Source organism: Pelodiscus sinensis, chromosome 2 (assembly GCF_052426305.1).
Source record: "Pelodiscus sinensis isolate ZL-2025 chromosome 2, ASM5242630v1, whole genome shotgun sequence".
Lineage (NCBI taxonomy): Eukaryota > Metazoa > Chordata > Testudines > Trionychidae > Pelodiscus > Pelodiscus sinensis.
The window spans coordinates 99,446,499-99,992,054 of record NC_143053.1 but is presented as its reverse complement, the minus strand read 5'-3'; the positions used below and the strand labels follow the sequence as shown (position 1 = coordinate 99,992,054).

Genomic DNA, 545,556 nt, shown 5'->3' with positions numbered 1-545,556 from the left:
CAATGGTCTGGACCATGGATGTTGCTGTACCAGAAAGTTCTGGTTTATAGAGGTGCAATCTATAGTTTATTTGGCAGGTGTACAATCACTTATGTTTAAACACAGCTAGTAAGAAAGAGAAAATAAGATTTTCTAAAGATGGGGGGGGGGGATTAATAAAATTTTATAACAATTTAGCATAGTAGGAAGGGACACAAAAATAATTTTACTTTAATGTATTTCTCAGACATCCATTTGTGTGTACTGTAGTAGGGCTGTTGATTTTGGATTTCCTGTGGTTTATTTACTTTCTGATTGAATTCCGTTTTTCAATGCAGTATTTTTGGAACAGGTGTCCACTTTATAATTCTTTGAAATTACAATGGGATTGGACAGTCAAGTGTAGGTCACAAATCCAGGTGACCAGCAGCAGGCTTCTGACTTAGATAACTTGCTGTTCTAAGGAAGATGCTGTCTGAAGCAGGCTGTGGCATTAACGAAAGAATAATGGAGATGTCAGATTGTTCCTCTTCCAGCTGATTTTCTTTGACTTTGAAATCTGACTATCTAATTTTATCTGTGTGGGATTCTTTAAGCAGTCTGCTGTTATTTGCTTTGGCTTATCTGAAACATTCACCTAATGCTGTCAAAAGGATTAGTCTGTGACTACTGAACAGTAGCCACTTAGGGGAAAAAATGTTCCTTTGGTATTTTTGCTCTGAATCTTTTACTTCAAAGTTTCAAATGATGAAAGTATAATTGGAGCAGGGAGACTGGACCTTGGGTCTCCAACTTTGGTGCCCTATCCAGTGGCCTGAAGAGTCCTTCACTCTTGTGTGCTCTCTAGCCCCATGATATGGGAGAACAGAGATGCAATCCCCTGCTCCAGTCATTTTTCATTGTTTATCCACAGTTGAGCAGTTTCATCAAGGGTGAGTGAGAGAGCCCAGGAGGGCAGACAGAATTGCTGGGCCCCTGTGCAAGATGGGAGGAGGGGCTGGCTCTGTGCCCCTGGACGGGGCAGGACTTTGGACAGAAAGGGCGTGGCTGGGGCCTCCCTCCACCAGCTCTTCAGCACCACTTAGACCACACTGCCCGGGGCTTTAGCAGCAATTTAAAAGGCCTAGGGCTCTGGTTACCACCACTACCTCAGTAATGGTGGTGGCAACCAGGAGCCCTGGACTCTTTTGAATCACCAGGCCCAGACACAGTTGTTGTCTTCCTCCCCCCCTTCTCCTCCATCAGCAGGCCTGAGAGAACCCCACATCACAGTATCCACAGCTCAATAATTAGAGCATTTTCCTAAGTGGTGGGAGATCCTTGGTCAACCCTGAACTCTTTTTGGGCATCAAAACCTTTGGTCCTGCTCTGATACTAAACAACAAGTCCCACAGAAAACCAGTAAGATGCAATTTAACCAAGTACACAAAAGTTCTTGTTTCTGAGTGGCTTGTTTTCTCTTTGTTTTCCTTGGTATCTTAAAATTTTCATAAGAAATAATAATTAAGAAACCTTTATAATGTTGAAGGAACACCCTTAGGGTACATCTACACAGCAGTGTTATTTTTGAATAACTGATATACATCTACACTAAGCCTTTATTTTGAGATAATGTCGAGCTGGAGGACTTCTTACTCTGATTCATGGTAACCCTTATTTCACGAGGAGTAAGGGAAGTTGAAGGAAGAGTGTTTTTCCTTCAACTTCCTGCTGTGTAGTCATGTTTGATTCGTTTTAGATCCAAAGGAAACCAGGACACTCCACAGAGATTTAACCACTTATTTATTGCAAGCTTTAAGCAGTTAATATGGTTGTTTAAGTTTTACAGGCCTTAAAAACAATTACTATACAATTTAAACCTTAAATACTATGAATTCTAAAGCAATTAGTACAGCACAAGACAATGCAAAAACAATTAATGCAAGATTTATTATATTATAATAATTAAGCCTAGTTCACTTATGTGCTACCCATATGCCACCTACAGTATCAGGCAGGGTCATGGTCCCTTTTACTCCCAGTCTTCGGGACGCCATGCACTGCTGTAGCTGGTGTGAAGGGTCTATTTACTTCTAGTTATAATGAGCAGGACCTGTGGGTCAGTCCTGCTTACTACCTCCCATCGATTCTTCTTATTAAGCCCATTTTATAGCAAAGTGGGAGTTGGTCATTCTAATAATATTTACCACTTGATGTTGCAAAAACTATGTGCATGATTAACAGTTTTAAGGCTGTATCTTGTATTTTTGCTTATCAGAAATAGAAGTACCTGTACAAAGTTGATTGTCGTGAGTTTGTGACGTGGTTTCGCGGTATCATGCTTAATCTACATGATTATGCAAAACATTTCTGCCTCCCAAAGTTCCCCTCTAGCATTGCCTGCATGATTACATGCACCAGACTTGAGACAGGCCTGGGTTTTGCTTGTTAGAGATCTGCACTGTGGTCAAGGCAGACATTATTGTGAAGGCAGGGCCACCCAGACTCCCCAACATGTGTGGACAGCACCAAAAGTTGAATTAAGCTATTTCAATTTAAGCTATGCAATTGACGTAGCTGAAGTTGCATAACTTAATTTGACATTAGCCCTGCTGTGTAGACATTCCCTTGGTGAGCTGCAGCAATACACTGAGTTGAGAAATGTCAAGTACTTAATAAGGTATACAGAGACAAAATCAGTGGCAACTTTGTCTTCTGTAAATTTCAAGAAAGGAAATTGCTATTGTAGATGTCGGCTTTGTGGATAAGAGAAAAAGTCAACTAGCGACAAGCACAAAGAATTTATGAAGTGCTCAGATAACAAGATTTTTGTTCACGATTGTGGTAATCTATTCTTGCTTAGTGTCCTTTATTCAGTCTTACTTGTATCTTGCAGATCTTTAGCATTTTGATTTCTTTGTTACACAGCTTTCCTTCTTTGAACTGTTAATTTAAAAAAAAAAGTCTAGACATAATAGTCAGTGAAACAATGGGAGTTAAATCAAATTTTCTAATTAATTAATACTTTCCTACCAGCAAGAACAAAGAAATTCCTATCAGAATTTTAAATGAAAAATTCAAGTAAGGGGATTATCTTCTGCTTCTTCAGTTCTCCGGGTTGTTTTAGGAAAAGCAGTGTTTTTAATACTAGTTAAGAGTGAGCCCTTTACATGAAATAACATCATGATTTGTATACTCAGATGGAAACCATTCAAAGTGAAATGATAATGTAAAAAAAATCCAAAACCCCTCTCTTCCTCATAATGGGGGAGGGGGCTTTTGGTGTTGGTCTTGTGATCATATGCAATGTGTATCAATGTTAATTCCTTTTCTCCACATAGGAAGCTAAGTAATTTTGAAGTCATGACTTTAAATGAGCTCTGTACCTGCTTTATTAGATAGTCTACTAAACTGAGCATAGGATGGTGAGCCCATAACTCCTGTGTTTTGTTCTGGGGATTTGACATGTCACTTGAACTCTCTGTACCATATCCTGCTCTTACTCCTGCAAGTAGTCACAATGAAATCATGGGTATCATTTACATGAATAAGGAAAATAAGATGTAGCCTCACTTAACAATGGGGGACATGAGACAGAGATTAATAATTTTTAACAGAGGTTGTATTAAACTTAATTAGTACCACCTAGCATTCTGTACCCCTGTACTGTTTGTTCTCCAAATAGTCTGCTTTCGCAGAATTAGTGTGCTTCAGTCTGCAGGTTCCACATTAGGCAAAGTATGGTTACAGCAAGTTACAGCACTGTAGATACGGAGCTTTGGACAGGCTATTAGACTCAGGATTAGGCCCATAGCATGTACCCATGCTTAAAAAATAAGCACAATAATTACTATCTTCTTTGAGACTGCACTGCTTCCTTTACTTGTTCCTCCCACCCATCCTTCCTCATGCAGCATTTCTGTTTGTCTGTCCCCTTGCAGCATGATGCAAAGCTGTTCAAAGGTTTGCCCTCAGAACTTAATTCATTTCCAGAGCAAGTGCACCAAGCTTTTCCAGAGCATTTAATAACACACTGTTTAAAAGAAGTCAAGTGAATTCAAATGTTCTTAAAAGCACAAAGGCTACAATATATTTTCAGGAGGCCGGGAGTTGCCCCAAACCTCGCACCTGGGGCACTGTGGGGGGAGATTGCCCCAGGTCCCATGTCCCCCTCAGGATGGCCTTGGCTGGTAAATTATGAAGATAGATGAGGGGCAGGGTGTATAATATTGGCAAACAGAAAACTTGCAGCCTCTATGTTAGTGGTTCTCACATTCTTTTTATATTTTCAGCCACTTCTTAAGATACAGATTCTCTTCCTGGATCTTACCACAACACACCAGTTGCATCAGACACCTACACTGGAACTACTAAAGTAATTGGTGAGGTGGAGAAAATGTTAACCCTATATTAAGACAAGATAAAAATAAACTAACTTATCTTTTGAAAAACGGTCACAAACATTTACCAAACATAAAAACAACTTAACCACACTTAACAGGGTGGTGGTGACATTTTTTCTTTTTTGCAATTTGATTTCCCCCTCCAACAAAACTTGCTTGTTGAAGGTGAGTACAACATTTGCAAAGCTTTTTTCTGTAATATCCAGTTTGTATATTTATTTGTCCCTGTGACAGGATGCACTTTCCCCTCATTGGGCAAAAGAGGATTAACCTGCACTGAAGGCTGAGAAAGCCACACCCCTTCTGCCTTACTGGGCATGCTCCAGGTGCACAAGTATAAAAGAGAGCATCTCAGCTCAGTTCAGGCTAACTGCTGCAAAGGGAGAATGTGAAGCCACCGCAGAAACCCAGGAACAGAGACGCCGCAAACCGGGCTGCAGGCAAGACACTCCCAGTGGCCTCATTGAATTCAGGGGCACCAAGCACATGTGCTCCCCTAGTCCATAATGGAGATGGGCACACTTCTCCTGCACTGGGCATGGTCTTTCCCAACTGTGTCACACTCCCCACACCCTTCCAGGTGCATAACATTGTATTTATTAGAAGCAAATATCCCCTACTTTCTTGATGGCTCTCTGCTCCAAATTCTCTTTGCTTTTGAATCTGTTCTTTGTAGTTCCTTACATGTTATTATTACCAGGTTTGAACAGCAATGCAAGGCATGATGGGACCATGAAGGGTGCATAATTTACCAAGTTACTTTAAGGTGATTTTTAGTTGGTTGTGTAACAAGGTTGACTCACTACCATGGTGCTTCCTGCTGGTCACATCAGGAATTAACTCAACTTGGAGTGTGCCACTTTCTGGCCAGTGTCTTGCCCATTGTCACTCATCTCCACCATCTTTTTGGACCTGTGTCACTCCCCAGACTGCCATTTCCTCTTCAGGACTCTGCCCTCTGGCGGTGCCCACCACTCCATTCTCACCCCCTTCCAGGGGTATCAGCAGTCCTTAGTCTTGCACCTGCTACTCTGGCCAACTGCAGCCAAAGGCTAGCCCCTTGCCTCGGGCAAGCCACAGTCTGTATAGGCCACGATACTTGGTGGTAAGGTGTGTTGCTAGGGGGAAGAGGGGACTCAGGCTCACCCACTACACTGGGCCCCATCCCAGGGACACTCTGGCAGCAGCCTTGTCCTGCCCTCCTTTTTCTCCCCTTAACTTCCCTCTGTGTTCCCTGGGTCACTTCCCCGTGACCCTCGCACCTTCTCAGCCTTTGCATCAAGGCCCTCAGCCTGGCAGGTATCAGGCAGGAGCTTCTCTACGGCTTCCATGAGCCTGTCAGCACTCATCCCTTGGAACCAGTCCATCCCCTTTGCTGGTGGGGACCCAACTGCCCTCAGCTCTGCTGAGTAGCTGTTTATGTCCTGGCTATCCCAGCAAGCCACGGTTTGGCTCCCTAGAAGCCGCTCCCTGATTGGAAGACTCTCTCTAACTCAAAGGCTGAGGTAGACTCTGTGGCCCTGGAAATAGCTCCCTCGGAGCATGGAAAACAAGAGGATCAGTGGATTTACCTTCCCTGCTCCTATCTAGTCACCATTCCCTCCTGCCCCTATGTGACATCCTTATTTTCAGCTCATCCCTTATGCAGCTATATACCTCTGGTCTGGGACTCTCTTATCTGGCAACATCCATGGTGCAGCAAGACCATGGATGTTGCTGGACTAGAGAGCTCCAGTGACAGAGGTTGCCAGCGGCTTGGAGCGAATCTGGCCTGGGGGGGCAGCGGAGCCTGTGCAGCACAAGAGCCTGCAGCCAGTAGAGCAGGAAAACTGGCAAAGGGGATGGAACTTGTGGCCTCCAGAGCCAACAGCCACTGGGGCCACCGAGAGCTCCAGCAGGGTGGCAAGGTTGCTGTGAGGCTGCGGGAGCTGCCGGGGGTTCTGGCAGAGCTGTTGCAGTCAGAGTCAGGAGGCTGGGGAGAGAAGTCTGTGGAGAGGAATCCAGGTGCTGTGCAGGTGGGCCCAGTAGGGAGGGTGGTGCTCCCCCATCCCAGACCTCCCATGGTCCAGCAAACTCTCTTATCTGTGGCTTTACACAGGGCTACTCAACACACAGCCCATCTGTTTGCAGCCCGCAGTGCGGTTTGTGTTTATGCAGGGCTCAACATGCAGCCACTGGGTGGGATCCTTTGAACATGGCCTTCACTGAGAACACGCTTCACAATGGCGAGTCAATATAATGGTCTTCTGTTGATATGTGTTTTAGCAATTAAATTCCTGAACTGCCATTGCTCATGTGCTGCCATATGGGTGGAAATCAGGTAAATATTGCATTTTATTAATAGCAGCAGAACTGACTTAAATGGGGCCTGTGTGTTGTGTAGTCTTTCCTTAATCTTTGTATTCATGCCCATCAGTGTGAGAGAAGCTATTTACATATATTTGCATATATATTTGCATATATATTTGCATGTATATGCAACCACACTTAAGTTGCAGCCCTCGGCATCTGCTGTGAGTATCACTATGGCCCCCAGGATTTCCAAAGTTAAGTAGCCCTGCCTTAGAAGGAAATAGATATGTTGCAAGTCTATAAAGATGTAAAGTCTATTTCCCATAATAGATGGGAAGTATGCCCATAAAGAATCCAGCTGGAGAGAATGGAGACTGAGGGGAGTTAAAGGAGGGAGAGAAATGTTAGTTGCCAGCGGGTAATATTGGAACTTTTTAGCCAAGTGAAACACTGGATATTCGCATGTTCTTAAAATCAAATTATCACGCTAGATGCCTTTGACTAATGTACTGTAGAAGTTTTAAAAGAAGTGCAATCACATCTTGGGGCCTGCTGAGTAATGTTTTAAAATACAAATTTTCTAAAACATAACCTTCACCATGAACATCTGCACAGCTTCAGTTCCCTCTAATCCGATTACACGTATGGCAGCTCTAAATGGCCTGCCCTGAAACTCAGTGTTTTCTCCAGACAAAGGTTTCTTTCTCACCAAATGCAATTCCTGAACAAGGAAGGAGCATTATGCTGTGGAGCAGCATGTTAACAGCCAATTTAGGAGCAAATAAAAGCAATTCACTACTTAAAATAAAAGTGGGAAGACTGCTTCAAATTTACATGATTCTCAGGGATTAGGTGGTTTGCTTAAAGCCCCAATTCTTGGAATTATGTGAGAGTTTCAGCTTTTTTAGTAACTTCCCAGCCTTTGTGGTTATAGAGCGAAGTTAGAAAACATGAACACTAAAGGCTCAAAATCCAGATGGGCAAATAAAAATATCCATATTTTATTTGTAAAAAAATCTCACGAGTTTTGTAACAGGGCAGGCTTTCTTCTCTAAAAGGATAATAAGGGTTTCAGCTAGCCAACCCCTGTTCTGGATCATAACCCTTTAATGGCCCTGGAATTATGGAGCAAATGAGAACCTAGGGAATGGCAAAGGTAGAAGCTGGGGAGAAGGGAAGTGGTTCCAGTGTATTAGTTAGTGTCTTGGGAAAACCTGGATTGTTGTTTCTTTAAGAACTAGGGACCAGGAGCCTGGTAGGGTGATATGGGACAAAGTTTTTCCCTCTCACCCAACCAGGAGATGGTTTGGGAAAGAAGGCCACATTTAAGCTGCTTCTTCCCTCTTCTCCTAAGGGGGAAGCATGGACCAGGAGAGGTCAGTAGGTCCCCCACTATTAGGAGAAAGGTCTGAGGTGGTGAGTCCTGGCCTCTAATTTGTGGCAAAAGGCTGGAAAACTCCTAAGCAGAGATGCCTGTGGGGAAAGGATGTTTGTTATGAAGATTGTGTTTTGCCTTCTGTTTGTGTGAAAGACTTTGCTGTCAGACCAGGTGGTACTGGATGAGAGTAATTGTAAAGGGACCTGCTGGGAGAAGATGGTCTGAAGCAGAGCACAGCCCTGCAGAGGAAGGCTGTACTACACCTGAACCAGGATGAAGGGCTTTGGAATCTGGAGGGCCATCAGAAACAGTTTGCAGGGACTCAATAAATGAGACACACACATCCAGCGTCGGCAAGAAAATGTTGTTTTAAGTACTCCAGACTGTGAAAAGTTATTGGGAGATTCAGGAGGGAGCTGAGGGTGGGGACATCTGCAGGACCATCTGTGGCCATTGAGAGAGCATGATTTGGAAGTGGTCTGTAACAATTTTCAAGACAATCTCATGATTTCAGAGAGTGGAAGCTGACTTGATTTCTGAACTCTCGGGTTGGTAATACTGTAATAATAATAATAATAATAAAAATAATAGCAATAAAGAAGCTGTTGGTGCATTGGGATAGCATAGAAGCATGTTACCTCTGGAGATTCTAGTTTCAAAATCACAGGAATCTTGAGAGGTCATCTAGTCCAGTCCCCAGCACTGACGACAGGACTAAGCACCATCTAGACCATCCCTGACTGGTGTTTGGAGATTTTTACAGACCAGTTAGACAATGATGGAGATTCCGCATCCTCGTTAGGCAATTTATTCTAGTGCTTAACCACCTTGTCAGTAAGGAACATGTTTCTAAAGTCCAACCTAAGTCTCCCTTGCACTTGCGATGTGGCCTTCCTAAACCTTAGTAATTATCATTATATCTTCCTCCCACAAACTCCTCCTCAAATTCCCCTGCTTGTGGTCCCCTGTTTGTTAGCTCCCCTTGATTGCTTGGCCTCTGACTTTTAAGGCCTCCGACTTTTAAGGCCTCATTTCCTAGGTCAGCCTTTCCTCCTCGTTAATTGTTAAACTGAGCTTCTAAAAGTGATGGGTGTGTTTGATGACCTGTAAATCCCCACACACACTTTGACATATCTATCACTGTCTCTGGCAAGCCCCAAGACCTGGAACTATAAAGGATTTGCATCAGGTCAGATGTCTATGTCTACACTCTAAAGTGAAAATAAGACACGCAATTTGAACTATGCAAATTGCATACTTATTTTGAATTTATTTCAAAATAGGTTATTTTAAAATGTCTACACAGCACCAAATTTCAAAAGAAAGTGCTATTTCAAGACATTCCTTAACCCTCATGGAATGACGGTTATCAGGATGCCAAAATAGCCCACTCATTATTTGAAAATATATTTTGAAATAACAGGTGGTTTGTGAAGATGCGGGTATCCCAAAATAGCTTTGATGTGTAGAAATAATCATAGTGGGCTCTGGTAAGTGCAGGTATTCTCTACCTTCTGCCATCTGGTGAAGTATAGATTGCCCAGCTCTTTATGATGAATCTAGGTATTTATGCCATGCCCATCATGAGGTTTCTGATTGTCCCTTTTTTCCTGCATGCTTTAACCAGAACTGAAATGTAATCATTATACTTAAGTCTTAACACAAGAAGATAAATATGAGCAATTCATACTTCTCAAACCTATTGTATTAGGCTGTGTGTAGAATCAAGCAGAGAGCACAGCATTGGTTTCCATATGATTTGCATTTTAAAAAGTTTCCTTTCAATCACAAGGACTAGCAATCTTAATTGAGAGCTTAGATTTCAGGGCAGAAGCGGCAACTACCAGGAACAACTGATGGCTTATCACACTGCTCCAAGACAGCCTGTATCAACCATTGGTGTGGCAATACATATCCATTTTGTGGTACATTGGCAAGCCAAATGGTAGTTTGTAGAGTGCCTAGTTCAAGCTAATGATATTAGTCCTCTCCAGCTCATCATCTGATGAAATGGGTTTTGCCCACGAAAGCTCATGATACTATATATATATATATATATAGTCTCAGAGGGTATGTCTACACTACCCTCCTAATTCGAACTAGGAGGGTAATGTAGGCATACCGCATTTGCAAATGAAGCCCGGGATTTGAATTTCCCGGGCTTCATTTGCATAAAGCCGGCCGGCGCCATTTTTAAATGCCGGCAGTTCGAACCCCGTGCCGCGCGGCTACACGCGGCACGGAGTAGCTAGTTCGGATTAGGCTTCCTAATCCGAACTAGCTGTACTCCTCATTCCACTCCTCACACCCCGCGGCACGGGGTTCGAACTGCCGGCATTTAAAAATGGCGCCGGCCGGCTTTATGCAAATGAAGCCCGGGAAATTCAAATCCAGGGCTTCATTTGCAATTGCGGTATGCCTACATTACCCTCCTATTTTGAATTAGGAGGGTAGTGTAGACATACCCTGAGGTGCCACAGGACTACTCGTTTTTCAAGTTACAGACTAAGGGTATGTCTACACAGCAAAGTTATTTCAAACTAACAACCATTATTTCAAATACCTTTACCAGTATCTACACAGCCAAACCACTATTTTGAAATTAAATCGAAATAGCGGAGGGCTTATTTTGAAATTGGTAAACCTCATTCCAAGAAGAATAGCGCCAATTTCAAAATTGCTATTTCAAAATAAGCGCTGTGTAGACACTTATTTCAAAATAGGGGGCCTCCAGCCCTTCACAGGGTGCCCTGGTGGCCACTCTGGGCACAACCAAGAAAACTCCTTTCCCTCTCCCCCTCCCCCGAGCCCTTAAAGGGGCAGACTCTGGCCACTGTGCCTGTGCCAGCTCCAAGCTTGACAGCCCAGAGCCAGCAGTCACTGCACCTGCACAGTGGCCCCAGCATGAGCCAGGCAGCCAATGCCAGCCAGCCCTCCACCGCTCCCCAGGACCAGTCTGCCAGCTCCCAGGAGCCTGCCAGGGGCCAGAGAAGGCGGGTGCCTGCCTGGTCCAGTGTGGAGATCAGGGACCTAATTCAAGTTTGGGGGGAGGCCTCCAACATCCATGATCTATGCACTAGATGCAGGAACGCGGCCGTCTATGGCAGGATAGTTGCCAGCCTGGCCACTAAAGGCCACATGCAAACCCAGAAGCAGGTTCGCATGAAATTCAAGGAGCTACGGCAGGCATATGCCAGGGCCACAGGGGACAGCTCCCAACTAGGGACACAGGTTTCAGATACCTTGTGTGGCTGCTGCCTGAGGCTAACTCCTGACCTGATGCCCTGCCAGAACCAGTTCCGGCTGGCCTTAAATGTGATTCAGCATCCTGTCAGTGTGAATGTGCTATTTCGAAATAACTATTTCAAAATAACACTGTAGTGTAGACATACCCTAACACAGCTACCCCTCTGAGATTAGTCCATTATTTTCAAGCCTGAATTAATTTACCATTAAAATAAATCATTTAAAGTATAGGAAAATTATTTTCCTCTGTAGCAGACATCTCCAATTACTGCTTCAGTCTTGTAAGCTATGTCTAGACTGCAGGCTTCTTTCGAAAGAGGCTCTTTCGAAAGCATCTTTCGAAAGAGCCTCTTTCGAAAGATCGCGTCTAGACTGCAGGCGGATCTTTCAAAAGAGCAATCCGCTTTTTCGAAAGAGAGCACCCAGCGAGTCTGGATGCTCTCTTTCGAGGAAGCCCTATTTACATTGAAGAACGCCTTCTTACGAAAGAGGAACTTTCGAAAGAAGGCGTTCTTCCTCGTGAAACGAGGTTTACCGCCATCGAAAGAAAAGCCGCGTTCTTTCAAAATTATTTTGAAAGAACGCGGCTTGAGTCTGGACGCAGGGGAAGTTTTTTCGGGAAAAGGCTACTTTTCCCGAAAAAAACCCTGAGTCTGGACACAGCCGTAATGTTACTTCAGGGCCCAATCTTTCTTACATTAAACTGCAGGACTTTTACTGGAAGCAGATGGGACCTTATGGATCAGAGTCTCAGCTGGGCCCCAGAATCACTAGATATAGAGGTAGAGAAGGGGCAAAGAAGCATGTGAGTCTTATTGTGGCCTCCCAATGCTGGAACCAGTCCTGAGTTGGCTGGGCCCTGACATAGTTTAGAATAGTGGTTTATGAAATGGCAGAAAAAGTGTCCTATGACCCACTATATCTCACTAGCCTTTGTGAATGCAAAGGCTTACAGGGATGAGGCCACAACACAAATTTTTGGCTCTGGTTAGGTGTTTAAAATGTACAAGTGAGAGACAGATGCTCTTGGAATGGGAGTAGGAGAGGTTTACAACAGCTAATAGGAGCCATTATGGCAGCCAGATAACACAGACCCTCAAGAAAGCCTGCTCTCCTAGTCATACTCAATGAGCCCAGGGCTCTGCCTGTCTACCACCCAGGAATGCGTCTGTATTGTGGGTATCCTTTGCCATCCAGGTTGGGTGATCTTAACATTTTTTTCTAGAGCAAATCTTGAGAGAGAAATACAGAATTTGTGCTAAATTCATAATTGAAAAATGGAGTAACTTAATTGGCATAGACTATTGTAATGAATTAATGTTTTAGATCACCACCAGTTCTCCCTTCGTGGGTAGACTTGGGAATTGCTGAGCTGTTGCACACAATAATGGAAAATCTGCCATGTGCACCTAGAACAGAAGGAATTTGGTTGATCAGGGCCAACAAGTAAATGAGGACAGAGGCAAGGATGTATTTAAGTGTGTTAGCATTTGATTTAGATTACTGATGATATGTCAGATAACTCTAGCCCAATCAGTTTATTAATCAAAACATATTAGTGATGGGGTGGGGTAGGGAAACAGCAGGACTCCAGGCACAACGTGCTGTGCTAGCACCCAAAACTCCTCTTGGGGGAGCCCTGTTAACACACACAGAAGGGGAACAGTGAATCCAAGACTGTCTGAAAGCCAGCATGTATTCGGCTCCAATGTTACAGCTAAAATGGTACTGCTGTTTCTGAAATCAAGCTTTTACCCATTTCTTTTTTTTTTAATCTTGCAGCTAATTTTTGAGATGCTCTAGGGCCTCTATGCTTTTGAGAAATGAGTTGAAATTTGCAGTGCTAACATGGTGTCAAGATTGTCACACATACTACTTGAGATTGTTAGAGTTGCTTCTTCTTCGATGCTTAGCTGAATGATTCCAATGCAGCTGCAAAGGCTTGACAGCCTGAGAATCCAACAACAGAATAGACCTGATGAACCCATGTAACACGAGGGCTACCTCTGCCCCTCAGTTGGTAGAATTTTATCCTGAATATTACGAGCCATCTGGAGAACAGCATTCGCTGGAACATCTTATAGCATTCTCATGACATGTCCAAAAAATATAAGGCACTGTCTACAGACACTGGGCCCAGCAGTCCCTAGGCCAGAGTGACCATAAACATCTGTGTTACAGATGAAATCGTTCCACTTTATGCCCAATATATGACGTTGGAGAAAGCTACCAACTTTGCCCAGACTGAGAGGCGTAGCGCCCATGTTTCACAGCCATTCCACAATATGGGGAGGATACAGCTCAGACAGATGCTGAACTTGGTGGTTAGTCTCAGATCATGTTAGTTCCATAGTCATTGTAAACCCATGGCAGATGCTGCAGTGTCATGTCTGAAGATTCTGTTTACAAGGGAGCATGTTTCATCCTATAAGCTAAGCAGGACTTCCCCTGTATCTTATACTGTGGCGCTACTTTGTGGCCAGGCCCAGGAACTGGAGAATCTCTCCAGTGCTCTCTCTCCGTCTCCCTACACTCACTGCTGAGGCCCTGGTCATAGTTCCCTCTAAGGTGCATGCCTGTGCAGCCACACACAAAGAATACTAAGCCTGCCCACCTCCTTTGCAGAGCAGTGCAGCAGCACTCACTTTCCTGCTGGGCCTGCTGGGAGGTGAGTGGTGTGGTGGTGGATTGCAGCTCGGAGGTTGCCACGCAGCGTGGCAGATGGGGCTGCATGGTGAGCAGCTGCCCTGGTGTGCTGTGGCTGGAGCTGGGGCATAGTGAAGCTGTCACTACTGGGGCAGCCTCAACGCAGTCCCAGTTCCAGAGACATATGCTTTCCAAGAGATTTATATTAAGCTGGAAGCCCTCACTGCTTTTGCTTCAGGTCCTGACACAAAGGGGATAGTTCAGTCTAGAGTATGTGGGTACAGCTCCCATGGAAATTCTGTACCAAATGTAGCAGTAATGAGAGCGTAAACTGCACATTTCATGTGAATTCAATCAAAAACCTTATGTAAAAAAGAAAACCAGGATAAATTGTTTGTGGAACCAGCTCCGAGGCAAAATTCTGGGCAAGAAGTTATACACTAGTCAGAAAGATTGTGGAGGCTGAGGTGTACAATGCCCACAAAGACACACTGGGGTACATCTAAACTACATCCCTTTTTCAATAAAGGGATGTAAATTAGACGTATTGAAATTGTAAATGAAGCCGGGATTTGAATTTCCTGCGCTTCATTTCCATAATGGCGACCACAGCTTTTTTTCAAAAAGCTGCTTTTAAAAAAAAATCCCACAGTCAAGGCAGGGATCTTTTGACAGAAATGCCCTGTTTTGAAAGATCCTGTAACCCTCAAAAAATGAGATCTTTCAAAACGGGGCATTTCTGTGGAAAGATCCCTCACCGAGGCAGATCTTCGAATACAAGCAATTATGAAGCAGTTTATATACTGACTATTAAATATAATAACAATAACAATTAGTCTCCTTCCCATTACAAACACCAATGGCTAACAGTTATTTAGTTCCACCCAGATGCAACTGCCATTATGTAAATGAAGAGCAGGAAATTCAAATCCCGGTTTCATTTACAATTTCGATATGTCTAATTTTTACATCCCTTTATCAAAAAAGGGATGTAGTTTAGATGTACCCTAAGTGACTTTCTTTAGTGCCATATTTTGCCTTCTTTCGTCACCATACATGCAGACCACTGGGATTATTAGCAGAGTACATTACTATTCTACATGAATAAATGTGGTAGAATTTGGCACTAAGCTTTTAAGAAGTTTATTTATTTCAATGTTTTAAATGTATTTTAAAATACATGATGCAGAAGATGGGAGCAATTCTATAAAGTTAACTGTTATTACTAGTTAGGAACACAGACCTACATGAGAGATACTGCAAAAAATTGGAAGGGACTTGCCCGTTGTTTAATGTACCAGGAAATCACTTCTGCTTGCTTGTAGTATAGCACCAAACAGTACAAAAGAAACAGATCCTCTGGTTCTTAAGCACAGTCCTGTCTCATTTCGAGGCCAAAGGGGTATCAGGGCTGCAGGGAAGCAGCCAGGGCATGAGATAAGATAGTGATATTAATGTTTTTGTAATAGAAAGCAAGCAAAAATGGTTAAATATCCACAAAGAAATGCAAAGAAAACAGGAATATTAAAACAAATGACAAAATAGAAAACAAATCTTATTTATTAGCCATTAGGATGGTGCTTTTTATTCTTAAATCATCTATCTTTCCATTAGTTTTTTCCAAGGTAACAATCAACCCTAAACCATTGAATTAATTTCTGATCAGGTCACTACATATAATCAAACCCACAAGGAACCCTCAAACAAATACAATATGATTGCTTGTGAACAAAGATAATAGACAAGCATGCAAAGAAATGGTCATATATCTGATTAGTGGTACATACAGTAGCCTAAATTCTGTGCTGTTCCTTTCAAGTCCAGAGACATCTGCAAGTATATTGCCTAAGACTACCCAATTAGTTGAACCTGGAACTGAGCCTATGTTTAATATGAATTTAATTTGCATTCACTGCATTTCTTTTGAGATTTTTGTGGTAAGAGCATGGTGCGTTCCTTATTCATTCTTATGTTCCCAGCTCATTTCAAGCCATGAAATTTAATGCTATAGTTCAGATTCCTTTGCCACTCAAACCTAACAGCAATAACTACAGTAGGTTTCATATGAATCAAAATTTAAAAGTGTGGTAGGGACAACATGTTGTGAAAGGCATCACTTATTATCAAGTTGAAGAGAAGTGCCCTCTTTTTTCTCGTGTTGTCATGGTTGCTGACAAATTGAACAGAACCAGCACAAGCTATTCTATAGCCTGCTGGGCAAAGAGAGAGAAATATATTCATCTCCATGCTCAATTACTTGATAGTGATTAAAACTGATGGATAGTTATCAAGCTTTGGACAGATTCATGACATTGAATTACATCAGTTGAGTAATACAAAATGTTCTCCCATGAGTCTGATGCCCGCAATAAGCAAAAGGTGTCCACTTGTTACCCAGGAGCTAAATTTTTATTTTCAAGCAAACTGTCTCCCAAGAATTGTGTCAGTTTTTTCCTGTCATCCAGGTTTAGTCATGCTTACTAAGCATGCCTGACAGCCAGGTACCAGGAGTTCAGTATAAACTAAACTAGGAATAGAAGTTAAGAGGGAGATTATTATTCTATACATTCCTTAAGGTGTAACCCTGTCATAAAGCAACTTCTAAGGACAAAATGCAATTCAATTTCAAGGATATTAACTCTGACATGTTGTATCTCCATATCCGTCGCAAATCAGGCCTATACTCAGCTATTAGGGGAAAAGACTGACATAACTTCTGACCCTTTTATGCCACTGGGTCTTCTTCTTCATTATGGTTCTGTTTTCCTGCCCTGGAGGAACAACTCACACAATAGCTAATGAATGTTACATCTAACACCTCTGGCAGTTAAGCCATATTAAAAATCTCCGTGTGAGTGGCAAGAATCTGAGGCCTCATGAGGTGTTTGAACTGAAAATTGAAGTTATTAATTATTTTTCAGAATAAGGCAACCAGGATTGCTGGATTTGGTTTCAGTATGTTACTCACAAGTTCATCTTGGTTTATTCAAAATTTGAGCCACCTAGAAGACCATTTATAATTAGGAAACAATGTAATTCTACATTGGTAAATCATGTTCATAGTTCATGTTCCTCAGAGAAATACTAGAGGCCTGTTTACTGCTCTGTTTTATGTTGGTAAAACTGAAGTCATCATGGATTTGACCAAATAAAATCTGATCTGTTTCAAACATTCCTTTTACTATGGCAGTATGTGCTGTAAAGGTGCTTAGAAAGTAAACAGATATTAGAGATTATTTTTGTTTGGAATCAGATCATTCTCAGTTGTTTGTATCCATAAGAAATTCTTGCCAAAATCCATTTAAATTCACAGATGAAAAACTAATTTCTAATCATTGAGGGTATGTCTACACTACAGCGTTATTTAGAAATATCTTATTTCAAAATAGTTAATTCGAAATAAGTTATTTCGAAATAACACGTCTACACATAAAATGCATTTTGAAATAGTGTTTTGCTATTTCAAAATAGTGCGTCCACACTGATTGGACACTGAATCACATTTAAGGGCAGCTGAAACCCAATCCAGCAGGGCATCAGGTCAGTAGTTGCTTTGTGTGGCTGCTGCCTGAGACTATCTGAGGCTTGTGCTTAAAGAGACCCCCCTGGACAGCCAGTTCTCAGGTTTTCCTGCTTGCTTGCCTAACTCGCTGAGGGACAGCAAAGCATTTTTTTTCTCTGATTGCTTTGGTTGCCCTGACTCGGGATACCACAGCCCTCAGCACCATGGAGCCAGAGCTGCCTCTGGGAACTCTGGTGCTCAGTTTGGATGTCTTGCTGCAAGCCTGGCAGCAAGCACTGGAGACTGCCTAGCAACTTCTGCGGCAGCCCAACCCCCAGGTCCTCTTCTGGACCCCCCTGGGAGTCATGTAGGAGCAGCGCCTGGACACCATCATGCCCCGCCGCATCATGTCTGGACACCAGCAGCGACTGGTGGGACCACATCGTCCTGGAGTGCTGAGGAGACCAACAATGGACCCAGAACTTCAGAATGAAGAAAGACACCTTCCTCCCCCCCATCTCATCCATCTTATTTGCCTCTCTGAGGTTCCTGAAGCATACAGGACAGAGAAGGAGCAATAAAATCCGCATAGTCTATGCTGGCTCATCTGATCCTGAGAAGCTGAAAACATAGATATGAGGAGAGAACAATTAAGGCAATAAGCTGGCCTCGAGGCTGTGAGAAGTGCCCGGCTGGCACCCATGTTGATACGAACACACAGCCGTCCCTGGGAGAGGAATCCCCCACTGAGAAAAGAATCTCCAGTACTTCCAATTTAATCCTCTCAACTCTCTCTTACAAGTGTAAATTAAGTTCACAACTCCCTTGTAAGAACTGGTCTCACAAAAGACAGACCAGCACCATTTGGCATCACAGATAAGAAAGAGAAATACGTGACCCCATGGGTATAAAGATGTGTACAGCAGCACACTCTCTTTTGAGTGTCATTCTACCCTCTACCTGCTGGTCGGTTTAGGTGTCTGACCTCCCAAGGTTCTATGGGGACGCCCACCTTGTATTTTCGTCTTTCCTAAGAGTTGAGGGACCAGCCCTGGCCTGACATGCTGGAGTCGAGAGGCACAGAAGGGGGTAAAAATTGTACCTGGATGTGGTCCTCTGTCTTAAGTGTACACAGACTTAGAGCTCTTTAAAGATTAAGCTGTTACTTGGTACTATTATTTCTGTTTTCCTATCTTTATCTTCTTTGTAACCATTTTTAAGATCTATATTTTGCTAGCAGTTAAGAAATAGAACAATAGCCATTGCAACCATATGATTTATAAGCTTCCTTAATAAACCTGTAACTGTTTAAGCTTTAACCTGACTCCTTCAGTTGCTGTACAGAACCAGGCACAATTTAAAAGAACTTCAGCCGGTCTTAAGGGACAGATATAGGGAGAGCTTGGGTGTTTGGATTTGTGTCACTCCCAGGTGGCAGATCCATTGGGGCACTTCTCAGCCTCCCCCAGGCTGCCCGCTGCAAAGGAATCACGGATTCTGGCAGCTAAAATCTGAAGTGTTATAAGCTCTCCCTGTAAACTTATTGGGGCGCTCGTCAACCTCCTCCAGGTTGCCCGCTGCAAGGGACCCCAGTCTCAGCAGTTGAAGTCTCGGGTGTATAGCACACACACACACACCACTCACTGCCCTGACCGTCGGCTGACAGGCTGGCTGAAGGCCCGATTTCGATACCTCGTGAAACCAGGTTTACCTGTGCCGATCAAGAAAGGCTTCTTTGTCAGCGCGTCGCATCCAGACTGCCCCGATCTGCCGACAAACAGCTGATCGGCAGAGCGGGGCAGCCATTTAAATTTAAATGAAGCCGCGATTATTTTAATTGCGGCTTCATTTCCCTCTGCCGATCTGGCTAATCTACATGCCTCCGTCAACGGAGGCATGTAGTCTAGACGTACCCTAAGAGACTGAATTTTAGAACCATCTTAAAGAGCATCCATCCCAACTTGTGGCTTATCCAGCCAGCCAGCCTATGAAATACAAATTAAAATGCAATTATTTTCTAAAAAACAGAAAGTGTTATAGTGTGAGTGTTTTGTTTTTATCTGGTAACAGAAGATTTTCTAAACACAGCAGTTTACAAAGAAAGCACACACAAACCATGAATAAAGTTGATTAAAAGATATTGTAGTTATTTTGTAAACCTTAAGGCAGCATTAGGAGTTTTAATTTGACTTTCTCTATAGTTGGTTTTTACTATTAATAACCACCAAAATTATGAATGTGTACCCTGCAGTATAACAGATAAATACAAACATAAATTAATGTGTAACTAAAATCCAAGCTCCCAGATGTAGATATAAAAATACAATATACCAGGTACTTATTTTCTTGGAGGTGCATTAGTTACACAAGGAGGGTATATCTCATTAAAAGAAAGGCACAGAATGTGATAAATAAATTCAAATGGAAAGTATATGTCTAGTGTAAAATTTAATCATTAAAGATCTGAATATCTTGCTTATTGAAGCAGAGATAACTATAGTCACTCTAAGAGCACTATTGATTACTTGAAAAATGAATAGAGCTCTGCTTTTCTTTGGGATCTGCAATCGCAGATGGGTATAGCTCAGGAGTGGGTAATAAGTAGCCTCAGCCTGGACATCATTCACCAGAGTTAGGCCAGGAGGGTGGTGCTGGACCCTTTATTTACCTGCATATTTACAGATGCAGTCACTCACAGTGCCCGTTGGCTGCAGTTAAACGTTCACAGCCACTACGAGCTGCGGGAAGCAGCACAAGCCAAACTACCACCCCCTGTGACTCCCATTGAGGTGTAACTTGTTTGTACCTGTGAATAAAGTGCACCCCGAAGGGTGATTGTCAACTGACAGAGGGCACCGCTAAATCCAGAACATTGATTGGGTGTTAGTCCATTGTCTCAGTGTACATGTGTGTAATAGCACAGTGGCGACTCTGTTCACTGACAACTATTATTGTGCTTCACTTGGCAATAAACCTGGCTGGGTGTGAAATGAGGAGTAACGGTAGTTCGAACTAGGAAGCCTAGTTCGAACTACCTAGTTCATGCCCCGTGTAGCCGCGCTGCACGGGGTTCGAACCAGCGGGGTTTTAAAAATGGCGGCTCCCTGCTTATGCAAATGAAGCCCGGGAAATTCAAATCCCGGGCTTCATTTGCAATTGCAGTATGCCTACATTACCCTCCTAGTTCGAACTAGGAGGGTAGTGTAGACATACCCTTAGAGATCAGGGACTAAAGCTTAACCTTTCAAGGTAGCTTCAGCTCTCATTATATAATTTCACTGGGAAGTGTTTTTTCAGAAACCTTTTTCATTGCCCAGTATTGACAGTTTGTAGTGACATGCACATGACCTGCAAACGAATGACTTGTGCTGTTTTATTCCAGATGATGGAAAACACGCTAATAGTAATGACTAATAACTGTGAAAACAAAACACTCTGAATTCTGTCAAAACAGAGTAGTTGCTCCAGCATCCTTGTAAATTAGATTGTATTGGATACACTAATTTGTGCCAGAGTATCAATAAGGAGTCATTGTTTGTAGACAGTGCATAATTTTTAAACAACATTTGCGTACAGGCTCCCTCCTTCCTCACAGGTGGGCACAGAGGGCAACTGCCTCAAGGCCATACAAAAGGGTCAGGAGTTCCCAGACCCAAAAGCAGCAACCAGAGACCTTGGACCTATAAATTGCAGCCAGAGACCTTGGACTTACACAGGACATTCCAGGCAGCGCAGAGGGCTACCTGCGGGAGGTGAACACTCTTTGGGCGGCGATGAGGGTTACCGAGTCCCAGCCCTGCCCCTTCTGCATGAGGCCCCACCCTTCCAGGGGCATGAAACAGGGCTCCTCACCCCTCCACCTTGCGTAGGGGCCTGGTGAAGCTGTCAACCCCACTGTTTGCATGAATTTGCATGGTCCTACAGCATGAGAAACTGATGTATGCAAAACTACAGACCTACTTGGATATTAAAATATAATGCATGCATAACTTGGTTATTAGTATTACCATTGAATGATCTCCATTCATGGTCTAGGCTAGAGTCCCAGTGTGCAGGGCACTGTACAAACAGAGCAAAAAGACCGAAGAATTAACAATCCCAGTATAAAATAAGACAGCGGTTTGATACAGATATATGGGAAAGCACAAGAAAACTTCAAGACAATATTGGTCTGGAAGAGAGGGCATAGTATCAGTGGCCTAACTGGTGGCTTTTAAAAAAAGAGTAGTCCTGTAGCACCTTGGAGACTAACAAAAATATATATATATATAGTATCATGAGCTTTTGTGAGGAAAACTGGTGGTTGTGATGCTTACCAGCAACTTGACAAGGATGTTTTTGAAGGAAGATAATAAAAGGGTTGTTTTGCTCCCCTAGCATCAAGGCCATAGGTTAGTATTTGTGGGCATCATGATAAGTGTTTGCTTTTTAATGATCATCGCAATTCTGTTTTCAAATTGAGCATTTCTTAAAAGCTGTTTGGGAACTTCAGTTTACAGCTTTCCCTTCGCTTCCTCTTGCCCACCTTGACTTTTGCTTTATTTCTTCTCCTATGCCATTTTGATCACACAGGAAACACTCATTTACATACAATCAAAATCTCTTGTACATAAATGTAAAAGGTTTTACATACACACATAACTTAAGGGGGAGGTTAAAATGGGGGATGAGGGGTCAGTGGCCAGTTTGTATTTCCTGTGATATAAAATGTAAACTTGTTTGAGATAGGAAGAACAAATTATTGCTGTCAGAAAACTCATTATTGTTCCCCAATAGGTCTTTCTACAATCAGTTCTAATAGTCTGCATTCCACAATATATCCTCTTTTTTGATTACATCATTGTCTCATGCTGTGACATCCTGACTATTCATGTAAGAATGTAGATGGTGCACAATTGTTAATAAGAACATGACAACCACCTGCTATTCTATCACAGTCTTCTTGTTGCCTGTAGTGCAAACTAATTCATAATAGTATAGGCATAAAAATTCTCTCTGAACAGAGTTCACATTGTTTTGTTTTGCACCTTTGGGGAAACAACCCAAATGTGGAATAAAATATCTATCTTTGCTCATCTTTTAAAATATTCCTTGTGAATCTCATTGCAAACTGCCAATATTCTATGAAGAAAAATTGCCCAGAAAATGGGGGGGGGGGAGAGTTCATTTTTTGATGGTTTATAGGCTCAGAATGTAAGGTCAAAGGGGACCATCACAAACATCTTGTCTGACTTCTTGAACATTGCAGGACGCAGAACCTCACCCACCCTTCAGAAAGAAATCCATAACCCAGGGCTGAGTTACTTCATTTACATTTACAGAAAAAACAACAAGGATTTTAGACACACCTTAATGTGGGGTGGGCAATAATTTTTGATGGGGGACCACTCCAAGATTTTGGAAAGTGGTCAAGAGCCACACTCTTCCATATTAATGGAGGAGGTCTGGGGTCTGGGATGGAGCCTGAATGCAGAAGGGAGCTTGGGGTAAGGGATTGGGGTGCAGGAGTGAGACTGGAGTCTGGGAGGGAGTTTGGGTGAAGGAAGAGGTTGTGACCTAGGGCAGCGGACTGGAGTACAGGGGTCTGGGATGTTACCTAGGATAGGAGGGGATTGTGATCTGGTGCAGGAGATAGGGGTGCCAGCTAAAAAATATATAAAAGATATTTGGTAGCAAGTGGTGAGTATCATGGTGGCACACATCCGAAGACGCACACATGACCTTAATATCAGTGCACAAGACAAAACTAACTCTGCTCATGGATGGAAAATCTTAGCAGGAACACTGCTTGGAGTATATGTATTTTATTATCCTTTCTAACAACACAAACAAGTAAACACACCAAAAATGGGGCATACTGAAACCAACTATATAAATAAATCAAAGCCACAACCATTACACATAAAATTTTGTTAAATTGGTGCTTTGGTGCAAGCTACTCCCATAGACCACTAGATGTTCTGAATCTCCACTAAAGATGCTCTCAAACAATGAAGCATGATATAGACCAGGATGGGGAACCTCAGATTGTCTGGATCCAACTCCTGAGGCTGAAGTATACAAAATCTACTTGCCTGGGCTCTGGTGTGCAAGGGAATGTGAGGAATGGAGTGTCTTTTTCCTTCTCAGTCAGGGGCCAAGTCAGTGAGGGTAGTTGAGGGTTCGCAGTGTTGTTTTGTTTGTTTTTTTGCTTCTCACATTTATGTGTCCCCCCAATTGATTTTTCTATGGGTCAATGGCCATCAGCCCCCAACCCAAAAAAGGTTCCCTACTCCTATATAGACTTTTGCAGCTCACAAAACAATCCTTCTAGCATGCATTTTATCCACACATAGCTCAGCTTTAAAATGCTAAACAAATCTATGAGTCAACTAGAAATAGTCACCCTGGGTATGTCTACACTACAATGTTAATTGGAACTAACTTAGTTCAAATTAGTTAATTCGAACTAAGCTAATTTGAACTAACGGATCCAGACTAAAAAAATTAGTTAGAATTAGCGTTTTGCTAATTCGAACTAGCATGTCCATATTAAGTGGACCCAGAACCGGGCTTACGGATGGCCGGAAGCAGTACCGGCAGGGCATCAGAGGAGGACTTAGAGCGTGGAGATGCTGTCTCAGGCTAGCCGAGGGCTGTGCTTAAAGGGACCCAACCCCCACCCCAGACAGACAGTTCTCAGGGGTGCCCCACTTGCAAAGCAGTCCTGGCTTGGAGTGCCCAGAGTACCCACACTGGGCACATCACAGCACTCGGCCATCAGCCCGGCTGCACTTGCCGCAGGCTGCCATCTGGGGAGAGGGGGCAATTGGGGGGGTGCAGGAGAGCTTCCACCCCCAGAAGCCCCCAGAGCCAGTCCAGTCCTCCCCATCGGGGGCTCGTGCCCCATTCCTCCCTCACCTCCTTCCACTTACCCTTCCCTAGCCCCTCTTCTTGATGTACAAAATAAAGATAACGTGTCTTCCAAAATGGAATCTGTCTTTATTGAACAAAACTGGGGGAGACTGGGAAAAGGAGGTGGGAGAGGGGAAGAGAGAGGCTGGGAGAGGGGAGGGCAACTAACATGATCAGGGGTTGGGAACAGGTCCCATATGAAGAGAGGCTAAAGAGACTGGGACTTTTCAGCTTAGAAAAGAGGAGACGGAGGGGGGACAAGATAGAGGTCTCTAAAAGCAGGAGTTGGGTGGAGAGGGTGCATACAGAAAAGTTCTTCATTAGTTCCCATAAAGAAGGACTAGAGGACACCAAAGGAAAGGAATGTGTAGCAGGCTTCAAACTAGTAACAGAAAGTTGTTCTTCACAAAGCAAAGAGTCAACCTGTGGAACTCCTTGCTGCAGGAGGCTGTGAAGGCTAGAACTAGAACAGAGTTTAAAGGGACGTGAGATCAAGTCATGGAGGTTGGGTCCATGGAGTGCTATTAGCCAGGGGGTAGGAGTGGTGTCCCTGCCCAAGGTTTGTGGAAGGCTGGAGAGGGATGGCACGACACAAATGGCTTGGTCACTGTCTTCGGTCCATCCCCTCCAGGATCCCTAGGGTTGGCCGCTGTCGGCAGACAGGCTACTGGGCTAGATGGACCTTTGGTTTGACCCAGGACGGCCATTGTAAGCTCAGGGCTCAGGGTCGGGGGTCTCAGTGGACCCCCTTGATTCTCTTGCACACCTGCTCCTGGGTGGCCAGGCTGGCAGCTCTCCTGCCCTAGATGGCCACTTTCCTGTGCCTAGTGCGGAGATCATGGACGAAGTCCACGATGTCTGCACTAGCCCAGGTGGGTGCCCGCCTCTTGCGGTCCCAGGCAAGCTCCCGGGAGCTGCCAGCCTGGTCCCGGGAAGAGGGGGAGGGCTGGGGGGCATCGGGTGGGTGGCTCGATCCGTGCCAGGTGCAGGGTCTGCTGGCTGGGTGCTGGCAGGCTTGCACCTGGCACGGGCACCGTAGCCAGCCCGTGCCCCTTTAAGGGCTCCGGGGCCGGGAGGGGGCAGACGAGTTTCCCTGGTGTTGGCCAGAGTGGCCACCAGAGAAACCTGGGGAGGGCTAGCCTCCCACTAGTTCAAATAAAGGGGCTACACACCCCTTAATTCGAACTAGCTAGTTCGAACTAGCCTTAATCCTCGTAAAATGAGGTTTTCCTAGTTCGAACTAAGCGCTCCGCTAGTTCGAATTAAGTTCGAACTAGCGAAGCGCTAGTGTAGCGCCTATCAAAGTTAATTCGAACTAACGTCCGTTAGTTCGAATTAACTTTGTAGTGTAGACATACCCCCTCTCTTTGCAAATATTAATGCAATATTTACTAACATTATTCATTTTATTGAATAATTACCATACATAGTCAATTTGAATCAGAAACTCATAGAGCTTCCATTATTCTTTCCATAACTAATTTGAATTATTTTGTGATTTGTAACAGCTAAAATTTTCTTTGAACTAAAATGACAGTGGAGTAGGTGGACTCGTTTTTAATTTTGTTAGCAAATATTTTTTATGAACGCTAATCATAATAGTTTTTACTTTTTTCTGATGAAAAACAAAAATAATTATTTAAACAAGTGTTTCTCAAAGTGATCCACAGACCCACTCTGAGAAAGCCACTACTAGGGGCCACTCTGGTTTGTTTACTTACCAGCTCCGCAGCCATGGAGCCTTGCGGATTCCATTGTCTGTGGTTTGCCATTTGAAAAACACTGATTTAAACCTTTCACCCAGCATATTCTGGTGTAAAAAGTAGTGCATTCAGCTAATTTAAGTGGCAGGACTGTTAGTGAAAAATTTGGTATCCGTAGGTAATCGCAAAGTATGACTTTATTTCACACAAACAAATCCACAAACAAACTCTTCAAAATCTATACTAGGTAAATACGCATCTTAAACATTGCTCCCTGTTAATTATCTCTTGTTTTAATACTTTTTCCCTCCATATTTACGAACTGTATAAATACGTATTTATATCAAAGTATTTTGTTTGTCCTGGTGGTGCACATCCACACACAACCTCAATATTGGTGTTGCAAATCAGAAAATTCAACCTGCCCAAAGATGGGAAAATATTACAGGTAACACTGCCTGCTATAATGCTAAAATCACGGCTGCTGGCAGAAATGCCAGGCCCCTCACCATGGTGGTGGGGCTCAGCTTTGGGACCCCATAAGGGGTGGGACCCTAAGCAGAAGGAGTGGAGCTGGAGCTAGCTTCCCCCAATCAGCCCTTCACTGCTGCCTGGCCTGCACCTCCCAGGTCTCCGGCTGCTGCAGCTACTGCAGTTGCAGTTGGGAGCCCTGGACCCTTTTGAATCACTGGGTAGGGTTGCCAGGTGTCTGGTATTGACCTGGACAGTCCGGTATTTTCACCTCCTGTCTGGTAAAAAAAATTCAGAATATACCAAACACCTAAAATGTCCAGTATTTTCTGATTTTTTCCCAGCCAGGAGGTGAAAATCCCTGGTGCTTACCTGGTTTCACAGGGGAGCTTGTCTGGCCCAGAGCAGGAAGACAAGATGGCAGGCAGCTGCTGGCAGCTTGTTAGGGCCAAAAATCCTCAAAAGCATTTCTTAAAGAGGCCATGCTTGGTTTTTGTAATTAATTAATTAATTAATTAATTTTGCTTAATAACTCTCGGGATCCTTTTTTTTTTCTCAACAACTTCGGTCTCCCCCTTTTTTTTTCTCAACAGATTTTTTCCCCCGGTGGGTTTTTTTTGGGGGGAAGAGGGAGTGGTGTTTGGTATTTTTGATTAAGCCACCTGGCAACCATATCACTGGGCCCTGGGACAGGTGCCTCTCAATCCACATCAGTGGCCCTGGCTAGAACAACTGACTGTAGGGTGAATTGAATTCATTAACCTATCGGGTCTGGAAGTCAACATATCCTCGATACTCTTACTATAATGATCCTCTTGTAATCCTTTTAGTTAGAGAATCACAAAGCATCATACTATGAAATTCTATGGGTTCAGTCACACAATCAGGATGTATATCTTTTTATTGCTAGATTTGCTAAATAAGACTGTAAAAAAGATTGCAGTTCCTGAAGTGGATCATATGATTGTATAATACTGACATTAAACTTTCTAAAATGTATCTGTTTATGTACATTGTGTATGGATAACACTTTCAAAAGTCCAAGCCCAGAGTTATGCTCTTGACTCCATATTTAGATACTTAATAAGTGGCCTGAATGTTCAAAACTGCAGAGCACCCAATAGCTCTCCCTGATCTCAACAGAAGCTTCTGAATGTTTGTTACTTTTGAAAATCAGACCACTTATTAAATTACCTAAATATAGAGTTAGAAGCTCAATTTTATGCACTTTCTTCTGAAAATCATAATCCCTATGTTTATATCTGAGATTATTATATGAATTAATGTTGGAGTAATTTATATTGAGAGAAAATAGGTCAAGGTTTAAAATGTAAAACAGAAATTAACAAACTTTTTTGCCTTTTCCTTGCCCTGTTATTTTTACTTTAACAGAAACCTTGCAGTACCAAATAAAGACAGCAGAGGACCTTAGTATCTTGTGTGGACAGCAAGATTAAGTCCTACTGGTGTTACCAAATGGATATATTATAATGATCTGTTGGCTACAAATAAGCCAGAGGTTGCAATAAGCGAAAAACAATCCAAAGGTTTGAGTCTTTATGGTATAGTGGTCTTCTCTGTTGTGGATTGTATTTGCACCTTCACCTGGACATGGTGCCCACTGGGTCTGCCCTGGGCCTTTTTGCCATGGACCCCTAACACGAGCAGAGAGATGTTAGTTTTGCCGAGGAGCAAAGAGGGTGGGCTGAATGGAGATGAAATGAACTGGGAATGGGACCTGAAGTTAAATGTGTGCACACAAGTGGGAAGGGCAGCATGTGGTAGAGCTTTTGTGAAATTAGGAAAGACAATGGTGATTTTTGAGAGTGAGAGAATCTGAGTCTCAGAACTTGAGGGAGGGTTGTGAAGAGGCTTCAGAATTGAGTATACTCTGGCCAAAAAGCAAAACTACTTCAGTCGTGCCTTTCTGATGCATGGTGGTTGGATAAATGTTGCAGTCATATCTCATGAACACCTTTGAACTTTTGAAATGGCAAATGTGGCTTATTTAGAACTATATATGATCTAGGATGAGATTTTCAGTGGTGTCTATGGGAGTTAGGAGCCCATAGAATTGAAATGGGAGTGAGTCAACTAACTGAACCATTTGTGTATAGGGCCTACATACGTTGATAGTTAATCAGTGCTGAATTAGGTATATCTGGACAGCCCATTGGACCTTATAGGGCTGGACAGAGCCCCTAAACTCTGAGACTATAATAGGAGAAGGGACAAAAGCACTTACTTTAGTGGAGCGGGCATTATAAATGATTTCTAGTGAATTTTGTTATGATTTTGTTAGAATTATTTTTACTTTCATTTTTACACTTAGTCTTTTATTTATGTTAAATTTTCCACAGTTAACTTCTCAGATACAAAACTTGAAGCATTTACCATATGGCAGTGCCACTCACCCTCTTCACCATCCTCTCTGAAATTGGGATTGACTCCAGCGTGAAGTGCCTGTTGCTGGTGCAGTGCCACACACATACTGACTGCTGCCAAGAGACTGTCTCCTTTTATTTGGCTCCTGTATATATCATAGCCTGTCTAAGTCAGTGCACAGCACTTGCTAAGTGATAGACACCTGCAGGGCTGGATTAATACATAGACAACCTGAGCACATGCCTATTATCCGAATGCATATGGATCATAGGCCAGAATTCTTCTCCTCTGCCATTACCCAGCTGTGGGAACCCAACTTCCCACACATACAACAGGATACTTCACCCCAGCGCCACAATCCCAGTCTTGTACAGATGAGAAGTCATGGAGGGGAAGGGGAAAGAAGCTGTAGAGTGAGCTCACCCTGCAGAGCTAGGCCAGGCTCCCTGTTCTGGTGTTGCAAGCTGGAGCATTAGGTCACAGCTCCAGACAGGCTTGAAAGAGGAGTGACCAAGCCAAACCTGTCTGGTATTGTGACTTCACAATATCAAGTTGCGATGCCACTCACTTGCCCTCATGACAGAGGGATGGCTGGGCAAACCTTGAGTGGCACTATGACCTCACACACCAGATGTCAACAACCCTGGTCCAACCCTGCAAGACAGGAGCTGCTGGTGAGGGGCAAGTGTGAGAATGGGAGAAGGTGGATGTTTGGCTAGATTCCAGTTATGGGTTAATCCAACCCTGGTCACTTAATATAGGCATTCACAGACACAATTTCTGATACTGCCATTTCCACTAGTATTCCTTTAAAGTAATGACAGCTACGTTTTCAAGACAAGCCCCTACCGTGGCCCTCATAACAGGTGTAACTCACTTAATACCCCAATTTCACTCTCCCGTTTAGAAAATCTAGCAAGTCCAAATTCTTCATGTTCCTGATTAACCCTGAGTTTAACCTTTGGGAATCTAGATTTTGGGGACCAAAATGCTGGGCAATCATAATTCCACCTGAAAGCAATGTGGGAAAAAAGGTGTTCAACCCCTTATTAATGTGCAGTGTAATGGCGCCTGTCACACATTCTTATTTAAATTATGCTCATTGTTTTATCTGACTGGTCAGTGACAAGATGAATAGTGAGAGTGGACAGAATACAGGTTGGGGAAGGAGAACAGGAAGCAGTGAAAATAAATACATGCTCTATGATATTGCCATACTGCATATATGATCACAGGGTTGGCAGGGACCTTGAGAGGTCATCTAGTCCAGTCCCCTGCACTCAAAGAAGGACTAAATATTCTCTAAACCATCCCTGACAGATGACTGTCTAACCTGCTCTTAAAAATCTCCAATGATGGAGATTCTGCTACGTCCCCAAGCAAATTATTCCAGTGCTTAACTACCCTGAAAATTGGGATTTTTTTTCCTAATGTCCAACCTAAAACTCCCTTGCTGCATCTTAAGCCCATTAGTGCTTTTTCTAACCTCAGAGGATAAGGAGAACCATTTTTCTCCCTCCTCTTTGTAACATTTATTCTGAAAGCTGTTTTTTTTTTTAATTCCTCCATAGCATAAAGCACCAGGTCAGAAAATGAAGTGATCTCCCTACCTGCACTGTTTCATGCTTATGAAGCTAGAAAACAGAAAGCAAAAGATTCTGTGTGATTTTTTTTTTAACAGAGCCCAGCTGTAAAATCTGATTTCTATCGGGGGTGAATCTTATTTCAATTAGAAAATCTAAAAACATTTCTGACCAGTTGATATGGCAACAGGTTTACTAAGACATCCTGAGGTTTATTTATTTCAATTGCCTCTGTTTTTGCCTTACTGTGACAGCTTTCAGTAGCAATAAAGCAAGGCCTTGCAGATTTCTGTCCATACAATTACCGTAGCTTTTGTTCCCTTAGCAACTGGAGAAAATGTAATATAATCATGCCTTAGATAAAAAGAATCTACTTCATTTAGTTTAAAACTGGAGTGAACACAGATGAAATTCTCCCATGAAAATAAATCACATAGCATCTTTTGTGTTCTGTTTTCTAGCTGCATTAGCATCAAACAATATTCATTTGAGAGGTATGTGATCAAGAGTAATATTCAGGAAAAGTTTCAGTCCTGATAGCATTTTATATTCTGGAATTGTGCTCTGTCCAAGAAAATAAATGTACTTTATAGTGTTTCTAGTTGTGATATCATTATTTTAAAGATCCTTAAGGCTGTCCATGATTGAGACCACCAAAATGTAGCTTTAAAAAGTTGCTTTGATCAGAAGTTTGACATTGTCTGAAAGTATACTTCAGATGAGGTTTGACTAGCAAAATATCTAGCCATCAAGTTGTGGTGTGCAGAACTAATCCATTTTGTTGTTTTATAGTGGTTACCAGTTAATGACTGTTGTAGTAACAGGTGCTAGAAAAGTTTTTCTTCCAGGCCCAGGTTCTCAGTTCATAATTTCTGAAATTGTATTGGTTTCATTTCAAAGTGTGTGTTTTTTTAAATTTGGGCCAAACTTCTGTTTTTGTTTTGTTTTGTGTTTGTTTTTTGTTTTGGGGGGGATTTTTTGATCATGGGTGTAGGAACAGAATCTGGACACCATGTATGAAGCAAGCAGAAGGGTTTATTAGCACACAATGCTAGCGGAGTTTTCACTGAGCCTAACAAGCAACGTGACACTCCGCCATGTCGCTTGTTAGGCTCAGTGAACATTCCACCATCATTGTGTGTTAATAAATCCTTCTGCTTGCTTCATACACGGTGTTCAGATTCTGTTCCTACAATGTGAAAAGTGAAAAGTACACTTTTTCCATGATAAAATATTACCTTAAGAAAGTCCACCTCTTTGCTCCTTCTTCATATGTATAGTCTTCTACCCTTTGGGGAAAGGCAGACAGGGCCTGGTCTGCATATGCTGCAAGGATCACACCTTCTACCTTCAGGCCCTGCAAAGACTTCATAAAAGTGCAGGAAATCTGGCATGGAACATGCAAGCACACACCTTCCTCTGCCCCCTCAGAGGGGTTGCAATATGACTGGCAGCTCTGTTATCTCTATTCAACAGATCTCTCCTGAGGCCTCTCTGAGCTGCTGGTCTTTTACCAGGACCTCCTCGAGAACTGATAGTCTCAGTGACCAGGTCAGTAGCAGCTGCTGAGAGAGCAAACCCCCACAAAGTCCCTGCTACTCAGCCCCCATCCCTGTGTGCAGGTGGTGGAGTCCCCATTGGTGCACCAAAGGTTGGTTCTGGCTGATACCATGGACTCTGAGGGTACGTCTAAACTACATGGCTCCGTCGACGGAGCCATGTTGATTAGTTTACTTGAAAAAGGGAAATGAAGCGGCGATTTAAATAATCGCCGCTTCATTTAAATCAAAATGGCCACTGCGCTGCACCGATCAGCTATTTGTCGGCACAGCGCGGCAGTCTAGACGGGGCTCTGCCGACCCCAGAAACCTTCGTCGGCAGATCCTTTATGAAATGAGGCTTACAGGATCTGCCGACGAAGGGTTCTGGGGTCAGCAGATCCCTGTCTAGACTGCTGCACTGTGCCGACAAATAGCTGATCGGTGCAGCGCAGTGGCCATTTTGATTTAAATGAAGCGGCGATTATTTAAATCGCTGCTTCATTTCCCTTTGTCGTCCTGCCTCATCTACATGGCTCCGTCGATGAGCCAGGTAATCTAGACACACCCTGAGTCCTAAGTTCCTCCTAGGGTGTGCGCCTGAAGAGCCGCACACAAAAAATTCTAAGCCCACCTACCTCCTTTGCAGAGCTGTGCAGCAGCACTCACTTTCCTGGTGGACCAGGAAGGTGAGCGGTGTGGTGGGTTCCAGCTCCAATGGCTGCCATAGGACCTGCTGGGGGCTACCTGGCGGGTGGCTACCCCGTGTGCCTGGGAGTCAGGACAGCTGCACCCCGGTTTCAGCTCCAGTGGCTGCCACACAGCCCGGCCAGTGGGGATGTGTGTCAAGCAGCTGTCCTGTGTTTCAGAACTGGAGCTGGGCCATGGTGTGGCTGTTCTTGCTGAAGCCATGTGGTGGGTGGCTGCTTGGGCAGCCAGGGCCAGGACTGCGCGTGGCAAGTGGCTGCTTGGGAGGCTGGGGCTATGGCCGCATGGCGGGAGCAGCCAGGTAGTCACTATTCAGCCCTGAGGAAGGGTTGGAGCTGGGGCTAAGGTCACATGGTGACTGCTCCTGGGGCTGGGGCCACAGTGCAGCTGTGTCCACTGTAGCAGGAGACAAAGACTATTCTTTTCATTTTCTTTTGTTGCTTTTTTATAAATATTGTTTACTTATTCATATAATGCCTGCATGCTAATGCATGGCTGCAATGTATTCTAATACACCTCGTCACCGTGACTTCCTGCAGGCAGCATGCATGTATATGGCCAATGGACACAGAGCTGTGTGGGGAGGGGAGAGAAGGAAGGGACAGAAGACACAAGATGGCCACCGTGGGTTCAGCAGTAGCACATGCCTACTTTGCTGCGACTGGGAATTCAGATGCTTTTCCATCATGAAAATTTCCAAGGCAGAAATGAATAAAGCTAGTGAGGTGGTTGGGGGGGGGGGGCTTTACATATGTGCAGTGCTTCCCCTGCTGGAAGGAACTAGGATAGTGTGAGGGTGGGCATTGGGCATAGCACCTAGTACTGTTGGCTCCATGCTGGAGAATGAGTAGATGTGGCAACTAGTGCCACTAGTCACAACATTATGTCATGGGAACCACTGGAGCTCCACAGTGAAGGACCAGGGCCCCCTTGTGCCAGACACTACATACCCAGAACAAAAAAGCAAGTTCTGCTACAAAGAGTTGCCAATCAAAATAGTCCCATGTCCCCGATCCTTCCACAGCAGGACAGGTACTGGTAGAAAGGATGCACTAGTGGTTAGGGGACTGCCATTGGAGTTTGCAGATGGTGGAATGGGGGTGAATCATTTAGCCTCTTTGTGCCCCAGTTTCCCCTATGTACAGTTGTGAGGCCACATGCCTTAACAATTGTGAGGTAGTCAGAGTAGATCCCACATTGTTTGGCCAATGCATAGGGTTGTCCACCATAGATGCCCTCTGTTGTGTGACGGCACCCTTTGTTCCTCCTGTGAGGCTGGCAGACAAGGTTATGCAGGGAATTTTCAGGCCAATTAGCGTAGATCAAAGTAACTGTTGAAGGAAGAAGAGTGTGTTTGGTGTAGAGACACTGTCAGTTTGCTTTCTGTCAGAAATTATAAATATGGATTCAAGGAAAGATCCTTCATATCAGATCTGTTTGGACACTTAAAGGAAAGTGCCATATGCAAAGCACAAAACCCCACAGACAACCTGGATATCCTGAAAAGACTTTTGAGAAACTGTAGCATCAAATGGTGGCACTCTGTGAGTCATGTGTGCATATATTGTACCTAATCTAACCTCTCATTAATTTCCATTTCCTTTTCTTAGTTATTAAACCTTCAGTTACTATAGAATTGGCTATCACCATTGTCTAGGATTTTAGATCCAGAGTGCCACTTGATTTGGGGTAAGTAATTGCTGTCGTTTGGTCTGGGAGCAACCTGATGTGGTGAGTGGGTTTTTTGTGTGACTATTTTTTTGTTTGTTTAAGTAGCCACAAAGCTCCAATCTGTCTGGGTAGTCAGATAGTCCCCTTAGAAACCACAGTCTATCTATGACTCCATGGTAAGACTGGTATAGCGATCCTGGAGTTCATATTTGTTATTGTTTTGGTGAAATCTAATTACAGCACATGCCACCAACTTAGGGGCTACGTCTACACTGGCCCCTATTACGAAATAGCCATGCTAATTTTAAACTTTGGAATAAGGAAATCCACGGGGGATTTAAATATCCCCCGCAGATTTAAATAAACATGTCCGCCGCTTTTTTTGGGGAAAAGCCGGAAAAAAGCGTCTAGACTGGCGCGATCCTCCGGAATAAAGCCCTTTTCCGGAGGATCTCTTATTCCTACCTTTGCAAAGCCTGGGGAAGCCCACAGTGGAGCAGCCCAGGCGTGCCTGGGCTGCCTCGCTGCCCGGGCCCCCCCGCGGCTTTGCAAAGTCTCGGGGAAGCCGGCAGCGGGACAGCCCAGACGCCCCGCGGCTGTCCCGCTGCTGGCGTCCTCAGAGGCTTTGCTCCCCGTCTCCCTGGTCTGCTGGTCTCCAGCAGACCAGGGAGACTGAGAGCAAAGCCGCGGAGGACTCAGGCGGCGGGACCGCGGTGCATCTCGGTCCGCCGCCTGCGTCTTCTTGGTCTGCTGGGGTGGGGAGGGGAGGTGCAGCTAGTATGCCCCCCTCCCCAGCAGACTAGGCTTTTCTCCGGACGCCTGTGGCAGAGCAGCTGGGGCACTGCCGGTTGGTCCCGCAGCGCCGCTCTGGGAGCTACTGGACCAACCTGGCAGCACCCCAGCTGCTCTGCCACAGGCGTCCTGATTCAGCCGCTGCTGGTCAGTTTCAGCAGCGGCTGAATCAGGACTCCTGGGGCAGAGCAGATGGGGTGCTGCTGGGTTGGTCCAGTACCGCCGAGGAGCGGCGCTACTGGAGCAACCCAGCAGCACCCCAGCTGCTCTGCACCAGGCATCCCCAAGTCAGCTGCTGCTGAAACTGACCAGTGCTGACTACAGGAAGCCAGAGGCAGAGTTGCTCTGCCCCGGGCTTCCTGGAATCAGCTGCTGATCAGTTTCAGCAGCAGCTGACTTGGGGACGGTTGGGGTTCTTAAGTTGATTCTGTATGTAAGTCGGAACTGGCGGTCAGTTTCAGCAGCGGCTGAATCTGGACGCCAGTTCCGACTTACATACAGATTCAACTTAAGAACAAACCTACAGTCCCTATCTTGTACGTAACCCGGGGACTGCCTGTAATATAGTTCGCGTCTACACAGCAGGCAGTTATTTTGAAATATTGTCAAAATACTGTCAAGCTGGAGGACTTTTTACTCTGATTCCTGTAACCCTCATTGTACAGGGAGTAAAGGAAGTTGGAGGAAGAGTACTCTATTTTGAAATAAGTGTTATGAAGACACTCCCTATTTCAAAATAAGCTACACAATTGACATAGCTCAGTTTGTATAGCTTATTTTGAGTTAAGCCCTGCTGTGTAGATGTGCTCTTTTAGGCCACCTCTTATAAGAGATTCTAGGCCTGAGACAGGTATATTGCAGTGAAATGTACTCATCTGTATAAAGCCTGATTATTTGGGCTCTACCCAGGTGGAGGTTGTGGTTGTGAAATTCCTACCTATCCCTCCCTCCCAGGGCCTGAGGTGTTATGCAGCAGCTCTCTTTCTCCCATCTTGATCCCACCCTGATCTATAGCTACGATTTCTGTTTTCTGTCTTGTATAGTCCATTCACACTGAGTTCATGAAGTTCTAATGCCAGTGGATCCGTTCCAACACAGATCTGTGGCTCAACCCCGGAGTACATTGGCCAAACTCAATTTCTGTTCCAGCCCTGAATAGTCCGTTACGGTGACCAGTTCCACAACATGGAAGGTATATGCAGGCATTTCTGCATGTTACTCACTTGGCCAGCCTTACTAATATACACTATGTTGGGTGTTAAGTGGTAAGGAAGTCCTTTCATCTGCTCTCTGACCGTAGGTGGATTTCTCACAGAGATTCCAAGACCCATAGAAATGAACTTTCAGAAATGTTGTAAGATATTGCAAATGGATATATATGTAGGCAAAAGTTCCTCTGGCAGAGAGTTGGGTAAGGCCCATTATCTAGTATTTCTAGTGTTGTAGAGGTTAGGGCCTATTCTGCTAGGATTGTATAAACCCATGGTAAATAACAGTCCCTGCCCTAGAGGGTTTATAATCTAAAAGTCAAAAAGTAACAGGTGCATAACAGAAACAAGAGGGGGAGGATGAAGGTAAATAGCTCCTGGATGTTTTGGCTCCTGGCCCAATACTTCCTCTAAATTTTGCCTCCCTCCAACTCCCTGCAACTATATCTGCCTTTCTAATCATACACTTATTTTAAATGAATTATTCATTGTCAGACAAAGTAAACAAGTCTACATGCATTTCAAGCTGCCTTCATAAACATTGACTTGCAAGTGATCATAGAAATCTATTTGCTTTTGTAAATAATGGAATTTGCATTTTTACAGAGAATTTGGAAGGACTCTGGTTGTCAGTCTTGGGTGACAGCCAGGCTTCCTCTGTCAGATTTCATTTTAACTGTAGAAAATCACAGATTTTTATGCTTGGTTTTTATCAGAGAATTTTGGTTTCTTTATCACCAAAAATTATTTTTTCCACAGGGAAAAAATAAAGCAAAAATATAGTAGTGTTTAAATTGCACTGAGTCCATATCAGACATCTTTAGCATTTGTCATTAGTGAGGGGCAACGTCTAGACTGGCATGATTTTCTGGAAATGCTTTTAATGGAAAAGTTTCCCGTTAAAAGCATTTTCGGAAAAGTGCATCTAGATTAGCACGGACACTTTTCCGCAAAAGCACTTTTTGCGGAAAAGCGTCCGTGCCAATCTAGACGCGCTTTTCCGCAAAAAAGCCCCGATCACCATTTTTGCGATCGGGGCTTTTTTGCGGAAAACAAATCTAAGGTGTCTACATTAGCCCTTTTGCACAAAGTATTTCCGCAAGAACACTGACAATCTTACATGAGATCGTCAGTGCTTTTGCGGAAATTCAAGCAACCAGAGTAGACAGCTGGCAAGTTTTTCCGGAAAAGTGGCTGATTTTCCGGAAAAAATGGCCAATCTAGACACAGCCATTGTGTTTAAAAATTGTAGGGAAGCACAAGTAACTGATTGAAGTATCACTAGGATTCGTTAAACAGGAGTTTAGCAGCTCCCAGTGATCAGTTGGAATATTTTGTTAGCTTCTCAGTTTCACAGAAAATCTCAGTCTGGATTGTCAGAAGCAACAATTTTTTAAGGCAAATACAAAAGAGAATCAGAATACAAAAATCAACCACATTCTTCTTGAGGGGCTGGCACAACTAAAGCCTCCTGCTGCAGGTGCTTTTGATCTTTTCCAGCAAACTGCTGTTGGTGTCAGAAACTAAAGGTCATTGCTGCTTGAAAGATGGTTTAAGATGTGAAGCTAGCAATATTGATGTCAAAAATTGATGTCACCCAAAAATTCTTCTCTGGTCACAAACAATTAAGTCTTTTTTATTATACTAAATACGAGGGTTCAGATCTTGAAACATCAATATTTTATGCATAGTCATGGGAAGGCAGTGATATATCAGATATTCTTTATGTGAGAGGACTGTTATTACTTTTGTTTCATCTGCCACAGCTTTTCTCCAAGAGAGATTCATTTATACTCTGTTTACTGGACATAAAATTTTATTTCAGATCCCTAACTACTGAACTATTTTAATTTTGCTCACAAAGTCATAGTTCTTTACATGTGTGGGCATTCCTCAAATACTATATAAATATTGTTAGTTCTGGCAAGACTTTCTGCAGACTTACAGGGCTAGCTGCTCCTCTGACGTCTTTCTGAGTGGAGGCTATGTCTTTATTACCACTTATGTTCGTATATCTTAGGTCACTCAACAGTGTGAACAAGAATGTCTGGCCCCTTTGAGGGAAGTCTGGGTTGGGCCCAGTCTACCATGATGAGCTTTTGTAAGGAGAACGAGCCCATCTCAACCACCTGCAAGTAACGAACCCCTGAGGTGGCCAGGTCACAGCTAATTCACTAACTAGTGCCCAGGCCCAATGAAAGATTGCAAGTGCTCAGATGAAGCTTGGGAAAGAAGCTTGGAGAAGCAGAATGCCTGACTACAGATCTCTCCAATTCTAGGGGTGAATGGACTGAGCAGGCCTAGCTTGGTCTACCTTGCCCCTTTTCCCTAAAGTCCTTGCCAGTGTCCCTTTCATTTTTTCCATCCAGAGGTAGAATACATTTTGTTATGGGCACCAAGGCATGTGGGGATGTGTGCCACAGGTAGAAACATGTGCTTCCAGTTGTGGGTCACTGTGAGCATTCTGCTAATCAGCTGGATGGCACCTTAGTCTCTTCTGAGAGGCTGCCCAAGCATTGAGCTTACAGAGAACACCGGTTTTTGCCTGGTCTAAGTTAAAGTCCACCTCCAAAGGTAAAGCCCATCTTCAGGAGGAGAGCTGGGGCCTCATGTCCAAAGAGATAATGACTATTTTCAACCTCATATCAGAAAGAAGGCTGTGGTACTCCGGAATATGAAGAGTGTGCATCTAACTGAACTCTTAGACCTCAGAAGACCTGGGACTTGATGGGCTAAAGAGGAGACTTGTATCCTGTCATAAGAGTTAATAACTCAGACCTCCACACCAAGGGAGTATCTGTTTGAAATACTACAGTCAGAGTGACAAGGAGTCTTGTGGCACCTTATAGACTAACAGATCTTTGGAGCATAAGCTTTCGTGGGCAAAGACCCACTTCGTCAGATGCATGTAGTGGAAATTTCCAGAGGCAGGTATAAATATGCAGGCCAGAACAATACTAGAGATAACGAGGTTAATTCAGTCATGGAGGGTGAGGCCCACTTCTAGCAGCTGACCAGGAGGTGTGAACACCAAGAGAGGAGAAACTGCTTTTGTACTTGGCTAGCCATTCACAGTCTTTGTTTATTCCTAACTGATGGCGTCAAATTTGCAGGTGAACTGTAGCTCAGCAGTTTCTCTTTGAAGTCTGGTCTTAAAGTTTTTTTGCTGAAGGATGGCTACCTTTAAATCTGCTACTGTGTGTCCAGGGAGATAGAAGTGTTCTCCTACAGGTTTTTGTATGTTGCCATTCCTAATATCTGATTTGTGTCCATTTATTCTTTTACATAGGGACTGTCCAGTTTGGCCGATGAATATAGCAGAGGGGCATTGCTGGCACATGATGGCATATGTTATAATGGTAGATGTGCAGGTGAATGAACCAGTGATGGTGTAGCTGATCTGTTTAGGTCCTGTGATGGTGTCACTGGTGTAGATATGAGGGCAGAGTTGGCACCTAGGTTTGTTGTATAGATTGGTTCCTGAGTTAGAGTTACTGTGGTGCGGTATATAGTTGCTGTTGAGAATTTGCTTCAGGTTGGCGGGTTGTCTGTGGGCAAGGACTGGCCTGTTTCCCAAGGCCTGTGAAAGTGAGGAATCATTGTCCAGGATGGGTTGTAGATCACTGATGATGCGTTGGAGAGGTTTTAGTTGAAGACTGTAGGTGATGGCCAGTGGTGTTCTGTTGGTTTCTTTCTTGGGTTTGTCTTGTAGTAGGAAGCTTCTGGATACATGTCTAGCTCTGTTAATCTGTTTCCTCACTTCCTTGTGCAGTATCGTAGTTTCAAGAATGCTTGGTGAAGATCTTGTAGGTGTTGGTCTCTGTCTGAGGGGTTGGAGCAAATGCGGTTGTACCTTAGTGCTTGGCTGTAGACAATGGATCGTGTGTTGTGTCCGGGATGGAAGCTGGAGGCATGAAAGTAGCCATAGCGGTCGGTAGATTTTCAGTATAGGGTGGTGTTTATGTGACCATCACTTATGTGCCCCGTGGTGTTCGGTAAGTGGATCTCTTGTGGAGGCTGGTCCAGGCTGAGGTTGATGGTGGGATGGTAGCTGTTGAAACCATGGTGGAATTCTTCCAGAGTTTCCTTCCCATGGGTCCAGATGATGAAGATGTCATCGATGTAGCGTAGGAAGAGAAGGGGCATTAGTGGATGAGAGCTGAGGAAGCATTGTTCAACAGCTTCCACCCCACTATCTGCTATACACATCGGCCAAACTGGACAGTCCCTGCGTAAAAGAATAAATGGACACAAATCGGATATTAGGAATGGCAATATACAAAAACCTGTAGGAGAACATTTCAATCTCCCTGGACACACAGTAGCAGATTTAAAGGTAGCCATCCTGCAGCAAAAAACTTCAAGACCAGACTTCATGGCTACCCCTCTGATATAGTCAGAATAAATGTGCGGAAGAGGGGGAGCAGCAGGGATTGAAAGCTGTACATGCAGAGGACATGCTCAAAGGACGGGTGGCTTACCATAAGTCCACGTGTTTATCTTACCTAAATTCCCATCATTCTGTGAGGGTAGCCTAGCTTCTTCAGCAGATACACTTAGCAGGGTCCATGTGTTTCGTTTGGTTCCCCTGAACAACTACTCTGCCGTAACAGTTTATTTTTAAACCCAGCAGTAGCTGAGCCTTGTTTTTCCCTGTTCCTGGGCTTTCATCCTCAGTCTATGTGAAAACCAGTCCTCTAAGCTTAGCAGGGGATCAAGCCAGTGATTGTGACATTGCCACTTAATAATTCTCAAGTGTTTGCTGAGCACTGCAGCTTATCTTAAGCTATTATTTTCCTTCCTGCTTGACAGACTCCCATTAAGTTAGACCAATACAGTCCAGTTGAAAACACTCAGATAATCAGGCCAACATATACACTATTTACAAAAATATTGAAGAACATCTCCAAGTCCATTACAAGCCTCTATATAATAATTCTTTGTAAGAGGTTCCTTAAATGTTTTGGTCTCTGCCATTTTGTCATTTCATCCACTTTTTTATATCTAAGTGAATACCTATTGGGTTCAACTTTGTTTTCAAGATTATATTTTTCACTTTGTTAGAAGACAGGAAATCTTGCCATCTGTGTGAATTTGCATTTTAGAGACCCAAGAGATCTGTATGTACCAGTTTGTAAGTTTATAATGCTGTGTATGGACCCATCTTTTTTTCGTATGAACTTGAACCAAGACAGGTGTTGGGTCTCCCTTTCTCTCACAACAATGGAGGCTGCTAGTAGTACAAAGATTCTTTCTTTTCCCCATTCCACCCCTCCCCCAAATATACCTACTGAATCCTCAATATTTATAGCTTGCAGTAATGAGTTTTAGGGCGTTGTAGCAGCCAGTCTTTGGGAGGCAATGCTCACTGTATGAAATTCAATGCTAGGTCCAGCCTACCACATAAGTCTTTCATGTAGGTTGCCAGTTGTCTGGTTTTGGACTGGAATACCCAATTGAAAAGGAACCCTGGTGGTTCTGTCAGCACCACAGACTAGGTCATTAAAAATTTGGAGTTGGCTGGCTCCCAACCTGGATCTACACAGCTCCCCAGAAGTGGTGACATGTCCCTTTGTTCCTAGGTGGAGCAATGGATATGGAGGCTCCCCATGTTGCTGCCCCCCCCCCTTAAGTGCCAGTTCCATAGCTCCTGTTGGACAGGAATTATGGCCAATAGGAGTTGCAGGAGGCATTACCTTTGGGTGGGGGCAATGCACATGCCACAGAGTTGTCTGGCCATACCTCTGAGTAGGAGTCAAGGGACATTTCACACCACGTGAGGCCCACACCCTTTACCCCCTCCTGAACCTCAGCCCCTGCCTCATCTCAGAACCTCTTCCTGCACTCCAAACCCCTCATGCTCAGCCCAGGGCCTGTACCCACTCAACACCTGGAGCTCCTTCCTACCCCAACCCCGGAGCCTGCCCCCCAACTGATGCCCTGACCCCCTCCCACATCCTGCCCCAACCAAGGGTATGTCTACACTACCCCGCTAGTTCGAACTAGCGGGGTAATGTAGGCATACCGCACTTGCAAATGAAGCCCGGGATTTGAATTTCCCGGGCTTCATTTGCATAAGCGGGGCTCCGCCATTTTTAAACCCGCTCGTTCGAACCCTGTGCCGCGCGGCTACACGCGGCACGAAATTCAAATCCCGGGCTTCATTTGCAAGTGCGGTATGCCTACATTACCCTCCTAGTTCGAACTAGGAGGGTAGTGTAGACATACCCCAAGTGAGCATGGGAGGGAGTGACAGAGAGAGGGGGTGGATTCTTGAAGGGGCGGAGCTTTGGGGGAGGGAGCAGGGCAAGGGGCATCTGTTTTGTGCAATTTGAAAGTTGGAAACCCTATGTACATCGATGGTGGAAGGAATAAATGTGTATGCTGGCTATGGACATCCTACAAGCCACAAAATGGTCTCCAAATGGATACCTGATAGATGCACTGCGCTTCAGCTGTTATTTCCGCATATTGATTACACTATAGGGACCTGAGGATGTGCCTCTCTGTACTGCAGTTCTGACCTGGTTTCCAAGGGTGAGCTTCACCTCCTGCAATTATTCCCATTTGTTACCTCTCTCACCACTTTCGGTAACCGGGTTTGGTTCTTTAAAGGATTTGAAACCACAGACAGAGGAATACTTCTTTTTAGGGTCAAACAAAGATTTTTTATTTTTTCTATTTACTTTATAATTAATTTTCCATTTAAATCAATTCACTATTTTTGATTCTTTTAAGACAATATAATATACAAAGAAATAGTAGAAAAACAGTACAGTTAAAAAAAACCAAGAAATAATAACTTCTCCTACAGATATACCCTCCTGAGTTACCTTTAAACAATTTATGGAGTTAACAAATATATAATACTCACGTTAAGAAAGATAGAAGCATTGCTTAGATTCAGGAGATATTCTTTTCTTTATGTTTTTCCTTTCTTTGGATTTTTCGTTGCAACAGGTGTTCGTTCCCCTTTCGGAGCTTATTTGTTCCCCTTTCGGAGCTTATGTGCGGCAGCGAGATTCAGCGCTGGGGAGGGAGCCCTGGTTGATCAGACCTGGCTTTTTGGATTCGCAACCCGTCCACTCTTGGTCTGTTTCAGCCAAGCTTATATATCCTGTTTCGGTATTTTGGTACTCCTCCACTCGCCTGACAATTGCTGACGTTAGATTTTTGTTGTCTCATTCTGCCCTTACAAAAACTTTTGTCTGCTCCTTTTGGGGTAATCAGCACTTTTGTTGCATACTGCTGTCTGAGTTACTTACTTCCCTAAAAGCGGGGTTATTGTTGGTTAACCAATCCAATTTTGTTTTTATTTTTATCTCCTGTATCTGACAATGCTGCCTTTCCTTTCCACTTAAAATTAAACTGGTGCTCATTTGACATATTCTGGGTAGGCCTCAACACATCCCTTTCACAACCACCATATAAAGCTTGGCCACTTGAGCTACCAATGGGTGAAACAGACTACAATGGGACAACATAGCTTTTTGTTGTGGCTGACATTCTGACGATAAAGCTGTAGGCTATTTCTACACTACCATTTATATTGGCAAACTTGTGTTGCTCAGGGGTATGAAAAAAAACACTCCTGGAAGATCAGTTTCACTAATGTAAGTGGTAATGTGCAGTATCTCCACCACTTAGTGACTCCAGGCCAGTCAGGCAGTGCTAGGTAAGTGAACAGTGCAAGGGTTTCAAAAGGGCTGGGGCAGTGCTGTGTCTATTGTTAACAGTGGACTGTCGATAACATGTTGCAAGTATTCCCTGATAGAGCTGACCTCAGAATGCCAGTCTGAGGTCCCTCATACTTGTCAAGCAGCTGAAAAAAAAGGCCAGGAAGTGACCTCTGAAAGACAAGAGAGGAGTTTTTGCATGACGTCCTGAATCATGCTGCCACCGAACACAAAAAAAATTGCAGGAGTGGAGGGACAGAGATATGCATGAAAGCAAGCAAGCATATACCAGCAAAGCTACGGTGCTAAGAGTAGATCAATCAGAGTTACCCCCTAGCAATGCAGCCACTGCACTCCCGTGCATGGCTACAAGTTTTACTGACTTTCAGTATCAAATTGCTGCTTCAAGGCATCCTAATCCTTACGGCCCTGCACTATGCTCCTCTAATAGCCCTGGTCGTAGGCTGTTTAAACCTGGCTTCCAAGTGTTGAGCCTCAGAGGTCAAGCCCTTTGCCAGTATTATGGAGGGTACAGCATGCGGTGATAACCATGGGGTGTTATCATCAGCCACGTCCAGCTTCCCATATTAATAATGCCGGTGGACTTTCAAATGGCCAAAAGCACACTCCAGTCATTCTGCACCTGATCAGCCTGTTACTGAAACACCCACTGCTCTGTCTATGCTCCCTCTGTATGGCTTCATTAGTCATGGCAGTAAGGGGTAGGAAGGGTCTCCAAGGATCATAATGGGCATTTCCACTTCCCCCATGGTGATTTTCTGACCCAGTAAGAAAGCCCCCGCTTGCAGCTTCCTGAGCAGGTCAGTGTTCCAAAAGATGTGAGCGTCATGCACCTTCCCATACCAGCTAGCATTAATGTCCGTAAAATGCCCATGGTGATCCACAAAAACCTGCAAAACCATGGAGAAATACCCCTTGTAGTTAATGTGCTCAGAGTCTAGGTGGTCTGGTGCCAGAATTAGAATGCGTGTGCCTTCTATTGCCCCACTGCAGTTGGGAAGCCCATCCATGTAAAGCCATCCACAGTTGCACACTTCCATCAGCTTGAGTCCAACAATCAACTTTCCCACTCCAAAGTGGCGACCGAGCAAAAGTTGTCTGAAGTAGCCAGGTTCCACAATGCGTTTCTCCACTGGCAGCGCAGCTCTCATTCATGTATCCTTGTGCTACAGGATGGTGGCAAGCTCAGCACACAGCCCTATGACAGTGGTTTTTCTCGCCCGAACGTTCTGCCGCCACCGCTCGTCATCCCATTCTTGCATGATGATGCGATCCCACCACTCCATGCTTGTTTCCTGAGGCCAAAAGTAGTGTTCCAGTAAGGTTGGCACCTCTGTGAATGCCACAAGAAATCTCATGTCTCATGGACTCATAGTCACTTTGCAGCTTCAGGAATAGCTCAGCTGCCAATCGTGACCTGCTAGTGAGACCTATCAGCATTTTCATCAACAGCTGCAGATCCATTCCTGCAGACCAAGGAAGCAGAGCGTGCAGCATAGAAGCCTATGAAAAATGGCACCAAATGTGGACGGAAGCCCAGGAGTTGCTGGGATATGAAGCAATGCATCACAGGGCACTGGGGCAGGACCCAGAATGCCCCATGTCTCCCTGCTACCTTCCCACAAATCTCGATAGCAAAAGAGGAAGAGGTGTTCTGCCGGATAAGTGCCCAGAATGCACTGCTCTGAACGCCTCTGAAAGTTCCACAGGTGTGGTCACGCTACTGTGCTGGTGGCTGACAGTGTGGACACTCAACAGCATTTTCACTGCTGTGCTCTGTGAGTAGCGCTGTAGTTGCCAGTACTTTTCATCTGCCTGTGTAGACATGGCCTGAGAAGCAATCGATCACTGGCCTGTGGCTCAGGAGAGCTATGTTCTATTCCTGGCTTAGCCACCAGCTTCCTGGGTGACGTTGGGCAAGTAGCTTCTCCACTTTGTGCCCACATTGTCACATATGTAAAATGTGGATAACAGTGACCTCCTTTTGAAGTGCTTTGAGGTCCTCCAATGAAAGCGTAAGAGAACAGCAAGGGGTATTATCCTGCAGCCCTTGGGCAGAAAAGCTTCCTACAGAAGTCAATAGTAATTTTGTTTCTAAACAATATGATGACTGGACCTGGTTGTGCCCCTCTGATCACTTCAAGGGGATTCAGAGCTCTTCTATCCAGTTTCCATCTGCCAGATGTCAAACATGTTAATATACAAAGTCAGCACTATTGTGTTACAAGGAATGGATTTCCTCAGCTAATGAATTCACCTAGAATAATTCCATAGCACATCTGTTAGCTATGTAACTTAGGGTATGTCTACACAGCAAAGTTTTCACGAAATAAAGACGTTATTTCAAAATGACTTTCCTACTGTCTACACAAGCCAACCGCTATTTCAAAATTATTTCAAAATAGCGAAGGGCTTATTTCAAAATTGGTAAATCTCATTCCACGAGGAATAGTGCCTATTTTGAAATAGGCGCTGTGTAGGCAGGGAATAGGGGCTATTTTGAAATAGGGGGCCTCCAGTCCTTCATAGGGTGCTCTGGTGGCCACTCTGGGCACAAACAAGAAAACTCCTCTCCTCCCTCCCCATCCCGGAGCCCTTAAAGGGGCTGCAGCATGAGCAAGCAAGACACTGGCAGCCAGCCCTCCACCGCTCCCCAGTACCAGTCTGCCAACTCCCAGGAGCCTGCCAGGGGCCAGAGAAGGTAGGCACCTTCCTGGTCCAGTGCAGAGATCATGGACCTGATTGAGGTTTGGGGAGATGCCACCAACGTCCACGATCTCCACACTAGACGGCAGAGCATGGCTGTCTACAGGTGGATGGCTCCCAGCCTGGCCACCAAAGGCCACATCCGAACACAGGAGCAGGTTCAGATGAAAATCAAGGAGCTGCAGCAGGCATATACCAGGGCCACAGGGGGCAGCTCCCAACCTTGGGCAGACCCAGAGAGCTGCCCCTATTTGGATGCCCTGAACCGCATCCTGGGGGGCGGGACAGTCTGTGCCCCCCAGGTGGTCATCGACCCTGGGCCAGAGGGCCCTCACCAGGGCACAGAGAAGGAGGAATAGGAGGAGGAGGAAGAGGACCAGGAGTCACAGGAGCCTGGAGAGAGCGTGCCGCACAGCCAGGACCCCCAAGACGTCCCAGCGGACCTGTTACTGGTGTCATCCGAGGCCTGTGAGGCAACAACGTGTGAGTGCTAGCACTGTCCCCTGATACGGGGGCAGGAAGGGAGGGAGACCAGAGACTGCGCACATGGGCCTTGCTGACCATGGATCATGCAGCAACCTGTGCACGTGCGAGCACGTGCCGTGCCACTCCTGGGCACGTGGCCCCAGCTGACTGCCACACAGGGGCCTTGGCCTGTTAGCCACATGTGTGTGTGAAGAGACATGACATGCTCCTGAACCCGGGGTGAGACACAGCAGGACGCCCTCCCTCCACAAGCCCCCTCTACACAGAGGCAGGGGACATCTCCCCCCCCCCCCACACACACACACTGATGCAGCACAGGGGCATGGGTGTCTCCGGGCAGCTCCCACTCCCGGGGATAGCAGGACACCCCGAACATGGCCTGTGTGCAAGCACATCGGCTCTGATGGTGCGGAGAACTGTCGTCCTTGCTTGCAGAGTGGGGCTGGGCTTCATCCACTGTGTCCCCAGAGATAACTGACCACGTCTCTTGTTTCTCCATAGCCGCACCAGCTGTTAGTGCAAGGCGCACCACCCTGCCCGGGACATTCTCCTGCACCCGAGCACCCTGCAGGCTGACCCGTGCACAAGAAGACTACCGGCAGCAGCACCTGGGGGCACTGCATGTCTGCACTGCACCCTCGACCACTGGGTGCAAGAAGACCTGCAGCTCCAGCGGAAAAACTGGTGGTAGCAGCTTGCCCAGGGCCGTGCCATCTGCGAGCACCTACAGACCCTGGTGCAGAAATTGCTGCCTCCTGACACTCCAGCTCCTGTTGTCTCCCCAGCTACTGCTCCTCCTCCCACTCCTTCTCCCCCTCCAGCTTCTCCTTCCACCTTCTCCCTACCCCCCGGGACGCCGAGGCACCCGCACCCACAATGCTGAGAGACAGTTGGGCCTGCGAGACCCCCCAACCCTGAGCTTCTCCTCCCCTTTCCTTCCCTTGCCTCCCCCTTCCAACTCCCTCCTCCCAGGTTTCCCCCTCCCCTCCCCTCCCCTCTCCTGCTGCCTTTCCCCAGTCTCATCTGAGTTTCATTCCCCCCCCTCCGCCCCACTGCAGTTTTGTTCAATAAAGAGACTTTGTTTTCATGAGCACGTGTCTTTTATTTTACATCAGGAAGGGGGGTAACGAAAGGGTACGTGGGAGGACGTGAGGGAGGAATGAGGCACAAGCCCCCAGTGGGGCACACCAGGAGACTATTACTACTCCTCCGGGTGGAAGCTCTCCCGCAGGGCCTCCTGGATACGGACAGCTCCCCGATGGACCTTCTAGATGGCAGCTGTGTGGGGCTGTGTGTACAGGCCGGCCACGTGGTTGGCCTCTGCCATCCAGCCTGGCAGGAAAGCTTCCCCTTTCCGCTCACACAAATTGCGCAGCACATAGCATGCTGCCACCACGTGTGGAATATTCTGCTCTAAGAGGTCGAGACGGGTGAGGAGGCATCTAAAACGGGCCTTCAGACGGCCGAAGGCACCCTCCACTACGATGCGGGCCCTGCTCAGCCTGGCATTAAATGCCTGTCGGGGAGGGTTGAGGTGTCCTATGTATGGCTTCATGAGCCAGGGTTGTAGGAGATAGGCCGCATCCCCCACCAGGCAGACAGGCATGTCCACATCTCTGACTCTAATGTGGTGGTCAAGGAAGAAAGTCCAGGCATGCAGCTTCTGGCACATGGAGGAGTTGCGGTAGACCCACGTGTCGTGTGCTTTGCTGGACCAGCCCACACTGATGTCCACAAAGTGGCCTTGGTGGTCAGACACAGCCTGCAGGATAACAGAAAAGTATCCTTTCTGGTTGATGTACAGGGAGGCCTGGTGGTATGGAACACAGATGGGGATGTGTGTCTCGTCTATAGCCCCCGCTTCCCCCGCAGTTGGGGAAGCCCCTTGATGACTGTGTCGACATCGGCAAGGCGGATGACTCTGCGGAGCAGCGTTGTGTTGATGTCCTTGACCACCTGCAGAGGGACACACAAAACTGAGTCACTGGGGTGCCAGGGTGGCTGAGAGTGCTCCCTCCCCGCCACTGCCCCGCACCCCCGCTCTTCAGGAGCAACACCCCTGCAATCCTGGCCACTGTGGGCAGTCCTTTGTGCAGGTGGGACAGAACAGCCCCCCCCGGGGAGGGGATTTTCACCACCTCCCCCCCCTTTTCCCTAGGGCAGCCCATTCCCTCCTTGCACCCCCCTGCTGGCACAGTGGCCAGAGATTGCCATACCTGCATGAGCACTGCTCCAATGGTGGATCTCCCCATGCCGAACTCCCCATGCCCCCTGGGCCTCATGAGCATGTCCCATCGCCACAGAGCAGGGGCGAGCCACCCACAGAGCTCCAGGAAGGTGTCCTTCATCCTGAAGTTCTGGGTCTATTGTTGGTCTCCCCAGCGCTCCAGGACAATGTGGTCCCACCAGTCAGTGATGGTGTCCAGACGCCAGATGCGGTGGAGCACACTGGTTTCCAGGAGCTTCAGCTGCTCCTCTACATACCCGCTGGAAGAAGGCCTGGGGGTTGGGTTGCTGCAGATCCTGTGAGGCAGCCTGCAGAAAGTGCTGCCAGTTTCACAGCAACACATCCAGGAGAAGCACCAGAGTGCCCAGGGGCAGCTCCAGCTCCATGCTGCAGAGTGCTGTGGTGTCCTCAGTGAGGGCAACCAGAGCATGCAGAGGAAAAAATGCTTTGCTGTCCCTCAGCGAGGTAGGCAAGCAAGCAGGGAAACCTGAGAACTGGCTGTCCAGAGCTGCACAAGCCCTGCCAAAACCAGGTCCGGCCAGCCTTAAATGCGATTCAGTGTCCAATTAGTGTGGACGTGCTATTTTGAAATAGCAAAATGCCATTTCGAAATGAATTTTGTATCTAGACACATTATTTCAAAATAAGATATTGTGAAATAACTATTTCGAAAATTAGATATACGCTGTAGTGTAGACATACCCTTATAGATACATCCCAGATTGGAAATAACTAGGCCTTTCTGAGTGACAGCCCTGTGTGACACCCACATTGAGGTAAAAGGCCACCTAGATTTTGCTCTTGTCTGAAAACGAGGGAAAGAAGGCTACTGCCTGCTTATCAAGTTGCCAAACAAAGACAGCCTTTAAAAAAGTAAATGCTAGGTACTAATCTTCTATGATTTTCTAGCAAAACAAAGATAAAACAGTTAAATCATAAGGTGTGGGCGGCTATGACAGTCTGAAATCCCACAACTGAAAAAGGAAGCAGCAGAGTGTGTTAGCTCTTTATTAATCTGAACAAGTGGCCTACTTTTCAAAGGTGCTAAGTACCAGCAGCTGCGAGGGAGCTGTGGCTGCCCAACACCACTGACAGTCTTCTCTATAAAAGCACACATTTGAAATTGGGCAAAACACCAATTCAAGAGATTCTCTTCCCACTGGGAGTTTTGCCTGCAGAGGGATTTCCAGACTGGGCCTTTCTTCTATATATAATATTGCAATCTGGGGCAGGTAACATCGCAGTGATCACAGAAATATGCATAATTTCTATGAAATACTTTCACAATCCTTCAAACGTTAGGCCCCGTGCTAATCAGCTCACCACAGCTAGGGCCTGATGCTGATCTCTCACATGAACTGTCATGATAAGACCTGTTTTATGTTCACGCAGTTGTATCAGTGTAAAACTGAAGTGAGATCACAATCAGGCCTGCACTGTTTCTATGTACAGCTTGGCATAAATAGTCATTCGGAGTTGCTTACTCTGGGTTGCTTCTCCTCCTCAAGATCTTTTTCAATTTAAAAAAAATATACGCTTGTGAGTTTTAATTAAATCATTGAGCTTATATGACATATAAATGGCCATGATGAGACTTGGATAGATGAAAGATTTCTCAAAAGAAGTCTTATCAGTAATGTCTTACAGGAGGATGAAGTCAACTGTTTTTTGCTATTAGTATTTAATGATCCATTTTGGTAAGTATATCTATATATGCACATTCCAATTTTCCTCCATTCCCCACTCACTTCTTCAGATTTACAGAAAGAATCATGGAGTAATAGAACTGGAAGGGACCTCGAGAGATCATCAAGTCCAGTCCTCTGCCCTCATAGCAGGACCAAGCACCATATAGATCATCCCTGATAGTTATCTGTCTAACCTGCTTTTAAATATCTCCAGTAATGGAGATTCCACAACCTCCCTCAGCAACTTATTCCAGTGTTTAACCACCCTGACAGTTAGGAAGTTTTTCCTAATGTCCAACCTAAACCTCCCTTGCTGCAGTTTAAGCCCATTGCTTCTTGCCCTATCATCTGAGGCCAAGGAGAACAATTTTCCTAACCCCCTCCCTGTGCCACCCTTTTAGATGTCTGAAAATCACTATTGCATCCCCTCTAAGTCTTCTCTTTTCCAAACTAAAAAAGCCCAATTCTTTCAGCCTTCCCTCATAGCTCATGTTTTCTAGACCGTTAATTATTTTTGTTGCTCTACTCTGGGCAGTCTCAGATTTCTCCACATCTTTCTTGAAATGTGGTACCCAGAACTGGACACAATATTCCAGTTGAGAGCTAATCTGTGCTGAGTAGAGCAGAAGAATGACTTCTCGTGTCTTGCTCACAACACTCCTGTTAATTCATCTCAGAATGATGTTTGCTTTTTTTGCAAGTGTCACACTGTTGACTCATGTTTAGCTTGTGGTCCACTATGATCCCTAGATCCCTCTCTGCAGTACTCCTTCCTATGAAACACTTCATACTTAAGTTTCAGTAGTCTTTACTAGAGTTAAATATGTCATTTTTTATTCTTTTAAACTCGCATTTTGTTGAATATTTTTAACAATTCAGATATAGTTATTATGCTTCATGAAACTACAAATACAAATGGTATTTATAGAGTATTAAAAATATGTGGTTTTGCATGCAACAGGAAGGAAACAAGAGGAAATTATTCTTGCCTTGTCGACTAGATACACACAACACGGATGGCTGCTGCACATGTATACCACCTCTTCAGTGACCTCTGAAGGACTAGCACCATTAGCAGGACTATAAGGAACAGTGTTACAATGAATGGATTTTGTCCTGCAAATACAGAGGCTACGGCTACACTGACTTTTTTTCCGGAAGAAGATATGCAAATCGCCCTTGCATTTGCTGCTGTTTGGCCCCATGTAGACAGGAGCAAATGTCGGAAAAAACCCCTCTTTCGCAAGACTCCTTATCCCTCGTAAATCGAGGTTTACAGGATCTTGCAAAAGATAGTTTTTTTCCCGACATTTGGCCCCATCCGCACAAGGCCAAATCGTGGTAAAACCTCTTCCACAAAAAGAATTGGAAGATATGCAAATGTGAGTGTGATTTGCATGTCTTCTTCCTGAAAAAAACAGCAGTATAGCCATAGCCTTACCTATGAGTAGTTTTTTAATGGAAGTAGTCTCAGTGATTTCAATAAGACTACTTCCATGAGTAAAATTACGTACCTGCTTAAGTGATTTCAGGATCATAGAAATGTAGAGCTGGATGAGATCTCAAGAAATCCAGTTCAGCCCTCTTGTGACAGAGTCAAGCAAATCTCAATAATTCTTGACAGGTGTTTGTCCAATCTGTTCTTTAAAAACTCTCCAATAAAAGGGATTCCACAACTCCCGTGGAATCCTTTTTTGCAGGTACATTGTTGTGACAAACTGGGGGATTTCCTGGATTTTCCAAGGGTTTGCATGCAGAAGGGGTGGCACCCAGTGCCCCAGGTTGTTATTGATTTCACAAGGTGAGGGAGTTTGTTGTTACAGAGCACCAGCTCATAACTTGGACCCCTGCCACTGGCCTGGAGAATGGGGACCAGACACTGGTGAGTGGGAGGCCCAGCTCAGACATCACAGTGAGTTCTGGCCAGCAGAAGGACAATGGGCTGTGGAGAAATTACCCCATGACCTGACCAGCTGGTTCCACATAGGGAAGAACAAAGGATGGCAGAGAAGGGGGGCGGGGGAAGGGGCAGGAGACCCTGTTTACCTGGACAGAAAACAAATGACAAGGGAGGAGCTGTTGGGGTCAGGGTATTGGGCTCAGCTGCAAGAAGGGGGCTTCTGGCCTGGGCAGAGAGCAGGCAGAGCCACCTGGATGCAGGGGAGACTTAGAGAGGTAGCCATGTTAGTCTTTTTCAGCAAAAACAACATGGAGTTCAGTGACACTTTAAAGACTAACAAACATATTAGGGTGTTAGAACATGAGCTTTCATGAGCTATAGCTCACTTCCTCAGATGCTGAAGAGAAAAAGAAAGACAGAAAGAGGGGGAACAGATCCAGAGACGGAAGTGCTAATTAAATCATATTGGATGTGGCTAATCTCTAGTGGTGAGATGGCAAGAGTACTTGAATAGGAAATTACCTGTTGTAATGGGAGAATCACTCAATGTGTTTGTTTAGACCTTGATTCAGGGTGTTGAATTTGCATATTTGCACAACCTCAACCAAGGTCTAAACCACATTGAGTGGTTCTCCTATTACAACAGATAATTTCCCATTCAAGTACTCTGGTCTTCTCACCACTGTTGGAGATTAGCCATATCCATGATGATTTAATTAGCACTGTTGTCACACTCACATCTATGTATCTCCCTCCCACCCCGTCTTTTTCTCTTTCGCGTCTAAGTGAGTTGTAGCTCATGAAAGCTTATGCTCTAATACCCTAATACATTTGTTAGTCTTTAAAGTGCCATCAGACTCCTTATTCTTTTAGGGGAGAGCCAGACATGCTGCACTGAGGGAAGTGAGACCTCTGGACCCTGAAAGTTCCTATGCTGTGATCAGATGCTCAATAAACCCTCCCGGGCTGGCTTGTGCTGGTTGAGAGTTGCTCTGGTTTAGTGAACAGGGTTGCATTATTCCCTCAGGGAATGGAGCCTTGGGGGTCCAGAGTGAGCTGACTCCCTGAAGGGGCACATGGCAAGAAACAGGCATCCTGCAGGCACAGAGCTGTGGTCCCAGAAGACAAAAGAGCTTGACCCCCAAGAAAAGTCTTCACTGAAGGGGTTCCTCCTGGAGACGGTAAGGAACCAAATATGGGTATGACCTATGAGTTTATGATAATCATATTGTTCACTCACGTTCAATTTGTGATCCTCAAAAAAAAACCCACATCCTTTTCAGTAGTACTACCACCTGGCCAGTTATTCCCCAATGTTGTAGTTACACATTTGATTTTTTCCTTCCTAAGTGAAGTACATTGTACTTCATTACATTTGATCTTTTTGACTTCAGACCAATTCTCCAATTTGTCAAGGTCTTTTTGAAGTCTAATCCGGTCCTCCAAAGCACTTGCAACCCCTTCCCATCTTGGTATCATCTGAAAATTTTATCCAGGTCATTAATGAAAATGACCCTCATGGGACCTTACAAGATACACCTTCCAGTTCCACAGATAATTACTAACTGTGCAATCACTTTATGCATCAACCCACTAATTTTGTCTCGACCACGTTTCCCTAATTTGTTTATGAGAATATTATGTGGCACTGTATCAAAAGCCTTACTAAAATCAAAACTATCTGCTGACTTCTTCCCTCTCACATTCCAATTCACTAGGTCAGTAACCCTGTCAAAAAAGGGAATTACGGGTGGGTTGGTTTGGCATGATTTTGTTCTTGACAAAACCATGCTGGCTTTTCCTTATAATCTTGTTATCCTCCAAGTGCTTACGAATTTATTTATTTTTTTCACTATCTTCCCAGATATAGAAGTTAGGCTAACTGGTTTGTAACTTTTGGTACTCTTTGTTTCTATTGTTAAAGATAGGTATTGTGTGTGCCCATCTTCTGGGACCTCCCCTGTTCTCCAGGGAGTCTAGAGATAATTGCTAACTGTCCCAAGATTGCTTCAGCTTGTATTTTAAGTACACTAGAATAAACTGAACCAGAAACTGTTCATTTGAATAGAGCTAACTTATTTACATATTCTTTAATATGTTCTTGCCCTATTTTGACATGCCTTCCTTGCTCCTTGTTCACGGGTTGGGTGAAGGTGGGGCTGGGGAAGGCAAGTCCTCAGCCCACTCCCATTCACACACCTTCCACCCAGGCCCCACCCCTGAACCACAGAGAGGTGTGGCGTCATGTGCCCCCAGCCTCCCCGGCCCCAGAGCACAGGGAGGGAGGAAGGGGTATGCCCCAGCTTCCCCACCCAGAGCATGGGGAGGGCAGTCCCGGGGGCAGCAACATTCCACCCCCTAGTAAGCGTTCTGGGGGTGGAGTATGAGCAGAGCTATGCCTGGCAGTTTGGGAATGCAATGCCTTCCCCCACCTATGATACCCACTGCCCCTGCCCTTGTTGTCAATGTTAATAGTATTGAGTGTCTGGTGACCATTACACTTTTCAGTGAAGATTGAGCAAAATTCAACATCTCAGCTTTCTTGATGTCATCTCTTATTAGCTCTCCTTTCCTGCTAAGTAGAGAACACTTTCCGTTATTTTTCTCTTGTTCCTAACCTATTCAAAGAACCTATTCTTACAGGCTTTTATGTCCTTTGTTAGTTCCAACTCCTTCTGTGCCTGCAACTTTCTGATTCTGATCCTACATACTTGTGCTATTCTTTTGTTGTACTCCTTAGCAATTTGTCCAGGTTTCTGCTTTTTGTAGCAGCCTGTCTCCACCTTGCAGAGAAGCCTATTCTCATTATCTGAAGGTTCTGCAGTCATTGATAGCTAGATAGTAACCTTCATCCCAGATGTGTCTATATGGATCCTGTTGATGTTGTGCTCCAAGAGACTATACAAATGAACCATTTCTTCTGAAGTTCTCTGACTTGCTTCCTGACTGACTACACCAACAGACCTTGGTGGGGGAAATGGAGCCTGTATTCCCAGCAAGTCCAGACCAAGCCTGGGCAAAAGCCTCCAGAGTTAGGATGCCTATATGGCAGAAGACTCTATAGGTACAGGCAGAGGAAGAATTAGCATACCAGGTTCTCCCTTGTAGACTGAAAAAAAAAAAAAAACCCCACACACTCAACCCTATTCTCCTCAGCTGGTAAACTCAGTGGATAACTTCCTTTGTTTTACCAGCCACTGGAAGCATGCAGCTGAGGCCAATAATTGTGTACCTATCCTGGGTTTTGCAGTAAATATTCCTCTCCCTTGATTTTAGTTCCTAGAGCACGATGTATAATCCTTCCCTATCAAGCTACAACACAGTGCCTCTCTCACAAATATACTATTTATAGATACAGAAGTTTATTAGTATTCCTGGAGCCTGCAAGTTTCTGGCACATTTCAACAAAATATTTTGACGTTTCTGTGCTTCCAGAGAATGCCATCTGTCACACGAGCATCTATAAAAACATTCATTTTTTTTGAAGTTGCTAACCTTTTTACAATTAAAGGTGAGGCTAATCACATGCTCAAAAGTAAGCACATGCATAACTCTTTAGAAAATTGTAGTTAAACTTTCCTCATTAATATGCTCCTAATAATTACAAGATTCAAATGGGGAGAGGAATCATTTTTGAGATATTATATAAAGTATTTTAAGTCAAAGTAGTATTCAGTATGCCTCGAATATAAAATGACCAGAATTTTGTACAGCTGATGTGTAAGACACCTCTACTTCTTCTTCTTCCTTCCCTAGTTCTGTGATCTTGGACTTTAGGTTTTTTTTCATTGTGGTACAGTAGTATTTTGTTTCACTGTCTTAATTTTTAGCATGCTATCACTTTGAAATTTTGATATTAAAGGGCTGCATTGCGAATCCTTAATCCTAATGGAAAAAGAAAAATTATCACAGGTGCTTCAGTGAGACTAATTGTGCCAATAACTGCTTATCAATGAGAATGACTTCACAAACTGATCCCAAATTTCCAAAGGTTTTCTTACTCCTTACCTTAACTGCTTCTGCTTATTTTTTTAAATCAAAGATGTTACCTAAATATTTGTATTTGCTGCTATAAATAAAATGGTTAATAGTGACACTAAAAATATGGAATAATTAGGAGGGCTGCAGCTCCTAACTCTCCAAGTGTTAAGGCAATGAGGGGCAATCTGGCCACATGAGTGGCCCTCCTCCTCTCAGTGGGCTGCACCATTGTCATAGCCATGACAGTCTCCTGGGATAGAGTAGTTTTGCTAACTGTGCTTGTGTACCATGAGGTGTGCTGTAGCAGCACTTTGATTTGATGCAGAGGGAGTGCATGGCTCTCACAGTCACTGTTGTGTGCAATCAACATGTACCTCACTTTACATGCCCTCGCTTTAATATCAGTAGGAAAAAAACGTGCACGGATGAAAATCAGCAGCCTGGTTAGTGGCAACCCTACATGTGGGCAATAGTAACAAAGTGTCTGGTGGGCCACTCATAGAACCCCAATGGGCCATCGAATTGCAGGTTGCCCACTAATGTGTTAAGGCCTAAATGCGGGACATAAAGTAGAATGAAAGCCCAAAAGAAGGACAACAGAAAAACAATAGCTCAAAGGAGTTTAGGAATAAGACGAGGCAGCTGTTTTGTAACCAAAGTGTGTGACCTTGATTTTCTACTTCTGCAATTCTGAGGAGACAATTTGCAAAAATATTTCTTGACCACATATTCTTTGTTGTGAAATATACTCAAGAGACCAAGTAACCAATGTCAGTCATATTTATTAATATGGTACTGGAAAAAGGTTCAATATAAAATTCCAGTCTCCAAAGAGCAGTCCCATGCAATATTCACTTTCTGCAGAAGGTATGCTGCTACAGTTACGTATTTCACCTGGTATTAACAAAATCCTATAAATTACATATTTCTTTACATGCCACTAAAATTTAAGCCCACAAGTTTGTTCCAGTTTCCTAACTTGTTCTGTTCTTCCTTATCTTTGTTTTGGATACTAACATTCCAGGGACTGATATGAAAAGTTATTTCCCAGCTTGAATCAAGAAACAGATTCCTTCTATCTTGATTTTTGACAAGTTTCCTATACAGTTGTGCCAAATGCTTACTTCTGCGAATGCAAGGCAGTGTGGGATACACTGCATAAATTAACAGGTGTATGGTAAAGAACAGTATAGGCTACATCACTGTTATATATAAATGCACAGAACATGCATTAAGCACCAATAATATTAAGCATGAATATTGTATTGTGCAGATAATGCATATTAATGGCATTTATATGCCAGCAGCATATTAATTCACAGGACCCCCCCCCCCCCCACTAAGGATTGGCTTAAATATATTTTTGTTTTTAAATAATACCTTTTGTGGGAAGGAATGTTGTCATGGCTCCTTCCCCACTCTGGCATGATAAATGCAGAAGTGGGGGCCAGCAAGTGTACCCCAAAGCCTTATCTACCAGGCTTTGATATAAAACTTCCCCCAAAATCTTAAAAACCTAGATTTTGGGAAGAAAACTTCCGCTGCCACCACCCAAATATTAATAACGAGATTAGGGAAAAGATCATTTGGGAAATCTCACGCCTATTATAAAAATCAGGACACACAAGTAACCAAAGCCAGGTTAATAAAAAGAAAAGAGAAAACTTTTATTATTACAACAATATTCCTGTTGCAAGCATAAGGATCAGATGGAAAGGTAACCAAATATACTCATGGAGGAGTTACACCATGGGCTAGAATTTAGTTAAAAAGAAAAGCCAAACATCTCTTAAGCAGTGCCAGATATCAGATCCCATACCCAACCCTTAAAACAATAAAGCCTAATGAAGCTACCTAAACTTTACCCTACTTACAGAAAATGAAGAGAGAGACATGCTTGTCCCTCTCTGTAGCTGCAGAGAACTCACCCAGAGAGAAAAGGGAGAAAGGAAAAAACCCAAATTCCTTTGTCCCAGTTTGAAAGTCCCACCTACATTCCTACTGGTCACTCCACCTGGCTAGGTGTAGTTAACCCCTTAATCCCAGGCTGCTGGCGAACCCTCATAATCATGACAAATGTACAAACTCTAAGCCTATCATATAATGACTCTTAGGATATGTCTACACTACAGAGCAATTTTGGGATACTTCTGGTATCCCAAAATAGCTATTCTGCAACTTAAGAGCAAACCCATTATATCAAAATATAATGGGTTTGCTCTTCCAACATCCCTGTAAACCTCATTGGACAAGGGATAAGAGAAATAACATGGAAATGTCTGCACAATTTGTGCAGTGCAAATCGAGTAGCTTATTTTGAGGGAAGGGTGCTGGGTATAGCACCCTTAGATTTTTAGTTTTAGAAACACATTAGGTAGCAGGTCTTGCAATAGAACCATGTCCATTATCAACACTGCATCCTGCAAACAAACTAGTCCCATAACACTCTCTGGCTACACCTGTGCAGTTAGTGGGCTATATGCCTGGAGTTGGTGCAGAGCCTTAACCCTAACATAAAGGCTGCCCTCTATCAGGACACTAAATACGTTCACTGCACCAGATTTGCACGGAGCACTGTTCATGCGTTTAGGGACGACAGTGTTGAGACTTCTGCTGCAATCCTGGACTCGGGGCCAACCTCTGGGTAAGTTTCCTTTCAATGCGAAGTCTCTCACGTTACCCACCCCGCTTCTTTCCACGCCCGGCACCGCTACCTGCGCCAGGCAGCAAGTTCTTCCGCCTCTGCCCCGTGGCAGCAGGTCTTGCCCGACTGAACCGCTCTCCTTTTCCCAGAATGCTCCTTGACGCTCCTCTCTACCCCGAGCCGGGCGCTTCATCTTGTCTGTGTCTTTCTAGCTCTTCCTGGTTTGCAGCAGCCCCGCCCGCCCGAGCCCTGCAGTGACACCGGCGCTGCCCGCCTGAGCCCAGGTGCTGCATGACCCGGCGCTCTGGCTGGAACGGAAAGGCGCCAGGCGGCGGCAGCAGCGGGTGATTTTCACCTTGCAGCAGGGAGCGCTGGGGCGGCGGCGGCTCGCTACCACCTGGGGGGCGCAACCTAGGCGGCGGCGGCAGCAGCAATTGTATTTCAACCCCCCCCCCCCCCCCCCCACACACACACACACAGCTGCAGCGCTCGGTGGGGAGAGAGGCGCGCAGTTCCGCGTTGGCTCGGCGCTTTCTCTTCTCTTCTCCCCTCCCCTCTGGGGCGGCGGGGGCAGCTCGCCGCTAGCGCCCCCGCTAGGTGGGTTGGTTTCAGGAAAGGGGGGGGGTCCTCCCCCCTCGTGCCGCTCTCCCCGCCGGTGGATGCCGCAGACCCCGGAGCCCGAGACGACGCGCTGGGTGCGTTATGGTTTGTTTGGGTTTTTTTTTTTTGCAATGGCTGTGTCTCTTCCTGGGGGTGGCGAGGTGGGGCCGGGGCCAATAATGTCCGGGCCTGGCAGCGCACGTGCCTCCTGTTCACCGCAGTGGGCTCTGCCTTCGTGTGGGGCTGTGAGGGCAGGAAGAGTCGGTGGCTTGCTCAGTGTGTGTAGGGTGGGGGTGGCATTTGCCTCGCTGCCCTCCCCTTCGTGAGGTGTCCCGCCCCCCCCCCCCCCCGTGCAGGGCCAGCCGCAGGGGGAGGGGAGAGGGGCCGGGGAAGCGACCTGCTGCGAGGGGGCTAGCGCAGATGGCGGTGCCCCCCGCCCAGGGCTAGGCAGGTGCAGGGCTCCCGGCCTCTCGCTGCGCGGCCGCAGGAGGGCTCGGCCCGGAGGAGAGGCCGGGCTGTGACCTGCTGCCCCGCCCGGGCTTACGCGGGGTGTCAGCAGCGCGGAGCGCGCCCCAGGCGTGGAGGCAGCGCGCTCAAGTCCCCGGGCTCGGCTGGAGACCGGGAGGGGGGCAGCGAGACCAGCCCCCCGGCCCAGGCTGAGGGACCCCGCCCGGGGGCTTCCGGGTTCAGCTCCAGGCTTGTGTCCGGACGGAATTGAAAAAGCGAAACAAACCAAACTCCTCGCCTGGCGCAGCCCGCTGCAGCCCAGCCGCGAGTGCGCGCCGAGCAGGGGGCGGGCTGGTCCCGGCTGTCCAGCTCACCTGGCCGCCCAGCGGCTCGCCGGGTGCGTGAACTTTCCTTGCTACTTTCTTTGCAATGCTCGGCTGAGTCGCTGGAAGGTGCGTGTCCCGCCCTCGCTGCGGTAGGGAGCTGGGCCGCCCAATGTCAGGGCGTTAGTGTGGCTGCTTCTGCCAAGCAGGTTCAACCCCTCTGCCTTGGGGGAGGGGGATGCCGGGTCTTTGAGTGCTTCATGGTTAACTCTGCTCTCACTCGCACCCGTGTTTTCTGTGTTGCGCTGGGATCTCTGGTAGGTGAGCTTCTGTAGTTTTTGTATTGCTGTCAAGACTCTCCTTCGTGGATGTATTTGATTCTTTTTCTAAATGGCCTATGCATACTTAGCAAACTGTAGGTATTTTTGTGTGCACCTGGTGGCTCGGTAGCAAGGGCAGATATGTTGATCTTACAGTGCCTGGATATATATATGCCAGGAGTATATATTTTTCATCTATATAGACTGTTTTGTTTTTTTTAATACCAATGAGCATTGAAAAGGTAGATGAGTAAGTGAGTAGGTGAATGGATGGATTGGTAGAGTGAAGAGACTGTCATAAAGGTTGAATCTCTCTGGTCCAGTAGCATCCATGGTCCAGCATGATTTTAGTTAGATGGATGTCCACTTATCATGGATGTGACCAATCTTCTTGAGGTCCCATTAAGTTTGTTTTCAGCCACCAGTCCTCGCTCCCAGTGTTCTGTGCTGTTATATATCTCCATTTTACCTCTAAATGTCTTCTAAGAACCCAGTAAGCAATGGCAGTGTTGGTAATGCTGGTAGACGATATTGACCCCCTCCCCCGCTATGGTTTGGCACATTCTCTGGTTTGGTACCAGTCAGGGTTCAAGGATGCCAGACTAGAGAGGTTGAATACTGTTCACATGGCAATTAGAGGATCACAAATGTATAAAGAACCTTTTAATTTAGTGCCGTAAGTGGACTTATGTCGAGCTTTGATTGTATTAGACCATGAGGTCAACCTGTTAAAGGAAATTAGTATATCCTGAGAAAAAGACAAAGAATAGGTCAGTCTTATTGTTTTGTCATGACAAAAGTCTCTCTGCAAAGCGGGAGAAATTTCATAAATAAAATGTAATATTATATTATTAGCCCCTCTCAGCATATAACGAGTACAATGTAAAGGACAAAAGGGGAAATACTTATGTTCATAGTTGCCCTGAAAACCAAAAATATGAGGCCTAGTTCTGCAAAAATAGTTGAATTGCTACAGAATATAACAGTAACTAGTCATAATTTGAGTTGGCATTATTGCCATGGCAGTTTTCCAAAATGTACTATGTCATACTGTCAGCCTAATGATGAGATATTAAAATTGTTTAAATCATTAATATGCAAACTGAGCTGTGAGAATTTTCAGAACAAACTTGTCCTCTCTTTAGACTTTGATTCCTAAATGGTGACTCCTAAAGCTAGCACTATGTTGCTATTGAGTGAGATGCAATGCTTTGGTTCACAGTCACCTAATCTCTTGTATCCTCTTCCAAAAACACAGGTACTATAATTACAAAAAGTACCTGTCGCCATTCCCACCATACATACTTTTTTCACTGATAGATTTCAAAGTTCTTTCAACAGGTGCTTTATACCTGGATTTGATTTAAATAAAATTGATTTGTATCACTAGTTAGGAGGGCTTAATTTAATCATGGCTTTCTATGTCAAAGTGCATTCTTGTTGGTTGTCATAACCTTAATGCAAATTCTTCACAACTCAGAGAGATATGTGAGTATCATTTTTAAAAGGGACACACTATACATTTTTGAAAAATTTTCTGAATAGTTTTAAAGCTATATCAGAAAATGAATGATTGTTTAGCTATTTCATTTACCAAAGGTAATTGAAGCAGATATTTATGATGTCATTGGGAGGTGAACTATCTCTAATTCAACAGGTTAATCATTAATATTTGCAGGATTTTCTTGCCATGCTTCATAAGGAGAAGTACATCACCAGACAAATATTTCAAATTTTTTGTTTATCTAAAACAATAATGTTATCTAGACTGGATTTTTTTCAACAACCAACATATATTATTTAAGAGAACAAACATAATTTTTTAAAAATGTAGTTAACCATTTAAGTTTTTTAAAATCAAGTTTGTTTTTGTTTAAAATAGTTTTTAACTAAAATAGTTAAATGAAATATTTTAAACAAAAATTAAATTTAATATGTCAGCCAGGTCAATATGAGATTAAACTATTGGCTTCTATGTGTTGAACTTTTTGGAACTTTGCACTTTTAGAAAGAGGCCAGGGATTGATTCTGTGTACACAAGGTTGTAGGGGACAATAGGGTTCAGGTTCTTTTCTTTCTTTTCTTTCTTTCAAAACACTTTTGCTGTTAACAAGCATGTTAGTTCTGGAGACACAACTCTTCTCTTAGACATTACATGATTTTAGAATTAGAATGTGTAGTCCCTATTAGGGATGTTAGAATGTAACTGAATAGTTGTGTAATTGCACAAAATATTATATGTTACACAACTATTTGATAGTCCCCATAGGTGGAGCCGGCAATCCCCTGCCAAGCCTCCTCTGCCCATGGCAGCCCCAGAGATGTGGAGCAGCCTCTGTCCATGGGGAGCGTGGCCCACCGTGGACAGAGGCTGCTTCGTGACAGCTTTTACTACCCCTTGGACAGTCAGTACTGTGGAGCTGGTGCTGGGGAGAATTGGCTTTTAAACTGGCTCTCCCCCCCTCCCCTCCCCAAGAACTGGTTCCTGCCTGCTCTACCTCCCCTTTCCTGCCTATGTAGGAGGCAGCCAGTGGGGCATCTGGGTCTGCGGTGCTGGCATGTTCAGGGAGCCTGCTTAAAGCCAGCTCCTCATGAGCACTAGCTCCCACTCTTCCCTTCCCCTTACTCCTTCTGATACAGAGGCAGGGCGGGAGGGATGCGTGTATTCAACAAGATTAACAGATAAGCCTACACTTATCAGTTAAATTGTATAGTCGACTACATGTTGATATCCCCAATACCTATTCTGTGATGAGTTATCTTTGAGCTATAATGTATCTTAATTAAAACTATCTTTATATGGATTTTTTTTTCCTCAAAGTACTTTATCAAAAACATCAGTGGGTTTTTTAAAATATTTGATTTGTATCCACTCTGCTTTGTACAGGCGAGCAAGTGTTCTGTTTTCTCTGATGGGTAACAAATCTTAAATTACTTGCTCAATGTTGTACAATTATTCAGTTGCAAAGTCACGACTGAACTTCAGATCTCCTGACTCTTAACTTTCTGGTCAGTGCAGTAGAACTCCAGTACAGCTCTCAACAAAATATAGATATCTACGTTTGTAGTTTATTCATAACTACAGTACTGCATATGTTATAGTCTTTGCCAAATATTGGAGACCTGCAAGCTTAGTGACACTGGTACTGTTTGTTGTACATTAAATTAAAAAAAGAAGTAATCAGAGAAGAGAGATTTCCTTGAAAGATGTTAGTGCTGTAGATATAACCAAAATCCAGATAGTTTAGGAGAGGATTGTCTGAGATCACTATGGGATTAAATCTGCACTGTGACCCAGCTCACTTTTTAGTTATAACTTAATGATTGTTTTTCTTGATACACTTGAATCTCTTTAATCTGACAACCCTAGGATTTTGTCAGCCCAGGGAGGGCACTGCGGGGTCTGGGCACAAAGGGGATAGAGGTGGGGAATTTACCTGGCGCCCTGCTTCTAGGGGCGCATGTGGATCTGCGTCCCCTGCTGCTTCCAGCAGGGAAAAGCCCCAGGGGAAGCACTTCACTTTGCTACTGTTTCTCAGGTGTGGGAAGGAAGAGCAACAGTGTGCAGAGCCACTTCCTCCTTTCTGGAGTACGGAGGTCCAAGTGTACTAGTGTGTGTTGTCATAGTGGAAAGGGTGACTGGCATTGTGACCTCATTTCCTTTGCTAATTATGTAAGTGGTTGAATCATTTTCAGTTGCATGTCTAGTTCACTCTGTACATGTAATGGTTTTTATTTAGATATGGAATGTACTATTATTCACTTTGTACACACATTCCAAGTGATTCCTAAAACATTAGTGAATAATGTCAGGTTAAATCATTACACGAAGAGCTGCATGCGTGGGGACTCTTGGCATGAAGCTTTCTACCTCCCACGTAACAAGAGTCGGCATAGCATCTCTTCTTCCCAGGGCTAAAGAAGAGTGAGTATGCCAGGGAAGAGTAAACAAGCTGGGGATAGGGCCAGGTAAGTGAGCCCCATCTATCCACCAGCTGTCCCAGTAGAGGTTTGTCAAAAAGTTGTTATAACTCTAAACTGAAATCCCAAGTCCCCTTTCCCACTCCTCTCTCTTGTCTCCTGAGGGATATAGTAAGTAGAGAAATTATGACAGCATCAGCAAGTGAACAGCTAGCCTCACAGCTCCTCCCTTTTGCCCTGTCAGGCTCCTCTGTGCTAATTCTCGTGAATTGTACATGGTAGAGAGCATCAATACTGCTGAGGACGAGATTACACTAGAAGGTAAATGGAGCTACAGCGATGGGACCAGGCAGGAGAATTATCACCAGTGGAACTCAAATGTCTTTTCTCTTCCTCCAGTCTCTGTGGAAAAACTTTTTTTTAAGGCCTCTTTTCCTGTTAGCCTTAACTCATGTGAATGATCATTTCTCATGTAGATTGTCCTGTTGAAATTAGTGGGGCTGTTTCGGAGAGTAGTTTCTGGATGACCAGACCCTTAATTAAACAAAGGACATAAATGGATGAAAAACAGGGCAAGGAAAGGTTGCCATTAAAGATGTAATATTGCTATAATGTACATTGTTTGTGGAGTCATATTTTAAAATATTGCTTTGCCATTTTTTTTACATGTAGTGGATTATCTTGTTTTGGGCGTGAAAGAGCCATATCAGGAATGAAAACTGGAGTGGGGTGTATTGGAGGGCATTGTTGAAAAAATGAATAAAGACGTGAGTGTTGACATTTTTGAAAAATTAGAACTTAATTGCATTATGCAAAGAATACAAGAGTATTACTTTTTTTCTCTCAAAACAGTACTAGATAGTATACAGTACAGACAAAGCTTCTGCCCTGAAGAGTTCACTGTGTAACATTATACCTTAAGACAAGTAAAGGTATGAACTATACGATAGAGGAACAGAGAGGAAGTCACAGCTTAAGTGTTCATTTAAGGTAGAGGTGAGCATGTGCCTACATGCTTTTTAGATTTGGGGCCTTCGATACTGGTGAGATGGGCTTGCTAGGTAGACAATGCGAAATATTTAATAATATATACATGTTGTTTTAATGCACAATCTGTAAAGTATACTAGCTGCTGCAAATAGTTTAAAATGACCCAGTAGCAAATTTCTATGGGTACCAGAGGTATTCTTTCCACTGACTTCAATGGGAATTGGATTGTTGTCGTTTTGTATTGTAGAAATACCTAGGACTCCAGTCATGTAATAGGGCACCATTGTGTTAAACAATGTACAAACACAGAACAAAAAGTGTCCCTGCCCCCAGGTATTTGCAATCTTAAGCAGCAGCACATTAAACTGAAAGTGTGGCCGCACTCTACATAAACCATCTCCACCAGGAGAGTAGTTAACAGTGCTGGGAGCACAGCTAACAGCTCTGTAGGCTGGTTGACACTGGTACTTTACAGCACTGTTAACTTGCTGTGCTCTGGGTGCATGTGTGTTTTCACTCCTGAGCCAGGAATTTACAGCACGGAAAAGTGTCAGTGTAGATTTAGCCTAAGTGTAAAATGAGAGACAGGTGGGTGCCACAGATTGGGGAAGCACCAGGAAACAGTAAGGAAATCCTGATCTGCATGACAAGCACACCAGCTGCTAAACCATCCTTAAGATTTTTTTTGGAGGCATCACAGAAGATAGAGTTGTTGAAGAAGGATTTGAATAAGGAAAAATGAGGTGGCTTTGGAGGTGGTTACAGAGAGCAACTTGCATGCACATGGAGCAGCATGAGTGCCAGAGCAAAGGTGCTTGTTTGGAAATTAACAGATGGGTGATGAATGCCAGCATTGTAGGCAATGCAGACTTGTGAGTAGACCTCTTGTATAAAAGACCAGGAATAGGTCGTAAAGATCTTTATAAATTAAGACATAAATTAAGACATAGTTTGTCTGATGTAATAGAGAAGAGTGAGTCAGAGAGAAGTGACGTGGTTGAAGCAACAAATATGAAAAATGACACATGCAGCAGTGTTTTGAATAGATGGAGGTGACATAATAGGATATTGTCAAGACCAGAGAAGAGGAAGTTACAGTAGTAGAGACCCAAGATGATGAATCTGGATGACAGTTTTAGTTGTGTGGACAGAGCGGAAAGGCCATCATCTTAGAGGAGTTGTTCAGGAAGAAGCCACAGCTTGAAGGTGAGGCTTGAAGTGCAGATGACATCCTGAAAACAGAGGATAATGGGCCATCCACAGTGACTGAGACAGGTGGGAAGAATATTAAGAGATCTGTTTTTGCATGTTAAATTTAATATGAGAATTGAACATTCAAAGCAGATATCAGAGAGTCTGAGATTTTTGTTTGGGCAGGAGATGATCCAGTGGGGGAGAGAGGTCTATGAATTATTAGCATAGAGCAAATAAAATGTGCAGAGTTTACACCCTAAAAGCCAAGCTGTGCAACACCCATAACAAACTTTGGTGTTACGTTGCAAGGGAGGGAAGATTGAGATGTTGGCAACTATTAGCATTATAAAGCACTAATTCTCAACAACCAACAATGTCAACAGATCATGATGGGTGTGGGCGGGCAAGAGAATAGTGTTTATGGGAGATAGTTGCTATTTGCAAAAAGCAGACCATGTAAGTTTTGCTTCATGTATTTTGTTTGTACTTTCTTTTTAAAAAATGAGTGTGTTTTGAGTGGTGAATTCACTGCACAGGTAACTACAGTATACCCACTAAACTGGAAGGCTCATAATATCACTTCACTCGAATACCTTTGTACTTTGCTCAAAGGTTCATTGTTTTGCTCTTGAATTCAGAAGCTAGGTGTAATAAGATGAGAATTGTATTCACAAACTGTTGGAAAACTTATAGTTACAGGAATGGTCATAGGAATTTGAAGGATAAAGTTCATTCAAAAAAAAAAAAAAAGATTGAGAATTAACCATTAACCTGGAATTAAAGCATTAACTGCATAGGAATGTTGAAAAAATAGGTAGTTAAAAAAATTAATATATCTCTATACTGAAAAAATTTCAGAAATTGTTAAATGTATATACATTTATGAATATTTATTTCTGCTCATTTTTTAAATATTTCCCTCCCCTTACAGAGTTGGAATTTTGTGTATAGGCCAGAGGTGGGCAATAAGTGGCCCACAGGAGCTGTGAGTTGCCATACCTTCAGATACTCATTTTTTTGCTCAGGTAAATTAAGCATCTCGTGGCCTGCAAGGGGCTAACCCTGGCAAATCTTGTCTATTCCGCAGACTGCTTATTGCCTGTTCCTGGTATAGGCTATTTCTAGTCAATAGTGCAGTATTTTTCACAGCAGTGAACAGTAATGTTCAAGCACTTCAAATGTCTGGAAGTTCTTGTGGCTTTACAGATAAAGGAACGTTTAATGGACAATGTAACTTAATTCTAATCCACAAAAGGCAAAATGCTGTGAAAGCAAGTATTAGGTTGCACTTTTCCTGTTGTCTTTTTCCTCCCTTCCTAATTGAATGAAAATTGTATTGATCATATTGTATACAGTTTTGACATTAAAATTTACGTTTGGGCTTAAACCAAGATGGCTATATATTTTTATCAGTAGAGACTGGACAATACTACAGATGAATCATGTGTCTTTCAGCCAATGGAAAATGTATGATTATCCAAGTGTGATTTTAATATTGCAGGCTACAACTGGGTGGCATAGTTGCTAAATGTTTAATCTCTATAAACATGGGGTCTGAACATGATTTAGGTCACAACTGAGTATTCTACAAATTATACCTAGTCTCTAATGGGTTTTTGTTCATGTGGCAAAATCACCTGAGAATTTGGCTTGATATGAATTTTTTTGTTCAAAACAGTTTAGAATTTTGTAGGAATGTTGTAGGTCAGAATTGCAGTGCACTAGCAATGCTCTGGGGGACAAAAACTTTGCTGTTTTTAGTGCTAGGCAATGTTAGGGTATGTCTTTTGCTTTTGTGAGCACTAATCTAAGGATGTGGCAAATCCACTTCTTTGGACAGGAGGTAAGGTGGCTTTAAAAGCAAAGTATCAGATGTTGTGATCAGACATAATCTGAGACCTTGTGCTTTTTTCCCCCTCTGGAGAATCTGTTTTGCTCTATTTTGTGGTGTTTAGAGAATTTCCCCAATTTTTAACTTGTGATGGGAAGAGTGATAACCATCTCAAAAAAACCATAATGGAACTCCTTGTATTGAACTTCTGACTGATAGTTGAATGCTGTGTCAGTTGGATTGAGGCTGACTATATAGCATATCAGGTTCTCACCCGACTTTCCCACGGCTGTGTTTTGTTTTTAATTTTGTTCTTAACAATGTTTGAATAATTCCAAATCGGGGATGTAAACAACTAGTTGATTACTTATCGGGTAGTCGAGTCACTACTCGACTAGTCTTTTTCCCCCACTCCTTGCTGTCTCTGATACAAAGGCAGCAAGAGGGGGAGCAAGAGCCGGTGGTGCCGGGGGGGGGGGGATCCATCTTACAATATGGTTCTCCCTGGCACCATCTCCATGGGGCGCAGGGGAGGCAGAGGCTCAGTGAGGGAAATGGCACAAGCCAGGACCGAGTAGTCCCAGCTCTCACCGGATCCCAGATTCTGTTGCTCTGCTTTTTAAAAATTAGCAGTGCAGCAAGCCCCCTTCTAGATTAGTAAATGGAAATTCCATCCACTACTCAATTAGCTTCTTAACCTCTATTTAACATCCCTATGTCAAATAACTTCACTATTAGGAGATTTGTGTTAATAAGAAATACAAACTGGGGGTTCATCCATGTGCTTTCAAAGTAAGACTATGAAAGCTAATTGGATAGATGAAAATGTGGCAGTTCTGTTAGTTCTTCTGAACAAGGAATAACATTCCAGATTTTGGAAATAATTTTTTTCTTGGCTCTCTTAACCATGTTAAGAGCTTATCTCATTAATAGATTGCTGTGCACCCTGTTAGCATGCTAACTAGGTATTAGTCAGCGTCATGTTTGTTTGCTATGCAGCATGCTTTCAGTTATGAGCTATTTGACACATGCGACAGGTAGATCATACAACCTTTAATCATCACTCGATTGACCAGAATGCAGTGTCCTGCTCATTTGTATTAAAAAACTCAGGTACTGTACAGTTACAAAGGAAAATATTCTTGGCTGTGAAGTGACAAAATAGGATTAATTCAGCCAAAAGATGTATTCTGCTTAGTTTGATATAAACTACTGAAAACCAAAATGATTAACTTTAATTTTTTTTAAAAGGTAGGCTTAAAAATCCTAAGACAGATCTTCAGCTGACATTAACTGGTATTGCTTCATCTGTAGCCTCACATTAGTGGCAGTAATCATGAAATTCCAGCTGTGCTTTCTGGTATAGTTGTATGTCTCTTACAGAGTTCAGCAGAGCAGCTTTTCAAATGAAGTTGAAGTTTTCCAGATAATCTTCACTTTCCCATTGATTGCTCTATCTTCAGAAATAACGTCAGTGCAGTACACAGGGAGAAAACGAGTGGTAGTAAGTCTAAAATGGTAAATCAAGGGTTTACCTGTCTTTCTCACACTCCATGCTCTAAGGTACAATATGGAGACTTTTTTTTTTCTAGTTTACTAACCCATAATATTCTCAGTTCTGTCTCTTTTTTACTGAGTACAATTGTTTTGCACTGTTGAGGAAGTGATTTTAAAAAAAAAATCCTGCTCAAATTGTATATTTTTTTCTTTTGCTATTCTGCCCTTACAGGTAGGTGGACTCAAGGATCTATGCAGGGTGGTTGTTTGTTTTCCATTATTATGATCCTAAAACGGGGAAGGACAAAATTAAAACACAATTTAAAGTAAAAATATTGCATTGAACATTTTAAAGAAGGTCGTACATTTTGGTTCGTATAAATACACGGGCTCAGCATATTATGATGCATTTGTTCAGTAGACTTGCTAAATTCAAAATTTTGGGTCACAAGTGAAATTGAATTTGGACTCCGTCTATTCCCTCTTTAAAAGGTACCACAATAGTTGTGATACTCAAATATTGCTATCCATGCTACATTGTGGCTGTGTGTATGGGGGGAGCTGGGCTGGTGGTAGAGGCTGTACTATGGGCCAGCATTAAGATGCAATTGTACCCTTGTTCTAGAGAGCTTGTGCATCACTGATAAGCACTGTCTATCTGGTCTTAACCAGTGCTCTTGATTAGAGATGTCAACATGTAGTTGACTATACAATTAACCGATAAGCCGGGCTTATCAGTTAATCTTATTGACTACTCGTGTTTTCCCCGCTACCTCTATAGGAAGCCGGATTGGTTCTATCAGAGGCAGCGGGGGGGATGGGGAAGAAAAGGGAGGCTGCTGCGAAGCAGCCTCTGTCCACAACAGGCCCGAGCTCCCCATAGATGGGCTGTTTCTTGACCAGACTCACCGCAGAGCAGCCTCGGTCTGTGGGGAATTTGGACTCCTGCCAATAGGGACTGCTGCCACCCTGTGCTGTTGCGTCTGTATCAGAGGAAGCAGTGCAGGGCGGCAGGCATCCGATCTGCAAAGGAAGCTGGTTTTTAAACTTCACGGACCAGCTCCCGCCTGGCACCCTTCACTGCTGTCTCTGATAATGGAGAGGTTCGCTATGTCTTTAGTGGTAGAAATGTAGCCGTGTTAGTCTGGTGCAGCTGAAACAAAAAACAGGCCTGTGTAGCACTTTAATGACTAAGAAGATGGTTTAATAGGTGATGAGCTATGTCTTTAGGCATTGCTGTGTTCAGTGTAGTAATGGCCAACTGATTTTAGGAGCCTTCCTCGCTTTGAAAAGCAATGTAGGCACTTAGGAGCTTAAGTTTTAGGTTCATCAGTCCTAAAAATCCCTTTTTTTAAATGAGAATTGGTCTTCTAAATAAATATTGCTGTGATGATTGCAGCAATGCTTAGGTATCGCTAAAAATATGGGCCAAAGTCATTTTACTAACTCCACAATGGTCCTGTTTACAAGAAGCACGTTAAGGAGTAGGATTGGAATTCTGGAGTGTCTTACCTTTGAGTACCCTTGGAGTTGATGAGCAATTACATAATAAAACTCAAAACAGTTTTTGTCTAAAACTAAGTTATGTCCCTGACCCAGATAATATGATGGCTTGGTCAATATCTGATTAGAATATGGAACTCAATTTCTATGACCAGAACCTCCTAAAGATTTAGGTACCTAACTCCCATTGACATCAGCTAGACACCTAAATACCTTTGAGAATTGGAGCTTACATGTTGGTTTTCTAGCACTGGAAACCAGCTTCTGCCTCTGAAAAATTGACTAGCAGTTGGAGTAAAATTCTGACCTGGTTGTACAGAGCTCCACCGTCAGGCCATTGAGCTGCCCTGTTTTAATTTGAGAGAAGGCAATATCTTTTATTGGACCAATTACTGTTGGTGAGAGAAGCTATTTTAATTTGGTCACTTAAGCAATTTGTCATTGAAAATACTATTAATTAATTTGATAACTGGAACCCTGATTGGTTTCTCAAGTAATTTAGTTCAACAGAAGAATCTGTGCCTACAGGTGAGGACACGAAGCAATAATTATGAAAAGACTTAGTTTTGATTATACATGAGTGGAGTATAATACTGCAGTGATTCATGTGTCAGCAGCCTGTCCCAAGGCAGGCAGCTTCCTTTGCATTTCTGAAACCAAAGTCATAGTGCTATTTTTAGGAAAGCAAAAGGAGACTGAAATATTGATATTTTATTGATCGCTTTTTTTTTAGTTGACATTTAAAGGAAAACATAACTTTATTTGCCAGGTACTTTGGCTCTTGTTGGGGATTAGTGTTTTACTCTTCAATATGCTTTCTCTCCAAGGTCTGACCGAAGTGGTGATTTCCACTGTTTCATTTCCTGGGGGCTTCTTGTTAAATAACATTTCGTTGCAAGTAGAAACTTTCCTAACACTGGTAACTTAATCTCCTATCTGCACTATTGCTTTGCCCTGACTTGTTTGTGGAAAGTAGAGAGATACAACATTTTTTTGCATTGCTCTTGTCAGTACGTTCTGACTGAGCACTATTCACCTGGAGAGTATGGAATAATTTGGCCTGAAATAAAATAAAAAAAAAACTTTGTCCAATAGAACAGGGTCTATAATAAAGAGAACAAAGCAAACCTTGCTGAAAAACCTATTTTAAATGTTTGTCAGTGTTTCAGTTGCTATTGAACTGGTGCCATTGAAAAACTAGTCTTAACTTTGGCATGCAAAACAATGATATTGACCTCTGAGCTTTGGATTGCAGTCTATTTTTTTTTCTTTTCCTCCTTGATGAAAATAGGATGATCCTAGATTAAAATAGTAGTACAGTTTGTGTGCGGTTTCTCTCATTTTTGAATGATAGGATTTCTTTACCAAGCAAGTCACTATAAGAGGAATTTTAGTCTCTAGAAGAAACTTGAACTAGTAGCCAGAAAAGCAGAATGGCAGTTGCATGTGCTGGAGAAATGTGTATCTTACGTAAGTACACATTTTGGAGAGGAGCTGAAAGTGCTATTCCTCACTTCTTATAATTATTATTTTGTTTGCATTCTGCAAATTCTTTTGTCTTTCATCTGTTCTGTATAATGTTTTCCCCATCAGCAGGGGCTTCAGTGAAAAGGCCACAACACACTTAATAAATATAGCATATAACAGCAGCAGACCATTATGGCTGTTGAGGGAATGTAGTAATGTGCGGATCACAGTGCTCAGGATTCTTTAATGTATTTTCTAATTTATTTTAATAGGAGAGAGAATATTATCAATTTCAAAGAGCACAATATGATATGATGTAGTCCTTCTCTTTTTATGGCAGGGCACTTCATTGTCTGTTTGTATGGTTGCTGTGCCACTGAGTTGATCTTTTGGGTTCAGAAGTGCAGCTAATCCACAGGCATTAAAAAATAATGAGTTAATACCCAGCAAATCATAATACTGGCATAAATGTGATTTATTTTTAAAAATATCTTGGGCTCTTATTATTTGCCTTCTGATTTTGAGTTTAGAGTTAGGCTTTAAAACTTTGCTCTACAACTGAGAACTAGAAAATTACTTTTTTTTCGACAGTGAAAACTGAGATTCTCCCATAATTGCATCACTCGAGCTGGAACTTAGAGGAAAAATACCAATTATCCTGATATTTGCAATAAAATTGGGAGCTGGTGAAGCTGAATGCATTCTGTACTCTGAAAGAACAACATTCTGCAAGGTGCAGAGCACAACTGTCCTGGTGCTAAGCATCCTCAATTCACAGTGATTACACTGAAAGCTGAGCATATCTGAAACCTCACAGGAGAAACTCTGTACCTTTCAGGGTCATGCCTAGGGGGACTGATGGAATTGCTAAGCCCTGGGCAAGAAGCCTGGTTCCATCCTCCCAAAAAGTGCAGGGTATTGGGTAGAAGGATTGGGGCTGGGGCAGCCAGCCATCAGTGTCTCCTGGACCAGGTCCTACTCTCTCCCCAGCCAGCTATTAATGCTGCCTGGGCTCTAGAATTGCTGGACCCCAGCACAGAAGGCCCCCTTTGCCTGGTGTCTCCCCTCCTCCGTCGGCAGGCTTTGTCATACCTTGTTGGCCTCCTCTTGCTCCTTGACAAAGTATCAGGGGGTATGTCTACACTACCACCCTAGTTTGAACTAGGGTGGTAATGTAGTCAACCAGAGTTGCAAATGAAGCCCGGGATTTGAATTTCCCGGGCTTCATTTGCATGTTGCCGGGCGCCGCCATTTTTAAATGTCTGTTAGGTCGGACTCCGTGCCCCGCAGCTACACGCGGCACGAACTAGGTAGTTCGGACTAGGCTTCCTATTCCGAACTACCGTTACTCCCCGTGGAACGAGGAGTCGTACAACACCTTTAGAAACTAACAAAAAATGTAGATAGAATCATGAGCTTTCGTGGGTACAACCCATTTCTTCAGATAGTCAAGGAGTCCAGGTTGCAAAATAAATAGCAGAGATAGAGAGGGGATGGGAAGGGAAAGAGAAGGTAAAAGTAATGGGAAAATATTTGTTAGAGCGTCCATGCTAAATGAAGCTGATAAAGTGTGCTCTAAGTACTCTTAAATACCTGGTACTTTGCTTTTTATGTCATTAGGATGTGGAATGTAGCAGGTCGTTCAGTTAAGGTCTTTGTCTAAACTTGTAAAAATATATGCAGGTATCAAACTTATAAATGAAATTAAGTTCTGCAGCTTCCTTTTCAAGCTGGTTTTTGAAATTGGCTTGTAATAATATGGTAACTTTGAGATCCATTAAGGAGTACCCAGGCAAGTTAAAATGTTCCCCTATAGGTTTCTGTTACCTTTTCGAATATCTGATTTGTGCCCCTTAATCTTTTGTTGTAGAGACTGTCCAGTTTGGCCAATATACGTGGTGGAGGGGCAATGCTGGCTCTTGATGGCATAGATCATATTGGTGGATGTGCAGTCATATGAGTCTCTGATGTGGTAGTTTATGTGGTTAGGTCCTGTGGTGATGTCTCTAGTATAGATGTGTGGATGGAGTTGGCACTGGTGTTGATTGCAGGGGTGGGTTCCTGGATGAGTATGATGGAGGTGTGCTGCTTGGTTGCTGGCAAGAATTTGTTTGAGGTAGGGAGTTGTCTGTGGAAGAGGCTTGACCTGTGAGTGATGGGTCATTTTCCAGGATAGGTTTTAGATTGTTGATAATGTGCTGGAGGGGTTTAAGTTGGGGGCTGTAAGTGATGACAAGTGGTGTTCTGTTGTTGGGCTTATCTTGAAGCTTATATCTGTGTACTCACCTGGCTCTGTCAATCTGTTTTTTCACTTCTTCTCTGGGTGGGCATTTTAGTTTTAAGACTGCTTGATATAGATTGTGTAGGTGTTTGTTTCTGTCTGTGGTATTGGAGCAAGTCCCATTGTATCTTAGGAACTGGCTGTAGACAGTTGATTGGGAAATGGGTGTTGGATGGAAGCTAGAGGCATGTATATAAGTGTAATAGTTGGTAGGCTTCTGTTATAAGGTGGTGGAAATGTGGCACATCATGGGCTCAACAGTTGCTTCTCAGGACACGAGAAGAAACTCTTTTCCTCTACTTCACTTGGACCCCCCATGGATAGGGGCTGCTGCCATCCCACATTGCTGCCTCCGTATCAGAGGTAGCAGTGCAGGGTAGCAGGCAGCTGGTCCGCAAGAGGAGCTGGTTTTTAAATTTGCTCCCCTCGTGGACTGATACAGAGGCAGCAGCATGGGGTGACAGGGGAACTCCCTGGATGTGGGGCCAGAGCTATTACCCACTCTCTAACATCCCTAGACTGAATTTAATGACCTGTTGAAGTTATTTTCAGTTCTGTGATTCTAGAATTCAGTTTGTGTGTTGTTGTTTTTTTAAATGATTCTACCGCATGATCATAGTTGAACTTTTGTCTGTGTGATTTATGAACTACATTGTAGGTGTTCATTTTATGCTGTGCATCATACTTTATTATATGAAACCCCCCAGGCATACAAGTTGGGGAAGATGACATTTAATGAACATTGAAGTGCCACTTACAGAGTTAGGCTGTGAATATTTCATGACGTTTTTCTCATGGTAACTTCCTCTGAGAAATGAGAGGACAGTTACTAATGTGAGCGTATAGTTTGTGTCTTAGCAATGTAATTGCAACAGACTTGTCAGAGAAGAGATGGAAAGATAACTGCCAGTAAACATTGGTTGCATGCTATGTTCAGAATTGTATATGAAGAGCCTTTGTATGAATTAACAATAGATGTAATCATTATTTTTATTTTAAAATAATATGCTTTTTAGAATTATCGTATAGTATGTCATGAATCTTAGTGCATGTTTTTCTCTGATTACACTATATACAGGTTGAACCTCTCTAATCTGGCACCCTCCGGACCTGACTGGTGCCAAACCAGATAATTTGTGAACCTTGGGAAGTCAGTATTGTTTAGCAGCATGACCAACACTTCCACTGCTTTATTGGGCTCTAGAAGACATTTAGGGATAAATTAGAGCTAAATAATAGCAGAGAACACTGAGAGCCAGGACTGGTAGCTTTAAAAAAAATTTTAAGGAACCATGGAAAACTTGGCCACTCCCATAATAATTGGACATCCAGCTAACTAAAATCATGCTGGACCACGGATGTTGTTGGACCAGAGAGTGCCAGACTAGAGAGTTGAAGCTGTACTCACGTTTTCAAAACCAAAATAGATAAATCCTTGCTTTTAATATTGTTACTTTCAGTGGTATAGAGGAAGTGGAGAGAGAGGCAAGATGTTAAAAATTCTGTAACCTATTTTAGGGGCATTTTATATAATGTTCATCTATATTTTTCTGATTTGTTTTGCCGCAGATTATTTTTGAAGTACGGTATAAAATTGCTTGCTAAGTCTAATAGCTTCTAGTAGAAATATTTTCCTTTGTCTGGTTAAGTAAATACATTCAGTCCTTAGAATGGAAGATAAGTATGCAGATATAACAAAATTGCTTTCTTTTCCAAGCTTTGATATGCCCTGCAAATGGAAGTAAGGAACCAGCTGACGGTGAATTCAGATTTTTATATTCTCTCACTCGGGCATATTCAATTTAATGGTCTGGCAGTTATATAATTATGTGCATTGCAATAATATTCAAGGCATATGTAACAGAGTGCTGACCCCGCAGTGCTTTCATCATGCAAAATAATCCCATTTGACTTCAGTGTGACCTCCTGCATGAGTAAATATTGCTCACATGAGTAAAATTAAGCACAGATCAGTCCATAAATATAATATGGACATAATGAGACCAAATTCACTCTGGTATCTCCATGAGTTTTAATTGAGGTGGTTGGTTGTTTTGTGTGTGTGTGTGTGTGTGTGTGTGTGTGTGTGTGTGTGTGTGTGTATATACACACACATACACATACACAAAAATGATGTCATCCATCAGTGTTTAGTCACACACATTTTAAATTGATTAAAAAACAACATCTGCCTTCCTAGTGAGATGTCAGACTTAAGATACTAAAGGTAAAGATCTTAGGTAGTTATTTTGCAGTTGCAGAGGTGTTAACCTCAGTGCTCTGGCTAAATTTAAACAAGATAATTACATTCTGTCTACTTAAAAAGTCCCCCTAGAGCATCAACTGAGTAAGGTGATAGTCATTTCCTCTTCCGAAGTGTGCTGTCCTGCAGTTTCTATCAATCCCAAAGATGGCTGCATTTTGTTTGTTAGTACTGGGAGTCTCTTGCATGAAATGGATTTAATACATTTAAATCTTTATCCTTACTGAAAGTCACACACATAAAAAATAGGGTCCCTTATTGTAATGGCAAACAGACTAAGGATGTTAAGTATAGAGTAAATGACTAAACATGCGGGACATACTCCTGCTGCAGCTCTGCAGCTTAAATGTAGTAGTAGCTGGACTGCCTGCACACAGACCAGCTCTTACTACATTGACACTGCAGAGCTGCAGTGGCCCCTTATCGACTAATCGTGTATAGGGGGGTAGAATGTGAGTACAGGCAGTCCCCAGGTTACGTACAAGATAGGGACTGTAGGTTTGTTCTTAAGTTGAATTTGTATGTAAGTCGGAACTGGTACATATTGTAGGGGAAACTCTAGCCAAACATTTCTCCAGAGCTCAGTTTTATTCTCCCACACCTCACTTCCCTCAGTCCTTTATTCTCAAGCTGAGGTGTCTGCTGAGAAAAGCCGCTCCGCGTCTCCCTGGTCTGCTGGGGGGGGGGGGGCGCTAGCTTCGCGTCTCCCTGGTCTGCTGGGGGGGAGCAGCTAGTGCGGGGTTGCCTCACCCCGTTTGTAAGTAGGGATCTGATGTAAGTCGGATCCATGTAACCCGGGGACTGCCTGTAGTCGACTATTTGATTACTCTTGTACTTGTCTGATTTAGGGAAGTAATATAGTGTTTCACAATTGTCATCTAGAATATTGTATCTGAGATAAGTTATGCCAATGTCTTAGGCCCTTCTCGTAGAATAATACTGTATAGTATTAAGGGTCATTAACACTCACATTTCTGGAGAAGAAAGTCTAACAAACTGCCATCAGATAAAAGCAAGGGATAGATTTGAAACATAAAATTCTGCTGCATCCATGTATTTTTCTTTTGTCACCTGCATTGATAGAACAAAGACCATCTGTAAGCATTATATAAATATGGTTGTCATGGCCATAATAATAATGCACAGCAAAGAGTCTAAAGTAGGTGAGTGACTAGCGGGACTCACAGAAATAGTACCAGTTCATACGAAGTACAGAAGATTAACACGCTCTGCAGGGAGACTGAGGCAGGAAATTAATGAATCCAGATGGACAATAATGCTAAGGAGTGTGTGTTGCCAGCTGGCACAAACAGCATGATCCTCAAGAGCTCTGACTTAATGTCAACCATGACACACTTTTGCTTGAAAATCAAAACAGAAGCATATTTGGATAACCGTTTTATGTTTCAGTTACAACTATGCAGGATCTCTAGTGTGTTTGTGTGTCTGCATGTATTTATATGTAGATACACATGTTAGGATGCAATGTTTCTCTTCACCATTTTTTGAGGACAAAGATAGGGGAGTGAGGCTTGTATTTATAAGGTTCAGCTCTAGGCTGGGTCTTATATTTGTAGCCCAATTCTCTGAACACATGTTTATCTGTATTCTGGGTCATAATAATGAATCCATTTGTTTAGCTTGATTTGTGCTTTCAAAATTAATTTTATAGTCTAAGCAGAAGAGAGCTTCTCTATGTCTCTGAATAAAATGTCATCTAAAGTTCAGAAACAATGAAAAATGAACATCTGGTTGGTAAAAATAGCACGTTCTGTGTTTTTGGTTTTTGATTGCTATTAGGACAGGGATACACAAGATTGCCTGAGAGCTGGTCTATACAACACAGTTATGTCAACCTAAGGCAGCCTATATTGATTTAATTATACCATTGTTTATACTTCAGCCATCCTCCCAGTAAAGTCAGAGAGGTAATAGAGGTAACTCCACCTCCATGAGAGGCGTAAGATAAGGATATAATAGTATACACGGTTAAAATGGTTAACTGATGAGCCTGGGCTCTTTGGCTACATGTAAGCTTACATGGTTACATGTAAGCCCCCACCCCCACTGCTCTGCTGCCTCTCTATTGTGTATATGTGTGTGTTAAGCCAGCTTCTTTTGTGCAACAGTTCCAGTGGAGCCACTTGTCCCCCTGCACGAAAACTTTCAGCAGTTACATATTTACAAAAAAAATCCATATTTTAACATCGCTAGTGTAAGGATTATGTCTGTGTAGTTAGTGATGTGCTGTCTGTAGACACTGTGCTTACGACAAGTTTGTCAAAAGATTTGTGAGACAGAATTTTGAAGATATCTGGACTGATGTGGGTTATCATTTAAACTCTTCAAAAATCATTTTCATGTGATTTTGTTTTTTAGGCAAAAAATTAAACTTAATGGGTTTTCTGAATTAAAACATGGATTTTAGAGGTGTGAACTCATGTGAACCCAAACCAATTAAAATGTTAATAGGAAATGCTACACAGAAAAATTGTTGTAGATAGTTCTTCTCAGTTTGCTTTATTAAAAAAACAAAATGCTTTAATACTTGTCAACATTCTTATTTAGCACACTGAAACCTATAAATATTCTGGGCTGTCATGTATGTAGTGTAGTAATATTCTGGGAAAGCTTTGGGAGATTTTAGTCCATCAGCCCTAATAGTAGCAGATGGATGAGTAGGGGATTTATGGATAGATTTTGAAGGATGACTGGAAGGTGGTGAGTAAGTATTATTAAATGTATTTGTTAGTCTCCTGAAATGAAAAGAATTAAGATACTAGCGCTGCCCGGGAAGCTTCCTCATGCAAAAATAATACATGGTTTAAAAATATCAAATGCAAATATTGTGGGCAAAATTGGGAACAGCCAGGCAGTGTACAAAGAGAAGCAGAGGGTACAATGAGTCTTAGTTCCCTACACAGGAATAGGCAGTCCACAGTGAGACTGGGGAGCAGAGCCCTTGCTATACCATGTTTACCAAACTGATCAAAACCACTAAGAATTGTAACACTCAAATTTCCATCAATACAAAATAATATTTTAAAACTATTTGAAAATGTCTTAAATACTAGTACAGCTTCATGGCTCACAAATTGATCATCCTCATAGTTACAAATTGAGCTATTTTGTGGAAAGTTGTGCACACTGACTTCCCTTTAGCATCCTCTCTTCATAGATTGTTGGTGTAATAATGTCAGGTGATAATGCTACACACTTTTTATTTACAATGTCATCTGACATTGAGAACAGGCATTTGTTTTGCTAGTTATCAATTGTTTCTGACTGAAGGGTCATGTATAGACTGGGCAGTCCTGGCTCCTGCAGACTCTAGAAGCCACCTGCGCTGTAGCTTTTCATTTAAAATATAGTAAGAGCCTGACAGTTCTTACTACATTTAAAATACGGAGGCATAGCATCCTGAACCAGCACGAGCTGGGACTGCTTGGTCCTGGCTCATGCTGAGTCCAGCAGCTCCCCGTTTGTGGCAGCTAGGGCTGGCCAGGGGCTGCTGGCAGAGGACAGGACCGTGGATAGGGGCTGCTGCCGCAACAGCCCCTGCGCGTGGCCAGCCTGGGCCACTGTGAACGGGAACTGCTGGGCAGCAGCAGCCCCTATATATGGGGGAACCCAGCTCCATGCTGGAACCCCAGCAGACAGGTGCAGCTGTTTGAGCAGCCTCTGCCCACACCTCGGGCTGTGGTGGGCAGAGATTGCTTTGCAGCTGTCCTCCCATCCCTCCCTGCTGCCTCGGCTAGGCGCGAGGCAGGGGGAGGCGGTACCGTGGAGACCGTGTTGGGGGAACTGGCTTTTAAGTTAGTTGCCCCCAGCACTGGCTCCTGGTTTCTCTCCCTCCTCCCCCTTGCTTCCTCTCATAAAGGTAGCAAGGGGGGAAAGCGAGTGGTTGAGGCTCCAATTGACTACTCGTTAACATCCCTAATATGAAATGCCATGTGGGTGTTTAGCAGGTCTGGCATGTAAATATCTGGCAATGCCAGTTACAACAGTGCCATTCAAATGCCTGTTCTCAATGTCAGGTGTCATTGTAAATAAAAAGTGTGTAGCCTTATCTCTCGTACATTTTAAACTTGTTTGCCTTAATGATTGCCTAAATAAGAAGCAGGACTGCGTGGACTTGTAACTTTCAATTTACCTCATACAGGTTGAACCTCTCTAATCCTGTACTCTCTGGTCTGGGAACATCTGTGATCTGGCATGATTTTAGTTAGCCAAATGTCCACTTAGTAGCCAAGATTCCTGAGGTCCCATACATTTTGTATAGAGTCTTGCCCTTCAGTGTTCTGTGCTCTTAATTAGCTTTAATTTACCCTTAACTGTCTTCTAAGAGTCCAGTAAGCAGTAGAAGTGTTGATAATGCTGCTAGATTTGCCTTCAGAGATCTGGCAAATTCTCAGATTAAGCACCAGTTAGGTCCCGAGGCTACTGGACTAGAGAGGTTTAACCTGTATTTATTTTATCCTTTATTTAGTATAAATATTTGTAATAAAATAATATGAAGTGAGCACTATGCACTGTATTCTGTGTTGTAACTAAAAAATAAAAATATTTGAAAATAGAAAAACATCCACAATATTTATATAATTGGTTTCTATTATTTAAGTGTGTTAAAACTTATTATTTTTAATCTGGTTAATTTGGCATCAATCACATTCATTAACTGCAATTAATTGACAACCCTTGTCAATATATACAGGTGAACTGTTTTGTCTAAGCCAGGGGTGTCCACAAACTTTTTTCAAAGAGGGCCAGATTTGAAGAAGTGAACATGCGTGAGGGCTGTCCCCGCACTCTCAGCCCCAAGGCGGAGAGCCCGCGGGGTCGGAGGCGGGCGGAGAGCGCAGGGCACGCCGGCCTCACGGCGGCCTGGGGGCAGGGCGAACCCGCAGCCGAGCGGGGGAGCGGGGCTGCGGACGTGCCCTACAGGGCAGGCTCTAGTACCGCGGAGGCCATGGGCGGCGGCAGCGATGGCGCAGCCGGAAGCGGCGCGCTGGGTGCACCAGTTCAAAAGAGCGCCAGGGAGCCGGGAGAGGGGGAGGAAGCGGGGGCCGTATTAAACCGGAACACGGGCCGCAATTGGCCCGCGGGCTGGACTTTGGACATGCCTGGTCTAAGCAAAGTTAAGTTTCTAGAGTACTAGTCATTGTGCTGTCTGGCTGTGGAGCACGTTTGCAGATTAACAGGCAGGGAACCAACAGAAAATGTTTTTTGAGCCACAGTCGTCTACAACTTAGGGTATACCTTTTATTGCCAATTCCTGCAAAGATAGGTTTCCTTTATGTATGTATAATGAAATATTAATTATGAAGGCTGCCATGTTCACTGGAAAGCCTAATGACACCCTTCTGGCTTAAAGGAGAAATGAGAACTTAGTATTCTTCATGTGCAGAGGACTCATCATTTTCCTCTGATGAGAGAGAGGAAATGGAAGATTTGAGAGTCTTCATGGATATCTTGGTTTTTGTTATTTCTTTATCATGTAACAGATGTTAGATCTCCTATTGAGCTGAGTCTGTTAAGATCAAAATTGTAAATCTGAGTAAAAAAATTGGCCTAACGTGTGAAACTTGTTAGTAAATATCTTACTGTAATTTCTGGTGTCCCCCTCTCCCAACCCAATTTTCTCTGATGCTTTTTATATAGTTTTTGAAAATTCACATTTCCTTGCATTGCCAGTGGCTAGAATAAATATATTGGGTCCTGACAAATATTACTGTTTTAATAAGCCATTTTAAAATCTGGATTTCGCTGTCATTTGTTGACGAGCATTTAGCTTGTATATTAAAGAAATGCACCTTCATGTTTTGGTGTCAGGTTTGTCCCATTTAAAAAAGATTGGACCTAGGTCTATGTAGGATGTGAAAGGGAAGGAATACGGAAAATATTTTCCAACTCCCTAGAACAGGCTATGCACAAACACAATTCTTTCCATTGTATCCTGTGCACTTGTGAATTTGGCATGCCAAAAAAACACTAGGGTTCCTGGAGGTGGGAAAACGGAGGGTGGTGAATGATTGAGGCAATTGTCATTGCCTTCTGAAGGCTTCATAGGGGAGAAGCAGGTGGCAACCTGTTTGTGTTGCTCTGAAGATATCATCCTCTCTTGCAGCAAATACAGGTGTGCAGCCCTTCTTCTCTGCCCAATACCAGTATCACCAGCAGTTTAAAGCCACAACCTTGACCTGTATGTCAAATAGTTTTTAAATAATCCAGAATAGTAACACAGCTATCTACGTAATAGTATTATTTACTTTTGCAACTGTAATTGTTTAAAAAGGACTAGTTTACACAATAAAACGTAACAAAGTAAATGAACCTTGTGGGTATTAGTGAATGAGGAAACAACAGAGGACTTGATCCTACCTTCATACTCAGGCAAAATTCACAGTATCTAGCTATATGCTCACGTTAGGGATGTAAAAGAATAGTCAATTAGTTGACTATCTGATAAGCTCTTAAATAAGAAGTAGAAAACTTCTCCTGGAGAATTTTTTAAAAAACCTTGATAAATTCATAAGATATGAAATAAAATATATAAATAATTATAGCCAAGAAAAGAGGGAAACATTAGAGAAGAAATACCAAGGCAGTTTTAATGTCCACAAGGCCTATCTATAATCCAGAGTTTGTGGAGGGAGAAGAAGGATGAAAGAAGAACAGAAAAATAAGGAGGCATAGCATTCTTATAAATACTGCTGTCCAACAATTTCATTATAATTTCACACTGTCATCTGTAATTGTGAGAGAGACTAGATAGAAGTTGATCTAAAAATATGTTTAGATAGCTCTTAACTACAGTATACATCATGTTGGTGTCAATTTCAGTGACATCACTTTAAAAGGCAACAGTTCCATGAATCTCTCCATATGAAGCATGTAGGGGGTGGGGAGGATTTAAAAAATCAGTTAAGCTGATGCCTTAAAATGTGATCCTGTCTGCTTTGTGTACATTACACTTCTTGGATGGCCTAGTGCAGCGATGGGCAACATAGGCTAGTGAGTGAACTGCATGAGTGTCTTTCCTTCATCTCAGGGGGCCACAAGGTTGTTGTCAAGATGGTCTCCTCGGATACGGTAGTTTTGTTAACTGCGCTTGCGTACCTAGAATTTGCAGGGTGTGCTGATTTCATCCAGAGTGCTGTTGTGGTTCAGAGCGGGCGCGCAGATCTCTGTCAATGTTGTGTGCAGTCTTCATGCACCTCGCTTCACGTGCCCTTGATTTACATGTGTGTCACTTCGGTAGTGCCCATAGGAAAAAATAACTTGAGTGAAAACCAGTGAAACATGGCAACCATGCACGTGAGCAGTGGTAAATGATGTCTTGTGGGCCATACATAGAACCCTGATGAGTCACAGGTTGCCCATCACTGACCTGGTGGTTGTCTTGATATGTTTGCCGCAGTACTCTCTTTCTTGCTATTGTGAAATGTGGTTGTTTCTCTCCACCAGTATTTCAGTGGAAAAATGTCATTAAATGATTTTGGTATCTTTTGGAGTAAGGTGCTATATATTTGTAAATGATTTATCTATTTGTATCAAAACCTGAGTCTGAATTTCTTTCAGATAAATTGTATTAAATGCTTGGTCTAGCTCAGGAGAGGGCAAAAGGACCTCTGCGAGCTGCATTTGGCCTGCCAAGCTAGTTGACCTGGCCTTCTGTGGCCCTGCCACTCCCTCTGCCCCCAGGCTAATTGGGGTGGCCTGTGGTCACTTCAAAAATTTCTGAAGTGGCCACCAGTCAAAAATTATTGCCCACCCCGGTCTAGCTCTTGAGAGCAAAACTTAAGTCCAGACTTCTTAGAGCTGAAGGACATATACATTATTTATTAACAAATATTTATTAATATTACATTAGTGTCTAGAATGCAACCAAATCAAGGCCTTATTGTGCAAGTCACTGTGTAAACATGGTGTAATACTTAACAGTTGTGAATTACCCTGAATTTTGCTGCCATCAAAATAGGAATATCAGGGTCTTAATTATTCATATTTCTGACATCTACAATGATTTCCCCTTTAAAGAATGCTACTTTTTATTTTAACTTTGTTCTCTGTCAAATATTTTTGCAAAATGATGTTTAGTGAGAATTTCCAGTTCTTTAAATAAAACAAACCAAAACCAACCCATGATCTGTGAAATAATCCCAACAGCTAATTCAAGAGGATGCAGATGTTAGGGAGGGACTTGCCCTATGGGCAAATTATTTTTTTTAACTGTCCATTATGAGATTTCCTTGCACCTTCCTCTGAAGTGTCTGGCACTGGTTACTGACAGAACTAATTACTGAATTAAGCGGACAACTGGTGTGATCCAGTTTGACAACTTCTCTGCTATACTTAAGGTAGTGATGGTGAGGTAATTCTGGGGAAACCAGTTAGAATATGTTTCCTTTGCTTTGGAGAAGTCTAAATTCTATAAAGTTATCTCTTCTCAGAAAGAGAGCTGTAAAATTAAAATTCCAGAATCCTTTCAAGTATTCTCTGCATGCTACTGGTTCAAATATTACACATCTCAGCTCACCTAGTAAGAGTTGAATACAACAGCATCAATATTTGTTTCAAGTGTGATTCTATAATTTATCTTGGAAAAATATATTTCTATCTAAGTGCACCCTCCCCCGAGACTTTAATTTTTCTTTGGTGAGTATACACCAGCATGAATAAGAATAATAAAATGTGATCTTGCAACTCTACACCCTGATTCATCCATATCAGACCATGATGCATTTGGAGTCCTGTACTGAGTAGTACTTACATACATGTTTTCAGCAATCAAATTGTATGTTTACATACAGTAAAGTTATGTCGTTAATCCCACTGAATCACATATGCAAGCATGTAGGAACCTGCAAATTTGAGCCTTTAGTTTACACACCTGACTAGACTACTATTCAGGGATGGTATTAAAATATCAGTTAGAAGCTTCTGTAACCTGAGAATTGCAGTTAATGTATTTTAAAACTTGCATGACTCTTGATGCCCACCCCTCCAACAAAATTTGCTTGTTGCTTCTTTGACCCTTCAATAGTTATGATTCATTAGTGGTCATCACAAAATAACTTCTTGAACAGAGTTTACTTTTTATACATAGAATGTATGCAAAAGAAACTTGATTAGATCTGATATTATTTACAGACCATCTTAGAAAGCAAAAGCTTCCCTGGATTTTGATTAGAATATTAAATGAAATACAACAGTGCTACATTTTTGAGTTGATATTTTAACTACAAATTATGAGGAAATCTTTTTGTAACACTGAAGTGGAGTCTGAACAGTCATCATTGAAGAAAATCCCAGTGGCTGAATAATATTGTAGCTAAATGGTAAAGTGATGCTTTACAATTTGTATTGAGTACACGATTAGTTTATTAAGGGACCGTTGTGGCTCTGCAATTTGAATGTAGTAGGAACTGGATGTCCTCCTACATTTAAACTTCAGAGCCGCAGTGAGGGTAGGTCTGGGACCTGGTGCCTCTGCCTCTTTTTCCCTCTGCCCCCCACTGTGGAGACGGTGCTGGGAGGAACCGGCTTTTTAGCTTAATCAACTACTCTTTTACATCCCTACTCCCTGCGAGCACTGGCTCCCACCTGCCCCTCCCCCCTCCCGTATGTAAATGTGTAGCTGCTAAAAATAATTCAGCGGTTTAGAGTTGCCAGATGGTTTAACAAAAAATAACTGAACGTGCGTGCCCCCCCCCCCCCAAAAATGGGAAAAAATTCTGTGGGGGGGAAGGGGAGATGAGAGTTAAGTGCAAAAAAAAAAAAAAAGGGGGGGGGGGGACACACTGAGCCTGACCCTGGGAGTGGGGGGAGAGCTTGTACCATATCTTAAACCACTTCTTCCAGTTTGGGGTCAAACACTAACCCCCAATGCACTCATCCCTCCCCCTGAATCAGGCCCCCCAGTCCTCCCATCGCAATGCACTCACCCCTGCCTCAAAGCCAGGCCCCCCACAGCGTCCCCCATCCCAATGCACTCACCCCTCCCCTGAGCCTGGCATCTCCAGTGCTGAGTGTGCCCCGGCCCAATCAGATTCTCTTCCCTCGTCCCTCTCCAGAGAGCCAGGCACCGGAGGAATGGGACTGCTGGTAAGGAAATCTTACTTTAAAAGTCACCGCTCATGCAGCCTGGACCAGCTGCCTCGGCTTGCGGTGTATAGAGGGAGGCATCATGTGGCCAGCTGTTGGGTCTCTGCTCAAAGGGTCACGTGGCCAGAGCAGAGTGTGCTCCGCTCCCATCCCAGCCACCGCGGTGCTCCCCTAGCATAGTGCCCAGCAAGTGTTCCCTTGTGCCCCCTCCCTTGCTTTGCCTCTTCCGTGCGCCTCACTCCTCTGCCCCGACCAGACGTGGCAGGAGAAAATTGTCCCTGCTGGGCTTCCATCTGAGGGAAACAGGAAATACCGGACATTTCACATGTCCAGTATTTTCTGTTTTTTTTTGTTTTTTTTTTTTACCGGTCAGGGTCCCCAAATAATGGACAGTTCAGGCGAAAACTGGACACCTGGCAACCTGTTTACACAACCACATATTAGTTAACATCCCTGATAAATACTTACAATATTTATATATGAATAAGATTGTGATACCTGGTCATTTTATAGTACTCCAGTTGCTATGGTGTGGAAGGAAGAAAGACAAGATTGTGTTATTTTGACCATATGCATGTTTCCTTGAGACATTAAAAAGAAAATGGAAAAACTAAAGTGCAAAGTAAACATGGGTTCTGCAGGAACAAGACTACACCTCTGTACACTCCACTCTCAAACTACACTACTGAATTTGTCTAGAGCTCTGCTCTTCTACTAATCAAGCTTTTTCTTTTTCTTCTTTTCATTTCCTTTGTATTTAATTGGTGGACATTAGGCAGCTAAAAAAATTTGCTGAAGAAATTATTCATTTTGGAATCATGAGCATGTTGCTTAGTAGACAATATCAGTGAGTCATTACGTGTGCTTATCAAATTGTATTTTCTCAATTTGATTAGCTGCATAAGCTAACAGTCTGTGGCCCTCTAGATCATTTCATCCTGCATGTGTTTTCTTTCATTGCCTGGCATTAACCTACTGATCATGTTCAGTATTTGGTTCAGTTAGCTCCCTATCCTTCTATACATTGCTATTCATAAAATACACGGCTGATTGTTTTGTTTGTTTTATTTGTATTGCGGTAGAGCCTATCAGTCCCAATGGACTGAGATTGGGGCCATGTTTGTGTTGGGTACATTTAAAAACAAGACCGCCCTACTCTAAGTGTCCACTTCCCCCACCTTTGTTTCCCTTTATTTTAGGGGTGTAAAATCCTATTTAATTGGTGAACTATCATGTTTAACTGGTTAATCAATTAAAGAGGAGGGATGTCATGCTGTGCACAAGGGCTGCATGCAACCTGGGCTGGGCCCACCATGGACAGGGGCTGCTCTGGCCAGATGTCCAAAGCAGCCCCTGACTGTGGTGGGCACTTCGGGACTGGAGCAACCCTCTGTCCGTGGAAGGTGGGGAGCTGCTGCAACCCCTATCAGTTAACCATTCACATCCCTACTTCATTTAAGCTATAAGGAATGCAACATGCAAATAGAGTGCTATGAGTAATTGCTAATTAGCTCCACATTCTTCCTTTGCTTCCTTTATTCAGTGGTGTTGGTAGTGTTTTATGTTCAGAGAAGGCTTATGATGGCTTTATTTTAATAATTGACCTGTAATAAATTATTCTCTCAAGATTTTTGCCATTCTGTGTGGAATAGACAGAAAATGGATATTAATTTTTTCTGAGTTACACCTGGCTTACTGTCACAACTGCAGTAATCATCACATACCAAATTATTTCTTTACTTGTGCCTCTTTTTTTTTTTTTCCTTCAGAGAACTGTGTTACGGTCTGATTTATAAGGTATAGGATTCCAGGCCCCTCCAAATGCTTTTAGGATAATGTAAAATACAGCTTTAAGTTTAGGTGTCCTCTTTTCCTTTTTCTCTCTCCCCGCCCCCCGATTCTAAAGTGCATTAATCTTCATACTATTTTCATTTTATTTGTTTTCTAGTTGTTTACCCCCATCTCTCCCCATACTTCCTTTCTGTGTCTTTGTTCCCGTTTATCTCTGTTTGTATTGCCTTCTCCAATCTATACCTATTCTGAAACAAAAAACAGGACTGTGTAGCACTTTAAAGACTAACAAGATGGTTTAATAGGTGATGACCTTTCGTGGGCCAGACCCACTTCCTCAGATCAAATAGTGGAAGAAAATTGTCACAACCATATATACCAAAGGATACAAATGAAAAGGACAAATCAAATTTCAGAACAGAAGGGGGATGGAGGAGGGGAGGTAAATGTCTGTGAGCTAATGATATTAGAGGTGATAATTGGGGAAGCTATCTTTGTAATGGGTAAGATAATTAGCGTCTTTATTCAAATTTGAGTGTAAAGTGTCAAATTTAAGTATGAATGACAGTTCAGAGGATTCTCTTTGAAGTGAAGTCTTAAAAGGTCTTTGAAGCAGGATGCAGGTAATCAAGACATTGAGACAATGTCCTTTCTGGTTGAAATGGCAAGAAACTGTTTTTTCTTTGTGATCCTGTCTTATATCTGTTTTGTGGGCATTGATCCTTTGGCGAAGTGTCTGAGACGTTTGTCCAATGTACATAGCAGACAACACTTTCGGCACATGATTACATAAATTATTTCTGGATGTGCAGGAATATGTGTTCTTGATCTTATAACTCACTTGGTTGGGTCCAATAATGGTATCAGCAGAGTGAATATGTGGACAAAGCTGGTAACGGGGTTTGTTGCAAGTGAAGGTACCAGGGTTGGTATTAGTGTGGTATGTCCTGTGGTTGTTGGTAAGAATCATCTTGAGGTTAGGTGGTTGTCTGTCTATAGGAGACTATGGGTCTGTCTCCCAGAGCCTCTCGGAGTTTAGTATCCTGTTCCAGTATAGGTTGTAGTTTATTGATAATGTGTTGGACAGGTTTAAGTTGGGGCTAATTATCTTACCCATTACAAAGATAGCTTCCCCAATTATGACCTCTAATATCATTAGCTCACAGAAATTTACCTTCCCTCCCCCCCCTTACCCTCCATCTATCTCCCTTCTGTTCTGAAATTTGATTTGTCCTTTTCATATGTGTTCATTTTTTTTTATTTGTATCCTTTGGTATATATGGTTGTGACAATTTTCTTCCACTATTTGATCTGAGGAAGTGGGTCTGGCCCACGAAAGGTCATCACCTATTAAACCATCTTGTTAGTCTTTAAAGTGCTACATAGTCCTGTTTTTTTGTTTCAGCTACACCTGACTAACACAGCTACATTTCTACCACTATACCTATTCTGGTGATTCCTCCTGTTTCTTTTTTGTACTCTAATTTTTAAAATCTTTCCTGTGGCCCTATACTGTATTGATTTTCTTTTTTAACTGCCTGTTCCCATGTTTGCCCTTTTCTTGCTCATATTCCAAAGGAGACTTTCATAGCTTAGCACCAAACCATTTGTGGTAGAGCACAAGCCTGTGGGAAGATCTTGTCTAGAATTCTTCCCCTCCCCCTTATTTTAAATGCTCTTAGTATGTTTCCTTTGGTACCCAACATCAAGCAGATGATAATTTCCTAGCAGTGGAGAAGTCAGGTATTTTGAGGGTTTTTTTTAGAGTTGTCAGTAGGTTCTGTCATGCTGTTGACCATTTGTGAATTCTAGCTAGTGTGAACATGATTGCTCTTGCAGGTTTTGTTTTTTGCCCAGTGTTAGCGGTCCCAGAAGTGATTGCAAGTGTGTAATTGTTTAATTGGATACAAGAACATATTGTACGATTTGTTTCAAATGAATGGAATTCAATAAGGCATATTATAATTGTTAACCATTGGGAAGATGTAGGATCAGATTGTTCTTGACCTCTCATCAAGATCAGAGTGTAGGGAAGGTAACACAACTCTCCCGTTATTTTTTCATGTATTAAGAGTCAGAGAGAATTCGTAAAAGCTCTGTTCTTGTGGGAGCATATGAACTGCTGCTCCTTTGGACAAAAATCAACCAAAGTAGTTGTTGCTAAAACCTAACCTTTCCTTTGCGTTGGCCACTATAAGGAATAGTCTACAGTCCTTCTTGAAACATTGAACTGTAGTAGTGAAGATCTGTCACATCCTACCCCCTCTCCACAGCTTGAAGTTGTGCCTAATGGCAAAATTTAGCCCAGAATTAGTTGAAAGCTGTGGTGAGGTCATAGTGTATTTTTAAATACATTGTAGGTGTGACAAAGTATGTTTCACAATCAACAAAAAGTAAATTAAGAAAAAGCCATTGGTATTTGGGTGGAAAGAGCTGCTTTTTTGCCTTTGTGTCTTTCCTAAATGTTGTTTTACTTTCGGTGCATCAAGTCACCTTCAGTTATATTTATGTGGCACCAGTGACTTCAGGTGTGTTAAATGTCAAAAGAGCATACACTTCTAACAGAAAAACATGCAAACATAACCACATTAACTAGCCAAAAGTTATAGTAAGCACTGTGGTTTAGCCTACATAAGTACTATTTAAGTTGAGACAGAGTAAGAAGAGCCAGAAAATAAGACATAAAGGTTGACATTCCATGCTTTCATGGCTTGTCATTGAAGGAAGCATTCTGTATAACATTAGATCTTCTCTCCAGAAATGTCCAATAACAAATTAAGGACACTGTCACTATTGAACTTTAAAATGTTAATTGTATTTTATATAATTTTAAAATGCTAATCCCAAGGAGTTCCTTTGATGATAATTTCTGCTCTTTTGTATTGTCTTTTTGTGGATATTTGGCAGACTGTGTATGTATGTATGTATATATGTGTACAATAAACAATAGAATACAATTGAATAAAAACAGATAGCCATTGTTTGAAAACTTCCTATTAAACAAAAAAAATTTTGTTTATGCATATTTTTGAAAGGAGCGGAAGAAAACTTTTCTGAAATTGAGATTTGGTGAAATAGGGCAAGAGATCATGGTCTTGTAGTGCAGCCTAAAATTTAAAAATGCTTTGAGGAATAGGTCAGCTGATTTTGACTCTTGTCCTATGTCAAAGCAATAACTGAAAAATCCAAGTGGTGTATTCAGGGCTCTACCCATGTTTTTAATTTTATGTTGAACAGTTTGACTTTGCTTTAATAACTTCCCAGGTATCCATATATAAAACTTTCAATTTGTGAATATCTGGAGGATGAAGAGGTGACATTAGCAGCTAGTATGGATGTACACACCAGATTAGCTTGACTTCCTCCTTTGGCATGATGACTGGTTGAGTAGATACTACATTTGGACTTCAGCAGGTCTTTTGACAGTCCCATGTGACATTAAGTAAGCTGTGGAAGAAAGCTGTGGAAAGCTTGACAGTACCACTATTAAGTGGATAAGAAATTGGTTAAACTAACAAATTGAGTAACTATTATTGGAATGATGTTGAATTGGAGGGAGGTCGCAAGTGGGGTTCCAAAGGGATTTGTTCTGGATCTTGTGTTGTGTAACATTTTCATTAATGACCTGGAGATAAGAATAGAAAGAATACTGATCAGATTTGCAGATGACCCCAACCTATAAGGGCTGCAAAAACTTTGTAAGATAACTAAAATTCAGAGGGATATTGATAGATTGGAGAACTGGGCTATAGACATCAGTATTAAATTCAGCAAAGGCAAATGGAAGTGTTACCCTTAAGAAAGGAAAAACCAAATGCACAAATACAGAATGAGGGATAACTGGGTTGGCAGCAGCACTTTGAGAAGGATATGGGGGTTGTGGTGGATCACAAGCTCAACATAAGTCAGCAATGCAATGATGTTGCAAAAGAAGCAAATGCAATGTTAGGTTGCACTAACAGAGGCATAGCATGCAAGTCACAGGAGGTAATAATGTGACTCTTCTCAGCTGGAGTACTGTTTTGTTCACCACTGTATATAGAAGGATGTAGAGAAACTGTAAAGGCAAGTAACAAAGGTGATCAGAAGTGTGGAATGCAAGTCATATGAACAAAGGCTGAAATACCTCTGTTTAATTTGAAAAAGAGGAGATTAACAAGGGTTGCGGGGAAAGATGTGATAGAGGCCTTCAAATATTTGAAAGGTTGCCATAAAAAGATGGAGAAAAGTTCTCTTTTGCTGCAGATGGAGGCACAAGAGACAGTGAATTCAAACAACAGTGACAGCATAACAGATTTAGATTAAATCTCAGGAAAATAACTGTAAGAACAGTAGGACGAGGGAGCAGACTATCTGGGGAGATTGTGAAAGCATCTTCACTGAAGATTTTTGAAAGCAGTCTTCAGAGTAACTTGTTTTGGATGGTTTAGACACAACAAATCTTGCATCTTGGCAGGGTATATACTGTGATCCATGTTCCTGCTAACCCTATGATTCTATGAATACTCTTTCTGCTTTAAGCCATCAGGCAACACCTTTTTCTGTTCTTCTCAGCTATACTTGCGTAGTTCACACTCTTACAGTCTATGGGAGATACTTGTTAGCATGCATCTATCTTCAATCCCTATACTATTAGAAAAATGATGCCTTGATTGTTTCTGAAATTCCATAGGCTATTTATATTAAGGGTTTGATTGGTAATTTAAACATGTTCATGTTCTATGGTATGGGTGTGATGCTGCATCCCCTTATTTTTATGGAAATACGCTTTTGAATATGAATGTGTATAACTCAAATATGCTTTATGCAAAACAGAGCAAGTAACATATCATTCAAGAGCCTACAGACTGTGTATATTCTATTTGTGTGCATGTATCATTCTTGTATGTGAAGTTAGCAATATAAAGTGTAAACCTGTTTGATTAATTTTAGGTCTTGTAGTTAAAGCCATTAGTGCTTTAACTCAATGGCCTACTGTTCAAGGCAATGATTTGTAAATGGTTTTGCTTTTCTTGTAAGCCTGAACTGTGGTTGATCCTACAAAGACACGTTACCATGTCACGTAGTGCTGGAATCTATCTTGAATTAGGTATTTTTCCATGAGGATGGGAAAAATTGAGCAATGAATTTCCCAGGGCAGAAATCTTATTTAAGGGAGGGGAAGCAATCAGTGATCGTCTTCAGCTGGCTTTTGACAATGCTTCCCCCACCCTAAGAGGATAAACACAAAGAGAACAAAGAACACTAACAAGGGGAAATGTTGTTAGACCCAGGCCAGAGAAGATCAGCTCTGACTTGAAGGATTTTACCTGAAATAAGGACTAAGATGAGAAATATGATTTGCAACTGTTTGTCTGTATTAGGCTTAGTTGTCATGTTTGTTTTTGTTTTTGTTTTAGACTAGCAGATTTACCCAGTGTTATCCGGGTCCCTCAGGGCAGGACCTTTGGGATATGGGGAGGGTGCAGGAGGTTGGGGGGAGGAGGGTGGGTGCAAGAGTGAGGGTTGGGAGATGAGGCACAATTCAGAGTGGAATCCCTCGTCCAGCCCTCCAGGGGTCTGTTCTCTCCTTCCAGCCATCAGTGGCCTTTTTTATCCACCTCCAGCACTGTGGCCAAGGGCCAGGAGGGGTGGGAGAGGATGGTGGTTTGGCTACCCCCAGTGGACACTCTGCAGAATAGCTCTCCCTATGGACTTGCTGCCCCCAGTGGACACTCACATTGAACAGCAGCCCTTCCCTATTGTATGTTATGTAACACTGTCCTTTTCTTAGGGCTTCTAGTTGTTCTGATAGAACCAAACCCTGACCTAGCTTTAAGTTAGGAGAAGAGGAAGCAGCATGCCAAATGTGGTGGACCTAGCTCTTTCCATTTAGGAGGAGTTGTTAAACAAACAGACTCACAGTCAGACACACAGACATACTCTTATACATCTATTAGGGATGTAATAGTATAGCCGATTAATTGATAAGCAAAAGCTTATGGGTTAATGCTATAGACTACACGCATTCCACCCCACCCAAATTTTTTAGCAGGCTGGCCAGCAGTCCGGCTCAGTCCTGGCTTGAAATGGGTCTGGGATCTACCCCTGCTGCGGCTCTGCATTTAAAGTGTATTAGGAACCAGGCAGGCAGGCAGCCTTGCTCAGTTCTGGCTCGCACTAGCTTCGGATGCTCAGACCCATCCTAGACAGGGGCTGGTGCCACCCTGCACTGCTGCCTCTTGATCAGAAGCAGCAACAAAGGGCAAGAGGTAGCTGGTCTGCAAGGGGAGCTGGTTTTTAAACTGGCTCCACTTTTGGACCAGCTCTTGCCTGGTACCCCGCACTGCTGCTTTGGATACAGAGGCAGCAGCATGGAGTAGCAAGGGGATCCTCAGCAGTGAGGCCGGAGCATACTGGCTGCCAGGATCTTTCCCGGTCATAGTGAGTTTTAGTAGAATCAAAAGCTCTGCAGTTTCCAGCTAAGTGAATGCATAGGCAATTTTGTGTCATCCCTACAGTAAATCATATGGAATTAATCACGAAGTCATCGTGTGATCTATCAACACAATTTCTATGCGCCACCAATGGGTTGCAGCTGTGAAATGGCTAATACATTCCTAGGAAGCATCAGGCTAGGTATTTCCAGCAGAGGCAGGGAAGTGTTAGTTCCATTATAGGAGGCTCTGGTGAGACCTCATCTGGAATATTGCAGGCAATTCTGGTATCCCATGTTTGGGGTGAATTCAGACTGGAACAAATGAATAGCAGGGTTATCAGAATGATTCCTGGAACCCTACGTTATGGAAAGAGACTCGGAGTTTGGATTGTTTAGGCTGACCAAAAGAAGGTTGAGGAGAGAGATGATTGTGCTCTATTAATATGTTAAGGGGATAAATATCAGAGAAGAGTTATTTAAGCTAAGCACCAGTGCTGGCACAGGAGCAAAGTCATCAACAAGTTTAGGCTTGAAATTAGATGAAGTTTCTAATTATCAGAGAGGTAAAATTCTGGAAGAGCCTTCAAAGAGGAGAAGTGTGGGGTAAAAAACTTAACTGGCTTTGAAGACTGAATTTGATTAAATTTATGGAAGTGATGGACTGCCTAGGATAGCCTACCTACAGTGATATGTAACTGATATGCAACTGTTAGTGCAGGTTGGACCTCTCTGGTCTAGCACCCTCGGGACTGGATCGGTCCTGAACGAGGGAATTTGCTGGTCCAGGGGAGGTCCCCTGCTATCAGCCCCCCCAACCTGCCTTGCTGCCCCACTGCCTGCCCTACCTGCCCCCCTGCCATGCTACTGCACTGCTGCATCTCCAGCAGCCCGGACTGCCATGTCCCTGACCCCAAATCCATTACTGGCACTGCTGCGGCTGTCATGTCCCCAGTCTTGCTACTGGGGCTACTGCACTGCTACGTCCTGGGCCTCGCTACTAGAGCTGCTGCAGCCCCGACTATGATACTGAGGCTTCAGCCCCAGTGTCACCGGGCTCCAAGCCACCAGCCCTCTTGCCACTGGGCTCCCAGCCAGGACTCTCCAGTTCAGGAATATCCATTGTACTGACAGACCCATGGATATTGCTGGACGTGGGAGTTCTGGTAGCAAATATATTCAATGTCCAGTGATGGGATGCTAGATTGGGAGGGCTCTGAGGGCACATCTACACTAAAGGGGAAGGTCAACTTAAGAGACTCAACTCCAGCTACGTTAATTACATAGCTGGAGTCAACATATCTTAAATCACCTTCTGCACAGAGGGAGGTCGATGGCAGCAAACGCTCCCATCAGTTTCCCTTACTCCCTGTGAGGAGCAGGACTACTAGTGCGTACGGAGCACCCCTCCCCCCCCCCCGTTTGAATTAACGGGTCTTTACTAGACCTGCTAAACTGAACCCCCGAAGATCAACTGCAGTAGCTTTGATCTTCTGCATAGTGCAGACATGGCCTGCGTGACTACAGAGAATTCTTTCCCAGGTATCTGGCTGGTGGATCTTGACCACATGCTCAGGGTCTAACTGATCCCCATATTTGAAGTTGCAAAGGTATTTTCTTTTTAGTCAGATTGGAGGAAATGTTGGGGATTTTTTCACCTTCCTCTGCAGCATGTTTCACAGGTCACTTGCAGACCAAATGAGACTACAGTAAGTGGTGGATTCTTTGTAACTTGAAATATTTAAATCCTAATTTGAGGACTTCAGTAACTCAGCCATGGGCTATGGGTATATTTCAGGATAGGTGAGGTTCTGTAGTCTACAATGTGTGGGACTAGATGATCGTAATGGTCAGTTTTGACCTTTAAAGTCTGAGTTAATGGTTTTCATTTAAAATTCCTTTAAATGGTTTTACATCAAAATATTCTTCTGTGATTGGGTGTAGCCTTTGAAAATTTTGGAAACCCAGTTAATTTTCCCTCTGTCTTTTTGGTCATTAGCCTGTGATCCACAAGTATTCTTATGGGAAATACTTAAACTTCCAGGTTCAAATGCACAACATGAATAAACAAAGAGAAAAATGTGTGGGTGCTGAAAAAAATAAGATTTAAATAACCAGCTATATGGTATGCTACAGTTCGTAACCTCTGTATTCACATGCACAACAGTGAGAGCTGCTGTGTGCTGAACACTTTTGAAAATCTGGCACATCATTTGGGGCCCTAAACGAGAGCTCTCTTGACAAACTTGTCCTTAAGCTGTAGCTGGGCAGATTTACTGAAGGTTCATTTTGGGCATTGTATTGGATAACTCGAGTATGACCAATAGCTTGGGAGTTATGAAGGGTTCAACACAAGGCAAGGAGCTAGGATCCTGCTAGCAGAAAGACTTAGGCCTATGCTGTCCAAAAGGACTTGAGAATCTTCAGATTTTTGTCAAAGGTTCAGGTGTTTCCGGAAATGAAAGGTCTGAAAACAGCCACCTTTTTTGGCATCTCTATCCTATCCATCCAGGTTTCTTTTACATTAAAAATGGAAATCCTGAGCAAAAATTATTCTGAGTAGTTCAGTGTTAAGAGATTCAAGCCATTCAGAATTAGGGATGTCACTGGTTAACCCATGGTCCGACCGGGCTGAAGCACCCCCCGCCCAACATAGGCAGGGGGCAACTCCAGCCTGTCTGAGCCCACTGCACTGCAGTCTGGGGGTGCTCCAGCCCGGCTGGGCCCACCCGGAGCAGCCTGCAGTACAGTGAGGTGGGCCAGGTCTGGCCCGCACAGTCCCCAGCCATGGAGCCTTGCTCCAGCCATGTCAGGCAGGGAGCTGCTTCAGCCCAGCCAGACTGCCAGGTAACTGATAAATATCACCCAGTAAGCATCACCTGCCCTCATGATCCCATTTAAGTGGTTAACTGGGATTTTACATCCCTATTCAGAACATTTAAACCCTTTCCAAACCACTCTGTATTCTCAGAGATAAGGCCACTCAATTTAGGCCTTCTTTCTATTAGGAGGAGATGTGTTTTTACTCATGTTAGCTAGCTCTTTTTTCTTGGTGTGGCTGCACCCTGGCAGATATTGGAAGTTTGGTATTTAAGTCATGTAAGCTGCTTGGGATATCCTAACCTGGAACTGTAGAAATACCGTGTCACTGGAAAGTGGCACTGGAAAGGCCTTTTGGTATGTGAGAGAGGATATCACTTTAAAAGTTCCAAAATTTCTTTTGAAATACCACTTTTTTCAGAAATGTATTTCTTCTGTTCTTGTTTTAGTTTCTAAAGAGCTGAGTGAGTTGCCATGGGGAACCATGCAGGAAAACGAGATCAGAGCGCTGAGAAGCCTATTAAGGTAAGAGGGGGGAAAAAACCCCTGCAAGAGGAAGGCTATATATTAAAAAAAAAAAGTGTGAGACAAAATGTAAATATACTTGCTAAGTTTTTTGTTACTATTATGTATAATAATCTATAGTTTCTTTAAAGTTGAAAAAAGTCCTCATGCTGTATAGTGAAAAATGGCTATTGGCTTTGGTGGATGTAATGAAAGATGTGAAATGGTATTCTGCCAGTCTGAATGCATGTTGGCTCTAAAGCCAGCTAGTCATATCGGAAAGGGACATTATGAGATGTAAAAGAATAGAAATGTAGCACATATTGAAGTAGGAATGTCCTGGCAAAGTCACTAGGTTTAACTAATTTATTATGGGAACTATGTAAAAGACAGCATAAGAAAATACAGTGGAAGCTGAGAATCTTACCCAATCATATCAGCAAGCGCTAAGGCCTTGAGAAGAACACCTAATACTATGATACAATAAAATTGGGCGTTTTGGCCACCTAACAACTAAGAAGCTTTCCCAAGTTTGTTGATATTTGTTGTTTTCCAGACAGAATAATCAAAAGCTTTTTTCTTTCACGTGGTGCTTTCCCCATCTGGGTTCTACATTTTGACAGGAGGGGGGGAAAAAAGTGAATGCGCAGAAGTGATTTAATCTAGTAGAAAAATTAGTGTTGTTTCCTTCTTGTTAGTAGCTATTACTCATTTTGACACTAGAAAATGATCATGCCTATTGGACAGGAACTGTACTTCATCTGGAGGAATACTGGTATTTCTCATTGTTATGGCACAAATGACCAATATGCCTCCCAGAAATAAGAGCAGAAGTAGTATAGAGGTGTTTAGACTTCAGTGTGTCTTTTTTAAAAGGCAGGGTTGAGTGGTTAGAAAATAAGTAAACATGCTGGAAGGGAGAGAGAGAGAAAATAGCAGAAAGAGTATTATTAAGAGGGTGATTTTGTTGCTTTCTTTACATGTAGCCATAGTTGGTATGTTCATGCCATGCTAAGCACAGAGGGACTGTAACCCAGAGGTTCAACTCTAATGCACATAATAATAAGGTGTTGGATTCTGTTGTAATTAATGCATCAGGTTAATATGGATTACTGCTTATTTCACATTTGACAAAATTAAGTCTTTTTTTAACTAGATAAAGGCCACTCATGTAGGCACAGTGAACATCAAGTTTAAAAAACATGTATGTGGAGTTGGGATGTGAATGTAACTGGTTAGCGTCACCCTTAATGGGAGAGGCTTACCAGTTAAGGGTAACCTGTGGGGCTGGAGCAGCTCCCTGCCTGGTGTAGGCATGGGGCTGCTCCAGCCCTGTAGGGGGGAACTGCTGTGGATAGGGGCTGCTTCAGTCCACTCCAACCCCTTCCTGTGGTGGGGGAGACAGCTCCAGTCCAGCAGGGAGACGGGGACCATTCCGGCTGGGCTGGAGCACCCTGCCCCCATGCTACCCACACACTTTAATCAGCTAACTGGTTAAATTATATGTTTGAACGGTTAACCAGCTAAACAGGATTTTACATCCCTAACGGGGAGACTGCTGGGAAGAAAAGGAAACATAAGGTAGAATGTTGCAGTTCTTGGAACATTTTAGTTTATGGACCGACTTTCCTTGCTGAGTATTTGTAATTCCAATCAGAGTGATGAAATTTACTTGAAAAATTAAATATTTTATTAAGGTGGAATTAAAGTTGTTGTTTTTGCTAAGCAGTGACTTCTGCCTTCCATCTCCTCTTGGAACATGGGATTTCAAAATCCAAACTCAAATATTAGCTTAACTGAGCATTTCTAGTTTTCTGTCTCCATACATCTCTGAAACCAGTGTTAATATTACATGAAAAGGCAAGTCAGAGACTTGCAAAAAAACAGGAAATGCATGGTTACAGTACTATGCACGCAATGCAACCAAATCATTTTAACTCTGCTCAGGGCGTGGCAATAGGAACTGAAAATATCGTAGTACTATATCCTTCATTAGCAAAAGCTTCTGTTTTTTTTTCTTTGCACACTACAACTCTAAATCTAGTTTCTCGTTACTACAATCCCACAACATGTAGTGTAGAGCAATTGGTATTTGTTTAACAGAGATAAACCCAAAGATACCGCACTGTTTCTCCCGGTTTGCAGGTGTGCAGACACAATTTTAAAAAAATCTAGCAATACATTAAGCGATTTCCAAAAAATAGTTTCTTGTTGCTTTATGCTAATTTTTTCCAATGCCCAAAGGAATAATATAAGAAACTGTATCTCAGTAGTTGAACCCCTTGAGCAAATTATCTCAGAATTGCACTATAAACTGTACTGTAGGTTCTGACCTGACATTTTGATTATTTTTTCAAGCTGACTTCACAGTGTGTATTGATTTTACTTTAGTTTTTTAGGGAGGTTTAAAGAAAAAACATGTTTAAACCTTTAACTCTGAGGTGGCTATTTGCATTCTCATAATACATTTCTTGATTGCAGCTGCTGACATTTTGAGCTGGTATTGAACTTCGTTTACTTTAAAAAATACCTTGATTCACTAAATGACAGAAACTAGGGAAATAGAGCTATAAGATGACGATGATTTGCATCAAATTATGATAGTCCAGAAAACTTAATTGGGCAGGTTCCCAAGTGATGATTTCCCATACTTTGACATTAACTTCAGAATGTTGCATTTATTTTGCTTTATAAGTGCACCATGCTAAAATATGCTGTCCGTAAGTAATTAAAAGGAATTACAGGATTAGGCTTGGCAGAATTCCATTTTTATTTTTTATAATTTCACCTAATATTTATTTTTAAGCATTTTATTTTATTCTTTTTTTTTTTTATATTTACACTTAAGGAAATTTTCTGATCCCACATCCCATATTCTCAGTAGACATTGATATTCAACAAGTTAAAATGTTATAATCTGTTAAATACTATCAACATTACATGTCAAACTATACAAAGTAAATATTCTTAAATTAACAATTGATACCTGTTTTTTTTAATATTTGTTAACTAGTCCATTTATAACCAGCTTAATTCAAAAGTCTAAAACTCACTTTATTTTCTCAAGCAACATTTTTATTGTTTGTAAAAAAAAAAATGTTTTATTTTTATCAACTTCTGTGAACAGTAAAATAGAAATTTACTGATGATAAAACCTAACCTTATCTAAGAGGGATAAAACTTTATAATAAACCAGAATGTATATTTACTGTAATCAATAACATATTCTGTCTCCTCTTTTTTGTTCTTTTACCTGACATCTTGCACTTGTACAGTTTTGTGTAAGTTGACAGTCATTCAGTTCCACTTAATTCTTTTTTATTTAATTGGGAGCTGTTGAGCGCTTGCTGCTTTTCAAAAGTGGGTTATCTTGTTGTTGAAACAAAACAAATATTTAGGCATCCAATTTTGAAAATAATGGCTTCTATCTATGTAATTATATTGTAAGTCTTAGAGAATCAAATAATTGGCTTTCCTTCACCGGCCTGAATTTCACCTAAGACTGAAAAGGTGCGGACGAAGTGAGGATAGCTCTGCATTATTGAATTTTTATCAGCCTTAATTCTGAGCCATTATTATAGTTCACCTTAAATTGATGCTATTAATATGTTGCAAACCACAATACATTCCTTTTTGATAACTACTAGAGTAGTCCACCTCAGTGCAGCATTGGCTCAACTTCCCTTTGAGCACATCATCTCTTCAAAGCTCATGGCCCCTGTTAGCACATTAGGCAAAATTCTGCCTTAACTTCAGCTCGCTCAGGATCGATAACTGAACTACAACTGGGGATATCGCATCACCTTGCCATAGTCATATTCTTGACAGACTAGCTGAATATGTTGTAAAGTACGGCAGCTTTGAAACACTGACAAAATGCATCAAGTGCTGCTTCAAGCCTCTAGCTTTGCCCAAGAGCTTAGGAGAAATTTTGTTTGTTCCAGTAAATTAATTTTTCACAGGCAGAAACTTAAAACATGTAACAGTTTAAAACAAAAACAAACAAACAAAAAACCCCTACTCAACCAGCAGTTCAATGTTTTACCTGACCCCTCTAAGTCTTGGTTTTAAAATGAAATTTTAAAAAATGTTCGTTTGTACAGAGAACAAGACAGCTTGTGTTCTTTTGAGGATGGTTTATAATAGAGATGTTAAGGACTAGTCGACTATCTAATAAGCAAATGCTTATCGGATAGTTGACTAGTCACTCCCCTCCTCTCAGAGGCAGCGGGGGGGGGGGGAGGGGAGAAGAGAGAGGGCTACTTCAAAGTGGCAGTGCTGCACGGAGCCCCAGCTGACCTCACGCTCCATGCGGCACTGCAGCTTGGAAATGCTGCTGCAGTGTTTCAAAAGGGCAGCACCGTGTGGAGACTGGGATCAGCTGGGGACTCCTGAGCTGATCCTAGGCTCTGTGTGGCACTGCTGGTTTGAAGTACCTCCTTCACACACACACCCTTGCTGCCTCCATCTTACAAGATTCTTAACATCCTTAGTTTGTAGTGGTTTATGAAATACTGCAGTGTTTAGGTGACGATGGCTAGATTATACTTATTTATTTTTAACTGTGTGCAAGGGGTGGTATGTAGCAGTGCTATTCTATGGACACCACAGGGAAAATGATTCCTGAAAGGATTCCCAGGGATAATAGCTTGCTCCTGTCCCATACCAGCAGCAGGTGTGTTTTTCTATCCTAGGGCTCAATTGTGTTGGCAGGTGCATGGTGAGGGTTGGGTGAAGGACAGAAGGGGTAGAATCAATATTCTTTCAGTCCACATTACACCAGACAAGAGAAGTACTTAGGGTATAGCTCATTTGTCAACCACACACTCACTTGCAGAAGAGATGTGGAGAAGCTGAGCAAGGAGGTAGGAGATAGATTTATGCCCTATGTATTTATGCCCTTGGCCATCATGTGTTCCTTGTAATCTCTAAAATTGCATCCTCTCTGTTTAAGTATACCATGTAACTATGAAACAAAATATGTTGCTCCTGGGGACCTTATCTATAAAATACAACAAGAAGTCCTGTGGCACCTTAAAAACCAACAGATTATTTGAACATAAGCCTCTATGGGTAAAACCCATCTGGTCAGATGCATCAGTTGAAGTGGTTTCTACCCACAAAAGCTTGTGCCCAAATACAACTGTTAGTCTTTAAGGTGCCACAGGATTCCTCGATTTTTGCAGATATAGACTAACATGGCTACTCCTCTGAAACTTTTTACCTTATCTGTGTTTCTCTTTTCAAAGACTGTGTTCCACACCAATGGCTGACTAAATTAGACATTAACTTAGTTAAATATTGATCTTCCCATTATTGAAGCACTCCTATTTCCCGTTACCTTCTTTTCTTCTCCTTTTATTTATCTTACCCGTTTTATGCCAAGTACTTTAAGCCCATTACTGCTTCCTATTGAAGTCAATGGAGAGCTCTACAGTTGAGTGGAGAGATGAAATCTTTGGACATGAGGATCAATATTATAGCTGTAATAGCCATTTGATAGGCATTGTAGATGTACACATAAAAGATTTGCACGCCGTCATTTCTGTTGCCTCATTTCTTGCTTTTCAGAATTGCCTAAGACCCAGACCAGCTATGTGGTTTTTACCAGGTGTTTCCGCCTACTGCGCAGTACAGTGTGGCAACCAGCAGAAAAACACACACAGGATTTTGATTTGAGTTTTATTTCTTAGTATTTAGTAACATTTTTATGGGACTTAGAAAATCAATAAAAAGCATGATTTAATTTTTTAGTGCAAGAGATGTTTGAAGAAAAGATTAAATACACTTTGGGAATATTCTATTTTTTTATTTTTTTTTTTAAAGGCTAAAGCAAGCAGTCCATATAAAGAACACTTGGCTCCCTGGCATCTGGAACAAAGCAGGGTCCTACTCCCATGCATAAAACAAGCAGGGCACAGATTTGATTCTTCAACTCAGAGTACAAGTAGAAAGATTGTGACAGAGAAAGTTTATAACATTATTTGTTCCTTCCCTGTTCTGCATGGCTGTGGTTTTCTTTCTGTGGTTTTGCTGTCTTTCTCGGTGCAGCAAAAGGGTGCATATCATGGTGTATTCTTTTTTGTAATTAGAGGTAGTGATTTAGAAAGTCCATCATTACACCAGAATTTTTCCTTTGAAAGCACAATATCACAGGGGGAAAAAAAGTTAGGACGATGAGGAAATTTCATTAAAAAACGTAGAAGAGGGTAGAGGAAGGTTATCTATTTTGAGATATAGTGGGCATGTTCAACCAATGAGTTTCACAAAATGCACAACTTAGAAGTTTTTCTGAAACTGAAAAGTTTTCTGAAAAGTTTTCTTCTCTTTGGGAATGAGAGAAAATCATGCTTCTCTTGGGGTGGAAGCAGTTCCAGGCTTATACAGAAAGTGCTTAGGTAGGGATTATTGATGATTGTATATTTATTTTCAAGTATCCATAAATATGCTAAGTGTCTCACTTATAGAAAAGAAAGATATGGTGCCTTCCCCAGAGAATGTACAATCCTTATCTGCAATCCTCTAGTGTGCTTTGTGCATGTAGATCTCATTGAAGTCAATGTGGCTCCACATAGAACAACTTACAGGGTAATTAGGGGGCAAGAAACCTGATATGAGAGAAGAGCAGTTGTTGGTAAAAAGTCAAGATTTGCATGCCTACTGTTAAATGCTATTAATAGTAGAGCTGGCTGATACATTGTAAAATGTGCAGTGTAGACAATTTTTCATCAATTTTGAGTTTGTTAGAGTTAATACTATTTGGAAATGAAAATCTTGGAAGACTTCATACTGCTTTTCATTCAGTTCTAATTATTACTTGTTAACAACTTGGGCCTGATGTGGCCGAGCGTGCGAGGTTGTAAACGTAAAAGTAAAGGGAGAAATGAGCCATAGTTACAGTCTTCGCAGTTGTTTGTGTGGAGGAGTTGGCCATTGCTGTGTCGTCCTATTGGCAGAGCTAACCAGCTGCTGAAGAAATTGCTACTTCAGTCTTGTAAGGGTTGTGCATCAGGAACCTTCCCAATGTGGCATTATGTCTCTAATGCACAGTGCTTTCTGCTTGTTCCTTATAGCCTTAAATGCCCCTATTTTGGAGTAAGATGAGTGCCTTTTCAAACAAGGGTATAATGAGATAATTTATTCAATCAGCAAGGAGATTGAAAAACTGTGGTGCTGTGTAACCCCTCATTTTTGGTAACTTCTCACCTGAAAATAATACAAGAAAATAATTAAATGTACAATGTTTGTAATTTGTGACAAGACAGGAAGGGATGTGTTCATGGCAAAGAAGGTGTGAAGCAGACATCTGGAGGTGAGAAGCAAGGAACTGTTTCTCCCTACCCAGATTACTTCATTGTATCATGAACACTGTAACGGTTCTCAGATCAGCAAGCTATCTCACATGTTGGAATGTGTTGCAATACCTTATGTGAAACAGTGAGCTAAGTGATGATGAGCAGGAATTTTCCCAAACATAATTGTTAATTTTAGAGGGTAGAACACTAGTTTTACAATTTTAATTATTCCCTTCTTAAATTAGTACCTAATTATTTATGTAATAAAACTGTTACAAAGTCTCTGTGTGAAACCCAAGTAAGCAGGCTTCGCACAGGGGTTATTTGGGGCCAGAGTGAGAGAGAATATTCATCTGGTCTCCCAACATGACCAGTGCCATCAATATTGTTCCATGACCAGTGCCTTCCTCTTCCGGGCGGAAGATTAGTGGTGTGTGTCTGTCCTTGGAACCCTTCTCTTCGTTACAGCAGATAAAGCCCATACTGACCTGGGTGTAGATCTCCTCTGTACAAGGGGATCTGCAGTTTGCCCTGACTCTCCTCCCCTACAGCAGAACTTACTGTTTCTTCTGCTTTTCATACGTGGAATATCGCTGTGCCTCATTTGCACAATTAATGAGGCTCCATTTTCGCGCAAGAGGCCTCTTCCGCTTTACAACAGCTCTTGTGCAAGAGGGGATTTTTGTGCAAAAACAGAGCCTAATTAATTATGCAAATGAGGCACAGCGATATTCCACGCTTTGCCTCATTTGCATAATTTTTGGCACAAGAGGGGACACTGTAGACGTAGCCATAGTGTGGTGGAGAGAAGGAGGATTTGGCCCATATTACTTTTGTCTCCTCTGCACTACACCTGCTTGGATTTCTGAGATATTACCATCTGGAGATCTGAGCCAACATAGCTAATGTTTAGCCAAATTCTTCATTACGCACCAATATAAAAATCTCAACCTCTTCTAATTTCTGTGGCATGGGAGTCAGTGCAAGGGAATAAGACAGCAGTAACTTTTTTCTGACCATAGTTACCCTTTTTTACTGTTGGACAAAGAGAAATTTCTTATGTAATTAGTATTATTTATGTATTTAGTACATTGATCTTGTCTGCTGTTGCAGATCTGAAAAGCATGTTTCTGTTTCCATTCTAAAAAACATGCTTCTATTTTATGAAGGTATCTTTTTTTTTTTCCACTTTGAGGTGTTGAAAAATGCCTTGTGATATTTTACTTGTTGCTAAACAGCATGTCTGGGTTTTCCCTTTCCTCTACTGTAATATAATGGAAACTAAATTAGTCGGTATTCATTGAAAAATGGGCCATAATTTCAGAAGCAATAAGAACACCTCGCTCCAGTGGGAGCACATGGTGTTCAGAACTTCTAAAAAGCAAACACGGGGTGTCTCAGGCTGGGTACCCAAAAACTGAGAGCTCCAGAATCAGCAGTTACTCTGAAAAAATTGGGGTTTAACTTCTGTGTGCATCCCTGCTCCCTATCAGTGGAAATAAGGTTATTATTTACTCACCTTTGTGAGAGATTTAATCGATTGTGCCTATAAATTGTAAGGCCAGATCACTGTGATCATTTAGTCGAATCTCCTGTATAACACAGGCTAGAAAGCTTCCGTAAAACCAAACCTATGGGTGTTGATGCAGCACAGATATACCCATAAGGTGTGATTACCAGTGCACGTAAGCAGACTTGTGCTAGGTCTGCTCCAGTAAGTGCGTTAAATCTAACAGTGTGGAGGTTACCATGAGGGCAGTGGTGAACAAGCCTGTGTGAGTTCCGATGGTGAACTTGAGTTGCTGTTTGTACTGTCATATTCATGCTGTTATTTTTATACAGCTAGCTCGAGCAAAGATAGTGCAAGAATGTCTGCTTGCACCAGGAATCACATCTCCCAGTTGCAGAATAGACATACCTGTAATGCTAAGGGGCTACTGTGTTTACCAGTTTCTATGTTTCTTAAATTGTTCATAATACTAAAGTAAACCTATTCAAGGAGTGTTCCATCTTAAGAGTTGCCTTTACGGATTCAATAATGTGCAGTAACTAGAGAATAAATATAGAGCTCCTTGCACACACTTTCACAATAACTTTTTCTGATCACCTTGATCTTTGCTTCTTTTCTTCAGGATCATAATAACTACTGTGTGAACATTTTTTTTGCTGAAATAAAAACAGATGTAAATGACTAAATGTACTCTGAGCCTGATTACTGAAGTTCATTAACTTATTGAAGTTATCAATTTAAACCTAACTAACTTTAATGGAGTTAATTCCTAATTTATTCCACCAGAGTAAATCAGAATCATGTCTGAGTGAGAGATCAGAAAAACACTGTGAGCTAATAAGAATTTCACAAGAGCTGCTGATACAAAGGCATTCTCTTGATGATATTAGAGAAATGAAATACAGATGGCATTAACAGTTTAATAAAATTCAAAGGATGTTTACTATTAATCTTGGAACTGATGCCTAGGGTTTGATTTTCCTCTCATTTCTGTCAGTAAGGACTTTGGTATTTACCTTTAGGGGAAAAAGATAGGGTCTTCAGACCATTGTCCTTATTTAAATAGGCCTGATTCTGCAGCCCTACACAGTTAGTTGGGATTATTCACAATACCTCTCAGTCTGTGTGGGTTGCAATATTGGGCTTAGTGTTTGGCAGGTCCTCAGATCTACACAACACTCATAGTAATAATCTTTTAGATGAGCAGCTATCCCTGTTTACCAGAAATGTTACCGTCTAAAGGGACTGTCCCAGCTAGTTACACTGAAAGTTGTGATCTCTTGCTTTTGTCATAATTGACCTACTAGATGTCTATCACCCTCTCCCACTTCTTCTCTCACTCACTCACTCTTCCTTCCTTCCGTTCCCTTTACCTGTCTGCTAGAACTTCTCACGATGACCCCCTTCAGTTTTGTGTCAGTACACTTGATTCTTGCTAAAACTAGCTACGTCTGGGCTGAACCCAATGACTCATCTTCCTTCTTGTGGTGGTCGTCTTGTTGCGTTTAGAATGTACCATCACACTTTTGTTTATAGGGTATCTTGGAAGGTACTACTTAAGCAAAAACATAATTATGTACTTAGAGAACAGTGTGGAGGCAACTTGCTGATGGGTAGTTTGCATAGCTGAGCTTATTGTCATAGTTAAGGGAGAGATGGGGATTGCTGCAGGGGAAATTAGAGGAAAAGTTGCATCTGTAAGAAGGGTATTTCTCTTTGTCACTGAAGTCAGTACACCTCTCAATGTTCTGCCCAAACCAGCCTCCTCCCACTTTCCACAGGGACATGAACCTTAAGCAGGCTATCCCCAGTTGCCAAAGCTTTCCATGTACCCCATCCTGACATAAGTTGCTAGCTCAATATATATATAGTGTGATATATGAAGATCTAGAGAATCTCAGGATCTTCCCGGACAATCCACCAACATTTAGGTTTCATGTAGTCATAACAGTTTGATGGTTCTCTTGTCTCATCTCACAGAATGAGTGCATCCTCTTGCACTCTGTAAGTTTTTTTTTCTCCTGGGCCTTTCATGTCTCTTCATATCATTTTATTGAATTTATGAGCTTGCTGTTCAAGTATAAGAACTTTCATTCAAGTATATGACAGTCTTGGTGAGTTAACCCCATTCTAACCAGTCCCGTCAGAGCCATGTGCTCTAAAATAAGTTTGCTGGATATAGCTACCGTGATCAAGAGAAATGAAAAGTCGATCCATTATCCAACTGAGTGTAGCCTTAACTGACTACAGGCAGTCCCCGGGTTACGTACAAGATAGGGACTGTAGGTTTGTTCTTAAGTTGAATTTGTATGTAAGTCGGAACTGGTACATATTGTAGGGGAAACTCTAGCCAAACATTTCTCCAGAGCTCAGTTTTATTCTCCCACACCTCACTTCCCTCAGTCCTTTATTCTCAAGCTGAGGTGTCTGCTGAGAAAAGCCGCTCTGCGTCTCCCTGGTCTGCTGGGGGGAAGCAGCTAGTGCGGGGTTGCCTCACCCCATTTGTAAGTAGGGATCCGATGTAAGTCAGATCCATGTAACCCGGAGACTGCCTGTATATGCAAAGAGCCATGAACCTCTTGAATGGGCCACCTGCTACCATTTTACTTCTCTGGCTCCTGATTGACTCTGCTGTTTCCTGCTGAGTCACACCAGATGGCTTATAAACAGTTTTCAGATGTGACCCAGAATCCTCTTCATCAAGCGCTTCAAGGGGCGTTTCAGATAAAAACAGTTGATTAGCTACATGCTATGCAAAATGGTCCCTAGATATCTTTGAAACACAGATTATCTTACCATTCCTAATTGAACTTCCCTGTTGAAAGTCATAGGAGTACCACCAAACCTTAGAGTTGCAAAAAGGAAATATGAGCACTATAAATACAGCTTCACATATACAGCTTCATATAAATTAACTTTCCAAAACACAACCATAGAAAGCTAAAATGTACAGTAAATGGAAAACATTGATTTTAAAAAACAGAAGTTGAATATCAGCCTTGCGTGGTGGATATTAACCAGCTTTTGATAATAAATGCTTATAACATAGGTGGGGAACCTTCTTTGGTGGGGTCTTGAACCCACAGAAAAATCTGTCGAGGGCCACACACAAGTATGGCCTTGGGCCACAACAAAATAAGCTGGAGTGCTGGGGGCAGATCTGGCCTGCAAATCATAGGTTCCCCACCCCTGACTCGTAAGACCTGCATTTTGGGTAGAACTAGCCCCTTTGTGTTGGGAATGTTAAGTAGAGATTAATAAGTTAATTGAGTAGTCGATAAGGAAGTTAGCTCTCAGGGGTGGTGTGAGTCAGGACTGCTTAGTTCTAGATTGCGCTGGGTCCCTTGCTGTGCCTTTGCCTTTTCTGTGCCCCTCCCCCGTGGAGCTGGAGCTGGGGGAACTAGCTTTTAAGCCAGCCCTGCTCAGCACTGGTTCCTGCTCCCTCCCATTGCTGCCTCTGACACAGAGGCAGCAAGTGAGGGAAATGAGTAGTTGAGTAGTGACTAGGCTTATCAGGTAGTTGACTACTCAACTAGTTGTTTACACCCCTACTTTGTGGAGGACCAGCACAAGGCCTCTCTTCTACATAAACTGATTTTTAAAAATTTAAATGTCACAAAGAACTTTATACTGGGCCTCTGCAAAGAGTGAGTTTCCCTCATTTAAGAGTGTGGCTGTTGTGTTGTCCTTACGAAGGTCAAAACATTTATATTTGTGTGTGTTCTTTGACCACTAATTTAAGGACTGACAGTCTTTAGCATTTTGTTTTGGTTTTGTTTTCGTTTTCACCCTGTAATAGACATAGGAATTGTAACTCACAACTCTGTTTTTCTTTAGTTCAGAGACATGCGGTGCTTAACGTACTTAAAGTAGGAGATGCTGCTAGACAATATTATAATCCTGTAAGGTCTTCAGGAGGTCATCTCTATAGCTACATGCATTATAAGGTGTGCAGAAGGGAAATCCCATTCCTATAGGCACCAAAGAAAATGAAAAGTTCTGTACTGAAGAGCACATGAGTTCTAGATTAGGGTTAAGAGCCCTGTTTTTGTGAAACTTTGAGCTCTGCCAGGAATATGTCCTTGAACTGCCCCACCCTACTTCTTCCTAGCTGCCCCTTTGTTTCTCTTCTCCCATCCACCGTTACCCTGTCTGCAATTTCAGACCATGGTGATGCATTTGCAGAGCCGCTGCTGAAATGAAAGCTCCCTGGGGAACTATTAGTGGGGGAATGCCCTGGCTAGTGCATTATAGTCATCCTTTCTGGGAGTGATGAGGGTGTAGACGGACAAAGTACCCCAAACCTAGTGCACACGCACAGTTTCTCTGTGGATCTTCCTAGGATCCGTGGTTTTTATGCATGGAAGTCTGTCTTTGGTCTGGGTAAGGCCTAACCCCACTGTACACAAGGTAAATTGGGGCAAATTCCATGAAATGTGCTACTGAAGACACCCAGAGATGTGAGCCACTGTGTTACTACTTTGACTCAGCAAGAGTGAGCCTTGCTAAAGATTAGACTTCCGGTCAGCTCCGTGCTACATGTATGTGTCAGACTTCCTTGCCAGCTGATTTCTCAAGCCCAAACCTTGACAATCAGTGAACTGTAGCCCCTAAACTCCTCAGAGCTATTTCTCTGCAATCCATAGCTCTTATCACTGTTTATTCATGTAAGATATTAAGTTTGCTGCCTTTTTAAAGCCTCAGTAAATTACAACTGATTAACTGAGGTAAATGTACCCTTCCCCTCGAGTACAGTAAACCCTCGCTATTCATGTTGGATGTGATCCTGGTGCCACTGTGAATGGTGAAATCCATAAATACTGGGGGTGGTGGCTTTTGGCCCCTGCAGTGAACTCCTGCAGCTCTCAAGCTCACTGCAGGGGAAGGAGGGAAGGGCACCCTCACCATTGCTGCTGTCTGACAACTGGCCTCTCTCTGAGGTCACGTCCCCCCACCAGGTAGGGGATGGACTGCAATGGGGGCAACAGGAGAGACGCAGGAGGGTCTCCTGTACAGCACTAAGTTGATAAACTTAAAAAACAACCAATGGTCTGGTAGCACTTTAGAGACTAACAAAACATGTAGGTGTATCATGAGCTTTCATGGGCACAGCCCACTTCTTCAGATGACCGGAGTTATGAGTTTAGGATGTGCAGACCCAAAATAAATAGGGGAGGAAGGAAGGGGAAAAAAAAAGAATGGGGGTGGGAAATAAGGAGCAGAGGGCATGGAAATATCAAAGGGAAAACCAAATAGGCAGAACTGGAAATCAGTAAGCGCCTGATTAGATAGTTAAAAGAAGCAGATTAGGATCAAAGGATAGCAATTAGATAGGAAGGATACTAACACAAGAATCTACACAAAGAGCTGTTGACACCTTCCTTGAATGTTAGGTTGATAGTAAGTTGGTTCATAGGAAAACTAAAATGTTTATTGATCTTTGCTCTTTCGTTAAGAGATACCAAGTAGCAGGAGTAAATGTAGAAATGGGAACAAGCAAATAAGTGAAAACGCACCTTTTAAAAGTCTAAAACTTAATTTAGCAAATTGGCCTTTCTCCAAGATGGTTTCTCCATGTACAAGCTCCTTTCCAGATTTTACCCTCAAGCCTAGTCAGGATCCATGATAGAGGTCAAAGCGCTTGGTTCTCCTAAGGTGAAAGATAAAGATGGAGTCAGTCTCTCTGTCTGTATCTGTCTCATTACCTCTTCCCTCCCCTCTTCCCCCATCCCTTTCCCCAAGAGATGTCTTTGTCTTAGAAGTGAGGAAGGTGGTTTGGTTGTCTTCGTCTCTAGGGTGTAGATTCTAAAGGTTTTGACCTAGTATCTGCATATGATATTCAGCTTGTCCAATAACATCAGCCCTCCTGAACCTAGTTAATATAAAAATCTGTTCTTTACTATGCATCTCATCTACTATGGAGCACCAAGCCTTTGCATACCACAGTAAATATATTTAATTAGATGTAAACACACTTTCTCGACTGGCTCAGATGCCCACCAAGAGTCCCAGAGCAGCTTCCCTCAATGGCCAGTTCTCATAAAATTAGATGACATTGAAGATACTGGGCTAATTAGTTAAGGATCAGTGTTTTCTGACAGAACTCCATGAAGCCAATTTTATCTCCAGTTTAAACAGAGTAACCATAATTAAGCAGTTGGCCTCAGGATCCAGTGGAACACCAGGATAGATGGCAACACTCACCTGGGAGCAGGGCTACCAGTTTTTAGACTCCAGGCTTTTTTTAGCAACTGATGATGTTGTGGTTAACCATCGTTGTTACAATAGTGTTCAGTCTAGGGATGTAACAGTGTAGTCAATTAACCGATAAGCAAAAGCTTATAGGTTAACGCTATAGACTACACACATTTCCCTCCCACCCACCCAGTACATTTTTAAGCAGGCTGGCCAGCAACCTGGCTCAGTTCAGGCTCGCACTGGGTCCTACCCCCGATGTGGCTCTGCATTTAAAATGTACTAGGAGCTGGGTGGGCGGGCAGCCCGACTCAGCTCTGGTTGGCGCTGGGTCCAGGAGATCAGACCCTCCCACTCTGAGATAGGGGCTGCTGCCTCCCCACACTGCTGCCTCTTTATCTGAGGCAGCAGCACAAGGCGACAAGAAGCCGGCCCACAAGAGGAGCTGTTTTTTAAACTGGCTCCCCTCGCAGACTCGCTCAAGATTGACAGTTCAAGATGACACCCTGATCTTGAGACTATCAGGCTCCCTGCATTACAGAGAAACCAGTAGGGATTCCATAAGCAAGTCTGCTTTGGATATTTTTTTCTATTAAAGTGGGGTTTAAATATCTTGGCCTCAATTGCAACTGGAAAATTTCTAGAAGAGAGCACTGAGAAAGCATGACCCATGGCACTCCTGTGTTGAGATCCTACACACCACTGCAATCACAATGGTACAAAATGTACCTTGTGAGGTATCACTTGAAAATTACCACCACACAGGTTATTAAAATCATTGTAAAGTGCATGTGTCAATTCTGTATGCAAGGTGATTAGTTCCTTCTGTATGATGCACTAGAAGATCATTTTTAAGGCCAGACAGTCTACAGTAGGCAAAGGTGATTCAAAGGCTCATTCAAGACAAAAGAATGTAGATTTACCTCTATTTTCTTAATGGGAGTAAACAAAGCCATTGAGGTATACCAGCAGGGGCATTGTTATTCTGAACTTGAAAAATAAAAATTAACTCCTATATACAGATAAAACATATTGAGATTTTACTCTGTGGACACTCACAGGCATAAATCAACCCAGTCAAGCAGAATTACAGTGCAGCTGAGTTGATTCACATCAGCTGATGATCTGGGACTTTACTGTGGGTGTCGGTCAGTAACAGGGTACTTTTTTGGGCTGCCTAGCCTTAGCAAAGCTTTTCATTTCATTTTTGTCTTTGAGAGGCTTCTTTCTCTCTCACCTTTCCAAAAAGGGGATAGTTCTGATGTTTAAGAGGAGGCTACCTTTCAGGTTCTTTCAGATACCTGACTACACAATAGTGATAACTGAAGTAGATTGGTAGCTAAACTAAACAGAGAACATTTCTGCTCCAAAATTAAGTAAATTCATACTTTCCCCCCTTATTCTCTTTGGCTTCATATTCTGTACCCATCTGAGAGAAATGTTATGGGAAAGAGGCACTCTAACCTATACTGGAATTTTTTTTTAAACCACTTCCACATTCTCTGTTCTCCCCTGCATTCTGTTTTCTATACTGCTGTGTACTGTATTTCTTCTCTCTTTCGGTTGCTTAGTTTCCCTTTTTCTCTCTCCTTTATATATCTCTCTCCTTTTCTTCAGCCCCTACAATATGTGCTTTGTACTGCCTCCTACTGTTTGATTGCTTCTATGGCATCCCAGAAGGTTTTCCTTCACATCCTATGAGAAGACCTGTCTTCTAGCTTAGTTGGCTTCTACATGTGAAGGGGAAGAGCTGGATATGATGGGTTGGGAGCCCAGCTCAATTCTGATTAGCTACTGTAGTTTAGGGGAATTGGTATGGGTTGATTGCTGGCCTCACAACATTAGCTTCAGCAGCATGGCGAATTTTGCCAACCTTGTCCCTACATAGCTTCTTTAACCGGTTAGGTTAGCAACTGTGGTCCGGGCTGGGGTAGTAAGGAGGAACAGAACTGGGTTCTTCCCCCAGAAGTCTATCTGGCTAGCTAATTGGTTCAGTCATTGATTCAATCTTAGCCTAAGCCTCTTGCTCAGTTCTCACTTTTCTCCTTATATACTAGGTAGGATCCTGTTGCTTGGGGAAAGGCAAAATTGCTGTAGCAACCTTAAAGGTTTGCAGTTCTTTCAGTTGGGGGCTAATGCAGCTAATTTAAAACCTTGAAAGGGCTCACGGTAGATTTTTCACTTGAAAAGAAGAATTAGGTGCTGCCTAGGTAAAATGAGAACAGGCTTATTGACCTGACCTAGGTAATTTTGAATCATTACATCATTACCAGCAGGATGGAACAGTTGCAGCCTAAGGGTTTTTGGTATAATAAATCATTGGTTCTCAGCAAGGGGTACATGCACCCTTGGGGGTACACAGAGGTCTTCCAAGCAATATATCAACTCATCTAGATGTTTGCCTAGATTTACAACAGGCTATATAAAAAGCACTAGTAAAGTCAGTACAAACTATAATGTTATACTGACAATGACTTATTTACACTGCTCTATATATTATACATGGAAATGTGAGTTCAATATTTATATTCTAATTGATTTATTTTACAATTCTACAGTAAAAATGAGGCAATAAGCAATTTTTCAGTAATAGTGTGCTGTGACACCTCTATTTTTGTGGGTGGTATGGGGTTTTTTTTGTCATCAAGTAGGTTTTTTAATTAGATGAAACTTGGGGTAAAAATCAGACTCCTAAAGTGGTACAGTCATCTGGAAAGTTTGAGAGCCATTGTATTACATATCTCAGCTTTGGTAATTGTAACTGAACACTCTGTATGTATCAACAGTCCCACAAATGACATGTTATTTTAATTCAGTTTTATTAAAATTTTGACCATGGATGAATTTAAAATAAATCTATCTAAATATAAGTAAATGTAGTGTTAAATTCAACCAGGGCTTTGTTCTGCTAGAGGACCCTATTGGCAAAAATCCATGAGGGGAAGAGGTTGCTTTCTTCCACCACAACTACAGGTTCCCTTGTTCCAGTTCTGGGGCTCAGAATTGAAATGGAAAATTTGTCGCTAGCCAATTTGTTCAGTGCCTCCATAGCTTCTGGAAGAAGTCAAAGCCACCCCCTTTCTTCAGTGGGCTGTCTGAGGCAGGATAACAGTCAAAACATCCCCTTCACTCTTTCTTTCTCTCTCTCTCTCTCTCTCTCTCTCTCTCTCTCTCATGGTAAGCTCTCCTGACTGAAGGAGCATTTAGTCTCATTGGTGCTAATATAATGTATACCTCTCTGCATCAGGTTTTCTGATTCTGGCTCATCTACAGTATTTGGCAGAAATACTCGCACCATAACATGCATACAGTTATGCAAAATTGGGTTTTTGCACAGGGGTAACTAAGCTACAGTTGCTGTGGGAAACAGAATTTTGAATGCTGACGTTTGCGTATAAGAAATTGCAACTCAGACATTGCATTAACATAGGCTTTTCACACTTAATTGGTGTAATCAGTAGTACACTATGCACTCCTGTGTAAGCAAAATCAGAGAGCCTTATGCAAAAAAGGCAACAGCTCACAGGTAAGGCTGTTCAGTATCGTGTAATTGACTAATTGAATAGTCAATGCATTTTTGCATCGACTCTTTGATTAGTCGATTGGGCGGCACTGCCCCTTTGAAATGCCACTGTGGCATTTGAAAGCAGCAGCACCGCTTGGAGCCCGGGGTCAGCGGGGGACTCCTCAGCTGATTCTGGGCTCCACGTGGCGCTTCCCTGGGCAGCATTTCAAAGTGGTAGCACCACGCAGAGCAGCAGACCCTGGCTCCATGTGATGCTGTCACTTTGAAGTGCCCCCTTCTTCCTCCCCGTCCCCCACTGCATCAAGGCAGCAAGGAGGGAGGGGAGGAGAGGAGTGACAAGTCGAATATCCTGACCAGTCCTTAACATCCCTACTCACAAGGGCTTAGCAAACCCCAAGAACTTGAGAGGCTCCCCCTGCAGCATCTGGAGCAGCAGCAGCAGAATTGTGGACAGGAGACAAAATCCAGGTGGCTCCTTGCTCCTTTCAATGTATCCTGATCTACCTGAGAAGATTTTTCTTTGTGCCAAATTGACATGGCAGAGCAGATGTGCATGAGCAGCAGCTCCATTAGTGAAGATGCAAATGGGCTGCTGCCAGCTAGTCATTTGCTGTGAGGGTATGTCTACACTACAGCGTTATTTTGAAATATCTTATTTCAAAATAACACGTCTACACACAAAATGCATTTCGAAATAGCTTTTTGCTATTTCAGAATTGTGTGTCCACACTGATTGGACGCTGAATCGCATTTAAGGCCAGGCGGGACTGGTTCCGGCAGGGCATCAGGTCAGAAGTTACCTTGTGGCCAGGGTGGCCAGCAGGGCACCCTGGGAAGGGCTGGAGGCCCCCTATTTTGAAATAAGCATCTACATAGTGCGTATTTCGAAATAGCAATTTCAAAATTGGCTCTATTCCTTGTGGAATGAGGTTTACCAATTTTGAAAAAACCCCTCTGCTATTTTGAATTAATTTCAAAATAGCAGTTGGCTTGTGTAGACTCTAGGAAAGTTAGTTTGAAATAACAGCTGTTGTTTCAAAATAACTTTGCTGTGTAGACATACCCTGAGGAATCTACAACTTTAGAATTCACTCAATGAAGAGCTACTTCCCCTCCCTCCCCCCCCCCCCGGCCCCACGCTTAACAATACTGGGAGGATAAAAGGGAATTTGTTGGAATTGGAGGATAGGCTGAGTTTTTAGATGGTCTGGCTTGTTGGTAGTGGGTCATATTTGTTCTTTTGCACTTTATCGGTATATTTCGGCATTATTTTGTTGAATTTTTTAGTTACATCAAGGATGCCTAGGGCTTATGGATAGATGCTCTTAGTGTATGAACCTAAATCTAAATATATAACATTGCATAGCTGTTATTGTATTGTACCACTGAATAATTTTGGGGATTTTTTTTGCTGAAATCCTGTCAAGCCAAGCAATGTTTTGTAACAATTGAGAAGTAAAATAGCTATCGTTTTATAACTAATGTTGTTTACTGGGACTTAGTAGCCAGTATTGTCCATTGCAAGCAGTGTCATTTGTCATATCAGCATGTAAATATAATCTGGCAACTTTGAGAAGCCTTTTCATCAAGGACAGTTGATTTTCCCCATTAATCATTTCACTTACAGCATCAACATCATAAAGGCTGATGGTATGTTGATTCTTATGCCTGAGTTGGTAAATGTACCTGGCACTCTTTCCATGCCTTTGTTCTAAGACATAGTCCAGTTGTTTCTTCCAAAGAAGGACATAATATTACAAGCAGCTCCTATGTCTTGCACAGATATTGCCTCTGTCTTGCACAGTAAAAATGGCAGAAGCTCCTGCAGATGCTTTTCCGATTAGAGGAAGATCATGTCCAGATATCAAGTAACTTTGTGATTTGTGCAACCTGTTAAAAGGATGTAGTGACTCTTCTAGATGTTGGTTTCAATTTACATTCTTTTTACCTCCTTACAGGAGAATATATTACATTCCAGTTCCAGCTAACACTTTATTCTGCAGCTGTAGGCTGCCTGTACTTGTACGCCTCCTTTTTCCAGACGGCATTGCATGCTTGGTTTTGCAGCTGTGATTGGTCTGCCATTTAACTGTCAAGGCCTTTTAGTTAAACAATTTCCCTCTCCAGCAACAACTAAAAGTGACACAAGTCTGCTGTTGGGACAGCTTCCCAGCTGCACTAACTAGCTAGCATATAATGAACCCCTTGCTATTTAGAAGTGCTCCAGTGAAGATGCAGAAATGTTATCACATCTCACTAGTAAGCCAAAGAAGTATGAGCTGCTGTGCTCACTTAAGGACCAGATCCTCCTCTTATTCTGCAGATAGTTTCAGAATAGTGCTTCAGCTCTCTATCTCTTAATATGTAGGAGGTGTTTTGGGGATGGAACAGGAGAAATGGCCAGTAATTCCACCACCCCTCACTCCAGATGCCTTCCCGCACTGACAACTAGGGATGTAAAATCCTGTTTAATCAGTTAAACAGGGGAGCGGGGGGAGGGAGGGGGGGGGGTTACTCCAGCTCAGTCTGGCCCGCTGCACCATGGGTGGCTGCTTGGACCAGGCCAAGCCCACTGCACCATACCACGGGTGGGCAGGGAGCTGCTCCAGTCCAGCCAGGATGAAAAGCCCCATGTTGCGGCAGGCCCAGTCAGGCCCCCGATTAACCTCTGAAATCCCTACTAAAACCCTTGTGCTATCCCTCAAAGCTTTGTTATGTTGAATGGTATACGGGAGGGGGTGGTGGGGCGGGGGAGTGTCTAATGGGTAAGTGTACATAGCAAAGGCTATGAATGAGCTAGTCTGTCCCAGCTAACATGAATCTATTTTGCATGAGTAACCTACAAGTGAGGGTAGCTGGCTTCAGCTAGAGTAATACAAACCCAGCACGGACCTTGGGTGTGTAATCTGTTTGCTCGCCCACATTGTTCTGGTTTCATTGCTGTTACCCAGATTAAGCGGCTTCTAGATAGCTCGGGAAGGCTGACCTTATGTCTCCTAAATACCCAACTGTTCAGTTTCACAGTTTAAGTCCTGTCCAAATCCAGCACACAAACTTCATTGGTGTCTCTGCATTTGTGGTAGCTGGAGAAACATTTGTTCCCAACACATTCATCATGCTTTATTTACCAACCAAGTTATAGTACTAAAGCTTTTACTTAATATTCAAAAATCACTTTATTTTTCATGGCTAGAGATGACAATTTATTATTTGGTACACCTTAAAAGCATACCTTCAGGTTGGGATCACAAATGTTATTATACAGAGCCCACTAGATCTAAAATAAGTCACAAATCTCTCTCCTGTGGAGCAACCCAGCATGAAGTAGATGTGTGAATAGAATTACAGAAGTGCGTGGAGGGGGCTTGCAATTTTGGGATTAGCTTGGATGGCTGAAATGTTAGGACTTCTTCCCTGAATGTATCAGGGCATGAATTCCATGCTGGAGCTTCTTTATGTTAAGTCACAGGTCTCAAAGACAATGACTAGCAGGTCAGGTGTTGGTCAGCTACTGTAAGAGGGCAATGTAAGGGGCTTCTAGAAATCCTATCAGCTTTGTCTCAGCTATATTTTGTTTGTCAATCTGAGGGGTAATGCATATTTGTATTGTATGTCATACTAGCTGGACTCACCCGGTGTTGCCCAGGAAAACAGAGGGACAAAATTTAGAAAACCAGAAGCTGGTCCTGACAGCCTCCAGCCACACCGTAGCTGCCAGTCGCTGACATATGGCCATTATGGCAGACCCCCATGCTTTTCTACTGCTGCATAAAGCAAAATCTCTGACTCAAAAAAGAGGCATTGCAATGTTGAGAGTCATTGGGGGGGAGGGATAGCTCAGTGGTTTGAGCATTGGCCTGCTAAACCCAGGGTTGTGAGTTCAATCCTTGCAGAGGCCATGTAGGATTTGGGGCAGAAATTTGTCAGGCATGGTACTTGGTCCTGCTGTGAAGGCAGGGGACTGGACTCAATGACCTTTCAAGGTCCCTTCCAGTTCTAGGAGATAGGCAATCTCCATTAATTTTAATTTTTTTTAAGAGCTATTTGACTTGGCAGACTTAGATACAAAAGTCACAATAGAAACGATGTCTCTGTTTTCTTCCCATGTCGTGAGTCTTGGAGCCATTAATAGCACAGTGGAAGGTAGAGCCTACAAATCACCGTGGCTTGTTTCCCCACCATTGCTGGAAGCACATGGAGGCCCCTCTTCAATAGTGCAATGTTTTGATTCCTATCAGAGGATATTTTTGCTAATTATCCTTGTAGAAGCTAATGGTTTTTTTGGTAGGGAAGTAGGGGATAGGCATGCTAGGTCTGCAAATTCTCATCCAAGAGCTGAGTACAGTAATTCCTCATTTAACACTATAGATATGTTTCAGAAAATGATTGTGTTAAGTGAAAACGTGTTATGCGAGGTCAGTGTCCCATTGAAAATAATGGAAAAGGTGGGGGTTGCATTTTAAGCGGTGGTGTCTGTTGGGACCAGGACATAAGGTTGGGGGAGAAAGGACACTGGGAGGGGAGGTGTTTGGTTCCAGGGAAGGGAACAGGAGGAGAGGGGAGGGGGACTGGGTTGGGAGTATGCCCCTGTGACGGGTCTGCCAGGACCTGCACTGCATCCGGAGAAGGGGGGTCACCGGGGAATGGCTCAGTGAGTGGTGAACCCTATGCCGCTTTGCAGGGAGGTGAGGGAAGCCCCACGCAGCCACTGGCGACAGGCCGGCTGAGGAAACCCAGCCGCTGGCCTGCAAGTGGGGGTGGAGGAGAGAGGGAGCAAGGCGTCTGGCGAGGGGAGTCAGCAGGGAACGGTGCTGTGTGCAGTGAACCCTCTGCCACTTTGCAGGGAGGCAGGGGAAGCCCCACGCAGCTGCCGGCAATGGGGCCGGCTGGGGAAATTGTGTTATTCTGGGGATGGTGGTGTACTTCAAAAAACGTTCCATAAAAAAAAAAATCGTGCTATCGCGAAAACCGTGTTAAGTGGGCACATGTTAAATGAGGAATTACTGTATAGGTATGCCTCAATCAATGGGGCTGGCCCTACTGAATCTGAGAGATTTCAAGGTGACACCTCAAACTCTTCTCCCATCTTTTTTGATGAAACCATGAGTCAGCTACCTGAGCCTTCTGGCACCTCTATAGTCCCTCCTCCAGTACCACCCCCTTGAACAGCTGCCCCTCCCATGAACTGCCCCCAATGGTCCAGCCCCCCCCATTCATTTCCACGCCCACCCCCCCGCCCCCGTTCTCACCTCCGGGTCCCCGATGCATCTCCTTCTGGACATTTTTTCAAAGTGGCAGCAGAGCGGTAACACCAGCCCTGCCCCCTCCACCTAGAGTGAGCCCTGGCAGCAACCTGCCCATCCATTGGTTGGCCTCCCGGCCCCGAGCCAACTACAGTATTGAAGAGGGGCCTCACTATGCTTCCAGCAATGGTAGGGAAGCTGCTTCTCCCTGCACTGCCAAGCTCCATGCAGCCCTGGGGGAGGCATCTGTCTCTCAACTCTTCCTTCCCACAGTACCTTAATACCTTCTCCTGGAGGAAAGGTTATCCCATGGAAAGTTTGGTTGCGGTAGCTCTTATACTGTCCAAGTTATTAGAGCACAAACATACACACATTCTCCTTTATATATTAGATTTTCTTAAAGAGTTTAGGCTGTTAGAGAAATATACTGCAGTATATTTTCCTAGAACACTGTCACACGCACACACATGCAAAAATGTCATGGGACTTTTTCAACTCTAATTCTGTGATCCTCTTCAATGAGGCAGAACCAAACACAGCTGAGTCGTCCATGGCAGATGTTTGTCTAACTTATTCTTTAAAACCTCCAGCGAGAGGGATTCCACAACCTCCCTTGGCAATCTATTCTTGGATTTAATCTTAAGGATAGTTTTCTTCTTATCTAATCTAAATCTCTCTTGCTGCAGATTAAGCCCATTACTACTTGCCCTGCCTTCAGTGGTCATGAAGAACAGTTGATCATCCTCCTCTTTAACAGCCCTTAATGTATTTTGAAGACTGTTATCAGGTCCCTCATAGTCCTCTTTTCTCATGACAGAAATAACCCTGTGTTCCTCATAGGTCAGGCTGTCTAACCCTCTGATCATTTTTCTTGCTTTCCTTTGGACTGTTTCCAATTTATCTAAACCTTTCTTAAAGTATGGTGCCCCAAACTGACCACAGTACTCCAACTGAGGCCTAATCAGCACAGAATAGAGTGGAACAAATTTCCTCCGTGTCTTACATATTGCCCTCCTAGGAAAAAAGGTGTCTCTTTTTTGCAACTCATATTGAGTTTGAGATCCACTTAGATCCAGAGATCCTTTTCTGAACTATGGCTGCCTAGCAAGTTATTCCCTAATTTGTATTTGTGTGCTTGTTTGGTTTTTTTTTTCCTTCCTAAATGTTGTATTGTGTGTTGTTTTTTAAAGACCATTTCACCAATTTTTCAAGGTCATCTTGAATTATGATCCTGTCCTCCAGGGTGCTTATAGCCCCTCCCAGTTGGTGTCATCCATGTGTTTTATATGCATATTTTCCACTCTATTATTCAAGTAATTAATAAAAATATTGAATTGTACCAGACCACAAACTGAACCATGTAGGACCCCATTAGTTACACCTTTCCAGTTTTGACAGCAAATCATTGATAACGGTTGTTTTGCATATCATTTTTCAACCAATAGTGCCTCCACTTAATATTAATTTCATTTAGACCACATTTCTCTGGTTTAAGAAAATGTTGTATGGAGCTGTGTCAAAAGGTTTACTGAACTCAGGATATATTGTCTACTACTTCCCCCCTTCATTCACACATTTCCCTCCCATTAGGTGAGTAACCCCCATCAAAGAAGGAAATTAGATTTTTTTGTTTTGTTTTGAGAAAGTCGTTAACTCTTACCCACCAGCTTATCCTCTAGTTGTTTGATAATTTATTTCAGTATCTTTCCAGGTGTTCGTTAGGTTGTCTGGCATACAGTTCCCTGGGGCATCTCTGTTCCCCTTTTAATAGAGAGATCCTATGTTTGCCCTTTTCCAGTCACCCCATTGTTCCCTATAAGCTGAGTGTTTGGGTAGCCACTCAGGATAGATTCAATGCCACCCAGCTGATTATTAGAACACCCATCGCTAGCAGCATGTGGTTTGTTTTGTTTGTTTGTTTTTGTTTTTTATTGGTGATGCAGATCTGCACATGCCTTGGTACATATAAAACATTTATTCTGCACATAGATGGAAAAAATTAGAGGGAAATTATCTGGGACTTCACCCATACTCTGCAGGTTCACAAAGATAATGGATAATCATTAGGGGCAGACTTCTCTAATGTGGATGCGCTAACTCTATTTAGAGCCCCAGGAGGCACTGGGGAGTAATTAGTTTGACTGGCTCTGGGGAGGAGCTATTTCAGAATAGCAGCAGTGGAGCATCCCCACTACTGCTACTCTAGAATAGCTTATTTCGGAATAGGCGATATTCCTCGAGTAAAGGGGTTTACAGAAGTTGGAATAAGCCATCTGTTGTTTCATATTATTTCAAAATAATAGAATTGCTGTGTGGAGGCTTGCATTGTTGTTTTAGAATAACAGTGATTATTCCGAAATAATGCTGCTGTGTAGATGCACCCTAAGAGAGAGCTTCAGGTAACTCGTAGATTTTTGTCAGGCATTCTGATATAATTACATCTAACTTATTTAAATGTTCTTGAACCTGTTTTTTCCATATTCTGCCTTGTGTTCATTCCCTCTCCATGTTAATGTTGTTTATATTAAGCATATGGTCACAATTTTATAATTTTTAGTGAATGCTGAAGCAAAATAGACAATGAACACCTCTGCCTTCTTGGTGTCATCCATCATTAGCTCTCCTTCCCTGTGAAGTAGTCATTACCTGTTTCTATTCACGCATGGTATGACTGCTTCTCTTGCCTCTGTGTGTGCCTGGATCTTCCATGGCCATTAGTTCTATATACTATTAAAACAGAGGCCAAATATTGTACATTTTTATATTATTTCTCAGCTCTCTCTTTTTTTTCCCCACTCTTAAATATCGGGGCATATCCTCCTAAACCACAATATATTATAAGAGTGCTCCTTTCTTTCTTTTTCAAAAATTTGCCAGTGAGGAATTCCGAAGGGGTGAGATCAATTTTTGTATTATGGAGCATAAATGTCTTGCTATTTGGAAGACATGAAAGAAAAATGCCTTCTTGTCATGGTCTTGTTTTTGTAGTGTAAACGAAACTTACTAATGTAGTAGAAAAACCTTCCCTATTTTAAGATGAGTAATAGTGTCTATCTCCAGATGAATCATCTGTCACCTGGGAGTGGGAGGCACTCCCAGGTATGATATTTGAGTGACTCATTTCACAAATACGTAGTCCTTGCCTTCATTCAGTTCCAAATAATATGCAGGAGAGAGAATGAATTCTTTTTATTTCTTATATTTTTATACATCTAAAATCTTGTTCATTGCTGCTAATGAAGAACTAAAATTGATGTCGTTTGTTGCTAGTCTGGAACCCATTTTCATGATTTCTTTTTTTTTTTTAACTTGAAGTTTAGGTAAATATTAAGAGTTCATTTGTAAATTGCCATTTATGTATGTGCTCTGTACTGTATTACTCAATGTACATACCAGAAGAGGGCAGCCTTCTCCACATGCTTTCATGCTTTCACATTCCAAACCATTACTTGGTTTCCAGACAGAAAATTTTGAATTCAAATCCTAGCTCTGATACTGATGAACTGGACAAATCCATTTATGTTTATGTCTCTTTCTCCATCTGTGAACTATGAAGAGTGTTATTATCTTAACCATCGAAATGAGGCTGTCTGAGGTTTAATTGATGTTTGCATATTGCAGCCTGTGAAAGGGTCAACTAACCACTGATGATGCAGTTGGCTAAAAAAAATCATTAGATAATCCAACTTTCTTTGGGGACATGCCCAGAGTAAGCATTTATACAGCATTTGTCATTCCATCCTTGGTAATTTTTACCTCCTGAGACTTCTCTGTTCCCTTCTGAGATGTGGATGCTATATTGTTTGTGTAAAAACACTAACGTATTCCGATTAATATTGCCACTTTTGTAAGCCTTTCTTTCGTGCATTGCAATGATTATCTGGCGACGTTAGATTAATTTGTTTACATTCATACAGTCTCTAATCCTCTGTACTGTTGCATTTCGTAAATACCTGTAGTTGATAGTTCTGCCCCACACTCTAACAGCCATGTTATCATTTTATCAGTCTTGTTTCTCCACCGAGTTAAAACAAAATGAGAAAAATAAAACAATCTTTGCTTTTGCATGAGTCACAGATCTGATGCTCTTTACACAAAGGTCTCTGACTAAAGTTTTGTACAATAGGTATTAACCAGGCTGTCCATGCTAAAGGCAGTTCTTCTGTGCTGGTAGGTAATAAGGTTATTGGGAAAGTCAGTTCCATCATTTGAAGTCTAGACTTCTGATTTTTCACTTCTGCTCCTGCCATTAAATGCATATATGCAGTCTCGCTTTCCTGGGAGGAGCCCTGTTGATAAACACTGGGACTTATTGCAAATGCAGGCATCTGTCTGGGTAGTATCCAGTTACAGGACCAGACCTGACTGCATGTCTAATACAGACTTTGAGAGCAGTCCGTATTCCATCTGGAGGGGACTTGGGTACCTAACGTCTCAATAAATATTTGCTCAGGCTAGGTCTACACTATAGCCTTTTTTCAGAAAAAGCTACGCAAATTGTGCTCTGCAATTTGCATAGCTTTTTCCGATTGCTTTTCCGAAAGAGGCTTTTCCGCCATTTGGCCCCGTCTAGACGGGGCCAAATGGCAGAAAAGCCGCCTCCTTTCGGAGGAACCCTTATTACTCGTAGAACGAGCTAGACAGGGCTCCCCGAAACCTTGCAAAAAAAAAGTGAAAGAGCAAACGTCCCCTGGACACAGCAGAGTTTTTCTGGTATCCCAGAAAAACCCCACAGTCTAGACGTACCCTCTGTTAAGCAATCTTGCTGAGAGAGGCACCATATGGGGAAGTTGTTAGCTCCATAAGAAGGGTTTACTCTTCACCTGTTAGTAGGTTCTGAAATAAAAGAACTTATGAAATCAAAAACAGAAGGTAGGGGTTGGCCCTCTCGGTGCATCTTGCTTGTTTGTTTGCTTTTAATTGGCTCATTTTTCTTATAGTGAAGTGTTCAGTGGGGAAGATTCTGTTGCATTGTTTGTGTCTTTATATTAGGAGGGGATATCTTATATTGTGCCCCAAACATCAACATTAGTCTAGACATTTCCCAGAATAATGCATGACAGCTGGGAAAATTCAGTATCACATACAAGCCTACTGAGAGTTTTTTCTTTGTAGGTGGATTTGTTGGTTGGGATTTTATTTTTCTGTCTCTAAATTAATTTAGATCTACTGGATGATTTCAATTTACAAAGCCCATTGCAGTTTTTTTCATCCGATATTCATTTAATCTGCTTTTTGTTTAGTCCTCTGCGTGTGTTTCAGTGCAAGTGCTCCCAGGCTCTACAGCACTTTTCTTGATATGATGTTTGTGTAGGATAAGGAAAACAGGAATTGCTAGGTCACATAAGGGCCTCGGCAAATGCCAGGCCCTTTGTCTAAATTGCGTTTTGTAATGGCACTTTTGTTCGCCCTTATGGCCTGGATCCTGAGTCTTTTAATGATTTCACGAGATTAAGTTCAAAGACTGTAAGCACTTTGAGTTGTTAAAATTAAGTGATTGTAAATAGGTAGGATTTGCAAATCCTACCTGTTACATTAAAAAACCTCAACATTAAAAAATATTAATAATGTAGAGTCAAGCACTGAAAAGGTAGGAAATGAAAGATATGTAGTTGTCGGTTCAGCATCAGTTCTGAGCCTTCATGTGTATGCTCTTTGATCATTTTTAACTACGTGGCCCGTGCTATTTTTTCCACATGCCCCCTGCGTCATTCGATGACTAAGTAGTCAATTCATTATTTGTCATGTTCAAGGTGTGACCCCAGAACATTTACACGCTAACCAAATTCTGCTCTACCTACATAATTATTGATTTCTTTACGGGTGTTTCTGTGGTTCTTTGGCCATATTATGTGAGTGCTTCATAAGCGTTAATGACGTTCTCTTCACAACACCCTTATGAGATATGGGGTGGTATTATTCCCATTTTACAGTGGGGGATCTGAGGTGCGGTGATAAGAACAAAAATTGTGTTGAGATGGCTAGATTGCACACTTGGTGTTTTGTATATTTTGTACCTCACCAGTTGATTTCAGTTGCAGTTGTGAGTGTTCATCACTTCTGCAGATTTAACCCGTTATCTCATAGTGATCATCAAAAAATGTGAAAAGCATGGTTTAAATTTCTTTCCCAACATCACACAGGACATCTATAGCAGAGGCAGGGATAAAATCCAGGTCTCAAGGGCAGAAGACCATCTTTCTTCCTGAAATTCCCTGCCTCTTTCATTACACACCTTCCAACTTTTTCCGCATGCCCCATGTCATTACAACTGAAACAAATGGAGCAGGAGTCCTATGGACAAAGGCTTTGTCTACACTTGCTGCACTTTAACATTACAGTGTAGTCGTGGTTCCAGTGTCGAGACACCTTTCCCAGCACTTGAGGAGAGCCATCTCCACAAGGGGCATGTCTACATTGGCAAGTTACTGCACTGAAACTAGCTGTACTTAAGGGGGTGATTTTTCACACCCCCGAGCAAGAACAATTCAGAGCAATAACTTGCCAGTGTAACAAACACTAAAGCCTCATTCCTTACATAGTTCCCAGGGCTGACCAGGAAGGCACCATGTATGATGGCTGGCAACATTCAAAATAACATCCCCAGCTGGCCACTCTCTTATTGGTGTGCTGCTCCTCTGTGATCATTCTGCAGTATAACTGTGCCTGATAGCAGACCCCTTCTTAGTGTTCTTCCTTCAACTTCCTGCTGTGTAGACAGCGCCAAAAGCCGAATTAAGCTATTTCGACTTCAGCTACACAATTAACGTAGCGGAAGCTGCGTAGCTTAATTTGAATTCAGCCCTGCTGTGAAGACGTACCCTTAGAAACTATTAAGATACTGCTGTTAGAATAAAAGATATATAGCAGGTTGTTATGAATTAGTACATGTAGCTGTTGCTACTAACTAATCTTATGATTCAAGTTTTTGGGACCAGGTTTACTGTCATACTTTGAATCTTTTTGTGTGTGTGGTTTTTTTTTTTTTCCCATATAGGTACTAATGTCAGAGGGATGTAGCTGGATTTGTGTTTGTTTTACCGGCTTGTGTGGAGTCCTTTAGAAGCAGAGACACCTTTTATGCTACCAAAAAAAAAAAATCAAAATATGTTTCCCAGACCAATTGTTTGCGGTCCTCTTTTCTCTTCGTTCTGTACTCCTTTTGAATCCGAGAACAAAAAAGCTTCCCTTTTATGCCGTAGCCATATTATTCCCTTAAAATACATTTGAGTATCTATATTCTAATTATCTGATGCAACTCCATTGACTTGGGGAGAAAAGAGGAGCAAAGTTACTGGCCTCCAATGGAATTTTTTAAAAAGTGTATTAGTGGCATTTGCTGCCCGTCTCTTGTTTAGACAGAATTGACCCTGCTGCTAATATGTTCAATTGCTTTTTGAGCAACCCTACTTGTGTTACATGAAAAGCAGGAAAATCAAAAGCTAGTACTTATCTAACCTGCTGAATTTAGACAGAGGTTGCTCTGCATCCCATGGAGCATCCCGTGGAGCAGCTTTTGTCCGTGGGAACTTCAGCGTCCCCAAAGACAGTGGCTGCTGCCACCCCCTGCTGCTGCCTCTGATACAGAGGCAGCAGCGAACGGTGGCAAGGGCTCCCCAGGAGTGGAGCTGGGAGTGCACTGGCTGCTGGCCCCGCCCCCGGGGACTATTGAATAGTCGCTAAGATTCCATGTGGTTACACAATTATGCAATTACATGATATCTAACATTCCTAATTAAGACTCAAACTTTTGTGGGTAATCACATTTAATATATATGTGTAGTTTTACTAGTGGCGCACTCTCCCCTTTCTTACTACATATTAATATTTTTGGGATCCTTGAAAGAATTTTCAGCGTGTTCTGTTAGATAACACTGAAAATTGATTGAACCAGTAAAGGCAAAAGATATGACTCCATGGCATCCTGTTAGCTCACCTATTTATGCTTCAGTGTCACAGCACTTGAGTTATTTTAGTTTACAATGTCCTCATACTGTGCATGCTGCAGTTCTTAGACAGAAAAGGGAAAGAAGAGCAGCCGTAAGTAGTAATTTCATTGCTATTATTGATTTGTTGTAACCTTTACATAATTTTTGATCTTGAGGATTTTATATTTGAATTTTCGATGGCCTTTTTACAAAGCCAGATCGCATTAGTCATTTTTTGGGCAATTTAGGCCTGAGTTTTTAATGTATGGCAAATGTTATCATTTTGTTTATTTCCCCCACTTTTAATAATCCTGATATTGATGCTTTATCTGCCTAACTATAGGGTACACACATGAATTGTCCTTCTAACCTGCCCATTTTTGGATAAGGTTATTGAGAAGTGTGTGAAGCGACAACTCCAGATAAATTAGGTCCCCAGGTTTCCTTAACTGCCCTCAGTCCTACTTGATATGATATTCACATTGAACTGATCTCAATGGCTGACGATCTTCTTCTAGTGAAGAATAGTGTCAGAGTCTGAATGGACTTCTTAGATTTAATCAGCAGCTTGCAATATACCATTGATTACTCTGATCCTGGCACTAGGGAAGGAATTGCGTTTGGTATTTGTTATTACGTTTCACATAGATCCCAGAGAGAGGTGTTAAAGGCAATTGCTCCTCCTTTTAAAAAATGTTCATGAGCAGTTTCACCTTTGCTGTCATCTCTTTTTGTTCAATGGGTATGTGTAGCCAGACATGAACCCCATCTTGGTTCACACCCCCGCCCCCAGAGAGCAAGAGAAAGGCAGTCAGCCTTTGATGCCCTGGGAACGCAGGTGTGCTGCCTGTCCCATACTCTACCATAAACAGAAACCAGACAGTAAATGGGCTAGCTGACGACCCGGGGCCTCCCGTCGCCCTGATGGCTAGTACCAGTAATTGATACGCCTGCATTGTCCCAGGAGAGGAATCTTCGCCCATCACATACCAGAAATGCCCATTGTCTGCATTTTCCCAGGTGTGAATTATGCTTTGCACCCTTCGTGGGAAACTTGGCATTCAAAGCCATTTTTCCTAATTGGCCACTTGAGACCAGGAAGAAGCCTACGTGACCCAAGGGGTATAAAGAGGGGTTTAGTAGCCTACCCCATTTGAGCTCCAATCATCTACACCTGCTGGCAGGTATTGATTATCTCCCGAGGTCTGTGGGACGCCCAACCTCGCCCTACTTGAGAGAAAGACGCTGGCCATGCCAAGTCTGGAACGCAGGGGTGAAAATTATACCTGCTAGGTGTCTATTTTGCATGCATTTAATAAGAGCTCAGAGAACCAAAAGGGTTTCATGGTACCTATAAGTGACTTATTAGTGTAATTTCTGTCCTGTCCTTTGTAGTAGCTATGTTATCTGTAACACAGTAGTAGCATTTAACAGCTAAGTTTACCCTGTAACAATAAAATAGTAACTGTTTAAGCTTTAACCTGACTCCTTCAGTTGCTGTAACAGAACCAAGCACAATTTAAAAGAACTTCAGCCGGTCATAAGGGACCCCGGTCTCAGCAGTTGAAGTCTCGGGTGTATAACACACACACACACACCACTCACTGCCCTGACTATTGGCTGACAGTATGTAAGGCCACTAGAAAACATACTGAGGCAATTTGGGCTACAGCGTTGTCATTATGCTGAAGGACCCATGACCTACACTTTCTTTCCATCAGATGTAGAGGTGTCTTAAGGGTTTGTAAAATTCTGAAATGAAATTTTGGACTTGTTCAGATATAAATGTATATCTATTTTATTTTGCTCTCTCCATCACAATTGAAATGGAGCATGGTCCCCAAGACTTAGGGTACCCATGCATAAGTGAAGATTAAGACTCTTATTCAGGAACATGCAGCATGTGTTTAAGTCCATTTCTGTTCAGAAAAAGTACTTAATCACATCTTATATTTCATTAATGGAACTTAAGTTGTGCTTAAAGTTAAGCAAATACTTAAACACCCTTCCTGATGATGGATGCTTTCATAAATTGGGGCCTGAATGTTTTACCTTATTTAAATCTCATCCCAAATGGGAAAGAGGATTGTATGTCTTATAGACCGATCATACAAAATAAGCATATTCCCCCACAATTACATTTTGAATCCAACCTGACCATCATGATTAAGATATCTACTGTAACTCCACTGAAGTTATTACTTACATAATGTGCCTTTATTTTAAAATTACCGCAAGCACTTTGTCGTCCTGGATGAAGGAATACCTCTAGGCACTGTTCAACCAATGTGAGGGAATATGTTTTCACTGTTCTATTCATTAGCACAGGGGGAGACTGTCAAGGGGCATTTTAGGACATCAGAAAAGGGAATTAAAACAACCGTCTAAAACTAGATTTTTAATTCCTTCTCTTTAATGGAAAATTGCTTTTAGAACAACTGGTCCATGCTGCACCATTCTGTTTCCATACATGATTGCAAATTTCAGTTAACCCAATAATCAAGTGTTTTCCTGAATATTCGTATCAATATACAGTAAACTTCTGATAATCCGGCACCGTTAGGACCCAGAGGGTGCCGGATTATCAAATATGCCAGACTATCGGAAGGGGGGGGCAATGAGGGTTCTGGGGTGGAGTGGGGGGGATGCCACCCCAGACCCCTCATAGCCCCCCCTTCCGATAGTCCGACTCTGCCCCAGGCATCCCTGATTCAGCCGCTGCTGGTCAGTTTCAGCAGCGGCTGAATCGGGGACGCCTGCAGCAGAGCAGCTGGAGTGCTGCCGGGTTGGTCTGGTAGCGCCGACACTTGGCGCTGAGACACCAACCCGGTAGCATCCCAGCTGCTCTTGGGGACGCCTGGGGCAGAACAGCTGGAGTGCTGCCGGGTTGGTCCCGCAGCGCCGCTCCTCAGCGCTACTGGACCAACCCGGCAGCACCCCAGCTTCTCTGCCCCAGGTGTCCCCAAGTCAGCCACTGCTGAAACTGACCAGGGGCTGATTCTAGGAAGCCGGGGCAGAGCAGCTCTGCCTTGGGCTCTCTGGAGTCAGCCACTGGGCAGTTTCAGCAGTGGCTGAATCGGGGACAGCTGGGGTGCTGCCGGGTTGGTCCCACAGCCCTGAGGGGCAGCACTACGGGAGCAACCCAGCAGCACTCCAGCTGCTCTGCCCCCGGCTTCCCCGATTCAGCCCCTGGTCAGTTTTAGCAGCGGCTGAATCGGGGAAGCTGGGGGCAGAGCAGCTCCAATGGTCCGGCTGCCCAGAGCACTTCCGGGTTCCTGATGGTGCCGGACCATCAGATGCCGGACCATCGGAGTTTTACTGTATTTGTATTTAAACATTATGTAAAATTTAATTTCCATTTTTTGTGGAAGAAGTCGTGCCACATAGACTTGCTTAACGGTTTCTGCTCTGCCTTGTGCTAGACTTGAGTTCTTGTCCTGATCCTTGTCTAGGGCTTTATAGGTATCTTTGATATCAATTGTCTATGCTTATTCATAGAACTGGTGTAGCACAAATAACAATGCCAACTCCCTTTGATTCTCCCGACACGGAAACCTGAGGGCTCGTGAGGGTGCAGTTCAGACCTGTGAAAGGTTGCATCACCACTTGTATTCTAACCATGAATGCCTCTGTGACTCAGGTCCTAGGGAACCACACTGAGGTTACTCAGAGCAAACTGCAAAGAATGGGGCAGACAATCCCTGAAGCTGGTGGATATTTCAGTTCTTAGATTTACCCAGCCAGCACAAAACAATTTCTACTATACCTTACCGGATACTTAAGTCAGTACGCAGTTTCCTTATAGCAACCCAGCCTTGAACTTCTAACCAGACACCCATGTCAATTATGATAAGTACCGGATGTCTTATTCATCACATAATAAATTTCTACTAACCCCGAAGGATTGGACACATTACCTCCCAAATAAGCAGATTTTGCCCAAATACAAGCTTACAGACTTTACGAACTTTAGTTAATTCTTAAGTTCGTTATTTATTAACTTAATTATTCTTTCTTAAAAATAAAAGACAGAGTATTGATTAAAATGTCATTATACACACCAACATGAATATAGTTTTGAGATCAGCTTCATAGTAGAGATGATAAGCTTTGTAGTTGAAAGAGTTTGTTTGGAATTAGTCCGTATTAGGTTATATCCAGTGTTCATATTCAGGGTGAAATTTATTAACAAAAAAGGTTAATATTCTAAATGAGGTAAAGTATAGGAGACCGTTGGAAATGGTGACAAGCAAATAAAAGTGAAAACACATCTAAAAGTCTAAAATTTAATCTAGCAAAGTTTTGTATGTAAATTAAGGTATACACACATTACTCTGCTTTTCGAATAGGCCTGTTTTAACAACTTTTACTGAGCCAGTGCTGTCTGGTTTTCAACAAGTAATATACAGGGGAAGAGAAAAGAAGGAAAAAAAAAACCCTGTCAGTTAAAGTGTCCATGCTAAATGAGGCTAATAGAATAATATGTAAGAGCTTGATATTTAGCTTTTGATGTAATTTGGGTGTTGAATACAATGGCTCATCTAGTTCATATCTTTGTTCAAGCCGTGTGAGATAGTCTTCACATGCAAATTTGATACTAGTTCTGCAGTTTCTCTTTCTCTCTAGTTGATTGCTGAAATTGTTTTGTAAGAGAATAGCCATCTTTAAATCCATTAATGAGTGCCCAGGCAAGTTAAAATGTTCTCCAACAGAAACCTTGCCCAGGCACTCATTAATGGATTTAAAGGCAGCTAAGATGCTATATGACCATTGTTGTGTTTTAAGTCAGTGTTTCTCAACCTTTTTATGTATATAAAAAGCACCCCTTTAAAAAAAAAAAAAAAAGATTATAAGTACTCCGAGTTCCTACAGTTTGCAGAAACAATTTTTTTCTACCATTGCAACACATTTGTTTAAACAACTTAATTGTAGCTGGCCGGGTGATGAAATGTTTGGGAGTAAAAGGTACAAAAACAATGAAGCACTGTAAAACTTAAAACAAAAATTCAATTTTCTCCAAATTTCAGTTGTTGATGTACTCCCCAGAATTCTCTCGAGTACCCTAAGGGTACTCATACCACTGGTTGAGAAACACTGTTTTATGTTACAGACTAACACAGCTACCCCTCTGAGATATTTTAGCATGATATTGTTGGCTTAAAGTTGTTAGTTTTCAAATGTTGCCTCATATGACTTAGTACAATCTAGACCAGTGAGGGGTTGTCAGTCTTGGGTGTCCCATGATGTTTTGCTGCTGTTGCGTCTGACTTAAGCAGTTCACAAACAGCCTGCCAGCATGCAGATCATACTGTGAGGCTTTGTCTACACTACAGGGTTTTTGCGCAAGGAGCTTTTTGCGGAAGAGATCTTCTGCAAAAATGTCTTGCGCAAAAGCACGTCCACACCTCAAAAGCGCCTCGCAAAAGCGATGTGTTTTTGTGCAAGAGAGAGTCCATGCTGCATGGACATTCTTGCGCAAGAAAGCTCTGATTGCCATTAACAGTATGGCCCTGAGAGTACCTATGCTTTTTCTAATAGGCTCTTTTTGCGCAAGATACCGCTGTGGAGTGTCTTCACCTGCCTTTTTGCGCAAGAGCTCTAGCGCAAAAAGGAGTTATTCCTCTTGGGGAGAGGAATAACTCTACCGGCAAAAGCCCTTTGTCCTGTCAACTTACTGTATTATTTTTATTTATTTTTTTGGGTGCAAAAACGTGCTTGAGATGTGGATGTGCTGCTGGTTTTTGCACAAAAATGGAGCGTTCTGTGTAAAAACCTTGTAGTGTAGACATAAACCGAGTATCTGTGTTTAGCTACAGCCCTGGTCCAACAGCTCTGACTTCAGTGGCCTGTTTAGCACACAACACTCACCTAGCTTCCAGCAGTTTTTGGTGGTTCTTCGAGTGCTTGCTCATGTATATTCTAAATAAGTATGTACATGCCATGTGCACAGTTGTTGGAAGGTGTTTTCCTCTTGCAATATCCCTTGGGTCAGCTGTAGAGCTCTTTGGAGTTGTATCTTTATGGCAATGTGTATAGACTGCTGCTTAACTCTTCAGTTCCTTCTTACTGCCATTGTTGGTTGTTGGCACAACTCTTCTCTTACTGTGGCAAGCGATCCCTAGTACTTTCTCCTTTGTACCTGAAAATAGCTAACTTGGCGTTTCAAGTAGTTGATAGCGTTAGCTAGAGCTGTTGGGGTTTTACCCATTTGTTCTCCCCTCCTGGGGACTAGGGTATGTTTAGGTTGCAAGTTTTCAAACCATGTGGGTCCTACCAGAAGTCTATGCATAAGGACAAGACCCCCTCCCCCATGACTCTTGCTTAAAGTGCTTGTGGGAGGCTAACCAAACTGATAGCTGCCAAGGCTTCCACCCCAGAACCTAAAAAGAGACACGTTAAGTTAAAACTGCTCCTCATGGAGTCTCTTCTCTGTCTCCAGCAGTTGGGTGCAAAGCATACTGGCCTCATTGAGAGACACCGTGGCACTGAAAAAGGATGGTGGGGCCAGAGATCCTCTGCACTGCTACTCCTGGGCAATGAAAACCTCCACCGCAGCTGAGTGGCGCTGCTCACGCTCACCAGTGCCGTGCAAGAAGCAGAAGAGAGCTGAGAGGGGTGTTTGCAGAGAATTAGCACTGGAGAGCACGAAAGGGCTACTAGAGTGTGACCTGCACTGGGACACTCAGCAAGCACCTGCTCCGGTTAAGCCAGCAAATTGACTCCAGCTTTGCAGATAGTTCTGTCAAGTCTGGTACTGGTGGATTCCCTCACATGGGAAGAGTCCACTAGAGGAGCTGGATCTTCCATCCTCCCTGGATAAATTCGAGGTAGCCAGGGACCTGAGAGCTATGGCAGTTCTGCAGGTGCCAGCACCGCAGAGAAGTGCTGTGCCTTCCAAAGGCAAACTGGCCATAATGTAGCACTGGTCACCATCCCCTCAACATTGCTCCCTGGAACCGCCATGTTCCGCACTGCTGTGGTATCCAGATTCCTCTTCAGGCTCAGAGCCAGAGTTGTGCACCTCTAAATGGAGTTGGCACCATTCAAGACAGAAGGAGGGACAGCAGTTCTGCATAATGCCCTGATGGCCCTTCTGGATCCCATGGGTTTACCAATGAGCCCTGGGGCTGGACTCCAGATTTTTGGTGGTGGCTTCAGAAAAATGGGCTCCCTCTGCCCTATATGGCCCAGAAGTACCCTTCTCCAGGTCCCACCCTCACTATCTCTAGTCAGTGATGTGATGTGGAATTTATCTAGGAAGACACATGATTTGAGGTCTCTGGTCTCTTGCAGACGTTTTGCTGCACATCAGTTTTAGGAAGCTAAGAGCAATTCACTTTGCTTGCCAGATTTTCCTTACCCATCTGGAGCGCAGATGTGTATTGGGATTAACTGACAATATAACAGCGATGTTCTATATAAACAGGGTGGTGCTTTCGCCTCTCCCCTGTGCCAGGAAGCCATCAAACTGTAGGACATCTTCATTGCCTGCTTAATACATCTAGATGTATCCTACCTTTCAGGCTCTCAGAATGAACTGGCTGATCATCTCAGCATGCCCTTTCACAATCATAAGCAGTCCTTCCATCTGGATTTTCTGATAAACATCCCCCAATGGTGGGGTTTTCCCCAAATACGTTTATTTGCAGTGATAAGAGGAAGTGTCAGCATTTCTGTTCGTTCCCAAATCACAGCCTATGTATGGTTTTTTCCCCCCCGCTCTTAGAAGAGTCACCAATGGGTACTGCTAGAGGAAAACTTCCAAGGACTGTGCATGCATTGCATTTATACCTACTTGGAATGGACATAAGCAACACCTCTCAAAGAACAATAGTTAGGAGAACGCACGTAACAGTTTTTTATTACTTTCAGGGCTGCATGCACTCCTGCCCTTCTCACTTGTACACCATGTCCTGCTAAAGAAGAGCGAGACCATCAGTTATCTTAATAGTGCTGATGTGGCCACACTAGTGCTATTTCACCACATTTCTAGACATGTCAGTGGACAAGTCCATAACCCTGCCCCTGGTCCTGAACTTCATGCAGGACCATCATTGCCTGCAGCATCTCAATCTAGAGTCTCTCCATTTTATGTCATGGAAATTCCATGTCTGAACCCCTTGGAGCTCATGTGCTTATACCCTGTTATGGAGGTTTTCTTAGTAGCAAGAAAACATCTCCTAGGGCCATGTATTTGGCAAAGTGGAAGAGGCTCTAGTTGGTCATTACAAAAGGACACACCATCTTTACAGTCATCAGTTCCCCTTACCCTTGATTATTTGCTACGCCTGAAACAGCAGGGTCTGTCAGTGTTGTTAATAAAAGCACACCTCACTGCTATCTGCTTTCCATCTAGTTTTGGCCGTCCATTCGGTTTTTGCTAACCCCATGGTTGTCCGCTTCCTCAAAGAACTGTATAGATTGTACCCTAAAGAACGACAGTGAATCCCCTCTTGGGATCTCAGCCTGATGCTCTCCAGACCGATGGCCCTCCCTTTGCCCTGGAAAGTAGGGTTCTTGATGACTATGGCTTCCGCTAGGAGGGTGTCTCAGCTTAAGGTCTTAACTTCTGATCCCCCATATATACTGCCTTCTATAAGGAGAAGGTGCAGTTGTGGCCACGGCCAGCTTTTCTCAAGTTTTGCAATTCCATGAGAACCAGGACATATTCCTGCGTTCTATCCTAAGCTGCATGCTAGCAACTGGGAGTGAATGCCCCACTCCCTGCAAGTCAGGTGAGCATTAGCCTTTTACATCAAAAGAACAAGGCCATTTTGGATATCAACACAACTCTTCATTCCAGTTGCAGAGGATGAAGGAGCTTCCAGCATCGTTCCAAATTTCCTCATGGAGTGTGACCTGCATCAGGGAGTCACCTGCTTGGAAACAACATGAGCAGGCACTCAAAGAAAAAAATTATTTGCCTTCTTGTAACTATTTTAACCTCTGTTGGAATACTTCAGCCAAAAGGAACTTAAGAAGCAGCAGATTGGCAGGGACCTATATACACCACCATGAAAGCATGATTCCAGGGAGCTCCACAGCCAACCCCAATGGGTACCTCTAGAGGAAAAACTTCTGAGGTCTTTGCATGCACACCTACTTGGAATGGAGATAAATAACACGTCTCAAAGAACAGTAGCTATGAGAATGCAGCTATGATCCCCGACACATTCTAAGTCCCTAATTATGCCCCCTCCCTCTTATTCTGAACTGTGAAACTCTGTTCTGGGCAGTTCAGATATATTAGATCGGTTGTCCCTGTAAGGAAACGATATACAACTTCCTCCTTTTATATGGGCATTCCATACAGCTCAGTTTCACCGCAACAATGCATTACCTTTGGCTAACAAATGAAACAAGTGTATTTAACAAAAGACTATAGGATGTTCAGTGAGTAAAAGTATTAAGGCATTAAAGTCGGAAATGATTACAAGAAAAATAAAGATAAAGCAGTTCCTAGTACTGAACTTAACAAATTAGATGTATTGTGAGGCGAATGTCTTCCCACAGGTTTTTAATACATTGTTGACCAAACTCTCAGGCCAAGATCTGCTACCAAGATCCATGGCTGACTCAGTTTCTTTCATCATCTAAGGTGAAAAGAGAGGGAGAACCGCATGGGCTATTTATGCTTATACATGCCCTAGTTCAGTTGCTCTTTGAAATAAATGCATTTTTCTGTGATTGACCTCCTAAAGAAAGTTCTTTCCAGCTTAGAGCAGTGAGACATGGAGTCTAGTGGAAGAAGGGAGGCTTCAGGCTGTTTTCAGGCTGTGTACACTGCAGTAAAGATTTTCTTAGTTTTCTTTCTTCCCTTTCTTGCTGTCTGAGGATTCTGTTTACAGTTTATACGCAAATTGAGGTGCACATACTTGCCGTTAAGGCCTGCTTCCCCACATCTTCCTGTATGGGATTGTGTGGGTTTGAACATCTGCCACCAGCATCATTCAGGGAGAATTGATAACTTTACATATAAAGTTGTTACATTCATTCCACCATGATAGTGACCAGCAAGTTATTAATTTTCAAATGATACCTCCCAAAACTTATTTTGTGTAAAGATGTTACAGTAGTGTGTAAGATGTGAAGATGGAATGTTTTGAATCATACCCATACATAGTCAATCTTCAGCATATCTGTTGAGATTGTCAAGAGATGCAAATTGGAATACGGACACCAGTCTATTAAGAATTTAAATACATTCTATCAGCTCCTTTCATGTTAGTCACTGAATAGCTATCACACACTTCATTACTACTGACCTTTGACAAAACTGGTATCCTCAAAGTGAAATATCCTGTAGGTAATTAATTACCAATCCCGTGAATCATCCAGTTCTTTGAATTGAATAGCTTTCTTAGTGATCAGCTATTTGAGTAGTTTAAAACTGTCTGCTCTTGAAAATTGAAGTAAAAGCCTTTTGATGTTTCTTTCTTCCTCCTCTTTTTAGCTCTTAATGAACCAATTCCAGAAATACTTAATACTGCAATAGTCATTTTTGGGTCCTTTTCCAAATATTTAATTATGCGTGATGCCAGGCTCTCTATCTGCATACATCTGTTTTGAGTACGTCAGTAGTATGCATAATGCCAGTATACAATGGATGTTTATTGACTGTCATTGTTATTACTTAAAGTCAGTGACGTATATAGCAATGAGGTTGGAATGGGAACTGAATGTACCGCATGCTCCCATTACAGAACTGTTTGTTGTAAAAGCTGTTAAGCTGTTCTTAAGGTGAAAACTTCTAAAGTTCTCACTTAAAACTAACAAGTCTTGCTAAATTTCCTAAATATATGTAGAATTTCTTCTTTCTGCTTTTGAGAAACCAGGTTAAAGAAGAGATCAATGAAAAATGAGCTGCATTTGTCCAGTCTCACTCCTTATTAACAATTTGTATTTCAATACAAAATGTATTTTGGATGCAAAATGTATCCAAAGTTCCCTATCTTGATGGGGGTCCCATAGTACTAGGTGCTGTAGAAACAGAATAAATTATGGGAAAATCCTGCTCTTATTCTAGTTAATGTAAGTCATGCCATTGGCTGACTGCACCGTAATGAGGATTGCTCCCATGATTTAAGCCCTAAAGATATTAGTCTAGATGGCTAAGAGAAACATACAGCCTATGTCTCCACTGCGTACTAAGCTCAGGCTCTGACTCAGTTTTGAGCCCAAGCTCCCCTTCCCTATACATGCAAATCAGAAAGACTTTGCTCAGTAGGCAGTCAACGATCAGGACCCTGGGGTGGGTCAGAGTCTAGAGCCCGTGTCCACCCCATGTAACACTCATGTCCAAGACTTGTCATTTTGTGCTGCAACCCCAGCTCAAGCTGTGGACCCAAGTCAGGAGGACCCTGTGTTAGCACGTCAGTGAGACTCAGGCCTGCGTTTGTAAGCTCAGTTGAGCTGGGTAGTGAGGGCACTCAAGCATTGACTCGGAAACACTGAGAGTATGGGTGTTCAGCTTAGTAGACAGCCGCAGCTGGCCTGCATCAGCTGATTTTTGTGCTAAGGGGGCTGCTTAATTGTGGGGTACACGTTTGGCTTGGGCTCCAGCACCAGTTCTGGGACCGTTCCACCTCACGAGGTCCTAGAGGCCAAAATGTATGCACCACATTTAAACAGCCATTAGCTGGAGCTCTGAGCCAGTGGGGATGAGGCAGCCACAGGTGTTTAACTGCAGTGTAGACCTACCCTTCATCCACAAGCCTGGGCCCTGAAGAATTAATGCTTCTAGTAATGGATCCAAATCCATGCAGTGTCTCAAAGGGCCATTTCTTCCTAGTGACTGTGTAGTGGTGGTTCCTCCTCAAACTATCCCCTTATCCCTCAGGTCTCCCTTCTGTCCAGCTGTCTCAGTGCCTCACTCAACAGCCTTCTTCCATTGAGCGCACACCACACAAATGGACTCAGGCCCTCTGTGAAGGGGGCATGATGAAACAGCTAATAAGTAGGAGTCTGCTGAGTGACTGCAAGGATCTGGTTGTGTTAGCACAAGTCCCCTTGTGATCTGGCAAGCATGGGCCTCTGCAGAGCACAGGGAGTGTGTTTTTTCTCCAACTCCAGACCCCTCACGTGGTACAGAACTGCACTGGCTCCAACGCTGGAGACTGTGAGGAGGGAGGGAGAGAGGATTTGTCCACAGGTCTAAAAATGAGAGGCATTTATCACATCACCTGTTACAGTTGTATAAATACTATCATCACTATTGCTCTTGATTTGTATTACTGTGTTACTTAGAGGCCCTACACGGACAGTTGTCCTGTTGGTGCTAGGTCCGTATGGCGCAGTCCCCACTCAGGCCTCTTGGTCTGGGACATCTTCTGGTCCACAAATCTGCCAGAGAGCCTTCTGGTGCAGTCACCTGTTCTTTTATTGTTCCTACCACCTTCTATGTACAAAGCTTACAGTCCATTCAGTCAGCTCCTCCATCTGCTTGGGGGCACACTCAGCCGCACCCTGGCGCCTTGCTCCTCCCCCCCGCCCCCATCCAGGCTTCCTTCCTCTGCGTTATCTAGCTCTTGCCCAGTGAGGCCCACAGCTGCTTCTAATAGCCCTTCAGGCCTGGGCTTGCTCAGCTGTTTCCCCTCAGCCTCTTTAGCCAGGCCACAGTGGCAGAGCTCTGGCTTAGCCAGCAGTCTGTCACAGCCCTGTCCAGGCCTGAAGGAAGAGATAGCATCTACTTCAGAGAGCATGTAGAATCATAGAATCATAGAATAATAGGACTGGAAGGGACCTTGAGAGGTCATCGAGTCCAGCCCCCCGCCCTCAAGGCAGGACCAAGCTCCGTCTATACCATCCCTGACAGATGTCTATCTAACCTGTTCTTAAATATCTCCAGAGAGGGAGATTCCACCACCTCCCTTGGCAATTTATTCCAATATTTGACCACCCTGACAGTTAGGAATTTTTTCCTAATGTCCAATCTAAACCTCCCCTGCTGCACTTTAAGCCCATTACTCATTGTCCTGTCCTCAGAAACCAAGAGGAACAAATTTTCGCCTTCCTCCTTGTGACACCCTTTTAGATATTTGAAAACCGCTATCATGTCCCCCCTTAATCTTCTTTTTTCCAAACTAAACAAGCCCAGTTCATGAAGCCTGGCTTCATAGGTCATGTTCTCTAGACCTTTAATCATTCTTGTCGCTCTTCTCTGTACCCTTTCCAGTTTCTCCACATCTTTCTTGAAATGTGGCGCCCAGAACTGGACACAGTACTCCAGCTGAGGCCTAACTAGTGCAGAGTAGAGTGGCAGAATGACTTCACGAGTTTTGCTTACAACACACCTGTTGATACAACCTAGAATCATATTTGCTTTTTGTAGTCTTAGTTTAGTACAGAACAGAATACTGAATTACAAAAATAGGGATGAGGGAGTAAAGACAAGTAATATAAGCATCTTGCCAACAATAGATATAACTAAAATGGTTTCCAGTGAAAGAAGTGGAGGGAAAAGGTTACTTATAAAATAATTCCTTGTGAAAACGCAGAGCAAACATATAACTGTGGGTTTACCACCACACAATCAAAGAATGACAGAAGGGGAGCTTCTGGTGAACTGTTAGATTGCCCCAAACTCATGAAAATAATAGAATTCTATTTTTTTCTGTATCTACTCCTGTGTATATGCATGGCTGTGTATGAAATTGTAAAAGCCCTGCTGAATCAATGTTTCATAATTCATTTAAAAGTGTTTTCATTTCAAAAAAGAAGATAAGCGAAAAATCTGCTTGAAGGTTTGGATTTTCTGTTTTGGTTGATTTTTGCTGATGAATACTGTCAATGGTATTTCTTGAAGCTGCTACCTGAAATGGTAGGTACGGTATATCTAAGGAAGTGTTTGTGTTACAGGAGACAGACGTGGAGGAAGCTGAAAATAAAGAAAGCCCCAAAGCAGCCAGGCTAACCAAGCAACCTTCGGAAGATAATGAAGTGTTTGGTATGTATTCTGAGAAATGGAAAATAAAGCTTGCATTGTAGTACACAGTAAAAGTACATTATAGTTGGTTTAACACATTTGTTCATATTCCTCCATAGTTTTTGCTAAGAGAGAGAGCATGTTTACATCTAACACTTTTTCTTATACACTGCCACAAAAAACATTTGTTTCTTTCCAAAACAGTCTTCACAGGAGAAAATCCATTAAAGCCATTGACAGTAGTAGTATGGAGTATGAGATTCAAGGTTTCTAGCCAATGGATCTCTGGGCAGCATTGTTTTCTAGATCAGGAACTTTGGGAATCTGGGGGAATTGCGGCAGCCTTGCATGTAATGCTGCAAAAGCTGCTCTAGTTTTAAGAAATGTGGCTAGTTCTACCTCATGGGGAAGTACAGCATGGAATTTGTTGTTTGCAGAGTGCAAAAGGAGTAGAAACTGAGTAATTTTTTTCTTTCACTAGATGTGGAAACAATGCATTTGATGATTTAAACCTGCAATGAATAAAATTAATTTTCAGGGTCAATTCTTCTGTCCACTGTAAAGTCTTCTGAAGACTGGCATATCAGCTTTCGGAGTATATTATTGCTATGAATGCTCCCAGCTTTCCTCTTCTACACTATCTATGGTTTCTGGGCTTCCCTAGACAGTTTTATCTAGGGGAAAGAAAAACATGCAAGAAGGGGTTAATATAAGAAAATGAATTCTGTTTCTGTGAATGTTTGCCTCTTTCTATACTTTGTTGACAGAAGAGCTGCAAAATTATTACTGTGTTCCTATCATATTAATTTAAAAATCCCCTACAGCCTTTGCAAAGCTTGTGCAGTCTTATTGAGTACATGTCTGTCTTAAGTTTACGTTAATTTTGTCAAACACTTTCAAGCTGTTCTAATAGGGCTGAAACTTAATGACAGTGAATCAGTCATTGCTGGCTTATTGTGGATACAAGAGTACTGCTGAGTGTGTTCTAGTGGATCCAAGTGCTCTTGGAAAGAATTCTGTAGAATAGGTCAGCACGTGGGATGCTTGGGAAATGTAGCTAATAAAATTAGCTACACCTGCAGCTGTGGGGAGAGAGAGTTCTGAGGAAAGTCTCTAGGGTACGCTGCCTGAATCAGTGAGCTAAGAAGAGTTGGCTACACCCTTTAATTTCAAGAAGTTTTTGTATTTATTCAGGTGTTAGCTGTTTGTTTTTATTTTCCCCTTTTTCCCCACCCAAGATTTAAAGTCAGCTTATTTTTTAAAGGTCATATCAAAATGTAGAAGCATCAGAGGCATAGCGAGGGTGCTATGTGCCCAAGGGCAAAGGTAAAATTTATGCCCCGCTGCTGCGTGGCGGGGCCCTGAATCTGGTGCACGGCCAAGCCCGACCCTGAGAGGAGGAGAGGGGGAGTTTATACCGCATCTTCCCCCTCCAGTTTGGGGCCGGGCCCTCACGCGCACTAACCCCCCGGCAGAGATGGAGGAGGTTGGAGTTGGGGGCAGAGAGGTGGGGAGGAAGCTCCAGCCGGCGACAGGCGGAGGAGAAGCAGGCGAGCCGAGGGATTGCAGGGGGAGCACAGGAGGACTAAAGTGGCGCCCCCCCCCCCCCAGCATAGCACTTGGGGGAACCCCTCCTCCCTCCGGCTACACCACTGAGAAGCACAGTTGTTTACATACTGTATTCTGGCTTTCCAAGAGCCAAAAGGGCTGCTTCTCTCATTAAGGGTATGTCTAAACTACACCCCTCTGTTGGCAGAGGGATGTAAATTAGACGTATCGAAAGTGCAAATAAAGCTGGGATTTAAATATCCCGCACTTCATTTGCATAATGGCGACTGCCATTTTTTTCGAAACCGAGCTTTTAGAACCCCCCCATCATCCTGGCAGTTTAGACGAGGCATTTTCGACAGAAATGCCCCATTTCAAAAGATCCTGTACCCAGTCTAAATTGCTGTTTTTTTCGAAAAGCCCCGTTTCGGGGAAAAAAGCGGCAGCCGCTATTATGCAAATGAAGTGCAGGATATTTAAATCCCAGCTTCATTTGTACCTTCGATACGTCTAATTTATATCCCTCTGCCGACAAGGGTGTAGTTTAGACGTAGCTTAAGTAAGTGAAAATGAAGAAATAATATAGAACATCCAGGATATTGGTACTCGTGCATGTTACTTCACATCACTAATTATTGGGTACATGGGTACATTGCAATAAGGGGTAAATACCACTAATAAACATCCTGTTGTACAATACAAAATCTTCACGAGTAACTAGCATCTTATCCTAAAGTTGTTGTGAGAATATGCTAATGTTATAAGGTATTCATAAAGTACATGCAAATTTATGGTGCCATATAAATTCTGTAAAATATATATAAATCTTTGATTCATAATTTGTAAGCTATAAGTCTTCTGTTTTAACCAACCCCCAAGGCTCTTGAAATTACTACAAATGGTCTGGTAGCACTTTATAGACTAACAAAACATGTAAATGGTATCATGAGCTTTCGTGGGCACAGCCCTCTTCTTCAGATGATTGGAGTTTTCTAAAGAAGTAGGCTGTGTCCACAAAAGCTCATGATACCATCTACATGTTTTGTTAGTGCTACCAGACCATTTGTTGTTTTTTCTGTACAGACTAACTCGGCTACATTCTGAAGCTTTTGGAATTACTTGTTTGTTTTGAAATATGTATGCACATGGCCAAGATTTTTCCAAAGAATTAGGTAATTTTGGGTACCATAACTTTTGTATGCCAAACTTTGAGATGCCTTGAAGGCTCTTGATTTTCAGAATTTACTGAGGACCTGCCTTCTGAGATGGAAATGGACATCTGACAAGCACCTAAAAACAACTAGTCATTTCTAAAAAATATTGGGCATATACCTCGAGTGGAACTTCTGTTTAAAAAAATGCATGCACTTGTAACTATCTTGTTCTTCCTGTTTTGTTTAGCTCCATATTGTTTATTGTTTGTATTAAAGGCATAAGTTTCAGGGCCTTGCTACTTCCATTTGAATAATCTCCCAGTGGTCCCTCATTTTCTATGTGTTTTTTTTTTCTCTCTACTTTCATTTCTGCTCCCTCTGTTGATCTGCTTCATCTGTGTAAACTCTTCAGGATGGGGCAAGAACTGCCTCTCATTATACATGAGGGCCATAATCTCATTTTGGATGTTCACACTGACCAGATGAAGAAGGCAAACCAAGCTGTAGCCTTTCAAAGGCTGGAGGAGCAGCACCTCTTGTGTGGTGTTTCCCAGAAGCTTGGAAGAAATGTTGGCAGACAGATTTTTTTAAGGACTGTATTATGCATTTTAGAAATTGGCCTGCTTTGAGAAGTGACTGGGAAGAACCATGCTACTATATAATTCAAAGGAAGGAAATCAAAGTCAAAATATTAGGGGGTGTGTTCTCTGTGTTTTAAAATATTCAATTTACAAACCCATAATATTTTTACTCCGCCCACTTTATATTTAGCCTTCATTTTTGCCTATATGTCCTACTGATCATAATATAAATGTAGGGCTGCAAGGGACTCACAGAAATCATCTAGTTCAGCCCCATGCATAAAGGCAGGATCAAGTATATCTAGACCATTCCAGACAGATCTTTTGTCTGACCTGTTCTTTAAAACCTCCAATAATGGGGATTCCACAACCTCCCGTGGAAGCCTCTTCCTTAACTTAACTACCCTAATAATCAGAAAGCTGTTCCTAATTTCTAACTTACCTTTCCCTTGCTGCAGATTAAGCAGATTTTGTCTTCTCCTGTCTTCAGTGGACTTGGAGAAGAGTTGATCACAGTCCTCTCTGTAGAAGCCCTTTACAGATTTGAAAACTGTTGCCTGATCCACCCTGAATCATTTTTTCTGAAGCTTAAACATGACTCCTTTTTGTAACATTCCCTCATAGGTCAGGTTTTCTGAACCTTTTATTATTTTTGTTGCGTAAGGATGGCACACTCTGAATGCAGGAAAGAATTTTAGTTCAAATACACAGTCTTGCATTAGGAGTCTTTGCTTGCAGGGATCACAGGGCAACAGGAGCCCCAGATGAGATTTGAAAGTACTCTTCGCCTGATGGGGTTTGAACACCTTAGCCGACCTTTTTTGAAAGGGTGCAGCACGTAACTCCCATATAGCTATGACCTATAGGCCTGGTCTCGAACAGTGGGAGTGTGCCACCCTAGAGGGGCATGGAAGAACATATTTTGTGGGGAGCAAAGTGGGGCCTGGGCCATCAGGAAGGGAGTACTGCCAAACCCTGCTGTGTCCCCAGCTCTGCTTTGGCCCACCCTCCAGCCCCAGTGCTGGCCCTGACTTTGGTCCAGCTGGGAGCAGGGCTGGCTTTAGGAAGTGCAGGGCCCAATTCGAACCGTTTCGACAGGGCCCCAGCAGCCAGGATTTTTTTTGTTACCCCCCCCCCCCCCCCCCAAAACACACAAATTAATTCTGGTTGAGCAAAAACAAACAAACAAAAAACCACAGCGCACAAAGAAACAAGTCAAAGCCCCTTTCAACCCCACAGCTACAGGGCAGAGTCCTGCCTTCCAAACGAACCCAGGGGCGACTCCCGCGGCGCGCACAAGCTGCCACACTCTTCCTCTTCACACTTCCGGTTTTACATGTGGGGCCCAATTCGGGGGGGATTGGGCGAATCGGCCTAAAGTTGGCCCTGGCTGGGAATCTGTTCCTGGCTCAGGTGCAGCACCACCCCCAACCTCAACATCTAGCTCCTGGCAATGATTTTGGCCCCACCTTTGACTCCCTTAAACATGGTGCTGCCCCCACCTGGAGCTGCAGCCCCATTCCTGGCTCCAGTTCCTGACTGCAGCTCCTGGGGAGGGAGGGTGTGGGCAAGAGTAAGGGAGGACACGATGTGTGAAGTTTGGGGACCACTGATGGATGAAGAGACTAGCACAACCACTAACTCACAGGAAACAGTAGCACTGATTCCTTGTGGTTGAGCCCCATCACAGGACTGATTGGGTGGGGTCCCTTCCATCTTCCCCTTCCCCGTTTGTACCTAGATGCAGGGCCTGCCACATTCTGACTTGAGGCTGGCTGCTCCAAAATCATAGGCTGGTATTCATAAACCAGCCACAAGGAGGCAGTACTTGTCTTTCCCCGGGAGAGTCCCAGTGCACAATTTCTATACTACAGGCAGTCCCCAGGTAACGTACAAGATAGGGACTGTAGGTTTGTTCTTAAGTTGAATCTGTATGTAAGTCGGAACTGGTACATATTGTAGGGGAAACTCTAGCCAAACATTTCTCCAGAGCTCAGTTTTATTCTCCCACACCTCACTTCCCTCAGTCCTTTATTCTCAAGCTGAGGTGTCTGCTTAGAAAAGCCGCTCTGCGTTTCCCTGGTCTGCTGGGGGAGGCGCTAGCTTCGCATCTCCCTGGTCTGCTGGGGGGAAGCAGCTAGTGCGGGGTTGCCTCACCCCGTTTGTAAGTAGGGATCCGATGTAAGTCGGATCCATGTAACCCGGGGACTGCCTGTATATGTTTTCCTTCTCTAAAACACACATCGTTTGTTACACTAGACCAGACAGCATTATGTTTTTACCTGGAAAGCAGAGAATGTTCTGTATCTTTTATAGCACTTGACATACAAGATTGACAGAACTGCCGTTTTTAAGCAAAGAGTTAAGAGAAACCTGTTGTGGCAGTTGAAACACTTTTGATTTTTTTTTCCTCCCAGAAGGATTTGTTTCTCTAGAAGGTTCAGTTAGCTTGAATTCTTTGTTTCATTGATCCTTGTCAGTTGGGGTTCAGTCATGGACATAGGATACAAAGACGGCACGGAGCTCCTTGATTGATAATCCTCTGCAGGGAAAGGATAAAGTTCTGGTGTTCATTACAGTTTTGTGTTATCTATTACAACTGCTTTGGTAGGCATGCCTGTTAGGAGTCATTGATTCATGTGCAGAACCCAGCTGTGCTTTACATTCCTTCCTGCCAGCAATTACTCAGGACACATCTACACAGCGGGTCTAATGTCAAATTAAGCCACGCAACTTCAGCTACGTCAATTGTGTAGCTGACGTCAAAATAGCTTAGCTCGGCTTTTGGCGCTGTCTACACATCAGGAAGTTAAAGGAAGCCCGGTGGCTCTTACGATGTTTAATATGCAGTGCTGTAGCGTGGATGGCTCCTGGAGCTGGCACAAGCTGGGACTGCTTAGTGCCGGCTCCTGGAGCTGCCCCGACTGTGGCTCTGCATTAGCAGTCCTTATTGTCTAGTCATGTAGTCAATACAAATTAGTTGGATTATTTAGATCCTTAAAACAGAGGTGGACATAGTCTGTGTTGCAGAGAGCTTAGTGTGTAGGTGGGGTGGCTGCTGCAATGCTCTAATCTATTGTGAATGTTGCCGATATAAATATTGGGGTTCCAGAGCTGCAGCAGGCTGTCACTGAACAGTGCCTCCAATACAAGAGGGAAATTTTCAAAAATGCCGGTAATTCAGTGAGCATTTGTAGCTTCAGGAAAATTGTGGTTTCTACCTGAACTGTTGACGTAAATGCTCTTTCATGGTGATCTGCAGAGTTTCATCTTCTCATGCAAACTATTTAACATGTGATAGCTATTTGGAGGTGTGTTGCCCTCAATGCCTTGAGTGCACTTATTCTGTTGCCCTCTCTCTGTCTCTTCTTATATTCAACCTAAACGATGATGTTTCTCTGTATTTGAGTCTGCCAATAGGAAAGCAATCTTAAATGGAAGTTCCATAAATGATATGGGGGAGGAGGTTAATGGTTAAGATTAATGCTTTAGATTCCCAAATGAAAGCAGTGGCCCAAAGTGCCTTCAATCATTTGTTGTGCAGGTTGCTGTGGATTTGGCTCTCCAATATGATTCTGGCACCTCTAGGCTAGACTGAGATGTATTGTACTGCTGGGCTGTTCCCTGGCTTCAGCTTGCAAAGAATGAGAATTGAGCTAAAACCAGAATTTCCATCTGGGAAAAATTCTGATATTTTGACATTTGTGTTTAATGTAGGATGAAAAGTCAAAACATTGACACTTTTCCTAGAACAAAAAATGTTTTTAAAAAGTCAATTTGGAAATGTTAAAACACAATGTTTTGATGTTCCTGAATCAAAACATTTTATTTGGGGTTGTTGTGAAAAATCACAATGTTTAGTTCCTAGGCAGTTCAAAATTAAATGTATCTCCTAGCATGGTATCTTGTGAGAGTTTTCATGTGGGAACTGCATTCCCCTATTTTTTCCTAAGGGCCAGGCTGGACTATGTTTCCCAGGGTCTACTTCATGGGCAGGCAAATTCCGGCCCAGGGGCTGGATCTGGTCTGCAGTGTTGGTCCATGGCAGGGCCCCACCTCCATGTTTATCTGCACCTCTGCAGATATTGGAGGATCACAGTTCTGGTTAGCCGCGAATTGCTGTTTGCAGCCAATATAAGTAGCGGGAAGTGGTGTCCCGGATTGCGACGTTTCCCACTGCTCGCTCGCCACTCGGGGTCAACCAGAGCGGCAATCCTCTGTTATCTGCAGAGGGCAGGTAAACATAGTGGTGGTGGCCCATCGAGGGTTAACCCTGAGGGCTTCTCTCCCCCCCCCCCACCTTTTTTTTTTTTTAATTGCCCACCCCTGGTCTACTGTGACTGCACAATTCCCCTAATGCCAGGTCAGAAATGTTTCAGGGTTGAGCCTACCTGCAACAAAATATTTTATTTTTATTTTCTTCCTGGAATGCTAAAAAACTACAACTCTACAAAGAGCATGGTTGCCCATCTATGCCCATCTGGGGCAACCAGATAATGTAAGCATGTAACACCCATTCTCCCCCACGTCTACTATCTTCCTGCTTATTCTTGGAGAAATTGATAGTATTTATATGTAAAACCCTACATGTCTTGAAAAAGCTACACTCTCTACAGTGCATCTCCCTGGTTTCTAGCAGGTGGCAATTACAGTTGTCTGGAATGTTCTTGTTGTCTCTCTGACAGGGTTAAACTCCAGGCCACATGATAATGCGTTCATATGCCGAGCTCTGACACACAATTCTGGGTGACCCTCTCCAAAGCCTGAGTTAAGCAAGTTTCTGGGAACAATGCATAAAACTATAAGTGGCCATATTGACTTAGACCATCTAGTCAGTATTCTGTATTCCAACAGTGAGCACTGTCAGATGCTTCAGCAGGAATGAACAGAACAGGACAATTATCAAGTGATTCATCCATCCACAGTCATCCAGTCTCAGCTCCTGGCAGGCAGAGGTTTAGTGGCACCCAGAGAATGGGGTACATCCCTGAACATCTTGGCTAATAGCTATTTACAGACACATCCTTCCTGAATTTACACAATTTTTTAATGAATCTAGTTAAAATTGGGCCTTCACAACATTCCCTGGCAAAGTTACCAGGTTTGAAATACTTCCTTGTGTTTGTTTTAACCTGCTATTAATTTAAGCAGGTGACACCTATTTCTTGTGTTTATATGAAGGAGAGAATACATTCTCCTATTCACTTTCTCCACATCCTTGATGATTTTATAGACATCTATCATATCTGCCTTTGCACCTTAAAAAAAGAGAACTACAGCCTACATATCTTTAGTCTCTTTTCATATGAAAGCCATTCCATATCCATAATAATTTTTGTTGCCATTCTCTGTACTTTTTCCAATTTTAATAATCTTTTTTGAAATGGGGTGACCAGAACTTCATTCAGTACTGAAGGCATACCATGGATTTTTATATTGTCGTTATGGTATTTTCTATCCCTTCCTTAATGGTGCCTAACTTTGTTAGCTTTTTTGACTGCTGCTCTGTATTGAGCAGATGTTTTCAGAGAATTATACATAATGATTCTGAGATCTTTCATGAGTGATAATGGCTAGTTTAGACCTGATCATTTTGTATGAATATTGGGATTGTTTTCCAATGTGCACTATTTTGAATTTAACAATACTGTATTTCAGCTGCCATTTTGTGGCCCAGGTACATCAGATATCTGTTTAAGTTCTGTAGGAGTTGAATAGTTGTGTTTGCATTACACTTGGCCAACAGCAGTAGCTTTACACCTTAACAAGCTGATTAACATAGCACAATTGGGAAATATAACAATGCATAAAAACATTTACACAGTCTCATGTTCACATGTTAGCTCTGATAAATAACCCCCCAAAAGAGGAGACAAAGGGAATCCAGCTGTAAATAGTAACCTACCTGAACAATCCTTTTATCTGTGGACTGTGTTGTTGTCATTTACTGGACAAAAGCTGTGAGGTTATTGCAGTTCACACTGACCTTTCTGGGAAATGTGTCTTATCTATTGTGAACATAAGCAGCCCTAGTAAACAAGCCGTGACTCTTGCCAAAAGATGGCAAGCTAGCACAACAATTTTCTGGTTAAACAACATGCAGTTGTAAGCTAGATGTTATCATCTGTGACACGATTCTTCTGTTTTTCTACATTGAGGTATGCATGCACTAAGGCTTATATTCAGGTTGTCCGTACATTCTTCTCCTCCTCTCCCACCCTCCCCCAAAGGGCGTGTAGGAGGAGAGGAGTGAGTTGTGATTTTCACAAAATTTTACCATTCTGTCACAGAGCAGATTTTTTTCCTGAAGGTTTCATTAAAAACACTATCACTCAGAAAGAGGGAGAGGGGATGGGGATAGGGTGGGGGAAACCTGAAGATTTTCTGCCAGAAAAAAACCCCTAAAACTAAAAAACTTTGAGTTTTTTCATAGCTATTGCCCCTCAGCAAGAAGAGATGGAAGACTGAAATCTGGCACAGGAAGATATTCCACACCCTGTCTGTGTCTGCTAGTGCTTTCATGAAAATGAGGTTATTGGAGTTTAAAAGATAATTCACACATGGGCATGAGTTGTAGTTTGCAATAAAACTAACATCATGCCAGAATTGTATTGACACTGCACTTGGGGGCGTGGGTAAGCTGAGTAGAAATTTTCATTTAATAGACTTTGTTCCCTAATACTTCATTTATATTTGTGTATTTATACAAAATGAAATCAATCAGAATTAGCTAGCATCTAACTCTTCATATCTGGAAAATGGATTTGTGCATGCAAACAGCGTTTGCCTTTGGCCATCTATGTTTAGACATTTCTGGTTTTTAAAAGGTGTAAATGGCTTTGTTTCAGTATTACAGATGTATATGTATAATCTGTTTGGGAAAAATTTGGTCTACATGGTATTTGCATAACTGGTCCATTTCTGAGGAAATTTCTATGTTTTAAAAATATATTGGAGCCTTAAAATTGATGTAAGACTTAATTTTACTTAGTAGGAAGATGCATACAAGGGGCTATTGATATCCAAAGATTAAGTTTTTTGGTTACCTATTGTAAAGGAGACCCACCCAGGATATTGTTTGATTAGTAGCTTTGCATTTCATGAAATCAGATAAAACTCCAAGGATATAGCCAGAATCACACCTAGCATTACTGGGAAGTGCTTGCTGGAATGGTAACTCCACCTGGCTTGGAAATAGGGCACAGTGCACCTCACGCCATTGCTCTATATTTGGTGTTCTTGGAATGGGTGCATGATTTACAGCACGTCTACATTCCTCTTGATGTTCAGAGGTTGTATGGGACACGGGGATAGACACTGGAAACAGTTTAATTCTCTTTCACCAAGAGATTTGTTGGCATTAAAGATTTCGTGCCAATAGTATATAATCAGCATTACCCTATTTACCAATATACAAGAAGGGCTAAGGCTTAGAACTTTACTTGGAGATATCCAGCTGTTAAGAGAGACAGTTGTTTATCATAAACATTTCTATGTTCCAGTTTGTGTCAATTGCTTGTTCAATTATGGCTCATTTAATGGTTCTCTAATTACCCGGGCTGTCTCTACACTGCATCCCTCTTATGCAAAAGCCTGTACAAATGAAGCATGGATTAGCATATTGCCATGCTTCATTTGCATAATTAATTTGGGGCCATTTTTGCACAAGAGGCTTTTGCGCAAAAAGGAGCCGTCTACACAGCTCTGTTTTGCGCTAAAACACCCTCTTGCGCAAGAGCCGTTCTTCCTGAAAAAATGAAGAACGGCTCTTGCGCAAGAGGGTGTTTTTTCACAAGACGGAGCTGTATAGACGGCTCCTTTTTGTGCAAAAACAGCCCCTAATTAATTGTGCAAATGAAGTGTGGCAATATGCTAATCTGTGCTTCATTTGCCTAGGCTTTTGCACAAGAGGGATGCAGTGTAGAATAGTTCCAGAGACATGGGTGCCATTTCAGATTTTGGTGGGAGGGGTGCGGAGGACCTGTGTATTTCGTGATGGCGGGGGAGAGTGAAAGAATGGGGGCGGGGTGGACTGAGGACAGAGGTTTCAACAGTGTTACTGGGCATGCTCAGTACAGGCCAATCACCAAATGGGGGAAATCAACCCCATCCGATCTCTTCCCCCTCCCCCAACACCGCGCACACACATCATCTCTATCCAGGGGCTACTAAAGCACTGTGAAACACACTCTCTCTCTCATCTGCCCTCCCTCCCCCCCAAAAAAACCCCAACAACTTAGCAGTTAGCTGGCAGGAACATTGTATCTAATTCCTATATAAACATAAATAAAATTAAATGCCCATTAGACCCACTCAGCTGTAACACTAAAATATTCTGACATCTTGTGGCAAGTCACTTTAGGAACACTGGTTAGCTTTAAAATTTGAATATATATTCTTACTTTGTTACTAACTCTGTGGAGAGAGAAAGAGAGAGACACCCTGTCAGGACTCCTGGGCTCTATCTCAGTTATGGAAGAGGAGTGGGGTCTAGTGAGTTACAGCAGGGTGTGGATAAATTTCAGTTCTATATAAGAATGGCCATATTGGGTCAGACCAATAGTCCTTCTAGCCCTGTATCCTGTCTTCCAACAGTGGCCAATGTCAGGTGCTTCCGAAAGAATAAACAGAAGAGACAATCATTATGATCCATCCCCTGTCATCTGTTTGTTTTTGTGTTGTGTTTTTTTTTTTAATGTGCTGCCTATAAATTTAATTGGGTCAGCTTCTTGTGTTATGTTAGTGAAGGAATGAATACCATTTCCTTAATCTATTTTTCTACACCATTCATGATTTTCTAGACCTCTAACATATCCCCCCCACCCTTTAGACCAGTGGTCTCCAACCTTTGTAAGCATGAGCTCACTTTTTGAATTTAAGTGCGATCCAAGATCTACCTCAAGTATAAATACCCTTGCTCCACCTCCCTCCCACCCCTTCTCTGAGGCCCTGCCCCTGCTCACTCCATCTTCCCTCTCTTGCCATCCTCACTGATTTTCATTAGGTTGGGACAGAGGGTTGGGGTGTAGGCTCTGGTCTTGGACTAAGGGATCTGAAGTGTGAGAGGGGCTTTCCATCATATTGTATGTATAGTTGGGATTATGTTTTCCAATGTGCATTACTTTACATTTATCCGAATTAAATTTCATTTGCCATTTTGTTGCCCAGTCACTTGGTTTGGTGAGATCTTTTTGAAGCTCTTCACAGTCTGCTTTGGTCTTAACTGTCTTGAGCAGTTTAGTATCATCTGCAAATTTTGCCACCTCACTGTTTACCCCTTTCTCCAGGTCATTTATAAATAGGTTGAATAGGATTGGTCCCAGTATGGACCACTGGGGTACACCACTAGGTACTCCTCTCCATTCGGAAAACTTACCATTTATCCCTACCCTTTGTTTCCTGTGTTAACCAGTTACCAATCCAAGAGAGGACCTTTTCGCTTATCCCACAACAATTAACAGACAGACAAACATTTTATTTATTTATTTATTTATTGAATTTATATTTTATTGTGTGAATGCCATCTAGTCCCAGTGACTTGTTACTGTTAAGTTTATCCATTTGATACAAAGCCTTCTCTAATGACACTTCAGTCTTGGACAATTCCTCAGATTTGTCACCTAAAAAGAATAGCTCACGTTTGGGAATTTCCCTAACATCCTCAGCTGGGAAGACTGAAGCAAAGAATTAATTTTGTTTATCTGCAACGACCTTCTCGCCTTTGAGTTCTCCATTAGTATTTTGATCCTCCAGTGGCCTCCCTGGTGGTAGACTTCCTGATTCTGATGTACTTAAAAACACTTTGCTATTACTTTTTGCGTTTTTTGGATAACTGATCTTCAAACTCCTTTTTGGCTTTTCTTATATTTTTATACTTAATTTGATAGAGTTTATGCTCCTTTCTATTTTCTTCACTAGGATTTAACTTCTACTTTTTAAATAATGCCTTTTTATCTCTCACTGCTTCCTTTATCTGGTTGTTAAGCCATGGAAGCACTATTTTGGTTTTCTTACTGTGTTTTTTAATTTGGGGTATACATTTAAGTTGGGCCTCTATTATGGTGTCTTTGAAAAGTTTCCATGCAGCTTGCAGGGATTTTACTTTTGTCACCCTACCTTTTAATTTCTGTTTAACTAACCTCATTTTTGTGTAGTTCCCAGCTCTGAAAGTAAATGCCCAGTGTTGCTTAGGGTTTTTTTTTCCCCACCACAGGGATGTTAAATTTCAGAGAACGCTACCCCAGAGGTCCTAGATTGAATCTCTTTCCTAGCAGCCTAAATTTGGCTTTCAGAATCCCTTTCCTACTCTTCCCTATGTCATTGATACCTACGTATACCATGACCACCAGCTCCTCCCCAGCACTACACATAGGTCTATCTAGATGTCTCGTGAGATCTGCAACTGCAACAGGCAGGCAAGTCACCATACATTTCTCCCAGTCATCACAAACCCAGCTGTCTGTTTCTAATGATCGAATGTCCATTACTAACACCTGCCTTTTTCTAATAACTGGAGCTTCCTCCCATGGAGAGGTATCCTCAGTGTGAGAGGATACCACAGTATCATCTGGAAGGAGGGTCCCAACTACGGGATGTTTCTCTCAGCTCCAGTTGAATGTTCTCCTTCCCTGAGTCTCTCACCCGAACAGCACGGGGGCTGTCTGACTGGAGGTAAGACAGTTCTGTAATGTCCCGGAAAGCCTCAAAGTACCTTTCTGCCTCCCCTAGTTCCTGCAGTTCAACCACTTTGGCCTCCAAATCCTGTACACAGTCTCCGAGGGCCAGGAGCTCCCAGCACTGAATGCACAGATACGCCACCTGTCCATAGGGCAGGTAAACATAAATGCTACGTTGGTTGCAACGAACAGGATAGCCCCCACTCTGCTGCTGGGCTTCTGCCTTCATTCTGTACTACAGATGATTAGATTACTGATAGGGTTTTTATTTAAATCAGGCGGTTTTGGTTTTAGTTTTCCAAAGATCAATATCACTTATTAAAATACTTGGGCCTTATGCCTCTATCTGCTGTTTTAAAGAACCTCATGCGCCTCTTAAACATTTCTTCTGAGGACTTGTATAGAGCTTCTTAAGTGTCTCACTGTAAGGTGAGTCCCCAGAGTATATCCATACACACAGAAATAGAATACCTGCCCCAAAGAGTACATAATCTAAATAGACAAGACAAACACATGGAGCAAGGGAAAACAGAGGCACAGTAAGGTGAAATACCTTGCACTAGGTCAATGACAGAACCAGGAATAGAACCCCACAGTCCTCTTCATGTCTAGGCCCATGTGCTATCCACAAGGCCAAACTGCCTCTCTTGAATCATATTTGGGATCATGGACTATTAATAGAACAGGATATAGAAGTTTATATTTTCTGGATATGCAGTTTTTGTTAGGATTTTTAAAATTGTTGAGTTACAGATCCTTGAGTTATAAGTTTAAAAATTAATTAGAAAAGGTAGATGTCTTCAAGTCAGCAAGGCCTGATGAAATGCATCCTAGAATACTCAAGGACCTGAGATGTCTGAGGAGGAGGTGTCTGAGCCTTTAGCTACCATCCTTGAAAAGTCATGGAAGATGGGAAAGATTCCAGAAGACTGGAAAAGGGCAAATATAATGCACATCTATAAAAAACGGAAATGAGAACAATCCAGGAACCTACAGAACAGTCAGCTTAACTTCTGTGCCAGTGAAGATAATGGGACAAATAAGTAAGGAAATCATTTGGACGATCAAAAGGTGATAAGTAACAGCCAGCATGGATAGCTTTCTTTGATAGGATATCAAGCCTTGTGGATAAGAGAGAAGTGGTGGCTGTGGTATACCTAGACTTTAGTAAGGCATTTGATATGGTCTTGCCTGACCTTCTTATCAATAAACTAGGGAAATACAACCTAGATGAGGCTACAGTAAGGTGGATGTATAACTGGCTGGATAACCATTCTCCGAGAGTAGTTATTAATGGTTCACAGTCATGCTGGAAGGGCATAACAAGTGGAGCTTCACAGGGGGTTTGTTTTTAGACTGGTTCTGTTCAATAGTGTGTGGGAAGGGAATTCACTGGGAACCCCAACTGGCAGAGCTAAAAAAAAGCTGGGGCATGGCCCGGTGGTTGGGAACCGCTGTTTTGGAGGATAGCGTCGTAATTACAATGATTGGGACAAACAGGATAAATAGTCTGAGGTAAATAGGATGAAGTTTAATAAGGATAAATGCAAAGTACTCCACGTAGAAAGAACAATCAGTTTAATACATACAGAATGGGAAGCAACTGTCTAGGAAGGAGTACTGCCGAAATGGATCTAGGGGTCATAGTGGACCACAAGCTAAATATGTCAGAAATGTGACACTGTTGCAAAAAAAGTAAACATGGTTCTGGGATGCATTAGCAGGAGTGTTGTGAGCAAGACACAAGAAATCATTCTTCCGCTCTACTCTGTGCTGATTAGGCCTCAGATGGAGTACTGTGTCGAGTTCTGGGTATCACATTTCAAGAAAGATGTGGAAAAAATTGGAGAAGGTCCAGAGAAGAGATACAAATGATTAAAGGTCTAGAGGACATGAGCTATGAGGGAAGACTGAAAAAATTGGGCTTGTTTAGTTTAGAAAAGAGACTACTGAGAGGGGACATGATAGAAGTATTCAAGTATCTAAAAGGGTATTATAAGGAGGAGGGAGAAAAATTGTTTTTGGCCTTTGATGATAGGACAAGAAGCAGTGGGTTTAAATTGCAGCAAGGGAGGTTTAGGTTGGACATTAAGAAAAACTATCTACTTGCCAGGATGGCTAAATGCTGGAATAAATTGCCCAGAAAGATTGTGGAATTTCTATCACTGGAGATATTTAAGAGCAGGCTGGATAGAGATCTGTCAGGGATGATCTAGTTTGATACTTGGTCCTGCCATGAGGGCAGGGGACTGGACTTGATGACCTCTCAAGGTCCCTTCCAGTTCTAGTATTCTATGATACATACACACGTTTTTATGTTTTAATTACAAAGGATGAGAGAAGTTTTAAAACAAAATCAATTTGGCAGTGTCCCTTTAATGCAGGGCTACTCAACTTTGGAAGCCCCAGGGGCCACAATGATACTCACAGCACGTGCCGAGGGCCACAACTTAAATATGGTTGCAAATGCATGCTAATATTTATGCAAATATATGCAAATAGCTTTTTCACCCTGAGGGGCATGAACATAAAGATTAATGCAAGACAACACGACACTTAGGTCCCATTTAAGTCAGTTCTACTGATATTAATAAAATGCAATATTTACCCAGTTTCCACCCATATGACAGCACTTTTATTGAGCAATGACAGTCCAGGAATTTAACTATTAAAATACAGATCAACAGAAGACCATTACATTGACTCGCCGTTGTGGAGCGTGTTTCCAGTGGAGGCCACGTTCAAAGGATCCCACCTGCAGGCTGCATGTTAAGCCCTGAGTAAACCCAAACTGCACTGCGGGCCGCATGTGGCCTGTGGGCCGCGTGTTGAGTAGCCCTGCTTTAAGGAATGGTCCAATGTGAAAAAGTTGGGTTGAAAACAGCCAGTGGCTCCTGAAGGGAGGAAACATGAAAATGCTGGCCACATATGAGCAGAGAGTGAAGGAGACAAGTGAGAGTTGTGTGTCTCAGTGCCCTGTCCCTGTCTGCTGGCCAGTAGCCCTTCTGTGTGAAAAACACTTCTGGGGTGCTCTGCATGGTTCTGGGAGGGATAGCTAGTAGATGGCAATCTATGCACTACTGCTCCAATCAGACTAGATAGGACTGGCAGATCATTGGCAACCTGGAAGCAGAAGTCTAGAAAGAGCTTTGAGGTTCCAGCATTCTGAATAGATGCAGCAAACCTTGCCGGGGTGGGGGAGAAGTTTGTTTTGTGCACGCACCTTGCAACTCTATGCAACTCGAAGATGCCAAAACCCTGCCTCTTAAGCACTGCAACTAACTCCTGGCCCAAAGGGATAGAATGTGTTTGGGTTTTCACATGTTTCGCATTTACAAAGTTCAGTATTTTGAAGAAGTTTGATCTGTGGAACAGGATAAGTTGGCCCCTGCTTTAATTCCTTAATGTAGGACCAATAGCTTGGCAGAATTTGTACTCCATTTCTAGAGGCATGACAATGTCCCTTTAAGTACTACAAGGAGGTATACAGTAGAAATCCATGTCTGAGGATTTTATTTTAACAGGGAAAATAGAAGTGAAAAGAAGTAGTATTTTCTGTTACACACACTGGTACTTGTGTAGAAACATCCTGGTAGTGACAAGACTGCAGTCCTTTACAAGCCTTGCAAGTATCACAGCAAAGCCCTGATAATGGCCTCTTTTATTCCAGTGCTCAGAGCAGGCTTACTCTGTAGTGCCTTTCCTATGCTTCCCTTTTCCATCTCCAGTGTAATGCCTGGATTTCGCAACCTCTTTTAACACCGCTCCTTAACATGGAGCTATACTTTCTTTCTGATACAAAGCACCCTACCATGCTCTGAAGTGGCACTGTGATTTTTTTCCCCTCTTGCTTTTGCAGTGTCTTATAATAATAATAATTATTATTATTACATCACTAGAGATGTTAAACCGTTAACTGGTAAGCATGGGGCTTACCAGTATCCTTACTGGTTAACTGACCATGGTCAGTGAAGTCTGGCGGTAGCCAGCCGCATGGGGCCGTAGAGAAGCGGGTGGATCCCCCTGCCTGTGGGCATGACCTGAGACAAAACATTTAACTAGTTAACTGCTTTCATTTACATAAACAATAGACCTGCAGAGCAGAACTGTAGATAATGGTAACAGACAATGGTGTGTAGCTGAGTTTCACCAAGTTTGGTTAAGACAACTAATGGAGCTTTTCATCCTAGTACACTCATTATGTATACGGCAGCCGTTGCAAAACCAAACAAAAATTTTCTTTGCTTTAATGGAGTTTAATGGAAATTGGTGAAAAATAAAAAGGTTTCATGATAGATGTACTCCATCTAATTTCTGTATGAAAGGTTTTATGCTTGAATTTCCTTGGTATTTTTGTTTGTTTTAACACTCTTTGCTGAAGGAATAGTTTACGGTGGTGTTTATGGAAAACAACCACTTTGTGTTACATTTACTGGACCAGATCTTCATATGGTGTTAATCAGCATAGCTTCATTGATTTCAGTGGGTACAAAATAAGACCTTTCATGGTTTTACTGCTTAAACAATATTTGAGACTGAAAATTTCTCCTTGCTTTATTTTTCCATTTGATGGGTTTCATAGATGTAAATCAAGGTAGAGAAAGACCTAGCTGGCCAGATTCATCATTGCATTGCTCTCATATGGTGCTCACTAGTGTATCTCTGGAGTAATGAAGTGATTAATCAGGCTCAAGTATTCAACAAAGAAGAATCTTATATACCTGGCACTCAATTCTTTTAAACCTTTAAGGATGGAGTCCCTCACTTGTAGTGTCCCATATGTTACAGGACAGTTTCAGAGAGAAAAGGAATATTCCATTTTTCAACTTGAATGTCTCTGCAAAAGAGAGCAAAATGACTAACTGCAAAACCTGTAATCCAAATACATCCATAATGTATTTTATGGAGTTCTGTTGAGCTCTTAAGAACCTAAAGGCCAAATTCACTTCTTATGTGTATAAGTGGACTTTATTGAAATCAGACGAAAAACAGGTAAAAGTACTGTGGCTGAATGTGGTCCAGAGATTATATGTATTTTTGCTTTTCATTAGGAGATCATCTATTTGAGAAGACAAAACTTTTATAATGTTTTAGCATAGAAGTTAAGATGACATTGAACCAACATTGTAGTTTGTAGAATTTGAAACACATTGATCTACGTCTTATTTTTGTTTCAAACTGTGTTTTTTATTTCTCATCTCCTCTTCAAACTGTCTTGCAAATAATCCTGTCCTTTATGAAGGCACTGCATACCCTGTGCTGTCACTGCCTTGTTCAACCCTCCAGGTTTTGCAGCTAGATTCTGTTGAGCACAAAGACATTATCTTCTCTCAGAGGAGCTCCATGTTGCTTAGAGAAAGCGTCCTTTATGATTGGAGTTTTGAATGCAGGCATCTTGCAGGCATACCACATGCCGATTCAACAAAATCAGTGGGCTTTCAGTGCGAGTTGAAAGAGGAGCTTTTAGTGTATGCATGTACTCATCCTTTCTCATTCTGCTTGAGGAATTATTAGTGCATGGGAAATCAAAATGAAAATGGAGATAGGATGGTACCGTGTTCCATACTGATTTGTACTAATTAAATGATTACTAACTTACATTTTAGTTTTATGTGTTCTATTAAATCTGGTAGTTTTAAGTGTGTTAATATTCCTAATGTGTAAAGAGAAGGACAATAACAATGTAAAAATTTGCACCTTACTAGCTTTCCCGTACTTTAGAAACAGAAATAGAAGAAAAAGTACATTGTGATATGATTTAATGTAAAATGCAAAGTCTTCAACCATAAATATGGAAGTTGTTGGGTGAGGCTTTATTTTTGGAGTGATCACTGCCCCCAGAAGTAATTCACATATACTACTAGCTGCTAAAACCCTCTAATAGCAACATGCAAGAAGCATTGTCCATTAAGGGGTGTGATCTGGCAGCTGAAGGTTCTCCTTTGGTGCTGCCTCTCAGGTAATAAGTAGAGATGTAAAAATGTCTAAAAACGTTAACCGTGTAACCAATTCAAATTAAAATTGGTTACTTGAGCTCTGCGGGATCGCAGTCTTGTGGGCCCCACTGGTTTCTCTGGCTCTACAGGCTGCCAGCCTACTACCCCTTCAGGCTTCCGGTCCCGACGGGCAACTAGCTTCCCCAGTTCCTGGCCCCATTGTCCTCTGGCCCCCATGGGCTCCCAGTCACGTTGGCCTCTGGCCCCACGGGATGGGCTACTAACTTTGCTAGGTCCTAAACCCACCAGCCTCTGGCAGCCTCCAGGAGTTTAGACATTTCCTTTGTTACCCCGTTTTAGATTTTCCTATCTCTGGCAAACTTGTCTCTTTTTCAAAAAGTTGTTGCACAGCTTGGATGATCATTAAGCACTTGGTTTGTGTGCTTGTGAAGGTGAGAGGTTTTACAAACAAACAAAAAAAATCCATTTCTTCAGCAAAGTTCTTGTAAATGCCCTGAGCGGTTGCACAAAATAGAGGCAAAGTACGATCTGTGTAGAGAAGGAGAGAGAATGAAAATGGGTAGTCTTGAAAAATCCCCAACATACTTTATACTAGCACATTTACCCAGCATTGCTGGGGTATGTGAGAGATTCAGGGTTGTGGGGATGAGGAGGGACTCTGGGCAGGGGAGTGTGCGTGTGTGTGTGTGTGCGCACGTGTGTGCATGAGTGCATAGAGGGGGATGGGTAGGAGATTCAAAGTGCCCCTTCTCTCCCACAAGATTCATGCCAAAGCTATTTGCTCTTCCCCTTCCTGTCCATATCAGGGAGCAAGGAAAAAGTGCACAGCTCATCTGACCTCTGTGCTCACCAGCCAAAAAGAGGAATGTGGCAAGTTGTGCACTTACCCACATCAGGGAGCAAGGGGAATAGCCAGCAGTGTATGAATCTGGGGGGAGGAAGCATCAGCCCCCCTGGCCTCCCTAAAGAGTGCCTCGGGGATGAGAGGCTCAGGGCTGGGGCAGTCCCAGATGGGGAGAGTGCACCTCTAGTAAAGCCCTTTCACCCTGCCAGTCTCTCTTTTCTGTATGGCATTCTGAGAAGCAATTCCATTCCAGGCACATTCCATTTCCCAGGAACAACCAAACCCTGACCTTGCTTTGAATTATCATAAGAGGAAGCTGCATACAAAATTTGGTGATCCTAGCTCTTACAGTTTAGGAGGAGTTCTTGATCAAACAGACAGGCAAACTGTCTCAAATAGATAATAAATGCTGTTACGTGATCTGAGGTGACCATTTCTAGTATGGTTAAAGCTTTCTGATATGCATTGTCTTCGTTTTCTCTTTGCTGTCATTTGACAGCTTACTCACAAAGGGGTCAGATGTGTTACTCACTAAGGGTGCATCTAGACTTCAGGGCTTAACTTGAAATAAGCTATGCAAATTACATCAAATTGAGCTACGTCAATTGCGTATCTTATTTCGAGATAGGGAGGGTCTACACAACACTTATTTCAAAATAGAGCCCTCTTCCTCTGACTTCCCTTACTCCTCGTACAATGAGGGCTACAGCAGTTGGAGTAAAAAGTCCTCCAGCTTGTCAGTATTTTTGACATTATTTCAAAATAGCTGCCTGCTGTGTAGATTCGGACTAAGTTATTTTGGAATAGTGTTTCAGTGTGGACGTACCCAAAGAGCCCAGTTTTGTGTAAACCCAGAATAACTACATGGAAATCAACAGAATTACACTTGGGTTCCATCGGTGCAACAGATCAGGAATATTGTTTTCAAATAGATTCTTTAGATATTTAAATTTATTTTTCGTAAACATTAAAAGTGCTAGGCTTTGGCATGAAGTTTTCCCACCAGAATCCTGGACAGAAAGTAGTTCTGAAAATCCCTCCCTCAGCCCATTATTTTGAGTTTGGTTAAAAAAAACAAACCCAATATTTTAAAAAAATGTGATTAAAACTTATTTTCACATTTTTTGAATCTCCTAATTTCTTTGCTATAGAATCTGAGTAAGATGTGGTCTCCTCCCTTAAACAATTTAATTTGCTTTAAAAGTATTTAATTAGTATGTTGCTGAAGATTATGAAATTACATATTTAAAAAATCATCCTCCTCCCCCTGTTGTCATCCGACTATAGGGGCACCACTTTAATAGTACCACATAGGCCCCCATAAATCCTAATGATTGCCCTGGGTTTTAGAATCCTTATGCTTTAGACCTTTTAAAAATACATATTTTTAATAATCCATTTGCTCTAAATGTCTTATTGTTCACATGAGAAATTAGATGATATATAACGTTTGTCCATTTATAATAAAAAGAAATTTAGAGAACTAGGCTTTTGGCCATTTCATCCAATGGCAATATATTCATTTTGGGATCTACTCTGTTTTACATGTCTAATGCCATGAATGTAAATTAGATGTTCAATTTTCGGAGTCATCCTAAGTCTTCTCTTTGACTAGCACAGATGTTATGGGTTGGATTGTCTTTTATGGTTTTATTAAATTTTAGCCTAAAGTAGGATTGTTTTGGATTCTTACAATTCAAATCTTTCCTCTTACTTTGAAGCAATATAAATCAATATAGATTTGCAGTCATGTTTGTCTTCAGTAGTTTCAAACCAGCAAGCTGAGCAGTTTATTCTGGAAGATTTTTGTAAATGTCTGGGGCTTTATACCAAATCCCAGTGAAATAATAATCAGAATTATTAATTCTAGGAGTTGGGGGTGTTAAATTCATTAGGCCAAATTCTTCCTCAAATTCAGAAGCAGTGATCTTTGTGTCTTTTTGGGTGAATTATGTAAAGAAAAAAAAATTCTACAGTTGTAAGTTGCTCTTTCACCATAGATTACACTACAGTACTTATGAGGTGAACTGAAAAATACTGTTATTTTTATCGCAAATATTTGTAATCAAAATAATATAAAATTAACACTTTTAAAGTTTGTATGTTGTGTTGTAATTGAAATCAATATATTTGAAAATACAGAAAACATCAAACATTTATAATATTGGTACAGATATTCTATGCACTTTAAAACTACTATTTTAATCTAGTTAATTTGTTTTGTGTTAATCATCTGCATTGTTACTCACCAATGTAATCTAAGTGATGTAAGTGTAACTATTCAAATAGATAAGGCTAACTGGACAGTATAAGCTTTTCAGAATCTGACCCACAACATTGTTTTTGTCTGGTTTGGGTATTAATTTTTTTTTCCCAAGGAGATCCTGAGTCAGTTTTGGTGGTGTCATTTGAGGCAGTCTATAAATGTCTATAAAATGTTTTCATGAAAAGAACTACCAGGGAAATGTTTAGGGCAATTAATTGCAGTTAAATCAGGTGATTAACACAAAACAAATTAACTGGATTAGCCAAGAGTTCTGTTATATATGGAGAAGGCAAATGGCAAGTCAATACCAATGTCTTGAAACTTTTTTGAGGGAAATGGGTGTATATACTGCTATATCCATGTTTCTAAGGGTCCTAATAAGGATTGCAAGGTCAGGCCCCAAATCTGTCAAACCAAATTAATAGAAACAAATTCTCTCTCTGAAACAGAGAAGTAAATGATAAATACAATTGGACATAAATTCCATTCCAAGTTTATTTTCTAGAAACGATTCCTTCCAGAGGAAGCGTCGCAAGTCGGGGGCGTCATAACTCGAACCCGCATTTACGGTAGGCGCCATACGCCGTCGTATACGCAGGCCGAGGTCATAAGTCGGGGGAGTTCCGGCCCCTTCTGCACTTACAAAAATGGGGGGTTGGAACTTGGGCGGTTGCATCTCGGGGGGCCTCTTGTATTACTTGTACAATCTCACCTGCTCAGCTCTTTTTCTTGTTAATTAGATTGAAGCAAATAACTTCACTTCTCCACCCCAGTGTTATTTTAAAATCTTGTCTTGTTTTTAAACTGTTCATCACTGTTCGACTGTTCCTTTTGAGTGGTTGGGTTTTATTTTATTTTTTAATTTTTGCTTTTTATTCAAGCCCTGTGCACTGCAACTTTTTGTTATACATAGGCTGTAGCATGCCCTGTTTTGCTTCAGAATTACTCACTATTAGACAGGCAAAGAAATGTGGTTTCTTCTTTCTCTTGGTCCAAAGTGTTCTTTGTGTGAGGTTACGAGGTGTTCATTCTTCACACAACTGTGTCAATCATAAGAACATGAGAATGGCTGTACTGGGTCAGAGCAAAGGTCCATCTAGCCCAGTAGCTTGTCTGCTGACAGTGGCCAGCACCAGGTGCCCCAAAGGGGGTGGACCGAAGACAATGATCAAGTGATTTATCTCATGCCATCCATCTCTAGCCTCTGACAAACAGGGTATGTCTACACTACCCTCCTAGTTCGAACTAGGAGGGTAATGTAGGCATACCGCACTTGCAAATGAACCCCGGGATTTGAATTTCCCGGGCTTCATTTGCATAAGCGGGGAGCCGCCATTTTTAAAACCCCGCTGGTTCGAACCCCGTGCAGCGCGGCTACACGGGGCACGAACTAGGTAGTTCGAACTAGGCTTCCTAGTTCGAACTACTGTTACTCCTCATTTCACGAGGAGTAACGGTAGTTCGAACTAGGAAGCGTAGTTCGAACTACCTAGTTCGTGCCCCGTGTAGCCGCGCTGCACGGGGTTCGAACCAGCGGGGTTTTTAAAATGGCGGCTCCCCGCTTATGCAAATGAAGCCCGGGAAATTCAAATCCCGGGCTTCATTTGCAAGTGCGGTATGCCTACATTACCCCGCTAGTTCGAACTAGCGGGGTAGTGTAGACATACCCACAGAAGCCAGGGACACCATTTCTATCCCCTGGCTAATAGCCTTTTATGGACCTAACCTCCATGAAATTATCTAGCTTCTCTTTAAACTCTATTATAGTCCTAGCCTTGACAGACTCCTCTGGCAAGGAGTTCCACGGGTTGACTACTTGCTGTGTGAAGAAGAACTTTTGCTTATTAGTTTGAAGCCTGCTACCCATTAATTTCATTTGGTGTCCTCTAGTTCTTCTATTATGGGAACTAATTCACTAATCCATTTAATTAAAAACGTAATTCCACCAAACCAGAGATAAGTTTCATCACGGTAAAGAAATGGCTATGGTTTTTCTGTTTATTCTAATCTGTAATAAAAATGTAAATACTGCCTTATGAGAACTGCCTTATCCTTGCAGTGGGAACTCAATAGGAGTTTTGTCTGAATAGGGACCAGGGCTAGGGCTTAGAATGTCGAAACAAGTTAAAATAGTGTGTTACTCTTTTGGTCCCATTTAAATTTGGTTTAAGGTTATGGAGCTCAAGCCTTGGCGCCAGCACTTTGCCCATAGTGGATAAGGGAAAACAAAGGCAGACTGTGCCATCGTGTACAGGGCCCCCTGATTCGGGCTGGTTGAGTCCCTGGCACAGTCATAGAGCTGCTTCTAAGTGGAATGTAGCTCCAACTGCCTACAAGGGGCCATTCCAACAGTCAGGCTGCAATGGAAGACAAAGACACATTTCTTCCAGCTCCACTCCTATAAAGGAGGCCGTCTGGAGCCATTCACTCTAAGGGAATCCACAAATTGCCAGAGTTCAAGGGATTAATGTATCTTATTTGACAACTCTTATATCTATTGCGTTATCTTCTGTCCTCTCGCTGTTTTTACATGGATGCCCTATCAGTGGCCTGTGGGATGCCATTGTGCTGCTTTGGGTGCACAGGGAGATGTGCAGTGTTCTGGTGGAACAACAGACATCTTTGTTTCTCCTGATCCCACTTGTGTTCTGCTCACTAAACGTTGTGGGCATGTCTACACAGCAGGGAAAATATCGTATCTGGCTCTTTCAGTATGTACTCAATTCTCTTCTGGGTCTTTGGATGTCATGGGAGTGGCTATTAGCATACTGCTTTCATTGTAAGTCTCATTGGGTAGTATCTTGCTTCAGGTTTGTAATTTAAATAAAGATGAGGTGCAGAAATGTGGTTAATTAACAACATGCTACCATATCCATTAGTGTGTAAAAATAGCAGTGACACACAGTTTCGGACAACTGCACTTAAGTTCCTCCTTTATGGTCCATCACAGGGTACCCATTCTGAGGTTCTGGTTTCCCAGCTCTATTCTTATTTAGGCAAAACTCTTCCCTTCCCCCTCCTGACTGCAGTACTCTCAAGATGCATAGTTCCCTTCTTACATTATGGATCTCCCAGCAAGTTAGCCTGCCTCAGTAGGCCTGCTATTTGCTGGTTATTTTTTAAAAAACATCCGTGCTTTACATGACTAAGTGCTAATTTCCTCTCTTCCATCACTTTTTTTAAATTTTTTGGAGACCCCCTCCACTCTTTTGGATTGATTGGTTAATTTAACTAACATTGTTCCAAGAACAGAAATTATCAGCGCTTATTTTCAGTGGGTATGTGAAATGGGAAAGGTTGTCTTGTTTTTTAAAGTTCTGTCTGGCTTTATTGCCAAATGCTCTAGGAGTTGGCCCACTATGAGTTGATAGAAAAACTCATTCAACAACGGTTAAAGGCTTAATTTCAACACAAAATTTCTACCTGACTGCTTTGAATTATCAGTCTTTAGAGAGTGGGAGGTTTTGAGGTAGGAAGAGCTGCTGTTAAATGCTCACTAGATTTTATTTTTGTTTTCTGTTAGTTCTGTGATGTTTCTTTCTTCAGACATCTAGGTTAATGTACTCCATACACTCAGAATGAGCCTAATTTGAATCTGAAAGGATGCATATTACACAATTTACAACCAGAGAAGTCGGGAATTTTTATATGCTTACAGGAGAAAAAAAATATCATGCAATTATGTGCTATGAAGTTAGGTGATAAATAATGGATCTGATTATTCTCCACATTACTCCTACTTTGAGGATTGTGCTGTGTATGATTCGAATACAGACTGTGGCCATCAGTAGGGGAATTCTACTATCTGACTAATTCCATTCGGACTCTTCAGGGGATAGCTGAGTTAGTCTGTTGCAGAAAAAACATGGCCAATTAAAAAGAATTATAAAATTTTTTTGATTTTATTGCAGGATTTTGTTGATTTTAAATTTATTTTTTGAAAATTTTCAATGAATGTTCTAAACAAGTGTTGACAAACATTTGAAAAATGTATTTATTTTAAAACTGTGGACATTTCATTCTTTGTTAATTTCTTTTATTCACACATTTTTCTAGATTTTTTTTAAAGTGTTCACTAATAGTTCTTGTCTTTTTTCAGAAAAGATAGTGTTCAGAACTACATTGACTACAACAGAAGTCAATCTTAATGAATATTATTTTATTAATGTTCTGAATGAAACCTGATTATCAACATCTTGCCATTGAGTATTATCCTTATGCCACAGCCTTTAAATATAATAAGAGATTGCTTTTCTAGAGTCAGTTCTTTGGCACTATGGGTGTTGCCACCTGATGCATAGGCTTTTGTTCTTGCGGGAAGAATATCAGCTTTTGGTCTTGATCTTTTTACAGTTTGTGTAGTAGTGAGAGAGGCATCAACACTAGTATGCACAGTGCAGGTGTGCCAGCATGATTTTGAAATGTATCGCTATGTGAAACATTTAACTGAAATGACATTGGTTTTTTTCCCCCCTCTTATGTAAGGTACATCAAAAAATATTTTCACTGTTTTACACTTTATCTATTAGACCAGAGTAATAGAAAATCTCTATTTATTTAGAAATTAGGTGGATGTGATTTTTCTTCTGTTCCAAATGTTGAAAGCCTTTTCTAGTTTCTCATCTCTGCCTCTGTTGCACAATGTAATGAACCATCCAGAAAAGCAAATATTGGGGGGAAAAAAGGTTTATTTTAGGGCTTGCTTGCTTGTGCTTGGTTTTTTGTGATGTCATCTCAAAAGCACATGTCTAGATAAGCCTGCATTTATCCCCACGCTGAACTGCTTATCTATTTTTAAACAAACAAATAGGCTGTTTCTTTGTTCAATTTACACCTAACATGAGACTGAGCTCACAGAACAGCAATTGCTTTCCAAATTAGATTGCCTATCTTCCTAGCTCTTCCGGCTTCTGCATTGACTGACGTTTCTGTTGTAGCTCATTATAGCAGCTCATCATTTCTCTTTCTTGGGGGTCACTCTTTGTCATGGGCACGATCCAGAGTTCACTGAAGTAAATGGAAGGTCTTTGCCTCAGGTTATGTTTACAAAATTAGTGTTGTCTTATTACCCAACATATCACATAGTTTAGTGGGGTTTTTTTTGCCAGCTTCTTCACCATTGTTCTCTAAAAGGATTAGCGTTTCCAGAAGTGCTGTATTGAGGAGAGAAACATACATGGTTAAAATTAAGGCTAAATGTCAAGTATAAAGGATAATTGCACAGTTTTTATATCTTGCTATGTTTGGTGCCTGCAGTAAAAGGTTTTCCACTGTTGTGATGTTTATTAGATTGTAGATTAAAATACCTCCTCTTAATTTAACACAATTACTTTAACCACAATAATTTAATTAGCAAGAGCTTGACAACAGTTTGACATCCAGACACCTTGCATGAAAGCCACAGCAATTCCAGATGCATGCTGGTACTCCACTACAAGAAACTGATTAAAATTGTCTGATGGATTGCTAACAAAATGAGCTTATTTCAAGAAACAGAGGAGCTTCGTTATAGTTGGGTTCCCTGTGGCCACTGTGGCACGATTGACATTTAAACTGTAAATCATGCCATTCATAATTTATCAGCTCATCTGATGAAGTGGGTTTTTCCCACGAAAGCTCATGATACTATGTTTTTTGTTAGTCTCCAAGGTGCCAGAGCTACGTGTTATTTTTAAAGTTACAGACTAATCAATGATTTCAGACTCCTTAATTAATGTCACTCTTTGTCTCTGGCCAAGAATCACTGCTCCTTTCAATTCTTTTAATGCTCCTTATGCAGTCATCCAACTAAAAACTCAAATATGCACAAACACACTAGTGGGCATAATATTTGTTAAAATGAGTAGTTTTTGTCTTTACTCCAGGAAGTAAGCACTATACAAACCATACTGGATCTTACAATATAAGCCCATCAGGACAGCAGCTCCAGTGTTTCCAAGCCCAAGCATTAAAAATCATGAATAGGGTCTCAAAATGCATAATATTGAAAATAAACATATTTGTCTTCTAGGTCTATTTTAGGTCTCAGGGTACTCTTGGGTCACTTCTCCCAGGCACAAGAGCTAGAATATTGCTTTTGCTAAATAAAAATGGAAGCTTAGATTACCATTAATCTCGATTTCAGAAATTGAGATGTTTAGAAAAAACTTAAATACAATGAGATTACTGCAACTCTGTCTTTAAACACAACATAGTAACGATTAGGCTTAATTGAATCAACCATATTATGAATGTGAGTTCATTTAGGAAAGGATCCTAATAACTATTTAGGATTAAAATTCACTGTTCCTACCTCCAGGGTAGTTGACTAGATTGAGTGCTTTGGGCTCCATTCTCTTCTGTAGATGATTTCAAACTGTTGATGTTCATTGTGAATTTTATAGTGAAGCCATGTGTCAAAATATTGAAATCACCCACAAAATATTAATACTTTTCTATACCTACCTCTAAGTCATATATATAATAAATTCCAATAAGTTGGAGCTGTTGATTTTGTAACTCGTTATACACTTAAACTACAACACAGATACATTTCTGTATTTGCCCAGTGCACTGTTTTTATAAATTTGTTAGTTTCTGTTTCTTATGGTGCTGTCTGTTAAATAAATTAGTATTTAATAGCTATTAAAAACATTTGAATCATCTCTAAGATTAAAATAACCCAGGAGGGCTCTTAAGATAATTGTACTTAATAGGTTTGGAATGACAATAAGCTCATTGATTTATTTTTTTTATTTGGGGTATTAAAGGCAAGATACTTATCGTTTACCATTTTTGTGTGCTTCAGAACTGATTTCAGGAGATGAGACTGAGCTAAAACTAACCACTTCATTAGACAATATTGAAACATTGCAATACTTTATTTAACAACAAAATCATGTCCCATGTTATGAGCACCCTAACACTTTTTAAAAACCTAACCAATACAACAGAAATAACAAATTCCAGCAAGTACCTCAGCTCTCGCATCAGTGAAAGATATCTAAAAGGCCCGTTCGTGAGAGAATATTTCACTCTTTCCTGGAAATTTCTACTCCCAAAATCTTTAGCAACCCCGACATGTTAAGTCCCTTCCTAAGTCTAGAAAAAATAGACGAACTTTGTAGCGTGGTTGGAAGGTGTTAAAAATTGAGTCATTTGAGACTGTGGTGAGAAGTGAGTTCCAAAGTGAATAGGCTCTGATAGAGAAAATCCTGCCAACACCTCATACTACTATCAGAGGGAGTTCTAGGCCTAGCACCTCTACAATAATCACTAAAACTGTGTGGTGTTGGGGCGAGAGCCCCCCCTCCAGTAGGTAGTCCCTGAATCATTGATGGCTTCATAGAAAACACTATGGGTGTTGCCTTTTTCATTGGATTTTCTGTATGATGGATGGATGGGGAGATAGATGAAATAATTAGCTTTTACCTATAAAGCCCTAAAGAGCTTAGGAAAAGCCTACCAGAGATCATCTGTGTTTTCAGCTAATTTTTTTTCATGCTCATGAGGTGGGTTTAAACTTCTTTTGGCTGGGGCCACTTTGGGTAAACACATTTAAGGAACTCAATCACAAGCTAGAAGATGGTTTTTAACACCTCCAAATTTGCCTATCAAGCCTCACTGAGAGACTTAAGTAGCCTGAACTTGTTTTAAACTAATTCAGCTAACATGATTTTAGGCCCCAGTCTCTGCATCTTCATCAACAGTTGTCTGCCTCCTACCATTCCCTACAATGTGCTGAAAAGGCCTGAGCAATCTTAATTCGTTTGTTCATCACTGCTGGCACTGTTGTAGCAGCAAAATGGAGCTGAGCATTCTATTTTTTTAAGTGTAACAAGTGTGGATGGATGAGGGTTTTCCAGTGATCAAAATAAATATGGCTGTAACTTAAATTCTACCATATGAAAATATACAAATCTGGTCAATAATAAAAGATAATGCTGAAGTCTTTTAAAAACTGTGATACCTTTGGATTAGTTTCAATCTTATGATTGCTCTTAAATGGTGATTTATTGTAACTGTAGCTGAGAAGTTACATGGAATTCACTAAAAAATGGAAAAAAATTGTAAGTGGTCACATTTATGTATAGCATCTTTCATTTAAAAATTCCCAAGAATTTCACAAAAGTCAGTGGGGTTGTATGGATATAAATCAGGCACAGTATGGTGCTGTGTTTGTCGGAATGACTTTGTGTCACTAAATGCAGCCACTATTCATGAATTAAAACATATACAAAAATATTAAGGGGAAAAGTGAATATTAACTCTGGAAAGAAATGTAGAGAAATCTTATACAATTTACATCTGCAAAGTACTGTATGCACATTTACTAATTAATTTTCACAGATGATAAAGTATGAGATTTATCATTCCTGTTTTGTCACTGGGAAAAACTAAGGTCAAGAGTTGCTGTTTTCAGAAAGGCATATTTGCAATTGCTTGTACAAAAATGCATTTGCATCTGTGTGCCTAACTTGTGTGTTCATTTATTGCAGCATGCATACAACAAATGATGTTCTAAGTAGTCACTAGTTATCAAACTTGAAAGTGTAAAAGCACTTCCCTTTCACCAGCCAATGTTGGTCCATTAAAAAACATTACCTCTCTTATCTTGTCTCTCATATTTTGGGATCAGCATGGCTATAACAACACTGCAAACACCTGATTGCCCATTTATCATGGCTGGATATGCATGTAAATTAGGCACTTGTTTTCCATGTATAGTAGCTTCCTTAAAGTTCTGAAAATCTGTTCATGTGCAGTGTGCCCAAGACCAGAAATCCATGTCAGAGCCTCCATAAATTATTTCAGAGATTCTTGGTCCCATCCTGAGCAGTAACTGAACCATGTGGGAACTTACCTATGAATTGGAACATACTTTGAATTTGTAAAATGTTTATAACATTTCACTTGACAGTGAATTCTTCACCACACTAGTTTTCTTGCAGTTTCTGTTTGTATGGTACACTGAAGATGACTTTATACATATTTGAAAGCAAGATAAATTATGAAGGGTTTTTTTTAAATAGCAGTAACTCCCACTAACTGGTACAGGGCTTTGCACTGTGCAAGCAGTTTCTCGTTCTTAGAATGCAGTTACTGAAAAGCAGATATTGTGCGAAGTACCATCGATCACTGCCTCTGTTTTATACAGTTTGTCACCATTGTTCTTCGTGTAGCATTGAGTCACATGTAGAAGTATAATACAGATTGCAAGTGTTGGGGAGGGAGGAAAAGAATGTTAAAGTAACCCCCTTGTTTTTTAAATAATTGAATATCAATATATCCATGTTTGAATAGAAAATATGACTGACTGAAATAGCCCTCTCACCTACAGGAGTCTATAACAGACATACTAATAGTATATATTAAGGTGCACAATAATTTTTGCATGATAGAAAGAGGCACTGAAGTTCAAAACATTTGCAATATCTGAAGTTGGATCTGACAGCTTTCAGATATCTGTGACTATTATGCTTACCTGTTGATTAATAAAGTGAATGTAAATCTCTAGGCTGTGTATTTGGTTTTCAAAAGGTTTTGTATCCATGTATATGCCTCTAGTTTATTTTTAGGGCTTGTCTACACTGCTACTTTATTGCACTATAACTTTCTCGCTCAGGAGTGTTAAAAAATATGCCCTTGCCTCCGGGGGGTAACAAGTTACAGCACTGTAAAATGTTACTGTAAACAGGCTCCCAGCAGTGGATATCGCGCTCCCAGGCACACCAGGTGGTTTCCCTATAACACTAGGAGTGCTCTCTTCCAGCATCGGTGCCATGACCACACTGTTACATTAAAGTGCTGTAGACAAAATTCTAGTGAATACCAGATGACCAAGAAATAATTTCTAGTGTACAGAGTTAAAAACCTGGCAGATTGCATTTAATTAAACAAGGCCTTTTGTCTGACCACCTTGTGGTATGTTCTGGGTTCAGATTTCTTCATTTATATTAGATTCAAATTATTTGTCATTATGTGACTCTTATTGAATCCAATTACAGGCAGTCCCCGGGTTACGTACAAGATAGGGACTGTAGGTTTGTTCTTAAGTTGAATCTGTATGTAAGTCGGAACTGGCATCCAGATTCAGCCGCTGCTGAAACTGACCAGCGGCTGACTACAGAGAGCCCGAGGCAGAGTTGCTCTGCCCCAGGCTTCCTGGAATCAGCCGCTGATCAGTTTCAACATGCTGAATCTGGATGCCAGTTCTTACATACAGATTCAACTTAAGAACCCCAGGCGTCCCCAAGTCAGCTGCTGCTGAAACTGATCAGCGGCTGATTCCAGGAAGCCTGGGGCAGAGCAACTCTGCCTCCGGTTTCTTGTAGTCAGCCTCTGGTCAGTTTCAGCAGCGGCTGACTTGGGGACGCCTGGGGCAGAGCAGCTTGGGTGCTGCTGGGTTGCTCCAGTAGCGCCGCTCCTGGGCGCTGCTGGACCAACCCAGCAGCACCCAAGCTGCTCTGGCCCAGGGGGTCCTGATTCAGCTGCTGCTGAAACTGACCAGCAGTGGCTGAATCAGGACGCCTGGGGCAGAGCAGCTGGGGTGCTGCCGGGTTGGTCCAGTAGCGCCCAGAGAGGCGCTACGGGACCAACCGGCAGCGCCCCAGCTGCTGTACCACAGGCGTCCGGAGAAAAGCCGCGGAGCACGCTGGCAGTGGGACAGCCGCAGCACGTCTGGGCTGTCCTGCTGCCCGCGTGCTCCACGGCTTTGCTCCCCGTCTCCCTGGTCTGTTTGCTCCCTATCTCCCTGGTCTGGGGAGACGTGGAGCAAAGCCGCGGAGCACGCGGGCAGCGGACAGCCCAGACGCGCTGCGGCTGTCTTGCTGCCGGCGTCCTCAGAGGCTTTGCTTCCCATCTCCCTGGTCTGCTGGTCTCCAGCAGACCAGGGAGACGGGTAGCAAACCCCGTTCATAACTGCGGATCCGACATAAGTCGGATCAGCGTAACTCAGGGACTGCCTGTACTTTCATATAGGCTTCATTTATAGAGATTTACTTTGCCCGTCACCAGTTCTATTTTCCTTCCCTTTTACAGATTTTCTGCCTACCTTTGACTGCTTAATTTACCATCACTGCTTCCCAGTATAAATGTACTGTACACAATCTTACTTCTCTTGTACTAAGTCCATCAGTAGTTTTGTATTCATATATTATGAATGAATAAAGTGATGTTTCCCTCCTTGCTTCTTCCTCATCTCAGCCCTCTTCCCCACCTCCCTCAAAAAAAGTTGCATACAGATGACATAAGCTGTCATCTTGCATTGAGGACACAGTGCTGCTCTCACTAAGCCAATGAAATAAATCTTTTGGCCTCAGTGTAGCAGGATTTACCCCAGATCATTTACAGCAGCATGCTAAATCTCTAAGCATATAATTCATGTTAAGCAAATGCAAGCATGGACACTAATAAAAACTGTCACTTAAAATTGTAAAATGGTCACACAGTAAAATACATATTAAAATAAGTAAAAAGCTAAGGCAGCAGTGTAAGATCCCTGGGTAATTACTAGAGCAGGTTCAGGCCCATGACAGTAACCAGCCAACTGGGGTTGTACACAGTGACAGCAAGTAAGAAAGCTTTTGAACACAGTCGATCAGAAAAAGAAAATCCAAATGCGTCCAGAAAAAAGTACAGAAAAAAGGAACAGTTAGCATTAGAATAAGGCATTCTGGCTAAGTGAAGAGTTAATATGCAGCGGGTTTTTTAAGCAAGCAGAGATAACAGTATTTTGAAAAAATGTTATTTGAAAAGCACACAGCATTAATTCACAGATTCAAAGGCTAGAGAGGACCATTATCTGCAGTTGCTGTAAACATCTGTGGTTACTATCCACAAGAGTCATGCCTCCAAATCAGAAATAAGGAAACCTGGCCAACTACGCATCCAGTCACCTTCCATGCCATCCCCATTTTCAGGTGTAGATGGTAGGTTAAGCAGTGTGGCTGAAATGCATTGCTGTGGAGAGGACCTGCACAAGGCCGATCAACCCCTTCTGTTTCACTTAAATCCTCAAAATAAGGCTCCAGTGGGGTTCAGGTAGCAGACAAGGCTTGTGTGAGCCCAGTTCACTGGTGCAAACAATGACAGTACATGGGAAGGAAAATGTGCACTTTTTGGTTTTGCCACGGAGAGTGGCACAGAAAGGTTTTATCTACCTTGTTGAAGAAGGATTGCCCTACACGATTAACATGGGAGAGCTATCTTGCGGAGTGTAGGGGGAAAAAGTAATTAAATCCTGTATAGTGTTGTTAACGCTTCTGAAGGCTCCTTTGGAAAGAATAAGACATAAAGAAAGTGTGTGGCATGAGGGGTAGAGCTCTTAACTAAACATCTAGTTGAAGAGGAATATATTACCTCTGTGACACCAGCTGCCGAGGAAATCTTTAGAGCTGATAATGGGATTGTAATTAGAAGGTGGACTGGTAATAGTGTGGCTATTTATAGTCATGTTATGGACTGATATTATAGAATTAGAAGGCACTAAAATAGAAATGGAAGGCATAGAAATGTTCATGTAACATCTCTAAAAGAGGTCATCATCACAGGAATGAGCAGAAATCCAACTTTTTAACATCGCCTAACTGTAGACTTACACAATAGCCTAATGACACTTCTAAAGAGTGCACCATTTAAACAATGAATATGTTCTCAAAGTACACTGTGTGCCTAAGTAGGCTGTGGGTATGACAGGACAAACAATACACAGTTTGTATTCACATTTACATTTGAACAAGGGACCATATCAGGTTTCCATGACAATTTAATTCCTAAAATGTTACTGAACTTGATTTCCCAGTTGGTTAATGCTTGAAAACAGGGTATGTAGAAGGTAGGCGGAAGAAGACTGGACTCTTCCAATGGGAAATGTGGGTGAACATACAGGTTCTACAGTCAGGAAGGATTTCAGGGCTGGGCTGTTGTGTTCATGGGGACAATCTTGGGATGTTGTCTAGAAAAGGCATGTGAGGAGATTCTTTCATGTGGTGTGTATTGAGGGTTCTGTGTGTATTATGTGGGAGTTATCTCACGTCCTTGCAGTTTAATAGGTTTACAAGGTTCTTGGGATAGTTGGGAGAGTACATTAGGACCAGGATTTTCAATAGGAAGAGGATGCAGGAAGGTTTTGGCAGTTGGGATGGGGAGGTCAGAACAGGGACTGTCTGCTTGTCGTAGAAGAGTAGTAGAAGGGTTTGAGGAACTGGAACATTGCATATTGGACTCATCTTTGTGGTAGGAAGACTTGAATCCAAACATCTAATATGATGTGCGTAGGATTTTATGGTTAGGGATCAAAATATTTTTAGAATTTGCTGTACCCTATGTAGGGATGTAAAATCCTGTTTAATTAGTTAACGAGCTAAATGTTAAGTTAACCAATTAACTGATTAAATGGGGGGAGCAGCAGGGCTGCTCCAGCCCAGCTGCTTCCAGGCAGTGCAGAGCTGCTGGCTCCCAGCCTTGTGGGCTGGTAACTGGTCCAACGAGGTGGATCAGCCCTCTGCCTGTGGGAGGGCTGTTCCCTGGGTACCGGGTAACCGGTTACCCATCACCATGCCTAACCTTATGTAAGTGCTTTGATTCCTTATTCTGTGGGAAGAAATTAATTTACAGGAATACAGGCAAGTTTCTTAGTATTTCTCTCTTTCTTGCTATTGTTTGTTCTAGGCTGGGGTGGGGAACCTTTTATGTGTCGGAGGCCATTTAACCACAGAAAAATCAGCTGGGGGTTGCACACAAGTGACAAAGGAAAAATAAAAAACAAACCAACACATACCCCCTCACTGGTGTGGTCCCCGACTTAGGAGAAAGACACTGCCCACATTCCCTCCCCCTCCCCCCGCCAGCCTGAGGTTCTCCACCCCTGTTGTAAGCCTTGCAGTAGTTTTGTTCCTCCTTTTTAAACCACAATTAACAAAGTCTATTCCCAGAGCTCTGTTGACAGACTTGAATATGAAGCTACCAAGCAAAGGTATCTTGACAAGCCAGGTAGGGCACTGGGGCACATACAAAACAACAACAACAAAAAACAGATCAGGTCCCTTCTCCCTAGACACTAGGATGCAAAATGGGCCATCTGCTGTAGTGCTGTGCTGCTTGTGGCTCTGTCTGGAGGGGTATTTTAAAACATGCTGTAATGGATAATAGAAACTACCCAGTGGCCTCATGGAGATCAATCTACACCCCATGCCCGAAGCTCATTTCTTCAGTTTGGTCATGCGGGTCAGCATTTGCCCCAGTATGTGTAGACTTTAGTTGTAGACACAACAGGCAAGAAACTTCAACTCAATTCAAAATACAGAACAATCCCTAGCCCTTCTTCTTTTTCTTTTTTTGTTAAGTTATACAATCTACAAGAAATATATACAGGCAGTCCCCGGGTTACATACAAGATAGGGACTGTAGGTTTGTTCTTAAGTTGAATTTGTATGTAAGTCGGAACTGGTACATATTGTAGAGGAAACTCTAGCCAGACATTTCTCCAGAGCTCAGTTTTATTCTAATAAAAGGTGATTACAAGCTAAAGTATCATTTATAATGTGGTTTTAAACATGTCATTTGTATTCCTGCAGAATTGATGCCTAGAGATGGTTTTATATTGAATAACTAACGATGTTGTCATTGTTGATGTTGATTCAGTTTTGAAGACCATGGGCAGCATATAATCTTGCTTACTGAAACAATTTGCTTTGTCTATAAGGGATTTTATAAGGTGTCTGTTTTATTGGTATCCAATTATTGACAATTTTAGACCACCCTTAAATATGAACTCCTTATTAAAGGAAGAGTTTAGTATAGTATCGTTCGTTAAACAATCCTGGAATCAGCCTAGTATCTACTGTTGTAGATCCAATTAGGTAGAGTACATAGCAGAACTGGTAATTGAGACTTTTCTGTCTGGTACTCTAGAAAGCTTACTCTTAGGTGTCTTTGTGCAGGACCATGGGCAGGCATATTTCAAGAAAAGTAAATCTTCACTTTCTGTACCGGATTTTACAGCATCTTGTTGCCATATTACCTTGTCTCCAGGCACCCACAAATTCCATTTACTTCAATGGAAGTTTTGCCTTATCAAGGACAGCAACGTCTGGCCCTACATCTGTTTAGTATTTTTCTATAATTGGCATGGAAATAAGTGGTGTGTCCAATAAGTGCATTATGTCAAGCATGTACCTTGAATATTCAGCAGCAGACGTGGAGGTAAACACACTAATATATTCCAAAATCTAATTGCGGTCCCTGAGCTAAAAGGTGGCTTTGGACTACTGCGGGCTTTGTGTTTTGGGAAGGGGAGGTGGATCTGTGCACCAGCAGCAGGTCTCAGAGGTGCATTGTGCTTGAGACAGCCACCAACTTTTTATTATTAATGGAGATTGCCTATCTCCTAGAACTGGAAGGAACCTTGAAAGGTCATTGAGTCCAGTCCCCTGCCTTCACAGCAGGACCAAGTACCATCCTTGACAAATTTTTTGCCCCAAATCCCCTCCACAAGAATTGAACTCACAACCCTAGGTTTAGCAGGTCAATGCTCAAACCACTGAGCCATCCCTCCCCCAACTGTTGGTTGTGGTGCAGATATAGCCTCGTGCTGTGAACTGAGGTATTTTTTTTAAAAAAAGCCGCATCCCCATCTTACAGAATAACTTTAACATTATGCATTAACCTTACATAAGGATGGCTTCTTGGGGGGAGAGTATGGCTACGTGGAGAATACTTGCAAAAAGAAATACACAGATTAATTTGGGATACTTTGACAATTTCTTAGTTACCTTATTGTGCTTGTCCATTTAGAAATGATTGAATATCTGGTTTTGTTGCTGGCAAGGATTGCAATCTGAATATTATAGTACACAGTCAGTAATGCCATTGAGATAGACATAGCAAGTAAGCATTTTCTTATTTAATAAAAATCAAACTATTTCTGTAAGAAATTGTTTATTCTAATAACAGACTCCATGTAATTTAAAAAAGAGTGAAAATTAAACACTGTAAATTATGCCCCTTTCTCAACTCTGTGGGAAGGCTCTTATGTGTGAAATATTTAGCATAAATAAAAAATATATGTTCTGTTAACACAAAGCAACAATTCTATTTGAAGCTGGTGGGAGGATAAAATTCACTTGTTTAAAAAAAAAAAATCTCTGCGGGTTGTATGGAGAGCTGCCACATGCTTCTCATAGATTCCAATTATATGCCACGGCAAATCCCACTAGCTTCTACCACGGGCTTTTTGTTTTCTGTGCTCTACTTTGTAAGCCTAAGCAAACAGTGTCAATGCCAGGACTATTTAGAAAACAAGAAGGATATGCTACAGATGAGGCCCACACTTCAGAATTCCACTGTGCTATCAACCACCCTGTGGGCATCATTTTAGATCCTCATTGTCAGTTGACAGCAGACATAGTGAACTGACCATGTGAAACAATGCACAGAGTGCTTAAGGTTTCCTGCAAGCTAGTTATATGAAACTTCATTTAAGATGATGAATTGGTTTTAGTAACACTATTAACAATTTTTTTGCTTTTTCCCGAGGGAGTAAGTTTTAACTTTCTGAATGCCCGTTTTACTTAAAACAGTAGGTGAATGCTAGAATGTGTCTCCCCAATGCAGCCAAGAGGCAAAATGAAAGTTCCAAGACTATTTTCTGGCTGTTGTGGTCTGTGCCTGATGATTTAGAATTGCATGCTTTGCTTACGTGTAGATTATGCATTTTTCATTTTACTTGATAGAATATTTTCCCATAGGACACACTTTAATTGTAATATGGTTTGCAGTATCTAATGCAATGTACTTGACAAACATTTGTCTGGATAGTGCTTGGTCCTGCAGTGAGGGGAGGAGACTGGACCTGATGACCTGAAGGTTCATTCTAGTTCTTCGTTTCTATGTTATGTTTAGTTTGCTGATTACCAGGATCAGAATGACACAAGGAAAGAAGAAAAGTGTAGCATCTTTTCTTTTAAAAATATCCACTTTCCTGTTCCTGCATGGCTACCCATCTCAAAGGACACTACTTTTTATTTTTAATTAATTTAATTTTTATTTCATACATTTTAGCTGTGCGTTATCATATAAAATGGAAAAACAAATGAAGCTTTGCTAATTTAATCTACTAAAAGTTGTGTAGTAGCAATAATTCCTTCATATCACCCTGTATAGTGAGCAACTTATTTTTATAAATGCTAATGTTCTATGACAATTTCATTTGATCACAGCTATTCTCACATACCAGTACCTGGAATGAGTTTACTATGACAACGGTACCTTATTGCACTTGGCTACAATTATGTGCTGAAATATTTGGAATGGCACACTGTTTCTAGCTGAGAACCAGGTTAGCAAAAATTAATAATGTTCACATTTTCAGCGATATCACATGCTGACTGCCAACAGCTTTGTTAGACTGGAATTGAGAACCACTGGTTCAACCACTCCAGGTTGAGAACCACTGGTTTAGAGGAAAGTACACTTTTTTCATGTAAAAAAGAAGATAGTTTCAAGTGTTGCAATGGCCTCCTGATATCAATGGGCTCTTCACTGATTGTCTCTCAGGTAAGTAGATTGCTAATCATGTGAGGCGAGAACCTTTCAATATCCCAGTCTGATAGCTTTTACTGAAGGTTAGCAATTGTTTATTTGCTTGTGTTTAAAGTGGTGGAGGTTAATGAAGAATATTTATCTAATCTATCGTTAGTTTTTATGGAAATGAGACTTTAAAGTCCTCAGTCATTGTTTCATTTAAGATTTGGGGGTATTCTTTCTGCTGTACGTATTTTAAAAGTTATTGCACACCTACTCTGGTATGAAGAAAAGATGAGGCCATACAAACACACTTTGAAAATTCGGTAAGACTCAGTGTCTTTTTTGATCCTCTAAAGTTTATATTTTTCCTTGATGTCTTAACAGTTCTGAGTTAAAAGACCCTGAATTGATAGAAAACTGTCCTAGAGCTGTAATTCTCTTCTCAAATTCTATCATACCGCCCAACACCCACCCTGGAGCTACATATGGACAAAGGTCCTCATTCAACAAGTTCATTAAAAGCACTTATGAACGCTATGTTCTTTCAACATCAATCAATTTTTTATTCCTAGACTCAGTCCTTTAGAGTTACCTTATTTCTTAACTTTATCCCCTCTCACCTCCAACAGCTTCAGAGAGCGGGCAACTCCTGTCTTTTCAATGTGGGGATGAATAGGAGAAGTGATTATTCCTGTGCTGTCTCTTATTGGAGATGAGCACAATCCAAAAGGTCCCACTAGATGCTGTTGCCTCTGGAGTAAGTGATGAACTTGTTAGTGACTGAGATGCCACAGAGAGCACTTCCATGTTCATTGGCATGTTACATTGTCATGGTGGTTTTGGGGACTCCTTAGCTCTAGAGCAGGGTTAGGGAACCTTTTTTGAGGTTGGGAGCCGCTGACTCACAGAAAAATCAGTCGGGGGCCACACACAAGTAAGAGGGGGGAAGCCACACCCCTGACTGAGAAGGAGAAATACATTCCCCATATTCCCCTTGCACACCAGAGTCTGGGGGAGGAAGGGGGAGCCATCCCAGTAGATTTCTTGAGGGATAAGGGATCTTTTGAAAAAAGCTTTATTTTTCGAAAGATCAGCGTCTAGACTGGCCCTTTTCTCCGACAAAGCTCCGTGCCGAAAAAAAAAGCGTCAGCCATTTTTATGCTAATGAAGCGCAGGAGATTTAAATCCCCACTTCATTAGCAATTGCGATACGTCTAATTTACATCCCTTTTCTGAAAAAGGGTTGTAGTCTAGACGTAGCCTATTAGTGGGGGGTATTGATTAAGACTATGTATTGGGCTTTCTTTTTTCTCCTTATCATTTGTGTTAGCTGTGCGGAGCAAACACTGTGGGAGCTGATGTGGGGTAGGGGCTTGTGTATAAGATAATGTATTGCTGGGCCAAACTGTTTTCTTGCTCCAACTCTGCAACCCTTTAACACGGGAGGGTAGTAGTAGGCCTGGCAACTATTACACCTGGGCAGTGCATGAGCTAGAAAGCAGTTGACCTGATTTTTAGATCTTAGAGTTGTCAGGGCTTGCAGTTAAGAGAATACATTTTTATACTTGTCAGTAGCTCAGATTAGATCTAGCATTATTTAGACATTCTAAATACGGAAAATCATGATGCCATTTTACAATCACTTAGAATAAAACGTCACTGTAAAAGTGCAGCTATAGTAAGAAAAATGAAAAATGGCATTGTTAGGTTTTCTTCCATCTGCTAAGTCAGGTGAAGGTTCACAGCAGTAAGACTAGATAGACCAATATCAACTCTAAAATTAAGTAGCTGTTTGTCAACAATAATATCATCCTATCCATCAGAATTTAGCCACTGATTTTTAATGCAGAAAGCGAAGTAGAATCAGTTAATTTTTCCAGCTACGATCAGCACATTGTGAGCAGAAATAAAAGCATACCTGTTGGTAGACCAAGTATAATTATGAGCTCCAGACAGTTCTTTCAGATAAGCAGGTGCATGTTTGTATTAGGTACTATTAATTAAGGCCATAACTGCACTTTAAGGAGAAATAAGATGCTAACCTAGTCTCTGACTCTATTCTTCACTCTGTTTCACCAGATTTACAGCAGAACAATTCCACTCTAGTCAATAGAATTACACCAATCACAAATCTGGTGTTGAGTGGGGAACCCTGTTTTTGCCATTCCTTTAGTCTGTTCTTATATCACCCTCTTAGCCTTCCACTAGTACAGGCAGTCCCCGAGTTACGCGGATCCGACTTATGTCGGATCCGCACTTACGAACGGGGCTTTTCTCGCCCCGGAACTCGCGGGCGGCAGGACCACCCAGATGCACAGTGGTCCCGCCACCGCGTCCTCCGGAGAGAGAAAAGCTGCTCCGGGTGTCGCTGGTCTGCTCGGGGTGTCCCTGGTCTGCTGGGAGGGGTCCCCAGCAGACCAGGGACACCCAGAGCAAAGCCTTGGAGGCGGCGGGGTCCCGCACCTCTGTGGCTTTGCTCCGGGTCTCCCTGGTCTGCTGGGGGTGGGGGTGGGGCGCAGCTAGTGCGCCCCCCCTCCTCCAGCAGGCCAGGCTTTTGTTGTGGACGCCTGGGGTAGAGCAGCTGGGGTGCTGCCGGGTTGGTCCTGGGGGGACATACCTGGCAGCGTCCCAGGCTTCAGATTCAGCCGCTGTTGAAACTGATCAGTGGCTGATTCCAGGAAGCTGGGAGCAGAGCAACTCTGCCTCGGGCTTCCTGTAGTCAGCCCCTGGTCAGTTTCAGCAGCAGCGGCTGAATCTGGAGCCAGTTCCGAGTTACGTACAAATTCAACTTAAGAACAAACCTATAGTCCCTATCTTCTACGTAACCCGGGGACTGCCTGTACATTCAGTAAAGTCACTAGTACTTGTCTTGCATTGTTTGTTCTTTCTTATCCTCTCCCCAAGGGAAGAATTGTGTGTGCAGCGTAGCATTTGAAGAGAGTTTTTTTTAAATTAAAATAGACAGTGTGTGTGTGTGTGTGTGTGTGTGTGTGTGAGAGAGAGAGGTGTGTGTGTGTGTGTGTGTGTGTGTGTGTGTGTGTGTGTGTGCGCCTTTATGCCTGGAGCCCAAGGTGATGAAGTTTCTGATGGTCCTTTAATTCTAAGAATTTGACAATCTGGGGCTAGCCTCTGAGAATTATATCTCCTGCCCAGATGAGCTTTACTTTTTATTGTTAGCCATGGCAAAATTGAGGTTTTTTTTTTTTTTTTTTTTTTAAATAATATTGATGTTTACTTTAAACACTTTTCAGTTTTTACTGATTTTTTTGGGGGGTGAGGGGTCTGAATGTATCTACTGTCATTACATTTAAGCTTTGTAGCCAGTCGCTGAAATTGTAAATATCAAAATATACAAAATACATGTCTTTAAATCAAACTGAATTCTCGAACAGCCTATTTCTCACTTCATATATTGTGTGTGTACAGTGAAATATGACATTTACTGATAAAAATCAAATCCTTCCAAACCGGTTTGTTGTAGAAAGAGCAGATCTGTCAACCAGGATCTGTGTCTCAAAGGCTTAGGGAATCTTTAAATGGGCATTGAACAACGTGAAAATAAGGACTGAAACCGATTTGTCATTATACAGGAAGTCAGGATACACATCAGAGGATATGGTTGACTGACTTTAAGTGTGTATCCTTGAAAAATAGATTTAGAAGAAATTGCTCTCTAGAACCAACATCTTTCATGTTGCAATAATATTGGATTTGGCTGAAATTGATTTTTGGGAATAAATTAGATAGATATATAGATCTTAGTACATTACTAAAAAGGAAAGAATATCATGCGTGTCATAGGCAAAATTAATTTATAAAACTAAACATTTTTTTCAAAGGACCAGTCAGTACACTTTGAGGAGTGTGTGTTGAAAATTCTAGAAGAAAGCAGTTCTTGGTTTATTCAAGTGTAAAACAGTAAGCTAGTTCACTAATTAGAATTTTAATCCCAAAATTTCACCTTGAGGTAAGGTCGTTTCTCCAAAAGCAGTAAGCACCTGGGTTTATAAATGAAAGTGCCCTCTTGACCAAGACTACCAGCATTTGCATAATGCAAATTCATATAGGTAGTATGCTGATTTGTCTACTGTGGAGACACACTACCATTTTCCTTCAGCATCTATTTGGTTCAGCAAATGGGGGGGAAATGTTTATGCAACCACTAAACACATTAACTAGCGGAGCAAACACTGTGGGAGCTGATGTGGGGTAGGGGCTTGTGTATAAGATAATGTATTGCTGGGCCAAACTGTTTCCTTGCTCCAACTCTGCAACCCTTTAACACGGGAGGATAGTACTAGGCTTGGCAACTATTACACCTGGGCAGTGCATGAGCTAGAAAGCAGTTGACCTGATTTTTAGATCTTAAGAGTTGTCAGGGCTTGCAGTTAAGAGAATCCATTTTTATACTTGTCAGTAGCTCAGATTAGATCTAGCATTATTTAGACATTCTGTTTAGAGAGCTTTGACCAACTGTTCTCTGTACAGTGATTTTAAAAAATGGATTTTAAACAATTTAACAAGCATCAGACAAAACTAGTAATTACACAAAGCATGTAAAGGCTTGTTGGCAAATTATTCTCAGACTGTAACAATAGAATCAGGCTTGAAAATTATTTTTTTTGCTTTGCATGGACATGGTAAGGATGAATGAAGCTTTGCGGCTAGAATGTAATGGTTCAAATCTAATTCTTCCCCTCCCTAAAATCTTGTTTCTGACTGAGGAATTTAAACAAAACTATTGTTTAAAAAATGGTCCGTTAATTCTCCAGTGATGCGTATTGCAATAGTAGTACAAAGTAGAGTTTAGATTGTGCATTGTCCTCATTGGCATTGAGGAAGTAGATGCAAGGGACCATACATAATCACAGTTCTTTTAAGCCCAGCTAGCACCTCCACCAGTTCACACCATTCAGAAGAGGAGCACAAAGGATGTGGGATTTTGCCTGCTGTAAAGCAGGTTGAATTGCAGCTAGGAGTGTAAAGGGTTAACAGGTTACCTGGTAAGCAGTGTTACCTGGCGCCTAGCTGGAACAGCCTCCTCACCTCTGGAATGGTGCTCATCACAGGCAGGTGGCTACTCCAGTGACCCCTCCACCTGTGGTGCAACGCAGTGAGGCAGTTGCCCAATTAAACATGTAGTTAAACTGGTTAACATTTTAAGTGGGATTTTACGCCCCTCGTTGCGGCAGTGATCTGTGGCGCACCCTTTCTGGGGCATAGCACTAGGAGTGCTGCTGCACAGCAAGTGCTCTGGCAGGGTTCTGTGCCATTTCCAAGAAGGAGTTTCTAGCAAAAAGCTGTAAGAGATCCCTTTTTAACCTGAGAGAGGGGCCTATGACTGTCCACCGGTAGGAGAAATATGATCCACATTCGTCTTGCCAGACATTATTCTGAAATTTAATAACACTGCTCACCAAATAGCCCTGGCGTATCTCAGAGAAACTGCAGTGCTAACCAGAAATGGCCTGGATCAGTTGTGCCCCTTACTTTCACACCCAGCCTCAGGGGCTGTCATGTGCAATTGTTCCCCTGCATCCCGCTTCCTCCCCTCAGCCTCAGTCATATCTCCCTTGTTCATATTTATGTATGGAGGGCTGGTGAGAGAACAGGCTGGAGAGCCTAGTGATGAGTGCCAACTCTGTATTTTTTATATCACATAGAATGAACAGCTCTCTTTCCCAGTGCTTAGCAAAAGTCAGGAGGCTAAGCTCTACTAAAGGCAAGACTGAGGTGATGTTGGCAGAGAGAAATGCTTTGAAGAACTTGCCTTGTTTAGCTAAGCATGTAGCAGATCTGACAGATAATGGGTGAGCAATAATTTTGAATGGAGGGGCATTCCAAATATTTGGTAAGTGGTTAAGGGTTGCACTGGTCTGTAATATTAATGGAGGAGGTGTGAGGTCTGGAATGGAATGTGTGTAAATGAGGGGGTTATGACCTGTGGTAGGGAAGCAGAAGGTTTGGGTTGTTACGTGGCCAGGGGATATGGATGTAAGGATGTGTCCACACTTGTACTCTCTTTTGAGAGAGGGATGCAAATGAAGACATTCAAAATTGCAAATGAAGCCGGGATTTAAATATCCTGCGCTTCATTTGCATATTCGTGCTATAGCATGCTATAGCGCTATTTTGAAATAACAGATGTTGTTAAGACGTGGTTATTTCGAGAGAAAACCCTTTTCTCAAAATAACTGGTAAACCTCATTGTATGAGGGTTATTTTGAGAGAAGGGTTTCTCTTGAAATAACCGCGTCTTAATAGCATCTGTTACTTTGAAATAGCGCCATAATGCGAATATGCAAATGAAGCATGGGATATTTAAATCATGGCTTCATTTGCAGTTTTTGAACGTCTTCATTTGCATCCCTCTCTCGAAAGAGGGTGCAAGTGTAGACATACCTTAAGAGAGGATTCTGGAGAAGGAGAGGTGTAGGAGGGAGTATGGGGGGATGCAGTGGATTTGGGTTGTGATGTGGGGTGCGGGTGCAAGAAAGGAAGAGATGCCAGGTGCAGGCTCTGGCCAGGAGGTACTTACCCTAGGTAGTTTCTAGCCAACAGCCCAGTGGGACCTTCAAACAGATTCCCTGCCTGTCATGTCCTCACACACTGCCAGCTGCTGGGGTCAGCATGTTATGCATATCTGCATAACATGCACCATGGCAGGAGGGAAGCTCTGCAAGCTGCCTGTGCCCACAAACACAGCCCAGACAGCTCCCATTGGCTGGTTACAAAAATCTCAAAAATGAACAAATCTAGAGAAACAAATAGCATAACAATTTTGAGAGTTGTACTACTGGTATATTTATAAGTACAGAGTCTGTTTGATAAAGGTTAAAGCAATGAGCATATGCCTATAGGTTTGAAAAGTACAGTATCCATTTATAAATATATTCTAAGGAAAAATCTGTCATGTTATTTTTGATATTTAGTAGCCAAGAGAAATCCCTCAAAGTATCTTTTCATATTTTCTAAGTTGTAAGTTGAACTTCTTTAGGCATAGTCTACACTAGCAAATTAAGGTGTCTTACTACATCACCTGCGCTATGGCTACACTACAAGCTTTTCCTGGAAAAGGACATGCAAATGGAGCACTTGGTGTGAAAAATCCAGTACCTTGAGCAGCATGGTTAAACTGACCTGTAAAACACCCCCCCCTCCCCCGTCCCCCCCCGTCCCAGTGTAGATAGTTCTGGGCTGCTGGAAGAATACTTCCATCAGCTTAGCTACTGCTTCTTGGGGAAGGATTGTCCTGTCAGAGTAGGTAGTATCTACATTTTGAAGTATTACAGTGGTGCACCTGTGCTGCTGTCTACAGACAGGCATTCAATCACAGGCATGCAAGAGTAAAACATTTGAGTTCTGACAGTCAGTCTCCTAGGAATTAAATGGAGATGTCAAAAAATGCCTGTTTTGAGAGTGTTATCAATACTTCATGATCAGTTAGCCAGGATCAATTTATATTGCATGATTGGTGGGTACAAGGCAGTTAGAGTTGCACTTGTTGAATTTGGATGTACTGTTTTCCTTTAAAAAAAATCTTTTAAAAGAAAAATGTTTAGATTCTGAAGTTAAACACTCACAAGCTAGGAAATATCAATATTAAGATTGCACACGCAACCCTTAATGCAGTGTAAATATGCAATACACAGGCATGCATTCTGTCTCATTCATTGCATAGAATGAACTTGATCATGTGAACATGTAATTAGACTCTCATAATGCATATGTAATATATGCAAGGATAGTTAATTCAGCTTACCCATGAAACATAAGTTATGACATTTCCTAGCTTTAGAATGTTTGACTTTGTAATCTAACTTGTTTTACCATAGCCTCTGTAGGTATTTTTTTTACACCATGTCATGCTGTTTAAAACAGCCAGGCCCACTACAGCGTGGGAAGTTGAGCAAAGAGGGCGTGGGGAGAGTTGCCCAACAGTGTAGTGATTCAAAAGGGGCCCGGCCATTGCTGCTAAGGCAGGAGCACAGGTAGCCAGAGCCCCAAGGCATGTGAATTACAGCTGGAGTGTCAGGCAGTGCACAGAACTGGCTAGGAGTGAGGATCCCTGTAACACCTCTTTCCCCCCCCCCCCCACACACCTTTCCTAGGGGCCTGGCAAGTTTAGTGTCCCCCATCCCCAAAAAGCAGCTGATCAGAGTGCCCTATGGAACTTTGCTACCATATATAAAAAGTCCACAGGGCCAGCAGTGCTCTATACATTTATGCCTCCGCTTGCCATGTGCTAATTCTGTACATAGGTACGTGAGTAGGAATAGCCTAACTCTGCTATTGAAGTCAGGGGAAGCAGCATTAGGCCAACAGTTTTTGAAACTCTCTCTACTTAAATTTTGTTTGCCTATTCCATGTCTCTGTTTTCCCTTACAATGTTTTTTAAACAAGAAATATGATCCAATGAACAAATTCAGCTCTTTAAGGTAATGTGTCCCTTCCCCATTGGCAGTGCTGCTTGTTTGTAGAGAGGTACCTCATAAGTATGTTTGAAAGGTGTATCAATTAACAGGATGCTGTATTTTTACAAGTCAGGATTGCTCCAGGAATTTGTTGCCTCTTCAACATATGTTCAGATTTCAGTTCTGTGTATGCTGGAATTTCTTCGTCAGTCTCTAATTTGGGGAGTCAGTACAACTGATGCACAACCTTTCAGGCATATTCTCTATGCATTTCCTGCAGTCACTGACCAGCTCCACTGGGAAGGGTAGGACTACAATCACATCTCCTTCCTACTACTTTTGAAGTGGTAGTCGACTAGGGCCCTGCATGCAGGATGGCTTCTTATGCCCATCTGCCCTGCAGAGCCATGCTGTGATATAGCTTAACACAGTATTTTCTTCAGCGTAATGAAGGTATTGTAATATTCGTGGGATAAAAGTCGATAGAGTGCTCCATTCTGTAATTATACCCCCAAAATCCTTTCTTTCTGAAAGATATATTGTGTGTGTGGGGAGGGGTGGGGTGGGGGGGGGGGAGAATATATCAAAGAATAAGTTACCATAGAAAGGAAAATCTTGTCTCTCGCTACTTTAATGGCACAGACCATTTCCATCACCTAAAGGAAAACCAATGGTAATCAGCTGAATTCATAATGAAATATTTTTCTTTATAAGAAAGCAGTAAGTTAAAATGTTTAATTATCTAAGAAACTAATACTGAAATGCATATTAGCAGATGTTTTACTAGGTATGACTTATGGATCTCTCAAATAGACTTTTTTCCACTGTATGTTTTTCACTGAACATTAAATGGGGTTAACATAGTGAAAAATTAAATGCATTTCCACTTTACAGCTCCCTGCTTATGTGTGGAGAAAAGCTACTTTTGTGGCACAAATGCCCTTCTTTGTTTCTTACAAATAACTATTCAGTGACACAAAGCACAACTGTTATAAAAGTATTAGTATGCAGATGCTCTGCTGTTTTGTTAATGCATTTAATTAAATACAATATCACTATTGTTTTTCTCCTTAATTGAATTTGTGTGATGGTATAGAATCTAAACCAGTGTTAAATAAATAAAATTAGTTATTGTTTCTGTTGCTCCCAAAGTCACTATTCGTCTTCATCTAGAAAGCTATGATGATAAACCAACAAAATCTGGTAAAGTTTAGATCCTTCAATGCACGAATGTGTAAGCACCCTGGAAATAGCATAAAAAGAACTACACTGCAGAAATCAAAAGAAGGTAGCTGCAATGGTTTTAATTGATAAGTATCACTGCTTAAGTATAATTTTATCCCTGAAGGCAATTCTTAATCTTTTTTAATTGTAGGGAAGAACTGAACTTCCACATTTCCAACTCAGGTAATATCCAAAATTGCATGCCTTACACGTTAGCCTTTCCACGAAGATAAACAGTAGCTAATTTACTAATCTGTACTTCTCAGATTATTATTTGTGTAGGTCTCTGTTCAGAGATTCTATCATACAAATACAATTAATATGCTTAGAATAATTTTGTTGCCCATTGTTTGCATTGTGATCAGTTGTGGCCTTGTTCTCAGTCCATCCCCATTAAACTTCTTTTAAATAAAAGAAAGAAAATCGCAGAATGCTCTTCTTTTCAGCAGTTTAGTGCCATGTAAAAACTAAAATGCTAGGCTGAATCAGCAAGGGGCAAACATCGAGCATTTAGCAAAGCACCTATGTAGTCTGATCTAGATTCCTTCTCAGTGCAACAACTGTCAAATCAAATTGTGGAATTTCATGAGGTAACTAACAGACATCATAAACCCACTATATGCCCAGTTATTCCTGCTCCTACTTAAGCCAGTTGGCATTTTGCCAATGACTTCAAGACTTGATTCTATTTCTCCAGCTGATCCCAGATGAATACTCACTTCTAATAAGGTTCCTTTGCAATCAGATAGGTGACTCTTCACACATTTTTTTTCTTTTAAAAGCGAGCTTTTGCTGACTGCTGAAAAACTCTTCAGAGTTATTTATTTACTACTGCGCCTCATTGGAAATTAGCTTGATTTTACAACACACATTCTGCATCAAATAACATGATTTGTCAATGGAAAGGGGAGCCACTCCCAGAAGGGTTGGAGAATTGGAGAGTCCCTCTATGAGTAGACAGGTCCAAGCTAGTGCACTTAAAAAAAAAAAAAAAAGGCAATGTAGACATCATAGTATTGCTGCAGGTTGGACCCAGGAAAGTCAGCCAACAGGGGTTGGTCTCAGGTAACCAGCCTGAGCTGCCACTTCAAGCTGAACTAGAGTGAGTATACCACACTATAGAAAACACATCTGAAGGATAATTCCCTCTGACTTCCAAATAACACACGTTGAAAAGTTGGCATGAGTGTAATGTTTGCCATTTTACCAAACAGCAAAAAGGGCTGGGGCCTTCGCTGAGAGAGGTATACATGAGGGGATAAAAAAAGAAAAGGTCAAATGTTTCTCACAAGCAGACCGGAAAGTATAACTAGCACAAGAGATGGGGAATGCTATTTCATAGTTTGGAAAAAATGGAGAAGTAAATCAGGCTAAGGCTGCATCTACAAACAGCACTCTTAGCTCAAAATAAGCTATGCAATTTGTGCCATGCAAATTGCATAGCTTATTGTGAGTTAATTTCAAAATAGCTTATTTTGGAAGCTATTTTGAAATAACGGGCATGCTGTCAAGACGCGGAAAACGCTATTTCGGGATACTGGAAGTATCCTGAAATAGTGCAGCTGTCTAGATGCACCCTAAGAGATTTGAGTAATGAACCGGGGAAAAATGTTATCCACTGCAGCTCAGATCCAATGGGGATTTGGACATGAAAGAATTCTAACAGACTCATACGAGTGGAAGTTCTATCCTGTACAACGTAGAGTTCAGAGTCAGAAAAGTTGTAATGACATGCAAAGAGGGACTGCAGCAGAACTGGAAATACAGCCTCAAACCTTTTTATGATCTTTAGAAATAGCGGGGAGAGTGGTCAATGTAAAGAAGTCTTACAGCCAATAGAGAGATGGCAAGTGAAGATATTGATAATAAAACAGTTATCACCTATAGGATAAGCATTGAGATGATTTGATGACGCGGAAAAACTATAATTGCAATTATTTTCAAACACCTTTAATTATAAACATACTGCCCCTATTCAGATTTTAAAACTTAAAAATGATTGAGAGAACAGTTTTGTTGCAAGATAGATTAATTTTCTGAAAGGCATTTGGAGAGAGAACATATTCTATGGATTTTGCATGAAACGACTAACTCAAGGCAAGTGAAAGAAAGCAGCATTGTTTCAATGCTCTGTTTTTCATAGGCCTGTATTCATATCTCATTCTTGTTGTTTGTAGGAGAGGCAGATGTGAACCAGAACAATGGGACCTCCACTAAGAGCACAGCGGTGACAGACTCCAAGGGCACAGCAGACTCAAAGAATGCCTGGAAGGAGGCCAACCCAGCTGACACGGTTGGTCGCCCCCACTTGATCCGCCTCTTTTCCCGTGATGCCCCAGGCAGAGAGGACAACACCTTCAAAGATAGGCCCTCAGAGTCAGATGAGCTACAGACCATTCAAGAGGACAGTGCTGCAGCTTCAGAGAACTCGGATTTGATGGCTTCACAGAAACGCTCCTCGTTCCGGCACGGATCAAAAATGGCAACTGCAAGCACCATCGACCATGCTAGACATGGATCTCCAAGGCACAGAGACTCGGGTCTACTTGACTCGCTGGGCAGATTCTTTGGAGGTGAAAAACATGTTCCCCGGAGGGGCTCGGGCAAGGTGAGCTCTGAGGAATAGAACAGTTACAGCAAAATGAAAAAATACAGTTAAAGGAAAGGGTGGGAGAAAAGAAAGGTGAACTGTGTAACCACCATAGAGCAAGAGTTGATTTAGCTAGCACTAAGGTATTACAGGTGTCTGATATGGTGTTTATCTTCAATAAGAAATACAATAACCTAGCCCTAGAAAAAGTTATGAGCTTGCAACAGAGCATGTTTATCCGTTTTTAGTGAGAACAACTCTTCCACTGTCTGGAACTTGAGTATTTATAAATCAGGGTGTGGCTCTGAAAACATTCCTGAGAGACTTGTGAACATTTTGTAAGTGGTGTATTGTGTGTATATTGAACAATTTTTGGACAAAAGCTTCAGGGTGCTTTTGCTTTTTCTTTCAGGACCATTTTGTCTCTATTTTATCTCCACAGTATTGTTAGTTTTGAGAAACATTATGACAATTCTGCATGGGGAAGGATTTGAAATGGGTCTTTTCCCTTCTCTAATTTCTGAGAGTCTTTTGTTGGAGTCTGTCTTACCAGCATCTATTGTTAAGTTAACACAGCTTTTTAAGACATGAAAGTGGGTTGCTGTGGAGCTAAAAATTATCCTGAAACATGAATTTACTGCGGTCAAGCTATTTGAGCCTGATTGCAAGGGAAGGACAATAAATCACAATTGTACTTTCAAATCTTCTGTGAGCTGAGTATTCACAATTATTAAATTCAGCTTAAGAAAACATCTCCAATGTGATTTTTTTTTTTTAAAAAAAACCACCCATTTGGGAAACAGAAGTGGTGAGAGGTGTAAAAAGTAGTATATACTCCTACCCATTCCAGAATTAATATATAGATTTATAAAAGGCGCTGACATTTCCTTAAAGCTTTGGTTCCTTGACCTGTTGTAGAACTTTTTGAAGAGCCTGTTGCTGTATGAATGTAACAGCTCAGCATGTCTTCATTTGTGGGGTGTGGTTTTTGTTTTCTTTTTCTTCTACGGTAATCTTGAGTGGAAACTTTGCTTTAACAAAATATCACTTGAGTGGGTAGATGAAAAACCATTCACTTCTGTGTTCAGTGTAGTACAAAATACTCAACTCAGGAGCAGTTTCATGTAATTGTCCTCCCTCAGAGAAAATCTGTGATGCTCCCAGCAGCACCTTTAGACATGTTAAATTAACTAAGCAGCTATAATACCTTTTTGTTGTGCAAAATACTTGAGAAGTTTAGACTATAATAAAACCATACTCTAAAAAACTTAGCATGACTGATATAATAAAACATATTTGCAAGCCCTTACTGAACGAGTCAAGCATAGCTCCTAATAATTTTCATTATCAATATGGCCTAGTGAATAGGACAGTAGGCAGAGGCAGGTTCTATTCCTGGATTTGCTATTGACTTGCTGGGTGACATTAAGTGAGTCATTTAACACCGCTGTTCTTCCATCTGTAATTGGGGGATCATGTTTGCCACCAATGAAAAGCTCTATTTAAGGGCAAAATATTACAATGTTGTTCGTGCAGCAGCTAATGATATGCACTGAGCCATTGTTGTCTTGATAAAGGAAAAACTTTTCTTAGAATCCCTTGGCTTTTCTTGCTAACATTGCAACAGGCATGAGCCACTCCCAATACTGATGGTGATTTGAAATGGATTATTGAATGTGGTTGGCTACCTTCAACTCTTGCTATTAGTGTATGATCACAGCATTGAGTGATCTAAAAGCCAGTATGTATTTGCTCTTTACAGGTCAGGAGATGAATGTAAAATAGTATTAGAATCTGCACACAGTAAAATAAAGAGGCAGGTGTTATTTTTTTTGTATTGTAATGGAATCAATTTTCAGTGGTGGTGGTAGTGATCTAAATTTGGGTGCCAATTGTAGATTCCTGTATTTACCAATTATTTTGAAGTCTGTATTTAGTCACATACTATACAATTAAGTACCTGCTCTCTTGTATCTTGCTTGATCTTTGGCACTCTGTTAGATTAAGTTCAGGAATGACTGGAGTGGAAAAATCTCAACAGCAAACAGCACCTGCAAAGCAGAAGAAAGCTTTTATGCCTGAATCCAGACATTTTTTAAGTCAGGAAGAAAATGGTTTTTTTAAACTACTGCTTTTAATGTTTTAAAGTGATGCCTTATGGAGTTAAGCTATAAGCACTTAAGAACTGGTATCTTGGCCTAAGTCAGCTAACAATGCTGATTTCTAGTGCCAAAGCATCTCATTCACAGAAACAACAATGCTGATGAATTAAAAACTTATTTTAGAAATCCACTCCAGTAATCCAACAAGTTCCCCAGCTGTGTGTTTTAATTAATGTTTCAGGCAGCTTAAAATCAGTGTCATGTAGTCATGTTGGATTATTTAGATGTCAGGAAAGGTTTGTGTTCCATAGCTTTGTGTATAAATAAGAGGAAATCTATATTTCTGATTCTCAGTTGTACTTAACACCAAAATAAATTTAATTGCTGAATTATACAGAATTGTGTTTTAAAAAAAAAGTTAAACTCCGTGTGCAGCAAATCTGGAAACTGTCAGAGTTCTTTAATAGATGGCAATTACAAAGGGGTATAAAATGTATTTTGGGGGCTGTGTTGTTTATGTTGCTAGATTTAGTTTTGTAACAAGCGTGTAGCTTTGTGAATTTAAGAGCTATTCTGCTGCTGATGTGTTTCTTGTGGATTCTCCCTGACTACTGCTATCCCATGCACCACTAGGAGCATATATCTGAACAGCCCACACAGTAAATATTGGAATGTAGAGACAACACTTATTCTTTGTACATACTGAGAGCTGACATTCAGGCAGAACACATTATAAATTCCTCATGGAGGCATATTCTTCTTACTCCCAGGGGTGAAAAGTACATTAGTTAATAATGTTCTCTATTGTTTAAAGAAAGGTGGGGTGGAAACAAAATAATATCTGTTTTGTGGCCTGCCTGGAGCGAGTTCTCCCTTACCCTGGAATGCTGGAGCTGTGTTAAGGAAGGTGGGTGTTTTGGGGGAGTAAAGTAAAAATAGAAGCTCTAGAATTTAAGGAGAGATTGTTTCATTTCAATGGTAACAGCTGTGTTTGCCATTTTTTCTTCCCTCTACCAAGATTTTTAATAACTGAACCATATCAATCACACAGAGAACATTTTTTAAGTACAAAAATCCTAATGAAGTCCTCCTTGTTATGTAATCATATAGGGCTTGAAGTCTGCCATGCTTATGGTAAAACCATTATCAGTTCTAGTGGAGTGAGGCTTAGTAAGGATGACAGAATCAAGCCCCTACTCAATGATGGTACAAAGAAAGATTTTTCCCAATGCAAGACACAATTTCTCTGAGGTGTTAATGGTGTTTCCCTTTTAATCACTATAGCATTTAACGTGACACATTCCAATTTTTAAAACTCAATAAAAAATGTAGCTGTCAGAATAATCAAATCTGTCCAACCCCATTTGAAGTCTGTGGTCACAAATACTGTTTTTGCAAAGACTAAATTTGTAAATTACATTATCGGAATGTGTATTTCTTGATTTAATTGTGGAATTACTTTCGTTTTCTATCAAATCTGGGATTGTGATACAGAAACATGTATATTCCAAACTTTAACATTATGTGCTGCTAGCTTAGCAAACTAGGTATGAATATGTGGAACTTGTGAAAGACTCCTTAATTAATAACTCAAGGGCCAGACTTGATTGAAATGCCAAAGTCTGTACTTGTAAAGGTACTTTGTATCTTCTTTTTGCATTACTGTTCAGTAAGCATGCATTTTACATTCACAGTTTCAGTTTTCATGTGCCATTTAGATAGGGCCCTGGTCCTACACTTCTTTCACAGCCAAAGGAAGTTCTGAGAGTGTAAAGAATAGAGTATCAGGGCATAGTATTTTCTTTCCCAATATGTGAAGCAGTACATAGCATATTTATTACATTGAGCTCCTTGATCAATAGGATTAACTGGTGTTTCTAATACTGCAAACAAAATATTTGTTCACCAGCAGTACTCTTTTAAATAATAAACGTACATCGGATTTGCTAGAATCACAGCTATTTCATTGGGTTCTTTTAACAAAAGAAAAAAAATATTTTTATTCCATGAGTGTAAACTCCCCCCATTGTCTCTCTCGTTCAAGATTCTAACACAATGCGCCCAGGCCACTATGGGTCTGGGAAAATATCAGTTCAGTGCTTAAAGTATAGGAAATGCTCAAATTGTAACTGTTTATTGTGACCTTTCTTCTTTTTTTCTTTGGGGGGGGAGGGTTGGGGGAGAAATCCTCTTGTTGTGTTATCCACTGTTTGTACACTTACCTAATGTAAAAATAATGGGCTTGTAAAAAAGTATTTGATGTATTCAATGATACGTCTTTATGTTGACTGTAACATTAACATGATTTTGTTTTCATCTTTTGCTTTATATGTGCTTCAAAATTTACATTCATTTATTAAAGTCACAAATCTGCTATACTAATTTCTTAGTTTATTTTTTAACTATCTTATTTTATTAACAAAATGCAGCTAGTCACATTTTTTATTTTTACTCACTATACCCTGATGTATGTGAAATGGTGGGTAACATCAGGGGACAGGAAAAGATCAATCAGAACTTACTAATGAGAGAGGATGAATATTAGATTTAACTGAGCTCAAGGAAAAAAATCGCATTGACAAGAATGAATTAGGAATGTGTACATTTTTAGTGATTCATGGGAGTACTGGTGTTAAGATGTCAAAGCAAGAAGTCACATTTCTAATTTACCTCAGTGAGAGCAGGATTGGATCCGTATTTGGTAGAGTGCGCCATCTGAGTCTACTGGATGGTTGGTGAAGGAACTGGATGTACACTTGATGGAACATTCCGTGATTACAAAATTCTCTCTCCTTGGGGAAAAAAAAATACATAGAACGTGAAGTCAGCAAAGGAACAAAAATACATAGAACGTGAAGTCAGCAAAGGAACAAACAGAATGATCTACAATGAATTAATGCATGATGTCTGGGTGGCCATTTCTGGTTAGGTTTTCATCTCATTTGTACCTTTGGTGCCAGCACCATTTCAAATTTGCTCTATAGTTTCCTGGTCCATATTTTTTATATTGAGTCACAGAGCCAATTCCGTAGAAGGCGTCTAGAACTCATTCTGATCTTGTTGCCAGATTCTGGGCCTGTCCAACTTCAGAAAGCAAAGCTAGACTTAGCTGTTTGACCAGACCTTGTCATTAAGTAGAGCATGAGGATATCTCGACTTTGCTATGATATACCCAGGATTTGAGGCTTGTATATAAAATATACAGACCCCTCCCCAGAGCAAGAGTAACCTTCCTCTATACACAAAGGCTGTGTCTACATTTGGCAAGATTGAGCAAAATCTTGCCACCTGTCTTCACTGGCCGCGAGTATTTGCGCAAGAACACTGACGTTGTAATGTACAAAATCAGTTCTTCTTGCGCAAATACTCTGATGCTCCCGCTCAGGGATAAGCTCTCTTACGCAAGTAGGCCAATGTAGACAGCAACGTTAATTTCTTGTGCATGAAAGCCCGATGGCTAAAATGGCCATTGGCGCTTTCTTGCACAAAAGAGGGTCTACACTGGCACGGATGCTTTTGCGCAAAGGCATATGCCAGTATAGACGCTCTCTTGTGCAAATACTTTTAATGGAAAAACTTTTCAGTTAAAAGTATTTGTGCTAAGTCATGCCAGTGTAGACACAGCCAAAGAGAAAATATCTTCTGGTGCAGAGAGTTTGGCCACAAACTAATCCAACTCAAGATCAAATGGTGAGATTTACATGATACAAAACCCTTCTCTATGCAAGGATGAATATCTCCCACTATGCACTGTATGGGTATCATCCAGTACACTCTTTGCTCCTTAATGTAGCCATAACTTTGCCCTACTGTTGTAGTGTTTTACGTTAAACTGTCTTAAACTGTATTTTCTAGTCTATGGTCCAGCTAATCCTGCATCTGACTCTACTAGTGCCTCATTATTTGCTACATCCTTCACTTTTATAATCTATAAATCTTCTCTGAAATGCCACAGCATGTTCCATCCCAGGATCTCAAAGTGCTTTACAAATTTTAATGACCTTGTCCTGTAGCACTCAGGAGCTAAATATTATCCCCTTTACAGATGGAGTTACTGACTGAGCCCCTTCTCACTCCACAAGCCTGCCATTGTCAGGAATCCATTCCAGGTTTTCTGCCTTTAAGTACGATTGCTAAATAAAAGCCAAAAAACTTAACTAAATTTTCATTCAAAGGTTTTTTTTTTAACCTGAACTGTTTTATAAAACTATGAAATTCCAGGCCTCAACCAGCCCCTGCTATACTGATTCTCAAGCAAGAGATGTTGCTTTTCAGAAGTATCCAATTTTTTTTAAGTCTTTTTACCAGGACCTCCATACTACTGGTGCAAGTTTACTCTGTCAAAGCAATTTGATGATGATTGAAATACACTATTATATTGTGTAGACACACACAGAATGCTTGATCCCTAATTGATTAACAAGCCTCTTCCTTCTCCTTCCCCTTTCATTTACAATGGGCCTGTTTTCTCTTTTACCTTCTGTCATAATATACTTTTAGCCTGCCTCAGTAATTGTCTCTCCCATTAACAAGATTGGATTTAAGTTGGGATTCTGATTCGGACAATCCTTTCTACGTTTCTTTTCTCTTATCATAAATCTAGTTCATGGTTTAATTTACCAAATTTGCAAACTGTTCATTCATAGAGGAGATGAAATCCATGTTTAATACTCCATGCTGTCTTCCTTCATTACTATCGCTGTTGTCTGAAAGTCCAAAAAGTTAAATCTCCATCAACTAGCATATCTATAAGCCTAACATCTCCTTACTTCTAACTAGCAGTTGGTAACATACCAGAATTAAATTTATAGCTTTACTTTCTCAAAGAATGTTCTACGGTCTGCTCTAAAATGCACAAAGTATCTATAAAAGTGCACAACTACCAGCTCAAAGTTGAATATATTTATCCACCTTCACAATAATATATCAATAGTCAGAATAAAGCGGTCCTATTGCAAACATTGACAGATAAATATACATCAGTTATCCTACTGACAGAAAAATTAATGGAAAAAAGTACTAATTTCTTCATTCTGTAGTCCATGTGACAAATATTTAACTCTATGGCAACACACCCACTACGTCTGATGGGAATAGAAGACTCTCAGTGACATTCAATACCTAAAACCTCTTGGCCACTAACCTTGTTTTACAGCTGGTCAATCATTGTCTCATATCCAGAGCCAGTCTCAGGGGTGGGTAAGCTGGGCCGTTGCCCCGGGGCTGCCGTTTTCAAGTAGCCACGGACAGAGTTGGTCTTAGGGGCAGATTGCGACCACATTTTGGTCCGACCACCTGAATCCTCCTCTCAGGTTTCCCTGGGTACTCCCCAAGGCCCCCTTTTTTTTTGCTTGACAAATTTTTGTCTGGGGGAAACCATCTGGCAACCCTATGAGCTCATATCATCCTTTTTTTCACAGAAGCAAGTCCAGAAGAATTTTTATAGTGGTCTATTCTAACAGTGTCTCCTCTCTCTAATTTCCCTATATAGTTGACTCATATTATACATATTGTAATCATGGAATATAGGCAAAGCCACAAGACAGGCGAGATTGTGTTACTGTTATATCTAATCATATCCAGGACATCTGACATGTGATGTTTGCAACTACGTAAACAGACAACAGCACTCCCTTTTTCCTCCAAAAGGCACAATAACTGGGGCATCTAAAAACATAAGTTATCACCAATATTTTTCATTCCCCTAAAACGACATGGATAGTAGAAAATAAGCTTAGGTAAAAGAGGTTAGGTGGTGAAAATGGTTGCAGTCCGTTGTTTCCCTCTTCTTTTCTCTCTCAGTTATGCTATCTTTTTGTTTTCTGGTTTATAAAATGTATCATTTTATTCCTGTCCTTTATCTTTCCTAGGAGTTCACTAATGCACAGGATTAAGATTCTTAAGGCATTATTATTTCTCTAGCAAGTGACCTGCTGTGCTACCTTGTGGAAGTCACTTGACTTATCTGCCTCAGTTTCCTCATCAGTAAAATCTGAATAGCTTGCTTACCCACCTCATTGGAGAGTTGTGGGGCTCAGTGTGTTAAATTTTTGTAAAGTAAGTGGATGCTGAAATAAATAGTATAATTGTTAACTTTTATTTATATCGGTTTCAGACCAGCAGGCGAAGAAAAGAAATATCCTGTTAACACACTGAAATGCTTTGCTTGTAGTCTTCACTGGATTTTTGTCAAACGGCAAACACAAACATTTGTGGAGTGTCTAAAATAGCATTTGCAAAGGTTAGCTAACAAGTTAATTGGCAATCAAATCCAGTTAACTTGGAAGCACAACCTCTTTTCTAATGTACCTATAGCTCTGCAAGGCAGATATCTAAAACTATAGTTATAATATGCATTTGAAAAAAAGGGTTCAGCCATACCTAAAATCGATATCATTCCACTGTTTGCTTAGTGGGAGAACTAAATAATAGTGTGGAGGCAAGGCTCTTGAAATACAGTACCAATTTTTTACTGTTTGTAACTAACATGCAACATGGATGCTGAGCCAATTGACATCTGTACACCAGCCTTGAGGTGGCAGCAAATTGTTAGTGATGCTAAGAAAGACTGGGCTATTTTTCCATGAATGAAGTAGGTTGTTCTTATCAAAATATAGTGTGTGTTCACTGAGCATCTGAATTTACATGTACAAAGTGAGCATTTCTAGTCTGCATTTACCCACCAAACACAAGTTTGTCAAGATAAGGACTAAGGAGCTCAGTTTTTGCCTCCAAAAGCCTACTATACGTTCTACTGCTTGCAAACACACAAATCCCCCCTGAAAATGATAAGACCTCATGTAATACACATACAATTAATTATATAAAAGAGTAAAAACACTTGCACACTAAAACTCAATCCCAAAATGATATATTCTTTCAGTGGAGATAGAATCTCAACTATACACATTCTTGTATGGCACAGAAAGATCTGTGGGTTTTTAATTTTCCCAAACTGCACAAAATTCTCATCTTAAGTCAGCAGAAAGATTATTTGGCTTCATGGAGCTGCTTGATTAAAAACAGAAAGACCAACAACTTGTATTCTACAAGGATATTACTACCTCCAACATAGCTATTTCAAGTACTTTTAATACTGGGTACACCACGTGAGTTATTTTTTAAATCAATCCTCTAAATTTGCTGCCAAAATATTTCATCTTCTAATGAAATACTAATGATACAATAAAATAGACTACATTGACAACTTTTGGGAAATTCTACAATATTCCTTAATGTTCTAACCTCCAAGATGAAAATTAATCCTCACTTGATTCTAACTAGTGTCTCTCGCTCTCTCTCACACACACTCACTCACACAAACACAGTGTGATAACTCCTCTGTTGAGTATTTTAGCATACTTTGAGAGGCAACTTTAATTTGATTCATTTTATTAAATGTGAATCCATTCTTAACATTTTTGGTACTTTTTTCCTCTGCCCAATTACAAGTCTCTCTGATTTAAATACCAGGAGGAAGGAAAGATACAGTACAGCTCACTCTTTCATGCAATTTTTTCCTGAAAATGAACTCAAAGACCTACCAAAAAGAAGCATTAAAAGTACATTCCAAACCACAAATAAAATGAAGTTTAGCTGAGAGAGTGTTCATCAAAAAAGGATATCACTACTCACCAGAATAAGTCCACTGACAATATTCCAGCATGCCCAATTCTAGAACTTCATGACTGCCACTGATTTCATCAATTGTACTGAGACTTGCAGTGCTAGTGATAAGGGATTTGGGGATATTTTCTGCCATTCTTTAAGCATCCACTACATTGCAGAGAAGTGAAAAAATTTTAATATGCAAATTTAAATTACTCGTGCTGAAGATCACTACATACTTATTAACAGGAACATGCTGCACAGAAATCTCTGTTTAACTCAGTTTTTGCTGTGCAGTTCAACCTCTAACGTTTTAGGACAAATATCAAGACAAACTGTTAGTCCTCTGAAAATCAACCCAGCTGTTTTTAGCTATTCAGGAACTGTCTTTCACTAGGTGTTTGTACAGTGTCTAGCACAATGGAACGCCTATCTGTTGGGGTTGCTAGATGCTCATTTAATATAACTAAAAATAATACTCATATTGGCTTCTTACAGAACATATACAACTATTAAATAAATTGGCTTTCACTGAGAGATTCTCTGGCCCTTCACACATGATCCATTTATAAGATTAGTTGAAAATGAGTCCTGGGAAGTTGCAAACTGACAAGTTCCTATATGACAATAAAATCTCTTACTCACGATTTAAGCCCAATTTCAGAAAACTAATAGGGAAGGGTCTTTATTTAAATTAATGACAATAGAGATGTTATTAAGAGAGCATCCTCAAATCTATTTGGCAAGACAAAATAAATGGGTTACTCATTACACAGTCAGGGGCAGAGGACCGTGGAGCTAAATGTTCAGGAGACTAGTAATAGAACTTTTCGCTTCTACATTATTAGTTCATACCCAGCCTAGGAACCTTATACTGCACGGTATCAGATCCTGCAACATCAGTGGGAGCAGAGGGTGCCCAGTCAGAGAAAATTAAGACCTAGTTAACTTTCAAAAATTGTCTGTTTGGTATACCATATAAAATGAGCTGGAAGTATCACTTCAGTCCCTCATGGTCATGTTTCTTCATCACAAATTGAGTCCCTTCAAACATGTTTTCCTTTAAAAATAATCTAACACCAATAAAATAACTTTAAAGCATTTTCCTCTGAAAAGGACCCTGTGATGCAAATTTGGCCTGAAACGTAGCATTTGGAAAAAATATATTACTTTAAAATTTACAGAATATTGAAAGATTTCAAGGAGTGTTTTTGTTCTTTTTAAATTCCAAATGAACATTATTTCAATATTCAAAGGTCAAACTCTGATTTTGTGCTAATGCATGACAGCTATAAAGTGAGATTTCTAGGAAACTAAATACAATGTACAGTTCACAGATTCCAAGGCCGAAAGAGACCATTGTAATAATCTTCTCTGACCTCTTCTAAAACATAGGCCACAGAGCTTTCCCCAAATAATCACTAGAGTATATCTCTTAGACAATTTTTAAATGAGGACTGGCTGTTTTTATATGACAGAGAATCCACTACTACTCTTAATACATTATTCCAGTGGTTAATTACACTCACTGTTAAAATGAGCACCTCATTTCCAGTTTGAATCTGTTTAGCTTAAATTTCTAGCCATTGGATTGTATTATACCTTTTTCTGCAGATCAAGAAGCCCATTATCAAATATTTGTACTCCATGTAGATACCTACAGACTATAATTGAGTTAACACTTGACCTCATCTTTGTTATGCTAAATTGACTGAGATCCCCGAGTATATCATAACAAGGCATGTTTTCTTATCCTTTATCATTCTTGCGGCTTTTCTCTGAACCCCCTTCAATTTATCAACATCCTTCTAGAATTGTAGACATTACTCCAGCAAAAGTCACAAACAGTGCCAAATACAGAGATAACCTAACCTCTCCACTTCTACTCAAGATTCCTGTGCTTATGCATCCAAGGACTACATTAGCCCTTTTAACTACAGTATTACACAGGGAACACATGTTCCGCTGATTATATTCCACAACCAACAATGTTTTTTTCATTGTTACTGCTTCCAAGAATACTGTTTCCCCCATCCTGTAAATATGGCCCATGTTTTGCTTTTATCAGTATTAAAACAGTTTGTTTGTACCCATAATTAAAATAATTAGTTCATTTTCATCCTCCACTTGAAGAAATTTGAAAAGTACTTTTCACAACATTGTTTAAATTAGATTTTAAAAATTATTTCAGTTCTCATCTAAATTCCAGATGTGTCGTTATAACAAAGGCTAGAAATTATTCTAAAATGAATTTAAACCAGACACTATCATCTTAATCATCAGAATATTATTGTCACTAATACATTTGTTAATTTTTACTGATTAGAGGCCTGAGAGCACATTTACTTGCTCAATTATGTATTGAATTGTTATAGGCGCACTCCTGATACAGTAAGATTTTTAAAGGTACAATGGAAGATAAATTCAATTAAAAGACTTCATGCATTTGAAAATATAATTTGTTGAATTGCATGAGCAGTACTGCAGTATCTAGCATCATGTTTGTACGAAGGGAAGTCAGACAAGTATTTTGTGGGATATGTTGTAGTACCACCTCTTACATGCCTGCTACTGATTACAATAAAGTAATCACAAAAGGTTGACAAATGCTATTAAGAGTAATATTAGTTTAACGATAAAGTGTAAAATAAGATAGTGAAACAGATGTGTACACTAACAGATTATGGTTTATAAATCATCATAAAGGGAGAGCTGCTTTCTGCAAATAAAAAATAAACACTGTTTTATCTGAAAATCCTAATATCATGGCAGAGATTTAAACACTAAATTAAAAACTTCCCCGCTTTCCCCAGTGTGTTTCTACATGAATGAAATCATATCCTGTGTTGAAAAATGAGCTTTACTGTTTCTCTGAGGCATGTTAACGTGGGTACTGTCAATGCATGTGTCAGAGAATTGAGGTAAATTTTTAGTACAGGGAATACACATAATGGTACAACTGCTATTAATAATTAAAGTACTTTCTGTGTATTTCCCTTTGCAATAAACTCAAGGTTATTTCTTTGTGTCTGTCTGACTTGGAGCCCAATTATACAAGGTTGTAAGGCCAATATTCATGAAATTTAAATGAGTATGGCAGAATCCAACTTTTGCTTCCTGAAACAAAAAGGACATTTTACTGCTCAAATCTGCATGTGTAATTTTACTCATGAGAGTACTTCCCATTCAAGATGATGAATACAGTTGTGGCTATGGATAAACGAACATCATTGGTAGTGATGAGTTAAATATCTAACTGCTTGCTAATAAATCCAAGGAGGTGGTGAGACATTTTAACAAATTCTCAAAATGTGGGAGGCAAAAGCTCAAAAAGAAAGCCCAAAAGTACATATTTTGAACTGGTTCTTTCACCTACAGTAAGAACATCAAAATCTCAATTATGGGATAGTTGTAATGTAGTGGGTCACAGCAATGTGACTTTTCCCCATTTTAATGAATAAAATAAACGTCATTGGAATTCCAAAAATCACCAGCAATAAACTACCCAAAGAGTTCTCACACGCTTTTCAGCTGATGGCACAGAATAAACACAGCTACAGACAACATTTCTGAATTTGGGTTCCAAAAACTAGACTCATATTTATGCACCCAAAGAGGAGATCTGATTTCAGAAGAGCTGTGCATCCACAATTCCCTTTAAAGTTGATTTGAGAGGCAGGTATTCAGAACCTTTACAAATCGGGCCACTCCTGAACAGGGATTTTGGAAAGTAATCTGAGTTGAAAATTTTTGGCCTATTACTTTAGATACAGAGTATAATAAAGTGAAATGAAAAGCTGTTCTTGGATAATTAATTAAGTTTCACCAAGAAATTCTTAGAAGCTTCTTTTTAAAAAGTAAGTCATCCTATATATCTAGTATAGCGACTTCATTCTGAAATGATACACTGGAATCTAGGTCTAGGCAGCTCTCTCACACTGTATTATACAAAAACAGGCCCACGCTGTGCTGTGAAACTAGTCAAGCTGAGAGAGACCTAAGGTTTTCTTTCCCTGGAACACAGAGCACAGCTCATTTACTACTGCCAGCTGACTGAGCCTCAAACACCAAACTTCCTGTAAATATTGAGGAATTGAGTCTTTGGGTATGTCTACTCTACAAGCTCTATGGTGGCACTGCTGCAGTGTAAACGTGCTACAGCAATGGAAAGGATTTTTTCATCACTGCAGTTAATCCACCTTTTGAGAAGCATAAAGTTGACAAATTCTTCCATTAATTTAGCAGTGTCTGCTCCAGGGCTTCCTTTGGACTAACTACATCTCTCAGGGGTTAATTTTTCACACCCTTGAGCAGTGTAGCTAGGCTAGCCTACATTTTTTTGTTGTTGTAGATCAGGTTCTGGTTTCTGTATACACAGTTTGGACAGAAGTCTGGCTCTTTGTTAACTGTTGACAACAGTGTAAAACTCATACAATTTAATGTCAGCACACTGTTTTAAAATGTACCTGCAAGCAAATTGGTTTGTAAACCAATTCATTCAGTCAGTCAGTCGGTCAAAGATTCTCAAATCAAGACTAGACTTTGTGAACATGTTCACTGAATGTAAGATAGGGAAACAAATCTTGCCTTATTAATGATTACCTGAGGGGTTGGAAGCACTGCACAATATTAAATCTGATGCAGAAGCTTAACATTCATAATAGGTGAGAGACATGGAAAATCCTGTGAAACTGTCTGATAATGTGCTGCAGACTTTAACTGGCAATCTGTGTGTCACAGCTCCATCTGGTGATAGAGACTTAGATCTCACTGTACTAAGTGGAAACTTCCAGTATCACAAGGAAGCAGCAAAGGGTAAATATGGCCTCTTTTAAAAATATAGCTGATGTGCAGTGTGCCCTTCATTATTTATTAAGTTCTCATATTAGTGCCTAGCATCTATTTCAAAACTAAACTAGTGTATGGCAGACTCCAGCATGTAAGAATACAAAATTCATAGACTGGATGAATTAATTTCAAGCCTTACATTAACAAAAATTGAGTAAATAACTCAGCAGGGGTTATGTTTTACTTTCTCCTTCATAAGGCACGTACAATACTGCCTTTAATTTAATTGATATTTTGATTTCTCTCTTAAGCATCCTCAGAAACTGCATTATGGCTTTTTTTAGTGAATTAATTTTCATAGGTTGGTGGTAAGCTATTCTTTTTCTTTTGTTTTTGTGGTTGTAAGAATGTTTTTTTCCAATTTAACTTTATTTTTCGTTGGTTTTGAGTCTTAGAATATGCAGAGTAATAAAAAGCACAAAGTGCTGCTGAAAAGGGGAGTAAATACAGCTCTTCACAAATGCACCCTAAATTAAGGGTTTAGAATAATGTGTTGACAGAGGCTAAAATATGAAGCATGCACTGCATCTAGAGAGCTGATCAACTTAACTCTGTCACAGGATGATCAGCAAAAACAACAGCTCACTTCTTGGTTTTAGGACCCATAATCAACTAGCTCACCCCTCTAAAAAAGGACCACATCAAAAAACTGTTATAATGAATTTTTTAGCACTACAAACCGCAAAATCTACATCCAATAATACTTAATTCAATGAATGCATACCTTGCATGATACCCTAGTCAATAAACCAGATTATTGGCATATATTGTATGCCAATAACTAATTACAGAGCTGCATGGTTACTTAGTCTAATTTTTAAGTCATGACTAACATACAGTAAATGGAACAAATATAATCATTCCTATTACACGGGTATTTATCCTTGTTAACATTAATATAACAAGTACACATTTCTAAACAAGATTTTAAATGTTATTCATGACAATTTTCATATCTAACTTTCTAATTCCATTTTATTTAATCTACAAAGAACCAGTATCTCAGGCCTCTAGCCAGAAACTTCAAATTTGCCACTGCACACCGTCTAGTTAAGTCTAATTAATGAAGGCTTACAGGGTTTTTTAACTAGATAAATGCAAAATAAAATCATAGCAAATAATTAAAATATAATTTAGGGAAAGGTGGGGGAAAGAAGCTGGGAATGATTTAAAAGAGAGGTATAGTAGAGTTCAAAACATGACACACACACATTTTTATTCCATGGGAATACATATTAGTGAAGCTTTGCCTGCTATCTCTTGTTTACTTAGATGAGCATCTTTGAGATATCTGCAAGTGTATAACCCAGTCATGGTGTATGGTTGCCCCAGACCAGAGCAATAGCTTAGAACATTTTCACTACTCCAGTAGGGGTCAGGCCTCATGATCTGCCTTCTAAAAGCACAAAAAGAACAGTGACTTTAATTGTCAGTCAGCTCCTTCGCCACCCAAAATCCATTGTATAAGACAAAACTGCAGGAAGGAAGGTACCGGGGCAACATGTACAGACTTCTTAAAGAACCACAGTTCATTTAAGGTAAGTAACCGCTCTTTCTTTGAGTACATCGCAGTCACAGTGATTAACTAGCAGTCAACCTAAATGGAGGTGAGAGCAAACAGTTAATTGAAAAAAGACAGCAAACCCTTGTTTCGAAAATGGGCAACCAATTTAGAATCTTTCACTAATGAACAACGCTTTGTAAATGTAGGTACTCAAGTTCTGGTTGCTGCTCTGCAAATCTACAGTATTGACTATCAACTTTAGAATGTTTAAAGGACTTACTTTATAATATAATATACTGTCCTAATACAATCAGATGCCCATTTTGAAAGCTTCTGAGATGAATTAGCTCTCCCTTTAGATTTATTTTCATAAACAATAAAAAGTTGAAGTCATACAATAATTTTTTTGTTTTATCTAGATAGCAGAACCATTATTGTTTAACATTCAAGATACACATGCAATTTAACTTCAGCTGAGATGAATGAGGTCTTGGAAACAAGACTGGTAAATTAATAAACTGACATGAAAGTCCAATACTACTTTTGGAATGAAGGACAGATGATGTCTCAATCACCCTGTCTGTATGAAGAGCTGTGTAAGGAGAGTTTATAATTAATGTTTGAAGTTCACTTAATCTACTTGCTGAGCCACCAAAAATGCCACTTTTATTCCAAAATTGCTGAATTGGGCAGCCTCCTAGCGATTCTAAAGGGAGTTCCATTGCAGAGGAAAGCACTAGATTTAAATCACATGTTTGAGCAATCTTTCTTACAGGAGTAATAACTCAAACTAAGTGCCTGAAAAATCTGCTGATGAATGAAAAAAACAAAAACAAAAAAACAGACCCCCTTCTACCTGTGGATGAAATGCTGAGATCACTGCCAAATCATTTTAATTGAAACAACAAATATACCCAAGTACTTAAAATGCAACAAATTATTCAAGATTATTAGAACAGAATATACCAAGAAGGAATATGATCCTTAGCTATGACTCAGAACAAAAGACAAACCACTTGCAAAATGTTGTTTCCTGCTTTGAAGTTAGTACTGCTGAAGAACAGTTTCTTATCTAATGAGGACATCTGGAAATTACCCAGACAATGAGATATAGTGATATAATTTGAGTGTAGGAGTAAGCTGTGGTTCTGTGATGATATACCGTACTGAATTAGCAATGCGGTAAACTGTTCACTGGACATTATTAGGAGATCAGAGAACAATTGAATCAATCTTTTCTTTTTGTATCTTAATCTTCTTTTGGATTGGTCAGAAAATCTCTGCTGGTAAATGTATGAGGAAGTTTAGTAGTCCAATGTTTTGAAAAGAACATGGACATACTGTTTCTTCCTAAATGCAGGTGGATAAGAAAACTAAAAATGTAAGAGCGGATCATAAGTCTTTTAATGAACTCAAGGTCTCATTGATTTTGTACTAAACAAGCTCCATCAAAATGGCAAATCTTCAATGCTTGTCAGTACTTCCCTACCTAAATCTGATGAAGAAAACCATGATGCACATCTCGTAACATCTCCAGTGTTTTCCATATGCATTTCAATACTTCCTAAAACATTATAAAACTATCAATTATCAGAGGCACAGTGGATGAAAAAGTCTTCTCAGGTGAAGAAGAATAAGAATGTGGACAACCAAATTAATCTTGGTGAACTGATAACTCTTCATCGCTAGAATGATGACGTTCCTTTGTTTCCAAAATCTAAACAGGAAATGATGTGACATCTGAAAAATTAAATTAGGCGACTTCTACATATACTCCATATACTGTGTGGAGGATTCTTCCTGAGTGCTGCAGATATTTCAACCATATCGCAATATGGCCAAGTTTGTGGACCATGTAGTTACAACACAGCCATCCAATTTTGCGATTCTAAGGAAAGCAATTAGAATTTAAACTTTAACCTTCAAAAAGGCTCCTTTGTATTTTTTCTGATTTTTTTTCTTTTTGTTGGCTTGTTAGGTTGGGGGGACAGGACTCCCACTGGAATAAAACGAAAATCCTTCTATTGATAGCACAACCGGGGATTTTAAAATTTGAGTAGGACTTCCAGCTGCAATCCTATTGTTATGTTGATGAAGAGGAATCTTCATCACAGGTATCCTTGATCTTTCACGGAAAGGAGATTTAGACGGTGCAGAACTACAAGATTTTAACAATGGTAAACCACACTCTGGAATTATTCTAATATCCAAGAGAGAAATAAATCTCTTGGTGCTGTGGATCCCCTTCAAAGGGCATCTAAATTGAGGCATCCTGTCTCATTTAGCTGCGTTGAAGGCTCTGAAATGCTGAAACTGCTCATGCTGAGTGAGAGAGCTGGATGAGGTAATACCTTTTATGGATCATTTTCTGTTGGTGAGAAGGCTCTTGAGCCACACAGAGCTTTTCTTATCTCTCTCACAAGAGAAGTTGGTCCAATATTGCCTCGCCTACCTTCTCTCTCTAGTACCCTGGGAGCAACAGGACTACAACTACACTACAGCATGCCAAACAAGATACCAAGTGAGATGCTCTCATCAAAACCAGTGCTGCTAAAGACAATGCCAGCGTAGATTGTAATTGATGCACTGGTGCTAAGAGGGATGGTTCCAATAAGTTCTAAACCATAGTCTTAAAACTTTCATCTGGGTAGATTGGCAGAGGCCCTGTAGGTTTTTCGCCTTCTTCTGTAGCATGGGGTACAGATCACAGCTGGAGGATTCTCTGCATCTTGGGGTCTTCAAATTATTTGAAGGCTTCAATATCTGAGATATAGGTGAGAGGATTATTCTAGGAGGGGTGGGTGAGATTCTGTGGCCTGCATTGTGCAGGGGGTCAGACTAGATGATCATAATGGTCCCTTCTGACCTTAAAGTCTATGAGTCTAACTCTATGTGCTCTCTTCTGTGAGTACCCAACATGACACTGAGGACTTGGGCACTGGTCTCCTCCGTACTGACTATATTGATTCCTTGGAAGGTGACTTTCTCCTGCCAGGCACCACAGACAAGAGTCATGAATAACAGATTTAGAGTCTCTCACTTCTTGGACAACAGGGATTTCTGACTGCTCCAAAATCATTTGCAAAGCCTCTCTAGGTCTCTCTGTTGCTCTTGAGCTCTGGTGACTAGGTCATGGATAGACTGCGTTGGCAGACAGGAACTTCCTCAGCTTTGTCTTTGCTCAGGATCTGGGTGTGCACTTATGTATCTCTCCATGAGAAAGGTACTGGACTGTCACTCTTTCTGCATGAGCATCTTAGAAGGTTTACAGATCACATGCTTAGCAACAACATGCTCTTTACCCAGGCAATAAAGACACTTAGCATGAGTGTCCATTAGGAGAATGGTACAGGCTGAACTGCTCTTAACTGGGACTTTCTGGTCCAGCAACATCCCTGGTCCGGAAAGACCATGGATTTCCAGGACCAGAGTGTCCCATGGAGGGCTGGTGGCTGGGAGGCTGCAGCGGGTCTGGAGCCCAGTAAAGAAACTGACTAACAAGACTGAGACACTGGGTTTGTCCAGTGGTGGGGTCAGGAGCCCGGCAGCGGGGCCACCTGGCAACACAACCAGGAGCGCAGTGACACTAGAAGGCTGCTCCCTGAGGCCAGGAGTCAGACTGCGGGCTGCCTAGCAGTGGGGCCAGGAAACTGGGAGTGGGTCTGCTCAGCAGTGCAGCATAAAGCCCGACAGCCCCACCGCTACTCAGAGTAGCTACCTAGTGAGAGTGGGAGGCAGCAGAGCTGCTCAGTGAGGCTTCCACCCGGCGATGCAACTGGACCCCAACAAGGGGGCTGCCCAGAGGGGCGGGAGCCTGGCAATGGGGCTGTGCATGCAGCAGTGAGGCTGCTACTTTGGTGCCAGAAGCCTGCACACAGAGAGGCCGGCAGTAGGGGGAAAGTGGCTCAGAGGCTGGCAACAAGGCCATGGCAGCGGGAAGGGGCAAAAATGACCTTCCCTGGTCCAGCAAAATCCCTCATTTGTGGCCGGTCGGGTACCGAGGGTGCTGAACCTGGGAGGTACAACCCGTACTCTCTTCGCCCCTTAGAGGGGCATCGTCGAAAGCCTGGGGAAACCTCATTTCTACCATATCTCAACTAAAATCCTACTATACTAATTAAAAACAAATATAATTAAAATGTAACTTTTTTCCCTTTAAAAAAATAAGTAGTAATATTAAAGATAAATCCACACTATGAACTAGGAGTGCGATTTCCCTGGCTTGATTTCACATATCTTAAAAAGAGCTCGCTCAAGTAACACAAAGAGAAAGAGATGCTGCGGCAGCATGAGTCGCGACAGTGGAGACATGGCTTAGCTGTGTTAAATATGCGACCACCTGTTCCAGGTGAGTTAATACTTGGAACCACTAAATCAAGTCTCTGCTGCCACTACTTGTGCTGTAGCAGTTATACTGTAGGTGTACGTAAGTATGGGAATCACACACTTACCTTGTAGTATAGAGGCAGCCTAATACTACTGAACACTGAAGCTACAATAAATAAAAAGTACGTATCCTAATTAACTAACTAAATAGAATGGGGATACTATTCTTTTTTTGGCTGTTCTGCCTTGGTCCATTCTAGGGAACTAAGCAATCACCTGCTCTTTGTGCTTTTAGTAGTGTGTGAAATTGTAAAGATGCCAAGAGCGACAGCATTCTGAGTCACTGTGCTCGGACATCCATACACCACAAGTGGGATCCATATTTCTGGTTTCAAAAAACATAATCACTATCTGACTATAATCCTTTATTAGCTACAGATTTTTAAATAACTTTCTTACCACCTGTTAATCCCTAATTCCTTTGCTGTATTCTTATTTTCAAACTTCCTGTCTTTGCAATATGTGGTGAATCCATTGCTCTGTCTAAAAAGTGGCATGGCAAAGTAAAGCTAATTGTGAGAGGAAGTGCATGATAATTGCATAATCTTATAGAAATCCCTTAATTACAATAAAATCAATTAAAGTACTACTTTAAGTTGTATAATCATTAACACCATCATCACAGAGAGAGCAAACCAAATACATAATGAACTGAACTTGCCTGCAGTAACTAATTTAAAACTTTTTTCCCTAAGGATTCTATTACATGCAGTGCTCATAGTTACACCAAGAGGAATGATGCTTTTTATTTTCATCCTAATTTTTTAAAACTCCCTGCCCTGACAGGTTGGTGGTATTTGGCAAACAGCATCTGTGGGCCAACACTTTTAAAGATACTTCGGCAATTAAAGATGCAGAGTGGTACCTAGTAGGATTTTCAGAAGTTCCCATTTAGCCCCATTAGGTGTTAGGACAGCAAGGTGTTTTTTGAAAATCCTACTAGGTGCCTATTTGCATCCTCAGGTGCTGAAATATCTTTAAAATTCTGATCCAGAGTGGTAATTTGGCAAAGATCATGAATACAATCAGTCCGCAATAGGATTGATGATAAGATTCAGGAGTCTTGGGTTCACATCTAGTACTCTGTCAAGCAGATTACAATGTCTCATTTTACAGAAAGGTTGAGTGTTTTGCTCTTAATAACAAAATAAGTTCTCTCTTTTCATATCAATTTAGAATCTTTCCATTTTTGTACAGCAGATATGCTTGATCTTACCAAGTAGCAAGAAACGTATCAATATGAATGTTCTGAATACTATTAGATATTCCGGGAAGTAGTCATGCTTTACGTCACCTTGTCTTCAGGGTTTTCTCTATTCTCGGGTGATTTAGTTTGGTTCTTTTGAAATTTACGCTGTGGCCTTTACTATGTTTATCAAAAAACAAAGCTCTCCCTCTGCTGTTCATGAATTTAGCACAGATCAGACACATCTAACAATTCTTATTTCCATGTTTGTGATGCTAACTCAAGATGTACGATCAACTGCATATAACAGAGCAGATACCATTTTCACTGTGGCATGGAACATTTATCACAGGTAACTGTTGTGTTAGTAACTCTCCATTAATTTAGTAGTCTTATTCTTGCTCTGCCTCTGACTTTTTGGATTTTTCTCCTCATCACCTGCTTAGATGAGTTAATGCTATCAGTTGCATTTAACGCTCATCAAGTTAAAATAAGGTTGCTCTTCCATTGACAGAAATTTGAAAGTTTGGAATTTGTATTGCACATTAGAAGTGAAAAGAGGTGCTACTCAGCTCATTATTGTTGTAGCACAGAGACTGACTCCAAAACCTAAGAGACCTTTTTTCCATTTCAGTTCGCACCTCTAATTTTATTACTCCATTTATAAGGAAGGAAAATATTTAACTTCTATTATGGAACACTTCAACCTAATGCAGGAAATACTGGATCTCAATAATGTTGTGTGTACGCACACGCACACACACACACACAGATATGAACACAAGATTCTTATGTATTACTTAATTGTGCTCTTACATAAAAAGCGTGTGGCTCTTTATAGCACTAAAGAAACTGGATTATAAGCGCTAGATTTCTTATTAGTTTTACTGACAGTTTCCATCCTCTTTTCTTTCACTTTTATTCTGTGAGCATGCCTCTTGGTGCGTCCACTCTTCAAATTATCATCATTTATTTTGGTCTTCAACGCACTAATATATCCATCATGTATTTCAGGACATACATGCAGCCAGAGCTAGCCATGTAGGTTCCATGCCCCAGAGGTCTCAGCATGGGCGGCCTGGTGATGACAACCCAGTAGTCCATTTCTTCAAGAACATCGTAAGTTTCTCTTCATGGTTCTCTGGCAGAATTAAATGTAATTTGAGATTCGCTGGCAGATTCATTAAACAGTACAGGTTGAAACTCCGTAATCCGGACTTCCCTGGTCCATCAACATCCCTGAGCCGGCATTGTCGGGGTGACCCTGTGAGGGCAGGAGCATTGCCAGAGTAGCAAGGCCAAGAGAGTGGAGTCCAGGGTGGCAGCAGGTCCGCTGGGGAGAGCTCCTGGCTGCAGCAGGTCCCTGGGGAAAGCCTCTGGGGAAAGCCTCTGGCAGTAGCAGAGCCACCAGACAGAGCGTGGAGCCCTGGATAGCAGCAGGGGGGGCACTGGTGAGAGTCCCTGGTGACAGCGGAGCTGCTGTGTGAAGACTTGGTTGGCACCAGGAGCTGGGGGGAGGACAGCGGAGCTGTGCCCCCCAATGGCAGCAGGAGGGAGGGCAGAGCCCCAGGCAATAGCAAGGTAGCCAGAAGAAAAAGCGATGTCCTGGTGCATTGACCTCCCCTGGTCTGGCAAATTCGCTGATCCAGGGCTACCCAGGTCCTAAAGGTGCTGGACCAGGAAGGTTCAACCTATATGAAGGTTATTCATTTTGTTTCAACTGAGAATGTAGACAAAACGTTCTGTGCCTTTGAGGGAATAATTATACTTTATATCTGAATTACTTTGATACACAAAACCAGGAGCTTTAATATAAAATTTTTTTGGATGAAAGTAGGCAATTCCACCATTAATGTACTGAAATTCAAACAGTATTCCAGTTCCAATGCTATTACACAGCTTACCATTTGCAAGTTTTTTATTTTCCTTTCCTGAAGTAAGCCACAATCAACTTTTTGTTTTGTTTATAAAAGCTCAGTAGTGTTGAAAGCATAGTCCATCTAAAATAGCACTTAGCGGATTTAACAAATTAATTCAATTGTAAGAGAAAAGCAAGACTCAAGGCTTTTATTTTGAAGTCAAAAACAAAAAAGCCCAGATTTGATTCCCTACCTCAGTGATATTATTTGAGACAGATTTTCTTCAGCTTTTAATCTGGATATCTTCATACTAATATGGAAAAGCCCCATACAACCAGAGAAATAACTGTAAAGCTGCATCTCCCTCTACAAAATGGTATCCCTGAAAACTGTACAATGATATCAAACATTTTGCCACCTGAGCCTAATAATCCTTGAAAGCACTTCAGAGTGCTTCCCACTAGAAAGAAGTCTCTTCAAATGTATCATAGCTGAGAGATGATCACTGGCAGCACAAATAATCCCTTTTCCCTTCTTCATTCTCTTTAAAGCAGACCTCTCCATTTGGTGAGGCTGAAATGTGGAACAAAGACACAAAAGGCAAACATGAGAAAGTTAGTCATGCCCCGCCCCCACAAAAACCAAAAACACCTTAAACAGTACAGGCTAATGGTTTTGGATGAATCCATAATAAAAGGAACATACCAACAATGTGCTGAAGGAGGTACACAAATTAGAACCTAAAATGAGGGACATATAGTGGGTATGCTTAAAAAGTTCATTTCAGTCCTAGACATATTATTGGACCTAGTATCTTTTTCATTTTTTATGCTGGTGAATTCTGCTTAAATTAGCTTTCAAAATAGGTCCACTATATATTCTGTTGAGAAAGCTGAAAGGTATTCTTACAACAACGGGAAGGAAGATGAAATCAGATATTATCCAAATTATAGGATGAAGAACAAATATTTGATGATTGTACTAGATCTACTGTTGCTTCTGTTTTATGATTTTTTCTGTTGCTTTTTAGGTGTCACCTAGGACACCACCCCCTGTACAGGCAAAGGTAAGTGTATTTCCCAAGATCCCATCTAATTATGGTGGTTAAATATGTACCTGTTCAGCTGGCCATTTTAGTTTACTATGAAGGTATCAGCACCCATGTTTAGAACATGGGAGTAGGAGTCAGGAGACCTAAACTCTATTCCCGATTTTAACGCTGACGTACTGTGTGATCTCTATAAATGGCAACAACACAGCTTGCCCATTCATCTTGAGATTCATGAATTAAATGTAAAATATTATGAATAATTTGTTAAAACATATTCTTCAGCCAACCCTAAGAATGTCTAAAAGTAGCTGAAGTGATTACAAGATGATCCGTGTTGTTAATTGTAAGTAAACTGAGTTGTTAAACCAGAGTGGGTCAAATAATTTTTGCAAGTAATTCCATTTGTGAATTTTGTCCTTTTTTCCATTCAAATAATCATTTAAGAATTGTCTTTAATATTATTTAATTGGCTTTGTAGATCAAATAGCATAAATTGTGAATGTTGATATTTTTAATTTCATACAATTGTTCATAAACTTATGCTTCTATTATTTGACCAGTTCTGTTCGTGGTTACTCTCTTTTCTTCTCACCTATCTTGAGCACCCTTTGTTTCATGGTGATCATCATATCACTGTTTCTGTTTCTTACATGTACAGGGGAGAGGATTATCCCTCGCCAGATTTAGCTGGGTAGGTGATGAATGTGCTTTCTATTCACAGCCATTTTGGTTTACCAAGACCAAAATATATCTTTCACCATTGCCTTTCAAGCTGCTGCAGTAATTTGACATTCATGTTTTGGTCTTGATTTTAGTGTTTGTTTTGCTTTATTCCTTTTGATCCACTTTCCCCCTCCTACACAGCAACTTGTATAGCTGGTTGTAATTTTGTTGCTTGCTCTTATTCAGAAGCTTATCAACTTTTCAGTGATCTAAACTATTTTGCTTTAGCACAAATGGAGCACCTCTGCTGCATGGCAAAACTATCTGTTTTCTTTTAAGGCTCCTGGAAGACTTAACTGCTTTGTCTTTTCTTTTTGTGGGGTGGGGAAGAATTGGGAATAGGGTTACAAGAGCTGGGGAACTTTTTGCACAGGCCTGATTTTTTCCTATATGCTAATATTGTCCTTGGGGTGAACATTTATGTCATATGTTTTTGCAATTCCTTTAAAAAAAAAAAAGAGATCAATACTACTGTTTATTATATAGGTTCTTTTTACAGTTATGTTTATAAACAGGAGGGGGAACCTTCGGCACACTGGTTGCACATGGTTCATCAGGGTTAGCCGGTGGCAGGTCAACAGACTGTTTCTTTAAATAAGTATCTGCAGGCGCAGGTGCTCATAGCTCCCATTGGCCACAGTTCACTATTCCCACCAGCAGCATGAATTCCATTGAAGCCGGGGTGAGCTCTGAATAGCTGCATAATCAGGTCCACACAACTGAAGCAATTAGGAGCAGAGAATGTTGAATGATTACAGCATTGAATCTAGACTAGGCCCAATCCTGCTTCTTTTGAGATGGAGTGGCATTTTGCCACTAACTTCAATGCAAGCATGATCAGGCCCAGGGACATTTGGGAAACTGCTGCTACACAATACAGGACTTAAGTGATTTAGAAACAAAGGATATTCCCTGCCAAGTTTATAAATTTAAAAGTAGGTATCTCTTATTCTCAAAAAGTTAAGCTAGTCTTTTTTTAGCTTTTTTGTAAACAAGATTGATAGCCATAATTGAATCTGAACAGATCTGTGAATTTATTGATTCTACTTTATTGCTTAACAACAAAGGATATCTCAATGAATTAAATATAAATTTGGCTTTTAGCACGGACAGGGAAAAATCAAGGAAGCATGATACCACAAACTTCACTCCTGCATTGTGAATGATTAAGGGATGCAAAATTTCAAGCACACACTCATTGTCCTTTGCTTATCTGTCTCTAGCCTTTCAACTTTCTTTTACTCAGAATTTGCTACTTCCTTTACTCCAGAATTGTTTTTCTCAAATTATGAAGCTGGCCCTCCTGGGCAGGCTTCAGCCTCTTTCAGGAGGTAAGGGAAAAGGATATTTCACCCCATTTCTTATACGAGTTATTTCTTAAGACTCAGAAAAAGCAGAAATGTTTGTTGATGGGCAACTGGGTAGTAGGGATGTTAAAAATCGTGTATTTGTGTAAACATGTAACCACCAAAAAGTTCATCAGTTACGTGTTTACATGGACTGAGGCAGGTGGGAGCTGGTGCTCACAGGGAACCAGCTTTTAAGCCAGATCCCTGCAAGCATCAGCTCTCATCTGCATCCACCTCTACCCCTCACTGCCTCTGGTAGAGAGGCAGCAGCACAGGGGGCAGGCAGCTCTGTGGAAGTTGGTATACGCTGGCAGCCGGCTCAAAAGCTGCTTCCTGCGTGCGCTACAGAAGCAGCAGAGAGCAGGAGAGCAGCTCCGTGGGTGCCAGTACATGCAAGGAGTCAGCATGCGGGGGGAGGAAGAGACGTGGCTCCACAGGAGCAGGGCTCAAGGGGAGCCAGCTTTTAAGATGGCTGCCCCTCGAACACCAGTCCTACCTGCTTCTCTCCTCCCCTGCACTGCTGCCTCTGAGTGAGGCAGCAGGAGGGAGGAGATGTGATTCAGGGAAACAGAAGCTGGCTCCCCATTGGCACTGGCTTCCACCTACTCCCACCTTGCTACCTCTGATACAGAGGCAGCAAGGGGAAGTGCATGTAACCATTAAGATTAACCAATAAATTTAGGCTTATCAGTTAATTGTGTAAATGGCTACACACTGAAATTCTTACTGGGTAGTACAGGAGACATGACAACAAATTAGGTTCTCTTTTTACTGCTGTGCTACTTGTTTGATTCTAGGTTAACTCTGAAAATCATTATCATTTGGCAATTGTGCGATTGCCTTTGTGCACTGATTTGATGGTGTGAGTCTAATTCTTAATGGATAAGTTTCCTTATCACATTTGGTAACAGCACAGTATTGGCAGTTTCCATAAATAGGCCAGTGAGCGATTAGGCATGGACACTGAATTACACTCTTGTTTGTACCTGGAGGGATCCAGTGCCTACAACTTTCAATCTAACAACTTTAATAAGCATTAAATTAATTAAAAACAATAATTAAAACCCAAGTTTACAGTTCTGTTTTTGCAGAGCCTAATGATGAAACGATTCAGCAAATAAAATAAATACATACATACTTACATAAAAGTTAGTTTGCTGATTTTGTGTGTGTTTGGAATAGACCTCTAAAATCACGATTTGCGCACAACATTGCCAACAAGAAGTTGGTTGGAAGTGTCTTTCCCTAGGTTCACAAGGGAATATGTTTGTGAAACCTGTTCTAGTACTCCTCCTTTTCCCTAGGTAGTTACTTTGTAATGAAGCGAAATGACTTTCAGAAACAACTTTTTTCACCAACGATTTTCGTGCTTAAGTGTAAATGTTTGAAAAACTCTTGAAAATGTAATTTATATTTCTAAGAGAAATATAGCTGCATGTAAAATCTGCATGTTGATCAAAATATTTTTGTTCTTCCCACCCTTTTGTGCTATTCAGTAGAGTTCTCTCAAAAGGATAAACATTTTAAGTTAATAGGTTTATTTTTCAAGACTCATAGTTGAAGAGTTCCTATTTCATTTTCCATTCACAGAGTGCATTTGACAATACAACTATTCTGTTCTGATTATTGGTTTTTGGTTTTTCTGTTACAGACAAAGTTTGGGATTCAGAGTTGCACGTTCACCATTTAGATTTTTTCCCCTCCCACTCTTTCAACTACTTGACTAATTTGACAGCATTACATTCCAGCAGTTGCAAAATAAAGGAAACTGGTGTGAACTCAGCTGACATCTATGGTCTTTCTTCTAGGGAGGTGAAGGACATAAGCCAGGATATGGAGGAAGTGGCAAATTTTCTGAGCATAAATCTGCTTACAAGGGACATAAGGGATCATACCATGATGGCCAGGGCACTCTTTCCAAAATCTTTAAACTGGTAAAGTACAAGTAAACTTGCAATAAATGAAAAATTGAGCCTACACAAAAGCATAATGACTCTCTAGTTCAATCTGTTTAATATCACTGTTACAGTAAAACTTGTCTTGAGTTACAAATAAAATTGAGCAGATACTATGTTTGTATGAAGCCAACTTGTGCTTGACATTGTTTTATAAACCATATTCAGAACTGAAGTATAATTGAAATGTATTGAGTTCTGATTTGATTGACCATGCCAATCAGAAGTCAGGGGATCAAATTCTGCTTTCATTGGTGATAATGTGAGAGCAACTTCTTCAATTTAATGGAGCTATTCTGGATTTTACATCAGAATATCTAAAGAGCAGAATTGGCCCAAGATTTCCTTCTCTGTAACAGTAGTAAAATACATCTCTAATGTTCTCCAACATTAACCATCTCTGGATCCTAACAAACATTTTGAATAAAAATAAAAGGCAGTATATGGCCTAATAGTTTCCAAAGAAGGTCAGGGGTAAAAAGGAAATGAAAACCTAAACTGATTATTACTCCTATGTCTAAACAAAAAAGAATATGAAGTATTTATTTTTCTTCCTCTATGGCCAGATAACAACAATTTCCCACTACTAGTAAATAATGCAATTAGGAGTGAGGCTACGTTCAAGATGGAAATTAGAAGAATAATTCACTTCCATCTCTAGCATATTCCCAAAAAACAGACCCAGCGGCACTGTCACCAGCAGTCACAACTGAAAGAAGCCCATCTATGCCATCTAAAATATAAAGATGTATGTCTGCCTTAGCATAAAACAGTACCTAGCTGTATAGCACTAAGAGTGGTTTTAATTCCCCAAAGGTGCATGACTTGTAAGGATCTTTAAGAAAAGGAATGATATATGTCCAGGGAAAGCCAAAAGAAGCATTCACATTTGGAGACTGATTTTCATATTTGCCCCAATATGTCTTCCCATTTGTGTCATAACTTGAAGAAGAACTGATAGCGTCAGTTAAAATTTGGCTATTGCTTTTCCTGTTAATTTCTTTTCTAATTTTATGCAAAATGGTCCAGATATTCACCCTTTACCTTCATCCCTCTAGAAATCTGTTCTTGTACTTTGTGTGCTACAACTTGAGCTTTTCATTTAAAAAAAGGACACAGAATTGTTCAATTGCAAGTGTTAATGTGGATTTTGTGGTTGCAAATGCTTATACTCTGGTGAGCTCAGAAATTTGGCCCTTCAAAGGGTGCATGCCCATATTATAACATTTCCAAGGTGTGTACACCTGCAAAAGATAAGGCTAAAACCAGGTCAAGTTTCTTCTTGACATGGTCTTTACCAGCACTCTCAATTTCTCTAGCTTCATAATAATTTAATTAAGACTCCATTCATTTGAACAAAATTGTTATTACAGAAATGCTAGCAATGGAGGTGCTTAATTAGGACACACACATCCTACTTGAAAATGTAATTAACAAAAATACTCATCCCTTAGAAGCAAAACTAAAATGTCAAGCATTCAGTTAATTTAGTGACATAATATACAGACTTATGCAAAGACAGTCACTAGAAACAATGGATTCTGGATTTTATTAGGAGTTTATAATACTGGAACCTAGCTTTTTTTGAACTTAATACATATACACATATAAGAGTGCCATACCTTTCTAAGCAATTTGATTTTTTTCTCCTTGCCACAGGGAGGATCTGGTTCCCGACCTGGATCACGGTCTGGTTCTCCAGTTGCTAGACGCTGAAGCTCTAAGATGCCATTCAAGGATCATGTACTCTGCTTCATAATATAACTGCCTAAAATTTTAATAATTGCAAGAATTAAATAGATAGAAACAACCTGTTACTTAATGTCATTTGAGTTGTGCATGCAGTAGGATCTTATAAACTATTATTGGCAGTCCCTGACCAACAGTTGAATGAATGAAATATACAAAGAAGCTTTATTTGCTACCTTCAATATTTCAGATAAAATAAGATCCCTCACGTTATTCATTCTTCTTCAGGATGTCCCAACTGCATTTTAGATTTTATTTTTTTTCCACAGCCCACAAGTCTTCTGATTTCCTTTTCACTGACCCCTATAGTTACAAATGCAGAGAAACTGTCTTGGTTTCTGAGCACTGCTATTAAAGGATTTCTTAAACACTGCTGTAAAAAATGTGTGCAGAAGTTGTACGGACTGTTTATCCGAACACCGTTTTGTTTTTGGTTTGGGTTTATTTTTGTTTAATGTCACTTCTCACAATATTTTACTTTTCATAACAGGATTAGGCAGTCATAGAAAGGTTTAATACATTTTGGACGTTCAAGGTATGTGAAACGTGGGCCAGGGCAGCTGTTATAGTATCAATGAGTTGCAAAGCAGTAGTAATAAGGAAATTCCTTATTCCTACAAATTGCTCATCACACCCAAACCTTTAGAATTAAGAGCAGCCGAGAGAGAAAGAGAGAGAGGATTTCAAACTTGGGTTAGACTAATGTCTTACAACAAAAAAACAAGGAATATTCCCATATAAGAAACATCTAAGAAGATTGCAAGTGACCACTGCATGTCACTGTTGCTCCAGACACTTCTCCAACAGCATTCCTTTAGCAGTTAAAGAATAAAACAAAAAATAGTCTAATTTGTGAAAGAAATAAAGCCCGTCAGTATTGAGATTTCAAATAGTCCTGCACATCTCAAGTTAGAATTACTAGTAGTTTTCTTGTTACTGCAGCAGTGTTTAACTTGGCAAGCTTGTCCTCTTGACAAAATAGATGCCTTTAATGGCAGTGCACCAAAGCAAACTAGTAGAAAACTACTGTGAACGTGTATGTAGTTGCCTTATAGAAATAAATGCTAACTAATGAATTAGATTTAGACATTAATTGTTCACAAGTCTACTAAAATGTATACATGTGGTAATGGTATTTCCAACCATATGTAAGAAAAAAGCTCTTCTGAATTGCACTGTTTTATAACAAACGTTAATATTTTGTGAGACTACCCTCCTTTACTGAATCAGTGTTTTTATTTTAGCATATACTTTGTAAACTCTATATTTAATGCTAAGTTGGCACTCAGTTTCAGCTATGCTAATGATTGTCAGAAGTAGCCAATGTTAATGTCAACTGACATACACTATATGTTGTTAATTCTATTTTGTCTCTAAATCTAGTGTAGATTTAAAGCACTGTCCATTAAGAGTAGTGAAAGATGAGAGGGTAGGAAAACATAGAAACAAAAGAAAATGGAAAAACAGCAAAAATGTTAAACATACACCTATTATGTATTCCTTGTGCAATATTTTTGTCTGGCTACACTGAAAGAAGGACAGGAGACAGTGGATATGGCTTAACTAGGCTGTAACATTATTATTAGATGTTTGGGAATAGCCAGCAGATAGCATATACAATGCAGGCAACTCCATGATCATTTCTATATCTACCTGGGGACTTTGACCAACTCTCCTTCCCAGTCTATTGTATGGAGCCTACCATCGTCCCCCCATTTTCAAAAGGAGGGATAAGGTGGACTATAAAGGAAGAAGGGGGTGGCTCCCTGCCATCCGAGTCATAGGTGCATCAACTCCCCCCAACTCCTTTAAACCAATGACTCCTGTAAGTTGTTTACCTAGCCATTTATGTGATCACTGTATACTTTCCCTATGGAGTACCTGCACTGGACATCTGCCCCACACTTTGTGATATCATAGCCTAACTCTCTTCCCTACTCACCACAACTAACCTCCACCTCAAACCAGAACATGCTGTGAAGAATGCAAATTCTCTTACTGCAGCTTTGTTAATCTGGTAGTGAGGGAAAAATTCCTTCCTAGCCCCACAAGAAAGTGCAGTGCCTACAGTGATTCTGACTAAATCTGCTATTCTGACACTTCCCAGAGTGTGAGAATGGGTGTTACTCCATCTGATCTAGGGAAAAGGGTTTTCTCTTGCCAGGCTTATCCTTTATCAATTCCCCAGCCCTTCCGGTCCCTGAAGAATAAGACAAAACACTGACCCATGCTGCTTTTGCAGTGGTATCTGTGCTTCCCACCAACACTTTTAAAGTTATACTCCCTTTCCCCTGGCAAGCTGGAAAACGTGATCCCCCCACACCAGTTATACTGTGGTGCAGCCATTGGCTATGTGAATTTTTCTCTACGTAGCTTCCTTGAGATGTATACTCCACAAAATAATAGTGAATTTTAATTTAAATGTGTACTGTTCATAAAAATGTAAAAATACAGCTTTTAAAAACTTTCATTATTGAAATAAAATAATCAACTTGTAATGACATTTGGACCAGTTTGGGTTTTTTTAAGCTTTAAAAACTACTGGAGGCATGCGTGTGTTATTTGGTAAAACAACACTTTTAGTAATGTAGGTAAAAAAAAAAAAAAAAAGATTTTTTTTTTAAATTTAAAAATCTACTACCTCTGCAAACCTGTCTTTTTTGAAGTCTAGTTAACTTCTGGCTTTGCCACCTCTGAAAATGGTATAATCAATGTATTTTTCAGATACAAAGATGATAGTTTACTGCAATGAGAAACACAAGACTGGGCATCTACACTATTTCCAAGCAAGGGGGTTTTAAGTGGGATGGAAGAGACCAGGGTCTGAAAGTAGGCACGTGTCCACCCACCATTCCACATATGAAGGGAGAAAGTATAAACCAAAAGAAATATTACAACTCTTAAGGCTACACTGGTGGCCATTGAGCAGCTCTACAGCAACATCACGATCTGGAAAAGGAAGGGAGGATTCCTATCTCTCCACTTCTTTGAGATACCTTGCCCACAACTAACATGTACAATCTGGCTCTTCAAGCTACAACTGGGTATTGCTTTCCCTTTCCTGCCAAAAATCTTGCTCTCAAAATTTCAGGAAAACACAGGCAAAAATGTGGCTTGCAAGACATCACCCACAAGAGGTCTGAACCTTCAGATCAAATATCTCTGACCAGTGGTGAGCTGTCCATTCCTAAATCTTCCTTCCCAGATGCTCCTAACACAGACTGAACCTCTCTAATCTGGTAAACTCTGATCTGGCAACATCCACTGTCTGGCATGATTTTAGTTAGCTGGATGTCTACTTAGCATGGGTATGGCCAAGTTTCCGGTAGTTCCATAAAGTTGGTTTACAGCCACCAGTCCTGGCTCTGTGTTCTGTGCTGTTATTTAGCTCTAATTTACCCCTAAATGTCTTCTAAGATCCCAGTAAGCAGTGGAAATGTTAGAAATGCTGTTAAACAATAATGACCTCCCATGGTTTGGCAAGTGCTCTTGTTCAAGGGTGCTGGACTAGAGAGGTTCCAACCTATAGTAGTGTTGGCCTCCTAGGCTATGTCTATACTGTACCATTTCTGCGGAAGAGGAAATGCAAATGAAGCGCTCATTAGCATTTCTCGTTCTCATTTGCATAGTCTCTTCCGATCTGTTTTACAGAAGAGGTTTTTTTCAGAAAAAATGCAGTGTACACGGGCCATTTTGTGCAAAAAAACCCTTCGGCACAAGATCCCTTATCCCTCAAAAAATCAAGTATACGGGATCTCGTGCAAAAGGGTTTTTTCCCCCGTCTATACTGCGTTTTTTTTCCTGCAAAAAACTTCTTCCGCAAAACGGATCGGAAGAGACTATGTAAATGATACTATGCGTTTGCATTTCCTCTTCCACAAAAATGCTAGTGTAGACGTAGCCATAATGTTCAGTTCTTCTCAGATGCCACCTGCCTCCTCTTATCATATTCCCCCATAATCCTCATCTACTTCAGTTTCCTTGTTAATACCAATTCACTGCTTTTCACCTTTTCTCCCAGATTCTCATGTCTAAATCAGTCACATAAATTATTGCTATGGTCAGCTTCTGGACCTAGACTTTACTTGCAGCAGCTCTCTGAGTTATCCCTTTCTATCAATGAATTATTAAGCAAAGTATTACTTTATATTCTTCAATATTGCTCATTTTAATGTATTAACCTTCTAAAATGTGAGCCTTTCCTAAAATTCTAGGGAAACAGAGTCAGGATTTTCCCTGACTACAAAACAAACAGAACATTATAGGGAGTAGTAGGTGTGAGCATATCATAAATAAATTAGGAAAAACTGGTGACAGGCTTTAAAACCTTGTGATCAGTTGATATTTCCCAGGAATTGGGTAAGAAGTTTACTTTTGTGAAAAATGAAAATACTAAGATCATTCTCTAATTTCTAGGTCCTGCACATTTGGGGGATAATAGGAGATACTACCATCATGGGCTCTGCAGGCCAATTCTACTATTGAGACCCATGGTCATGTGCAATATATACTGTCCCAAAGCTCACTATGGGCAACTACTTTTTAATGACAGAAGTATTCTGTATTTTAGCTTACTGGAACACTGCATTAAATGTATCAGGATGATAGCAACTGAGTTGTGAGTCATAGAATACCATTAGATAACCTTGGTAATCAATTATGAGATTTAAGTTAGTAGTAAATTAAATATTTTCTGATATAATAAAGGATATGGGAAAATTGTGTCCTTATGCAACTGTACAATGCACTTTACAAGTTTCGCAATAAAGACTGTTCTTATACCTAATTAGCATTTTTGGTAGCAGCAGATTTCAATGTTAGACGCAGTTTTCCTGGGATTTAAGGAGCGTGGAAATGCTATTTCAGTAGTTTTCCCAGCAGCCTCTTTCTCTCCGCCTCATGCTTGGGTACTAGATCATTCCAAAGACACTGGGATTTAATATTTGTGCTTCCTGCCCTCACTCATTTTCAACAAGAAACAGCACTGCCTACATAGTTTGGGTTTCACCCACGTTGGATTCAAGTGCAGTATCTGCCTCTCCTTTTCTGCTACCTGGGAAGGCCAAGCTCTCTCACCTTAAGAAGCACTGCTGCACGGGCTGCAGTTGGATCCAGAAGCCCCACACCATACATCAGTCTGAACAAACAACGAGTGAACCTCCAACTGCTATGGGTCCCATGCTGGGACCTAGCCATAAGCAAAGGAAGCATCTGCATAAACATGACAGTAAATCTTCCTCAGAGCTTAAGAGAGATGCTGTATCATCCATGAGTTCCAAATGTGGAGAAGAACAATGGCAATTTTTCAAAGAAGTAAGCGTGGATGCAACTGGGACTACAGTGAGGGTTAGAAGATCTCAGAAAGAAGAATGGAAATATTTAAGAAGAAAGTTCAACAAGAATGAGTCAGAACTAAAATAGCTATTCTGCTGCAAGAACATGGCACAAAGATCAGTAAGTCAGAAAATCAGTGAGAAGAAATGAGAGACAGTATATAGAGAACAAAGTAAGAGAAGCTGAGGCAGCATGCTAGACGAGTTTCCAAAAACTTTTTCTAATATTCAAGTAAAAAATGGTTACCTACCTCTTTTATCTGTAGTTCTTTGAGATGTGTTTCTCATGTCCATTCCAAATAGGTGTGTGCAGACTTTAGGCTAAACTCCTCCTTGTGGAGAGACCCTTTCACTTTCAACTGGAATTCTTTGATTCTCAGTGCACTGTCCTCATGGTTTGAGAAATTATACTGGGAATTCATTGGCAGAGTTGTGTAAACAATGTGGCACCACTGCACTACACAGTTCAGTAGACTTGTGGTCTTAATCACTCAGCTAGAGAAAACTCAGCTAGTCTGCCCATGTCATCAGGCTATCCCATGGGGAAAGCACAACCTACATCTTCGATTGTATTCCAACTAGAGGGAAGAGAAAGCATGAAGAATGAATAAAGTATCACAGGACAACTGAAAAGGATGTTGCTATCATGGAGACAACTTATGATGGACAACAGTGGGGAAAAATGGGTGCTTCATGAGTCACTAGGCATATATAATTCTAAGTCATGTTTTATTTATTTTTACTGATTATTGCAGAAGAGATAAAGCTTCAATCTTTCTAGGGAAAAAGTGCTATTTCTGTGGACTCCTAGTCATTTTGAGCACAGCTATTAGTATATAATTTTGAGCACATGTTAGTATATAATGCCACTGTGTCATTCTGGATTGAAGTTTGTTTAGCATTTAAAAGACTGTTTTCTGCAGAAATGAAAAACAAACTTAAATTAATGCATCAACACAGCCTATTAGTAAACATCCAAGAGGAACAAAAAGGTTCCTCTCATGAAAAAACTAAATGTTTTATTCTACATTAAAAAGCAAAGAAGAAACAAATGTCTAAAACAGGAGTGGAAAACTTTTTTAGGGTCGTGGGCCACTGACCCACAGAAAAATCAGTCGGGGGTTAGGGAGGAGTCCCACACACAAGTGAGAAGCAAAAAAAAAAAAAAAAAAAAAAACCCAAACCCTCAACGATATGGCCCCCCTAACTAAGAAGAAGACAGACACTCCTAACATCCCCCTTGCACAATAGAGCCTTAGGGGGCCCAGGCTAGTAGATTTTGTGTGTTCCATCCTTACGGGGTATTGAAACACCATCACAGGCTCCCCCATACTGGGCATGGGGGGGAGGGGAGGGAGCCCCAAGCATCAGGGGCCAGATCCAAGCAAGCCAGGGGCTGCATCCGGTCCCTGGGCCTGAGGCTCCTCATCCCTGCTCTAAAAGAAGCAAAAATAATTGGATCTAAAAAAAAAAAAGCACATTTTCTCTGTAAACTAATTTCTTTCATTATCCATTGGATTTGAAGTACATAGATAACTTGTAATAAGGAAACTGAACAGTTTTAACAGTTAAATGTTGTAGCAATCTCGACAGCCACAAACTAATTGTCCCACCCAAGGATGAAGATCCATCTCAAACTGTTACTGCTGAATATTACGGTGCACTTAGAAAACTAAATTGTTAGACCATTTTATTATAATGAATCATAAAAGGCAGAATCACAAACTATACATGGAAGAGACTTTGAATCATCTATTTATATTAGTCAGGGATTATTCCATAAATATTTTCTAGTGTTTCTCAGTCTAATTTTAAGCATCTTTCTTGTGAGAGCTTTCTTCATAGTTTTTTCATTGTCAATGTCCTAACACCTTAAACTTTTATTTTTCCTTTCCTCGTTTACTTTACACAAGAGCATTATGAGGATTAAGCAGTTTACATTTGTAACAGCTTATCCCCTTCTATATTTATAGATTTAAACTCCACTGATTTGCTTCCTTAGTGATCTTATTAGTCATACTATGCATATTTAGGATAGCTGGAGCCATACTCCCTTGCATCCTCTGTATGCTTATACTATTGTCCATGATGGGGGATTTAGTCAAAAGCTGTCGTTATCAAGGCCACATGTAATGTAAAATGAGCTACCTAAGATGAGGATCTATGTGACAATACACAATAACATTTACATTTTGAGATATTTGGAGTACTGTAAACAAAACCCTGTATATAGGAAATATTTATACAGATCAGATTCCACCATGATTATTGTACACCAAATTTGTGAATATATTCAAATTTTGAATTATATTCCTGGATCGGAAAGACAAGTAGATACAATATTTTACAGATCCACAGAACACATAGACAGGAACCATCACTTAAACATCATTTACTATCTTACTTGTATCAGGGTTTAAACCCAGATTTTTTTATTTAGCTTCAATGCCTTAACAACAATGAATTTCCTTCTTCTTGTAAGAACAACAACAGTTTTTTTCTAATCTCTAGAAATTTACTGGTCTCTATTAAAACCTTTACAATTCTAATTTGTAAACAACTGAATAAAATATGTATATTAATCTACTTAGCATACTTTAGAAAAGACAACACCACATAGTAATGTTAGTTAGGCAAAAGGCAAAATTGTAAAAATATTAACATCAATCTTTGTAAGGATAGTTCTCATATCCTATTAGTAAATGACTGGCACTATATTTTCTAAATGCATCACAAAAAGACAGACAGATGCATGGTGAGATCAAGGTATTTTGAAATTAACCTGAAGATGGACAGATACTCAAAGTATCTGACACCTGTGACACCATCAGGACGGTATCTGCATATTGTCCTGAGGTCAAGGAGGGGAAAGATTTGTTCACCTTCACAGAAAAATTAGGGGGACTCTCCACATAGAAGTTATCAGAACAGCCAACTGTGTATCAAACTTATTTTCTGCCTCCATGGTCAGGAGGCTCCATGGACAATGCAGCCTTGGGCTACAAAGGTCAGATCTCCTTTGTCCAGCACCCTCAGGACCTCAGCAGCCCTAACAATGGAGTTTGCCAGACAAGGGGAGATCAAGGCTCCCTACATGGCTATAGGCTGCTTCCGGTGGGGCTGCACTCCCTGCCGCTGCCTCCAACCCCACACCATGCCAGGCCTAACTGGGACTGTGTCCCCCATTGCACCAGCCCCGGACAAGGGCTGGCACCACTGCCTGCAGTCCCAGTAGGCGATACCCTGCCCCCTGGCGTCCTACTTCCCAACAGCCCAGGCTGAGCATCCTGGTGACTCCAGCCCTAGCCAGGGCTCAACTCCCTGTCACCAGCCCCCGCCATGACTCTGCTCTGCCCTGCCACTGGCTCCACTGCCACCAGTCCTGGCCAGGGCATTGCTTTCCACCACAATGGCCACACTGCTGCTGGGCTCCCCACTGCCAGCCCAGCCCGGGCTGTGATTCTGAATCTGGCCAGCCAAGGCTCTCTGGTCCAACAATATTTGTGGTCCTGCTGGACCACGGATGTTGCCAGACCAGAGAGTCCCAGACATTAAAGGCTCAACCAGTACTGCATTTTCTGTGAAATTTCACAACTATGGCCTGCTCACTCAGTCTCATGCTCAATACTGTCTCCAAGTAGGCATGTTAGATTTTGATTAATCAGTTATTTGAGTAGTCGATGGAATTTCCATCGACTACTCGATTTGTCGATAAGGGGCAGGTGGGGTTCTCACTATCCCAGCTGCGCCTCTACCGTTTAAATGTAGTAAGAGCCTCCCTTGGCTCTTACCACATTTAAAATGCAGAAGAGCAGCGGGGAACTGCAGCGATTCATCTTTTGAAATGTAGCAAGAGCCCTGCGGGCAAGATCCCTTCTCAAAAAGAGAAGGGCAGCAGTCGGGACCAGCATGAGCCTCCCCTGCTCCCACAGAGAGGCTGCTGGAGGGAATCAGCTTTAAAGTCAGCTCCCCCCAGCACTGGCTCCTGCCTCCCCCACTGCTGCCTCTCTCTGATAGAGGCAGTGGGGGCATGTGTGAAGCGATTAGTTGAGTCACTACTCGATTATCTGATAAGCTCATGCTTATCAGACAGTCACCAAGTCACTTAGGGTATGTCTACACTGAAAAGTTAGTTCGAACTAACAGACGTTAGTTCGAACTAACTTTCCTAGGCGCTACACTAGCGCTCCGCTAGTTCGAATTTGAATCGAACTAGCGGAGCGCTTAGTTCGAACTAGGAAAACCTCATTTTACGAGGATTAAGCCTAGTTCGAACTAGCTAGTTCGAATTAAGGGGTGTGTAGCCCCTTAATTCGAACTAGTGGGAGGCTAGCCCTCCCCAGGTTTCCCTGGTGGCCACTCTGGCCAACACCAGGGAAACTCTATACCCCCCTCCCGGCCCCGGACCTCTTAAAGGGGCACGGGCTGGCTACGGTGCCCATGCCAGGTGCAAGCCTGCCAGCACCCAGCCAGCAGACCCTGCACCTGGCACGGCACAGAGCCACCCACCCGATGTCCCCCAGCCCACCCCCTCTTCCCGGGACCAGGCTGGCGGCTCCCGGGAGCTTGCCCTGGACCGCAAGAGGCGGGCACATTCCTGGGCTAGTGCGGACATCGTGGACCTCGTCCACTATCTCCGCACTAGGCACAGGAAAGTGGCCGTCTAGGGTAGGAGAACTGCCAGCCTGGCCACCCAGGAGCAGGTGTGCATGAAAATCAAGGGGGTCCACTGAGACCCCCGACCCTGAGCCCTGAGCTTACAATGGCCGTCCTGGGTCAGACCAAAGGTCCATCTAGCCCAGTAGCCTGTCTGCCGACAGCGGCCAACCCTAGGGACCCTGGAGGGGATGGACCGAAGACAGTGACCCAGCCATTTGTCTCGTGCCATCCCTCTCCAGCCTTCCACAAACCTTGGGCAGGGACACCACTCCTACCCCCTGGCTAATAGCACTCCATGGACCCAACCTCCATGACTTGATCTCACTTCCCTTTAAACTCTGTTGTAGTTCTAGCCTTCACAGCCTCCTGCAGCAAGGAGTTCCGCAGGTTAACTATTTGCTTTGGGAAGAAGAACAACTTTCTCTTACTAGTTTGAAGCCTGCTACCCATTCCTTTCCTTTGGTGTCCTCTAGTCCTTCTTTATGGGAACTCATGAAGAACTTTTCTGAATGCACCCTCTCCACCCAACCCCTGCTTTTAGAGACCTCTATCCTGTCCCCCCTCCGTCTCCTCTTTTTTAAGCTGAACAGTCCCAGTCTCTGTAGCCTCTCTTCATCTGGGACCTGTTCCCAACCCCTGATCATGTTAGTTGCCCTCCCCTCTCCCAGCCTTTCTCTTCCCCTCTCCCACCTCCTTTTCCCAGTCTCCCCCAGTTTTGTTCAATAAAGACAGAGTCAATGTTGGAAGAAACGTTATCTTTATTTTGTACATCAATAAGAAGGGGGGCTAGGGAAGGATAAGTGGAAGGGGGTGAGGGAGGAATGGGGTACGAGCCCCCGATGGGGAGGACTGGGCTGGCTCTGCGGGCTTCTGGGGGTGGAAGCTCTCCTACAGCCCCCCGATTGCCCCCTCTCCCCAGATGGCAGCCTGTGGCAAGTGCAGCCGGGCTGATGGCCGAGTGGTGTGATGTGCCCAGTGTGGGTACTCCGGGCACTCCAAGCCAGAATTTCTTTGTAAGTGGGGCACCCCTTAGAACTGTCTGTCCGGGGTGGGGGTCGGGACCCTTTAAGCGCAGCCCTCGGCTAGCCTGAGACAGCATCTCCATGCTCTAAGTCCTCCTCTTATGCCCTGCCGGCACTGCTTCCGGCCATCCTTAAGCCCTGTTCAGAGTCCACTCAATGTGGACTTGCTAGTTCGAATTAGCAAAACGCTAGTTCGAACTAGTTTTTAGTTCTAGACGAGTTAGTTCGAATTAGCTTAGTTCGAATTAACTAATTCGAACTAAGTTAGTTCGAACTAGCGCTGTAGTGTAGACGTACCCTTACATCCCTATCTCCAACCCTCCCCAGTATAAACCTTAGATGAAATGAGAACTCCTGCAGGATTCTGGGGAGGCAGTGCAGTCCCCTATGCTCTGTGGAAGTGAAAAGAGCCACAGGCGGCCCTCCATGCACAAATCTAGGTGGTATGATTTTTGTTGAAGTCTGCATTAAAATCACAATTAGGAGTTGAAGCACAGGTCCTAATTGTGATTTTATAATAAATGTATCCTCAATCCTCAGGAGTTTTTTTCACACAGGTTGATAAATGAGGGAAAGGATGAGTTCTCTCCTCTGTTGGATACTATTTGTCTCAAGACAGTTTTCTGCAAGGAGCCAATCTATTTACACAGTGATGGCTTATATCTACAATATAAAAAGTCAGAAAATAAAAAATGGCAGGATTCATTATATTTTTTCTACTGTTTATTCTTTCCTGTTTGTGCTAAGGATGATTTGAGAGATTTTTTCTTCCTTTCAAGATTACCACTGTGTATTCTAACAAAGGATTCACAATGTCTCTCATACAAACTGGCCCAGCAGAAGGACCTTGTTTTGTTGCCAGGCTGGGCAGAGAAAATACAAAACTTCATAAATGGGTTGCAGTAGCCAATTAAGGCACAGCCCTGAAATGGTTCTTAGAACAGCTTAAATTTTTTAAAAGCTCAAAATACAAGAGAAAAAATAGTAAACATAGTAACATTATAATTAAAAAGCCCTTTTTTCCAGTATGCTGAGGGAATGGGGGTGAAGGAGGAGTTGCTGGTAATTTAAAAATGTCATTTAACTAAGTGGGGTCCAGGATTTTGGAGCAGGGGAGGGGCTGAGGGGCACACAGGCTCTGGGAAAGGGCCTGGATCTAGCAGCGGGGTGTCAGACCGAGGGTGGGTGCTCACCTCTGGAGGCCCCTGAAAGCAGCTTCCTCTTCCTGCTGATCCTGAGAGACACATAGCCAGGAGGTTCTGCTGCAAGCAGGCAAGCAGGCAAGCTGCCTCTGTTTTTAGGTGTCAATGTGCTTGGAACTGCAGAGTCAATACTCAGGAAGGGGATGGAGGCAGTATGCCTGCAAAGCCATGGGACCACAACTCTATCAGGAACAGCCCCAATCCCTGCCCCAAGTTCCTCCTGGACCCAAACTTAACTCTCTTAGAGCACACCCCATAGCCTATACCACATCCCAGACCCCTGCCGTCCCTGCACCAACTACACTATAAACTGAACCTTCTGTGCAGATCAGAAAAGACAGTTTATTGAGCTTGCTGTCTGGTAAAGTACAGAATAAAAGGGCATTAATTGTCTATTGATTTATTGCTATTTATTTATTACATCTCAGCTATTAATGGTGTAGGAGCTCTTACTTCAGACAGCAAATGCCCAGTTGCCACAACAAGATGGTCTAGGGCTTCTGATATGTATAACATTTATTTTTGACATTACCTTTTTCCAGTGTGATGCTCTCAGGGCATGTTCCACTTCAATTTCTTTATTTTAGCAAGAAAGTTCCTAAACAATCTGATCTTGTCCTCGACACCAATGTAGTTGTTACTGCCTCTTCACGTCTACAAGTATCAGCAGATACTATGCATTTGAAGGTTTCCGTTTCATACTTAGCCAAGTTACCTGGAACAACTCCTATATATAAAGGAAGGACATTAAACACCTTCATGACAGGCAGAAGTCATTCAAGGTTAAGTTCTAAAATATATAGCATATCTTATTAAAATATTAAAAAAGCATATTTACCATAATCGGGAGAACTCTCAAATGGATTAAGAATTCAGGAAAAATGCTGTTGTTTGGAGATAGGATGAGTCTCTCTGTTTTCTTGTTACTTACTATACTTACAAACATCCACTCATTACCTGATTGGAATGTGACCAAGAGTCTTAAAGAATACCCATTTTAAATTTTTTTTTAAATAACCACATACACAAAGCAAAGTTGGAAAAATTAATATTATTAACATTTCTGACTTAAATATTTCCACATAACAAAAATGTTATTTTTATGTTGCCAGCTATATTATTATATACATATGCCAAGAGCTAACAGAACTATCAAAAACAACAATGATTTCTTTCTTTAGGAATCTGAAAATACTAGGTCTTATAGCAGTCAAAGTATAGATAATATTTACTGAAAGAAAAAAAAGGGAAAGGAGAGTTTGGATCTGGAGAAAATAAAAATTATTTTTCAAAAGGTTAAAAAAACCCAACTCTATTTTACATTGCAATGAATCCAATACTGATCTAGAAATACTCATGTGAACTTAAAAACCTGATGACATCTTCTTGCAATTGGGATTACTATTTACAAAATATACTGATCAGCCACATAGAGGCCCATATATTTGTATATACATACATATCTCTCTCTTCATATATATAACATATAAATAAATTCAAAGGAACAAAGTAAAAGTAAGCAAAGAGTTTTCTGTCTTTGGAATGTCTAAAACATGACTTAAGTTTTACTCCAGTGTTTCTTTGTTATGAATACACTTAATAAGTGGCACCTTTCAGAGCAGTACTAAGGCTAGGCCTACACTTACAGCGGCAAGTAGAGCAAAAGGCACTACACATGTAGCTACACACCATAGTAAAAGGCAGGTGGGCATTCACACTTGTCACTAAGATGAAAAGCTACATACTGCTGTGTGCAGACAAACAGCAAGGAAAGACTCTGGCAGCGAAAAGACAGTGAGACACCACACTGCAGAAATTAGCAGCATAAACATGGGAGGCCCTGCTTGGATGCACAAAGAGAACTGTGTTGAATATTCATCCTGGGGGCTTAGATGCATAGGACACTCCACTCTACCTCCTAAGGCCTGCCTCACCATCTACACTGCTGTTTATACCCATGCAAGCTGAGGATGCAGTGTCTGTACTTTACAAACTGCCATTGCTATAAATGTACCTTAAGTTATCTAGGTAGTTTTACTGAAATAATAATAATAAAAAAAACATGAAACACACAAAAAAGACCAGGAAAATGCTTTCAGAATTGATGCGTGAGCAAATGATGATGCTTTTACATATTTGGAGCTATCAATGTCTATTGTACAGATGAATTTTATGTTAACTGAGGTGACCCATACTGCAGCTTCCAGTCTGCTATTAAAATGTATAATTTTAGGTTACCTCCCAACTTTAGTATATGGCTTGTGCTTTCCACAAATACTCAAGTATCTGTCTGCTGATCCTAAAAATGGAAGTGTTCAACCACAGTTTCTTCTCTTTTAATCTAGATTTTCTTTGAATATTTATTGCTGAGGTTAAAGCCTCAGACATTTTGATGGAAAAAACCTGATACTCTCTACAACTGGAATGGAAACAGCCTGGTCACCTCTCAAGAGATTAACTGCATAAATGTCTTTTAATGCAAGGGCAATTCACCTTCCAAAATTCCCCAAATGTACCAAAAGAAGCTAAGAAATGTGCATTGTAAAAATCAATTCTATACTGCATGCATCTCTTTCATATCACTTTTTCTAATCTCAAACATTTTTGCTGTGCATAAAAATAAAATAAAAAAGTAAATGACAATTTTCATGGTTTCCCCATGAAGTTACTTTTCATTTTCTTTACTAATACAAGGGAATCACTCTTTCCTGATATGAAGTTCCAGTTAATTGTTCAACTAGATATACTAGCTCTGGATTAGAAGATGAAACTGCATGCAGTATTACCTGAGTTCATTGATCTGTAGACAATTTAACAGATTAATTGATTTTTTTTCAATATATTCCTGCAAGTTTACAAAAAACAATGATTCTTTTAAGTACGGTACTTTCTGTAAATAATTAAAAAAGCTATAATATATTATTGTATTGTTACTATTTCCAATGCTTCAAGCATCAACTGTAAAATCCATATGCTTTACTTTTTTCAAAATGTACGTTGAGAAATTCAAGTCCTGAAAGAAAAACTTTCAACTAAGGTGTCATCGAAAAACATTGCTTATACTCTGCCATTCATTTGAAGATTCTTGAACAACCTCTTCTAAATTCAAAGTACGATTGATATCTTCCCCTTCTTGTTCTTGATGGCTGGCAGATTCTTGTACAGTGCCTATTGTAATATAACAGAGAAAGAAAGGAATGACTAGTACAAAAAGCAAGACCATTGCAAATACAGGTTGAACCTCTCTCATCTGGAACTTTCTGGTCCAGCAATATCTGTAATCCAGCAGGAACACAGATGTTGCTGGTCCACAGAGCCCCTGGACCAGAGAGCTGTAAGAGCCCGACAGCCCCTGGAGCAGCAGAGCTCTGCCATCCTGGGGCAGTGGCCCCAGTAGCCCTAGAACGACAGAACTCCGGGCCGCAGCAGCCCCAACAATCACGGAGTGTTGGAGCCCTGGGTCGGGGACCCTAGGGCTTTGGTGGTCCCAGCGGCGCGAGAGCTGCAGCAGTCCTGGCAGTCACAGCACTTCATGGCTCCAGTAGTTCCAGTGGTGAGAGGGCTGCAGGAGCCCTACCAACCCTGGGCTGTGGAGGCAGCAGCAGCCCTGCTGGCAGATGCAAATCTGGGAGACCCACTGCCGGACGGAAGCCCTATGATGACTACCTCCGGGAAAGCTCAGAATCTCTCATCAGGAGGCAGAATTGACCTCTCTTGGTCTGGCAAACTCCCTCATTCAGGACTGATCACGTCCCAAACTAAGGAGGTCCAATCTATAGAATAAAAATAAGAAATTTGGAAGATGAACAAAATATTTTGGTTCATAAATCAGAACGTCTCCTTTAAAAAAAAAAAAAAAAGGAATAGAGCATTTCACTAGACATGGGTAATACCAGTTGTGCACAACTGCGTACCATCTATATACTATGTTTTATATTCCCATAGTCTACACTACAGAGTCAAGAGGATACTGAAGCCACTCACTAACCATTTCTTCAACAAATGTGGTTCAGTACCTACGTTTATTGCTTAATTTATATACACCAGTTAGTTCCATATATTTACTACAGCCCATATTCAGTGAATGAATACTAACACCCAACTTCCATGTAATTCAGTTGCCTGTGCTTTTCTGGCACATAATTTGACTTTCTGTGCTTCACACTATTACATCATATGTTACCTACCAACATAACCATGAGCTCGTTTCATATGGAGTTTCATATTGCTTTTCTGTGTAAAGCCCATTGCACAGTAATCACATTTGTAAGGCCTCTCTCCTGTGTGCTTTTTCATATGCACTTGAAGGGCACTCTTCTGGTTAAAAGCTTTTTCACACAGTGAACAGTGAAATGGACGTTCCCCTGTACAACAGAAAAATGCATATAGTAACTTTTCAGATAACAATACTACATAGGCCCAAATACACTTGCCCTTGAAGAATGCATTAAAATGTGTATTTTAGTCTCAGGATTTGTTAAGTTTGACAAATTTGTGTTTTAGAATATCAGGTGATTAAAAAAAGCTTATCTTTTTGCCCCTCCTCAGAAATGTCTTCATTTTCACATCACAATTTGTATATTGTTTATTAGTAATATAAATTAGGCCATTATATTAACTGTTACAAAACTGAACTACTCAGACATCTCAAAGTTGAAACTTGCACCATTAAAAATAATTTCTGCTAGATTTCCAACAAAATACTTAAATGTGACCCAGAGGCTCCATGCCAAGAGGTGAATGATCTCCATTAAAGGAATATAAAAGCAATTATAAACTTTCCCCTAATTTGCTAAACTTGTTTTTTTTTAAATTTACAAAAACACTAAATTTCAATTAGAACATATTCATTTCCAAACATATTTATTGACCCAAAGCAGATAATTGTACAAATGTTATTTATTTTTTATATTGTACAAGAAGATTACTATACTAGAAGATGTACCATTGCTTGGGACCTTAACTCAAACAATTTTTGTTTTTCTTCATTTAAATCATTGCTGTAGGGCAGGTCTGGGGATGAGGGGCTCAGTATGCAGGCTGCTCCATGGAAAGAGGACTAACCCAGATCTCCCTCACCACACCAGCTTGGGGCCAGGTGAGAAGCTCCTGTCTATGATACCGCAGCTCCAGTGGACACAGCCAGGGGAGGGGTGCATGTCCCTCAGTTGGAGCAGCTCCAGGTTCATCTGCCCTCTGTGCTCCCAAGCCAGAGTGAGGAATGCAGCAAATTGTGCACTTTCCCCTTGGTCAGCAATGTTTCCATATGAATCGGGAGGGGCGGGGGGGAAGAGAGGAGAGAGAGACTGAGATTCGCCTCCCCTCCCACACCCTTCCTAAAGGGTGCTTGTTGAGAGGGAGGTTCGGGCAGCCCCAGAGCCAGGCAGGCCCTTTCACCTGCCTTGTGATTGTGTCTCTTTTCTGCATGGCTTTATGAGAAGCAATCCCATTCTGGACAAATACCATTTTCCTGGCTCAAGCAAATCTTTACCTTGTTTTAAGTTATCAGAGCTGCATACAGAATATGGTGATCCTAGCTCTTACCATTCAGGAGTTCTTGAAGAAACAGACAAACAGGCACACGCACAAACTTTCTCAAATAGATAGTACATATAAATTACAGAACAGTGCTTGCTCTGCTAGTGTCAAGGTTAAGTGTGTATATCAAGGATGTTAAGGAGCATGTATTTCACTAATCAAATAGTTGATGCATTTTTGCATCGACTATTTGATTAGTTAATAAGGTGGCGCAGTCTCTTTGAATCCTGATCGTGGGCTTAGCGCCTCACAGAGCCCGAGCTCCCTGTAGTGCAGTTGCTTTGAAGTATCTCCCTCTCTTTCCTCACCTCTTCCCCCGCTGCCTCTGAGAGAGGCAACAAGGGGGTGGAAGCGACTAATCAACTATCCTGTCGACTATACAATAAGCATTTGCTTTACTTTTATATAGTTTACATTTATATAATTATAAGGTGCCTCAAACTGTTAATAATTATGTAAGATACACACTAGGGATGTCAAGGTCTAGTCGACTATCCAATAAGCAAATGCATGTGTGTGTGTATATTACATAGTTATTAACAGTTTATGAGGCACCTTATAATTATATAAATGTAAAGTATCTTTCTTATTAAAGAGTATAATAAAAGAAAATAAAACATTTCTTATCTAGTTAATTTCTTTTAGCAGCTCTGCTCAATCACTGATGGATAAGACCAGAACAAATTATGTTAAAAAGATTTAAAATTTAAATCAGTTTTTTTAAACTGGATTTTCTACATTTAAATAAAATCTGTTCTTTTAAAAAATTAACTTATTTAAAATTACAACATATTAAAACCTAAATTTACTATGATATTCTAAAACCATTCAAATTAAATTTCAAAAAAATGTTTTAGAAATGCATATTTGCTGTTGAAGTCTTAAAAGTCAGTCGATCAAGTCTAAATTACTAGCTAAGCAGCTGGAACCAGAGTTTGCTGAAATAATAAACCATATTATAATAGCAGTAGCTTCTTTTGCAAGTGGAGAAGTATTTTTTTTTTAGTTGTGATTGATTGATTGAACAGGTTCACTTCAAAGACAATTCCTTTAAAATTGAGAAACTAACCGGGAACTGAAGAGCAGCAAAACCAGTTTCTCTCTTCTAATCTATGTATAAAAATTAGATGTAGGAGGATGAGATCTACTACTTCTTAAAACCTTGAAGGACATGGTAATCAGAAATAATCAGTTCAATTCACTAACTACTGATTATACCTCCTTTGTTTGATACATTAGTTGTTTCACCTGCAAAAGATCTTTTGATAAACTTTGTTTACTTATGTATTTTTCCATATGTAAAGTAGTTTTATCTAAACAATAAAAATACTATTTCAAATTTCTGATTTTGTTAACTTTCAGTTGAATGTTAATTTCCATCCAAGTACACACTGATAAAAATCACAAATACAAATTAATTATTATGAAGTAAATTTGCTATTTTCTAATGTAACTTAAAACATAGATGGAAACGTTTCTTTATGAGAATAACTCAAACATACAAAGCTAATCAATTATTTAAATCAAGATTTCTTGCTTGCTGGAAATATCACACATCCAAAGTAACAGAAAACCTTTTCCTCTATATATTTAATTTACACATTATATTGTATTTACTACATTGGAGGAGCTACTGTTGCACAATACTTATATTTCCAAAACGTATGAAATAGCTTCATTATATAACTTTTTACTTTAAAATTTAGTCGTGATCAGACATCCTGATCATCTGATCAGACATCTGGATTCTAAAATGTTGTCAAAAGAAGTGGTGGCTAGCGAAAACTGTTTAAAAATGTTTGAAAGAAGTATTTTGTTGATACTCATGAATTTGTTGCAAATCACTGTCCTCCCTTTCTGTCTTGCACAGAGTGATGGGTGGTTTATTTTGTTTTGTTTCAAGGTGCCTGTGCTACTCTCCCAGGCTGTTTAAATAGGGTAAATAGCATGCTACTTATCCCAGCCTGAAGGACTACTAAACTGAGAAGGAATACTTGTACAAATACCTTAATTAAATCCTCAGGAACATGAAAATTTGCCGGCCTTCTCCGCAGGATAGCTAGCACCCAAGACCTTTAGGAGCAACCTAGCTCTGCTCAGGGTTTTACTCAGTAAATCAGGAAAACGTTTAAAAGAACAAGTGGTCCTGTAGCACCTTAGAGAATAACATATATAGTATCATGAACTTTCATGGGCACAACCCACTTTATCAGTGTCATGCTATCCTTGGACACCTCTTTACATTCAATGGCAAGGACTAGCGTCATCTTCTCATGATTGGTAGTCTCCTGCTTGGTCTGTCCCAACTTTTCAGACAGCTCTTTCACTGCTTTTAAACATATCCATTCTATTCCCTGGATCTGGATCTCCAAAGCTTTCAACCTGTGACTTAGTTTATCCCAGAGAGCACTCATCTGATTCTGCAGGTTGTAGGGGTGCCTGGTGCTCAACCCAGACTCCTGCCTCAATTCCTGCAACACCACAGGTACATTCCTCTTATTCTCTTCCCTTAGGATAGAGGCTAGAGGCAGGGTCTTGCCATAAGAAAAAGAGTTGTTCAAGCCCCAAGGCTGCTTTTCCATTTCTACTGCATGGTTCAATCCTGCTCTCTTCCCTAGCCCAGGTTTGGATAGTATGAGGTGTCCTGGGTCTATAATAGTGCCAGTACTGCCTTCCTGAATTTCAGTTTTTATTGGAGCAATACCTTCTTGTGTGGCCCATTTTCCCATAATGGAAACAAATTTTCAGTTCAGTTCAGAAATGTACCCATATAACAAAAACATGGCTCACTGAAAACGAAAAGCCTGATGCCACAGAAGCATCTTTGTTTCTGTTACTTGGAACTACGATCCAGGTATTTGTATTGGTAAAGAAAATTGAAGAGAACATTTATACAAAATAAATATAGCTGGTCACTTATTTTTTGTATTTTCTTTGCCATTTTAAAAATGTATGAATACATTTCTTCTTATTAATACAATCTCTGCTCTTCTGTTACCTGCTAGTTCTGTGTTGGGAACACACTGTCCTACACGTCCTTTGACTCAGATGTTTTTCTCTGTTTTCCCTAGTGTCAAATCCTAGCAGCTACTGAAACAGCTTTCATACAGACCATTTCAAGATCCTACTTTCAAGCTGCAGTTTTAGACACACCACCTAAATAGACCATTGTACACAAAAATTATTCAAGATAGCAGTCTTGAGGATCAATTACTGTAAAAATGTTAAGAAACACCAACTACTAATGGGCAGATAATTGTTCTGCTTCCTTTCCAAAGCTCAGGCACCACAAAGAGGGCAAAAGCAACTCAAAAATCCATGCTGTGGTCCTTCCACTATGCTGAAATCTCTAGAAAGCACAGAGCCAGCTCTTATTCCTCCCTCCCTAAAGTCTCTGGTGCATAGAAGCCTGCTGAGGGCAAGAAGAAGATGGCTGCACTCTAACTTTCTCTTAGGTTGTGCAGCCATTTCTAGGAAACTGCTGCTATCTTATCCCCAATTCAAATTAGAGACAGAGAATCAGGGAGCTATAACTAGTGCTTAATTCTCATCTTCTTTTTTCCTTTCTCCTTGGCTGCCCTACGTATCCAGCTGTATAAAGTAAGGCAGCCATCCTATACTAGAAGCTCCCCTTGTTTTTGCAATCCAGCAGCCAGCGTGGCTGCTGCTAAGCAGTGGGTAATGGTGACAACAGCTGTTCCTAGCCCATTCTAAGATCCTGTCTACTGCTTAAATCAATGCAAGTTATATTGCTCAGAGATGTAAAGAAAACCATCCCACCAAGTGATCGACTTAATGCTGTGTATACACCACACTCTGCTGGTGGAACATGCTCTCCTCCTAACATAGCTTCTATCACTTGTTGAGGTGGATTAATTATTTTGATGAAAGAATGTCAACATCTTCATCAGAACTGCTAAACTGGCACTGCTGCATTGATTGCAGCAGCGCCAATTAGTGCAATAGTAAAAACAAGCCCTAAAATGAATAGGAGGCAGTAAGTGTTGCTTCTCCAATCTGTCTCCCTAGAGTAGGAACCTGAGTCACAGGTTATATAAACAATTAGCGAAGTATTCTCTTGGGAAAAAAGTACAAACTATATAATAGAAATCACATACTTACTGCCACTACAGCCTTGGAAATAATCCATCAGAGTAAGATACTAGTATTAAGTTTGAGGAAACAACTAATTTTTGAATGACATTCGAGTATGATTCATAGGACTGAATTTCTGTTGGGATACAGTGAACACTTTATGTGTGTGTGTGCCACTACCAGCAGGCATGCAAAGACAAGAGACAACAGCATTCATGGAAATGTTCATCTACATGCCTTAGGAAAATCAGGTACAATTTTTTTAACCCCCTATATTTAAGGAATGCTTTACTGACTTTTCTCTATTAGCACATACCAGCAACTGACAAAACATCATTTACCTGAAAGGGAAAAACTCACGAGAACTTTAAAATAATAAGTACTGGATTATTTTTCTTTGCTTTCTACTATTTTCAGACTTTTAGGCTCTAGCATTTTTCCCAGAACCTTGAGGCACAAAAGCTTTTTCATTATTATTATTTATTAAAACTGATATTATTGTATATTCACATGAATCTAGGAGCAGAGGCTTTAAGTAAAACATCTCATAATATAAGATGCACAATAAAATCACATAAGTGGGCAACAATGTAGATATTACCTGTGTGGATGCGGCTATGCCTCTCCAGCTGACTTGGTTTAGCAAAAGCCTTTTCGCAAGTATCACATTTAAACACTCTTGGCTTCTGGGAACTTAGGGAAGGTCCAGCCTGATGGGTTTGCATGTGCTCCTAATAAGAACACAGAAAAGGAAATTACTTTAGAGATTCATTTTGTAAAGAAATTTATTTATATTTTTGGGCCAATAGAGAACCTTAGTTATCAACAAAAAACAGAGGGAATAAGATGGAAGTTAATATTTTGCTCTTTAAAAATGGCAGAGGTCATTTTCTAATTTAAATCTGAGTAATGGTAGAGTAATGTAAGATTTTCTTTGTCATTCCATATAATGCACATACTTCTGTTACCACAAGTCAACAGACTAAGCATTTATCCTAAACAACGAGAAGTCCTGTAGCACCTTATAGACTAACAGATTTATTGGAGCATAAGCTTTTGTGGGCAAAGACCCACTTCATCAAATGCATGTTACATGTATTTGATGTTTAACCAGATTAAGAATGGCAAAGATTATGAAAAATAGAGAAAAAAGTTTCAATTATATGATGAGTAAACTCTCACTGATTAACAGGATTAGCTTTGTTTGCTGAGGCTATCAAGCTGGACTGGAAGGAAGAGAAGACTGCTTCCCAGGACTTTTACTGACATGCAAGGTGGTGGTGTTTTGTTTGTTTCTGTTGTTTTGTTTTGTGCCAGTTACCAGATGAGGAGAATCTCCAGTGTTTCTATTCCAAGCATCTATCTTCTATTTTTCTGCTCCAGGACCATCTTCCTATTGGTTTCCATATTTCTTTTGGAGAATTTTGCTGAAAACAGTTATAATGAACTACTTCTTATAGTTGGGACTGAACTCTCTCCCTGTGATTCTTAGAAGAATTTAGCAGGGAAAAGGAAGTTTAGCAGTAACGACGGTTCTTCGAGGTGTGTTCCCCTGTGGGTGCTCCACTGGAGGTGTTGGGTTCATCCCAGCACTGCAGGTCAGAGATTCATTAGCTGTGGTTTAGCCGGACCGTGCATGCACCGGTTTAGCAGGACCTTTGTGCCATTTCTGAGGCTGCGTGCAGTCCGGCTCCCACCAGTTCACCCTAACTGGGTATGTCTGAAAAACATAAGAGAAGACTCCAAATGGGGAGGAGGGCGGGTCGTGGAACACCCACAGAGACACACACCTCGAAGAACCATCGCTACTGCACAAGGTGAGTAACTTCCTTTTCTTCTTTGGGTAGTGTCCCCGTGGGTGCTCCACTGTAGATGAGTACCGAGCTGTCGCCTGGTCTACGGAGGAGGGATCAGAGTAAGGAGCTCTGTGCTGTGGAAAGCACAGGTGATGCTAGCACCGAGTCCCGGACAATAGCGTCAATTGCGTAGTGTTTGGAAAAGTCATGTCCGAAGACCAGGTTGTCGCTCTTCGAATATCTTGTAGCGATATGCCTCGGAGGAACGCTGTGGTTGCAGCTGTCGCTCTGGTGGAACGTGCATGTATTGAGGCAGGTACTGTTCTATGGTGTAGCAAGTAGCAACATACAATGCATTTCACAATTAGCTTAGAAATATGTTGTGATGATAACGGCCGACCCTTAGATCACTTGTCCATGCATAGTAGAAGGCGTGGTGATTGTCGGAAGGGTCGTGTTCTCTCTAGGTAAAACGCTAAGGCCCTCCGAACATCTAGCGTATGAAGTCGAGCCTCATGACATGAGGCATGTGGTTTGGGATAAAAGGTAGAAAGTATTACTGGTTTGTTAATATGAAATTCTGAGTTCACTTTCAGAAGGAATTTTGGATGTGGCCGTAATATCACTCCAGTATTAGTAAAGAGAGTGTAAGGTGGGTCAGCCGAAAGAGCTGCGAGTTCGCCAACTCTTCACACTGAGGTGATGGCTAGGAGGAAGACAACTTTCATGGTAAGTATGGGAAAGTCACAGGTGGCTATTGGCTCAAAGGGTGGACGGACATGTAAGAGTGTCCAAGATTAATTGAAGATCCCAGGGTGCTGGGGGACTTCTCTGTGCAGGATAAAGATTTGTGAGTCCCTTCAAAAATCTTTTGGTCATGGGATGGGCAAATACTGAGTATCCTTCTATTGGTTGTCCGAAGGTGGAGATTGCCAATAGGTGGACCCTAATAGATGGTATGGCAAGACCGGAGTGTTGAAGGTGTAGTGCGTAGTCCAAAATACAATGGATTGGAAGAGTCATAGCGTCACAGCTGTTGTCACTGCATCAAGAGTGGGATCACTGCCACTTATAAAGGTAAGTCTTTCGCGTGGAGTTGCATCTACTGTGCAACAAGACATGCTTTACGTCTTGAGAGCAGATGATCACTGTCTGATGGAACCAGCTAGAGCCAGGCTGTAAGATGTAGTTGGTCGATTTGAGGGTGTATCATAGTTTGCCCGTGTTGTATCAGGAGGTCTGGGCTCTCCGGTAAATGATACGGAGGTCGTAGGGACATTTGTATTAGAAGCTGGAGCCATGTTTGTCTGGGCCAGTACGGAGCTATGAGTATGACTGTGTCCCCATCTATGATTATTTTCTCCAGTACTCTCAGAAGAAGCGGAATTGGGGGAAAAGCGTAGAATAGCCGTCGGCCCCAGTGCAGTAGAAAAGTTCGAGTTCGGTCCGAGTCCTGCTCTGGAGCAGTACCTCGGGCATTTCGTATTGATGTACATACCAAATAAGTCTATGTGTGGATACCCCCAGCGGCAGAATAAAGTGTGCCACGCGTGGGTTCAGCTCACACTTGTATTGGGGAAAGAAGTGTCTACTGAGCATGTCGGCGATCATATTGTCCTTGCCCAGCAAGTATGTTGCAACGATGTTGACCCCATGGTGAATGCACCAGTTCCATGAATGCATGGCTTCTGAAAAAAAGGACTTTGATCTGGCTCTGCCTTGGCGGTTGATATAATATACTGTGGTGGTGTTGTCGGTAAAAATCTGGACCATGTGGTGTCGAATTTTGGGCAAAAATACTTTGCAGGCATTGATTACTGCCCTTAGCTCCAGTAGGTTGATATGCTGGAGTGCTTCTGCCAGGGACCATTGTCCTTGTACATGTTCCCCTGTGCAGTGTGCTCCCCATCTGAGACACACGTCTGTAGTAATTTGGATGTCTGGTTGAGGACGATGAAAGGGGAGACCTGTAAGCATGCTGGCGATGGATGTCCACCATTTCAGGGGATGTCTCACCATAGTGGGTAATGTGACTGGTCTATGAACATCCTGGTTGCCCAGCCAATAGATTGAAGCTATCCAGTACTGCAGGCATCGGAGATGAAGTCTCGTATACTGTATCACGTAAATGGTTGCTGCCATACGGCCCATGAGCCTTACACAGGTAAGTATGGTGACTTTTGGACTGATAGAGATGGTGTGGACGAGAGCCTGTATTTTGTTGAATCTGGCCATTGGAAGATAAGTCCTCGCTGTTGTAGAATCTAACTGTGCACCAATGAACTCGAGGGACGTTTGCGGAATGAGCGAGGATTTCTGAATGTTGATTATGAGACCTAGGCTACGTCTACATTGGCAAGATTTTGCGCAAAAGCAGCTATTTTTGTGCAAAAACTTGCCACTGTCTACACTAGTAGCGAGTACTTGGGCAAGAACACTGACGTTTAATGTATAAAATCAGTGCTTCTTGCGCAAATACTCTGACTCTCCCGCTCAGGGATAAGCCCTCTTGCGCAACTGTTCCTGCACAAGAGGCCAGTGTAGACCGGCAACATCAATTTCTTGTGCAAGAAAACCCAATGTTTAAAATGGCCATCGGAGCTTTCTTGTGCAAGAGTGCGTCTACACTGGCACGGATGCTCTTGCGCAAAAGCACATCTTTTGCGCAAAGGCACATGCCAGTGTAGACGCTCTCTTACTCAAATACTCTAACGCAAAAACTCTTGCGTTAAAGAGTATTTGCGCAAAATCTTGCCAATATAGACGTAGCCCTAGGGCTGTAAATAAGTCTCTTCTAATGCGAGTGGCTTGTAGTGCTTGATGGTATGAAGATGCTTTAATTAGCAGTCGTCCAGATATGGAAATATCATGATGCCCTGGCGATGAAGATAGGCTGACACTATGGACAGAGTTTTGGAGAAAACTCTGGGGGTGGACGAAAGGCCAAATGGGAGGACTTTGTATTGAAAATGATGGTTCTCTATGGTGAACCTGAGGAAACATCTGTGTGCAGGATGTATTGTGACGTGAAAATATGCATCTTGTAAATCGAGAGACGCAAACCAATCACACACATTCAGGGCTGGCATAATAGAAGCTACTGTCACCATCTTGAATCTGTGTTTTTTGAGATGTCAATTGAGGCTACGGAGAACCAGGATGGGTCTCCATCCTCCTGATTTTTTCTTGGTGAGGAAATATCAGGAATAAAATCCCCTGCCGCGGAATTGTTCTGGTACTCTCTCTACTGAACTAATAAGTTGAAGCACCTCCTGCATGAGGAGAGTCTTGTTAGATGGGTCCCTGAAAAGGGTTGGGGGTGGGGGAGAGGTGGGTGGCAGAGAGAGAAGGGGTATGGTGTAACCTGATGTTATCAGCTTTCAGACCCAGCAGTCGGTGGTGATGGCAAACCACCTTTGTTGGAAGTGCCATAAGCGATGGTGAAATAGCTCCCGGGTTTCTGATTGATGTGTTAGAGGGATGGTCTGTAGTCCCTCGACTATACCGTCAAACTGGCTGTTTATTGTTGTGCTGGATGGGTGCCCTGTTCGATTGTGAGCGTTGGCTTTGTTGTCGAGGTTTCCCTCTTTGTTGAGGTTCATATCGTCTGAACCTAGGATTAGCATAGGGAGTAGGCCGCTGTCTGTAATAGGGGATGTATCATTTTCGGTGGTATGGTTGCATGTTTATGCCAAGAGTCCTGGGCATTGTCCTAGAGTCTTTTCCAGAGTGCAGCACTTGGTCGGTGTTAGCCACAGACAGACTCTGCCTATCAAATGGTAGGTCCTCTACCTTTGTGTGTAGATCTTTCAGTACGGACGCTATCAGAAGTCAAGAGGAACACCGCATTGCCACTGATGTAGTGGTGGTACAGGCCGCTGTGTCCACAATATCTAACGAAATTTGCAATGCTGTTCTCGAGGCCATATAACCTGCTTGTACCACTGATTTCAAAAGCTGACGTTTTTCTTCTGGCAGATGTTCGAGCAGTGTCACCAACTTTGCATAATTATCAAAGTTGTGGTTGGAGAGAGGTGCCGAGTAGTTTGCCATTCATAAAGTTAGCGTAGCAGATGAGTATACTTTTCTTCTGAAAAGATCTAAATGCTTGGCATCCTTGTCTGATGAGGTGTTTTTATATTGAGGGGTCTTTGATCATCACTGAGCGGCATCGACTACCAAAGAATTTGGCTGAGGATGCGTGTATAGAAATTCCATCCCTTTGGTGGGGACGAAATACTTTTTATGTGTTGCTTGGACAGAAGCTGGGGTCTGCCAGATGTCATCTGCAATTTCCAATATTGCTTTGTCCAAGGGGCAAAGCAAGCTTGCTTTTCTGTGAAGGTTGAAGGTTCTTAAGTAGTCGATGCTGTTTATGTTGCATCTCCCCTAAATTTTGTTGTATTTCCTGAAATTCTGCCACGCTTTTAAACCGGTCATGGAATTGTTTGATGTCATCAACCGGGGAAAAATCTCCAGGAAAAATTGCATCATCCGGGGATGAAGAAGACTGGTCCACTGGGGACCGTGTGTATGGTTGAGCATGTTCTGAAAGAGTTTCCTGCTGCTCCAGTTGCTGTACTGTTGGAGATGCATCCCCTGAGGGGGTTGGAGGCCTGGTGGATGATTGCAGCGGTGATAGTAACCTGGTAGTACTGCGTGAGTGCCTTCGATGATAGTTTAGAGAAGTAGCCATACAAATATCGACGGGAATAGTAATCCCTGCGGTGATGATGATATCTGTCATGTCCATGGTAAGGAGAATAATAATAATATGGTGAGTATCCCCTATGCGATGTGTGGTGGTATCTAGTGTAGGAGGATCTCATAGGTGACCTTGGGGAGCGAGATCTTCCTCTATGGTATGTTGGAGAGTGTGGCCGCCTGTGAAAGCATTGCGGAGATGGGGAATACCGTGGCGAACCCCTCTGGTCTGGACTAGGGCGGTTTTTGCGTTGCATAAGGACTGTGGTTGGTGAAGGTGGTGAAGAAGGTTGTGGAGAAAATACGGCCGGTTCCGGACTAGGAAATGGTGGTGTTATTCTCCTAAATTTACGGGTAGCCTTCCACCTTTGAGGAGAAAGCCGCGTCTGAGGTATCAGTACGGGCTGTCCTCTTGAGGTTGGTGCCGGGGCCGGACGGTGAGGCACTTGTGTAGAGGGAGGCACCACTGGAGACAGCGCCACCAGGGACGGCGCCGCTGGACTCAGTGCAGTGTGAATAAGTGCCGAATGACTTGGTGCCATGTGGGTCGGTGCCACATGATTCGGCGCCATTGAACTGGCCATAGAACTCGAAGATGCTTGAGGGCTCGGGAACGGAGCCGGGGATGGTGACCTCGGTGCCAAAGTCGGTGCCATCCTGTGTGCCTTCGGTGCCAATTTCGTCGGTGCCACTGACCTTTGTTTGCCCGGCGTGGGTGCCAAATTGGCTCTAGACGCTATTGGCGTCGCCTGTGCCACCTCTCTATGTGAGACAGGGCTTGGCCACCGTACAGCTCGTTTTGTGTCTATTAGCCTGGGTGTTAGAAGATAAGCTGGATGTGCCCGGCTTGTCAGCCATGCTAAGCCTGTGGGCTGGCGGCCGTCCTGCGGTCATAGGGCTCGCAGATGAGTCTCAGCATGTTGTAGTGCCTTGCTGAACAATAACATTTTCAGGCACATTTCGGGTCCCGTCTCGTGCGCGCCATCAACTTTCAGCAGTGTGGGCATTTCTGAGGGATGCGACCCTTGCCCAAACACTTGATGCAGCTGGCATGGCCGTCTGACACCGGCATCGCATTGTGGCATGTAGAGCACTTCTTGAAACTGGGGGAACCCGGCTTTTTTATTTTTTTTATTTTAAAGTAGTATAACTATGTACAGATTAACTAGGTAGAACTATATATATGGAAAGAAAAAAATACTTTTTTTTTATGTTAACAAGTGAAGCTATATCTAAAACAACTAAATAAGACTAAAAACTAATTATAGCTAACTAATTCTAAATTTTTTCAGTCAGGGTAAGGAGAAGCTGTTCACTCCACCTGAGGCCGTGAATGCTTAGGAGGAACTGGCAGGAGCCAGACCGCACGCAGCCTCAGAAACGGCACAAACGGCATGCGACGATGCTGCACATGCGCAGTCTGGCTAAACCACAGCTAATGAATCTCCGACCTGCAGAGCCGGACGAGCCCGACACCTACAGTGGAGCACCCACAGGGACACTGCCCAAAGAAGAATTTTTGAATTTTCCTATATTCTGTTCTATATTCCTATATTCTATACTATTTTCATGTGTGGATTTCAAGTATCCTTTCATCAGAAAGCACAGGACCTGCTTTAAGGAGCTATTTGCTGTCCAGTGTCCGAGTCACATTTACATCCTAGAAATATGACAGAATATACTGAGACAGTAAAGCAAGGCTGTAGCCTCACAGGAAAATGTATTCACGTGTATTCTATAAAGGATGTGGTTACTGTTATCTCTCATTATGAAGAATCTTCACCTGGTTAAGGGCTCTGCATAGGAGATCAAACGTGTGCCACAGCTGCTTGCATAGAAATAGTAGCAGATTCAAAACTCTGTTACAAAGTGAGCTTTCAAAGAAGGCATCTCTGCATCTGCCTTTGAGATAAGAGTCAGATTCCCCTTCAGACCAATAGGATTTTATGAAATCTCATTTGATGTTCACAAATGCTCTTGGTTTTAAGTGAGACAGTATCACTTGCCTAATTATCTTCTCTGGATAATTTTGACATAGCAGGTTTGCTTCCCCTTACTTCAAGTTCTGTTGCAAAAAGATTTTTTTTCTAGCTTGATGGGTAGTGCAATTTCAATGGTTTTTTTCTTAGATTTTTATTTCAAAGTTTCTTCTGTCTGACATTTCTCAGTGTTTGGTAAAAGTCCAGGGTCTTGTGTTTGAAAATGGAGTGCCTTTAAAAAATTAAACTAGTAGCAAGCCCCATTTACCTCCGAGGAAAAGAAAATCTCTTTTAATCCCTATGATCCCCTTGACAATCTTGTATGCCTGTTTGTCCAGGCTGAGAGAACCCTCTTTAGTACCAAAGTAGGGACTGAATGAGTTTTGGTAAAGTTATCTTTAAGAAGAGCTGTTCTTATAGAAGTGGAAGTCTTCACAATTATCTCAGTCTCAAATGTAGACAGATCATCTAGATCAAAAGTGCAGCAATTTTGCAAATGTAGCCTTCCTGATACCTGTAATGAATGCTTGCTGCTGAAAAATGCTTTTCTGGAATTTTGCTTGAACATTATTTATATGCCAGGGTTTTATATAGGGATGTAAAATCGTGTTTAATCAATTAACTGTTTAAATGTTATGTTTAACTGGTTAACTGCTAACTGGGATCCTGCAAGCAAGGGGCCGCTCCATCCTGCAGAGTAGCATGGTGGGCCCGGCCAGTCTGGAGAGCTCCTTCCCTCCCTCTCCCTACTGCACGGGAGGGGGTGTTGCTCCAGCCCGGCTGCTATTTAATTTGTTACAGCCCTAGTTTTATGAAGATTTCCTATGGGCTGAGAATAAGTCTGGCAAAGCTCACCCTTTGCCAAGAAAGAGAGGGGAGTTTCAGGATTAATTTTGGCTTTTTAGGACAGTATTTGTTTACCTAGTCACATGTAGAGTGGCAAAGGGGCACTCAGTGAACAATAATTAGAAAACTCCAAATGTAAAGTAATATTTACTCCTTCATGCAAATTCCAAATAGCATCAGACTGTATACTCTTTCCATAAATTATGAAAAAAACTCACCAAGACAATAATAACAAAATAAGTTAAAAAAAAATAAAAAAAATAAAAACTTTGGAAAACAGGAGCTATCTACCCTGATGCAGAAGACAGAACAACTGAAAGTCAAATGCTGGCTTCCATGTTCTGCAAAGAGAGGAGAAATGCAGAAGTCAGGACTAATGGAGAGGATATGAACTAGATTTGGAGACTTTAAAGTTCATTTCTATTTTAGTACATTTAATCTACAGAGTTGAACACAACTGCAACACTGAAATACTGAATTAATATTCTATTTCCCCACAAATAGACTTGGTTCTGGTATTTTTAATAATTCTAAGGGCACTATTATTTGCATGCCAGAGTAGTGTCTTTTTAAGTATTTCAGTAGAGATCTGCATTACAAAAATATATATTGATTACTACAGAGAAAGAGAGATTTTTGCATAGAAATGCTCATAAAATACATCCCTAATACCAAAGAGGAAAGATTAAGCAGATGACAAGTATCTTTAATTCACTGACATGACTAAAAATCCAGAGCAAAAGAATGAGTGAACACATTAACTGGGAATTAAGTTATTACCAAATACCTTGAGATGTGTTGCCCGTTTGAAGGCTTTATTGCAAACATGGCAAACGTGAATTCTCTCCTTGCCGTGAACCTCTTTACTGTGGTGCATTAACATTGTAGCTGAAGAAAAGGTTTGATTGCATTCAAAGCACTGGTGTATACGGCCCTCTTTTTCTACTTGACTGCTCTTAGTCAGGTTAGAAGAAACCTCGGCCACCTGTAACAATTTGTAAAACAAGATCATACATTCAAAATTGGAAGGGGACACTCGAAAACCAACAGAATGGTTTTTTCTTGTTATATACTCTAGTCTGATCAATGTAGTTTCAAATGAGTCACATGAGCTGGGCACTATACACACACACACACACACACACACACAAATAAATAAATAAAAATTAACAAGATTATATGGACATATAAATTTATGTTTGATCATTACTCTTACACCTTTGGCAATTTTCAAAAACTTGATGATTCACTAGACACAGGCAATATCTGAAAAGTGTCTGTTGTGAATTACATATGTACACAAACTATCCTTGAAAGCGTAAGAAAAAACACAAGATGTAATCAATCTCTAGTCTTGGGAGACTCCATATTGAAAGAGACTTTAATAAGAAATATCAGGTAGGAGATTTTTCCATTTCTCATGATGTCCTATTCCTCCCCACCTCCTTCCCCTATGTATTTATTACTACGATAGTGAGAAGTAAGACTTAGCAAAAGTAATTTGGGGAGAGAGGGTAGATTTTAGAAAAACCAAGTCACATGAGTGGCCACTGTGGCAAGTGGGAGAGTTGATCCATAGTTCAAGATCACAAAGACCAAAGAGGGGGTCAGGTAATGGGACAAATGGGATATCAACATGGAAACTGAAGTCATGAAAGAGGATTAGAGAGCCAGATGAGGGGGAAATACAGGCATCAAAATCAGGAGAAAGGTCAGGGCAGCAGAGGAGAAGGAACCTGAAGGAAGACAAAAGTCTAATGAGTGCTGCTTGAAAGAAAAATAGGACAGAATATAGATGGTCTGCAGAAAGAGGAGGAATCTGAAATCTCCAATAATATTCGGGGGATAGGATATGTAGCATGGTAAGAGAGAATAACATCCCCATACTACAACACAACTTCAAATATCAGGGATGTAGGGAATAGAAACAGGACAGGACAGGACTGTGCTATTCCTTTGTAGAGGAGTGAAAAAGGGAAGACAAAAATAGTGGAACCAAGGTAATGGAGGACAACTATGGTTTGCATGCTTGCTAGAAGCCAAAAATCAAATAAGTAGTGAGGCAATTAAAAAGATCACATTAACTGCAGAAAAGTTAGACCAATTAAATTAATTGCATCAATTGTGGAAATTAATTCAGGCAAAAATTATTAGGTGAAAATTTATTATGAAGAAAATAGAGAGAAATGAAACAGTTAAATATATGGAAAACTAAGTGATCAACTGATGAATCAATACGCAAAGAATGTATCAATTAAAGGACAATTAAATGCTCAGTTACTTAAAGAGCAGCCCAATAAAAGATTAAGTCACTAAGACACAGCTGAGAGGTATCTCCACACATGGTTACTAACTGAAACTTTCACCACTGAAAGATAACATGACAGACAGAGAAAGATAAGTAAGATGCTGAGATATATTTCTGAGGTCCTTTAATCTTGTTCCCTGAACACTTTAGGGACAGAAAAGATGGCAGCTCTAGTCGATTAACTCTGGTTGGGTGCAATGCAGGGGTGGCCCGTGAGCCTAGGCGAACTAGGCAGTTGCTGGCCTGGGCACCCAATGGTGGGGGGAGGGATAGCTCAGTGGTTTGAGCATTGGCCTGCTAAACCCAGGGTTGTGAGTTCAATCCTTGCGGAGGCCATTTAGGGATTTGGGGCAAAAATTTGTCAGGGATGATACTTGGTCCTGCTGTGAAGGCAGGGGGCAATCTCTAGGGACAATCTCCATTAATTTATGTCATGGCCATTGACGGCCATGCCAGGGGGGGAGGGGCACCAATCGCGCTGCCCACCTGGGGCACTAGCTGCTGCAGCAGGCCTCGGGCCGCTCCTGGTGCAATGTGCCAGTGGTGGGCACAGAGAAAGGTAGTTGTGAACAAAAACCAAGATTTTTCCACACACAAATTGCCCCAACCAAGTCTACTGTTCCCAGTGAAACAGATTTTAATGGAAGATCTTGGGCACAGAGAAAGACCGATACCTGGTGTAGCTAGGTTCAGGCCATTGGCAGCCTTGAAGATTAGGATCACCACTTCTACACTATTTCAGTTCTGAGACATCTCCTTATTTGGCAATTTACTATTTTGTGTTATAGATTTCTTAAAGATTTTATCTCTTCAAAGAAACAGTGAAATGGAACAGTCTTTTCTGCTTATATCTGAAAGATAAGTATTACTTTTTCTGCTTTTTTGTAAGAGTATGGCAAGAGGATTAATAAATACTACTACTCACTGACATAAAACTCAGAGTTGTGTTTTGCTGCTCATTTTTTGTTACTTTTAAACACCTTTTTGTTCCTTGTGGTGTTCCATAAACCACATGTAGCAAGGAGCTGCTTCTTAGGTGAATAAGACTTTACAATCCCAAATAGGGTTACCAGATGGTTGAAACAAAAATACCGAATACTCCCTCTCCCCCCCCCCCACAAAAAAAACAGGAAAAAAAATCTGTTGAAGGGGGAAAAAAGGGGAAGAGACCAAAGTTGTTGAGGACTTAAGCCAAAAACAAAAAATAAAACAGCATTAAAACAGCATGTTCCCTTTAAGAGTGAGTGCAGGGATAGGACCAGGGGAGCGGTTGAGCACTAAGACCCAGGGGAAGCACTGCTTCCCCTAGGTCTTTTGGCCAGCAGCCATGAGGAACCAGGTAAACATGGAAGCTGGGGTCAGGGGGTGGGGAAGGTGTTGGGGGCCAGAGGAGGGTCGGGGGGCGGGATGGGGAAGGCCAGGCACTGAGTGTTTGTAGGGTTGCCAGGTACCCTGTATTTTCTCCTCCTGGCCAGGGAAAAATTCAGAGAATACTGGACATCTCAGGTGTCCGGTATTCTCTGAATTTTTCTTTACTGGACAGAAGGCGAAAATACCGGACTGTCTGGGTAAATACTGGACACCTGGCAACCCTACTCCCAAATCCAAGCTTTATATTAATTTCAGAATAAGAGATGAAATCCAAATGGGATAGTACAGGCAGTCCCCGGGTTACGTACAAGATAGGGACTGTAGGTTTGTTCTTAAGTTGAATCTGTATGTAAGTCGGAACTGGCGTCCAGATTCAGCCACTGCTGAAACTGATCAGTTTCAACAGCGGCTGAATCTGGACGCCAGTTCCAACTTACATACAGATTCAACTTAAGAACCCCAGGCATCCCCAAGTCAGCTGCTGCTGAAACTGATCAGTGGCTGATTCCAGGAAGCCCAAGGAGGGGCTTCCTATAGTCAGCTGCTGGTCAGTTTCAGCAGCGGCTGACTTGGGGATGCCTGGGGCAGAGCAGCTGGGGTGCTGCTGGGTTGGTCCAGTAGCGCCGCCGCTCCTCGGCACTACTGGACCAACCCAGCAGCACCCCAGCTGCTCTGCCCCAGGTGTCCTGATTCAGCCACTGCTGAAACTGATCAGCAGCGGCTGAATCAGGACTCCTGGGGCAGAGCAGCTGGGGTGCTGTCGGGTTGGTCCAGTAGCACCAAGGAGCGGTGCTGCGGCACCAACTGGCAGCGCCCCACCTGCTCTACCACAGGCCCGGGGCTTTACTCCACGTCTCCCTAGTCTGCTGGGGGGGGCGCACTAGCTGCATCCCCTCCCCCCCCCAGCAGACCAGGGAGACGCTGAGCAAAGCGAGGAGGACCCGGGCAGGACCACGGCGCTGATCTGGCTCTTCTCCCCCCCCAGCAGACCAGGAAGAGGCAGAGCAGCTTTTCTCGCCCCGGAGGACGGGGGCGGCGGGACTGGGTGTCCGCCGCTCCCGTCGTCCGGGGCGAGAAAATCCCCGTTCGTATCTGCAGATCCAACATAAGTCGAATCCGCTTAACTCGGAGACTGCCTGTACTCCTTCATACTTTTTAGAGCAAAACCAATGCTTTTTCAACTGCTTGCAAGCAGTGCTGGATGGGGACAAGCATATTTTACTGAATGGTTTCTGAAAGTTTAGGAAAATAGAGGAAAGTATTTCCCAAAATGAGAAAGGTCAAGAATAATAAACAACGGAAAGTGTCCCTGCTACTTAATGAGAAATTAAAAGAAGAAAACTTCAGGAGACCTTGAATTGCTGTATAAAGCAATTTCTTCAAGCTTAAACCTGTGGTTTACTGCAAAGCATTCAGCTTTGTACAATCTTTGCACACAAGGAGAAGCTCCACAATGACTGATTGATGGAAGTGTTACCAAAAATTAGCTTTTCTTCATAGATACTTGAAAACATGTGGGTAAAAGATACTAAGTGCTACCAGTGGATCAATGGCAAGTCAAAAGACAGCCAGAACGTATGAGACATAACAGAGTCCTAATGCTCTGCTATAGCTCTAGACCAGCGTTTCCCAAACTATGAGCCACGGAAAAAACTATTGGGCCACGGAAAAAAAATGCCGGGCCTCAGCGTGCCTGGTGGCTGCTGGCCCTTAGGCTGATTGACCCATCTGGTTGAATCGGGCCCCGCGCCCCTGCATCCGGCAGTGCCGGCGAGTTAAGAGCTGGGCCCTGCTCCAGCACTATGTGGAGCTGGGTCTCTCCCCGGCTCTGCCTGGAGTGGGCCCCGCCCCCGCGCGTCCTCTCTGGCCCTGCCCCCAGAGCATCCCCTCCGCTCCGGATGTCTCTGCCGCGCGCGGCTCCTCCTCGCCACCTGCCGCCCATGCGCAGCTTGCACGTGGGTGGGGAAGACGTGACGTCACGGCCCGGGTTTTTGAAACCCGCGCGAGGCATGTGGCGGGGCCTGGCTGGCTCTGGGTTCGGCCTCTGGGGCCCGAGCGCAGACCCCGGCCCCGCAACGGGGAAAGAGAAGGTGGGAACTGGCTCGTGCGGCGGCGAGGAAAGGAGAGGGGTGGGGAAAGGGGTGGAAAGAGAAGGGGCTTGGGAGGGGAAGGCACCAAGGTACAGGGGTGCGGGAGAGAGAGACAAATGCCAGGGGGCCAAGTGCAGACCATGAGGGAAAGGGCAGGAGGGGATGTGTCAGTGGGAGGGGGGACAGGAGAGGAGAGGGGAAGGGCACTGGGGGCTGGAGGGGGAGGTGCTGGGAGAAGGCTTGAAAGAAGGGGTGGGCATGAGGAAAGTCAGGATGGAACAAATTGTGTGTGAGGGCACAGAGGGGCAGGAGGGAATGGGGCAGAGACTGGTGAGGGGGTGGGTATTAGGGGAAAAGGAGGCACCAGGAGGGTGCAGGTCTAAGGGAAAGTGCAGGTGCCAGGGTATTCTGGGGTGAGGAGGAGGGGAGAGCTGGCCACCGGAAGCAGAATTGGACGGGGGAATCAGGGCAGGCTGGGGATATTGAGGAGCCGGTGGAAGCAGGGCTGCCGGGGGGTGTGAGGTTGGGGGCAGGGCGGTGGCCGGGGAAGATGTGGGCGGGGTGGGAGAAGTGGCCACTGGAAGGAGGGCTGGACGCAGGCAGCGGGGCTGGCCAAGGGAGCTTGGGAGGAAAAGCAAGGGAGAACTGGCTGCCAGGGAGGGGGTTGGGGGAAGTGGGGCTAGCCAGAGGCGCAGCAAGGGGAGCAGGGGGGAGGAATGAATCGGCCTGCAGGGAGTGGGACTGACCCGACCCCGTTCGCCTCCCCCCCCCCACCCACAAAGCACGAGTTAGTCTGGCACAGGGAGTCTATTGTCGTCCCCTTCCCCTCCCCCCCCCCCACAAACCCCTCGAGTAGTTGCGAACTATCTGGCTGGTAGACACACTCATGCAGCCTGAGCACATTTACCAGCCAGGCAGTTTGAAACTACAAACTGATACATCTAGTAATAATACAACTTACCTACTGAGAAAATACCAGACATATTATATGTCTGGTATTTTCTTCATTTGTTTTTCATGTGTTTATATTTTTGGGCTGCAAAAAGCATAACTGAAAGAAAAAAAGGGTTCCAATTAAAGTAAAAAGTTTGGGAAACCCTGGTCTAACCAGCTTTCTGTCTGTCTTACAGCCCATTTATCCAATCCATATTCCTTAACTTGCTGGCAAAAATATTGTGGGTGACCATATCAAAAGCTTTGCTAAAGCTGGCACTGGGAGATCTGGGAGGACCAGAAACAGCTTATTCGAATATTCATAATTTGATTAATGAATATGCAAATGAACATTACTGGTCCTCCAAAAGTTCGTGAATGGATTTACTGGTCCCCGTGTCAAAAAGTTTGGGAACCCCTGCTCTAGACAACACAAAAGCAAATTTGGATAGGTAGCTCTGAACAACTCTTCCTAAACTTTGCCTGAGTTAATAGAGCCTAGATCACCATTCTTAACCATCTGCTATTCTAAAGCAAGTATAACTGAAGTGGAGACCATTGCATGTAATCGTTCCCTTGCATAAACTCAAAGCTTTGAGAGTCACACAGCACATTGAGTGTAATCCTACTGTAACCATAAGACATTCAATACCTGATAACATTTTTCTTATCAATTTAAAATATTTCAGCATTCTTATTTTATTGATAACTAGTAAATAAGTGGTTTTAAAGTTCTGGAAGAATCTCAAGGCAAGACTCAAGACTATTTAGTCTGTAGAGGAAAATGTAGATTTAAATTGAGCCTACTACACCAAAGTAAAAGGTGCTCACCTGTGTCTAGACTAGGGAAGAAGTTGATATAAGGTCTGGGTTAGCTAAAAACATTTTACATAATCTGGACCCTACACTCAACCACTGAATTTCCTCACCTAGACAAAGCCACAGATCCTATTTTTCACATATTAGGGGAAATGATGTTCTCCAGAATAAAAATGGTCTGTGATGTTTTCTCGATTAATGTACCTAGTTCCACCAAAGTTATCATAATAAGCCCTCGATCTTGCAAATATTTACTCACACGCTTACCACTAAACACACGAATAATCTCACTGATATATGTGGGATAAACCAAATGCTTAAAATTAAGCAAGTGCTTAAGTATTTTATTCTAAAACAGGGGATTGAAAAGATGTTATTACACTAACTACATTATGAAAATCTTGTTCCCTGTACAGTTTCTTGAACGCAGCTAGTCTAGTCTCCAAATGGTATGTGTACAGCAGATAAGGACAGTTTAAAAAATAACCAAGGAGACTCAGGTTCATCTATGTTTTGAAATTAAAATATACTTTACCGAAGAATAAAAACTGATATTTATGAATATTAAGACAATTAATCTGTCTATTTGATGACAACATACATCTATTTGTCTATTTTTACGTAACAGATTTTTACCATAGGTGTCAGGCTTGCATGATTTATAAAAGAAATAACTAATTTAGTAAGAGTGATTTTTTTTCCCCCACATAAAAAGTTTCTACAAGAGAATAATGGGCAGACAAAAAGCCAAAATACTTGATCTCAAAGTATAGCATAGCTAGATTTGGAAGAACAGGATTTTATTTGATAGAATGTACTTATATACAGCTCTCAATTGCTCTAAGGAATAGGAGCGATAATAGGGAATGACTCTGTCCTTAAACTTCAAAATAAAGAGATAGAAAGTAAAGCCTCCGACACAAGAATTCAGGGAAAAGACATTTAGGTAAAAGAAATGGAATTTCAGCCTTGACTGATACATGCCTTTATGTCAGGGGCTGGCAATTTTAAGCATGTGGCCCATCAGGGTAATCCAGTAGCAAGCCACGAGAGCTTTTTGGGAGCTGCTTAACTAGCCCCAATGGGAGCAGCGAGGGACCATGTCTGTGGACAGTCAATGTAAGCAAAATGTCTTGCTGCCTGCTAACAGGTTACTTTGATGGTCCACTTGACAAGGTTGCTGATACCTGTTCTGTTCTGGAAAAGGAAACCAGTGGTGGTTAGATATTTTGTGTGCATTCAGTGGCAATTCCGGTAGGTGCGTATGAGATGTGTGAAGGTGCATAAAGTTCTGATGTAGTCTATTTCTGTTCTCTCTTTAGCAAAAACAACTTGTCTAAAAGCCATGTTAGAAAGTAACATGCTTCTTATAAAACAAAAAAAAGTGTGACATCTATAAATCTGTAGATTGTAAAAGTGATAGGATCTTTTCCAATTTTTTTTTTTTTTTCAGAACAGGTAAAATTTTCAAAAGATCTAGTGACTCAGAAATTGAAAGCCCATTTTCAAAAGGGATTTATTTAGGTACTTTAAGAGCCTATATGAAATGGCTAAAAATGCCTCTGAGTCCAATTAAATTTAATTTACACTTACGCATCAAAGTCACTTAGGCATTTTTTAAAGTTTTGCCCTACTTTTTTTAAGGAAATAGCTTGAGGGTGGCTTTAGAGTTTATTTACATTCAGTAATTTCTAGAATGAGATAACTGACTCAATCTCGACACAGCACACATTACTGTATATGAAATCATTTAGGATAGTCATGACTAAAGAGCATTTATAAATTTTCAATAAGACCTAATCCAGAAAACAGAAATAGAAGATTAAGTTTACTGAAATGCAATGTATAGCACATTAAAAAGAACAGTTTAAACTGCACATATACACTGATGGGTCCTAAATTATCTGTAACCTGGACAGAAGTATGAGCAGCAATACCAAGAGGTCAACAGCGGCTAAAGAAAACCAAACATGATGCTACTGTAACCTCTATAAAAAGACAAATAGGGGAAAGTATTATATACAACAGGTAAATTGCTGTTACAGTGTAATCTTTAGTATTTTGTTTATATTGGTTACCTCATCCCAGAAGAGTCATGGCTAAGAGAGAAGGGCAATGAAAGAGATCTGACATACTATGATGGTAGAAATCATGCATATATTGAGGCATATGACATGCTATGATGGTAGAAATCATGCAGATTGATCAGAGGCAGCAAGGCGGGAGAAGGGGAGGAGGAAATGCATGTTGTCAACAAGGTTAATTAATAAGCTTAGATTTATTGGTTAATCATATAGTCAACTACGTGTTGATATCCCTATTCCCTATATGATTAAATTCCTTTTCAAAGACATATTTTTTCCACTTTCTTATGGCAATTTGATATCCAGCTGACAGAAAACTTGCTATTAGTATTTTTAAAATTCCTCAGCTAAGATTTAAGCAAGTTTCAACTGTATATGAACCGTAGAGAGTCTGCATTATTCTGTTATTAACTCCACTGAGAAGATTGGAGGGGAAGATCTGACAAGTGCCAACTTCTTAAAGGACATATTTTAAAGCTTAAGCTAATAAACCAATTTACTAAGAAATTCTCATTACATTTATTCTACACACATATAGTGCTGTAATTATCAGGAAGATATGTGATATTTTTTCATAGTTACTAAAGAACCCGAATCCATGCTTTAAGTCAGGGATGGGCAATAAAAAGGTGGTAATTTGCCAGGATTAGGCCCTAGTGGGTCACTGCTATATTTACCTGTGCCTCCGTAGATACAGGCAATTGCCGCTCCCATTAGCCACAGTTTGCCATTCCTGGCCAATGGAGACACAAGAAGTGGCACAGACTAGGGATGTAAAAGAGTAGTCAAGTCAACTACTCGCATTTCCCTTCCCTCTTGCTGCTTCAATATCAGAGGCAGCAAAGGTGGGGGGAGCAGGAGCCAGTGCTGGGGAGAGCCGTCTTAAAAGCCAGTTCCCCCCAGCACTATCTCTGTTCCCCGCAGCGCTACAGCTCTGCCTTTTAAATGTAGTAAATGTTGCCCGGCAATTACTACATTTAAAAGGCAGAGGTGCAGCGGGTTTAGCTCCCAAGGCTGGCACAAGCTGGCACTAAGCAGTCCCAGTTTGTGCTGGTTCCAGGACACTGCAGCTCTGCCTTTTAAATATAGTAAGAGCCCAATTAGTCCTGGCTCACGCCAACCCTGGGAACTACCCCTGCTGCGGATCTGCAATTTAAATGTAGTAGAAACCAGGCATTTAAGCAGCAGAGCCTCACAAGGGGGTAGTGAGTGCTCCCTCCCCTTATTGACTAATTGGGTACTCAATGGAAATTCCATTTACTACTTGATTAGCTGATTAATTGCAATTTAATATCCCTAGTGCAAACTGGGACATCACTTCCCATAGCTCTCACTGGCTGGGAACAGTGATCCGCAGACAACAGGAGTTGCAATTGCCTGAATCTGTGGAAGCACAGGTAAAGACATAGTCAATTGTACAGACATAGCCTTCAAAATAAACTACTTTGGGATAAAGTTAAAAATTATATGAAACTCTCTGCTTCAGAACAAACAGATCATTTTCATATATGATTAAGTCATGTTTTTAAACATAAAAGTAAACAAATAAAACACATCTACCTGATACGTTATTTCATCAGAGTTTGCAGATGTTGAATGTGGTGTATGGCTCACCAGTATGACTTGTTGTGAGCCCGAACCGCTTTGGCTGGAGAGACTAGAATCTGTGAGTAAAGCAGGGAACTGCTGACCCTATCAAAATAAAATTATTCAAATGATTGTGTTTACAAGCATATTCAATTTTCATAATTAACCAATAATTCTAAAAGAATTATAAAATGGGGTTAAACAGAAGCTCCTTTTAGCACTCAATATTACTCTTTCAAAAGATTATTTCAAACATCAGTCTGAACCAATCACCTTTAAAAAACAACAACCAAAACTAGCACTTTCAGGCCAATGGGAGTTAAAAATATATGTGAATAAGCATACAAATTCTGCTAAATACTCATATCTTAAAATAGCACTTCGGTTAAAATTAAAACACATAATGTATTATTATTCTTACTTGGCAGTCATGCTAGAGATACCTTGTATGAGCTGTTTGGGAAGCTCAAAATTTTTAGTTTTACAGGTCAAGATAAATATTATGAATGCAAAGCTGAAGATGTTGGGTGATACTGGGAATATAGTTACCTCCCCAGATGTTATTTCACTATGTTTAATCATGCTGTGTGTCTCTGTAAGTACACTCACTCACCCCACCCCTAATCTATGGAAGGTAAAAAAAAAAAAAATTAGTCCTAAAGTCTTAGAGGGGTAGCCATGTTAGTCTGTAACTTTAAAAAACAAGTCTTGTAGCACTAAGAGTACATCTACACATTACCATTATTCCAAAATAACACAGGCCGCATCTACACTACAAGCAATTATTTCAACACAATGTTGAAATAGTGACAAGCTGGAGGACTTCTTACTCCGAATCCTGTAACCTTCATTGTACGAGGAGTAAGGGAAGTCAGAGGAAGAGTGCTCTCTCTCGGATTTCCTGCTGTATAGACAGCACCAAAAGCCAAAATAAATTATTTCAACTTAAGCTATGCAATTGATTGACATGGCTCAAGTTGCATAGCTTATTTCAGCTTTAGTCCTGCTGTGTAAACATGCCCTTAGAGACTAACAAATATATTTATATATATTTGTTACTCTCTAAGGTGCTACAGGACCTACAGGTGGCGGGGGGGGGGGGGGGGAGAAGGAAGGAGAAATGGCCTCCCCCGTCCAGCAAAATCCCTCATCCAGGACCGGTCAGAACAACAAAAAAAATCTATTTCAGCTGAAAATTATATGAAGAGGTAAGTTATTGCTGAATGTGCAAACGGATTTGTGTTGCTACTAAACCAGAGAAATCCTTTTTCATGAGAAGCAATAGGGCTTTTTTCATACTACTTGCCAATACACCTTTAGCTTTATTGAAACATAAGAAAGGTTCCTAAACATTGACTCATGAACCATGTGCATGTAGTGCGGGAGAGCCAAGTGGTTACATGGTACTGCCCTGAATTATTTTTTCCAGTGGCTAACTTTTAATAAAAGAGTATTATCAGTTATAATAAATACTCTCCTATTCTTTTACAGAAAAGAAACTGCTGTTGCGGTCACAGAAATTGTGATCACAAATAGATGAACAGTAAATTTACAAAAGTCACTGCTTACTATGCACCAACATTTTCGAGATGAAGATAAATATCTTACTTAAATGTCTAGCTATTAATTCACATTCACAAATACTTGCTCCTAGTGGAAGGTACAATTCCCAACTTTTACATAATGTGTCTTCCATTGATGTTTTTCCTGTTAATTTTCTCAACTGGACATGAAATAAAAGAAGTCATTGGAATTTACTGATAAAATTTCTAAAATGTGTTCTTGTAATGTGATTATTTTTTCTAATTTGTATAGGCAGAAATCAATGTTATAAACCCAATGAACTTTCTCTTGTAGTGCAAGGAGTAGTCCTGTGGGATCTTAGAGACTAATAAAAATATATAATATCATGAGCTTTCATGGGCAAAATCCACTTCTTCAGATGAACTGGAGTACAAATAACAGAAACCAAGTTATTTATAACAAAACAAAAAGGTACTTATTTATTGTAGGACTGGTGCTAATGAAGCGAATTAAGTGGGCTGGAAGTGTCCTATACTTAGCTATTGATGGGAAAATGCAGAGTTAAAGGCAGGGAAACTGGCTTTATAATGAGACATTCAGTCAATGGGAAAAAGTATCAGATTTGCAGATGAATATCAATTCCACAATCTCTCTCTCTGTAATTGGCTGGTAAAATTCCTTTGTAGAAGAATGGTTACTTTCAAATCCATGATCGAGTGCCCAGGCAGGTTAAAATGTTCCCCAACAAGTTTATGCGTGCAGTACAGTGTTACAGAGTAGACAGGAACAAGTAGCAAAGAGTTACATTTTCAGCTAGAAGAGTTTATTACCTTACAGCAACTGTGGCTCTCTGAGATGGAGTCAGTATCATCTCACTGTAGCTGTGCACAAACCTGACATACATAAGACCAAACCATATACTAGGCATGAGGGTTGCATGTGCATTCTTGTGCTCCCAAATGAGTGGATTAATGAGGAGGGGCCATAACCCTTTTTCAGTTCTGGTGCTATTTGAAGTCCACATTGCAGACTACTCAGAAAAATACCAAGAGGGTTGATCACAGGACTGCACTGACTACATCAGGCCTGCACAACATGTGGCCTGCAGGGGCTCACTGTGTGGCCCGTGACGACTACGCAGCGCAGCCCCATCCAATCCGCTGGTGTCAGTGGGAGGGGGGGACAGGGTGATGCTGGGAGAGGAGAGGGTAAGGGCACTGGGAGCCGTATGTTGTGCAGGCCTGATTTAATTGAAAAATTCTTAATAAAATATCACCGCCCCCCCCCCCCCAAAAACCTACCCTTGTGGCCTGCAGCTGTTTTCTTTGGAGTAATATGGCCCTCGCCGCTTTCCGAGTTGTGCAGGCCTGGACTACATCATCTCAAAGACCCACAGTTACTGTAAGATAAGTAATAATTCTTTTTGTGTCAGTGGGGATCCCATTGTAAGTGACTAGCAAGCAGTTTCTTTCTCAGATAGTGGGAGTAAAGTGCTACAGTTGTACTAATCAAAAGATATGTCCACACTTATGGAGGCATATAAAGTAGACACTTTACACTCACAGCCAGGATGGGTATAAGCAGCACCAAAGATGGCAAGGCATGGCTTATGCGTGCCCATCCTACACAGCCAAGGTATGTAGTCTACCCAACTCTCTATGTGCCCAAGCAGTGCTTCCCATGTCTGCTCTGCTATTTTTTGCAGTATCATATCCCACTGCCTCAGCATTTCCTCACCACAGGAAAAGGCCTTGGCAGTGGAGGAGCTACCAATGGACAGCTGCCTTTCACTTCCATGATCAGGTATACCCTGCAGTATCAGGTGTGAACATTTTTCTATAACATGTAGCACCTCTGTATTCTAAGCACTGCCAAAGATTGCAATACCACTCTTGGTGTCTTCCCTGGCTGTCATATCAAGTGCATATTTTTAAAAAAGATCAAAGTTACTCCATGTACTGCTTTGAAAATCTTTGAGATCAGCAAATTTCTGAAGCAGACCAACAGTGTTACCTATGCTCTGTACAGCAGCACTCTTTGTTTGGAGAGACCACCTCACTGACTATCTGGTAACAAAAGGAAATGCACTATGTGATCCACTTTGAGAGTCTCTGGGAAATTTTTGCTTGGCCTTTACATAAACCCACTAAAGCCAAGAAGACATATAATGAAGAGCTCAGTCCTGTCTAAATATTTCACATCCAAAGTGTGAAGTTTCTTTTCTCTTGGAAAAAAACAATTGTGATTTTGAGAAGAAACTGGCCAAGATGAGTGACTGATTCTGATGGAATTCTGAGACCACCTAGAGCAGCAGCGCACAACCCATGGGTTGCAGCTGCTTTCCTGGGAGGTCAAAGCGCTTGGATCTGGCCGACCACTTTTCCTGGCTTCTTGGCTTGGTGTCTGACATACACACGGCAGAGGCGGGGGGAGTGGCAGGAGAGTAGCCACGGCCCGACAGTTAAAGGGGCTGCTTCCCTTTTTTTTTTGCTCCACCAAATTTGGTGGCCCCCGTGGGAGTCGCAAATGAAAAAGGTTGTGCACTACTGGCCTAGAACATGACTTATGGGAGTGAACTCATCACTACATTATCTCTGTTTAGAAGATACATATGAAGGTTCAGCAAAGGGGGGTTGGATCTAACTGACTTTTCATACCGATCTGATAACTAAGAGGACTGACTCAATGGTAAGGTGATATAATGAGCATTTTGGTAAAGAGTCAAAAGAAAGCTTCATGAGCCACAAAAGGCCAACAAAAGGAGTAAGGTCTGTAACTGCACATGAAGGAAGCCCTTAATAAATCTTACCATTAAACAGTGTGAAAAACTGGAGCAGGATATAGTCCAGAATCTGGGATCAAGGTTTCAACAAGATTCACGTTATTTTGGGCTGTCTACATGCAAAAATGGCATCATTTTGAAAAATATATCCTGCCAAAAATCTCTTGCAACTACCACAAACAATCTGTGTCACGGATGCTCATCCACTCAATATCCAGGGCAGTTGTGTGCAGCAATTCCAGGCTCAGGTGCAGTGTCTACCCCGAGTTCAGAAACACTATGTCAGGGCAAAGAAGGGAGGCATATCGGAGACTGGCTGGAGATCTGTGATAGGTGTAACAGTGAAAATTGTCTCTGCCAATAAAGGGCTTTCATGATAATGGAAGACTTGTCCCTTCTGATCCAGGATATTATCCCAGCGTTTTGTTAGAAGGAATAAAGGAGACTGTGAGATTACCAAAGAGTAAAAGCATCCAACAGAGACCCCAGCCACGCGCCTCCCTTGGAGTTGAGCACCTTGGACCTGGCATTCTCTACTGCGGCAAAAGTCCATGGCTTATTTGGATGAGAGCAATGGAACAATGGAAGCAAAATGTTACTATCGTAAAACTGCTTAATTTCATCCTGTCAAGGATAGTACAAAGAGAGGACAAGCCTCTTCCCTTGTAGTCCTGAAGCACATCTTACATTGGCAGTGAGGCAGAACAAGAAGGCTCTTATGAGAAGGGTCCTTGAAAAAGAACGTGGAAGGAGTAACAGGATACAGAAAGGAACTAGGCAACACAGCTTTAAGTAACAATGTTCAGTACCCAATTTCTCAGTGGTAATATACAATCAATGCCCATTAGAATGAGATTAGACATTTTACAAAAAAGGGCTCCACAGAATGTCTTAGTGCAACTGTTGCTTGTCTGAGTTATCACATTTGCTGTAGTCACACATGTAGAGAATTCATGGAGAATGATATTCCCTACTGTATCTCATTAGCTTATTGGAATGGTATTTTGGCTATCAACTGTAGGGTGATATGTGTTGCCTTTGTTGAAACAAATGGGAGCACAGTCACCAGGAAGTTCCTGAGCAAATATAAAGGCAGTTTTAGTTTTCTCTATGATCCTTCAAATAGCAGATCCTCAGTAATAGTTTTCACTCCAAGAAGATGACACATAGCCTGGAGCCAAGATGCCTTCCCCATGGGTAACACTTAGGCCATGGACCTATTTGTAGTGTCTGCTCTGAGCACAGCTGCTTATAAGGCCACTTTGGGCGCAAGCTGAGTTTTCTTTTATGATGTCCCTGAGTAACTTTCTATTGTCAAAACAGAGCTTGACGACTAACAGAATGACTCTGCCCCAAGGTGAAAAGTCGTATTTGGCTAGGAGAGTGTGATAGCCACTTATAGCTGAAACAACACACAGAGATTCTCAAACACATCTGGTCTTTATTAATTGCCACATTCTTGGCTGGACAGGACTTCTCTTAGGTGGTTGAGACCACAAAAGATCCAGTGACTGCGACTGAGGCAAGGATGCTGTTGGACAGGGAGATCTTTTCTTCTTCCTTGACTGAAACAAGGGGCTTGGAAGTTGGAGACCTGGAAAGATAGATCATATTCCATTGGTGCCAAGGAAGCACCCCATATACATTCAGGTGGCTGGACCAATGCCTGCCCTGGTGGGTCAAAGGGTGGACTCTAATTAATTCTTTGGGTATCTTGGTGGTACCACTTATAGATAGGTACAGCTCCCTGTTCAATGTTGCATCCTGGCAATGAGGTCTGTCTCTCTTCTATGGATGGCACTGATGAGTAGGGAAATATCAGTGCTGGCGCCTGGTTGGTCCTGGTTAGATGTTACAGTGGTGATGCATGTCCTTGTTATGATCAACACTAGTCCACCCAGTGCCAGAGTTGATGATGGTACTAATGTATTTTACTGTCCTGCAGTCTACTCCTTCTCACTTATTTTTCATGCCATAGGAGGTTTATCCTTTTGCTTTCCGGTGTTTCTTTGATTGAGAGGACAGTTTTTCCTCAGATTCCTGCCCCAGTGTTCTGGGCGACCTGTTTTGGTGTCCTGTTTCAATGTCTATGGTGGGGAGCATAGATCAGCATTCATGTTGAACTCCCAGTCAATTTCCAGGCCAGGCCAGGGAAGCTAATGTATCAGGACATGTAATTGTTTCTTTATAGCAACTGAAAGTCAGTTACTCTTACAAACCTATTTCTCCTAATACAGGATTTAAGGGGTGTCTTCACATCTCCTAGTACCTGGAATGTATGTACCCATAGAAAAGATAATGGTCCATAACGACCTAGAATACATAGTGTGTTCAGAACAAAGATACGGAGCACACATTGTACCAGAAAACCAAGATAAACTAACTGGTTGAACCTAGTTTCAAATGACAAATATACAGTTCCTTTAATTAGTAAACAAGTAGAGAATAAAAATATCACTTTAGAAGTATAACTTGGGAAAGCGTAGCTTCTGTGCAAGGTGAACGTAACACTGCTGTACAGGACTGCTCCTTTTGAAGATGGTATCATATAGAACCTTTTCCCATACCATATTAATAAATCTGACTGACAGTGGCTATTTGGTCTCTTGACTAACTGACCACCCAATTTATTGAAAATAGCATGATCTTCAATGACAAAAGTTTTGATAGCTCCAATGCTGCAATAGCTGCCACTGTAGATAATTTCAGTGCTAACTATTTCCTTGGTGCAACCCTCTTTCCTCTAGTCTTCACTTTACCTGCTTGCTTGATGGAGCACTCAATGGTGCAAATTTGACTAGTATGGAAGTACTCAAGCACAGGTCTTCTGGATCTCACAAGCACTCTCGGACTGTTCAAAGAGCTGGAACAGTCTTATATCTTTCGACCTTTAATGTGAGTAGAGAACGAAATGCAAACCAAGGACCTGCTGCTTGGATGAATTCTATACCTCCAAAAACAGGCAACTGCTGTGTCTGTATTTAAGAAAAATTATCTGTGAAAGGAGGGACAGGACTTGAAGCCTACAGGTTTTGACTCAACCGTCTGGAGATCTTCATACAGAGGAATATGTCCTGGAAGGGCAGATTGGGGAGGATTATAGAGGGGGCACAGAAATGGGGAGAGAATATTGTACAAGGTCAATTTCCAGGTCCTTGATCAAGTCAAACAAATTCAATTTCAGGGACTATTCAGTTGAAAATTAAAGTTCTGAAAGCTGTTCTAAAGATTTTCAGAAGTCTGAAGATAGCAAGTGGGACTCCATTTTGCAGCCATGGGCAGTAGGAGAATACAGAGAGGGGAATCACAATAACTCCAGCCTTTATTCCTTCCCATGGGAACACAAAAAATATAGTGCACATGCACAGTCACTGCTAGCTGGAAAAAAAAAGATCTTGTGCACAAGGTGCATGCATACCAATAGTATGAAATATGCTAAGAAATATTCGTCAAAGGTGTTTGTCATTAGGCTAATCTTTCATCTAAGAAACAAGACATAAAACAGGAGTTTAGCTGCATGAAAACTACTGTGGGAAGACTTATGAGTCTAATGTGAAAGTTTTTGAATGGTTTAGCTTTTTGTTTTTTAATCAGTTCTAGCAGTGCTTATTAATGGAGGGTATTTCTCTCAAATAAGTAGGGTGTGTTTTTTTTTTCAAAATCGTAGGAGCTAAGTGCAAAAATACTGCTCACAAACAGTTATGATATTACGCCTCAGCTCTGTGTAAGAAATTTTGTAATGGTTTTTACGCAACAATGTATAGCCTGTTAGCACTAAAAATATCCATCGCAACTTTATCTACTGTAAAAAAGTGGTAAAAGTTACTTTATGAAAAAACATTCAGACACTCCAGTCCCTTTATGTTGTACTACAGGTTAAACCTCTGAAATCCAGGACTCTCTGGTCTGGCAACATCTGTGGTCCTACAGGACAAAAGAGCCCTGGCAACTAGAAGCTGAGATCAGCCAAGGTCAGGAGCACAAGTTGAGCTGACGCAGTGAGGAGAGCAGCCCAGACCAGTGGCAGAGAGCAGAGCCCAGTGGCCAGAGCCAGGACGTGGGAGTAGGACTGATGACCAGGAAGGGAGTCCTAGAGTAGGACTGATGGCCAGAAGGAGAGCCCTGCCCTCCCCTGGTCCAGCAAATTCGCTGGTTAGGAACTACTCAGGTCCCAAAGGTGCTGGACCAGGGAGGTCCAACTTGTATTAATCAGAAGAGCAAAGCAGTAAATTGCACTAACCTGTGAAGTGATATTAAGTGTAACTGCATCAAGACCACTAGACAACATGCCCTGAGTATCAGCCAAGGTCAAGGTGACACTACCATCTCCTCCAACTCCAGATGAAGACATTACTAAATTCTGAGCAGAAACTGTGGATTGAGACATGGGTGGTGCTGAAGGAAGATTTCCACTTGATGTATTAAGTTCTGCCAAAAAAGTATGCACAACATTAAAAAAGGAAACAAGCATGAATCCTAGCTATAGAGCCACCTCATTTTAGGTTAATAACTCATGTGATCAATTCTTAACTAAGACTTGGTAGCACTACTGCGCAACTTTCTCCTCTTTTAGTCAGATAGGTGGCAAATGACAGAAAAAACAATTTACTTTCTTATAACTGGATCTTGCCAGATATATAGCATCACAAAGATGTATGTATGAGTGTCTTGCACTGTGCTGCATTGACAAGGGTATATCTGAAGACAAGTTTTCAATGACAGGTAACACACTATGGAACATCTTACCGTAGGAGAACACAATATGTCCTCATCTGATCACCTTCACAACTCAGAGAAAAACTCACCTTTTGCAAAAGTCTGTTTATACCAGAAGACAAGATGACAGCAACATTTAAAGAAACTGAAAGTAAGAAAACTTCACCACAAAACAAAAAACACAATTTAAAGTGACCATATATTAAGATAACAAGAGAAGTGTTCCTGTTGAGGATTCGCACCACTAAAAGAAGGAGGGTAGCATGAACCTGAACTACCACAGTAATCACCACCTAACATAAGTCGATGTAAGTTTAGTGTGGCCATGCCTCCATAGAGACTGTAAAGAGTTTAGCCCTGTCCAAATAATAAGCTAGAGTTCTCCTAATATACAAGGCATGAAGGATAGCATCCTCTCAGCTCTGATGGGATTTGTGGTGGAAAATTGGCTGATGAATAATTTGGAAGTCATAAACAACTTTAGATAGAAACCATAGGTATGGTAGGAAGAATACACTATACACTGCTTTGTTCAAAGATAAGGTAAGGTGTGTCAGACATAAAACCCCCTAATTCACCAAACCTTTGTGCAGAGGTAATTGCCACCAGAAAAACATTTTCATGGAAAAATGGAGACACTTACAAGAAGCTAACAGTTCTAATGGAGATTTCATTAGAAGATAAAAACTAAATTCAAACCCCACATGGACACTTAGGAAGACAGTAAATACTTATGAATCTGGAAGCTGAAGGATGAGTAAATACTCAAAAACCTTCCACGGGAGAATTAAATGCTAGGTTGACTTGAAGGGAGATCAAGGCACCTCCTTTCTTCAGAACAAACAGGTATTCCAAAATCTCCAAAATGGACAATCAACAAGAGATAGGCAAAGGTAAATATACTAGTGGTAAAATTGCTTCCATTTCTGAAGGCTCAAAAAGATGTATTGATCCTTTCTGGAATAGGAGAGTCCTAATCCCAAAACTTATCTAAGTATCAAGCCTTGCGCCAGAGAGCATCCAAGATGGGATGACAAATGTTCCCCAAATCCAAAGTGATGACTGGCTCAGAGGAGACATAAAGATGACAAGGAAACCATATCTGTCTTGGCCAGATTGGTGCAATCAAAATTATTATAGCCTAGTCCTATTTTGTTTAAAAACATGAGGATTGGCAACACTGGAGAGGAAGGCATACTGGAGGCTCTTCGGGGATGGTGACTGAGACTTTGCCTCAAACAGAATTTCTCACAATTGCAATTGGCAGTGCTCACTAAAAGGTCTATGTTTGGAAGATGCTAGATGAAGAAAATCTAATTTAGTATGGATCTCTGCTATTCCTACTCATGATCTGAAGTGAAGTGTTGGCTGAGGTCATCAGCCCGTTTTTGATTTGTATCATACATCAGCGGTTCCCATCTACCGATCCACGGATCAGTGGCAGGCCGTGAACCCCTGCCTGCCAGGCTGTAGCACTCTGCCAGGCCACACCCCTAGCTGCTAATGAGCCCTGCCTGCTGGGGAATTCTGTGCCCTATCAGCTTCACGTCTGCCCACACTAAAAATTCTCCTCCTGTCCTCCCACCGTGAGTGGATCTGCAGACTGCCCTGGTGTGCCACGGCTGGAGCCAGGCCCCGTGAGCCTGACCTTACTTGTTCAGCCTCACCACGGCCTTGGTTCCAGCTCTGGCAGCAGCCACGCACCCGGCCGGTGGGGTTTCATGGTGGGCAGCTGCCCTGTGTCTTTTCCGTTGCAAGAAAAGTGTTCAGAACCATCGAGCAGAGCCTTCATAGCCATGAGTATCCCAGCCTTCATCTGTATCTCAGAGGATCAGATGAGAGGCCCCACAGAGCTGTGCTAGGTGTCCACGATTTCCGCACCTCCTCCAGCAGGACTGAGCTTCCCCCGTGGGGTCTTTCCTTCCAGGTCTGGCTTGTACCATGTGTCCGGCCGCTTCCCAATATCCCGGAGCTCCACAACCAAAATCGCCAGTAGGAATTGGGGGAGGGAGGTGACTCCCTGACTCAAACTAGTAGGTGCCAGGGGGGCTAGTACAACCCAGCTGTCAGGTGGATGCCGTGAGCCCAAGACAGACCACAGGCTGAGTGATCCTATGCCTCAAGGCCCCAACTGTTAATCGCCTGGGAAGGCACTCTTGAGCCACCAGAAACATGCACCTGTCCCTATTGCTTGTACAGCAGACACCGCCCATCCTATGCATGTGTCAGGGGCTGGGCAGTTGCCAGGCCTGGCAGGGGAAGGACAGTCTCTTTCCGGATGTAGAAGAGTGCTTTGCTGAGCAGCTGCATCCTGGGCAACAGCGCTCAGCTGGTGACAGTGCAGAGCCAGGTGAGGGGTGCAGGACAGGCACTGGGGGTTCCAGAGGCGTGGCTAGTGCTAGGGGGCTCTGGAGGTGGGAGGTTTTCTAAGATGTAGGGATAGTAGTGTGGAAGCTATGGGGGCAGGGTTGGAACTGGGGTATTCTGAGGATGGGGCTAATATTGTGAACTGGAGGCTGGCACTGGGGGAGGGGAGCCTTTGGGGGATGGGTGAAGTGAGGCTCTGGAAACAGGAGGTTGATACTGGGGGGGTCTGAGGGTGGGAAGCTGGCACAGTACGCGTTGCGTGCAGGAGACACTAGGATCAGTGGCTGGCACTGGGGGTAGTGGAGGAATGGGGGGCTCTAGGCTAGGGCTGCAGTGGGGGACTCTGGAGGCCAGAGCTTTCAGCAGGCTAGTAACATTTCATTTGCGTATTCGTTATTTCCATAATGAATATGCAAATATGCAAATGTTGCTAGTCCACCAAAAGTCTGTGAATGGATTTGCTGGTCCCTGGTATCAAAAAGGTTGGGAACCACTGTCATACATAATGGCCCTGTTGTGTCTCGTTAGATAAATTAGATGATCTTCTGTCATGTTGGTAAGCATACTGTACTGCCCTGAGCACCAGAAAGCTGATATACAGAGTAAATTCCTGGATGGACTATCTGGATGTGATAATGTGCGTTTCTCATCGTAAAACAAATGCATCCAAAACTACTGTGATAGCAGGAGATGGATAATGGAAATACCTGAGCATGCTGTATCCAGTTTTTTCCACCTTTCAAGAGAGACTAGATCATGGCTTGGAATAAAGAGTAACTTGGTGAAACTCTCTCTCTCTCTGGGGATATAAACTCTCTTGAGCCAAGAAGCTCATTTGGACTTCTGCTATTAAGTATGTCAGAATGTGAGAAACCTGCTCTCTGGGAGGTAGGCTCTGGACATCATTCCGAACTCCATCCTCCATAGAAGTTAGAGGAGTAGCTTTGCAGTATTAAGGTCAAGTTGAAGCACAGGGGAAAAAAGACAGCTTTCTTTACAGTTTGAACTTCAACATAAGAACACCAAAAAGTCCTGTGGGAAATCTGAATCATAACCACTTTATCACTGTTCTGTCTTGGCCACATGACACCTACCACCTACCTCCAATTTAATAGGAAACCTCTGCTTAGTATTCATTTATTTACCTCAGCACAGCAGTTTTAGATACACTCCCTTCTTCTCTTATGCCACGTCTTCAGTGGATGCATAATTCAATTGATATGAAACATGAGTGAGTCAAATGAGAAAACACACAAAATGTTGGGCACTGTAATCAGGGAAGTAAACGAATTTAGCATTCCAGATTTAATGAATTTTTCATACAGAAAGTTATTATTTCTCCAATGAAATCACTCAATGCATACCTGAAGTGTTCAGTGATGGACCCTGAGACAGAAGTTGATCATTGCTTAAAGTTAATGTAGCACCTGTTGACTGATTGCTGATTGTTGGCGTTGTCAGTCGCAAACTCCCATTCAACTCATTAGTTCCTGAAGAATTATGCTGAATAAGATCTTGACCTAAAGGGACAATACTTCTATGACATCTGGAAACTCTCAAAGAACAATTTTTTTTTGCTAATACAGGTTGAACCTCTCTAGTCCAGCACTCTCTGGTCCAGCACCATTCATTGTCCAGCATGACTTTAGTTAGCCAGATGTCTACTTATGGACATGGCCAAGTTTCCCATGGTCCCATAAAGTCCTGGCTTTCAGTGTTCTGTGCTGTTATTTACCCCTAAATGTCTTCTAAGAGTCCAGTAAGGAGTGGAAGCGTTGGTAATACTGCTAGACAATATTGACCTCCCATGGTTCAGCAAGTTCTCTAGTATGGCACAAGTCTAGTCCCAAGGGTGCCAGACTAGAAAGGTTCAACCTATATACTTAGTACAAACAAGTTTTCATTTAATAGAACAAAGACAAATAATACATCCAATCAAAAGGATTAATTTTGTGGTGCTTGGGGCAATATTAATACGGAAGACTATGACATGTGGATTTTTTACACAAATGCTCTACTCCCATAAGAATATTTTTAAAAGGAGCAATATCACAAATCGAAACGACAAAACAATTGCAGCTAAATGTGCAAGTCTTCTCAATTTATTAAAATTGCAATTGAAAGAAAACTGTATTATAAAACACATTTATAGAAAGGGGAATGTTAGAAAATGAAGAGTTAGTTCATTAGTTTCTTTAAACATACAGAATCGTGTGCACATGTGAAGACTTCAGATAGAGTACAAACAATGATAGGTGGCAGTTCTAGAAATGTCTTGTACAAGCACCAGATCTAGAAAAGCTGTTTGTGATGTCCTCTAGTAGGTATATTGGCCAAGTCATTGGAAGTGAAACCTGTTTTAGTCAGAATTTTCAGATATAAAGGTATGTATACGTTATATGACCAACCAGATCCCTCCTATCAACACCAAAAGAAAAAAAATTCTATGTGGACTCCCCCTGACAGTCATAATTACAATCTGGATTTCTATATACAATGCTTCTGCAACAATACACAGACTGACATTATGCACAAACAACAACAAGTGACATACAATCTCAGCCACGCTGAACACTATGCTATCCAGAGTCTCAAAAACAACCCTGACATTATAATCAAACCAGCTGACAAGGGGGGCACTGTGGTCATTATGAGGAAGTCAGACTATGACCAGGAGGCAACTAGACAACTCTCCACCACCACATTTTACAGATCTCTCTCCTCTGATCCCACTTCAGAATACCTAAAAAAACTACACTATCTCCTTAAGGAACTCCCTGCCTCTACTCGGGACCAAATACACACAGAAATACCACCCTGAGTGCTGATATTTATGTGGCGATCCCGCTCCCCAGGGGACCACATACCTTGGGTCCATTGCTCACCCAGATGCACTCCCTATTTCGTGGCCGATGTGTCGGTGACAAGCCGCACCATCAGGCTCTGGCTCACTAAAGGCACTCCTGCACCCACCATATGGTCTCGCATCCACCACCCAAGGGACCAGATGACATCTTGTGTAAGCATGAAGAGCGAGTCCCAAGGTGCACATGCCTGATTGAACACCTGGGCTAACCACATCTTCAACAGTCTGAGCCGCAACCTGGCGTGTCTGATCACATAGGTGCAAGCTGCCACCTGATGGAGCAGCTTCATGCAATTTCTTGCTGTTATGATTGGAGAGGCTATGAGGCCCTGTATAATGAGGCTCATAGCTAGAAACCTGGCCTTGGGAAGGGAAGCCATGGCTGTAGTCGAGACTAATTGGGCTCCCACAAATTCTATAACTTGTGTGAGTACTACAGTGCATTTCTCCTTGTTTATTAGGAGACAGCCTGCTGAACAGCTCTCTGATGAGGTCTATGTGATGCAACACCTGTTCCTTGGAGCGGCCCCTGATTAGCCAATTGTCCAGATAAGGGAATACCTAGATTCTGTTCCTCTTCAGGAAGGTGGCTACTGTGGCCAAGCACTTTGTGAAGACCCTTGGTGCCACAGACAGTCCGAAAGGGAGGACTGAAAACTGAAAGTGTTCCTGTCCCACAATAAACCTGAGAAATCTCCTATGAGTGGGCCTTATGGAAATACGAAAATACACGTCTTTCAAGTCGAGGGCGGCGTACCAGTCCCCCATTTCCAGGGAGGTAATAATAGATGCCAATGTGACCATCTTGAACTTCGCTTTTGGTTTGAGGGTGTTCAGATCCCTTAGGTCCAAAATAGGTTTGAGGCCTCCCTTTGCTTTGGGGATGAAGTAGTACTGGGAGTAGAATCCCCTCCCCCTAAAGTCTTGAGGAACCCTTTCCACTGCCCCTCGCTGAAGGAGTGAAATCACCTCAATTCAAAAGATGCTCGTGAGAGGGGTCCCTGAAGAGGGACGGGGATAGAGGGTGGGAGGGTAGCGAAGAACAGAAGGGGACAGAATATCCTGGTGTCACCAGGCCGAGGACCCATCTGTTGGTTGTAATCTGGCCCTAGGCCCGGTAAAAATGGGAGAGCCTGTCCCCAAAGGCGAGGGGAGAGGGGGGCGTCTAACACGGGAATTGGTATTCTGTCCTTGGGCATACCTTCAAAACAAGGACTTGGGCTGCTGAAGAGGAGATGGCCCTCACCTTTCCGAGCCCAAACGAGACCATCTCCTCTTGTTGGGTCCATTGGCATTATTGCTGCCAGCGTTTCGAGGCCTGTGCCTTGCTTGATCAGGCCTATAACCTTGATAGGGAGGCCCGCCCTGTGGTCTAGGGTTGAATAACCGCCTCTGCTACCTAAGTGTAGCCCTGGAGTCCTTTAGACTATGCAGCCTGGCAGCTGTCTGTTGGAAGAAGAGGTCCTTTCCTTCAAATGGCAAGTCCTGCAGTGTGTTCCACACCTTGAAGCCAGGCCCCATGGCATATCACAACCCTGTGGCCATCGTGCATGCTGCTGAGTCTACCGCGTCCAGTGTGGCCTGCAACGCTGTGTGGCATATAATCCTACTCTCCTCCATCAGTGCTGCAAACTCCTGGCAAGAGTCTTGTGGCAAGCATTCTTTAACTTTATCCACCGCTATCCAGGTATTATATACATACCTGCTTAACATTGCCTCTTGGTTGGCAACACACAGCCGAAGGCCTCCGGTGCATATTCCTTCCTACCCAACAGGTCCATTTTTTTTTCAGTTCCCTGCTTTTGGGGTAGGTCCTGGCTAACCCAGCTACTCCTTTCGCCCTGCCATCTGGACCATCAGACAGCACAAGGCTGGGTGAGAGTATAAATGTTCATGTCTATTCTGGGGGACAAAATAGCGCCTCCCTACTCATTTCTGAGTAGGCGGACTGGATGCCGGCATCTGCCACAGATTGGTGGTAATCTTAGAAATGTCGATCACGGGGCCTGAGTCCTTATTGATGACTTCCACCTGTATCCCCAAATTGGCTGCTAGATGACACAGCAGCTCCTGGTAGGCTCTAGCATCCATAGATGGCATAAATGGAGCTGGGTCAGCCAGGGCCTCATCCAGAGATGATGAGGACTCCCTTATCACTAGTTGGTCCTGAATTGGGTCTGACACCTGGATCCTCACTCTCTGCCTGGGGACAAGGCCGGTCCCTCTGCGGGCTACCTATATACTCTGAGGCCGGGGCTCTAGCTAAGGGGGTTGCTGACGGCATACCTCTAGATCAAGACAGAACCAAGCAGATTGCAACCAGGCCTTGCATTTGGTGGTAGGCCCAGGGCATCAAGAATGACTACTGCGGTTGGATCAGAGGCGGCCATGTTTGATGGGGCTGGTACCCCTAGTGCCGGAACTGGTGCCATGAGCGTGAGTGGTGCCAAGGAGAGGACCTATGAGATGATGCACCAGATTGTACTGATTCTACGTCGGACTCTGATGAATAGTCCGACGTTGACCATGGCGGTGCCATTGAGGGCGCCTGGGAGAGTTGGCGGGGTTGGTGCTGAGCCATCGATTCAGCTTTGCCTCGATGCACTGGAGCAGGAGGCCTCATTGCAGCAGGTAGGAAAGCCCCTGGCATGCCCTAATACAGTGCCGCCAGTGCATGCTGGTCCATACCATCTCCCGGTACCTATTGGCCCGGTGCCTAAGAGGGCAGTAGTTCGTGCAATGGCACTACCAGTGCCACCGATGCTAACAGGGTTACCAGTGCCATCACAGTTACCGGTGCCTACAAGGCAACTGGTGTCAAGTATGTACCTGGTGCCGACAAGGCCCCCAGTGCTAGAGAACTCCCCAGTGCCAACAAAGTCACTGAAGCTGAGGGCAGGAGACTCATCTGCACCATCTGTCTGCCCTGTCTTGGTGCCGACTCTGGTGCTGGGCGAGGAAGTGAGCTACATCCGCTCCCTTGCAGTGTTGAAAGTCTCAGGGGTTGACGACCTAACTATATCAAGGGCCCTCTCCTGGACTGGACTTCTTGGCCGTGCCGAGCTCAACCATTACCTAGAGGGGCCAGGAGCATCCAGATGTCGAGGGGGTGAATCTTCTTGATGGTGTCCCCCATACTCCTGCTTCCCTGGAGATCTTCCTCTGAGTTGCCATCTCTTTCTCAGCGCTGGGGATTGTGAACGGTGCATAGCAGGTGACATTTTTTGCAGTGCCAAGGCTTGTGCCGGTGCCACAGGTGATTCGCGCACCAACGCTGGTACACTACTGACCGCCGGTGCCCATTCTGACGCTGGCTACAGTGCGGACTCCATAAAGAGCAGCTTGAGATGGTAATCGTGCTTAAAACCTCCAAAGATCCTGCATGAGTCTGCGAGGTGGCCCTCCTCCAGACACTTTAAACAAGAGTTATGGGGGTCCGCACAGGGCATAGGTTTTGCACAAATCGCACAAGGCTTGAATACCAGTGGACCTGGCATTCCTCTCCCTCAAAGGAGAGAGTTAGCAATAAGAACTATAAGAAAAATGACCTAACTAATTGCTAATTATTTACACTTCAAACTAACTACAAAGACAACTATGAACATGCTGGGTGCACAGTCAGAGAGATGAAACGCTCCAGCTACCATCAGGGTGGTAAGAAGGATCTTAGGGAGGGGTGGACCAGGGATACTTATTCACCATTATGTTGGCGCCATTCTAGGGGGCTCCCTGCTGGCCCGACAGATACCGCTGGGGAAAAAAGGCTCCAGAATCCGTGCACATGGCGCGCACATACCTAATTAGAATGAACAGGAGCAAGCACTTGAAGAACAGGGTCATAATTCAAAATGACCTGGACAAACTGGAGAAATGGTCTGAGGTCAACAGGATGAAGTTTAATAAGGACAAATGCAAAGTACTCCATTTGGGAAGGAACAGTTTCACACATACAGAATGGGAAGCGATTGTCTAGGAAGGAGTACTGCAAAATGGGATCTAGGGGTCATAGTGGACCACAAGCTAAATATGAGTCAACAGTGTGACACTGTTTCCAAAAAAAGCAAACATGGTTCTGGAATGCATTAACAGGAGTGTTGCGAGCAAGACACGAGAAGTCATTCTTCCACTCTACTCTGTGCTGATTAGATCTCAATTGGAGTAGTGTGTCCAGTTTGGGCACCACATTTCAAGAAAGATGTGGAGAAATTGGAGAAGGCCCAGAGAAGAGAAAGAAGAATGATTAAAGGTCTAGAGCAGTGTTTCTTCAACTTTTTGAGACCACGGAACACCAAACAATATTTTTTTGTGCGGAACACCTATGAAAATTTTCTTTAAAAAAATAATTTGTCAGATAAAAAAAAAGACAAAAACAAAGTAGTAACAAAAACAAAGAGGAGGTCGTGGCACACCTGCGAGTTGTTCACAGAACACCAGTATTCCACCGAACATAGTTTAAGAAACACTGGTCTAGAGAACATGACCTATGAAGGAAGACTGAAAGAATTGGGCTTGTTTTAGTTTAGAAAGGAGAAGACTGAGAGGGGACATGATAGCGGTTTTCAAGTATCTAAAAGGATGTCACAAGGAGGAGGGAGACACATTGTTCTTCTTTGCCTCTGAGGATAGGACAAGAAGCAATGGGCTTAAAACTGCAGCAAGGGAGGTTTAGGTTGGACATTAGGAAAAACTTCCTGTTAGCAGATGGTTAAACGCTGGAATAAATTGCCTGAGGAGGTTGTGGAAACTCCATCTCTGGAGATATTTACGAGCAGGTTAGACAGACATCTATCAGGAATGGTCTAGATGGTGCTTAGTCCTGCCGTTAGGGCAGGGGACTAGATTTGATGACCTCTCAAGGGCCCTTCCAGTTCTAGTATTTTATTTGTGACTAGATGGGCCCTCCAATCCAGTACAATGGCTAATATTGTTTGGAATCTGGTTTGTGGGAGGAAAACTGCAGCTGCAGTAGACTCCAAAACCTCTCCTACTCTATTCTCTGAACAGGGGAGAATACTGACTCGTCTTCATTGAAAAGCAGTCCCTCAACTCTAAAGATGGATTGGATCTTAAACAAACTGCCTTCTACCTGGCTATTGAACTGGACCTCTCAACAACTAGTTATCCTGATATGAAAATACATGTACTCCTATTTTACTTAGGAATGCAACCACAAACACTGCATTTTGTAAATACATACAAGGCCACAAATAGGTCAAAAGGTAGGACCGAGAACTGATTATGGGAGTCATTTACCATAAATCTCACAAATCTCCTGTGTCTTTGATGGATAACCACATGGAAATAGGTCTCTCTCAACTCAAAAAGGCAGTGTACTAGTTCCCAGAATCCAGGGACAGGATTATGGATCATAGGGTCATCATGCAAAATGTTATTTTATTTATATATTCTTCAGCTCTTACAACTGTAATACGAGTCTCCAGCATCATTTTGCCTGGGGAATTAAGTTATAGTATAAATAAAACTATTTCCTTCTAAGGAGAGAAGGGATCTCTTCTATAGCTCCCAGCAGGAGGAAAGACTAAGCCACCTCATGAGAGCAGTCCCTGAAGAGGAAGGTGAGGGGTAGGACTGGAAACAAACTGAAAGATGTAGTCTAATGACACACTGCTTAGGACTCATTGATCTATCGTAATAGTGGTACAAACATATAACTTGTTCAAAAGAATAGGGATAGGAGCAACTGGTATAAGGGAAACTTGGAAGCTGTCTTCAACGATGCAGTCAGGCAGATTGCTTGGCATTTCAAGGCTGTCTGGAAGAACTTACTGAAAACAAAAAAGTGAGGATGTTGGGCTCTTCTCTGATTACTCTTCCCTTTCCTCCTGAACTGGTCAGGTTGCCTAGCCATAAAAGATGCTTAGCTCTGGAATTACTGGGTAGAACTGCTTCTTTTTTAGGGAGTGGAATGTAAAACTCCCAAGCCTTCACACCACGGAGTCCTTGAAACCGTGAAGATGATGGTTGGTTACTCAAAAAGAAGATTCTGAATTGTCCATTGAACCTCCTGTGGAAGACACTATGATTGAAACGTTAACACCAACACATTGTTATTGCAGATGCCCTGGCTCTGGATCGCAGAGTATGGTCTATCCAAAGCAGCCTGTAGCAAGGTCTTGACCACCAGGTTACCCTCTTCCAACACTGCCTGAAACGCTTGCTTGGCCTCTCCTGGTAATTTGACTTCAAACTTCAGAGCATTGCTCCAGAGGAATAAATCTTATCTTTACTCCAAGGCTTCCCGGTTTGAGATGCATATTTCCAGGCCAGTAGTAGAATAGTTTTTTCTTCTGAATATATTGAGTTTCTTCGCCTCTTTCAGCTTTGGGGTAGATGCATGCTATAATTCACCACCAAAACTTAAGGAACATTGGTGTATGAGAGAGTGAGGGGAGAAGCAGAGAAGATACAGAACTACCTCATATGTAAAAGGAGACACGGTACCTTCATTCAATTCTTTTGGCCACTAGTGGCAAAGAAGATAGCATTTACCACAGTACCCTGATGGTCGCATTTATAGGAGGAGCCACTCTGGGGGGGGAGGGAGGATTTCCATGATCCCAGAATGCCTGCCAACTTATGGGAGCTTGAGGTCTTGGGTGGTAGAAGAGCCCGAGACATGGGTCCAGCATCCAGGAGTCTATGCATGCTGAGATTCCTGTTGGCAGCAGAGCTTCAGACATGGGGCCAGCAATTGGGATCCTGGCCATGCTAAGATGCCCGCTGGAAGCAAAGCCTCAAGGTATGAGGCTGGCAGCCAGAACCGCAGGCAAGGAAGCACCCTTCTGTACTCCTAGGTCCCTGAGTAAACATTTTGTTTTTTTATCGATTACACAGCTACTGTTTTTATACATTTTTACATCTCTAGGGCTTATTAGGAAACTCTGAAATAGCATGTCAACCTTTTGTCATGATGAAGACTACTTATTCCTACTTTTTGTTTCCTATTTCTTAGTTTGGTTTTGATCCATAATACAGGCAGTCCCCAGGTTACGTACAAGATAGGGACTGTAGGTTTGTTCTTAAGTTGAATTTGTATGTAAGTCGGAACTGGTACATATTTTGGGGGGGGGACGGGGAGCTGGAGTTAGGTGGAAAAGACCCTGATTCTCATACAACTTCCTTATTCAAAGAAAAACACATACTGTTTTGATATGAAGGTTTTTTGGTTGATATTTTAATTAAAAATTGATCATAAGTTTCAGTGTTTCATGCTATATCCAAATCTTCCTTTTGGGGTACCTGAAAGATCCCAGTTATTCATTTAATAGTCAGAATCTTTGTTTTTTATAACTAAAAAAAGTTTATTCAATGCATATTACTGTTCCAAATAGAATTTGCTACAGATGTTTCAGTGAAATGGGTATTAAGTGTAATCAATAGTCATTGGAGAGCACAATGAAATATTGATACAATCAAAGCTGTTGTTGTATTCTGCTGAGCAAAAAATGGAAATCCCTTCCTGTGAAGTGTGTGTGTGTGAATTTATCCACGGGATTAATTTTAAAGAAAAATTCTGTGTTGGGAACAGGAGTTTAGCCACAGGTGGGTGCTCATTGTCCACTCACCCACTTTGCAACCAGACCCATCCCCTCGGGGCTTACCCTGCTCCGCTCCAGCCAGGGTGTAGGGTTGGGGCTTATCCCCTCTTTCCTTCTGTCCTGCTCCTCCCCTTTCTTGCCCACCCACACCACTGGGTAATTTTTCAGCTTCACCTCTGCCAGGCTGGAAGGGACTTGTTAATTTCACATGACACTAACAACATACTTGCAGCTCTAGTGCTGAAGAGGGAAAGAGCTGTTGCTCCCAAGGTGGGGACTGTAACACAACGGGTCTCACTGCCTGCTGCTCCTGCTGTTCCCTAGGAAATTATTTTTTCCGCTCTGGGGCGCCCCCTTTTGGCTTGTGTCTTGTTCCCCCCAGCAGACCCGCATCCTCCGCGGCGAGAAAAGCCGCTCCGTGTCTCCCTGGTCTGCGGGGGGGTGCGGGGGCGGGGGGCTAGCTCCACATCTCCCTGGTCTGCTGGGGGGAAGCACCCCTCGCGCTGTCAGAGGCGGCAACAGTGGGGGAGGCACCCTGCACTAGCTGCCCCCCCCCCCCCCCGTTTGTAACTAGGGATCCAACGTAAGTCAGATTGATGTAACCCGGGGACTGCCTGTACTTTTCTTTTCATTTCATTTCATAACACCTTAGTTTCTTCAGCAGCCTTTTCTGAAGAATATTAACAAAACGCCTTCTGAAAGTATCTGAAGTTGAATGATTGGTTTTATGTTGTTAGTAAGAAAATTAGGCATGCAAATTCTGATTTCTCTCAGAGAAAATGGAAAGACAGACTGAATATAGACAGAAATTTTAAAAAACCTCAAGTCTTAGGATTCTCTGGTTAGTGAATTGAACTAGTTAGTGCAGCTATGTCTTAAAGCAAGGGTGGGGAACCTAAGGATCAGGGGGACAGATGCAACCTCCGGCTTGCCTGGATCCGGCCCCTATCAGGGCTCCTCCCCATGCAGCATAAGGGTGCCTGCGCTGGAACTCCAGCTCCCACTGTCCTTGCCTGATTTTTCAGCGGCCCCCAACCAAAAAAGGCTCCCCACCCCTGTCCTAAAGTTTGAGTTGTCCCTCTCAGAGGTCAGGCATCTGATGAAGTAACATTCTGATAACAGTGTAGCTGCTACAAAACAAGCTGTTAGCTGCTCTGAGTACAATATCTAGCTTTTTTTTGGGGGGGGGGGGCGCACAAAAAAGGGCTTTAGCTCTGGAGAAGCTAACATGCTTCAAAATAAAGCCAAGTCAGCAGGAGAAATGTTTTATCATTAAAGGATTACAGTGTATTATCTCAGAAAAGCTACACTGGATATTAGTAAAACACATATCATAGAAAGATTTATCAGTGAAAGCACAGCTTTGGCTAGCAGAGGTGTGTCTATGTTAGGGACTTTCTCCAGCATAGCTATGTCAACTGGGGATCATATGCTTCACCCCTAACCCACATAGGTAAGTGAACAGTGGCCTGTAGTATAAACGTAGCCTTAGGGTAAACTTAGAGGCAGTGAAAACAAATTATTTCACCCTCTAATGAAGTTATCTAGAAAATGTCATTGTATAACTAGCATTTTGGATAGGAACTAAGAATGATCGACCAGTATTAAAAAATACTAACCAGATATGGTGAGAGTAATTTCTTGTGGACTTCCTGAAGAATTTGTAGTGGTGGAGCCAGCAGCATGAGCTAGAACTTGACTCAAACTTGAGTTATTTATAGTCAATGTTATCTCATGCTGACCATTTGAAGTGGACACCATACCCTGTGATGTTATGACTTGAGAGAGATCCTGTGCACCTAAAATATAAGTTGGGAGAAAAATAATGACTTGTATTAATTATACAAAAAAGTACAATCTTGAAAAATACCATTTTCCCTTCTTGAACAAACAAGGAAATGCTGGACTTCAGAAGAATACTAAGTTATTTAAAGTTGTGTTTAGAATAAGACATTGTTGCTGACCAAACTTTGCTTCCTTAAACTGTTAGCTCTTTTTCATAACCAATCTCTGTGCTACAAGTTTTAGTATACATCTGTAATTATACAAAAATACAACTCTGCAAGGTGCAAGGCTAGACACATTTTATTATATCTTAATAGCTATCAAGGGTGAGTTTTAGTACCTATATTCTAAACCCTGTTTTCAAATTTTTTCCAATTTCAAAAAATGTCCCCAATGTTTTCTAGGTTGTTCTTTCCTAAGAGATTGCTTGACTTTTCAAAAAATAAAAAATGAGCAGAGAATATTGGGAAGAACCATCACCACCCTGTCCAAACCCAGGGGTGGGAAGATGGGTTTTGCACCCAAGCCAGCCACAGCTACAGTGGGGCAGAGGCAAAGCTTGGTGTGCTCCACCATGTACGTACAGGCATCCATGAGCCCTATAAGACACATGCAGTTTCTGGCCATGATCATGGGAGACACCCGCAAGGCTAGGATAATTCCTGACCATTAGAGAGAGTGAGACCTGGGCAGGGAGGCTGTGGCTAATGTTGCATCCAGGCGGGTGCCCACAAATTCTGTTACCTGTGTGGGCACAAGGGTGGACCTGGCCACATTCAGGAGACAGGCCAAGGTCTAAAAACAGGTCCTGGTCTGAAGAAATATGGGACAGCACCAGTGCCAGGGACAAGCCCCGCACTAGCCAATCATCCAGGTATGGATATACTTGGACCCTGCACTTCTGAAGAAGGAGGAGGAGGAGGAGACATGGAGAGGCCGAAGGGGAGGGCCATAAAACTGATAATGGTCCTGGCCCACAGTAAAGCACAGGAACATCCTGCTGGGCGGGGGATGGGGAGACTATGGAATTGTGGAAGTAGGCATCCTCAGCGTACCAGTCTCCAAGATTGAGGGAGGGTATAATAGAAGCCAATGTCACCATCTTGAACTTGGTTTTGGCACTGAGGTTCCTGAGGTCTAAGATGGGCCAGAAACCACCCTTCACCTCAGGGACCAGGAAATACCAGGAACAGAAGCCCTTGCCCCTGAATTCCAAAGGGATCACTTGTACTGCTCTGAGATTTAGGAGTGGTTGTGCCTTTTCGCACAAGAAATGCTTGTGAGAGGGGTCTCTGAAGAGAAACAGGGCAAAGAATTGGGAAGGGAGAGGTGAAGAGAATGAGATGGCATAACCGCTCCCTACCATTTCTAGGACCCAACAATCTGATTTAATGGACCGCCAGGCACAGTAGAAAGGGTGCAAGCATGGCAGAAAGGTGATTCACTGCCTGTACCACCAAGGACCCCAGGGGAGGGTGAGAGAATAGGTATTCGTTGCCCTCCTGTGGCACAAAATTACACCTCTCCACCTTTTTTGTCTGTTAATGGGATGCAAGCCAGGGTTTGCCAGTGTGACTTGGTGATCTTTGTCACTGTCTTGTTCGAAAGCAATGCCACTCTGGCAGGGGTATGAATAGTTGGGTCTGAGTCCTCAAACACCCGCTCCACCTGCACCCTCAAACTCTGGACCAGGTGTCTGAGAAGTACCTGGTGCGACCTTGAGTCCATCGATGGGATGACCCCGCTAGGGCCTCATTCGGAGAGAAAGAGGATGACCCTTTCAAGCGGACTTTCTCATAGTCATTGCTTTGGGAAGTGACTTGTGTGGCCATGTCAACAGATGAGCTGGGGGCACCGCACTTTCCCCAGTGGCCCTGGGGGAAACAGGCATAGGGGCCTGAGACTAGCACAACGTGGGGGAGCAGGTCATCGGAATTGTAGATGGAGAAGCTCTGGGTCCTGAGTAGACCTTCTTCGATCTGGAGGGTCCTGAACCCGGGGCCTGGTGGTAAGCCCAACGGGTCCAGAACAGCCACTGGATGGGGGCCTGCCATTGAGAGGGCCAGTAAGGCCGCACCAGCTGAGCAAAAGTGGGCTGAGGTAGCCAAGACTGCTGCCCTGGTTGCACAGAGGTACTCCAGTGCCGGGAGCATGAACAGTGCCGAGCCTAGACCTGGAAGCAAACAATGAAGAAAACACAACTCATACTCAGAAGCTGACCAAGGCAGTGCCATGGTGATGAAGATTGGAAACCAGAGACTAGGAGCGTGTTTGGCCATAGACTCGGGCTTCCCATGGTGACGAGGAGGAGGTGGCAGCATTACGGGGCCCAGTGCCGGAGTTCCATGTGCCATGGCAGGATGCACAAAGTGGGCCGATGAAAAGGACAGTGCCGGCACTGGTGCCGGTGAATCCCAGTGATACCCCCTTAGGGCTGGTGCCGAAGCACGTGGTACTGGGGTGTTGATACAGGACTGCCTAGAGTCACAGCCCCTAGCAGAGCCAGCGGCAGAAGCCAGGGATAAAGTCAGTTCAATGAGGTCTCTAGCAGCCTCAAAGGTAACCTGTGTTGAGAGCTCCACCTCTGGGAGGTCCTCCTTCAGACTGGGACCTCAGGGCAGGCTGGGCTGGTGCTGACATGACACTGAAGACTTGGGTGCCGATTCTGTCGGTGCCACACGCACAGACTGAAGACACACTTTTGGCACATGCCTCGATGAAGACCTGCTCCTGCTTGGTCTCCGCTTCTTCTAAGGCACAAGAAAGTAAAACCGATGCCGAGGTTTACCCAGCACTGGAGAGGTGCATGAATGGCTGGGTGCCTCACGCACTGAAGCCAGGGCACTCTGAGTTGCCGGTGCCAAGTCCAACGCTGGTGCCAGACGGAGGGCTGCCTCCACAAGAAGAATCTTTAAGTGGGACTCTCTCTTACGCTTGGTCCTTGGCTTGAAACCCCTGCAAATTTTGCAGGAGTCAGAAAGGTGAGCCTTCGCGAGGCACTTTAAGCAAGCTTTCTGGGGGTCGCCACAGGGCACAGGCTTCTGGCACTTGACACAGGGCTTGAAGCCTAGGGGCCCAGATTCCCCAGCCAAAGACTGACTTTCTATACTAGATAAGAACTATTTACCGAAGATAAGAACAATCAACAGTACGCATCCAACAAGCCTTACGGGTGGTAAGAAAAAAGGGGGATATATCAGCCAATATAGCAGCACCACTCCAGAGGGAATCCACTCCAGGAAGGTTTAAGTCCTGCCGCCAACCTCCCACCTCACTTCACCTCAGGAGCTCAAATCCTTACCCTCTCCTCCCCCAGAAACGACCAGAAAGCCAACACAGGATAAGGGACCCTCTGAAGGTAGGGAGGTAGTGTGAGTTCTTGAGTGGACATGGGGATACAGCATTTGCCTGGGGAGTGCAGGGTTGGGGGCTTAAATCCTGCCCACCCTGGAAGCAGCCAGACAGCCAATGGGTACTGCTAAAGGAAAAACTTTCCAACAACGTGTGCACATGCACACCTACATGGATGGACATGAGCAATCACGTGAAGAAGAACATTTTGTTTTGACTTTTCTATTATTATTCATTATAATATAACAAATCAGAACAAAGAAAAATTATCTGATTGAAACTAACTGTTCTGAAAACGTTGAAATGTATCTGCATATTTCATTTCATGAAAAGTTCTGAGATTTTGACTTTACATCTCAACTTGCAAAGCAACCAATTTTGAAATCTCATCATTTTTGAACCAGCTCTACTTTTAACTCAAACACTAGAATGTCCTTGGTTGTGTGGTAAGCTATGCAGCCTCTAGATTTTCTCAAACTAGTATTGTTGATGAAACTATTGGCTTTGTTGAGTGCAAACTATATGTTTAGCTCAGTACAGCATGCACACAAGATGGCAAAGTTTTTGGGCCTCATGGGGGCTTCTAATCTATATGAGTCACACTTGTAACAAAGCAGCTGCTTGCAGTCAACAGACCAAGTTTATAAAGGAGTCTAAATCTGGCAAACACCCTTACTTGTAAGCATAAATACTAACATTTAGGGCTCATCTAGACTATGCCGAAGTGCCAAAAGAGGATATGCAAATTCAGCAGGAATTTGCATATCTTCCTCCAATCTCGCTTTCGAAAGCGAAAGTAATTTGGATGCAGCTTTTTCCGCAACTCCCTGCCCCTTTTCGAAAAGCTGTGTAAACCTCATTTTTTGAGGAAAAGCGGCTTTTTGAGAAAGGGGCGGGGATTTGCCGAAAAAGCCACGTCCAAACCACTTTCACTTTCAAAAGTGAGATTGGAAGAAGATATGCAAATTCCCGCTGAATTTGCATATCCTCTTTTGGCACTTCAACATAGTGTAGATGAGCCCTCAGAGAACTAATTTGCATGTATAACCAAAAAAATCAGAGGTCCAAGTGTGCTTGGAAAATATGAATAAACTTTAAAAAACAAGGACACAGATAATTAAACAAATAAAACTCTTTATGGAGCTGTTGTATTTTATCATCAAATTTAAAGTAGTAATGCATTTAAATCAATATTGCCTTATTCTTTAATGAGGTCCAAAATGAAATAAGTTAATCAATACAAGATTGACATCCATAAATGATTTTAAGAATTATGCCCCAAAAAAAACATAAAAAGCAAGAAAAAAGGAGTTATTAACACTTCTTACCATTACTATTAGTTGTCAACACAGAGTCTTGCTCAGACAGTGATCCTATTGTTACATTAGCTGAAGACGTAACTGTGGGCTGTAAAGACAAGCCTGATATCGGCTGGATAACCACATTAGCGGGAACCGTGTTGTCTGTGGTCTGGAGGGAGTTGTTCTGTGGAGCCATGTTGGGATCCCCAGTTAATTGCTGGGCAAGTAAATTACTCTGCTGTAGTGTCTGCTGTAAAATACTGGGATCAATCTGAAAAGGAAGACAGATATAGATCAGTGAAAGTTAATATAAACCCAGAATTCCAGGTGACAATGATTTAAAATGTCTTTAACTCCTTCTGCCTTTTTGGATATGAACAATTCCTTTTGAATCCGGATCTTGTCTAACTTAGAGGTCACTTATGAAACCTGGTGCAGAATGCGCCCGATGACTTGTGATTAAAAAGTTAACACCAGTTACTCAGCAATTACCTTGGCTTCCTATTTGTTTTAATGTAATTCACAGAGGTATTCTCAAACTATCGAAGTCCTAAATGGTTTTGGCCCTGGTTAAGAAAGTACCCCCTTCTCCAGGTCTAAGAACATAACCACGGACATACTGGGTCAGACCAAAGGTTCATCTAGCCCAGTGTCCTGTCTTCAAACAGTGGCCAATGCCAGATGCCCCAGAGGGAGTGAACAGAACAGGTAATCATCATGTGAGACTCCTCCTGTCATCCATTTCCAGCCTCTGACAAACAAGAGACTAGGGACACCATTCCTAATCACTCTGGCTAATAGCCATTGATGGTCCTAACCTCCATGAATTTATCTAGTTCTTTTTTGAACCCTGTTAAATTTCTGGTCTTCACAACATCCTCTGGCAAGGAGTCCCACAGGTTGACTATGCATTGTGAAGAAAAAACTCCTTTGTTTGTTTTAAACCCGCTACCTATTACTTTCATTTGGTGACCCCTAGATTTTATGTTATGGGAACAAGTACATAACTTTTCCCTATTCACTTTTTTCACATCAGTCATGATTTTATAGACTTCTATCATATCCCCCCTTAATCACCTCTTTTCCAAGCTGAAAAATCCCAATCTTTTTAATCGCTCCTCATATGGGACCCATTCCAAACCCCTAATCATTTTTGTTGCCCTTTTCTGAACTTTTTCCAATGCCAATATATCTTTTTTGAGATGAGGCAACCGCATCTGTACATAGTACTCAAGATGTGGGTGTACCAGGGTTTTATATAGAGGCAATAAGATATTTTCTGTCTTACTCTCTATCCCTTTCCCAATGATTCCTAACATTGAGTTTCCTTTTTTGATTGCCACTGCACATTGAGTGGATGTTTTCAGAGAAATATCCACAATGGCTCCAAGATCTCTCTCTTGAATGGTTATAGCTAAATTAGTCCCCATCATATTGTATGTGTAGTTGGGATTCTTTTTTCCAATGTGTATTACTGCACATTTATCAACATCAAATTTCATTTGCCATTTTGTTGTCCTATCACTTAGTTTTATGAGATCTTTTTGAAGCTATTCACAGTCTGCTTTGATCTTAACCATCTTGATCAGGTTAGTATCATCTGCAAATTTTGCCACCTCACTGTTTACCCTGTCCTCCAGATCATTTATAAATAGGTTGAATAGGACTGGTCCCAGTACGGACCCTTGAGGGACACCGTTAGTTACCTCTCTTCATTTAGAAAACTGACCATTTACACCTACCCTTCGTTCCCTGTCTTTTAACCAGTTATCAATCCATGAGAGGACCTTTTCTCTTACACCATGACAACTTATCACAGGTCTGCCATAACAATTGAGATCAGCAAGTTTGAACAACCGTAACAATAATTATATTCAAACATGAGGTGATTTGTTGCAGGAAATTTTTCATGTTAGAGCTTGATATTTTCTCTGTACTGTCTCCAAGTCACTTTCCTCAGGCCTTTGCAAATCAAGGTGAAAGGAAATAGAGGAAAAAGGTAGACTGATAGTAGGAATGACTACTCACCCACACTGAAATTATATACTTACTTATGTGTTTTCTAAAATAATGTTCATATGCCCTCAAGCTTTAGAAATAGGTATCTTAGGCTATGTCTAGACTGCAGAGCTTTTTTGGGATACCTCCTATATCCCGGAAAAGCGCTGCTGCGTCTAAGGAACGTGTCCGCTTTTCTGAAAAAAAATTCGGAAAAGCAGACACATTCTTTCACCATCCCTGGAAACCTTATCTTACGAGGAAGAAAGGCTGGCTGGAAAGAGAAGGTTCTTCTGAAATTTGGTGCCGTGTAGACGCGCCAAATTTTGGAAAAGACTCTTCTGACAGAAAAGAAAAAAAAGATATGCAAATTGCAGTTCGCAATTTGCATATCTTTTTCCAACTTTTCTTTGTAGTGTAGACATAGCCTTAGATACCTTTCAAAATTTACATTCATATTATATATGTTTATTTATATACACACACTGCACTTAAATATATGCATGTCAGATTTACATACAGCATTTCTTGTTTGAGGTTTAAAACTAATAAAACTACATACATCATTGTAAGAGTAAGGACTGAAAATTGGTTGAAGGAACTGAACGGGAGGAAAAACTGAAATAAAATACTTTGGAACATCAATGTTATTAATGGATGAAAAGCAAGTTATAATTTGCATAAATTAAAGAAAAAACCACTGAAAAACAGAAAACAAGTTTTATTTTCAGTACACATAAATACATGCAAAATATTTTTTTTAATACTGTAGAACATGAAATCATTGCAACACGGCAAGGAATCCTGTACAGACAGTGCAGGTGTCCCAATGAAGTCAACAGGGCTCACATACATGACACTCCATCCCGTCCTGGGGCTCTTATTAATAGAAATTAACAGTAACCTACCTGTAATGTGATGTTGTTAATACTGGCAGCATCTATTCCAGAAATTTGAACGTTCTGTCCAACCAGATTAGCAGCAAGCTGTAACTGTATGCCTTCAAGGGTGGCCAAGCTACCATCTGTCAAGGACACAGTTAAGTCACCTCCAGCTACCAAAGAAAATAGTCATATTATAATTTTTCTTTGTAATTACGGGTCTCCTTTTTATCCAGTATTTTAATGAAATCATTCTGAAATATCTAAGTATTGGCAATTCTGTGTATCAAGGAAAAAAACAGATTCAATGATCCATTTTTAAAATTTATAACAAATATCTGTAATGCATGTAGGAAAAAAATCAAATTAAGTAGTGATTGGCTTCTTTTATAAAGTAGAATAGTTTCAGAATGACTCTGAAATCCTGGACACACAGGTCCAAATATTTCAATATTTTCTCTTTTTGAATGTCCATTCTCGCTGAACGTAAAAAGCACATCTGCAAATGGTTGCACCATAAAATCTGAATATGAAAGCTCTTTGAAAGTTTGCCCATGCTGCAGCAATACCAGAGTTCAAGAGAAAGTTCTACCTATGCCCCAGTACATATATGCATGGGTAGAATTTAAACATATGTAAAGACTTCAAATCTGACCTAGGGTTAAACTGTTATAACTTAAAAGGATAGTCCATTCAATACTGGATGTATCTTTTAAATACTATATAATAAATAATGCCCTTTTGCAATTCATGTAAGAACCGTTTCAATAGCCAGATAGACTGCTATCTGGCCTGTTTTTCCTATTTTCAATATTTGTGCTGCAAGAAAGATACATTTGTTCTCCACTACAACTTCAGAAAATATCTGTGGGGTACTAGGCAACCTGCAGTGCCAGGAATGCTATTTTAATATTGCTTAATATGTTCTTTCCCAATTATGAGGCATATGAATATTCTTAAGGCCCCTTGTTCTGCTCAAGCAAAACTTAAAAGGATGCAAAATCCCCATGAGTTGAACCTGCCAATTAATGTCTACCAATATCTGAAAACTGAAACCCACTCAGTTTTATGTAACAGGCTAAAATCCCATAAAACAGGGTAGAATATCTGTGGCTACAACTTGATGGATATTTAAGTGTTTAAAAAAATGTAAGTTAATTTGTGGAACATTCTTGCCTCTATGGAGGCTCAATGAACAAAATTTTCCAAAAAGTATCTTCATGACTTAAATGCTTAAGTCTCATTTCAAATGCTTAGGAAACAAAACATCACTGATTTTCAATAAAACTTATGCTCCTAAGTATCTAAATCACATCTGAAAATATTATCCTACACTTATGTTAATTTCTTAGTAATTGTCCAGTTTAATATTTTTATTATTTTTTGCTTTGAACAATTAACTGTAAGGATCTGTAAAAGTTCTATATTTTAAATGCTTTCTCCATATCCAAAACTAAAGTAAATTAACTTTCTTTATAACCTAACACATAAGGTTAAAATATATTTTTAAAATGAATAGTGTACATAAAACATTACTTCTCTCTTCTTTTACAGGAAATAACAGAATTTAAATAAATAAATCAATGTAGAATTTCTAACTCCTATTTTATCTACATTGTCATCATCTTTCTGTACAAACTACTGCAACTTCATAACATGAAAACTTTATTTTAAAACCATATTTTCAACATGTTCTCTGCTACCCTTAGACTAATGAATCATTAACAGACTGTACATAATATCTTCATCGCTAAAAGCACCACCTTCATCCATGAAAGCATCACCTTATGAGGAAGAATCAAATCATGGTAAAAGACTTATCTGACTAAGAACTGCAATTAGACATATGGCTCTACATTTTCTTTAAGATAAATCAAAATTTAGCAATTTGGCTAACTAAACCCAAATGAAAATGTTCATGTTTTACCTGACATAGAAGCAGGAAGGATTGCCTGGCTCACAAGTCCTTGTTGAAGCAAATTCTGATCAAATTGACCTGTCAGAACAGAATTATTCATAATAAAAACATTGGGGTCTGTTGTGGAAGAGTTGAGAAGATTCACTGGTTGTAGTCCCTCAGCTGATGTACGGGTCATAGACTTCCTGACCCTCTTGGCTTCTGGTTTATAGTGACATTGTATGTGGGTTTTTCTACGCCCTGAAGTACGAAACCGTAAGTCACAGTGTGGACACTTAAATGGCTTTGCTCCCGTATGCAGGCGCATATGCACTTTTAGACTCCCTTTGGTAGAAAAAGAATTACTGCATACATGACAACTGAAGAGCTTCTGACCTGAACAATAAGAGAGCAGGAGAAGAATCAATCAATAATTACCAATACTGCATAACAACAAGAACAGTCAGAGTTCTAAACAAATTTGAAAAGTTCAGGGAGCAGTATTGTTAAAATATTGGACACATCAAACAATAGTGAGAACAATGTTCCCTCTAAATTGTGTGGCCGTACAGCTTCACAGGTGATTAATAGCCCCACCCAGTCAGAGGCTTAGGGCTCTATGCAGGGAGCTGGCTGACAGACTGGGAGGGGCTGATTCACCACCTGTGAAACTATGCTGCCCTGCAGCTTAGAGGGCACACTAGTTGAAAAGCTAAATTAAAGATACAGAACTGTGAACTCTAAAACCACTTTATTTAACACCATTAATGCTCTTAACCTTTCCATAACTCAGGGCCATAACTTAGGAATCATATAACTATCATCGTACATTATCACACCAGGGCTGTGTCCAAAACATTTTTTCCTTCTAAAATTTAAGATTTTGTTTCTTCTGACTATACAGTACTATTAGAATCCTCATGCAAACATGCATTCTCTCATCTGGATAACTCTACCATCCTTTTCTCTCACCTTCCTGTCATCCAACCTTGTTTCCTTCAAATTCATTTAATGCACTGCTGTCCATCCTCTGGGCCCATCATTCTGATAATGTAACTTCCCTAGGCTGAGTCTTTAAATGACTTTATTTCCTTTGACATCTCACAACTTCCACTTCTCATTGTGAAGGCCCTTCATAGCTTAGACCCTTCCCTTTCTGCATCTTACTGTCGTGATCCCACTTTCTACACCAATGAGCTATCATCAATTTGTTCATTTCTCTTACATGTATCTTCTATGCCAACCCTTATGCATACAGCATTGGTTAACCTTCATGGTTAAACACAAGGCTCCCCCCAGAAGCAGCAGTGGGGATGGGCTCCCTGCGGGCACCGACTCTTGCAGAGCACACACTGGCCCCCCACATGTAAACATGTAACCTCTGAAAATCTCTCTATATTAGAGAGTTTATCTGTGTGTCTGTACATCCATGAGTTAATTTGTTCAATAACTCCTTCTACATGGTAAGAACTAGGACCACCAAATTTGGTATGTAGCTTCCTCTTATCATTGCTTAAAGCAAGGAAAGGGTTTGACTGGACGAAGATGATGAGATGTCCATGGAATGCAATTGTTTCTCATCAAATGGAAAGGAAGGGCTGTGATCGCAGGAATAGTTATATTACACAATGACCAGTGGGAGGCAGCAAGAAAACATGCCCCTGCCTTCCCAAAGCCCCCAGTGACATGGAGTATCCGCCAGCCAGGCAGAACAGCACCTGTCTCTGTGAGGAACAGCCAGTGGCCAAGCAGCACAGACTCCAATGCCTGAGGGTGGCCCCAGGGAGTGGTGACCGGTTACCTCCTACCCCTTCTCCTGAGCCCCTCCATACCTCTCAACCCCCTGCCCTAATTCCTTCACCCCCCTTCTCCTTCCAAAAGCCCCTCCTCACTCCTCAACCCTGACTTATGCACCTCCTCACACACTTAGCCCCCTCCCCCCAGCCTCCTGGTCTAAAGGACTTAAGTGACACTATGTAAATCTAGTTTTATATAATACCCAAACCCTGCCCTTCCTAGCTAAGAGCATCACTGTTTCAGCAGGTATGAAAGTAATACATAAGTGCAAAACATGTCTGGGTTTTCCTGACATTGCATATCATAAAACTTTTGATACATAGTGTGTTAAAACAGTAGGTTTTATCAGTGACCAATATGGAAGATATTGTAGACTTAAGTGTAATGTTGACATTGTGCTTTTAATAGTGAAACATACCACATCCTCCGATACTCATAAAAAAGCCCATTAAAAAGTCAGTTAAAGGGGCTGCAAATACACAAATTCAAAATCCTGCTGACCTGTGTGTGTTTTTACATGGCAATCCAGAGTAGACTTCACAGTAAAACTCTTTCCACATTCATCACATTTATATGGTTTCTCCCCAGTGTGGATACGAACATGCCTAGACAAAAACGTGTTTTCATGAATAACAGTGTTGATTATCTTTCTTAAATAAACATGTCAATTTCCATGCCAGCCACTTTGTATCCTAACAGATATTTTAAAAGTTCTGAAGTACTTAAATTTATGGTTATAGTACATACTCAGAGTTCTTGGGGAAGGAGGTGTTCTGGTAGGGGGAGAAGCTTTTTTTGGTATGATTTTAATAATTTTTTTCATTCTCCATGCTGATTTTTCATCTTGTATATCAAAATTTTACTGCAACAAAACTCCACAATGTTACCAAACATCTGCGTTCATTGTAAGATTTTAACTAACTTAATAATTCAGGAAAATGCAAATGTGAGAAGGGAGCAATTGTACTCAATTCCAAAGCATAAAGTAACAAGGAACTATTACATAGACCAATACTTGTCTATAAATCATTCTGGAAATGAAAAATTGCCATCTTCCTGCTAACTAACCCCCATAATGCACAGTGAGACAGACAGAAGCCAATTTAGGTATAACAAGTTCTGACGAAAAGCTCACACTATTAAATGTCCAGTAAAGATCTCAGTAAACCCAAAAGTATGACCCACTGCTTCTCCTTACCTGACTAAATCACTGGGTTTTTTAAAGCTTTTGGGACAATAAGTACAACAATTGGCGTACTTGGGCTCTGCTTCCAATTCTGCATGCTTATCTTTGATCTCACTAATTCTGTCCTTTTCTGCAGCAGACTGGACAAGAACTTTTTCTGACACCGTGGCACTTTCTTGAGGTCTTATTTTTGCAAGTTCTGCTGTTTCTTCCTCTGTGAAAGTGATGACACCAGGCCGAGATTTTCTGGAAGCCGTTCTTTCAGAATTTTCATCAGCTTCTTCCACACATAAAACTATTTAAAAACCACACAAAAATCAGTTTAATCTAACCTGACATTATGAACACTAGCATGTGTTAAATCAAATTCATATAGTTATTTTATGTTGTGTCCACATAGCAGAGCAAAGGCTGTTTGGTGTCTTAAAGGAAACTCAAACTTGCACACTTACGTTCTACCTTAATTCTAAATTTCCTAGTTTTATAATGCTTTCTTTGACAAATTACAATACCTTGGTAATGTATCTTACACCAAATTATTATTAGCAGGGCTCGCCGAACTGCGGAGAGCCCCGCTCGCCAGCTGTGCTGTCTGGCGATCTGCGCATGCGCAGATCTTTCTGTGCATGCGCAGATCGCCCGAACCCGGCTCTTCCGGGTTACAATCTACTCACCATGGGCAAGTAGATTGTATTATTTGTCAAGCCCTGACTATTAGGTTTTCTCAACCTTACATCCAGTATTCCACAGCTCCGGGAGAGAGTTCACTGGATTCTTTTCTAACTCCATCCACATAAAAAAAAGCTAATTAAATCTCAAACACAGAATCTTTAGTCAGGGATTATGGAGCTAGAAAGAATCCTACATGACTTTCAGATTCCAAGCTGAGTTTGCAGGTCTAAGTTTCAGTCTGTTGTTCTACAGAAAATTGTTAATTTATTTATATTTTTAAAAAATCAATTTAAATACAGATTGAACCTCTCTAGTCCAGCACTCTCTGGCCTGGCAAAATCTGTGGTCTGACATGAATTTATAGTTAGTCAGATGTTCCTTTATCTTGGGGTAGCCAAGTTTCCCACAATCTCATAAAGTTTGTTTACAGCCACTAGTCCTGGCGCTCAGTGTTCTGAGAGTTTTATTTAGGCTTTATTTAGCCCTAAAATTTCTTCTAAGAATCCAGCAAGCAGTGGAGGTATTGTAATGCTGGTAGACAATACTGACCTCCTGTGATCCAGCAAATTCTCTGGTTTGGCACCAGTCAGGTCCTGAGGGTGCCAGACTAGAAAGGTTCAACCAATAGTATGGAATGCTCAATGCCATTTTTAAGCATCCCTTTTTCAGGGTACAAATTCACTTTAAAATTCTGTAGAAAATTCTGAGAGTACCCCCCAAAATCACTATTGAGGGATCCTGAATTCATGGAAGTGCCCACACACATTTCCACCAAAAATTAAGCTTTCTGTTTGCTTGTGTATGATATGAACAAAGATAGCCTTTTCTAGCTAGAAGATTGCAACCAGAAAAAGAGCAAGCTCATAAAATCTTAAATGAATATTTTAGTCAAAGTAGAAATATGAAAAAATCAAGTCGCTTGATACCTACCACATGGTATAGTTTTAATATACTACTGTAAAATACAAAGATTAAAAACACAACAGGATGGAATACCATGTATAAATGTATTGTAAACTATTGCAGGGTTTATTATGACAGACCTGTTCATAAGAGTGTGTTATGTTTCCTCTATTAGTTCATGGAAAGGAGTAGTCCTACTGGCTTACTGTGTACAATATTGTGTGTTGAAACAAGAAGGTAAAAATTATAGCCCCAATATAGCATAAATGAAATTTATCATCATTTTTGCCTGGTTTGCAGTCAAGGTCTGTTACAGTAAAAATGAATGAATGAATGAATGAATGAATGAATGAATGAATAAATAAATGAATAAATAAATGTTGTTCACCTCCTCCTCCTGCCTCTCCAGGTACTGCTTCTGCAGAGGAGACTGTTTGGTGTTTTTTCATGTGCTTTTTGCAGTGAACGGTTGTTCGGAAGCTTTCATCACAGAATGGGCACTTGTAAGGCTTCATGCTCATGTGAGTTGCCATGTGCCTAGTAAGGCTGCCATTGGTAGTGAAAGCTGTATTGCAAATGCTACAGCTGAATGCTTTAACTCCTTAAAGTAAGAGAAAAAATATATTTGTCTGATTCATCTACACAGAGAACATTAAGAGACAACAGCAACTTCCAAAACTGAAGTCACAAAAACAAATAGGTATTTTCATTAGAGACATTTATAAACATCATAAATAAACACAGTATTTAAAAGATACTCTGCCTGTGTGAGTCTTCTCATGTGATTTAAGAACTCCCGAGGAAACAAATCCACGGCCACACAGCTGACATTTATAAGGCTTCTCCCCAGTGTGTGATCGCACATGCTGCTTCAAATGGCTGGATTTCTTAAAACCCTTGTTGCAATATTCACATCTATGTAAACCAAACAAAAAAAAGCTAGTTTTCAGGTTGTATTAAAGACAGTTATTATAGGCTGCACCTCCCTTGCCTGGGACTCTCTCATCCAGCAACCATCTGTGGTCCAGAATGACCACAGATGCTCCTGGATGAGAACATCCCAGAGCAGGAGGACCATTGCTAGGAGCCCCGCGAGTCTGGTGGTGGCAGAGCCGCAACAACCAGGGCAATGGCAATTCCCGAGTGGCAGTGGAGCACTATCTGGGGCTGGGACCATGGCAGCCCAGGCAGCAGCGGGACCATAATATCCTGGGCAGCAGCAGCAGGTTCGCAGGTGCCTGGGTAGTAATGGCAGCATGACTGGGGCTGCCTGCCTCCTGGCAGCAGGGCCAGGACTGCAGCTTCAGCAGCCCGGAAGGGGGAAACCAGGCTGGGCTATGGCAGCCGGACAAAAGCAACACAGCTGGTCATGTACTCCCTCTAAGGTTCAAGGCAGCACAGGTTCACAGGTGATTAATCAGCCCCACCCAGTCCGAAGCTGGCATCTTAGAGGGAATGCTGGCTGGGTCTGGATGTGGATCTGATACTCTGGAGCCACCGGGCTCTATTCCTCGGGGCCGCAAGGTCTGTCGCGGCTCTGCTGTCCCAGCACTGCTGCGTCCAACCCTGTGGCCTCCCAGTCCTCTGGTCCAGGGACTCTCTGGTCTAGCAGTATTCATGGTCCTGACGAATCACAGATGTTGCTGGACCAGAACATCCCAGACAAGAGAGGATCAACCTGTATTTTTTGTTTTGTTTTGCTATGGAGTAGTATTTTTTAGCAAGTAGAAATTCATCAGGTACAGACACTTATCTAAACCAGTGTTTCTCCCATACTGCTACCAGGGGGTTTCCCCCTGTGGGCACAACGGCCTCCTGGATAGTGAGAGTGGGGGGCAAGCAGCAAAGCATCAGCTCCTCATCCTGACTCCCTATTGCTCCTGGATGCACGATCCTGTACCTCCTCTGGAGATAGGTGGGACTCTCAAGCAGAAGGAGCAAGTGAAGGGTAGGAGTGGAGGGAGAGAGTCTTAGATGGGGTCTGAGCTTCAGTTCTGAGGTGGTTAGGCAGCAGGGACTTAGAAAGCCTGGATGAGGAGCAGAGCCCCAGCCCTGAGGCCTCAGGCGCCAACAATAGGGTTGCCAGGTATCTGGTTTTAGACCAGAACACTCAGTGGACCCTGACAGCTATGGTCAGCACTGCTAACTGGACCATTAAAAGTCTGGCTAGCATGTGCCCCAACTGGCTCCTTGTAGCCCCAATGAAGAGGCAGCATGTTGTTCTGGCTCCTAGGGTACCAGTTCCACAGCTCCCACTGTCTGGGAACCATTATCAGTGGGAGCTCTGAGGGTGGTTCCTGCAGACAGGGCAACAAGCAGAGCCTCCATCTAGGATGGCATGTTGCTGCTTCCAGGGAGCCACCTGAGATAAGGGTCGCCTGGAACCTGAACTTCAAATCACCTCCCACACTCTAATTCCCTCCTGAAGTTCACACCCCACACCCAATATAGAGATTAAACCTGTAGTCTGTGCCACCCAATGGTTGTGTTAAAACCCAGAACTTTAATTTCATTATCATACTGCAATTACTAAAGTACAATATAATAGGATTATGTTTGTTACTATTATCATTATTGCACACTTGATTAAAACGATTCCATCACCCTAGGAATGTCAGTACATTTTGTCATACTAGGCATATCCAAGAGATGTCTGCTCAGAAAATATTTTAGCAAATCTTGCATACACGAAAGGCCAATTCAGCAATGAGAGAATAGAGAACTTAGATCTTCTCTTAGTGGAAACTCTTGTAGGTGATCTCTCTCTCGCTTTCTCCAAGGAGTGATGCTCCTTATTCTCAGAAAGCTTTTTGACTATCTTACCAGAGACAGAAGCTGGATACCTTCGATGAGGTACTTCGGGAACTGACAAATCCTGAGCTCACTGAAATACTTATAAAAAGAGGTGGAACCTGTCCAAGGACTGAGGTTGGGGCTACAATACTAGGGCATTTCTGAAGTCAGTCTTGTGGTGCGGTCGAATGAAAACATCTGCAAATTTGCTTCCTTTGGCTTATAAAATCCTTTAAAATAATGTATAAATGATACATTTGATGGGGATATGGGAGTCCTACAGGTAAAACAGGACAATAACCTAACTAACCCCCTCTAATTTAACACTGTTTACAAGAGATAATAAAAACAGTTAAACACATCAAGACATGGACACTAGGTAGCTGCATCTCAGCCATGGGCAGTGAAGAAATTGAGTGCTCATTGGGTGCTCTGTCCTTTACGTAACTTCCCTATTCCATTAGAAAAGGGGTTAAAACCAGCTAGAGGGAGCCTGAGCAGAGTCCAGGACAATTAGGAAAGGACTTATAAGAAGCCAATCAGAGAGCAGCTTGCTGGGGCAGACCTGTTATAAGGAGCTACTCAGCAGAGCAGAGGACAGTTGGGTACTGATCAGCAAGGGTGCAGGACTGGCTCCCAGTGAAGGGGAAGCACCTTGGCCAGAGAGCACTGCTGAACAGGCCAAGACTGATACCAGGGCTGAGAAGGTACAAGGGTCACAGGGAAGTAGCGCAGAAAACATAAGCAATTAAGGGGACTGAAGGAAGGCAGGACAAGACTGTCACCAGAGGGTTCCTGAGCTGGAATCCAAAGAAGTGGATGGGCTTGGGTCTCCCCCATTACTCCACTTCTTGACACCAGGGAAAGTGGCCTATACAGACTTTGGCTTGCTCCTGAGGCAAGGGGCTGCAGTTGGCCACAGTGGCAGGTTTAAAGACTGAGGACTGGGTAGGGAGCACTGTCGCAGGACATTGTCCTGAAGAGGACATTGCGGTCCTGAGAGCAACACTGGTCCAAGGAGAGCCAGTGGAGCAAAGAGCCAGGCATTGGCCAGAAGGGGACATCCTGCTGAGTGTCAGAGCTAATTCCCGGTGTGACCAACAGTAGGTGCCACGCCCATGAATCGCTACAAGGCCTTTGCTACAGACCCTAAGGCTACGTCTACACTGCAAGGGTTTTCCGCAAGAGGAAATGCAAATGGAGCGCTCGTTTGTATGTCACGCTTGCATCTGTATTTTCACCTCCAATCCCTTTTTTGCACAAGAGGTTTTTGCGTAAAAAAGCGCTGTGTAGACGGTTCCTTTTTTAACAAAATCCCCCTTTTGTGCAAGAGCCGTTCTTCCTGAAAAAATGAGGAAGAACGGCTATTGCACAAAAGAGGGATTTTTGTGCAAAAAGGAGCCGACTACGCAGCGTTTTTTTATGCAAAAACTTCTTGTGCAAAAGAGATTTGAGGAGAAAATGCAAATGCGAGCATGACATATGCATTTCCTCTTGTGGAAAACCCTTGCAGCGTAGATGTAGCCTAAGGGATCATACAAAGTTCCGAAGGATATTGTTGGCCAAAAGACTGGGATCTCAAGTGCAGAGAGTACATCCACACCAAGAATGAAATATGTACTTTTACAGAGATGTATGAACATACAAACAAAAAAAATATATATGTTCCCACAATCATGATTCTGTAAAATATATTTGGACTGGTTCTCAGTGGGGATTGTCCCTCACTTGAAGTTTTGTTCAAAATCTTGTAGTCCTCCTATGTTCTCTAGGGTGAACCACATGATAAGCAAAATGCCTTTTTAATGTATTTTTATATTCACTTTCTACAAAGACATGAATTGATGTTTAGATGGCATTGCTGATTTCCAGAGAATTTAATGATATTGGACTTTACTACCATTAAAATGTAGCAATGCAAGAAACTAAGCAAGTCAATTGACAAAGGCCAAAAAGAATTCTAACAGACCTGTATGAACGTCTACTTTGATCTTCGTTGTCCTCAAGAAACTGGGAGCGTTGGGCATGAAGTTCAAGTTCTTCTTGTGACTGATCTTGTAGGAGACGCGTAGTCTACAAATTGAATAGAGATCTAAAACAAATCTTAAAAGCTAGCAATATCTAAAACAAATCTTAAAAGCTAGTTATGGCACAGAAATCTGTATGACAGATTGAGGCATGTGTACATCTCAAGTATTCCACAGAAATGGCATAAGAGCATAAATTTATAAATACATAATTTGTCTAAAAAATTTTGACATTATATGTATCCACAGCATGCACACATCTAGATTTTTAGGTTTAGAAAGGAAGCTGCCAGAAGATGTAAAATAAAGTGATGCATTTGTATATTCTTATACAAGTGGATAGGGAAACTTATTATTTTTCCTTTTTTTTTGTTTTTTTTTTGTTGTTTTTTGTTTTTTCCCCCATTTTGTTTTGCTTTTATTGTGATTAATAATTAAGCGAAAATTCTTCTGGAACATTCCCTTATTTTCTTGGTGGTTACATGAACATCCTCTGAAAGAGGCTACTCTCTTCACAAGGTCAACATCAAGAAATGAACAACAATAAATTCTATCTTTCATATATACTCACTACGTTAATAGTTTCTGTGTTAGGAACTTGAAGAAGATTTGGTTGATGGTAACTTGTTGAAAGAGCCTGAGACTCAAGTGTGCTTGAATCCTGTAGCTGCTGTACAGCTGGAAATTGATTCTGTTGATTGTAGCTGTCATTCACTGTAAAACCTGACATAAATAAAAGAAAGTCAAAAGCCCAGAATAATGGAAAATGAACAAAACGGAAAATAGGACAAATAAATAGTACACAACTTATTTAAATAGCAACTTCAAAAAAATATTAAATAATAATTTACAGCAGAAAATTACAACATTACACTCTTTATTAGTAAACACAAGTAAAATGCATATGCATATCTGAACATCTATTAAATATTCACAGTAATAGGGTTACTTACCATTAGCTGGAGTTCTATTAGACAATCTCCTCCACAGAACAACAGTTTGAAGTTTCTTCAAGAAGCCTCAAATACCTCAGAGCCATTGAAATTTTGAATTTCTTGTATGTAAGCATGCATGTGTCAAACAGGTTGACCCAGCTCCCTTTATTCATATTCATGTTGATATCACACTCCCTTACTCACACTGGAAGCCAATCACAAAATTGCGAAGCTCAGAGGGGAGTATGGCGGGTGAGTGGAGGAGATGACCCAATAGGAGAACTCCAGTTTCTGATAAAGTAACCCCATTTTCTCCACTTTGGATCTCCTCCACATATTCCCACTCTTTAGATTATAGTAAAGAAGAGCCTTGCAGAGCCTTTTAAAAGCAAGTTCAAAGTAAAAATAAAATTGCGTTTCTGTATATGTCTGATAAAGATGGCCTCAGATTACTTTTCTCTGTGTTTTTACTTTGAATATATCAGATTGTAACCTCCCTCTCTATACTGAAGCAATAAATGGAACCATTCCATCACAAAAGGCTCATTGAAAGCCAGGAAAGTATAACTCAGATTTCAGCCTGTTCTGTCACCAACATCAAACATAACTGTTTAACAACAAGAGGAAAGAAAGTAAGAAAGAAGGCAGGATCTGGTATTGCTATTATAAAAACAAATAGAAAATTTGGAGAAACAGAATCAGACATAATTATGCATCATTAAGGAACAGTAAAAGGGCACAATTTTATTTTTGCTGTGTAGTTTGCCTTTAATAGGCAACAGATGAAGATTAAGAAAATAATGTAGAACTGTACAAGCACATCAAATGACCACAACAGCATCAGATTCTAAACCACAATGCTTTACAAAATGTTTGCAGATTACTAAATTTCAGTCACAGGGATGTGCAAGGAGAAAGCAGAACTTTCCTTCCAGTCTCTCGGATGGTAATCCTCACAACAGAGAAACACAGTTATCAGGATAGTAAAATCACCAATAATTGTAGGCAAAACCTTAAAGGGGCTCTAACTCTTGCTACACCTAAACACTTAGTGTGAAAGTATAGTTTTTATAGTTTTCTTTCCTACATCAATCAAACTTACTGAATCTTATTTTCTTCCAAAGTGAAATTCAGATGAAACCCTCAGGAAAAAAAGTACATAACTTCAGGATCAGAATCCCTCTTTTACTGATGGTCAGCTTGTTTAACAGATGCTATAGATCATTTATTCTCCTGGCTGGGGTAACAAAAAGTACCCTGAAGAATGCTTTAATGAAAGTTTAAAGTAATGATCAAGAAGATTGTTTGGGATCAAATTTATATCTGATAGCAAAGAAAATGTTTCAGTGAGAACATATTGAGGCTATCTTTGAAAAAAACAAGAAATTCAAAAGCAAAAATGATGACTTTTAGAAGAACTTGGACAATGCCTTCCCCAACCCATCCAAAAAACCCAAATAAGTTAAGTACACCAAAAGAGACCACCTACAAAACCAATCAAGTCAAGATGAGGTAACACAGTATCTTTTTCTTTAGACAAGGGTAATAAAATGTCTCACTATAACATAACATTATCCATTTCAATTCAATGTTTTGCGGTAAAGAGATTATTTGATATTCTGAACAATTTCAAAAAAATTCTGGAACAATTTCAAACTTTCAAACAAAATGCTCAGAAGAAAGACCTGTACAATCAGAGTTGCTGTTTGGTCACATTGAAGAATTAGTCCATGCCTGTGAAAGAAGTTCTGGCCTGAGTAAGAACTGAAGGTACAACAAGAAACATCTGAGACCCACATTGGTCTGCTTAATTCCTTGTATTAAGATCATATTTCAAACTCTCTCTAATCTTTTAAATGAATCTGGGAATTCAATACAGCAACTTCACAGTTCTGAGAAATGCTGATGGTATCTACTATTACTGTACTTTTACAGTTCATCTATTTATACCTGGGACTAAGAAGATGAAGAAATTATGCATCTTACCAACCATGGCTACACATGAATTCTGTGGCAGAGCCACATATAGAACCCAGCTCTCCTGTGCTTTAATCAAAAGACCATACCCTTTCACCTGAAAACCTTACAGGGCTTCATCCTTCCCTGACATGGAACAGGGGATATTTGGAATTGAGTAGATTCACAGGGGTCTATTACTGGACAGTCCCTGTTTACAGTGTGTTGGAGCCAGGGTATCAGAGACACAAGGCGTCAGAGAATTTATTGTACTGGACCAACTTCTGTTGTGAAAGAGAAAAAGCTTCTGATCTTACACAGAGTTCTTCAAGTCCTTCTCAGTCCTGAATGAGATGCTATACTACTTGCAGCATGATGATCTATTTGTGAAGTTTGCGCTTTCTTGGGTTAAGGACATTTTCCTTCACTTCCACATGAAGTTATACTGAAGAAATATCCTGGAAATCAGCCCATTATCAGAAAACAGAAGTCCTATATATAAGGGCCACAAACTATAGCATCCTGTGGGAAATATTGCATCTGAATTTTGAGTAATAATCTAGAGTCTTCAGTTCCAAAATTGACATCCTTTAAACAATTTAAAGGAATTTATATGCACATTTGGATCTCTATGAAAACACGAAACTGCCAACTAAATATTCTGTATGCCTGCTTATTAACTAAATCTACTGGCACCAGCTAGGCTGCATGCTCAGGCAAACCTTGAGCAGAATCAGAACCTTTAAGTCCTGAACCATCACTGAAAGAGTTTCAATTGCAAGAACTGAGATCACAAACCATGATCTCAACACGTTAGTCAGCAGAATGACAGCAGAGACCTCTGAAAACCCAGTACAATCACCGATACTACCTATATTTGTTGCATCCAACTGCACTTAGAGAAAGGCATCAAAGGAGAGAATGGTGAAATGATCCATTAACGAGAGTGGTCTATGCCAACTGATGTTCAGTAATTGGAAAGTCATAATCCCAAAAACAATTTTCTTGAAAAGCACTACCTCTGATCCACCAAAGATATCTTTAAATAAAGAATCATAGAGTATTCGCATGTAGAATCTCTCAAGAAAAATTCACTGATTTCGTATTCTTGATGTTGTCAAAATCAGACCAAGTGAATAACAGATTACAGTTCTGGCCTATATTACCCTCAGGGAAGGAATCAACTCTTTTTTTAAAAAAGTGTGAATGGTAAAAGAAATGAAGTCTATCTGAACAAAACAGGCATCCTGTAAAATTGCTACAAGAAAAATGTCATGTATGATCCTGATAGTCTACATCTGTTCTTTTACAAATATAGGAGTTGGTTGGATGGTTATTTGAAGTAAAACGTATGAAAATTTCAGAATACTCCAACACTGTTTTATTAATAAACTAAATATTTAACCAATACATTTAACAAGAATTGCAGCCTATAAATACCAAGGAAAGAAAATATAAATTTCTGAGACTCAGATGTCCTACCTAGTTGGCAGGAAAAAGGAACTGAGGAGCATGAAGCACAGATGCAGACATAGGGAGAGGGTCGACCAATTTAACGCATGCATCCGCGCATATGCTTACCTACCTGAAATTCAAAAAAACTGAAGGGCTCCAAGATCTTCAAGGAAACTTCAAAGAGTTGGGAATCTGTGGATGAGATTCCAAGTAGAACAGGAGAAATCTTATACAAATGAAATTTTTATCATGTTTTTTAAATCATGTTGAGCAGCATATATTTCTATGTTAAAAATGAATACTACTAAGACTCCAAAACATTTTTTTCCAGAAAAAGCATTTACCAATGCATATTTACTAACTGGTAAGTAATATACTGAAACTGAAGCATAAATTATATTATACTTTGAGATGAAAATAGTATAATTTCTCAATCTAAAATGAACAGTTTGAGAAAAATCAGTTGTTTCTGCAATTTTGGAAAGATCTCAGATGGGATGGCAATCACAAAATTCCAATGGATTTCAATGGATTTGGATCAGGCCTGCCTGCTTAATAAATCTGGAGACATTAATACTTTCTCTCAAATCTTATACATGCATTATAACAAAGAATAAAAAAACAAGCAAAACACAACTATATCCCAAATTGTGTTACACACTGAAGTAAAGAGAGGCAACTATATCTTTGTAAAGGGCGCTATTTAACTAGACAAGGAACCAAATTAAAAATCAAGGAAATGAAAATCAATAGTAATTCTAACCATTTACTTACAATTAGGAAGCATCAATAGGCATTATATAATTAAATTTAGAACTAAGTTTCCATAAATCCAAATTTTAAACCACTCCCCAGTCACAATCAGAAACGGATCATCTTCAAGTTCTGCATTCCACATTCTACATTCCAGAGGTATTTTTCTGGAAACTTTGGTAAATATCAGAAAAATAATTTTCAAATGATCCATTAATGACTGGCTTTACTGCTGGAGCATCTGAGGACATGTCTAAACTACAGTCTTAAGTTGGGAGCATGGGAGGCAGCTGCCTGAGCATCTCCCCTACCTGCCATGAACTGGGAAATGAGGCAGGCACAGCCTGACTGGAGCAGGGAGCTGAGTGCAGTCAGGCTCTAGACACCCAGCTTTGTTCTTTCAGGGCTCCAGCCTTTGACAAGATAATAAGTAAGGCAGTGTCTACACCAAGGTTGGGCAAGATGCAACCCAGAGGCCGGATCCAGCAGGCCTAACACTTTGATCCAGCCAGCGGACTGCATCTGGCCACTTTCTATTAATATCCTGCTGCCTGTGTCACCAAATTTCCAGGCAGCGGCTCAGGCAGCAGGATCCTGTTTAAATGGGGCTCTCAGTTCCCAGCCATGGTGCTATCCTGGCAGGAGCTGGACCCATGATACCTTTAAATAGCCACAGCAATCTTGGGCAGCTGCCAGGCAACACAGTAAGGCAGGGCTGGGAACCATGAGCCCATTGCTGTGTTTTTAATTTAAAGCCTCGAGCCCAGACAATTCTGGGGGGGGAGGCTAGTCCCCAGCCCTGTCCCTTTCCTACCCAGAGACCATGCCTCTTCGGGATGAGTAGAGCAGCCCATAACTAAATACCAAAATTCATTAAGTGGCCCCGCTATGAAAATTATTTCCCATCCCTGGTCTACAGAGACACTGTCTATAAACTACACCAACATAAGCCCTACCCCTCTTCTGCAGGTTATTATGTTGGTGTAGTAAGGCACTTGCCTTAGTGGGATACGGCTACAGTCTGTTCACTGATAAAATTAGGTTGATGTAAGATCACTTTGTTATGTAGGCCAAGCCTGAATCAGAAATCGGTGGTAGGAAACCAGGTAGAAGCATGTCAGGGCAGAAGTCTAGGATGACACATAGTAAAAGCAGAGGGTATTAGAAAACTGTGGACTGAGAGATACATGGAGCAATGACATGAAGTACTGCTTCCCAGTTTCTGAATGAAAGACACTGGAGAATATGGGATGAGGACAAAGGAGATGAGTAGGACAGGCAAAGCAGCCATCCACAAGAGGGTGAAAGGGACAGAAGAGGTAAGGCGTAGAACAGAAGCAAGACGGAGAGGATAAAAGGACACACTGGTGTATACAAGGGAGTAAAGCGAGGTGATGACGCAGGATGAGACATGCATGCTAGGAAAGAGGTGAGTACAGAGGTCTTGGGTGGGAAATAAGAGATATTTAGAGGAGCCACCAGGAGATGAACCTGAGTTGAGAGAGGAAAGAAGAGAGGACACAAGGAACCAAAAGGGAAGGAAGAGCCTTCCGGTAATCATCTGCTTCACTACTAATCACACTATCCACCCCAGGTATATCTTTCCCTATCATATTCTTTCTCTTCCGGACTTGCTGAAACTTTCAAAAGATAAGCCTTTTGGTAGGCCTCTGCAGACCTTTTATGACAGCCATAGTTAAATTTTTGATACCCATTCAAACACATGACCATTCCCGAGCAAAAGCTTCTTTACAAAGAATTGAGATTGAAAGTTACAGTAGAGTCTAGGTCACATGCAAAATTATTAATGCTTCCTTTAAAAATGTATTTTGCAGCTTCAATAAGCGCCAATACTCAAGTATCTAAAAATGAATGGTTTGGGGATCCAGCCAATTCTTAATGTTATTATGCTTCCATCACTCACTCTAATATCACTAGATTTACCCAACTTTGGTAACACACACACACACACACACACACACACACACACACACACACACAAAAATAACAAATTAATAGGAGATTTTTGTATTTTGATTTTGCATATTTTTTTGCAAATGGTATAGGGCATTGCTATGGCAGTAGTGTAAATTTTATAAGCTAATGCTGTGCATTGATGATTTTTCATCAATATTCTCAAAATTCTTTACAGGCATTAATTAAGCCTCAACATCTTTGTGAGGTTGGCAAACATTACTGTCTTCCATTTATATGTTGTTTAGTTCAGATAGAAAATACCATGCAGACAGCTCATGGTGACACAAACTAGGAACAAAATACAAAATGACTGACTTCAAATCTCATGCTATAACCATTAGATAGAAATAATTTTAATGGAAAATCTAGGTAAGTTTAAATAAGCGAAATAAGCTCTTAATTTTTCAAAGTTTATTTTCAAAATATTTAACATCAGGTTTTTAGTAGAACTCCTTCTGCATGCACCAATGGGACAGCTAAACACAAAGGTTACCCAAATTGTGTGTGCACAGAATTAAGGCTTTTAATTCTAGTACTTTAGGAACAAATTTACTAAGAGCTACAATTTTAAAAACTGATATCTATAACTAACCTTGTGATAACCCTTGTTGATCAAATGACGGCTGTGTTAGAGCTTGCTGTTCAAACTGATTGATGTTCTCCTGTAAAGTATGCTGGGATGTCACAAACCTATCTGAAATCAGGAACATAAATTCAAGAAAAGAAAATGCAAATTAATTAGGTAAATATAAAATTAGTCACAACTAAATTTATGTGATAGGTCTTTATTTAAGCTTTATTATTTTATAATTATTTGTCCGAGCAGTCCTGTGCTAGCAGATGGTGATGTAAAAAGAAAATGCTTGTATAAAATACTACACTGCATATTTTTGTGATTTATTGTTTAAATATGTTTTCCAATAAAAATGGACAAGAATTAATATAATTTTTTTGTATTTCCCCATACATTTTTCACAATTAAGCAGGCTAAGAAAAATTAAGTAATGTACATACATTTAAATAATTATTGTACGCTTTTATAGAAAATGTTTTTCTAAACCATTATTTCAGAAGTCTTCAAGCCAAATTCATGAAAGTTTTCGAGGCAAGATCATTTGAGAACTTCACCTATAACTGATATTTTTTGGGTGGTTTTTGATACACTGAATATATACCTTCATCTTGTTCTAAAGACTGGTCAGTCAATTGTTGCCCCAGTCCTGTTTCTTCTGTGGCTACTACCTGCTGCTGGTCTAGTTCTAAAATAGCTTCTTGATCTGCTGTGACAGCTTCTGGCTGCTGCAGCTCATCACTTTCAATCTCTACTTGCATCTGAGTAGAAACATGAATGCTCTGTCGATCTACTGTTGAATCATCTATTGAAGCAGCTTGCTCATGCTGCTGCAGCTGCTGTGCAAGCTCATACCTGAGAATGAAAGGTGAGATGTTTTATTTGCAAATAATGCCGACCCCCCAGACACTATTTAAACTCTTTCTAAAACAGTTCTACTCTTTTATCACAATGTATATGTATTGAAATAGTTCCTAGATGCTTCAGTTATACACCAGGACCCATTATGCTAGATGCTAACAAGGAAATTTTCCTAATGAATTATGCCAATCAAATTACTCTTAATTCTTTTTAGAACCCACATAATAATACATAGCTCAAATCACAGTAGGTTTTAAGGAAGCTTTAGAGTTGAACTACTGAAATGTACTGAAAGTTTTTTTAAAAAGTTGTATACCTACCTATGAGTTTTCATGTGCTTTTTGCAGTTTAATGACGTTTTGAATGTTTTTTGACAATATGGACACATATATGGTCGGAGATCATTATGGATGCCCATGTGCCGCCTGAGGCTACCACCAGTAGTGAATGCCCCATTACATATAAGACACTTAAAAGCTTTCAGTCCAGTATGAGTTCTAATATGTGCTTTTAGCACTCCAGCTGACACAAAACCTCTTCCACATTGAGAACACTTAAATGGCTTCTCACCAGTGTGTGATCTTGAAAAAAAGAAAAAGAAATGAAAGAACAAATTGGGGAAAAAACATAACCAAAGAGCATTTAACATTTTATTCAACAAAACCTAAAAATATAAGATAAATTGGTTATGTAATTACACTTAAGCACATAATTATAGGTAAGGTTGGTAGTTGTTTATAACTTTGCCAAACTTAAAATATTTGAGCTGAAATTCTGCTTGACAACTGATGCTAATGCTGATTATTAAGTATTACTAGTATAGGTTTGACCTGCCTAGTCCAGCGCTCTCAGGACCTGACCAGTCTAAAAGGAGAGGGTTTGCTGGATATTGGCTGCTCTTTCAGGATCTGTCAGCAGATAGCCAGGCTCCCCTGCTCTGGGGCCATAACTGCCAGGATTCTGCAACCACAGAGTTACCACAGGCTGCCAGGACTCCACTGCCCTGAGCCAGAGCTCTCTGGTCCAGGAGGACAATAGATGTTGACAGATCAGAAAGGTTCACCAGAGCTCTGCTGCCTCAGGGCCAGAACCGCTGGGACTCCAAAGTACCATGGCTGTCCCAGGCTGCTGGGACTCTGCTGCCCTGAGCCAGGGCTCTCTGGTCCAACAGGACCACTGATGTTGCCAAACTAGAGAGCCCCAGACCAGAAAGGTTCAACCTCTACTACTATTGGGAGAATTTTATCTAAAACAATGTAGCCATTTCCAAAAATGGGTGCAAGGACTTGAAACTGGTCAAGGGATAGCTTTTGTATCCAAGATATGCCTTTTGCTGTTCCCGTGAAAATACATGCATAATTAACCAAGTCTTTGAAAAATCTCAGTAGAGACTTGCACATGCACACGAACACCCACCAGGTCCCTGATTAGACTATGGAACCAGACAAGGATGGTGTAAAGAGCAGATTGGGAGAAGGAACTTGAGCACGGATATGGCAACTAAGGATTGGGGTGCTGAGACTGGACACCAGTGGATGAGTGTGAAGACAAATATAAGGAGTCAATGGGAAAGGAAACAGACTGGCTGTGCAAGGAGATCAGAGCATGTATGAGAAGCCTAAGTGGTAGAGAAAAGAACTAGAATTAAGGAAATGTGATTGGAGGAGGCACAAGTTGAAAGTGACGAGGTACAAATGACCAATCTTGCAGCATAGCACAGATAGAGCTGGCAGAAGAGTGTGAAAACTACAATACAATATGTTCCCCTGCACAGGCTCCAATTAAACTTCAATCAAATGACCAATAAGAAAGTATGCACTGATAACCACTAGCCGTGAATTGTGTGCACAGAAAAATATGTATTCAGTTACAAACCCAGTTTCGTTTTTTTAGTTACAGCAGTTAAATAAGTAATTAGTCCCTTCAACATAAGCTCATCAATTTGTACAGCAGGGTACAAGTTAGGCTATGTCTAACACCATGCAGCATTTAGCAAAAAGGAAGTGTCAAACAACTCAGCTGCTAAAAGTTGGTGTATGTGAATGCCATTTGTTGGCATTTTTGCCTCACAAAAGTACTTCTAGCCACAGGAATGGCTTTTGCATTGTAAGCAGCGTCTACACTTGCTGCAGCAAAATTTTAAGTCATTTAGTGGATCGGGGGGTGAGGGTGAAGGAGGGTGGAATTTAAGCACCTGTGAACAACAAAAGCTTTGTTGATCAATTGCAAATGTAGATAAAGCCTTAGTCCAGATCTGGACCAACCTGACTTCAAGTGAATTTTGTAGTTTCACAAGTAAAGGACAGCAAAGTAATAGAACTGAAGCCTTGGCAAGGAGTCCTATAAACACTTTACACAAATTATTCTTCCATTTTAATTGTCCTAACATTAAATTGTATTAAATACATTTCCTTTCTCTTTTGTGTTTATTTTACCTGATATGTTGCTTAAGATGACAAGATTTTTTATATGCACGACTGCAGTAAAAACACTTGTATGGCCTGTCTGCTTCATTTCCAAAACTATTATTAAAATAACTTTGGAAAAACTGGCTATTCCTTGGGATCGGCTGGATAAGACCTGCATGTATAAAACAAAGAACAAAATTGAATTATTTGGTAAAGCTGCAATGGTATAGAGACTGACCATTTTAAAAGAACAATACCTATTTTATAAATATTGTTAATAAATAATAACAGGAAAAGATTTAGACATCTTTACAGCATCTATTCAAAATTATGTGTGGTACCTTAGCTGCACAGTTCCTTGTAGCACTAATGGCTCTAGCCCCTTACAGTAAACTGCAAATATAATCCTATAAATCCATATTATGTTTATTTTCAACAAAATCCAAAGTAAGTTAAATAAAACCCAACTAATTCACTAGCAACTGACTGAAGTCCTATAGAGGGATCTTATTTAAGTTATATCATATGACATTTAATTAGCTGTATTTCATGTTATCCCACTGTCACGTAACGTGAGATTTAACTGAAAGCGTTCATACAAGTGATACCCTGTAGGTAGCACTGGTCTTCCTCACATTACATAAAACCTACATTTGAAATAGTGTGTGGAAATTATTTTCTTTGCTCAACATCTACCTCCGCTAATTGGTAGTCATCTTTTCAGTGTCATAAGAAATTCATTGAGGAAAAACATTTATTTAAACAGATACAATTTATACAATGTACCCTTAAGAAGCCAAATTCAGCTCTGGAAATAAGGGAAGAGTTCCTGTTATTAACTGTCCAAGTCTTAGTCTCAGAAAATTAACCAAAACACAAAACAAAACACCTCTTTTCAAATGACGAGACAGAATGTGGGGTAGCAGCAGATTTCTCAAGAAAAAAAGGTCCAAAATCATTCAGACATCTTTGAACTGAAAACAGGGTCCTGTGCATACCTGTAGTGTCCACTCTTGTAAAGAGTTACTGTATAATTTACTTCTTTTTAAAACTAAGATCCACTTGTGCTGCTTAAATTCACAGCAATAGCCAGGTTTTAGATCTTCAAACTGCCCATTTATCTCTAACTCAGGCCTGCACAACATGCAGTCCGAGGGCCGCATGCGGCCCACAGAGGCTCACTGTGCAGCCCATGACAACTACAGGTGGCGTGGCCCCATCCGAACCACCAGCTGGGCAGAGGAGAGGAGTGCCGCAGGGGAGGAGGAAGTGCAGTGATTTTCGCCACCGGGCTACCTGCATGCAGCTCCGGTGCAAGGAGGCGGGGCGCGAGCCAGACGCCAGCAGATGCCAGGACGCTGGCATGACGCCACGGCCAGCGACCGACGGATTAAAAAAGGCAGAAGCCAGGTAGGGGAGGGGAAGGGGTTTGTGCTGAGCACTGGCCCCAGGCTCCGTGTGGCACTTCCATTTGAAATGTACAAGAGCCCCACATTTCAAAGGTGGAACGCCGCTGCTGCGCCCTCTCATGCAGCTGGGAGGAACCGGCTCCCTCCAGTACGCCCTACTATTCTCCCCTCCTCCCCTTGATGTCTCTTTCTGATAGAGGCAGCGGGGGGGGGAGAAACGACTAGTGTGTTGACTATCTGATAAGCTTTTGCTTATCGGTTAGTCAACTACTTGCTTATATCCCTATAGGAAATATATAAAGAAACCTACCTAAAATATATATTGACCCATGAGCAAATAAAATAAAAATTAAATAAATATTTTTAACAATAAAATAAAACCCACATCTTCTAATTTTCTGTAGAGAACTAGTTCAACCATACCATCAACACGTAGTAAAGACCTTTGCAGCTTGGAATTTCTCATCACCATTCACAGAAAATTATAGTTTTGAGAACACTCAAATGTTACCAGAGAGAAGGTGCCCCTCTTGGAAGAGCAGTAGAAGCTCAGATTCCTGCACTGCACATTTCAAACCCAGTAACCTATGGGAACTACAACATATCTGTAAAAAACTGCCTTTCCACATATTTCACAATTTTAGCCATTAAAAACGTGTAATTTAATGAAATCAATCTAATAACTGGAGACATTTAATTCCACCACAGAACAAAATATGCTTCTATTTCCTCTTTTGTCTAAAAAATAAAGTTGAATAATTGTACTTGAAATACACACCAAACAAAAAACCTGTCGAATCTGACTACTATGTTTTTTGATGTATTCTAAGATTATTAGTGTCAAGAGATTCTTAAAACAAAAACTTGTAGGAAGATGGAACCAAAACATTTAAACTCCTTTTATAAAAGGTAAAAGATTTTACTTATTGAATAAGCAATCTATCTACTTTAAATTATTAGCAACCCAGATTCTGAAACTCAATAAAGGATTCTGAAACTCAATAAAACACCATGATCTTTCAAGACAGGCAATGGTAAGGACACTATAAAAAAAAAGTACTACTGTGTACTATACAGTAATTCCTCATTTAACACTATAGATATGTTTCAGAAAATGATCGTGTTAAGTGAAAACGTGTTATGCGAGGTCAATTTTCCCATTGAAAATAATGGAAAAGATGGGGGTTGCATTTCAAGTGGTGGTGTCTGTTGGGACTGGGACATAAGGTTGGGGGAGAAAGGGGACTGGGTTACAACAGGGAGGGGAGATGTTTGGCTCTGGGGAAGGAAAGGGGAGGGAAGAGGAGAGGGATTGGATTGGGAGCATGCCCCTGTGCTGGGTCTGCTGGGAAACCCCGCCACTGGCCTACAAGTGGGGTGTAGGAGAGGGGGCAAGGCGTCCGGCGAGAGGGAGTAAGTGGGGAACGACGCGACAAGTGGCAAACCCTCCGCTGCTTTGCAGGGAGGCAGGGGAAGCCCCACATAGCCACTGGCATAGGACTGGCTGGGGAAACTGTGTTATTCCGGGGACGGTCGTGGAATTCAAAAAATGTTCCCTAAAAAAAAGAATTGTGCTGTTGCGAAAACGTGTTAAGCTGGGCACTTGTTAAATGAGGAATTACTGTATAGCACTCTCCACAATGCCTCGTTCAGTCACAGATTTTCAGGCAGTATGAATTCTATCATGTTCTCACTGAGAAGAACTGACCCATGAAGAAAAACTTACTAACTAACCTGTTCTGTAACTGTTCTGAGATGTGTTACACATATCCAATCCACTTCAGGTGTGTACATCTAATGCATTTTACTCTCTGTTGTACCCATGGAGGAGGTGCAAGTGACCTCTGTTGCTCCACGCTGCTACACAATGGTATAAAATGGTGGAGCTACCCTATCCCCCTCAGTTGCTTCTTATCAGACAGACTCCGAGAGAGAGAGAGAGAGAGAGAGAGAGAGAGAGAGAGAGAGAGAGAGAGAGAGAGAGAAAAAGAGAGAGTGTAAGGGAATGGAGCCATGGACTAGACATGTGCAATACCTCAAAGAACAACAGTTATGGTACAGGTTAGTAATGGGTTTTAATTCTTTGATTGCATATGTTCACTTCATTTTAGATGACTCCAAAGCAGTTCAAAATCTAGGCAGCATTCAGTGTACTTGAGCAATGACTAATGAACTACTTGACCAAACTTGGCATCTTTTCGTACACACAGAGATACAGGGTTGTAAAGGCATGTACCAATGATCAAGACAAATATCTGTTACATGTATTTGAGCTTAAAAGGCTGCACAACCTGCATGAGATGCTATAGAATGCACTATCACTCTGGCTGGAAGGAGCATGTTGGCAGTGTAACCGTTCAGGCAAAAGCAGGACAAAATCCTCTGCACTGAAAATGAAAGGCCTTCCATCCCATTAATGACTGAAATGAATGTGACCTAAAACACCTAGTTCTGTCCAACAATACCCTTCTGACATCCAAGACATGGAGCCTTTCCTTACCCTTATGAGAATGAGGATTAGCAAAGAATGTCAGTTAAGAAATGGCTTGATTGAAGCAGAATTCTGATACTACTTAGTTAGGAATTTCAGATGCAGACATAACTGTTTTTCCTTTTGAGATACACCTAAACAACATAATGACAGTCACTTACAAAATTTTCCTAATGGTATTAGCTACCAAAAATGCTACTTTCAGATAAATGCCTCAGAGTAGGTAGCCATCACTTCAAAGGGTGGATCCATAAACCACAGCAGCAGCGCATTTAAGTCTCAGGAGAAATGGGATCCATGACATGAGGTTATAACCTGTCCAGACCCTTTAAAATTGAATTGACATGGGATCAGAAAATATTAAGAATCCCACAATTGGTGAATGAAAAATAGAAGGAGTTACCAGGGAATTCTTACAGAACTACAATAAAGCCTTGTTGTTTTAGGTGAAACAAGCAGTCAAAATTATGTCGGACAGAGGTTCAGACTGGTAAAATATCTGCTTTGACCGTAGGAAGAATCAGTTCCATTTCAACAGGTAAGCATATCTAATAGATGGTTTTCACCTATTCAGAAGAACATTTGATACATTCCTTGAGAGCCTTGCCTCCTGAGGCATTAATAATGGAGCATTCATGCTGTAAGATGGAGAGCAGCCAGTCAGAGATATAGAGGCATCCACAGTCCTAAGTTTCAAGTTAGATTTCAGAGGTACTGTTAAAGGAGCCCTGGCAACATCCTGGGAATGAGCAAAATGGGAATGGGGAAAGCAGGCGTACATCAGATTGCCTTTCCCAAACTGCAGCCACACATCCATCAGAGATGGAATGTCCTTGAACAAAAACAAAACAAAAAAACCTGACACTTTTTGTTTAGATGAATAGCAAAACAGGACCCTAAAAATCAATCCCACAATAGCCAGCCTGCAAAACCACTCATGATCTTTGCTTACTGATCTGTTCAGGGCAATTTGCTGCATGATATTGGTGATACAAAACTCACAAATACCAATTGCTCTCAACAGAAACAGTGTGATCTAGTCCCTTTATTTCCATTTATGTAGAAATTCACTGCAACGTTGTCCATGAGGAACTGTAAAGTCTTTTTCTTGACATGAAGGAGAAAGTCTGACAGGACAAATGAATAGTCCTCAACTCCTAGGCTCATGTGATGAGCCACACTTTGTTGAGCCATATACCTTGCATTCATAGATTTCCTAGGAAAGATCTCTAAGTTAGAGAAGAAGCAATTGTTACCACAATAAATTGTGAGAAAAAGTGAGGCGAAACACTCTAATACACAGGTTGGCTGGATCCATCCACCAGTCCAACAATGCTACTCCTGTAGGTACTTGAATGAGCAAAGTAAATGGAAGCTGCCTGATCTCCCCACAATGGTGGAGTCTCTAGCTGAAGCAGAGCAGGCATAAACAGTTTCTATATTGCCCCCATCTTTCTTCCCCATAATCCATAACAAGTATTTTAGAAGGTCAGAGGAGTAAGCAACTAAAATGGAATTGTAAAACTATCATCGCCTTTGCCTAACAGTGTACCCTACTGCATTCACATTCTAAACCCAAATTTCAGGATTACAATGAGTAAATTACAGTATATGCTAACTCAGTTTTCACCTAAATCAGTGATGAGTATGGGTTCTTGCAAAGGAATATCCGGTACTGGAACGCTGGTCTTTCCTATTCGAACTTTTGGAGGTTTACGCTGGTGTCGCATCTTTCGTAGTTCAGTGTGTTTAAAGTGTGAAGTAATATGAGTCTTTCTGTGGCCTGATGTTCTAAACTTTTTATCACAGTGAGGACAAGCAAAAGGTCTCACACCTGCAAGAGATTAAAATACATTACTTCATTGTTTACTTCCAGGTCTGTAGAAATAAAAACTATAGAATCCAAACAATAAAATTATAACAGTACGTTTACAGAGATTGATATTATCAGATGGGGGAGGGTATGTGTATTTTGATATTTTTCGAGGGGGTGGAGGAGAAAAGAACTGGGAAATTGCGTGTATGCTATTTATATACTGTTTCAACCTCTCTATTCCAGCATTCTCTGGTCTGTCAACATCCACGGTTTGACATGATTTTAGTTTGTCAGTTGTCCACTTATCATGCGTGTGACCAAGTTTCCCGCAGTCCCGTGAAGTTTGTTTACTGCTGCCAGTCCTTGCTCTCAGTGTTCTATGCTATTATTTAGCTCTAAATTACCTCTAAATGTCTTCTAAGAGACCAGCAAGTAGTGAAAATGTTGGTAGTGCTGCTAAGTGTAAGCATGCTTTATCTACTTATTTCATTGTGCCAATACAGTAAGACTGCATAACATCATTAATACTTTGCCATGAAGAGAGCTGATAAGCCTTGGCTAGGCATAGGCTCACATAGGATGAATCAGTACAGTTATACATTATTAAGCAGCACTGCACACACTGCTCCATTTATTTCCCCCAGTGAAATAAAAATAAAGAGATCCACTCACTATAATACTGACCTCTCACAGCTTTGGCAAATTCTCTAGCTCGGCACCAGTCAGGTTCTAAGGGAGCTAACCTAGAATGGTTCAACCTGTACATGGCTAACTTAAAAGTAAAGGACAAATAATTCAATCCACATTCTATAAGTGAGAGGGAAACTTAATTCCCAAATTGGTAAAAGAGGGAGTAGTAACTATGTAGCAAAGCCTATAGGAATGTCTGAAGGATAAACCTCATGCCAAAACATCACAGAAACTGGAATCTAGAACTACTGCACTCACCACTACTTTCAACTCAGATTCACAAACCTCTACCACCTTCAATAAATCAGTAGTCCCACAGTACAAATAAGGGGTGTTGTCTGCAGGCCTGGAATAGCTAATGTACTGGCCCATCAGGTAATTGTTCCATGAGAAAATTAAAAACAAGAGTGAAGGAAGAAAACAACATAGGCAGACAGTTGTGGTTTAGCCGAAAAAAGGAAGTGAAAAAAGTCACATACCAGGGAGAATTGGGACATGAACAAGTTAAAATATTTGGTGAACAAAAGATAATACAAGTAATTTATAGGCCTGCCAATTCTTATGAAGGCATATGTCAGAGACAAAACACTTCATTCTATATTAGATGTTTACAAAAGGTACCTCATCGCTTAGATGTCTATGCAGCAAACTCTGTCTATTCTTGGAGGTCTTCCAAACATCATATAAAACTACAGGGATAACTCACAGGCCTTACCTGTATGCAGACGAATGTGAACTTTTAAGCTTCCTGAAGTGGAAAAACATTTCATGCAATACTGGCACTTAAAAGCTTTAATGCCAGTATGTGTTTTTATGTGTGCTGTCAGAGTGCTCTTCACAGCAAAGGCGCGGAAACACTGGGGACACTTGAATGGCTTCTCATGTGTGTGAATTCGAATGTGGCGCACTAGATCACTAGGTTTTTTAAATTCTTTAGAGCAGTATGTACAAACATGCCATCTTATTCCATTCTCCTCACGTACAGAACCTGAAACACATAACACTGAAATCAGATATGTGCCTTTATATATTTGTAAGTTAAAAACAGTCTGAAGCTGAGTCACACAAATGAGCACTGAAGACTCATGCCAAGATTTAATAAACAAAGCATAAGCATTTCTCAGATACTTCCCTTTAAGAGTAAACATTGTTTATAGAACTATGACTAAATTAAGACCAAGATAATCCTATTTAATCATAGTTACCAACATACCTGCAAAAGGAGGACAAAAAGGAACAACATACACCTACAGTAACAATTTATTCTAAAGAATGGAAAGTGTATATGGAACTATCATACCATATATTAATGTAAAAAAACAGTTCAAAAATGGCCGACAGGATGTAAGCATAGTGGCATATTATAAGTACCAAGGTTATAGGTCTGCTTTTTGTTCATTTCTCTATGTTTTAAATGGAATACTGAAAACAGTCTACAGACTCCAGAAAACTTAAGAAAATTTACTATAATTGACCTGAGTTTTTCAAAATATAAATATAGCTTCCAATGATATCTTATTTAGAGACCCACAAAAGCATTACACAACAGAGTTCAACCCAGTAGCACACGGACAATGGAGCAGGAATGAGGGCTCTGCAAATGACTCTAACCTGATTTCAAGAAAGAAAATGGGTGTTTTAAGTGCACAATGAATACAGTGTTAGGCCATAAGTGGCTTTGAAGTGATGCTCTTGTAACAGTAGTAAATAAGTTACTCCTAAATCTTGGTGCTGTGTTTTCTCTCTTTTTGATGTGTCAATTTTTGTCATTTAATGATATTTGTATAGTGAAATCCATTGGTGTGCAACATCAAAAAATAGCATTGTTTTGTCAAATTCATTATGAACATATCAGAGAATGAATAGTCATTTCAGTAAAAAGCAGATACCAGTAGCTCCAACGAAGGAAAGGTCTTTTAATACTCCATAGAAACTAACATTTGCAGTGTATGTATAGTATTATATATGAAAAATAGAGAACACAAGTGAAGGGTATAAACGAAAACTCTTAAATTAATTCTATGGATCATGTAAATCAGCAACAAATCACCTTAACCTTCCAAAAAAAGCATTATGCCCAATATTTTCATTTTCCATTAACAATTAAATTGATTGTCTAATTCTAAGAGTTTTATTTTAAAAAACCTGCTCTACTTTTTTCTTTCCACCATAAACTCAGAGAATGAGAGAACTCTGATAATGGAAAGTGAATGCAAAGCGTGATTATGTAGAGTAATTTTTTTTAAAACAGTTACTGTTTGTAACTGTTGCTCTTTGAGATGTGTTGATGATGTCCATTTCATTACGTGTGTGCAGTGCTTTTTTTGTTTTAAAAAAAAGAAGTGCCGGTACTCCTGTGGAAAAGTTGTTGAGCTCTGACTGGAGGTGCTGGTACTGCATCTGGAGGTACCGGTACTGAGTACTCCGCAGTACCATCACAAAAAAAGCACTAGGTGTGTGCATGCACCAAATGCATCACTGAACGTTTTTTCCCTTAGTGATACGTTGGGTTGGCTGTGGAGCTCCCTGGCATGGCGCCTTCATGGTGCAGTATATAGGACACTGCAAATCCCCCTTCCTCTCAGTTCTTTCCTGTCCAAATACTCTGACAGAGTGGAGGTAATTTCCATGTAGAAGGGGACAGAGTTCATCCGCTTGCTGCCTGTAGGACGGCCCTGCCAAAGACTGTGTCATCTTGTGCCTTTGACACAGAGGGATATGTGTTGGATTGGGGCACAAACCCTCTGGAAGAATCTGGGGGAATCTGGCACATGGAGAGCCAGCTCAAGAAGTCACTATCCAACTAGGATTGTGATAGCCGGGGATCAGGCAAGGAACTTTTTTATTTTAAACACTAACAATTATACTAACTTCCTACTGGAAGGAGAGAACTTGGATGAGGTTTTTCTAACTTACTTACATATTTATCTATCTCTAACTACAGACAGAGTTCCATCTTCAGTCAAGGACAGTTGAGAAGAAACTGAGGGGATCAGGACGAGCATGTGCCAAATGGACTAACAGGCACCGCAAGACACCAACTGTGCATGAATATCCAACCAAGCTCTGCTATCAAAGATCTCCAATCAACTGTGTTGAATCACACCATCACCTAGAATGGAGAACCCATGGGAACAGCACTCAAAGAAGAACGGGGTCTCACACAGCCACACAGCTGCAGGAAGCAAAAGCAAAGAAGGGACCAGGAAGGGAAAGACACTTCTGACTGTAAAAAAAAGATGGAAACCACATTGCTAACTGGTTCTTGTAGAGTCTGGAAGCCACATGCTGAGACCACACCACTGTGTGTCCCAATGAATTCTAGGGACAATGTGGGATCCAAAGTTGACTTTTTTCAATGTTTATGTTCACTTTCAGTGAAGAGAGGAGTATGAACAGCATGGAGTTCAAGGCTCATGCCTTTCCTTTGGATGGTGCTGCTATCAGTCGTCAAGATAAGAGAATATAAGGACCCCTTCACACTGAAGATGAGTCCCCAAAGCAGCAAAAGCTTTGGTGAAGATGATTGAGCACTGCTGAGTCTGAACAGTAGAACCCTGTATTAGAAGTATCAAGGGCCTGCCGTGAAATGTCTGAAGATAAGATGGATGTCTAGATAAAAGTAAGCATCCTGCATATCAACAGCCATAAACCATATGCCTTTTTCTAGCAAAGGTATGATATCTACTAGACCACACAAAACTTTGTCTTGCATATGAAGTGGTTGAAATGACAGATCTAATATCATTCCTCACCCACTTTCTTTTTGTGAACTAGAAAATAGATGGAATAGAACCATGCACCCTGATAAGTCATAGGAACAGGTTCAATTGTTTCTTTTGCAGTAGAGAGTCCACATCTAGGGCAAGGACACTGTTGTGAGAGTGGTCCCTGAAGTGGGGTGGGAGTATGGGTGAGCCAGCATCGTGAACTCAATCATATGACCATGTTGAATGACATGCAAGACCCAATTGTCCGTAGTCATCACACTCCAAGTTGATAAGAGTGCTGGACAATCCCGTGAAAGGGATGAGTGAGGTATGAAGCACAAGGTAAGGTGACTGGTGGCTCTCTAGCTGCACTCAAATATCACTTCTGCAATGACTGAATATGAGATGCTGAAGGCTGAATAGGAAAAATCCAAACCTGGATGTGATAACTGACCTGAAGGATAGGACCACTGGAACTTCTGTCATTTATGAAGAGGCTCACAGGGCTACTGACTGAATTTTTATGTGGTAGAAGTTATGCTTGGGTGTTGGCATGCAAATATCCACAAATCAGAGTGGCTCTAGAATCCTTGAGGAAGTGGAAGGAATTTTAGTTCTTCTGATTGAAGGGAAGAGACTCTTTGAAATGGAAGTCCTCTTTGGTGTTCTGGACTTCCTTTAGGAAATTTGATGAACATAGTCATGGCTCATGACAATTCCTGTAGCCACTGTACATGAAGAAGGGACTGACATCTATTACAGCCTGAACCATTGTCCTCACAATCAGTTTTCCCTCCTTTAAGATAGCTGGGAACTGGATATGATCTTGCTGGGGGAAGCTTGTCTTCCAAGTCAGCCTGCTTGCTATAGGCAAGGAAGTCATTTAGCGAACAGAGCCAAGTAATTTCAGTTTCAAAATTGAAGACTGGCAGAGGACAAGACTTTGTGACCTACAAGGTCCAGTCACTTGCCCACTTCATCCACTTGGGTGGCACGTGAGTGTCGTTGCCAGGCTAACCCCATCACCACCTGTGTGACCAGGCGATTGGGTGAAGCGCAAGATTCCCTCTAGGCTGTGCAGCAGTACAGACTTGAAGCTGCTTAATGAGCCCCATCCAAGGGCTCAGGGCTGCCGCACATGGAGCTGCTTGATTGGCAGAGGGGCACTACTCACTCAGCTACAGCAGCAGTTCTGTGCTGAGGACAGAACAATGAGTCTCTCCCAGCTGGTATGGACGAGTCCCCTCCATACTGGCTAGGAAAAACTCGCTCCTCTGTCCTCAGCAGGGAGCTGCTGCTGTAGCTGAGGAAGTAGTGTCCCTCCACCAGCCAGGCATCTCTTTGCATGGCAGTCCTGAGTCCCTGAGAGGGACTCATTAAGCAGCTGCAGGGCCCTGCTACTATGCAGGTTAGAGGGAACCTCCGTGGAGGGTGAAAGCACAGAAACTCAAACCCCTCTGCAGATACATAAGGAATACAAGGACCCTTCTCTACCCTCTTTGGGGGTGGACGTAAGTGGTCAGGGTGCATAAAACAGTCCAAGTTAGTTGAAGAATGGTGTAGAACATGAGATTCTTGTTTGGGGATCACCTGTAAATCTCTGCTTCCTACTCAAAGAACAAGCAACATTAGGAGACTCTTACATTTTGAGCAGCAAGAGCCTAAGTTATGTTCATCACAGACTTAACCAAAAGGTACTGAAGCAGTACTGGCACGCATCTTCAGCCTGAACTAAGGATGAATAGGAAAAATCCAAACATGGATGCATAGAATGGGATACAGAAAATGGAAACTAATGCACCCACAGTTCTTTGAAAAATAAAGGGTTAGTGTTTTTGAAATTCCATAGGCAGTTTATTGATGTATCCGCTGCATGTGTTTTAGGAAGTTCTCATACACTACAATGACAGGTGCTATAGAAAACTAAGATGTTGTTATTACTGCACAAAAGTTGTACGTAAAAAAACATTTCCAACATTACCAGGTAAAAATGGTGACTTTTTCTTTATAACTTTTTTCTCTTTTTTATCAATCTTATCTGGGCTTTCTTGCTCTTTATCTTGTTCTGCATTATTAGGGTCAGCTTGATGATTAGAAAGGTTCTGAACATCTGGATTTTGATCCTGAGCTGTAGGAGTCTTAGCTTGGCTACATTCTGTAGGATGCGCTGAGACTGGAATTGAAGACAGCCCACTGTTTTCTAAGGCTTGCTAAGGCAAAACAAAACTAGAATGTTAGGGAAAAAACTTCACAAATAATTTAAAATTTGTTATGCTCAAACAACTATATATGACATGCAACACAACTATGATTAAAAATGTTTAGTCAAGCTTTTTATAACTACAAAATTTTAGCTGAATTTCAAAGATTTACAGATCTTTCCTCTACCAAGGCAGTAAGCAATAATATTTTTAACTAATTACATTATTCAACTGGAACTGAATTTTTCTCCAGCAATAATACATGTATAAGCAATCACTTCGCAGAAAACCAACTGAATCTATAAAGCCTAAATAAAAAGATGTTTTCTCTTAAATCTACATTAAAATTTTCATTTTAACCAGTTACTTATAGCTTAAAATACAAAAAGAACTAGATTTTTTTAAATGTATTAATGTTGGGGTGGACAATGCCTGACCTCCCTGCTGGAGGCCTTTCAGCACCTTGGCCAGCAGCAGAAGCAGTAGAGAGGTACTCTGAGCAGAATAAAGGGACACCCTTCGTTGCAGCCAATCAGAGTGCAGCAGGCTGATATAAAAGGAGCTGCTAGTCCAGGGCCTGTCAGTTCCTTCCTGGAGCTCAACCCAGGCAGACCTCAGGGCTGACTGGGGAACACCAGCACTCTGGACAGCTCTGAGTGGGAGCTGGGGCATAGTACCTGGTCAGTGCCAAGTCCTGCAGCTCATGGTACCAGTGTAAAGGATTCGACACGTCGGGCAAGCGCTCCTTGATGGCTGAGGGTAGTCTTGCAGTCTCTACTCGCCTGTCTGTGTGCGAGGCAGTGTCCAGTAAGTGGCCAGAGATCAGGCCTCTTCTTTTACCTCCCCCCGGGTGTGGCTTGCAGGGGGGCTAAGGGGAGACCCAAGACCACCACTCCTCTGGGTCCCAGCCCAGGGACCCTATAAGTAGCAGTTACCTGCTGAGTTTCAAAGTATTTAGTTGCTGTAATGTCCCTGGGACACTTCCCGAGGATGTTGTTCCATCAAGCCCTTCTCTAGGGCCTTGTGGCTCCCCTTGTCCGGGGTTCTGCAGGGTTGCCTTTGGCTTCCTGGCTAACCTTTAGCCACAGGACCTGGGATGCCCCAGCTCCCACTCGGAGCTGTCCAGAGCCTTGGTGTTCCCCAGTCAGCCCTGAGGTCTGTCTGGGTCGAGCTCCAGGAAGGAACTGACAGGCCCTGGACTAGCAGCTCCTTTTATATCAGCCTGCTGCACTCTTATTGGCTGCAATGGAGGGTGTCCCTCTATTCTGCTCAGAGGACCTCTCTACTGCTTCTGCTGCTGGCCAAGGTGCCGAAAGGCCTCCAGCAGGGAGGTCAGGCATTGTCCACCCAATCACAGTATTCCATGAAATTGTAAGTTAAATTGTACTAGAAAAAAAATGCAGGCATATACAACCAATAACTGGAAAAAATCTCATAACAGAACAAAAAAACTGGGGAGAGGGAGGAATGAGGAGCGGGTAATTAAAATTAATAGAATAAGGTTATGTCTACACCACAAATGCTTGTCTATCAACCTAGTGGTATCCACACTGAGCCTTAGATCAGTTTAGTTATATTGCTCAGGGCTGTGGGATTTTTCAAAGCCCTGAGTGATGTAATTAATCTGACATAACTTTGTAGTGTAGACAGCCCTTATGTCTTGATCTAATAATTCACTGTACCAGTGGAGAACTCCAAGGACCTAATAGGGTGCCACACAAGGAATAACAGTGCATTGCAGATCTAAGACCTGAATATATTTCAAAAGGGGGTTTAGATGAATAGTGTGGTTGGCTAGTGCTCAGAGAAAGAGACATTAACATAAATAGTGTGCATCCTTTTCAGCTTGAGGACTGAACACATTTTAGAAATATCAAGGGGCCACAGCCAATATTTATTAATGTTTTCTGTCCTGTTCTTTTTTTCCTTTTCTGACAGTTGAGTCCATGCCACTATAAAGGAAGCATTACAAGGCAATTGGAGAGGTGGGAGCAATGGGGTTGATTCAAATACTCCAGCTTAAACATCACAAGGTACAGTTCAGGGAACAAATTCTAAATTCACAATCAAATAGAAGTTATCTGAACAGGATCATCCTGGATGGCAACAATTTAGATCTCTAAGTGCCACAAAGTGGTCCAGGGACCACAGAAAAACAAAAGGCAAATTTTTTTTTTTTAAGTATTTATTTTCACTCACTTCTAACTAGTATTTATTGCCTTCCAATCTGATCACATAATAGAGCCAAAGAAACATCTTAGAGAACTTTGCGCACTACATTTTCATTATCCCAATTTTTGCCCATTGGGCAAAATCAATCCAGGCACAGAAACACCTTATGGATTTTTAAAATAGTTGCTGATTATTATGTAAATACACCCTACCTGCAAGATGTCTCGATTGAGTCCCATTGCAATATTGAGTTGTTGGCCAGATTGTTGGGGCTGATTATTTTCCACTGGACCTGGTTCTGACAGCTCAAGGAGCTGCTGGATGACATCTGTTACAGCCTGTTGCCCCTGCTGACCTGCAGCTGATGTTACTTGGTTTTCTGTCTGTTGAAGAAGCGGAGACCGAAAATGTGTGGCCTGAAATATACAGCAGTATATTTGTAAAGGAAAATGAAAGAGGAACATATCAAGAAAGTTTGACTTACCGGTTTATTTTCTGTATCTGAAATATGTCTGCTAATTGTCCACTGTGGGGATTTCCACTCATGTAAGACTGGGCAGTTTACAGAGCTGTTTACATTCAAGGACTGCTGATTCCACTAAAGGACTGCTCCTCTAGTCCCCTTCCAGGAGTTGTTCCCAAGATACACAACTGTAAGCTTATAATTTAAATGATGTTTATAGTAAAATGCTGGCCCTCCATCAATTCACACAGCATGGGGACCTATTTGGAATGACTGATTTTTTTTTTTTTTTTTTTTTTTTTTTTTTTTTTTTTTTTTTTTACAACAATGGTCCTGTAGCACCTTACAAACTAACAAAAATGTATAAATAGTATTATGAGCTTTTGTGAGCACAACCCGCTTCTTCGGATAACAAATTTGAAGCAAGAGGCACAAATGTTGAATTTTAAAACAGAAAAAGAGAAAGAACGGAAAAAACCTGTCAAAGTGTCCATGCTTAAAAAGACTAAGAATAATCTGTAAGTGCTTGATACTTAGCTTTTGATGTCATTTAGGTGTTGACTATAATGGCCCATCTAGTTCAAGTCTTTGTTCAAGCCTAAAAAACAGCAAATGGTTCTGCAGCACCTTAGAGACTAACAAACCAATGAATGGTTTAAGTTTTTTCAGTTACAGACTAACACGGCTACCCGAGACTTTGTTCGAGCCGTGCAAGATAGACTCTGCGGAGCGAGCCTTCATATGCAAATTTTATACTATCTATAGTAGACTTCTCAAATTGTTTTGTAAGAGAACAGCCAACTTTAAAATCCATTAATGAGTGCCTGGGCAAGTTAAAGTGTTCCCCAAAAGGTTTGTGTGTTACCATTTCAAATATCTGATTTGTGTTCATTAATCCTTCGTCTTAGACTGTCCAGTTTGGCCAATATATATGGCAGAGAAGCATTGCTGACACTTGATGGCATGTATCACAGTGGTAGATGTACAGATGTATGAGTCTCTGATGTGGTGGCTTATGTGGTTTGGTCCTCTGATGTCGCTTCTATAGATGTGTGGACAGAGTTAGCACGGGGGTTTATTGCAGAGGTGGGTTCCTAGATGACTGTGATGGAGGTGTACTGTGTGGTTGCTGTAAAGAATTTATTTCAAGTTAGAAGGCTGTCTGTAGGTGAGGATTCGCCTGTCCCCCAAGGCCTGTGAGGGATCATTTTCCAGGATAAGTTATAGATTGTTAATGATGCACTGGAGGGATTCACGCTGGGGGCCATAGGTGCGGACTCGTGGTGTTCTGTTATTTTGTTTGTTGGGCCTATCATGAAGAAGCTGATAGTTGGGTACTTGTCTGGCTAAGTGAATCTGTTTCTTCAATTACCCGAGCAGGTAATTACGTTTTTAAAATGCCTTACAGAGATCCTGGAGGTGTTTGTGTCTGTCTGTGGGATTTGAGCAAATCAGGTTGGTATTTTAGGGCCTGGCTGTAAACAATGGATTAAGTAATGTGTCCTGGATGAAAGTTAGAGGCATGAAAGTATAATGGTCAATAGGTTTCCAGTATAGGTGGTGGAAATGTTGCCATCATTTAATTGTACTGTAGTGTCAAGGAAATAGATCTCGTGTGGACTGGTCCAAGCTAAGGCTGATAGTGGGGTGAAAGTTGTTGAAATCTGTATAATTCTTCAAGGATATCCTTTCTGTGGGTCCATATGATGAAGATATTGTCAATGTAGTGGAAGTAGAGTAAGGATACTAGGGGGCGAGAGCTGAGGAAACATTCAAGGTCAACTATAAAGATGTTGGCATATGGTAGAGCCATGCATGTGCCAAAAGCTGTGCCACTCACTTGAAGATAAAAATTGTCCCCAAATTGAAAATAGTTGTGGGTGAAAATAAAATCACCAAGTTCAGTCACAAGATTTGCAGTGGAATCCTCAGGCATAGTGTTTGACAACTAGTAATCCATCATCACGTAGAATCTTGGTATAAATAGCTTCTATATTCATGGTGGCCAGTATAGTGTTTTCAGAAAGATTATTGATGTTCTATAGTTTCCTCAGGAAGTCAGTGGTGTCTCGAAGACAGCTAGGAGTGCTGGTAACATAGAGTCTGAGCAGACAGTCAACAAAACTGGATAATTGCTGTGACTGTGCCAATGGCTGAGATGATGGGATGGGACCGGACCACTTTTTATTTTTTTGCAAGTAAGGGTAAACAAAAAAAGTAAATGTAATAATGAAAAATACCTCAAAAAGCTTTTTTATTAAAAAAATACTTGCGTATATAAGTAAACTATCTAGAGTATTTCATAAAAATAATGAAGCCTCAGTGATAGGGCACGTCTAGACTTGCTTTCATTTTAGAAAGAATATATGCAAATCTGACACGAATTTGCGTATCTTCTTCCGATCACTTTTTTGGAAGAGGTTCTTTTGAAAAAGAAAGTAGTCTAGACACGGTTCTGTCGAGAAAAACCCCTTTTTCAAAAGAACCGTGTAAACCTCATTTTTCAGAAAGAACGGTCTTTTCGAAAAAGGGTTTTTTCTTGAAAGAACCACATCTAGACTACTTTTTTGAAAGAACCTCTTTCAAAAAAGCGATCGGAAGAAGATATGCAAATTTGCACCAAATTTGCATATCTTTTTGAAAGTGAAAGCAAGTCTAGATGTGCCCATACATAGTTTCGCAATTAAGCTCCTCTGTTAAATCTTTGTGAGAGAGACTATTGTACGTATATGTGAATTAGTAATACAGTCCATAAATTATATAAAATAAATCACCATATTGTTAGACATATTGCTGCGTCAACAAATGAGACTTTCCGTTTACCCCTAAAGTCATGTAACAAGGCTGAAAGACCCGGGGGACAGTCAATCCTAATTATCAAGAAGAGATCAGGTGATTTCCCTATAAAGATTAGCAGGAAGCTGCAAGCGGCGGGGTGGGGGAGGGGGCGGGCAGGGAATGCTTAGAGATCAGAGTGAGCAGGCTCCAGTAGAAAGTTCTAGTTGTTAGGACTGAGAATCCAGCCACACAGGGTCTGGAGGGGTCTGCCAAATATGGAAGTGAAATATTCATTTGGATGGACTTTTGGGTGGATTTTGTTTTGGGATCATGAGTTTTCGCCGCAGTTTTATTTTAGGTTAATATATCCCCTCCCCAAGCTAGAGTATTTTCTAAAGTAAAAACACTGATTTTTATTTCAACAGTCCAAGAGGAGAAACTGAGGCTGTCTTCAGTCTGTACACAAGGCTGCTCCGTATTACAAACCTCCTTCACCAATCCTCCATTGAAGGAAAGTGGCCAACAAAGGCAACTTGTCACACCACCTACCCATTATTTTTCCCAAAAACTTTATAGTACTGTACCAAATAAGCTACTACTTCTAATGTAATTCTGTCATACTAAGGGTGCTTTACAGATTTCCAGTTTCCCTGTCATCTGCTTTAAGCAAGAGACCACTCTATTCACTTCCTGTTGACAAATGGGGCTTTTTCATGTATCTGGCATTTTGGTATTCATCAGAAGCTAACAGCTACTTTACTTGGCTCCCAATTTTACAATAACACAGTCATTATAGGTGAACCACTATATTTTTTTTTGTCAGCATGCCATCTGCAGTTTTTTTGTTGTAGTCATTTGCTTGTTTTAAGAGAATAAGCAGGGACACCTGCCATAAAGAAAAATAGAGGTCTGATCCAAAAGATACCTTTTATAAAGTTATCATTACTGGGGATCAATTCTTCTTTCCAGAAATATTTTAGTATAAATGAACAGGCAGATGGTACTGGTTTCTTTCTTCTTAAAAGCCTCCCTCACTTTATATGGCAAGTCCCATGGAAAATCTCCTTCAATAGCAATTCCAAGATTGTTGATTTGTTTTTAAACTAGTGATACTATAATAACACTGTTCAGAGTAGTCGGTTTATCTTTTTTATTTTGTTTCAATCGTCTTCAATGTTCTGCCTTTATATGAGGAAGTTCATTCTTGTATTAATCTATTCGAGGCCCGATGATAATGGATCATAAAACGTCCTCTGTGATCTATATAAGTAATACCTCCTTCAGCTTCTTTACTTCTTTGATTCAGATTTACTCCAAAAATGTAAAAACTTTTGAACAGAAGGAAAAAGAACAATGCTGGAAATAATTTTTGTTCAAATCTAAAAATCAAATTTCTCCCCTATCTTGGCTATCTTCTACTCTTTTCTTATTCATCCTCAGAAAGATGAATAAGAAATCCAAGAACTTTTCCTTTTTAGAATCTGGAATAAAATAATCAGGATTGTTATCCTTGTTCTTTCCGCTTCACTTGACACTCTGTTGGGTTTATCAACTCTTTCGTCACAGAAGATTCAGACCTGTGAATGTACCAATGGCTTTCAATTTTTCTTCATCTATGTAGATCTCTAAAAAATTTCAAATGGAGGCACAGACACCTATGGAAACTTAGACATAGTCGTCAGATCTCCACCAGTCCATACACTTGAATGTATTCTTACTCAGAGATTTTCTTTTATTTTCTTAACAATAAAAAGGATACTGCAACATATGGTTGCTTGCCATGCAGTTCAGTTCTTGAGCATTCACAGGCTAATATTCACTTCTGTTCCCCAAGCAATGAGAAGCCACCTTATCACTTCAGATTGCATTACGTAGAGTCCTGTTTGCCCACTACCAAGTGGTTTTAGGATAAATTTCACTTAGTCTTTCAGTGTAATTTTATTTTCCATTTTGAAAAGCTTCTCCATAGCTTTTTCCATAGCTGAAATGTTCTCTTGCAGACCTGGTAAGGTAAAGATCTTGTCTTCACATTTTGTGAGGATTCAAAATAATTAGGGTAAAAAAAAAAATATTGTTTCACCTGGCAGTTCCCTCCTTGGAACTGGATGAATAGTTCTGAATAAATATTTTAAAAGTAGTGAGCTGACACTCACTTTCAAGAATAGATACTCGTCACCCTTCACATATATATAAGAATTTTATATTTGGGGCAATTTTCTATTTTCCACAAAGTGTTTATTTTTGTTCATGCTGAGGATCAGCATGGCAAGATCTCTACTCAGATCACAATTTGACAGAAACTCTGTCTAAACAGATTGACAAAATATATAGACTTAATTTTGTACTTACTACTACCACAGAAAACTACAGTTTGAATCTCTGCAGTCTGCCATTCTCTGGTCTGGCAACAGTCGTGATCCAGAATGATTTTAGATGTCCACTTATCATGGGTGTGGCCGAGTTTCCCGAAGTCCTATGACATTTGTTTACAGCCACTGTCTCTGTTCTGTGCTGTTATTTCACTCTAATTCATCCCTAAATATCTTCTAAGAGCCCAGCAAACAGTGGAAGTGTTGGTAATGCTGCTAGACAATATTGACCTCCTGTGGTTCAGTACATTCTCTGGTTCGGCACCAGTCAGATGCCAAGGGTGCCAGACTAAAGAGGTTCAACCTGCATTTTAGACACCATGGTGAAACAACTGTTTTCAGAAATAAGAGGTCCTTAGAGGAGCAAGCAGTCTTAGACGGACAACTCTATAAGCTGCCCAACTTTCTCCAGCAAGAGGACAATAAGGACAATCCTTCATTGAAGGGCTGATTGAACATAATAATGAAGGGAAAAACACTCAATCTGACAACCTTTCATGCTTATTTAGTCTGTATGTCTGTGCATGTGCACCTACACATTAGGCTAGATGTTATGTATGTTCACATATAGGACATAATGTTTCAATGAAACTACAGAAAAGTTTTAGTTACTATTTTTACAACATTTCCCCCTAATATTTAAAAAGTGCCAGGCTAGAACTTGGAATGTTTATCAAGCATCCAACTTACAATAGAGTACAAAGAGCCAAATTATTTTATTACTGTTCCATAATAAAGATGTCTGTAAGTCATTCCTTTTAAGAACAAGAAAGCATGGAATTGTTTAGTTGTTTATTGCTTTTACTCTTTCCTTACAAACATAGGAAAGAAAAACTGTCAGACCTTTAATCAATGAGGGCTTGTTCATTTTACAAAAATAGTGCCTTTTTGGGAAAGCAAAATATTTATAAAACTCTTCAAAACTGCCCTATGTGACTTAAGAGCATAGGAGATTTAAGACCTAATTTTGAAAGTTGCAGACAATGGTAACTTATGAAAATCACCAATAAGACACTTCTGATAATTCTACCAAGAACAAATATATATATAGCAGTGTCAATGCTAATCGGGTAACTATGTGACAGAAATACCTCCCCCACCAACTGAAGTCCTGAGGGGAGAAAAAAAACACAGTGGACTAGAGATTTTCCCTCAATCTTTATTACTAAGTCTTTGCTAGCCATCTGCTCACTGCTGATTCTACTCTGGTTGCAGAGCTGCTAACTGGATGACTCTGCCTGTACACTTCCTTTCTCCTCAATAGCTCTGTCATAATGAGGAAGCAGCAAAGCCATGTAAATTCAGACCACAAGCGTGCTGCTCATCACCAGTTGCATAAGAAATGGCTTTGCCTATCCATTAATGAAGGGGGAGAGGAGGACACGAGTGCCCATTTTTGCCTAGAATATTGTTTTAAAGCTTTTGAATACAATCTGACATGTAAATACATGACAACCGTGTCTTATTCATATTAAGCCCTTGTTTTTCTTAAGCACCAAACTGGTATGCAAAACATATGAGTGCCACTTGCAACCTTACTAGACTAATGCCTTGTCTTTACTCCGTGGAGATTGACGCTGCCACGATCGATATTCCGGAGCTCAATCGAACTCAAGGGGTGCCTCTGCTGGCATCCGGTACTCCTGCTTTTGCAAGGAGTAAGGGAAGCCGATGGAAGCATTTGCTCCCATCATTCTCTTGCTGTGGGAACACCACAAGCTCAGCTTAAAAGTAAGCCAACTCCACCTCCGTATAAGTAGCTAGAGATGCATACCTTAAGCCAAGCTGCCGGGTCTAGTGTAGACCTGGCCTAAATATACTGTATTCCAAAGCATTCCAGCTAAAATACCATTCTTAAAGTATTTTCAAGTTCTAATTTCATTTCTCTGTAATAATACCTTTATCCTCCCAGGCAATCTACTTATTCTTTATTATATACAAACTTCCTGCTTTCTACCACACAAAGCTAGTTGAGCTTGTAGAGAAAAACTCAAAGTAAGTTAATCTGCCAAAGAAAATAATATATTTTGAAAGACAACTGCCTTTAATGAAAGTCAAGTTTCTTTTTAATTGTAATAAAATTGTATATATTAAAAAGCATTTCAAAGCACACCTCATTTTTATATCTCAAGTACATTTTCTTCAGATTAGTTCACACAATTTTTACTTAGCATTAAATTATTAGGTTTTGGGGTGAGTCTGTCCTACACCTTAAAATTTACAGCCTGAGAGCAAGCTACTTTTATGACTCCTGATATAATGAAGACAGTTCTGTAGGCTACGTGGGCCACAGCACTACCAGGAAGTTTTGTAGCACTATGTGTTATGGCTTTACCCAAGACACTTGTCTTCTGCCACCAGCCATCATGCTGGAGCTTGTTAAAGAGTCCTGGGAAGACAGCCTTGCAGTTGTCTTGAACGATTCCTGTATTGCACAAGTCCTCCATAAAAGATTTGGTGCTTTTAGAGTATTTTTATGATGTGCAGGTCCTATTACCTGCCATACACTGACTGAATCTGACATGTTTTCCAAGAGTTTTTGCATGGAGTTATGTATGAACTTATCAGAAAATGAATATGTATCAATTTGTTATACAGGCAGTCCCCGGGTTACGTACAAGATAGGGACTGTAAGTTTGTTCTTAAGTTGAATCTGTATGTAAGTTGGAATTGGCGTCCAGATTCAGCCATTGCTGAAACTGATCAGTTTCAACAGCGGCTGAATCTGGACGCCAGTTCTGACTTACATACAGATTCAACTTAAGAACCCCAGGCATCCCCAAGTCAGCTGCTGCTGAAACTGATCAGCGGATGATTCCAGGAAGCCCGGGGCAGAGGCTTCCTGTAGTCAGCCACTGGTCAGTTTCAGCAGCGGCTGACTTGGGGACGCCTGGGGCAGAGCAGCTGGGGTGCTGCTCGGTTGCTCCAGTAGCGCCGCCGCTCCTCGGCGCTACAGGACCAACCCAGCAGCACCCAAGCTGCTCTGCCCCAGGCGTCCTGATTCAGTCGCTGCTGAAACTGACCAGCAGTGGCTGAATCAGGACACCTGGGGCAGAGCAGCTGGGGTGCTGCCGGGTTGGTCCCGTAGCGCCGAGAGGCGCTACGGGACCAACCGGCAGCGCCCCAGAAGCTGTACCACAGGCGTCTGGAGCAAAGCCGCGGAGCACGGGGGCAGCAGGACAGCCCAGACGCGCCGTGGCTGTCCGCTGCCTGCGTGCTCCGCGGCTTTGCTCTGCTTTGCTCCCCGTCCCCCTGGTCTGCAGATGTGCTCCTGTCCCGTTCCCCTGGTCTGTCCGCGTGCTCCGCGGCTTTGCTCTGCTTTGCTCCCCGTCCCCCTGGTCTGCAGACGTGCTCCTGTCCCATTCCCCTGGTCTGTCCGCGTGCTCCGCGGCTTTGCTCTGCTTTGCTCCCCGTCCCCCTGGTCTGCAGACCAGGGGGATGGGGAGCAAAGCAGAGCAAAGCCGTGGAGCACGCGGGCAGTGGACAGCTCAGACGCGTCTGGGCTGTCCGCTGCCCGCGTGTTCCGCCGCTTTGCTTCCTCTCCCTGGTCTGCTGGAGACCAGGGAGAGGGAGGGCCCTGTTCGTAACTGCGGATCCGACGTAAGTCAGATCCGCGTAACTCGGGGACTGCCTGTACTCCTAAATAACCATTTACATGCATTAACAGATTTGCATTCACAAAGTTAGCACAGCATTATATAATGCCCTTATCAAACATCAACCCATCTTCCAGAAAACAACCATACGTTTGTTAATACATAATATTAACAACTGCCTGCAAAGCTATGATAGCTAAAATTTCCTTTTTCTTTTAACATGCCTGCCATCTCAGAATCAATACAAATAAATTAAGAAAAGAACTATACTTACATTCTTCCATTTATTATCAACAGGTTGTATCAGATTAGCAGGAGATGTTGTTAGAGGCTGACACACAGGATCCTACAAATAAAAGAATGGCAAACACAGTAAACTACTATACCAAGTGAAAAAAGTCATAACTTAATATTTAAGTATAAAACTTACAAACTAACTTTTAGTAACACCAAAATGTGGGCTAGACAGACAAATTTGGGGCTGGATAGATTTCCACATTTCTCTTCATAAAGCATGTATATTAAGGTGTTCTCACCACAAATTTTGGTGGCCTCAGAGTTCAGCTCCTGCTAGTGGCTACTTGACAATTTTTCCTAAAATACTTAATTCACTTTAGGAAAAACAAGTAAGTCAAATAAGGTGGTTCATATGTTCTTGTCTTCTGCTGTTATTTCTTTTTGTTTTTTTTTTTTAACTTGCTAGTTAGTAAGTCTGTTTCTATGAAAAGTGATAATTGTATGGTTGTTAATATTTTCTACAGCAGCAAATTTGCTAGCTAGCAGGGAGGCAGCAAAAAGTAGTATATTACCAAGCATACAAATATCACTTTTCACAACTGACTTACTGAGCCCTGACAAGCTGGGGCACGAATTAGTCCCAGGATGAGTCAGTAGGGAGGCAGCAGGTGCCAAAGACAGGTGGAATGAGTTGGTAAGACCAGAGCCAGAACCCACAGGCCAGGGACCAGAGCCTGGTGTGCCACCACAGAGCCAGGGTCAGAGCGCATGGCTGAAACCCGGGGTTGGAGGACGCAGTAGCAACCAGGCACAATTAAAGACAGTGAGCCCACCACTGCCGGGTGGCCAGGGGCTGAATCTGGTAGCCTCACAGCCAGAGCCTGAAACCCAATAGCTGGGAAAGAGAGCCCACTGCCATGTGGCCAGAGCCCAGGGCCAGAGGAGGCAGCAGGGGCTACAAGTGAAGGGGGGAAGTTTGAGGAACGGGACGGAGACAGAGCCCAAAGCTCCACAGCCAGGTGACAGTGCTCACCACCCCACCACATCAGGGCTGAAGCCAGAAGCCCAAGTCCCACTTCAACCAGCATGGTAGGGAATTAATACCAGCTGCTTGTCCCACCAGCATTTGTGGCTCCCAAGGAGGGCAGGATAGTGACCGACCACCTGCTATTGGCCCTAATGTCACACCCCAATGGCCCCCTCCCTCAAGGGGGTCCCCCTGGGGAGGCAGGTCAGCATTGTATATTGCTAGCACTGTTGCAAGCATTGCAGGACATTTTGGGAAGGGTCAAAAGTGTGTGTGTGGAATGAATGAAGGATTCCTTTGCAAGGCGCGAGAGGCCGGGGGAGAGGGGATGAGGAGAGCAGAGAACACGTTAACGCCACGCTCCTGCTAGGCCCGAAGATAAGAGGCTGACTCCAGCCAGCTCAAGGCCACAGCACACATCTGACTCTCAGCTGCCACCCAAGAAAGAGGGAGGCCTGGAATCTACCGACCAGCCGTGAGAAAGGCAGATTCAACTGAACAGACCTGCAGAGACAGCCCATAACAAGCGAGACAAGCAAAGGACAGCACGAAGGAAAACAAAGAGGACAACAGAGTCTAGCTGGTATGTTTTGGGAAAGTCGAGACCACCACAGAAAGCAGGTTTGGACTGGCACAAAGAGCACCAGGAACAGAGGTCATGGATTGAAAGATTCCCAAAGTAGCCCAAGACTTAAAACCCTCCTAAGAGCTGGAGCAATTCAGAGATCACAGCAGACCCTGGACGACCTGTGCGCACAAGATCAAACTCCCATCCACCCTTCCCCCTCTTCTTCTTATGTTACACCCAGGCCTGGCCTGTCTTGGGTAGTGTGTGTGAGAGTATGAAAGTGGGTTAGGGCTCAGGATACAAACGCTTTCTCCCTTCCTTCCTCTGAGTGACGTGGGAAGCACCCATCACTCTCCGCTGTTATTTTATTATTTTATCAATAAAGCTTTAAAACTTAGACACTTGGTGTGTTCTGTCATCTCCTCCCTTAACGATCCTGTAGCTTCAGCCTGATCACCTGATGCCTCAGGCAGATTGGTAACAGAAATCTAACACACTAAGAGAGGGGATCCTGCCTTGCCCCTAACCCCCAATCACCAATGAGGCTCTGGCCACAGAAAATCCATTGTGCCTAGGAGCCCCAGTCAAGGAGCCAGAACCCTACTCTGCTAGGCTCTGTACAAAGAACAAAAAATGGTCTCTGCCCCAAAGAACGTATTAGCTAAAGCAAGACACAATAGACTGATGGCAGACAGTCCAAGAAAACAAGAAACAAAGAAAAAGTATCTTCTGTGGAGGTGTGATGAATGGGAGAGCTATTACCCTCTTCTGGACATCCAAGCCTTTCAGTTAACTAAACTGCCTGTAATGGTTAAACCCAGAGACAATGGGTCCTTGAGAGTCTCCAGGAAATGTTGTCAGAGAGACAATGAAAAGAGAGTGTGAGTTTTTTAACTGAAGCAGGACCTTCCTGCTGCAGTCTTTATGTGATCAGAGAATGAGCTGGGAGAGGGGAGTTAAGCCACGAACAAGGCATGGATTTTCCAGCGATATCCATACTTAGGGAAGGACTAAATTTTGGAACGACAGATATGTAAGTAGAACAGGAAACATTTAGTCGGACACCATCAGGTTATTTTCTTTATTTTGGGGTTTTTGGAACACCTCTGTGCTGAACCAATGTTAGTACATATGCTAACTTTTCAACTAAATCCCAGGGAAGCAATTCTCTGTATTTTTAATCGGCCTTTTTTCAGTTGAACAGTAACACCTAGTAACCAAATATGCTTTACCAAGTATGTTGTCTTTGTTTTGTTAAGAAAAATCACCTTTTTAAAACTATGAACTGATTCTGTGTCATAGAATGCAGGAGCTTCTGTGTGCATATGCCTAAAATGCAAGGTCAGTTATTAAGAAACTAGTTTGTTTACAAATGCTCTCCAGAAAGAGGGTTAAAGAGTTTGAGGGTACCCCACAGGAAGAAATTCCCATGTGTGTCTTCCTGAGTTTTCAAAGGGAATCTGTGATCTTGGGGAGTTTTTAAGAAGAAGCTTTTAGAAGTAGGGTATTTTAAAGTCTCTTGAGGGACCCCACCTTCTGCACTCGAAGTGCCAGAGTAAGGAACAGACTTGAGGGGGGAGAGGGTTCAGTGTTAAGTAAGCACTGGTTTCTCTAAAAAGAGTCAAGAAAACAAACACCTATCCCCAAAATTATAAAGTGAATTTAACAGTTGCAAAAAATGCTTTTCGGAGTATTCACATTATTTAAAACTGAAAAATAATCCGTTGGCCTTATTGTAATGCCAAAACTTGTATAAACAAAAATCCCATTTGACCACCTTTATTTTTAACTGAGAAATTCCGCTCAAACACTCTTTTCTAACATTCAATTTCTATCCCAATATTACCCCATAAGAACTCTGTATGTTCAACTTGCTTGAGATAAAATATGACAAGTCTCATTTGATATGGTCATTCTTAGAACGAAGATCTATTACCAGGTTTGTTTTTTCCAAATCCTCGGAATTAAAAATGCATTAATGTAATATCTGAGAGATAGTGTACATATAAAACTGTACGTAAACTTCACCTAAAAAAACTGAAGCCATCTGTGGGGATCATGATAGTTAGGAACAGGAGGGTAGGGCCACTTCTTGCAGAACAGTGTCCTTGGACTTCTAACAGGTGAGCTGATCCTTCCACAGGAGCTAGACTAAGAGCTTCTGTAGAAATCTGTCTATATTCAGGGTATGATATCATGCCACCTGGTGAAGTAAACGTCTCATATAGTAGTTGGGTATGATGAGTCACAAACTCATGATGTCATGAGACCACCAGCCACAGGAAAAAGTAATGAGTCTGCCCTGAATATCCGTAAGTTGATAAACACTTGCACGGTGTTGGTGAATTCTTCCTCTGGAAGGAACAGTCTAGCTTCTCCCAAGTTCATCTATAAAAAAAATTATTTGCAGTCTCATGGGTAGAACAAGATGCAGGTAGTGGAAATGGTTCATATCAAGTCCTGTTATGTCTTGGTTTTTAAAAGCTAATCATAACAATGTGCACAGGTATATCGTTTCATATCTGAGGCATTTGGTGAAAATATTTACAATAAAAAAACAGAGGGTGCACTATGCACTTTGTATTCTGTCTTAAGTGAAAACAATATATTTGAAAATGTAGAAGAATACAAAAACATTTAATAAATTTCACCTGTATTAACAGTGCAATTAAAAACTATGATTTGTGATCGTTTCTGCAATCACTTTTTTTTAGTTAATCATGTGAGTTTACTGCAAATAATCAACAGTCCTAGCCTATTCCACTTCAGATGACTCACAAGCAGTCAACTATGGAGAATTGTTCAGAATTGATCAGAAAAGTGACTCTAGACCATCCTTCTCAAAGTCAGCATCATCCCTAGAGATGATGAAATGGTATAAGCTTAGTAAAAGTGCGATGTGCAAGATGCTGATCTGGCACCACAATATTATTAAAGAAGTACCCTGAAACTGTTTTTACCCTAATGGAATGTGCAATCTTCTTGAAAGGCAGCTTGACTTTATAGCTACATAACACATCAAAATGCAGAAGGTGATCAAATCTAGACATATGTTATAAGGTAACCACTTGCCCTTTTCATTCTATCTGCATAAGAAACTAATAATTGTGGTAAAGATATAAATGGTTTTGTCCTGTCCAAATAAAAGGCAAGAGCCCCACATGTAGCCATGCAGCTAAAATGTAGCTTTATGCAAAGTAATGTGCCTCTGTACTTTGCTAGCCACCCTTTCTGGAAGTGGAAAGGACCTTTACCGTACTATTGGTAAAGGTGCACCGGCCAGAGTTTTGTGTCTAATGTAGATTCCAAGGCAGGAATAGAACCTTATAGTCACTATTTTGTTTTAGGCTTACAAACAAACATCCTTCTTGAAATTGTAATTTGATGTCCTTGTTTGAATGTGCATACTGCTTCTTTATTAGAGAAGTTGCTTCTCTGTAATAAAAATCAAGCCTGCTTTGTGTGAATGAGAAATGTGTGGGATAAGAGAGAAGTGTGAAGACCAGATGTTCTAGGGAGAAGCCAAGGACAGACGCAGAAGCACCAGAAGATTGCTGTATATCCCCATCAAGACGTAAGCAGTAGGAAAATCAATAGCTTTGAAAGGAGACAAGCACCTATCAATTGGGACAAGAAATTCGTGATCAAAACCAGCTTAGCATGGCAGAACAAAAGGAGATAAGGAGCAAGAGAAACAACAGGAAATAACAAACATCTGTCAGAAAAACTGTGTGACAATGCAAAACCCACTGATCCTGATGGGAAAGAACTATTATGAAAGGAGAACTGTTTTGCCTTAAGAGCAGGAATGTCGTGCCATGACTAAAGAATCAGACCAGACCAACAGAACCCCACCCCTCCACCCATGATCAATCCACAGACCACACATTGTCTCACCAATATAACATTGATTGGTGGGACAAAGTGTGTGGGTGTGCGTGTGTCTGTCTATGTAATCAAATGCTAACCGCTTTGCCATTGTATTCTCAATGAACAAGGCGAATTGCCTTTTCCCCCTATAAAGATCCCATGTACTACTTATAAGCATAACATACAACCATCCAGGAAATGAAGTTTTAACTCCTCCTTGTGAGAACATGGTTTAGAAAAAAAGAGAGGTAAAAAGATGGTCTGGTTGAGATGGAAATCAGTAACCAGAAAGAAATTTAGCAACTTTAGCCATCTCTTGCTTATCCAGGTCAATATATAATGCTTGCAGTTGTCCAACCCTCATAAGTGGGAGTAACTGCCAATAGAAAGGCAACCTTCACCAATAAATACTGGAAAGGGCAAGAAGCCATCAAAACCAATGGCATTGTTTGTTCCACTTTATAGTAAATAGGTCCACAGTCAGTGTGACCCATGTTTGAAACAAATGCTCTTACTGTGTCAATCTTTAGTGAGCACTCATTATCTCTGCTCAGGGATCTGCTGAGGTGTTCTGCCAGAGGCTTCCATCAGAGTTACGTTTCATTTTGAACACAAAAATTCCAGAGAGACTGTCTCTATCAGAAGGCTGTCAAGCTGATCTGCCCCTTCCTTGCCACCTGTTCAGGTGAAACACTGCTGTCACATTGTAAGTACTTGGACAGACCTTCTCTTCAATAGAGAAAATTGTGTCAGAAAAAAAAGTGTGAAAATTTCCCTTAATTATATTATATTTATGTGCCTGGTTTGTTTACCCAAACACCTTGAGCTTTCAAGGGACATAGATGTGCACTCCTGTCCAAGAAAGATGTGTCCATAACTTGAGTCATAATGGGAAGGGAAGAATATGAAACAAAGCGAAACTGAACTGGACTCTCATCCAATTCAAGGAAGATGGCACACTTGCATGTCTGGGAATCAGTGTGTCCATAAAGTGAACTAATGGATAGCAGATAAATTTTAACCAGTCTTTAAATACCTCTCAGGTTTTTTACATGTCTGAGTCACCTACATTCAAAAGGGCATATATCCTAAAAGTTGCAGCCAGTCTCATCATTGTGGATAAGCTTGGAGAAAACTAAATAAATTGCAGGATCATTTGATATCTGACCTGAGGAAGGTATGCCATTGATGATGTTGAATCTAATAATGCTTCAATAAACTTGCTTCTTTGTACTGGAGAAAAGATGGACTAAATCAGGCCCAGAGTGTCAAATAGAATCTGAATTGCATGGAGACCTTCTTCTTCCTGTTGTCTGAAATGCCACCAAAAAAGCCAGTCATCCAATTAGGAGTATACCTGAATGATTCCATAGAGAAGGGGAGCTACTGCTTCCCTTTACCCTTGAAAGAACTAGAACGTGAAACTCAGTTCCACAGTACTAAGAACCCATTTGTCAATAGTGATGGCTATCCAGGCACCCAGGAAATGACCAAATGGAGGTGAAGAAAAAGAAGATCCCTGACAATACAGTGTTAATACTAGGTCATGCACACCTAGTACTCCAACTGAAGTTAATGCTACTCAAGAAATTTGAAAAAAAAAACAGGCCTGAAAATTATTGGACCGTGGATTGAAAGTGGTTGCAAAAAGATAGAGCTACTTCCCCTATGAAATAAAGAGAGAGCTCATTTAGTAAGATATCTTCAGTATTTGTATGAGACTGTTTCATCATTCATCTTTAATAACACGTTTTCCATAAACACTATCTGTTCATAAACTTGAATTTTCTCACACTATTCTGTACCTCAGAAGAAACACATAAGAAAGCTGTTAAGAGTTTTAACACCATCTGAAAGAGAATATCTATTAAAAATATCCAATTTTATTAAATTCTCAAAGTCACTAGCATAGCATAAAAGGAAAGTTTACCATTGTAACATGAGATGCTTCTGTAGAAGTGCTTGTCGAGTTCTGTGGACCACCCATATGCATCTTGCTGATGTGAGTATTTAAGCTGCCTAAGCTTTTGAAAACACAGCTACATTCTGTACAGTTATAGGTAGGGCCATTCTTCACCTTAAAGAATAAAGAAAATATTATTTTTCACAAGATTTTCCAATTCTACTTTTTTCTTTATAAACTATTGTATTAGCTCATTTAAAAGAAAGCTGCACATTTCATCAAGGCTATTTACCTCCAGCTAACAGAACAATTCAGTATTATTCTTTTGACCAAGGCCATTATTATTCAACGACATGACCATCGTAAGCATTTTGGGGGAATTTCAGGGTTTGTCTCCACAACAAAGAAAAATCCACAGCTAACGTATCCTGACCTGAGCTCATGAGGCTTGGGCTCTTGGACTGCTTTAGACTTCCAGGCCTCAGGCTGGAGCTGGAGCTCTGGGATCCTCCTACTCTGCAACATTGTAGAACACAGGCTCTAGCCCAAGCCAGGAAGTCTATACACCAACAAAACAGCTCTCAAGCCTCCTGAGCCCAAATTAATTGGTACGAACTGTGAGGTTTTCCTCAGAAGTCCCTGGGAGTGCGAGGCAAGGGCCAGAGCCTCCTGGCAGCCCACAGCAAACGGAACCAGGCCTAGAGCCCACAACAACCCTCAGGAGCACAGAGCCATTGCTGGAGTCCTGTAGCAGCCCGCTGCAAGCAGGACCAGGGCCAGAGCCCTAACAGCAGCCTCTGGAAGCACAGGGCCAGAGCCCTACAGCAGCCCATTGCAAGAACAGCCTGAGCCCCCTGTCAACTCCCAGGAGTGCGGGGCAGGGGTTGGAGCACTGCAGCATCCCTTGAGAGTACAGGGCTAGGGCCAGAGCCCCATGGCAGGAGCTGGAACTTGGGATGTGCAGGGAACTGGCAGCAGGTGGTGGGTTTGGGGTCCACTGGCAGAGGACCTCCTCTGGTCCACAAATTCTCTCATTCAAGACCAGTCAGGTCCTGATGGTACTAGACCAGAGAGGTCCAAACTGTACATGATAATAATGGCCTTTTTTTTAAACTTAAGATCAATGAATGTGTGTGTCAAGTCAGAATTAATGTGCTAACTATCCCCCAGTATGTATCTTCCATGATAGTTTCTTTTGCTCCAACTGTAACTCTCAACGCCCCTTTCTAATGGCTAAAATTTATTTTCTGGTATTGATGAGTGGAGTGGTATTGTCTGGGTTTGAAATCTATGTCTAGTTGTCTTATCTTATACTAATGGATAAAGATAAAGCCAGCAGCTTTTCCAATTGTATTTTCAATTATATAAAAGGTAGCTAGAGACAAGGATAGGGGTTTTTTCACTAATATAAATTGTAATGAATAATTCTCTTAAATTACTCAGCTGATTCATCATTAACTAGTATACTTAAAGATAAGAGCAAACTAATCTTTTGCTACTAATAAAAGAAAATGATTTTAGCAAATCTAAATTACTACAATAAATTGAGCAGTAATCTCTGGTTTAGCATATAAACTATGTTGGGTGCAGGCAGCAGGGTAAAACATAGTTGTATTACAATACAGAAACGATGTAATATAAATATTATATCATAATATTTTATATATATTATATAAAATAATGTAATATATATAATAAGGTCAGTTAAATACTAAGAGGAAAAAAGTTAAAAGTTGATAAGCAGTGTATTAAACAGCCATCATATTATTAACAAAATTGTATTTACCTCGGAATGAACTCTCTGTATGTGTGACTGAAGATTGCCTTTCTGAGAAAAGGCTGCTGGACAAAAGGCACAAGCATGAGGCTTTTCACCTGTATGCTTAATCATGTGTGTCTGTAATGCCCCCTTCTGGTTAAAGGCTTTTCCACATTCACTACATTTAAATGGTCTTTCACCTAACAAACAAACAAAAAAACCCCCATAAATCCATTACCAATAATCACATTATGTATTAGAGAGTAAAATAATGCCATCATAAGCAAAACCCATTACATGTACAGTAATAGTCTACCACCTGTTGCCATTGAATCTGACTCCATCGCTGTACAGTATTTCCTCATTTAACACTATAGATATGTTTCAGAAAGTGAACTAGTGATACTAGAGAATACTAGAACTGGGAGGGACCTCAAGGGGTCATCAAGTCCAGCCCCCTGCCCTCATGGAAGGACCAAGCACTATCTAGATCACCCAGATAGAGGTCTGTCTTAAATATCCCCAGTAATGGAAATTCTACAACCTCCATAGTAGGGATGTTAAATATTGGTTAACTGAATAGTCGATTAACCTCATAAATTTTTATCACTTACTCAACTATTCTACAGTTACCGGGGATGGGGCAGGCAGCCAGTGTGCGCCAGCAACACTCCCGAGGAGCCCCCTGCCACTCTGTGCTACTGCCTCTGTGGGGTGCCAGGCGGGAGCTGGTCCATAAGGGGAGCTAGTTTAAAAAGCAGTTCCCCTCGCGGACCGGTTGCTTGTCGCCCAGTGTTGCTGCCTCTGATACAGAGGCAGCATCAAGGGGTAGCAGCAGCCCCTGTCTGAGGGGGTGGGGAGGTATCTGAGCTCCTGAACCCAGCATGAGCCGGGCTGCCTACCTGCCTGGCTCCTAACACACTTTAAATGAAGAGCTGGAGTAGAAGTAGGTCCCCAACCCGGGGTGAGCCAAGACTGATCCAGGCTGCTGGCCAACATGCTAAAAAAAGTACTGGCAAGGTGGGCGGGGGGGGGGGGGGGAGAAATGAGTGTAGTCTATAGCATTAACCAATAAGTTTTTGCATATTGGTTAATCAACTACACTATTACATCCTTACTCCTTGGGCAATTTATTCCAGTGTTTAACCACCCTGACAGTTAGGAAGTTTTTCCTAATATGCTTTAACAGATTAGAACTTAGTGACTAAGACATTTCTTGTGCTGTCTTTCCACTAAGATCATATCTTTTCTTCTTATCCTCCCCTCCCCAACACCTCCAAGCAACACACATACACTTTTTATTCTTTGTAGGGAACAGCAAATTTCTAAAAGGTCAAAGGATTTAAGGGTTATGCTTCCTTCCATGAAGTATGATCTTGTTTCTTAAATTTATGTTAGACTATTGTAGGTATCTAGAACAATAAATTCAAGACAAAATGAACTCAGCAGGAAAACAAAAAGTTTCAATTAGCCTTTGGAAGTACAGCAATGAATTGAGAGAATACTTTCAAAATCAGTTGCAAGAGTGACCTCTTGTGTTTCTTTTCTATATATTCAACATAGCCTAAAACAGTTATATTCCTGTTAAAAGTGAACTGGTACCACAAATCCAGTAAATTTGGCAGATAATTCACATATTCCCCATGTCAGTGAACTAAGCTCTCCACATGTACTATGGCTGTGACATTACCTTAAAGAGATTAGTAAGGGTAAAGAGAGAATTTGTTGTGAAAATTAACAATAGTTTCACTTTGGTTATACTTGAAACTAGAAAAGAGTTTATTTATTCCTGCGGTGTCTTTTCACCAGGAATAAAATATGTACATGCACGTAAAAGTTAACCTCTGCAATTTCTGTTAATGATTGCATTTAGAGGGTAGTGCATTGCAGAAGCATGTTGAAATATATATATATTTCTAGATCTGTTTGTCATAAATAGGGTCCTTCATTTTAATAGTTTATTTAATTTTCCCCAGGATTTTGTGTTTATTACTACTACAAAAACAGCTGAAAATTGGTGCAAAAAACTATTAATCTTCCTGGGTAAGAAAGGATTACCCACCTTGTGCTGTAACTAAAGTTCTTCAAGTTCACTGTCCCTGTGGGTGCTCAACATTAAGTGTTTTGGCACAACTGCACCTCTAGTCAGAGAATTAAGATAGCAGTGCCTTTGGTAGAGTGTGCATGTGGGGCAGCCGGCATGCACAGTTTGCATGGCTATTGCACGTGTTCAGCCAAAACCAATCCCTCAGTTCCTTCTCTACACAGAACAAAAAGTTCTGAAGCTGAGGGGAGGCACCCACAGGGACAACCATCTCAAAGAACATCAGTTACTGTACGAGGTGAGTAGCCTTTTCTTCTTTGAGGAGTGTCCTGGTGGGGCCGTCTGTGCCACTTGTGTAAGTATGTTTTTCTTGTACATGGACTCCGAGAACTTAGGAGGATTTCCTGTACATGTGCTGAGCATGTTGGTTTTAGTGGCATTAAGCATGAATGAACATTGGGGGTGATGAAGATCTCCATTGTTCTGAGTGAGGAGACAGGAAACTGGAGGGAAGCACCAAGGGCGTGTTAACTATCCCCCAGTAACTATCTGGAGCAGGTAAGGGAATCCGGTTTGCCTGGGCCAATTGGTGCTATTAGGATAACCCTAGCTCTATCTTCCTTTATCTTGAGAATTACCCATTGAAGTAAAGGCAGTGGCATGAATGCATGTAGTAGGGGTGCATCACATTTTATTGGGAAAGCGTCACACAGGGACTGGGAGCTAAGGCCTGCCCTGGAACAATACCTCAAGCATTTGGCACTGGAACGGTTTGCAAACAGGATTATGGCAGGGTACCCCCATCATTTGAATTCAAAGTAAATAGTCTGCTGAGGTTATCTGCCAATATGTTATCTTTGCCAGGAAGAGAGGATGCCTTGAGACTGAAGTGGCATGGGATGCACCATCCCCATAGTTGGATATCTTCTAGACATAGTTGGATATATTCTAGGTAAGATCAAGTTCCGGCCTGGTGTTTTATGTAAAACATTGTTGTCAGATTGTCTGAAACTATTTTTACTACCTTACTTTAGATGAAATGTAGAAAACATTGGCATGCTTTGCAGACCACTCTGAACTCCAGTAAATTGATATGTAGCTTGGACTACTCGAGACCACTGTTCTTGAACAATGTGGCAGCCAATATGAGATCCCCATACTATTAGAGAGTATCTGTGGTGATCATCACAGCCAGAGCTTAGGATGAAAGGGTACCCCTCTGCAGGAGTTATCCCAATCCACCCTCAAGAAAGAGATTCCTTTATCTTGGGGTGCACAGAGAAGCATTTGTTTATGTGGTGGAAGTGTGGTCTGTAGACTGTGCATAGCCACACCTGTATAGGCCTCATTTGGAACATGCATGTGGGACTATGACAGTATGGCCCAGTAGTAGGAGACAAAACCTTGCTGTAACATGTGGACTGTGTTGTACTAGGGAAATCAGGTCCATGATGGCTGCAGCTCTGTGCAATGGGAGTGATGCTATAGTGCTGCATGAGTGTTAATGTGCATGTTCAAAAGTTCAGTTGTAGGCCCAGCTTGTTGAACAGGGTTCTGGTGATGGTCACCACTTGTTCCATGTCAAGAAAAGAGGGTCCTTTTAAGAGGCAATCATCCAGATATGGGAAGATGACAATTCCCATTTCACAGAGATGTGCTGGGACTACCACTAGGACTTTGGAGAAGACTCACAGAGCAGTTGAAAGTCCAAAAGTACTGTGTACTGGAAATGATAATTGTGTATCACAAAGCAGAGGAAACATCTGTGTGCAGAGCATATAATAATATGAAAATATGCATCCTGTAGGTCGAGGATAGACAGCCAATCTCCCTTCTCCAAGGCAGGGATTATAGTGGCAAGGTTACCATCTTGAAACTGTACAAATGAACTGGTTGAGGTTTCATGAATCAAGGATATGCCTCCATCCCCTGGTTTTCTTTATCATAAGAAAATAACTGGAATAGAACCCTTTCCCTCTGTGTTGTTCAAGTACATGTTCTATTGCTCTAAGTTGCAGGAGATGGTTTAGTTCTTGTATGAGAATGGTCTTGTGAGATGGGTCTCTGAAGAGGGACAGGTGGGAACAGGCAGGAGAGGTAACTGAAAAAGGGATGCAGCAACCATTCCACACTATTTCCAACACCCATCTGCCAGTGATGATGTTGTTCCACGCTTGGTAAAAGGATGCTAGTCTGTTCCCAAACAATGTGGCGAAACTTGGATTCAGCCTTAAAGAGTTCGGGACTGTCCTGCCCTTGAAAGTTCTGGAGTGATGTTGAGGGCTGGGATGTTGCCAAGTGATCAGTTGGCTGTCTACATCTCTTTTGACGCTGCTTACGTCTTCATTGTGCCACTGAGGCTGTGAGAAAGGAGTAGGCCTGTATCTCTGGTTGAAGGACCTCCCCTGCTTTCTCTTTGTTACAGACATGTCAATACGCACGGTTATCAGGGTATATCAAGAGTCCTTTAGGGCAGGGGTGGGGATGTGCTTGCCTGGATCTGGCCCTGAACTCCCCCCAAGCACTGGGGAGCCCATGTTGGCACTCCAGCCCTCCTGCCATCTCCCCATGGGGCTGGAGCACACAAAATCTACTAGCCCAGGCCCCTTTAGGCTCTGTTGTGCAAGGGAAATGTAGAGAGTGTCTTTCTGCTTTTCAGTCAGGGGTCATGTTAGTGAGGTTTCTGTTTGGTTGGTTGGTTGGGTTTTTTTGCTTCTCACTTGTGTGCAGCCCCCAACTGATTATTCTGTAGGTCAGCAACCCCCCAACCCAAATAAGCAGGGCTCGACAAATAATGCAATCTACTCACCCGTGGCGAGTAGATTGCAACCAGGAAGAGCCGGGTTCTGGCGATCGCAGATCTGCATGCGCAGATCGTCAGACAGCGCGGCTGGCGAGCGGGGCTTGCCGCGGTTCGGCGAGCCCTGCAAATAAGGATCCTCACCTCTACTCTTGGGTATGGAGAGCAGCACTGATGGATTCTGCAAACAACTTCGATCCTTCAAAAGGCTGATCCCCCATAAGGATGTTAACTAGTGGTTTACTTGACGAGTCGATAGGCACTTCCACATTCCTCATTCTACATTCCTCCACTGGGGCTCTTGTACATTTCAAAGGAGGAATGCAGAACTCCACGTGCAGCCCGGGGCCAGCAGGAAGTCCCGGGGGGGCTCTTGTGCATTTCAAATCAGCAGCACTGCGTGGAGCCCGGGGTTAGTGGGGGACTCCCCAGCAGAACCCAGGATCAGCTGGGGACTCCCCAGCTGACTGTGGGTTCCTAGCAGCATTTCCCCAGAACCCAGGGCCAGTTCGCCAAAATGCCACGCTGGAGTCCGGAATCAGCTGGGGAGTCCTCAGCTGATGGCGGGCTCCACGCACGCAGTGCCACACAGCTGATCCCAGGCTCAGCTGTGCGGCACTACCACTTTCAAGTACCTCTTCCTCCCCTCCGCCCCCCTTTGCTGCCTCTATCTGATAAAGGCAGCAAGGAGGAAGAATCAACTAGTTGACTGACTATCCGATAAGCATTTGCTTATCAGATAGTCAACTAGCCCTTAACATTCGTAGTCCTCCATGGTGGTTTGAACCTCCTTGGGGAAGCAACACTGCTGCAGCCATGATGTCCTTAGCTTGACAACCAGTGTGGAGATGAATTGGGCAGCGGTGTCAGCTGAATCAAGAGCAGCCTGAAGGGCAGTGCGATAGATAAGCACCTCTTTACTGATGTTGGCTTTGAGCTGTACTATGTTAAAAAATGTTATGCGTGTATTTAGCCAATAGGGCTGGATAGTTGGTGAGCCTTAGTTCAAGGGTAGCTGAGGAGTAAGTCTTTCTATCAGATAGGTTCAGCTTTTTCCAGTCTCTGTCATCTGGGGTGGTATGACCTGCTTGTTACCTGACCTTATGGCTCACGGACTCCACAACTAAGGAGATCAGGATACAGTTCAAGAAAGGAAATGTGCTTCTTGGGGTGCCACATAATATTTCTTGCCTGAACTTTTACAGATTGATGGGGCAGTGGCTGGAGTATGCCACATTGCTTTTGTTCAGTCCATGAACTACAGGATTCATGGGTAAGGCTAGCTTGGCTGTGGGAGAGGCATGAAGGATGTCTGATAATCTATGCTGCATCTCTGGTAAATTTACTGGAGTGATATCTAGGGAGTCCACCACTTTTTTACACAGCTTCTAAAAAGACTTAAAAGTCATCACCTGCTGTGAGGGGTAGTGGTATGATCATGCTGTCCAGTGAGGAGATGATATATGTGCCAGTGGTGGAGATTCAGGCACTGATTCCTCCTCTATAATCTCTAGATCGTCCTCTTCTTCAGCCCTCAAAAAGGTAGCTGATGGGGCAGGAATTCCTTGTGGTGGAGCTAAAGCTTGTTGCACCCTGTACCTACCCGATGGGTCCCAGTATGGCCAGATTTTTGGCAACAGCACTAGTGGAGGCAGCCACTGTGCGAATTGCCACTGGGATGGCTGTTGCATTGGTTTCGGTGAGGAGATCCTTGGAGTGTGAATACTCAGGGAGTCTTCGTCATCACTGGATAGTGATAGTGGGGCAACCAATCCCACTGATGTAATTGAGAGGCTGAAGCAGGATGTATTCAGTGTACCGTTGGTGCCAAAGAATGGTGTTCCAGGCACCAAGGTTCCCATTAAGTCTGCAGCTGTTGTGAATTGCTTTGGTGCCGGGTTATTCTGTATTGAGATCAGTGCCGGAGGGGACTCTGGCAAAGCCTGTGCTAATGGTGCCGATTGCTTGTTCTGCTCTGGCAATACTGGCTGCTTACTCTGCGCCGATGGTGCCAATTGTTTAGCCTGCACCAACAGTGCAGTAGATGGCAGCATAGAAGTTTTCAGTGCTGAAGCTGCACATGGTTTCTTCAGTGCAGAAAATGTCTGTCGGAGCCGACAGAGCAGACTTGGAATTAGACAGTGCCAAAGCCTTAGAACTAAATCTTGCTGGGTCTTTTGCTCTCCAGGCCATCTTGGTGCCGAGCATATCCAGTGCCTCATAGTCTGGTGCCTTACGTGCCGCTGGTACTGGGGTCAACTTTTTTGTGTGGGAGTGCTTCCTCTCAGGAGAAGCACCCAGAGATATTGAGTAGGAGTGCTTTTCAGAGGTCTGTGCAGAAGCAGAGTCCATAGAGCTTACTCCTGAAGGAGCTGCTCTTTCAGAGCTCACCATGGGAGAAGACGGTCTGGGCAGTGACGTGTGCTCAGGGTCAGACACCAGCTGCACGAACTTTATTTATAGCAGTTTGAGCTGGAGCTCTCTGGCCTTTCTGGTCCTGGCAGTGAGCTTCTTACAGTGAGGACACTTATCAATAAAGCATCCCTCACCAAGACAGACACAGACTGAAAGCGGCTGTCAAAAATAGGTATCAACATTTTACACGTCATATACCTTTTCAAACCTGGTGACCCAGGCATGTCTGTAGAGCAGACAACAGACAAACAGTTCCTAATTTCTAATTCTAACGCAACAAGAACTTTTTTTAAAGAACAATCTATTACCTAACTGTAACTATGAATAAGCAGAAATAATTAACAATTTTGCTAAGCTAATAAATTCTACAAAATATCTATGGCGACTGCAGGCTCCAACTAAAGCTAACGGCAGCAGAGAAGAAACAGAGGGATCGGCTGGCTGCACACCCACAGTAAGCCACACCAAATGGTCCGTGCCGGCTGCCCCACATACACAGCCCCTCGAGGGCACTGCTGACTTGATTCTCCAACTGGAGGCACAGCAGAGCCAAAACACCTAAGCTGGAGCACGCACAGGGACACCCCTCAAAGAAGAAATATTGGATTTTGGTGAATCAAAGGACAGAGGGAAAAAGTATTCAGAAGATGAATGCTCTAGTGAATGGAATTTAATGTAGTTTGAAATACGTATGTGACGGGTATGAGATTCATCAGTGATTCAGATGTTCACACACTTCAGAGCTTGCACATATGCCTGTTTGTTTATTGTGCGCATCTTCCATAATAATACATAGCAGGTTTGCACATACACAGAAATTAATGCATTGTTATACTACATATATCTTTTATATTGTATTTTCCTAATAAAATTTTTATGTATTTGAATGTATTTAAAAGTAGGATGAAAAAAAAAACAGAAAAAAATAACACTTTTCTGTAAAACCTAGGATCTTTTCTGGTACAAATCAGATTAAACTGAAAACTATGGGCCTTCACCATAAAAATCGCTGAAAATAGATAGAGAGAGAGAGAGAGAGAGCAGGGCAACAACACACAGCCCACACCTCATTTGTTTGTGGCCCAAGGTGCAGTTTGGGTTTACATGGGGCCTGTGGGTGAGAGCCAAAACAAAAAAGTAGTCACTATAATGGTCTTCTGTTGATATATGTTTTAGTAGTTAAATTCCTGGATGGTCATTGCCCATTAAAAGTGCTGTCATATGGGTGGAAATTGGGTAAATATTGAGTTTTATTAGTATCAGCTGAACTGACTTAAATGGGGACTGTGTGTTGTGTAGTCTTTTCTTAATGTTTGTATTCATGCCCGCCAGTGTGAAAGAAGCAATCTGCATATATTTGCATGGAAATACAACCACACTTAAGTAGCGGCTCTCAGCATATTTTGCGAATATCATTGTGGACCCCGGGGCTTCCAAAGTTGAGTAGATTTTCTGGATTTTCAGGGGCTCAGACAGATCACTGCTGCGCCCAAAAGGGGGGTGGGTAGTTGCCTCATATCTGTACAAAGGGGTCCATATAAGGTGTCAAACGAAAGCTTATGTTCTACTGATTTTATGTATGCTATTCATGTACTTATGTGATATCTGTAGGTAGAGTTATAAATATGTACTTTCTGCTTATGCTGGAAGAGTCTCTGTCTGAGACAGATCAATGGGCAAGGAATGTTCAGTCAGTGACTATGCTAATTAGCAAGGCTCCAGGGACAGGGCTCTCAGAGGCCAATACACATCTGAGGAACGTGTTTGGGACCTGCAAACCAGCCAATATCATGACTGCTGACATGGGACACAGGGATAGGTCACTGGGCCATGTGACCTGCTCCAGCTTGGACAATATCAGGGATGGACATAAAATGCCATGAGGCAGACTCCATCTTGCCTTCAATTCTGCTACGGATTCCAGATGCAGCCTGGCAAGGAACAGCGAGCCAGGAAGAATCGTTGGCCCATCCTGACTTAGGATATACACCAGAGACTTTTAAGATAGCACTTTGAAACATCTCTGCTGAGAGCCTGCATCGAGAATTTGGTGATTCAATGCATGTAATGTATTCTTCTTAACAACATTACTCTCATGCTTTTCTTTCTTTTATTAATAAACCTTTAGATTTTAGATTCTAAAGATTAGGCCCAACGTGCTCTGGTGGGTAAGATCCAAAGTGTAAATTGACTGGGACCTGTGGCTGGTTTCTTGGGACCAGAAATACCCGTTTGGGGTAGGTGAGATTGGGTTCTACAACCCCTCATCTCTGTGCAGGCCCTGGGCTGATTGTGGCACACGGAGAGCTGGGGTGTCAGAGGGATTTTGCTTGTGAGGCTTTTTGCTGGCTGGATTAGCAGCTTAAGCCCTCGGTGTGACTGGTTTGTGGCCTATTTGGGAATGGTCTCCAGTCAGGGGCAGAAAGGAGCCCTGAGTTTGAGCAATTTGCCCTGAGCGGACGCCCTCAGCGGTGCCCGGCCCCAGCTTGGTCTGTCACACCATGAAATATAGTATACTGTGCAAATGGCCTGCAAGGATAGCTAAAGTGCTTTAACTGCCCAATTCATCTCAATGTGTTAAGTCAGAAACCTAAATATAAGAATGTAAATGCAAACATTTATGTATTTCATTGTTGATAATTTTAGCAGACACAAACTTATGTGCCTATCCTGCAAACCTAAAGTTGCTTCCCATTCCTTCTAAGATAGCAAAATCTCAATCCACCCATCTGCCCTCCATCAACAACTCCCACTTCACCACTGACAACTTCAATAATGCAATTATACCTCAATCAAAAGCAAAAACTGAAAGTGTGGTGATGGCTTTAAGTAGACTTAACAAAACTAAAAATGAGACTACTGTACAATTATTCATTTTCATGTTCCTCTTTTTTTTTTAAAGCATCAATAGAGTTGCTGTAGTTTTTCTAGTCTGCCTCACTATACACATCAAGAGAATGCAGGGCTTCAGACACAAAATTTACATCCTGCTTTCTGTAGGATACATCTTGGGACTTCTTTAGAGAATTTAGATGATCTATCAAGCAAATTCAGATTTTATAGCATATTTAAATTGCTTCCACAAGTATAAGAAATGGCATTCCCTGTCTGGAAAAATGAATTTTATAAAACATCTTGAACAGCAGAATCCAGATTTGTAGCACTATGAATATAAAAAAAAAACACCAAAGAAAGATATCCTTGGCTTAATACAAAGGAAATGACATATGATGTGGGCTAACTCCAGTACATAAGTGTCTAGAATATAACTAACTAGTGTCTAAGACTAGTGTATAACTAATGAAACAGACTGATGCTCCTACCAGAACCAGCTAAAAGAAAACAGTATTTACTCATCTCACAAATTATATGGTCTTTCTAGAAAAGAAAAAACAGAATACCAAAAAACTCCCTCTTCCCCTTACCTGTATGTATTCTAACATGTCGGGTTAATTGGCTTGGTTTTTGGAATGTCTTTCCACAGTGCGGACATGAATAAGTAAACCCACTTCTGTCAATGTTTCGGTTGTAAGATCTAGTGTTGGATACTCTAGAAATGGACACAAAAGAACTACAAATAAAAATATGTTTATCCTCAAATTAAACTACATTTAATCAATGGCTGCTGCCCCAATACTTTTTAATTTTTAACCCTTGCTGCCTCCAAACAGTCACTGATAATTTTGAATCTATTTCTCCAATAACAGTGATGGAGACTGTCTGCCTTTTTAGTTGCCATTATTACAACAAAAATATAGGGAGATAAACTGTCTCATTTTTATGCAAGTCTGAAATGACTTAGATAAGAACTGTGAATGTGTGAGAAGGACACTCGATCTTTGAAGAAACTAGTCTAAGTAAGATCATGCATAAAAGTACCAAGCATATCAATTCTTTAAGATGAAATAATGGCAACTAAAAAAGGCAGCCAGCATATAATATATACCCAAACAAGGGACTCATTACTTATGCCCACATTCAAGCAAAACTTCAAGTTAAATCAATAAAAGCTAACTCAGCAGCATAAAGTCTTTCGGCACAACCACTTTCTCAGTAAGACACTTACAGCTGGTGTGCATGAATTTACAGTGCTAGGTCTTGAAGGCAAATGGAGGACCCTCACAATGGTGCTCCTTCTGGATAATACCTACAGACTATAACAGGACCAGGAACTGACAACCAATGGCAATACAGGACTGTGCCAATAGAAGTAAATCCTTTTCAGGCTTCCCTGTACCCTGCAGGTGCCAAGAAACATCCTCTATTACATTTATGCATAAATGATCCAATGATTCACACCTTATTTTGTAGTGAGTTTTCATATGTTCCTTAAGCTGTGAGGATGTCTCAAATTCCTTTTTACAGGACTTGCAGCTATGGGTCCTGCTTCCAGCCAATTCCTGACGATGTTCCTCCATATGTATGGACAGCTGGCTCTGCAAAGTAAACTCATCTCCACATTCTGAACAAATAAGATTCTGAAAAAGATAACAAGAGAATTTGATTCTCTGAATCATGAAATAGTTTATTTATTACCATAAACATACAGTGATTTTATAACCTTTTCAGACACTACCCCAGATCTAACTTTTGCTTAGTTCTGAAACGAATAAAGCTACATACCATTCTACCACCTTCTTCCCAAACCCCTAGGGGCCTAAGGCAAAGCTCACAGAAATATGGAAAGACTCCCTCTATCATAGGAAAGCCTATCTTAAGTGGGCTTTTCCCATAGAACCCTTAGGCTACGTCTAGACTACATCCCTTTTTCGTAAAAGGGATGTAAATTAGACGTATCACAATTGCTAATGAAGCGGGGATTTAAATCTTCCCCGCTTCATTAGCATAAAAATGGCTGCCACCTTTTTCCCCCCACACGGAGCTTTGTCGGAAAAAAGCGCCAGTCTAGATGCTGATCTTGCGGAAAATAAAGCCTTTTCGGAACGATCCCTTATCCTTCTATGAAATAAGGGATCTTTCGGAAAAGGCTTTATTTTCTGCAAGATCAGCGTCTAGACTGGCACATTTGCTGACAAAGCCCCGTGCGGGAAAAAAAAGCAGCAGTCATTTTTATGCTAATGAAGCGGGGGAGATTTAAATCCCCACTTCATTAGCAATTGCGATACGTCTAATTTACATCCCTTTTACGAAAAAGGGATGTAGTCTAGATGTAGACTTAAGGTATGTACACAGTAAACAAAAATCAGTGTCTGGTTCAGGTCACCTAACTTGGTCTCATGCACTGTGGAATCCTCCCATCTTGTTAGATACTCCCGAGGTCAGGTTCTAGCCATGCCCAAACGTCTACATCACGCTTTTTCAGCCTTGCAGCCTAAGTCCCAGGCCAGCCACAAATGTTTAATTGCTGTGTTGTTTGAAACACAGAAAAACTATTGCTCATGCTTTGAAATGTACGGGTTTAAATACCTTCCAAAACATGGGGAATTTTTTTCAAAGCTTTAATAATATAACTGCCAGGTAACCATATTTCCCTATGCTGAACATGGGACATGTAGTAAAATTACTTGTATTTAAGAGAATTCAATGGCAATTAATTAATTAGAACGATGCAGTGCAAATATTCAATTTAACATCAAGTTTACTAAGCCCCTGTTATAAAGAAATAGCACATAACTTGATTATTTTTATTTATCTTATTTTTAAGGCTTTAGGGTTCACATGAGGAGATGTGAAACACACACATTCCCATACACCTCTTTCACAAAGGAGGGTGGAAGGGATAGAGGTGACCGATCAACCCAATACTCCCTGCCCAGAGGGCACTATCTGCCCTCTGTGACTGGATGGGCCCCCAGAATGGACCTACCTCTTCTGGCAGTATATCTTCCCAAGGCAACACATGGGGATGGGGCAAGCGGGGTCACATATCCTCCCTCCCCAGATTTCTGCCAGAGTTCACACCAGGTGGTGGCCAGGAGCAGCTTTTCAGCACTATACAGGAAGAAAGGGATTGGAGCTGCTTCATGCTACAAGGGAGGAGGGGGAAGAGGAAAGGAACCATGGCGAATGGGAGCTGCAGAGGTGTTGCTTGTATGTGCGAGCAGTGCACATTAGGGATGTAAGAAGTCATTTAAAAATGTAACCAGGAAATTGCTAAAAATCCTAGCAGTTACGCAAGCTGCTGGCTCTGCAATATATAGCTTATATACACATTGCTATAAACGTTTATATATAAGCTTTATACCGCAGAGCATGCAGCGAAGCCAGCAACAGCTGCAGGTTCTGCTCCCAGGGAATCAGATGGGCTGGGCCCTCAATGGATGGGAGCTGCTCCAGCCAGAGCAGCTCTTGCCTATGGTGAGTCACACAGAGCTGGAGCAGCCCCCAGCCTGGGGCAGGTGGGGAGCTGCTCCAGTGCCTACTGGTTAAATTGAACCAGTAAGCCTCAACCATTTACATCCATAATGTGCACCGATCAGAGCCACCTGGCCATATCATGGCAACTTAAAGGAGCAGCACGGGGCCAGAGCAGAGAGGGAACCCACATTAACCCCACTTCACCACCAACAGTCACCGAGGTGCCCACACACCTCATCCCCACCCTGAAACCCTGCCCAAGGTCAGAACCTCCTTCCATACCCTAACTCCCTTCCAGACTCTGCACCTCCACTCCAACTCCTTCTCCCCACCCAAGGTCAGAACAACCTCCCACACACAAACTTACTCCCAAAGCCTGCAGCCCCACCCGAACACCTTGCTCAAGCCCTGAGCCCACTCCCACAGCCAAACTCCCTCCCAAAGCCCAGACTCCTTGCCTTACGTCAGAACCCCTTTCAGCACCCTAATTCCCTCCCAGTCTCTGCACCCTCACTTGTACCCCAATTCCCTTATGCCAAGTCAGAACCCGCTCCCACATTTCAGCCTCCTCCCAGAGCCCACACCTGCACCTCGATCCCCTGCCTTGAGCCTGCTCCCATACTCCAAACTTCTTGGCCACACCTCAGGGCATAGGGGAAGCCCCAAGCCTCTACACCCCTCCGCAAGGCTGCGTGTGACCTGCGACTGATTTTCTCTGTGGGTCACTGGCCCTCAAACATTCTCCATCCCTGCCATAAGAGACAGAACCCATCCTCCTCTAGGAGATTTTACAGAATGAGCCTGTAGATCATTATAAGGCTATTTCTAGGTAAAAGGTATCTGCGAAGGGAGATATATGCAGACCCAATGGGCACTGCTATTCTAGGCTGTCCAAACTCAGCACTGCTAAGGGACTGAGTTCCACTGGTAAGATCAAGCATTTCTGAAATTTCAAACTTAAAGAAAATGTAAGTTTCTTCAATATGACATTTCTGAAACTAGATGATAAAAACAGCATAGAAGATTAAATAGATATGAGTCTTTAAATACTATTACATTCTCATCAAAATACTTTCAAGTAGGATTTTTAATTAACACACATTAACGCCTGTGATTAATACAAGGCAGAATTAAAATGTTAATTTTTTTTAAAACACACGTTAATCACAGGTGTTTCACAGGTGTTCCCCTTTGAAACGCCACTGGATCAGCTGTGCGGCGCTGCCCCTTTGAAACGCAATGGCAGTGTTTCAAAGGGGCAGCTCTGAGCAGAGCCTGGGGTCAACTGGGGACTCCAGCTGATCCCAGGCTCCCGTAGCAGTGTTTCAAAGCAGCAGCACCACACAGCTGATCCCGGGCTTTGCTCATGCTGCCCATTTGAAACCCCGTGGCAGGGCTTCAGAGGAGCAGCGCTGCACAGAGCCTGGCGTCAGCTGGGAACTCCAGCTAATCCCAGCTCCCACGGCGCTGCCCCTTTGAAACGCCACAGTGGGCAGCGCAACGCAGAGCCTTGGGTCAGCTGAAGTCTTATTATTGTTTAACAGCACGATTAATTGCACGATTAATCATGATTAATTTTTTTAATCGCTTGACAGCCCTACTTTCAAGCAAAAATGACTGAAAAGCATCAAATAAAAAATATGAATTTGATCCTGCTTTCAGATATCATGAATTTTCAAAGGTAAATACTTATTTTTTGTTACTCCCCTTGACTCTCAGTAACCTATTTACCAAATATACAAGGATTCACCTATGTCAGCAGATCAGAATTGAATCAGTTGATGTGTATCAGGTATGTCCATTTTTAGCTAATACTATTAAATTGTTTGTGTTCTCCATTATCAGTTTTATACCTCTTCCTCATCTACTCGTCCTTCTGTGCAAAAAGCACATGCTCAATTCCTTGAGTGTAACATTCACATTACATTCTTTCTTTCACAAATTAAAAATGAGGTTAAGAATTACCTCTTCTTTCTCATGTAGCATAATATGAGATTTGAGACTAGCCACTCTGGAGAATTTCTTGTTGCACACAGAACATGTAGGATCTTCCCCATTGTGAGTACATTTATGAAGTGTCAGGTTGAACTCAACATTAAATGACATCGGACACTGATCGCATCGGTAAGGCTATTTGTGAAACAAGACAAAGACAAAATATACTAAGTATAATTCTCTTTCAGACATCGACTATAATATAAAAAATCCACAGGATAATTTTAAAAAAAAACAACAACCAGGCAATTCAATAACCTATCTACAATAATGACAAAAGTATCCTCCCCATTATTTTCTCTTCACATTATCCCATGACTTCTCATCCTCAAAAGAAATTCTGACTCTCCAATTTTTCATAATTCCATTTGCTTTTTGGAAGGGCGGGAGGTTTGGCAAAAGAGTGTAGAAACAAAAACTAAATCTCTAAAATGTACATAAAACCTGAACTTATCTTCGAGGCTCAACCACCAATCCAACCAGAAAAGCAGACCATTTAAGATAATTACATCTTGCTATTCCAAAGTTATCTATGCTACTCCACAATTTTGTACACAATCATTCTTAATTCTCAAAATTGGTTGTCCTTGCCTTTTGTTCAAAAACATTGCTCCTATTTTTCTTCATTCAAATTAACAATTAAGAATTTTCAAATTAAGCTGTAGATTATTTTTAAGTACAGAATTTGAAGTTAAGACACTATCAATTTATTTAATGGTACAAATGCTTTCTCAGCACTAGTGGGTTGATTTACTGAGATTTCAAAAATCTTGAGTTGTTCATATCCCCCCCCCCCCCGTGTGTGTGTGTGTGTGTGTGTGTGTGTGTGTGTGTGTGTGTGTGTGTATAGATATAGATATAGATATAGATATAGATATAGATATAGATATAAAAAAATGTTTTTCCTGATGTGTGACAGAATGATATTATCAGGCTCTCTGGCCGCAAAAATGGCCAGAGAGCAGGAGGATGGTAAGCATAGCGAGCAAGGAGGCAGCATCCTAATTTAATAAAATTCTATGAAGGGAAAAAAGACAGATTTCCCCTCTGTAAAATAATTCTAATAAATCAGTTGGATACTAATTTTACCAATTAAATAAGACAAACAAATTTCTCTAATGCTGATAAAGCATAGTCAATTTACGATCTAAAATCTTGAATAAAAAGATATATTTTAACCAGTTTCTTCAGCCTACCTAAACACTGCACAGAGACAATGGATTATGTGTGGATACCTAAGCAAAAATTGCTTCAGCTGGGGATAAGTTTATAACTGAAATGCTATCCAATGCAAGGTTTCTTTCATATCTTACGGGAAGCAAAAGAGATTTGTCTAACCAAATTAACAATTGGCAATCAGTACCTTTACTGAACACAACTAAATGTGTCTGCCTTCAGCCTCACCTATTACAATGCTGGACTTAACTTTTGATGTGTTAATGTTCCTTAGATTTTTATCTAGAATTATTGAAATATATACCTTATCATTTCGTTCATGATCCCTCATGTGGCGCTGGAACTGTGTCACTTTTGGAAAAGATAGCAAACAGATTTCACACTTATGGAGGTTTGGTACCTGGAGGGAACAATTACCGCTCTCTGTATTCAGTGTCAGAACACCATCTGCAAAATAAGCATAAAACACTTTTGTACAACATTATATTTTCATTTTTTAAATCATTGGTTTTTAAAAAATACAAGTGTACTAAGATGCAGCAAAGACTAGTGGAAACTTTCACAGGATTCTGACTATGCTAGATTTGCAAGATCTCAGGAACAGGAAGGAATATGTTCCTGCTTCAAATGACCCAAAAATTCAGCACCATTCCAAACTTTTTAGGTCCCTACCATTTGTAGATTTATGGCCACACTTTTCTCTTTATTCTTAAAATTGCTTTTTTTTTTCTTCCTTCTTGCTGGTGTATGAAAGGTCTACAGAAACAGGGGGAAAAAACAAAAAACTTGCAAAAAGCTGACAAATGTACAAAGTAAATTTAAGAAAAAAATTCCCTTCCAATCTCTATAGTTATAGTGAACATGTTTACTTTAAAAAAAAAAAGATTTGGGGTGACCATTTAAGACAGTAGCTAGTATTCCTGAATGTACGATGCCATTTTCAAATGTGCACCTAGATAGTCATACAACAAACACTTCACTCTCCCTAAACAAAAATCAATAGAAACAAAACAAAAACAAAAACAAAAACCAAACACAAAAACTTCAGACATGATTACACTACTACTGATTTTTTTTTTCTAATTTCAAGCTTCTTTTCTCTCCCCCATCCTTGGTCAATGAGTCTCTCTCCATTTCACCAGTCACGTGTTAGAGTTGAGTAGCCAATACTGATTGCTCAAAATGATTGAGAGACATGCAATCAACTATAAATCAGAGTGTACTTGCACTTACATTCAAAAGAAAAGTAAGAATTTTATAAGTCAACCCAATTAAGATTCCATTTTGCTTTCCTGCTGTGAAAACTCAGAAGGTGATGTAACCTCTGCAATGTAGATCGAGGTTTGTGTAGCCTGGTGTAGGAAATGGTTGGAATATTTACTCTTGCGGGAATTCTGCACGACTGCACAATACAACATTTTGCAGACAGGAATGTAAAGCGCACAGAATTTCCTTTCCTCCTCACAAATGAGCTGCAGTGCTGTTGGCTGCCATTAGGGGCAGCAGGACCTGGCAGAATCCAGCTCACACATAAAAGACACCGTCAGGGCAAGAAGAGGGACCTTGAGGGGTTCCTGGCAGCTGCTGTTCCCCATACACCCTGAGGGAAGAGGCTGGCAGCACACACACAACTTCACACAACCCTGCGACCAAGCATGAGGATGTTTTCTCCCTTTGAATCCTTAAACTCTGAAGGAGGTGGTGGTTTGGGTGCATTGACTGAAGCGACCCTGCAGCTAGGCTCAGAGGCATGTGGGGACAGAAACAGGGAATGAGTTGTCATAGGAATTCAATAATCTACTCCTGGGGGAATATTTGTGTGTGTTTGTAATGTTTCAGACATACCTGACCACTGATATTTTGAAATAAATTACCCAAACAATTAAAATTGGCATAATTAACTAGTGTTATTTTGAGAAATAAAATTTGCATAATTTTAAAACACTGGGTGGAGAAATTTTTTTGGGGGGGTGGGGAGGGGGGCACAAATCCTACCAAGAGTAAATATTATTGAATCTTGCTTTATACCTAGCTGTTCTTAAAAATTGTTTTATCAACTTATCTAAAATGGATCTCTCAGCTTTTATGGAAATTTAAATTTTGGGAGACTTTACATGACAATAAATGTTATCACATTTGTTTTTAAAAAATTAAATTGAAAACTCAGTTGTAGGTTTGTAAAAAGAATCTGGTTTAAGAGCCTTAGAAGCTTTGCTCACAAAAAAAACCTCTGAAAACTAAATTGATTCATGTTATACTATTGAAGAACACTTTAAGGAGTGGTTTTTTGTAAATATACAATTTCTCCTCCTATCAAAAGAGAACAAAATATGTCAATGATGAAAAAGAAATAAGAGGAACATTTACTAGTTACAAAGCATAAGATGAGGGATGTGAGGGTATGTGTAGACTACATGCCTCTGTTGGCCCGACATAGTCAATGAAGCGGGGGATTTAAATATCCCCAGCTTCATTAAAATAAAAATGGCCACCGCGCTGTGCCAGATCAGCTGATTGTCAGCACAGCGCAGCAGTCAAGATGCAGATCGGTCGACAGGGAAAGCCTTTGTCGACCGCTCCCTTATGCCTCTTGAAACGAGGTTTACAGGAACGGTCAACAAAGGCTTCCCCTGTTGACCGATCCGCGTCTTGACTGCTGCGCTGTGCTGACAATCAACTGATCCGGCACAGCGCGGTGGCCATTTTTATTCTAATAAAACCAGGGATATTTAAATCCCCGCTTCATTGACTATGTTGGGTAGCCTATTTTACATGCCTCTGCCAAAAGAGACATATAGTCTAGACATACCCTGAAGGACTAGTTGACAAGTTGCTCCCTTCCCCTACCCCCGCTTGCTGCCTCTATCAGAAAAGCAAAAGAGGAGAGGGTATTCAAAGAGGCAGTGCCGCTTGAAGCCTGGGGCTAGATCATGGGCTCCACGCAGCACTGCCGCTTTGAAATACCGCATGCAGTCCAGGGCCAGCTGGGGTGTCCCCGGGCTGCACATGGCGTTTCAAAGCAGCAGCACCGCATGGAGCCCTGGGTCAGTGGGGGACTCCCCAGCCGACCCCTAGGCTCTGTGCCGTGCTGCCGCTTTGAAATGCCTCGGGGAGCCTGGTGTCAGGCTCCTTGCAGCATTTCAAAGCAGCAGCCTTGTGGAGCCCAGGATCAGCTGGAGTCCCCAGCTGATCCCAGGCTCCATGCAGTACTTTTACCTTTGCTACACTTCAAAGGCAGAATAGCCCTATCGACTAATTGAATTGTCGATGCAAAATGCATTGACTATTAGATTAGTCTATTAGTCGCTATTTAACATCTTTAGGATGAAGTGGTAGCTCCCATTGTTCTGTCCCCACCACCTGACGACACATAAGAAGCATTTACTAAGCTAACAGTTAAGAAAGTCTGGACAGGTTAGGATGCTCCCCCACCCTCTTTTGGGGGGGGGGGGGGGAGAACGGGGAAAGACACAAATAAAAAGGAGTGGTAAGGGGGCATTCAGATAAACCAGAATTTCTTGGGACATAAGGACCAGCAAGAGCAACACATCAGTCCAATCAGTGGCTCCTTGTGTGTTACTGATTCACTTCAAGGTTCTAGTCTTAATCAAAGAAGCCCTACGTGTCTTGATTACTTTTTAAAATAATTTAGTTTGGATTGCAGGGTCTCCACAAATAGGGATGTAAAATCTTATTTAATCAGTTCACCAGTTAAATGGGGTGGGCAGCCAGGCTGGAGCACCCTTGCCCTGGGCAGGAGGGGGGCTGCTCCAGCTCCTGCAAGTTAACCATAACTGGTAAGCATGAGGATGATGCTTGCCAGTTAACCATTCACATCCCTATTCACAACAGTTGCAAACCTAAGAAAAGGTTCCAGCTGAGAGAGGTCATGCGACAGGGATTTCAGCAGTAAGACCTTGGCTGTGAAAACAATCCAACCAGAAATCAGAATGAGCTCAGAACTAACCATCTTAAGAAGAAATATGAGACCTAATCTCTGTGCACTTGCTCTGCCAAATAAGAATGATGCCGAAGCACTGGTGAGTCGGGATGTTAAATATTGGTTAACTGAACAGTCAGTGTGTGCCCTAGCCCCACTCCCGAGGAGCTCCCTCCCACTCCATACTGCTACCTCTGTGAAGTGCCAGGCAGGAGCTGGTCCATGAGAGGAGCCAGTTTAAAAACCAGCTCCCCTCATGGATCAGCTGCCTGTCACCACTCATTGCTGCCTCTGATACTGAAGCAGCAGTGCTGGGTGGCAGCAGGCTCTGTCGGTGTGGGGGGGGGGGGGGGGCTGAGCTCCCAGACCCAGCACAAGCCAGAACTAAGCAAGGCTGCCTGCCCACCTGGCTCCTAATACACTTTAAATGCATAGCCACAGTGGAGGTAGGACCCAGACCCAGTGTGAGCCAGGACTTGGCTGGGCTGCTGGCCAGCCTACTAAAAAAATGTACTAGCAAGGGAGAGGTAGGGAAATGCGTGTAGTCTATAGCATTAACCTATAAGATTTTGCTTATCGGTTAACCAACTACACTATTACATCCCTACTGGTGATATGCATTAAACACATACATTATTTATATACAAAACTTAAACCTACTCCACACTTTCACGTACAGATTTATTCAGTGCACTCTAGCCCCACTCTTGTGGAGCCTCATCCCAGGAGGCATACCTGGGAGGTCGACAAATGCCTTTGATGTCGACCGCGGAACGTCCAGACTACCACGCTGAGCCGACAAACAGCTGATCGGCTCAGCACGGCAGCCATGTAAATTTAAATGAAGCGGCGATTATTTAAATCGCCGCTTCATTTTCCTATGCCAGGTAGTCTAATCTACATGCCTCTGTCGCCAGAGGCATGTAGTCTAGACGTACCCTAAGTCTCTCCTTTTTTATTATTATTACTTGTGGTAATAAATACTAGGGAATACCTATTTCATCTAAAAGACTTTCAAAATGGGTATGTGACCTGCGTATATTAGGACTGCATTTAGTATAACTAAAATGAATCCCACTTCAAACTCCCAATCTCTTTCTACCACAACACAAGCAACATCACTTGCACGTTTAAGCCAAGTGCCTATGCTGGAGATATGCCAGCTTCCTGAGACTTTACAGAATCACAGAGCTGGAAGAGATCTTGAGAAGTCTTCTAGTCCTATCCCCAGCACTAAAGGAGCACTAAGTATTATCTGGATCAAGCCTGACAACTCTTTGTCTAACTTTCTCTTAAAAATCTCCCACAGAGATTCCAGAAGTTCTCTAGGCAATTTATTGTGATACTCAATCAACATGACAGGAAGTTTTTTCTAATGCCCAACGTAAACTGCCTTTGATGCAATTTAAGCCTATTGCTTCCTGTCCTATTCTCAGAGGTTAGCAAGAACAATTTTTCTCCCTTCTTGCAACCACCACCTTTTACATACTTAAAACTGTTATGTCCCCTTATAGTCTTGTCTTCTCCAGGCTAAACAAACCCAGTTTTCTCAACCTTCCTTTATAGGTCATGTTTTCTAGACTTTTAATTCTTTTTGTCACTCTTCACTTCCAATTGGTCAACACCTTTCCTGAAATGTGGTGTCCAGAACTGGACACAATACCCCAATTGAGGCCTAATCAACATGGAGCAGAACAGAAGAATTACATCGTGTCTTGCCGACAACATTCCAGCTAATACATCCCACAATTATGTTTTTTTGTTTTTTTTACAGTAGTGTCACACTGTCAAATCATAGTTACAGTGTGGGCCACCGTAAATCTAAGACCTTTCTGCAGTACTCTTTAACAAACATTTCCCATTTTGTATGTGTGCAACTGATAGTGCCTTCCAAAGTGCAATATTTCACATTTGTCCATACTGAATTTATTCTTATTTACTTCAGATCATTTCTTCAGAGCTTGAATTTTAATCCGTTCCTCCAAAGTAGGTTACCGGTAATTGGTTATCCAGTAAGCCTTACAAGCATGCTTACCTTGTAACCAGAGGGCTGGGTGGGAAGGAGCAGTCCCCCACCTGCCATGTTGTCTCACCCCAGGCAGCCAGAGTAGTCCTCTGCCCACAGGGCAGCGGGATCTTGGCAGGTCGGAGGAGTACCCACTTGTGGCATGGTGGGACCTCAGCCAGCCAGCGCAGCACCTCCTTCCATCCTCCTATGGAGGGCTAGACTAGAGGAGCCCCCTGCCCGTGGTAGGCTGGCTGAATCCCAGCTGCAGAACCCCTGCCACACAGTTAACCAGTTCAATTATTACAATTCTATCTTTTTTAATAGATATTTACATCCTACTCCAAAGAACCTGTAATCCATCCCACTTGGTGTCATGCACAATCTTTTTATGTGTACTCTCTATGCTATTATCTAAATCACTGATGAAGATATTGAACCAAACCCACAACTGATTTTTGCGAGACCCCAGATGATATGCCCTTCCAGCTTGACTGTGAACCACCAATTACTACTCTCTAGGAATGGTTTTTCAACCAGATATGCATCTTTCTTATAAGCAGTTCCATCTAGGTTGTATTTCCCTAGTTTATGAAGTCATGCAAGACAGTATCAAAAGCCGTACTAAAGTAAAAAACCCACAACTACCACTTCCCCCTATCCACAAGGCTTGTTAAGGAGTCAAAAAAGCTATTAGTGTGGTTTGACATGATTTATTCTTGCTAAATCAGTGCTGTTATCTGTTACTTATCACTTTATTTTCTTCTAGGCATCTCCAAACTGATTGCTTAATTATTTGCTCTATTATCTTTCCAGGTACTGAAGTTAAGATGACTGGTCTGTAATTCCCCAGATTGTCTTTATTCCCACTTCTTTAGGTGGGCACTATATTTGCCCTTTTCCAGTCTTCTGAAATCTCACACATCTTCCATGACTTTCTGAAGATAATCACTAATGGCTCAGATACCTCTTGGCTAAGTCTAGACTGGCATGATTTTCCACAAATGCTTTTAACGGAAAAGTTTTTCCGTTAAAAGCATTTGCGGAAAAGAGCGACTAGATTGGCATGGATGCTTTTCTGCAAAAGCACTTTTTTCAGCTGTCTAAACTGGCCCTTTTGCACAAAAGCATTTCCGGAAAAGGGCTTTTGCCTGAACGGGAACGTCAAAGCATTTGCGCAAGAAGCACTGATTTCAGACAGTAGAACGCCAATGCTTTTGCGCAAAATCAAGCGGCCAGTGTACACAGCTGGCTGCCAGTCTAGACGCAGCCTTTCTGTCAGCTCCATGAGTATTCTAGGATGCATTTCATCAGGCTCTGATAATGTAAACATCTAAATTGTCTTGATTATTTTTAACTTCTTCCTTCCCTATTTTAATCTCTGACTGGCATACACTAGGTTAGGTATCCAATTGCTGTTAAACTTTTTGATGAAGACAAACAAGTCATTTAAGCACTTTTGCCATTTCCACATTTTCTATTACTATTCCTACTTCCCCCTTCAGTAATGGGTCTAGCCTGCTTCCAATGTATCTGTAGAACATTTCCATGTTATAATTTATGTTTCTAGATAATTTAATCTTGTTTTGTGCTTGGCCTTTCTAATTTTGTGTATTCAAATGTAAATTCAATGCAAATTAATAACAAAATCCTTTCCCAGTATGCAGCTTAAACACCTCTTCTTTTGATTACAGCATTTGTTCAGCAGCAAAGTGAAACCAACAAGACTTTTGTCAGTTTCTCTTCTGCTCTTCAGAGATCTGCAACAACAATAAACCGTGCTGCTGCAGTTTTGGGAAAGCTTTGAACAGCAGAAAGGAGAGGAAACCAATTTAAAGAGGAGTAAGACCCAGAAAAAAAAACTAGAGGTAGAGTAAAGCAGTAGAAACAGCATCTACTCCTGCCTCTGCGTGAACCAAGTACTCAAAGACATGGTAGAGTACTGACATGCACTTTCCATTCCGTAAGTACACACTTGAAAAAAAAAATTTCTTCATTTTAAAATGCTGACATATCGATATTTAATTTTGATATTTTAAGGCAGGGGTGGGGAACCTTTTCTGGATCAGGGGCCACACACAAGACATGGCTTCCAACTGAGGAGAAAGACACTCCCCACATTCCCTTCCCAGACCTTGGGGGGGGGGCAAACTAGTAGATTTTGTGTGCTCCAACACTGTGGGGGACTGGAGCACCAGCACAGGTTCCCCAATGCTGGGGAAGGAGCTGAACTTCAGGGGCACGATCCAGGCAAGCTGGGAGCTGCATCCATCTCTAGGACTTGAGGTTCCCCACCCATTTTAAGGCAATTCTGATTTTCAGTTTCACAGCAAGGCTGCCTGCATGGCTGCGGTCTAGTGATAATGAAATACAAGAAGCTCACCATGGGTGTGTCTAAACTACATGACTCCGTCCATGGAGCCATGTAGATTAGGCTGATGGCAGAGGGAAATGAAGCCGCGATTTAAATAATCGCGGCTTCATTTAAATTTAAATGGCTGCCGGACTCTGCCGACCAGCTGATGATCAGTTGATGGTCGGCAGATCAGGGCAGTCTGGACACGCCGCAGTCGACAAGGAAGCCTTTGTCGACCGGCGCAGGTAAACCTGGTTTCACAAGGCATACCTGCGCCAGTTGGCAAAGGCTTCCTTGTTGACCGTGGCGCGTCCAGACTGCCCCCAATCTACCAACAAACAGCTGATCATCAGCTGGTCAGCAGAGCACGGCAGCCATTTAAATTTAAATGAAGCCACGATTATTTAAATCCCGGCTTCATTTTCCTCTGCCGATCAGCCTAATCTACACGGGCTGTGTCTATACTGGCAAGTTATTCCGGAAAATCAGCTGCTTTTTTGGAAAAACTTGCTAGCTGTCTACACTGCCCGCTTGAATTTCCGGAAGAGCACTGATGATCTAATGTAAAATCATCAGTGCTTTTCCGGAAAAACTATGCTGCTCCCGTTCGGGCAAAAGTTTTTTTCCGGAAAACTGTTCCGGAAAAGGGCCAGTGTAGACAGCACAGTAGTGTTTTCCGCAAAAAAGCCCTGATCGCGAAAATGACAATCAGGGCTTTTTTGCGGAAAAGTGCATCTAGATTGGCCACAGACGTTTTTCCGGAAAAAGTGCTTTTCCGGAAAAGCGTCCTGCCAATCTAGACGCGCTTTTCCGGAAATACTTTTAACGGAAAACCTTTTCTATTAAAAGCATTTCCGGAAAATCATGCCAGTGTAGACGTAGCCATGTAGTTTAGACACACCCCATGAGACTAGGGATATGTGATCCTTGTAGGAGCTACCTGAAGAAAAAGCTGTGCTTTCTGGGTAGAGCGGAGAATCCCAGCTTGAACCACAAGGCCTACTAGGCCCAAGTCAAGAGTAGAAGATATGTAACTCATTGTTGGTCCTCAGCTTCTCTTTATTTTCCCCTTCGTAGCTGGCAGAGTAGGCAAATGTCCTCTCCTCTGTAGGCCTATGTTTTTAATCCCACTCCTGTCCTGCAATATGCTCTCCCATATTGTTTCTTGCATTTTTATCCCACTTCCACCCGCAAAAATCTTAGATCCTGAAAAACCCCAAGAGACAGATTCCCCTGTTCCTAAAAAAATGGTTAATATTATAAACCAACAGTATTCAAATTTTACCATTAAAAGAATTTTTAAAAAAAATCTTGATTTACATCATGCAAAATTCTTTAACTACAGTTATAATAGACATCAAATCTCTATTGACCACTTAAATTTAAATATGAATATCTTCATTTAATAAAAGAAAAATTCATTTACATTACTTAAATTATGTTTCTGGGAAAGATTTAATGTTTTCCTGAAAATTATTCGAATCTGGTTTTTTGGGGTAGATTTGTTTTTTGCTGAAGGGTGCGGGGGAGGCTGTTCACTCAATTCTGCCCGTAAAGTACATTTTACATGTTTCAGCAGTACCTTTGAGATCACAGCCCAGTTACAGGATTCTAAACACAGATATCCTTTTCTAGGTTCTTTTCTTGTCTTAGAGCCAAACAAGTCCCTATCTTGCTCTCCCTAGAAAAATCACATCCTTGCAAGGAAGCAGATTAGGGACCACTCAACCTATCCCTATCACTGATGAGAACTTGCATGAAGATGTGTATGCCAGCAGGGGAAATATCATACCCTTAGCCTTTAGCATACAAACAATCCCAATTTCAAGAAAACGAAGGCCATCTAATATTCATGACATCTGTTTACTGGAGATCAATGAAGGAGGCACAGCAAAAGCATAGCTGTTCTGTGTCATTAACATACACTTCTGTATCTTCTGTAGAAGTCAGCCTCAACAACACATGGATTAGTTACTTGTAGACCAGGGCCAAGAATGGCAGTTCTGTTCTGCAAAGCATTTTGAGATTATTTTTTTTAATCTAAACTGGAAATAAAACAAAATTATTTAAAAAAAATCTCTACAAAAAAGGAAATGTTTTGGAAAAAAAACAGAAGATTTTGTTTTGCTATTTTCTAAACAACACTCTACCTAGTGGTCTGAAAGAAATAGTGGAAACAAAGCTCAAACAACTGGGTCAGCCACAAACTTCTTCAGCCTGAAGTGAACAAGGAACTGGTTCCCTGTGAGCCCTAGAGGTACAAACTCAGACCAGGCTTCCAGACACTCCCTTCTGATCACCTTAAAGGCCGCTAAGCAGCCAAAGAGCTGGGACTTCCATAGCTCCCTGATCCCCTGGAGACTTGGGACTATAGGGATGTGACTACAGTGCAATTACAAATCCATCACTGACCTGTGCCAGCTGACTTGGGATAAGGGCCAGTTAAATAATTATGTAAACATTTGGACTCATGCTGGAGTCTCAGCTCTAGGACCCTGCAGCTTGGGAGAGTCTCAGAACTCAGGCTGCAGCCTGAGCCCAAACATCTACAGCACAAAAAGCCCTGCAGCCGGTGCCCCAAAACCCCAAGTCAGCAGGTGTCAGACATATCCTAGGAACTCCAAGTCTCTGGGATAGCTGTTGGCAGTTTACTATAGAGCAGTGGTCACCAACCAGTAGATCGGGATGGGATCTACTGGTAGGTCTTGGAGCCTCTGACAGGTGATCCGGACTGGTTTAGCCAGGAAGCTATCAAGTGCTGGCACTTCAATTGCCTTTCCACCCACTATCATGCTGCGCCTGCCCTCTACTTGGAGCTGGCCCCCTGGGAGCCTCCTGCTTGCTGTGCAGGGTGTGGGAGGAAAACAGGGGGCGAGGGGGCACTGATGCCCTCCTCCTCCACACTCCTGTACAGAGAGAAGGGGATGGAGGGAGCTTGGCAATGCAAATCTCTGTCACTCTTACAATCACACACTGTCCTTCACTCTCAACTCCCAATTCCACACATACATGGGGGACTGTTGTTACTTCTTTTACTGCTTGCAAAAGGTGTTTGTTTTTGTTTGGTTTTTTTTTGACTGATCGGTGCATTTCATAATTTTCATTTCTCTCACGCTTAAATGTAATTCTTTGAGTAGTGAGTTCTGAAATGCCTAACCAGTCATGGCTGGAGTAATTATCCCTGTGGTAACTGCTGCTCCTGGAAGTGGCTGGCATGTCCCTGCAGCCCCTGAGAAAGGCAGATCAGGAGGTCTCCATATGCTTTCCTTGCCTGCAGAAACCATTCCTGCAGCGCCCATTGATCAGTAATGGGGAACTGTGTCCAGTAGAAGCTGTGGGCTCAGTGCCTGATAAGCAGCAGCACATGGCACCATGGAGCTATTGCTGCACATGCCAGCTGCTTTCCGGAGTGGTACAGGGCCAAGGCAGGTAGAAAGCTTGCCACTTGCCACCATCTGGAAGCTGTCTCAGTTAAATAGTGCCCAGCCAGAGCCTGCTTCCTGAACCCCTGTCCCAGCCCTGAACCACCTCCTACACCCAACCTCCTGCCCCAGACTTGAGTGTCTCTGCACCCAAACTCTTTTTCAGAGCTTGCACCCTGAAGCCCCTCCTGGACCGCAATTCCCTGCCCTGGGCTAAGCCCAGAGCCCCTCCCACACTCCAAACTCCTTGGTCCAAGACTAGAATCTGCACCCCAACCGCAGCCTGGTGAAAGTGAATGAGGATGGGGGAGGAAAGAGGATGGAGTGAACAGGATGAGGCCTCAGAGAAGGGATGGAGCAGGGGCAGGGCCGCAAAGAAAGGTTGGTAAGGAAGCCAGGCAAAGGTATTTGGGTTGGAGGTAGATCTCACATTGCACTTAAATTGAAAAGTTGGCTTCAAACCTCTGAGTTCTTTCCAAGTTTCACTTAAATCAAACCTGATTCTTATAAGAGTCCCATCAAAATCAAGCTAATTTCAACTAAAACAAATTTCAATGATTTTTTTTCTTGCAATTAACTAAAGCTTGTGTTTTCTCTGCGTAAATCTGCCAGTTATCCCAAATTTCATTCACGGCTCTAAATAGATGACACTTATTAGACCCATGTTGTCCAACATGCTAGCCACTGGTCATATGTGGCTAATTGGCCGGTTGAGTGTGGCTAGTTGTCTTGAACAAAAAAAATGCAAATTGTTGCACTCGAAAAAAAATTTGAAATAAAAAACCAAAAGTTTTTAGAGAATGAAAAAAAGTTCAGAAAATCATTCTGAGTTCTAAAGCCACTTTCCGTTAATTTGACCCATCTGCTGGATGGAGACTTCTGCTAGTTCACAGAATAGCTTAAATATGCTGCTCAGGCAGGAAATCAGCATGCATCACCGTAAGCCATGGCTACTATTTCCGGGCACTAGTTTTCCACCGGTATTTATCATCGAAGCCTTTCTGAAAGTACTTCTGAGTTCTTGGTGTGAAATTATTTGTTCTTGTAGGAAGCAGCTCAGTTTTCAAGCTGACCACTCTTCTCCTGGCATTCATTTCAAGCTTCAATTTAAATAATTTAAATGCAGGTCAAATGAAAGTTCATCATGGGCACACAACTGGGTTCAAATGTTGGCTATTCAGTGTGTATAGTGGTGTATATAAAAATTTCTGCTAAAAAAAAAAATGTGGGGGGGTGTGGGGCGGTTGCAGCTTGTTATGGCCATGCTAAACAACAAAATCCAGCATACAAGTACATATTTGAAGAAAACAGTTTGAATTTTACTTGTTTTTGAAAATTAAAAAAAAAACCTTTAGCAAACAAACACTTCCAGATATATTGAATTTTTAAAAAATAGGGTACTTTTTTGGCCTCCACAACAATATTATTTCTGCTTTGTGCTGAAACTGAATAATATTAATTCATTTTTCTAAAACTGCATCCAAGGATCAGTTTATTAGAAAGCGTAATTCTGGAGCAGGTGAAAGTACTAGTACTGAGTCAAACAATGCTAAAACAAATCAGTAGTAGAAACTGCAGCAAAAAAGAGAAAGATTGGAAAGACAACTGCAAATGTAAGAGAAATGAGAATTAGAATATGCCATCACTGAGGTGAATGAAAAGCCAATGCATTTTCTTTGTTGTCCAATAATTCTAGCGAATAAGAGTGACAATGTAATATGGCATTTCCAAGGGCAGTACAGTCATTTTCATCCAGTGTATCCTATTGGAAACAAAAAGCGAGCTGATAAAATTAATTTGCTGAAATCGGATTTTGAAAAGCAGCAGAAGGCTTTGAAGCGGTTTCTATCTTCTTCTGGATTGGTAACTTTGGCCATATATAAAGCAGTATGGATACTTGCTCACAGCAAGAAGCCATTCTCTGATGGAGAAATGGTGAAGGAAATTATTCTCCATCATGGAAACTTTGCTTGAAAATCATAACTAACAGACATGAAATAACATCTTTCAGAGTATTCAAAATTTGCAGGTGATTCACCAAACAGTTGCATGTCAGTTGAAAGATTTGTCTATTGATCTCAAAAGCCAGTTGCATACTTAACTTGATCAGTTGTTTGGCCTAATCATTGGCACTGGATGAGCCATGTGACATCAGAGATACTGTTTAGCTAACTCATCCTCTGGATTTGGTTTGTAACAGAAGATTTCCAGGTTCATGAAGAAATGCTATCCGTGTGTGGGTTGAGAGATCGTAATCATGGATCTGATATATCCGATGCTTTCAAAAGTGTCTCAAATGATTTCAACTTGGATTTAGCAAAACTGATTTCTGCTGCAAAAGATCATATGCCAGCTATGTTGGTAAAAAGTTCTGAATTTGTCTCTCTTCTGAAAGAGTACCTGCAATCTAATAAAATGAACAGCAAATTGCTTTCCTGCCACTGTGTTTTGCATCAAGAAAATCTGTTTGCTCAGATGTCCACAACAGATACTCTGAAAGACTTGATGGAAACTCTGAACAAAATCATGGATTTCATTCACAGCAGTGCTCTGAACCATTGCCAATTTGTGGAATTTTTGACAATCAAATCTGAGCATTCTGAAATTATCTATTTTGCCAATGTGCAATGGCTGAGTTGTGAAAAGTGCTTGAACAGTTCCTTGCACAGCTTACTCCAGAGACTTTCTTGTCAAGAAGGAAAAGCTGGACAGTTTTTCTGCTACTGAAGATAAGCAGGTCATTTGATTTGTGGTTCCTGACTGAACTCCATCTGAAGCTTAAGGGAAAGAGGAAGCTAATTTGTGATATGGCCCAGCACATTTGGGAGTTCACTTCTAAGCTACAGTATTCAACACTGAAATGAAGTCAGAATTCACCCACTTCCCAAATTTGCAGAAAATTGCTAGAGACAGTGAATTTGAGTGTGATCACCTTCATTGTCAGCGTTATGCGAGATGGCTTGAAAACCTGACAATGAAATTCATCAGGAGTTTTGCAGATTTTCAAAGCTTCATGGTGGCATTTCAGTTGATGAAAAACCCATTTCAGTTCGACATGGCTAATTCTCAAGATCTTGTCAATTTGCTTAGACTGGACAAATGTTTGTTTAAAGGTATGCTCACACTTCAAAGCCAGCTCGATAAATCAAAAAATGAATTGTTTTTGACAATATGGGAAGCACTTTTGCGACAGAATCAGTTTGCCATTGTGAAAACTGCAACTGACAAATTTTTTTCCATGTTTGGTTCAATATGGCTTTGTGAAGCATCATTTTCTGTCAAGATGTACATCAAATCGAAGTATTGGTCACAGATACTGGATGAAAATATGGAGGCTGATTTGAGGTGAGTTCTCAGTGAAAAGTTTTTGCCTGATCCCAGAGGTTTACCAGTGAAACAAAATTGTCAAGTGTCCCATTGATTGAATTTCTGCAAAAAGTGATGATGTTTCATGATTAAAACCAATGTTGAAGCATTCTGTTGACTTTAAAATACAATAATTGGTATGTTTAGAGAGTCTCACAAAATTATTTACGTTTTCAGAAGTATATGGCTAGTTCGCTATAGCAGTAGCCATTATAGTGGCTACTGCTTCAGAACTGGTTGGATACTTCTTGGTTCCGAGCAAAAAAGTTGCTATTATCTGAAAGCAGCCAACAAACAAAGCCCATGCTTGAAACAGCCAAGAACCTGCCACTTGCAGAGAAGGTAGTACCGAGCAACTGTTGGGTAGCATAGTATCTCTGTCTACGCTCTCAGAGTTGCACCCTAAGGGTACGTCTAGACTACATGCCTCTGTCGCCAGAGGCATGTAGATGAGGCTACCAGGCATAGGAAAATGAAGCGGCGATTTAAATTTACATGGCTGCCGCGCTGAGCCGATCAGCTGTTTGTTGGCTCAGCGCGGTAGTCTGGACACGCGGGTGTCGACATCAAAGGCATTTGTCGACCACCCAGGTATGCCTCCTGGAATGAGCTGATCGGCTAAGCGTGGCAGCCATGTAAATTTAAAAGAAGCGGCGATTATTTAAATCGCCGCTTCATTTTCCTATGCCTGGTAGCCTCATCTACATGCCTCTGGTGACAGAGGCATGTAGTCTAGATGTAGCCTTAGTTGGCACAGCCCTAGTGCTTCTTTACCTGCCTGAAGCCCCACAAACCTGCCTCAGCCCAGGTTTTCCAGAGGGCAGGGATGCTAGGTTGTCAAAAAGCATCATGACAATAAGCTGCTAATGTGTGATTTCAATTAACATTAAAGTCAATGGGAAGGGATTTGGTTCTTGACAAGAAACTGCCAATATCCAAAATTTATCAGGTCATAACCAGCATAACATGCTTTTAATTTACACTTTAAAAAATGCTAAATTTCTGTTATGTATATTCCTCAAGAAAAAGTTGTATTTTTTAACTATACATCAGCCTGTGGTAGGCAGTACATCCCATTATGCCTAAATAATGGATGGGTCTCAGATCAAAGTAGAATTTAAAAGTTATAGGATATATTTTCATCTCAAGGCTAAAAGTCAGAATTTTTATACAGCTTGAACATGTGTTAATGTAACATTTTTGCCCATTTATGTTACCTTTAATAAAAAACAGTTTGTATCTATTTGAAATGCAAAGTACACCCACTGAAACTTGTACAAACCCATATAAAAGCTACTACAGGTTGAAACTCTCTTAACTGGGATTCTCTGGTCCAGCAATATCCATGGTCTGGCATGGATGTTTCAGAACCAGAGTCCCAGTGAAGGATCAGCAGTAAGGATTCCTGCGGGGGGCAGGCAGGACAGTGGAATGGCTGCCCAGTGCATGGCAGCAAAGCTACCCAGTGGGGTTGGGAGGCCCAGCATGTGGCTTCCCAATGGGGCTGGGAGCTCCCATGCTCAGGAAGCCCCAGGAAATAGCACATGGGTCTGCCCAGGGAGACTTGGTATGCAATGGCTGCCCAGCAAGTCAGCAGGGCCAGCAGGTGAAGAGTCAGCTGGGAGACCAGCAGTCCAAAAGTGACCTCCTCTGGTCTGGCAAAATCCCTCACCTGGCACCAGTCAGGTCCCGAGGGTGCCGGACCAAGAAGGTTTAATCTGTAGTAAAATGCACAGCAATCAGAGATAACTGCTTTATTTTGAAAAAAAAAAAAAGTCATTGTTACAAGACTGACAGCTGATCTATATAATCAAAGCTGTTTGGGTGTGATTTTTTATTTTTGCATTACTTAGTATAAAAACAGGAGAACTGATTTTGTTTAAGAGGTCTTAAAAATGTTTTCTGGCTGACACTTCTTGTGGCCCACTTGCACTGTTTGATTTTCCTATACTGGTCCATAACATTCCTCTTTATGTATTTCCTGTTTCACAGCACATCATCACTGTTTTTTCCAGAGGGTATTACTACACTTGCACCCTCTTTCGCGAGAGGGATGCAAATGAAGACATTCGAAACTGCAAATGAAGCAGGGATTTAAATATTCCATGCTTCATTTGCATATTCACATTATGGCGCTATTTCAAAATAAGAGACAGTGTTAAGACGCAGTTAATTCAAGAGAAACCCCTTCTCTTGAAATAGCCCTTATTCCTCATACAATGAGGTTTACCAGTTATTTCGAGAGAAGCGTCTTAACAGCATCTGTTATTTTGCAATAGCATCATAACGCAAATATGCAAATGAAGCATGGGATATTTAAATCCCGGCTTCATTTGCAATTTCAAATGTCTTCATTTGCCTCCCTCTATCGAAAGAGGGTGTAAGTGTTGACATACCCTGACAGAATAAGGGTACGTCCAGACTACATGCCTCCGTCGACGGAGGCATGTAGATTAGCCAGATAGGCAGAGGGAAATGAAGCCGCGATTAAAATAATCGCGGCTTCATTTAAATTTAAATGGCTGCCCCGCTCTGCCGATCAGCTGTTTGTCGGCAGATCGGGGCAGTCTGGACGTTCCCCTGTCACCAGAAAACCCTTTTGTCGACCGCCCCGTTATGCCTCATCCCACGAGGCATAACGGGGCGGTCGACAAAAGGGTTTTCTGGCGACAGGGGAACGTCCAGACTGCCCCCATCTGCCGACAAACAGCTGATCGGCAGAGCGGGGCAGCCATTTAAATTTAAATGAAGCCGCGATTATTTTAATCGCGGCTTCATTTCCCTCTGCCTATCTGGCTAATCTACATGCCTCCGTCGACGGAGGCATGTAGTCTGGACGTACCCTAAGTCCCAATGTTTTAATGAGGACCTCACAGATTCCCCTCTTGCAGAAACTGAACTTGGCTCCCAAATCTGCAAACATGCATTTAATTTTTCCATTCCGTGAGTAGTTCCATTTAGTTCATGCAAAGTTACACTTTGTAAGCATTTACAAGAACAGACTCTTAGTTATGATAAATTATTCCAAACTAACTAACTCTAGTTCAAGCATAAAGGGCATGCTATGTCACCACCACTTATAGCATTTTCTTACCCCTCAAAAATATTTAAAGCGACCACCAATACTAATTACATTAGTTAAGTAATCAGCCACCTGCCATAGAAATTTTTATACTCAACTTTCAATGTCATAATATACATTTGTGAATTCTGGACACAATACAAGATCACCCTCTATTACCAAATACTATAATTTATTTTGTTTTTAAACCTGCATAATGAATACAAAAATGTAATCTTTTGACTAAGATAACACAGAAGTGCGGGGTGGGGAGCTATGCAAATATTGTAGAAGGTCCTGGTGTAAGAGTTTAAGTCAAGAGTTAAACCAGTGCCTGCTAAATTTTTTCACTTCTCTTTTTTTAAATAAATCATTTTCAAAATGGAGTGAGATTTTAAAACATCTAACAAATGTTAAATCTTTCACTGGAGGCTTCAGAACTGAAGGCAGTTTTAAAAAATAAATTCAAAATTAGGGAGAAGGTATCCTGCAAAATAATAAGCATTTAGCCTCCTGACAGGAAAAAAAAAATTCAGCTGCTGTGGAGTAAGAGAAAGATGTTAAATGTCTGTACATCAAAGGATGAACTCCCTACTCTATGGGAGGGACTCCTCTATGCTGCTCACAGGTACGTGAAATCTAATCAATCGCTCTGAAAATGAGCGGAAGTAATCAGAGAACTTTGGAGCACCTCTGCTAGTTGTGGGTGTTATGATCACGTTTTCTTTAGGTTCTTCTCCTGTCTGTGAGAAAGACCCAAATGAAAAGGGAAAATTGACCACACAACAGAAAGGCAGGGACTGTGACTACAGAAAGGGCACTCAGACGACGCACAAAGCCAGCTACCTGCAAAAAAAGGTCTAGTGCGATCTAAACGTTCAGTGATGAATAATCATGACGAGCCAGAAGGAGCAGCAGCAGGTAAAACGCTTTTAAAGGAGGCGGCTTCCTCACGCGCAACGCACGTGCAATTACTGCTTTAAAACTCTCGCGAAAGTTACGTCTCCCCAGGACAGCCCGAGCCCTCAGCCCGCCGGTCCGTGTCCCCAGCGAGACTCGGGCGGGGGCAGGAATAGGCGACTCCTCATCCACCTGCCCCCATCAGGCTGCTCGCCGCCCCGCCGGGTGCTGCAGGACTCGGGCGGGCACCACAGAGACACGCACCCGCCGGGGGGGGGGGGGGGGGGTTTGCACACGCCTCGTCTCGCTCTGTTTCGAACCCTGAGAAACGCCAACCTTCCCCCCCCCCCCGTTTAAAAGCCGCTCAGAAGCGCTGTCCCCCGCCGCCGAGCGATATAAACGGGTCCCCGGAAGGGACAAACATCGCCCACGCTTCCCGACGCGCTGGCTCGCAGCTGGCTCCGGCGGCCGCGCCGCAGCTATTGAGCGAGGCCGGAACAGCGCAGGGCCGCCGCAGCTGGGAGCTTGGCCGCTCAGTATCATTCCGCAGGGCCTGGCTCCCCCTCACACAATAGACCCGGCTTTCCTCCCTCCCCCCCATATCCGGGGACTATATGCGGGACCCGGCGGAGGCTTTTCGCCACCCCGAGGGGCCCAGCCTCGAACCCCAGGGCGCGTAGAGAGCCTGTCCGGCCGCGCGAGTTACCTGACTCGGCGCCGGCCTGGCTGTCCTCCCTGCTGGGCTTGGAAGGCCGCCCCCTCGGCATGGCTGCCCCCTCCCCCAGCACGCGCGTGCGCGCGCGCACCCCCCCCCCCCCCCTTCAACACCACACGGCTGTGGCGGAGGAAGAGGCGGTTGGAAGGGAGGGGCGGGAGAGGAAGGAGCGTACCGGCCCTATACACAGAGGGATTGAGGAACTGTGCGGAGCAGATGCGCGAGCCCAGTGAAGCGCGCACGCGCGTGAACGGAGTCCGGGATGGGAAGGAGGAGGCGGTGCTCGAGGCAAAAGGCGCTTGCGCTTTACCCGCGTGAACGCGACAAGGTCCGAGCTCGCGAGGGAAAGAAAAGCCACTCTAGTGAAAGGCGGCGGCGCATGCGCCCTACCGGGGGAAGGGGGGGGGAGAACCTTAGGCGCGTGCACTGTTGAGCGGAGGGAGAGAAGCGAACGACGCGGCACCTTTGTGACATCCGGGTCCTGTGGAATGTTGAGAGCGGGAGTTCTAATTGCCAAGCGGTAGCTGCGGGGCGGGGACTTTTGAAGGGGCTGCAGGGTGGGATGGGGGCGCGCACACGTGACCTTCCTTCGCTCCTCCCCTCCCCTCCCCCCGCCAGGCAGGCGGGCCCTGGAAATCCGTGCGCGAGGGCAGCCACTTGCGGTTGGTCCCATTGTGCTGGAGTCTGCTCGGAGGCCACCCTCGTTAATGAAAAAGCAGCCCTCTGACCCCAGTATCGCCATTCTCGGCCTGCGGACAGCCTGGGGCAGGCCTTCCCCCCGGGGCTTCACAATGAGGCGTCTTACGTGCAGCAGCGTTGGGCTCTTGCCGCTGTGGGGGGGCTGAGTCTGCAAGGGGTGCACCTACTCAAGCGTTTCTCCCCCGCCCTGACAACTAGAAATTGCTGCTTTTTTTTTTTTTTTTTTTTAATGAAAATGTTTCCCCATAATCTCTTGTCTGCAAGAGCTGGGGCTTTCAGGAGGAAAAAAGTCATCCCGAAATCAAGTGGACTGGCAGCCCTGCACTATGTAGATGGGCTCTCTTTTGAGCTTCACATTCAGTGAGATGTTGTCCCTGCAACTGCCTCTGTGTTTCGTTTTAAACATTAAAAGGGAGAGGTATATAAAACGTACTCACAAACACAAGGGCTATGTCTAGACTGGCATGATTTTCCGCAAATGCTTGTAACGGAAAAGTTTTTCCATTAGAGCATTTGCGGAATAGAGCGTCTAGATTGGCACAGATGCTTTTCCGCAAAAGCACTTTTTGCAGAAAATCTGGATGCAGTTTTGTGCAAGAAAGCCCCGATCGCCATTTTCGCCATCGGGGCTTTTTTGCACAAAACAGTTTTTAGCTGTCTACAGGGGCCCTCTTACAGCCAATAGGTGTTTGTGTGTGGTCATTCACATGGTTAGAGGCAAGGGGGGGGAAAGGTGCTCAACAGGAGCCAGTGAGGAACCAGCTTTTAAGGAGGCTCACTCTGTATGGTGGCTCCTACAGAGCCGCCTTGCCCTCCCCTCCTGCTGCCCCTCAGAGGCAGTAGTGAGGGAGAGCAGGGGGGGGGGGGAGAAGAGTAGCCAGGAGCCAGTGCTCACCCTGCCCCCACAGTAAATGTGTAACCACTAAAAGATTAAGCAGTTATACATTTACACAAGTACAAATTAGTTTACACCCCTAACACACTGGAGTCCTGTGCTTCAGCAGGGAGAGAGACATGTTCCTTTTCTGCCTCTAAAATCCTGCTAGGGAGGATTACCACTTTTGAATGAACATATTCCTAGAGACTCAATTTGAGCTCATAAATAATCTTTAGAGATTAATCTAATTTCTGGAAAGGTGGCAATTCTATTTCCATGCCATTTTTACTCTGAAAACATCCTCCCCAATAGCTCCCTAAAGCTATGTCTACACAGCAGCATTATTTTGGAATAACTGATGTTATTCCAAAATAACATAGTAAGCAGTTATTTCGACATAATATCAAGCTAGAGGACTTCTTACTCCAACTCCTGTAACCCCTCATCGAACGAGGATTAAGGGAAGTCCAAGGAAGAGTGCTTTACCTCAGACTTCCTGCTGTGTAGACTAGGGATGTAAGTGACTGATCGACTATCCAATAACCAAAAGCTTATTGGTAGTTGACACACTAGTCGACTAATCGCTTCCCTTCTTGCTGCCTCTATCAGAAAGAGGCAGCAAGAGCGGGGGGTAGGTGGGAGAGAGGACAGGGCTGCTGGAGGGAGCTGTCTTAAAAGTTGTTTCCTCCTAGCTCCAGCTCTGTGGGAGGGGGCGGGGGCGCAGCAATGGCTAACTTTGAAATGTACAAAAGTCCCTGCTGGGGCTCTTGTACATTTCAAAGCGGAAACGCCAGTGTGGAGCCCAGGGTCAGCGGGACTCCATGCTGGCCCCATGCTCCTTGAAGCGTTTCAACACCCCCTGTTCAACACCAGCTCCTTTTTCCTCCCCCCTCGCTGCTTCTCTCTGATGGAGGCAGCAAGGGGTAGGGGGAAACCACTAATAGAGTTGACTAGTCACTTACATCCCTAGAAGAAAGGCGAAGAGCAGCAGTGGCCTCTGGTGGCTGTAGGCTAGAACTGTGCTGAAAGCCAAATTAGTATCAGTGTCTGCAACAGTAATTACAGCAATGTACATTACTTAGTGATAAGATAACTGTTTGCAACGAACACCTGCTAACTGGACTAACAAAAAAAACTCACAAGAAGTGAAAACTCTGATCAGTAGTTAAAGCTCAATCTATATGTTCATCACCCAGAAGCTATCAAACCATATCATATCTTGCCAAGGATTCCTTCTGAAAACATTGAACTTGTGTTTGTTAGCATAATTTTTTGCTGAGAACTCATGTAGACATAGCCTACGTGTGCTCAAATTCTGCTTGAGCTGCCTCGAAATAACAGGATAGGTGTAGCAATACGAATGGCCAAAAAAAGGGGGGGGAGGGTTTGCAGAGAAAGAAAACATCCACACTGCTTATTTTTGCACAAAAACCCCTAGGCAAAACCCGATCAGCAGAAAACATGCAAATGAGATTGTGGCTCATGCAAATGAGTCTCTCATTAGCATATTTGCCAAGAAAACTTATGTAGCCGTAGCCACATGTAGCTTTTTTTTTTTAAACTTGCAGAGCTTCTTTGTTCTCTCCCCACTCCCCATTCTCTGCCTAGCAAACTATTGGAGAGCATCTTGGGGTTTCTGCACTGTGATGGAGTTAGGGATTTCTTCCAGCAGGGAAGGAGGGTTGTGGCTTTAACCCTGTGGAGCACACCTGCCAGGGTTGAGGTCTTTCAGCAAGAACAAGCCTCAATACTCCCACCCTGCAGGCCAGAAGATCTTAGCCCCGCCAAGGGTTTGAAGCAGGGAGCCCCAGCAGGTAAACCCAGGCTCTTGCATTCCTGAAGATTGTTGTATATGGATCAGAGTATCGGTAAGTTTAGCCACCCCAACATATACACATACCTGAGCTGAGAATTACACTTCCCAGCTGCCATGTAGATATATACTATATCTTTCCCTACTTAGGGAACTGTCTGTTCTAACACAGATCATAAGTACAGATTGATTTTAAACAACATTTGCTTTTAAATATACTAATGAACTCCATGTGATTGCATTAGCAGCAGGAATTTGTTAAAAGCTGCAAACTGGGCCTGGCCCTTTACCACAATGAAGTCCACAGGAGTGTTTTTTTCCTCCATAGACATCAGTGGGAGCAGGACTATAAACCTCTATTCTTAGTGCACTATGCATAAAAGTTGCATGGGAACTGAATTGTTGCTGCATTATTCTCCCCTGGAGGAGTGGAAGATACTAACATTGGGTAGGTGGATGAGCAAATTATCTGTAGAATTTAAGCAGAAAGCTCTTAATGCGCAGTATTATTTAGCTAGGTAGTTGAGTTATTTGAAATTACAGAAATTGTTTTCCTAAATGTTGAGGAGATAGTATATCACACCTACGCCATAAAGTAATGTAGCTGAGATCACTGTAAGAAATCTAATAAAGTCATTTTAGAAGTGTTTTTTATAACAATAGGAAACATTTTCTTTAGAGAAGTCAGACATCAGTTTTCACCAACCTGAAACTGTACAATTGAATATAATTTCTTCACCTTGAATTTTGCACCAAGTAATATAGTATCAAAGTTTTACATTTCTGTAGTTTAACTGAAATGCAGCCAGATGGGGGACAAAGCAGAACAGTCCATTGACATACAATATACAGCAAAATCTTGGAAAGAAAAGTGTTGGTCAGTAATATCAAGTCAGTCGCTTCTGACAACCAATGCCGCTTGGTTATTTATTTTCCCCACACAGCAGAATTTTTTTTTTTTTTTTTTTTTTTTTTTTTTTTTTTACAGTTTCATCCAAAATTCCCACCCAATAAGCATTGTGGTACCTCATTTATCAATCATAGAATGCTCAAAGGCAAAATTTACCACACCAAGGTAATAAGATTCTTGAAGGCACTATTCCGCCCCCATCTCAAACCTTCACCTCCTCCCCTTAACAGTATGGCTGGAAGTCAGGAGAGCTTCAGAGGCCAGGAAGCTGGTTAGTGTGGGGGACAGACCAGACCCTGCTGCCAGCATCAGGTCCCCTGCTAATCTCCTGGGCCATCCTTGATCCCACAGGGCCCCCCAAAGCATCCTTTGAATGGGATGGCTTTGTTCACAACATCCCTTACGGTAGAAAAGTACAATTATCCCCATTTTGTAGATGAGGAGCTGAGACAGACTAAATGACTTGCCTATACTTTTAGAGGCAATCTGTGGGAGAGGAGGGAATTAAACACAGGTCTCCTAGATCACAAGCAAGTAGTCCAACAGCTAACACAGCCTTTATTTGTTAAATTAGTCAGTGGATACCTATGCTTTGGGAACTGGCACTTCAGAAGTAGAAATGCCTGATACTGAAATTTGTGTCCAGTTTGAGTCACTTGATTATCAAATTCCAAAGGATGTAATTCTTCAATAGCATCTTCTCAATGGGGTATTTCCCTTCACTATATTGGTGAGATGTGTCCTTTTGTTCCTGTCATGCTGCTTGGTATGGGTCATACTTGAGGCAGTCAAATTCAGACAGACTGAAACATGGCAGACACACCCCAAAACTGGTGGCTTATTCTAGAATTAGATTTCACCAAGGGTACGTCTACATTACAGAGGAAGACTGAAGCTCCTGCTGTCAATCTTCTAGGGTTCCAATTATAGCGGTCTAGTTAAGACAGCTAATTCGAAGTGAGAGGGGCACTCCGGTCCATGCCAGTAACCCTGCTTTCACAAGGAGTAAGGGAAGTCAAATGAAGAGTGTTCTCACTTCAACTTCCTGCAGTGTAGACAGCGCCAAAAGAAGAGTTAAGCTACTTCAACTTCAGCTACACGATTAACATCTTAATTCCACTGTCCTGTAGATGTACCCCAAATGAATAATAAAAATGAGCTCCTGTATCACCACACCAGTTATCAAGCCCAAACAGCCCCCTTAGGCATCCCAGTGCCTGGCTTACCATCAGGGGTGGCCCATGAGCCTAGGCAAGCTAGGCAGCTGCCTAGGGCGCTGCTGGCCAGGGTGCCCGATGATGGGTTAAACTTCCAAGTGTTTAAAAGTTTGGCAGAGATGATATGCTCACACCTAATGCCTCTCTTTTATAGTTGAAGCAAGCTGCTAGGTGTCTTGAACACAGCATGTGTTCAAAGGTTCCTCTTTGTTGAATCCACAAGAGCCCTTCCTTTTAAGTTAACATTCTATTTCCTATGCATACACAGGTAATTCCTCTACACTGATTTACCTAAAGCAATTGCTGGTCACTTGTTATAATAGGGCTAGATAAACTGAAGATGATATAAGTAATATTATTAGTTCATGCAGTATTTATCCATCTTTGATCTTTAGTATAAACATGGCTCTGTTCAAAATGTAAAGGCAATTAAGACATGAAAAGGATCATTTAGCATCTAAAAGCTAACAGTTACATTGGAAAAAAATTTAAAAAAGCAATGACTAGTCTTGCAGCATCTTTGAGATTAACAAAAAAAGTAGATGGTATCATGCGCTTTCGTGGGCACAACACACACAAAAGCTCATGATACCATCTACATTTTTTGAGAGTCTAAAAGATGCTGCAAGACTATTCGTTGCTTAAGTTTGTCCAGTTACAAACTAACACGGCTACCCCTTTGAAACTTTGGTTACATTGGTAAACTTTGAACAGAACATAGGCACACAGTCAAACATTCAGCATCTACTCTGGATTCCTATTACTACAATCAAATGGGATAGTGATTGCTGGTCTATTTAACTTTTCTTTGAGTCACTTGTGTGGGGGTATCGTTCTAATTACAATCACAGTGCCCCTTGTTAAGCCTCTAAGGGTCACATACAGGTTAGCTGGTTTGCCAGCCTCACAGTTACTCTATTCCCATGGCATTTCATCAGGGATTGTAAGCAGTTTAAGGTGCAGCCTGTTTCTCTTGTACTTTGATCAGTTCCAACTATACAGAATTTTGAATTGAAGCTACATGAAAGGACAACAGGTGATGCTAACAACTTCCCTCAGCCAGTTATATTAGACTGTCCAGTGGTCAAGGAACTAAGTTGGTAGCAAGGAGACTGGGGTCAGTTCCCTGATCCATTACAGGCTTCCTGGGTCACCTTGGGCAAGTTGCTTAATCTCTTAATGTCTCAGTTCCCTATTTGTGAAATGGGGATAATAGCAGTTCCCTACCTCATGGTGGGTTGTGAGAATAAAATACATTAAAGATTGTGGCATGCTAAGATATTACAGTAATGAGATCATATGAGTACCTAAGAGGGACTGGGGCCCAGATTCACTTGGCATACCAAAGAAAAAGGTGGGGATAGGTAAGGCACCCATAATTCTCAGGATAGATGGATCTCATCCTAAACGCTGGCAAAGTTGATGCTATTGCACACCAGCTTTGTACAATTAGAGGGCACTCTCCTGTAGCATACTCCCCTGCCTATCCAAAAGTTGGTGTTGACTAAATCAGATTAGCATAGAAGTAAGTGGCTGGCAGTGATGGAATGAAAATAGAATACACAACATCTAGAGGGAGTCCAAGATAACAGGACTGTAAGATCTTATTTTTCCCTCAACTCCATTTTACTAGTCTCAGAGGGGTAGCCATGTTAGTCTGTAACTGTAAAAACAAGTAGTCCTGGGGCACTTTAGGGCATATCTACATTGGAAAATATTTGGAAATAACTATATTGAAATAAGCTTATTCTCCAAGGAGAGCAGGAGTACAGATTTTTGAATTGGTGGAACAGAGAAGGCTAGGGTCAGGTTGCTCTGCTTCCTGCTGCTACCAGCGAGTACAGGAGCAGGGCCCCCACTAATACACTGGGTTGCATCGCTCTGGGGAAGCAGTGGCATGGGAGATGGTGGAATGGGGATGACAGGGTAGGAAGAGGCAGGGCAGAGAGTGAAGGGGGGCATTGTCCTGAGCCCTGGAACCCTATCAGGACAGCCCCAGTTGTGAGGATAAGTACATTAATGATTGTGAGGTGATCAGATGCTGTAATGATATGCATTCTTACATATATTATTGACTGGCATGTCTGGCCGAAGGAAAGCCAGTCTAAAGGAACACCCTCCACATCTAACATTGGGGTTCCAGTTGTCCCCTTAATAACCAACAAAATGGATGAGTACAAAACATTCAAGGCATTTATTAAACCATTAACAGTTCTAAACTAGGTAAACCAAATAGGTACAGAGGTAAAGCAAGGACCCTGTAAAGGTCTCTGCCCTCCTTGTGAGCACCCCTTGGTCACTGAGAGGAGTCTTATAGTCTCTACTCAGCTGTCTGTAGGAGAGAAGTGTCCAGTATGTGGCCTGGGATCAGGTTTCTTCCTTTACCCCCTAGTGTGGTTCCTTGGGGTGGGGGGTAGGGCCTGCCCACTCCTCTAGGTCCCAACCTAGGGACCCTATAAGTAGCAGTTACCTGCTGAGTCTCAAAGTGATTGGTTGCTGTTGTGTCCCTGTTCACTTCCCCAGGAAGCCGCTCCATCCAACCCTTTCTCTAGGGCCTTGTGGTCAAATTCCCTCTGTCAGGGTTCTGCAAGAGTTGCCATTGGCTAGTCTTCAGCCACAGGACCTGGTTCCAACCAGGTATGAAGTCCAGCACCTACTCAGAGCTGTCCAGAGTGCTGATGTTCTCCCAGTCAGCCCTTAGATCTGCCTGGGTCAAGCTCCAGGAAGGAACTGTCAAGCCCTCCTCTAGCAGCTTCTTTTATATCAGCCTGCTGCACCCTGATTGGCTATAACAGAGGCTGCCACTCTGTTCTGCTTGGAGGACCTCTCTTCTGCTCCTGTTGCTGGACAGGGTGTGGAAAGGCCTCCAACAGGGATGTCAGGGCATTGCCCATCCCATCCCATCCCATCCCCCCACAATAGATGTTATACTTGTAAATAAAGGACCGAATTGTAATAATCAGGATATATTGCTCCCTCCTTGAGGATGGGACCCAGGTGAGAGAATGGAAGATCAGTAGACCACTGTCATGCCTGGCAGCTTTAGGACCCTCACTATAGTAGGAAAGCTCCAGAATCTACAAGAAAGGAGTGAACCTCAGGAGCAGGCAATGACAACTCTGCTCCAGCAATGTTATGGCTTCTACTTCTCAGCGAAATTGTGGATGTGTGTACATATCCTCAATAAAGGGTGGCAGCTGGCAAATTACCCTCTGCATGCAAGAGTGAATTCCCTCCTGCAACCAGATGTATAAGCATGGTGCATGGTGTACTCCTGCAAGATTTGGGATGCCTATCCAATGACTGTGACAGTAGCATGCTCAGACTTTGCCACTCAACTTGGCAGCCCCTCAGTTGCAGTGCACCAGCCTTTAAATATTCAGTAGTTGCTGGGCAGAACTCAGGTCACATGCTCCACAAGTTTTCCTCCCACAAATTAAAAAGGGGAACAAAGTGCATTGAAGAGAGGAAGGGGCAGGCAATGAAAATGGTGTCCAAAGGGTCACTTGAAAGTTCCAAGAGGGCATGCTGGTAGCGTTAAGCACCTAGTTTCTCCCTGTGATATAAGAGGATCTCATAAAACACAGGACTCTGACAAAGGTACTATATAATGATAAACAGTATTCAAATGATTACAGAGATCAAGAATATTGTCTTTCACCATTCTTATATAAAGACTGTACAGAATTAGAACAACAACATTCAGTTTTATAACTCTGAAATTCTACTGAATACTTTTGTGCATTGCACATTGTAATGACCAAGTCACTCCTCTTTGAAGGCCCTACTAGCTCCTCATCCAAACTCCACTGCTCCAATCCCTTTCAAAACTCTGTTCCTCCCTAGTTATCTGCTCTTAAATCTGCTCTGCCACTCCTCACCACACACCCCACCAACTAGGCATATAAATGAGTAACTGGTAAGCCTCACCCTTAATGGGTGAGGCTTACTGGTTCTAGTTATCCCGTAGGGCCTAAAGCAGTTCCCGCCAGCCCCACCCTCCTCTGCTCCAGCACCACAGGGCCTGGTGGTGGGCCTGTCTGTGTTGGGCCTGGCCTCCCTTTCCCTCCCTCCCCCACTGCAGGTTAGACGCTGGCTCCCTGGGAGCAGAGCCAGCAGGAGCTGCTGGTCCCACTTCTTGGGAGCCGGCTGCAGAGCCTGCAGCAAAGCCTCCATGGGAGCAGGGCCAGCAGCACCACCTGTCGGCCCTAATCCTGGGGAGGCTTCGCTATGGGGTCTACAGTATAAAGCTTATTAAACTTTACAGTATAAACTTATTTAAGCTTTATACTGCAGAGTCCACAGCATGTGTAACCACTTTGATTCTTAGCAGTTACATGGTTACATGTTTAAATGAAGTTTACATCCTAATCACCAACGATACCAACCTTGAATGCCAACAGTCTGGTTCACCCACTAGAATGTGTGTGTGCGCTTCTGTTCGTGCTTCTGAATATTCATTCTGAACCATTGCATAAAGTTACTCACCTGTCCTTCAGTTCTTCTTAACAATCACTCCTACAGGTGTCCTCAAGAGATCAACAGATAATGGCTAAGCCAGGGGTGGGGAACCTAAGGCCTGGGGGCCAGATGCGGCCCCCAGCTTGCCTGGATCCGGCCCCCTAGGCTCAGTGCCCCTCCCCTCTCAGCACTGGGGAGCCTGCACTGGTGCTCCAATCCTCCATCCATCCCCTTGTGGGGCTGAAGCACACAAAATCTACTAGGCTGGGTCCCCCTAGGCTCTGGTGTGTGAGGGGACTGTGCTGCGGAGTGTTTTTCTCCTTCTCAGTCAGGGGCCACATCAATGAGGGTTTCGGTTTTTCTTTTTGCTTCTCACTTGTGTCTGGCCCCCACATGATTTTTGTGTGGGTTGTCCCAAAAAAGGTTTCCCACCCTGGCTAAGCTGAAAAACAGCAAAGAGTGCTGATGTTTAGAACAAAGATACTATAATATACAGAGTTACAAACTTATGCAACAGGTAGCTTGTATAAATGCATAATATGTATTTATTTCCTACTCTAGTTAATCTCATCCTCCTTTTTCATGTTCTGCCTACTGTTTGCTATATTCACTTGTTGCACTTGGTCTTAAACTAGATAGAAAGACATGGTCCATGCTCTAAAAGCTTATCGTTTATACAGCATCTACCACATTAAAAAACTACACTTACTCTATGCCCCTGGAAGTCAATGAGAGTTTTGCCATTGACGTTGATGGGAGTGAGACTGGGTCGTAAACGCAGCATATTCAAAATGATACTGACAGGTACACCTTCTCATCTGCTGAATAATTCATGCCTTTAATTTTAATCCTTTCCCTCATGTGGGCAGTCTGTCAACCACAAATCTATTCACAACACCTGAATTATAAAAGAGGATACAAATGTGCAAGTGTTCCTATTTTATAAATACTCCCTTTCAGAAAAAAAAAATCAGCTCTTCAGTCTGAGAAAAGAACATCAGTACTGTGTGCAATACTGGGAAGGCCACAATGAAAGAGTAAAGGGTTCATAAACTGTCCCTGAATAAACAGGTTCGCTTTTTTTCTTTTAGGTACAGGTTGAACTCTCTCTAGTCTGGCACTCTCTGGTCCAGCAATATCTGTGTTCCAGCATGATTTTAGATAGCTGGATGTCCACTTATCATGGGTGTGACCAAGTTTCCCATGGTCCCATAAAGTTTGTTTATAGCCACTAGTCCTAACTTTCAATGTTCTGTGCTGTTATTTAGTTTAAATTTACCCTGGAATGTCTTCTAAGAGCCCAGAAAGCAGTGGAAGTGTTGGTAATCCTGCTAGACACTATTGACCTGACTAGTGCTGAACCAGAGAATTTACCCGTGGTTTGGCAAATTCTCTGGTTTGTCACTGGTCAGGTCCTGAGGAAACCCTGGATTAGAGAGGTTCATCCTGTATTTGTGTGCTCAAATATTCTTATCTGATTTGCTTTTTATTTTCAGAACTAAATTAACCTCTAGAGCCCATGACAGGTCAGACAAGAACTTTCATCATAGAGATGATATAAAGCAACACTTGAAGATTATGTTCATGTCAGTAAGCAACATGAGTCCTTACTGAGTCATTGTTTAAAAAGGTGAATTCTGAGAGATCTGTGATCAGCAGTACACATTATAAGATATTCTCATACACTTGCATGATGAGATTATATTTACATTTTAAATTATTATTATATTTTATTTTATTTTATTATTATGAAGGGACACAGAAAATTACCACACATGCTGCTTAAAGCAGCATGCTCAGCCCTGAAGAGGAAAGAAATCTGAGCTCTCACCATATTCTCAACTGACTTCTGATATCCAAATATTACAGCAAATATGGCACAATAATATCATGCAGTGATCTTATTCATGCAAGTTAGATTTAGTGAACAGAGTAGATGTAGTAAATCTGCACTGATAGGTGCTTTTGTGTATTTAAACACAAGTTATATTAAGGAAAAAAAGTAAAACTAAATAAAAAAGAGAAAAAATACCAAGCTTCAAGTTTCCAACTTAAAAAGTTTCTAAACACCTCACCTTTTTTCTTTGTTGAGTTCCAGGTATCAAAACTTTCTCTGATTCTAATATTTACACATCCTTTCCTCTCACATTAGGAAACTGGCAATGTCAAAGACGTGGTAAGAATCTTGTAAATTTAGATAGTGAATAAAACCAGGAGTTATCGTTAAAAGATCCTATTACCAAGTCCCTCTTCTAGATCTGTCAGTGAACTATCAGTTCCAAAATAGTGAGTTGGGACATCATGACAGAATAACATTGGCCATTTTATTATAATAAAACATTATGCATAATTCAAATATTTTTCCTAGTATTCATGGCTTTAGGTCTGTATTACTAAGAATGGCTCAGTAAATACAAGCTTCAGGGGGTAGCCAAGTTAGTCTGTTACAGAAAAAAACAACAAATGGTCCGGTAGCACTTTATAGACTAACAAAACATGCAGACTGTGTCTACACTGGCACGATCTTGCGCAAAAACTTGCTGCCTGTCTACACTGGCCGTGTGTTCTTGCACAAGTAAACTGACATTCTAATGTATGAAATCAGGGCTTCTTGCACCAGAACTCTGACGCTCCCACTCAGGAATAAGCCCTTTTGCGCAACTGTTCTTGCGCAAGAGGCCACTGTAGACAGGCAACATGAATTTCTTGCGCAATAAAAACCTATGGTTAAAATGGCCATTGGAGCCTTCTTGCGCAAGAGAGCCTCTACACTGGCATGGATGCGCTTGTGCAAAAGCACATCTCTTGCGCAAAAGCACATGCCAGTGTAGACGCTCTCTTCTGGAAGAGTCTTTGCATGAGAACACGCCACTGTAGACGTAAATACAGTTCACTAAAAAGAGATCAGAAAGAGAGAAACACAGTGCCTCTAATTGAAATCCAAAAGGAACACAGTAGTTCCAGGTTTTTTAAGAAAAACACCAAGTGTGGTGAGAATCATATATTGTGGGAAGTGACAGTACTGGACAAAGGTTACCACTGAGCCTCTTCTAGGAGTGTTAACTCTTCGGTCTTCTGTTTGAAACACATTTGTCAAGTCTTTGTCAGAAACAGTTTACAATCCTTGAAGTTCACAAATGTTCCTGTTCAGGCCTCTACACAGGAATTTCGGGGGGCAGGGTGCTTTTTTTGTAAATGTAGACCGCAAGGGTGCGAACACACCCCTCCATGATCCCCCAAGTAAGTGTGCTCTGGCCAGCTGGGGGAGAACAGGAGCGGTGCATTGCCCAAGCCTCCCTTCCCCATGCTCTGGCAGGCCAGGGGAAGGCTGGGGCTGATTTCCACATACAACCCTTTCTCTCTCCTCCCCCGCCCCCGCCACAGGAGCATGGGTGAGGGAGGCTTGGGCAGCATGCCACTCCTGCCTTCCCCCAGCTGGCTAGAACATGCTTATGTGGGGGACCATAAGAGGGTACATTCTCATCCTTCACCCACACACCCCTGCATACAGGCCTGCTGTTTGAATGGAATCAGTTTTATTTTGTACATTTTTAACTGTGAGTCAACAGGCAAGAACTGAGATATTCATGTCAGTTTTCTGAAACCAAAAAATGAAATCCTGACACTGGTCCCTTTATATTGTGTAAAAAGGCTGCAGCAGCGTGAACGTGCACCAAGGTATGTCTCTTGGACTCAAAGCAAAGCCCCCTTATTTTTACTCTGCAACTGCACTAACCCAGGGCTTGGCCCCTCAACCTATACTGACTGCTGTTTTTCGGGAACTTGATCAGTGGCCCAACATACCCTCACAGACCATTCCAAGAGAAAGTGTTCCCATGATGAAGTTATAGTTGATATTCTTGGGAGGGCTGAACAGCAGGTACAATACCAGAAGAAGAGGGATGAAAGACTGCAATAATGGTATGCATTATTGTTAAGGCTGATAAAAACTCCTGTCTACAATGGCTGCAAGAGCACTGGCTCCTGCCACCTGCCCATGGCATGATGCCCCAGAAAAATACCCTCCATCCAGCAGAAGCTTGGACAAATCCATGTCAGGACTGTCCATGCATTCGGGACTCTGGAGCAGCTGGGCAGGGCAACTAAACGCTGTGAAGTTTTCCTTCCTTCTTCCAGCACCAATCCTCTCATATGGAAACTCCTTCCCCCCCTCTCAAAGTGAGGGGTAAACATGTAAAGAAGGTAAAGAAAAACTTGGGGTCAGGGGGCATGCAGCAATGCAGGGGTTGGGGGGAATCAGGTTGGGTATTGTCTCTTTTCTTACCTTTCTTTTTCAGTGTATGGTTTTGTAATGGCAGCTGACTTGCATGAGACTGTGTGACTGGTTTAGTGTTTTAAGACCTGTGTACAAATAATATATATTATGTTTTCAAGAAAGGTTATTACTATCACTGCATAATATCATGATTTCCTATTAAAAAACCTAAAAACACATTAAATGATTAAACATTACAAAGCTAACAGTATTTCTCTATTTACTGTACCTATATATAGCAATTCAAATGCCACTGTGCCTCCCCAACCACAATCAAATTCATTTTTCATCATGGTGTGCTGATTTGTATTGCAGGATAATCAATATCACCCCTTCCCAAGCACTGCCACCCCCCCAAAATCATCCAGCTTTTCCCCAAAGCACATTCAAACAGGTACTGTTCCCCTCTCTTCAAATAGACCAGGCAAGTTCATAAGGTGAACACAAAGCATCCCTTACTTCTACTGTCTGGATGCAACCAGATCCCTCAGTGGCAGCTGCATTTTCTGACTAAGGATATTGATTTAGCTTTCCCTTGCTGTCATAGGTACATTCAAAGGGAAATGGCTCACCTCTGGCTTCGCAAAGGTTGTGAAGAGCATGGGAAACCACAAAAATGAAGACAGCACTGACTATTCTGACATTTGAATGTATTCGTAGAACTTTCAAAGTGATTTTAATCTGCCAAAATCACATTCAGCAACCATTCAACACATGCTGAGAGTGTAATTAAACTTTTTTTTTAAAGGCCTCTGAAATGGGGGAATAGTTTCATAAGACAAGTCAATAGAGGATTCCTGAGATCCCCAGAATAACAGCGGAGACAATAACAGTAACACTATTTATGTCAATGTTATTTGGTAGGAACAGTATCTCAGCCTGTCCATACCAGTAGTTTCTTGGAGCAGTGAAAAACTCTGGCACCATGAATTTTTCTGTACTTCCCACATTTATGACGTTCATAAATCTGTCTCTTTTGTCTGCTTGTACCTGCATAACAATGTAGTACTACCGTTTGTCTTTTATGTACTCATGTACTCTGTGAGGAGAACAGACTATAGGGACATGAGTCCCAGCAGTAGCAGTTAGGAAACCACATTCTCTCAAAGCCTGCAATTATTTCTGGACTACCTTTAATGGCCACATCTCAGGGTAAACCAAACATCTGATTGCCTCAGTTACTTCCATCTCTGCTTTACCCACAGGTAACTTTTCAATTCCACATTGGTTGGCAATGGACCTGCAGCAGCCAGCTTCGAGACAATTGTTGCAACCCCCTGCTAGACTGACAAGGGTGACCTGAGATGTGTCTCTTTAGGCTGCAGGTTGGGGGACAAACTGCTCACAAAGCTCCACAAATGTGACTTTCTTCATGCAAAAGTTCTGGACCACTGATGGTCATCCCAGGTCTTCAGGACTTTAGGGTCTCACCAGTCTGTGCTTGTGGCCCTGCACCAGAAGCACAGTCTATATAGAGAACATCAGCAGCTATGCCAATTATATTGGGCAATATCTGCCAGTGATAATCTATGATAGCAACTTATTCCTCCTTCTATGACTTCAGAAATCCACCAGGTACTTTTGAAGGGATGGAAAAAGCCGCTGAAATGTTCACCAGTACCTCACAGATCCTCTTCCAGCTTCCTGACACAGTAATGAAAGTGCAAGCAAGTGAATTTTGTCCAAAGGTGCTTCTCCCATATTGCTGGCCCTGGGAGTGCACAGAACAAAACTGTTTAGCAGGTTGTGTTGGTGGCCAGCTCAGGCTCCCTGGAATGTGTAGATTGGGCAATAGTGTTTTTCCACAGTGCCTCAAGTTCCTTGCACTAGAACAGCCAAGTTTGGGAATGGGATACAGCAGAGGTTCTGGGATAGATATGATTACTTTGACTCAGATCTATGCACTATACTGTGCCCTAGGTTCAAGTATGGGTCAAAAATTCTTAATCTACGGTTAGAATACAATGTAGATGCTTAAGCCTGGGTTCCTAACATAGGTCAGCTGACTTGAGTTCCATTAACCTTGCAGTGTCTAGATATACCCTATAAGCCTGGGATGGGACTGGGGAATCCCCATCACAGGCACTGAGGAAGACAGCCATAAGACTGATTTCTGAGATCCACTATGGAATGGGGGGGGGGGGAGAGCGGCATCATGTGTAGTGGATGTGTGGGAAGCAGCACCACATAATTTAGCACTCCAGAGATCCTGGGCAGTTGTCTCACCCACACAGTAGTCTAAGGAGATTTCCATAAGGTCGACTGAGGACTTTCTAAATTAGACCACAGAGCCACAGAGTAGACCAGGACTCAGAGGGCACAAAGGTGGCTTAATGCTGCCTTTAGCCCCACTTTGCCTAGACTGAGAGTTCTATGATGTGCTGCTTAAAGGGCAGCACAACACCTGACTCAGAATTGCCACCTATAGTAGTAAATTATGTCTGAGTGATAGGGGGATGTGACAGGGCCTATCTACCCTGAACTAAGGAGCAGGGAGTTGCCCTGGCCCAGCTGGCTGAAAAAGCCCCACCCCCACAGCCCTGCTGGGCATGCTCCCAAGGAAGGAAGGGTATAAAAGCCCAGGGAGCCACTCAGTTGGGGCTGGTTACTGGAGAGGAAGGAGTTCAGGCTGGAGACCCTGAACAGCTGCCGCCGCCACCTCTACCACAGCAGCCCCAATGACCGTTCCAGCTAGGGAGGCTGTCTGGGTGGCTCTGACCCATTGAGCAACACCCCGAAAGTGGAGCTGCGTGCTGTAGGCAGTGACTCAGGGTGGAGGATTTTCCTCCGGGAGCTCATTGCATTTTGGCTGGAATCCTCGCCGAGCAGGCAGCAGAATCCTTCCCTGCCAACAGGGCCCTGGGCTGGGACCCGGTGGAGCAGGAGGACCTGGGTCCCCCTCCCTCTGCACCCCATAGTAACTGCACTCCCTGGCACTGAGTGACTTCCCTGTGGACTAGGCCTCTGGGCCAGAGTGATTCTGAAAGAGGAGAGTATGATGTTACTAGGCCAGAAGGCTGTATTTATCCTGATAGAGGGACACTAGCTACAAACCGAGTCTCAGACGGGTTGACCCTGCGAAAAGGGAGCCCTAATCCAGACTTTGGGGATGTCTAGACCATCGAGGGGCAGGGGAGAAATCAAATTATAAGGCCTGCTCCAGACATAGTAAATAATTCTGGATAGTCTGCCTAAAGATAGTTTTATAAGTGCTGTCTCCCCCAAAGAGCAGTAATAGTAATTCTTTTCTAGTAACTTAATTCTGTGCCTTAAAAAAACCTGCGTCACTCTTCACATTTTTAACATCCAAAAATATTTTCAGTACTTTTTCTCACTCCAAACATGTGTTTTGTGGTTTAACAAATGAATATGTATGTTGTTTTTTTAAAAGACACTGCTTTTATTTTTATTTCATCTCTCTGGTGTTACTAGAAAATATTTCTTATTCAACGAATTAATTACTATTAGAATTCATTACTATTAGAATTTTATAATATGGATGCTCAGTTGTTTAAAATCTTCATATAGATTTCATGTTAGATTACACTCTTGACCTATAGGATGAAAAACCCTTCTATTTTATCTTCTTGTAACATACATAATTATAATTACAGCGAGTGTGCTTTAAGAACCTGGATGGATGATTCACTGGATACACTGCTAGATACATATGTAGAGAGAGCCCTGCAAGGCTACGTCTACACTGGCCCCTTTTCCGGAAGGGGCATGTAAATTTCACTAGTCGTCGTAGGGAAATCCGCGGGGGATTTAAATATCCCCCGCGGCATTTAAATAAAAATGTCCGCCGCTTTTTTCCGGCTTTTAAAAAAGCCGGAAAAGAGCGTCTAGACTGGCCCCGATCCTCCGGAAAAAGTGCCCTTTTCCGGAGGGTCTTATTCCTACTTTGAAGTAGGAATAAGACCCTCCGGAAAAGGGCGCTTTTTCCGGAGGATCGGGGCCAGTCTAGACGCTCTTTTCCGGCTTTTTTAAAAGCCGGAAAAAAGCGGCGGACATTTTTATTTAAATGCCGCGGGGGATATTTAAATCCCCCGCGGATTTCCCTACGACGACTGCTGAAATTTACATGCCCCTTCCGGAAAAGGGGCCTGTGTAGACGTAGCCCAAATGTTTCACCATCCCTGTAAATCTCATTCTACGAGGCAAAAGGGGTGTGTCGAAAGAGCAGGTTTTTCCAAAATTTAGCACCGTGTAGATATGCAAAATTTTAGAAAAGCCTCTTTTGAAAGAAAAGCGGAAGAGGGTACATGGATTGCGGTTCGCAATTTGCATATCTTTTTCCGACTTTTCTTTGTTGTCTAGATGTAGCCTAAGTCTTTTGGCATCGTCCCAAGGTCATGCTGTCTGATGCTTTCTCTTTCTTCCCTGCCCTCACAGCTGCAACCAATCAATCTGTACCCCCTGAATTTGTAATCAGTCCCCAGGGAAACTCTTCCAGCCACACCTTGTAGCTTCTGATTGGCTTTGCTACACTGTGTTTTGTTTCGGGAGGTGGGTTCCTATTTCAGTTTTCACTAAACAAAAGGGACATTTAACTGCTTCTTTCTTTTAGTCTGAATAAAAGGTGGTTAATACTGCCCCTTCGACTTTTACTGGGTCAGTGACTGATCTATGGAGCAAAGACAGCTTGATGGCAGCTGTTAACACTTTGCAGCACCACAATATTCTGCACGGTAACCAAATTGTTGTTGAGATGAACCTTCACTTATGATAAAGGCCAGATCACCACTGTGATATTACCTAACTTACACCAGCTGAGGAGCTAGAGCTAAGTATCACAATAGAATAAATGTGAAGAGCCAAACTCTTGCCTCTGTTGCATTAGTGCAATCCAATTGACATTCACTGCAGTTGTGTTGCAGGTCTGCCAATACCATTGCCAGGCTTTTCCTGTAGAGTACAGGTTTTCAGACCTTCCTATATATCTGCAGTGAAATGTGAAACCCCCTGCTGATTGTTGATTCCCCATTAGAATGTGGGGAAATAGGGAAGGGAAGCCAATGAGAGCTGCTTCATATGCTTAGGGTCAGCCTAGTCACGGGGGGGACACTAGAGTTTACAGCTGGCTGCTGTAAAACAGCAAGTTTCTGCTGGGTCTGCAACTACTGCTTCTTCTGGCCCTTGTCAGACCTGGAAGGCAGACTGATGTCCCTCTCCCCTACTATTGTTAAACTCCTCCCTCCGACCCCCGCAAGCCTAGGAGAGAATGAAATATCTTTTTCTTGTCCATCCTCTGAACACCAGGAGAAAAGGAGCTGGACCCACTGTCCGTTTTGCAGGAGAAGGCCTATGATGAGCAAAGAGGGACAGTGGATATGAGAGACCAAGGTATCGGAAGGGAGTGGCACCACCAATAACTCTGCAATGAGGACAGATTTCAGTAGAGGGTGGAGAGATGGCAGGATTGATTATGGGGGATGTTTGGAGTGGCCAGCATCAGGTTTAATTAAGGGAGCCTCTGTGTAGGTGGATATAGAAAATGGAGCCGTCCTTGTGCACATAGGAGGGAGCAGAGTTAATTGGGAGTGGTGGAAAGTAGAATCAGCTGGAGGTGCATAAGTCACAGAAATAAATGCAGCACTCTATGGATGCATCTGTGCTACACTGGTTATTTTGCGATAACTAGCATTATTTGAAATATTTGAAATAGCAGACAGCTTATTCGAAAATCTGTAAACCTCATTTATGAGAAATAACACCTATTCCAAAACTGCTATTTCAAAATAAGGGGGGTGTAGACTCGCCATTGCTGCTATTTCGAAATAACCCCTCACCAGGGCCATTCTAAGTTATTCCTTCCCAGTGCCTCCTGAGGTTCTAAATCAAGATAGCACGTCTACATGAGGGAAGCCTGCCTGGGACTAATTTTGAGGCTTCCCTGCAGTGTAGATGTGTGTGACAGAGTGCAAACACCCCACCACCGGTCAGGCACCGCAATGGGGAGCCACAGTCACCTAACCTTGTCCCCGCACCCTTGCGGTGCATGCTTATGCCAGACACCAGGCATTTTAAATGCCAGTGGCGCGGCAGACAAGAGGGGAGGAATTCCACCCAGGCCAGAGCCCGGGAGCAGCGCAGGTGCTCGGGGAAACGCCCTCCCCCCTGCAGGTTGGAGAATCGGGCAAGCCACACCTCTGGGAGGGAGACCCGACTCGACAGCCGGGGGAAGAGCAAGCAGCAGCAGCTGGACATTTGGACGACTCCTCGGCGGGCGAAGTGGCCAGCGTCCCCAAGAATGGCACCCTTGACCCGAGTGCACAAGGGTGAGTGCGGGTGCAGTAGGAAGAGGCCCAGGGTGGGCCTTGGCCCGAGTGGTTGGTGGGTTGCAGCAAGGACACCCTTCCCCCCAGCCATGAAGGGTTGGATGCATAGTCCCACAGGGCTCTGGGCCAGGATCCAGAGGAGAAGGCAGGCTCGGGTCCCCCTACTCCACCTTAAGCTAGTGTTGGGCAGAGTCCCAACCAGAACTGAACTGAGCTGCTTGGTCCTTAGCAGAGATAAACTTACCAGATAACCCAGCAGCCCCAGAGGACATCGGACTGGAAAGCGGAGCGCTTAAGGAACGCTCAGGGCAAACTGTAATCCCTGGGGTGTGAGGCCTGAAGGGTCAGGATGGAATTAGGTACGCCCAGGGCAAAGGAACGTCGGGCAAGAAGCATTGGCTTCTCTCGTCCCACGAATGTCCCTCCTGTGGGCTAGAGTAAAAGGGCAGTGCGGCCTATAGTGATCCCCCCCCCCCCCGGGAAGGGTACAAGGGGTCACAGAGGGACACCACATGACAATGTGCTGTTCCGAAATAAGCTATTTTGGAATAACTATTCTGGAATAACTTACTTCAAAATAGCCATGCAGTGTCGATGTACCCTATTTATACCTGCCTCTGGAAATTTCCACTACATGCATCTGACCAAGTGGGTCTTTGCCCATGAAAGCTTATGCTCCTACACTTCAGTTAGTCTATAAGGTGCCACAGGACTCCTCGTCGCTTTTGCAGATTCAGACTAACACGGCTACCCCTCTGATACTTGATGTACCCTATGTGTATATCTACACAACAAAGACTTTGCATCTGGCCTGTGCCAGCTGACTCAGGCTCAGGTCTCAGGCTGTGATTCTGTGTAGACTTCTAGGCTGGAGTTGGAGCCTGACCTCTGGGACCTTCACACCTTACAGCATCCTAGAACCCAAGCTCTAGCTTGGGCCAAGAAGCAATTAAACAGCCCCGCAGCCTGAGCATTATGCAGATGTTTAATAATTTGGACAGTTAATTACTGGAACATTTAACAAGGGATATGGTAGATTCTTGAAGTTTTAAGGCCCCAACTCATCAAACACATGTGTGTGTATAAAGGGAGATCACTGGGATTTTAAAATATGCTAAAAGTTAAGCATACGCTTAAGTGTTTTAATGAACTGGAGTCAAAATCAAGACCAGATATCATTTTAAAATATATAGTCTAAGATAAGCCCAAATTGTTAGGCTCACTGCAGAAATTACTTGGTGAAGTTCTAGAGTGTTATGTAGGAAGTCCGGCAAAGTTATCCAAATACCCCTTTTGGATTTAAAATCTATGGCTGTGTCTAGACTGGCATGATTTTGGGGAAATACTTTTAACAGAAAAGTTTTTCCGTTAAAAGTATTTCCACAAAAGAGCATCAGATTGGCAAGGATGCTTTTGTGCAAAAAGTGCTTTTGCGCAAAAGCATCCGTGCCAATCTAGACGCGCTTTTGCGCAAGAAAGCTCCAATGGTCATTTTAGCCATCGGGCTTTCTTGCGCAAAAAATTAAGGTGCCTGTCTACACTGGCCATTTTGCACAACTATTCTTGCACAAGAGGGCTTATCCCTGAGCGGGAGCGGGAAAGTATTTGCGCAAGAAGCACTGATTTTGTACATTACAAAGTCAGTGCTCTTGCGCAAATTCAAGAAGCCAATATAGACAGCTGGCAAGTTTTTGCTTTTGCGCAAAATCTTGCCAGTCTAGATGCACCCCATGAATATTGTAACTTCAAAGCAATTTTCTATTGCATTTTACTTGTTGATGCAGTGCATAGACCAAACTATCTAGTCCTTTCTTGAAGTCCCTGGCATTCAACATGTAAACTGATGTTCTCTAGAGATTTTGACTAGAGGAGGATTTCATTCATTATTTGAATGTAATGTTGGTAGTGATTCAGTTAGTATGAGCTCAGCAACAAATTTCATTTTTACTTATTCTGGGTCAAATTTGACCCTAATATAAGTGTGCAAGATTTCATTTACATCAGTAACCCACCAATGCCAGCTGTGAATTTGTCTGTAGTTAACTGTGGTTTTGTTCTGAGCCAGCATTATTTTTCCCCTAAGAACAATGGGTCAGATCCTCAGCTGGTGTAAATCAACCTACCTACAATTGCATTATTAAAATATATTTCCTTTTTACTGAAAACTGTCATTCTCACTATAAAATTAGTCATGATGACAGTAAGTCCAAATTCTGACACCTCTTCAAATAAATCTTCATGATGAATATAAATGGTGGGAATAATAGCAACTAGGCAGAGGACATGATAATTATGTCCCCCCCCCCTAAAAAAAAGATTACAGCTGATCTGAGTGCAACGCAATGCCAGTGTAAAGAGTCTCTGGCAAAACAAACAAACAAAAAAATGCAACAAAGCAAACAAAAAACCTGCAACAATCTTGCCTTATTGGCAGAATTAATATTATTGTCAGGAGTAATGTTCTTGGAATGGAATTTCAGATTTAGTACACTTTTTCAGCTTGTTCTGACTGCAAACAAAGAAAGTGAATTAAGGTTATCTTTGATATTCCGCATCTAAAATAAAGTGTTCCTCTAAGTAGTATTTCTTCTTTTATATTGCATGCCATTCTTTTATGCACAGTGAAACATGAACTAAACCTAAAACCACATCTAGACTCCATTTATGCAGGAGGAGAAAACACATGGTGGTGAAGCTTGTGCCAGTGAGTGGTAAACTGATTATAATATATGATTATAGTAAAATCTATTTTAAAAAAAGAACTTGGGTGGGGAGGGAGGCGGGGAGAGACACCACATACCAAACTGAGGTGCCCAGGCAAAAAAAAAAGTGCCCAGGCAGAAAAAAGTGGCAACAAAAGCAGGAACAGTTCATGTGGCAGGATCACCAAATGAATTGCAATAAGCTCCCCAAAGACTTCAGGGAGTGATTCTAAAGATGTGAAGCAATTTCTGGAATCAGATCTCCCACTAATTAAAAGTGATATCAGTCACCATCCATCAAAGCAGCAACAACCAACTAAATATCTAATTGAAGAAATCATCTAATTGAAACAAGGAACACAGAGAACTCATAATAAACTGCACTAGGCAGAGAAACTGCCTCAAAGGTGGATACAAAAATCTAAGAGAAATGAAAATTAAAGGTTTGTAGACCATGGACTAGATAACCTGGAAAACATGCCAAGGTGAAATAATATCCCTCAAGTCTGTAGAAGGAAGCAGTCTTTCAGAAATGACTTGATAAAGTATATGTTAATATTAATATGTTAACATCCCAGCAGTGTGGTAAGTCAAATTATTGTACTCATCCTAAAGGTCATTGTATAAGTTGCTCAAGGGCCTTAATTTGTGAAGAGTATTAGTTTGTCACTACTGGGGAAGTTAGGGTGCATCTACATTGCACCCATAGCTCAAAATAATTTTGAGTCAATTTCAAAATATCTTATTTTGAAATTTGGCACTGTCTACATAGTACTTATTTTGAAAGTATTATACCTGAATAATTTTGAAACATCCCTTTTTCCTTGTGGAATGACATTTACAGGGACATCAGAACTGTGAGCCCGTTACATTTCAAAATAACAAGCACGCTCAAAAACACAGATAAGCTATTTCGGGATACTGAGGTATCCCAAAATAGCACTGCAGTGTACACGTAGCCTTACATATGCAAAAATGTGACAATAGATGAAATAAATATATATTTAAATAATATATATCTTAATTAAAATACATTAAGATAAATACAGAAAAAAATATAGATGAGGAAAAGTATGCAGATATGAAAGAAAGACAACACAATTGGCAGCACATTAACCTTGCTTTTACAGAATATTGGAGGAGTAAATAATGTGATCAGGAGAGTAGGGATCTGGAGTAAGTGGTCCAACCCCAATGAAATCAATGGAATTAAATTAGACCTACTTAATTTAGCTGTATTTATAGGTTATTTGGAAACAAACAAACAAAGTGATAGGCTATCTGTAAGGTGGACACAAACTCTTCTGATCATGAAACTTGCAATAACTGCACATAGAGATTGGGAATCTACGGCTGTTTATTATGTAGTTTCTGTTCTAGCTTATTAAAAATGAATGCTGAATTATGTGTTTATATATGATTTAGGAAGCAATAGCACAAAGTAATTTATTTTTTCAAACCAAGGAGTTAAGAAAAATAATCATAGATGTTTTAATGTATTTGCTATATTTAAGATTCGGTTTTGTAATCATTCTAAATAACATCAGTTTATAGTTCTAATAGAATTTCTGGAAATGCAAACTACAGTACAGTTCTGGTCTTCCGTGTCTCACCCATTCCTCTCTTTAATTTCTTTCATCACAGCCTTTTAAAATCATTTTAAAGCCTCTTATCATAGTCCCTTAGCCATACAATCAAGGAATTCAGATTTTATCTACTTTCTACACATTTAATGTAGAATAATTTTTTTGCTGTTGAAAAATTATTTAATTCAGAAATACTGATGACACTGAGATTATAGAAGGAGTTATTACACTAAACAAACAATTCCATAGAATTTTAAATTTGCTACATGAGTGATTGTGTTATGTCCCTCAAGCACACGTTAGATCCCACATTTGGGTCTTGGCATCTTGAGAGATAAGATCATAACTATATCTCAGTTTCACAAGGAACGCTCTCTCTGGCACAAGGTAGGAAGTAATAAGGTAACTCACTGTCCTGGGTGTCTCAAGCACCATCACACGTTTATTTGTAGTGGTAGCCACTGAATCAGTGAATACTGACACCTGCCATGCCATAAGATTATAACATTTTTAACCTTGCCCAAGATCATGTGTCTGGAGTGAGGAAGTTAAGTCTCATCTAGGCTGTCTCCCAGACCCTCATTATTGCTACATAGCTGTGTATATTACAAACTAGCTGTCTGTGTGATAAGTCATGTTCTGTTGAATACATACAATAACAAAGTAACTTCCTTTTATACCTCAGTGTCTACCTGTAGTCATTCCACACGTATCCGAAGTCTAAATTCAGGCATGTTAATATTGAAATAAAAGACTTTCAGCAGCCACCATTTATTTATACCTTTAAAGCCTATCTTTTTCTATCCTGGCTTGATAGCTAGGTAGCTTTATAAACAATATCCTCCAGGCAAAGTAATCTAATGTTGCATATAAGAAATATTAGTAAATAAGATATGTGAAAATCAACTAAGATATATTATTGGTTTTTCAATACTTCTTATTTTAAGTTCAGTTTGGGCAACAGAGGCCAAAACCATTAGTAATACTTCAGGGCTGTGCCTAGACTGGCCACTTTTTCCGGAAAAGCAGCCACTTTTCCGGAAAAACTTGCCAGCTGTCTACCCTGGCCACTTGAATTTCCGCAAAAGCACTGACGATCTCATGTAAGATTGTCAGTGTTTTTGCGGAAATACTATGCTGCTCCCGTTCGGGCAAAAGTCTTTTTCCGAAAAACTTTTGTGCAAAAGGGCCAGTGTAGACAGCAAAGATTAGTTTTCTGCAAAAAAGTCCCGATCACGAAAATGGCGATCGGGGCTTTTTTGTGGAAAAGCGCGTCTAGATTGGCCACGGACACTTTTCCGCAAAAAGTGCTTTTGCGGAAAAGCGTCCTGCCAATCTAGATGCACTTTTCAGAAAATGCTTTTAACGGAAAACTTTTCCGTTAAAAGCATTTCCAGAAAATCATGCCTGTGTAGACGTAGCCCAGAAGTATTTGAAGTTAAAATAGGAAATAAACATTTAAAAACAAGATAGAGTTTAAGTCATTTCAGGAGTGATAACATAAGTAATCTATCCCAGAGTGAGAGACAGACAGGAAAGCTGAATATAGGTAGGAGGGAAAAAAAGAACCAGGCTGCCTATGTGAAGAGTTTTCCATCACTCAGTAAGCCATCATAACAGTCCAAATATAATGGCACCACAGGTAGTGCCACGGCTAAAATTGGATATGTTAGCATATTTATTATCAACTTTCTTCTTAGAGCCTTATAAGTCAGTGATAAACATTAGCTCTGGTCTGAAGCTTTGTATATAACCTAAGATATGTTGAATAACTGTTCATGTAAAGTGATTAGGTGATTTTTAATATGAGAAAAAAAGAAAGAGCAGCTTACTTATTTCAGATGTGGTCTTGTGCTCCTGTAACAAAGAACTCAAGCTCTACAAAGCAATCTCATTATAAAGTGGTCTTTGGTATTGCACTACTCAGAATGAACACTGTCATTTGGTGTAGCTTAAAACCTGTTTAGGATTTGCATGTACAGACTGGGCCACCTGCCACACAATTACTTGATTCTTCCTGAATTGCTTGCCCAAGCACACAGCTTATAGGGAACACTGATCACATGGTCCACGTAGGTGTACATGTAGTCCAGTGTACTGAAGCCAGAGAACTTTGCTTAGCAATACTTGTTGGAGCAGCACTAGCATCCTCTGACCCTTGTAGCCCCTCCCAGGGTTGTATAAAGGTGACACTGCCCTGACTACCCTCAGTTCCTTCTTGCTACCCACAGTATGAATCAGAGCATTCAGTGTGATGTCTCAGGTTCAGTCATAATGTTTCTGTGGGGTTTTAATGTAAAATAGTGCAGTGTAGGGTAGTAGAGTTCTGGCCTAGGGTGATGACATCTTTGATTTTCAAACATTGCCCATCAATGTGGGGCTGCTATCCCAACTTGTGACTTCCCATGCACAATGTTTACCGTGCCTTGGGAAGGGCACATTATGGAAAGGTGCTCCTTCTGTAAGTCATTTTAAAAAAAGAACACAGTGTTGAGGGCTTTTGAAGCAGCAGCTTTGGGAACAAGCCATGAGGCCTGCTTCAGCTTTGGAGAAAGTTGCAATTTGTCAAGTCCCCCAGAGTGCTAAGATGTCAAGGATAGGGACTTCATGTTTGGACTTGGATTCTTTCCCCAAGGAAAACCGACAACATGGCCTGGGGCCACTCCAGAGTTTGAAGAGATTCCTCTTCTCCATCTAGGAGGACTATAGACCAGCACTATGAGTCTTCCAGTATGTGGGAAATAGCTGGACCATGTATTCTCCCCTATGGTACCCATGCTTGATACATTAGATTCCATACTGTCAATTCCAGTACTTCTATGAAGGCATCCTTTGGGTCCAGTACAGAACAATCAGTGGTGTCAGCACTGAGAGCCTTTATATCCCCAATGTATCAGGCAGCAGCAGACTTGCTGTGCTTGTCTGTTCTGACTCACCATTTATTAAAGGGCATTCAATCATGCTGGCTTTGTCTTCAGTGTCCATGGCACCACCTAGATTGGTGGCTCACTTATTGTGGTAGGCACTATTGCCTGTACTGGTTCATACCCAGGGCCCTGGGGTACAATCAGCTTTCTTTTCTGTACAGGCAACAATTCTAGTTCAGCCAACATCTGCAGCTCAGATACCAACTTAATTTTTTGGTATTAATGCCTGCTTCGATAACAAGCGTGAGTTTGATGCCTTTACTGGTACTAAAGTACCTTCAACTATGCCATCCTTATTGCTGACAAGGTCAGTGAGTTCATCTGTCAATGCCACACTCAGAGTGGCTCTTCTGTTACCATCAGAGTTGGAAGGATCTTCAAGCAGAAATCTTTCTTTTGCCTTGACATTACTGCTCTTGGAGATTGTTACGGTCTCCTGGAGATCAACATCAATACCCATTTTGGCACTGCTTCCACAGTAGGGACAAAGCTTCCTGATAGTGGATATTTTTCAACTTCAGCTCCTAGGAGAGTTGCTTTCCTTATGAAGTGATATTGGAGCCTGTCAAACATCTGCAGAATAGCCCAGCATCTATAATATCCACAGCTAAGCATACTGGCAAGGATTAGAGTGTTTTTTTCCCTCTCTCATCTGCTTCCTAATTTCCTCATTTTGACTGAGGCCAGTGAGTGTGTAAGAGGGAACAAATCTATTCCTAAAACAAAGTCTAAAAAGGTTAGATTTGACAGAGAAAAGTATATCCAATATTCTCATTGCAAATATACCTTGCCAACCAGCAACTATTATTGTTTAAATATGACTTCATAAATAAGTTATTAGAATCCTCCAAGGAAGAATTTAAGGAATTTATAACAGCAGGCTGTTTGGTAGCACATAGCTGTACAGTCAGCCCTGGATATGGTGAATGCTTTGTCCAAACTTACAGCTTCAGCTGTGACAATGAAAAGTTCCTTATGGCTAAAGTTCAACATACTGTATAAGAATTACCATTTCACTGTTGTTGTGGGGTTGTTCTTTTTCTGAGCTGTTTTACAGACTTTGGGATATATACAGAGGCCAAAGATACATAATTTTGCAGATCACAACACCAGCAATAGACATGTAATTGTACAGTTGATTAACTGATTAACCAATAAGCAAAAGCTTATAGGTTAATGCTATAGACCCCATGCATTTCCCTCACCCCACCCTTGCCAGTTAGGCTACGTCTAGACTACAAGCCTCACTCGAAAGAGAGTGTCTAGACTGCAACCACTTCTTTCGAAAAAGCGAGCCACTTTTTTGAAAGAGAGCACCCAGGCAGTCTGGATGCTCTCTTTCGAAAAAGCCCTGTTTGCATTCAAGAACACCTTTTTTCAAAAGAGCACTTTCGAAAAAAGGTGTTCTTCCTCGTGAAATGAGGTTTATTGTGGTAATGAGGTTTATTTGATTTAATTTTGAAAGAACACGGCAGCAGTCTAGATGCAGGGGAAGTTTTTTTTTAAAAAAAAACCCTCTGTAGTCTAGACACACACCTGCCTGACACCCTGCATTGCTGCCTCTGATACAACATCTGCCAGCCCTGCCCTAGTGACTATACAATCATTGACTAACCAATAAGAATTCATGAAGTGACTTGATTATTCAGTTAACCGATATTTAACATCCCTACTCAGCAATATTTTCTAGTTGTACTACTGGGCTAGGCAGCAAAACTTTCCCAGAAAAGGACATAAATCATGAAGGACAAGATCGTCTGGGTTTTATTTTACCCAACCAGCCCATTCTCCACTTGCAGGAAAGCAGCCTTATTTGACTTTCATACCAAGAGTTGAGTAACAGTTGTGAATGTTTGAACCTTATCTCCTCAGTTTGAAGACATCGTGTCTCACTCCTTCAGTATTTCAGAAACAGCAGCTATGGAAAGATGGATCCTAAGCACTGTGGGATTGGATTCTACCATACAGTTTGTTTTATAAGCCACTGCTTCTTCAGCAGGTCTAGATTTTGTGTGGGAGCTATAGAGGAAGTCCCTTGGCTTCATCAGGAAAAGAGATTCTACTTTCAGTACTTCCTGATTCCCAACTCAAAGTGAAAACTATCCTCTATCTCCACAAATACATCAAGTATATGAGATTCTGCATGGTTACCTTGCTGTTATGTTTTTTTCATTGAATCACAATGACTGATTTATTGCTCTGCATCTTAAGGATGACTGTCTCCATATGTTGATTTTCCCATTTCACAGAGAATTCCTGAGATTCCTTATCTCTGCTCAACACTGCACTAAATGATTCTCCCCTTTGGCCTGTGTTGGCACCACACATCTTTAAAAAGTGGTTGATGATGTTAGTGGCTTACCTCAGAAGGAAAGAATTCATGCCTTCCTATACCTAGATAGTTGGTTAGTGAGAGGAGCAAATCCTCAGTCACGTCCAGTTCACACTAAACCTTTTTGTTTGACTGGGATTGATTTTCAACAAAAGCCAACTTTGACTCTGACTAAAAAAAAATTGAGTACATTGAGGCCTTGCTAGTCTCTAAGCATTTGAGGGTCTTTCCCCCACATGAGTGATTCCTGGCAATTCAGCCCCAGTCTGGATCTCCAGTCTCATTTTTCAACCAGCATCCCTGTGTGCTGGAAGTTACTTGGATATATGGTTGCATGGACTTAGTGGTTCAGCATGCAAGACTGTATCTTGATTCTCTTCATTCATGACTAAAGTTACACTCTTATCTGAGTGGCTACTCCTTGGATAGTTTTGTCCAAATACTTCCAGAAATACCTAACTCTTTGCAGTGATAGGCAGGACAGAATGATGTGTGACAGGGTGTTCCCTTTACCCATACTTCACCAATCAGAACTATAGTCCTCAATAGGTGGTGGACCACATTTGGGAATGTTAATGGTTTCAGGTTTACAGCTGGAGCAAGAAGCAGAATGTTGTATCAATGAACTGAAGTTTCAAGACATTTATAATGTGCATCTTGCCTTCTACGAGAGCTGGGAGCAGAAGTTCACATACTTTGCAGTGGTAGATTGGTGAATATTATGTGAACAAGCAGGGAAAAGCCTGCTACAACTAGCTTTGTCAGGAAGCAATAAAGTTTTGGCACTTCTGCATTGTGACGGGGAAGACACTCGCTGCTGGGTGGCGGTGGCCCCGCGCCTGGTTTATCCGGTGATCCTGGGGCGAGACTGGCCGAGTTTCCAGCGGGCCATCCAGCGATGGGGCCAGACCCAAGGCGGGGCGAGGCCCCCGGTACCTTCCGATGCTGGGGAGCAAAAGGGGCTGACTGAAGCCCAGGCAGGTGAAACCACCCCACCAGGAGACCCCGCCGGCAGGATAGGTGAGGGAGAGGACTTCCTGCGGGAGCAGCGGGAGGACAACTCCCTTACCCACGCGTGGGAGCAAGCCCAGGTGGAGGCACCACTGGGAGGCCAGCTCGCCAAGGACCCTCGGTTCGAGGTAAGGGCGGATCGGCTGTATCGAGTGACCACCCAGCCAGGGGAAGGGGGTGAGTGCTGGCCCGGTTCAGGTGGCAAGTGCTGGACCTGACACACGATATTCCCTGGGCAGGCCACCTAGGGGTAGAAAAGACATCACAAAGGGTCCTACAGCGGTTCTATTGGCCCGGAGTCCACAAGGAGATTAAGGACTTCTGCACGTCCTGCCCAGAATGCCAGCGGGCCAGGGGCAAGGGGATGCCAAGGGCCCCACTGGTACCCCTCCCCGTAGTGGATACTCCCTTCAAACGGGTAGCCTTGGACCTGGTGGGACCTCTGGAGTGGTCCAGGAGGGGCAACCAGTATATTCTAGTCCTTATTGATTATGCAACTCGCTACCCAGAGGCGGTACCGCTGCGGAACACTAAGGCCCCAGGCCTGGCGGCAGAGCTAGTCAAGATCTTTGCCCGGGTGGGCATACTGCGGGAGATCCTTATGGACCAAGGGACAAATGTATCAGGGCGGGTCATGGCCGAGCTGTGCAAATTGCTTCAGGTAAAAAACTGCGGACCTCTGTCTACCACCCCCAGACCGACGGGCTCGTGGAGCGTTTTAACAAAACACTGAAAAAGCAATGCTGAAAAGATTTGTGGGGGTGGATCCCCGGGAGTGGGATCTGTTCCTGCCCGCTCTCCTGTTCGCGGTGCGGGAGGTGCCCCAGGCCTCAACCGGCTTCTTGCCCTTTGAACTTTTGTACGGCAGGCAGCCAAGAGGCATTCTAGACCTCCTGAAGGAGGGGTGGGAGGAACAGGACTCCCGGACGAAGGGGACGGTCCAGTATATCCTCGAGCTGCGCAAGAGACTAAAGGTGGCCAGTGAGCTCACCTGGGACAATTTGCTGAGAGCACAGGCACGGCAGGCCCGGTGGTACTACCAAGGGACCCGCAGCCGGACCTTCGCACCGGGCGATCGGGTACTACTTCTCCTGCCAGCGGCAGACTCGAAGCTATTGGCGAAATGGCAGGGCCCCTACAAGGTGCGGCGGCAAGTGGGACCCATAGACTATGAAATCCAGCTGACGGGTAAGCGCAAAAGCACCCAAATCTACCACGTCAATCTTTAAAGAAGTGGAACACACGAGAAAGCCTGCTGGTAACCACTCACCCGGCAGAACCCAAGTTGGGACCGTGGGGGATAGACCTCAGCCAGCCAGGGAGGGAACCACGCCTCGGGCCCATGCTGATGGACCCCCAGAAAGAGGAAATGCGGACCCTTCTCCGATCCTTTGCAGCAGTATTATCGATGCAACCGGGACGCACCGGAGTGGCTTACCACCACATACAGATGACACCTGGCCAGAGAGTGCGGAAGCCCCTCCGGCCCCTCCCCAGGAAGCTATGGGGAATGGTGCAGGAGGAGTTGCAGAAAATGTTGCAGATGGGGGTGATCCAGAAGTCAAGAAGTGAGTGGCGGAGTCCGATCATCCTGGTGCCCAAACGGGACGGGACGCTACGATTCTGCATAGACTTTCGAAAGGTCAACGCCCTGTCCAAGTTCAATGCGTACCCAATGCCGCAGATAGAGGAGCTGCTGGAGAGGCTGGGGAAAGTCCGGTACCTGACAACGATAGACCTCACAAGGGGCTACCGGCAAATCCCTCTCATGCCGGCATCCCAGGAAAAGACCGCGTTTGCAACACCATTCGGGCTCTACCACTTCCAGACCATGCCCTTCGGATTAAACAGGGCTGCAGCGACGTTCCAGCGGTTAATGGACCACCTCCTGGAAGAGCATCACGAATACGCCGTGGCATATATCGATGACGTGGTGATCTACAGTGTATCCTGGAAAGACCACTTAGGCCATGTACGGGCAATCCTGAAGACTCTGGAGGGAGCGCGGCTGACAGTGAACCCCGGCAAGTGTGCATTCGGACAGAACGAGGTAGCCTATCTGGGATATGTCATGGGAAACGGATGGCTAAAGCCGCAAATAGACAAGGTGAAGGCAGTGCGAGATCACCCGGCCCCGACGACGAAAAGGCAAGTCCGCCAATTCTTGGGCTTGGCCGGCTATTATAGGCGATTTATACCACGTTTCGCGACAATAGCCGCCCCATTAACAGATCTGACAAAGGACGGGCCCGCCCAGAAGGTGCACTGGACCCCACAGTGTGAGGAATCATTCCAGTGGCTGAAGAAGGCCCTTACCTGGACCCCGGTGCTGGCGCAGCTGGACTTTACAAAACCCTTCCTCATACAAACGGACGCCTCCAACGTGGGGCTGGGGGCAGTCCTGGCCCAACAACAGGAGGACGCCGAAAAACCAATCCTGTATCTAAGCCGCAAGCTGCTGCCCCGAGAGCAGGTGTACTCCACTATAGAAAGGGAAGCCCTGGCAGTCCGCTGGGCAGTGGAAGTGCTCCGATACTACGTTAGGGGGCACGTTTCAGTTGATAACCGATCATGCATCCCTGCAGTGGATGCATAACATGCGGGAGACGAACCCGCGCATAATGAGATGGTATTTGTTCCGGCAGCAGTATACATTTTCGATTGTGCACAAGGCAGGACAAAGGCACACCAACGCGGACTTCTTGTCGCGTTGCGGGGGGTCGGAAACAAGGGAGGAGTTGACTAAGGGACTGGAGGAGGAGGTGTGTGATGGGGAAGACACTCCCTGCACTGACACCCGTGCCCTCGGCGAGGCGCCAGGCGGCGCGGCTGGGCAGGGCCCGGGGGAGAGTGGCCGGCAGGAAGGGAAGCCACCGAGCCGGGAGGCAGGAGCGTGGGCGCGCGCGGCGGCGGGCGCACCGCCCGCGGCGGGTGATAGGACCCAGGAGGAGGCGGCCGGGAGGCGAAGGGCGGAGCAGCACGTCTCAGGCGTGCCGGCTCATAAAGGGGGGGAGCCGGAAGGGGAGGAGGCGGGCGGCATTCCCTCTACCCCCGCAGGCAACCCCGGGAGCAATGCTGGAGGACTGGAGGAGGAGCGCCGGCCCCCCGCAGCCCAGACCCAGAGCGGGACAACCCACCCTGAGGACCCGAGGACGGGTGCAGATGGCGGACGACTCCGACCCCCCCATTCATGGAGCGCAGGGGGCCGAGCCCGCCGGAGGACAAACCCCCATCGCCGGCCCGTGAGTGGGGCCGGGAGTTGAGAGCCCTCCCCGCCCCTGGCTGAGAGCAAGCCAGGGCGCAGCGGCTGCTGCAAGAGGGGCAGAGACAGAGGGACAGAGACAAGGGGCAAGAGGCACAAGCGAGCGGAGAAGTGGGGTGGCCCCACCCCCCCCCACCCGCTCAATTTTGCCACATGCATCAAGGAAGATATTACACTCACCCACATGCTTACCGGACTCTCAAAATCAGTTGGCTGCCCATCTTAGCAGGATAATCTCTGACAACAACAAGAGTATCAAGGTGAAGTCTAATTTCAGGGAATAGTCAATTTATTTCCAAGAAAGGATGCCAAGAAGCACCATCTGTATTTTTCCTGAGCAGGACTCAGTCCAGGGTCTCTAACTGCTGTCTTTCATCTGAACTGAGGAATGCAAGTGACGTATGCTTTTCCCCCTGTCTATCAGGTTATCCTCAAACTGAAGTTGGACCATGCCAAACTTGTAGTGCCTGGCTGGCCAAGACAACCTTCTCAGTCTACCCATTCAACCTTCTAAATCTCTTCCTCTCTTCCCCAACCTGCTGACTCAGCACTATGGCTCAGTTCCTCATCAACCACTGAACAATCTACACCTCATGGCATGGAGGGTCCATGGCTAGATGACATGGATGGGCAGCTAGCGAACAGGAACTGCTAACAAGGAGTTACACCAGGGAGTTCTCCAGGTGAGGGAAGAGTGATTACGGGACCCTTAGGATAAGTGATTGTCTGTGGTGTGTGTTTCTGTGTTTGAGGGGTACTTGCTGGTTGCCTGTAAGATACTGTGTGCTGAGCTTGTGTTTGTCTGTTTGGAGGTCCATGTGCTGAGGCTGGTAGCTGAAAGCTGTGAACTTCTTAATGAGGTGCTTGATGTTGAGATGCACAGATTGGGATGTGGGTCCCATCTATGCCTCCACCACAGTTTGGGAACCTCAGGGCAGCAAATCCAGCCATGATTAGGTCCACATCTCCCAGGCAGATGGCCCTGTGCAGCAGGATGGAGTTGATGGCCCTCACAACCTATAGACGGAGACCAAAAAATACACAAAACAGAGAATGAGAGGCAGTGCCTGAGTCCTTGGGAGGTGCCTGCCTCCTTTCTCTTCCCCTCCCAAACACCCCAGGAACCACCCCTATGAGGCTGCCCCCCCAGCAGCAGAACTGTGAGGGCGGGATGGCACAATGCTCCAGCGATGGGACTTCCCCCCACCCTCAGGCCCCCCGACCCCCAACCTCCCCTTTCCCAAGGGTCCCCCTTTTGCAGGACTCTCTCTCCCCCTCTCCGCGGCAGGGACTGCAGCCCGAGGGTGCCTTATCTCCTTGAGGAGGGCCCCAATAGTGGACTTCCCTATACAGAACTGGTTGCTCACCGACTGCTAAGTGTCAGGGCTGGCGAGCTTCCAGACAGCAATTGTGACACACTTCTTCAAGGAGAGGGTGGGATTCAGGTGGGTGTCGTGTCGTTGGAGGGCAGGGGCCAGCCAGGCACCCAGCTCCAAAAAGGTGGCCTTCCACATGCGGAAGTTTTGGAGCCACTGCTGGTCATCCCACTGCTCCATGACCAGCTGGTCCCACCATTCGGAATGGTGTCCAGCCTCCAAAAATGCCTCCCGTGCACAGGGAAAGGGTCTCAAGAATGAGCTCTGAATCAAGCTCGTGTCGGGCCAGGAAGGCAGCCTGCACAAACTGCTGCAGAAACTGCAGCCTGGCCATGTGGGGCCATCACATGCCCAAGGGCAACTCCAGCTCCATGGCACAAAGATGAAAGCTGTGGCGACCAAAAAAGCTGGGCAATCACAACAGGCGCTGCAAGAGCTTTGCTGTCCCTCAAGGAGGTAGACAAGCATGCAGCAGAAGCAGAGAAACAGCTGTTCAGGGGGGTCCTTTTAAGCGCGTGCTCAGCTAGGCTTTGGCACCAGCATTCGGAAGCATCTGATCAGTGTGGACACTATCTTTTGAAAAAGCAGATTGCTTTTTCAATGCACTTAGGCAGTGTGGACACTGTCTTCTGGAAAAGCTTCTTCCACAAGAAGCCTGCAGTCTAGACATAGCCATGTAAACTTGGGCAAGTCACTTAATCCACCCTCAGCCTTAGTTCCACAATTGTAAAATATAGGGTTGCTGATAAGAAAAAATCAGTTAGTGGCTATGAAATATTCGGGTAGTAGGTCTTTTAAAAAAAAGTCTTGCAGTTGGTAGGACTGTGAGGATCATATAAATGCTTAGGGTATGTCTACACTACAAAGTTAGTTCGAACTAACAGACGTTAGTTCGAACTAACTTTCATAGGCACTACACTAGCGCTCCGTTAGTTCGAATTTAATTTGATTCGAACTAACGGAGCGCTTAGTTCAAACTAGGTAATCCTCATTCCACAAGGATTAAGCCTAGTTCGAACTAGCTAGTTCGAATTAAGGGGTGTGTAGCCCCTTAATTCGAACTAGTGGGAGGCTAGCCCTCCCTAGGTTTCCTGGTGGCCACTCTGGCCAACACCAGGGAAACTTTACTGCCCCCCTCCCGGCCCCGGACCCCTTAAAGGGGCACGGCTGGCTACGGTGCCCGTGCCAGATGCAAGCCTGCCAGCACCCAGCCAGCAGACCCTGTACCTGGCACGGATCGAGCCACCCACCCGATGCCCCCCAGCCCTCCCCCTCTTCCTGGGACCAGGCTGGCGGCTCCCGGGAGCTTGCCCGGGACCGCAAGATGCGGGCACCCGCCTGGTCTAGTGCGGACATCGTGGACCTTGTCCACGATCTCGGCACTAGGCACAGGAAGGTGGCTGTCTAGGGCAGGAGAGCTGCCAGCCTGGCCACCCAGGAGCAGATGTGCAAGAGAATCAAGGGGGTCCACTGAGACCCCCGACCCTGAGCCCTGAGCTTACAATGGCCGTCCTGGGTCAGACCAAAGGTCCATCTAGCCCCGTAGCCTGTCTGCCGACAGCGGCCAACCCTAGGGACCCTGGAGGGGATGGACCGAAGACAGTGACCAAGCCATTTGTCTTGTGCCATCCCTCTCCAGCCTTCCACAAACCTTGGGCAGGGACACCACTCCTACCCCCTGGTTAATAGCACTCCATGGACCCAACCTTCATGACTTGATCTCACGTCCCTTTAAACTCTGTTCCCGGTCTAGCCTTCACAGCCTCCTGCAGCAAGGAGTTCCACAGGTTGACTCTTTGCTTTGTGAAGAACAACTTTCTGTTACTAGTTTGAAGCCTGCTACCCATTCCTTTCCTTTGGTGTCCTCTAGTCCTTCTTTATGGGAACTAATGAAGAACTTTTCTGTATGCACCCTCTCCACCCAACTCCTGCTTTTAGAGACCTCTATCCTGTCCCCCCTCCGTCTCCTCTTTTCGAAGCTGAAAAGTCCCAGTCTCTTTAGCCTATCTTCATATGGGACCTATTCCCAACCCCTGATCATTTTAGTTGCCCTCCCCTCTCCCAGCCTCTCTCTTCCCCTCTCCCACCTCCTTTTCCCAGTCTCCCCCAGTTTTGTTCAATAAAGAGAGATTCCATTTTGGAAGACACGTTATCTTTATTTTGTACATCAAGAAGAGGTGCTAGGGAAGGGTAAGTGGAAGGAGGTGAGGGAGGAATGGGGCACGAGCCCCTGATGGGGAGGACTGGGCTGGCTCTGCGGGCTTCTGGGGGTGGAAGCTCTCCTGCAGCCCCCCAATTCCCCCCTCTCCCCAGATGGCAGCCTGCGGCAAGTGCAGCCGGGCTGATGGCCGAGTGCTGTGATGTGCCCAGTGTGGGTACTCCGGACAATCCAAGCCAGGACTGCTTTGCAAGCGGGGCACCCCTGAAAACTGTCTGTCCGGGGTGGGGGTCGGGACCCTTTAAGCACAGCCCTTGGCTAGCCTGAGACAGCATCTCCACGCTCTAAGTCCTCCTCTGCTGCCCTGCCGGCACTGCTTCCGGCCATCCTTAAGCCTAGTTCAGGGTCCACTTAACGTGGACGCGCTAGTTCGAATTAGCAAAACGCTAATTCGAACCAGTTTTTAGTTCTAGATGCGCTAGTTCGAATTAGCTTAGTTCGAATTAACCAATTCAAACTAAGTTAGTTCAAATTAACGTTGTAGTGTAGACGTACCTTTAGATATCTAGTGTTGATCTGTGGCAAAGCAGGAGCAGAATTTGGGGCTTGACTAGTCAGCTTTCCCATGTGGAGCGGAGATCAGTGACATGGAGCCAGGTATTTTATTAACATAATATATCTTTTTTCTTTTTAAAAGAACAAGTTCTGTTTGCTTAGACAGACAGCATAAAGGCAACACTCTCCTTCAAAAGCCTCTACTCTATCCTACAAAACTGCTGCCTTGTGCCCCTGTCTCTCTAGGGCCTCAGCCAAAATTTACTATCCAGCATTTGTCCCTGGGATTTACAGTTAAAAAATCCTTAGTCCAAGACTGCTCATTGAATGCATGGCTAAGACTGGTGTGCTTGCTGATACTTTGCAATACAAAGGAAACTCAGCACGTCAACTGCTGGGGGAAAGTGTTTTAATCCACATAGTATCCATAGTGACTTTCTGGGTGCAATTACTGTATGGTATCTTAAGTCTGTCTGTGAGGAGTTTCATCCAGGATCCTGGATCTTATACATCAGTGACTCCTAATGGGCAAACTATAACAAGCAATTGATCCTTTAACTTTAGAGGCAATTACAGATTTATTTGGCTCCCTGAGTCTACAAAGTAGAATGATTACTTGTGAATCAATATTTTTAAATGACAATGGCCAAGATACAAAATTGAATAACAAGTACTACAAAGTGGCAGCTATGAATCACAGCATCTGTTTTGCTAAACAGGTTTTCCTGCAGAATTCGGGTTATTGAGCCATTGTTTGCAGTTCATTCTATGTTCAATACCCATTCATAGCATCCACTAAAGAGTCTTGAAAACCTATTGCGAATAAATGCATTTTTTGTTTCCTCCCTCTTTCACTCCTAAAACCAAAGAAAATCAAAATGATCTGAAACAAGTGCCAAAAGTGACTGCATTTTTAGACCTCTGTTTCCCACATTACTTCAGATGTTATCTGTTATGTTCCTACCACAAACAATGAGAAGGAAAACACTTGGAGGGGTCACAAAGGTCAATCAACATCTGGCTTATGAAGTGTTGCCCTGTTGCCTGCATTATGTTCATGAAATTACTTTAGTCAGGAGAAAGAAATATAACATACTACAAATTAGTGGTAAATTCTTCCCCATCTCAAAATGTGAGGGATTTACATGTGCAATTTCTATTAGCATAAATTTTGGTGCATCAAAATGAAAATTTACCCAAAAACCTCCTTGAAGAAAGAGAAACATAGTATGCAGTTTTAAGAAAAACATCCACATCTCAGTAGGGGTAAAGATTTATGAGACCTTACATCTCCCCCAGTCAGGAGCATCTTTTCAAGCAAAACACCTCCCCATATAGTCAGAGGGTTTCTTTTACTACAGAAACAAATCTAAGATCCTCTAACTGCAAATCAAGAATGGAACCCTGCAGCTACGTGAGTTCATCTCATATATAGATATATTCTTCCCAGAATTCCTTTTGTTTATCTCTCAGTCTGCTGCAAATGTTAGGAAATTCTTGAGATTCCTTTAGAAGGCAGTAATCACCTGCAACCACTGATAGCTTCATTAAAAGAATGTTTAAAGAAAAAGTGCCATGTTTATCCGTATTGTCTAGAATCAGGAGCACAACTGGTTATGACAGTGTCTGTTTTTATTATCTCCACTGTAGTACACACTATATCCAATTTTTTGTTCTTTATTGCTGTGTTTTGCCTGAGTAAAGGTTATTGGATCAGGCTCCTTTTTGATTTTTGAGAACTTTCACAGTAAAAAAGAAAACTAAATTCTGTTGTCCCTATTGAGGAATAACGCCTTTTGACTTCAAATAAGGATGTAGTGTTTGGCCAGATCTACACTATAGGGGAAGATCGAATTAAGATATGCAATTCTAGCAATGTTAAGGTATGTCAACTCCAGCTACGTAATTAAGTTGGGTTTCCGCATAGTCACCACAGCAGGAGGTTGATGGGAGCAAACCCATTGGCTTCCCTTATTCTTTGCAAGGAGCAGAAGCACTGGCGCTGATGGGGGCAGCCTATGGGTTTGATTTAGTGGGTCTTTATTGGACCCATTAAATAAAACTCCAGAAGACCAATCGTAGCAGCGTCGATCTTCCATGCAGTGAAGACATGGCCCAAGAGGAATGCATATAGCTACATAGGAAACAATCTACTTCAGTAATTCAGAGGTCCAGTTGTCCCTTCATGTGCATACATGTAACTCAACACTGACTGGGCTCCAGAAAACACTGCATAAATATTAGTGTATGAGCTTACTCCTCATGACATATGAGTATAATCATGTAATCCTTTACATGTGTATAGTGATTTTCCTCTAAAAGGAGTGAAATTGAAGACTAGTGCATGCAATACAAGTTACCAGGATGATTTTTGCAATCTTACTGCAGCCATTAAATTAATTCCATGGGTGTCTAAATTTAGACACCTAACTTTAAAAAAAATTCCCTCCCAGTATAATTCTTGGTCACCATCCCATATCCTTATTCTCAGACTTTTCAAGATAATATTATCATTATTAAACATTGCAAGCTAATGAAGAGTATATGGAAGTATAATGAAGCACATATGGAAGACATTCTTCAAATGTACCAGTGACTCCAACAACATCTTTAGAATATTAACATGCAAAAGACTAGCTTTATCTAGCTTCCTCTTTCTTGGCATCATCTTCTTGTCCTTTTTCCTAAACAGACAATCTACATTAGCATTCTAACGGTGGTGAAACTGAAATGAATATTACTTGAGAGCAATAACACATTTTGGCATTCATGCCATGCAAAGTGGTATAGCCACAACAGAGTCTTATGATCAGTGACCGACTCAAATATCCTTCCTGACAGATAACACCAGTGTTTCTGTATAAAAGTTTACCAGTGGAACTGAGATGATGTAACAGTTGCTGACAAGTAAATGTTAATAATACCCACTGTCCCTAAGGAAGCCCTCATCTGGTGCTTATTAGTTGATTTAGCCCAGGGGTAGGCAATAATTTTTGATAGGGGGGGCACCCCAAGGAAAGTGGTCGAGGGCCACACTTTTCCATGATACTAATGGAGGAGGTGCAGGGTCTGGGATGGAGACTGGGCACAGAAAGGAGCTTGGGCTAAGGGAAGGAGTTTGGGTGAAGGAGGCAGTTGTGACCTGGGGCACTGGACCAGGTGCAGGGGGGTGGATTGTGACCTAGGCAGGGAATTGGGGTACAGGAGGGGATGCAGGGATTTGGGTTGTGAGCTAGGGCAGGAGGGGACTGTGATCTGAGGCAAGGGATTGGCATGCCAGATCTGGGAGGGAATATGGGTACAGGAGAGGGGCAGAGGATTTGGATATGTGGAGTAGGGGGCAGGAGTGGGGGGGGGGGGCAGAGGGTTGGGGAAGGAAGGACCTGGGGTAGGCTCTTCCAGGAGACTTACCAGCCAGTGGCCGTCCCTGAATCAGCCTCCCAGCCTGCCTTGTCCCAACACAGGCTGCAGCCATGTGCTCTGGAACCCCTTGTGCTTTGTGGCTGCCTGTTATTGAAACAGGCAGCTTCCATTGGCCAGTTTCTGGCCAATGGGATTGTGCTGGGGGTGGAAGCAGCTCCTAAAGCTTCCCCCCTGTCTCCAGACTCACCGTTTTTAAAGAAAAACTGCCAGGCAGCTGAGTGGCATGCAGGTGGGGTGAAGCAAGTGGGGAGCTTGCCTAGGGCTCCCAGCAAGATCTGTGGGCCAGATCCTGTGGCTAGGTGGGCCGGATCTGGCCTGCAGGCTGTATTTTGCCCAGGCCTCATTTAACCTCTGCCACCGATAGTTCATGTCTGATCTAACCATTTCTTACCCAATATTACAAATAAGTCACCTCAGTCATACTTATTCCTCGATATTCAGTCAGACTTCCACATAAAACCTTTCTAAACTTCCTTTTAAATCTCTCCACTACTCCAAAATAGATCACAATTTCATCATTATAAACCAGAGTGAATTTCTTCAGCAGTTCCAACCCTTTCTGACACATTGCAGAGGTGTTCGACATGCCAAAAGCCAATAGCCAACTCCCAGGAAAAAGATAACCAATCTTCTCATCTTTTACATTACTTAAAACCACAGTATAGCCTGTAATAGTCATGTGTGAATAAAATTCACATTGCCCCTCCTTTCATTTTAGGTGAAAGAATGTTGCATAAGTAAATGGAACACATAGTTTTCAGGGCAAATACACAGCTTGTGTTGGGGGACAGAGTGATTCACTCATCTGAATGGTTAAGTGCCAGTCCCATTTTGTGCTAAGTTGCTACACACCATGGCTGTGTCTAGACTGGCAAGTTTTTCTGCAAAATCATCTGCTTTTGCGGAAAAACTTGCCAGCTGTCTACACTGGCTGCTTGAATTTCCGCAAGAACACTGACAATCTCATGTAAGATTGTCAGTGTTCTTGCGGAAATACTGAGCTGCTCCCGTTCGGGCAAAAGCCCTCTTGTGCAAATCATTTGCGCAAGAGGGCCAGTGTAGACAGCACAGTACTGTTTTGCGCAAAAAAAACCCCGATGGCTAAAATGGCGATCGGGGCTTTTTTGCGCAAAACAGCGTCTAGATTGGCACGGACGCTTTTCCGCAAAAAGTGCTTTTGCGGAAAAGCGTCCGTGCCAAACTAGATGCGCTTTTCTGGAAAATCATGCCAGTGTAGATGTAGCCCAAGAATGCCTGTTGGTAATTACTTCCTGGGTTATATAGTACATTTTGATGTGCCTAACTGATCTTTAGTGTTTGAAGTATTTATGAGCTTCAGGGGATAGCAAAGTTAGTCTGTTACAGAAAAAAACAACAAATGGTCTGGTAGCACTTTATAGACTAACAAAATATGTAACATGTTCTGTTAGTCTATAAAGTGCTACCAGACCATTTGTTGTTTTTGAAGTATTTATGATAATTTTGGTAGCTACAAATACTCATCTACTCTTTTTAAAAATACATAAATGTTAAAAAGATGCAATTCATTTGTAAGGGGAATGTGGTTCAGATGCCTTAGTGCTGACACAAAGAAGTGACTTTGTTCATGTGACAGTGCGTTTGCCCTGCCCTGGCCCTTTAAGGGCAAAGCCCAGCCCTGAGCAAGGGCTGAGAGCAAAGCCCCAGCTGAGGCAGTTCTGCTAACAAGGGCCCAGCTGGAGGCTATATAAAGAAGGACTCCTGCTTTGGCTAGAGATGAGTAGGGACCTGACTGCCAGGGAAGAAGGAGGCTTCCTAGAGGTAGAGCAGGGCTAGGGAAGGAAGGTAGGGCTGTGAGGCTCTGGCCAAGCAAGCTCCTAGGCTGCAGGGCCTGAAGCAAGGTCGGAGGCTACAAGGGCTGTAGAGAGGCAGCCATGGTAGACAGGGGCAGCAGGTCTGCACCCCTATGCCAGTGATGAGTGGCCATTACAGGCTGCAGTTTGCCCCTGAGGCTGGGGCTAGATGAAGACAGGCAGTGGGTCACTGAGGTAAGTGGGGTACAGGGGAACTGGGTGTTCCTTGGGAGAAGAACTTGTGGCCCCTGGGGAGGGGAAGGCCTGTAGTGTGCAGTGGAATAAACAACAAACCCCCAGAAGGGGGGGCTTAGACACTGGAGTGGGCACTGCCAGAGGCAGTGTCTTGAAGAGGATGCCATGATCAAGGAGAAACGCAGGGAGATACCAGCTCGAGGGAGGCACCCAGTGAAGCAATAAGCTAATTCCCAGAGCAACCAGCTTGAGGCACCATGCTGGTGAGTGTGCCCTATGACAGAGCACTGACAGAATGAATGTAAGACTTGTGAAGAGACTTTTATCCCAGACAAGCTTATTAAAACTACCTAACCCAAAATTTGCAAATAAGAGTCTCCGAAGATAGACACCTAAATCCATCTTTAAGCAACTAAATTATTGGTCTGATTTTTAGATGAGGGGCATAACTACAACTCCTAGTGAATTCAATAGAGGGATGGAGCAAGGCTTGATTAGTTGATTTTTATATAGCATGCTAAGGCTTCAAAGTAATAGCTACTAAAAAAGTCAAAACGTTATTTTATTCTTGACCTCAGTAACATGTACAGCATAGACCTAGCAACATCTTTTGTCTGGCGGAAGAAGGTTTTATTTCAGCACATTCACTCGGTACCTGGCCACTAATAGCAGTTACAGGCTATCTGCTCAATTACATCTTTGAATGAAACTGAATCTCTGTTGAAAAGTCCAAGCACTGTGTGCAGACACTACCCTCCAAATACATAGTAAGCATACTAGTCAGAACTTCCTGGATGCTTTTCAGTGGTAACTGGGAACATCCATACCATTACAAGGGCAGGAAAAACAGGACACTCACCCCGGGCACATCATATGTGGGCGCAAAGATGCTCTAAGTAAAAATAATAAGCTTCAAAATTAAAGAGCTTGACGCATGCTAACCTAAGTCCCTGTTTCCACCAGCCTAGCTTGAGGCCTGACTCAAAACGAAACAGGCATGCTGAAAGGCTCAAAGTCTCTGTTTACATGTTTTCTTGAAAGGTGTCAGGTTTTGGCTTGCTTTGCTTTAATCTGAATTTATATGTAGTGTTGGGCACGTTGAGCATTTACAGGGTTACCAACGTTAAATCCAGAAAACAATTCACATTGGACACAGTGCCTTTTCAATGCGCACGCATGCGAATACGCTGCCAACACACTCAATGTCGCATCCAAGTATTAAAGGTATTTTGGTGCTGATGTTTGGCATAGGTATTTGATCCCCTACAACACTTTTCCATTCATAGACATTATAAATAGGTTGGTTTACCTCAAATTCCCTACACAAATAACATATTCAGAAGTTTCTCAATTACCTGTCAAAAGTAACTTTCAAAATTCTAAACAAAATTAAAACAATATAAATTAGATTCTATTTTGGTAACTTGTGTCTACATTTAATACATTTTATATCAAACACTTATTAGTAAAATTGTTTTATATATGTAGTCATATTATGAAATTTAAGAATTTATAGTTTATGAATGTGTAAGTATATTTTAGTAAAATACCTTTTTGTTTAAGAATCTCAATTTTTTAAAATTATGTATGTAAAATATTTCCCTAATATTATTGTAAATATTTTTTTGTTATATTACCATACTAATTAATAATTTTTGTTCATTTTTCTTGATAAAGATAAATAAAAAGTAGTAAACTAGAGACATTTTTTAATTTGGAGGATATGAGGCACATAATTCATATTTTCTCCAGGTGTAAAAATACTTAGTTATGGCATTGGGAGCATATAAAATCACCACACAAAAATGTCTGAGGCTTTGAGATCAAGGGTTAGTCTGAAGGGATGAGTTGTGCACACTTACCATTCCAGGGCCTCTTGCATCTGTGCGTGCCAAAATCTGCATTTCTAGCATCCTCTGCAAGTCATCTATCTCTGTGCACAATTTAGCCCTCTGACTGATGTAAGTCCAACCCCTCTCAGAGCAACAAAACCTCCAGCCAGTAAAATCAGTCTCAACAATTTTATCTCTCTTCGGGCTATATCTTCAAACTTCATTGTCAGCTACTTCAAAGTCTTCTCCCCTAATTTCATCATTGAGCACCAACCCTTCAGAGTTAGGCACTTGAGTCTCTGCTCTTTTGTAGGCTCTAGTTCGGTCCCCTTTCACATTAGTCCCTCTGTATCGTATAGTTCCTGCTTTTCAGAGTGAGCTCTCCCCAGCTGTGTCTACATTGGCATCCCTTTCCGGAAAAGGGATGCTAATGAGACACTTCGGAATTGCAAATCCGCAGGGGATTTAAATATCCCCTGCGGCATTTGTATTTACATGGCTGCCGCTTTTTTCCGGCTCGGGGTTTTTGCCGGAGAAAAGCGCCAGTCTAGACGCGATTCTCCAGAAAATAAGCCCTTTTCCGGAAGATCCCTTATTCCTACTTGAAAATACAAATACCCATGTAAATACAAATGCCGCGGGGGATATTTAAATCCCCTGCGGATTTGCAATTCCGAAGTGTCTCATTAGCATCCCTTTTCCGGAAAGGGATACCAATGTAGACACAGCCCCCATGTATGAGGCCCAAACATCCATTAAGTTATCACCTGTCTTTTGATCTAACTGGATCAAACAGGATCCAGGGAACCCATTGAACGTTACCCAGTATGCCTCACCCAGTAAGGATGATGCTTACTGGTTAACCAGTTACCTGTTCACATCCCTAACATCTATTGCACCATCAGCAGAGCTACACTACTATTAATTCCTTTCCAGTCTATGATGTGCTATCACCTCATCACAGGATGTGCTTTTTTTAACTCCAACTTTTTTTGGTTTAACTTCCTGAAATAAGAAACAACTCCCATAACCTTTTTCTCCCCATTTGGGCATTCTCCTTTAGTATCACAGTCACATATGGAATGCCTTGATGTCATTTCTAAAAGGAATGCAAGAGAATTGTGCATGGGCCTGCCATTTGGGTGACAAAGGCGACAACTGCCTCGGGCCCTGGTGATTCAAAAGGGTCCAGGGATTCCTTTTAATTGCCACCGGATCATCATACAGCACGTTCTGGGAGGCTCTGAGGGCTGTCGGGTGGGGGGGGGAGAGGTGGTAGCATGGCACTAATGCTCTCCTAGGCCAGGAAACTTGGGTACATACTCTTGTTGCTAGCCCATTCTGAAGCTCATGCTACCACATCCACACTGCTATTGTTGTCCATCTTAGCTGGTGTGACGGGGCGAACAGGCCCCGCACTGCAGAGCTGGGAGTAGCCCAGGCCCAGCTGGCTGAGAGGGCCCCGCCCTTCCGGCCCTGCTGGGCATGCTCCCAGCAGAGGCCGGGTATAAAGGCAGAGGGAGCCCAGCAGGCAGGAGGACAGCTGGGGGAGGGAGGAGACCAAGCCAGGCCAGTGTTTTTGCAGCCGCTGGGACCAGAGCCGCTGCCAGTGCTGGACCCCGACTCCAGGAGACCGGAAGGTGCCCACAACCCCAGCAGGTCCTGCCTCAGAGGACAAGGGGCCCCCGGGGCGTGGTAGGAAGCAGCCCAGGGCAGGGGATACAAAGTTTGGCTCGGCGTGTATCGGCCGGATTCCCCGCCGAGCCGGCAGGAGCCACAGACCCTGCCTAAAGGGCCCTGGGCTGGGACCCGGTGGAGAGGGAGGGCCCGGGTCCCCCTACCACGCAGGCCCCCCCCCCGGATAACCAGGCCTGGGGCCGGGAGAGGCTCCTCAGAGGGACTAGGCATTGATACCGTATATCCCCTGATAGAGGGGCCTGGACTTTGTGTTGGGACATTGGATACCGTATATCCCCGGGTAGAGGGGCCTGGACTTTGTGTTGAGACATTGATACCGTATATCCCCTGATAGAGGGGCCTGGACTTTGTGTTGGGACATTGGATACCGTATATCCCCGGATAGAGGGGCCTGAACTTTTGGGGACTTTGGGGTGCGGTATGGGCCCGGACTGAGACGCGGGTCAGTATAAGGGGGTCAGCAGCCCCCGTCAGGGGCGTACCCCCGGACAGCTGGATTAAAGCTAGCATGGGTATACTTCAATCACACCTTCACTTGCAGCCTAGACAAACCCAGAATGTGAACTTTCTCCTATTGCAATATAAGGTTTTAAGTATCCATTCACACAGTGGTAGGTTACATTTACATTTCCTATCTTAGTGCAAGGTGCTTCTAAATAAATAATCAGATTTCTCCCTTTTTCCAACCTATTTTTTTAAAGCTGTTGAAAACACAGACAGAGGGAAGCAAAAATCTATCTGCATTTTTCATGGCCTTCAATTGCCTACATATGCGTAAAACACTATCTGGATATTTCTCTACATGAGAAAAATCAAAGTTTTAATTACGCTTTCTTTTCAAATGGTGCCAAAACCAGGATATTTTCTAGAAACACTATACTTTTCTCTCCAACATTAAGTTGAATGAAAGACGTTTGTTCTGGGATTTCATATGCATTCTTTAAGATGATTTTGTGAAATGTTCTTTGATAATAAAGGAGCTGCTTGTTACTGCAAACTGAAAACAAAGTGTCACTTGTCAGATTCCAGACAAGTACATCTTCAAATGTAAAATCCTCACATGTAAAAAATTAGTGCTACTGCAATGCAAGAGTTAGAGCTGAAGTACTCATGCATAGCACTCCTCAGGCATGTATATTTTACAATATTACACATTAATAAAAAAATGTTAACATGTAACCAGTAGAAGAGGTGTAGAAAATACTATACAGGGCTAATGTGGCTGTGTTAATATTGCCAGAACAAACCAAACTTTGGGGATTTTCTGATTTTGTTACAGTACTTGATCCCACGACCTTAACGTTACATTGATTCATTGTTGCATTTTCATTTATTTTTATTTTTAAAAGGAATAAAAAAGAATTCAAGACACAAAAGACAGGTGCAACTACCTGGCAATGCTAGTTTTTTGAAGAGTACATTGATGGTTACATTGTGGCTGTAAAATCAGCCCACTTTAAGGGGCAGTACCTAGTTGTGCTCTCCCTGGAGCAGCCCTTCCTTCCTTCCCAGTAAACCAGGAAGGAAATAAACTTTACTGGACATAGGGGTAGCAAGGTTACACTGCCCAGCACTTTGGGAAGGTGAAGTCAAGTTTTTTCCAAGTCCCACAACCCTCTTCTGTCCTTTCTTTCCTTCTCTGCACATGTGGGATACAAATTTAATCATGGAGCTTGCTTCTGCTCCCACACTGCTACCCATGATGTGAATACTTGGCACAAATGAATACAGGTTCCACAGAGCTACCACAGTACCAGCCACAGTTTGGCCTTTAACTTGCTGTTTATCAACAAGTCCCAGATTTAGGACTTGTTTCAGCCAAGTACAATCTTATTTCAAATATGTGATTATTCCCATTGGCTTCAAAAGGAGTCTTATACATGAAAGCAGAAGTTAGTCCTGAGAAAAAGGCAGTTTTATTGAAATATTTGGGTCAAGCCATCATTAAGGTCAAAATGTTGTTACATCCTGGTGGTGTTGTACATAAATAGAAGGTGCCTTTGCTATCTGTTATGCTAGTTTTGGTTGGTTTTGGATATTTTTAAAATATTAATTTTCTATTTTACCATTTAAATATGCCAAATAATTACATGAATGGAACAAATCAAACCAAATACACAGCCAAATTCTGATCTGTATAATAACGGTGTAAATCAGGTAGGTTACATTGAACCTACTTCAGAGTAAGGGTATGTCTACACATCAAAGTTCATTTGAAATAACAGCCATTATTTTGAATTAACTTTACTAGTGTCTACTCAGCCAAACTGCTATTTCAAAATAAATTTGAAATAGTGGAGCACTTATTTCGAATTTGGTAAACCTCATTCTATGAGGAATAACACCAAATTCAAAATAGCTATTTCGAATTAGCTGTGTAGACACTTATTTCAAAATAGGGGGCCTTCAGCCTTCCCAGGGTGCCCTGGTGGCCACTCCAGCCTCAAACAAGAACACTCTTCTCCCTCCCCTCCCTCTCCAGAGCCCTTACAGGGGTTGACTCCGTCCACAGTGCCTGTGCCAGCTCCAAGCCTGCCGGCCCGGAGCCAGTAGTCACTGCCCCTGATCCAGTGGTCCTAAAACATGAGCCAGCAAGCCACTGGCAACCAGCCCTCCACCACTCCCCAGGAGCAGCCTGCCAGCTCCCAGGAGCCTGCCAGGGCCTGGAGAAGGTGTGTGCCTTCCTGGTCCAGGGTGGAGATCAGGGTGGACCTTACTCAGGTTTGGGGGGGGATGCCCCCAACGTCCATGATCTCCACACTAGATGGAGGAACGTGGCCAACTATAGCAGGATAGCTGCCAGCCTGGCCACCAAAGGCTACATGTGAACCCAGGAGCAGGTTCGCATGAAACTCAAGTTGGTCCAGCAAGACCCCCCCAACCCTGAGCCCTGAGCTTTCCCTCCCCCTTCTTCCTGTTGCTTCCCCCTTCCACCTTCCTCCTTTCAGGTTTCCACCTCCCCACTCCCACCCTCTTTCCTCCCCTCTCCCACCTCCTTTCCCCAGTCTCACCAGTTTCATCCTCCTCCCCCCAGTTTTGTTAAATAGAGTTTGTTTTCATGAAAATAAGTGTATTTTATTTGACATCAGGAAGGGGGGCTAGAGCGTGGGGGTAAGTGGAAGGACGTGAGGGAGGAATGAGGCACAAGCCCCCAGTGGGGCAGACCAGGGAGGTTCTTAGTACTCCTCAGGGTGGTAGCTCTCCCACAGGCCCTCCTAGATACTGACAGCGCCCCGATGGACCTCCTGGATGGCAGCCTGAAAAAAATGCAGCCAGGCCACAGCAACGCATTCACAAGAAGTGCCAGAGTGCCCAGGGGCTGCTCCGGCTCCATGTTGCAGAGTGCTGTGGTGTCCCGAGTGAGGGCAATCAGAGCACGCAGAGACACAAATTCTTTGCTGTCCCTCATCGAGGTAGGCAAGCAAGCAGGGAAAGCTGAGAACCGGCTGCCCAGGGTGGGGGTCCCTTTAAGCACAAGCCTCAGCTAGCCTCAGGCAGCAGCCACACAAATAAACTCCTGACCTGATGCCCTGCTGGACCTGGTTCCAGCCGGCTTTCAATGCAATTCTGTGTCCACTCAGTGTGGACGCGCTATTTCGAAGTAGCAAAACGCTATTTCAAAATGCATTTTGTGTGTAGATGTGTTATTTCGAAATAAGCTATTTCGAATTAACTATTTTGAAATAAGCTATTTCGAAATAACACTGTAGTGTAGACATACCCTAAGAGAAAACACTGATCCATTGATCTTTCTGGGTTGATTTCATACTTGAATTATGTTTATATGAAATTTATAAGACTATCATTCATTCTTCAGTCAGTAGATTCTCTTGCTATTTGGTGAAAAGAACCATGCAGGCAATCAGAAGAGAAACCACAGCATAGTTTATTTCACATAGCTAAATCATTAGATCTGATAATTCACAGATACTACAACACTACTCCATTCTGTTCTATTTTAGATTATTGTGTCCAGGAAATATCGGATATACAGGATTAGTGATGCCTCTGGAGTGAATACAAGGCTGTAATTCCCTTGACAGATTTTGCTGATGTCACCAACCACAAGAGCGAAGATTGAGCAATTTCTGAACAGAAAGAGTACTCAGACTGAACTGAGTGAAGTGATCCCATCCCAGAGAGAATGTAGCTAAGGTTATTTAATCATCTATTTAAAAAAAACTGTGGGAAAATTGAGAATTTCTGGAGAAGTGGGACGAATGGTGCTGATTTGGCCATAAATACAGGGGGCAGGAACTTTATATACTTTTTATACAACTATACCAATGCAAATAAACAACCCTGTTTTCAGAGTCTCTGACCAGAAACAGCAGATCAGACCAGCCTCTTTTAGGGTATGTCCACGAGGAGTAATGGTAGTTCGGAATAGGAAGCCTAATCTGAACTACCTAGTCCGTGCTGCGTGTAGCCACGGGGCACGGAGTCCGCACTAGCGGACATTTAAAAATGGCAGCGCCCGGCAATATGCAAATGAAGCCCGGGAAATTCAAATCCCGGGCTTCATTTGCAACTCCGGTTGCCTACATTACCACCCTAGTTCGAACTAGGGTGGTAGTGTAGACATACCCTTAGTGTGGTGACGGTTGCACAGGTCTCATGGGCATGCACTATTTACCATTATCTTTATGATTAATCCTGCATATACCAAGTCCACAGAGAAGGCTGCGTGTGGGAGGAGGAGCATTATACCCTCATGCTTTCTGAACATCGCCTTTCCTATAGTAGTTAATCTCTTTGTTACTTTTTTTTTCTGTCTTCAAAACAAACCTTTAAGTACATGTCACTAGCTCCTATCCCTGGTTGTGGGAGCACATTCCATACTGTTCTGGTGCCTCTGGATGAGTGGCTTTTCGCAGTTTTATTCTCTTGCTGAAGTCTCACTTCTGTCTTTAGGGGGAGTTAGAATTATCAATAGCCATTCAACTCCTGCCCCATCTACTCATCCTACAGAGAAAAGCTTAGAACTCCATGAGACAGATCCTCAGCTGTTAGTATAGTTCCATTGACTTCAGTGGAACTATGTTGATTTACACAAGTTTGCCTCCCTATATTCACTCCAGCTAAGATTCTGCACATTCTCATGCCAACGCTTTCCTTGTGGCGCCACATAAATGGTTCCTTCTCTTAACAGGGGAAGGGTGCGGATTCCAGCTGTTCCTTGTGCATTCTAGCAGATCATTCTACCAATCGCTAGTCCTGCTGTTTGACCCATGAACCTATAATCAGTGCAGTCACTGCAGCAGAGCTGTAAGAACAGTTTCTGTTAAACTTCTTATATTAAAGGAATGGCTGCGCTCCTGCTCCCTCCTTCCCGTGGTTGGGGGGGGGGCAGTTTGGCTCCCATGGGGGGCGAGGTTAGGATGCGGCTGGGGGGTTTGCCTCCCCCATTCTTACCTTCACCAAACGCCCATGGCTACAAGCCAAATTTGTGCTTAGGAAAACTCCTTTACTCTCCCAATAATCTCCAGATAACCTGAATTTGTAACATGATTCTGAGGAGGAAAAGCATCTTTGTCCCCATTGGTCAGTAAGAATGTACCAGCAGTTGTTGAATTTAAATGTGTGAATTAGAATTGTTGTTAGCTTTGTTATAGTTGCAGAACTGTAAAACTAGGTTGGACATTAAGAAAAACTTCCTAACTGTCAGGGTGCTTAAACACTGAAATAAGTTGCCTAGGGAGGTTGTAGAATTTCCATCTCTGGAGACATTTAAGAGCAGGTTAGATAGACATCTATCAGGGATAATCTAGATGGTATTGGGTCCTGCCGTGAGGGCAGGGGACTGGACTCAATTACCTCTCAAGGTCCCTTCCAGTTCTAGTGTTCTATTATTCTAAAACTTTTGGGTGTTTTCTGTATCTCCCTGCAGTGGAACATTTTTTTTTCAGCTGCAAACTTGGACTAATTGTGAGCGCTGTTTCTAACTGGATCAAACAGGATACAGAATGAAACTACCAAACTTATTTCCACTTGGAAAGTGAGACAGCTGGTGAATACAAGATCTATATTCATTTGTAATTTAAAAGATTTGATCCTAGTCTGATATGTGAAAGTAGATATTGTGTATCTTCAGAAGTGGCAGTTTTTTTCAAAGCCTACAGAGTGCTACAGGCCTCCCTGGGTTGCATTTATGCAGTACATTTTGCCTTCAATGCATTTAACGTATATTAAGGGCCAGATTATGCTACCCTTACTTACAATGGTGAGTAGTATCTTACTACTCTAACAGTCCTATTCAAAAGGGCTATTACAGAACGGCTACATCTAGACTGGCATGATTTTCCGCAAATGCTTTTAACGGAAAAATTTTTCCATTAAAAGCATTTGCGGAAAAGAGCATCTAGAGTGGCATGGATGCTTTTCCACAAAAGCACTTTTTGCGGAAAAGCGTCTGTGCCAATCTAGATGCGGTTTTGCGCAAGAAAGCCCCGAACGCCATTTTTGCCATTGGGGCTTTTTTGCGCAAAACAGTTTTCAGCTGTCTACACTGGCCCTTTTGCGCAAAAGCATTTCCGGAAAAGGGCTTTTGCCCGAACGGGAGCAGCATAGTATTTGCGCAAGAAGCACTGATTTCGGACAGTAGGAAGTCAGTGCTTTTGCGCAAAATCAAGTGGCCAGTGTAGACAGCTGGCAAGTTTTTCCGCAAAAGCAAATGCTTTTGCAGAAAAACTTGCCAGTCTAAACAAAGCCAATAAGAATTAGGAAGGTATCATAATCTGTCTTTAAGGAATTACCACACCCCTGGGCTATGTCTAGACTGGCATGATTTTCCGGAAATGCTTTTAACGGAAAAGTTTTCTGTTAAAAGCATTTTTGGAACAGAGCGTCTAGATTGGCACGGATGCTTTTCCGCAAAAGCACTTTTTGCGGAAAAGCGTCCATGGCCAATCTAGACTCGCTTTTCTGCGAAAAAGCCCCGATCGCCATTTTTGCGATCAGGGCTTTTTTGTGGAAAACAAATCTCAGCTGTCTGCACTGGCCCTTTTGCGCAAAAGTTTTGCGCAAAAGGGACTTTTGCCCGAACGGGAGCAGCATAGTATTTGCGCAAGAAGCACTGATTTCAGACAGTAGGAAGTCAGTGCTTTTGCGCAAAATCAAGCGGCCAGTGTAGACAGCTGGCAAGTTTTTCTGCAAAAGCAAGTGCTTTTGCGGAAAATCTTGCCAGTCTAGACACAGACCTGCAAAGTAACAGAGCACACTGTAATTAGGCCAGAATAATTTAACTTTCTGGGCCTGTTGCTTTGGTCCAGCTGTTGCTGTTCCCGAGGAATGGTGCGGATGTGGTTGTATGCAAGTTTTACACAGTCCCAGCTTGGGGGAAAGTCAGTAGTCAATTTGGCCTCTGGCCTTGTGGATTCTCCAACTTGTACTGACTGATAATGGCCCAATGGAATCACCTTTCTTGGTTATCAACCTATCAAGCCAGTCGCTGTGAGAGGTGGGATGTTCTGTTGAGTCCTTTTATTAATTCCTTTGCATCATCTCTGTTGCATGTAGGTGCAGAACTAGTGGCCAGATTTTGATTCCTTAAATCTGATATATTCCCAGAGTTTTTAACTCACACAGATTGCATGACAAAACAAACTCATTGGTATAAAAACACAAAGATGCTCTAGCTCCTGACAAGGAAACTCAGATCATCATATCAGAGGGGTAGCCGTGTTAGTCTGAATCAGATCATCATAGGTGTGAAATATTATGGTGTGAAATATCACCCCACTTTTACAGAGAAAGAGCCACTGATATGAGATGACAATAGAACCCAGAAGTTCGTTGTTTCTATCCCTGCACCTAGACAACATCCCTTCCTCTACTTTGAAAGTTCACACTGTTTTTGTGTTCAATGTCAACTTTCTAGGAGTGAATTTCCTTAAGTTGAGAGGCAGTCTTGTTATCCAGTTGTTAGGGCATTAGATGGATTCTATTCCTAGCTCCACCTGATCTTGGACCAGTCACTTCACCTTGTGCCTAAGTTTCCTCATCTGTATAAAATGTGGATAAAGTAGTTTCCTTCTCTTGCAAAATGCTGTGAAATCTACATATGAAATAAATTATTATTTGGTGTCTCCTCTCTGTACAGTTCCTCGTACAATGGGGTCTGGACAATTAGGGTATGTCTACACTTGCACTCTAGTTCAAACTAGGGATGCAAATGTAGGCATTCGAAATAGTCAGTGAAACCGGGATTTAAATATCCTGTGCTTCATTAGCATGATCTCACCGGCACGTTACTCCAATCAACAGCTGTTTCGAAAGTGAAAGTGCATGCCAGGCCACGTTAGTTCGAACCCCTTGGTTCTCGCGCTAGTGAGATCATGCTAATGAAGCGCGGGATATTTAAATCCCCACTTCATTGACTATTTCAAATGCCTACGTTTGTATCCCTAGTTCAAACTAGGGTGCAAGTGTAGACATATCCTTAGGTAGTATGGAAACATTACTACTACTACTACTACTACTAACTGTTATTTAAGGGCTCATTCATAAGATATTACAATTCACCAAAATTTGTGACCAGTATAAATGGGATTTGTTCTCTGCCATGATATACAAAGGAATAAACTTGTAAATAAATACAGGATATAAAAACACTATAAGCTTGCAAAACCATAAATCCTTCTTCACTTTTCTCCCTGTGCGCTAGAAAACTCCACCTTTAATCTAACACTAATACTTGAAGCAAAAGCAAAGTAGGTCAACTTTTAGCCAACACTCTAACTGCTTGGGTCAAGACAGGCTTTTGTCATATTTTTGTTCCTTTGCTAGGGAAATTACAGTCATGTCTCTGGGACTGAGTTTTCCAATAATGCCCAGACAAGTAATTTGTGTATGTGCTATAAACAGCATTCCTTTTTTTATTGTATGACTGTAAGATGGACATAATGCATTGCAGTTAAAAATGTTGACTCATTCAACACTTTATGCTAATACATTAATGTCATTCAAACAATACAACTGTCAGGTTCCACTTTTCCACCCACTTTTTGTTATTTAATATGATCCCTGCCACACAGAAGAAGAGTTATTGCAAATTGCCCCTACTTATTTTTCAATATCCTTAATAAAATGTTCAGACCATATAACCAAAAGAAAATTATCTGAAATGTCTTTTTAGTTTGGCCAGCATTTCAGCAGAATGACTGCTGCATTTTCTTTCAGAAAGATACTATCTCAATCTGACTGTAAATATCATTTTTCTTAACTCTAGATGTAAAATTGGTTGTAATATCACAGCTTGTACAAGCCAAAACCCTGTATTTGATCAGTGAGAACTCAAGATCCATATGTGATGTTCACAGGTTTAAGATGTTCAAGATGTTCACACCTTTAAGATCTATTTAATATTTTCCATTCTCCATTTGAATAACAAGATCAAGGGAATTAAGTACCTTCAGTCTAAAGCTTTGTTTTTTAAAGTTATCTCTTACAAAATCTTATATAATTAAAACATAAACCTTTCCCTGCAATGCTGGAGGTCCCTTTCCCCTAGCACCATGTTAATTAATGAAAAAGACAAAGTCAAATTATTCCATCTGGTTTCCCATTTCAAGATTAGTAATGAGCCAAACATAAACATCAGTCTTAGAGCCGGTTTGTGGCTGGCCCTATATGGGTGAATGGTGGGATATAGAGAGCAAAGAGTCCTCTTTCACTTGCCATTTTGAACAAAGGTCAGCTGCACTTACAGCCCTTGGATCCTTAAGCACAGGTAATAAGAGTCTACTGTCACTAGGGCTGCTATATATCCCATTCCATGCTAGCCAACAGGAACAGGCAGCGCAAGAGCAGTACCTGCCACACCTTTCAGAAGGATGTTGCAGCACAAAGTCCTGGAGACATATTCATATTATAAAGGTATAATCTGAAATAAAATTGTAGACAGTTTTGGATCTAAGGTTCTTCTTTGTAGGACCAACCTGCAAATCCAAAACAATGGGTCTTATCCCTGTTTGCAGATTAGGGTTGTAAAATTCCAATTAAAAAATTAACTAGGTAAACAGAATGTTTAACCAGCTAACTGTGATATTGCAATGGGTGGCTGCTCCAGCCTGGCTGGGCCAGCTGCACTGCAGGCTGCTCCACCAAGGTGAGGCCGAGCCTGCCACACCTTGCTATAGGTGGGGGCTGCTCTGACCATGCCAGGCCTGGCTGAAGCAGCCCTCCACTAATTAACCAGTTACCCTGGTAAGCATGCTGGTAAGGCATATGATTACCAGGGGAATCGCACTCCTCCCTCAGGCTATGTCTACACTGCAGGGTTTTTGAGCAAGACGTCTTTTGTGGAAGAGTTCTTGCGCAAAAACTTCTTGCGCAAAAGCACGTCCACACCTTAAAGCTCATTTCCTGGATGCTCTTGCGCAAGACAGCTCTGATGGTCCATTCACAGAATGGCCATCAGAGCACCTGTGCTTTTTCAGATGGGCTCTTCTTGTACAAGAGCTGTAGTGCAAAAAAGGAGTTATGCTTCATAGAAGGAGATATACCTACACCACAAAAAGCCCTCTGTTCTGTCGACTGACTGTAGATTTTCTTGCATAAAAATGCACTTGAGGTGTGGCCGTTTTTGCGCAAAAACCTTGTAGTGTAGACGTAGCCTCACAGTGTAGATGTAGCCGCACACAAAATGACACCCCTAACTAACAATTTTAAACAACTAGGGAGCTTTCATTGCCTGTTTGTGAAAAAAGAAAGTCTCCTGTTCTCTAGGATTCTTTCAGACCATTCTCTCAAGAAGCAAAATATTGTTGCTGTAAATCTCCTTACGTTTAGTACACTTGTTTTGGACTCCCTTGTGAAATCTATTGGGGGAAAAGAGAGAAAACAAGTATGCAATGTATATTTCAGGCATTTCAAACATTTCAGTCAGTGTCGTACTCTATGAATAAAAGTATAATTTTCACCTCAAAACAGAGTTCATTGTCTTCTGCTTTTTACTGGCTCACACTTAAATGTAGGGAAGGATGTTGTACTGATTAGAGCTTGTGCTGGAGATCAAGAGAAAAATACTGTTTCTGGATCTGCCACTGACCTCCTTTGTGACCTGTGCAAGTTACTTACTCTTTCTGTGCTTCTGTTTCTTCATCTGAAAAAGGATGTAATGACACCTACTTCAGAAGAATATTGCAAGATTAAACATGCCAACATCCTCAGATGGAAAGTGCTATATAAATATAATGTATTGTATCTTTTCAAAAATCCATTCATATAAGAAAATCACACACAGAAGCAAAGTTTTTTAAGAAATGCTTTGGTATGTGATCTATGCAGGAACTTTCCTGCTTGCAGCTGGATTTAACTGTAGAACTCAATCTTTCTTTTTTTTTTTTTTTTTAAAGGCATTTTAGAGAGTTGTCGGGGCTAACATGCACTGAGTTAGTTCTTCTGTTTTGCTTATTTGTATTTTTAAGAGAGAGTTGCTGACTTGTTGGCTGCAGGACTGTGGGAGAAGTTGGGATTTCAGGAGAGATTTGAAGGAGGACCAGAACTCCCAATGTCATGGAACTTGGTACTTCAGTTCAGATCCTCGTGTGGGATGCCCTCTGTTTCACAAACTTTTGTGGGCAAAACCCACTTCCTGAGATGAGCTGAGATGATGCTGTTTGAAATGGGAATGCCAGAGCATGGCAACAAAATATATAGTCGTCTTGTGCATTTGCTATAACAGAGGCTCAATGCAAAGCAAAAAAAGTGGAGTGGTGGCAGGAAGCAAGTTCATAATGGATGGGCAAAAAAAACACCAGAGGCCTCAGGAAGTTTTGCGTTGTGCTTATATGAAAGAAGAGCTGCCTTGGGGAGATTTGAGAGCTACAGCTTCAATATGTAATGGCTGTATGGACTACAATGTAAAATGCTTGGCTTTCCTTGACTGCATAGTACCCAGGTTAACTGGTTTAATTCCTTGCCTTAGGCTTCATGTTCTATGAATATCTCCATGAATATATTTAAATCATCACTAACATAGGACAGCTAGCCTACAACTGTGCTATAAAACATAATTCTAGATTTATTTTCAGGGATCCTGTTCCAGGAAAATGCATCATTTTAATTTGTCTCCTCTGGTGTTTCATTATATATACACTACTCTCAAAGCCAATCCAGAGAAGGGAAAGGGCATATGGGGGGGAGGGAAGACACAGAGAAGTCATCACATTGGCAAGATAGACCTGAAACAAAATAGCAACACTGGGTTCATGGTGCTCTCCCTATACTGCATGTTTTGTTTTCATTACACATTTTTGTCTTGTTTATTGTTATGATTTGCATGTTAATTGTTTGTGAAAAGACTGGAATGCCTTGATGGGGTTTGGGAGAGAACAAAACTAAACTAAATACCCAAAATTCAGAACTTCCAAGCTATCAGTACATATATTGATTTATGTCATCACAGAGAAACCTGGCATGTGTCTTACTGCAGCAGTTGCACATATAAGCTCTTCCTGCCACTACTGGATTAGTGAGGTGTAGAGCTGCAGTATCAGCAACAGTGGTATGTTCAGAAGTGCTGATGTTACCAAATACCTGGAGAATGCATATTTACATTTGATCTAAACTGAGGCATATCCTTACGTATCTCCAACATACACTTAAGTGCACATACATCTTTGGATATAAATGTACATGCCTTTTATTTACATTATGGCTCTAACAGCCAGTGAGCAATGGGAAAAGAAGTTGTATCTGAGTATGGAACAATTCCTTCTAAGAGGTGCTCAAAAATGTAAAGAATCAGAGATTTTTAAGCCTGGAGGGGGAAGGGATATTACGATCATATAGTCTTACTTTTTACGTAATCCAGACCATAGAATTTCACCCAATAATTTCTGCACTAAAACCACAACTTCTGTTTCAGCTATAATGTATCTCTTCAAAAGATTCCTAGATTTGACAGAAAGACTGTAAATGATAGAGAAACTGCTTTGTCCCTAGCTAAATTGTTCCAATGGTTAATTACTCACACTTCTCTCTTCAGCTTCCAACTACTTCATCTCATTATGCCTTTTTCTGCTAGACTGAAAATTTGTTTAGTAGCAAAAATTTCTTCCCAGACAGGTAGCTAAAAAGCACTTGCTGTATCATGCTCAATGTTCCCGCTAATCTTTTCTATCCATGTGTGTCATAAAATTTTTATGTGCATTGAGGCATCCGCAAATGTGCACTACCATTAGAAACAAAAAACATAGCTGTGGGTGCTCTGCTAATCATCTGGGCAGCATTTGAATCTCTCCTGAGTGGCCGCACAAATGCACAGCTTACAGGGAATACTGTTCACAATGAGTAGAACTGAAGTCAGATAGCACTTTCCCACCACAGTGTTGTACTTGGAGTTCATATACTCAACTGATTATCCATCAGGACCCTCAAATCTTTTTCTGACACTGCTTCCAAGGACAGAGTCCCCGTCTTGTTGATATGGTCTTGTCACAGACTCTCAAAGGACTTCGGCTTCACCTTAATTGGCTAATAGTGATGTCAGTTTTGGCCCTCACCGTCCTTAAAGCTTGTCAGCCTATTGCTTCCAAGTCTTGTTATCTCCACCATTGTCTGGGGCTATGTCTACACTGCGTTCCATTTCCGGAAAAAGATACGCAATTGCAAACCGCAATTTGTGTACCTTTTTCCGCCTTTTTTTTCCAGAGGAGGCTTTTCTGACTTTTGGTCTGTCTACATGGGGAATACAGGGCTTCCAAAAGAATGCATCCTCTAAAATGAGGAATACAGGGCTTCCAAAAGAATGCACCTGCTTTTTCGGAAACTGTTCCGAAAAAGCAGAAGCGTTCCCTAGACGCTGCAGAGTTTTTCCGGGATTTCCTGGAAAAATTCTGTCCTGTAGACACAGCCTGGCTGTTTTCCAGAATGCAGTCAAGGCATGTGCACATGTGCTCCACCAATAGAAATGCATGCTGTCAGCGGTGGGGGGCTGTGGGCACTTTGTTCATCAGCTGGACGGCATTTGAATCTCTCCCAGGTGGCTGCACAAGTGCTCAATTACAGGGAATACTGATGCCTGCCTCCATGATTGGCAGCTCTCCTCTGGAAGATGCAAGGGATTGTGATCAAGATGCTTGTTTATAAACAAGAAGGACTCCTCTCCTTAGGATTGCCAACTCTCCAGGATTGGCTTGAAGTCTCTAGGAATTAAGATTAATCTTTAATTAAAGATGCTTTCATGCAATCAAATCTCCAGGAATACAGCCAATCAAAATTGTCAGTCCTAATCCCCCCTCTGTCTGTGTTCAGTATGGAGTTTGTAGACCTCATTAGAGGTCTCCATTCCCCCCCACCCCCTGCCCCGAGGTATACATTTACCTATAGCCATACTGAAATGCACATTGTTACTTACATCCATTTTCCAAGCCATCCAAATTGCTATTCAGTGATCTGTCCTTTTCATTATCTGCCACTCCCCCAATTATTTGTATCATTTGCAAACTTTGTCAGTGATGATTTTTTTTTCAGCAGAAACTATAAAAGAAGGAATGAAAGCCTTACAAGTCACAACCATCCCTGCAGTGAGAAAATTGCAAAGGAGAGCAGCTAACCAGAGTTCCATATCCATAGTAAGGTGCAGTTATTCTGGAGACAGTATGAACAGGTAAAGGAGAAGTGCCCCACAGTAGGAGAGAATTGCAAGGAATGTGGCAACCTGATCCTTTTAGCAGTGTGCAAGGGGAGAGGAAGAGCCAGAAAGATTCAGTCAGACTTAAACACACAGACTGGCACATTAGGAAGTGGTGATGACATCATAACTCTTTCCTTGAATCTGAGAACATGCCAAGTTCAGGCTCCTGGGAAAAATAAATAACCAGGGACAACAACAGTCTCCATGTGTGCAACAATATTAATAGGGAAAAGCCTGATACAATTTCAGCTGGTAAGTGGGGCCTCTTCCAATGGGATTCCTTGTGGTGAACTTGACTCAGACATGCCTATTACAGAGAGCAGGTACAATCTAAAATGTTTAATGTATAATGGAGCCTGTCAGAAAACGTGAGTTCATAGTAACTAACTCAAACAAATAACAAGACGGCATCAATTGATGATTATGATTGTGGATAGTAACCATCACAGATCCTTCTTGGAGAATGCAGCCATGCAAGCCATGGATTTGATCAGGGTATAGTGCCAGACTTTTACAGCTGCAGGACAAGAAACAAAGTGGGAGTTTCCTGGACAATAGAGACAATTCTAAATGCATCAGGGATTGTTTTCAAAAGATGTCAGATGTCCCAAAGGAAAGCTGAGAGTGGAAGCAGATATCACCATGGAACCTGTGTTCTTGCTATGAAGGAAAATTCCAGTGACACTGTGTAATCCAGTATGCAAAGAGTAGGGAAGATGGCAAAGCAGGGGTTTCAAAGTATCTGTAGAGACCACAGTCTGGGTAAGTACCATGCTGGTGGTAAAGAAATCATCAGGCAAATTACACATCTACATAGACCCAAAGCCATTGAACTGGTCATTGAAAGATGCCACTGTCCATTGCCCATAACTGATTACATCTTTCCATAACTTTCCAAAGCCACAATCTTAACAGTCTGATGTGAGGAATGGATTTTGGCACATACCCTTGAGTAATGAGTCTAGCATACTGTCTCTCCAGTATCGTTTGGTCACGTCAGATGACTGTGCATGCTGGAAGGTATTAAGCCCATCACCAGAGAAATTCCAGAGAAGACCAATCAAGTGCCAGAAGGGCTGCCTGAGGTAAAAATAATTGAACTTGATATCCTTATTGTATGTGAAGGGAGCAACAATACAGAAGATGAACAAGAACATGACAGTAAAAGCCCTTTTATCCGGCATGCTGGGAGAACCATAAATGCCAGTAAATTAAAAATGCAGGTTAACAAAGAGGAAGAAATTTGGAGTGTAGAGAGGGGGAAAGAGGGCATCGTGGGGCACAGGCTCTTGAAGGGGGTCTATGTCCAGCAGGGGGCTGTGGTGCAGATGGGGCTCAGGGTGCCGGATGGGGGGTGCTCACATCTGGTGGCCCGTGGAGGGAGCACCCCACCCCTGACAGAGGCACAAGCAGGTATTCTGTTACAAGCAGGCAGGCACACTGCCTCTGTCAGTAGATGCTGCTCCCACTGGCTGCAGTTCTTAGCCAATGGGCTGGGAGCCATGGAGTCAGCACTCAGGGTGGAGAGATGGAGAAAGCATGCCTGCATAGCCACCTTACCACACCTCCAACAGCAACTGCAGGGACAGGGAGCCACTTGTAGAGACTGCCAGAGGTGAGTGCCCCCCCCCAATCTGGCATCCTGAGTCTTCCTGAGCCAACCTTCTCCTGGTCCCAAACTCCCTCAAAGCGTGCCCCACAGCCTCTCCCATGCCCCAGTCTCCTGCTGGCCTGCACCAAATACACTATAAGTTGGGTTTTGTATGCATATCAGAAATACCAGCTTATTGAGCTTACTGGTTGGTGAAGTGCTGGATAAAAGGGCTTTTACTGTACACGTTTTTCGTAGGGACAAGAGTATAAAATTTAACCAGAAAAAAAGTGTGACACAAACAATGTGACTTATATTGGGTCTCTACTCACAGAAGAAAGACTGATAGCAGTTCCCAACAAGATCAAGGCAGTGTAACCATCAAAGATAGTAGACACTACTACAGTATGACAGGTCAGCCAAAGATCTACTGGCCCCAAAAAGTGGCTGAGCAAATCCAGCTATTAGAGAGACACCAGAAGGAGTGGACTGAAGATGTTGTGAGGGGTGCAGCTGCACCTAGGTCAAACAAGATGACTATGCAAGAGGGACAAGAAATCCAAAGAACTAGAGAACATGTATAAGCCAGCAGACACAACACCCAGGCTACGTCTACACTGGCATGATTTTCCGAAAATGCTTTTAACGGAAAAGTTTTCCGTTAAAAGCATTTTCGGAAAAGCACATCTAGATTGGCAGGATGCTTTTCCGCAAAAGCACTATTTGCGGAAAAGCGTTCGTGGCCATTCTAGACGCGCTTTTCCGCAAAAAAGCCCCGATCGCCATTTTCGCGATCGGGGCTTTTTTGCGGAAAACAGTACTGTGCTGTCTACACTGGCCCTTTTGCGCAAAAGTCTTTCGGAAAAAGACTTCCCCGAACGGGAGGAGCATGGTATTTCCGGAAAAGCACTGACGATCTTACATGAGATTGTCAGTGTTTTCCGGAAATTCAAGCGGCCAGTGTAGACAGCTGGCAAGTTTTTCCGCAAAAGCAAATGATTTTGCAGAAAAACTTGCTAGTCTAGACACAGCCCCAGAGAGCACCTACCTAGACCATCACAGAACAGAGACAGAGGGCCACCCAGCAAGGGAGGAGGAGACTCTGCAGAGAGAGATAGTTTGCTAGACTCAGAAACATATGACAGAGAGAGGTCACTCTTTGTGTGGTTGCCTGTTGAGGAGACCAAACTATCTCAAAAGACTAGGTAGAGTTGACATAAAGACATAACTCCATCTCAGCTATGTGGTAACAACCTCTGCCCAAAGGGATCTGTGATGGTGGTCTGAGTGATAATTATTTGTTTTGAATGTGTATATTAAAGGGTTTGCAAAATAGGGAAGATGTATCATACTAAATGGAACTGGAGTCAGAGACCAAATGTTCCTGGGGGGAGGGGAGGAGGTTGAAGAAGGTATGCAAATTGAGCTCATATTTGCATATTTTCTTCTGATTCTTTTTACGGAAGAGGATTTTCTGATATTTGGCCTGTTTACACGGGGCCAAATGTTGGGAAAAAAACCCTCTTTCAAAAGCCCCCTTATTCCTTGTAAAATGGGCTTCTGAAAGAGGGTTTTTTTCTCTGACATTTGGCCCCGGGTAGATGGGCCAAATATCAGAAAATCCTCTTCTGGAAAAAAATCAGAAGAAATTATGCAAACGCAAGAACAATTTGCATACCTTCTTCGAAACAACCGCCGCCCCCCCCCCCCCCCCAGTGTAGCCATACCCCAAGATTTAAATATTTCCCTTGATGGCAAACTATACAATTTCCCAGTATCATAGGAGTAGATAGTCTTTAGGAATTGGAGGGAGGAGGTATGGGTAAATGAGCTTACACCACGGAAAACAGAACTTTTCATAAGAAAAGATCAGCAATATAGGTCAGATTCAGACCTGGGATGTAAGCAATTGCAACTCAATCACCCGAATGAGTTTAAGTAGTAATTCAGTTAACTCATTCTTGTATATGGACATCACACAGTCATATACATTTCTTACTGTATACATTCTTACATCCAAGTGCCTTAAAAACAAAGACAAGACAGATAAGCACAAGGAATCACTACAAGAAGTGACAAAAGTGAGTTTAAAAATGGTGGAGTAAATGAGCGGCAGTGGTGCTAGAGAGATGAAACATCAAAGGGGAAGATACGCAGCTGAGATCCTTTTTTAACAAAGAGCGTGGTTGAGGTCAAGCAGCAAACTAAGCTGAGATACTTGACATGTCAGAGTGGATGAGGACAGAAATCTGCTCCCTCCCCCCCAAATTAAAATAGACTAGTTAAACGTTTATAACTGGTGAGTGGATGGAAGTTAGTCATAATAATACTGTTACATTAAACACCAGGGAGGCTATCGAGTAATTTTTTATTTTACGGAGGCTAGAAATGGGAGGTAGGGGGAGTGTTTTATCTGCACTGGCTTCCTTAGCATTTGTTTTAAGGAATGTTTCACTGAAACATCTATTGTTGAATGGCACAGTCTGCTACTCAGTGAATTTTTAAAATTCACTTTTTTTGTTTAAAAAGGCAAGCACTTTTCTGTAGCACAGCCTACAATATTCTGTTCCCAATAGTTAGATGCAGTGACTCTCCATTGCTGTTTGTCAGAGAACCAGAGTTTTGAGTGGGAAACATTTTTTATGTTAAAATATGTATCTATACTAGGCTGTTTTGAGCAGAATTGTAGGCAGGAGAAACAACTGTCACTGCTATTGGGATTTTACTAATGCTACATCCAGATCTCAATTTAAAACTGAAATAATTTCAGAAAGAAGAATGCAGATAAAACTCTTCTTGACCAAAAAGCATCACTAAATGGCTGTGTGGGCTGAGGGGTCAAGTTAAAGGGGAAATAGGTTTCCTTGTTAAAAATAGAAAGTAATTGGAGTTTAATTCGACTCCCACTGAAGTCACCTTACATATACAAGTTTAGGACAAAAGGAATTCACCTTGCAAACTCTGCTATGGAGTTTTCTATTTTCTTGAGGCATGTATATTTTATGTCAGCCACTTACTGTCTTCCCTACTGAATGTTCTTGCACACAGATGCCAGTAGGAACACTGCAAATAAGGACTTCTGGAATATCACAGCCAGATTAGACACCTCTCAAATGTACATCCCGAGAGCCTATTGCAGCTCTCTCCTTATAGCAGGCTTACAATACTGAACATGATCATAGTGGATCTAGCTTATCCCTTTCTGAAAAATAAAAATAATGCATGTTCCACTTCTAGCCTGAGGCAAACTTTGTGTTAAGGTGTGCATATAGACTACAGCCGGTCTGCCTCCTTACATCTTTTGTCCCTACTTCCACATCAATACTGTTTAAACATACTCTTACCTTGTAAGTGTCATGTGTGTTAATTTATGTGCTTTGAAGGAAAGGTATAAACATGTAACAAGATGATGGATGGAGACCTACTCTATTAGGAAGTGCTGGAATTCTGCAGGAATATTTTAATCTACCAAAGGTACTTATATGGGTCCTTGTATCTGAGCCCTTCTAAAACTTTAATGCACAACACATCCCTGCTATTATCCTCATTTTCCATATGGGGAATGGAGGTGTAGCCTGTCCAATGTCACACAAGCAGCCTGTGTGGAACAGGGCATTGAACCCCTTTTTCTGGCTACACCCCAGCCACTTTCCTCAAGTAAGCCCTGATTTACTGGGCTCAATTCAGCTCATCTACCCACTCTGGGCATAAAGGGGGAATGGAAGTGACCCTGCTGGTCATTAGAAAGAGTAATAGCCTCACTGCTCAGGACCTGGGCAGTGAGGATATTAGACATAGCCAACCTGGGGGAGGGGGTTTCAGTTGTTAGTAAAGCCAACCCCCAGGAAGGACATAAGATAGTCCTGACACTTGTGCTGACTATTTTGGAGCAAATAACAGGGATCACCACCTGCTCACAGTCCTGAACAGTTCTGATGTGATTTTTTAAAACCCCTTTTCCCATTAATGAACTGTAAAAGGTCATATTGCAAGAGCTCTCTTCTGGCATCATGTTTATATCTAGTAGCAACCTCAGATTAAAGTGATGTTAGAAGAAGGCGCTGAATAGGAAAATAAATCAGCATTGGTGTCAGTTTGTTTTATTTCAATAATAGTCACCATGGAAACTAAGTCACTGACCTATTTCTTTTCATACATATAAGTAAACAATAGGGGTTCCAATTTTCATACATACAACTTTTAGTACCAGCAATTTACCTTACAGAATGTCCATAAAGTGCTGTTTTATTGAGCCTACATTTTTTCCCCTTAAGGCTTATTTTTATTTATTTCCCCCCGGTTTCCTTTGCCAGGAATCTATTTTCTTGTACAGAGACAATGAAAGCTCAGTGCCATCATTAGAAACCCAGATTGCTTCTATTTTTATTTTACCTGCCTTGCACATAGGTGCAGAGACTGGTGCTGACAGCGACTGTAAACCCTCAGACAAGCAGCACTATGCCCAGACAGACCTCAACCTCCATTTCTGAATCAGATGAATTTAAGATAACTTAAATCAGATGACAAAAGGTTACAGCTTTTTAAATACTGTACACCATTACTGTCCAAAAGGGGCATCTTCCAAATGGCATGCTAGCTCTGATCCCTTCTTGCTCGCAAGAGAACAGTTCCTCCTAATAAAGACATTCCTATCCCAATTTTGCCTCCTGGCATTTCCTTTGCTGAATATACTCATGTAAAATGGTTTGAAATCTATATGTATATTCTTTGCTTACTGTATATTACTCCCATTATTTCTAAGAGGAATCCCATGTGCTTATTAAGCAAAAGAATGTCTCTAAGTGCTATTAAACCACAAATGGAATGCTTTTAAATATTTGGCCCCCAAAGCAAGAGTGTGTCATACACACTGGAAAAGCAATGGCCACTGTAGCAAATGCCATAAAAACAGCAGGCCGTAAGTACCATTTGTCTATTTCCTTTTAATATTTGGAATCACACACACATAATATATAATACACATTTATGTATAACATAGATGATTATAAAAACGTGTGTAAGGGGGGTGAGAGAGCGAGAGCGATTGAGACTGTGCATGGAAATGTTAAAAGAAATAATACTTAAAGGCTACTGTTTTTATGGTCTTTTGCCACTATGGCTTTGCTTTCTTCTTGTACTATTTCAATAACAATTACATTTCTGGCACAGTCACAAAGCATTCTGAGTCAAATGCAATGCAGAAATAACTCTACTGAAGTCATAAGCCACCCAGCAAAAATTCAAGTAACACTGAAATGGTGTTACTCTAAATGTGAGGGTAATTATGAACAAAATTTGGCCCACAAACCAAATTGCATGGGAACAATTCCAAGTCAGACTAAAGAGAAAGATCCTTTTTGCTTCTTGCTCTCTGAGAAGTCCAACTACCCTATCAGTCACATGGATTGCAGGCTTAATAGCCTATGAAAACAATTTTGTGAACTTAAGTCACTCTTGTACATAACTGTCCACCTCACCGTCACTGTATGCATTTTGGCACAGCTGAGAAATGAGTGTTGTCTGAGATATAAATGGTTATGAGAAGTATTACTTTTAGATACAAGAATATGCCCACATTTTGGCTGCTGTGATTTCTGTAATATGCTGGACAAATGTGTTTACAATTTCCTAACTCCTTTTGACCATATTTACTTTAACCGCCTCAGAAACAGCTTTTTAAAAATAACTGTAGCTAATGCTCAAGTCGATGAAACCCTCCTTTTAAAATACATCCAACATCTCTGTTCCAGCCTCTGAACTGAGAGCATTGACCTTAAAAATAAATAAAACATGTTCTGCTTCTGTTTTTTCTCTCTCTGTATCTCACTGGACTGACATGCAGAGACTGATATGTAATCTTCCTTATTGGGTAACATTTGGCATGTTTAACTGTTGTCATCCAATAAAGGAAGTGTTCTGTAATGACATCTGCCTATTAATTATAACAGTAATGTACAGTCTGGACACAGAGCCAATAATAGCTTGCAGGATCCAACAAGAAGAACAACTGAAAGCCTAAGTCCGACTTGCTGAGTACACCCAACTTCTGTTCATCCCTGTGTGAATGGAAGATTCTTAATACTTTTCAGGATTGGGATTTAAGAACAGAAGCACTCTCATTTTTTGTCCCTTTTAATATTGCCATTTTCCATCCAGAGCCAGAGCTGCTGTTAGTGTTGTTGCTGCTGCTGCTTGAAGGATCAGTTGATAGGTGTTTCTCAGCTGGTAAGGTATTTATCATCAGAATGAGAAAATGACATAGTGGTACCCCAGAACTGGGTCCTGGGCCTCAATTAACCAGTGGAACTCCCATGTGATATCTTGGCTGCACAGTGTCTCATCTTTAAATTGCTGGTTCATTCAAAAAGGTACCTATAAATAGTACAATCTTACTCAAATGTTGCTCCCCGAGGTTCTCAGAGATATCTTTGCTTGTTTTGGTAACAAAAATGTTTCTCCTTGTTACTGCTACAGCCTAAAATGGCTGCAGATTGGATGGGAAGCTGGGTTAAATTAAGTAAAATAGTATCGTGTTTACACAATAACTTCTCTGACTAAAACTGACCTTTTAAAGACAGTACAATGTGCATGCAACAGAGTGCATGGATAAGCTGGATTCTATCCCATCTTGCCCATCATAAACAAAATTGTCAGCTAATTTTTAATTTTAGTACTTTATTTGTCCAAGCAAGGGAAGATTTCTCTCCCTTTCCAAGTAGAGTTCACTGAACTGGCCGTTTAAAAAGATACTTTTTAAAAATTGACACCCAAAGCAAATTTGATATGGAAGTCATCAGTAAAATCTTTAATATGGAACAAAGCAATGTAATTGTAAAGGGTTACACAATAAGATAACTGAGAAAACTTAGGGTATGTCTACACTACAAAGTTAGTTCGAACTAACGGACGTTAGTTCGAACTAACTTTCATAGGCACTACACTAGCGCTCCATTAGTTCGAATTTAATTCGAACTAACGGAGCGCTTAGTTCGAACTAGGTAATCCTCATTCCACGAGGATTAAGCCTAGTTCGAACTAGCTAGTTCGAATTAATGGGTGTGTAGCCCCTTAATTTGAACTAGTGGGAGGCTAGCCCTCCCCAGGTTTCCCTGGTGGCCACTCTGGCCAACACCAGGGAAACTCTATTGCCCCCCTCCCGGCCCCGGACCCCTTAAAGGGGCACGGGTTGGCTACGGTGCCCGTGCCAGGTGCAAGCCTGCCAGCACCCAGCCAGCAGACCCTGCACCTGGCATGGATCGAGCCACCCACCCGATGCCCCCCAGCCCTCCCCCTCTTCCCGGGACCAGGCTGGCGGCTCCCAGGAGCTTGCCCGGGACCGCAAGAGGCGGGCACCCGCCTGGTCTAGTGCGGACATTGTGGACCTTGTCCACGATCTCCGCACTAGGCACAGGAAGGTGGCCGTCTAGGGCAGGAGAGTTGCCAGCCTGGCCACCCAAGAGCAGGTGTGCAAGAGAATCAAGGGGGTCCACTGAGACCCCCGACCCTGAGCCCTGAGCTTACAATGGCCGTCCTGGGTCAGACCAAAGGTCCATCTAGCCCAGTAGCCTGTCTGCCGACAGCGGCCAACCCTAGGGACCCTGGAGGGGATGGACCGAAGACAGTGACCAAGCCATTTGTCTCGTGCCATCCCTCTCCAGCCTTCCACAAACCTTGGGCAGGGACACCACTCCTACCCCCTGGCTAATAGCACTCCATGGACCCAACCTCCATGACTTGATCTCACGTCCCTTTAAACTCTGTTCCAGGTCTAGCCTTCACAGCCTCCTGCAGCAAGGAGTTCCACAGGTTGACTCTTTGCTTTGTGAAGAACAACTTTCTGTTACTAGTTTGAAGCCTGCTACCCATTCCTTTCCTTTGGTGTCCTCTAGTCCTTCTTTATGGGAACTAATGCAGAACTTTTCTGTATGCACCCTCTCCACCCAACTCCTGCTTTTAGAGACCTCTATCCTGTCCCCCCTCCGTCTCCTCTTTTCGAAGCTGAAAAGTCCCAGTCTCTTTAGCCTCTCTTCATATGGGACCTGTTCCCAACCCCTGATCATTTTAGTTGCCCTCCCCTCTCCCAGCCTCTCTCTTCCCCTCTCCCACCTCCTTTTCCCAGTCTCCCCCAGTTTTGTTCAATAAAGAGAGATTCTATTTTGGAAGACACGTTATCTTTATTTTGTACATCAAGAAGAGGGGCTAGGGAAGGGTAAGTGGAAGGAGGTGAGGGAGGAATGGGGCACGAGCTCCTGATGGGGAGGACTGGGCTGGCTCTGCGGGCTTCTGGGGGTGGAAGCTCTCCTGCAGCCCCCCAATTGCCCCCTCTCCCCAGATGGCAGCCTGCGGCAAGTGCAGCCGGGCTGATGGCTGAATGGTGTGGTGTAAGTTAGTTCGAATTAATGTTGTAGTGTAGACATACCCTCAGAGAGGTGCACGACTAAGCATGTGCAGAGCTCAAAAGACTAAATCACTTCAGAACCAGTTTCCCTTGGACTTTGGCCAATGCCAGTAAATTCTAATTGTGAGATCCTTCCCTCTTCCACACCAAATAATACAAAGCAGTATGGTGCTGTTCTACCAAGAGCACACAGAACAGTGTGTTTCAACTCTGACAGTTTTTTAAATGATCTCTTGTAATTATCCTCCCTGTATTGTATACAATTCGGGCATGTAAATACTGGGAAATTATTTTGAAAATAAGTTATGTCAGAACAATAACTCTGGAAATTACTATTTTGAAATAGCTCATCCACATTACAAGGCACCACTGAAATAGCGCAGCATTATTTCGAAATAGCGCATCCACACTGATTGAAGCCTCAATCGCATTTAAAGCCCCTGGAAGCGCTCGGGGAGGGCATCAGGAGAGCAGTCACTTCCTGTAGCTGCTTTCTGAGGCTGGCTGAGATTCATGCTTAAAGGGGTTCTTCTCTATAGCTGCATCTCACACACCAGTTCTCCACTGCCTACTAAGGATGTTAAATTGCGATTAATGTACTAGTCGAGTAGTGGATGGAATTTGCATCGACTACCCGACCAGTCGATAGGCACTTCCGCATTCCTCCTTTGAAATACACGTCAGCCCCCACTGAGGCTCTTATACATTTCAGAGGAGGAATGCAGAACTCCACATGCAGCCCTGGGGCCAGCGGGAAGTTCCGCTGACTCCAGGCTGCATGTGGGCATGGCAGCTTTGAAATGTACAAGAGTCCCCACCTCAGTGTTTCAAAGGGGCAGCACTGCACAGTTAAGCCGGGGATCAGTTGCGAGGTGCTACCCCTTTGAACACAACCTTGGCTGTAATGGGAGCAACAAGGAGGGGAATCAAATACTTGACTAATTATCCGATAAGTATTTGCTTATTGGATGGTCGACTAATCCTTAACATCCTTACTGTCTACCCCCTCATGGGACATCAAACTCATGCCGTGTGTTCTGGTTGCCCTTGCAGACACCACAGCATTCACCCCATGGAGCCAGAGCTGCTGCAAAGCAGTGCCAGGCTCTTGGGCCTCATGCTGCACCTCATGGCTCAGCTCAGGCAGACTGCCCATGTGGTGCTTCAGGAATACGATGACCAGCCTGGACCGGGGGACCTCTCCACCCACGCACTGGCACTCAAGATGCACCAAATTCCCCTCCATCCTGTTCCCACCATGGAATGCCGCTTCTGGTGGAGGGAGACCAGTTCCAACTGGTGGGGTGACCAGCAGTGGTAGGATGACCAGCAGTGGTTCCAGAGCTTCTGCATGCAGGACACCTTCCTGGAGCTCTGCAAGTGGTTCACCCCTGCCCTCAGATGACAGGACACCCCTTTGCAGAAGCGCATCATCATCGCCCTCTGGAAGCTCACCATGTTGGACAGCTACTGCTCCTTGGGGAACCAGTTTGGCATGGGGCCGTGCTCATGCAGGTTTAACTATTTCACTATTTTACAAGGAGGGTGGTGAAGCACTAGAACATGTTACCTAAGGAGGTAGTGGAATCTCCATACCTAAAGGGTTTTTAAGTCCCTGCTTGACAAAGCCCTGGCTGAGATGGTTTAGTTGGAATTGGCCTTGCATTGGGAAGGGGATAGGAATCAGTGACCTCCCAAGATCTCTTCTAACCCTGTGATTCTATGTTTCTATGGTTCTAGAGATGGTCAAGGCTATCAACACCATCCTGCTGTGGAGCGTCATCACCCTGGGGAAGATGCACGGCATCGTCACAGGCTTTGCTGCCACGGGCTTCCCCAACTGCACAGGGGCCATTGATGGCAACTATATCCCCATCCTGACCCCCAACCACTGTGCTTCCAAATACATCAATAGTAAGGGGCCCTCATGGACCACAAGGGATGGTTCATGGACATTTATGTCAGATGGTTGTGTAACAATATGACTTTTCTGTAGCCATGTTGGAAGGCCTGTGTTAGGCCTCAACCAAAGCCACCTTCTGCAGCCAGACTGAAGAGTAGCAGCCATTACTGTAAGGCCTGGAGTCACATGCGCACATCCATCTAAACTGTATTAAAAAGTGTAACCCCAGGCTGTGAGGAGGGGACTTTGCCCTGATAGCTGTCACCAGATAAAGAAACAGATCTCAAGATGGGTAAAGAAAACTTAAGTAACACAATTCTGTCTGGCAAGAAACTGCTTATCAGTAGAGAATGGTGTGGAATCCTCATCCTGTGATCATTGTCACTACACTTTCCTATTGTTTGACTGTGTGATCTCTGTCTGGTTTGTAACTGTTTCTGTCTGCTATATAATTAATTTTGCTAGGTGTAAATCAATTAAGTTGGTGGGGTATGATTGGTTAGGTAATTTTGTTATGATTGGTTAATAAAATTATACTAATTGGTTAAGGTATAGCTAAGCAAAACTCAGGTTTCATTATATAAACTGGGGTCCAAGAAGGAGATCAGGAAGAAGAAAATCAAAAGTAACAGAAGGAAGAAAAGGCTGGAAGAAAACCAGGAGCAGGGGGAAGACCTGGAAAGAAAAACTCACCTCCGAGACACAGCCTAAGACCAGAGAGACTGTTATTGCCTGGACAACAGGGGAAGTCTGCTTGCACCTGGATTGATGAGCATGACACTGTATGCTTAACATGTGTATTCTGCTTGTTTGGGAATTGTCAATAAATAGAGGATAAGGATATTACTGTGTGAGGCAGTTTCAGTGGCTAAAGATCCTGACAACCCGCAGGAAGTTACGCCCTGAGCCCTAGGAATTGGGTAGGGGTGAGTGTGTAAATTCACAGGGTTGTACCTTGAGCCCTAGGAACTGGGTAAAGGTGTGTGTCCCTACAGTGTGGAAGGGATAGAGAAATTTGTGCGGGTAACAGTTGGGGAAGGCACATGATGCCCGTGTATTCCAGAACTGAAGCCTCTTCCACAGGATTCACACCTTCACTTTTTTCCCTGAACCATACCATCAGGGTTGGGGTTGTCAACATGTCCATGTGCATCCTGGGCGATGCAACCTATCCCTTGCTCCCCTGGCTGATGAACCCTACATGGGCAGCTTGGACCCCACCAAAAAAACCTTCAATGCCAGACTCAGCAGGTGCCACAAGATGGTCGAGTGTGTCTTTGGCCACCTCAAGGGGGGGTTGTGGAGTCTCCTCATCCACCTGGACCTTAGCGAGCACAACATCTTCCTGGTGGCGGTGGCCTGCTGTGTACTCTACAACATCTGTGAGAGCAAGGGGAAAACCTTTCCTGCCAGGGTGAGGGGCAGAGGCTGAGCACTTGGTCATAGCTTATGAGCAGCCGCTGTCCTCAGCTACAAGGCCTTGCGGGAGAGTTTCAGTGAAGGCCACCTGTGAGAGTCTTCCCCAGGCCTCCCCATAAGGGGCCTTTGCATTGCCCTTGGGTGACTTTTCTCCCCCACCCTTCCCTTCCCTTCCCTTCCCTTCCCTTCCCTTCCCACTTTCCCCCTCCTCTGCAAACCGAATAAAAAAGCATTTTTGTTTGAACACCAAACGCTGATGATTTATTTGGGGATGTACAAGAAGTGAGGGACTGGGGAAAGAACCTGGAATGTGGGAGGAGGAGTGGATAGGGGGGCTCAGGGATGGGGCTGGAACTAGTGCCTGTCTTGGGTACCTCAGGACATGTAGTGGGGCAGAGTGGCTGCCCACTGATCCAGAGGAGGAGGAGCCCCTAGTAGAGTTCTGGTGGGCAGGGCCCGGACCCAGAACCCCACTTGTCCGGAAGCCAGGAGATGGGGCTAGGACTACAAAGGACCAGCCTGAAAGGCCAGTAAAGCCCCAGCTGCCAGAAGAACCAGAGGCCTCACCTGAACTCCCAACAGAGGGAAGGGGAGGACTGGCCTGGGTCGCTGGGGCCGCAGTCGGACTACACCTCAGAGGAACTGTTCACCTGGCCAGGGACACTGAACCGGGAGAGCACAGCAGTCCAATGCAGAAGCCAGGTATGTGCCAAGGGGGAGATGGAAGCAGCCCAGGGATAGATGCCAGTAGTTTGCTTGAGCAATGGTCAGTGTGTTGTAGTACAGATTCCCCCTGACCCAGTAGAAGATAGCTCTGATGCTGTTAGGGTCCTGGGTTGGGATGCAGTGGAGTGGGCAGGCCTGTGTCCCCCCTGCCACCCTACTCCTGGGTGACAGCCTCTCCCTTTGGCTGCTCCCAGATAGCAGCGTGCCCCTGCCAGACCCCCGCCTGAGCAAAGGGACCCAACCGGGGGTGCTGTAATTGGAACCGCTACTGAGAATTGTTTGTTTCTTTGCTGCCCCACCCTGAACCAGGGCCTGGGCCTAGAGACTGCTACTGCTTGACTGTTGGTTTATTGCCGCCCTGCCTGAACAAGGGCCAGGCCTGAAAACTGTTTGTTTGTTTACTTGCTGCCCCACCGTGAACCAGGGCCGGGTCTGAGAACTGTTGGCTACTGGCTACCATCTGTGACATTGAATTAATAGAAGGCTAAAGCCAAGCCCTGCTAATTCCCCCAAAGAACTGAGCAAGTCGGTAGTGGGGTGGAATGGCTGCCCACTGACCCAGAGAGGGAGGAACCCCTAACAGCTCTGGTGGGCAGTACCCTACTGAGCCACAGGAGGCTTTGGCTGCCTGAGAGGGCCCACTGCCACGTGTTTACAGGCCCTGGCAGCCCCTGGGGGGGCTAGGAGGAGAAGCCAGATACAGGTGCAGGTGCTCGGAGTTGGAGGGGGAGGGGGAAGTTGGGCAGAGAGTTGGGGGGGACTGGTGAGGGGATGTGGTTGGTAGACCTCTCCATACATGCACATAACCATGCATGCCATGATGGATGTTATGGAGGAGCATGTGGCATCATGCTGGTGTGACAGGTGCACCCACATGGCCTTCCTCAGCTCCTTGTCAGCCTGGTGCTCCTCACGCTCGGTGACCCACTCCTGGCGCAGCTCATCCAAGCTGCGGACGAGGGAACGGAGGCAGTGCAGGTGTTCCTGCATCAGGTCCTTGTGGATTTGCTTACATCTGTGGATCTTGTGGGATTGTGCTGATGTCGCAGGAGATAGTAGACGTGCCACACTCGTAGCAGGCCCAGCTGTGAAGAAAAGTGACAAGGGCAATTACTCCAGGAGAAACCTAGCCCTAATCTTCTGGGCCAGGTACATGAAACCTAGACCTAATCTTCTGGGCCAGGCTAGCAGCTATCCAGCCATAGACTTTGCCGTTGCACCTCTTGGTGCAGAGATCCTGGATGTTGGTCTCCTCACCCCAGTCCTCAATGAGATCCCTGATCTGGGGCTTCAGTGGTAGCTGCAGGCATTCTGTAGCTTTAAAGTCTGCAGGAGAAGGAGAGCAGTGGAGTTGTCAGGGGTGTGGCCAGAGTGGTCACAAGGGCAGCTGTGAGAGACCTCTGGAGGCCAATTATTTCAAAATAACAGCAACTGGGCGCCCACACTAATGTTATTTTGACATACCTATTTCAAAATGTGCATTATTCCTCTTAACAAGCAGGAGTTATTATTTCAAAATAACCAGCCCATTATTTCAAAATAACAGGCTTGGTAGTGTGGGCGCTCACCTTGTTATTTTGAAAAAGGGGAGTTATTGTGATATTACTCCCTAGTATAGACCAGGGCTTAATGCCCTCAAAAAAGATTCAATTGTATAAAGAAACTACATTTTAAAAGTCCAGTTGTAACTACCTAATTTCCATTAATTTTCTCCACTCCCCTACCAGAACAAGCATTTTATGAACAGCAGAGCTTACATTAGTCAGCCAGCAGGGCACTCCCTTGCATAAGGCCAAATATTTCAAACTTGGGTGCCTACAGATGCTGAAACCCACATTTAGGTAATGAAGAAAAATGGCCTCATTTTCAAAGGGGCTGAACACCTGCATCTCCCACTTGACATCAGTGGACTTTTAAATGGTCATCACCTCTACGTTATTTAGACATTTAACTATGGGTTGTAGAGTGTTAACCACAAGCACCCACAGTGGGAAAAAATTGTTCATAGGACTGTACTATACATAGCTTTTGTGCTGATGTAATTCTTTTGGTTAAAGCTGTGATTTTTCTACCAAAATAGTTAAAATCAATACACATTCTGTATTATGGACACAGTTGTATTAACATGAAGGAGCCTAATGCTGGCATAGCATATTTCCCCTCCTGTGCCAGAATATGCTATAACTGTGTCCACATTAGGGGAGCTGTACTGCATGAACTAGACAAGCATAGTAAAATGGTACCATTTTTGTGTGTTGGCAAAGCCCTCCGGCTCGAATAGATTTCCTGTGAAAAACTCTTAACTCTGAGTTCTAATGTGCCTTTTTCAGTATCACCAGATGGCTTTATGGTAATGTTCTGCTTTGCTCTTAGGAGAATGTAACTTTTGTGGTGGCTGCTGTTATTTTGTCATGTAACATATTATCATAACAAAGTGGTTGGTGTTTTAGGGATTTATTTCATTAAAAGTACGTGTAAATTGAGCATAGCTAAACTAGAGCTAATTGTTCAATCACAGGGTGAAGCGCTGCATGGATTGAAGGCAATCTCCATTAAGGCAAAGACCACTGCCTGACAATGGTTGTTTGCAATGGATCTCTCCTAGACTTCATCCACCAATCTATCTTCTTCACACATAAACTGTGGTGGAAACTGTTGCAGTTTGTGGCTAAATTGGATCTACACAGTTCAGGAAATGAGAGAGACAGAAAACTCAGAGTAAAATAAGGAAATGCCTCAGAAGCTGGGAATGGGGACAAGGTGGACTGTTTTGACCTGATTTGGCTTCAGGGAATTAAAAGCTGATCCTTTCCTGAGCTTCAGCCACTGACAACATCCGAATTATTGATGTGTCATCTATCCATGACCTAGTATTGTCCTATGGTAATCTTGATCAGGTTAGAACTCTGTCACTGATTTATTTTTACCTTGTAATTCCTTTATAATCATTAAAGTTCTAATGTAAGGTAGAGTATTTCTTGTGGGCATTTGCTTTTATTAACAACCAATAATATGCAATACAAGTAATTCCTGAAGCTAGGAGAATAGGTTACAACTTGGAGACAGCAGGTTATTAAGTACAGAGTATCTCTAGCAGGCAATCTGCTCTCATGGTTTTTGCCTGGGAAAAAATCTAGAGCTGAACCCATCTCTGAAAGCTGGTCTCCCAAGGGGCTACTAAAATGAACCAACGTATCCATTTACAAGTTACAAAGGACAATAGGCATGGGTTTTCTTTTTTCTTTTTTAAAGATTCTAGGTTGGCTGTTGAATTGTTTTTGTGTTAGCAGCCATACTATGCAATTCAGATTTGCCACTATTATTTTGATTGTTGATGGTTTCAAATAGTATCTCCCTGCAGAAATTCTCTCAAAGCAGACTTTATAAAGAAGCACTTGAGGCTCCAGAAGGAAAAAAGCCCATTAACTAAAAACGAATTAAAAATGATTTAATACAATGTTTACCAAGCAAAAGCAATGTAAATGAGCATACAGTATATCATCCTCAATTATTTTAAAGGAAATGCATCAGGTAGCCATTGTTTCATATCTAGAGCCCTGCAAATCCATGGATATCTGCTTTATATCCATGGGTAGCCCCATCTGTGGATGTGGATGCAGATATCCATGGCTCATTTTTGTGAATAGAGATGCAGGTGTGGATACAAATTTTGTATCTAGAATATTGCATATTTGTGGATATCCATTTTATAACCACGGGTATCCACATTCACTGATGTAGATGCGGATATCCGTGGCTCATTTTTGCAGACACATATATGGATACAAAGTTCATATCCATGCAGGGCGTTATACATATCATCGTTTTCTACCTTTATGAAACTGAAGGAATTTTTTGTTTTTCTATGCATGCATTCAGCATACCCCAGAAAGTGCTTTACGTTAGAGTCAGTGGGTTATGCACATGATTTCAAGGGCCTAGTCACATAGGGTATGTCTACACTGCCACCCTCGTTCGAACTAGGGTGGCTAATATAGGCAATCAAAGTTGCAAATGAAGCCCGGGATTTAAATATCCTGGGTTTCATTTGCGTCTTGTCGGGTGCTGCCATTTTTCAATACCCGTTAGTGCAGACTCCATGCCCGTGGCTACACGTGGCACGGAGTAGGTAGTTCGAATTAGGCTTTCTAATCTGAACTACCATTACACCTCATGCAGCTCCATGAGGTGTAACGGTAGTTCGAATTAGAGAGCCTAATTCGAACTACCTACTCCGTGCCGCGTGTAGCCGTGGGCATGGAGTCTGCACTAACGGGTATTGAAAAATGGCAGCACCCGACAAGACGCAAATGAAACCTGGGATATTTAAATCCCGGGCTTCATTTGCAACTTCAATTGCCTACGTTAGCCACCCTAGTTCGAACTGGGGTGGCAGTGTAGACATACCCATATATATATATATAAATGACTTCTTTTCATTTTAAGGAATTTTCAAAGAGCAAGGACCTGTATGTATTTTAGTTCAAATATAAAAAGTGTGTAATGCAGGGGAGGTGAGGTTCTTTGTTGTTGTTTGTCATTTACATGTGAAAGCCTAATGAATTGTCCATGGCATGCAGGGGTCCAGGGAGGTGAGAATGGGAGTTGAAACACATAGGAGCAACATACAGGCCTGAGGAAATATATCTCTTTTTATACTCCGAAATTAAAGTGTTTTTTTTTTTTACAAAGAAAATTTCTAACAGTTGATCTCTTATCTTAGTACTCGTTCTATGGGAAAAAACACCTTACGCTATGCCATGGGTCTGAATTTCAACACTTGATCTTACTGACACACATCAACGTGTGATGAGTTTATGTCATCGCTTCATAACTAGTCATTGTGTCTTGACATTCTAACCCCACTGTGCTGTCTCCATGCATCCAAATGTAATGCTGCCTGAAATAAAGTAGGGCATTTTCAAGTGTACTGCAAGTTAAGCTTGCCGATACAGGGCAGTTCTGTTAAAATGTGAACTGTTTAGCAAGTGTAGGGGTCGATGGACATAAACTGGTATCATGGGCATCCAGTGTGTAAGGTGGGGTAAAGCTCTGCCTTCCCAAACCACCACCTTGCCCCGCCAACACTCCACCCCCAGATTGCCCCAGGTGCCGCCAGCACCTACCCTTCCAGTGCTGGAGAGGCTGTGCTGTGCTGCGTGGTGCTGCCTCCTGCCCTTCCATGCTCCAGGGCTGGAGAGGCTGGGCCAGGCTGGGCCGGGCCCCATGGCACCCTTCCTCTGGGGTTGGGGAGGCTGGGGCAAGTGCACACCTGCTCCCTTCACCATGGTTGGAAGGGGGGAGCATGCGTGTGGCACGTCACCCAGCCTAGCCTCCCTGAGGGAGGGTGGGAATGGGCAGGTCCTCAGCAGAAGGTGCAGGGCTGGAGGTGGGGCTGGGGGATTGCCTCCCCACCCCCCCCCCAGCCCTTCCTTCACAAACTGCTCATGATTGGAATCTAACTCTTGGGATTGCTCAAGAACTTTGACAAGGACAAGAGCACAACCCCCTCCTTGACATTGCTGTCAGGATCTTTTTTCTATGCAAGAGACTTGCAATTTCTCCATTTCTCAGGAGGAGACATACACCTTGCAGAAAATGATGGTTGTTGACTTCCCAAAGGGACAAAAAGATGTGAGAGAAATACTTCAAGTCACCATTCAACCCTGTGACTTCCACTTGAAAACTGAGCTTCACTGCTCTAAACCCTTGGAATGTAAGTTAGATGAAGATGCACAGAAGAGAAGATGCATGAATACCTCAGTGGGAGGAGGATAAAAATCACACAATCAGCAGCAGCATTTTCTTTGTGATCTAATACATGCAAGAACATAATATGGTGCCCTTCATGTTCATCCTTCTATATTGTCACTGATTAATCAGAATGTCAAAGATTTTAGTTAGTAAAAACGTCGTCTTTTGGCACCTAAAAACAAAAGTGCTATGGTTTCTACAACAGAAAACCAAACATCTACTGTACGTTTTGCTTCTTTAGTAACAGGCTCCCCATTAAGTTTGCCTCTCACAGTTCTCCTACACTCATTCCCTGCTGGACCTAGATCAGACACTCGAAAGGTCACACTGACTTTCAAAAATTCCTGTGGCTTGGCAGGCACAGAAAAGTAAAATTTACAAAATCCTTCTTCCTGTTTTTTTTGAACAGTCCTATCTAAATGAAATCCTCCAAGTAGCCCTACTACCCACCTGGAACATCTAGCATGAACACAGGAGTCCAATTTGTCAGGAGAGGAGACCTATTGGTAGTTATTAACATTTATTCGGGGTAATATTTCAAACTAGGGTACATACAGTTAGGTTTCTAAATCTTTTTTTAGGCCTTTCAGTAAGAGGCTATGTCTAGATTGCAGGCTTCTTTCGGAAGAAGCTTTTCCTGAAAAGATCTTCTGAAAAATCTTCTTCTGAAAGAGAGCATCTTGTTACCTACCAGCCCTGTGCTTTTGGGAGCCAGGGAGTGACATTCATGGAAAACCATCCCCCCCTTCCCCTAAGCCTTTGCTGGAATCAAACAAAGCAATGAAAAGGCCAGGGAAGACACACCTAAACTAATTAAGGAAACACCCCAGCCTCATTTGCATTGAAGATAGAACTCATTAGCATACAGAATGGAGAGCAGCTCTTCCAAGGCAGGAACTGCAGTGAACTATGGGATACCGAAAGCAGAGGAGCACTGCATGATGGGAAATAGGAGTAACGGTAGTTCGGAATAGGAACCTAGTCCGAACTACCTAGTTCGAGCCCCGTGTAGCCGCGCTGCACGGGGTTCGAACCAGCGGGGATTTAAAAATGGCGGCTCCCCGCTTATGCAAATGAAGCCCGGGAAATTCAAATCCCGGGCTTCATTTGCAAGTGCGGTATGCCTACATTACCCTCCTAGTTCGAACTAGGAGGGTAGTGTAGACATACCCTATCAGACCAATTCTAGTAACAATCCTATTGACATCTAAAATACTGAAACTGCCTAGTTGCATTGTGAGCTCATTCAAGGAACATCACCCATAATCAGGGGTGATCAGTCTCTATTGTCTCTCCTCTTTCTCTTTGAACTATCTCTATAAAAACTCCTATCCTTGCCCCAAGAAAAACTGTTCTGATACCTGGATTTAAACTGCATCAGTTCCATTGAGACTTCTTCATCTCCTGTCTGATGGTGCTGGGGGCTCTGTTCTGCTTGTCTCCTGCCCTCTGGACCCCCGGCTACCATCATCATCTGGGAACCCTGATCAGTTCAAGCTCCGTGGAGTGGTGAGGTCTCTCTCTCACTCTCTCTCTCTCTCCCATCAACTGTCTCTCTAAGCATAGCCTCCTGACCCTGCCCTATGTAAACTGTTATATGGTTACCTAACATTTATAATCAGTTTCAATTTAGATTTAATATTGTAACTTTTTTATATCTATTCACTACTCAGAAATAAATCACTTTCATTGTTAAGCTGGTTGCTTCTCTCTCTTTCTTTCTCTTTTGCTCACTCTTCCTTAAGGGGTGTTGTTTTGGCTTCCTCATTCGTTCTGCAACAACGCTTCTTGTACCCAAGCTAAAGATCCCTGTAGTGCCCAAAATCCTGTGGGGTTTGCTCATCGTGTGGTTTACCAGTGAATGACTGTGGTGGGAAAGTGGGGATAGGGGGTGCTGAACCTGGGGGGCTTATGAGGATGGCAGTTTAAAGTGCTGTTTAATCCAGCCCATGGAGTCCAAAGGCACATGAGGATGCAGTGTGGCATTGCTGTGAAACCCAGCCAGCTGAGTCCAGGCACATATGAGGGGGTCAGTTTGTGAGTGCTGAGTGCTGATTACCCAGTCCTCTCAGACGTGCTCTGTTAGTGGGTGTGAGTGTCTGTGTGTGTTGCTAAGGTGGTAAGAATCCCATCCTGAGGAACCTAGTTCCTACGGGAGAGCTCCAGTGGGAGGGGGAATTGGCAGCAGGGAGAATTCAGCTCCATATGAGAGCACAAGTAAGCACAAACAGCACACTGATAGAATGGTTAACCCATAAGAGTAACCCTGATAAATGAGCATACCCCAGAGTATTGGGCAAATCTGGTAACAGATTTTCCATGTGCAAAAGCACATGGAAAAAGTGATCTGCTTTTTCGAAAGAAAACGTCCACACTGAATGGACACTATTTCGCATTTCAGCTGTGATTACTATGGATGGAGTGTCTACCAGGACACATGTTCTGTTTCCTCTTTCCTCTTCTTTTGCAAGAACTCCCTCTTCCCTGTCCACACACGCCTTTTTCTGAAAGACCTCTTTTGGAGAAAGGCTTCTTCCTCATAGAAAGTGGTTTACCAATGTTGGAAAAACCCCTCTGTTCTTTCGATTTTTTTTTCAAAAAAACATAATTGCAGTGTGGACTTAAGTGAAGTTTTTTCAGGAAAACAGACGTTTTTTTCAAAAAAACTCTACAGTGTAGGCATACCCAAAGTGGTTGATTTTCAAAGTATGGCAGCTCCAGCAACATATGCTGTAATTTCTTACTTTTTTTTAAGTTTCCCTAGGCTTTGGAAATGCTCTTTGAGGCGTTGTAGAAGTAGTGGATCATGGTATTATCAGCTGAACAGCAATGTACAAGTGTTTAGAATAAATGTGAATGGGTATGTCACAAACTACTCACTGCCTGCTTCACAATAACTTTAAAAAGTAAGTTTTAGAGGAGCCGTGTTAGTCTGTATCTGTAAAAACAATGAGGTGAAAGACTAAGGGTATGTCTACACTAGCTCGTTAGTTCGAGCTAGGTAGGCAAATGAGGGCAACTGGACTTGCAAATGAAGCCCGGGATTTAAATATCCTGGGCTTCATTTGCATATTCCTGGGCACCGCCATTCTTAAATCCCCCTTAGTCCGAAATAACTAACTAACATGGAATGAGATGTAACAGTTAATTCGAACTAAGGAGTTAGTTCGAATTAACGTTTAACTGCCGCGTTTAGCTGCGGGCAGTTAGTTCGGACTAAGGGGGATTTAAAAATGGTGGCACCCGGGAACATGCAAATGAAGTCCGGGATATTTAAATCCCAGGCTTCATTTGCAAGTCTGGTTGCCCTCATTTGCCTACCTAGCTTGAACTAACAAGCTAGTGTAGACATACCCTAACAGATTTATTTGGGCATAAGCTTTAGGATGCCACAGGCATTGTTTTTTAAAAACAACAACAACAACAACAAACAAAATCCAGCTCCCCTAAACTGAGTAATGTTGATGCCCATGACAATGGATGAATGAAGCAAAATCTAAACAACAGTCACTTTACCACATTCTCATAGCCAAAACTATGAGCGTCTAAATTAGCTGTTACCAGTCAAGAGTCAGATCTTAGAGTCACTGTAGATAGTTCTCTGAAAACATCCACTCAATGTACAGTGGCAGTCAAAATTAGCTAGCAGAGTGTTGGAAATAATTAAGAAATGGATAGAAAATAAGACAGAAAGTATCATAGTACTACTGTATCAATCCATGGTATGCCCACATCTTGAATATTGCATGCAGATGTAGTCATTTCATCTCAAAAACTTGGACAAGTTTCAAAAAAGGGCAACAAAAATTATTTGGGGTATTGTAGCCAGACACAAAACCCCATCTTGTTTTTCCACAAACCCCATCTTGTTCCCCCCCCCCCCCCCAGAGAGCAAGAGAAAGGCAGTCAGCCTTTGATGCCCTGGGAATGCAGGTGTGGTGCCTGTCCCTGACTCTACCATAAACAGAAACCAGACAGTAAATGGGCTAGCTGACGACCCGGGACCTCCCGTCGCCCTGATGGCTAGTACCAGTAATTGACACGCCTGCACTGTCCCAGGAGAGGAATCTTCGCCCATCACATACCAGAGGTGCCCATTGTCTGCATTTTTCCCAGGTGTAAATTATGCTTTGCACCCTTCGTGGGAAACTTGGTGTTCAAAGCCATTTTTCCTAATTGGCCACTTGAAACCAGGAAGAAGCCTACATGACCCAAGGGGTATAAAAGAGGTTCAGCAGCCCACCCCATTTGAGCTTCAATCATTTATACCTGCTGGCAGGTATTGATTGTCTCCCGAGGTCTGTGGGACGCCCAACCTCGCCCTACTTCTTCCCGAGGGATTGAGAGAAAGACGCTGGCCACGCCAAGTCTGGAACGCAGGGGTGAGAATATGTACCTGCTATGTGTCTATTTTGCATGCATTTAATAAGAGCTCAGAGAACCAAAAGGGTTTCATGGTACCTGTAAGTGACTTATTAGTGTAATTTCTGTCCTGTCCTTTGTAGTGTCTGTGTTATCTGTAACACAGCAGTAGCATTTAACAGCTAAGTTTACCCTGTAACAATAAAATAGTAACTGTTTAAGCTTTAACCTGACTTGTTCAGTTGCTGTAACAGAACCAAGCACAATTTAAAAGAACTTCAGCCGGTCATAAGGGACTCACTGCCCTGACCGTCGGCTGTCAGGTATGGAACAGCTTCCAAATGAGGAGAGATTAAAAAGACATGGATTTTTAAGTTTGGAAAAAAGATGACTAAGGGGGAGACATGCTAGAGGCCTATAAAATCATGACTGGTATGGAGAAAGTAAATAAGGAAGTGTTATTTACTCCTAATAACACAAGAGCTAGGGGTTACCAAATGAAATTAATAGGCAGCAGGTTTAAAACAAACAAACGGAAGTATTTCTTCACATGCCATGCAGTCAACCTGTGGAACTGCTTGCCAGAGGATGTTGAGAAGGCTAAGATTATAACAGGATTAAAAAAAAGAACTAGATACATTCATGGAGGATAGGTCCATCATGGCTGTTAGACAGGATGGACAGGGATGGTGTCCATAGCCTCTGTTTGTCAGAAGCTGGGAATGACCAAAAGGGGATGGATCACTTGATGATTACCTGTTCTGTTCATTCTGTCTGGGGCACTGGCATTGGCCACTGTCAGAAGGCAAGATATTGGGCTATATAGACCTTTGGTCTAGCCCTCTATGGCTGTTCTTATGTTTTTATGACTAAATAGCTGCACTGAGGAGAGCAGTGCATCGTGTCAGTCACTGAGAGGAGCTGTAATCAGAAGTAAAATATACTTCACAGTTCACGGCCCTGCTATGGCAACTACTACCCTTTGGAACTGAATAATCAACTGAGCAACAAGCAGCTTCAAGCACAAGCTTCATCTCATCCAAGGTATGAAGCTCCACACTTGCACATGTTTTGCTGCCTTAGCTAGCTCTGAGACTCCCGCTATCTCCATTTGTTAGTCCCATTGCTACAACCTGGGAATTTGGGGGTTGACATGGTTGCAGCACTACTGGAAACAAGGGATGGACTCCTCCTGGAGGACTTTGTGAAGCTGGCCTTGGCAGGAAGTAACACTCAGCAGGACATGGGTGGCAGCTCCTCACAGCCCATTGATTGGCTGGTACCAATATGTAAACCAGGAAGCCATGATAGAAGTTGCATGAGCAACAACACAGACTGCCTACCTCTGCTCCAGACTCTCCTTGTAATACACTTTAGACTCCAGCTTCCAACCCTGCTTTGTTCTGGGCTTTGCTCTTTGATTGTGATCTGTAACCTGGTGCCTGACTTTAACCATTTCCAGGCACCTGAACCTTGATCTGGCCTTTCTCAGGTTCTGAACTCTTAGTACCTGACTTGGACTGACTTCTGCTCCAACTGCTAGGTATGACTGCCCTTGTTCTGGTCACGACAGAGCATAACTTTTAGATAAGAGCTCAGCTAGAAGGGAGTTACCTTTTGGCTTGCCTGCTCAGAAGTCCCATTTGACTCACATTAAGGAATCCAGGTCCTGAATTTTAAGTAAGTTAAGAGTGCAGTTGTTAGTACACAGCCTGAGTCATAAGTTTTAATGCCACTGACGTGAGGGATTACTTGCATTGCACATGCAATGCCTTTTGTAATAGCTCATAAGCCAAACATGCACTTTGCACGCCTAACTTGCTTAGAGATCAGGCCATGAATGAGCAGAGCACACTAACATCATATTCATCCACCAGATGGGGTACTCCACTAATTGGTTGCCTGTTCTGATGTCTGGCACCAGTTGGCAGATACGACATGGCCACTCAAAGACACACCAATAAATCTTAAGCTTCTTGACAGCATGCTTCCCAGGCTGAACTCTTAGCTTGCCCTTTTCTCATTGTGTTTGATATAATGGAGGCAGAGCAAGCTTCAGAGTTTGGCAAATGTAAAGGACAGAGACAAGCCCATACTAACTCCTCAAAGATAAAAATAAGCAAAACAGCTGCTAATAGGTGAATACTGTATTTCAGAAGGTCTCAGGAGATGTTTGAAATGCAGTTATCATGATTTCACCAGATAATTTTAAGAGCTCCCTGGATTTGCTGTAGTCATCTGTTTGCTTGCTCTACCAAATAAATACAGCTTCTCAAGTAATGAAAGGTTAAAGCTGGCAGTGATCCACAGGAAATAGGAGTGTAAGGGTGAGTGTGTATTTTGAAATACGGATGTTACAATTTCCATTCCAGCTTGCAAAACAAACCCAGGCCATAGCAGCTTAATGATTTATAAGCATGTCTTTAAAAATCATTTATTCGGTTTCTCACAATGACTCTGATACACACAAAGTTCAGCAGTCTGCTTCTTTCTCATGCTGCTGAGCGTGGGCTGCTTGAGATTATTTCTGACTAAAGGCCAGATTGTGGCTGCCTGGGCACAGGTGTATGAGGGAAAAGAGAAGTGCAAGGAACTTTCATCTAGTGCACCTGTTTGACAAAAGAGGCCACCGCAGTCTCAGTGCTTACAAATCCGGAACTCAAGGATATGGAAGAGTCAAAACACTGCCCTTGGAGGGTCTAGGGAGGTGGGGGTAGAGCTATGCTCTCCCTCCCTCCTATGCCAGCTGTTACTCTAGGGCAGTGTTTCTCAAACTGTGCTCTGAGGAGCCCCAGGCTCCTTGAGACATCTCCAGGGTCTCTACGAGATCGACAAACTGGAAACATCGATAGGTACAACACATACAATCAGTGGACTGCTGGGGTTCCGCATACATTTTTACGCATGTAAAGGGCTCTGGAGCCCAAAAAGTTTGAGAACCACTGATCTAGAGCAACTTGGGGAAACTCATGCTGCATCCAATGAAAGGTAGTAATAGCAGGCATTCTTGGGTGCATTATCTCTGTGCTTTAAAATAACAAGAATGTTTCCAGGATTTGTCACGGTGGAGCAACCCTTGTGAATTTAGGCCTCTATTCATAGGGGCCTAGGTCCTGCAGGTCTGAAGTCAGCAGGGCCAACATTTTGAAGTGAGACCACAGTATCTGCATGCATTGAATTTTGTAAGTGCAGCTCAAGATAGCGTGGGCCTGATTTTCAGAAGTGCTAAACGCCCCTAACTCCACATGATGGTAATGGAAGCTGCCAGGATTCAACTTTTCAGAAAAAAACAGAACCATGATGTTTCAAGTTGGGCAATCAAAATGGCTATGTGTACACTGCCCCCTCTTGCGCAAAAAATATGCAAATGGGGCGAGGTGTGGAATATCGACACGCCTCATGTGCATAATTAATGAGGCTCTGTTTTTGTGCAAGAGGGTTTTTTTGTGCAAAATGGCAGAGTCTACGCAGCTCCTTTTTGCGCAAAAATCCCCTCTTGTACAAGCGCTGTTCTTCCTCTTTTTTCAGGAAGAACGGCTCTTGTACAAGAGGGGATTTTTTTCACAAAAATGGAGCTGTATATATGGCTCCTTCTTCCACAAAAGCCTCTTGCACAAAACCAGAACCCAATTAATTATGCAAATGAGGTACACTTTGCCCCATTTGCATATTTTTTTGCGCAAGAGAGGGCAGTGTAGACATAGCCAATGAGTGGTGACTCTTAAAAAATTCACTAATGGAGTTTTGCCATTGACTTCAAGCAGAGCAGTAGCAGGTCTATACCAGACACAGCATGGGCAGCAACATGAGTGGGAGAAGAAATTGAGACCATAGATATAGGCAATGATGGAATTATTTGTGCTCTATTATTTATGATGTAAAAAGTCGTACATCTTGAGTCACACTAACATGAAGTTACAAGGTAAAGGGCTTCTGCTTCTAACATTTTCAGATGATTAGTTTTGGAGATTGTATCACTTGTTTGACTATAACTCAGATCCCAACCAATCTTTAACTTAATGTATCACTGGATTGCAGAAAGAAACTCATCACATTGTATTGCAGAACGCATTTCAGGACATACTGCCAATTCTTTCAAGCTAAAATAAAAAGGGTAATCCTCAACTGGTGTAAATTGGCATATCCCCAATGAAGTCAAAGGAATCATAATTATACAAGCTGAGATCTTCCCCAATGGTTAGAAAAATTGCCAGTGGACCAGCAACAATGGCTGCTCCATAAAGTAGGAAAATTATATAAGTTTTTAGGTACCTTGAACTAGAACAGGGATGGTCAATAATTTTTTGCTGGGGGCCACTTCAAAAGTTTCTAAAGTGGCCCCAGGCCATACTGGAAGGGTCAGGGTCCGGATACTTCTGGGTTCCCCGCCCCCATACCCTAATTGGTCGGGTGGTTGGGGAGCACTTTTGCCCCCCCGCCCCTCCTTCTCCCTAGGTGCCCATGTCCCTGGCTGGGAGGAGACTTCCCACAGTCCCCCACCCCCAGGCCCTGATAAATCAGCGTGCAAAGTCTTCTCCCACCCTGCAGGAGCATGCAGCACTTCTAAGTGCTGCGTGCTGCTCACAGGGTGGGCACAGAGCAGAGGAAACTTCGCATGCTCCCCCACCCCTAGGCCCTGATTGGCTTGGGGGTAGGGGAGTGCGCGAAGCCTCCCCCAGCCCTGTCAGGAGTGCCTGGTGCTTTCAAGCACCCCATGTTCCTGGCAGGGCAGAGAAAACTTTGTGCGCTCCCCCTCCCCACCAGGCCCTAATTGGCTTGGGGGTGGGAGATTGGCAGGCCGAATCCAGCCCACGGAGGCCCTTTTGCCCACCCTTGAACTAGAAAGTGCTAATACTTAATATACAGTTTACCATAGTGCTTTGTGAGCTTTCAAAGTGATATTTCTAAAAACCTGATATAATACAATCCCCTCCCCCAACTGAAACTGTTCTCTTAAAAAACCTTTCAAATATTATTTCACTGAGAATTATGTTTTAAAATGGAAATTTCTCAGTTTGGATTTTGAAATGCTGATCTTTGCCATTGAGAATCCTGGTCTGAGTCAGTCACTCACTGGGAATTAAAAGCTTCTAGTACCTCTCAGAAGACACTCAGCACCTTGCAAAACTGGTCCCCCAAAGATTAGCATCACAGTTTTAATGGTTACCATTGTATCCATATCAAATATACCCTAAGGGTGTTTGTCACATCCTGTCTGAAGAGTTAAACTGAATTTTTTCAACTATAGAAATGCCTGTAAAGATTTTCATTTCTCCTTTTCATGTGCAACTGTTTACCCTACTGGCACGTAAAGTTAAAAAATTAGTAAAAGCAGAAATGAAAATGATCTCAACAAAAACACTTCAATGGTTAAAACTGAGAAGGTTTAGGATTGACTTTGGCTGTGGTAAACAGCAGCAATCACCCTCAGGAGTGTAGCATAGGATAGATAATGAATGACTCAGAAGACTTAGAAGCAGCGACTAGTCCTCATTGGTTTGTATCACCAGGAGAATACTTGGATTCTATTCAAAGGGAACATTTGCCAGTTTTGAGTTGTTTGGAATAGATAGCTAGACATGAAGAAGATGTATTAATCAGTTGCTATGGACAGAACAGGGAAAAGTTTAAGTGCTCTCTGGGATTTTCCCCACCACCACCTAAGATTTATATGATAATTGTTACATATTAAAAATGTAAATGTTTTGATTATGTGGTTAGTAGTTTCCCATGAGGCATTTTTTTAACAGATTTGGTACCAATACAAAGAGAAATAAGATAGTCATAGATATAAAGTCTGAAATTCAGCTGTCAGCATGTGTATTGGATAAATGTTTACATTACTGCATGTTCATTTATTTTTCTTTCAAACCTTTGAGTCTTCTTACTGCTTCACTGAGACAACTAATTCTCTTTGGAAAACAGGACATGGGTAATTAAACAAGTGAGAGAAACTAGTTTATTCAATTGTCTGGAGATTCAAAGAGCCTTTGAAAGGAGCATTTGAAAGGAGTTAAATCACATTCAGTTGACATCATGTGGAATCTGGGATTCACTGAAACTATAAGAATATTAGTTCTATGGAAAATACAACTTCATTAACTGAAACTATGTTTTTAATGAAAAGAGAATTAATTTCTGATTGCTTATAGCATATAGTATCTGCTTGATACATACCATATAGTATCTGCATGTAAGCCACTTGAAGACAGATTACAGGCCATCAGAAACACCATCCCCGATGACAGCAATGCACACCTGATTACAGAGCTCTGCGACTTTGTACTCACCCACAACTACTTCTGATTTGGAGACAATTTGTATCTTCAAGTCAGCAGCACAGCCATGGGCACCTGCATGGCACCTCAATATGCCAACATCTTTATGGCTGACCTTGAACAACATTTCCTCAGCTCTTGCCCCCTAACACTCTTACTCTTCTTACGCTACATCGATGACATTTTCATCATATGGACCCACGGAAAAGAGACGCTTGAAGAATTTCACAAGGATTTCAACAACTTTCACCCCACCATCAACCTCAGCCTGGATCAGTCCACATGGGAAATCCACTTCCTTGATACTATAGTACAATTAAATGATGGACAAATTTCCACCGCCCTATACCGGAAACCTACCGACCACTACACTTACCTTCATGCCTCCAGCTTCCATCCCAGACACATTTCTAAATCTATTGTATATAGACAAGCCCTAAGATACAACTGGATTTGCTCCGATACCACAGATAGAGCCAAACACCTACAGGATCTATATAGAGCATCCCTAAAACTGAAATACCCACCTGGTGAAGTGCAAAAACAGATTAGCAAAGCCAAAAAAGTACTCAGACATGAACTACTTCAAGACAGACTCAAAAAAGAAATCAAACGTATTCCACTTGTCATTACCTGCAGTCCACAACTTAAACCCCTCCAACGCATTATCCACAATCTACAACCTATCTTGGAAAATGACCCCTCACTCTCAGAGGCCTTGGAGGAAAGACCTATTCTTGCTTACAGACAACCCCCAACCTGAAACAATTTTTTTCCGGTAATCATGCTACACAGCTACATCATAAGCATCCAGGAACGCAGCCCTGCAATCAATCCTGGTGCCAACTCTGCCCTCATATCTATACAAGCAAATTCGTCACTGGAGCCAACCACATAAGCTACCAAATCAGAGGCTCATTTAACTGCATGTCCAGTAATGTGATCTATGCCATCAAGTGCCAGGAATGCCCCACTGCAATGTATATTGGACAAAATGGACAATCCTTACAGGAAAGAATCAATGGAAACAAATCAGATATACATAAAGGGAACATACAGAAACCTGTTGGTGAACACTTTAGTTTGCCTGGTCATTCATTAAGAGATCTTTAAGTTGCTGTTCTGTTACAGACCAATTCTACAAGCCAAATACACAGGGAAGGGTTGGAACTACAATTCATTCACAAGTTTAATTCTCATGCCAATGGTTTGAATTGAGATAAGATGGTTGGGACTTTATCAACCTACCAAACAATGAAAGTACCAATGGTTCTTTGTCTGTGTAGATTCTGGTATTAGTACCGTATATTCCGGCGTACAAGACGACCTCTGATGTTAAAAAACATCCCCCAAAAATCGGGGGTCGTCTTGTACGCCGGATGCCCCGCCGCCGGAGCCCCTATTTGTTGTTTTTTAAGTTTATCCTGTACAGACTAACTTCGCTACCCCGCCAAAGTATCTGCTTGGTTAGTATTATTTGGAACTATACGCACTCATGTGTTAGCTTAAGAGCAACTCAAGACTGAGATTATGCTATTTACACTGCACAATAATCAATTGTAAAGATCTGTGCATGTCTTGTGGGCTGTATGAATGACTATAAACTCTTTCGGGCAAGGACTGATACCTTCTCTAGTTTTGCACATATAGCACAACAGAGCCCAATCTGATTGGTTTATACATGCTACTCTAAAATGAATGCTAAATAATAATTTGACGGGTGTTTTATGGCTACAATATATATTCCTACACTAAAATAGATCTAACTGAACATCTGGCTTTACTTTCAGCATCAGGATCTGGGAGTTGACAGAGAAGCAGTCTCTGCTTGATCTGGACAGAACAATTTTCTAAGCATGCTTTGCCAAGGAAGAAAGGTATTTTAATTGTTTCTAAACATGGGAAGAAACTTTAAAAAAATAGCACAACCCCTTATTGTCAATCATAAACAGTCTCATGTAATGCAATTGTTATGTAAGTCTTTTGACTATTTTATATCTTTATTTTATTACTTTTGTTTGTATTTATTAATGGTGAACAAATGCTATTGTTTGACTGTTTGTTTATTAAGGTTAGCCTCCACTGAATGTTTCTATGGTGCTTGTAGTTTGGTAAGGCAGTGTCTAAATTTACAATTATTGGAAAAAAAGTTTCCTAGATCACTTTTTAAAATCTTTTATATAGCAATCAGGAAAATACTATGCTCATTTCAATCTTACCACATTTATAAATGTGATTGGAAATAAAAGATTTTCTCTGTAGCAACAAGTTCATATTTAATTTTTCATTTGCTCTAAAAATCTAAGACAGAGTTCATGCCATTTATATTTTTTGTTGCAAGTTCAGTGAGTGATATACTGAAATTCTCCGTGTATCTTAGGATACATCTGATTTTGGACCTTTTAGAACACTAGAACTTTCTGAGCTACCTCTTGATTATGAGTCATTTAATGGCTCTCTAAATAAGCATGGGATATACTTCAACAGACTCTGGACAGAAGTAGCAAATGAAGAAATATTTCCTAAGGGAGCAACTATCTCTAGAGGCTTTTGAACTAATTCCAAATGCATATATGACTGCTGACTTTTAATTGGATAATTTACGCTTTTGACGGACTTCAGGCTATAGCCAGTAAGAGACTATGTATTTAGGCCACATTTTCAAAGGCCTATTCATATCTATTTGTGCATGTACACTGGGTGTTTAGATGTATAATTAGCTGACTTACTTACACAAATAACTGTTTGCATACACAAATGCAGATTTGCTTATATAAATGAGCAATATTTGCGTGTAAATATTTTGTGTGGTTAAAAAAACCTGCTAAATATGTGCACCAATACCCCAAAAATTTATGTTGGAGTTTTAATTGCGCTATTACACATGCACATAAAAATCACCACTGCTTATTAATTTTTCCATAAAATATCCCTAAAAATCTTGTTATAGTTTCTTATATCTCTGAAACTGCTCCCCTAATTTGATTGTTTCAGAAAGACCCTGATTCAGTAAAACACCTACATGCATGCTTCACTTCAATGGGACTTAAGTGTATGTTAAGTATGTGCTTAGATGCTTTACTGAACTAAGTCCTAAATTATCTAGCTTTGATGAACTATTCTCCATTTCCCCTAACTTTTTAATAATATGCTGTGAGGGGAAAACATCAGGATGGAAATTGCTTATAGAGAATGCAGCAATAAAGATTGTCAGTTATATTTTATGGCCAAGTTTCTTTTGTTCTCATAGCAGACCTGAATAAGGGATAAGTAATTCAAACACATGCTGTGTATCTTGCATTTCCATAGTTGTTAGGGAAATGAGAATGCTATTGATCTGCAGGTTTCTTAGTAGTTTTCCAAAAACGAAGTCTGTGACATTTATCTCTCTAGCAGGAAAATTCATGGGTTAGCCTTTGAATGTTATTTGACAGGACAAATATTTATGTTTAATAGAACTGACCAACTTATTAACTGTGAATCGCATTATTCAGAGAATAATCAATGTGTGGCTGGAACTCCAGAGTCCCGAGAGCTATTTCTAAAGACCATTAACTCTAGGGAAAATCCTGGATGTGGTTTCTAGGAAATTTGTCCTGCTTTGCAACTGGGATAGATAGATTGGTGTTATAGAGAAGCATTGCATGGATTAGCCATCAGCTAGTGTTCTTTAAGGTTTTATGAGTGACAGTTAGGTGCGGTCCTACACAAGCAGCTGTGGGAAGTCACAGTGCGCTAGTCAAGGTATTCTGACTCGTTTCTTGTCTCTAGCAGCTCAGTCCATCGGAGGGCTAAACACTGTACCTCCTTCTACTCTCACCAGTGAGAAGGCAATTCTGAGGGAGAGGGCAGGCCAACGTCCTGCCTCCTTCCTAACTGGGGAAAAATTAAGAGTACCTCAGGCAGGCAGCAGGGTTAATTCCTAAATGCTCCCAATTGCAAAGGCTGCAGCTATTCATGGCACAGAGGGGAAGAAAATGCTCTTTGCACCTCATCACACTATGCACCTATTAAAAAGCAAATTGTGGGGTTGGAGGAAGAGGAAAAAAAGGGGGAGGAGAGCAAGGACTGCAGAAATCTAGAAATATGTAAAGATTACTTTCCAGCCCCTGCGGATCACATGATTAGAAAGATACTGTTTGATTTATTTATTACTGTACTTAGTTATCCAATGTTTTTGTGATTGCTTTTTAAACTAACAAGTCAAATGAGTGCAGAATGATTTAGAGGGACTGTCTGTTCCAAAAAATGGGATGCAGTTCTTTGGAACAAATCCACTTCTACTCCTGGCCCACTCCCTCAGCTACTCAAGGTCCCCTGGCAGCAGCAGGATTGATGTGATTCTGCTGCACAAAAGTTGGGGTGGAGGAGTTGAATTATTGTGAGCTCTGTGAAGAGCATTCCTCCACCCATCACCCACATTTTAAAGACCTGTAGAGAACAATGACATTTGTGCCTGTAAGACCATTGGATCGGGACTATTTTGAACTAAGGAATTGCAAATTTGATAGCTGAGGTATCCTGACAGAGAACACCTGATCAGCAGCTCCTTCACATTTATACCCATGGTGCTCCAACTGGTTTTGCCAACATGATTTTAAAAGAAATGAAAAACAAAGAAAAAACAAAAGTAAAGTCTCCATGAGAACATGCACAACATCTGTCTATGTTTACTGAAGGAGGTGAGAGGAAGACTGCAAATAAACTCTGCACATCATTCATCATAGAAATTTAAAAATACATCGCAGAGAAAACACAAGGGAACACCATTTTATCTGCTTCCCTCGTTTTCACCCATTTCTAGACTCCAGTGCACATAAGCAGTATTGCCAAAGTGTACAACTAGTGTGCCTAATCATGTGAGCCGCAGGGGCTGAAGAGTAATCTTTAAATATTTCTAGACTTCTGCAGTCCTTGCTCCCCTCCCCTTTTCTTCCCTCTTCCCTCACCCCCACAATTCTTTGGCCATTGACCTTTGCCAACAGTTTTCAGATGATCTGAGTGGCTTTAATCATGTTTATTAGGGCCCTCCATTCAGCAAAGTAGTGAAGCACTAGTTTGTGTGCTTTGAGTGCTTAACTCCCTTAGGCTCTTTTGAAAATCTGAGCCTGACTGGAACTTCAGGCACCCCCCGTCTGAATATTTTGGCTTAAATGACTTGCTTGAGAGACACTGGGCTAGTAAACAGAAGACCTGAGGCTAGCAGGCAACATAACCAGAGTCCCAGTGTTTGTTCCCACACTGTCTGGCTGTCTGACCTGAGACACGTCATTTAATCTCTTTGTGCCTCCAATTCCATTTCCTGTAGCAGATCTATGAAGTCCAGCTAAATGATGTCTGCAAAAGGCTAAATAAGTGCAGAGTATTACTAAGGTAGTCAGCGACAGAGATGACGATTCAAATACAAGATAGCCTGTCTCTTAGGTCTGTTCTTAATTCCAGAAGCCTCTATATTGCCTAGTTCGTTAAGAGCTTCAACTGAGGATACGGTGTTTTTTTGTAAAATACTTTTGTAAACACATTGACAATAAAACTATTTCGCACAAAGAATTATGAAGTTCTCTAAATTGCTTCACATTCACAAATAATTTGGCAACTGAAGAACATGGTTTTGACCAACATAACCGTATCCATTGTAAACATTTGTGCATCTCTTGTAGAAACCCACTTGCTAATCATGGGGAAGCATTTCTTTTTAACTCAGTTGTCAGTGAGGATTAGCCTACAGCACATTTTAAAAACTTGGTGTCTCAGGTAAAGCAAACCTTATCCATCCCATCAAACAGAAAAACCTTAATATCCCTCTAACAGCAATCACGTTTACATTAGCAAGGTTTTGGTTCAGTGGGGAAAGGGCTGTAGGATCAAATGAGCGAAAAGGAGAAACACTTTATATGACTAGAAACAGCTCAAATCATACCACAGGCTTTATAACTGGCGAAATCTATTTCCGCTTGCTGCCACCCTCTAATTTAACAATAGATTGCATCATATGGTTCCTGCAATACAGATAACTAGTTACCATCTTAGACTGCTTTACTTAATGGGGGAAAAGCATAAGATAAAAAGCAGTACAAAGGAGTTATATACGCATCTTAGACAGTGCATTGATTTCTACTGTTAAGTTTAACATAACCTATGTATTCAATGAAGACCTAATTTATTAGTCAGAATTTGTTTATGGAGGTCCTTCTAGGATGCACTAAAACAACTACTGGGTTTGCTAGAGCAATTTTGTTCATACTAGAATAGTGGTTTAATCTAAATGCTGTACAGAAAGGCACAACATTTTCAAAGTGGAAAAATAAATAACAATGAACCTTTAGCTTAAAAATGCAATTCCTTTCTGTGCTCCTTTCTTGTAAAAAATCTCCATTTCAAAGGAATATTTTCTTACATATGGAAATACTTATTTTCTAGCTACTGAAGATGTGCCAGGAAGTATTAGAGAATATCATGTTCAGAGATTTAGAAGCAAATTGCTTCTGCATACACTTTATCTAGCCATCAGCTTTCTGGTGCTCTTTAACTATCATAACTTCATTAGTTTTTTCCCCAATGTATCTTAAACCCTTTGAAACTTAAAAGGTGTAGCAGTGCATTTAGCCATACTAACATGCCTAGCATGTAAACATAAACAGCAGGTTTCTATGCATGAGACTCAATTATTAAATGTTTCCTTAACAAAAAACTACTTTTGGAATGAAATGCTTGTGTCAGCACGAAAACAGCAATGCTAGAGCACACATATCAAAGGACAAATATTAGAAGGGACTATACACACCTTTAAAATGAGTTTCAGATGTATTGTATTATATTAAATTATATCACAGCAGTGTTGGAAGGACCACCTTAGCTGTGGAGGATTTGGCTTTCTCATTATAAACATTGTCTTTTAAACATCTCAAGCAGCATTTTTAACTCATTACAGTGAGTTGAAACATACATGTTGTCAGCCAGATGGGAAGTTTCATATACAATTTAAGCCAGTTAGATTTTTTTTCATTGCAGAGAAACAAAAAAGCTAATGGTAGGAATTGGTGTACTTTGAAGTGCTTCTTTGCATCAGAGAATGGTCTTAATTTTATTAATTTTTTAAATAATAAAAATTCTGGCAGTCAATTCTTAATCTGGACTAAGCCATTCTGGTATTTTGACAAAAACAAATTGTTTTGAAACTGCCCGGATATGAAAATTTGAAAAGCAGCTTCTGAGACTACATGAGGTGCTATACTGTGGGCTTCATATCCATGAGAGTTTTAACTGATTAAGAACGGCAGCCTGTAATGGTCTAACATCAGTACTTTGATGAAAGGTTTTTGTTTTGTGTGGTGTTCTTTTTATCAGCACTGTGTTACCATTCACTCAGTCTGGAACTGAGGAAAGGAAAACAGCTCTTATCTCTGTGTTTGTTTGTCATTTCTGTTGTATTCCTAAGAAGTTGTGTTACTTATTTTTGGTTGCCTGTAACTACTAAGTTAACTCTGGTTTTGTTTCTTATCAGCATAATTTTGCTGTGACATATCTTCAAGGAACTTATATCAAGGTAATTCCTAAGTACAAATAATACACCTTGTCAACCAGCAAGGGGCGCACTAAAACCCACAGCAAAAGAGGAAAGACTGTAGAGAGCTAGTGGAGATAGACTGACAGTGGCAAGGGGCTGCAAAGAAAAATGAAGCTAATGCATTGTAAATGTTTCAGGAAAACTGGCCTTAAAGACAGAACTGAGGGTTGCATGATTACAAAATTAAATACCTTATTTAAAACATCCCTTGGTAACTTAAAAAAAACTCTCATGCATTTAGTTGAAGTTCACATTTACATTTTTAGGAACAGGCTCTGGCGTAATTCATAATAGCAGAATCTTCAATATTTTGTGCAAGAGCAAGCACAATTTGAAATACCAGCAGCCCAGAGCTGTGGACATGAACTTGGATAATTTCTCTTTAGAGACCCTGTGCAGAAAATATTTATGCCCCTTTGGCTGGGTCCCTGGTAGCTGTGTAGCCTAGTGGCTAGGTTTCTGAGTAAGCAGGCAGAAGGGGAGAGGGAGGGATACTGGCCCCCATTCCCTGTGCTCCTGATGCAAGTACTCTGAACCAATCCCTGTTCCAGTCCTTAAGTTTGGGGCATGGTCCGAAGAGTTTAGATTCCCTTTAGTTGGGGCATCTAAGTAGGTTCCCCACTTTTCCCAGAAGGATAGGGTGAGGGCTTTACTTGCTTCCCTGGCTGCTGAGACAGGCTCATGTCCTTAGACCACTGAACTGGGCACCTGCCTCCTTGCTAGTCAGTCTCAGACTGAGCCGGGCTCTATTCTTTTCTCCTCCTTCCAGGGCCGGCATTGGTTGCAAGTAAAGCAGGGCAGGGCTAGCTTGGCCCAGAGGCTTTCTTTAATACCTGGGACACTAGGCCACCTTTCTCCACTCCTTCATACATCCTCCCTCCCCCCCATGACCTTATTTGGGGTCAGCCCTCCTCCTCTTCCAACTGCACTCCACCTTCCTGAGAGAAGAAGTCAGCATTAACATGGGCTTTCCCAGCCTGGTGTTGGACCCAGAAGGGGAAGGTAGGAAGGAGAAGTGCCACCGCATGATTCTGGAGTTTGTGTCCTTCATCGCATGCAGCCAGCAAGAGGGGGCATGGTCCAAGACTAGAGTAAGTGACTGTCCAGGAGATAAGAGAGGAATGAGTTCACCTCCCTATTCACCACTAGTGCTTTCTTCTCAATCACAGAGAAGGCCTTCTTCCTCGGGAGTAATTTCCTGCTGATGTATAGGATCAGGTGTTCATCGCCTCCCACTGTCTGGTAGAGAATAGCTCCTAGGCCCACGTTGGAAGCATCAGTTTGTAATAAGAACTCCTTTGTAAAGTCGGGGATGTACAAGAAGGGTTTTCAACAGAGCAGGGGCTTTAGGGCTTGTAAAGTTTCCTCACAGGCCTTAGTCCACTGGATCCTGTTTGGACTCTCATTTTTGAGGAACTCCCTAGAGGTGTTTAAGTCTCAGCTTGACAAAGCCCTGGCCGGGTTGATTTAGATGGGATTGGTCCTGCCTAGAGCGGAGGGCTGGACTTGACGACCTTCTGAGGTCTCTTCCAGTTCTATGATTCTATGATACGGGGATGGTTGGATGAAATAACATGATCTTGGTAACTAATTGACCATTCATTATAGGGAACTTTCTGGGTGTCTGGCTGGTGAGTCTTACCCACATGCTCAGGGTTTAGCTGATCGCCATATTTGGGGTCAGGAAGGAATTTTCCTCCAGGGTAGATTGGCAGAGGCCCTGGAGGTTTTTCGCCTTCCTCTGTAGCATTGGGCACAGATCACAGCTGAAGGACTCTCTGCATGTTGGGGCCTTCAAAGTATTTGAAGGCTTCAATATCTGAGACATAGGTGAGAGGATTATTCTAAGAGGGGTGGGCGAGATTCTGTGGCCTGCACTGTGCAGGGGGTCAGACTAGATGATCATAATGGTCCGTTCTGACCTTAAAGTCTATGAGTCCATGAGTCTATGAGGGGCCGTGATGGAGAAGAATCCCAGGACGAAGTGGTGATAGCAACTAGTTAGTCCCAAAAGGTGGCATACTTTTGAAGGGAGGTTGAAGATGGAGGGGCACATCACGGGAGGGCTTGGACCTTTCCAGTCAGGGGTCGGACAGTGCCTTTCCCCAAAATGTAGCTGAGGAAGATGGTCTCATCATCTAAATAAGCAGCCATGTACTGGCTGTGGGGGCAAAGAACAGAGTCCATTAGCCATTGGAACATGATGGGGGACCTATGCAAACCAAAAGGCATGGTTTGGAAATGGAAGAGGCCAAAAGGAGTGGAGAATGCCCTCTTCTCCTTGAACTTAGGTGTGAGGGGGATCTGCCAGTACCCTTTGCCAATTAAGAACTCTTCCACCTGGGGCATTGGGTATACATTGAATTTTGACACTGTGTTCACCTTATGGAAATCAATGCAAAAGCAGATGCTCCCATTGGGTTTTTGGACTAGGACCCCTGGGATTTTCCAGTCACTGAAGGACTCTTCAATTACCCCAAATGCCTTCATTGACTAGAGTTCTTCTTTCACAATTTCCCTTATCTTCTGGGAAAAGAGCCAGGGGTCCTCCTGGACGCTAATGCCTAGTTCCATCTGGATGTGATGGGCTGCCAGGTGAGTTCGGCCTGGTTTAGTAATAAAGAAGGTGGAAAAGAAGGCAGCAATCAGTTGTTGCACCTGATGTTTCTGTTTGGTAGTAAGATTGGATCCAATCTGGACGTCCCCTGGTTTTGACATGTCCGCTGCCTGTGGGCCCCGTTCTGGTAGGTAGGGGGTTATTAGTAAATCTTCCTGGGCTCTCCAGGGTTTTAAGAGGTTTACATGGTAGATCTGTCATACTTTGTTTGTCAGGCTGGTGTACCTCATAGTTTACAGCACCCACCCACCAGATTACCTCATCAGCGAGTGAGGAGTTTAGATTCTGAACTGGGAAGTAGCAGTAGGACCTGATCCTCAGGCTGGAACTTGTGGAGCTTTGCCTGTTTGTTATAGGTTGACTCTTGGGCTTCTCAGGCATGTAGGAGGTTCTCTCAAGCAAATGTGCCTAATGCTTAAAGTCTCTCTCAGAGGTTTCGTACATACTGCACTATGTTGTTGGCTCAGGAGGGTTATCTCTTAAACTAGGTCCAAAACCCCTCGGGGTTGCCTCCAGTACAAAAGTTCAAAATGCAAGAAGTCTGTGGAGGCCTGGGGGGACCTCCAAGTCTGCGAACATAAGGGACTGGAGGAACTGGTCCCAGTGATGCACATCAATCAAGACAAACCTGTGGAACATTGCTTTTAGGGTACTGTTGAAGCACTCTACTAGAATATCCATTTGGGAATGGTATACCGACATTTGGAGAGTTTTCACTTTCAGTAATCAGCAGAGCTGTACCGTCAGGGACATAAAATTTGTTCCTTGATCTATTAGGATTCCCTGAGGTACCCAACTTGGGCAAAGATGTTCTTAAGCTCAGTCACCACTTTCTTGGCACTCATGGAGCATAACGGCACAGCTCTTGGATACCAGATAGCATAGTCTACTATGAGGAGGATGAACCGCTGTCTAGCAGTGCCAACTATGTGGACTCCAATTAGCTCAAAGGGTATATTTAGGAGAATTAGTGGGGCTTTCTCCACTGGCTGAGGTGTGGCGAGCTGATATTCGGGCAGGAGGCATAAGAGTCTGCCATCTCTCCATGGATCCCTTCAGAAGAAGAAGGCCAAGATCTACGCCAGTGTCTTTTTCCTCCCGCGGTGAGTAGGTCATGGGAAAGTCGCATGACCTCCCTCTGGTAAGGCCAAGGAAACAAGCTGGTGGTGAGTCTCTTTTGTTTGCAGGTCCTTCTCTACCCAATATAGAGAGTCTCCCTGAATCGCAAAATGAAGGAATCATCCTACTTGATGGGGGTCTCCATTTCCTGTTGCCACCTGGTAAAATATGCTCAGCTCAGGGTGTCGCTGGCTCATTGCTCTCCCACAAAGTCCGAGAGGTGAGTCAAGGATCACTGACTCAGGTAGCAGGGATGACTCTTTCTCCACTAGGTCAGGGGCATAGTTCATCTGGGTGGGCTAAACTTCTCATTGAAGTCAATGGGGCTACTCACATGATCAAGGTCCCATGTTACCTTTCCTAAACATGATATGCCATAAGTGCTTTGTTATAATCAGAATGGGATCCTATGATGAACATAAGTTAGAAAAAAAGAAGTGTGGGAGAGAAAAGAATTTATTACATTGTTAAAATACCTTCAGGTCACTACAAATAGTTACAAGAGGAAATTGGAAAGATTCCTTTAAAATGCAAACCTTGAACTTGTTAATTCATCTTGATTTACTTTTTTTCCCCAGCTGCTTTGCCTTTTACAGGCCATTTCTCATCTCTCCCTCCTACACCTCCCATTCACCACCCTTTTGTTTGCCTTCCCCCTCCTTTCTAGAGCTTTATATACCACAGTGAAGTTCCTCATTCTGATCACCACTTCTCTTCAGTGGTGATCAGAAGGAGGATGGTCCAGGAGACTGGGATTTGGGAGACGAGAGTGGAGTTCCCTTTAGTCACAGACTGAGGGGAACTTTGGACACATCAGTCTTTCATTTCCTCATCTTGGAATAATAGTACTTCCTTGTTGTGAGAGAAGGTATGTTAAAGATTATGAGGTTCTCAGATACTATAGTATTGGGGGTCATAAAAAGTACCATAGATAAATGGAGTTTCTGTTTTTGAAACAACCTTTCTTCAAGAAGTAATGGCTGGTCGGCCCACACTTCCCAGCAGCTCCTGGCTTTGTTTCAGTTATGGTAAGCAGGGGGAATTCCTTCTGCCATGAGGGAAAGTGCTCGTGGAGTTGTTGTTTTTACCTTGTCCATGCAGAACAGAGAAGGAGTAGATTGTTATTATTACGTAAATATAACAATTGACTAAGAATATAAGAAGGCAGGCCAGAGGTCTCAAGCATGCACACCAGATATAAGAAGCAAGGGGCACAATTCCTTTCCAAGCTGCCTGGCTGGCCCTGTCCACACTCTACCTTCAGTGACTCCCCATTCAACACTCCTCCCCCAGTTTCTTGGGACTGTGGTCACACTGCCAGACTTCCTGGGTCCAAGGATGCTGGGGTGGGGTACTGCCCATGTTCTAGTGCCGGGGGGGCTGCCTGCTGCCCATAGTCCAAGGCCGAGGGGGGCACCTATTGCCCGTCTTTCCCATGGTTCAAGGAAGGCTATGGCCACGTGCCACTCTCCATCCCCATGCTCAGTTGGGGGGAAGGCTGAGACCATGCACCTCTCTATGTGGTGACTTGGTTCCAATGGGGCCCTGGGCAGCCAAGGTGGGGACATGGACAGAAGGGGTGGGTCTGGGGGCTTTCTCCCAAGGACATTTATCTTCGATCCCCGATCATGCCATTTACAAAGAGCTGCACTAGTGTAAAGCCAGAGTAAATGAAATCAGAATAGAGCTCCTTGGGCCAAATGCAATGCTGTATCCCTCAGGAGGTACAGCACAGGAATCAGAGCTCAGGAGTGGGGCAAAGGTGACTTTAAATTGCATGTATGCCTCTTAGGTTCTGGACTACTCCAGAGACCTATATGTCCCCTGCTGGTGAAAATCAGAACCACTCCAGGGACGACTCTAACTTATGGCAGATTTGCAACCTGGAATAGCCAGTGTGCAGATTGCCCCAACCATCGTGTTCCTGCTGAACATTTTCCCACATGGAATTTTTTTGTGAACATTTCCCCATTTTTAGACCAACACTGACTGGGAGAATTCCACCTGGTGCCATTCCACTTCCTTTATCCTGCTGGCGTAATATAAAGAGGCCATAGTGGGGACTAGAATCTCACCACTTCTCTTCATATTTGCTTGTAAAGCACCATGCTCATCTATTGTTTTCCTCCAATGAAGTTATAACAATAGTGCAGTGTGAATATTACTGTGCTTACTGACCCACCTAAAGCAGCATTTCTTCACACTGCTTTCACAACCTTTAATTTAGCATATTAAAATCAAACCTTTAAAAACAAGAACCAAGCTGCATTTCCATTACTTGGGTTTTTCTTTAATGTTTGTAATTCAACACTGGGTCCTTTTTGCTGAAAAATAAATTAATCTCCCTGTTGCAATAATAATTCCATGGGAATCCCACAGAATGCACAGAACACTTTCTTTGCATAATTTACTTTTTCCTCTGACTCATTAGAGCACTTTTTCTTGGTACATAACTGAAACCCAACACCTCTCATTACATACCCTGGGAGTATATAACTCCTAAAGAAGCTTACCTGTGTATTTACACATTATACATGTGTATTCATTAAAAACAATGTCTGAGGCCAGGAATAACTTATGCACTTACAACTTACAAGAGGTTTTTTTTGAACACCCATTTTTCTGTTATTCACAAAAATGTCTTCTTGTTACCATAGAAACGGACACACTTCTGAAAGAACACACCAGTATGCTCCTTTGGTTTTTCCCCTTCCCCTCACAGTACCTTGAGGTACACCCGGAATCCTATTGAATTAACAAACTGCAAAAGGAGTGATACGTGACAGTTTACTGTCAGCAAGCCTAAAAATATGAAAGTAAACACATTTGGCAAAATCCACCGAACAGAGTTGATCTGAAGTTCAGACTAAGGCACCAGTTATGCAAGCTGATTTTCATGGACAGATCCCTATGCCCACTTGGACATGTTTCGGGATTAGAGCCTACTGTCCTTGCAGTCAGCACTGCAGCAGGGATGACTCAGAATATAAAAAAGATTTTCTGACATATTATAATTGGAAGACAGGCTATAATTATTCCAAATAGGCATGATCAATAGTCTGCATTAACCATTTTTTATTTCCCTAATGATTTTGTTCCATCTTCTAAATTCTATCATCACAGCTGCACTGCATTATGGAAGTGTAGTGTAGACATAGCATCAGTCTCATCCTTATATTGATATTATTTTTGATAATAATTGATATTGAATTCTCTTTTCAGTAAAATATTGCATAAGTTGAGATCCAAAAGACCAAAGTGAGAGGTGGGGGCACAGTGTTCTCCAAGAGGGATTTTGGGTAGACATTAGATAATAAGAGGAATGTAACCCAAAGTACAAGTTATTGTGATGCTACTATGTAGAAGTAGATGTTAAAACTAGGATGTCCAACCAGTTCTGAAGCAGTAGCCACTATGGTGGCAACTGCTATCGTGAACTAGCCATACTCCACTGGCCAAATAGCCATATGTGGCTGGTGGCTAGCATGTAGGACACCATTGCATTAAAAGAGGAATGTGCCTGAAGTGCAAAGAAAATAATTATAATTTAAGATTTAAACTCAGTTTTTTACTTTTTGGTTCCTACCTTGAAAGCTCCTGATCTATAGATCTTAAGATCACAAAACCTTTAAGTGAATTTTAAAATTATAACTTTGGCTACCCATTAACCTTTTCTTATCATTACCTGATTCCTTTAATTCAACACTGGGCTGTAGAATTTTTTGGGGGGTGGATTTTTACATTTAACATGCCTGATCACTCAGCCATGGAAATCAATAGTAACTCTCCCACTGGAATCAGTAGTATAAGATTGGGCCCTCGGTTTGATTATAGGCAGAACCCAATATTTTCTGTGACTCCTGTCTCTAAATTCCAAAGCTAGCTAAAAATGGCTTTCTAAAATGAACAGTAGAATGTTCACAATCAAAGTTTGTTGGGGAATTAAATACTGATTGTATTCTTCATTGTAATATTAATTTAAATAAACCCAGTTTGTTACTGTTTCTGCCATTTATTTGACTCACTGGTTAAACATGTTGGCTTGCTATGAAATGCAATATTGATTGTCAATAGGGGTATGTCTAGAATACATGGCTCCGTCAACGGTAAACTAGTTTACCTGGCATAGGCAAAGAAGCGGGGATTTAAATAATCCCCACTTCATTAAAATAAACATGGCCACCGCGGCGTGCCGACGATCAGCTGGTTCGGCACAGCACGGCAGTCTAGACGCGGATCTGTCGGCTGGGGAAGCCTTTGCCGACCAATCCCTTATGCCTCGTGAAACGAGGTTTACAGGATCGGTCAGCAAAAGCTTCCCCAGCTGACAGATCCACGATCGTTGGGACAGCGCAGCGGCCATGTTTATTTTAATGAAGCGGGGATTATTTAAATCCCTGCTTCTTTGCCTATGCCAGGTAAACTAGTTTACATGGCTCCATTGATGGAGCCATATAGTCTAGACATACCCTAGATGTGATTGGACTGTAGCAGTGTATGGCAGAGGTCTGGATTGGGGCTACAGGTAGGATAGAAGACAGGCTTTTGTCATAAGTAGAGAGTTTTGCAGGTGGAGATCCAATGATGCCATAGGTGGTGGTAATCTGAGAAGAATCTTTTCCAGCATCATGGATTATGGGAGAGAAGGAATGATCCTCAAGTGCACCAGTGTGGCTCTGATATGCTTGTGTACCACTGGCAAGTATCTTTAGGAATACTCATGGAGGTAAATTATCATAGGATTGGGATATGCAAACAGAGTTTTGACACATTTAAGACCTGATGGGACAGTGTGGGTTTGATGGCTTTGTTCACACTCAGGGATTGGTTGGTTTTGTGTTCTTTTTTGCAGAGATTGAGAATAAAGGAGAGAATAGAAAGCAGATGACTGCATGGGGTGAAAACAGTTTTTGTCTTTCTTTCTGCCAGCTCTGAGAGACAATGGGTGGAAGGAGAAGCAGCATGTGGAGAGAGAGGACTGTAATAGAGCAAATAAATTCAGTCTTTATTCCATATATACCTGGGCCTAGTTCCTGGGGTTGCAAAGTACTTACTACATAGAACTGACTTCCTTTTAAGTAGTAAAATATAGCTCTGATCCTAGCATGTGTGGCACCCATATTTGTATTTTTAAAATTGACTAAGACATGAAGGGGTATAGGAGATCATGTGATTAAATAAGCAGGGGAATATTACAAATTCAGATTAGTTTTGTAAAACCAAGAAATAATTTGTATTGCAGGGTCTTGAATTCAGAGTGTTATTCTTAGAAGGAAGGAAGGAAGTGAAGATGTGAGACTACAGATGCATGAGATTTAGTAGCTCAGGTGTGGATATTTTCTCCGCTTTGATCTTTAGGGATTTGCTTGGCTCAGATAAATTATAGGTCAAATCCTCTGGTCCTTAGAAAAAACGCCAAGTGCGGGTTCTAAACAGAACTTTGCCCAAGTAAGGACTCAGTGAAAGCTGAGTAGGAAGGAGAAACCAGTCCTATCATTGACAGGGAGTCAATTACCTCTGCAGCACCATCATCATCTTTTGTGGAGGACACTCTTCCAGATTGAGAATCCATGCATGGAGGTAATAGATACTGGATGGGCAGCCCTTTGTACCATGTGACTGGGGCAAGACGGCCTATTTGACCTCTTTGTGTGGGGATAGGGAGAAGAGTCCCTTGGAATCCCAGCTATAGGAAACAGCAATGACCACCTAACAGGGAGAGGGAAGGCAGGACATGTAGAGAGGCATATTATCCCTCATTGTGTCCTCCTGAATTTACACGGAAAGATAATAGAGTTGATAAAAGAGCCTAGATTTTTATTTTCCACAAAAGGGAGGAGAGAGAGTCTTTAAGAGCATGCATGACCTAGGGATGTCCTTGGTAAGGTGGCTCTACTGGAGCTGTGCTGTAGGTGAGTGACTAGGAGGACATGGAGTTTTGGGAGCAACTCTGGTGACTTGTGCCTTTGTGCAGATAGTCCCTGACCTTCTGAAGATCCCCAAGGATCCACATGGATCCCAGCATGTTTGTGGGTAAGCGCTAAGGCACATTCTAAAACAGAGCAAAACTTACTATCTACTACCTGACATAAGAATCAGGGAAAAATTCCTCAAGCAGACTTAGCAGAACTTGTCTTCCCCTGGACTCCTCTTGTGGGTTTCTTTGGACAAGACAATTGGGTCCTAAATAAGGGCTTCAGGATTTGATACTTTGATTGAAGTTTTAGGTTCCAATGCTCTCAGGCACTCAAACATAAACTTGTGGAAACCACCAAGTTCTGTCTTATTTTATGCTTCAGCTATGCAAAACCATAAATTTTGTTGTGGAATTTCAACACAAACTCCCAAATCAGTTCAGGTTTATTCAGAAGGCTTGTGGAATTGGTGAGCCTGTGCTGAGTTCTGAATTCATAAAGGAAACCCAAGTGAATTTAATCTGGAACATTCCACACAGCTCTGTCAAAGGCAAACTTGCCTATTGCCCTCTCTGCCTCTCTTTAATATTGAAGAGCACAAGAATTAATAAGAGAAACAAACAAAACACCCCAAACAGAATTAGGCTCAAATTGTATGAACCATGCTACTTAGTGCTCTGACAAAGAAATTAGTCTAAAAACACATGTGTAGTAACTTCAGGCTTATGTTAGTAGGTTCTGAGATCCCTGTATGAAGAACAGTGAATAACTTTATAAAAAAATTACTTTCTGTGGCAGAAAGTGTGCTCTTAACATTTTTCATACAATAGGAGTAAGAATTGCTTGGAAATACTACAGTTTTCCTATCAAATATGTCAGCATGTGGCCAAGACAGAAGATAGTTAATACTCACAAAGTGGGGTATGTATTCTATTTCAGTTTATATGTCTCTGGGGATTGCATTTTCAGTATATTAAATACGTTACTCTAGATGTACGTGCATTTCTAGTATGAGTCACTACTGTTTCAGAACATGCCTGGTATCTCTGCATTTTTTGTATAATATAGATGCATCAGTAGAAAGAAAAAAGTTTGGTTTTTGAGTATATATGTATTGGTACAAGGCAGAATAAATATATTTTAAGACATTTAGAGGAGAAAAATCTCATATATGTTCTCTTCTACCAACAAGACTATAATAGAGATGTCATCCTGACCCATTTGCAGCACCATTAAAATGTATAGTGTGAATAACTTAGCCCAGTTGTAGGGTCAGAAGATCTGATTCATTCTCCATTAAAGTTAGTGGAAAGACTCCATTGACTTTACTGGGAGCTGAATTGGACCCACACTTAGGTCACATCTGCACATGTTAACTATGTTGTAATTGGGTTGGTGTGGGCAATACGTTGTAACCATGCTGCAACCCTGACTTGTTGCTGCTGAGTAGCCAAGTCCCTGAGGGTATGTCCACTCTGCCTGCCAGGCTAACCTTCTAAAAATAGCTGTGTAGGCAGCACCTTGCAGTTGCAGCTGGGGCTAGAGCTCAGGCTATGAAGCTTAGGGAGGAGTGCTGCCAACACAGCTGTTTTTAGGTTTGTCCAAGTCTGTCATCCCACGCTGGCAGGCTCTCTTCTGGGGGCTCTGTAAACATACAGGGTATCTCCCTCTTGCAAAGTGCAGATGGATGGACCACAACAATCCTTGTCCCTGCTGGGCTCCTGATCCAGTATGTTGAGGAAAAATTCTTCCAGAATTTTAAGGTTGCTTTTGACTAAGGAAAAAAAAATCTGCTTGTTTAGGTTTTAGAACTTGTTAGCTAGCATGTTCTGACTAGTGTACAGAAGGTAAATTGTTCTTTTGCCCCGATAGCTGGTTGAGTTGAAGCCTGTTTTAGAATATGCTATACATGTTTGCTGGTTGACATTCTAAAAACCCCTTTTTTTATCCTAGTGAAGAAAAACTCTTACATGGTGTCATCTAAGAGTTTGGGCTTTGTTTGGCCTTGCTAAAATCTTTTCCCTCTTTCCTTTAACAAAAATCACACCAAACAAGAATTCCACTAAATCACACACTTTATAATCTTCCCATCTTATGACAAATAGCAGATGTTGTGGCAAGGCATTATATTATTAAGATTGCATCATTTTATGACATATACTTCCTCAACTAGCATTCTATGAAAAAGCATTATGAGCAATTTAAGCTAAACTAGAGTTGACAAAAACAAATGAACAAAGAATATTTGGAATGGAGCCTTCTATAGTGTATTTTGCCCTCTGTTAGTAGCTGGTTTGTAAAATTATGTCATTTGCAATGTGTCTCATTGCAGTGTGAAACAGTAATGTCAGTGGCCCTGACTCTGGAAACATATGCATGCTTAATCTTATTGATATGAGCAGTCCCCCTGAAGTCAAGGAGACTACTTCACATGGGGGGAGGGGAGAGAGCATGCTTATATTGTTAATTATACAAATATAAATGATGAAAACTAATATAGTTTTAAAAACCAATGGTTGTCATAGAAAATATCTACTGTATCTATGTATTTAGATATTAATACAGATTATCTATATCATAAGAATATTACAAATGTGCAATACTGCATACATCTTGTAATATTTTAGGAAGAGATTTTTACAAGTGCACAATGGAGTTAGAAGCACAAATCTCAACAGCTTTCTGTCACACTCCTGTGTCTCTTAAATATGTTGAAAATTCCATCTTTATTTTTTAACTGCAAATAGTGGTTACAATACTGACCTACCCACATAAATCTAAACAGCTGTGATGAGAGTTTAGACAAGCCTGCTTTTCTTTTTCAAACTTAAATGGATAAATCTAAAGTTCACATACTAAACATTTGAAACAACTGACTTTTAAAAACAAAAAGAAATTAATTATTGATCATGCCTATAATACACTGAAACAGTGCCATATGGACTGCGTGAAAGGCTATCTGATGGCAGGGAGTAGAAAATGTATACATAATATCTCTCAAGAAGCTGATCCGAGGTAAAAGGAACAAATAGTACACTTTGATGAGTCATTAACAAATGTTTTAGCAGAGGTGAAACTGCACTGTGACAGCACTTTATTAACAGGAGAGGTGCATCTTCATTTTGTGCTTATGCTGCACTGTTAGTGGAAAAATATTTCTAACACAGGAGCAGTGAGCATATGTAATGCAAACATTTTGACAGTGAATGTAAACAGCTTTACTGCATTTTAAACCATTAAATCAAGGGCACAAACTTCCATGCATTTGCAGATTGCAATCTTCTCTGACTGTAGTGAAGATGGTGTGGCATCTGTTTTGTGTTTGTAATTCCGTGCTGTGTTGTATCACTTTGACTGGATTTAAAAAGATATGGATATATAATATTTTTATTGCATGGACACCAAAGCTATGCTTGTAAACATAATGAAGCAATTCAGTAGTATATTCTGAGTAAATAGCTTAAACAAATAAACAGATTGGGATACTTGCTTTTGATTTGCGACTTCTTACATTTTGTTTTGAATCAGTTGGCTCAAACTGTATATTTTTGGCTTAGCTCCTGACTGTGAGTCTTGGGGGAGGCCATTCTTGTCAGGCTGCCATTACTAGGTGTCTAACATTGTTTCTGTCACGGGAAAGTGCATATAAAGGATCTGTCCTGAGACACAATTTTTTCCCCCAAGCAACTCAATTTCCCTCTCCCACCCCCCAAAAAAACTTTTCCAGCCTGGTTCTACAGGGAAAATGAAAGTGTTCTTGATCAGGAAAGGAAGGCACATGTCATGATGGGCCCTTTATATGATGGAATGGTGCCCTTGGGAAAGAAACAGCAGCAGACTTGTGTTGCAGGCAGCATTTTGTGGAGGAGGAAAAGGCAGAAAGTTACAGATGACAAAAGAAATGATTTGCAAAGGAAGTAATAGGATTCCTTCAGCTGAAAGGAAAAGTTTTCCTTCCTAATAAATTATTTCTCCCCCTTGTTAGTAAAGCATTCCCCCTTCTGAATACATTTAATTGGCTATTCATTTTAATTATTAAAGTTGTCCAAGTGGATCTCAAAGGCTACAACTCAAAAGAGCTCAACATAACACTGACAAGAGCCCCCACCAGACATATCATTAATTGGGAGACAATTATTCTTTGACTTTCCTTTATAAAAATATACTACGGTTAGTAGTATCTAGCTGCAGTGGCACTACTGTAAGTTTTGATAACTTGAGCTAAAAGGGAAATGCCCTTGTTGATTCTGATGGACTTTGGATCAGATCCTTACTAGTAGCTGATGTCAGAGTTAGTGTATACTGCAGTCTTGGAGAGAGACAAATATGATGTGTTCTTAGTACCGGAAAAATTGCCTCTGGACTATTTTTGCTTACCTGTGAATCTAACACTTTATAGTGTATCAGAATATATTCCTCTCACCCTCCAGCAGGAAACAAATTGGGAACACTTGGTTTATGGGCAAAAAGAGATTTTGCCTTCATGTCGTGCCTATAAGTGCTGAGCCGTGTTTACCTTCTAGCCATGCCTCTGTCTCAGTATGTGGCTGACAGACTTGTGCACTGAGATTTATTTCTGAATCAGCAGCATAGCAGTGTAGCCTGTGCTCTGACCACACAGTCTCCCAGCTGGCTTGTCCTGATATTTAAAAATCATTTCTAGTAGTACACGATGTGTTCCCTGGCTGTTTATATTTGTCTGAAGACACAAACACTATTTGAAAATTTAACCTTAAATCTTTTGGAGTAGTGCTTTGCTAGTGTAAGCACACAGAAGTGCCAATGGTTACCTGATCCCCAATTTCACCCCATAGAGTCCCCCACAGGTATGGTTCCCTCTACCTTTAAGAAGCTAATCACTGACAATTATTATATGTGTCTCATCAAAGTATCCAGGAGTCAATCTTTATGGGAAGAGAACAGCCTTCTCTTCCTTCTTCATGACTTGAAATCTGAGGATGCTCTGGGGTTTATTTGCACTTAATGACCCACAGCACACTGCATGATAATTTCCTGGGAAATAGCAGAGGAGGATCTCAGGAGTCCTGGAATGCACACAAATATAAGACCATTTGTGCTCTGGGACCATAAACTGCAGAGAAATCCTAAAGTGCCTTTACATTTTAAAGGGCCAATATGAGCGCAGGAAAGGGTGATACTCTGATCTTCAAAAGAGCCATTTGACTTCTCCCCAAAAGCCAGAGGTTGGCGAGAGAGGGTACCCGGCCTTGCCCTAAAGCTCATGGCTTGGAAAAGCCTTTAGATTGCACCCTGAAATGAAGAACAGACTAAGCAATGGGAACGGTCTGTTGGGGCACCCCTGTCTTGCACTAAAGAACAAAGTGACTATCAAGTTGTCTCTGTGCCTCGTTAGAAGAAGGCTATCAGTGAGTGGAGTCAATTAGGGCCTTTTTAAACCAGTCAATCACTCCCTTGAACAGATCTACTATAGTAGCTATGCTTAGTGGCACCAAATGTGGCCCATAAAACATCCTCTTTATACCAGTTCTATCATCCTTTGCTTGGCTATAGGGGGAATGATATCTTCCAAAATTTAATTTAGTGAAAAAATGTCATCCTGTTTGACCACCTGTAGTGCTAGTTGGTGAATTTAAAACATTCAGTGTCATTTTTCTTTAAGTTTCCATGAGTGCTTTTTGTGAAAATGACTTCCTATATTTGGCAAGCTCTCTCGAGGCAGTAGAATGGCTCTATGGTTCCATCCTATCAACCCCTAGCCAAGGAGTGTAGTCTGAAGAGAGAGGATGTGGCCAACCCTATTGTGCTCCAGCTATTAATAGCTGCCATAAGGAATCCATAAGGACTATGGCAGTCAAATGTAAGTCTAGCTTACAATGATGAACAAACTGGTTCCTGATCCATCCAGAATCCAGGGCATGCCAAAGATAGCACACAGCCCCAATTGTGACTGCAGCTGAGCTCATGCTGGTTACTACTTGTAATACTAATTAGTGATGCTTGATCAGGGCAACCTCAAAATCCTCACAGATTGGTTGCAGAGTGGGTATCACCCCAGAAGTTGGGTGATCTATTTGGGTTTTCATCCTAAGCAGAAAAATTAGCAAGAAGAAACTTTCCTCATACTTTTTCAGTGCTTCCTGCTTCTGGCTGGTCTTTAAATCCCATAAGAGTATCCTTTCATGTGGTATTTCAGCCATTTTACTTTCAGTCTTTACATGGAAACAAGAAGGGCAGATGGCAAGACAATAATAGTGGGAAAACAAATCCAAGCTTTTTTGAAAATCTGCTAAATGGTTTGATTTGAATCGAGTTAGTACTTTGGGCAAAGGTTTGAATCAGGGCTTATTTTTATTCAAACCAGTCCACTGATCTACTGAGATGGACTGTTGTGACAAAGATCAATAATAAATAATTCATTATTAAATGTTCTGTGCATGGCAGGGTAGGGGATACCCCACCATACCTCAGTTTCTAATCAATTTCTGGTATTTGTGTGACCCCCATTACCATGACAGTAGTCTTTACTATGTTTATCTTCACAGTGCTTCTGTGATGTACAGAAGTGCTATTATCCCCATTTTACAAATAGGAAACAGAGGCATAGAGAGTGTCAGGGCTAGATTTTTAAAAGTGCTTAGGTGCCTTACTGACAGTGTTTCCTATAATGTTTTTTAATCTGTGTGCAAAATAAATTTTGTTATGTGCACCACGAGTAAAGACACATGCTGCTGGCTGTAGGTGTTCTTCTAATCAGTTGGGTGGCACCTGAATCTCTCCTGGGTAGCAGAGAGATTACAGGGAACACTGTCTACTGCCATTGATTTCAGTGGGAACTAGCCACATAAATACCTTTAAAAATCTGTCCCTACCTGACTTGCCCAAGATCACACCAAAACTCTGTGGTAGATCTAGGTATTCTACCTAGGCTAGCATCCTACCACTATCCTTTCCCTCCTTCTGTTCCATGGAGATACACACGCACACTAGATAGCAGGTGATTCAATTTACATTTCTCCCCCTCATGGGGTGTGCTTTACCAAGCCATAGAAAGAAAACAAAGTTTTTTTGGCCCACCCAAAGCACAATCAATTCCTTCTCTGTTCTGTGGGGTTGTACACACTAGCTCATCTACCCTACAAGGGGCTCACAAAGTCCTTCCAGTCTTTAGATGCCTGTTGTATTTTTTGCTTTGTGAACAGATGGGAGTCCAGTAGCACATTTTAATTGAAGTTGTTTAAAGAAGGGGCAGGAGGTAGGGAGGAATCAGTCTTGGATTTCCTTGCTGTTATTTTGTCTGGGATATTTTAAAGCTTGTCATTTCCCAGAGGAAAGAAGTTTAATGTGTCAAAATATATCAGGCTTTCTGATTTTTGAACCAGGCTCACTGAGTTTATTTGCTAGCCGTTTCAAGGTTCTGCTGCAAATTAAATCTGTTATGACCAGAAGTGTAACTCTCATTAAATGGTAACATCTGTGGAGAATACCTACAGTGTCTTCCTTCTTTAAAAAAATACTCAAGAAAATCCATTTTTAACACTAGTGGTTGCTAGCTGTGTTAGGAAGCTTTTTTTTTTAAACAGTATTTGAAAAGAAACAGTGTTTGCATAACAAATTAAAGAAACTCAGATGGTCAGTGCACACATCTGCAATCTGTCCTCTCAGCTCGAACCTTACAAACCCCTTGTTATGATATGCAAACTAATGAATCAGTTGAAGGAAGCTTTTGTATTCGTTTTAACTTTTTTCTGATTTTAAAATTAGCAGTTACTGTGGCTGTTGCTGCTGTAGGTAGAAGTATCTACTGCAGATAGAGTCTATGAACTTTCTAGCTAAAATTAGTCTTTCTACTATGTAGAGAAGTGATGGTCTGAAACAAGAATAATTGCTCTGAAGTTCCCTCTTCCTTCCACACTAGCATCCAGACTCTGTTTAGTTAAAATAAACTACTAATCTCAACCATCCTGCCTTTAAAAATGTATATACAATGGCTGGGCAAGCCCTGTTCATATTAGCCTGACATGGTTTTAAACTAAGTTCGGGAAACACAATTTTAGCTACAATTCAAAAAGAATGTTGATAATTTGAAAAAACAAACAACGAGTAGTCCTGTGGCACTTTAGAGACTAACCTATATATATATAAGAAGGGAGAGGAAGAAAAAAATTACCTGTCAATTGTAGTCCCAGTGCTAATGAGGCTAATTGAGTGGGCTGGAAGTGTCCCATACTTAACTTTTGATGTCGAGAATTTTGAATGTAAGGAAAGCTGGTGTTATAATATGCTAACCAGTTCAAGTCTTTTTCACACCATGGGAGACGGTTTCAGATTTGCATATGAAAGTCAGTTCTGCACTCTCTGTGAAATTCCTTTGTAGAAAAATGGCTACTTTTAAATACAGTAATGAGTGCCCAGGCAGGTTCAAATGTTTCCCTACAGGTTTCTGTGTGTTACCATTTCTAATATCTGATTTCTGTCCATTTATCCTGTGTCCTAGAGACTATCCAGTTTGGCCAATATACATGGCAAAGGGGCATTACTGGCACTTGATGGCGTAGATCACATTGGTAGATGTGCAGTTATATGTGCCTCTGATGTGGTGACTTATGTGGTTAGTCCTGTGATGGTGTCGCTTGTATAGATGTGTGGATAGAGAAGAGAATGAGTAATGAATTAAAAAATATACCTTATTTTATAGAGATAGACTATATCTCAATCTATTTCGAAGCTCAATCTATTTAGTTTAAAAACAAGAAGGTAAAGGGGAACTTAATTGTTGTCTATAAGTATCTACAAGAGGGAAATCTTATAAATATTTCTGAAGGTTTGTTTGTTTGTCCCAAAAGATCTCTGAAACGGTAAGAACTAGAAACACCAAATTTTGCATGGATACTACTGATTCCCTGACTTAAATAACTGGATTGGTTATATCTCAATGTCGGTTCCCCCAGTTTCCCCATAACTCCAATTGGGCCCACTGATAATTAGCTTTTAGTATCTCCAAAACGGTAAGAGCTAGAAATACCAAATTTGGCACGGATACTACTGATTTCCTAACTTAAATAACTGGATTGGCTATATCTAGAATTCAGTTCCCCAGGTTCTTACAGAGCCCCAATTGGGCCCACTGATAATTCTGAAAGATCTCCGAAATGGTAAGAGCTAGAAACACCAAATTTTGCATGGGTACTCCTGATTTCCTAAATTAAATCACTGGATTGGTTATATCTCGAAATCAGTTCCCTCAGAACCCCAGCTGGGCCCACTGATAATTAGCTTTTAGAAGTGCCTGATCATAAACATTTCCTGGACCTTATGTTAAGCGTGTCACATAAACTGCAACTACAAGATCCTAGAGGATAAAGCATGTGGGCATCTGCAGCACCATCAAGGGAAAGCCCATGGGGGAGAGGCTGCAGTGGGGCAGAGAATCCCTATACTACCTCCCCTATACTAGGACACCAGCAGGTCTCCAGGACAGACCCAAATATGGCTGATGCTGGCTGGGGTCTAGTCTTGCTAATTGTGGCTGGGAGAAGCCTCCAGCTATCACAGCCTCTCAACATCTTCACGCAGTCGGGCTCAGACTGAACCCCTTCCGGAAATTAAAGTTGCTTCCCTCCCCCCACACCCAAACGAACCATCCCACCACTTGCCCTCCTTTTGGCTGCGTGTGTTCTCCTGGCAGGGCTGTGTGCATTATTCAGCAAGTGCCACAGGCATTATGCACTTTGCAGAATCAGCTCAGAGTACAAAGAGGAAGTGGGTAGGAGGACAAGGTTTTGAGCACCGTGGAGCCTGAGGAGGACATGGTACACTCAGAACAGCCTATTCTCATTACAACAGGTTTGTTCAGGTGCTGCATGTTCTGATCATCTAGATATCACTCATTGCACCTGGTCTGAAGGTGTTTCGCTTTGTCTGATCAATGCAACCGGTCCAGCTGCCGCTAGAAAGTCCATTCGGGTTGCCCCGTGGAGTGTGCACTGAAGGCACTCAGGGAGTGGCTACTTGGGGATTGAGGAAAGAGACCCAATGGGATTTATCATTTTGTAAGAACATCACTAGCTATATTATTTCTGAAAGTCATATATCAGAGAAAAGCATTTCCAATAAAATATGCTATGTTAATGTAATTGACGTAGTTCATTCATCACAACTTTTGATATCTTTTTCCCAGGTGACGCCGGGTATTTTTGCTAGTATTTAATAATCGACTCTTCAGGATAGCAGAGAAAGGAAGAACATGAGACTATGGCTGGCAATAGAAGCTAGGCAAATTCAGACCATAAATAAGACATCATTTTTTAGCAGTGAGTTCATTTAACTAATCAAACAGTTTACTAAGGATCAGGGTGGAGACTCCATCGCTGGTCATTTTTTATTCAAAAGTGGATGTAGCTATAAGATGCTCTAGGAATGATAGGAGGGAAGTTCTATGGCCTGTGGTTTAGAACAGATAAGACTAAATGATCACAGTGGTCTTTCCTGGACTGGAAATGTCAGCTTCACACGTCTACTTCTCTCTTTCCCCCACTTCAGTTTCAGTGTTTGTCTCCATGTTATCCTCTGTACATGTAATTAGCTACACACAGATACACAACCTGGTCTGCCAAGCTGCAGCTTTCTTCCATGAAATGCATCAGAAGTGAACCTGACAACAAAAATGTATATTTCAATGTTAATCCTTCTTCTGTGCATCCCCAAACTTCCCATATTCTTAGTATCTTCTGTCAGGCTCTAATTCTGCAAAGGGATCCCCATGCACAGACTTAGACTTTGCCCGCACAGATTCCTTTCCAGGATCAGGGCCTTAGATAGTAGGTATGCTCTTGGGAGTACAGACTGTATTTATTCCATGCCTTGTACTTATAGTTTAACACACTGTGGCTGTGTCTACACTGGCCACATAACCCGTAATAGCTATGGAAATGAGAGAAGTCAGAATAGGGAAATGTGCGGGGGATTTAAAAAAAGCCAGAAAAGAGTGTCCAGACTGGCGCGATCCTCCGTAATAAAGCCCTATTCCGGAGGATCTCTTATTCCTACTTATTCCCCAAGCCGGAAAAAAGCGGCGGCCATGTTTATTTAAATCCCGCGGGGGATATTTAAATCCCCCGCGCATTTCCCTATTCTGACTTTTCTCATTTCCATAGCTATTACGAGTTATCTGGCCAGTGTAGACACAGCCTACAGGTATTTAGCAAGAATAATACTAAAATTGGTGAGAAGTTTTTTCACTGAATTTTGATTTTTTGTTGTATAAACTTGAAAAATTAAAAATTTTAGCTAATCCCACCTCCCAGTGATTTGGAAATCTTGCCCTGAAATCTCACAGCAGGTGTAGCTTGGGAACATGAGGCACCCTATCTCTTCTATAAACTGTGTCAGAGGCAGCAAGTTGCGAGGAGTGGGAGCCAGTGCCCACGAAGAACTGGCTTAAAAGATGGCTCCCTACAAGCACCAGATTCGCCTGCCTCCCTCCACCCCTGTGCTGCTGCCTCTGATACAGAGGCACCAGTGTGGAGGGGGGTGGGTAGGCTGGAGCCATTACGCACAGAGACCCAGCTTTCAAGGGTGGCACAGCACAGGATGGCAATGGGCTCTCTGGGAGTGGGACTGGGAACTCACTGGCTGCCAGCCCCACCTCTAGGGAGTATCGAATAGTCGTGTAACTGCTAAGATTTCATGCGGTTACACGACTATTCAATTACATGATATCTAACATCTCTAATTTCCAGTGCTTAGTTTTAAGTCTTCAATTTTTGCAGAAAAATCAACATTTTCTTCAGAAAGCAGACACTTTTCACAGACGGACACACAACAGAGGAAAAAGTAGCTGAAAACCCAATTTTTAATTGTAAAAATAGTTTCAATGGAAAATGTTCAACCAGCCATAGTAATAACTCAGAGTGCATTCTGATCTTATTTTATCCAGTATGGTCGTCCCTTTCCTTTGATATCTGCAGAGCACCAGATGCCAATAATACTATGCTGCTGCTGTTCAAAGAATAGACAATAACCAGCTGCATGTTTATTTATTAAGGGGCCTGGTTATTCCAACAGTTGCCCATGTGGCTCCCATTGTTCTCAATTGGATTTGCACAATAACTTATTTGAGCTTCTGATTCATATGCTTAAAATCCATAGTTTGCTGTTAAGTGGAGTAAGAGATACAGTTATGTACTTCTTTCCTTTCAGCATAGGTCTGCTATTGTCCAACAAGCAGTAGCAGACCTTTGCTGAAAGGAAAAAAGTACATAAGTGCATGGTCAGAGTCCTGCATGGATCCAAAGTTGGTATTCAGCATCCACATCTGCAAAAATGATCCACGGATTTCCACATCCATATCCGTGGATGTGGATACCCATGGATATAATGCAGATATCCACAAACGTGCAGGGTTGAAGATAGAAAATTGGTATCTGCATCTGTATCTGCAAAAATGTGCTGTGGATAGCCACATCCGTGGATGCAAATACTCATGGATATAAAGTAGATCTCTGAAAATTTACAAGGTTTTTTTTATGGCCTTCTATAACAGACATTTGGTAGGTGTGGCATTATCAGGAAACCTAGTGAAGATTACAATATATATATATATATATATATATATATATATACATTAAAGGTGTCATTTATTTACAAGTCCCTTTCTGAGCCAGATGAGTTCACAGAATGAAGACCAGATCATTCTGATACAGCTTCCTTTCACACCCCCAAAGCTGGAGCTGCCAGGAAGGAGTATAGGAATGCTGTAGAAAGGGATCTAGGGGTCATAGTGAACCACAAGCTAAATATGAGTCAACAGTGTGACACTGTTTAAAAAACAAATATGATTCTGGGATACATTAACAGGAGTGTTGCGAGCAAGACACGAGAAATCATTCTTCCGCTCTACTCTGCACTGATTAGCCTCAGTTGGAGTATTGTGTCTAGTTCTGGGAACTACATTTCAAGAAAGATATGGAGAAATTGGAGAAGGTCCAGAGAAGAGCAACAAAAATGATTATAGGTCTAGAAAACATGAGCTATGAGGGAAGGCTGAAAGAACTGGCCTTGTTTAGCTTAGAAAAGAGAAGACTGAGAGAGGACATGAGAGCAGTTTTCAATTATCTAAAAGGTTGTTACAGTAAAACTCCGATGGTCCGGCATCTGACGGTCCGGCACTCCTGATGGTCTGGCACCATCAGGAACCCGGAAGTGCTCTGGGCAGCCGGACCATTGGAGCTGCTCTGCCCCCAGCTTCCCCGATTCAGCCGCTGCTAAAACTGACAAGCGCTGAATCTGGGAAGCAGGGGGCAGAACAGCTGGAGTGCTGCCGGGTAGGTCCAGTAGCGCTACCCCTCAGGGCTGCGGGACCAACCCGGAAGCACCCCAGCTGTCCCGGATTCAGCCGCTGCTGAAATTGACCAGCGGCTGACTCCAGGAAGCCCGAGACAGAACTGCTCTGCCCCAGCTTCCTGGAATCAGCTGCTGGTCAGTTTCAGCAGCAGCTGACTTGGGTACACCTGGGACAGAGCAGCTCGGGTGCTGCCGGGTTGGTCCCTGCAGAGCCGAGGTTTGGCACTACCAGACCAATTCAGCAGCGCCCCAGCTGCTCTGTCCCAGGCGTCCCGATTCAGCCGCTGCTGAAACTGACCAGGGCTGACTCCAGGAAGCCCGAGACAGAACTGCTCTGCCCCAGCTTCCTGGAATCAGCTGCTGGTCAGTTTCAGCAGCGGCTGACTTGGGGACACCTGGGGCAGAGAAGCTGGGGTGCTACTGGGTTGGTCCAGTAGCTCCGAGGAGCGGCGCTGTGGGACCAACCCGTCAGCACCCCAGCTGCTCTGCCCCAGGCGTCCCAAGAGCAGCTGAGGTGCTGACGGATTGGTCTTGCGGCACCAAGGGTCGGATCTACCGGACCAACCCAGCAGCACTCCAGCTGCTCTGCTCTAGGAGTCCCTGATTCAGCCGCTGCTGAAACTGACCAGCAGCAGCTGAATCAGGGACTCCTGGGGTAGAGCCGGACTATCAGAAGGGAGGGCTATGAGGGGGTCTGGGGTAGCATCCCCCCACCCCACCCCAGACCCCTCATAGCCCCCCCTTCTGATAGTCCGGCATATCTGATAATCTGGCACCCCCTGGGTCCTAAAGGTGCCGGATTATCGGAAGTTTACTGTACAAGGAGGAAGGAGAAAAATTGGCAGCGGGCTTAAACTGCAGCAAGGGAGGCTTAGGTTGGACATTAGGAAAAAACTTCTTAACTGTGTAGGTGGTTAAACACTGGAATTAATTGCCTAGGGATGTTGTGGAATCTCCATCACTGGAGATGTTTAAGAACAGGTTAGATAGACATCTGTTAGGGATGATCTGGATGGTGCTTCGTCCTCCTGTGAGGACTTGATGACCTCTTGAGGTCCCTTCCAGTTCTAGTATTCTATGATTCTATGAGTTAGCACTGCTTCTGTCTTTCAGGAGTCCTGAATACATTTAATATGTTCATATGTAAGTATGTTGGAACCAAATATGCTGTAGCTGCACATGTATCAATCTTTCTGCATAACATCTTGGAATTTAGATATGGTTATTTTGCCCTGAAGAATAAGCACAAAGAGCAGGTGCCTGTCCAGTGGGTTAAGGTCACACACTCCAGATGATTACATATTTAATCCTTGTGCAAATCCCTTGTCTGATCTATCTTGGAGATATTATTTAAGAACAATTCAGATTCTTATTCAAATATTACACAAACAATACCGATAAGGTCAGTTTCTACATGGATTATCTGATATGTAAGGGCTGTTCATGTAAACAAAGCTTCTCAAGAGCAGTATTAACTTGTGTAGATTGTTGAGAGAGAGAGAGAGAGAGAGAGAGAGAGAGTGGATGCCAGTCACAGAAGGTAGGGAGTGAACAGGTGAGCCTGAACTCTGATCACCTCAATGCTAATTAGTTCCCCAGAGAAAGATAATTAGGTAAGCAGGCTGGTAGCTTGGGTGGCATAAAGAGCCAATTAGCTCTCAGCCCAAGTCTGATAAAGAGGCACAGGAAGGACATGGGGATTGAAGTGGAGAGGGGGAACATGACCTTAGCTAGTTGTGCCCAGCCCACAGAAGCCTCAGAGAAGGGAGACCTCTGTTACCCTCAGTCAAGAGAACAGAAGATATTATAAACCGATTGTTGCATGGGAAATGTACTGGTTATAGTATAATGAACTCAAAATAAAAGGCCCTGTGAATGAACAGGTAGTGAAGTTTGCATAGTTTCTGTGAGTCAAGAAGACAGGAGCAAGGGTGTGCCTTATTGCATATACAATCCTTCTCATCCGTTTTCAATACCTCTTCCGAAATCAGTTTTTTCTAAACTGTAAGGCTATGTCCACTTTTGCACAAAAAATATACAAATGAGGTGAAGTGAGGAATATCACTGTACCTCATTTGCATAATTAATGAGGCTCCGTTTTGTCACACAAGGCTTTTGCACAAAAAGGAGCCATCTGCACGGCTCCTTTTTGCGCAAACCCCTCCCTCTTGTGCAAGAGCTGTTCTTTCGCATTATTTTCAGGAAGAACGGCTCTTGCGCAAGAGGGGGTTTTTGTGCAAAAATGGAGCCTCATTAATTATACAAATGAGGTGTGGTGATATTCACCTCATTTGCATATTTTTTGCCCAAAATGGGTGCAGTATAGACATAGCCTTACATCTCCAGAATGTTGCTTTCATATGGCTGTTTTGATCTATGAACTGAGGAAATATCCCTTCTATTCTGTCTCCACAAAGTGTCTACCTTGCTGTTATAACTTGGTAACTTTTTGTGTAATTTCCAACCACTCACTCTGTTCAACTTCCTTTATCTTCTTCCAAGTCCTCTCTTCCTGCCTAGTGGTTCCTTTCTCACTCATTCTGGGCCAGGTCTAGATCTTTTTTCACTTCACTAAACTCATCTTTACACTATCTGTTCTGTGGGATACATAATTTTTTTTTAACTTGCGGATGGCTAGAATTAAACAATAATACAAAGATAATTGTTGCATGTTACTTTAATGAGTAATTTTGTACCATGACTAAATTTGTCCACTTTTAATGGGTTGTTTTCATTCTAAGAAGTTGAAAGTGTTTCATCTTTTATACCGCTTCATTATTTGTTGTGCATAAGATATTAAAGAAATCCCAAAGGAATACCGATTAATACATTGTTAATCAATCTAAAAGGGACTAATCCTGCACCAATGAAGTCAATAGCTCCAAGGCCCAGCTTTTAAAAGGTATTTTAGGCATTTTACAGGTCAGTTTTGCAATGGTTAACTGATCTAGGAAACTAAATTTCATTTCCAAATGGGATTTAGGCATTTAGGAGCTTGAATCTCACAGGAAGTCAATGGGAGTTAGGCTCTTATGTTCCTAAATCCTGTTTGAAAATGATATTTAGGCTCCTAAATCAGTTAAATGTTACTATGCGGAGCACAGTAATACTTAAACACCTTTAAAAAGTTGGGCCCAAGTTACCTAGGCGCACTTGCAATTTTTTGGCCTACGACTTTAAAATATGAACAATACAAAACAAGTTTTAAAAGATGTGTTTCTGTAAAGCAGTTGATTAAAGTAATATTTAATAGGTGAAATGCCAAAACAAAACACCCCTCAACAACCTTAATGCAGCCTTTAGTCTGCAAGTTAAAATCACCTATACTTGGAAGGTGAAATAGTGAAGGTTGCAACAGCAACGTACACTTGACCATTGCTATATTTTCAAAAATGATAAATGATTTTGGGTGCTGCAATTTTTAGGTGCTTAAATTTCATTGACTTTCAGTGTAAGGTAAGTTTCTGGCCCACTTATGTGCTTTTGAAATTTTTATCCATGAGGGTTTTATTTGATAAAGTTTAAAAAACCCACATAAAGTGAGCAGTTTAATAAAGAGAATGCAACTGTGTTGAATGCTTAGTCAGAAGGATTTAGCCTTAGAATTTTCCCTGCATCTGTGTGTGTGTGTGTGTGTGGCTTCACCACACATAAATTATCTGGTTTTTCTTTTTCCTCTTGCAAATGGAAAAATGTATGGAAATGTAAAAGATGAGAGACTATCTAACTTTTGAACCAGTCTCTATTTATTCACATTTTAGAATTAGCATGGAAGGTAATTCAAGAATCTATCCAGATAAAAAGGACAGCTGGGCAAAGTTAAATACAAGAAAAAGAAAAGCAAAAGCTGAGATCTTTAAAAACTATGGAACTGCAACTCTGTTTAGCATTCAAGAAACTGTCTGTAGAAGGGGAAGCACATTACTTGGTATTATATTGCAAAAAGAGCTGTTCAGTCCTGTTGCACTCATTCAGAGCTACGTATTTACTTTTGTCATTGTGTAGCAGCGATTGCATTATATCCTTCCTGCTAGGAAAAGGAGAAACAGAGAAACAGAGGGCAAAGTATAAATGGGGGAGGGAAAAAAGAAGGATAGAGAAATAACGAGAGAGATGAAAGAATAGTGGAAGAGTAAGGAAAAAGGTCTTAAATGAGAAAAGAGTGAATTATTAAGGTAACAGGGAGGAACAGGAGAAGATCAAGTGCTGCATATTTGGAATTACTGCAATTGTGTTTCTTTTATTGCTGTCACCGACTAAGAAAGTTGGCATGATTTGGGTCATGAATGGTGAATAGAAGTTTTGTGAAAAGTACATCTCCCTAAAAGATGGTTTGCCAGAATTTGCAAATATAGCCAAAGGAAGCGGAACAAAACAATGGGCATCTTAAAGGCCTGATCTCCGGGCATGCAAACTCTCATCCAGAATCACTTGACGCTTTTATCCTAGTTCAGATGTACTCTTAATGAGACCTTCACCTTCTTGTAAGTTCTTCACCTCATAGGGAGAAGTGAGGCTGGATTCAAAGTCGGATGTGTCACTCCGCCAGAGATTACAGCATAGTCCCAAAGCTAGGATGACCAGATGTCCCAATTGTACGGGCAGTCCCCGGGTTACGCGGATCCGACTTATGTCGGATCCGTACTTACGAACGGAGATTTTCTCGCCCCGGAGGACGCGGGCGGCGGGACCGCCCAGATGCACCGCGGTCCCGCCGCCTGCGTCCTCCGGGGCAAGAAAAGCTGCTCCGCGTCTCCCTGGTCTGCGGGGGGGGGGGGGGGGGTGCCAGTAGACCAAGGAGATGCGGAGTAAAGCCGCGGAGGACCCGGGCGGCGGGACCGCGGTGCGTCTCAGCTAGTGCGCCCCCCCCCCCCCCCAGCAGACCAGGCTTTTCTCGCGGACGCCTGTGGTAGAGCAGCTGGGGCACAGTCGTTTCAGCAGCGGCTGAATCAGGACGCCTGGGGCAGAGCAGCTGGGGTGCTGCTGGGTTGGTCCAGTAGCACCGAGGAGCGGCGCTATTGGACCAACCCAGCAGCACTCCAACAGCTCTGCCCCAGGCATCCCCAAGTCAGCCACTGCTGAAACTGACCAGCAGCTGAGTACAGGAAACCCATGGCAGAATTGCTCTGCCCCGGGCTTCCTGGAATCAGCTGCTGATCAGTTCCAGCAGCAGCTGACTTGGGGACACCTGGGGTAGAGCAGCTGGGGTGCTGCCGGGTTGGTTCCCGCAGCACCGAGGTGCGGTGCTGTGGGGACCTACCCAGCAGTGCCCCAGCTGCTCTGTCCCAGGTGTCCAGATTCAGCTGCTGTTGAAACTGATCAGCGGCTGATTCCAGGAAGCCCGGGGCAGAAAAACTCTGCCTCGGGCTTCCTGTAGTCAGCCGCTGGTCAGTTTCTGCAGCGGCTGAATCTGGACACCAGTTCCAACTTACGTACAAATTCAACTTAAGAACAAACCTACAGTCCCTATCTTGTACGTAACCCGGGGACTGCCTGTATAAGACCAGTCCTAATATTTGGGGCTTTGTCTTTTATACGTGCTTATTATCCCCCATCTGTGTTCTGATTTTTCATACCTGCTGTCTGGTCACCCTACCCAAAGCTCACTGAAGTAAGTTAGACCAACTTTTTAAAAAGTGCTACCTGATTCTGGGTGCCTCCATTTTGGCAGTGCAACATGAGAAAGTAAAGATGCCCAGCACTTCCTGAAAATCAAACCTCTCCAGTGGGGCCTTGAGCTGACCACTAAAAAACTGAGTCACCCAAGATCATTTGTCACTTTTGAAGCTGGAATGGAGTCCTTCCTTTGACTTTAATTGGCTTTGGATTGGGTCCTGATTGTAAAGTATGACAATATATCAAGTACTCTCTAATGGTGGGGAAGGACTTTTCAGCTCATTAAAGAGTGTATCTCAGTTAGAATAAAAGATGGCTATCTTATTTCAACTGATGTTATAAAACTCTATTGTAGACAAAGCACCCAGTAAATTGACCTGTGTTAGTTGGTCTAGGTGAATAACGGTGGAAGCCATTTAATATTAGTTATTGGGTTCAGTGTGCAGGTGTGGGGATGATGTCGGTGCCTTTGATATACAGTGGGTAAGACAAGATTATCTGATGGTCCTTGCGGCCTTAAATTCTAAAGTCTCTGATTTTATGTATGAAGATACCATTCACCCTGTCTATAAGGTGTTGGCTAACACATTAAAAAAACCCACTTTTTTTATCTTAGTCAAGACCCTAAAAAGTCTTGAGCATTATGGATCTCTACGATGGATTGATGAGAAGGGAAGGGTCAAAACGCAGTCAAATAGGTGCATGAAATTGCAACTACCACTTTAAAAAAATGGTTTGAACATAGCTTATTAGAGACGCAGAAGACTGATGGATCCAACTGGCCCTGGGATCACTGAAAGAAAGCGTGAGTTCTTAGGAGAAGTAGAAAATCTCAGCTGTCACTAACACTGTAAATCAGGAGTAACTTCACTGACATTAGTGGATTACTCTAGTGTAAAGGGGGAGCAGAATCGCTACCAGCGGGTGTGTTAATAATATCAAGAGGCTGGACAGCCTGATTCTTCACTGTCTTGTGTATTAGAACTGAGTATAAAAACACTTCCTAACCAGAATTCTCCTCTCATTCTGGATGTAGCATTTTAACTTCCCTTTGCAGAGGTGTAAATGACTATACAAGCCACAAGGCAATGGAGAATCAAACCCTGTTAATGGGTCAGATACTCATCTGGTGTAAATTATCAAATAGAGCTATACAGATTGACACCAGCTGAGGATCTGACTCAGTAATACTGCACTTGAAGGGCCTGATTCTCCTCTGCATGGATGTCAATGGAACTGCATCAATATACACCAGTGGAGGATCTGGCCCACAGAGCACAATGAGGGTATGTCTACACTTGCACCCTAGTTAAACTAGGGATGAAAATGCAGGCATTCAAAATAGTCAATGAAGTGGGGATTTAAATATCCCGCGCTTCATTAGCATAATCTCGCCAGTGCGTTACTCCGAATGCCAGCTGTTTCGAAAGTGAAAGTGCGCGCCGGGATGCCTTAGTTCTAACCAAACCCCTTGATTCAAACTAATGTTACTCCTCATTTTTTGAGGAGTAATGTAAGTTTGAACCAAGGAGTTTGGATCGAACTAACGCGTCCCAGTGCGCTCTTCCACTTTCAAAACAGCTGGCATTCGGAGTAACGCGCCAGCGAGATCATGCTAATGAAGCGCGGGATATTTAAATACCCGCTTTACTGACTATTTTGAATGCCTGCATTTGCATCCCTAGTTTGAACTAAGGTGCAAGTGTAGACATACCCTGAGTATGCATGTCACTTTGAAAAACAAATAAATGGCAGTTTCCTGCCCTGAGGATCTTACAGTTTAACTGAGACATAATAGAGCAAAAGAGAACTGTAAACAAAGGGAGGAACAGGGTGAGGATGGAGGGAATAGTGAGAAATCGTGACAAGCTTACTTTATATATACACAGGCCATTACTTCCTTCTCACTGTAAGTGTTTTGTTTAAACAGGGACAGGATATTGAGTGTGTAGGGTTGCATTAAAGTGAATGTTGTGTGTACACAAAGAGCAAAACCTGAACTGCTAAACAGGCTGTGAAAGGAAGGAACAAAAAGAGCATGAGGAAATTTCTGAACCCAGTGCATTACTCGCTCTGCCATCCTGCACTGGGCTCTTTCAGTTGGAAGGCAGGCAGGGAGCAGACTCATCGAGCTTGATTCACCTTTTCCCTATTCCACAGTTGAGTGGCTAGAAAACACTATGAGCGGGATCCTTGTATGCCCACTTGACCCTGTTGTAAATGGTTATGAAATGTGCGGGGGAAAGGGCATTGGGTCCATTACTATTTTAAATGGACACTATGCAGAAAGCAAATTCCTGCTGTCCCCTGTGTTTACATGGACAGCAGTTAATAAACCAAGCACCAACGGAAGAAAAGGAGATAAGTGGATGGGGTGGATGGTACGGGTGTAGTAACTGGAGAAGGAAGGCTGAGGAAAAGTGGTGAATCTCTGGGCAAGATCTGAAGAAAGTGAGCGAGGCTCTATGATGCGCAGTATCAGGACCTGATGTGGGGCACAGGGGATGGAGTTATCCTCTCAGACATTCACTCTAGGGAAAGAATTGTGAAGGCTGCCTCTTAAAAAAATAAAAAATCTCCTGTACAACGGATCCCAATTCCAAATCCTTTTCTTCCCAGGCTTTCCATACTGACTTGTTGGAAAGAATTTAGTCCTTTCAGGCAAAGAGATTGAATGCTGCACTGCTTTTCCCTTTCTTGCCCCACTGTAACAGTAAAAACTAACCTTTTCTTCAGAGAAACGGCTAGGAAAACATTACAACAAGAGACATCAATGAAGCATGGAACAGAGGAGACACGGGCCATGAAGAAGAAACAGGTGAACTAGCTGTCTATTTTCTTTTAGGAGTATTCTCACTTGAGTGCTGGGTGACAAGTGACATATTGGCGTGACGCTCAGTATTTGGACATGTTTCTTCACTACTTTGGATTAGCATTTCCCACATTTTGATTTGAATTTTCTTCTCATTTGTCACTTAGCACTCAAGCCCAATCCCACTGAAATCAAAAGAAGTTTTGCCATTGACTTCAATGCGACCAGGATTTGTCCATAATGGGATCAATTTCAGATCCAGACTGAGCTTTATGATGTGTATATAATATACTGTATTTTCCGGCGTATAAGACGACTTTTTATATTAAAAAATATCCTCCAAAAATCGGGAGTCATCTTATACGCTGGGTATAAACATACTGTAGCTTCGGCTATATACAGAACGTCCCTGTGCTGATACTGTATGTACCGCGCTGAGCCAATCCCGGCAAGCGGTGTATTCTATTAATGCATACAAAGCCTGCTCGGATTGGCAAAGGTTGTAATAGCCTGCCTCTCTGACTCAGCCAATCCGAGCAGGCTTTGTATGCATTAATAGAATACCGCACATCCAGTGGCCTAAAAGATTAGGGACGTTCTGTAAGTGGGTGTACAACAAATAGCTGGTAGAAAAGACCCCATCATGGCTCCAGCAAGAAGAAGGAAATTTGAAGCCAGTTTCAAGCTGAAAGTTGTAAACTTTGCCAAGGAACATAATAACTGTGCTGCTGCAAGTCAACATGGAGTAACAGAAAAGATGGTCCGAGACTGGAAAGCAAATGAAGATGCATTAAAGCCGTGGTCCCCAACACGGTGCCCGTGGGCGCCATGGCGCCCGCGGGGGCATTTGCATGCGCCCGCCAGGTGCTCGGGGCTGGGCTGGCCCTGGGCACATGGCGCATGGTGAGCGCCGGCCCCGGGCATGCGGCGCTTGAGGAGGGGAGGGAGCGCCGGCCCCGGGCGCGCGGCGCTTGAGGGTGGGGGCGCTGGCCCCGGGCACGCGGCCCTTGAAGGGGGCACCGGCCCCGGGCGCTTGGCTATGGGGGGGGCCCCACCCCCGAGCATGCAGCTATGGGGGGGGCGCCCCCGGATGTGCAAGTGTCCCCGCCCCCTGGCGCCCGGCGGGCGAACGGCCATGCCCCCTGGCGCCTGACAACCTCAAAAGGTTGGGGACCACTGCATTAAAGAGTATGCCAAGTAGTAAGTGTGCATTAAGAAGAGGCACCCCACATTGGTCAGAACTTGAAAAGCACGTAGCAGACATGGTGCATGAGCATCGTCAAAATGGTTATGTAGTGACATGAAACAAAATACGTATGTTTGCACTTCAGTGGGCCAAATCTAACCCAGATCACAGCAAAGGATTTAAGGCCACTGTATCCTGGTGTACTAGGTTCTTGGAAAGGCATAATCTGGTAGTGAGGCAAAAGACCAAAATTGCACAAAAATTACCTGCAGATCTCGACGGCAAAGTAAATCTTTTCCATCGATATGTATTACAACAGCGCAAGAAACATGGCTATGCGTTAAGTCAGATCGGAAATATGGATGAAACTCCTATGAATTTCGATATGGTTGGAAATAAAACTGTTAATCCAAAAGGTGCAAAAACAGTGTTAATTAAAACAACAAGACATGAGAAGTCCAGTTTTACAGTGGTACTAGCATGTACAGCTGATGGCGCCAAACTAAGACCAATGATTATTTTTAAAAGAAAAACAATGCCGAAAATCAAGTTCCCTGTTGGAGTTTTTGTACATGTGAATGAAAAAGACTGGATGGATGAAGAAGGGGTAAAGCTATGGCTTGATAATGTATGGAGTAGGCGACCAGGTGGACTTCGTCAAGAACGTAGCCTACTGGTGTGGGATATGTTCAGGGCTCATTTAACTACCAGCACAAAGAAAAGGCTGGCAAGAATAAACACAGATGCGGCAGTTATTCCTGCAGGATTGACATCCTTGGTACAGCCACTGGATGTGTGCCTAAACAAGTCATTTAAAGATCGCATTCGAGAACAATGGAATGAGTGGATGGTTAGTGGCGAAAAGTCATTCACAAAAGGAGGAAACATGCGTGCGCCACAATTGGATGTTTTGTGTAACTTTGTCATAAAAGCCTGGAATGATATTGATGCAGAAACAGTAATCAAGTCTTTCAAGAAGTGTGGCATATCAAATTCTTTGGATGGTATGGAGGACGACTTCTTGTGGCAAGATGAAGGGGAAGCCGAAGCTGAAGCCACACCATCTGATTCGGAATTAGATCCATATGATGACTGTCTTACAAATGTACCACAAGATGTCATTGATGAACTTATGATGTCAGAGGATGAACATGATGAGGATTTTGAAGGATTTTAAGTACCGGTAAGTCAAAACCATTTTAATTAAAATTATTTAAATCAAATCTGATGTTATTAAATGGTGTTGCCTCGGAAGGGGGGGTAGTCTTATACGGCGAGTATAGGCCAAAACCTATGTTTTAACTGGAAAATTAGGGGGTCGTCTTATACGCCCAGGCGCCTTATACGCTGGAAAATACGGTACAAAAAGCTAGCTGCTGTGGGGAGAATCCTGGGTCTGAAGGAGGATTTGCCCCTAAAGACATAAAAGTGGTATTTGCACTACTCCTCTTCACTGCAGAGCCTGCCAGTTGTGGTGGAGTCTCAGTAGCAGTCCCTCTGACAAAGGCTTCCCAGGGGTTGTGGTGAATCAGTGTCTTGATAAAGACACCTCCACAGCCAGTGCTGTCCACATTTTGTCTGCACTGGTCAGCTGCATCATCTCTGATTGTGGGCACCTTGTGCCCTTGTATTTCTCTTTCCACCAGCAAAGGCAACATGTATGAGTCATCTTCTGTCTTTTGGCATCACTACTGTCAAGCAGCCATTGTACTGCACCTCATGTGCTGCAGAGAAATTGTGTTGTTCCAAGCCAATGCTCGCTTTTGTAGGGCAATATAAAAGTATCTTGCTCAGTCCAGTCTTTCTTAAAACAGTGAAATGAATCCTTTCATACGTTCCACTTTAAGGCATAAGCTGATTGTATTGTTTTAGCAAACATCTGGTTCTGTTGAAGATTTCTGAATAGCATTTGTGAAACATAAAAATATGAAACAAGAAACATATTAATCTCTTCCTGTTTTAAAAGTATTTGAAATAATGGGACCAATCTGATACTGTGTGCAGAAAGAACTCAGTGGCTGGCAATCTGTAAAGGAAAAATGCCAGACATGGGTCTCCTTCCACCATGGAAACTTCTGGTAAGACTTGCTCTTTGATATGTTTTTTAAAATACTACCTTTGCTAACATGCTTCTCATCTCAAAAAAACTCTATAGAATATTTTGTTGTTTTGCGTGTGCTATAATGATCACAATTCAATAGCATATCAGATAATGTAAAGTGTTGAAAGTATACATGAGTCCACGGGGCCTTGCTTAGACTAGTGTCTGCCATAAACTCAAACTTGGGTTTGCATTTGAACAGATTAGGAATAGGAGTTGGATTTGATATTTGAATTCTTGTCGGCTCTTTTTTCTAGACTTCAGCCTCTAGTGGCAGCAGTTCCACAGGGATCATCTGATCTTAAAAAAAATTGTCAATTATGACATCATTTGTTCTTATGGTTAAATCTGTGACATTTCTTCCCAGGAGGCTTCAGCTACCCTCTCTTGAAAATAGCCATATGAGCCACCGTGGTTCTCCTGAATAAGCATTTATATACATAATGGACTACAGCCTCACTTGTGGCTCAGATATACTTACTACTGCTAAGAAGGGGCAGACAGAGACTTCTCTAAGCTACCATTCTTTCTCTTTCCCTAATTCTGAGGCCTATCAGGGGCTGGCCATGGCTATCTCATCTTTCCTAGCCATGTACCAGGGTGAAGTCCTTACCTCAAAGAAGTCAATGGCAAAGCTCTGGTGGACTTCAGTGAAGCGGGAATTTCACCCTAGATCTCCAATACTGTTTTATATCCCAGCAAGATTAACTCACCATTTAGCTTTAGGGAAGAAGGATGGTTTTCTCATTAAGGCAACACACCAGGACTCAGCATATCTGAGGTCAGTTCTCTGCTTTGCAACATGGGTTAGACACTTGATCTTTATGTGCCTCAGTTCCTTCTGCATTAAAAGTACCCCACAGCAGGGATACAGCAATTCATTACAGTTTGTGAGGTGGTTGATCCTGCAGTGGGTGATAAGTAAGAACAAAGATAGTTAGGACAAGGACACTGTGAGGGTAAATCTGAATACTATGCCATTTCCTATGCAGGAATTTGGATGAGCTCTTAAAAAGCCAAGTTCTATTCAGTATGGACATTTGAAGATTCCATAGCAGTTCTTTAGATGTAGGTTTAGGTATTGGCCCAATGTCCTTGCTAAAATTTCCATTGCTTCTACTGTTGTACAATCTGCCTGTGACATTAGAGGCTTTCCTGCACCCCCAAAGGTGACTATATCTTAGTAATGTTGCATGTATAATACATAAAGGGCCTTCTTATTCTCAGTTACGTGAAGGATAAACAAATGCCTAACCAAATAAAAAGTGGATTGGTACTTTCTATTTAAATGCTGCAGATTATTAACTCCTTCGCTTATCTGGAGCTACTGGTAATAAGCGTGTTCCATTCCTATGGGGTAGAAGCATGCCCCACAAATTCTAATCCCAGCCCCAATTCGCATGGATAATGCTCTAAGAATAGAAGAATGCAGCCTGTACCATGTTGCTGCTGCCAAGCAATATCAGACATCACATAGAGTTCATTAGTCAGTTTAAAAGACAAGTCTTCTAACCTGAAGTGTGGGTTAAAACTATTCCCCTGTGATGTTCTGAGCGTTAGTTTGAGATGCTTGAAAATAACTCATATCTGCTACTGTTTTCAAAACAGTTCCCTGGAAATATAGCGAGAATGATTGCCAGGTATAAAATTCTGTGTTTGACTATTTACTCTCTGCAAATACATAATGGTAATAATCCACCTCCCTCCATTTTAAAAAATAGCAATTTTAATTATTTGTTATATTTCATTATTGGTGTTGAAAGAGAAATTGACAAGTATAATTCTGTTATGGCTACTTCTGTAAATCAACTATTACAAATTCATCATTTCATGTAAGAATTATAGCATGGTAATTAATCACAGATTGTGGTTTCCTAACTGTCTTTCCAATTGTGCTGTTCTGACTGTTAAATATTGCAGTCACACACACACGTTTTGCTATGTATCTCTGAACTGAAAGCAGTCAAAGACCACTGGGTTATATTTTGAATACTTGATTCAAAATGAAAAACAATCCAGTCTTCCTTAGCTGGCACAATATAAATGTTAGATGTGAATACTCTACTTGTTTTTTACTAAGATTTTTTAATTTATAAAATTGACGAAGGTATAAAAAAGAACACGTGTATTGTACACCCACAGCAATCTGAGCTTGATTTTTGTATATGTGTAGTTGCCCATGAAAATTAAGTACAGGCAGGGGAAACTTGTTAAGAAAGCATTACTTTGCAGAAATACATAGCTATTAAGATAAAAGCAGATGGGGACCTGGTTGGCTCAGAGGATTGGTAATAGGATATGGCACCTTTTTCTTCCAAGTTGCTTGACTTGAATCAAGTCCAGATTGCTAGTGACTAAAAATTGCTGCAGTACCAGCCAATATGGGTTCAGTGGCTTATGTGTAAGAGCTAATGGTTGAAGTCCAGTTTCTTGTAACAGGTGTCCACTTCTCCAGGACCACCCAAGGTGGGATGCTTGGGTCAGTCAGATAAGAGTGGCCATGATTGTATGGACACTGAGAATGAGCTGCCCTCTCTCCTCACTTTTAGAGTACATTAGCATTGCACCTTGCGATGGGTGTCTGGTAGATTAGGCGGGAGAAGGTTTTGCCTTCCCAACCCGCCAGGCATAGCCCCACCTACACTCCACCCCCAAAAAGCCTGCTGTAGATGCTCTGGGGCAGAGTGTGGCTGCCACTTGCACCCATCCCTCTGCAGTGCTCTGGGGGCTGGGGCATGCATTTGTCTCCTCTCCTCTCTTCTCCTCCCTGTGGTGGTGGTGAAGGCACACGTGCTTGGCATGCTGCTCTGCCTTCTCCCCTCCCTAATGTGAAGGGGTGGGGCTATAGGTGGGGCTGGGGGCTTGTCTCTCCTAGCTCTAGCTTCACCAACCACCCATGCACCTTGAAATGAGCTTTCTAGCCCAGGTAAACAGACTCACATTAGCTGGTCTCAAGGGAGAGTGCTCAAAGTAACAATGTGGTTGCTACAGTTCTGACAGACATCCAGGTTATCCACCCGAGCTCAGACTCAGGAGGTCAGGTGGGCTTGAGAGAGGCTGTCACCTGAGCCATGACATCCGCACAGCTACTTTTAGCACAATAAGTGAGCATAGCTAGTGCAAGTTTGTCTAGCCAGCTGGTAGATTTGGTGTAGATATAACTCTACAGGGTCTCAGAACAAGGTCAAGGTATAGAAAATATGGCAAATTTGCACCATTACAGCCTTTTTATACCCGTTCTATAGTATCTATAGCTGTCAGTTCTTCTTTCGAATGTCGTGTTCAACGCTATATTTCTTCGTCAAAATTGGACGTCCAAGCTCTCCAGCCAGTGAACAGCGTCGCTGGTTAGATTGTGGGTATCCTCCAACGAGCCAGTGAATTTTCGTGTTGGGCATTCCACAACAATGTGATGCATAGTTTGCGGACTGCCACAATCACAAAGTGGAGATGGCAACAAATTCCACTGATGCAGTAGATAACCGCACCTGCCCTGACCAGTCCTTAGCCGGTTTAGGACACACCACAGTCTCTGGGGAAGATTGAAGCCTTTCTGCTCAGTGATGGGATTCAACACAAGATGTTTGTTTGGGACGTCTACTTGCTGCCATTCAGCTCACCTTAGTTCTTTTAGACTGGCCGTGACTTCCTTCACTCTCTGCCATGGAGGCTTACGGGATTTTAGATGCGATGTGGGTGGATGATCAAAGTATTTCTGGATGGGAAGAGGTTGGCTGCTGTGGTTGATACGTTGGTATAGTCTGCATTCATGCGCCTGTTGACAAATGCTTGATGGGGCGATGTTTGCCAGTGGTGGTAACCATTCTATGGCAGTGGGCTTTAAAGTTCCCGTTATCACTTGCATGGCGCTATTCAGTTGAGTGTCGACTAGCTTTATGTGGGCGCTTTCTGACCACACAGGAGAGCAATATTCAGCAACAGAATACACCAGAGCTATTGCTGAGGTCCTCAAGGTGCATGCTCCAGCTCCCAAACTGGTTGAAGCGAGTTTTCTTATAAGGTTGATCCTTGGCTTTAGTTTCTCCTTTGTTTGTTCCAGATGGCGTTGGAAGGACAGCGTACGGTCAAGTGTTACGCCTAGGTATTTGGGATGAGGCTTGTAAGCAAGCTGTCAGTGAGCACCTTTTACTAGCACTACTTCCATTTTTAAAAGTGTCTTTAAACAGTGAAGATCTGAGCAGATACTGGTTTTTTCCTCTCCTAAATCAAAACTGGTTTCCCTGGTGCACGTCATTTCCCTTCCTCCTTGTTTGTTCCACCACTTTCCTCCTCCTTGAGCCATAATTGCCTGATTTATTAAAATGCTCTTTAGATAATGATGTGAATAGAAAAATATGTCAGCCTGGCCTCTGCCAGTCACATATTCTAGATTAATGGCAAAATATTGCATTGCTGTGCTGTTCAGATTGGTTTGGTGGTAGGCCCAAGTTTTCCACGGTTCCATAAAGTTTGTTTGCAGCTGCCAGTCCTGGTTCTGAGTTCTGTGCTATTATTTAGCTCATTTACGCCTAAATGTCTTCTAAGAGCCCAGTAAGCAGTGAAAGTGTTGCTAATGCTACTAGACAATATTGACCTCCCACGGTTCAGCAAATTCTCTGGTTTGGCACTGATCAGGTCCTGAGGATGCCAGACTAGAGAGTTTCAACCTGTACTTCCATTAAGATCAATTGGAGTTTTGATTATTTCAGTGGGAACAGAGAAGGCTCAGAATTACAAACTGCATACAATGCATGAAGAAAGGCAAATTCAGTTATGCAAGCAGACACCAGTTTTAAATTCCCAAGGACAGGGCCTTAGGAAAATGAGAGCATTAAAATATTATGTAATGTTTTCAAACCAAAGATTTAATAAGGAACAGTCTCTTATAATGCATCTTCAGTGTTTATACAGTTAATCCTTCTGAAAGATGATTTTTTCAGAAAATATAAAGTAAGACTCATATTAGCTTTGCAGAAACTTGAATAATATAATATTGATTACTATGGCAATAAAAACTTGCATTTATACATACATTACTGGACTGTCCGTGCACTACCTGCACACATTCAGATGCGTTTACTTGGTTTGCAGAGATTTGCTAAATCACTACACAGAAGATGGCATATCCTCATTAAAACCTGTAGGGCTTTTTCATAAGGAATAATGAACTTTTTATAGCCTTTTAAAACTAGCAATATAATTTAATGGAGAATTATAGCTCAGCTATAGAATTATATAGATTGATTTTAAAATGTTATGGAAAGGCTATAATTCTTCATTACATTCTATAGCTTTTTATAGTACATTCTACAGAAGACTGTTGATTTTACCCCCATTACATTCTATAGGAGTTTTCTATAAGGGAATAGAGTATTGTGCAGTTTTCAAAGAGCTGGGTTTTTTTAAGAGTCCTTTTTCTCTGAGTCTAACCACTGTTTTCGCATCAATGTTAATTAAAGACAAAAAGAAGATAAAAAGAGTTGTTTAGTTTCTAGTGTTCATTACTTGGGAGGTCACAGACTATCAGTCAATTGATACTGGTGCAGTCTGAAACCTTAGGTCTAAAAGAGTGTGCCCAGCCTACCTGATAATGTAGAATTAAGGAGGCAGCATAATCTTCTAGAAGATAAGGCAAGGCACAGAGAGTTAAGAATGGATCTGTGCAAATGTCTGCCATTTCACCTTGTAGTGGTTGTTTAAACAACATATTTTGGCTTTCACTTTGGAATGTATGTTTAGAGGGTTGTTACAGGCCTTACATTTCTCTAAAATTCAAATTGCAAACTGAAACGTGATAAAAATGGCTAAAATTCACCTATCACATAAAAATTACATTAAATCCCAAATTGGATATGATTTCAGTGTGAAAACCATGCATTAGATCAGATTCACATGAAAGGTTGGTGAACTTCCATTGAATCTGAGCTGAATTTCAAGTTTATAATTAAACCTAAATCAGGAGAGTTGTACACAGTTTGATGTCTCTATTCAGGAAATCTGTGTCTCCCACTTACTCAGTGCACAAATATAGAGAAGACGCTAAATTATTCTGTGCCTGTATTTCTTAAATGAGTACTCCCCTACTTCACAGAGCCATTATGAGGCTTAAAATTTATTTTCAAAGCACCCCGTGTCCTTTAGATGAAAAGTACTATAGACATAGGATAGTATGGTTCAGTGAACTGGGAGTGAGACGATGGGAGATAGGAGATGTGGGCTTTATTCACTGTTTGGCTACTGATTCACTTTATGATTATGAGTTATTTTGCATCTCTGAATCAGTCTGCCCATCTATAAAATGGGTATAATGTTACCTATACACTTTTTGAAGCACAGTGAAAACAGGGGCGAAAAGCACGGTGTAAGAACTACGTTTTATTGGAGGTGCAATATTTTATATACCACCTATCAAACAATTGAGAGATCCATGAACACAAAAAATGTATGAAAACTATGCAACAATTGGCACTCTATTAGGGACAAATCCAGGCTTTATGTTTACCAAAAAATCCTTTTTTTGAGGCGGTGTCCCAGAACGGTGGTGTGCATTATGGCACACTAGTCCCCTGAAATTCTCTTGACCTTCACATGCTATACTTTGATCAGATTACTTGTGCTCACTATCATGAGTAATCTGTGTAGGCAGTTGTGCAGGGGTTGTGTGAGCTTTTCCAGGCTGGCTGGATAATGATGACAAAACATATATCATTTCCATCATTAATTTGCACCTATTTTTAGGATCAGCGTGAAGACCCTCCACTGCAAGCTTATTTAAACATGTATTTAGGTCAGTACTGAGAATTCCAGAAAGCGTTCCTATTTAAAGCATTTCCCTTCAGAAATTATGGGTTCTGAAGTACCAGGGCACGCCTGGGTGAACTAGGGCTAGTTCTACTAAATAGGCCCAACAAGCGAGGAGGGCAGGCCTCATTGGGACAGAGAATAGAGTTAAAATCATAGAAATGTAGGATTGGAAGGGAATTCAAGAACCCCCTGCACTGAAGCAGGCCCAAGTACACTCATACCATCCTCAAAAGGTGTCTATCTAACCCAGTGGTTCTCAACATGGGACAAATGGCTCCCCAGGGGGCCACACCTTACTTCTAGGGGGCCACATGGTAAAAATGGAACATTAGGGAGCCACAGTAAGTTTATGAGGGGGCCACCCAAACTTAACTGCCAGGCGTATGATGAATTTCTCATAATCCTCACATCTCATTCTCTGTGCTAATTTCAGCAGCATAATTTATGTGGTTTAGTAATCTTATTTTTTGGATCAAGTATATTATACACCTGTGGTCACCAACCGGTCGATCGCGATCGACTGGCCTCGACCAGTCGATTGCAAGGCAATTGGGGCCCCTCTATTTCCCCCCACTAACCCCCAAGAAGCTCCACCATCTACCTTCAGCGACAATGGAGGTAGTGCTGGCTTCCCGTGGGGTGGACGGAAGTCCTGCAGCTTCGCGCCACTTCTGGGGATTCTGGAAGTGCGCTGGCTGCTCCCCTCCCTCATGCCTGTGGCATGCCGGGTGCGCTGCGGGAGGGGCCCTCGGCCCTGGAAGTGGAGCGTGGTGGCTTCCCTGTGCCGCAGGAGGAGTGAGTCGGCCCCGGAGGAGGAGCACGGAAGTTTTGGCCCCAGGGTTTCCCTGTGCCGCGGGGGGGGGGAGGGCGGCCCTGGGGTTTCCCCATGCCGTGGAGGGGGGGGTTGGCCCCGTGGTTTCCCCGCGGAGGGGCGGTTGGCTCCGGGGGAGGCGTGCGCTGGGGTTTCCCCGCACCACGGGAGGGGGAGTTGGCCCCGGGGTTTCCCCTGCCCTCCCACCCCCTGTTCCCTGCCCTCCCTGTCCCCACTCCCCAGCCACAGAACTCTGTCCCCACTGGCACTCTGTCCCCTGCCGAAGCACCCACTAGCACCCTTCCCCAGTACTATGTCCCCTGCTCCCACCAACACAGTTGGCCACATTAGTGAACCTTGGGGGGGGGGGGGTTGGAGGAGGGTTTTTTTGCATCTCACTTGTGTGGCCCCAAACTGACTTTTCTGTGGGTCAGTGACCCCTGACTCAAAACAGGTTCCCTGCCCATCTCAGAAATAGAGACAATGCAGAAACTTTTTGTTTGACATAGTATTTTATTTAAAAATGAAGCCTGGCCAACAAACCCCCAACTGGGGCCAAGCCCCGACATGGCTACAGCATCATAACACTCCTGCACTCCCCTTTCTTAAAAAGGTTGGAGACCACTGTTATACACCTTTTTCTCAAAAATGTCAGAATTTTTTTTAGTAGGGGAAGGCAGGGAACAGTGAAACAAATCATATTTCGCAGCTGGTAGTGGTTTTGTCAAGTGATGCTTTCTGTGGTGAAAGAAGTAACTACAGTATATTAGCTGATGTAACCGGATCGGCGCTCGGCACTGACTGAGTTCTGTTGCTAGCGAGAGAAGATTGTTTGTTCTAAGGTAAGTAAAGTAAATAATGTTACCAGTTTTTTTTTTGTCGTATAATTATTCTTGTCACTACTGATAATTTTGTAGTATCAGTCACTCACTAGTGACTATCGCACTAGTGCACCCTCCCCTACACGTAAGAATAAAGCCGTTACTGAAAAATATTTGACATTTTTGAGAAAAAGGTGTATAAAATACTTGATCCGTTTTTTCTTTTTTAATTTCAGATTACCCGTGGCTAGTGTGGCGAAGAAAAAATGTCGGCAATATTCCATTGAGTATCTTGCCCACGGTTTTATTCCATCACCATAGGACAGTAAGATGCCAATGTGCCTATTATGTATGACTACACTTTCAAATGAAAGTGTGCGGCTAGGTAAGCTGCGGAACCATTTGGAGACAACGCACAAGGACAAGAAGGATAAAGCAGTAGATTACTTTTAAAAACTGTGTGATGATTTCCTAACAAGGACAACAGTGAATCAAATGTTTAGTAAAAGAGCAGCCAAAGTAGACAATGGTTTGCTTGCATCCTATGAGATTTCCAAGTTAATTGCAAAAGCTGGCAAGCCACATAATATTGGTGAATCTTTGATTTTGCCTGCAGTGTCTGTTGTGATTTCAACTGTCATGAATCATAGTGCACATGAATTTACTGAGGTCATCCCTTTGAGCAACTCATCAGTATCCAGGCGCATTGATGAAATGGCAGATGATGTGGAAAAACAACTAGTTGCACAATTGCAAGTGAAGAAGTTTGCCCTGCAATTTGATGAATCCACTCTACGTGATAATGAAACCCTTCAGATGACATATGTTAGGTTTTTGGATGATAATCAGCTCAGTGAGGAAATGCTTTTTGCCCAAAAGCTTACGACAGAAACCAAAGGTGAAACAATTTTTGAACAAGTTGAGAGACTTATTTCAAGGAAAACAACATTCCACTCGACAGAAGGTGTGTGTGGATGTGGGGAAGAATTTATGTTGACAATAAAGGCCTCCAGGAAGAAGCCCTGGTGGACACTCCTGCCACAGCTTTCAACTCTATTGTTCCTGCCTGTAGCCATCTTTAAAAGGCACAGGCATCCAGGATTAGCATTCTGGCAGCAAACCAGCTCCAGCCAGGACCCTGACTGTGCAGCTCTTCCTGGTAGGGGCACTCGGAGCCATGTCCCAGGGACAAGCCCCCCAAGATCTCCCTGGCCCTTCCAGGTACACATCCCCGCAGGATGCCAAGGGCACCAAACACTGGGCACCCTCCAGGTCTGTGCCCAAGATAAAAGCCCTCTTGGAGTTCTGGTCCGAAGAGGAGGCTCTTCAGGCCCCACAGTCCAGGTGGAGGAACGCTGACATCTATGCCAGAATGGCTGATGCTCTGGCAAGGAAAGGCCACCACCCACGCTCCTTAGACCAGGTCAGAGCCAAGGTGAAGGAGCTGTGGCAGCGGTACGTTAGGGCCCGTGAGCGCAGCTCCCGCTCTGGGGAAATGACACACTATTGTGCCTATTACAAGTATCTAGATCGGATCCTGGGGAAAATCATCGGGGTCCTTGGGAGAACTGCTCCCTCAGGACTTCTCGAATACACAGTCCCAGCTGGTGGGCTTGCTGGATGGCATCTGTCCAGGGCTGCTCAAAGTGCCTCCCCCCCATCAGCCTGTGTCCCCCATGCAGGGAGGAAGGCCTCCCCTTTCCTCTCCACTAGGTTGTGCAGCACACAGCATGCAGCAATCACATCAGGGATGTTGTGTTCCCCCCATGTCCAGCCGAGGGAGCAGGCATCTAAATCTGCCCTTCAGACGGCCAAAGGTGCACTCCACCTGGAAGTGAGCCCTATTCAGGCAGGAGTTAAAGAGTTCCCTGCTCACAACCAGGTGTCCCGTGAATGGCTTCATGAGCCAGGGCATAAGGGGGTAGGCCGTGTCGGCCATGATGCACATAGGCATCTGCACATCCCCGACTGCATAGATCCTCTCCAGAAATAATGCCCCAGCCTTCAGCCTGCGGTACAGGTATCAGTTCCGGAATATGCGGGCATTGTGTGCCTGGCCTGACCACCCAACACAAATGTCTGTGAATTGTCCCTGGTGGTTGACCAGGGCCTGAAGCACCATCAAAAAGTAGTCCTTTCTATTAATATACTGTGCTGCTCGATGGGGTGGTGCGCGGATCGGGATGTGAGTCCCGTCGAATGCTCCACCGCAGTTCGGAAAATCCAGCCCCAGCCAAGATAGTATCCAGGTCTCTGAGGCAGACAGTCCTGTGATGCAGCTCTGAGCTGATGGCCATCACCACCTGCAGAAAGGCACAAATACAAACACACATCACAGGACATTAGAGGAGTTGTGTGAGCTGATGAGAGGTGCTCCTCCACCCCTCCTCTCCCAGACCCCAAGAACCACCCCCTCAGGCAACCCCCCATCCCCTCAGCCCCCCACACCACTGCAGGGTGAGTCCAGGCACGCGTCTACCACTCCTACCCCATCCCCCATTCCCTGTGCCCGGACCTGACCGTCCCCCTTATCCGCCCGCCCCCATGGACTGTTCCCTGAGAGTGATTTACCTCCATCAAGACGGCCCCGACAGTAGACCTCCCCACACCAAACTGATGTCCCATGGAGCAGTACCTGTCAGGGGTGGCCAGCTTCCACAGAGCAATAGTGATGCGTTTCTCCAGGGGGATGGTGAGCCACAAGTGGGTGTCCTGGCATTGCAGGGCAGGGGCAAGCCAGGCACAGAGCTCCTGGAAGGTGGACTTCCGCATCCAGAAGTTTCGGAGCCAAGCCTCGTCGTCCCACTGCTGCATAACAAGCCAGTCCCAGAAGTCAGAACTGGTGTCCAGCCTCCAAACTTGCCTCTCCAGGAATAAATTTGGGGGCAAGGGCAGTAGGGCTGCAGCCTGAGTGAGGGGCTCACTGCTGGGCTTTGAATCTAGCTCTGCCACAAACGTCATGATGCTCTTATGCAGATGCAACAAAACATCCAGCATCACAGTGTGGGGCCATCGCCTGTCCAGGGGCAGCTTAGGCTCCATGGCGAAAAGCACAGTGCAAAGCACAAAACCAAACCTGAAAATAAACTGCTGTGGTGTCTGAGGAAGCAGGGCAACCAGAACAAAAACTGCAGCAGCTTTGCTTTCCCTCTAGGAGGTAGGCAAGCCAGAAGCAGGAGAAGAGCAACAACTGTCCAGGAGGATCCCTTTAAGCACGTGTCTCTGCAAAGAACATGCAGCAGCGCCTGGAATTTAAGGCTGCCCCTGTGACCTGCCAGAAGCACTTCCGGGTGCCTTCTTTTGTTGACAGAGTGTCCGGCAGTCTGGATGCTCTTCTTCGACAAAGCGGATCGCTTTGTCGATCCGCGTTATGCAGTCTAGACGCTCTTTTTCGACAGAGGCTTTGTCGACAGTATCTGTCAACAAAGCCTCTGTCGAAAAAAGCCTGTAGTCTAGATGTACCCCCATATGTCCATGTTCCACATTTTGTGGGATTCCTTTTTGATTTTCTGATCATTAAAGGGCTGCTGAGGGAGCCATTGTTATTTTTCCTATCTTTCCTTCACATCAGGATAGACTGCTGTTGTGGTTTAATGTTGTCTCTTTGAGAAAATACCAATCCTCCTGAATTCCTTTTTCCAGTCAATTCAGTCCTAAACCTCTCTTCCGGGGCTACCAATGAAGTATTAATAACCTAAGGTGGTGGTAGTGGTTGTCACTTGCTTAAAATGGAGGAAGAAACCCAGAAAGGTGTCCTGATATTTCTACATTACAACTGGGAAAGGGTTTAGATTTTTCATTTCACAGGAAATTACTTGATTTTTGATGGTTTTCCATTCCAAAATTGGAACAAAGCCCTTTTAAAAAATCTACAAAGTGAAATTGAAACAACAAATAGTTTCAAGATAATTGAAATTAACTGTTTGTTTAAATGTTGATCTCTTTTAATATGAAAGAAAAATTGTATATAAAGATAATTTTGTTTTGAAAATTTGTTTCTAAACTAAGACTCAAAACATTCTGTTACCAAAATGCCAAAGCAGGACATTCTGACATTATCAAAACACTTCATTTTGTGTTTTTTCTAAACAAAATTGTCAAAGCTAACTTTTTAAAAATGTTTTGATGAAAACATTTCTGTCCAACTCTATGCTTGCCAACTGGTCCAAGACATTGATACAATGTGGGACGAATCTTGTAAGGCAAGAAAGGCTTTACAGCTCTGCTTTGTACAGCAGTTTTTCATAGTAACTAAATCCCATAATATTTTCCAGAGCTAAGTTACGTAGTCATGCTACATTACAGTATAAAATAGATGATTGTTTCCTAATGCACTGAATTATAATCTTTATGAAGCTATCATTAAGGGTGGAAATAAACATGTACCAACTGGCAGTCAGGAATAGCACAAACATTTTGCCTTCTAAATAAGCAGTTGGCCTCAGAATATGTGGTTATCAGTATCAGGCAAAAATAAGATGCCTTTGACAAGGTATTAAAAGCATCTGGCAAAAGACTGAGGGTTTTTTTAAATTTCTAATTTCAAGTCTAACTATCATTTCCACTAAAAGTGGACTGCAGAAGCTTTAAATATCTTGGAACAAGCAGGTGATCATCAACATTCCAAATAGGTTTATTTGTTGACAGTGAAAGCTTTTTTTAACTTGTATTATTCTATTGCAGCTTTATTCAATAAGTGATCTGGTTTTTTAAGTGTGGTTTATATGTTAAAAGAACAAAATGTATATGTTTTTGTCAATTTGTCTGCCACTCTATCCCATCCTATTTAGGGCACAGCTCTGCCATCTTAATTCAGGCTAAGGAATATCTTATTCCATGCACAAGCTAGCTGAGTCCAAAGAGACTGCCTGAAGAGTCAAGTACTATTCAGTGGTCCAGAACATCAGCCAAGGTAAAATGTCATATCTTCATTGGAGACATCAGATTTGAACAAGCTCAGGATCTGGCTCAGAGTGACTAGAGTAGCAGAATCAGGCCCTTAGTGTTTCCTTTCTTTTGTTCTCCCTTTTCCCCTCAAACCACACCCACCCTTCTCTTTTTCCCTCTTCTGTTTGCACCCATTGGGAAACACTTGTATAATTGTTAATGGTTGAGATTGGGAAACAAACATTTTCATCATGTTTTCTATGCAGTCTCTGGTTGCACTGTTGGCAGAGAGAGGTTTTGATGCTTTTTCTCTGTATCCCTTTTCTTGAATTCTGAATAATAGATGTTCATGTAAATGTACAACATATGACCCCATACTACTGGTAAACAGAATAATGTATTTCTGAAATATGTCACACTGTATAAAGAGGTGTTTTCAACCACAGCCAGAATTTTAAAATCTACAGATTGGTTGCTAAATCTGTATTTAGGTATCTAAATGAAAGTGGCTCCCTTTTGAAAAGTGCTCCCTCTGATTTTACTGGCATTTGAGGGGCCTCACAACAGCAGGCCAGTTTGATTTAGGAGCCTGATTTTTGGCACTCTAGGGCTACACTGCACTGCAAACTCAAAATAAGAAACACAATTTGCGTGACACAAATTGTGTAGCTTATTTCGAGTTTATTTCAAAATAAAGTGCTATTTTGAGACATCCCTTAACCCTTGTGGAACGAGGGTTACCGGGATGCCGAAATAGCGCATCCGCTATATTTCGGAATAGTGGACGCATTCAGAAGACACAGGGTAGCTATTTCAGGATAGCTCTAGTATCCCGAAATAGCTTTGATATGTAGGCATATCTTAGGTGTAAACATCTGGGCCCAGATGAACTCATAGCACTGCCACAAGTAAAAGCCAGCTCAAGAAACCTTGTGGCTCCTGCTTCAGGGGAAGAGGAATGGATACAAGCATCATGATTTGATTCTCTCGGTATGACTACACTACAGTGTTATTTCGAAATAACTTATTTTGAAATAATGTGTCTACACACCAAATGCATTTCAAAATAGTGTCCTCACTGAGTGGACACTGATTCAGATTTAAGGCTGGCTGGAACCAGGTCAGGGTTAGAGAATCAGGTAAGGAGTGTCTTTGTGTAGCTGTTGCCTGAGGCTATCTGAGGCCTGTGCTTAAAGGGACCCACCCTCCCCCAGGCAGCCGGTTCTCAGGTGTCCCTGCTTGCTTGCCTGCCTTGCTGCAGGACAGCAAAGCATTTGTGTCTCGGAGTGCTCTGGTTGCCTCACTCGGGACACCACAACACTCTGCAACTTGAAGCCAAAGCTGCCCTTGGGCACTCTGGTGCTTCTCCTGGACGCGTTGCTATCAGCCTGGCTGCATTTGCTGTAGGCTGACATCCAGGAGGTCCATTCGGGGGGCTGTCAGTATCCAAGAGGCCCTGTGGGAGAACTGGCCACCAGGGGAAACTGGGAAGGGCTGGAGACCCCCTATTTTGAAATAAGCGTCTATACAGTGCTTATTTCAAATTAGCTATTTCAAAATTGGCATTATTACTCGTAGAATGAGGCTTACCAAATTCGAAATAAGTGCTCCACTATTTCAAATTTATTTTGAAATAGCGGTTTGCCTGTGTAGACGCTATTAAAGTTAATTCAAAATAATGGCTGTTATTTTGAATTAACTTTGATGTGTAGACATACCCCCAGACTTTGGCTTGGGAAAGGGTGTAAAGAAGCAGTCTGTTTCACTCTGCAGCTCCCATGATGGATGGCTGGAAGAGCTGGTATGTTCCTTGGAAAGAGTTGTGCCTCTTTTGTCCCTAAGGAAAATACATGAACAGTGTGGATGCAGAATATTTCAGAGTAAAACATAATGATCCGGGCAGCCTGACTTGCATCATTTGAGAACGCAGCTGCATAGCTGCCTCATACTTGTGCTTAGCAGCAAGATAAAGGCCTCTAAAGGCTTGATCCAAAGCTCTCAGAGTCCATGGCAGTCTGTCCACTGACTTCAAAGGGCTTTGGATACGGCTCATAAAGAGCAATAAGTAGTCTCTGTAGCCTGCAGTTACACTTAAACACATACATGCTCTCAGCCTATAACCATCATCTTTCTTACCCTGCATAGCCGTGAGAGTAAGGGAGCAAACAGAACATCCGTCTCAATGTTCAGGCCAAGTACTTAACCTTTCACATGTCCCACGCATGGACTCCACATACTAGAACCGAAAGACAACAAACTTGCCCTCCTGAGTCCCGGCTGCATACTCTCCAAAATCTGGGAAGATCAAGGGGAAGATTTTCAAAGGTGTTTTTGCGCAAAAAGAAGCAGTGTGGACTTTTTTTTTTTTTTTTTTTTTGGAGCAAAGCCCCCATATTATACAAGATAGTTATGTCTCTCTCGGACAGGCATAAGGATCATGCACATAATGGGGGTTTTGCACAAAAAAACCCAAACCTGGCAGTATAGATGAAACCTGAGAGTCAATGAGAGCTAGCTGCCACGTGAACAGCTCCTGGCTGTTGGGTGAAAGCAGAGGAATGGGAGTCAGATAGAGGCAAAACATTTCACGGGGATGGGGGAACCTCATTTCCTTAGGGCCCTTTGAAAATCTCAGCCCTAGAGGGTGGCAGAGAATGAAGGGCAGGGTGAAAAATTCAGTAGAAAAACTGAAAATAAAAGTAAAATGCAAAAATGTTTTCCGGACACATCTTCTCATTTACCCTTGTTAAGACCAGTTTACTGTCCTCAATTCACTATCCTTCGATTTTCAAGGTGTATGTCAGAGGTGGGCAATAACAAGGTGGCAGTTCACCAGGATTAGCCCCTGGCAGGCTGCTGCCACTATATTTACCTGCAGGGCCACAAGTACCAGTGATTGCAGCTCCTGTTGGTCGCAGATCGCTGTTCCCAGCCAGCAGGAGCTGCGATCACTGGTTCCTGTGGCCATGCAGGTAAATATAGCAGTGCGGGCTCACCAGGAGCTAACCCTGGTGCACTACATCCAGCCAGTGGGCTCATATTTGTCCACCCCAGTGTATGTTATAATTGGTATCAAGTGGGGAGAGAGGAAAACTCAGCTGCTGAAGGCTCCTATTTCTTAAGGGTGGGGAAATCTCCATATAAATGATAGCTCTGCCCTGCTATTGATATCCCAAGGGGGTCAGAAGTTCTCTTGTACAAATCGGAATTAAGCATACACACTTTTTTAATACCTGAAGAATTTAGTGCATATTCTGAAATGACATGAAAGTGGGAAAATTAGTCATTTTTGTCCATGCCAGAATTCTACCTACAGGCAGAAAAAATGTGCAGTCCTAATCCTCTAATATCTGGTGCAAAACAGAGTGATGATGTTATTAATCAAGTCGAATACAAAGTTCCTGTGTCTTTAAGATGAAACTAGAGGATCCTTCTGACCTTAGAGCATATGAGTCTGTTAAATGTGCACTAAAAATGACTGCATCTACAGGACAAAATAATATCTACATATATTTCTTGCTTCAGACTGAACTAGCATACCC

General features: G+C 42.5%; 2 protein-coding genes across 27 annotated transcripts; one reads left to right on the top strand and one right to left on the bottom strand.

The window, feature by feature from the left end:
* The first annotated feature begins 59,929 nt into the window (after positions 1-59,929).
* On the top strand, positions 59,930-228,985 carry MBP (myelin basic protein). Of its 5 annotated transcripts, none has more exons than XM_075921091.2 (9): positions 59,930-60,402; positions 99,927-100,002; positions 145,536-145,623; positions 197,949-198,379; positions 221,010-221,114; positions 222,885-222,920; positions 223,564-223,596; positions 226,786-226,911; positions 228,592-228,985. In XM_075921091.2, exons 2-9 carry the CDS (start codon positions 99,952-99,954, stop codon positions 228,646-228,648), a joined length of 927 nt encoding a protein of 308 aa, XP_075777206.1. In that variant the 5' UTR covers positions 59,930-60,402; positions 99,927-99,951; the 3' UTR covers positions 228,649-228,985. The 5 variants fall into 5 exon arrangements, with proteins under 5 accessions (XP_075777206.1, XP_075777210.1, XP_075777208.1 ...); XM_075921093.2 differs by lacking the exon at positions 59,930-60,402 and adding an exon at positions 60,645-61,151; XM_075921092.2 differs by lacking the exon at positions 59,930-60,402 and adding an exon at positions 60,645-61,206.
* Positions 172,887-394,529, bottom strand: ZNF236 (zinc finger protein 236). 22 transcript variants are annotated; one of them, XM_089776342.1, is made up of 40 exons: positions 393,932-394,297; positions 374,480-374,622; positions 372,970-373,134; positions 368,986-369,164; positions 368,112-368,236; positions 357,455-357,627; positions 355,696-355,842; positions 348,338-348,409; positions 339,070-339,273; positions 336,466-336,694; positions 331,490-331,762; positions 329,899-330,102; positions 324,396-324,540; positions 322,281-322,541; positions 321,704-321,954; positions 321,121-321,222; positions 314,024-314,175; positions 313,395-313,498; positions 309,396-309,547; positions 309,021-309,233; positions 307,070-307,352; positions 306,373-306,476; positions 304,105-304,470; positions 302,205-302,350; positions 299,326-299,569; positions 294,481-294,660; positions 283,801-283,956; positions 279,594-279,781; positions 271,021-271,152; positions 260,643-260,840; positions 251,132-251,261; positions 245,085-245,261; positions 241,430-244,065; positions 228,555-234,592; positions 222,108-222,427; positions 208,099-208,239; positions 205,084-205,169; positions 203,134-203,255; positions 195,147-200,412; positions 172,887-173,781 (listed from the first exon to the last, which is right to left on the bottom strand). In XM_089776342.1, the coding sequence occupies exons 1-33, from the start codon at positions 393,990-393,992 to the stop codon at positions 243,938-243,940; spliced, it is 5,787 nt and encodes a 1,928-aa protein (XP_089632468.1). In that variant the 5' UTR covers positions 393,993-394,297; the 3' UTR covers positions 172,887-173,781; positions 195,147-200,412; positions 203,134-203,255; positions 205,084-205,169; positions 208,099-208,239; positions 222,108-222,427; positions 228,555-234,592; positions 241,430-243,937. The 22 variants fall into 22 exon arrangements, with proteins under 22 accessions (XP_089632468.1, XP_089632466.1, XP_089632467.1 ...); XM_089776340.1 differs by having other exon boundaries at positions 195,147-198,386; positions 200,322-200,412; positions 203,134-208,239; XM_089776341.1 differs by having other exon boundaries at positions 205,084-208,239.
* Between the last annotated feature and the right edge of the window lie 151,027 nt (positions 394,530-545,556).

What these genes read in the sequence shown, in the direction of transcription:
- MBP (XM_075921091.2), top strand. Translation starts at nt 99,952, where the DNA reads ATGGGGAACCATGCAGGAAAACGAGATCAGAGCGCTGAGAAGCCTATT. An exon ending in TCCATTTCTTCAAGAACATC is followed by an intron (nt 221,115 to 222,884) that starts GTAAGTTTCTCT and finishes GTTGCTTTTTAG; the next exon opens with GTGTCACCTAGGACACCACC. An exon ending in CACCCCCTGTACAGGCAAAG is followed by an intron (nt 222,921 to 223,563) that starts GTAAGTGTATTT and finishes TTACATGTACAG; the next exon opens with GGGAGAGGATTATCCCTCGC.
- ZNF236 (XM_089776337.1), bottom strand. Translation starts at nt 393,992, where the DNA reads ATGCCGAGGGGGCGGCCTTCCAAGCCCAGCAGGGAGGACAGCCAGGCC. An exon ending in TCACATTCGTCTGCATACAG is followed by an intron (nt 330,103 to 331,489) that starts GTAAGGCCTGTG and finishes AATCTCTTGCAG; the next exon opens with GTGTGAGACCTTTTGCTTGT. An exon ending in TCCATCACTGAACACTTCAG is followed by an intron (nt 279,782 to 283,800) that starts GTATGCATTGAG and finishes CTTTTTTGGCAG; the next exon opens with AACTTAATACATCAAGTGGA.